The sequence below is a fragment of the Triturus cristatus genome, chromosome 8, assembly GCF_964204655.1.
Source record: "Triturus cristatus chromosome 8, aTriCri1.1, whole genome shotgun sequence".
NCBI lineage: Eukaryota > Metazoa > Chordata > Amphibia > Caudata > Salamandridae > Triturus > Triturus cristatus.
In genome coordinates, this window is record NC_140591.1 from 21,178,590 (window position 1) to 21,755,305 (window position 576,716).

A 576,716-nucleotide genomic window follows, 5' to 3' on the forward strand; every position below is an offset into this window, starting at 1 on the left:
CACGTCCATCGTGGCCATGATCATGTTGGGTTATCACGGTACATCTGCTAGAATACTGAGTATGTGTTTGGTGTCCTGTATGAAGGAAGGCAAATATTTGACCATGGGGTTGAAAAAGGTCCACATATTGGGCTAATCTCTCTGTGGGTCCCCCTATACCAGAGATGATTGGTCTCCCAGGTGGAAAGGGTGCTTGTTTGTGCACTTTAGGTAAGGTGTATAGTCAGGGGTAAGTGGGTCTGACAACTTTCATGTACAAGGCTTCCTCTTCTTCAAGAAGACCGAGGGTCTGCCAATTTTGGAGATTTTTGTTGATTTAAAGAATTAAAGGGCCCATGGGGTTGCTGCTAAGAAGTTCATAGCAGGAGTAATCTTGTAATTGGCTCATTATTTCATTGTGATAATCCAATCAGATCGGTCTCTGCTCACATAGGGTACAAGTCCCTTCTATATTCCAACTAATCCTTCTTACGCCACTGGCTCCCGCTGATTTTACAGGCCAGCGGCAAGCACACAGAGCACGCATTTCATAGCAGGGACTTAACGTTTGTAGCATGTGTGGCTGTAGCTGCACCTAGTGTCGAGCTCGGACATTTGCAACTTGTTTATGTTCGAAAAAACCGCAGGGAAATTTAACTTAAGGTGGAACCTTCCTTCCAGTGTTCATCCTACCAGTAACTTGGATACTTGGTCAAAGCATGCGAGCCGTCCTCCTTCGAGTTCCGAGTTGGTTCTTATAATAACTTGAACAGGGATTTACAAAATCCCCTTAGATTTATATTGGAGAGTGGCCGTGATCTAAATCCTTCAACGTACCCTCTTCCTTCTCACATTACCTTCTTTATGATGTAAATACTACCTTCAGGGGCAGTGGCACTTCTTGTCTCGAGCCACTGCTTTTCATATATCACCTGCCAGCTTCACACCCATTCCGATCCCGCCCGAGGACTATCCCATGGGCACGATGAAGCAGAAGACGAGTCCGCCGCCTGGACAAGGACAGTGTGATACCAGAGCCATAAGATTCACAGAAGCCCGAAGTACAGCTCCCCGTGGTCTACTACACCCCTTCTGGGCTCATGTACAATGCAGTTGAAGCTCTTGTGCCTTACAGGGCAGGGGATCCGCATGTGAGATGAGGGACCTGCTTTCCTCAGCCGGGTCAGACATACATCATGAGCTCAGCTGGTCTCCGGGTATCAGCAGCTGCATTTACAGTTAACCAGTGGTCATAACCAGGTTCCTTGGCTCACCAGTGGTCATAACCAGGTTCCTAGGCTCATCAGTGCTCATCACCAGGTTCCTTGGCTCACCAGTGCTCATAAGCAGGTTCCTTGGCTCATAAGTGCTCATCACCAGGTTCCTTGGCTCATCAGTGCTCATCACCAGGTTCCTTGGCTCATCAGTGCTCATCACCAGGTTCCTTGGCTCATCAGTGCTCATCACCAGGTTCCTTGGCTCATCAGTGCTCATCACCAGGTTCCTTGGCTCATCAGTGCTCATCAACAGGTTCCATCTCTCATCAGTGCTCATCACCACGTTCCTTGGCTCATCAGTGCTCATCACCAGGTTCCTTGGCTCATCAGTGCTCATCACCAGGTTCCTTGGCTCATCAGTGCTCATCAACAGGTTCCATCTCTCATCAGTGGTCGTAACCAGGTTCCTTGGCTCATCAGTGCTCATCACCAGGTTCCTTGGCTCATCAGTGCTCATCACCAGGTTCCTTGGCTCACCGGTGTTCGTCACCAGGTCCTTATCAGTGGTCATAACCTGGGGGCATATTAACCAGGGCCGGCGATAAATATCGCAACACGCGCTTAGCGCTTGCATATTTATTGCCGGCTATCTCTGGAATTTATCGCCCGGTTAGCCAGTCAGTCAAAAGCTTTATTTCGATAAAATTATATCATAAAAGCATACAGACAAACATAAAATACACAATAAAAGTCAGGACAAGATCAAATAGGAGCGAGAGGGTAATACGGAGGATCAATCTGCAGACTAGATGGAAATGCATTGTTGCATCCCTTTTGCAGTCCCCCTCGGCCTGAACCTTGGCATCTAAGATCGTATTAAATACAATTACAAGATTAAAAATGTATTAAATTACATTTAAACACGAGAAAAGAGTTATTTCCCCAAAGCATTTTGACACTCAGATAAAAAAGACACTAAAAAATGTTAAAACAAGGCAAGAAAAGATACATCACGACAAAGAACCCAGGAGTTTCAATCTAATCAGCCAGGACCAGGCAAGAAATTTGGCCACCCCACATACAAGCAAATCACTAGTGTCCGATTGGAGAATTCTCAGCGCAACACGGTGGTTCACGGTGCCCAATTGTCTACAAACAGGGCTCAGCCATCTTACCCTGGGAGTTTTATAGAAAGGGCACTCAAACAATAAGTGCGCCACAGTTTCCACCTTCACTTTACAGCACGGACAGCTTGCAATCGTTGGGGGGGTTTCCATTTACTTGTACGCTCCCGAATAGGCAGAGTGCCGAATCTAAACTGGATATACAGTCGCCTGTCTCTGGGCTTCTTGATTACATCAAGGTAAGACTCCAGCCTCGTCACTGGTTTATGCAAATAAAAAGCCTTAATTAAGCTGCCGGCAACCACAGCTGTATTCTCTTGGGTATCAATCCACATCCAATAAGCCTTCTTCAGATCAGCCTTGCTGAGACGTGTTCCAGACTCCCAGACGTCTCTTAAGCCCAATGCAGAAAAGGACTTTTTAATATTACACAACCGAGTAATCCTATGGGACCCAGGCGAACTCATCACTTCTCTGAGACCCTCAACATATTTGGAGAGTTCGGGGGTGCGCCACAGGCGAGTCCAGTAAAGCAAGGGGCGTAATCTGGCAAGGTCCCTAACTGAACGCCTGCCCATGTCTCTCATAAGGGGTTTTAATGGAGTACCCGTCGGGAGCGAAACCAAATCCCTGAAGAATTTGTTTTCCGACATAGAGATTTCCTTAACATTATCGAAGCCCCACAGTTCGGCCCCATACAGTGCCGAGCTTACAGCTTTTGCAGCGTAAGCCACCAGTGCGGGAGCAACGGGCCTACTCTGGGATAATCGGTGTTCCTTCCCAATTGCCCCCGCAACTCTCTTGTGGTTGAGAAGCATTTTGTCGGTGTGGGGTCTCCAACTAAGTTTGTCGGAAATCCTGATTCCAAGGTAATCGAAGATTTTAACAGACTCAAGAGGTGCTCCCTCCAGAGTAAAATTGATTTTAGAAGATCTAGAGGGGTTAAACGAGAGGAGCTTAGTTTTTGATGTATTTATAGATAGGCCTCTCGTATTGCAAAAAAGGTTGAACCTATCAAGAAGCTTCTGCAACCCCGCAGGTGTTTTGGAGATGAGCAGTGTATCGTTAGCAAAAAGTAGGGCTTGGATCTTGTCTCCCGCCAGGGCCGGGGCATCAGCAGGAAACTCCTGTAAAAAACTTACCACTCCATTCACACATAAAGAAAATAGAGTGGGAGCCAAAACACAGCCCTGGCGCACCCCTCTAGTAACCCAGATTTTAGCCGTTTTTTGATCCTGTCGACCCCATCTCACTTGGGCATAATTGCCCTCATGAAGGCGAATCAAAAGATCTAGGATAGGTATCGGGATTCCCAGTTCCCTCAACACCGACCAGAGGCGGTCGAGAGGAACTAAATCAAAGGCAGTCTTCAGATCTATAAAGGCCAAATAAAGACTGCCCTTGCCAATCGAGACCACCTTCCAGTGCAGGAGGAGAAGCCGAAATACCTGATCAATTGTTCCCACGTTTGCCCTGAAGCCTGCTTGATAGTCTGACAGGACATCATTTTCGATTGTCCATGACAAGATTCTTTCTAACAAGACCCTTCCAATCACCTTCTGGCCATTATCAATAAGGCTGATTGGGCGGTAGTTGGCAGGGTCTTCCCTAGAGCCCTTTTTAAAAATTGGGATCACCTCGGCCCCTTTCCACGATTCGGGGACAGGGGATCCTCTAAGAAGGGAATTGAGTAAAAGAGTAAAAAACCTAGCCCAGTTTGGGGGGTCTGCCTGAAACAGATCACCTGGCAGGCCATCCGGCCCGGGTGCCTTTCCTGGGACTATTTTCTTAATAGCAAGCAGAACTTCGGACTCCTCAAAAGGGAAAAAAGGTTGAGAGGCAAGAGATGATGATAAGGGGCCAGCATGTGTGCTTATATTATGAGAAACTGGCCCAGAGTAAAGCTTTTTAAAATGTTCAAACCACGCATGGTCAGTAACATTATTAGGAATATCATCAGGATCATGATCTTTGGATTTTCTGAATAACTTCCAGAAAGTGTTCCCATCTTTAGCCAAACTAGCGGCCTTGAGGTCTATCCAAAAGGCTTCATCCCAGTTACGCTTGGCTTCTAGAAGTGCCCTTTTGTACTCCTTCCTGGCATTATTCACCGAGAGACAGTCCTGTTTCTTAACAGCGGCTATCAGGGTGCTCATTTTATTCCTACACTCCGAATGATACCAGGTCCCGGGCGCCTTAGGAGGCTTATGCTTAGGGGGACGAGGTGGTAACAAGAAAAAGGAACCCATCGTCTCTACTGTTTCGACATAGATACTGTCAACGATAGGAGGCCCTTCTGAGGCACTACATGCTGCCTGAAGATCTACTATTTTGGCCAGCAAGGATACTTTGATGGCTTTCAGTTTTTGGTCATCAGAAACGATTTTCGGCCATTTCAAGTGCCTCTTGCAGTGGGAACAACTTCCTTGGAAAGCATGGTTCGACCTATAGCGTGATTATGGGAAACAAGAGGCCAAGGATTCATCATAGATAAACACAAGGGATTGTGGTCACTATCAATAGATGGAACTATGACCATATCCACAGTGTATTGCCACAATCTAAGGTCGACTAAAATATAGTCGATACGAGAAGGGCAAGTTGCTCTATTGAAAGTATTTGCACCGAAAAGATCGGACGGCAGTCTACCATTTGCAGCTCTAAGACCAAATTCAAAAGAAAGAGCGTTCAATTGAATGGCCAACTGAGACCACTTCCTAATTGGCGGCATGGATAGAGACGGGATACCCCATCTAGCATCATCAGCCTCTACATTGAGCAGGTCCTCTGGGGCTAGAGGTTCGAATGTACAATTCATATCTCCAGCAACCAGGATTAAAGAGTCTGGAGGGCAGATGGTAATTTCCTCGCTCAAGACTGTGACAATTGCTGACTTAGCACCTCCCTTCGTGCCTTTTACATAAACATTGAAAAGCTCAACAACAGGGCCAACTTTAGCCCCTTTAATTGTAAGCCGCATTAGGTCCAATGATGTGCACAAGTGGTGTTTTACCCTGAAATTAAGTTTAGTGCTTATCCAAATTATGAGGCCCCCTGACGGCCTCCAACGACCATTGGAAATAGCTGGTAAAAAAAAACAACTGAAACCTGATTTATACAATGGCTCCAAGCTCCAACTTTCTTGAAAGATGCATATATCTTGGTTAGCAATAAATGTATTCCAATCTGGTAAAGAAAGCTTGTTGCGTAAACCCGCTATGTTCCATGAAATTATCTTAAGGGTGGTAGTGGAAGCTATGGAGACAACATCGTCAGGAATAGACATTTCACTTAATACAAAATCGCTTAGTCCGCCAAGATCGTTGGCATTAGGGCTGAGGGGATTTCAAGTTTTATTTGGAGGATGAACAGGTGAATCAGCAATAGCGAGATTGGGCTTATTTACGAAAAATTGCTGTGATTTACAAGGAATAGGTAGCCCGGAAGTTTGTCAATCATTAGAATCCAAATTCGATTGGCCGTCTCTCGACAATTCTGGTGTTTGGTCTCTTGTAGCCATAGATTCTACACATGGGTGACGCCTAAATTGAATGGAAGAGGTGCCTGGGAAAGAAGTTCTAAGCTCTAATGCCAATAGTCCCTCAGCTACAAGGTGGCTTGCCAGGGTAAGTTCGATGCAGTCAGATAAGTTGTCATCATATCTACACCTTTGGGCCCTGATAATATCACTCCTAATTAGGGATCGACACCCCCTGACTTGGCGAACCCAATGTGTGACTTTATTTATCAAAGAGCCCTCATCTTCTCTCCCCTCGAGGACAGGGACATGAACCATAAAAACAGTGGGCACTAAGGGAAGAAGTTTTAGGAAAGGACAGAGAAGAGTGTCGATCAGAAAAGTTTTTTGGCAACCTAGAGATATTCGCTAAGCTAGGAATTGGGCTTGCCTTCCTGGCCACTGTGAGAAGTTGGCCTGATGTATGATGTCACTAGCTCTAGTGTACACCTTATATCAGTCCAAATACCCTTATGGTGATTGGTTGTAAAGTCAACCTTATAGACCAGCTATCCTAGTGGTAGCATGGACAAGAGCAGTCTTAGGCTAAACTCTGAATGGCATGTGAAGCCAGCTGTGATACCATATATAATCCCTTGAATACCAAATGAAAGGACACCACAACAGATATATATATAAAATAAAGTGTATTTATTCTAGTCAAACCCTCAGCACTCTTTATGAGATTAGAGGTAAGTACAACACAGTCTTATTTAAGCATACATTAAGTCACACAGGTAAGTAATACAGTTAGGCCCTAGGGGCCACGCAAACCATATACTAAGTAAGTGGTATAAGGACCACTGTCACGGAAATAGAATAGGCCTAGGCCTAGGGAATCGCTGGGGCTACACTACACTAGCGTTAGTTAGGAAGTGGGAGGCCCACGGGATTCGTGTGCAGAGTGGAAACACTCACGCGTAATGCGTAAAAGTCACTAGCAATAGTACAGTTTAGAAATAGATAGATTTAGGACACTTCCGGAGTAGCTAGGAAGTCGAGACTGGAAAACTAGACACTAGGATAGTCACTATCCTGATGAGCACCGGAGTACCCAAGTTACCTAGCCCACAGGCTGCGGGTGCATAGGGGTGAAGTTGCGTCGGGTTTCGTCGTCGACTCCTATGGATGCCTGAAGAAAGATGCTGACAGGCAGTCAGTGAAGAGTGTCCGGTGGATCCCAAGGCTAGGATCAGGAAGAAAGGATACCTGCAAGCAGAGGGGACAGAGTCAAGGTCACTAGCCAGTGACCACGTGGAACCAGGAAGGAACCAGGCGATGTCGTGAAGATTGCAGGTGAAGGTGAAGCTTGTCGCTGCAGCCACGAGGACCAGGGAACGTCGAGGACGACCAGGACCAGGAGGCGAGCTGTCCCACAAAGGCTCTTGCTGTCGGCGGCGTCGAAGTTGGACTAGGACTCACCAAGCCTTGGCAAGCGGAACCCACGAAGAACGGAGGACTTGCTTCTGGTGCAGAACAGGAAGGTCTGGGGTGCTTCTTCTTTGCAGAGAAGCTGGAGCCAGTCTGGAGGAGCCAAACCAGCGCTGAAGATTTCAGGGTGCATCGTCTCAAAGGCCACTAGCCAGCGGGCAAGCAACCGGACAGACGCGGCAAGCAGGAAAATGCAGAAGGGCCCCACGCAGGACTCGTGGAGTGTGGGGGGCTGGTCTTCGGTGCAGATGGTGCTTGGTGTTGGGGCTTCTCAATCCCCGGTGCACAACTTCGAGGGTGCCTCGGAAGCTGTGCTTGAAGATACTAGCCACTTTTCCCAGGTAGCCAGTCCCACGTCTCTCGTCGCCTCCACGGATCTCAGCACGGCTGTGGATGTGGATCAGGGTCAGAGAAGTCTGGAAGTCAAGGCTCTGGTCGGGCTCTGCAGTCGGTCCCTCGTAGAACTGGAGCAAAGCAAAGGGTAGTCTCTTGATGGTGCCTGTTTGCACAGGGTAGCCACTCCTTGGCCACAAGGGAGATTCTTCAGTCTTCTTCTTTCGTCGAATGTCGAAGGTCCAGAGTTTCTGTTCAAGTTGCAGGTTCAGGATAATCTAAAGTCTTGAGGCCCAACTCCCACTCTTATACTAATCTGGGGGGCTGGGATACCTGCTAGGTCACGCCTTATGGGTGGGACCTGGGAGGGGGGTGGTTATACCCCCTTCCCTTTGTCCAGTTTTGCGCCAGGACTGGGGCTGGAGTGCCCCAGCACCGGTTTGAACTGGACTAGGCACGGGACACCTTGTGTGCCCCAGGCCTGTCTCATTCTATTCATCTCTCCCTGCCCCAATACACTAAGGCCTGTCTGGGGTGGTGCTAGCACCTCCCAAGGCAGGAAACCTATTGTCCAAGCCTCCCTTGCCGGGATCACTCCCAGCAGCAGGAGGTCAGACTCGTGTCTGTGGCAGCAGCATCCATTTTGTGATGCTGGGGCTCTGGTTAACTTTAACCGGGTAAGTAGGTTACAACATGTCTTCTCCCTCTAGAAGGGAGGGATAATATCCTCATCCCCAGAAATGGGATGGGGGTATTATTCCAAAGTGTTAGACACCTTACACGACATGTTTTGATAAAGCCAAACCATAGTTACCATAACCGTTTAAGATTATAAGGCACTTTAGGAGTATATGGTAGGCTATATCATAGAACAGCTATAAGGACATGGTTCCGAAAGCTGCAGACAGTCTCAGCTCATGCTAGAGCACCATCTCACATGTTACCAAGCACTCTGCCTCCAGGATTGTTAAGGCCTGCCATAGGAGTGACTGATAGGTACACATGTGTCTATACATAAGGTAGGTATAGGAATACTACACCTAAGCAAGGGGTGATTACACGACCTTGCCCCAGCTGAGTGATTAGCCAGTTGTGTCATAATGGAAGGCCAGGCCAGGGGTGGCATAATACATGCTGCAGCCCCTGGTAGGCCTAGGGTACACCTATGCCCTGGGTACCTAAGGTACACTGTACAGGGGCCAATAAGGTGATCCTATCCAATTAGGTTATGCACCTAAAGTACATAGTATTAATTTAGAGAGAGAACAGCAGGGCTGTGGGTCTGATTAGCAGGCCCACAGCCACATCTAAGTCGAAAACCAGTAAAGCAAAAGCAAAAAGTGGGGGTGAACATAGAAAGCAGACCCTACTCTCCTACACAACCCCCCCCCCCCAAACTTAGGGACATTAAACTAACCTTGACCAGTTGAGTCTTCATGTTCTAAGTGGAAATATCTGGAGAGTCCATCTGCATTGGCATGGTCAGTCCCAGGTCTATGTTCCACTGTGAAGTCCATCCCCTGTAGGGAAATGGACCACCTAAGAAGTTTGGGATTTTCACCCTTCATCTGATTTAGCCACAAGAGGGGCTTATGGTCTGTCTGAATCTTGAAGTGAGTGCCAAACAAGTATGGCCTCCGCTTCTTCAGGGCCCAAACCACAGCAAAGGCCTCCCTCTCAATAGCTGACCAACGTTTCTCTCTAGGGGTCAGCCTTCTACTTATAAAAGCAATGGGCTGGTCTTGACCATCTACATTCAGTTGTGAAAGAACAGCTCCCACACCTAACTCAGAAGCATCTGTCTGGACAATGAACTCTTTGGAGTAGTCTGGACTTTTCAGAATAGGTGCACTGCACATGGCCTGCTTCAGGTCATCAAATGCTTTTTGACAGCTTACTGTCCACTGAACTTTCTTTGGCATTTTCTTGGAGGTCAAGTCATTAAGTGGTGTCACAATGGACCCATAGTTCTTAACAAACTTTCTGTAGTACCCAGTCAGGCCCAAGAAAGCTCTGACCTGAGTCTGGGTAGTTGGAGGAGTCCAGTCCTTTATGGTCTGGATCTTGCTCTCCAGTGGTTGAACCTGACCCCCACCAACTAGGTGGCCCAGGTACACAACCTTGCTCTGCCCTATCTGTCACTTAGTGGCCTTGATAGTGAGGCCTGCCTTTTGCAGGGCCTCTAAAACATTCCTCAGGTGGACCAGGTGATCCTCCCAGGTGGAGCTAAAGACAGTAATATCATCAAGATAAGCTGCACAATAATCATCCAACCCAGTAAGGACTTGATTCACCAACCTTTGGAAAGTGGCAGGTGCATTCTTCAAACCAAAGGGCATTACCACAAATTGATAATGTCCTCCTGGGGTCGAGAAAGCAGTTTTGGCCTTTGCATTCTCAGCTAGTCTAATTTGCCAGTAGCCTGCTGTCAGGTCAAATGTGCTCAAAAACTTAGCAGCTGCCAGTCTGTCAATGAGCTCATCTGCCCTAGGTATTGGGTGGGCATCTGTCCTAGTGACAGCATTGAGACCTCTGTAGTCTACGCAAAACCTCATCTCTCTCTTACCATCTTGGGTGTGAGGTTTTGGCACAAGAACTACAGGACTATCCCAAGGGCTCTCTGAAGGTTCAATGACTCCCAGCCCCAACATCTTTTGTACCTCAACTTTTATGCAGTCCCTGACATGGTCAGGTTGCCTGTAGATTTTACTCTTCACAGGCAGACTGTCACCAGTGTCCACCTCATGGGTGCACCAGTTTGTCTGACTTGGGGTCAGAGAGAACATATGTCTGTAGGACTGCAGAACTTGCCTGCAGTCCTGTTGCTGATGGACAGTGAGGCTGTCAGAAAAGACCACACCATCAACTGAGCCATCATCAGGGTTCTGAGTCAACAGGTCTGGGAGAGGGTCACTCTCTTCCTCCTGCCCCTCATCTGTAGCCATGAGTAGCCCCATGTCTGCCCTGTCAACATATGCCTTCAATCTGTTGACATGAAGCACCCTGTGGGGGCTTCTGGGAGTCCCAAGGTCCACCAAGTAGGTGACTTCTCCCTTTTTCTCAACAATAGTGTGGGGTCCAGACCATTTGTCTTGGAGTGCTGCTGGGGCCACTGGCTCCAACACCCACACTTTTTGCCCTGGCTGGTAAACAGTCAGCACAGCCTTTTGGTCATGCCAAGCTTTTTGGAGTTCTTGGCTTGCCTCAAGGTTTTTAGAAGCCTTCTTCATATACTCTGCCATCCTGGAGCGGAGACCAAGTACATAATCCACTATGTCAAGTTTGGGTTGTCTGAGAGGTCTCTCCCATCCTTCCTTCACCAAACATAGGGGTCCTCTTACAGGATGCCCAAACAAAAGCTCAAAAGGGCTGTAGCCAACCCCCTTTTGTGGGACCTCTCTATAAGCAAACAGAAGGCAGGGTAAAAGGATGTCCCATCTTCGCCTAAGCTTGTCTGGTAAACCTTTTATCATTCCCTTTAGGGTCTTGTTGAATCTCTCAACAAGCTCATTGCACTGTGGGTGATAGGGTGTGGTGAACTTGTAGTTCACACCACACTCCTTCCACATTGCAGTCAAATATCCTGACATGAAGTTGGCACCTCTGTCAGAAATGACCTCCTTTGGTAAGCCCACTCTGGAGAATACTCCAAGCAGGGCCCTTGCCACAACAGGAGCTGTTGTGGTCCTCAGGGGAATAGCTTCTGGATACCTGGTGGCATGGTCCACTATCACCAGTATGAATCTGTGCCCAGATGCTGTTTGTGGGGCCATTGGTCCTACAATATCTATGCCCACTCTTTCAAAGGGAACCCTCACCACAGGTAGTGGTATGAGGGGGGCCTTTGTGGTGCCACCTGATTTGCCACTGGCTTGGCAGGTGACACAGGAGCGAAAAAACTCCTTGGTATCTTCTGACATATGGGGCCAGTGAAAGTGAGGGACAAGCCTGTCCCAAGTCTTGTTCTGGCCTAAATGTCCTGCAAGGGGAATATCATGGGCCAAGGTAAGAAGGAAGCCTCTGAACTTCAGTGGTATGACCAACCTCCTGGATGCACCAGGCTTGGGGTCTCTAGCCTCTGAGTACAGTAGCCCTTCATCCCAATACACTCTATGGGTACCTTGAGCATTCCCTGCAGCCTCAGCAGCAGCCAGCTGTCTGAGGGGTTCAAGAGAGGGGCAGTCTAATTGAGCCTGCCTCAGATCTGCCCTTGAAGGTCCCCCTGTCCCAAGAAACTCAACCTGATCAGGTTCAAGTTCTTCTAGGACAGTTCCTTCAGGGCTCTCAGAATCATCCTCCTGGGAGGGCTGATCCACCACCTGAGGCAGGGGGGAAGGCACAGCCTTAACCCTACTGCTCTTTCTCTTGGATTGTGACTGGTCCATAGTTTCAGGATCCAGCACTTGTTCAGTGGTGCACTTTTTGGCCTGTGACCTGGTCACAGCAAGGACATGTGCATCTATCCCCAGCATTTCTGCATGGGTCCTATACTCCACTTCAGACCAAACTGAAGTTTCAAGATCATTGCCCAGTAAACACTCTACAGGAAGGTCTGAACTAACAACAACTTTCTTGAGGCCAGTTACCCCTCCCCAGGAGAAGTTAACAATAGCCACACTATGGGAGGTAGTGGCATTGCTAGCGTTGGTCACTAGGTAGTTCTCACCTAGTATGATCTGTCCAGGGTCCACAAAGGCAGGTGTCACCATGGTGACACTAGCCCCAGTGTCCCTGTAGGCCTGAGCCATTCTTTGGTTGATAAAAGGAGTCTGTCTGTACTTGCCCAGGTTACTGGGGCCTATAGTAGAGGACAAAGCTAAGTCCCCATCACAGAACAGCCTGAGTAGGTATTCTGACTAGGCCACAATCCTCCTCAGTTCCCAGGGTTAACCCTACTACACCCTTTTGCTGGGAACCACCACTTACAGCTGAACTAGGGGGTACAGTTGCCTTAGGGGCAATGGTGGCTGGGGGCTTATCCTTTTTGGTGCACTCACTAAACCAATGTGAGTTGGACTTACAATAGTTGCACCATGGTTTCTTTTGGCCTTCTTTCTTTTTATTCTTTTTGGGACCACCCTCCCCTGAGCCTTTTGGGGGCCTGGTGAAGACTTCTGGTCTTTTTGTTTCTGATCATTACCCTTCTGGTCTGCCTTTTTCTGATCACCGCCCTGGTTCTGGTTTTTCTGCTTAACTCTAGTCCTGACCCATCTATCTGCCTTCTTTCCCAATTCTTGGGGAGAAGTCAGATCAGAATCAATCAGGTGTTGATGCAGTAGCTGGTTTTGACAGTTGTTAAGGATTTGCTCTCTCATGATCAAATTATACAATCCTCTATAGTCCTTAACCTTACTTCCCACTAGCCAGCCTTCCAGAGCCTTAGTGGCACAATCTACAAAGTCAGTCCAGTCCTGAGTCTGTGTCTTCTGGGTGTCTCTGAACAACAACCTATATTGTTCAGTGGTTAGGCCAAACCCATCAATCAGAGCACTCTTCAGGACAGTGTAATTATCTGCATCCTCATCACTAACTGTGAGGAGCTTGTCTCTACCTTTCTCAGAGAAGGAGAGCCACAAGATAGCTGCCCACTGACTTTTGGGTACCTGCTGTACTTTGCAAGCTCTCTACAAAGCAGTTATCCATTTGTGGATGTCATCCCCACACTTGTAGGGAGGGACAATCTTGCTCAGGTTTCTATTATCATAGTGCCTGTCTCTATCCTTAGGGATATTGCTGCCACCAGTGGGTTCTAACCCACTTAACTTTTGTTCTCTAGCCAGAGCAAGCTTCTCTTTGGCAAGGGCAAGTTCTTCCCTCTGAATCCTCAGATTAGCTTCCCTCATTCTGGCTTCATGTTCCCTTCTCTCAGGGGAAGTCATTCCCCTGTGAGAGGAAGCACTAGAGATGCTAGAGACATGGGAGTGGATGGATTCCCTTGAAGGGGATCTGTCCCTCCTGCTTCTCTGTGTAAGCCCACTTGGGGGTCTGTATGGGGGGACCCCATGCAAACTCCCATGTAAGCTTATGTTAGCCTGGCTAAGTCTTCCTACTTGGCTCTGGCCGTCTACCTCTTCCTCTGAAGCCCCATCTGACTCCTCTGTGGTGGGTAGACCCTTATCTACAGCTATGGCACCATACTTGGCAGCTCTTTCAGCATCATAGGCCTCCAGAAGCTCCACTAGCTGTCTAAGGGTAGGGTTGGAACCCTGTTTTAATCTCCTGGAGGTACACAGTTGTCTCATCTCCTGGAAAGTGAATGCATCATATCTAGAGGGAATGTGTCTAGGATTCTCCTCTCCTGAGGGAGTACCAGTGTGATCTCCATCCAGGGGCATGATTCTAGTGAGGGTGTGGTGTGTGCACCTACCTACACTAGTTGTATCTACTAAACCTCTCTAGTAGTTGTAGTCAGGGTGTGTTACACCCTTCAACCTACAACCACTAAGTCCAGTAGGACTTAAGTATTATAATCTATGTTATATGTACCTAAACAATATCTGTGTGATCTTTCAATTTAGTATTTCAAGATTACAATGGTATTACAACAGCAAGCTCAGATCCCAACCGCTGCTCACCAATGTGAGAAGTTGGCCTGATGTATGATGTCACTAGCTCTAGTGTACACCTTATATCAGTCCAAATACCCTTATGGTGATTGGTTGTAAAGTCAACCTTATAGACCAGCTATCCTAGTGGTAGCATGGACAAGAGCAGTCTTAGCCTAAACTCTGAATGGCATGTGAAGCCAGCTGTGATACCATATATAATCCCTTGAATACCAAATGAAAGGACACCACAACAGATATATATATAAAATAAAGTGTATTTATTCTAGACAAACCCTCAGCACTCTTTATGAGATTAGAGGTAAGTACAACACAGTCTTATTTATGCATACATCAGGCCAACTTCTCACAGCCACAGTCATAGGACGAGGTATAGCTTTATTGGTCTGCCCTATGTCTTTTATAACGGGATTGTGATTCGATGAAACAAGGGGCAGAAACTGGTTGCTAGTAGGGTTTATAGGTGGATAATGAAGATGTGCTGGTGATGGCAAGGAAGACAGCCCACCCAAATCATGACGAACAGAATTCGGTTTAGGTGTTTTAACAATAAGCAATAATTCTTGGATTGTTAACTTAAGTTCGCCTACTTCTTCCCTAAGGGAAGTAATGGTTTGCATCAGTAATGGGAAGCTTCCCCGCCTCCCCCCTAGGGGCAGAAGTTTGTAAATCAGAATTACTGACTAAATCAGACTCTTCAATAGTAGCAGGGATTTCAGACAAAGGAGCGTATCGATTAGTGCAGACCAAGACATGTGGTTCAAGAGGCACAGGATTACTGCTTTTGATACCAGGGGGAGGGGCCGCCAGACAAGACTCGCTTGTGATAATGACGTACTTTCTAAGTGTGGAATTGCGAGCTGGCTTTTGATTGAACATCGATGGAACAGTCAGCGAGCGAGGCAAACTCTTGTTTGCTGACGAAGATGTGTTCATAAGATCAGGGGCGGGAGATTGGGAAATGTCAAGAATCAGTTCACACTCATCGACCAATGTTTCGATACGATCCATTGTAGAGGTGGGTAATACCTTCTTGGTAGGTCTTTTAGCCTTTTCCCTTTTAGCTGCCCCACCGGCAATGGTCGCAATCCCTCCAGTAGTATCAATCAATTTCCTTTTACCCATTTGTGTGAGTGTGTTAGGGATAACTTTTCAGAACTCATGGAGAAGTACAATACCAATCACAGGACGTGGTAATTAACTCAGACTCATGAGACGGAGTCAAAGCAACACAGGGATTAAATCCTCTCATGCCGTAGTACAGTACCTTTTAGTAGGCCAGCAGTCAGTATGTGAGGGACATCAGTAGCCGTAATTCGAACTCCGCAGAGAGTGGGCCCTGCCCTGCCTCTGTCTGCCCCTGACGGCCTCAGACCGCCCGCCCTTTGCCCGGGCTTAGCCCGGCACCGCCCTCGCGCGTCCCACGTGGCGGTCTTTCTGTCTCGCTAAGTACACACCGCTGTTAGGAGGAGTGGCCGCTGGTCTATTCACCCCGCTGATGGCTGGGACTCTGAGTCCTTGCTGGTGGGCTGGTGGCGGCACAACAACTGACAAGCCCCACGATGTGTCTCCCGCGAAGCGGGAGGCACGAGCCGTAGATGAAGTCCCCGCTGTTGGGGGGAGTGGCCGCTGGTCTATTTACCCCGCTGATGGCTGGGATTCGGAGTCCTTGCTGGTGGGCTGGTGGCGGCACAACAACTGACAGGCCCCACGATGCGTCTCCCGCGAAGCGGGAGGCGCGAGCCATAGATGAAGTCCCTGCTGTTGGGGGGAGTGGCCGCTGGTCTATTCACCCTGCTGATGGCTGGGACTCGGAGTCCTTGCTGGTGGGCTGGTGGTGGCGCAACAACTGACAAGCCCCACGATGCGTCTCCCGCGAAGCGGGAGGCGTGAGCCGTAGATGAAGTCCCCGCTGTTGGGGGGAGTGGCCGCTGGTCTATTCACCCCGCTGATGGCTGGGACTCAGAGTCCTTGCTGGTGGGCTGGTGGCGGCACAACAACTGACAAGCCCCACGATGCGTCTCCCGCGAAGCGGGAGGCGCGAGCTGTAGATGAAGTCCCCGCTGTTGGGGGGAGTGGCCGCTGGTCTATTCACCCCACTGATGGCTGGGACTCGGAGTCCTTGCTGGTGGGCTGGTGGCGGGACAACAACTGACAAGCCCCACGCGCATCGCCGAGGCGGTAAAAATTCCAGAGATAGTGTGGATATCGCCGTTTTGTATGGTGGAAAACGGCGATATTCTAGATGATAGGGCCTGTGGTCTTAGCCAAAGAATCCACCCCCCATGTTAGGTATGCCTTAGTCAGGAATTTAACAGACGTTAAATTCTTGCGTTAATGCATACTTAACGCGATTTAAAAAATCGCTACCCTTCCTTGTTAATATCGCGAAGCTGCCTTCGCGATATTTTCCCTGGTTTGTTTCAGAGCCACGCCTACTTGCGTCTCATTAGCGATGCAAAGTTAGGCGTGCTGGAAACGGGCGCTAAGTCAGCAAAACACGCTGTAGCGTGTCTTTGCTGATAAGGCGATAAAATTATCGCCGCTTTCCGCATGTAAACGGATGCAAAAGCGGCGGTAATTTCAAATCGCCGCCTTGTTAATATGCCCCCAGGTTCCTTGGCTCACCAACGCTCTGGCCTTTTGTTTTCTTGTGTAAGACATGCGCCTTCCAGTCCAGCGCGCGCGTCTGGCATCCACAGTGCCGCAGCTCTGTCGTCTTTGCTTTAATCTCTTTCTTTGGTTTTAGACCTGCCAAAAATATGGTCCTTCTGCTCCATACAGAAGAATTTGTAGCCCTTTTTCCCCTTTCTGCTGGTAAGTTTTCAGTCTCGCTGACTTCCTTGTGGGTTTGAAGGATTGTTTTAGAGTTATGCATAAGTAGGCTTGCTTAGGTAACACGGTGACACGTCCACAGTGTGTCTGTGCCGAGGGTGTCTGAGTACAAACAAACACACAGACATTGCTTTAAGTGGGGAAAAAAAACTGGGGGTGCTCTAAAAGGGGCATGGTTAATGTCTTGAAGGGGCGTGGCCTATCCAAGTAGGGGCGTGGTCTAAATCAAAATAACTAGCACTGTGTGCTTAAGAAAATCATGAAGTCGCATCCTCTGTCATTACACACTGTAAATAATGGGGGTTTTCTCTACCCAGTGTAATGACACCAAAGATGTCCTTTTAAAAAGCGCAGATCATTTAGCGTGACTGAGTGCATAATATCACACCAACAGTATGATTACTAAAGCAGTAATGGAAAAGCACTTTTTGAAAATGAATGCTGCAGCCACGCCAGGAAAAACACCATTGCCAAGTATCTATGATCATACCTAGATCTTCGCTGCCTAATGTTTCCAGTGGCCTCGGACATGGAATCTCCTACTATTTCGGGCCGCCCCTTTTCCACTGCAGGAAAAAACGGTTCAATGTTGTTGGCAAATAAACATTGCAAGTGTAAGCATATGAACAATATAGTTGTTACACAACTGCCTGGCGCGGTACAGTCCTGGTCGGGAGCCATTGGCTTAATGTATATGTTCCTCAAATCGTTATGAGCTTTAGGTCAGAAGATGACACAGCATATTTCTTTTGTAGAGAAGGGACCTGAGTGATTAGGCTGTTCATTATGGCTTCATTAATCGCACGTCTTAATCTTTACCTTCCTGCATGGTGTGATCCTTGGCAAATGACGCTCAATTCTGTCTTCTACAGTCGTGTCATAAATGTAGTAAAAAGCACAAATGCTCCAGAACAGGTGTTTTTGTAACACCTTTTGTAAAGGGTGGTTCTACTTTAAAAATAGAATACGTACGGCCCAGTTATGCTGAAAGAGCCGCGGCTTCCTGCCTTTGTATTCATTGCTTCTTTGTGGTGGTGTGTAATGCTTGCATACAAAGCGATGACCACATAGTTCCAAAAGTTTGTCAGCCGTGCACCATGCAAGCAGCATTTTCAGTCCTGTTTTCTTCATTGTGGGGCCGGTGTTCATCTGCTCGAGTCCCATCCCCCAGCTGACAGCTGGTGTAATCCTCGGCATGGGTTGGTGCTTACAAGCAGCCCCTGTGGCTGTAAAATCAATCCCTTAAAAATGACAGATACATTTAATTCTGGTGATTGTGCAGGAGGACGTTTGTTATGTGATCCCTAACAGTGCAGCAACAGTGGGCAGAGTCTGAGCACCGGCAGTTTTTTTTTGGGCCCTCAAAACGGGTCCGAAAAAAAAAAAATAAAGAACGGACTACCTTTAGTAGCCACAAAAATAGAGCCGATAGAGACCCGTTTCGAGGGCCCCCAAAAAACCTGCCGGTGCTCAGACCCGGACAGACCCGGCCCACTTAAAGCCCTGCTGACACAGACATCTTGGGGTGATCCGCAGTAGGCCTGCTCCGGCACCCCACATGCAGCTGTCAGACTGCAACACTGTGACACACCAGGCCAGGCATGTGCGCAGAGCCAGGCGAATCTCAACCTTCGGAGCGTCAGTGGCCGCGTGCCTTCTTAAGACGTCCCTGTCCGCGGCTGCACTGATGGCGGTAACTTTATCACTCCTTTCCTGGGCGGAGCAGAGACGCTGCAGAGGAAGGGATGAGCACAGATGATGCGAACACCACGAAAGACAACCACACAACACAGGCCGCGGCTCCGGCACAGCCCTGCTCTCAGCTTCACCCGCTGCATCACCGCAAAGAAAGATTCACTCTCTTGTGCTATTCCAGCTGCCAAGGAGGGCGGGCACGACTTAGCAGCGCCCTCATGAAGGTGCGGATGGGAAGTGGGTACCATGGAGGTGACGTCACACTGAGGGAGCCTCCAAGAGGATGCACGGTCATATACAGAAGCGTCACAGGTGGGGCCTGGCACAGCACACCTGCTTCCTACACTCCACCAGTACACGAACCGGTGCTGTGAAGCTCTGTACCGTGCAGTACTCTCGCTACATCCCAGAGTGACCCACAGCACGCAGTGGGGCCAGACTCCCAGCCCATCCCACAAAGGGTAAACATGCATTGGAGACAGCCCTACAGAGTGAGAACAGGCTTCCAAGCAGAGGTGCAAACATGTTTACACTTGAATTAATATGAGCAACTGGTAATTACTATGGGCTGCATTCCAGTCCATTGTTTTATGTCAGTGAGCAACTCCTACAAGACAATAACCACTCATTAAGTGTCACTTTCACCAGAACCTGGCCAATCACAACTACCCTAAACCACAGCGCCTGTTACCTATTGTTACATGGAGCCCTCTCCCATCAGGGCAGTACCCCAGGTAAGGATGTTCCAACTAGTTCTACAGAGCCACAGCATATGTTACCTATTGTTACATGGAGCCCTCTCCCATCAGGGCAGTACCCCAGGTAAGGATGTGCCAACTAGTTCTACAGAACCACAGCATATGTTACCTATTGTTACATGGAGCCTTCGCCCATCAGGTTAAGGAATTTCCAACTAGTTCTTTCAAACTATTGCATATGTTACCTATTGTTACATAGTGCCCTGGCCAGGGCTTTAAGTGGGCCGGGTCTGTCCGGGTCTGAGCACCGGCAGGTTTTTTGGGGGCCCTCGAAACGGGTCTCTATCGGCTCTATTTTTGTGGCTACTAAAGGTAGTCCGTTCTTTATTTTTTTTTTTTCGGACCCGTTTTGAGGGCCCAAAAAAAAACTGCCGGTGCTCAGACTCTGCCCACTGTTGCTGCACTGTTAGGGATCACATAACAAACGTCCTCCTGCACAATCACCAGAATTAAATGTATCTGTCATTTTTAAGGGATTGATTTTACAGCCACAGGGGCTGCTTGTAAGCACCAACCCATGCCGAGGATTACACCAGCTGTCAGCTGGGGGATGGGACTCGAGCAGATGAACACCGGCCCCACAATGAAGAAAACAGGACTGAAAATGCTGCTTGCATGGTGCACGGCTGACAAACTTTTGGAACTATGTGGTCATCGCTTTGTATGCAAGCATTACACACCACCACAAAGAAGCAATGAATACAAAGGCAGGAAGCCGCGGCTCTTTCAGCATAACTGGGCCGTACGTATTCTATTTTTAAAGTAGAACCACCCTTTACAAAAGGTGTTACAAAAACACCTGTTCTGGAGCATTTGTGCTTTTTACTACATTTATGACACGACTGTAGAAGACAGAATTGAGCGTCATTTGCCAAGGATCACACCATGCAGGCAGGTAAAGATTAAGACGTGCGATTACTGAAGCCATAATGAACAGCCTAATCACTCAGGTCCCTTCTCTACAAAAGAAATATGCTGTGTCATCTTCTGACCTAAAGCTCATAACGATTTGAGGAACATATACATTAAGCCAATGGCTCCTGACCAGGACTGTACCGCGCCAGGCAGTTGTGTAACAACTATCAGCCTCATGCATCAACCCAAAATCCAGTCGGTAAAATACCGATTCGGTAATAGCTCCCAGTATTAAGTAAAAAATACCCAATCCCAATGCATCAACCCAAAAGCAGAAATCGCTATTTAAGGAATCCTTAAATAGCGATTCTTTAAATAGGGATTCCTTAAATACCGATTCCTTAAATAGCGATTGCATTTAAGGAATCCCAAAGTGAAATTCCTTAAATGCAATGCATCAAAGTTAAAAAATTAGCGATTTCGCTAATAGGGGGAGCAAATTACCATGAAGATGAACTGCATGGCAATTTGCAAAAACTTTGAAAAATGCACTTTTGTGCATTTTTCAAAGTTTCATGTTGCGCGCACACATGCCCTTAGAGCATGTGTGTGTGCAACATATGTGCACATATCATTTTCAGGGGTGCAACAGGGTGTCCTTTTGACACCCTGGCACCCTTGAAAGTGCTCCCGCTATTAGCGATTCGGTAATACCGAATCGCTAATACAGACTGGCTTTACATTCATTCCTATGGGCCTCCAAGCCCATAGGAATGAATGGGTAGGTATTCCTTATTACCGATTCGGTATTACCGATTCGGTAATAAGGAATATTAAGGAATCGCTATTTGAATAGCGATTCCTACATGCATAGCCTTTTGCTATTCCTTATTAGCGATTCCTTATTTTTCGCTAATAAGGAATCGCAAATGGCATTGTTGATGCATAGGCCCCTCGATTGTTCATATGCTTACACTTGCAATGTTTATTTGCCAACAACATTGAACCGTTTTTTCCTGCAGTGGAAAAGGGGCGGCCCGAAATAGTAGGAGATTCCATGTCCGAGGCCACTGGAAACATTAGGCAGCGAAGATCTAGGTATGATCATAGATACTTGGCAATGGTGTTTTTCCTGGCGTGGCTGCAGCATTCATTTTCAAAAAGTGCTTTTCCATTACTGCTTTAGTAATCATACTGTTGGTGTGATATTATGCAATCAGTCACGCTAAATGATCTGCGCTTTTTAAAAGGACATCTTTGGTGTCATTACACTGGGTAGAGAAAACCCCCATTATTTACAGTGTGTAATGACAGAGGATGCGACTTCATGATTTTCTTAAGCACACAGTGCTAGTTATTTTGATTTAGACCACGCCCCTACTCGGATAGGCCACGCCCCTTCAAGACATTAACCACGCCCCTTTTAGAGCACCCCCAGTTTTTTTTCCCCACTTAAAGCAATGGACTGCCCTCTCCCATCAGGGCAGTACCAAGGTAAGGGTATTTCAACTACTTCTTTTGAACCCCTAAAACATTACCTATTGTTGTGATGGAGCAGGTAAAACAAAATGTTGTAAGCCTCCTCTATTTTGCATGAAATTAATTACTTAACCATATTAAGTATTAACTCGTACTAACTAGTGTGGAGTGGAACGACTAATCAAGTTTTGCACCTTGATAAACATGAGATACACGTGGGACTAAAATGCTAATCGCATGGCAAAACAATTAAAATAATTAACTGTGGTACGCAAACTAACTTTAGAACGTGGCAAAATAGAGAATTGCACGATTCATGCTGCTTTTGTGATGATTTGTGCTTTCAGCAATGCGGAATGGTGAGTATTATTGTTTTAAATGTTGCTATAATCTAGGAAATACTAATATACATTGGGATTAGTGTGGGTTTAAACATTAGAATCTTCATTTCTGTTATGTTTGTTTTACTTAAGCTGGCATTCGGGCCTACTAGGCCGTAGTACTTAAGATGGAGCTCCGAGAGTACCTCTGTCATGTGAGCGCGATGTCTACTGCGCAGCATCGGATGGCTCTGGAGATCTCCAAGTGACCTCAACCACAAACCAGAGTGTTCCTTGTCAAGGATAGGAACATGGAGGACTGCCAAACAATGAATGGTGTGAACGATCGAGGGGACAATGACGGACCTGTACGAGGAGGCTTGCTTGTTGTTACTTCAGAACTTTTGCCTGTGAATTACCAAAAGATATACAATTAAGCGCTTCCATCAGGGCCGGACTGGCAATACCGGGCTCCGGGCAATCCCCCGGTAGGCTGGATGGGGTGGGGGCCGGTTTTATTTCTGGGGCTGATTTTTGGTCGGGCGGCGTTAGTCAGTACACACTCACTCTCTGCATGCTTCTCTCCTCGCTCTGTGCAGGGAAAAAAAAGCACAACTCTATCAATCTCTCTGCAATCAGCATAAATAATGGCACGCAAGCACTGTGCACCGTTTAATAGAGTGGGTGGGTCGCGTGCAGCACGCAGATGTCTCCGCCGCCACGTCTGCGCGGTCTCTTCAGGCGGCTGGTGGTGATCATGCACATTGGGGCTCGCACAATAAAAATTGCGCGTGACCGGTGACTGAGGCCAGGTCGAGGAGCATTCCAGAAGTATGCCAGAGCAGAGACTGAGATGACGACACCTGGTGAGAGAGACACCCCTTAAATTAATTATTTCTAGCCCCCTCAGGCCCCCCATAATTTAATTTTTTCTAGCCCCTGCTGCCTGCCTATCCTACTCCCTGGCCTGCTGCCGACTGCCACCCGCAGGCCCGTGAGTCATCCATTGAATCAGAGAGAGTCGCAGTCACTCTAGTGCCTGTCTGCCCATGTCGGGACTCCGGCGTCCAGTCGTTTGCATTTTTGCAAATTGCAAGATTCTGGGCTGGGATTAAACAAAAGGTATAACCCCCCACTCCCCCCCGGGCCCCGGCCCAGGGTGGGCCTTGGCCTATACCTTTTCATTTAATCCCCGGCCCAGTTCTGCGCAGGCCAGGCGCAGCGCAGTAGCGCCTGGCCCCTGAGTGTGGATTTATTGTGAGCAGGGCAGCCTGGCCTGCTGAGCCTGTTGGTGACTGTGAGCAGGGGCCAGGCGGACGAGTCACAACACGGCGGAGGCCGAGCCAGCTGCCGGAGCGAGGTGCTGGTGGCTGCCTGCGGCCTGCCTGGCTTGAGTGGTTGAGTTGAGATGTTCAGGCCTGGTTGAGTTGCGCTCCTGGTCTCGGCTCGAGCGGCGGGCCGTGGTGCCTGTGGGCCTGGCCGGCGCGGAGTCCCCAAGCCGAGACACACACTGGTGAGTCCTCTCTGGGTACATCATGGAGTGATCTGGAATCCCTGTGGGTTACTATTAAAGAGATACAGAAACTGAATAGCAGTGCTACTTGAACACGCTTACACCAGGTACACCAGGGATCGAATGGGCATGGCGAGGTTTGTTGCTTACAGCAGGTCATAATGTCAGGGTGTGTGAGGCATGGGGGGGCATGGAGACCGAAGCATTCCATTTCCCTGTAGAAGTACGTTCACCAGTGACTATACAAAGAGTGAATGAGTGTTGAGAATTCACTCTTTTCTCCACCTTGAACTCCATTTTCCATCAGCCCTGCACCAATGTTGCATACATCCATTGAGCTGTCTATTCATGTTTCCATCCGTGGTATCGCTCTTTGTGTTCCATCACACCATCCATGGGTGCCTGTATGTGGGCCCTTATTAGTGCTTTAAGTGAGCGAAAGTGTACCTTCGTGTGTTCTATCTAAGGATGTTGTGTTGCCACTATATTTTGTTCCCTCTGTGTGCATAGGTACATTTATGCCTGTTAGCATGTGTGCAAAAATTCCTCTATACTTGTTGGCGTGGCCTCCGTGCATGGGTGCATGATGTGTATCTGATTATGCATGTAGGTACTTGTACTGTTTGTGGGAATAAGTACCCAAACGTCATCTTGATTATCTGTTGGCTTTTGTGTGTGCTTGAGCTCCTGTATGTTTGCCTCTGCACATAGGTACTTTTCTGTTGATTGGTCTTTTTTCACTGGTATACATATGTACATGTATGCTGGTGTGTCCAGGTGCCTGTCTGACTGTGTTTGTTGGTCTGTGTGCAGAGGTATCTCTAGGCATGTTCATCTGCATGTTTGCATAAGGTGCCTGTAGATGTGTTATCACCATCAACCCCCTCTCCATTTGTCCAACTGTCAATCCATGCATGCTTTAATATCGTGTTTGTGATTAGATGCACATTATATGTTGCAATGTGTCTCTGTAGGTGTGTTTTTCTGTCAGTAACAGAGTACGTCATTGTCTGTAGGTGTGTGCAAGGGTTCTGTCTGCTTGCTGATCTGCATGCAAAAATGCCTGTGTGCCCATTTATCAAGGTATGCTTGCTTAGCTGTGTGTGCTGGTGCGGCTATGTCTTTTAGCACTCAATACAAGCTATTTTTTCAAGACGTGGAAAAGACAGTGGAACTAGACACACCATTCCTTTATCTACCTATAATACTACTTCCTCTGCAGGGGGTCTAAAAATGAAGCCAACTTCTCTGCGCCTATTGTGTATTCCACCACACCCCAATCCATCTATCTATTTGCCCATCCAACCATCCATGCATCTATACATGCATTGTATATGAATGTATATTTTTAAGTTTAAGCTGACTGTTCACTGAAATCCTAAATCGATGTGCTTGGTGCTCGGGCACCTCATGTGATGTCTTTGATCGTTGCCCCTCAAACCCAGAATGTGTGACATTTTAGGTGTGAAGACTTGCAGCCCTCCACTCAGTACTGCCTAAAAAGTTGGTAATTGAAGTATTGACAAAATTGATTTTGCAACTCATCCTTGGAAGCAAGCAGCACGTGTTTCACGCTGGCATTTACCACAGAGCTTTCGCCAGGCTGTGAAGGAGCAATCACAAGACATTTGTAGGCATAAACCATTCTTTCTGCATAACAACCTTCACCATCACCCATTAGCGACAACCTTGTAATTGAATATAGGGAAACCCCTCAGTTATATCACCAAATAGAAATGTGCAAATGATAAATTACCGGTGGAGTTATACAAGAGTGCAATGTGCACATGTTATCAGTAGTGATAGAAACAAAATAAGACCACACTTTCGTGTTTATGAACCAGGCGTGCGGTTGTGAGTGTGATGCTGTTGTAATTAACTGGGGTCAGCAAGTCTGCTTAAAATATATTTTTCAGCACAAGCCCCAACTTGGGGCTCGTGCTGAAAAATATATTTTAAGCAGACAAGTTGTATTTTTTTAATTGTCCGGATTTCAGTCCGGATTTATTTCACAAGAAAGCTCCTTTCTAAGAAAGGAGTTTGCGCTGTTAAAATGCGTTCTTGTGTGTTCAGTGTGGGGTGGTGGCGCTGCCTCCTGCTGGAGCCTGCTCTTTTGCTGTGAAGAAACAGAACGGCCCCAATCAGTTCCGCTTGGCTAGCGAGTTGGCACTTGGCCGCCATATGCCAAACAACACTCTCCATGGCGCGCGTAAACAGACACACACAAACAGGGAGGCGGCGTGGCTTTATGGCTTGTTGACAACAAGAGGTAGGGACATGGCTGGTTTTGCAGCTGGTTGACATTTCCTGTATTTGGCTAACGTGGGCGCCAGAGAGCAGCCCATCCAACCCCCCTCATTTCCCCCAAAATACAACTTAACAACAAGCATTGGCATTGCTAATAGGTCTCGCTTGTGGGACCTTATAAGTATTTAGTTATGCAGCACAATATCCTTCGTGGAACAACATTAACTGTTGCGTGGCTAAACACTTATAAGGTCCCAAAGTCTATGGCAATGCTTGTTAGGTCTCGCCTAGCTATTGCGATAGCAATCGCTATGCGAGACTCTAGTAAAGGGGCATTTCAAAGTGCTCCCAAAAGTGGATTGCATGGCGAGCATGCGCACAATCACGTGCATCGTGCCGCCATGCAATCCACTTTTGGAAAGCGCTTCAGCCCACTGGCGCGTGCACATACTTCAAAGGGTCCGCTCCCCCGCCTGGAATGCGCTCCCCCGCCCCTTGCCGCTTCAAAGCCCGCGTTTAGCGAGATACACGCTACTTTTGTCCTCCTTGTTCGTTTTGCTGCAAAGCAAGCACTCGTGCAGCTCCGTGTTTGTAGTACACTTGTTGCAGACGTTTTGTGTGGTAAGGTTCCTTCCGTCGACAACCTTGCCAGACCAGAGGGGTGAGAAGCGGCTTAGCTCGTTCTTTGAAAGGAACCAATAAATGCAATGTACTTCCGCCCAAGTACAAAACAGACCTGTACATTTTATGGGTTTTTCTTACTCCAGATCCCCTCCCAGATGCATTCGATTTTTGATTTCCATTAATGCAAACACAACGATCACGAAAATTTCATAACAAAACATCCCTTCGCGTCACAGCATATCTCAATAAAAACGTACTCAAAAGCACAATGCAAGTTGCCCAACATGAATTAGCATCCGGATAGTGTGCCAGAACACGTGTGTGCCCCTGCGAGTTGCGTTGTTCCTCGGGTTGGTTCTTCGCTTCCGGTGTTGTCCGTGTGAGCCCTCACTTCCCGCTGCTGTTACCATTTCTATCGCTAATGGAGGATTCCACCGGGCTTCTGTCAGACTGTCTATGCTTGTGCTGTGTTTCATCGAGGTACTGCTGAACTGCCTTCAGCATGGCACTCCCCACCAGCCTTTTACTGAGGCTCACCAGCCCTGCATCGTCAGGCTCTCTCCCATCCTTTTCACCTACGTATCACGATAAACAAAATGGGTCAGTGGTAGGACATAACCATGTATATCTGACACACAAACGGACATATAACTCAAGTCTAAAGGGACACAACTAACAAAGAATGTCTACCAATGAGACATCACAGGCACAGACGCTTCGTGTGATGACGCACATATGTTGGCATTGATTACTTATGCGCAAGATCAATAAACAAGCATCTGCAATGCAATAGGTCTCGCATCTGCAAGAGTTTGAGCTATTGGCATTGTAAATGACAATGCCTTTTATTTAAGTGTTTTGAAAACCTGTAAGCGGCTCGTAAACGCGCACTTTGTACTTATAGTCGTTGCTTACGAGAAGCAAGGCTGGCAGTAACTGCGCCTCTTTTACTGCCAGCCTTGCTTCTCGTAAGCAACGACTATAGGTACAAAGTGCGTGTTTACGCACCACTTGCAGTTTTCAAAACATATAAATAAAAGGCATTGTCATTTACAATGCCAATAGCTCAGACTTTCGCAAATGCGAGACCTATTGCATTGCAAATGCTTGTTTTATATAGTGCTTCCTACCACACTTTTCCCTTTCTTAGTGTTTTAAGTAGCAGTTATTGCTTTTACCCCGTTCACTATTATTAAGTATACAAATCTTGGAATCACAGGACGCTTAGTCAGTCTTCGTTGACTTACATGCTGGCATTGCCTGAATCAAAGTACAAGTGCGGGGAGGACCTGGGTGGACGGAGTGAGTCCCCTCACTAATTTTAGAGAGCGGACACTGCCCCCCTCAGCTTGAGTCAGAAATGTCATTCTTTTTATAAGAGACTGGAGCTCGTGGTGTCCCCTTACTTGTACCCAATCTCTACAACTGTTATATTATAGCCAGGACCAATGGAATTATACGTAGGGGAGGACCAACTTATGCAGTAGGTTGACTAAATTATGTGGCAGCAAAAGGCAAATAATGCTGCACATTTTGTGTTAGCATAAGCTTATTATTTTTGCTTTTTAACACATGTAAACACTTTTTTTCAAATGTTGTACCTCATTATTACCAGTTTAATACTCCAAATACAGAAATAAGGAACATAAAGGGGACCCGTCAAACTTTAGGAAGGACCCTCCACTGCGCTGCAATGCGTTTCTGCATTTTTAGTAACTTTAGTTCCGTGGGAACTTAATTTTTTTGTTGTTGTTAAAATCTGCAGTTGAGGGGTCATTTGTTTAAATGCTACAAATCCATAATTAACGCGCAAAACGCAACAGCCTCAACATCACATGATTCCCCAGTGTCTTTAAGGTCACGGGCCGGAAGCAGAACACTCACGTTGGAGTGCGGCTGCAGGTCAGTGCGATCTCACGATAGCCAAAGCACGCCAAATCACTCAAAGACAAACCTCTTTATTCATTTTAAATTGCTTGTGTTTTAAAAAAATACTGTATCTTGATTGGGGAAATTGATTCTGTTGTGCTACCGGGAATAGAGCCGTTTTCAGTGCTCTAGAGGCTCGGGCGTGATACTTACTTCCGCTTCACAAGCGCCGGGTCAGCGGTCTAATGGCTGAACCCTGGCTGTGCCAATCAGTTAAAAGCGCATACTAACGTGACCGCGCATAACCGACACAGGCCGGAAGCAGAACACTCACGTTGGAGTGCGGCTGCAGGTCAGTGCGGTCTCACGATAGCCAAAGCATGCCAAATCACTCAAGACAAACTTCTTTATTCATTTTAAATTGCTTGTGTTTTTAAAAAATACTGTATCTTGATTGGGGAAATTGATTCTGTTGTGCTACCGGGAACAGAGCTGTGTTCAGTGCTCTAGGGGCTCGGGCGTGATACTTACTTCCGCTTTCACAAGCGCCGGGTCAGCGGTCTAGTGGCTGAACCCGGGCTGTGCCAATCAGTTAAAAGCACATACTAATTTGACCGCGCAGCGGGCGTACCGCTGGCGTGCCGAAGGCGCACCTAAGGCAAGCCTGTCTGCGCCCGGCCAGGTCCAGGGGCCAGAACCCCTGCATCGCCCATACCAGCCCGTCTCAATTATAATAGCACCGACCTTCGAAAACTAAATCTTTCTTTTGGAACTAACTGTGAGTATGTCTCCTCCCCTGTGAACATCCCAAACAAATGCCCCATATGTAGTCATAACCTCACACCACACAGGCTCGGTCGCCCTCATGACAAAATCGAATTTAGGATCCTTCTTCTTAATTGCAGATCCCTGCCTAAACACACTGCTGAGATAGGGATGCTCCTTAGAGACCAAGACCCCGACATTCTTTTCCTTACCGAAACATTGCTCTCCCCTAGCTCAGGGCCCGACATCGCGCAAGCTCTTCCCCTAGGCTATGCACTACAAAGAGTTGACCGACCAACGGGTCGAGGAGGTGGAATAGCCATCGCCCATAAGGAACAGCTCACCAGCCGCCTCTTGGGCAACCCGCTCAAAGATTGTGAGAATGTTCACTTCTCTATAGAATTCTCCCCACTTCTCGCCTTTACAGGCATTCTGATCTACCGGACTCCTGGACCAATAGGGTCCTTCAATAACTCATTGCTTGAGGCTGCAATCAAGCTGGCAAGCGCCTCGTGCAATTTTACGATTTTAGGAGACTTCAACCTTCATTTCGATGAGCCACAAGCCTCTAATGCCTGCGAGCTAACAAAAGATCTCCTATCCCTGAAATTCTCCCAAAAAATCAATGAGTTGACGCATGCAAGAGGACACCTGCTCGATCAAGCTTTCTCTAACTTATCTGACCTGAAGGGAACTGAACCCACTCCATTACCCTGGACAGACCATTTCCGGATAAATATTCTATTGTCCCCTCAGACAACTAGGCCCAAGGTGCAACCATCCTGGACATCCGGTCGCCCTTGGAACAAGCTCCCCTTGGACAAATGGTCTCAAGAGCTAGAAAAGAAAAAACCTAGCAAATCCCAATGACCCGGACAGGCTTACGAGGACTTCCTTTGTTGAATTGAGGAGACACTCAACACGGTCCTTCCAAAGACCAGGATAAAGAAGTCGGCAGGGCCACGAGACGCACCATGGTTCACACCAGAATTACGTATCTTAAAGCAGCAATGTAAAGTAAAGGAAAGACACTGGAGGAAAGACTTTCTACCGTCAAAAAAACAGGACTATAGATCAGCCATTCTTGCCTATAAAGCAGAACTAAGGAAAGCTCAAGCTTCTTATTATGAAAATAGAATTTTAGCAGCGTCCAACTCCTCCAAAGAAACTTTTAATATCATTAAAAATCTTCTCAAAGCCCCCCCCCCGAGCAGCTCCCGATATCTCAGGCGAACAGTGCAACAAACTCGCCGAATACTTTAGTAATAAAGTTCAGCTTATCCTGGAATCCCTCCCAACTAAGATCGAGGAAGACTCCCCTCCCCAACTTCATACGAATCTCCAAACAGAGTTCATCTTGAAAGATCTCCCACCTGTGACACAGGAAACCTTTAACTCCCTGTGGACCACGGTAAAGAGTGGCTCCCCAGCTGACCCAGCGCCACTGAACATCCTGAAACAGGTCACCCCATCATAGCCCTGAATATGATCAACCTGATCAACGCCTCGCTTACCACGGGAATAGTTCCCCCCAGGTGGAAAGAGGCGAGGGTGAGAGCTCTTCTAAAGAAATCCAATCTGGGCAATTACCGCCCCATATCCCTTCCGGCCATTAGTAAGGTCACAGAGAAACACGTAAATCTAACTCTTTCAGGGCTTCTCGAGAGTCATGGCCTGCTCCACCCCTCCCAAACCGGCTTCCGTCCACGCCAAGGCACTGAAACCGCTTTGCTGGCAGTGGTGGAAGAAAGCAGGAAGATTCTGGACTCTGGAGGCTCGGCGGCCATTATACTCCTTGACCTGAGCGCTGCCTTTGACACGGTGAATCACTTGACTCTGATCCGGCGTCTTAGGAATATAGGTGTCGATGGCATAGCACTCCAGTGGCTATCCTCCTTCCTGGAGGGAAGAACCTTCCAGGTGTTGAATGAAAGCACGGTTTCCAAACCCATACACCTGCCGAACGGGGTGCCCCATGGCTCCTCGCTCAGCCCGACATTATTTAACGTGTATATGTCACCCTTGGCAGCCAGAATAGAGCCTTGCGGAATCCGAATAGACACCTATGCTGATGAGACCCAGCTAGTGGTCGGGCTTACCCAAACCGAACAGGAAATCCACATCCTCCACTCCTGCTTAAATGACATCTCAAGCTGGATGAATGACTCTCAACTCAGGCTCAATGGAGGAAAAACTGAGATTATGATCTTAGGTAACTCCCTCCGTTTTAACCCCAGCCAGATGTGGCCATCATGTATGGGCCCAACCCCTATCCCAAAATCGGAGATCAGAAGTCTGGGGGTGTGGCTGGACCAGGACCTCAGCCTCAGAACGCAAGCCAGAAAAACAGCAGCCCTCTGTTACGGCCTACTTAGAATGGCCCGAAAGGTCCTACCCCTTCTTCCCTCCACAGCCAAAGAAAGTACTAATCCAGTCATTAATCCTTTCCAGATTTGATTATGGGAACGCCCTGTATTTGGGCGCTCCCATTTCAGCAGTTAAGAAACTACAATCCGTACAGAACAGCGCAGCGAGACTCCTAATGGGAATCTCTAATAGACTGCCAGCTGAACCGGCCCTTCGCTCCCTCCACTGGCTCCCGGTTCAGGAACGAATCAAGTTCAAGTCCTTATGATTAGTGCATAAAATAAGGCAGGGACTCGGTCCTCCGTCGATTTCTACCATGATTCGCCCATACAAAGCCTAAGCGTAAACTTAGATCAGATGATCTGCATCTGACTAAGATCCCTAGGATCAAGAGGTCCAGAAGTGGTGGCAGACTTTTTTCTTACAACGCCTCCAAACTCTGGAACGCCTTACCTCTTCACCTACGTATAACCCCTGACCACATGGCTTTTCGGCAGCAAATAAAGACTTGGCTCTTTCCTTAGCCCCTCTGGTTCCCCTACTGTCGGTTATTAGCGCTGGGATGCCTCCGGGTAGCCATGCGCTCTATAAATGTTTTTCCATTCCATTCCCATTCCATCATCAACTATTTACTCTGCTTTTAAAGTTGATACAATTGTATATGTAATGAAAAATGTACTGTAAAATTCACCATTTTGGTCTGTCATTTTCCAAAATTTTCTTGGGGGGGGGAACCCCCCCAAACCCCCATAGTAGCAGTGGGGCTCGCTCGCTGCGATCGCTGGGCGCCAGACGGGGGCTGGTCTGGCAAAATTTGCCAGGGCTGCTTTCAGTTCCCAGTCCGGCCCTGGCTGCCATGCCAGGTCTCATGGGAAAACAGGCGAACATGGGAACACTCGAAGAACTTACAAATTGAATTAAATTAGCCAATCAGAACACTTTCTACCCCTAAATTGTTGCACATTGACCTAAAGTTAAGAGGGAAAATGATCTAAAAGACAGTTATCTGTCAGAGGGGGGCTGGTTTGTTGGGATGATCGTTTGGCGTTGGGTCTGCGTTGAACTGACGGAGATTTCCATGGTTTACCTGGGTTTCTTTGGATACGAAGAGAGCGATTCTATCTGAAGGCTTTTGATTATTGCCGTGGGCTGAACAGTTTATCCTGGAGATTGTCGCAGAGACTTGAATAATCCTCGGTGTGATCGGAGGGTCTCCAATTTCCGAGATTTGGTAAATATAATGCCATGTAAACTTATGTGGATGTTCTAAAGATTTATGTCTCCTTGAAATAAAACAAATTATGTGATAAACTGCACATCTTAAATGTTAATGCAGAGCGAACTAAATTAGATAAACAAAAATTTGGATTAATAAGAATTGAGTTTGTGGTTCTTTAATTAGGTACTGATGATTAATCAAATGTTTCCGAGACTTTAATTGTGTTTTAGCTGGTTCTAAATCACCATCAACCAGTCCAACTCATTGGTCCATCGACCAAGTGGTGGAGTGCCTTGTTGTCAAAGTCAGGTTTCTATAGGATCAGATGTATATAATGTAAAGGAATTACTCCCGATAGGTAACAAGGTACCCCCACATGTCCAGCGCTTTTTCTCCTGTGCAAAGATTCGAGTGAGACGTATGAGTGTTGGTGTTATGGGCCCCACCAATGAATGAATGTATGAATGAGTTCGTGTGATGGCGAGTCTGTGACATAGGGAGAATATGTAAATTTGCCTTTTCCGCTGGATCAGTTGTATGCAGCCCACTTCCATCAGGACAGTACCCAAGGTAAGAATGTTCCAACTAGTTCCTTTGAACCACAGCATATGTTACCTATTGTTGCATGGAGCCCTCTCCCATCGGGCAGTACCCATGATAAGGGTGTTCCAAATAGTTCTTTTGAACAACAGCACCTGTTCCCTATTGTTACATGAAAACCCCTCTCATCAGGGTAGTACAAAGGTAAGGGTGTTCCAACTACGTCTTTTGAAATACAGCATATGTTACCGATTGTTGCATGGTGCCCTCTCCCATCAAGGCAGTATCAGATTAAGCATGTTCGACCTAGTTCTTTTGAACCAGAGCATACAATACCCATTGTTGCATGGTGCCCTCTCCCATCAGGGCAGTATCAGATTAAGCATGTTTGACCTAGGTCTTTTGAACCAGAGCATACAATACCCATTGTTGCGTGGAGCCCTCTACCATCAAGGCAGAACCCAAGGTAAGGATGTTCGAACTAGTTCTTTTGAACAACAGCATATGTTACCTATTGTTGCATGGAGCCTTCTTCCATCAGGGCAGTACAAAGGTGAGGATGTTCCAACTGGTTCTTTTGATAGACACAGGAGCTTTTGATAAAATACCCTTTATATATAGATGCAAGAGCTGGTCGAGTCAGACATGGACCACCTTTCAGTTAGGGAAGATGTCAGAGTGGGTGCATTTTTACTGCTGCAACAAAACTCAGCCTGAAGTGAATAGCATTTGAGGAAAGATTTAGGGCACCCCCAATAAAACCCTTTAAGGAGCACGGCCACCAGGAAACCATTATCTGGAGCAATCTAGCAGACTCTTGAAGGGCCAGAACAGGTTTACTTTCAAGTTTCTATTTGAATTAATATTTGGTCAAAGAATGTGCACATGCTTCCCTCAAGCAAGCAACTCTCGTGAGTGGTGAAGAAAGAATTCAGAGAGAGGGGGTGCCAGCACAAGAATAAGATGAGATGGTAGGTTAATTAAAGAATTAAGGCAGTCTCCTCTCAGCTGTGCCTCGGATGTTTTTTTAGCACATATTACTGTCTTCTTTAAATGTTGACACTCACTTTGAACATTATACATTCAACATTCCAGCATCAATTGCTCCAAAGTCACAGCCAAGTACAAGGAGAAACAAGCAATTCGCTGCTTTTCACAACCTTCTAAGTGACACTTACGCAACTCGTGGAATGGATTCTTCCAGGACACAAGTCCTAAAAAATAGAAGTGGGGTGAGTCACCAATTTAGGCAGAAGGGGTGTGACATTACTGCACGTGACATCACAGGAAGTGACATCCGATCTTAGGACCTCATATATTTTAAGTAGGTCTATCATGAGTACCTTTGAGTGCATTGGCAATGGGGTTGTGGGAAAATATTGATGCAAAACCGACACAAAATCTGGGCCTCAACTTATACATTTGTGTTTTTTTAAACCCTGCCACAAAGAAATTGGCAACAAGGAGAAATGTGGCAGTAAATCTGTTCTGCTTAATTGGTTGCAATGACTGTATTATAAATCTCTCATGGGGTTAAGGCAGCCGCTGCAGAGATCTATGTGCGACGGCTAAATCTCAGGGAACAATAATACTGGTACGATAACTCTGGAGCATGGCTTGTTTGCGGGAGAGATCTGTGTTTTGCCTAGTCCTAGTTTTGAATCAAAGTTGCATAGAGGTTTAATATGTCTCCTGCAGAGCACATTATGCAACACACAGATGGCATTTTTATTTGATATAAGTGGGTAAGTGGATTACTGTTTTTAAGACGGAGCTACTTTTGTTACTTGCAGTTCATAAATGGTAATCCTTCTAATACAGCAGAGTGAGGTATGAAGGACATGGGGTTCCTACACCTTGTAACCCTCACTGTTGTATGTAACACATCCTTTATATTAATGTACACACATATGATTTATTGTCAATGTATAATCTGCATGTGTGATGTACAGCGCTCTGACGCACTGCACTGGGATGAGTACTAGCTCTTCTTATCCCAGTGCAGGGTGTCAGAGCGCTTTACATCACACGTACACAAATAACAATTTAAATACCACTACAGTTGTGCTGAAGCGCTATAACCGAAATTAAGCAAAATAGTGGTTTGTAAATTGGTATTTGTGTGAATCCGGGGGCGACCCGCACATCTGACATTCTTCCACTGCATGCCTATCTCTTACATACAGGGACTGAACCAAGTCCAGCATTTCTCCCTTAAGTACCAGTGAAGTGATAAGATGTGAGCCATTGCATCTAGGTGTGAGGCTCCCAGCCGGGATACTCCACCAGAAGGAGGGCTGATGGCCCATTAACTCCAGCTTTTGTTAGGGGCACATTGCTGCTCGGATCAAAAGTAGACAACGTGCAGGCGCTGCTGAAAGTGCCCGACACTGGGACGAGCCCAGCATACTTCTGTGATTCCGGCGGAGATGTGCAGCAGGGTGGACAGCGTCGACCCTCTGAAAATAGTGGGCAGACGCATCTGCCCTCGACTCGAGCCCTGAATACTGGAAAGATGGGGTTGAAGAAAGTGCTGATGAAACCATACCCCTGATGAAAGGCTGCGTCCATGCCTGCCTCGGACTCTCAGCTCCTGCTACAGTCCACTAGTCTAGCCTGCGGTACCTTGCAGTGCCCTGAGCCTTGCATCACTGGTGTGGACCAAACACTCTCACTCGTTGGGTCATGCCCCCTTAACATCAGGGGATGACGTCAACAATCATGGCAGGCAGCTGGAGTGTACTTCCCTATGTGGCCTGCTCATTATGGGATGATGTGTCCTGTGCAGGGAGGCTGCGCACTTGTTCATGGTTGTCGTGTCGGCGGCAATCTGTCAGCGCCTCTGTCAACTACCATTGGCTGCATTTGAAAGACAATTCGAATGCTCTGTGCACTGAAATTACCTTTCTTGCGCGATAGAAGATTGTCAATATGTGTTATTCTCGAGGCGGTGCCTGAGCCTTGAGCCCTCTGCACTCTGCCAGTCAAGCACCCCTCCACGGGGTGGCATGCCACTCGACTGACAAGGCCCTTCAGCTGCCCACAACAGGGTGTGAAGGGATCGCAGTGGTTGCCATCACAGAAAGGAAGCGGAACCCTTGCGTGCAGAGTTCAGCTTTTACAAGTCTTACATTTCTGACTGCCCAAGATCATGCGCTGCTCCCTCGAAGGGAGGATACTTTGTCGGACTCACTCAATGTCTTAGAAGCAAATGCAATGATGTGTCCCTCACAGCTCACTCATTGACTAGCATCAGCCGCAACCACACACAGGAATGGAAGGTTTCCAAGCAGGAGCTTGAACAGTCCGCATCTCAGCTGAAGTAAAAAACTCTCTGAATGAGTGAATGAATGAATTAAATTTCTATAGCGCGTAGCTACCCGGAGGCCTCCTAGCGCTTATCTTATCTCAGTCTCTTCACCCCAAATTAAATTTAAAAAAAATGTTTTAAAGCTCCCTTTTTTGCAGTGTCACATTTGATAAAACGAGAATAGTCACAAAGACCAATAAATGACCGTAGATGATCCTAGTCAAATGGTCTCAGTGCTTTGGGAACAGCATCTGCCAGACCTCTCTTGGGCTGGGTGCTAGATGGCGTGACTAAACGCCACAAATAATCCACTGGTTGGGTTAAAACTTGCACTTATCTTTTTCCACAGCCATTCCTTTGTCGCTAAGAAGAGAAAACATTATCCAAGACTTTATTCTGCATTTCAACACTCTCCGCATAGATCTAAATGTCACCCTGAAGCACTAGGACTTATCTATAGCCTTAAAGAATTCATTCCTTTTTAAAAACATTAGTCGGTTATATCAGACCGAATGACGTGTGCGAGCATTTGTGTGCCCCAAAATGAGCAATAAATGCTGTTAGCTCCTGTTATTATCTGGCCAGCGGGACCCACAATAGTAAGCATTTCATTATTTATGGGATAATATAACATAACATTCAGTGACAATATTCTTATTTAGTGACTGTAAATCAACACACAATCTCACCTCGCTCCCTTTCTTCCTTGCAATTACAATAGCAGCATCACAGGCCTGATGATACCCTGGATGCATAAAGCATCTAGCACTGCTGTCCAATCAGCTCTCACCCTATGAAACTTATGATCCACTCGAATGGCATTTCTGTTAAATAACTAGTGCTTTTTGACTTTACCAATCTTATCTGAAAAAACATCTTGAAATTTCTCTAAGATAGTAGCTAAGCCATCATTCTGATACTCGAATATGATTTTACCTTAAATAAATGAAAAGACGAGGCGTTTGGCAAAACAGGAACAAGTTGGTATAATTAAATGCAGCAGCCGGGAAAGTATTGACAGACATGCATCTGAACACAGTCAAAAGTGCAGAAGTTTCAGCTGCACATATATATATTTTGTAGGCACAATAATACACTTTGACATTCCTTGAAAGGCATCATATTTATAAATAACCAGAAAAACAATCAAACTGGGGAACACAGAAGGCTCTCAACCTTGAGGAGAGCTAGGGTGGGCCTGTGTATGCGTGTTCAGATGTCCGATGTGGTGAGCGTGTGATCACCTTGTACGGTGTGCATGTTCTGTCCTGGTTGGCTGAGTGTTCTTAACTACATGTGGCATCTAACTTTTGTGGTATTTTGGGAACGTGCGCTGTTGGCCAAACATGTTTTATAGAAGCCAATTTCCTAGGTCGTGTTTGTGGTGTGACTACCTATCTGTGGGATTGATCAGGGTTTTCCCTGAATGCTCGTTAGTCTTTGGGATAAGTGAGACCCCACCTCTGACCTGTCACTGGATAGGCATGGGCTGGTGTTGCAGGGCCTGTCTGACCATGTATCTCTGACACTGGGACGAAGAGGAGATCACCTTGTGTGAATCCAACAACGATACGAGTTCTTTAGAACTTCTTCAAATAATGTGATGGTCATTGACACGGACATCCTGAGTATTGTGCATACAGTTGTCATGGCGTACATCAATATTGCCTTTACTGATATTGACATGTGTGCATAGATCATGGCGTACATTGACATTGTTTCTACTGGTATCGACACTGTTATGCGCACATAGATTATAGTTTAGACTGACATTATTTCTACTGGTATCGATGCTGTTATGCGCACATAGATTATAGTTTAGACTGACATTGTTTCTACTGGTATCGACACTGTTATGCGCACATAGATTATAGTTTAGACTGACATTGTTTCCACTGGTATCGACACTGTTATGCGCACATAGATTATAGTTTAGACTGACATTGTTTCTACTGGTATCGACACTGTTATGCGCACATAGATTATAGTTTAGACTGACATTGTTTCTACTGGTATCGATGCTGTTATGCGCACATAGATTATAGTTTAGACTGACATTGTTTCGACTGGTATCGATGCTGTTATGCGCACATAGATTATAGTTTAGACTGACATTGTTTCTACTGGTATCGATGCTGTTATGCGCACATAGATTATAGTTTAGACTGACATTGTTTCTACTGGTATCGACGCTGTTATGCGCACATAGATTATAGTTTAGACTGACATTGTTTCTACTGGTATCGACGCTGTTATGCGCACATAGACTATAGTTTAGACTGACATTGTTTCTACTGGTATCGATGCTGTTATGCGCATATAGATTATAGTTTAGACTGACATTGTTTCTACTGGTATCGATGCTGTTATGCGCACATAGATTATAGTTTAGACTGACATTGTTTCTACTGGTATCGATGCTGTTATGCAGGCATAGTTCTTGGCACACACAGTCATTACATTTATTGGTAATATCATTGTCGGGTCAGCATATATCATGGTATACATTGGCATCGTATTCACCCATACTAACAATTCGTCTGTTCAACTAACAAGACAGGTGCCTGAGTTCCAGGCCTAAGGGCGATGCCAAGCCTACCTTAATCATCCCACCCCATTATATCTCTACCTGCTTCAGCCATATACATTTTATTGAAAATAGTACTATTTTTGAATTTCAAAACATCTTCGAAAAAATCAATAGTTGTAATACTATGCTCACCATTTACAACAGCATTATTATCGTATTTCCAGACACCTTCAACCAATTCTTTTAAAATGTACACTCATCCAAAATGGCTATTGGAAACCCTGTATCAGCCATTATTTAAATTTCCTGATCTCCTACTGCAACATGGCAATATTATATGACGCTGGCTCACCATATATTGTACTCAAAAGAACACTGTGTAGAGAGTCTAGTAAGACCCAGGTTGGTATCTAGAGGCAAAAGTAGATAATACTATTGCTCTGTTTTGTTGAAGTGTGTTTGAGAAGTTGGCCTGATATACGCTGTCCACTAGTTCTAGTGGGCTCCTTGTATCAGTCCAAACAACCCCTTAGAGGTGATAGGTTAAAGACAACCGTATTTGAAAGCTATCCTAGTGGTAGCTATGGAGAGCAGCCTTCAGGCTAAGTCTTGAACTAATGTAAAACAACTTGTTTTTCCAGTCTATAATCTCTTGAATGACCACATGAAAGGAGAACCACACCAGGTATACATATAAAATATATGTATTTATTACAAAACACACCTGCCTAGTCTCTTTTTGAGGCTAGAGGTCAAAGCACATGTGTTACACTTCAAATATCACAGTAAATTAGCACAATATATGATAGACCCTAGGGGCGAACCAAACCATATATTAAGAAAGTGGTATAAGAAACACGACTTGACTAGACACAAGGCCTAGAGCCTGTAGAATCGCTGGGACCCCAAGAAACCACCCAAGGTAGTGACACAGGGAACCCACAGGGGACGTGTGCCGTGTGAGAACACAGCCGCGAGCTCCGTTAGCTTCTATGGGGCAAGTCATGGTTGGAATTTTAAGGTTTAAGGACACTTAGAGGTGGACTAGGGACAAACCCTTTTGGACTTACATGGTTCTAGGGCCAACACCCACGGGAGCACTGGAGTTCTCATGTTACCTCACCCAGGGAAGCCGGGTGCATAGGTGTCAAATGGTGTCGGGTGGCATCGTCGGTTTAAATGGCAGGATACTGAAAAGTGCTGCTGCCGTGAAGAGGATGTGTCCGAAGAGATCCAAGCCTGGATCAAAGATATGAAGAGCCTGAAAGCAGAGGGGACAGAGTCTGGGTCACTTGCCAGTGACCGGGGGCACGTTAGACGAATGCCCACCGATGTCGGGTGCTTCAGGTGCGAAGAGGGGAAGCTTGACTCTTCAGCTACGAGGACCAGGAGGCATCAACGACAAGGAGCTTTATTCGAGCTGTCCCACAAAGGATGTTGAGTGCTGCAGCATCGGTGCCCAGATTGGACACAACAAGCCTTGGCAACAGCAACCCATGCAGGAAGAGGAAAGATGCTTCGGTGCGGACCAGCAAGGTCCAGGGGACTCCCCAAGCGATGGAGAGTCAGGGCACGTCTGGAGCAACCAGGAAAGCCCAATTAAAGGTAAAGTTTCCTTCACAGCGACCCACCAGTCGATGGACCAGGGATTGTGAAGGCACCACGAAGAAACACAAAGGGCCGGCTCACGGAACACTCGTGGAGTGTAGGCCAGCAATCTTCAGTGGAAAAGGTGCTCGGGGTCTGTGCTACAAGTAACCCAATGCACAGCCTCAAGGGATATCGAGAAGCGAATGCACTTGCAAATGTGCACGGTGTCCAAGGGTTCTGGTTCCACGGTACCCACAAAGGCTACGGGTCTCAGCTTTGCTGGGAACTCAGATCAGCCTCTGAGAAGTCTGGAAACCCACCTCCTGTGTTGCAAATACTTTCGGAGTCCGGCGGGAGCTTCGGAGATGCAAACCGGTCAGATGCGTCTTTGGTGCCTGCCTTGCAGGGGAGTAACTCCTTTACTCCAAGGGAGATTCTTCAGTCATCTAGTCGTGTAGATAGTCGTAGTTCCGGGATTTCTGTATCAGAGTTTTGTCCAGGTGTAAGCTAAAGTCCTGTAGCCAGGGGTTCCTTTCTTATACCCGAGGAAGGGGTTGGACATACTCTGGGGACCCACCTATGGGAGGGTCAGGAAAGAGGGGTGGCTACACCCATTTCCTTTGTCCAGTTTCATGCCAGAGCAGGGGCTGGAAGCCCCTGCAACCGGTTTGAGCTGGACTATGCACAGGGACACCAAATGTGCCCCCAGTGCTGAACTTCAAAGCACTCTTGGAGTGCACCCACCCAGCCCTAATCCACTAAGACCTGTCCGGGAGGTGATAACACCTCCCTGTGACAGGAAAGCTATTGTCCAGGCCTCCCCTGCCGGAGTTTCGGTCAGCAGCAGGAGGCCAGACTTGTGTCTGTGGCTGGCAGCATCCATTTTTTGATGCCAGGGCTCTGTTGCCTGGTACCGGGTATACTGGTGCTGTCATGTCTCTCCCTCTAGTAGTGTGGGATCATACTCCCACACCAGTTACTGGTGTGGGGGTATGATTCCAAGGTGTTTGACACCAAACACGACATGTTTCCGTGCAGCCAGCCCAAAGTTAGCATTTACCGCAAGGTTATAATGCATTTAAGAGTATATGGTCAGGCTGCATCACAGACAACCCCGGAGAATAGATTCCGAAGGCCGCAGAGGGGCTCTGCTAATGCATGGGCACCCTCTCACATAAAACCAAGCACCCTGCCTTCAGCATTAATAAGGCCTGCCATAGGGGTGACTGATAGGTTTATATGTGCAGTGATAGGGTGAGATATAGTGAACCTATATCTCAGTAAGGGGTGCATGCACCACCTTACTCAGGCTGCAGTAGCAGACCTGTGGTGTCAATTTGGAGGGCTTCCCAGGGGTGGCATAATACCTGCTGCAGCCCTTGGTAGGCCTCTGGGGTACCTATGCCCTGGGTATATAGTATACCATATACTAGAGACTTATGAGGGCACTCCAGAATCCAATCTGTGGTGTACCTATGGTACATGGAATCAATTTAGAGAGGATGCAGCTAGGCTGGGGTCCTGAATAGCAGGGCTCCAGCCAGACTAAAGTCGAAAAACAGTGAAACATCAGCAAAAAGTGGGGATAACCATTAGAAGCAGATCCTACTCTCCTACACAATTCCCCCCCCACCAAACGCAGGGACATGAAACCAACCTTGACCAGTTGAGTCTTCATGTTCTAAGTGGAAGTATCTGGAGAGTCCACCTGCATTGGCATGGTTACTCCCAGGTCTATGTTCCACTGTATAGTCCATCCCCTGTAGCGAAATGGACCACCCCAAAAGTTTGGGGTTTTCACCCTTGATCTGTTTTAGCCATAAGAGGGGCTTATGGTGTGTCTGAACAATGAAGTGAGTGCCAAACAAGTATGGCCTCAACTTCTTCAGAGCCCAAACCACAGCAAAGGCCTCCCTCTCAATGGCTGACCAACGTTTCTCTCTGGGGGTCAGCCTTCTGCTAATAAAAGCTACTGGCAGATCCTGACCTTCATCATTCAACTGTGACAGTACAGCCCCTTCCCCCAACTCAGATGCATCTGTTTGCACAATGAACCTTTTGGAGTAATCAGGACTCTGCAGAATGGGAGCAGTGCACATGGCCTGCTTTAAGTCATCAAATGCCTTTTGACCGCTAACTGTCCACTGAACTTTCTTGGGCATTTTCTTAGAAGTAAGGTCATTCAATGGAGTCACTATGGATCCATAACCTTTTACAAATCTTCTGTAGTACCCAGTCAGGCCCAAGAAAGCTTTGACCTGAGTATGGGTGGTTGGAGCAACCCAGTCCATGATGGTCTGGATTTTGCTCTGCAATGGTTGAACCTGGCCTCCACCTACAAGGTGGCCCAGGTACACAACCTGACTCTGCCCTATCTGGCACTTAGTGGCCTTGATAGTTAGGCCTGCTTTTTGCAGGGCCTCCAAAACATTCCTTAGGTGGAGCAGGTGATCCTCCCAGGTGGAGCTAAAGACAGCAATATCATCTAGATATGCTGCACTACAGGCTTCCAGGCCTGTAAGGACTTTCTTCACCAACCTTTGGAAAGTGGCAGGTGCATTCTTCAAACCAAAGGGCATCACCACAAATTGGTAGTGCCCACTAGGGGTAGACACTGCTGTCTTTGGCTTTGCATCATCAGCTAGTCTGGGCTGCCAGTAGCTAGCTGTCAAGTCAAATGTGCTCAGAAACTTGCCTGAGGCCAAAGTATCTATAAGCTCATCTGCCCTTGGGATGGGATGGGCATCAGTCCTAGTGACTGCATTGAGACCACTGTAGTTCACACAAAACCTCATTTCTCTCTTGCCATCTTTGGTGTGAGGTTTAGGCACCAGGACTACTGGACTAGCCCAAGGGCTATCTGAGGGTTCAATGACTCCCAGGTCTAACATCTTTTGGACTTCTGTCCTGATACAGTCCCTGACATGATCAGGTTGCCTGTAAATCTTAATTTTAACAGGCAGACTGTCCCCAGTGTCCACTTCATGAGTGCACCAGGTAGTCTGACATGGAGGCAGTGAGAGCATATGCCTAAACTGGCTAAGAACTTTTCTGCAGTCAGTTTGTTGCTGGACAGTGAGGCTGCCTGCCAAGGCTACACCAGCTACTGACCCATCATGAGGGTTCTGAGAGAGCAGGTCAGGGAGTAGGTCACTCTCTTCCTCCTGTCCCTCATCAGTTGCCATGAGCAAGCCCATGTCAGCCCTGTTGACATATGGTTTCAGTCTCTTGACATGGAGTACCCTATGGGGACTCCTGGGAGTTCCAAGGTCTACCAAGTAGGTTATCTCTCCCTTCTGTTCAACAATTGTATGGGGTCCACTCCACTTATCTTGGAGGGCTTCTGGGGCAACAGGCTCCAACACCCACACCTTCTGCCTTGGCTGGTAAACAGTCAGCACAGCCTTTTGGTCATGCCAGGCCTTTTGTAATTCCTGGCTAGCCTCAAGGTTTTTAGTTGCCTTTTTCATATACTCTGCCATCCTGGAGCGGAGACCAAGTACATAGTCCACTATGATTTGTTTAGGGGGTTTGAGAGGTAACTCCCATCCCTCCTTCACCAGACACAATGGACCCCTAACAGGATATCCAAACAAAAGTTCAAAAGGGCTCTAACCAACCCCTTTTTGATGAACCTCCCTGTAGGCAAATAAAAGGCAAGGCAAAAGTATGTCCCATCTGCGCCTAAGCTTTTCTGGGAGACCTTTAATCATGCCCTTTATGGTTTTGTTGAATCTTTCAACTAAACCATTGCATTGTGGGTGATAGAGTGTGGTGAATTTGTAATTCACTCCACACTCCTTCCACATTGCAGTCAAGTAACTAGACATGAAGTTTGTATCCCTGTCTGATACTACCTCCTTAGGAAAACCTACTCTTGAGAATACACCCAAGAGGGCCCTTGCAACCACAGGAGCTGTGGTGGTCCTAAGTGGAATTGCTTCTGGGTACCTAGTGACATGGTCCACCACCACCAGGATAGATCTGTGCCCAGAGGCTGTCTGAGGATCCATGGGACCAACTATATCAATCCCCACCCTCTCAAAGGGAACCCCCACCACAGGTAGTGGCATCAGGGGGGCCTTTGTGGTTCCACCTGCCTTCCCATTGGCTTGACAGGTGACACAGGAGCAACAAAACTGCTTGGTGTCTTCAGACATGTGGGGGCCAATGAAAGTGAGGGACAATTTTCTCCCAAGTCCTGTTTTGGCCCAGGTGACCTGCTAGGGGAATATCATGGGCTGGTGTTAATAGGAAGCCCCTAAACATTCAGAGGTATTTACAACCTCCTGGAAGCACCAGGCTTGGTTTCCCACTCTCTGAGTATAGGAGTCCATCATCCCAATATACTTTATGGGTTCCACTAGCATTCCCAGCAGCCTCATCAGCAGCTTGCATTCTGAGGGGTTCAAGAGAGGGGCAGCTCAGCGGCTCCTGGCTCAGATCTGCCCTGGGAGGGCCCCCTGTCCCCAAGAACTCAACCTGATCAGGCTCAAGCTCATCTGGGACAGTTCCTTCTTCAGGACTAAGATCATCTCCCTCAGGAGGCTGATCTGTACTCTGAATCAGGGGGAAGGCACTGCCTTAACCCTACTGCTCCTCCTCTTGGGAGGCACCTGGTCCATTCTTCCAGGAACCAGGGCCTGTTCAGTGTTAGACATTGTGGCCTGTGACCTGGTCACAGCAAATACATGTGCAGGAATTCCTAGCATTTCTGCATGTGTCCTGAGCTCCACTTCTGCCCAAGCTGAAGTTTCTAGATCTTTGCCAAGCAAGCATTCAACAGGGAGGTCTGCACTTACCACAACGTTACCCCTCCCCAGGAGAAATTAACAACTGCCAAGGAATGGTCCGTCCTGACATTGCTAGCATTGGTCACTTGGTACATCTCACCAAGTATAATCTGCTCAGGAGCCACAAGATCTTTTGTCACCATTGTGACACTTGCTCCTGTGTCCCTGAATGCCAAAGCCTTTTCCATTTATCAAAGGCTGCTGTCTGTATTTGCCCAGTTACTGGGACTCACAAAGGAGGACATGTCCATGCCGCCATCACAGATCAGGACAGACTGAGTTGGAACTCTGACTAGCCCAGAGTCCATCTCAGAACCCAGGGTTAACCCTACTACACCCTTATTCTGAGTACCATAGTAGCTGCACTAGTGGGAACAGTTGCCTTAGGGGCAATGGTGGCTGGAGTTGAGTCTTTGGACTTTGTACAGTCACTGGTCCAATGGGTTTTCTACTTACAGATTTTACACCATGGTTTCTTTTGGCCTTTTCCTTTGTTAGATTGGGACTCCCCCCCCCCCCCCCCCCCAGATGCAGATTTTTGGGGACCTTGAGAAGACTTCTGGTCTTTACCCTTTTCCCCACCCTTGTCAGAGTTCATTGAATCTTGCTTCTTAGGGTCACCACCTTGGATCTGAACCTTCTGCTTCACCCTGGTTCTGACCCATTTGTCTGCCTTCTTTCCCAATTCTTGGGGAGAGGTCAGATCAGAGTCCACCAGGTACTGATGCAACAGCTGATTTTGCAATTATTAAGGATTTGCTCCCTCATAATTAGGTTGTACAATCCATTTAAATCACACACCTTACTGCCAAGTAACCAGCCCTCCAGAGCCTTAGTAGCACAATCTACAAAGTCCACCCCGTCTTGATTCTGTGCCTTTTGGGTATTTCTGAACTTTAACCAGTATTGTTCAGTGGTTAGGCCAAACCCTTCAATCAGTGCACTCTTCAAGATGTGGTAATCATCAGCATCCTCTTCTCTAACAGTGAGGAGCTTATCTCTACCTTTGTCTGCAAAGGAGAGCCACAAGATTGCTGCCCACTGCTCCTGGGGGACCCTCTGAACTTTACAGGCCCTTTCCAGTGAAGTAAACCATTTGTGGATGTCATCCCCACTCTGGTAGGAAGGGACAATCTTGTTTAGGTTTCTATGGTCATGAGACCTTTCTCTAACACTAGGGATGTTGCTGCCACCATGGGGCTCTAGTCCCATCTTCCTTCTAGTTTTCTGAAGCTCTAGGGACTCCCTTTCTAGGGCTATCTGCTCTCTGCTTATTCTAAGCTGAGCTTCCTCATACTTGAGCAGTCTCTCTTTCCTCTCATGAGAGGATTCCCTCCTATGAGAGGAAACAGAGGTCCCTATGGAGGTGTCAGAATGGTTAGACTCCTGAGAAGGAGATCTTGACCTTCTAGGCACACTTCCAACTCTCCCAGGTGGGGTGAAGAGAGGGCCATCATGGCCATCTTCCTCGTCTCCAGGAGAGGTTGTATCTTCCAGGTTAAGATCATTGTCATCTTCCTGGCCAGCTCCAGAGGTCAGGCCAGGGGTATCTGCACCCCTGGGCCTTTCCTCATCTGCTGCCCCACCCACTCTGCCTACCCCTTCAGACCCTGAGGTCTTTCTGAGATCATCTAAGAGCAGTACCTCTATGAGGCGTTGGGTGTTTGCATTTTTCCCTGTCTTGAATTTGCTAGTACGACACAATGCTCTAAATTCCAAGAATGGGAGTTTGTCATACTTGGATGCTAGAAGACCACTGGCTTCTGGCAGGAACCCACTGGTTCCTGGCCTTGAAGACATCACTAGTGAGGTGTGGTATATGCACCTACCTACTCTAGTGTGGCCTACTAAACTCTCTTGAGTTGTAGAAAGGGTGTGCTAATCCCTTGACACACAACTCTAAGTTCAGTAGAACTTACTGTAGTTTAAGCTTGAATTATATGTACCTCAGGTACCTTTAGTGGTTTTAAGTTAGTCGATCATCTGGTAAAACAATGGCAAGCTTGAATTCCAACCGCTGCACACCAATGTGAGAAGTTGGCCTGGCATATGCTGTCTACTAGTTATAGTGGGCACCTTGCACCAGTCCAAACAACCCCTTAGAAGGGATAGGTTAAAGACAACCTTATTTGAAAGCTATCCTAGTGGTAGCTGTGGAGAGCAGCCTTCAGGCTAAGTCTTGAAGGAATGTAAAGCAGCTTGTTTTACCAGTATTTAATCTCTTGAATGAACACATGAAAGAAGAACCACACCAGGTATACATATAAAATATATGTATTTATTACTAAACACATCTGACTAGTCTCTTTATGAGGCTAGAGGTCAAAGCACATATTTTACACTTCAAATATCACAGTAAATTAGCACAATATACGATAGGCCCTAGGGGCAAACCAAACCATATATTAAGAAAGTGGTATAAGAACCACAACTTGACTAGACACAAGGCCTAGAGCCTGTAGAATCACGGGGACCCCAAGGTAGTGACACAGGGGACCCACGGGGGACGTGTGCAGTGTGAGAACACAGCCGCGAGCTCTGTTAGCTTCTATGATGAAAGTCGCGGTTGGAATTTTAAGGTTTAAGGACACTTAGAGGTGGACTAGGAACAAACCCTTTTGGACTTAGATGGTTCTAGGGCCAACACCCATGGGAGCACCGGAGTACTTGGGTTACCTCACCCAGGGAAGCCGGGTGCATAGGTGTCAAATGGTGTCCGGTCGCATCGTCGTTTTCAATGGCAGAATACTGAAAAGTGCTGCTGCCGGGAAGAGGAGAAGTGTCCGAAGAGATCCAAGCCTGGATCAAAGATGTGAAGAACCTGAAAGCAGAGGGGACAGAGTCTGGGTCACTTGCCAGTGACCAGGGGCACGATAGACGAATGCCCATCGATGTTGGGTGCTTCAGGTGCGAAGAGGGAAAGCTTGACTCTTCAGCCATGAGGACCAGGAGGCATAGACGACAACCAGGAGCTGGATTTGAGCTGTCTCACGAAGGATGTTGAGTACTGCAGCATCGGTGCCCGGATTGGACACAACAAGCCTTGGCAACAGCAACCCACACAGGAAGAGGAAAGATGCTTCGGTGCAGACCAGCAAGGTTCTGGGGACTCCCCAAGCGATGGAGAGTCAGGGCACGTTTGGAGCAACCAGAGAAGCCCAATTAAAGGTAAAGTTTCCTTCACAGGGACCCACCAGTCAACGGACTAGGGATCGCGAAGGTACCTCGAGCAGAAACACAAAGGGCCGACTCACGGAACACTCGTGGAGTGTAGGCCAGCAATCTTTGGTGGAAAAGGTGCTCGTGGTTTGGGCTACAAGTAAGCCAATGCACAGCCTCAAGAGACGTCGAGAAACGAATGCACTTGAAAATGTGCACGGTGTCCAGGGCTTCTGGTTCCACGGTACCCACAAGGGCTATGGGTCTCAGATTTGCTGGGGACTCGGGTCAGCCTCTGGGAAGTCTGGAAACCCACCTCCTGTGTTGCAAATACTTCAGAGTACTGCTGGAGCTTCGGAAATGCAAACCGGTCAGATGTGTCTTTGGTGCCTACCTTGCAGGGGACTACTTCCTTTACTCCAAGGGAGATTCTTCAGTCATCTAGTCATCTAGTCATGTAGATCATTGAAGTTCCGGGATTTCTGTATCAGAGTTTCATCCAGGTGTAATCTAAAGTCCTGAAGCCAGGGGTTGCTTTCTTATACCCAAGGAAGGGGTTGGACATACGCTGGGGACCCACCTATGGGAGGGTTAGGAAAGAGGGGTGGCTACACCCATTTCCTTTGTCCAGTTTTGTGCCAGAGCAGGGGCTGGTAGTCCCTGCAACCGGTTTGTACTGGACTATGCACAGGGACACCAAATGTACCCCCAGTGCTGAACTTCAAAGCACTCTTGGAGTGCACCCACCCAGCCCTAATCCACTAAGGCCTGTCTGGGAGGTGATAACACCTCCCTATGACAGGAAACCTATTGTCCAGGCCTCCCCTGCCGGAGTTTCGGTCAGCAGCAGGAGGCCAGACTTGTGTCTGTGGCTGGCAGCCTCCATTTTGTGATGCCGGGGCTCTGTTAGCTGGTACCGGGTATACCGGTGCTGTCATGTCACTCCCTCTCGAAGGGTAGGATCATACTCATAGCCATCCCAAAGTTAGCATTTACCGCAAGGTTATAATGCACTTAAGAGTATATGGTCAGGCTGCATCACAGACAACCCCAGAGAATAGATTCCGCAGGCTGCAGAGGGACTCTGCTAATGCATGGGCACCCTATCACATAAAACCAAGCAGCCTGCCTTCAGGATTGATAAGGCCTGCCATAGGGGTGACTGATAGGTTTATATGTGCAGTGATAGGGTGAGATATAGTGAACCTATATCTCAGTAAGGGGTGCATGCACCACCTTACTCAGGCTGCAGTAGCAGACCTGTGGAATCATTTTGGAGGGCTTCCCAGGGGTGGCATAATACATGCTGCAGCCCCTGGTAGGCCTCTGGGGTACCTATGCCCTGGGTATATAGTATTCCATATACTAGGGACTTATAAGGGCACTCCAGAATCCAATCTGTGGTGTCCCTAAGGTACATGGAATGAATTTAGAGAGGAAGCAGCTAGGCTGGGGTCCTGAATAGCAGGGCCACAGCCAGACTAAGGTCGAAAACAGTGAAACATCAGCGAAAAGTGGGGGTACCCATAAGAAGCAGATCCTACTCTCCTTCAGTGTGAGCAAGCAGTTACGCTTATCAGAGGGTAGTGTAAGCATTTGTTGTACTCACAGAGGCAACAAATGAGAGACACACAAAGAATAAATCTGAGACCAATTTAGAAAAATAACACTTCTTTTTATATTTGTTTCAAAACAAAAAGCGTAGTTCAAAGGTAAGTCCTGTTTTCAATAGCAATTTGGATAGGTAAGTAAAGTTTTTAAAGTTGTGCCTCTTTATGCACAATGCAACCCTATGGAAGGAAAAGTCAGAAATGCATAAAGGTAGGTAGAGTCGGTTTCAGGGGTTCACCTTCTGGATTCAGAGTTGTAGTGAGCCAATGTCCAAAGCACTACCAGCAGTCCTTCTGGAACTGCCTGGATTCTGCCGGGAGCAGGATGCTGGCGAGGCAGGTAGCTGGTGCTATGGAGAAGGGGGGCACCTTAAAACAGGCTGCAGAGGGGAACTTGTGGAAAAGCCTGAGAACTCCCAAAAGAGGGCTTGGGTCACAACGGGTCTTTGAGCAAGGGGGCACAGCTGGTTGGTTGGGGGTCGGGCCAAGCGGGTCAGGTGCAGATTGGTTAGGTCGGCTGGGCCTGGTGCGCAAAGATGCTCTTTGCCGTCAGGGACAAACAGCTGGCAGGGGCAAAATCAAGGCAGCTGGGCCACTCACGAAGTGGGTCTCAGTGATGCGGACGTCCCTCAACGGCTGCTTGGTCCTGGTGCAGTGAGAATCTGGACTGGACTCCAACTGTTGGTGTTTGATGTAGGTTTCCGGTAGCCCGGGGGGTTGGTGCTGCTCGGTTTCGGTTAGTCCTGGTGTCTTCACACTCGGTGGGGAGACACATCCGACCTTCTAGAGCACGTGTACCTTTTCCTGGTCATCTGCAACGGGGAGCTGCAAGGCAATGGACCGTACTGTGCTTGTCATTGCCTGCAGACTGTAGGGGAGTAGCTCCTCTACTCTAAGGGAAACTGTAGGAGATTTTTTAAGTGCTGGCAGGCTACCGAAGGCTTTGGTAGTTCCACATCTCACAGGATGAGTCACTCTGTCGCGTCTGTCAAGAGAGGGATGAGGACAGGCACGGTTTTGCGCCAAATGTCCACCGTTCTGCTGCAGTTCTCGCTAGCCAGTGACTCTTCTTCTTCCTTCTTCTCTTGATCCATTGAATCTGAGTTCTTGGGTTCAGGGGTGCCACCTAAATACTCAAATCAGAAGCATTAAGGGGAGTGACAGGTAGTAGCCAATGGGCTCCCTACCTTTAGGTTGTCAACACCTGCTATATGACTACTTCCTGTGGGAAGTGGGCATCACCCTGGCCCCAAAATGCTAATTCCATCTTAAACAAGTTGGCAGAATCTGAAAAGTGGAGTCCACATCAGCTGGCCCGCCGTACGGGAGATGCTTGCTGAGTGTGGGTGCACCTCCTAATCTTACTAATTTTCCTGTCTGTCTTGCCACCAAAATTGGAAGCAGGACACAGGGGTGGGCATATCCACTATCTGGAGAGTCCCGAGGTCGAATAATAAAGGCAGCAGGGCTTTTGAAACTTCCCACCCTGGAATGCCCATCCTGCAGAGGCTTTGTTCCTGGCCTCCAAGAGCGAAGGTTCTCACAACAGGAGGAGAAACCTGTCTATGGTGGCCTGCTGGTGGAGACCAGCCTGTCAACACACTAATAGTTGGCAGGTTTTCAGGGGGCACGTCTGCGGTGCCCTCTTTGTGCATTGCTTAATAAATCTATCACTGGCATCAGTGAGGATGTATCAAGAAGGGATGCTTGGTGCCAAACATCTGGGGGTGCAGTGAAGCCATCATGGAGCTGGAGAAGTCATAATCACGAGGGTCCAGCCCATGAACTTGTCATGGCTTCCATGTACACCTGTACTATCTAATGGGAAACTTAGATATCAGAGGGATACATCCATTTACATAGATATGCCCACACAAGGGCATAGTGCACCCTGAGATAGGGCTGTGAGGCCTGCTGTAGGGGTGACTCACCTATACCACATGCAGTGTTTCGCTGGCATGACGCACAGGGGTGTGTGCCATGTCGACTCTTCATTTTCCTCTGTACCAAGACACGCAGGCTGCAGTGGCAGTTTGCATGAGATTGGTGAGGGGCCCCATGGGGTGGCACCATTTGTGCTGCAGCCCTTAGGGGCCCTATTTAGGTCCAATGCCCTAATTGCCAGAGGTACCATTTAAAAGGCACTTACATTGGACGTCAAGGGGTGCCAATTATGGAACAATGGTACAGTTTAGGGAAACAACACTGATACTAGGGATCTGGTTAGCAGGAACCCAGTGCACTTCCAGTCAAAGTTGCACCAGATACCGGACAAAAAGTGGGGGGTACCCATGTCAAAAGGGGCCCTTTCCTACACATATGGACTCAACCTTTTGGTAATGGCAGCTATACGCCTTTCTACAGCTACCATCAGAGCATGTTTGCCTCCTCCACATCCTCGTTCCTGCCGCTCACAGTTCTTTCAACAGTTTTATACTCCCTATAAAAAGGCCAATTTGTTTTTCATTTTGCGCAGTTGTTTCCCCCACAGCCGGGCACTCATGGTGACTCCCAAAATCTGTCCTAAGGGACCCACATCGACAGCACTATATATTACTTTTATCCTTATACTTTCAAACATCTTAGCTTTCTTTCTTTAGTCACAGTCGATCGAAAGAATTGCGAATGACTAGATCCAACTTTGGAAGGGGCTCATAATCCCTCTAACGCTTTGCTAGATTCTAAGAGTAAGATGACGACAGCACAGCAAGTCTTCATGAATTTCAAAAAATGGTAACACTTTGGTCACGTAAATAACGATCAATTGAGTTTTCAAATGCGCGTTGCTCCCAAAATGCTGAATTCAGCGGCGCGTTTATCGACAGACTTGTTGGGACTTTGCTTCCTTGTGCTGTTCCACTGCAGCTCGAGGCTTCTCGTGCAACCTCTGAAGGGCTCCTCGTGCACATTCCATGATCCAAACTCCTCAGGGTCGATCTCTGGAAGATGGTCAAGGACTTGTAATCCCTCCGCCCCCCTGCACTGAACAGCAGCACAAACGTCCTTCGTTCGCCCATTAGCCTGGCATGGATAGCCACAAGACACTTTTCAAAAGCCCTTAACTACTGTCTCCCTCTGACAAGTGGCTTACCGGGGCCTAATATACTCAAGTAATAGAACTTCACAGCTTACAGTTAGTTTATAAAATGTTATCAAATCAAAAAGATAAAATAAGTAAAAAGTCCAAGGAAACGTGGTTTAGTGTTGGTTTTTAAAGTTTTGTTAATCTAGCATTAAATGTGAAAATGAGTCACAAACATGTATCCACTAGCGCAGCTCTGATAAACAGAAGTTAATACATTCACATTTTTAAGAAGAATTTCCAGTGAGCCCTGAAACCAGTAATGTGTCCCCTCGCAGCGCTTGATACCTCTAATGGCCTCACAATGGCCTCGATGTTGCATGCTGACGTCAGTCCCCACCTACACATGACATGCTTTAATCACACTGTGGTTTAGACCTACAAGTCATCACCGCACCGTAAGGTTCGGCACAGTTCCCTCAGAAGCCCTTCCCGGGCAAGCTGGAATGTACAAATGACGCTGCCTGCGTCACACTTCAGCACCTCGCCTTCTGGTCAGCGCTCACGTCTTCAGCACCCCCCTCCTGGTCAGCGCTCATGTCTTCAGCACCCCCCTCCTGGTCAGCGCTCACATCTTCAGCACCCCCCTCCTGGTCAGCGCTCACGTCTTCAGCACCCCGCCTCCTGGTCAGCGCTCACGTCTTCAGCACCCCCCCTCCTGGTCAGCGCTCACATCTTCAGCACCCCCCTCCTGGTCAGCGCTCAGGTCTTCAGCACCCCCCTCCTGGTCAGCGCTCACGTCTTCAGCACGTCCCCCTCCTGGTCAGCGCTCACATCTTCAGCACCCCGCTCCTGGTCAGCGCTCAGGGATTCAGCACCCCCCTCCTGGTCAGCGCTCACGTCTTCAGCACCCCCCTCCTTGTCAGCGCTCAGGTCTTCAGCACCCCCCTCCTGGTCAGCACTCACGTCTTCAGCACCCCGCCTCCTGGTCAGCGCTCACGTCTTCAGCACCCCCCCTCCTGGTCAGCGCTCACATCTTCAGCACCCCCCTCCTGGTCAGCGCTCAGGTCTTCAGCACCCCCCTCCTGGTCAGCGCTCACGTCTTCAGCACCCCCCCTCCTGGTCAGCGCTCACATCTTCAGCACCCCGCTCCTGGTCAGCGCTCAGGTCTTCAGCACCCCCCTCCTGGTCAGCGCTCACGTCTTCAGCACCCCCCTCCTGGTCAGCGCTCATGTCTTCAGCACCCCCCTCCTGGTCAGCACTCAGGTCTTCAGCACCCCCCTCCTGGTCAGCGCTCACGTCTTCAGCACCCCACCTCCTGGTCAGCGCTCACGTCTTCAGCACCCCCCCTCCTGGTCAGCGCTCACATCTTCAGCACCCCCCTCCTGGTCAGCGCTCAGGTCTTCAGCACCCCCCTCCTGGTCAGCGCTCACGTCTTCAGCACCCCCCCTCCTGGTCAGCGCTCACATCTTCAGCACCCCGCTCCTGGGCAGCGCTCAGGTCTTCAGCACCCCCCTCCTGGTCAGCGCTCACGTCTTCAGCACCCCCCTCCTGGTCAGCGCTCAGGTCTTCAGCACCCCCCTCCTGGTCAGCGCTCACGTCTTCAGCACCCCGCCTCCTGGTCAGCGCTCACGTCTTCAGCACCCCCCCTCCTGGTCAGCGCTCACATCTTCAGCACCCCCCTCCTGGTCAGCGCTCAGGTCTTCAGCACCCCCCTCCTGGTCAGCGCTCACGTCTTCAGCACCCCCCCTCCTGGTCAGCGCTCACATCTTCAGCACCCCGCTCCTGGTCAGTGCTCAGGTCTTCAGCAACCCCCTCCTGGTCAGCGCTCACGTCTTCAGCACCCCCCTCCTGGTCAGCGCTCACGTCTTCAGCACCCCCTCCTGGTCAGCGCTCACGTCTTCAGCACCCCACCTCCTGGTCAGCGCTCACGTCTTCAGCACCCCCCTCCTGGTCAGCGCTCACCACGTCTTCAGCACCCCCCTCCTGGTCAGCGCTCACGTCTTCAGCACCCCGCCTCCTGGTCAGCGCTCACGTCTTCAGCACCCCCCTTCTGGTCAGCGCTCACGTCTTCAACACCCCCCCTCCTGGTCAGCGCTCACGTCTTCAGCACCACGCCTCCTGGTCAGCGCTCAAGTCTTCAGCACCCCTCTCCTGGTCAGTGCTCACATCTTCAGCACCCCCCTCCTGGTCAGCGCTCACGTCTTCAGCACCCCGCCTCCTGGTCATCACTCAGCTCTTCAGCACCCCCTCCCGCCTCCTGGTCAGCGCTCAGGTCTTCAGCACCCAGCTTCTCCTACTGAGCTCAATGACGCAAATGAAAAAGGGATGAGACATCAACAGCTCAAGGCTTCACCAGAATACAGCCCTTCAATGTGTTGCCATGTTTGTAGCAGTCCTCACAGAAATGAAGTGCGATGCCGCTTGTACATTTACCTTCTTATTGAGGTTGTGGTAAGACGCAGGCTCGTCCACGCCGGACCAAACGCTCACAAGCGAACTCCTGTTGTAAACTCTATGTCGGCCCCAAGGCTCTGTGTATGCTCACAGCAGCCAACCAAAAACTACAAATTACATAAATGCATGCGCATGCCAAGTTAACACGTGATCGTGCCAACCAATTGGAATGTCCAAAACAGTGTCTACTGCCATTCCCTCATCCTCCCGCCCCCTTTCTTGGTTGCTTACAGCATCTACAGGTCAGTGCTTCTTTGCTCATACATTATCACTCAGTTGGAGGGTTATTAGGCAGCGTTACTGTGGATTTATATTTCGTGGGAAACATCTTGTATAATAACATGATTCTTCTTTCCAGGGGGCACGCGGGGATGCCACTCGAGTCTCTCACTCGCCCAAAGATGCCTCTCTCTTCCTGTCTCCAAAACTGCTCAATAAAAGAGAAGTGAGCTGCCGGGGGAGTCTCAGCAAAGTCAATAGAGCTAGATCATACTTGTGAGAAGTTGGCCTGGTATATGCTCTCCACTAGTTATAGGGGGCACATTGCACCAGTCAAAACAACCCTTATTGATGATTAGGCAGGGCCGGACTGGCAATAGTGGGCACCGGGCGTTTCCCCGGTGGGCCACTAGGGCAGGGGCCGGTTTTAGGCCCCTGGGGGCCGTTTTTGTTACCGGGGGTCGGCAATATCGGCCCCCTGTAACAAAATCGGCCGAAACCGGGCCATGCAAACTGCTCGACTGCACTCCTCCTCACCCGAGGGGGGGCCTGCTGAGCAGTCTGCCAGGGCTGGTTTCTGTTCCCAGTCCGGCCCTGTGATTAGGTTAAAGACAATCTTTATTGAAAGCTATCCTAGTGGTAGCTATGGAGAGCAGCCTTCAGGCTAAGTCTTGACGGAATGTAAAGCAGCTTGGTTTACCAGTCTATAATCTCTTGAATGACCAAATGAAAGGACAACCACACCAGGTACATATATAAAATATATGTATTTATTACTAAACACTCTCTACTAACCTCTTTATGAGATTAGAGAGCAAGGCACACAATATTAATACACTAGAACAACAGTAAATAGCAGAATACACAGTGGGCCCCAGGGGGAGACCAAACCATATACTAAGAAAGTGGTATGACAACCACGACTTGACTAGACACAGTGCCTAGAGCACGTAGAATTGCTGGGACCCCAAGGAACCACCCAAGGTAGTGACACAGGGGTCCCACGGAGGACGCGTGCAGTGTGAGAACACAGGCGCGAGCTCCGTACAACTCTATGGGAAAGTCGCGGTTGGAATTTTAAAGGTTAAGGACACTTAGGAGAGAACTTTAATCAAACCCTTTAGAACACAGAAGGTTCTAAGACCAGCACTCTTGAGAGTACCGAGGTACCCGTGTTACCTATCCCAGGAGAGCCGGGTGCATAGGGGTCAAGTGGTGTCGGAAACGCTCGTTGATTTCAAAGCGTGATGCGAAGAAATGCTGCTGCCGGGAACATGAGAAGTGTCCGGTGTGACCCAAGCCTGGATCGGAGCTGAGAAGAACCTGAAAGCAGAGGGGACAGAGTCTGGGTAACTTCACAGTGACCAGGGGCACGATAGACGAATACCCACCAATGTCAGGTGTTTCAGGTGAGAAGAGGTGAAGCTTGACCCTTCAGCCACGGGGGCCAGGAGACGTCGACGATGACCAAAGTGCACAGGTGAGCTGTCCCACAAAGGATGTTGAGTGCTGGGGGGTCACTGTCCGGATTGAAAACCAACAAGCCTTGGCAACTGAAACCCACGCGGGCAGAGGAAATAAGCTTCGGTGAGGACCAGCAAGGTCCTGGGGACTCCGCAAGCGATGGAGAATCAGAGCACATCTGGAGCAACTAGGAAAGCCCACTTAAAGTTACAGTTCCCTTCTCAGGGACCCACAGGTCGACAGACCAGGGATCGCGAAGGGACCTCGAGCTGAATCACAAAATACCAGCCCACAGAACACTCGTGGAGTGAAGACTGGAAATCTTCAGTGGAAATACTGTTCGGGGTCTGGACTACAAGTAGCCCAAAGCACAGCCTCAGGGGTCGCCAAAAAGCATATGCTGCTGCAAATGTACACGGAGCCCAGGGGTTCGGGTTGCACGGTACACACAAGGGATGAGGGTCTCAGAATTGCTGAGAGCACAGATCAACCTCAGAGACCACGGGAACCCACCTCCTGAGTTGCAGAAATCTTCGGAGTCCTTCAGGAGCTGCGTAGATGCAAACCGATTCAGATGCTTTTCAGGTGCCTTCCTTGCAGGGGAGTAATTCCTTTACTCCAAGGGAGATTCTTCAGTCATCCAACGTAGTGTAGATAGTCGAAGTACTTGGTTTCTGTAGCAGAGTTTTTTCCTGGTAAATCTAAAGTCCTGTAGTCAGGGGTTCCTATTTTATACCCTTTGTCCAGTTTTGCACCAGAGCAGGAGCAAATGTCTCCTGCAACCGGTTTGAGCTGGACTATGCACAGGGACACCAAATGTGCCCCCAGTGCAGACATCAAAGCACTCTCACCCACCCAGCCCCAATACACTAAAGTCTGTCTGGGAGGCAGTTCTCAGGACATACTTCTGGGTCCGGAAGAGGAATTACACTCACTGATTCTGAACGACATTCAGACTCTCATGGCCTAGTGAATCTTAGGCAGGGATGGAATATGTCAGGACATTTGCAAACAGCTTCATTCCACATGCAGATACAGGTCTGCCTGGTGCATGAAAAGGCATGTGGATCCCGTTGGAGGACGACATTGTATTCCTTCTTAACTTCCTTTCACACTTTTCATCTAGGTTGGCAATCTTTGCAGGACTCCTTCCGGAGGTAGGTAACCCAGTGGGCTCCCACCCATTTGTAAGAAAACGTATGGGGTATGAGGGTATCTAGACCTCTAGAATCCCATTATGCAAAGACCTTGGATGTAAACAGTGTACTGTGCTTATCTAACAGCTGGCCTGATAATTCAACCTTTCTAGGAAACAACTCTTTGCCAAATTGACCATGCTTCTTTTTTACATTTCCTGTAAGGTTTTCGGATGTGGGAGCGTTCGACTTGTCAGGACGATAATTTAGCCAAGATGGGGTAATACAGGAAGTGAGAATGAACCTTTCTTTGTTTGGCACTCATTCAGCTACAAGAGCCATGTCTTCTAAAGCCTTCCTTTTGGAGGTTAGATTTGAAGAGTTCTTAAGATTAGTCATAAGATTCCATTTTCAAGAAGTTCTATTACATCTGGTGACATAGCCGGCATCACTGGTAAACTTTAAAAGAGCACAATCAGAGCCTCTAGTCCTGACATACAATAACAAACGTCCTAGCTACGGCAAAGGAAAGTTTCAATTCTATTAAGGACACGAAGACAAGGATGATCCCACCCAATCTCAGTTGAGGAGGCCCACCCAAATGATTAAGATTGCTGGAAACTTTGTTGGGTATAAACGCATATTTTGTTGATGCTTTGCTTTGTGATACGTCAGTATTGCTTGAACGCTAATAATTCAATAACATCCAGATGGGATTTCACGACAATGTGATAAGCTCAGACACATATACGATGATGAGGTCGAATTATTATTTAATTATTATAGTAACGGAGAAAAGCAATGATGTTCAAGAGAAGATACAAGGATTTCATGGCTATTCTTCTGTGCAATGAATGAGGATGAAGGAATGGCATTATATGCTGTAATTACCATGACTATTGGTTATTGTGATCGTGTGTTAACACGTCATGTATGTGCATTCATGTCAGTTGTAGGTTTTTATTGGCTACTGTAAGAAAGCAGTAAAGAAAGAAAAGCATTAACCTCACCTCTATTTCCTTAAAAGAACTGAAACTGACATTAACGATTGCTAGAAATGTTTTCATTCTGAAGCATAAAAACAAAAAAGCATATGCAAATGCAAGTATAAATAAGCTGCACGTAAAGCATATAAAGTTGAGAAGAATACACGGTAACAAAAGCAGGAAGCCAAGGTACCGGTATGCATACGTGCCAACCTGCCAGATTCAGGCGGTACAATACCGATTTCAAGGCTAGTCTCCTGCCTCTGGATTTCTATTTATTTATTATTTATTTATTTATTTTACAGTTTTATAGAGCGCGAACCAGACCCATGAGGGTATCAGAGCGCTTTACAGGATTGAAGGGGGGGAATAAAACATAAGGGTGGGAGGGATCACACTGGGAGAGAAAGTTACACGACGGATACAGGAGGAGCACGCAGTTTAAAGTCAAGCTACATGAGGGAGAAAAAATTGAAGCATGCAGAGTAACAATAAAAAGGTTTCCAATCCATAAAAATATAATAGTTTGAACAGGTAGTTATAAGGTACAAGAGGCAAGTCTATGAGGTGATTGTAAAGAGTTCGCTAGATGAGGTATTTTCCCATTAAGAAAGTTTTGGTCTCCTTCTTAAAGTGTGCCAAGGACGGGAGTATTCTAATGGAGGGTGGAAGGGAGTTCCAGATTCTTGGAGCGGCTCTAGAAAAGGCTCGATTGTAGGGTTTTTTCTTCCGGAAGTGTGCTGGCTGCAACAGCAGGTTTTTGGCAGATCGAGTTTTTGTGCAAGAAATGATGGTGAGTTCGTGTACAGAGCTTTGTGAGTTATGCAAGCCAGTTTAAATTGTATTCTGGCCTCCAGGGGAAGCCAGTTCAGAGCTTTGAGGTGGGGAGAGATGTGGTCAAATTCTTTTGAGCCCGTTATGAGTCTGGCAGCGGTGTTGAGGCAGGCTTTCAGTGGGGCCAGAGAGTTCTTGGGTAGCCCTGCGAGAGTAGAGCATCCATATTCAAGTCTGGAGATAACAAGGGCCTGGGTAGCCATTTTAAGGTCAGACCTATCGAGGAAGGGTTTTAGGTTTCTTAGGTAGCTCAGGTGGAATCTAGCCGTTTTGGCCATCGCGTTTATATGGTTGTGCATATTCAAGCTGTCATCCAGGGTTATTCCCAGGGATTTTGCCGAGTCAACAATGGTAGGAGGGCAGTTTAGTGCCGTGATTGTCTTGATCCATTCCTGGATGTCTGGATTTGGTTTGGGTGGGGAGATCCGAAGGAATTTGGTTTTGTTTGCGTTGAGTTTAAGCTGGTTGGCAGTGAGCCAGTGGACTGATAGCTTGAGTGCCTTGTTTAGGGAGAGAATGTCCTGAGGGGAAGATATTTTAATGTAGACCTATGTGTCGTCGGCGTACATAAGGTAGGAGATGTTGGCGGCACGAAGCACCTCGGTGAGAGGTTCAAGATAGAGGTTGAAAAGGGTAGGGGAGAGGGTTGATCCTTGGGGGACTCCCACGGAGACTGGAGAGGGGGCGGAAAGATCGCCATTGATGAGGACTCTTTGTGAGCGGTTTTGGAGGAAGGATCTAAACCATTCAAGGACGGTGCCCTCCAATTCCATCCTGAATTTGAGGCGTTCAAGAATTTCGTGGTTCACCGTATCAAAGGCGGAAGAAAGGTCTAGAAGGATTAGGAGACAGGTTTTGCCTAGATCTAGGGCTTGGAGAGCGTCATCAACAATGTGGAGGAGGGTGGTTTCTGTGCTGTGTCCCGGTCTGAAGCCAGATTGAAAGTTATCTAGCAGGTGAAAGTTGTTGATGTTGCACACATTTTCCCAGAACTTTGTCCAGGAGTGGGATGTTGGAGATGGGTCTATAGTTCTCGGCGGAGGCAGGGTCCAGCGTAGGTTTCTTTAGGATGGGGATAACTTGACCCGCCTTGAGCGAGTCAGGAATTGAGCCCTGTAGGAGGGAGGCGTTGATTATTGAGGTCCAGGAAGGGATGATAGCCTTGGAAGCGGCAGCTAGGCAGTTAGAGGGGAGAGGATTGTTGAAGTGATTGTTCGGTTTTAGGGAGGCAAGAGTTTTCGAGATGGATTGATCGTCATATAGATTAAAGTTGGACCAGTGTGCTAGGTTTTTGGGTGAGGTTTGGGTGGACAACACGGCGAGAAGAGGTGGAGCTGGCTGATTTTGATTTTGGTGGTGGGTTGCAGATTTAAGCTCATTTCTTAGGGCCGAGATTTTGTCACAGAAGAAGGAAGAGAATTCCTCACTTGATATTAAGGGTTTCGGTGTTTCTTTGGCAGTTTTCAATAGTTTGTTGGATTGGTGTTCGACCAAGTCGAACAGCTTGCGAGGCAGATTTTTCGCATTTTCCAGTTCAGTTCTGAAGAATTCTTTTTTTGTGTTAAATATTTTCTTGTTGTAGACATTCCTGGCCTGGCGAAGGAGATTTAGATGTGCTGCAGATGCAGATTTCTGCATGCACAAACTTAGTTCTGAGTTTTGTAAAACTGCCAAAAATAAAAAGTATTGATGCCTTTTGTGAGAAGTTTGTCAGGAATCGCGCGGCATAGAGAGCCTGCCTAGACGTTGGACTACAAGTCCCAGAAGGCTAAGGGAGAAGAGCCAGCGTCTACAAGAAGACGCGTCGCACGCTCATCAAGCGTGTGTAATTCTGTATTGTAACAAGGATTTTCTCTTGGCGGTTGGAGGTAACCGCGGTATTCTTGGTGCTCTGGCAGAGTACGTTTTGGATTGAAGGAGGAAGGTGAGTGATTCATGAATTAGAGTGGGCGGCGGTACAGAACTGCGTACGCCCTTTGACTTTGGCATTTTAGTTTCCATGGCTCTCTCGGCGGTGTTGAGAAACCGCAAACGCAGTGTGACTGTGAACTAGGAGATTGAGTACGGAACTGATCTGGGCAGCGGTACGGAACGCGGACACCGGTATCATGGCTCAGGGGCAATGTTAAAAAAACATAAAAGCAGCGGTGAAGTAACCATTGTTGATACTCGTTATCTGGAGCAGCTGGGACTTAACGTTTTGGTATGGTTTTTAGGAACAGACGTTTCCTACCTTTAGTGGCTTAGGGCAAGTGATAGGAGTTCCCAAGTACCCTCAAATTCAGTCATCAGTTATTGATGAACATTGAGCCACATTTTTCTTTTCTTTTTCGAGACTTGGAAATTTAAATTTGGATTGAAACCCACTTGAGAACCAGTGAGCATTGCGATACTTTGTTGCAGGGCGTGTTCTACACAAGGTTCGTTATGGGTGGAGGTGATGTCTGGAAATGGCATGAGTGTGTTCTCAAACATATGCATTAATGTTTTCATAGGATAATCCAGAGGAAAGACATTGATTTTTATTTCTGGACCAATCACAGGAGTTAGCTGGTCCGTTTTTGGATAAGGTATTTATATTCTATTAGTGAGACCACATGAGAGTAGCCATATATAAGTATGTATTGTTGATCTATGTTGTTCTTTCTTCTAGGTTTTCATCCCTGCTGTTCCTACCCTTTCCTTTCCCTCACTTGATCGTCCTGATACTCTATAACTTTTTTTGTTGGAGTTCGGCAATGTCAAGGGGTGGACCCAATACTGCATCATCCGGACCCTGAGGAGTACAAAAACCTGACAAAGTTGGCCTGGTATCTGATGTCCACTAATTAAAGTGGCCACCTTGCACCAGTCCAAACAACCCTTATGGTGATTGAAGAGGTCAAAGATAACCAAAGAAAGCTATCAAAGTGGTAGCTGTGGAGAGTAGCCTTCAGGCTTAGTCTTGAAGGAATGTTAAGCAGCTTGTTTTACCAGAATGCAACCTTATAGTATTGGTTAAATGAAAGGAGAACCACACAGTAAATATAAAAATATGTATTTATTATTATAACACACCTTAGATACCTCCCAGTATCTGCTACACGCAGATAAACACAAAGCACCCAATACTGTAGCACAGAAACAAATGTAAGTAGCTGTTAGAAATTGGATTTTTGGTAGGCTAGGGCATGTGCCAAAGCCAGGCAAAAACCACCACTCTAGATAAGGGAGTTACACTTCTAAAATAACCCCTGCTTAACCCCTTGGTAGCTTGGCATGAGCAGTCAGGCTTATCTTAGAGGCAGTGAGTAAAGCATTTGCACATAACCAACAGTAATATAGTGTAAGCACAACAAAAGGAACACCACACCAGTTTAGAAAAATATCCAATATTTTGATATACTTAATACAAGACCAAAAATGATAAAAATCCACAATACAGTACTTAAAAGTCTTCAGTTATCAAAATATGCTTGAAAAACAGTTCTTTGATGTCGATAGCTCCGTCCGGGGCTATCACGGCGTCGTGAGCAAACAAATCCAAACAGTTCTGGCTGACCGCGGCGTCGCGGGCCAGCTACGGTGTTGGGAAGACCTGCAAACAGTACCTTTTAGAAATGCAGGGCGTCGGTGACCTCTCATTGAGCTTCCAAAAGCACGGAATCCGCAGGCATCGGTTCCGGAGGTCAGTGGAGGAGTCATCGGGGCCCTCGAAATCACACGCATTGTAGATCGAACTGCTCAGGAGCACTGGCGTCGGGTGCTGCGGTGCGAAGTGCAGCAGTGCGACGTGTGGTGCCCTCAGGTCGGTGCGGCTCGGTGGCGCCATCAGATGGCATCGTCGTGAGACCAGGGTCGCGGTGTGAAGTGGATGCGGTGCTCGTCGCGGTACTGGCAGGTTGCGGTGCAAGCAACGTCATCGTCTTTGCTGAAGCGCTGTTGTCTGGAGTCAATGGCACCGGCGTCGGTAGGCCAAGGCTGTGGAGCAGGTTGGGGGCGGTGCGTCGTGTAACTTTACGAGCGGTGCCCTCGTACCACGGTGCAAGCAGCAGTGTAGATTTCGGCATGGAGCAGCGTCGTCGTGTGGTGAGGCGGTGCGGAGGTGGTGCCCACCGGTCGTGGTGCGAGCAGCGGCTCGGTGGTGGCATCAGCAGGCGTCATCGGTGAGACCCGGGTCACAGTGCAGCGTTGCGGTGGTGCCCTCTGCAGTGCATTCAGGACCCAAAGTCGGCAGCGGCGCCGTAGACGTCGTCGAGTTGCTTTTTCTACTGTTGCAGCACAAAACACACAGTCCCAAGTGCTGCTGGCAGAAGAGCTTGACGTCTTTTCTGTTCCTGAGACTTCTTGAACAGGGGGCAAGCTCTACCTCAAGCCCTTGGAGAAACTCACAAAAGTAGATTGCAGAAAGTCTTGTCCAGTCCTTTCACTGTCCAAGACAGAAGCAGCCAGTGCAGGCCAACACAGCAAAGTGGTAGTTCCTCCTCACAGCTTCTCCAGCTCTTCTTGGCAGTCTTCTTGGTCCAAAAGAGTTCTAAAGTTCAGGGGTCTAGGCCCCAATATTTATATCCCAAATCCTTTAATCTCTTAGGAAGGAAGTGTCTGTGCCCAGCCAGAACCAGATCTGCCTTCTCTGGTGTAACTTCCTGGCAGGAAGTGGAGACGGTGTGGTCAGAGGCAGAACAGGCCCTTTGAGGTGCAAGGAAATCTCCTCCCCTTCCCCAATTGCTGCCCAGGTCTATTCAGCCCTTTCCTGACCCACCTAGACTATCTGGAGCCACTCCTGCTCCCCAGCCTTCTGTCATCCAAAACCCAGACAGGCAATCTACATTCCAGCAGAGGCACACGGGATGACTGAGCAAGAAAATACCTACTTTCTAAAGTGGTATTTTCAAACACAGAATGTAAAAATCACCTTCAATAAAAGAAGCATCTTTAGATTCTGAGTTCAGGCATACTAAACTTTATTTTCCTACCTAATTCCCTGGGCCAGTTATGTTTATAAGATGTTATAAACAAACTCCCCATTCGGTCCTATGGGGAACAGGTAGCTTTGAAATTGCGAAAAACAAAATTGGCCGTAATTCACTATCAGGACTTGCCACACACACCATAATTTCTGTTAGCATAAGCTGAAGCCATCTTGCCTGTGGCATCCATTTTGTTAGCTACGTAATTCTTCTGTCTTCACTGCTGCTTGCCCTTCTATTCTGCTTGAGTCATCAACTTTAGTTAACTCCTTCTGTACTGGGCCAAAGCAATGTCTGTGCTGAGCAAAGGCCTGTAGCTGCTGAAATGCACCTGGTTAAAGATTTCCATGTCAGATATTTTTTGCTGCTGTAAGCAGTTCTGTTCCCCCGCCCACTTTGCTGACTAAGTGATTACTCATCTGCCCATGTCTGGCTATAACTATTCCTGTGCATGCTTGTACCTTCTATTTGTAACTACATGCTTACCAGTGCAGAAAACACAGTATATAAGCACCATGGTCTGTGTATTCAAGCCACTACCTCCTGGAACACTTGAGGGTGTTGTATGGACGTGGTCTCACTCATGAGTGAATAAACTTGTTATTTTGAATTCCAGCTTCAGTGCCAATCTCTACTTTGTTAGTCTAAGGACCCGTGGATAGAGAAGGGTGACCCCTGCACTGGTGTGCCCCTTAACCCCTTCAGTGCCCGCCCCTTTCCCCGCCCTGTGCCGGCCGTTGTATTAGCGGGCGGGGTTTATGACGAGCTGGTCTCGTCATGGGCACAGCGCAACCGCGGCCCATGACGAGACCAGCTCGTCATAGGCATTGAAGAGGTTAAAAAGGCACATTTCCACAGTTTGGCGACCAACGTTGGACTCATCGGAGACGCGGCTGTCTGAAGGAGTAGTCTTGACGGAGGAATGGAATCTTACTGAGGAGACGTCCTGCATGAGGAAACCCTTTGTCTTTGCAGACCGAAGTGCTTTTCCGGTTTTCCCGATTTGACCCTCCAGGTGGTGGCTGCTCCCGACTGAGATCTCCTTTGGCGCAAGTTTTGCAGTGACCATTAGGTCAACCAAGAGATTGGCAGTTGGAGGTTGGAGACTTTTGTTTGGTAAGGTCGCTGAAGCAACACTTTTTTATTTTTGGATTTTCTTCGCCAAGATTCTGGTTTTGTTTGTTTGTTTATTGCAATAAATAAAGGCAGGTAATGTGGAGATTTTTCTCTACTTTGATATATCTGGTATAAGAAATATTTTACTACAATTTTGTAGCATGCCTGCTCCTGGCACACTTCGTAGGTTGTGTTGCTGTCTTGGTGGTACCAAAATGGATTTAGAAAGTAGTCAGCCGGCTCCCCTAGAGGGGACACCTAATAGGTACATGTATATTAAATACGGTATTTCTTCCATAATGTATAGTACACTGTGGAACAAATATACGAAAAATGATCCTGATCTACGATGGCCAGTTAATTGTTCATTTGATTTTAAAAAGATTCAGTATGTTGAGAAATATCTGTTTTAAATGAAAGAGTCAACAAGATATGTTTGATTGTGTACGAATGTGGGAAAAAGAAGTGCATGAGAGAGTGAGGAAAGAAGAAGCTATAGCAGAAAAAGAACAGCGAAAAACAATATATAAAAAAACATTGGAATTGAAAAATAAGGAGATGAAGGAAATAAAAGAAAAAGAAGATAGGAAGCGCCATTTAGAGGTAACTGGCCAGTACCCTATTAGGCGCCCCACTTATCTCATACTTAATAGACCTCAAGATGATTCTATTTTGTTAGATCGACCTCTACCCCCGTATAAATTCCCTAGTGCCCCTGAGAATGAAGGTTCTGATGAAGAGAATTTGTCTTCAGAAGAAAAAGATGAAGATAAGAAGGACGGGAGGAAGACTCCCTCTACTTTGACTACTGAATGCAAGGCCACTCTTAGATCCGCTGCTCATAAAGCAGCTCGTGGGAGGGCCTCCACCCCAGAGCTCATATCAATGGTTCAACAGTGTCAGGTTTGCAGAACTCCTCAGGATCCGGGCGATGCTAAATAGGTCCACCTCCTGATATCCCCGGACTCCAACCAAAGGTTACAGAGCCCAGAGGCGATCAGGCGAGGGAAAGGATGGGGGAAAGGGTCAGCAGGGACAAGATTCTGAAAAGACAAAAAACAGACGCACAACATACAACCGGTATACACAGTCTACTCTCATTAGGTCTCACTAATGCAAGTGGTTACCAATCCTTACACAGTCGTATCCAATCAAAACAATATCTAGCCATCTAGGCTCCTCGAGCCCCCACATGCTCTAAATCACAATTTCCTTTGGTGATATTTCCTCCCTTGTTTGACAAGCTTGAGTCTTACGTCAGACCTTCGCTCTTTGAGGGGGTAGCCCCATCCTCATAGTTTGGGTGTGTAATGGCAAAAGAAGACTTCCACGGTGAGTACACCGCTGCCTAAGATCCCTACGATGTAGCGCTCCTTCACCCAGTGAATATCAATACGCTAGGTTCCTTTTACGGTCCCCCCTAGCCTCGCTCCACTTAGTAAGTCCCAATGTCTCGCTCCTCTAAGTGCTACTAGCAAGGTCTTGCTACTACGAGCCCTATTGCACTCTTCCAGCGCTGCCAAATGAAATTAGCTCCTTCGAGCTGAGAACCAATGTCGCGCCCTTCCAGCGCTGCCAAATGAAATTAGCTCCTTCGAGCTGAGAACCAATGTCGCGCTCTTCCAGCGCTGCCAGATCGAGATAGCTCCTCCGAGCTAGGATTAGTTGTCGCGCTCCTTAAGCGCTGTTCTAAACGACTCGTCCGAGCCGCTGCCTGCTTCTCATGAGAAAGACGGGTGTGGGTAGCCGCGGCGACAGGGAAGGCAAAGGAAATTAAGCTCAGCCGAGCTCTACCAGAATCGCTCACCTGCTCCCTCCGTCACTCCGCTCCTACTTCTCCTCCAATTCCCGCCTGGACGCCAAGCTCAGAGAGACGGGGAATTGGATTCCTTCGAGTCGCTCCCTCCGTCACACCGCTTCTCCTCCGACCACAATTCCCGCCTGGACGCCAAGCTCCGAGAGACGGGAATTGGGTTCCTCTGATTCAAAATAAAGCACGCCTTCTGCCATGCGCGACGTCCTCATATAGACGCCCACTTCCTGGTTCTAGGGCTGCTGGTACTTGTAGTTCTTAGACGCTAGGTAGGCGCCTAGGACCTTGAATCCTCACAAACAGTGGATAGATTTAGAGCAGTTATATTTTTTAAAGACGTTTACTTGGGAAGTAATACTCAGTTTTAGAAAACATTCTGATGATTTAGAGCCCTCTGATATAAATTCTAATTATAAATGAGGCTCCTGGTTTTCCGTTTAAACCGATTTTAACATATAAATAAAGATGCAAAACCTTTTGGTTTTTGTCACTGTCAGGGCTCATGGGAGGAGGTCGCATGGAACACTGACGATCGGCGCACGAGCGCAAACGAGTAGACAGACTACAATCCCCAGGAACCTCCGCGGGCGGCTGACGGCCGTGACGTCATGACGCCAAGACACGGAAGCAGACATAGAGCTTCCGGGACCCATGCACGGTGCCGATTACTCCATGCCGAGAGCTGCGCCGAGATCGACCAGGAGGCTGGTAAGGGTGCTGTAGCACCGTGCTTCCTATTCCTTGGACCTCTGCTCAGCCCAGGTATTGTGGCCATTCCCTCGTTGTTATCACGTTGCTTCGTTGGCGGATTCCTTCTGTGGGTTCCATGCGAAGCAACCTTCCGTCCTCTCAGTGGGGCAAACGTAATCCCAAACCCACGAGTATACTCCCCATTCATTGTGGGGGACTCCCTAAAGATTCCGGTTATTCCGCCTCCCCTTGGAGCCGTGCACCTTAGCCGCCTTTTTCTCCCGCGTTGGCGAACCGGCAATTCCCAGGCTCATGCGGGGAGAAAAAGGGTGCGATGTGAGTGGTGATAAACGCTCCCTTTTCACGAGCTGCTGCTCTGTACTTTGTTAGCACCGACTGTTGATTCTCTAAGCAGTCGGGAACTTTGGCTCTTGTGCTATTGTAATATTTGTGCCCATTACGAAATGGGCGTGTTCCAGTTGCCTGCAGCCAGGGAGGTTACCCGTTCTGGCAAGGAATACCTCTGATAAGTAGGGAAAGTCCTATTCCCTGATGTCAGAGTCTCCCCCCAAGACTTACCTTCTGCTTGGTGGGTTGTTCCTGCAGGGACGAAAACGAACTACCACCCCGTTCCCCGCCTTGCCCTAGTCGAGGGTCGAGCACCGTCTAGGATAAGGGGGTACCTGGGGTAGAAGCCAGAAAGGCGCAAGTCTAGAAGGCGCTGGACCCCATGCTGTGAGGGAGAGAAGGGAACACGATTATCTTCCTGCCCTGTTCCTTCTCCTTCCACCTCCGTGTCGTGCCCCGTCTATGAGACCCTGGTTTACCTGGTACAAGGTGTAGAGAGCCTGGCCTCCGCTTCCTGTTCTGGGTGGGTAGTGTCCGCTGGGTTAAAGTACAGCTCCACAGACCATAAAACAAGAAGATCGAAACCAGCGCTCCTGCGCAACTAATAACGTACTCAATCCTGCTGGGTCCGAGTAGGAACCAAAATTATGCAAACAAAACCAGCGCTCCTGCGCAAATAATAAATGTACTCAATCCTGCTGGGTCCGAGTAGGAAAAGAGAGGATTTGGGGCAAAGCACAACCGCACCTATCCCTAGTGAGATTATTTAAATGAATGGTGCTAATGACCGGAGATCCAAAGCCTCTAAATCTCCTGAAGCTACACGCTTCAAACAACCAAAGCAAAATTCAATGGTCCAGCACCCAAAAAGCAACAGATATTAAACATTTGTTTATGACATAAATAATTGTCGACAGTTCGTCTTTCAAAAAACATGGACTTTCAGCAGAGACGATTCTTTTCTTTTTTTGATCCTTTATTCAGAAATTTTGCGTGGCGTGGTAACAATGACGCCACGCGATCAGCCGGCAGATAAAAAACGGAAAGATACTCTCTGACTGAGGAATGGCGGATATTGACTAATCCAACAAACTGGGAAAATATAAGGAACTGGTTTTCCAATCGCCAGAGCACTCTGTCAGATATTGCAAAAACGTACACAACAAATAGACTACCTACAATCGTAAGGAAAGAGCACAGACCACAGAAAAACAAAGCTACTATTTAATGCCCTGAAGAAGTCCGCGAGGATGAAACGCGTTGGCTATGGTCTGTTTTAACATGTTGAAAGAAAATTTCTGAATAAAGGATCAAAAAAAGAAAAGAATCGTCTCTGCTGAAAGTCCATGTTTTTTGAAAGACGAACTGTCGACAATTATTTATGTCATAAACAAATGTTTAATATCTGTTGCTTTTTGGGTGCTGGACCATTGAATTTTGCTTTGGGTCCGAGTAGGAACCAAAATTATGCAAACAAAACCAGCGCTCCTGCGCAAATAATAAAGTCGGGTAACTTCACCGCACACCTTCTGTGGTGCAGTGGCAAGCAAGGTGTGTAGGGTTGTGACGGCAGAACCCGCCGTCTTTCTTGCCAAGAATCGCCTTTGGTTACAGACAGTACCTGTGCCGTTGGGAATCCGCAGCAGCGTCCCTTCTTCGGCGGTTGGTTGTCTTCCCCGGAGTGGCGTCTCTCCGTCCGTGGCGATGACGTGAATTCAAAGCGGGTATTCGCCGGAGTTCCCGGCTTTCATGCGCGATCAACCGGAAGTGAGTCTTTCGACCTTCCGTGTTGTCCCACATGTACTAGACCGCTAACCTTCGTCCTCGAGGAGCGGGCAGCTCGTGGAATCATGACAGCACCCACCACCAAACAGGACCCCCACCTGGCAGCCGGCGGGTCACACAGCGGTGGCAGGCCGAGGACAGCCAGGATGACCCAAGTGAAAGGCCCGAACCAGCCGGGATGCGTGGCGGACATGAGACAGCGGCTCCCACGACCTTTCCTCCAGACCGTAACCCTTCCAGTCCACCAGGTAGAAGAGCCGACCCCGGGTCCTCCGGGAGTCAAGAATGGCCCGGACCTCGTACTCGACGTGGTCACCATGAAGAACAGGAGGAGGAGGAGCGGAGGCAACACAATCAGGGTGAGTAGCACGCAGGAGGGAAACGTGAAAAACAGGATGGCATTTCATGTGAGGAGGCAGTGCTAACTTCATGGAAACACGGTTGATTACCTTAGCAATGGCATAGGGCCCCACAAACCTGGGTAACAGTTTCTTGGAACCAAGAGTGTTAACGTGCCGTATGGACACCCATACCCTGTCACCCACCGTGAACTGGGGCTCGGCCCGTCTGTGCCTGTCCGCGAATAGCTTGTAGGACTCCTTAGCTTTGGCCAGCTCGAACCTGGCTTGCTGCCACAGATCACGAAGGAACCCATGATACGTCTGGATAGTGGGCAGAGGACTGGTGAAAGGATCCTCCCACGGGGCCGTTCGGGGATGCCGTCCATGGAGACAAAAGAACGGGGACATGCCGATCGCGGAATGTCTGCTGTTATTATAGGCGTATTCCACCAGCCAAAGGACGTCCGACCACTCGTCCTCTACAGACAGGAGCAAACATCGAAGGTACTGCTCCATGGTCTGGTTGGTCCTCTCGGCCTGGCCATCGGTTTGCGGGTGGTACGCCGTGGAGAGGCGTACTTCCATGCGCAGAATGCGACACACCTCATTCCAAAACTTGGACACGAACTGGGAGCCCCTGTCCGTGATCACCACCGACGGAATGCCATGTAAACGTATCACATTACGCAGGACAATACCAGCCAATGCAGCCGCCGAGGGCAGTTTCTCCAACGGGACGAAATGGGCCATCTTGGAGAGATGATCCACAATCGTAAGGATGGTGGTGAATCCTGTCTTCGTTCTGGGTAGTTCCACCACAAAGTCCATTGATATGGTATGCCAGGGGTACGGAGGTACAGGGATCGGATGCAACAATCCCACCGAGGGTTGAGATGTACCTTTTCCCTGAGCGCAGACGGCACACCGCGCTATGTAGGTGTGTACGTCAGTGTCTAGAGTAGGCCACCAGAAATGTCGTGCCAGCAAGTCCTTCGTCTTCTGACGGCCAGGGTGAATGGCTAGAGGGTGGTCATGGCACATGTACAGGGCTCGTTGTTGGAGGTCCGGTAGAGGCAGGAAGTACCGGTCACCCTGGTATATGTACCCATCCTTAGAGGTGAGTCCTTCATGTACCCCCATCCATGACGAGGCGGACTTCTGTTGCATGTCGTCACGCAGCTGGGACAAGAAGCCAGATGACAGTACGAGCCCCAGAAAACAACGGTTCGGGATGTTCGGTGTAGGAACCGCAGCAGGTATGGTGTCTTCGGAGTCCGAGAGCCGTGACAGGGCATCAGCCTTGGCGTTGTTTTTGCCAGGTCGGTATGTGATGTGGAACTCGTATTCGTTAAAGAATAAGGTCCACCGTAGTTGCCGAGCGGTCAGGGCCCTTGCTGAACGAAGGAACTGGAGGTTCCTATGGTCCGTGAAAATGGTAATGGGATGTCTAGCGTCCTTTAGGTGGTGGTGCCATTCCTCGAAGGCGGATTTTATGGCTAGTAATTCACGGTCGGAAACCGTGTAGTTCCGCTCTGCCGGCTGTAGTTTCCTTGAGTAGAAGGCCACTGGGTGCAACAAGCCCGTGTTGGTATCTCTCTGGGACAGCATCCCACCCATGGCGTCTTGGGAGGCGTCGGCCTCCACTATAAAAGGCCGTTCGGGGTTCGGATATAGCAAGATGGGGGCCGTAGTGAACCGAGTCTTCAGGGTCCGGAAGGCTCGTTCGGCGTCGCGGTTCCAGTCAAAGCGGACCCCTTTTCGTAGAAGACGAGTGATGGGGGTGACGATCCTGGAGAACCCCTCGATAAAGCGACGATAGTAATTCGCAAACCCTAGGAACCGTTGTACCTGATTCACAGACGTAGGGGATGGCCATTGTCGAATCGCTGCCGTTTTCTTGGTGTCCATGGTAACCCCCTCCGGGGTGATGACGTGTCCCAGGAACTCCACGGCGTTGGTGTGGAAGACGCTCTTTTCTATCTTGACATACAACCCATGGTGTAGCAGTTGTTGTAGAACGGAGCGTACATGTAGGATGTGTTCCTCTCGGGTTTTGGAGAAGATCAATATGTCGTCGATATAGACGACGCAGAACCGGTCGATGAAATCCCTCAGTACCTCGTCGATAAAATACTGGAAGGCTGCCGGGGCGTTGCAGAGTCCGAAAGGCATGACCTGGTATTCGTACAATCCGTACTTGGTCCGAAACGCGGTTTTCCACTCATCTCCCTTTCGGACTCTGACGAGATGGTAGGCCCCTCGGAGGTCCAGCTTGGTGTAAATGATGGCGTTTTTTACTTGATCTAGCAGGTTCGTGATCAGAGGTAACGGGTACCTGTTTTTCACCGTGATGGCGTTCATCGCCCTGAAGTCGATGCACGTTCTCAAATCTCCTTCCTTCTTTGCCACGAAAAAGAGAGGAGACGACACCGGCGATCTGGAGTGGCGGATGAACCCATTGCGTAAGTACTCGTCCAGATACATACGTAAGTGTTCGTTTTCTTTCTCGGTTAGCGAGTAGATGCGACTACAGGGCAGCTTCGAGCCGGGAATCAGATCGATTCTGCAATCGAAACTGCGATGCGGAGGTAATGTGTTTGCCCCTTTTTTGTCGAACACCGCGGCTAGGTCCAGGTACGCCTCAGGTATTGTTCCTTGTACGGTCAAGACCGTGTTGGTAAGGAGCAACATGTGAGCCTGTATACTTGATGAGCCGGGGGTGCACGGTCGGGAGTAACAGAGCGACCTACAACCCTCTGAATCCAAGTGCACCACTCTGGACACCCAGTCAATTCGTGGATTATGGGCCGCTAACCATGGAAGACCAAGGATCAGGCGGAATTGCGGTGCGTCAATTGCATCAAAGGTAATGGATTCTGTGTGTTTATTTGGGAACGACATCTCGAGAAGTTCAGTTTGGAAACAGATGAGCCCAGAAGTAAGATCCGTCCCGTCCACCGCTTTCACAGCCTCCGGCGTCTTCTTTGGTACCCCTGCCATTCCCAGGCTGGCCATATATTGATTATCGATAAAATTGCCTGTGGCTCCGGAATCGATAAGGGCTGTCACCTGCCATGCCTGGCCAGACCGTGTCTGTAGGGTGACTTCCACTCCGAAATGATGGCAACTGACTCCATTACCTGGGGTTGATCTCCTAATGGATGACGAACCCAGTAGCCGGACCCCACCGTTTACTGGGTTTCTTCGTTTCCCGACCAGTCTCCCCTGGATATAGGAAGCGCAAAGGGTCTCTTTGGCCTCGGTTTTGAGGGTTTCACCGGGCATTCCTTTACGAAGTGTCCGCTTTTGCCGCAATACAGACATTGGTTCTGTCGCCGTCTCTTCTCTCGTTCCTCCTTGGTCAGGGCTCCCCGAATCCCTCCGATCTGCATCGGCTCTGGTGTATCGAGGTTATTTACCGCCTCATTGGTGTTCTTTTCCCTCTGTGGTAGCACTCGGGAATCCCCGCCTCTGTGTCGATCGGTCTTTCGTTCCTGTAGCCTGAAGTTCAGTTTTACTACCAAATCGATAAACGAGCCGATGTCGTCGGGTGGGTCCGGAATCTGAGACAGAAGGTCCTTCATCACGTCTCGCAAACCCCGATAGAACACCGATACCTTCTTGGACTCAGGCCATTGGGCGTCAATTACCAGTCTATTGAAGGTGGTCACATAATGTATCAAGTCCGTGGTTCCCTGTTTGAGTCCGAGGAGTTTGTTATCCGCCGCTTGTACAAAGGTGTGGCGGGCGAACATCCGTCGCATGGTGTCTCCGAAGGCAGGTAAGTTGTACAACACCGGGTCATCGTTCTCCACCAACGGTATGGACCATAGAGCGGTGTCGCCTCCCATATAGGAGAGGATAAAGGCAACCTTAGAGGCATCGTCTGGAAAGGCGGTAGCAGGGGCCATGAAATGCAATTGGCACTGGTGCATGAAAACGCTGTACTTCGTGCTATCACCAGAAAAGCGCTCAGGAGGGGCCAGTTGTACGGTATGCGGGGCTATCACCTGAATGGAGGTGTCCTGCCTATGGGCAGAGGGAGAACCATCAGGCTGAAACGTGGCGGGTCTCAACAGGCCTTCTCGCAATACTCTAGAAGTGGGGTATTGGCCCCAAGGTCCTGGTCCGGGATCAGCCGCTTGCGTCTGCAAGGCGGTGATATCCTGGCGTAGGCTGCGGTTTTCCGCTTGCATAGTCGTCAGGATGGCTACGATGTCTTGAAGAGTGATCTCAGGGTCACCCATGTCGCCCGGGCAGGAGTAAGTGCTTGGGCTTTGAATTCTGTCAGAGTCTCCCCCCAAGACTTACCTTCTGCTTGGTGGGTTGTTCCTGCAGGGACGAAAACGAACTACCACCCCGAGCACCGTCTAGGATAAGGGGGTACCTGGGGTAGAAGCCAGAAAGGCACAAGTCTAGAAGGCGCTGGACCCCATGCTGTGAGGGAGAGAAGGTAACACGATTATCTTCCTGCCCCGTTCCTTCTCCTTCCACCTCCGTGTCGTGCCCCGTCTATGAGACTCTGGTTTACCTGGTACAAGGTGTAGAGAGCCTGGCCTCCGCTTCCTGTTCTGGGTGGGTAGTGTCCGCTGGGTTAAAGTACAGCTCCACAGACCATAAAACAAGCAGATCGAAACCAGCGCTCCTGCGCAACTAATAACGTACTCAATCCTGCTGGGTCCGAGTAGGAACCAAAATTATGCAAACAAAACCAGCGCTCCTGCGCAAATAATAAATGTACTCAATCCTGCTGGGTCCGAGTAGGAACCAAAATTATGCAAACAAAACCAGCGCTCCTGCGCAAATAATAAAGTCGGGTAACTTCACCGCACACCTTCTGTGGTGCAGTGGCAAGCAAGGTGTGTAGGGTTGTGACGGCAGAACCCGCCGTCTTTCTTGCCAAGAATCGCCTTTGGTTACAGACAGTACCTGTGCCGTTGGGAATTCGCAGCAGCGTCCCTTCTTCGGCGGTTGGTTGTCTTCCCCGGAGTGGCGTCTCTCCGTCCGTGGCGATGACGTGAATTCAAAGCGGGTATTCGCCGGAGTTCCCGGCTTTCATGCGCGATCAACCGGAAGTGAGTCTTTCGACCTTCCGTGTTGTCCCACATGTACTAGACCGCTAACCTTCGTCCTCGAGGAGCGGGCAGCTCGTGGAATCATGACACCTGAACACTGGTTGTTTCTAGACTTTTTTTCCATGATGCAAGGCGGACGTGTGCTCCTATGATTGGTGTGTGATGCTAACGATTGGGGGTATTCTGCAGGCACAGAAGTTTACTGTTTTCTTTTGTATCATTCGCAGCAGGGGTTTGGTGAGTGAGCTGGAGGACCGCTCTTCCTCTCCCCTGTATTACTGTGAGACACTGAGTATATGGTATGTTCTTAGCTCAACCCCGATAGCGGGGGGTGCGCATTGAGGCCCTAGTGTGGTGGAAGGATGTATGACGTTACAACGCATACTTTTACAACGCATGCACTTACAACACAATTTTTACAACGCAACATCCACTACAACGCATTCCATTACATCGCATGACACTACAACGCATTTTTTAAAACTACCTTTACAACGCATTCCATTACATCGCATACTACCTTTACAACGCATACCATTACAACGCATAATATTACATTGCATTTAAGGTAAGTGTTGGATAGTATAGGGGTAAAACCCCTACACTATCCAACACTTACCCTACTGTTGCACCCCTTGGAGTTAGAATAGTAATGTGAGAGTGCGTGGACTACGTCTTCCCCAGTCTCCCTTTTCACTATGGCCCAGTATTATGAGCATCAGGAATTGGAAGCAAAAGGCAGAGAGGATAAGAAGGTTAAGGAGCTAAAAACGAAAGTTATGTTGGCTCAAATATATGGTCCACCGTTCAGAGGTGGTGGTAGAGGCGGATGTGCAGTATATACCCCTGGTGTACCCCCTTTCTCTAGATCAACTTTGTCTTCTGATCAGTGTGCTTATTGTAAAGAGGTTGGACATTGGCGTTCTGAGTGCCCCCTTTTGCGAGGTCAGCAGTATCAACGGGGTAGAGGAAGCATGAGAGGACGCCCAGGGAATTCAGGACAAAGGGGAGGAATAGGAAATCGTTCCAGGTTTGAGGCAGTTGAACACGGACTAAATTATTCTAATATCTTTGATAGACGAAATCAATATCGAATGTTTGATTATTCGGCTGAGGTCTTGGGGATTCTGATTATGCATAGGAATGCCTAGGATGGGGTAAGGAACCGGTTGAGGTCCCAGTAGATCAGAAAGGTCCTTATGTTGATGCAAATGTCTTGGGCTCTACTGATCTGATCGGTTTCTGGTTGATACAGGAGCTACTCTTAGTGCTCGGTCTAAAATATTGGTTCCTAGGGCTCCCCTGTCTGGCGCAATGATAACATCAATAGGATTCGATGGGACACCTACATCTAGCCCGCTGTCACAGCCACTGGCATTTAGTCTTGATAAATTTACTGCAGCATGTCCATTTTTGCTTTCCCCTAATACGCCGGACAACAGTGTGGGTGTGGATATGCTTAAATATTTTCGTGCCACAATATGTTGTTCTCTAGAAGGTGTGCGTGTCATTTTAAATAACAATTATCCAATGGTTGAGAGATTGTAACGCCCTGAACGTCTCAGGATCGTTTAACAGACACGACAATGAGGACGCAACCACTTGTGAAGGGTTAGTTCTTTTAATGAAGGCAAATAAAATACAAAGAACAAACAAAAGTTATAGTCACTGGAATCCTCCAGGCTAAGTACGTTACCAGCCCACAGCACGGATGGTCCTAACCGTCCTCTGCATATACGCCGATCCCGGCGTATGCCAACAGAGGGCAGAAATGAAATGGCCGACAATGCCAATCGGTAGGCTGTGAGGGGCACGAAGAGTGTTGGGGAGAATCGAGGAGTCAGGGAAACACCCAGCCGGGGTCTCTACCTGAAGGGAGCAGCCGCTCAACCTCTTCCTCAGACTGCACCGGGACGCGGAGTCACCTCCTGGTGATGCGTCACCGATACCCCAATCACAAGCAAGAAGACTGAACCGAGAGCAGCTGCTCGATCGATCCTGTGGACTTCCGAGTCTGTAACTCGGCAAACACCTCCTGGTGTGCGTTACAGCTGGCAGTCCCTGTGTCTCTGGTCGGGCTGGGAGTTACGACTCCAACCAGCAAAAGCGCCACTGCGCTTGGACTCAGCCGAGTCAAAAAGCGAAGCTCAATGGTTGACCGGTAGAGCTTCCGGGTCCTTCACAGGTGACGATGGGGCAAGACACGGCCCAGGGAGTAACGACTCGACCTACCTCCGTTCTTGCCTTACTGGAGCACCACTCAGGAACACTGCTCTTCACGAAGCAGGTACGTCGGTGTAAACACAATATCCGACAGCCTTGTACCTCCCGGTTCCTCCCTTTATAGGGCGTGTTTTCCTTGAGTTATGTAACAGCTCTCCTGTTTACATAAGGGCGTGTTTCCCTAGAGTTATGTAACAGCTCTCCTGTTTACATAAGGGCGTGTTTCCCTTGAGTTATGTAACAGCTCTCCTGTTTTCATAAGGGCGTGTTTCCCTTGAGTTATGTAACAGCTCTCCTGTTTACATAAGGGCGTGTTTCCCTTGTATGACAGGAATTCTTGACAGTACATCCTCCCTCTCAGCGGCTCCCCACGGGTCCAGCGCTGGCAGGAAAACGCCGATGGAACAAGGAGACCAAGCTGAGCATGAACCCCTTCAGCCGGTTCCCATGAATGCTCCTCCGGGCCATAGCCTTTCCACGCAACCAGGTACCACAGCTTCCCCCTGTGCCATTTGGACGCCCGTATGCCCGACACTTCATACTCCACCTCCGACTCCACGCATACCGGCCTAGGTGTCCCAGACGGCTTGGAGGGTGCTGGTTTGAGCAATGATACATGAAAGACAGGGTGTATCCGCAATGACTGGGGCAAGCACACCTTCACGTTCACGGGACCCACACACTTGGTAATTCGATAGGGGCCCATGTACTTGGGATGGAACACACTGTTCTTTCGAAACCTCATGTTTCTTGTGGATATCCAGACGTAGTCTCCAGTGCGGTACAGTGGCCCGGGCCTTCTCTTCCTATCTGCCGCAGCCTTGTATCTTCTCTTGGCCTCTATTAGGACAGCCCTTGAGCGCATCAACGTGTCTTTTATGTGTGCCACCCTGTCCGCTGTGGCGGGAATCCTGTCCTCTCTGAACGGATGTAGAAATGGCAAGAACCTGGGATGTTGGCCATAGTTGCTATAGAACGGAGATGACTGTGTGGAGCTGTGAGTGGCGTTGTTATAGGCTATCTCTGCAACCCATAGCAAGTCGACCCATTCTTCCCTGCCCTGGTCCACAAAACATCGCAGATACTGTTTGAGCGTTTGGTTCAGGCGCTCGGTTTGGCCGTCCGTTTGAGGGTGGTAGCTGGTGGACAGGGCGGTCTTAACATGCAGCGCAGTGCACCAAGTCTTCCAGAATTGCGCAGTAAACTGCGACCCCCGGTCCGACACGATCACCCCAGGTAATCCATGCAGTCGTACCACATTCTTTAGGAGTAGTGACGCCAATTCCCCGGCCGTAGGGACTCTCTTGCAGGGGATGAAGTGCCCCATTTTCGTCAAGTAATCCACCACCACCAGTATTGCCGTCATCCCCTGGTCTACCGGTAGGCCCACCACGAAGTCCAGTGATATGCTATCCCATGGTCTATCCGGGGTCGGAAGTGGATGTAAGAGCCCTTGGGTTAGGCCATGGTCGGCCTTCATGGTAGCACACGTAGGACACTCCTGTCCCCACCTCCTGACATCCACTCTCATGGTTGGCCACCAGAAATGCCGTCCCATGCTAGCCACCGTTTTTTCAAAGCCCAAATGACCTGCGCATGGAGAGTCATGGCACCAGATGAATGCTTGTTTCCTTAGCCTAGGCGTGGGTATCAATAGGCACCTGCCCTTCAGGGGTATCCCGTCCTTCAGCTGCCATTCTCTGTGACTGAGGAGCCACCTCCGCCATGCGAATGACCTGATCCCTCTCTTTATTCCCCTCAGGAAAGTATCCGGTTGGATAACCCCCAATACCATCCTCGGGGAAATGATGGAACGCTCGGTTGCAGGCAATGGTTCCTTAACTGCAGATTGACGGGACAGGGCGTCCGCCTTTCGGTTTTCCGTCCCCGGCCGATATGTGATGCGGAAGTTGAACCCCGCAAAGAAGATCATCCACCGCAGCTGCCTGGGAGAAAGGTGTCTAGTGGCCGTCATGAACTGTAGGTTCCGATGGTCCGTGTACACCGATACCACATGTCTTGCCCCCATCAACCAATGCCTCCATTCGGTGAAGGCGTCCTTGATTGCGAGAAGCTCCTTCTCCGCAATATGGTAGTTGCGTTCGGCGTCGTTGAGTTTGCGGGACATGTACGCAACGGGATGAAGCACCCCTGTGTCGTGGTTGCGTTGGGACAAGATAGCCCCCAGCGCCACATCCGACGCGTCCGCTTCCACCACGTAGGGGAGATCCGGATCGGGGTGAGCCAACACCGGCGCCTTACCAAAGGCGCTTTTCAGGGCCTCAAAGGCTTTGTTCGCTTCAGGGGACCAGACAAACTCCTTGGACTTCCTCAGTAGCTGTGTGATTGGGGCCACCACTCCTGAAAATCCATCTATAAACCGCCTGTAAAAGTTGGCGAAGCCAATGAAACTTTGGACGTCCTTCACGCTTTGGGGCACCGGCCATTCTTTCACCGCCTTGATCTTTCGTTCTGCCATCTCCTGTCCCTCTGGACTCAGCATCACTCCGAGGAATTCCACGGATGTGACGTGGAAGTCACACTTGCTGAGTTTACAAAACAGCATGTTTTCCCCCAGCTTTTGGAGCACAGCTTTGACGTGGTGTACGTGCTCCTCCACACTGGACGAATAGATGAGGATGTCGTCGATATATACGACCACGTAGATATCCAACTCCTCTCTGAATACCTCATTCAAAAAGTACTGAAAGGCTGCCGGGGCGTTGCACAGACCGAACGGCATGACGAGGTACTCAAAAAGGCCGAACCTGGTCTTAAAGGCGGTCTTCCACTCGTCTCCGTCCCTCATGCGCACCAGATGGTATGCCCCTTTCAAATCCAACTTGGTGTAGATACGAGCTTTCTTGACCTGTTCCAGAAGTACACTGATGAGAGGCAAGGGGTACCGATTTTTTATGGTTATCGCATTCAATGCCCTAAAGTCCACACAGGCTCTCAGCTCCCCATTAGCCTTCGGGATGAAGAAGAGTGGCGAGGCGGCCGGAGACTTGGACGGGCGGATGAATCCTAGCCTGAGGAGTTTATCCAGGTACCCCCGGAGATGCACGTTTTCAGGCTCCGTCAGGGCATACAGCCTGCCGCTGGGAACGCTGGCCCCTGGCACCAGGTCGATCTGGCAGTCAAACTGTCTATGTGGTGGTAGCACTTCCGCCTTCACCTCATCAAATACATCCTCAAAACTGTGATAAGCCTGGGGGAGAGCCACATCTTTTTCTGCCGCTGTAGCCACCGTCTGACTCCCGCTCTCATCTGCGTCAAGGGATTCCGTTCTTATTCCACAATGCAGGATGCAATACGGTGACGTCATTTCGATGCGATGTGTTGGCCAATCCACAAAGGGGTTGTGTTTCTGTAGCCACGGCAATCCCAATATGACGCCATATTGGGGCGCTCGGATGATGTTAAAATCGATTTGTTCCAAATGGTTCCTCCCATATCTCATCGGAAGGACCCCCGTGTGCTGTCCGATGGGCCCCGTCACCAATCGCCTTCCGTCTACCGCATAGACGTCTTCGGGTACTGCTTTGGGAAGAAGCACTAGCCCTAGCCTGCATGCCTCGTTGTGGTCCATAAACATGCCAGTGGCCCCTGAATCCACCATGGCCACAACGGGTATCCACTGGTCATGCACTCCCACGTGCACCGTGATAAACAGGTGTCGTTGTCCCTTAGTGACCGAGTTGGAAAGTGAAGGGATGGATGAGTGACTCCGAGATGCCCCTTCTCTGGTCTTGGAGTCCTCTAGTTTTCCGCCGGTATGTCCACCACGGCTGTTACCGACCGGTTGGCCCGATAACGTGACGTCTTCGGTTTGGCAGGGCATTCACGTACGTAGTGGCCTTTTTTGCCACAATATAGGCACAATCCTTGTTTACGGCATGACTCTTTCTCCGTGGCTGTGAGGCTCGCTCGTATTGCGCTGATGTCCATGGGTTCTCCCTTGGATGCGGTGGAAGTTTCAGGACTTCCCACTGTCACATAGGATGGAAGGGATTTTCCTTTTCTCCCATGATCCCCCTTTCTTTCACTTAGCCTATGTTCCAGCCGTAATACCAGGTTGATAAGGCCCTCACATGTCTTGGGTTGAGGGTCAATATGAGCCACGGCGTCCTTGAGCTCATCGCACAGCCCTTGATGGAAGAGCGCCGTCTGTTTAGCAACAGGCCACTTGGTTTCCGCAACCAGCCTTCGGAACGCGTTGAGATACTGCACCAGGTCGTTGGATCCCTGTCTCAACTCAAGCATTTCACGGTCCGCCGTGTACGAGTCAGCCCTTCTGTCGAATACCTTCAGGAATTCCTCGCGAAAAGCACCCCAATCACATAAGAGGGGGTCGTCCCTGCTCACCAGAGGTACGGCCCATTGTGCCGCGTTTCCAGCCAAATAGGATATAAGGAAAGCCACACGAGCCTGACTCGTGGGGAACGCCTTTGGTTTGCACGATAAATGTAGCGCCACTTGTGTGAGGAATACCTGCACTGTGTTAGGATCCCCACTGTACCTCTCTGGTGTTGCCAAGGGGATGGCTACCGGCATTTCCACTACTACCGCAGGGGTCTGGTTCGTGAGGGAGGTGCTGGGCGTGAGCGGGTCCAATTGGATAGCATCCAGTCTGGCTTTTACATCGGCTGTTTCTTGCCTAGAGGCAGCCACTTCAACTTGCATGGCCGCTAAAGCAGCCAGCACATCATCAAGTGTTGCCATGTCTGTTATCGACCGGGAGACAGTTAGTGTTATTAAGGTCGGATATTTTGTAACGCCCTGAACGTCTCAGGATCGTTTAACAGACACGACAATGAGGACGCAACCACTTGTGAAGGGTTAGTTCTTTTAATGAAGGCAAATAAAATACAAAGAACAAACAAAAGTTATAGTCACTGGAATCCTCCAGGCTAAGTACGTTACCAGCCCACAGCACGGATGGTCCTAACCGTCCTCTGCATATACGCCGATCCCGGCGTATGCCAACAGAGGGCAGAAATGAAATGGCCGACAATGCCAATCGGTAGGCTGTGAGGGGCACGAAGAGTGTTGGGGAGAATCGAGGAGTCAGGGAAACACCCAGCCGGGGTCTCTACCTGAAGGGAGCAGCCGCTCAACCTCTTCCTCAGACTGCACCGGGACGCGGAGTCACCTCCTGGTGATGCGTCACCGATACCCCAATCACAAGCAAGAAGACTGAACCGAGAGCAGCTGCTCGATCGATCCTGTGGACTTCCGAGTCTGTAACGCGGCAAACACCTCCTGGTGTGCGTTACAGCTGGCAGTCCCTGTGTCTCTGGTCGGGCTGGGAGTTACGACTCCAACCAGCAAAAGCGCCACTGCGCTTGGACTCAGCCGAGTCAAAAAGCGAAGCTCAATGGTTGACCGGTAGAGCTTCCGGGTCCTTCACAGGTGACGATGGGGCAAGACACGGCCCAGGGAGTAACGACTCGACCTACCTCCGTTCTTGCCTTACTGGAGCACCACTCCGGAACACTGCTCTTCACGAAGCAGGTACGTCGGTGTAAACACAATATCCGACAGCCTTGTACCTCCCGGTTCCTCCCTTTATAGGGCGTGTTTTCCTTGAGTTATCTAACAGCTCTCCTGTTTACATAAGGGCGTGTTTCCCTTGAGTTATGTAACAGCTCTCCTGTTTACATAAGGGCGTGTTTCCCTTGAGTTATGTAACAGCTCTCCTGTTTTCATAAGGGCGTGTTTCCCTTGAGTTATGTAACAGCTCTCCTGTTTACATAAGGGCGTGTTTCCCTTGTATGACAGGAATTCTTGACAGAGATCCTGTCTTATCAATGAGGATGCCGCTCTGGCGTCCTTACCTAGTGTGAAAGGAACACTGTCCTTGTTATCATTCCTTGCCTCTCATCATCACAAAGTCTCACAGAAGAAGTTTTGTAGACAGCAGGTTACCTATTTAGGTGACCTCCTGTCTAAGGAGGGACGTGCACTCACACCAGATCGCATTCAGACCATTTTTTTTTTTAAATTCTTTTTATTAAACCAATTCGACTGTGATGCACCAATTATATAAAAGCAGGCGACTTCAGTTCCTATCAACATCAAGTTACACATTTCAATACTTGGTACAAGCATCTGTCCTTGCGGTTAGGGGGTTTCAAGAGCCTCCTCACCGGTTTGCTGACAAGGCGGGGGGCATATATCCCCTCTAAACTGGTTCCAGGCACCCCATACCTTGTTCCACTTCCCAGGGCATCCTCTAGCCACAAACACCGACTTTTCCCTAAACATGCACCAATCTAAGTCCTCCTTCCACTTCCTCAGCAGGGGCGGTTGAACCGCGCCCCACAACTGCGCAATGTTCCGTTTTGCAATCATGAACGCGAGTGTAGCCCACTGTGTAGTGTATGTGTTGAGATCTGTGGGCTCCCAGACATTCAGTATGCACCTCCGTGCCTCTGGTTGCATGTCGACTCCTAATACTGTCTGCATGGTGCGATGTATTTCTCTCCAATACACTTCTATCCACTGACAGCTCCACAGTACGTGGAAAAAGGTCCCCATGTCTCCGCACCCCCTTCTACACTCTCCGCTCTCTGCCCGTCCCATTCGAACCAGACCAGGTCCCGTTACGTATGTCATGTGTAAAATTTTAAGCTGCACTAGTCTGAGTCTGGCCTGGGTCGCAACTACCCTCGGGGAGGAGACTGCCTCTTGCCAGTCTTCATCATCCAATTCTAAGCCTTCACTATTCCACCTTCCCTTAAGGATTTGCAGTGGATCCTCCATATTATTAATTAACTTCCTATAAATAAGGGAAATGGTTTTCTCCGGGATATGCCCGTCCAGCACTCTGGACTCCAACGGGGAAGCCTCTGGTAACGTCGCGTCCCTGGGGACATGTGCCAGCAACGCATGACGGATCTGGAGATAACGGTAGTATTCAGTGTCCATCATGCTATATTGTTTTTTAAGGGATGCAAACAACAGAAGCGTGCCCTTCCCCCATACGTCCTTGATTTGTGTGATCCCGATAAGATCCCACTTATCAAAACCCTTGGATTTCCAGAGGCTCCCCAGTTTCTCCGAGTTCCATAGCGGCGTGGCCTGCGTAAGTTTACCATCCCAACCCAGATGCTTATTGACAGTATGCCATATCTGGACCGCGTGCGCGGTAGGGCCAGTCAACGGGAACCTGCCGGGCTTGGCATATAGAGCCCTGGTATAGTCTCCCCCTGGGAGCAGCCACCTGTCCATCGCATATCCAGGATCGTCTGGGCTGCAGTGTATCCCGTGGTTTATCGCCGCCAGCTGAGAAGCCCAGTAATACTTTTTAAGGTCGGGCAGACTGATCCCCCCATCGTACCAATGCAGGGTCAGCTTTGCATACGCGATACGGGTTCTGCCTCCCGAGAGGAGTTTCCTCTGGAGACTCTCAATTTCCTTAAAGTAGGACATTGGGACCAAATCCATCGTGTTTTGGAGAGCATACAAAAAACGAGGGAGGGCCATCATCTTAAAGAGGATCGCCCTTCCCAGCATGGAGAGAGGCAGGGACTTCCAGCGTGCGACATCCGCCCTAAGCCGCTGCAGGGGTGGGTCCAGATTCCGGGTAAAGCGTAATTTCGGATCTAAGGTCACATAGATCCCGAGGTATCGGAAGCCCTCCGACGCGATCTCTATCGGGCAACTCGGAGGTATCGGAGGCGGGTCGCCCGTAAGCACATAAATTACTGACTTGGCCCAATTTACTGTGAAACCCGAATATCTACCAAAAATCTTTAGTATGTCCAAAAGGCAGATCAGGGACGCCCTGGGAGCCGCGACGTAGAGCAGGATGTCATCTGCATACAGGGAGATCTTGTCCTCCCAGTCATTCGTCCATCTCAGTCCCCGGATGGACCGGTCCTGCCTAATCCAGGCTGCCAGTGGTTCCAGAGCCAACGCGAAGAGAAGCGGCGACAGGTGGCACCCCTCACGAGTGCCCCTGCTCAGCTGGAAGTCCTTGGACTTCCGGTTATTCACTATTACTCTAGCCACCGGGTCGGAATACAGGAGACGGATCCAGCTCAGGAATTCCGGACCAAACCCAAACTTGCCCAACACCGCAAACAAATAGGGCCACTCAACCATGTCAAATGCCATGGTAGCGTCCAATGAAACCAGGACCGCCGGTTCCAGTATTGTGGATGTTCTACTCAGTACTCCATGGAGGCGGCGCAGGTTAAGGGCCGTGTTACGACGTGGCATAAAGCCCGATTGATCCGGGGACGAGCGTATTGATTACCTTAATCAGTCGCGTGGCCAAAAGTTTTGCCAGGATTTTAGGCTCCGCATTTAGGAGTGATATTGGTCTATATGATGCGCAGTTCGTTCTGGGCTTGCCTTCTTTATATATAACGATAATGTTGGCCACCCGCTGGTCGTATGGAAGCATCCCTCTCTCTCTACTCTCCTCCAGCATAGCACGGATGTGAGGGGCGAGCGTAGTAGCTTTCAGCTTGTACAACTCTACAGGAATACCATTAGGTCCCGCAGCTTTCCCAGACCTCACTCCTCTGATCGCCTGCGCTACCTCATCGTCCGTCAATGGGGACTCCATGTATGCCCCATTTTCGTCCGAGAGCGTGGGAAGACTGATGTCTCCAATCATCGCTCTGTTTTCTTCTTCCGAGTGTCTCCCGGAGGTACGATATACCGAGTGGTAGTAATTTGCGAATGCTTCCGCAATGGCCTGCGGCTCGGTAATGGGAGCCAAGTCGTCCCCCTGTATCTCGGGTACAAGACGCGACGCCCACTCTCTCCTGTCTAGCCACGCTATCAACTTCCCCGCCTTGTCTCCCATCTCATAAACTCTGCTTTGAACCCCTCGACATTGCGCCTGTGCTTTATCCTGGGCAATGCTATTGAATTCCACCTGCCTCAACTTCAGCAGGTGGAGGCCCTCAGGGGTCACCCCCCGGGCCATCTCCTCCTCTGACCTCAACACGTCCTCTTCCGCCCTCGCCAACTCCGCCTGCCTTTCTCTCTTTTTCCCGGCTATCAAGGAAACCACCTCTCCCCTTATGACCGTTTTGTAAGCCTCCCACATGGTCTGCGCAGAATCGACCGTACCCCTATTTTCCTTAAAGTAATCATCCGTGGCTTTGTTTTTTTTTTTTTTTTTAAAGACCTTTATTGTTATGCTTCCCAATACACAGCTTTGGCCTACAACCCCTCGGGCCGGCCGCATAGTTGTATACATGCACTTTGTCGTATCTAACACAGCCCAGTGCCGTCAACCCGGGGGTACGGCGGCGATGGAAGGTGCAAGCGTATCACCGGTTAGAGAAGGATAATGCAGGACTCATTTTCTCTGTGTACAGCCATAAACAAGCGGAGAACACCACAATGGCGCCGGGCGCCTAACGATCAACTACTCCCCCCCCCCCCAACTCCCCTAAAACCAGTCACCACTCGAACAGCATAAATACTCCGTACCCATGGGCGACCGCGGCACCCACTTTCCAGCCCCAGGAGCAACAAAAATCGTTGGGAGTCCTATATAGCCCCTGCGCCGTCCTGCTCGACGGCAGGCGGCTCGCAAATGCCCCCCCTGAAGTCATTCCATTTGGACCACACTTCCCCCCACTTCCGGGGGCACCCTCTTGCTATATATACAGTCTTTTCTCGCAGCATGCACCAGTCCATGTCGCCGTGCCAGTCCGACAGTTTTGGTGGAGTAGGGCTTCCCCAGAGTCTGGTAATGTTCCTTTTCGCCACCATTTGACCAAGCGTCACCCAGAGCCTTCCCTTCGGTGGCAGGTCCGTTGGCTCCCATATGTTAAGGAGACACCTCTTGGCCTCCGGGCGAATTTCCACCTCCCATACCTCCTCCATACACTGTACCACCCTTCTCCAATAACGTTGAATCTTAGGGCAGTCCCACAACACGTGGAAAAAGGTACCCGTACCCCCACATCCCCTTCTACAAAGTACTGTGTCCGCCCTACCCATTTTGTGTAGCCTAGTACAGGAGATATAGATTCTATGTAAAAGCTTGAGTTGGATCAGGCGCAGTCGGGCAGATATCGCGACCTCCCTGGGGGAGGCTAAAGCATAGAGCCATTCCTCGTCGTCTATCTCCAGCCCGTCAGCGACCCACTTTTCTCTAAGGGGCAGAAGCAGATCAGGGGGGTTGTTAATTAGTTTTTTGTATGTGAGGGATATGGCGTGTTCTGGGAGATGCCCATCCAGTAACCTATCTTCCAGCGGGGAGGCTTGCGGTGGCTTAGTTTCCGGTGGAATATTGGCCTGTAGGGAGTGCCGCACCTGCAGGTATCTAAAGTATTCAGTGTGTGCCAGCTCATATGTGTCTTGCAGTTGGGCGAACGTGCGGATCCCCGTGGGGCCCCAGATGTCTCTGATTTGGGAGATGCCGATCAAGTCCCAGTTCCGGAAGCCCTTGGTGCGTCCAAGATTGCCCAGTTTTTCAGACGCCCAGAGTGGCGTGGCTAGCGTTAGGACTCCCGCCCATCCGAGCTTCCTCTGAGCAATGTGCCAGACCTGTACTGAGTGAAGTGTAGGGCCAGTGAGATTATGTGTACCTCGTTTGGAGTAGAGTGCTCTCTCATAGTTCCCTCCGGGAAGCAGCCACCTATCCATACCGAAGGCTGGGTCATTCCCGTCGCCGTATGTCACGTGATTGATCGCTGTGAGATGAGCCGCCCAGTAATATTTACGAATGTCAGGGAGGGCAATACCGCCGTCGTACCACCCCAATGTGAGTTTAGTCAACGAGATTCGGGGCGACCCTGCCCAGAGGAGGTCCCGCAGCGCAGCCTCTATCGCCGCAAAGTAGGCGTTGGGGACTAAGTCGAGATAGTTTTGTAGCGCATAGAGGAACCGTGGCAACCCCAGCATCTTGAATAAGGCTGCCCGGCCCAACAAAGACAGTGGCAGGCGCTGCCAGGCCTTGGCCTCCCTCTGCAGTCGAACCAACGGTGGCCTGAGGTTGCGCTCGTACAACAGGGTCTTGTCAGTCGTGATGAATATTCCCAAGTACCGGAACCCGTCCTCCGCCACCCTAATAGGGCACGTATCAGGAAGCCTCGGGGGGTTGCCCCGCAAGACGTAAAGATGTGATTTGGCCCAATTGATCCGGAAGCCAGAGTTACGCCCGAAACTAGCAAATATGTTGAGTGCCACAATGAGCGACCTGCGGGGCCTGCAAAGGTACAAGAGAATGTCGTCGGCGTAGAGGGATATTCTGTCCTCCCACCCCTCCATCCATGCTATACCTTTTAGATCTACGTCCTGCCTTATCCAGGCCGCGAGCGGCTCCAGGGAGAGGGCGAAGAGAAGGGGAGAGAGGGGGCAGCCCTGCCTAGTCCCTCTTGCAAGCGTGAACACCTCGGACAACTTGTTGTTAACCAGTACCTGCGCGAGGGGTTCGGTGTATAATAGACGCACCCAAGCTATGAATTGAGGTCCAAATCCGAATTTGTGCAGGACTGCGAACATGTATGGCCACTCTAAGGTGTCGAAGGCCATTGTGGCGTCTAGGGAGACCACCACTGCGTCTTCCTGCAGTCTGTGGCGCTGCCCCAGAACGCCGTGCAACCGTCTAATGTTGAGGGCCGTGTTACGATGGGGCATGAAACCTGATTGGTCCGGATGGACCAACGAAGGAAGCACTGCCTTGAGCCTGTTGGCCAGCGTCTTTGCCAGTATTTTGGGCTCCGCGTTGAGGAGCGAAATTGGCCTGTAGGAGGCACAGGAGTCTTTGGGTCTCCCCTCTTTAGGGAGTGCCACTATAGTCGCGATGCGCTGATCACGGGGCAGGACCCCCATCTCCTTGCTTCGTTCGAACATGAGTTTCAAGTATTTGCTAGTGACGTCAGGCCGGAGTTTGTAGAGCTCTATCGGGAGGCCATTGGGTCCGAGAGCCTTTCCAGGGCGAAGTTCCCCTATTGCACGCTGCAGTTCGGCCTCGGTGATCGGGCTATCCATAGCCTCCCGATCTTCTTCCGAGAGGGAGGGCAAGCGAATATCAGTTAAGAGGACCCTGGAGTCCTCCTCCGGCCGGTCCGACTCACTCCGATAGACCCGCTGGAAGTGTCTCGCAAATTGGTATCCGTGGCTTTGTTGGTATTTTTACGGATGTTCGGATCTTTAAAGTACCACGGGTTGATTGGGGCTATCCTGCCTACAGTGTTGCGACCCCTTACCATTCGGAGCCACACAGGGGAGTGATCGGAGATACCCTGTCCCAGGTGGCGGGTCTCTTGGACAGTGTGAGCCTGCGATGCTGGGACAAGGACATAGTCTATGCGCGACAGACTGTGGTGAGCGCTAGATATGTGAGTGTACTGTGCCCGTTCGGGGTTGAGGGTCCGCCACCCATCCACCAGCCCGGTTGTTTCCAGAAAATTCGACAGCCACTTCTGTGAGGGTCGCAATTCTCGCGGTGGGTGCCTATCCATCTCCCCTGCTACCACTGCGTTAAAGTCACCTACCATTACTAGTACGCCCAGCGGAAATGTTAAAAAGATGGAGCCCAGGTCTTGGAAGGTGTCCGCTTGTAAACCGGGCGGAACATATATGGAGATAAATGTAGCCGTTTTCCCCTCCCACCGGCCCGAAACCCCGACGTATCTACCATGCACATCCGTCCACGAGGCCTGTACAGTGAATGGGAACGAGTTCTTAACTAGTATACCCACCCCTCGGGACTCAGAGGTGAACCCCGAGTGTGCCACCATTCTGTACCCTCCCCTATGTAAGGCCATGCATTTATTCCCGACTAGATGTGTTTCCTGCAAAAGGACTACATCCGGGGGCGTGCCTCCTGACGAATTGGCTGACCATCCCCCGCTTTAGTTTATCCCCCAGCCCGTTTACGTTCCAACTGATGACTTTGACCCCCGAACCCCCTTCATTACTCATACTCATATCGTCGCGGAAGTCGCTCTCGCCCTGCTAACCAATTTGACGTCGTCGAAGAACACTTTGCAATAACAAACTCAACTGTAAAACAACACCCCCATCTCTCCCAACTCCCCCCCTCCCTGCACCCCTGCTGTTTGGGACCACCCATAACAAACTGGCAGAGTGCCTGTCGCCCTATATCCCAACCCCAACGTTAACTAAATGTAGTACAGAGGAGGTAGCCCAACCACCGCCCCCGGGACCTCCATTCCTAAAGTAGCTATCCCCTGCCAATCTCACAGGAGTCCGTATTGCAATGCCACATTTCCCTATCATCTGTCCCGTTCCGGGGTCCACGACCCCCGTACCTGACCGCGAGAACAATGTCCACAAGTCTGCTCGCGGGCTTCAAGCCTGTTCCTGCGACGCCTCTTCTTCGCTTCTGTGACGCCCTCCAGCACCATCCGAGCGCCGACTTTCCATCCAGTCCGCTGCCGTTTCTGGGGTATCAAAAAACCACACCCTCCCCTCGTTCTCCACCCGCAGTCACGCCGGGAACATCATAGCGTACTTAATCCCTTTGTCTCTGAGCTGTTTCTTGACTGCGAGGAAAGTCTTGCGCTGTTTCTGCACAAGTTGGGTGAAATCCGGAAAGAAGGAAAGGGTGGCATTCTCATAGCGCAGCGGGGCCGCCACCCGGGCCGACTGTAGAATAGCGTCTCTGTCTCTAAAATTGAGGACTCGTGCAATCAGTGGACGCGGGGGCGCTCCGGGTTTGGGACGCCCGCCCGGGACCCTGTGCGCCTGCTCTATAGTGAAGAATTTTCCAAGGCCTCTAGGCTTGAGGTGGTTAAGAATCAGATCTTCCACAAAGAGGTCTGGCGCGGGTCTCTCTGATTTTTCGGGCACTCCCAAAATTCGGACGTTGTTCCATCTAGACCTCCCTTCATAATCGTCCAGCTTACGTTCGGCCAGTTCACAGAAACCCTTGAGATTGTGGACCTCCTTCTGGAGTTGCGACACGTCTTCCGTCAGGCCGGCCGTGGTAATATCCAAGGATTTGACTTTCTCATTCACCTTAGTGAGATCCGCCCGTATTAGATTAACTTCTATGGAGACCGTGTCTAACTTGTGTTCCATGGATTCCAACTTGTGCTCAAGAGAGGACTTGACCCCCCCTATGGCGGCCATTACATCCTGCAGGGTCAGCTCCGGGGAGGGACTCACGGAATCTCTTCCAGCCTTTGGTGCCTGGCGTTGGTCCACTGGCGGATCTTTAGGTTGTGTATAGCGGTCCAATTTGTTAGTCTGGATCTGCCGATGTCCTTTATTTACTCTAGGCTGGGACTTCTCAGCCTCCGCCCTACTCCCCATTTCACCGACGGGACCCTGCGTCGTATTGCTGGTGCTTGAGACCACTCCTCTGCGGCTGGGGCAATTTCACTTTTTCCACGCACTCCCCTGGGGCTCCGCTCTAAATACTGCCGATGTACCCTTCGGGTTGTGCCCCCGGTCAGTGGTACTCACTCTCGGCGCATCGGTAGTGCGCCGCACCAACAGCTGTGACTGTCCGGTATCAGACTGGCTGCACAACTCCTTCTCCTGCCCCGGTGCAAGGGGGGGCCACCGCTCTCCGGCACTTCATTGTTGGCCCTTGGAATAAGCACGTCCCCTGGGGGGGGGAACCCCCACCGGTGCCCCCCGCCTGTCTCTCACCGAGCTCCTTCTACTGTTGACTGCCCCCTGACCGGTGATCCCCGGTCCGTGACTCTGGCCTCTCCTCACCCTCCAGGCACCTGCACTGCACTTTGGCCCCCTGCACGTTACTTACAGGCATCCAGCCACCGGCAACAGAGGGGCCCATCTATCTTCTCCCCAGACACAGAATGCTCAAGGCTCCAAGCCGGCGCGGGCATCTTCCCCGCAGGGCGCCACCGCCCCAGGCACCCCACACACCTTGCTGCGTCCTCCTTAGGGGGAGATCCTGGTTCTCGTATGGCGCAGGAGGGGGGGGGGGAGGAACCACCAACTCTCCACGAAGCGCCGAGCGTGCGCCGAGGATCGGCGTCCCTCCGACCGGGGACTTCCGGTTCACCTCACCGCCGCCGCGTCGCTCCTCAGCAGCCTCCTCAGCACTCCAGCGCCCGGCCTGGCGTCCGCGCGCAGGCCCCGCTAATCGGCTCCGAGAACTCCACCGTCGAGGGGGGCTCAGACCCCAGATTTACATGAATTGGCACCGCTTTCCGTCTTGTTCCCGATAGCAGTGATTCAGGGCAGGATTAGTGACAGGATGAGGGGTCCCGGGGGTGGCGACCACGGAGCCCGGAGATCAAGCAGCCATCTTGCTCCGGCGCTTGGCTCCTCCCCCATTCAGACCATTTTAGACACACCTGTGCCCCGTACTCAGAGGGACGTCCGTGCATTGATTGGCCTTACTTCTTTCTGTAGGCAGTGGATCCCTAGCTTTTCATACATTATTTTCTCACTTCACATGGGACACAAAAAGTGCATGGGGAATTAGTACATAATCTCCTTACTGCCTTGGCCTATTCTAAGAAAGTGGCAATTGTTAAATGTAGCGCACACAAGAAAGTGGCCGATAAAATAGGAGCAGGCAATACCTTTGCAGATTACACAGCTCGAGAGACTACAATGCAGCGAAGTACCACCTCCATGTATGTGGTAAAATCACAGGCTGAACGTTGGCATGATGCCAGGCACGAGGTCCTGGACATGCAACAATCTGCCTCTGTTGATAAATTAGACCAATGGTCCAAGGAGTGAGCATTGGATGATGAGGGCTGTCGGAGGAGTAAAGAAATGACCAAATGGAAGTTACCCACAGCCTATTTACACCCTATGATTCACATGGGACATGGGCCGGCACATGTTGGTGCATCCTCAATAGTAAAATAACTTATGCAAGATTGGGATCATCCTGATATTGCCGGCACTGCTAAAAAGATAGTCCAGTCTTGTCTGGTCTGTCTCCAGTATAATCCTAGAAAGTGAACGCAAACTCCAACAGGAGGGGTTGCGACACCAACTGCACCTTTTGAGGTCCTGCAAATGAACAACAGACCCCACTTCATTGGGCAAGTTGTTGAGTATCTCATGAAAGGGTTAGGAATTAAGCATAAGTTTCATGCTGCTTTTCATCTACAATCAGCAGGACTAGTGTAATGTTACAATTCTACCCTGAAACTAAAATTGGCTAAAATACAGGCTTTCACATCTTTGAAATGGCCTGAAGCCCTGCCCCTAGCACTACTTTCTATCAGATCGATACCACATACACGATCTGGCCTCACACCGTATGAGGTGGTTTTCCTAAGGCCAATGAATATTTGGGGGATTCCTAAGCCACGCCCTATACATGATGTACCCTATGTATTAATGAATGACTATATGTCTCAATTAACTGACAGCTTGTCTTCTATTTATCAGTAGGTACGGGAAGTTCCTCCAGACAGGTCGCAGGGTGAAGGCCACGATCTGCGGCTTGGCGATTCCATGCCGCATGCCGTCGTAAGCCCAGCTGCGTTGACAGATCATCGCGATATCCTGGTCACCGTGAAAGGACAAGCCACGTCACCTGAAGGATCTGAGGAAGTCTTCCCGGATCACACGATCCCTGGTACATTCCGATATCAGTTGTGACCCAGGAAGAAAGACACTTGGTTGCTGAAAAAGACTGTTTGAGCCACTGTCCTGGGTGGTTAAAGACTGACTACAAAGGGGGGTAGCCTATTAGTGACTACTCGTCTCAATGTTAGTGAAGAAACCAACGTCTGCCCAGGACCTTAGGGCATCATCTATTTTGTTATTTGCCGATGTAAATGAGCTCGCCTAAGAAGGAGATTGCTGTGACAATGTGTAACGGCTGTACAATCTGCATTCTTGGTCTAACTTTGACTGTTGCCATCATCGTTACTGTAATGTGGGTAGTGGAGGAAGTAATGCCTGGAGCCTCCTTACCTAACATTACTGTTACATTACTTGCTGCAAAAGAGCACCAGCATTTTGATTTGCCGCAACATGAACAGGGATACCGGCAAAATTTGAGAAACAATTAATTTCTTCAAATGTTGCATCAGACACACCAGCTAAGCAATGCTACTAACTGTTGGGTTTGTGGCAAGATTCCTCCTCATCAGAACATAAAAGTAATCCCATTGTCACCGCTGCCATTCTCCAACAATGGCTCATGCCCAGCTTGGTTCAAACTTCTACCTGCCTCTAATGAACAAAGTCTGCTACCCCAACGAAGATGTGGACCCATAAGCAAAAGGGACTGCTTTAGAAATGGAAGAATATAGTAATAGAAGTGCAGCAACAAACTATGTGTATTCAAATTCTAGGTTGGGTAAAGGAAATGGACCTCTTGTTATCTCTGTTGCCATGACCACTGGCCCCCTTTTTGTACAAAGTACAGGCGATGTGCCAGTGGGCCACAGTAACTGTACTGCAGTGTTGCAGATGTCTATGAGAGGCCGAAGCAGCTTCCTTGCATTTCATCATGCTTATTTTTGTGTGGAACTAAGGCATACTACTTCCTACCTCCAGGCTGGTCTGGTACCTGTTACATAGTCTTCCTTCTACCACCTGTGTTTTTAGCTCTCCCAACTTACCATCAAGATTTGCAATTGTTTAATCACTATGCTGGTAGTAGGGGAAACGTGCAATTGATGTCTCTGTAGTCAACCAGACAGATGTTTTGTTCCCTCTGTATTTCCACTTGTACTACTTGTCTACCATTTAAAACAAATGTTCAAAATGTAAATGCCTGTTTAGCAGTAGACCAAGAAGCCAGCAACATAATGTTAATTGATATGTATAACATTTATCGTACCCCTTTAGAAGCATAAGAAAATGGCTTAGCTTATGCTAAAAGGGCCGTCTGTGGAAAACATGTAATAACTTCTGTCAGCATAAGCTGAAGCCCTCTTGTCTGTGGCATCCATTTTGTTAGCTATGTACTTCTTCTGTCTTCACTGCTGCTTGCCATTCTATTCTGCTTGAGTCATCTACTTTAGTTAACTCCTTCTGTACTGGGCCAAAGCAATGTCTGTGCTGAGCAAAGGCCTGTAGCTGCTGAAATGCACCTGGTTAAAGATGTAACTGTCAGATATTTTGTGCTGCTGTAAGCAGTTCTGTCCCCCCCCCCACACTTTGCTGACTAAGTGATTACTCATCTGCCCATGTCTGGCTGCAACTATTCCTGTGTATGCTTGTACCTTCTGTTTGTAACTACATGCTTACCAGTGCAGAAAACAGTATATACGCACCATGGTCTATGTATTCAAGCCACTACCACCTGGAACACTTGAGGGTGTTGTATGGATGTGGTCTCACTCATGAGTGAATAAACGTATTTTGAATTCCAGCTTCAGTGCCAATCTCTACTTTGTTAGTCTAAGGATCCGTTGACAGAGAAGGGTGACCCCTGCACCGGTGTGCCCCTTAAAAAGGTACATTTCCACAAGGGCATGTCCTACCTTTCACATACACTGCACCTGGCCACAGTTTTCAGTTACCGGCGGACTGTAAGGAGACTGGACTCTAGACTTGTGTTGAGGCAGCAAGAGAGAGGAACGCCTAGAATGCCGTAAGCGGAAGTTTGTAAAGGAGTTAGCGTGCCATGAGTAACATCAGGAATTGAAGTAAGCAGTGGAGTGAATAATCCTGTTCATTTGGTGAACGGATTTAGTTCTGATGACCGGTTACCCTAACTTGGAGGTGATGTAACGAGTGGCTGGTTTATTAAGTTGCCACAGGTCCAATTGGGTTGCCCAGAGGCTTACAGTTAGTTATATTTGTTTGCTCCAAGTTTGTTCCCTTACCCTTGTCCTGAGGAGGCCGAGATGTAAATGAAGGCCGAAACGCACCTGCGTCGACAGTTTTTGACAAGAGGAGTCCAAGTGAAATCAACAAATATTTTCTTTGATTGAAAGCAGATTTGAACTAAGGTCTTTAGAGGGGTGGTAACCTCGTGTGCATACAAGACAACCTCACAGTGTATTGCCTTTATTCAGTTTGCAAACACTGATTAATTTTCTATTGAGTGGGTAGACGGAACTTATGAATGTTGCTGTTTGTTGTTGATTTGTGATGTGTATATATATATATATGTTATTTGCATATATGTTTGTATATTTTAAATGAAACAAAAATAATGATAACTATTTTCCCAAAAATGTGTCTGTGGTATGTGATGAGTTGTTTTGAATAAGGCATATAAATTACTGACAGGATTATGTACTGTTAATGGGGTGTAATATGAAGTTCCCTATCATTAAGTAGATACATATATGTTTTCCTCCTGGCCATTTCTTTTTTTCTACTTTTTGTTGTATCTTTACCCAGGTAAAGGAGGGTAATTTGGGTACACCCCAACATATTTTTTAACACAGGGGGTACCGTGGATCTACCTTAGGGGTGGCTGACATGTAAGAAAAGGGATGGTGAGGGATTGGCAAGTGTGTGCACTGGCCAAGTCGACTTGGCAGTTACATACTGCGCGCAGACTCCGCAATGGCGGGTCTGAGTTACCTTTTCAGGACTACTCACGTGGGTGGCACAACCAGTAAATCAAATATCCAATCATGGAAACACCAATCCATAACACAATTCACCACAGGAGCACTTGCACCTTACCACTGATCAGCAGTGAGAAACGTGCGCAGAAACACTACGCCAGCAAAACAGAGTCAAAACCGAGAGGTCAGAAAGCAAAAACTCAGGGGAAACATGCAAAAAGATGCCAAGTCAAACAGTAGCACTAATACACAGTGGGCTCCAGGGGGAGACCAAATTATATACTAAAATAGTGGTATAAGAACCACGACTCGAGTCAAGACGGTGTCTAGAGGATGTGGAATCGCTGGGACCCCAAGGAACCACCCAAGGTGAGTAAGGAGGGACCCCACAGAGGACTGGTGCAGTGTGAGAACACGACTGCGTGCTACGTTCAATTCAATAGGAGAGACGCGGTTGCAGTATTACAGTTTAAGGACCCTTCCCAGTGGATTACGAAGAAACCCTTTGGAACTTAGAAGGTTGGAGAGCCACCCCACCCATAGATACCGAAGTACCAGAGTTACATATCGCAGGGCAGTCGGGTCCATAGGGTCGAAGTGGCGTCGGAAACCGCTGTCGTTCTCAATAGGAGCCTTCAAAGAAATTCCACTGCTGGAAAGAAGAAAAGTGTCCGGTGGAACCCACAGTTGGATTCTTGATGGAAGGAACCTGAAAGCAGAGGGGACAGAGTCTGGGTCACTCAGGAGTGACCAGGGGCTCGGTAGACGAATGCCCACCTATGTCGGGTGCTTCAGGTGTGAAGATGGAGACCTTGACTCTACAGCTGCTGGGACCAGGAGACGTCAAGGATGACCAGGAGATGGATATGAGCTGTCCCACGAAGGATGTTGAGTGGTAAGGGGTCCGTGTCCGGCAGGAGCACCAAGCATTGGCAGAGGCAACCCACGAAGAAGGTCAAAGAAGGTTATGTTCTGGCCCAGCAAGGACCAGGAGACTCACCAAAGCAAGGGTAGTCAGGGCAGGCCTGGAGCAACCAGGGGAGCCCAATAAAAGCAGTGTTGTCCCTCAAGACCCACAGGCTAAAGGCACAGGAGTTGCGAGGGGGCCTCTAGCAGTTTCACAAAGTCACAGCTTGCATGTCACAGAGTGTAAGGAGGCAGCAGTCCTTTGTACGTAATGTGCGCAGAGGTTGGGGCTATTGACAGCCCAATGCACTTAGTTGGGGAACGCCAAAAAGCATATGCACTTGCAAAAGTATGCGGTGCACAGGGGTTCCGGTTAAGCAGTCCCCACGAGGGATACTGGCCTCAGACTTAGTGAGAGGAACGTAGGAACCCACCTCCTGTGTTGCTGGAGCCTTCGGAGTCCACAGGAGCTCAGGATCAGCAGACCAGTCAGTTGCGTTACGGTGCCTGTGAATGCAGGGGAGTGACTCCTTCACCCCTAGGGGGATAACTTCAGTTGTCCTGATGCTCCACAGGTCCTGCACGGAGCCTGTATGGTGCACGGGCACAGACATAAGTAACACCACAGTTTATTTTTGCCTTTCCCTTTGTTGGATTGTGACCCCCACAGACACAGGTTTTTGGGGCCCTGATGAAGACTTGTCATCTTTATCCTTGTCCCCACCCGTACCTGAGGTTTTAGCATCTTGCTTCTTTTGGTCACCACCATGGTTCTGGTTTCTCTGCTTCACCCTGGTTCTGACCCACCTATCTGCCTTATTTCCCAATTCTTTGGGAGAAGTCAGATCAGAGTCAACCAGGTATTGATGCAACAACTGATTTTGGCACTAATTAAGGATCTGCTCCCTCATAATCAAATTGTACAATCCCTTGAAATCATTCACTTTGCTGCCAAGCAACCAGCCTTCCAGAGCCTTAATGGCACTATCCACAAAGTCTACCCAGTCCTGATTCTGTGCCTTCTGGGTGTCTCTGAACCTAATCATATACTGTTCAGCGGTTAAGCCAAACCCATCAATGAGAGCACTCATCAGGACTGAATAATTGTCAGCATCTTCTTCTCTAACAGTAAGGAGCTTATCTCTACCTTTGTCAGCAAAGGAGAGCCACAGGATAGCTGCCCACTACTCTTGAGGGACCCTTTGAACTTTGCAGGCCCTCTCTAAAGCAGTTATCCTTTTATGGATGTCATCCCCAACATGGTAGGGAGGGACAATCTTGCTAAAGGTTCCTATTGTCAAAAGAATGTTCTTTAACTCTAGGACATTGTTGCTGCCACCTTGGGACTCTAGTCCCAACTTTTTGCTAGCTCTCTAGACTTCTAGGGACTCTTTATCAAGGGCCAATTGCTCTTGCCTGAGCCTAAGCCTAGCTTTCTCAAGTTAAAAAAATTGGTATTCCCTATCAAAAGAGTGGTCCCTCTTGCTAGATACAGAGGTCCCTACAGACTATCCTGAGTGATGAGACTCTGCAGAGGGAGATCTAGATCTCCTTGGTAAACTCTGCACTTTTCCAGGAGGGGTGAAGAGGGGGCCATGGTGGCCTTCTTCATCATCTCCTTGAAGATCTGAGTTATCCAGGTGGGAACCATCTTGTTCCTCCTGGCCCGGTTTGAGTCTAGGTCATAAATGGTGTCACCTCATGACCTGTCCTCATTCCCTGCCCACCAACTTTCTCCTGTTCATCTGACCCAGGGGTCTTTCTAAGGTCATCAAGAAGTAAGGCCTCTATGAGGCCTTGAATGTTGGCATTTCTCCCGGTCTTCAGCTTTCTAGAGGCACACAGGGATTACATTCTTGGAATGAAAGCTCACTGTATCTAGAGGGCAGAGAGCCACTGGCATCCCCTTTAGAAAACATACTAAGTGTGGTGAGTTATTGCACCTACCTAACCTAGTGGGAACTAAACTCTCTGAGGTTGGAGAAAGGGTGTGCTAGACCCTTGACTTACCCAGCCCTAAGTTCAATAAACTTACTTATTCTAAGCTAGTATTATATGTTCCAAGTACTTAGTGGTTTTCAGTTAATCAATACAAAGATTTATCTGTTAAAACAATTCAGGCTTGAATCCCAACTTTTGCACACCAATGTGAGAAGTTGGCCTGGTATATGATGTCCACTAATTAAAGTGGGCACCTTGCACCAATCCAAACAACCCTTATGGTGATTTAAGAGGTCAAAGATAACCTTAGAAAGCTATCCAAGTGGTAGCTGTGGAGAGCAGCCTTCAGGCTTAGTCTTGAAGGAATGTTAAGCAGCATGTGTTACCAGAATGCAACCTTATAGTATTGGTTAAATGAAAGGAGAACCACACAGACATTATACAAATATGTATTTATTATTATAACACGCCTTTTATACCTCCCAGTATCTGCAACACGCAGATAAACACAAAGCACACAATACTGTAGCACAGAAACAAACGTAAGTAGCACTAATACACAGTGGGCTCCAGGGGGAGACCAAACCATATACTAAAATAGTAGTATAAGAACCAAGACTTGAGTCAAGACAGTGTCTAGAAGATGTAGAATCGCTGGGACCCCAAGGAACCACCCAAGGTGAGTAAAGAGGGACCCCACGGAGGACGGGTGCAGTATGAGAACATGAGCGTGTGCTACGTACAAATCAATGGGAGAGTCTCTGTTGCAGTTTTACAGTTTAAGGACCCTTCCCAGTGGATTACTAAGAAACCCTTTGGAACTTAGAAGGTTGGAGAGCCACCCCACCGGTGGATACCGAAGAACCAGAGTTACCAATACCAGGGAAGCCGGGTGGATAGGGTTGAAGAGGCGTCGGAAACCGCTGTTGTTCTCAATGGGAGCCTTCAAAGAAATGCCACTGCTGGAAAGTAGAAAAGTGTCTGGTGGAACCCACATGTGGAATATTGATGGAAGGAACCTGAAAGCAGAGGGGACAGAGTCTGGGTCACTCAGGAGTGACCAGGGGCTCGGTAGACAAATGGCCACCTATGTCTGTTGCTTCAGGTGTGAAGATGGAGACCTTGACTCTACAGCAGCAGGGACCAGGAGACGTTGAGGATGACCTGGAGCCAGATACGAGCTGTCCCATGAAGGATGTCAAGTGCTGAGGTGTTGTTGTCCGGTGGGAGCACCAAGAAGCCTTGGCAGTGGCAACCCACGAAGAAGGTCAAAAAAGGTTACGGTCTGGCCCAGCAAGGACAAGGAGACTCACCACAGCAAGGGGAGTCGGGGCAGGCCTGGAGCAACCAGGGGAGCCCAAGAAAAGCAGTGTTGTCCCTCAAGTGGACCCACAGGCCGAAGGCACAGGAGTCGCGAGGGGGACTCTAGCAGTTTCACAAAGTCACAGCTTGCAGGGCACAGAGTGCGAGGAGGCTGCAGTCCTTTGCACGAAATTTGCGCAGAGTTTGGGGCTACCGATAGCCCAATGCACTTAGTTGGGGAACACCAACAAGCATATGCACTTGCAAAACTACATGGTGCACAGGGGTTCGGATTAGGCAGTCCCCATGAGGGACACTGGACTCAGACTTCGTGAGAGGGCAGCACAGCCTCAAGGAACGTAGGAACCCACCTCCTGTGTTGCTGGAGCCTTCGGTGTCCGCAGGAGCTCAGGATCAGCAGACCGGTCAGTTGTGTTACAGTGCCTGCAAATGCAGGGGAGTGACTCCTGCACCCCAAGGGGGATAACTTCAGTTGTCCTTGATGCTCCACAGGTCCTGCATGGAGCCTGTATGGTGCACCTGCACAGACGATGCTTTGTACGGAGAGGAAGACAAAGTCGGGCCCAGTCGAAGTCCAGAGTGTCCAGACGGTCGAAGATCAGTGGTTTCTTGTTCAGAATCTTGTCCACGTCGAATCTAGGGTCCTACAGCCAGGTAAGCCCTTAAGTACCCACAGGAGAGGGTTGGACAGATTCAGGGGAGCCTCCCAGGGGAAGGTCAGGGTAGTGGGGAGGTTACTCCAATGTTCTTTTGTTATATTTCATATAGGTACCTGAAAAGAAGAGCCTTCATAGGTTTCTTGTAGTTTATGTAGGTTTATTCATAACTCAGCATCCCAGCAAAATACAGTCTCCACATATCAATCCTCCCTTCAGTAACCGCTCCCATCGGAACCCTCCTTCGTTTACATTCTACCTGTAGCTAGTTGACCATCCAATGACATCAGCACTACATATCTCTACATATCTCCTTTTCTTATAATAATAAATAACACAAAAACATGCATTAATAAGATGGATGGAAATAACAAAGTACTAAATAAATAACTATATACAATATTCAGTCAAACTAATTTCTAGTTTTAACTTAAATAAGTTTTAACATATTCCAAATACATTTATAGTTAACATTGCGTGATTGACACATCATCTTAACTTTATCTTTGACATTTTTTTATGGTTGACACACTTTGCAAATATTTCCCAAACTCCAAGTTGTACCATCTTCCAAATCGACAACATTGGATCTTACACCTTTGACTTGAAAAGGTCCAAGGTACTTGCTTTCACCTTTGCGAACCCACTCATTCTTCTGCACTACTACCCAATCTCCTCTTTGGACACCCACTCGTTTTACACCTTTCCTAGAATCATATATCCCTTTCATCTTTTATGGATTTCCTTGCACCCTTTTCGACACTTCCTCACGGTCAACCCATACCTTCTCCTTTTTGCACAGCCATACGGTACACTCTTTCTTCCCAGGCTCCCTTCCTTTGAGTGACACAAAAGGAGCTACTCCTGTACTGGAATGGGGAGTAATTCTATGCATCCACATCATTTTTCTCAACTCTTCTCTCCACGACAATCCATTAGCAAGTGACAATTGTATATTTTCCATAATAATTCGATTAGTTCTCTCCACTAGACCATTTGCTTGTGGTCTGAAAAGAGCTATCTCATGTACAATCCCCAACTTACTTAAATAATCTACCATCTCTCTCGATACGAACTGCACCCCATTATCAGTTACAATACTGCCTGGTAATCTTTCTTCCAGAAAAACCTTCTCAAGGAATCTTATGACATTACCGGTAGTAATTTCCCCCATGGTTTGTATTATGAACCACTTGGAATGATAATCAACCAGGACCAGGATAAACCTATCCCTCATTCCTAATTTATTAATCGGCCCAATGAAATCCATAGATAATTTCTCCCAAGGTTTTGATGGAAACTTAGTATATTCTAGAGGAGGTTCACGTACAACCTTTGATTTATCGCTATTCAAGCAAAATTGACAATCTCGACTTTACTATCAATTCCCGGCCACTAGAATGATTCTCTAATTCTTCGTTTAGACATCCCCTGACCTGGATGTCCCTCATGGACTATATCAAGAATCTGTTTCCTTACCTCCTTCGGAGGTATGATCTGCCATCTTCTCATAATGTTATCTCCGCACAGACTCAATTCTTCTTTAACTTTAAAAAACTCTATCAAATCTGAATCCTTACAATCATCCAATTTCCAACCCTGAACAATTCTCAACTTTACTTTTTCCAACACTGAATCACCTTTCATAGCTTTCTCCCAATCTCCAGACAACAAAGCACTCACCCCTACATTACCACAGATATCATCATTTATATCACCACAAACTTCATCAGAATCCTCCACCAAGGGCATCCTTGATAAACAATCCACAATCAAATTTTTCTCTCCCTTGACATATTCAACATCATAATTAAATTCCATGACAGATAGTAACCATCTAGAGATCCTTGGTGTTACACTTCCTTCCAATCCTTTCCCCCCTTTAAAAATGTACAGTAGGGGCTTGTGATCAGTCCGCACTTTGAACGGAAGACCCCATAAATAAAATTTTAAATGGCACATACCCCAGCAACACGCTAACGCTTCCCTCTCTATTACTGAATATGACCTTTCTGCACCTTGCAGTCTCCTACTTGCAAATCCAATAATTTTTTCTTCCCCTCTAATCACTTGCGATAACGCCGACCCAATACCAACACTGCTAGCATCTGTAGTCAAAATCGTTCTCCCACCGACTTCAAACCGTCCTAATGTGGGTGCTTCAGAAATTTTCTTTCTTATAAGTTCAAAACTTGTTTTACATTTCTCTGACCATTCAAATGGGAACCCCTTCTTCATAATTTCTCTTAAGGCCTCAACCGTCTCCGAAAAATTACTTACATATTTTGAACAATATTCTGCAAGTCCTAAGAAAGACCTGAGTTCATCCTTATTTTTGGTTCTGGTGCTAAAGTCACTGCCTTAACAATACTTTTTTTGGTTTTATGCCCTCTGCACTTATCTCATGCCCCAAATAATCAACTACACTCTTTCTCAACTGACATTTTTCTTTCTTTATGGTTAAATTGTGCTTTTCGAGCCTTCTCATCACCTCCTCAAATAACCAATCATGATCAGAATGATCTCCACCAGCAATCAAAATGTCATCTTGAAAACAACAAACCTTCTTCATGTCCCCAAAAATACTTTTCATTGCCCTCTGAAAGACAGCCGAAGCCGATACCAGACCAAATGCCATCCTTTTGTACCTGAACGCACCTAGAGGCGTAGCAAACAAAGTTAAATGTCTGGATGACTCATGCAAGCTAATTTGATGATACACCGCCGACATATCTAAAACGCTAAAAACGTGTCCCTTGCCCATAGTTGACAACATTTCAGATATATTAGGTAAAGGTTCCCTATCTACCCAAATGTTCTTGTTTAGGTCGCGCAAGTCAATACAAAGGCGAATTTTTTTCCCTTCCTTTGGCGCAATCACAATCGGAGCCAACCATTCAGAGGCTTCTATTGGCTAGATAATACCTTGATTTAATAAATTATCAATTTCTTGACGTAGAGGTTCCAACATTAAATTGGGTACATTTCTTACTTTATGGACGACTGACTTTGCATTGTCCTTTAAAATGATCTTATGTGAAAATCCCTTTAACAGTCGTAATCTGGGAGAAAACACATTGGGATATTTATCAAATAATCTCTCGTCATCAGACATATCTTGTACCTTTGCTTTTTCTAAAACCATAACAGGTTCTTTGGCATTTGGATCAATGACGATATTTAAATCTTTTTGATGTCTCCATCCCAGGAGGTCTGACCCAAAATCTGTAATGTACACTCTACCCCTGACTGCTTCACTTTTGAATCTTAAAGTCATCCAGCACATTCCTAGAATTTCTATTCTCTTCCCCGCATATCCCACTGCACGGATATCAGAGTTGCACATAGTCGGATTGTGGCCTTTAGGCCAATTTTTTTCAAAAGAATTTTTTGGCACAAGAGTATACAAACTCCCTGAATCAGCTAATATTCTAATCTCTTTTCCATCAAGTGTGACATTACAGTGAGGTTTTTCTAATTTATCTTTACTCTCTATTTTCACATCAGTATGAGATAATTCTTTGACCTCATTTACCTGAACTTCTTCTTGATCGACATCAACCATTAGAAAAATATCATCAACATATTCACAGACATCCTCTACTTCTTGTACTCTATTTTTCCCAATACCTTTCGTTCGACACATTTTAGAAAAATGTCCCCTCTTACCACAATTTCTACATAATGTCCCTCTTGCAGCACAATTAAGACTAGTAGCTATATGCCCAGGAGTGCCACACCTGAAACATTTAATTTCTCTTGCTTGATAACTCGTTTAAGAAGGCTGGGCTGGTAACCTCTTATTATCAAGATTAGTTTTTACATCACTCTTGTTGTCATTCCTCTTTTCGATAAGTTCCACTTTCTCTTGTTTGAAGCTATTAGCAGGTTTATCCATTTCTTTTATCCAGATATCAGTATGTTCCACTGCCTTTGCAATCCCAATTGTTTCATCTAAACTGTATTCTTTTGTCAACAACTTTTCTCTTATTTTTTTTTTTATTTACACAGCGTACCAATTGATCTCTGATTAAAGAATCGTTTAGCTGTTCAAACTTACATGTTACTGCTAACCCTCTCAAGGTAGAAACATATGATTTTATATCTTCACCCTCTTTTTGGTTCCTGGTGAAAAACTTATGACGTTCAAGCACAACATTCGTTTTTGGTTTAAAATGCAATTCTAACATTTGTAAAGACATGTCATATATATTAGTAGGTTGGCCATCTCCCATACCTAATGATATTTCTGGTATTTCTTCATAGATTCTTCTACCTTCTACTCCCAAATGATGCAAAAGGATTGCTTGTCGTCTAACAGGACCATATTTGTCTCCCCCGATGGCTAAAAGGTAAGTTACAAATAATTTTTTCCATTGTAACCATGGTATAGACGGCTCCCCTGGAGACACTAAAAAGGGGGGTAGAGATGACATGGATTGGTCCGACATTATCGTGAAAAATAAGTAAAGTTTAAAATAAAAATCTAAAACAATAAGTTAAAATAACAATTTGAACAATAGTATAATAAAATGTTATTATTGCTGTCTTTTTAAATTAATATTCTAAATTCCAACTTCTTTTGATGGAGTAGTCTTTCTTTAATGTTTACGTATTTGAGAGTAGTCCTTCCTTAATGTTGTTGTAACTTGTAGTCCTCTTTCTTTGTTTATTTGAGCTTTATTGCTACTTTCAATCAATACTGAAGAACCAACGAGACGGAGTGAAGAACCAAGGTGACGAAAATCCTTGAATTGTAAGTAGCTTAACTTCAGATTGATGTTTTAGGTTAATTACAGTGTTTTCGTAGCTTTTGTTGCACACGCGCTGGATTTCAGCCTCTGATCTGCGAGAGATCGGAATGCGCGATGAAGACACAAACGCGCTCAATCTCCTCATTTACGAATGAACCGAACGCGTGATGCAGAGACAAACGCGCTCATGCACGTGAGCCTTCATATTTAATTAAAAACAAGACGCGTGTCTGAACGACGCATTGAAAGTTAGCCCAGCGTTCACAATTTTGCGAGTATCGCGTTCACAAATTGGACAAATATGCAAGTCCAAAGGTCAAGCCCACAAACGAGGTCGATTTGATGAACTTTAAAAATAACACGCTTTTGACAACTGCACACAGCGCCACTCCTAGCACGCAACAGCAGTGTTGGAGATAATGCGATAGACACAGTTCTGGACGCAGTTAAATGTTGTTATCGATCTCGGTCTTTTTATTTTTCTGTTTTTAACTTGCGCTACTATTTCAATATTACTGAGGTATTATAAATCCCCCACAGTTCATAAGCTGTACAGTCTCTGAGCTTTAAGTCGGTGAAAAGCTGAAATTTGAATATTTTGAATACTGTACTCACAAAGCTGAATGCTATGTTGCCTTTATCTTGCCTTTATCTTTTGTTGATAGTTCAAGGATGAGTATCTTGCCTTTATCTTTTCTTGATAGTCCAAGGATGGGATGCTGATTTCTGCCTCCTTGCGCAGACCACTCGTCGCCATGAAAAGAAGAGCCTTCATAGGTTTCTTGAAGTTTATGTAGGTTTATTCATAACTCAGCATCCCAGCAAAATACAGTCTCCACATCTCAATCCTCCCTTCAGTAACCGCTCCCATCGGAACCCTCCTTCGTTTACATTCTAGCTGTAGCTAGGTGACCATCCAATGACATCAGCACTACATATCTCTACAGTACCCTAATATAGGTCCAAGTAACATCGTACACTTTCCCGACATCAGCTCCCTTTATTTCATATGAACGAGCCTTAAAAGGACATAACTCCAAATAAGGACAGAATGCCTTATAGGGACATCACGCCTTATAAGGACTGTAGCCTTTTATGGACTAAAGCTTTCACCTAGTTCCATGCAGAGGGTGGGTTTTTCCCAATCGATATTGCTAAGACGTCATCATTAGCACATATGAATAATTGATGAGTATACTCTCCAGGAGGCATACTTCACCACTCCCATCGACGCACAAGGTTTAATCCCCAACGTCATCCTCATACTGAACAATGGGTAACACACGTACATAGACTGTATAAATACAGCACCTCTTGCTATCAGAAGGCAGAAGGGAACCGAGACTTCAAGGCCGACACACTGACCAGAGACGCTGCAGCTCCAGCATGCCATTGCTCCAGCTGACAGTGGTCTGATGATCACTTGCGGGGTGGCAGCTCAAGTCCAGGACGAAGTCCCACACTCTCCCTATTCAGGTATGGGGGTTCGACTCAATCCTAGCGGGATTCTTGGCTCGTAGGCTCTTAGGCTTAGGCTCTGTAGCACCTACTCACATGCTTGGTACACTTAGGTACATCTAGTTAGGCATCTTAGGAGTACACACTTTATTTTTATAAATGCATTTCATATTCATGTATATGTTCGTGACTATTGCAAAATGGTAGAATAATACTATTCCTTTTTATTCACTATACTCTGGTTCTATATCTCTGCTACTGTGTTACAGTTGTAACAGCGCACTTATTTTACATGAGAAGAACTACGGTACAATAAATTCTTATTGTAAAACGCTCAACTGTTTCTTCTCTGTATCTCTCTGAGAGCAAAACAAGCAAGCATGAGTGACTGGGTGAAAAGTAGTATATTGTTTCCACGAGTCTGAGGTTATTGTGTTCTGAGGTTGCCAAAAACAAATCTCTCTGATAGCAGGAGAGTCTAGTGGCACTGCGAGCTAGCTAATGCAAACCATACGCTAACATATGCGGCAGGGGTGCACGGAGTCAGTCTGCCAGCAGACCCACAATATATGTTATCTATAAACAGCATAGGTCCTGCATGACAGGGTACTATTAGGATTACACTGCATGGCGCCCAATGTGGTATATTGATGGCGCACTTACTCAACAGTAGAATCTGAGTAGCCCAGTCGTGCTTATTCTCAGAGACCCTACTTACAAAACCCAGAGACGTCTGGAGTAAGTGGGCAAAAAACGACTCCACAGCTGAGTAGGCGAGATATCCTATGTATTGGCTGTTGGTTAATCAAGCTTGAAGAAAATATTCCCAAAATTGTGCATCAAACCTTTGCATAAAAACCTTTACATAACTTCCTTCAAACAGTCATTCCGTGTTCTAAACACAATGGTTGAGCAAGAGGGATATTTAAACCATCTAGCACCGGGACTGAATCAGTCTAGGGAGGAAGATGCAGATGCAATAGAAATTGCACCCAAAGTAAGACAAACTCTGACAATTAAACTTGTCAAACATGGGTTATCACCCAGAGGAGGTGTAGTAATATTCGTGATAGAGGCGCACGAAGATTTGAAACCAGAGGTATTCAACTCATGGGTTATAGTCCCAGCAGCCGATGCTGTAACAAAAACTTTTCATTATTACATACATGATGACATTCCAGCGGTCTACACTCCTTTTGAAGAGACTGAGATTCCGCTTCCTTTGCAGGAACATATTTTCTGGTTTAAAGGCGCCCTACCCCACATAAAAACAAGAGCAAGGCTTGGTCCTTTGGGGATTCCAGGAGCAACATGGCCGATATTAGCGACCTATGCACCACATCCAGACATTGACACAATGCCACAGGATGAACTACTTGTTCAACACAGAGTTGATAAAACTCTACAAAAACATGACACACTTTGTCTTGAGGACTCTAGCAGTCCAACCTACAGTAATTTCACCTACTGCAGCTCCTACACAGAGCTCAGGTACTAATATTACTTCACAAACATTACATGCGGTAATGGGCAAAGTGCCCACAAAATGTAAACAAATTCCTTTCTGGGTAGCTCAGAAAATAACCAAGTTAGAAGCAGTATTCCAAAATACCACACCATTTGAAAAACACAGAATGTTAAAAATCTGTTTGCCCATGGGGATTACACCACAGTTAGAGGATTGCACCTCTTGGGGTAGAGTTTTTGCTGCCATATATACCAGAACACATGGTATTCCTTCATTAGCAGTAATACCAGATGTATTAAGACAAATACAAAACGACTATGGAGCAGAACCTGCCCTGAACTTAGGGGTGAAGTTGTTAAACAACTATGACCAGGTATCAGCCATAATACTAGCTAACATTAAAGGGGAAGCAGCATCAGTGGCAATCCGCCAACACCTAAGGGAGTTCTCTCCATTAGAACAGGAGAATGAACTACCCAAAATAATTGACACTGCGAATGCAGAATTAGGCAGGGATAGTTTGGGGGGAAAAGCTTTAAAACCTCAACTACAGGTCAGTCCTGAGAAGGCACCTACTTTTTCTACGAAGAAGTGGGATAATAAAAAGAAATCTCTAAAGATAAGAGACCTCAGTCCCGAGGTAGGTCTCCTCAACAGGAGCCCTCTGAAAAGAGATAAAACCACAGGAATAGGGATATTAGGAAACATGACAGGTATCAGGATACTGATACACTTTCCTCTCGTTCCTTTCAGGGCTCGAAGAAAGGCTCCGAAAGAGAAGGACAGTCAAAACACAGAGTGGAACGCACACAGTCCAGAGACAAGCAGCGCACTCAAGACGTTACTTCTAAAAAAGAAGATAAGCAAAATCCAAAACCTCAATTCAAGAAAAAGAAAGTTGCTGGTCTGAAAATCAGACATGCCCAGAATTTTGAGGACCAAAGTTCTGAACTGGGAATGGGCTCTGACGATGCTAGACAGTGCGGCAGAAGTAACAATAGCTCGCCTGAACCTGAAGGAATTTCTGGTGACAGTGGAGTTGAATGATTACATCACAGTGAAAACACCAGACACCAGGGTGAGCGTCCCACATAAGTTATTTGAAATAACACTCCGGCTGGAGGGGGACAAACCCAGGAAAGTAAAAGGTCTTTTTTGGAAGAACTTGTCATGTGGTTATGACATCCTGTTAGCAGAACAAGATTGTCCGCCTGCATTCGTAATAGAGTGCCCTAGGGGAGAAAGTGTCGTTTTTCCTGCATTTTCCAACCACGTTCCCGGTCACTTTAAACATATATATGCACAGGAGTGGGCAGTAGCCCAAGTCCCGGCATTGTACAAAAATCACGCAGGGTGGGATGAGAACTCAACCTACCACGTGATCCTGTTAAAAGTTTCACCTACTACTCAGAGGCAATACCCAATAAAGCAAGAAGCTAAAAAACAGGTCAGGGAGATCTTAGATCAACTTGAATACCAAGGGGTCTTTGAAAAATGTACCTCTTCAATGAACAATCATTTGTTTCCTGTCGCTAAACCCGACAATACATATCGTCTAGTTTTAGATTACAGACATTTAAACTCATGCACAAACACATTTGCTGTCCAAAATGCACACAGTGCCGCATTGATGAATAACATTATGCTAAAAAAATACAAAACCACACTTGATATCTCAAATGGATTTTTCTGACAAAATATAGCGCCTGAAAGCAGGTACCTAACAGACTTCAGTGCTGGGTCCCAACGACAATTTTGTCGACTCGCCCAAGGGTATAAAAACAACCCAGGGGTATTTTCTGCAAGAATAACAGAGTTACTTCAAAAATTTGATGAAGAAGCGTTGTCCTATGTGGATGATATTTATATAACAGACAACGTCTTTGAGAGGCACTTGACCAGGGTAAGCATCATTATCATGGGATTTGCCACAGAGGGCTACAAATTCAACTTTAACAAATCGAAAACCTCAATGTCCTATTTTTGGGATATGAGCTGTCAAGTGAAGGCAAAAGTCTGGCAGCTAACTTTTTAGAAAAGTGTGCGCTGCTCCAGCCTCCAAAATCATTGAAAAATGTACAATCAATACTAGGATTCCTAAATTTCGGCAGAACATACATTTTAGATTATACACAAAGGGTAAAACATTTCTATTAATTAATCAAACCTGACTTTTCAGCCAGAGATTGGACACAAGAACATACTAATATTCTTTGCGCCCTCCAGGAAGACATGATTGCTTCCAAACACTTACAAACAGGCGTAAACGTACGCCACTTGGTGATCCGAATAATTGTGGGTCAAAGCCAGTATACTTATTTGACCTTCAATGAAGGAGAAACTGTACCTTTCGCATACAAATCACACCTGTACACAAAAGCAGAAATGCATTTCACTTCAACAGAAAAAATCCTGACAGCCGTTCAGACTGCTGTAGCAAAAGAAAAAGCACTGACTCAGGGGAAACTCATTATTGTCGTAACTCCATTACCGGCTTTAGAAGCTGTTACAAAAGCCAGCATCCTAAATACGAAAGCGTTACATCCTAGGTGGATACAACGGGCTAATTCTCTTACTGCAACAGACGTTGAATACAGATTTGATCCCAGTTTAAAAACTCAGGCATTCCTACAATATGAAAAAGAATATCCTCTACCTAATGAAATCTTGCCTCTTGACCAGTATGAATATATTATTTACACTGATGGATCTGCTCAACCGGCGATAGGTGTAAGCAGCAATATTTTTCGGCATGTGCTATCGTTAAAGGTCGCATGCGTGATGGCAAGTTCCATCCTAGCTGCACAACGACGCAATCTCTAGGACACTGCACGGCTCAGTTGGCAGAATTAAAAGCACTGATACTGGCACTTGTAAATACGGATCACGAATTCTCCACACTAATCGTGTGTGATTCTTTTTACTGTGCACAGTCGTACAATGAGTACTTCCAGCATTGGGAACAAAACGGGTTTAAGGACGCAAAAGGTGGCACAATTAAGCACAAAATGCTATGGGAACAGGTAGCAGAGTTGAAAACCGAGCTACCGAGGACTCACATGATCCATACACTGAGTCATCAACGTGATGGCGTTCACGTTGAAGGGAATTCATTGGCTGATGAAGCCGCAAAGGGGGCTGTACGCACAGCTTCCGTATCTGCGCTGACTCATTCTAAAACGAGAATAGCTGGAGATATAATGGTACCTGTCATCGCTTCACGCAAAGGCAGCACAGCAGTACCTAAAAAATGTCCACTCAAATACTCCAAGTTAGAAGCACAAAACATTCCATATGCTAAGATTCCTATCATAGGCGAGGGTTAATACTAGCTGCACACAAGGGTTTGGGCTCTGCGCACACAGGTGTTACGGCGACTATTTCTTTACTGAAACAGCGCTATTGGTGGCCAGAGTTAACTAAGCAAACTAAAGACTATGTCTTGAAATGCGACATCTGCCAGCAGATGAAAGGCTCCACCGTTACACGCCATTACTAAAATCTGACAAACCACTCGCATGTGTGTACTTGGACCACTGCCGCCCCTTACAAACAGACGGGGCTTACAGGTATATCATGGTTGCAGTGGATTTATGCTCAAGATTCCTATGGGTTTGGCCTCAGCGTTCTGCTGATGCTCGAACTGTTATAAAAGATTTGCGAGTCTTTATCGGTACATACGCAGTTAGCACGTTACACTCTGACCGCGGCCCTGCATTTAGCTCTCGGGCTTACAAAGAGGCCATGGAAGGAATGGGCGTAGCATTGCGGTTCTCACCTCCGTATCATCCTGAGGGAAATTTCGTTGTGGAGAGAAAAAAACAAGACTTAAAGCAATCTTTAACAGCTAGGGTATTAGGCAAGGGCGGTAGTTGGGTCACACGCCTTTATGGGGTACAGCGGGCATTAAATAACCAGCCAAGAAGCTCTCTAGGGGGTGTCACTCCATATGAGGTCCTCTTTGGGACACAAATGTGGGTACCTGATCTTGATTGTGAAGGCGCAGTGACGGATGAAAAACCATTTGACATCCATGATCGTTTGGCTGTTTTACAGGATCTAAAAGAATCCAGGACAACGAAAAGCAATGTCCACCTAAAGAAGACCGCCACTGAGGAAGTCAAGGTAGTCCCGGCAAGACCTGTCTGGATTCCAAAAGTCGGGGATCTGGTCAGAGACAAAAAGGAATTTGGACCCTCTTACAGAAAACCTGTACCAATCCTTGCAGTACACGGAACAAGAACTGTGCTGCTCCCGTCTGTTGCCGGAAAAAAGGAGAAAAGATTTGTCTCAATTGACTTGATCAAACCACACTATGTGGCGGATACTAAACAGTAGGCCTAGTGGGCTCCGATGTAGCAGATGTCCTCCTCTAGCTACAATCCAAGAAGTTCAAACAGAAAGACTCATCACGTTTGAAGAGCCACCTGTAAGGAATGAAGGACTAAGCAACAATGCTATGGAACGTGTTCCACTTGAACCAAACATTCAAATTCTAAATGAAAAACAGAATAATTCGCAAGTTGCAATTAGACCTAATACAGACGTCTACACCAAAATGCCTCGTCAAGAGGAAAATAACATTTCAACTAATCCCGATACAATTCCAACAATTTATCCAGCTGCTTCTGGCTATTTCATTAACTTTGATACGTTTTCTCTGGATCCAAGCGAGCCGGAAACGACGCCAGCCAAAACACCATTCAAGCAAGAATTAAAGAACTTTCTTCTCTTTCTTCAAAAGACATACCTGGTATCACCTTGGATTGAACTCTGGGTAATTTCTGGGATAATGTTTTTTCTTTTATGGCTAGGTTTAGTATTGACTTTTAGTATGCTTAGTAATGGACATTATCATCAACAAGATTCCACAGCCCGAAAGGTCAACATCCTCCTGAAGCCACACATATCGTCACATTGTGAACGAAGAGACTTGTCATCAGTGAACATCACCGCTGTTCCTATACAGGATGGTATAGTATGGGACAAGGTTGATTTCAACATATTCAGACCGACCAAACTTTTAAAAATTAATCATGTATTTAAAATCTCATTAAGTGATTTCATTATCTCCAGTACATTTTCTGATGATTGGGACACTGAAACACTTAATAACATTAGAGAAAACTGCTGCATTTTCTAATAATGAAATGTTAGAAGGTTCATCAGATTATGACAAATTGTACTATTATCAACATTTTGGTCATCCTTTCCTGCACAAATCCATTTCACCCAGGAATGTATTTGAGTACAATCAGTGGGAACATTGTCCAACACCACCAAAAACTAGTTCACAAACATTTGCACAGAAATTTGCATACTTTTCAGGGTTTAACATCACAGATCCAGCCTCATTTTATTATAAGGTTACACCAACATCAGCACTGAAAATTATGTTGACAAACACCAAACAGATTTACTCTGCTTCCTTTTTGGCCCAATTGTCTGAACAGGGTTTCCACCTATGGAAAGACGAATTTGACTTAAAATCAAATTGGGGTTCGAGGAACTGGCAAGTCCAGGGTACAGAGGCACTGTTTAGAGCATGCCTCATTTCAGAGCAGATTATCTTTTTTAATGATACAGTGCAACAGACATCCTGTCTTGGAATAGCCAAAATAAAGGACCTGAACACTCCAAGGTTACCTACACCAACACAGGGGTGGCAGAATTCTTCTACAAAGGGGCTACAGTTGATGACATACTACAGTACAATAGATCAGACCCATATTGGAAGGAGTGGGTGGTTTGGCCCTTAGACACAAACACATGTCATAAACGGTTCCTGAACATCACCAAGGGACTCAGTATGCATAGGCCAGATCCACGATATGTACAGAGAGAACATCCAGGGGTAGTGACATCCTATAGTGTTGGGAAGTTGTGCCTAGATTGGCTAGAAACCTCAACACGTACAGAAGTAAAACAACACTTATCTTTACTCTCACAAGACATGGATCTTAGGGACTTTTTACTAGGATCTAGGAAACAACATCAAAAATGTTTCATATATGCAGGCATTTATGCTGCCTATAATGAAATCTGGAAGATTTCCCAACAAGAAGCCGCAGAGAATACGGGAAATAGACCGTATAAACTTAGAAAAAGCTTTTGCTGTGGTGGATAATGGGTTAACTACTGTGACCTCCAGAGTATATTCTTTGGTCAACATTGTATCTTCTGCTATTGACATACTGGAACAGGATTTAGCCATATTAGCCATAGCTCCAAAGAATTATTCAAAGTAGTGCACTCCCTAACAACCGCTAATCAATAATTGAAACCCCAGCAGTCTAAAGAAAGATGCAATCAGATGGCGACTTTCTTTAAAAACAAGGTGGAAACACTGTATGAAAACTTGCAACAAAACAGAAACACCTTGATAGTCGACTCCCATGCAAACACGAACAAAAATCAGAGCACCAAGATAGGAAAGGGACTAGATCATTTTAGATCGGTACAGGTGGATGATCTACTTTGCTAAAGATTAAGTCTGGCTCTCCCCAAGATCCTATTACGCCAAATATACTGCTACAGGTCGGTACTGTAGCAAAAACAGCCACAGCAGCCTTGATATCACTTACTCTGTCCCAAGGCCTGATCCCAAAATCCTGGAAACACGCGATCATACGACCATTACTAAAGAAACCACAGATGGATCCAACAGAGCCCGGAAATTATCGCCCAATTTCCCTTCTACCACTGCTAGGCAAAATTGCCGAAAAAAGCGTTAACCAAACCCTTTCTCAATTTCTAGAAGACAACCATAGGCTCCACAATACACAAATGGGATTTCGACCCCATCATAGTACTGAGTCAGCTCAGCTGGTGGTAACCGAGGAATTGAAGAAAGTCTTGGATCAGGGGTGCACAGCGGCCGTCCTGCTACTGGATTTGAGCGCCGCGTTTGACACGGTAGAACACTGCACATTGATCAACAGATTAAAGGATGCAGGCATCACAGGTACGGCGATAAAATGGCTTACCTCTTTCTTGGGAGACAGATCCTTCCAATTGATGGAAGGGGAACATCTATCAGACACCCTCCAACTATCCTGCGGAGTCCCACAGGGCTCCGCATTAAGTCCTACACTTTTTAATGTATATATGCAGCCCTTGGCAGAGATAGTACAAGAATTCAACATGTCCATAGTAACGTACACCGATGATACACAATTAGTGCTATCAGTAACGAATGAGCCCCAGTCCCTACACAATAATCTAGGTCCCTGCATGTCTAGGATAGCGAACTGGATGTGTAAATGCTCCCTGAAACTGAACGGAGACAAAACAGAGCTTATGTTCCTGGGAAACCAAACAATACCCAGGAATATCATCAGCTGGCCAGCCCAGTTAGGGGAACCCCCAACCCCCAAGACTGCCATAAAAAACTTAGGAATCTGGTTGGATGAAAACCTAAGTATGGAGATCCAAGCAAAGAAACTATCAGGCAAATGCTTTGGAATACTCAAGATACTCTGAAATTTTTTACCCATCCTACCTTTACAATCCCGTAGAACGGTAGTACAAGCCCTGATTATGTCGCAGCTGGACTACGGGAATTCCCTATATCTTGGAGCACCAAAATATGTCATTCACCGGCTACAGGTGGTACAAAATACCGCAGCAAGGACTCTGCTCCAAATACCAAGGACACAATGTAAATTGATACTTGTATAGCGCACTACTCACCCGCAAGGGTCTCAAGGCGCTTGTACGAATACCGCTGTGGAACCCATCCTGGCTTTCCCTGTGAGGCGTCCACTCCTGGGCACCCCCAAGGTGGAGGCCAGGCATCCTTAGCGTTGTGGGGGCCGTTGTGGAGATTAAGCAAGCTATTGCCCAGAGTTGCAGAGTGGGACTCCATGATTGGAATGGCACCGAGGCGAGAATTATCAGGTCCGTGGAATTTTTGAGCCCAAGACCCGCCGAGGCGGGGAATTGAACCCTGGTCCCGGGCTAGACCTCTGCATCAGGGTCTGCCGCTCCAATCATTGAGCCACACTAATCAATGCCAATGCTGCCCTGAAGACTCTACACTGGCTCCCAGTTCAGGCAAGGATCACCTTTAAAGCAACCTGTATCTCCCACAGAGCCATGAATAATAGAGGACCAGCTTTAATAAAAAAACCTGGTTGGACAATACATCCCAGGCAGGGATCTTAGGTCCTCCTCAGACTTTCTCATGCAGCAATGCAGAATAAACAGAGCTAGATGGGGAGGAAGATCTTTTCGGCACCTGGTTCCCAAAATTAGGAACTCATTGCCCAAAGATGTACACATGCTAAACAATTAATTAATCTTCAAGAAAAGTCTTAAAACCGTGCTCTTCCCCTAAAATCCCTCCTGTTGACTTGACTAGGATCACCAATGTTGTTTTCTCCTAGCGCTGGGAAGCATACGGGCAGCTACGCGCTCTATAAATCCCTAAACATAAACATTACAACACGGCCAATCACAGTTACGCTCTATTATGTTATTGAGCTGGACGCTACAATCTTTGCGTGCAGGCCTTGTGCCTTGGCGTTTTATAAACAGTACGTCTCCGTTTTCAGAATACAATCTAACTGATACACAGATTGAAATGGCACAAAGGGGAGCTAAATATACAATGCTGCACATTGAAAAACTGGACAGACTACCAGCTGCATTAACATCAACTGAGTGGCTAATCCATGGCCAAATCACTCTCCCGGTCACTACATTTCAGTTTCACTATTGCCTTGAGCAAAGACAGGCAGGCAGATATGAAAAATTGGGTAAAGAATACATTCAGAAATTCTGGGAATTTCCATATAGATTTCGATGCCGGAGTGGGGATCGTGAAGTGTTTCTTAGTGGTACCAACTGCAAGAATGCTTTAAGCTGTTCTCTCATATGCCAAGATATTGTTTTGCATGGAGCCTGTAAAGGTTCAGTTTCAAATCTGTCTTGCCACATGAAAGGAACACCATCGCAAGTGTTCGAGTTACTTTCGAAAGGGAGTTACTTGATGCTGAACGATCAAGATTGTTGTGGCATGCTTCCATGGGTTGCCTATCTGGTCACCGTGAACACCAGGGTTACTTGCTGCATGCAAGTATTGTTTCCTCCGACAAATACAGTCAGGGAGGCGCTAGTATGGCCTTCACTGAATGTTTCGTTGATACAGTTTGATGCTTTGAGCAGAATGAAAGCCATGTTTTTACAGAAAACCGTGCCACTGACCTCCGCTCGAGAAACCTTCGAACTTCAAGTTGCAAGGACCTCGACCGAGATACAGGTGCTAATTCGAACAAACTGCCCCCTACATTTCATAGAAATGGTGGGACGTATCTTTAACATGTCTGATACGAGTGGCATTATATACACCTATTTAAGACCATACGTTCCGGATTCCTTAGCACTTTCCAGACTATCCTCAGAGTTATTCCTAACTTTATACACTCCGTGTTTGGAAGTATTTTCGGGGGTCTACCTCTGATACTGCTCGCTGTAGCTGGAATCCTGATTATCGACTACCTGCTGCACAATGGACGGACCATCCGCCAGTGAGATTGCAAAGGCACTCCTGGAAAGACATTACCGTGAGCACATGGTACAGCATCTCGGTGCACCTCGCCTACGAGAACTAAGTGCTTCTTGGTTCTTATCCTTCAAATCAGTCTTTGAGGACTGCATCGTACCTGTCTTCCGATGCCTGTTCTGCGGAGGCGAATGCGAGTTGGACATCTGTCTGACACCTCTGACGGAGACGCCAGCGGACTTAGACTCCAGGTTGAAACCTTTGTGGTCCCATGCACGACTTTGTCCTCAGCGTATTCCCATCTTGACGCAAGCCTTCCTTGAGGAACCGCAGGTGCCTTTCACGGCTGAATTCAATTTCAGCTCCAGCATTGACACCGAGGTTTCGAATCCGGTACCGGAAGCCTACACACCAGCTGTTGGCAGCGAGGAGTTTCATCTATGCACACTTGATGTGCTATGCGAGGTGTTGCAATGTTTGTCCCCTGCTGTAGCAGGCAGCGATAATGTTATGTCTCCCAGCCAGGACATTTAAACTGAATCTGGCTCACCGTGTGCTGGGAACGAATATGGAACTTTTTCCTTCCCTTTCATTCTTCTTAAAAGAACTTTTTCAAATTGAAACTTTCTATCCCAAAGCATGGCCTTTTAAGTACGCTTGCAGTAATTCAACTTGTGTGATCAAACTCATTAAGAACTGTGATTTGCGGAACTTTACGACAATGTCAAACCTTACCAAAGAACATTTTTCCTCGTTTTTTAAACAGTTTTTAAATGATTTTTTAAACATTTTTAGAAACATTTTAAATGACTGCTTGATAATTTTATACACTGACCCTGTTATGAAAATGTGTATTTCAGAAATGTGTATTATTATTGTTAAGTATAAGGTGGAGCGGGTGATATATTTCATATCGGTACCCTAATATAGGTCCAAGGAACATCGTACACTTTCCCTACATCAGTTCCCGTTATTTCATATGAACAAGCCTTATATGGACATAACTCCAAATAAGGACAGAATGCCTTATAGGGACATCACGCCTTACAAGGACTGTAGCCTTTTATGGACTAAACCTTTCACCTAGTTTCATGCCGAGGGTGGGTTTTTCCCAATCGATATTGCTAAGACGTCATCCTTAGCACATATGAATAATTGATGAGTACACTCTCCAGGAGGCATACTTCACCTCTCCCATCGACGCACAAGGTTTAATCCCCAATGTCATCCTCATACTGGACAATGGGTAACAAACGTACATAGACTGTATAAATACAGCACCTCTTGCTATCAGAAGGCAGGAGGGAACCGAGACTTCAAGGCCGACACACTGACCAGAGATGCTGCAGCTCCGGCATGCCATCGCTCCAGCTGACAGTGGTCTGACGATCCTTTGCGGGGTGTCCAGCTCAAGTCCAGGACGAAGTCCCACACTCTCACTATTCAGGTATGGGGGTTCGACTCAATCCTAGCGAGATTCTTGGCTCATAGGTTCTTAGGCTTAGGCTCTGTAGCACCTACTCACATGCTAGGTACACTTAGGTACATCTAGTTAGGCATCTTAGGAGTACGCACTTTATTTTTAGGTCTCGGCCTGACGTACGCAGCGCATGCGCTGCTCTCATCTTACGAGGCTTCTTGGAATCAATACGATTCCAGAAGCCTCGTCCCAGCTCCGCCTTCAGTTTTGATTCATGCGCGTCGTTTGGCGTCACAAATTATGCCAAAGGCAGTGCAATGATTGCACCGAAGGCATGTCAATCCCTCCTTGTTGCCACCCTGTCTCCTTTAAGCCCCGCCCAGAGGGATAGGATCTCTTAACCGCGACGTAACACAGTAGGTTTATTATTAGCTTGCCGCACTTTTTTTGTATGCTTGTTTGCTCTTGTGTTCCTTCATGTTCTATCGCCCCTATTCCCCTCAGCACTTTCAAACAAACCTAGGCTGAGGTAAAAACCTTTACAAATAACCAGAACCTTGTGAGCAGCTTGGAAACACAGAGGCAGAGAGTGAAAGGAGATTGGCACCCTAGAACATACATTTGCGCAGACTCTGATATTCTGATGAGAAGGCAGCACATATATGACGGGATGAAACACACAAGCAAACAAAGGGGGTGCTTGGGATAGAAGAAATTACAGCGTGAGGAGCTCGCAGAACTAAGGAGGCCTTCAGTCCTAAGTGCCTGAGGTGAGCAGCTCAGTGAGCGCTATGTGAAAATCATGCTCGGATCCTTGCAGTCGCACTCATTCACGCTCAGCAGACTCCGCCACTCGGCTATAGCACTGTATAATGAAAAGGCCGCCAGGCCGCTCACCTGGGCTGGAGGCCTGTTGGCCAAGGCAGTGTTCTGCTTGGGTTTTCGGATCAGATAGAACCCGCTCAGCAGAGCCTCTCTAACCCAGCCAGAACGTTACCCCCTCCCTAGGGCCTATTCACACTAGTAACCACATATATATATACCACCTAAGGACAGGGAATTCCTAATATATATATATATATATATATTATATACACAAGTGGCGGCCTCGCGATCCCAGACGGACCCAGGACTTCCTACCCAGACGGCAGCCTCAGCCTCGCGATCCCAAACGGACCCAGGACTTCCTACCCAGACGGCAGCCTCAGCCTCGCGATCCCAGACGGACCCAGGACTTCCTACCCAGACGGCAGCCTCAGCCTCGCGATCCCAGACGGACCCAGGACTTCCTACCCAGACGGCAGCCTCAGCCTCGCGATCCCAGACGGACCCAGGACTTCCTACCCAGACGGCAGCCTCAGCCTCGCGATCCCAGACGGACCCAGGACTTCCTACCCAGACGGCAGCCTCAGCCTCGCGATCCCAGACGGACCCAGGACTTCCTACCCAGACGGCAGCCTCAGCACAAGTTCATCCTATGATTACCATAACATACAACTATTTATCAGATCACACAAGAACCGCCAGTTTGAGCACAACCTGTTCTCTGGTTCGAGGGGCTCCTCTCTCCCTTATTCAGTTACCACTTACCTGATCAGGGTTAACATCTGTTCATGTCAAGTCACAGCTGACTAGAAGAATAGGCTACCCTCTTATACAAGAACACGCAGCACATGTTGATTCACTACAAACTTGGTACTTTATTACTCATTACATACGCAATCACATAACATTACTATGTAACACATAACCTGCAAAGAAAAGTGAAAGATTAGGTTGTACACTCTAATAAGAAAGGGGTCGACATCACCTTAGTCGTGTGTAGCCTGCACTCAATGGTCATCTAGGTTCCCTTCTCGTCTGTGCCTCGGCTCGCCTGGAAGTCACACCTCCGCAGTCACGGATCTGTTCCCTTCTCCCTTCTCCGAGTCACTGGGACCTCTTCCTCATCGGCTACTCTCTCCTCTCCGGCTATTCTGCTAGAAGAGTATCTGTCTCTCGGTTTTTCTCCGCCTTCAAGTTTGTCATCTGTCTTCCCTGGAATAAGTAGTAGCTTTACTGCTAACGGCTAGATGCCGCCTACGGACTGAAGTAAGTGCACCGTAACTGCCTCAGACTTTCACTAATATAGAGGTGCATTTCCTCATGGAAAATTCCGGCCCGTAACCTGCCGCCCACCAAATTCTTGTACCTCCCCGTACCAAGGACACTTTCCCAGCCGGCCGGCCTGATGTAGTGTCTTCGGCATGAAGAAAAATACAATCCTTCGATAAGGGCTGGTCTGAACCGGTTCTCTCCAAGCGAATAACACCTCATAACTAAAACATCCCCCTTAACCTAGAAGCATCTCAAGCTGCCGGAGCAGAAAGAAAGATGGAGTCTCTCCCGTTTGAGGCCTACCAGGCCTGAATTCAGCACGGCTCCATGAAATACCCTCACTACAGGACAGGTTATCCCTAATACTAACGAATCTATCCCCTAGGATATGTGTGCAAGCCCTGATCTATGGGGAAGAACACAGGATCATGTCGAAGTGCCTAGTAAATAGGCTCCATTCACTACTCTAACCCTTAGGCTTGAATGGTAAGAGACTGAAGTCACCCTAATCACCCGTCAATACAATAGGGCCGGGAAAATCGAGCAGTACAGGCAGCCCCCACTCCTCCCCCGCCCCAGCAAGGAGGAGCGCCATCTGCTCCAAGGCACACATGGATAGCCAGTCTCGCTGCCATTCAGCCCGCGCTTGAAGAGTTTGAATCTAATTAGCGCTATTCTGAGGAGACGTGCGAGGCAGAGACAGGGGTGGGAGTAGGGAAGAGCGGGGGTGCCAATTACGAAATAAAGATGTAGTCCCTGTGGATAAAGAAACACAGCTCTTTAAACCCGCAATACTGGGATTTTGAATAAAGGGAGCCTGTCACCGCCTGCCCTGTGCTTTTGAGAGCTCAGCCCATGCGGAGCAGCCAAGGCAGTGAGCACAACCCCGCCCTGAAGTACGCACGCCCACCTGACCCTCCAGGCCCAGCTATCTACCCAGGACCGAGAGCTGGCACCGGGCCATAGGATAGGGTGCTGCTACCCAACCACCTACAGCTTTCTGCACAGAGGTGGAGTAGTAACTACCTGTCCCCTTTACCTTGTGCGGCAGGCTGGGGCGACACTGCACCTTTTACTATTATTATTTTACGTTTTATACCAGTGTGTGTGGGACCCAGACCATGACAGTGTGTGCGGGGCCTTGAACATCCCAGTGTGAACGGGGCCCATAGCATGCCAGTGTGTGTGGGGACCTGGGCATGCCAGCGTGTTCGTGCCCAGACCATGCAAGTGTGTGCAGGGCCCTGAAAATGTCAGTGTGTGCGGGGCCCGAGCATGCCAGTGCATGCTGGGCCCGAGCATGCCAGTGACTGCTGGGCCCGAGCATGCCAGTGACTGCTGGGCCCGAACATGCTAGTGTGTGCGGGGCCCTAGCATGCCAGTGTGTGCGGGGCCCTAGCATGCCAGTGTTGTCGGGGCTCGCAGCGTGTCTCAGGATAGAGTGAACCTGACTGAATAACTAGCTACCACCCCTGCACGCGAACCCATACACACAGACACACGTTAAACACGATCTGCAATAACCGCCCTAACACATGACAAAGATATCATATGAGCGTGGCGTGTTCTAAACAAGGATCAGTGAGTCCGAGTTAACCTGGGCTAAATGTAAAATTAGTTATTATTGGCGGAATTTAATTCTATGTTCTGCCACCTATGAAAAGCCCCTTACACGCGCAATCTTCTTGAAAAGTAGAAGCTGCTGCTTTTGGGCTTGTTACTGAAATTATTATTATTATTACTAATAATAATAACAGCAACACCATCTCCGCGGTTTACAATAACTAAATAATGAGAATTAGACTGATACAAATTATGCCACGAATCATGATTATTGCTGTTGGTATTGTTATTATTGGTATTAATAATAATAATAATAATATCAGCAATAGTACCTGGTGGAGGAAGGAGAAAAGAAAGCGGGAGGGGAAGAAGAAGAGCAGGACCTGCCCTCCCCGGGTGTTCTCCTCGCCCTGCCTCGCTCCGGGTGTGTTTCGCAGGGCGGCACTGCTGGGTGCAGATGGAGTTGCTTTCTGGGTCCCTCTCTGCGAGAGGCCGCAGGGACATCTGCGGGGCTGAGATCGGGAAGGAAAGCAAATACAAATGAACACATGTCTCATTTTACGTCGTTGTTGTGCAGCACAGTAACAGCTAGATAATGGCGGGTGTTTATCTCAGCCCTTTCATCCCTGTGGGATCGATCCCATCTTTTTACCCTGCTTTTCTCGGAGCAGCCTCGGCGCACAGCTGGAGTCAGGCTTGGACTTTACGGCTCTCCCTTTGACTGTCTGTCACCTTTCTCCAGCCCGACCGTCCTTTGCTTCCTGTATTACCTTTCTGCTTTGTCTGACTCCACAGTGCAGTGCTGCCTGTGTGTAGTTGTGCATCACTATAGAGTGCGACGCCTCAACACCCAGTAGCGGGTCCATTACACATATTTAAAGCACTTCTACTTTCCTGTTATTTTTTTCATTCGGTAGTGCTGCTGAAACATAATTGCTTCTGTTCTGTCTACTGCACAGAACGTATTACTACATCAGAAGACCACTGACTGGGAACAAATATATTGAGTAAAATATCACAGCCTTGGAATTTAAAAAAATATATACGAAGTACCACCTTGGTGCATATTTCTATTGTAAATGCACATTGTATCTCAGCGAAGACTGACGTTTCGGGTGGCGTGTAGTGCGCGAGATAGGACAGTGCTTCAACAACCATGACTCTCCAGGCAAATCAGGTGTGTCTGGTCTCCCTATTTACCACTTGTATGAAATAAACAAGCACTGGCAAAACAAATATTTCTGTGTTTAACATTAGCAAAAAAAAACAACTGATGGAAGGAAGGCTGAACACATCAAACATCCACCCCCAGTCACAGTTCTCGGTTTAATCTATTGTTTTTTTGCTCACCACGCCACCCCAGTTTGGACTCAATCATATGCAAGTCAGTCTTGACCCTGCTCCCCATGGGAACAGTTCAGTTCCTCCCTGGACCGGAAACAAGCATCCTGGGAATGGTTTCAGAGTATCACCCCAGATGAGCAAGGCTAGCTTAAATCCAGTGGCACGGGACCCACGTCTGGGCATACTCTTCCCACTTTGGGCGACAAAAGCAACAAGCATTTGCAAAGCAATAGGTCTCGCCTTTGCGAGAGTTTGAGCTATTGGCATTGTAAATGACAATGCCTTTTATTTATGTGTTTTGAAAACCTGCAAGCGGTGCGTAAACACACACTTTGTACTTAAAGTCGTTGCTTACGAGAAGCAAGGCTGGCAGTAACTGCGCCTCTTTTACTGCCAGCTATTAGTACAAAGTGCGTGTTTACAGACCGCTTACAGGTTTTCAAAACACATAAATGAAAGGCATTGTCATTTACAATGACAATAGCTCAAACTCTCACAAAGGCGAGACCTATTGCATTGCAAATGCTTGTTATAATTGCATTTCATATTCATATATATGTTCGCGAATATTGCAAAATGGTAGAACAATACTATTCCTTTTTATTCACTGTACTGCTGGTTCTATATCTCTGCTACTGTGTTACAGTTCTAACAGCGCACTTATTCTACATGAGAAGAACTACAGTACAATAAATTCTTATTGTAAAAACGCTCAACTGTTTCTTCTCTGTATCTCTCTGAGAGCAAAACAAGCAAGCACGAGTGACTGGGTAAAAAGTAGTATATTGTTTCCACGAGTCTGAGGTTATTGTGTTCTGAGGTTGCCAAAAACTAATCTCTCTGATAGCAGGAGATTCTACTGGCACTGCGAGCTAGCTAGTGCAAACCATAGGCTAACATATGCGGCTGGGGTGCACGGAGTCAGTCTGCCAACAGACCCACAGTATATGTTATCCGTAAACAGCGAAGGTCCTGCATGACAGTGTACTATTAGGACTACCCTACACTTTGTCCAGTTTCGCTCCAGAGCAGGACCCAACGGCTTCCAGGACTGGTTTGAACTGGACTCAGACAGGGACACCAAAGGGACACCAAATGTGCCCCTTGAGCAGACTTTCAGTCACTTTGGAAGTGAACTCACCCAGCCCCAATACACTAAATCCTGTCTGGGAGGTGGTCACGCCTCCCTGTGACAGGCTGCCTATTGTGCTGCCTTCCTCTGCTTGAGCTTGGCTCAGCAGCAGGAGGGTAGAAATGTGTCTCTGGTCAGCAGCAACCATTTTGTGCTTCCCAGGTCGAGAAGGCTGGTACAGGGAAGACCAGGGACCCCACAAAGCTTGCTTCTGAAGGGTAGAATCATACCTCCCACACCAGTTACCGGTGAGGAGGTATGATTCCAAGGTGTTTGAAGCCAAATACGACATGGTTTGTTGCAGCAGTTTTCAAGATAGCATTTTACGCAAGCATATAATGCACCTCTACCTATATGTCTGGCTGCGTCACGGACAACCCGGGAGAATTGTCTCTGAAGGCTGCAAGGGTGTTCTGCTCATGCAGGGGCACCCTCTCATCTAAAACCCAGCACCCTGCCTTCAGGATTGTCAAGGCCTGCTATAGGGGTGACTTATAGGTTTTAAGTGTAGTGCCCTATTGACATAGTAAACCTATATCTAAAGTAAGTGGTGCATGCACCATCTTACACAGGCTGCAATGGCAGGCCTGTAGTTCCATTTTGCATGGCCTCTCATGGGTGGCACAATACATGCTTCAACACATGGGAGGCCTCTGGGGTACCTATGCCCTGGGTACAGGTGTACCATATATTAGGAACTGATAAGGGTACCCCAGTATCCAATCTGGAGTGTACCTAAGTACATCACATAACATTTTAGGGAGAAAGCAGATAGACTGGGGTCCTGATTAGCAGGATCCCGATCCCAGTCAGACTAGTCAAAAACAGTGTAACCTCAAGTAAAAAGTGGGGGTAACCATAGGAAGCAGATCCTACTTTCCTCCACCTATCACACATGCTCGAATCTCACCCTCCAACACTTACCTTGGATATCCAAGATGAACACTTTTTCCTTAATTCTTGTAGGGAGAGATTACAGCATGTTACATGGCTCACCATTTTATTTTTGGCAGGGTTACATAGCGCAAACAAAACACAGAGTTTTGTTTGTGCTATGCTGTTAAACTGACAAAAATACATTGGTGATTATCTGTCACCATACATACCAATAGACCCAATTCAGGCACATTGCCTCTTCTCCAATATAAGTCAGTGGGGACATGCATTCTCCTGGCTATTATTTTTATCTCCCACTTGCCTGCTGTGAACTATTGGCATGTATGGGTATGCAGTGCAGTGAGTGTGCGTTAGATATTGAATAAGCTAATCCAAAGGCAGTTACTGCACTTTCTCGTGAAATATACTTCACCTTAAAAATATACCTAGGTGTCATCATGAACAAAAGACTTAACCTAAAATCGACACTATGGCCAAGAAAGCACGCTTCCAACTGCGACTTCTCTGGGGGATCTAACATTACATTCCGGAGCAAGGCCTGAAAACTCATGTCCAATCTTTGGTACTCTCCAGACTGGACTACTGTAATTCTCTAGTTGCTGTCTCTTCTAACGTGCATCCTCCACTTGGCTGCATGTTTCGTCTATGGGGCTGAAAGAAATTACCCTATCACACTTTGTTGATAACTCTTCGCTGGCTTCTGATTGAAGATAGAACCATTCATAAGACTGCTTGCATCATCCATAAAGCCGTTCACATCTCCACCCCAAGCTACCTAGCAAGCAAAGTCAACTTGTCAACATCCTCACGAAATGCTGACAGTCTGTGGCTTGAACCTCCAACTTTCAAAAGGGAAAGACTTAAGGCACAATCGTTCTCAGGTAATGCGACTAGAATCTGGAACTTGCTACCTCCAAACCTTGGCACCAGCACCTCCTGCCGGATCCCCAAAACTGACCTTAAAACTGTAGAGAGCCACCTGGGCTCTTCCCTACTATGTTGCACACAACATGCATCCACACACCCCTTGGGGCGGGCTAGACCAGAGGGGATAAATAAACGTCCGAAGACCGCTTGTGGTCTTCTAGCCAATATATAACCAAGTGTATGGCGTATCTTATTCGAAGTGCTGCCGCGGCCTTCCCCCACGTGGTCCCGCCGCGCTACATTGGCGACGAGGCCGGTAGCACTCCACGCGTGCCCGCTTCCAGGTCACACGAACTGTCAGATGTTCGGGCTGCGGAAATGGAGACTGCCCTACAGACACCCGTCGCTGCACCGCATACGCCCAGGCACGTGTCCATCAAGAAAGAGAAGGTCGAAGCAATCCAAAGGCGCCCCAACACAACTCGCCAAGCACCGAGAATGCAGCCCGGAGGGCAATGTGGCTACTGTGGTGAGGAACACCCAGCGACGGCCGTCTGCGGGGCGAAAGGGAAGACGTGCTCCAGTTGCGGCAAGATCAATCACTTTGCTAAGGTGTGTCGCAGTGGTCGGTTGAGGCAGGCCACGTCGAGGCCGAGGGGCATGTCGCAACGCCTTTGCCAGGTCTCCATCGACGACTCGCCATCGACAAGTGAGACTCAACAGCAGGAACGCTGCCTTGAACTCGAGGACGATGACGACTACGAGGTGTTTGTTGTGTCGTACGTCAGCAGGACCGGCAATCGCCGAAGGCCACCACCCATGTGCTCTATTTCGGTGGAAGGGACGGCTGTCCAGGCCCTCATCGACACAGGTGCCTGTCAATGTGATGGACTCGGAGCAATATGACCGTCTGTCACCAGGGCCCGCGCTCACACCATCAAAGGCTTGGATCTACACGTACGGAGGGACAGATCCACTTCCCCTCCGAGGAGTCATCCACGCCAAAGTTGTCAGCGGAAAGCACACCACGGAGACCAGGTTCCACATCACGGATGGGAGGAAAGGCACGCTGCTCAGCTGCCACACAGCTGAAGACCTGGGGCTAGTCTTCTTTGCCCACCAAATCCATGACTCCCATGCCGAAGCAATTCTGAAGGAGTTCCCGGGACTGTTCACTGGATTGGGAAAACTCAAAGGGAAAAGGTTCAAACTCCACATTGACCCCACAGTGAGACTGGTTGCCCTAAGGCATAGGAGAGTGCCTTTCAATCTCCACCCACAGGTGAAGGAGGAGCTGAGAAAGCTTGAGGACCTTGATGTGATTGAGAAAGTCTCTGGCCCCATCCCGTGGGTGTCCCCGCTGGTCGTTGCTCCCAAACCCAAGCAGCCCGGAGCCACCCGGCTCTGTGTGGATATGCGGTTACCTAATGCGGCAGTCAAGAGGGAGCACCACATTACGCCCACCATGGACGACATAGTGGCAGACCTGAACGGAGCCAAGTGGTTCTCGAAACTACATCTAAACACGGGATACCACCAGCTGGAACTTGAACCTGAGAGTAGATACATCGCTACATTCTTTACGCATGTTGGCCTCCAGAGGTACAAGAGACTCAGCTTTGGGGTGTCATCCGCAGCCGAAGTCTTCCAAAACGCCATCAGGGAAGCACTGTCGGGCTGCAGGGCATGATTAACCTCAGTGATGACATCCTGGTGTTCTCGGACACCCTAGAAGATCACCACACTCACCTCAGGGCCACCCTGAAGAGACTGGAAGACAGCGGGCTGACTCTTTGTCAAGAATTCCTGTCATACAAGGGAAACACGCCCTTATGTAAACAGGAGAGCTGTTACATAACTCAAGGGAAACACGCCCTTATGTAAACAGGAGAGCTGTTACATAACTCAAGGGAAACACGCCCTTATGTAAACAGGAGAGCTGTTACATAACTCAAGGGAAACACGCCCTTATGTAAACAGGAGAGCTGTTACATAACTCAAGGAAAACACGCCCTATAAAGGGAGGAACCGGGAGGTACAAGGCTGTCGGATATTGTGTTTACACCGACGTACCTGCTTCGTGAAGAGCAGTGTTCCGGAGTGGTGCTCCAGTAAGGCAAGAACGGAGGTAGGTCGAGTCGTTACTCCCTGGGCCGTGTCTTGCCCCATCGTCACCTGTGAAGGACCCGGAAGCTCTACCGGTCAACCATTGAGCTTCGCTTTTTGACTCGGCTGAGTCCAAGCGCAGTGGCGCTTTTGCTGGTTGGAGTCGTAACTCCCAGCCCGACCAGAGACACAGGGACTGCCAGCTGTAACGCACACCAGGAGGTGTTTGCCGCGTTACAGACTCGGAAGTCCACAGGATCGATCGAGCGGCTGCTCTCGGTTCAGTCTTCTTGCTTGTGATTGGGGTATCGGTGACGCATCACCAGGAGGTGACTCCGCGTCCCGGTGCAGTCTGAGGAAGAGGTTGAGCGGCTGCTCCCTTCAGGTAGAGACCCCGGCTGGGTGTTTCCCTGACTCCTCGATTCTCCCCAACACTCTTCGTGCCCCTCACAGCCTACCGATTGGCATTGTCGGCCATTTCATTTCTGCCCTCTGTTGGCATACGCCGGGATCGGCGTATATGCAGAGGACGGTTAGGACCATCCGTGCTGTGGGCTGGTAACGTACTTAGCCTGGAGGATTCCAGTGACTATAACTTTTGTTTGTTCTTTGTATTTTATTTGCCTTCATTAAAAGAACTAACCCTTCACAAGTGGTTGCGTCCTCATTGTCGTGTCTGTTAAACGATCCTGAGACGTTCAGGGCGTTACACTCTTCACAAGGCGAAGTGTTTGTTCTACCAAGAATCAGTCGATTTCTTCGGGTACACTTTCACAAGAGAAGGACTACAAGTGGACCCTACGAAAGCCGCAAAATACTTCAGAAAGAAAGCCGCAGCCATCCGGGGAGCCAGCATCCCGAAAAGCCCTATGGAAGTGAGAAGTTTTCTTGCCATGGCCACATACTGTGGAAGATTCATTCCGAACCTCGCTGCCCTGTCTGAACCACTCCGGGCTCTCACACGCAATGACCACAAGTGGGAGTGGACCGTAGCCGCCAATGCTGCGTTTCACAACATCAAGGCAGCCCTGCGGAACAAGACGGTAATGGCCTATTTCCACCCGGGGCGGTGCACTGAACTGATCATTGACACCAGCCCAGTCGGCCTTGGAGCGGCCCTTCTTCAAGAGCACAGCCCAGAAACCTGGAGACCGGTAGCATACGCCAGTAAGGCCCTTACATACACGGAAACAAGATATGCCCAAATCGAGAGGGAGGCCCTAGCGATAAAATGGGCGTGTCAACATTTTCACCTGTATCTGTATGGCCAGGAATTCCAAGTGGTAACGGAGCACAAGCCCCTACTCCCTCTCTTTGCAGGATCGTCCAGGCTAGCACCTCCGCAGATAGAGCGATGGGCGGTGCAGCTGCAGTCCTACAACTTCAAAATCATTTTCCGTCCTGGGGCCCACAACCCGGCAGACTACCTCTCACGCCACCCAGAACCTATTCTCGCTCAGGAATCGTCAACAGATGCATCCCAGTCCGAAGCTTTCGTGAAGATGGCCTCACAAGGAGCGTGCCCCACGGCCATAACTCTTGAAGAAATCGGCCGCGCCACCACCGAAGATGAAACACTGTCCAGAGTAAAGACGGCGCTGATGGACAAAGGCTGGATGCATTTCATGGATGGAGCCCATACTCTCAGGACGGAAGTGAGCCACGCTCGTCAACAAATCTGGCAAGTGCGTCATGAACTCTGTGTAGGAGAACAGGGAGTCATCATGAGAGGACTTGTGATCGTGATCCCGGAAAGGCTGCAGTCGAATACGCCGACTGGCGCATGTTGGACACCAAGGAATGGCCAAGACATAGGCCCGGTTGAGGAACAAAGTCTGGTTTCCGGCAATTGATTCTATGGTGGAGGAAATGGTGAGGCAGTGCCATGCCTGCACCATCATAGGAGGAGATCCGGCGCTGGTGATCACTGAAGATCCCAGCAACACCCCGTGGACCAAGGTCAGTCTAGATTTTGGAAGCTTCCCAGATGGGCGTACCATCTTGGTGATGGTTGACTCCTTCTTAAAGTTCCCCATAGTAGAAATAGTGGCATCAACGGCATTTGCACATGTCCAAAAAGTCCTAAACAAGACATTTGCACTCATGGGATTACCAGAAGAGGTTTGGATGGACAATGGGCCACCATTCCAAGGTCGAGAATTCCAAGAGTACCTGGACCAAAAAGCAATCCATCACCGGAAGATCACCCCGCTGTGGCCTCAAGCCAATGGGGAAGTGGAGCGCCTCATGCGGACACTTAATCGAGCCCTACGCATCGCAGTGGACCAAGGTGTAGATACGGAAGTCGCACTAGATCAGTTCCTTGATGCCTACCGGCAAACGCCACACAGCACAACCAAGTGTGCTCCTTCGCATCTGCTCTTCAGGAGACCACCTCGGGATAGCATCCCGATAGATCCCTCATGGGTTCCCCTGGAACGGGACAACGATGCTGTCCAAGCGAGAAGAGCCATGACAAACCAAAAGGCGAGCGAAGTCCGCCGAGCTAGAGAGCCACAGCTGAGAGTGGGAGATCGAGTAGTGGTCAAAGACAGGCACCCCGGCTGGAAGTTCAGGGCACCCTATGAGCCGGAAGAGTGGATTGTGGTGAACGTCCAAGGAACCATGGTCACTGCCCACCGTGGCCAGCAATCGGTCACGAGGACTGTGTCTAATTTCAAAAAGATTGACAGTCAAAGTTCGGGCCAAGAAGAGACCAAAGGTCCCGAAGACACTCCAAGTCTGACCCCACCTGGCTCGCCAGATTTGCTGAATTCTTCACCGGGGAGCTCGCAAATAGGTCCGGAAGAGGCTAGCCCGGGGACCGATCGACTCAGTCAAGATGCGACAACAGGGTCAACACCAAGCACCGCGGCCGACGCAGTGGTTAGCTCCAGCTCCCGGATTCAGAGGTATGGTCTCCAGCCGAACCCTGCACCTAGCCAAAGACTGAAGGACTTTGTGTGTACCTCTCCCTGAGCCTGAAGTGCCTAAGGCTCCATCGCTAAAAGAAAGTAGGGATGTAGAAAGCCACCTGGGCTCTTCCCTACTATGTTGCACACAACATGCATCCACACACCCCTTGGGGCGGGCTCGACCCGAGGGGATAAATAGACGGCCGAAGACCGCTCGTGGTCTTCTAGCCAATATATAACCAAGTGTGTGGCGTACCTTATTCGAAGCGCTGCTGTGGCCTTCCCCCACGTGGTCCCGCCGCGCTACAAAAACTACTTTCTATTCCAGACATCGTTCACAATAACACTCCTGGCCAAGATCTGCGACCGCTGAGCCTTCACCAGGCGAGGTCGCCCCCACTTCGCTGCTCCTGCCCGCTGCCTGCCTGAGCCCTGCTCTGCTGCCTCGTTGCTGCCTGTGTTTCTTTGCCCCCTCCTGCTGCCTCGTTTGCCTTCGTCGTTTTCCTTTCCCCTCTGCCACTAGACTTGCTTTTTTCCCTTCTATTTGTCCTGCTGCCCTCTGTGTACCCCTTTCCCCCCCTCTGCTGCCCTCCTCCTTCCTTGTGTCTCCTCCCGTCCGCCGGACGACCCAGCCGCCGCTGAGCTGCCCTCAGACCCCCTTCCCGCCACAGACCTCTGCCGACTCCGCCCCCCTCCTGACCATTGGCCGCCCCGCTCCCGCCACCCAGCTGACCCGCCCTCCCGGCTCCTCACTTATGACGCCCCCAGAGCGACCGCGCAGCGGATGCGCGCAGCGGGAGCGCCGACTGTGCGCCGAAGGAGCGCCAAAGGTAAGCCCGTCTGCGCCCGTCCCACCCGCCGGACCTACGACGCCGCCGAACTCTACGCACTCAACGCCGGTCGAAGCCCGGGCTGCTACCGAGCCACCCCGAGACGCACCCAAGGACCCTTCTGCTGCCACTCCTGCAAGTTCACCTGCATCCGGACCTGCACTACACCTGCTCCGACCAAGCCGAGCACCAGCAGCAACCACCTCAAGTGCATCCTGCTCAACACCCGCTCCGTCCACAGACACGCCGTCCAACTCTGGAACCTGATCGACACAACATCTCCAGACGTCGCCTTCCTCACGGAAACCTGGATGAACGCCTCCTCAGCGCCCGACATCGCCATCGCCATCCCGGAGGGCTACAAGATCATCCGGAGGGACCGCGTCAACCAGACAGGAGGAGGCATCGCCATCATCCACAGGAACACCATCCGCCTCACGACCAACACCGACGACACCCTCGCACCCGCCGAACACCTGCACTTCCAGATCCACATCAACCCCAAGACCACCCTCAGGGACACCCTCATTTACAGACCCCCGGGACCTCGCACACAATTCAGCGAAGACATCGCCGACTTCATCAGCCCGCACGCCCTCCCCTCTGCTGACTACGTCCTCCTCGGGGACCTCAACTTCCACCTGGAGAACAACAACGACCGCAACACCACCACCCTGCTGGACAACCTCGCCAACCTCGGTCTCAAGCAGCTGGTGACCACCCCCACCCACTACGCCGGACACACACTCGACCCCGTCTTCTCATCCAGCAAGGACATCGCCTTCAGCCACGCCACCGGACTCCACTGGACGGACCACAGCTGCGTCCACTTCAGCTTCAGAAGGACCACGATCCACCAGCAACAGGCTGCACGCAGAAGCTGGAACAAGATCACAGCCGACCAGCTCGCGATTTCCCCGAGCATGAACCCTCCCACCAGCGCAACGAACCCAAGCCAGGCCGCCACCAACCTCGCGAAGTGGATCAGCAACTGCGCAGACGACCTCGCCCCTCTGAAGACCCAGCCTAGCAGACCCGGCAGCAAGAAAGCCCCATAGTTCACCGACGAACTCAAGAGCTCCAAGAAGAACTGCCGAGCCCTCGAGAGAACCTGGCGCAGAGACCCAACACCCAACATGACTGCCCTCAAGCTCGCCACCCGAAAACACCACCAACTGATCCACACCACCAAGAAAACTGCATTCAAGGAACGACTGGACAGCAACGCACACAACAGCAAGGAACTCTTCAACATCGTTAAAGAGCTCTCCAACCCCAACGCCGGAAACAACGACATCACCCCTTCGCAAGACCTCTGCAACTCCCTTGCCTCCTACTTCCACAACAAGATCGCGGACATACACAACAGCTTCAGCACTCAACCGATGCACGCCACGACTGAACCACCGCCCCCCACCACCACCCTCCTCGCCTGGACCCCGATCAGCACCGAAGACCCCATCCGCACGATGAACTCCATCCACTCCGGATCTCCGACTGACCCCTGCCCTCACCACATCTTCAACAAGGCCGACGCTGTCATCGCACCCCACCTGCGGGACGTCATCAACACCTCCTTCGACACCGCTACCTTCCCGGAGAGCTGGAAGCACGCCGAACTCAGCGCTCTACTAAAGAAGCCATCAGCCGACCCCACCGACCTCAAGAACTACCGCCCCATCTCGCTGCTCCCGTTTCCTGCAAAAGTCATCGAGAAGACCGTCAACAAGCAGCTGGCCGCCTTCCTCGAGACGAACGGATCCCTCGACCTCTCGCAGTCCGGCTTCCGGGCCAACCACAGCATCGAGACCGCCCTGACCGCAGCCACCGATGACATCCGAGCCCTGCTCGACAATGGAGAAACAGCGGCCCTCATCCTCCTAGACCTCTCCACGGCCTTCGACACTGTCTGCCACCGTACCCTAGTGCGGCGCCTCAGCAGCATTGGACTCCAGGAGAAGGCACTGGAATGGATCACCTCGTTCCTCGCCGGAAGGACACAGAGAGTCCGCCTCTCCTCGTTCAGATCAGAAGCCACCAAAGTCATCTGCGGCGTTCCTCAAGGCTCCTCGCTCAGCCCAACCCTCTTCAACGTCTACATGAGCCCCCTCGCAGCCATCACACGCCAACACAACCTCAACATCATCTCCTACGCCGACGACACCCAGCTGATCCTCTCCCTCACCAACGACCCCGCCACCGCCAGAGCCAACCTACACGAAGGGATGACAGACGTAGCCAATTGGATGATGAACAGCCGCCTGAAACTGAACTCGGACAAGACGGAAGTCCTCATCCTGGGATCTTCACCCTCCGCCTGGGACGACTCCTGGGCAGCGCACCCAAACCAACAGACCACGCACGCAACCTGGGCTTCATCCTGGACTCCTCCCTCTCCATGACCAGACAAGTCAACGCCGTCTCCTCGTCGTGCTTCAACATCCTGCGCATGCTACGTAAGATCTTCCGGTGGATCCCCACCGAAACCAGGAAGACGGTCACCCAGGCCCTCGTCACCAGCCGTCTGGACTACGGCAACTCCCTCTACGCCGGAACCACCGCCAAACTCCAGAAGAGACTCCAGCGGATTCAGAACGCCTCAGCACGACTCATCCTGGACATCCCCCATCGCAGCCACATCTTCGGACACCTGAGAGATCTGCACTGGCTCCTAGTCAGCAAGAGAATCACCTTCCGCCTCCTCACCCACGCACACAAAGCCCTACACAACCAAGGCCCAGGATACCTCAACAGCCGCCTCAACTTCTACGCTCCCACACGCCAGCTTCGATCGACCAGCCACGCCCTCGCCGCCGTCCCCCGCATCCGAAGAGCCACAACAGGAGGAAGGTCCTTCTACACCTGGCCGCCAAGACCTGAAACTCCCTCCCGACCCACCTCCGCCTGACCCAGGACCACCTTGCCTTTAGGAAGCAGCTCAAGACCTGGCTGTTCGAGCAGTAGCGGACCCCCCCCTAGCGCCTTGAGACCCCTCGGGTGAGTAGTGCGCTATATAAATGCTTTGATTGATCTCCATCAGGCATTATAGGCCCTGGCATTTATCGGTGTGACCCTGACAGCTTCATAGCGCTCTCGAGAGCTAGAACTCTGAAACTTAAGTTAATTGTACTTAACTCTATAAATATGTCATTTATCTGTGTAACCTGAGTTACTTCTCTCCCTGTAACGGACACTGCTGCGCTCGTCCGTTATAACGCCCTGGGTGTGCGTGTGACATATCACCTGGTGTCACTAGTGCGTGTGTGACGTGGCACCGGGGGTGCGTGTATGACGTGTAACCGGTGAGGGGGGGTGCATGTCACGAGACGGAAATGCGCGTGTGACGTAGCACGGGGGTGCGGGTGTCACTAGTGGGGGGTGCGCGTGTGAAGTTTTACGGGGGTGTGCATGTCACGAGACGGAAATGCGCGTGGGACGTAGCACCGGGGTGTGTGTGTCACGAGGACACGAGAGGTGGACGGGGTTACGCGTTACGTATCCCCGGGGAACGGGAGCCGAGTCCGTCTTTTGTTTCTCATACAGGTCGCCGCGATTAGGGTCTCCAGTATTTTTTCTATTTCTATGAGGCGGTGCACTTGCAGGGGAGTACCGAGGGCGCCTGCGCACCGCGGCTCTTCTCCTACACTTGTACCGTGCGCGGTCTTCCAGTACAACTTCTGTGACGTCATAGAGTGACCCACCCACTGCCTGCTTATTCATATGCCGACACGACGCTCTCCGCCCTCTTCTTATCATTATTCAGGACGTCTGCAGCTGCTCCCCGCCCCTTATCATGAATATGCAGAAGGTGCGTGGAGCGCAATGACGCAGCGCGCCCCTGCGGCCCCGGATTGCTGCAGCCGCTTGTCAGTGTGACGAAGATTGGCACCAGGTAAGCTGTCACTCAAAGCGCTCCGTCCGCGCGGCCTGGCGCATCGTGGAGCGGCGGGGCCGTGCCCGAGCGGCGGGGCGGGGCTTGGGAGCCGGGGGTGGCTTGCGACAGTCTCCGGAGGGGACGGCACCCGGTACCGGGAACCGAACCTTCGGGAAACGCGCCTAGGCCCAGAAGCGGGGGGGAGGGCAGGGACGAGGGGGCGCGCGTGCAGCAGAGCGCGTGCATGAGGAGGCGCGGCTTGCCCAGGAGCGCGCGGGGGGAGGGGCCTGCGCCTAGAGACCAATGAGAGGCTGTGGCTGGGCAGGGAGGGCACAGCGGGGGCTCAAGAATCCGAGCTCCCCCCCCCCTTTCTAAATCCACACCCAGCCCCCAGGAGTGAAGGCCTCGGCGCCAGACAGAGCCCCCCCCCCCCCATATTAAATACCCAGAACTGTCAGTGTCAGGCCTGCCCTTATGAGAGGTAGAGCTCCTCCAGCCCCTGCCTATCTCCACACCCAGCCCCCAGGAGTGAAGGCCTTAGGTGCCAGACAGCACCCCAGACCCCCCCCCCCCGATATTAAATACCCAGAACTGTCAGTGTTAGGCCTGCCCTTATGAGAGGTAGAGCTCCCCCAGCCTATCTCCACACCCAGCCCCCAGGAGTGAAGGCCTTCGGTGCCAGACAGCACCCCCCGCTCCCCCCCGATATTAAATACCCAGCACTGACAGTGTCAGGCCTTTCCTCATAAGAGGTAGAGCTCCCCCCACATATGCACACCCAACAACCAGGAGTGAAGGCCTCGGTGCCAGACCCGCCCCTCCTTCTCACTCGGATATTAAATACCCAGCACTGTCAGTCCTTTCCTCATGAGAATTAGAGCTCCCCCGCAGCGTATCTCCACACCTAGCCCCCAGGAGAAAAGGCCTTAGGCGCAAGACTCCCCCCCCCCCCCCCCTATTAAATACCCAGCAGTGTCATGCCTGTCCTCTTGAGAGGTAGAGCTCCCCCCCCCCCCCCCACACATATCCACACCCAGCACCCAAGAGTGCAGGCCTTCAGCTCTACATCCCCCGATATTAAATACCCAGCACTGTCAGTGTCACTGTGAGAAGTTGGCCTGGCATATGCTGTCCACTAGTTATAGTGGGCACCCTGCACCAGTCCAAACAACCCTTATTGATGATAGGTTTAAAGACAAACTTTATTGAAAGCTATCCTAGTGGTAGCTATGGAGAGCAGACTTCAGGCTAAGTCTTAAAGGAGTGTAAAGCAGCTTGGTTTACCAGATTATAACCTCTTGAATTACTAAATGAAGGGAGAACCACACAAGATATATATAAAATATATGCATTTCCCCCAGCCTATCTCCCCCCCCCCCCCCCCCCCAATAAAATATCCAGCACTGTCAGGCCTGTCCTCATGAGAGGTAGAGCTCGCTCCTGCCTATCTCCACACCCAACAACCAGGAGTGAAGGCCATCGGTGCCAGAACCCCCCCCCCCTATATTAAATACCCACCCAAGAGTGCAGGCCTTTAGCTCTACACCCCCCAATATTAAATACCCAGCACTGTCAGTGTCATGCCTGCTCTTGTGAGAGGTTGACCTCCCCCCACATAGCCACACCCAGCCCCCTACCTCTCTCCATACCCAACAACCAGGAGTGAAGGCCTTCAGCGCCACCCCCCCCACCCCCACCCCCGGATAGTAAATACCCAGCACTGTCCGGGTCAGGCCTGTCCTCATGAGAGGCAGAGCTCTCAATCCCTCCCCACCTAGCTCTACACCCAGGAGTAAAGGCCTTCAGCGCTGGACAGCCCCTCCCCCCATTAAATATCCATCGTTGTCAGTGTCAGGCCTGTCCCGAGAAGCAAAGCTGTGACCCCATCTCCACACCCAAAACCCAGGAGTGAAAGCCTTCAGCCCTGGACCCCCACCCTCCAGATGTTAAATACCCAGCACTATCAATGTCAGACCTGTCCTCATGAGAGGCTGAGCTGTCACCCCCCTCCCCCCCACCTATCTCTACACCCAACACCCAGGAGTGAAGGCCTTCGGTGCAAGACATCTCCTCCAGATATCAAACATCCAGCAGTGTCAGGCCTGTGCTCGTGAGAGGTAGAGCCCCCCCCCCCCCTATTCTTCACACCCAGGAGAGAAGGCCTTCAGTGCTGGAGCCACTCCACCAGATAGTAAATAACTAGCAGTGTCAGACCAGTCTTCCTTAGAGGCAGAGATCCCCCTCAGCCCACCTGGCTATCTCCAACCCCAACACCCAGGAGTGAAGGCCTTCAGCGCTAGACACCCCCCACCCAAGATATTAAATACCCAGCACTGTCGGTGTCAGACCCGTCCCTGTGAGAGGCATAGCTCCCCGCACCTGTCGCCACACCCAACAACCAGGAGTAAAGGCCTTCAACTCTAGACAGCCCTCCACCACCGATATTAAATATCAAGCAGTGTCAGATCTGTCTTCCTGAGAGGCAGAGCTGTCGCCCCCCAACCTACCTCCACACTCTGGAGTCCCAGACCCTCATGTTTACTTCTGCCCCCATACCCACCCTCCTTTGAGGTTGAATCCCTTCCATTGTCACCAGTAGGGCTTGACTCATACTACCTAGACCAAGGCTTCTTAACCTTTTGACTTCTGTGGTCCCCCACCTAATCCTTACTGGAAACAGGGTACCCTCACTGAGACATTACTGGACGCCGGGGACTCTCTCCTAAGCATTTTTGATAATTTGAGCAGCCAAATAGACACACGATTAAATATTTAACTAACAAACAAAGGAAAATAGCACTTGCACTGCTTCCACAAATGAATCTGAGAATACTAACTGAATTGTTAGCCTCCAATTTCAAATGGCTGCAGATTTGCAGAATGTTGAAACATTTCAATTGCATGTTTTGCTTATTTATGTGCTCTTTATCAAGCTGTCAATATTATTTATTTTCCAAGCAGTCACAGACCCTCTGAGTAGTCTTTGCGGAGCCCCCAAGGTATAGAATCACTGACCTAGACTAAGCCACTTCACCTTTCCTGTCTGTGAAGGTGTCTTGTGCGCCCATGAAGTGACTTGCATCGTGTCTGTCCTTCTTAGAGGCAGTCCCCTTTTGAATGGATGAGCCTATAAAACCTTGTCCTTTATGATGGCAGTGACCCCAAACCCACCTGCTTTAGAGGCAGAACCCTTGATGCATCAAAAGGAGAGCTCCCAGACCCACAGTGTTTAGAGGCAGAACCCTTGATGCATCAAAAGGAGAGCTCCCAGACCCACCGTGTTTAGGAGCAGAACCCTTGATGCATCAAAAGGAGAGCTCCCAGACCCACCGTGTTTAGGAGCAGAACCCTTGATGCATCAAAAGGAGAGCTCCCAGACCCACCGTGTTTAGGAGCAGAACCCTTGATGCATCAAAAGCAGAGCTCCCAGACCCACCGTGTTTAGAGGCAGAACCCTTGATGCATCAAAAGGAGAGCTCCCAGACCCACCGTGTTTAGGAGCAGAACCCTTGATGCATCAAAAGGAGAGCTCTCAGACCCACCGTGTTTAGAGGCAGAACCCTTGATGCATCAAAAGCAGAGCTCCCAGACCCACCGTGTTTAGGAGCAGAACCCTTGATGCATCAAAAGGAGAGCTCCCAGACCCACCGTGTTTAGAGGCAGAACCCTTGATGCATCAAAAGCAGAGCTCCCAGACCCACCGTGTTTAGAGGCAGAACCCTTGATGCATCAAAAGGAGAGCTCCCAGACCCACCGTGTTTAGAGGCAGAACTCTTGATGCATCAAAAGGAGAGCTCCCAGACCCACCGTGTTAAGGAGCAGAACCCTTGATGCATCAAAAGGAGAGCTCCCAGACCCACCGTGTTTAGGAGCAGAACCCTTGATGCATCAAAAGGAGAGCTCCCAGACCCACCGTGTTTAGAGGCAGAACCCTTGATGCATCAAAAGGAGAGCTCCCAGACCCACCGTGTTTAGAGGCAGAACCCTTGATGCATCAAAAGGAGAGCTCCCAGACCCACCGTGTTTAGAGGCAGAACCCTTGATGCATCAAAAGGAGAGCTCCCAGACCCACCGTGTTTAGGAGCAGAACCCTTGATGCATCAAAAGGAGAGCTCCCAGACCCACCGTGTTTAGAGGCAGAACCCTTGATGCATCAAAAGGAGAGCTCCCAGACCCACCGTGTTTAGAGGCAGAACCCTTGATGCATCAAAAGGAGAGCTCCCAGACCCACCGTGTTTAGAGGCAGAACCCTTGATGCTCCAAAAGGAGAGCTCCCAGACCCACCGTGTTTAGAGGCAGAACCCTTGATGCATCAAAAGGAGAGCTCCCAGACCCACCGTGTTTAGAGGCAGAACCCTTGATGCATCAAAAGGAGAGCTCCCAGACCCACCGTGTTTAGAGGCAGACCCTTGATGCATCAAAAGGAGAGCTCCCAGACCCACCGTGTTTAGGAGCAGAACCCTTGATGAATCAAAAGGAGAGCTCCCAGACCCACCGTGTTTAGAGGCAGAACCCTTGATGCATCAAAAGGAGAGCTCCCAGACCCACCGTGTTTAGGAGCAGAACCCTTGATGAATCAAAAGAAGAGCTCCCAGACCCACCGTGTTTAGAGGCAGAACCCTTGATGCATCAAAAGCAGAGCTCCCAGACCCACCGTGTTTAGAGGCAGAACCCTTGATGCATCAAAAGGAGAGCTCCCAGACCCACCGTGTTTAGGAGCAGAACCCTTGATGCATCAAAAGCAGAGCTCCCAGACCCACCGTGTTTAGGAGCAGAACCCTTGATGCATCAAAAGGAGAGCTCCCAGACCCACCGTGTTTAGGAGCAGAACCCTTGATGCATCAAAAGGAGAGCTCCCAGACCCACCGTGTTTAGAGGCAGAACCCTTGATGCATCAAAAGCAGAGCTCCCAGACCCACCGTGTTTAGGAGCAGAACCCTTGATGCATCAAAAGGAGAGCTCCCAGACCCACCGTGTTTAGAGGCAGAACCCTTGATGCATCAAAAGGAGAGCTCCCAGACCCACCGTGTTTAGAGGCAGAACCCTTGATGCATCAAAAGGAGAGCTCCCAGACCCACCGTGTTTAGCAGCAGAACCCTTGATGAATCAAAAGGAGAGCTCCCAGACCCACCGTGTTTAGAGGCAGACCCTTGATGCATCAAAAGGAGAGCTCCCAGACCCACCGTGTTTAGAGGCAGACCCTTGATGCATCAAAAGGAGAGCTCCCAGACCCACCGTGTTTAGAGGCAGAACCCTTGATGCATCAAAAGGAGAGCTCCCAGACCCACCGTGTTTAGAGGCAGACCCTTGATGCATCAAAAGGAGAGCTCCCAGACCCACCGTGTTTATCTGCAGAACCCTTGATGCATCAAAAGGAGAGCTCCCAGACCCACCGTGTTTAGGAGCAGAACCCTTGATGCATCAAAAGGAGAGCTCCCAGACCCACCGTGTTTAGAGGCAGAACCCTTGATACATCAAAAGGAGAGCCCCCAGACCCACCGTGTTTAGAGGCAGAACCCTTGATGCATCAAAAGCAGAGCTCCCAGACCCACCGTGTTTAGGAGCAGAACCCTTGATGCATCAAAAGGAGAGCTCCCAGACCCACCGTGTTTAGGAGCAGAACCCTTGATGCATCAAAAGGAGAGCTCCCAGACCCACCGTGTTTATCTGCAGAACCCTTGATGCATCAAAAGGAGAGCTCCCAGACCCACCGTGTTTAGAGGCAGAACCCTTGATGCATCAAAAGGAGAGCTCCCAGACCCACCGTGTTTATCTGCAGAACCCTTGATGCATCAAAAGGAGAGCTCCCAGACCCACCGTGTTTAGGAGCAGAACCCTTGATGCATCAAAAGGAGAGCTCCCAGACCCACCGTGTTTAGAGGCAGAACCTTTGATGCATCAAAAGGAGAGCTCCCAGACCCACCGTGTTTAGAGGCAGAACCCTTGATGCATCAAAAGGAGAGCTCCCAGACCCACCGTGTTTAGAGGCAGAACCCTTGATGCATCAAAAGGAGAGCTCCCAGACCCACCGTGTTTAGGGGCAGAACCCTTGATGCATCAAAAGGAGAGCTCCCAGACCCACCGTGTTTAGAGGCAGAACCCTTGATGCATCAAAAGGAGAGCTCCCAGACCCACCGTGTTTAGAGGCAGAACCCTTGATGCATCAAAAGGAGAGCTCCCAGACCCACCGTGTTTAGAGGCAGAACCCTTGATGCATCAAAAGGAGAGCTCCCAGACCCACCGTGTTTAGAGGCAGACCCTTGATGCATCAAAAGGAGAGCTCCCAGACCCACCGTGTTTAGAGGCAGACCCTTGATGCATCAAAAGGAGAGCTCCCAGACCCACCGTGTTTAGGAGCAGAACCCTTGATGAATCAAAAGGAGAGCTCCCAGACCCACCGTGTTTAGAGGCAGAACCCTTGATGCATCAAAAGGAGAGCTCCCAGACCCACCGTGTTTAGAGGCAGAACCCTTGATGCATCAAAAGGAGAGCTCCCAGACCCACCGTGTTTAGAGGCAGAACCCTTGATGCATCAAAAGGAGAGCTCCCAGACCCACCGTGTTTAGAGGCAGAACCCTTGATGCATCAAAAGGAGAGCTCCCAGCCCTTGATGCATCAAAAGCAGAGCTCCCAGACCCACCGTGTTTAGAGGCAGAACCCTTGATGCATCAAAAGGAGAGCTCCCAGACCCACCGTGTTTAGGGGCAGAACCCTTGATGCATCAAAAGGAGAGCTCCCAGACCCACCGTGTTTAGAGGCAGAACCCTTGATGCATCAAAAGGAGAGCTCCCAGACCCACCGTGTTTAGAGGCAGAACCCTTGATGCATCAAAAGGAGAGCTCCCAGACCCACCGTGTTTAGAGGCAGAACCCTTGATGCATCAAAAGGAGAGCTCCCAGACCCACCGTGTTTAGAGGCAGAACCCTTGATGCATCAAAAGGAGAGCCCCCAGACCCACCGTGTTTAGAGGCAGAACCCTTGATGCATCAAAAGGAGAGCTCCCAGACCCACCGTGTTTAGAGGCAGAACCCTTGATGCATCAAAAGGAGAGCTCCCAGACCCACCGTGTTTATCTGCAGAACCCTTGATGCATCAAAAGGAGAGCTCCCAGACCCACCGTGTTTATCTGCAGAACCCTTGATGCATCAAAAGGAGAGCTCCCAGACCCACCGTGTTTAGAGGCAGAACCCTTGATGCATCAAAAGGAGAGCTCCCAGACCCACCGTGTTTAGAGGCAGAACCCTTGATGCATCAAAAGGAGAGCTCCCAGACCCACCGTGTTTAGAGGCAGAACCCTTGATGCATCAAAAGGAGAGCTCCCAGACCCACCGTGTTTAGAGGCAGAACCCTTGATGCATCAAAAGGAGAGCTCCCAGACCCACCGTGTTTAGAGGCAGAACCCTTGATGCATCAAAAGGAGAGCTCCCAGACCCACCGTGTTTAGAGGCAGAACCCTTGATGCATCAAAAGGAGAGCTCCCAGACCCACCGTGTTTAGGAGCAGAACCCTTGATGCATCAAAAGGAGAGCTCCCAGACCCACCGTGTTTAGGAGCAGAACCCTTGATGCATCAAAAGGAGTGCTCCCAGACCCACCGTGTTTAGAGGCAGAACCCTTGATGCATCAAAAGGAGAGCTCCCAGACCCACCGTGTTTAGGAGCAGAACCCTTGATGCATCAAAAGGAGAGCTCCCAGACCCACCGTGTTTAGGAGCAGAACCCTTGATGCATCAAAAGGAGAGCTCCCAGACCCACCGTGTTTAGAGGCAGAACCCTTGATGCATCAAAAGGAGAGCTCCCAGACCCACCGTGTTTAGAGGCAGAACCCTTGATGCATCAAAAGGAGAGCTCCCAGACCCACCGTGTTTATCTGCAGAACCCTTGATGCATCAAAAGGAGAGCTCCCAGACCCACCGTGTTTAGAGGCAGAACCCTTGATGCATCAAAAGGAGAGCTCCCAGACCCACCGTGTTTAGAGGCAGAACCCTTGATGCATCAAAAGGAGAGCTCCCAGACCCACCGTGTTTAGGAGCAGAACCCTTGATGCATCAAAAGGAGAGCTCCCAGACCCACCGTGTTTAGGAGCAGAACCCTTGATGCATCAAAAGGAGAGCTCCCAGACCCACCGTGTTTAGAGGCAGAACCCTTGATGCATCAAAAGGAGAGCTCCCAGACCCACCGTGTTTAGAGGCAGAACCCTTGATGCATCAAAAGGAGAGCTCCCAGACCCACCGTGTTTATCTGCAGAACCCTTGATGCATCAAAAAGAGAGCTCCCAGACCCACCGTGTTTAGAGGCAGAACCCTTGATGCATCAAAAGGAGAGCTCCCAGACCCACCGTGTTTAGGAGCAGAACCCTTGATGCATCAAAAGGAGAGCTCCCAGACCCACCGTGTTTAGAGGCAGAACCCTTGATGCATCAAAAGGAGAGCTCCCAGACCCACCGTGTTTATCTGCAGAACCCTTGATGCATCAAAAGGAGAGCTCCCAGACCCACCGTGTTTATCTGCAGAACCCTTGATGCATCAAAAGCAGAGCTCCCAGACCCACCGTGTTTATCTGCAGAACCCTTGATGCATCAAAAGGAGAGCTCCCAGACCCACCGTGTTTAGAGGCAGAACCCTTGATGCATCAAAAGCAGAGCTCCCAGACCCACCGTGTTTAGGAGCAGAACCCTTGATGCATCAAAAGGAGAGCTCCCAGACCCACCGTGTTTAGAGGCAGAACCCTTGATGCATCAAAAGGAGAGCTCCCAGACCCACCGTGTTTAGGAGCAGAGCGGCTTCTCTCTGATCCTGCGCAGATCCCTGTAGTGTCCTCAACCCCATTGTTACAGTGGTAGAGCCCGGGGTCCACTCTCTCTAGAGGCAGAATCTCTTTTCCTCCATTAATCATTGCCTACTCCCTCTTTTTCAGGGGTGCACCCGGTTAGACATCCCCCATTTCTTCGAGTTACAAACCTTTTCTGATCTGCACCCGGTTAGACTTCCCCCCCACAGTTCTTGGAGTTACCAACACACCCACCCTTCTGTGGAGAAGGATAAGCTGACGGGCACTGCCCCCCCTTCCTGGTCGCTGCACGCACTTTGAGGGGTCGTTTGGTGGAGGCCAGATAGGCTAGTGGACTTGGATTATGAGGAGCCCCCCCTGTGTTGTGCCCCTTCTCCCCCGAGATCAGTGCACATTCACACAAACGCTGCTCATTAGTGATGCCTTGTTCCGCCCTATGTATGACAGTGAACATGGATGAGTCCTCAGAAGGCAAACGGAGACAAGGGGTCGGTAATCTCCCAACCACGGTTCATTGGAATCCGAGCCTGCGCTCGTGAACCGTTGCCTGCCGACTTCTGTACATGCCACGGGGCTGCCATGCTGCTGCATGAACGTGAAGCCATTATGGGATGGCCCCTCCTCCCTCCCGGGAGAGCCAGGCCTCTGGTTCTGCATCTGGTTGCCTAGTGAGGATTGCGTTGCTGGGTTATGGACCGCGGGAATCCTGTACTGGCCTGCCACCGAGCCCCGTGGCAGGGGGAGCCCGCTGCCCTCTGTTCATGACTGGCACAGTTATCAGAGGTGACATCATTCGCTCATGCTCATAGGATGGCAGGAAGGATTGCGTTAGGAGCATCCCCGTCTTGTTCCCACACACACACAGCATTGTTGAGAGAGGGTACACCTGAACTGATAGGGAGGGCGCCTTGCACTGTAAAGAACCAGGTGTCATGTGTTGCAGGAAATGGTGTAACGGGTACATCTCTCCCTGGGGAGGGTTTAAATCGGACTCCGTTCCAAGGTACAACCTGTTCCCCTTATCAGTGGCCCACCCAACCATTATATTAAAATACAGTAATGCTTTATGGGCATGATTAAGTGTCCAGATATTGTGAAATATTGTTTTTTTCAGTATTTCTGCGTTTCCCTGGAGTTTGTTGACTTGTGTTGCATATCACTTGGTATTTGGCGTCTTGTGCTACAGTCTCGTTTTTTTCTGTTGTGTGTTTGCGGCTAATTTTCACGTATTTTCTGGAAGGCTCGGACTTTTATTCCAACAAACTCGAAGCAGAGACTCTTTGTTGCTTTCCTTTGGTACAGTGGATAACAAGACGAGATTAATCCACCCTATGATCATGTCCACTGGAATTATGCGGCAGGAGAGGGACAAATTATGTGGCAAGGTTGAGTAAATTATGCAGGAAGAAAAGGCAAGTTCTGCAGCATATTTTGTAATAGTATTCATTAGTTCGTCATTTTTAAACTTGGTAACACTGTCTGTGCAGTGGGTGCACCTCCTTAGTACCAGTTTAACACCCAAATATAGAAATAAGCAACAGAAAGGTGACCAGTCCAGCTTTGCAAAGGGCCTTCAATTGCACTGCAACACGTATCGCTGCGTTTTTAGTAACTTTTCACCCCTGTGAGCTACAAACAAAGTATATTTTTTGTTAAGATCTGCCAATTGTGCGTCAGATAATGTATTATGTGATAAAAGGAGCAAATCTATATTTATGTGAAAATCGCGGCAACTGCACAATCGCATAGTTCCAGTTGGCCTGCCTGTGATCCATGTTGCATTACTTTTTAGGTCGAGCCTAGCGGCAGCGCACATGCCCTTCTTGCTCTGCGAGACTGCTGTAGTGGAGTATGGGAGAGAAGCCACGCCCACACTCCTCCAATATTTTTCATTGGCTTGTGTCATTGTCTTCCGTAAATGGAGCCTTCAGGTTCATTAATAGGCTAGTTAGTCCTTCCTAAGTTTAGCCTTGTCTTCATTTGTACCCTCCCATGGGGACTGGCCCCTTGACTTCAGTTGTTACACAGGACCTGTTATTTAGTCTGTAAGCACTATTTACTTTATTGAGTTTCTCTTACTGCACACCGGACACTCTCTGCTCAGATGAAACCACTTGTGTTTTTTGAAGCAGCACCGCCGCCCCGTAACAATGGTGCCACCACCAGCAATACCACCACCTGCAATACCACCACAAATTACTAATACCACCACTACCACCAATGCCACTACCACCAATGCCACTACCACTAATACCAATACCACAACCACCTATACCACCACCACCACTACCAATCACCACCACCACCAGTCACTAGCACTACCACCACCACCAATTACCAATACCACCACAACCACCATCACCAATACCATTACCACCACCAGCAATACCATTATCAATACTACCAGTACCAATACCAATATCACCACTATACCACTACCACCACTAATACCGCCACCAATACTACCAACAATACCACCACTAATACCAGCACCACCAGTTCCAATACCGCCACCACCAGCAATACTAATACCACCACCAGTACCAATACCACCCCCACCACAATACCCCACCAACAATACCCCACCTACCACCAGTACGACCACCACCAATAACAATACCACCACCACCACCACCAATATTAATACCACCAATACCACCACCTCAGCGCCTCTCGCTCACTAGTAATAGCAGGGCTCTGTACGAGGTCGGAGCTGCAGCCAAGACCATCCCTTCCTCCCTCTATGCCTGCCGTGAAGCACAGCCCGCCCTGCACCAGGAGGTGAAACCAAGGCCCTACTACAACTGGAATGTTTTTTATTAGTACAAACATAGCATTGACATTACGCAATGCCATACTGCACACTCATTTCACGGAGAGGGCAGGAAATAGCCCCCCCCCCCTCTCCCGCTCTTCCTCCTGAGCCGCAACAGTGTAATCACAGAGCGAAAGGTGTTGGAGCGCTGTGTTAAAGTTTATAGCTCAGATCATTTGTAACTCTCACTTCACACTTTGTGTCTGTGTAATTTACAATACTTACACATCCTCTTCACTGCACTAGTTATCACTACTTTGAAGACATCGCAGGCCGGTCTCTTCCTCTTATATTTACAATCTAACAAGCAGTCGAGAAGGCCCTTTATTGCATTGCAATATGTCTTGCATTTGGGAGAGTTTAAGCTATTAGTATTGTAAATGACAATGCCTTTTATTTATGTTTTAAAACCCAAAACCTAAATAAAAGGCATTGTCATTTACAATGCCAATAGCTCAAACTCTCCCAAATGCAAGACCTATTGCATTGCGAATGCTTGTTTAATCAGTAGAGTAGGTCCCAGACGTGCTATCCTTCTAGTCGGAGCACCCACCTCTCTCTTTTATCAATGACTAAACCCCCAGACACAATCTCGTGAAAGGCAGAGCCTCTTGAGATCTTTTTCTTTGACTTTTAAAGCAGTCATTGGCTCCTGGGCACTGAATGCGGCGTGTGCTCTTATTACTAATGTCCCATGGCCGGTGAGACTACAGCATTCGATTGGCTTTCCAAGTTCCCTCCTTTATAAAAGATGAACTCGGATACTGCATCATGCAAGCAGTTATACTCCAAATTACCAGCCAGTGCTATATATTTAAAAAGTAACCTCTGTACATTCAGGACATTGTACGGCATTTAAATAAACATGTACACAAAGTCCCATCATGTCTGTGGCTGCAATGTAACCTCGGGCACTATGACTGCATTTATGACCTAAGGCGCTTTACTAGTCATACCATGTTCTGAAAATCAGTCAATAATCTGGGTATAGTCTGGAGAAATGAGGCTATTTGAAAGGGTCTTTGAGTCCTCCGTATTTTTCAAGAGCTCTCTGGTTTACTGAGATGATAATTTAATGCAGGAAGCGTTGGGTCTGAAATGCCAGACTAGAGAATGCGAGCTATCTGTTCTTTGTGATTTATCCTCCCTAGTTTATTTCCTGCTCTTAAGTAAGTTTTGATAAATGCATGTGTTTCAGCTAAGTGGCTACAAAATCCGTAAGGTCACTATACTAACTCGAACATGGATCCCAAAAAGTCCCTTAATGTCTGAGGAAATACTGCTATCCCTGTAGACTGTGTTTGCAAAGCCGCAAATACTGTGTAAGCACAATATGGGTTCATTGTTAACATTTCACAACTTCTTTACTTCTACACACCATAGCCCCGACAAAATGTCACTTTTCAATTCATTGTTATTGATTACATTTATTTGTGGTTAGTTTTCTAATTTTCTTTCAGTGTAACACAAAATCCAGCTTAATCTAAGATCACACTATTGCCAGCCCCACTCCTTATGATAGAAAGACTCCAATTCCACCTCTTCAGGAAGACCTAACTGTACCTACCAACTGTAAATTAATTAAACTAATGACCCAGCTACCTCCCTTTTATCTTTTTTCTTTTTTCCTCTGTTTATTAGACATACACTGTCAGTTGTTATAATCTGGAAATGAATTTGATCTGATCTACACAGTAAAAGGCAATCATATATCTGGGATTCCCTGGTTTACAAAAAGGTTTGCCTGTTTCTGAATTCTTTCAAGCATGTCTAGTGCAGCTTACGAAGCTCCCACAAAACAGTCGGATGAAGGCTACAAAATTCATGGTTTAATAAAATTGTATGAGATTTTTTACGTTGATACCGAAATGTTAACTTTTATTCATGAACCAGTTACAAGCAGAGTTTGGAACAACACAGGCAAGATATGAAACCAGGTTCCAAAGATTTTTTTAAATATTGTTATGCATACATAATATATCAGATTTCTTGCTCGTTTGGTAACGGTTTCGTCCACTAAAATTTGATTGTTACAGAATTGTATGTCAGCGAGATTCTAGAATTCTATAAATTGCGTTGGCTTTTAATAGACCGGACAGTTGTCAAATTTTGTGTTTATATTTGAGAATTCTGTAGAGGTTTATCCCCCTGTATGGATTTCCCTTTCATTTTGTTTTTCGAGTTATTTTTAAATGTGAGCCGAACTTGGTATAGGGCTCAAATTGATCTCACTCCTCGTCGACTACTATTTATTGAATGCCCCTTGTACTTGCTTGCCCCAAGGGCCCAGTAACGCGCCCCAAGACACCTCTAGACATTGTGCTCCTTGGACACATTGAGAGGAGGCTGCTGCCAGTGCCATCTTTCTCCCCTCTTCTGTGTCCGTGTATTTTTCACGTGCTGTTAGGAGTTTGAATTCATCGGTAGATAAAAGCATGCGTAAGAAATGCCCCAAATTGGTATTTGCGTCTAATTGTGTGTACCCTTTTTGCAGCCCATGCATTTATAACGAGAAATTCTCTTGCGAATACCAAAATCTGCATTTAATTGCATTTTTATTGCATGACTGCCTCTGAACGGTTGTGAAGACTTGGAAGCAGCCAGTATCATGCCTGCTTAGTGGCCCTGCAAGAGCTTTGATAGACGAAGCCAGTCCTTGCTTATTAGCCACAGCAGCTGACATGCCGAGCCTTTGGGGCGCCTCATAATGGGAAGAAAATATCTACGGACGGTCCCTCACCCCTATCTCAAAAAAGAATATTATGCGTCATCATTGACAGAGAACCTACACTCAAACTCCAGTGTCCACTCCCCTGCACCCACCAGTGTCTTATACACAATGGCATCAGTGTCCACTCCCCTGCAGCTGCCCATGTCTTATGCCCAAATGCACCATAGTCCACTCCCCTGCACCCGCCAGTACCCCATCCCCAAATGCTTCAGTGCCCACTCACCTGCACCCGCCAGTACCCCATCCCCAAATGCTTCAGTGCCCACTCACCTGCATCTGCCAGTACCCCATCCCCAAATGCTTCAGTGTCCACTCCCCTGCATCCACCAGAGCCCCATCCCCAAAGGCTTCAGTGTCCACTCCCCTGCATCCACCAGAGCCCTATACCCAAAGGCATCAGTGTCTACTCCCCTGTATCAGCCAGCGTCCTATACCCAACTGCATCAGTATCCACTCCCCTGCATCCGCCAGTGCCCTGTACCGAAAGGCTTCTGTTTCTACTCCCCTGCATCCACCAGTGTTCTATACCCAAATGCATCAGGGTCCACTCCCCTGCATCCGCCAGTGACCTATACCCAGAGGCATCAGTGTCCACTCTCCTGCATCCACCAGTGCCCTATTATCAAAGGCTTCAGTGTCCACTCCCCTGCATCCGCCAGTGCCCTATACCCAGAGGCATCAGTGTCCACTCCCCTGCCTCCGCCAGGGCCCTATACTCAAAGGCATCAGTGTCCACTCCCCTGCATCTGCCAGTGCCCTATACCCAGAGGCATCAGTGTCCACTCCCCTGCATCCGCCAGTGCCCTATACCCAGAGGCATCAGTGTCCACTCTCCTGCATCCGCCGGTGCCCTATACCCAAAGGCTTCAGTGTCCACTCTCCTGCATCCACCAGTGCCCTATTATCAAAGGCATCAGTGTCCACTCCCCTGCATCCGCCAGGGCCCTATACCCAAAGGCTTTAGTGTCCACTCTCCTGCATCCGCCGGTGCCCTATACCCAAAGGCTTCAGTGTCCACTCTCCTGCATCCACCAGTGCCCTATTATCAAAGGCATCAGTGTCCACTCCCCTGCATCCGCCAGTGCCCTATACCCAAAGGCATCAGTGTCCACTCCCCTGCATCCGCCGGTGCCCTATACCCAAAGGCTTCAGTGTCCACTCCCAAGCATCTGCCATTTCCCTATACCCAAAGGCATCAGTGTCCACTCCCTACGTCAGTCAGTGCCCTATACCCAAATGCTTCAGTGCTCACTCCATGCATCAGCCAGTGCCCTACACCCAAAGGCATCAGTGTCCACTCCCCTGCATCCGCCAGTGCCCTATACCCAAAGGCATCAGTGTCCACTCTCCTGCATCCGCCAGGGCCCTATACCCAAAGGCTTTAGTGTCCACTCTCCTGCATCCGCCGGTGCCCTATACCCAAAGGCTTCAGTGTCCACTCTCCTGCATCCACCAGTGCCCTATTATCAAAGGCATCAGTGTCCACTCCCCTGCATCCGCCAGTGCCCTATACCCAGAGGCATCAGTGTCCACTCCCTGCCTCCGCCAGGGCCCTATACCCAAAGGCATCAGTGTCCACTCCCCTGCATCCGCCAGTGCCCTATACCCAGAGGCATCAGTGTCCACTCCCCTGCATCCGCCAGTGCCCTATACCCAAAGGCATCAGTGTCCACTCTCCTGCATCCGCCGGTGCCCTATACCCAAAGGCTTCAATGTCCACTCTCCTGCATCCACCAGTGCCCTATTATCAAAGGCATCAGTGTCCACTCCCCTTCATCCACCAGGGCCCTATACCCAAAGGCTTTAGTGTCCACTCTCCTGCATCCGCCGGTGCCCTATACCCAAAGGCATCAGTGTCCACTCCCATGCATCCGCCAGTGCCCTGTACCCAAAGGCATCAGTGTCCACTCCCCTGCATCCGCCGGTGCCCTATACCCAAAGGCTTCAGTGTCCACTCCCATGCATCTGCCATTTCCCTATACCCAAAGGCATCAGTGTCCACTCCCTACGTCAGTCAGTGCCCTATACCCAAATGCTTCAGTGCTCACTCCATGCATCAGCCAGTGCCCTACACCCAAAGGCATCAGTGTCCACTCCCCTGCATCCGCCAGTGCCCTATACCCAAAGGCATCAGTGTCCACTCTCCTGCATCCGCCGGTGCCCTATACCCAAATGCTTCAGTGTCCACTCCCCTGCATCCGCCAGTACCCTATCCCCAAATGCATCGGTGTCCACTCTCTACGTCAGTCAGTGCCCTTCACCCAAGCTTTGGTGTCCACTCCCTGCATCAGTCAGTGCCCTGCACCCAAATGCATCAGTGTCCACTCCCTACGTCAGTCAGTACCCCATCCCCAAATGCATCAGTGCCCACTCCCTGCATCAGCCAGTGCCCTACACCCAAATGCTTCAGTGTCCACTCCCCTGCATCCGCCAGTGCTCTATACCCAGAGGCATCAGTGTCCACTCCCCTGCATCCGCCAGTGCTCTATACCCAGAGGCATCAGTGTCCACTCCCCTGCATCCGCCAGGGCCCTATACCCAAAGGCTTCAGTGTCCACTCTCCTGCATCTGCCGGTGCCCTATACCCAAAGGCATCAGTGTCCACTCCCCTGCATCCGCCAGTACCCTATCCCCAAATGCATCGGTGTCCACTCTCTACGTCAGTCAGTGCCCTTCACCCAAGCTCTGGTGTCCACTCCCTGCATCAGTCAGTGCCCTGCACCCAAATGCATCAGTGTCCACTGCCCTGCATCCGCCAGCATCCTATACCCAAATGCATCAGTGCCCACTCCATGCATCAGCCAGTGCCCTACACCCAAAGGCATCAGTGTCCACTCCCCTGCATCCGCCAGTGCCCTATACCCAAATGCATCAGTGCCCACTCCATGTATCAGCCAGTGCCCTATACCCAAATGCATCAGTGTCCACTCCCCTGCATCTGCCAGTGCCGTATACCCAACTGTATTAGTGTCCACTCCCCTGCATTCGCCAGTGCCCTATACCCAAAGGCATCGGTGTCCACTCCCCGGCACCCACCAGGGCCCTATACCCAAAGGCATCAGTGTCCACTCCCCTGCATCCGCCAGGGCCCTATACCCAAAGGCTTCAGTGTCCACTCTCCTGCATCTGCCGGTGCCCTATACCCAAAGGCATCAGTGTCCACTCCCCTGCATCCGCCAGTACCCTATCCCCAAATGCATCGGTGTCCACTCTCTACGTCAGTCAGTGCCCTTCACCCAAGCTCTGGTGTCCACTCCCTGCATCAGTCAGTGCCCTGCACCCAAATGCATCAGTGTCCACTGCCCTGCATCCGCCAGCATCCTATACCCAAATGCATCAGTGCCCACTCCATGCATCAGCCAGTGCCCTACACCCAAAGGCATCAGTGTCCACTCCCCTGCATCTGCCAGTGCCCTATACCCAAATGCATCAGTGCCCACTCCATGTATCAGCCAGTGCCCTATACCCAAATGCATCAGTGTCCACTCCCCTGCATCTGCCAGTGCCGTATACCCAACTGTATTAGTGTCCACTCCCCTGCATTCGCCAGTGCCCTATACCCAAAGGCATCGGTGTCCACTCCCCGGCACCCACCAGGGCCCTATACCCAAAGGCATCAGTGTCCACTCCCCTGCATCCGCCGGTGCCCTATACCCAAAGGCATCAGTGTCCACACCCCTGCATCCGCCAGCATCCTACACCCAAAGGCATCAGTGTCCACTCCACTGCATCTGCCAGTGCCCTGCACCCAAATGCTTCAGTGTCCACTCCCCTGCATCCGCCAGTACCCTATCCCCAAATGCATCGGTGTCCACTCTCTACGTCAGTCAGTGCCCTTCACCCAAGCTTTGGTGTCCACTCCCTGCATCAGTCAGTGCCCTGCACCCAAATGCATCAGTGTCCACTGCCCTGCATCCGCCAGCATCCTATACCCAAATGCATCAGTGCCCACTCCCTGCATCAGCCAGTGCCCTACACCCAAAGGCATCAGTGTCCACTCTCCTGCATCCGCCGGTGCCCTATTATCAAATGCATCAGTGCCCACTCCATGCATCAGCCAGTGCCCTATACCCAGAGGCATCAGTGTCCACTCCCCTGCATCCGCCAGTGCCCTATACCCAAATGCATCAGTGCCCACTCCCTGCATCAGCCAGTGCCCTACACCCAAAGGCTTCAGTGCCCACTCCATGCATCAGCCAGTGCCCTATACCCAAATGCATCAGTGCCCACTCCCTGCATCAGCCAGTGCCCTATACCCAGAGGCATCAGTGTCCACTCCCCTGCATCCGCCAGTGCCCTATACCCAAATGCATCAGTGCCCACTCCCTGCATCAGCCAGTGCCCTACACCCAAAGGCTTCAGTGCCCACTCCATGCATCAGCCAGTGCCCTATACCCAAATGCATCAGTGCCCACTCCCTGCATCAGCCAGTGCCCTATACCCAGAGGCATCAGTGTCCACTCCCCTGCATCCGCCAGTGCCCTATACCCAAATGCATCAGTGTCCACTCCCCTGCATCCGCCAGTGCCCTATACCCAAATGCATCAGTGCCCACTCCATGCATCAGCCAGTGCCCTACACCCAAAGGCTTCAGTGTCCTCTCCCTGCCTCAGGCAGGCTTTCCTTTAACACCCAGATCCCTCCCGTGTTAGTTTCACCATCAGCCTCTACTTCACGTGCGCCGAGCAGCCTTTAATGCTGTGCAGGGCACCAGGGCTGATGATCATTGCAGCGGTAATGATCATAAGGCCCATTCCATGTTAGCCAACCATAAAGCCTTCAGAACTGTTACTGCCCGCCTCGAGAGCACTGCCCCCACCCCCACTTGCACAGCTGCCGAGCTTGCAGAAGGCATGTGAGTGACACGTCCAGCTGTTCCTTACAAGGCTCACAATTCATCAGAAATGTGTTCTGTGGGTCCCGGCTTCAGACAGCTGGCGCCAAGGGGCTCTGAGACTACAGCCCTGAACACCCCCCTCTCTCGGTTAGATCCCTCGACAGCCCTGTCTCCTCCGGTATGTCCTTTCCTCTTAGCACGACCTTCGACTGAGCACATGCCCACGCTCTCTGCTCAGCAGGCAGTGTGTTGGGGGCCTTTTACTGTCACCCATTGAGCAGGCACTGCTTTCGGGCGGATGCACCCCCTTTTGCTGCAGGAGGTGCCTGCACCTTAACCCCCAATTCTCATCACGTAGAAGGGGGTCTTCTGTAGGAGGCGCTTGTTTTTTTGTTTTTTTTTGCAGATATTTATATAGCGCAAACTTGACCCGAATCGGGTATCAGAGCGCTTTACATAGCACCAGTTACGTTACACGAGGACACACATTCATTTTTGTAAGGCACGGGGAGATTAAGTGATTTGCCCAGAATCACAGGATGTTCAGCGTCATTGTCGAGACTCGAACCCAGTCCCCCAGATTCGAGGTCGACCGCCCTAGCTGTTGTTGGTGGCTGTTGATCCTATTTAGACTGTGCATTCCATAAGCTGCAGTGATACACGCAGTGCAGATACAAACAACAGCATGGCAACCATCCTCACACCCAGCACACACAGAACAGCTACACCAAACCAACAGGAAGCATGCAACCCTCCTCACACCCAGCACACACAGAACAGCGGCACCAAACCAACAGGAAGCATGCAACCCTCCTCACACCCAGCACACACAGAACAGCGGCACCAAACCAACAGGAAGCATGCAACACTCCTCACACCCAGCACACACAGAACAGCGGCACCAAACCAACAGGAAGCATGCAACACTCCTCAACCCCAGCACACACGGAACAGCTACACCAAACCAACAGGAAGCATGCAACCCTCCTCACACCCAGCACACACAGAACAGCGGCACCAAACCAAAAGGAAGCATGCAACACTCCTCAACCCCAGCACACACGGAACAGCTACACCAAACCAACAGGAAGCATGCAACCCTCCTCACACCCAGCACACACAGAACAGCTACACCAAACCAACAGGAAGCATGCAACCCTCCTCAACCCCAGCGCACACAGAACAGCTACACAAAACCAACAGGAAGCATGCAACCCTCCTCACACCCAGCACACACAGAACAGCGGCACCAAACCAACAGGAAGCATGCAACCCTCCTCACACCCAGCACACACAGAACAGCGGCACCAAACCAACAGGAAGCATGCAACACTCCTCAACCCCAGCACACACGGAACAGCTACACCAAACCAACAGGAAGCATGCAACCCTCCTCACACCCAGCACACACAGAACAGCGGCACCAAACCAAAAGGAAGCATGCAACACTCCTCAACCCCAGCACACACGGAACAGCTACACCAAACCAACAGGAAGCATGCAACCCTCCTCACACCCAGCACACACAGAACAGCTACACCAAACCAACAGGAAGCATGCAACCCTCCTCAACCCCAGTGCACACAGAACAGCTACACAAAACCAACAGGAAGCATGCAACCCTCCTCACACCCAGCACACACAGAACAGCGGCACCAAACCAACAGGAAGCATGCAACCCTCCTCACACCCAGCACACACAGAACAGCGGCACCAAACCAACAGGAAGCATGCAACACTCCTCAACCCCAGCACACACGGAACAGCTACACCAAACCAACAGGAAGCATGCAACCCTCCTCACACCCAGCAAACACAGAACAGCTACACCAAACCAACAGGAAGCATGCAACCCTCCTCACACCCAGCACACACAGAACAGCTACACCAAACCAACAGGAAGCATGCAACCCTCCTCAACCCCAGCGCACACAGAACAGCTACACAAAACCAACAGGTAGCATGCAACCCTCCTCACACCCAGCACACACTGAACAGCTACACCAAACCAACAGGAAGCATGCAACCCTCCTCACACCCATCACACACAGAACAGCTACACAAAACCAACAGGAAGCATGCAACCCTCCTCACACCCAGCACACACAGAACAGCGGCACCAAACCAACAGGAAGCATGCAACCCTCCTCAACCCCAGCACACACAGAACAGCTACACCAAACCAACAGGAAGCATGCAACCCTCCTCAACCCCAGCACACACAGAACAGCTACACCAAACCAACGGGAAGCATGCAACCCTCCTCACACCCAGCACACATAGAACAGCTACACCAAACCAACAGGAAGCATGCAACACTCCTCACACCCAGCACACATAGAACAGCTACACCAAACCAACAGGAAGCATGCAACCCTCCTCACACCCAGCACACACAGAACAGCTACACCAAACCAACAGGAAGCATGCAACACTCCTCACACCCAGCACACATAGAACAGCTACACAAAACCAACAGGAAGCATGCAACCCTCCTCCACCCCAGCACACACACAACAGCGGCACCAAAGCAACAGGAAGCATGCAACCCTCCTCACACCCAGCACACACAGAACAGCGACACCAAACCAACAGGAAGCATGCAACCCTCCTCAACCCCAGCACACACAGAACAGCTACACCAAACCAACAGGAAGCATGCAACCCTCCTCACACCCAGCACACACAGAACAGCGGCACCAAACCAACAGGAAGCATGCAACACTCCTCACACCCAGCACACACAGAACAGCGACACCAAACCAACAGGAAGCATGCAACCCTCCTCAACCCCAGCACACATAGAACAGCTACACCAAACCAACAGGAAGCATGCAACCCTCCTCCACCCCAGCAGACACACAACAGCGGCACCAAAGCAACAGGAAGCATGCAACCCTCCTCAACCCCAGCACACACAGAACAGCTACACCAAAGCAACGGGAAGCATGCAACCCTCCTCAACCCCAGCACACACACAACAGCGGCACCAAACCAACAGGAAGCATGCAACACTCCTCACACCCAGCACACATAGAACAGCGGCACCAAACCAACAGGAAGCATGCAACACTCTTCACACCCAGCACACATAGAACAGCTACACCAAACCAACAGGAAGCATGCAACACTCCTCAACCCCAGCACACATAGAACAGCTACACCAAACCAACAGGAAGCATGCAACACTCCTCACACCCAGCACACATAGAACAGCTATACCAAACCAACAGGAAGCATGCAACACTCCTCACACCCAGCACACATAGAACAGCGGCACCAAACCAACAGGAAGCATGCAACCCTCCTCAACCCCAGCACACACAGAACAGCGGCACCAAACCAACAGGAAGCATGCAACCCTCCTCAACCCCAGCGCACACAGAACAGCGGCACCAAACCAACAGGAAGCATGCAACCCTCCTCAACCCCAGCGCACACAGAACAGCGGCACCAAACCAACAGGAAGCATGCAACCCTCCTCACACCCAGCACACACAGAACAGCGACACCAAACCAACAGGAAGCATGCAACCCTCCTCACACCCAGCACACACACAACAGCGGCACCAAACCAACAGGAAGCATGCAACCCTCCTCACACCCAGCACACACGGAACAGCGGCACCAAACCAACAGGAAGCATGCAACCCTCCTCACACCCAGCACACACAGAACAGCTACACCAAACCAACAGGAAGCATGCAACCCTCCTCAACCCCAGCACACACAGAACAGCGGCACCAAACCAACAGGAAGCATGCAACCCTCCTCAACCCCAGCACACACAGAACAGCGGCACCAAACCAACAGGAAGCATGCAACCCTCCTCAACCCCAGCGCACACAGAACAGCGGCACCAAACCAACAGGAAGCATGCAACCCTCCTCACACCCAGCACACATAGAACAGCGACACCAAACCAACAGGAAGCATGCAACCCTCCTCACACCCAGCACACACAGAATAGCGGCACCAAACCAACTGGAAGCATGCAACCCTCCTCAACCCCAGCACACACAGAACAGCTACACCAAACCAACAGGTAGCATGCAACCCTCCTCACACCCAGCACACACAGAACAGCGACACCAAACCAACAGGAAGCATGCAACCCTCCTCACACCCAGCACACACAGAACAGCTACACCAAACCAACAGGAAGCATGCAACCCTCCTCAACCCCAGCACACACAGAACAGCGGCACCAAACCAACAGGAAGCATGCAACACTCCTCACACCCAGCACACACAGAACAGCGGCACCAAACTAACAGGAAGCATGCAACCCTCCTCACACCCAGCACACATAGAACAGCTACACCAAACCAACAGGAAGCATGCAACACTCCTCACACCCAGCACACACAGAACAGCGACACCAAACCAACAGGAAGCATGCAACCCTCCTCAACCCCAGCACACACAGAACAGTGACACCAAACCAACAGGAAGCATGCAACCCTCCTCAACCCCAGCACACACAGAACAGCTACACCAAACCAACAGGAAGCATGCAACACTCCTCACACCCAGCACACACAGAACAGCGACACCAAACCAACAGGAAGCATGCAACCCTCCTCAACCCCAGCGCACACACAGAACAGCTACACCAAACCAACAGGAAGCATGCAACACTCCTCACACCCAGCACACATAGAACAGCTACACCAAACCAACAGGAAGCATGCAACCCTCCTCAACCCCAGCACACACAGAACAGCGACACCAAACCAACAGGAAGCATGCAACCCTCCTCAACCCCAGCACACACAGAACAGCTACACCAAACCAACAGGAAGCATGCAACACTCCTCACACCCAGCACACACAGAACAGCGACACCAAACCAACAGGAAGCATGCAACCCTCCTCAACCCCAGCACACACAGAACAGCTACACCAAACCAACAGGAAGCATGCAACACTCCTCACACCCAGCACACATAGAACAGCTGCACCAAACCAACAGGAAGCATGCAACCCTCCTCAACCCCAGCACACACAGAACAGCGGCACCAAACCAACAGGAAGCATGCAACCCTCCTCACACCCAGCACACACAGAACAGCGACACCAAACCAACAGGAAGCATGCAACCCTCCTCACACCCAGCACACACACAACAGCGGCACCAAACCAACAGGAAGCATGCAACCCTCCTCACACCCAGCATACACGGAACAGCGGCACCAAACCAACAGGAAGCATGCAACCCTCCTCACACCCAGCACACACAGAACAGCTACACCAAACCAACAGGAAGCATGCAACCCTCCTCAACCCCAGCACACACAGAACAGCGGCACCAAACCAACAGGAAGCATGCAACCCTCCTCAACCCCAGCACACACAGAACAGCGGCACCAAACCAACAGGAAGCATGCAACCCTCCTCAACCCCAGCGCACACAGAACAGCGGCACCAAACCAACAGGAAGCATGCAACCCTCCTCACACCCAGCACACATAGAACAGCTACACCAAACCAACAGGTAGCATGCAACCCTCCTCGCCAGCACACACGAAACAGCGGCACCAAACCAACAGGAAGCATGCAACCCTCCTCGCCAGCACACACGGAACAGCGGCACCAAACCAACAGGAAGCATGCAACCCTCCTCAACCCCAGCACACACAGAACAGCGACACCAAACCAACAGGAAGCATGCAACCCTCCTCAACCCCAGCACACACAGAACAGCTACACCAAACCAACAGGAAGCATGCAACCCTCCTCACACCCAGCACACACAGAACAGCGACACCAAACCAACAGGAAGCATGCAACCCTCCTCACACCCAACACACACAGAATAGCGGCACCAAACCAACTGGAAGCATGCAACCCTCCTCCACCCCAGCACACACAGAACAGCTACACCAAACCAACAGGTAGCATGCAACCCTCCTCACACCCAGCACACACAGAACAGCGACACCAAACCAACAGGAAGCATGCAACCCTCCTCACACCCAGCACACACAGAACAGCTACACCAAACCAACAGGAAGCATGCAACCCTCCTCAACCCCAGCACACACAGAACAGCGGCACCAAACCAACAGGAAGCATGCAACACTCCTCACACCCAGCACACACAGAACAGCGGCACCAAACCAACAGGAAGCATGCAACCCTCCTCACACCCAGCACACATAGAACAGCTACACCAAACCAACAGGAAGCATGCAACCCTCCTCACACCCAGCACACACAGAACAGCGACACCAAACCAACAGGAAGCATGCAACCCTCCTCAACCCCAGCACACACAGAACAGCTACACCAAACCAACAGGAAGCATGCAACACTCCTCACACCCAGCACACATAGAACAGCTGCACCAAACCAACAGGAAGCATGCAACCCTCCTCAACCCCAGCACACACAGAACAGCGACACCAAACCAACAGGAAGCATGCAACCCTCCTCAACCCCAGCACACACAGAACAGCGACACCAAACCAACAGTAAGCATGCAACCCTCCTCACACCCAGCACACACAGAACAGCGACACCAAACCAACAGGAAGCATGCAACCCTCATCAACCCCAGCACACATAGAACAGCTACACCAAACCAACAGGAAGCATGCAACCCTCCGCACACACAGAACAGCGACACCAAAGCAACGGGAAGCATGGAACCCTTCTCACACATAGAACAGGTACACCAAAGGAACAGCAGAGCAAACCATGTCACACACAGCACACATAGACCAGGTACACCAAAGCAACAGGAAGCATGCAACCCCTTCTCACACAAGACACATAAAACAGGTACACCTAGCCAGCAGCACAGCAACCCATCTCACACAGCACACATAGAACAGGAACACCTAGCCAGCAGCACAGCAACCCATCTCACACAGCACACGTAGAACAGGTACACCTAGCCAGCAGCACAGCAACCCATCTCACACAGCACACATAGAACAGGTACACCTAGCCAGCAGCACAGCAACCCCTTCTCACACAGCACACATAGAACAGGTACACCTAGCCAGCAGCACAGCAACCCCTTCTCACACAGCACAAGTAGAACAGGTACACCTAGCCAGCAGCACAGCAACCCCTTCTCACACAGCACAAGTAGAACAGGTACACACAGCCAGCAGCACAGCAACCCATCTCACACAGCACACATAGAACAGGTACACCTAGCCAGCAGCACAGCAACCCCTTCTCACACAGTACAAGTAGAACAGGTACACCTAGCCAGCAGCACAGCAACCCATCTCACACAGCACACATAGAACAGGTACACCTAGCCAGCAACACAGCAACCCATCTCACACAGCACACATAGAACAGGTACACCTAGCCAGCAACACAGCAACCCATCTCACACAGCACACATAGAACAGGTACACCTAGCCAGCAGCACAGCAACCCTTTCTCACACAGCACTCATAAAACAGTTACACCTAGTCAGCAGCACAGCAACCCATCTCACACAGCACAAGTAGAACAGGTACACCTAGCCAGCAGCACAGCAACCCTTTCTCACACAGCACACATAGAACAGGTACACCTAGCCAGCAGCACAGTAACCCATCTCACACAGCACACAGAAACCCATCTCACACAGCACAAATAGAACAGGTACACCTAGCCAGCAGCACAGCAAATCATCTCACACAGCACACATACAACAGGTACACCTAGCCAGCAGCACAGCAACCCATCTCACACAGCACACGTAGAACAGGCACACCTAGCCAGCAGCACAGCAACCCATCTCACACAGCACAAGTAGAACAGGTACACCTAGCCAGCAGCACAGCAACCCATCTCACACAGCACACATAGGACAGATTCACCTAGCCAGCAGCACAGCAACCCCTTCTCACACAGCACACATAAAACAGGTACACCTAGCCAGCAGCACAGCAACTCATCTCACACAGCACAAATAGAACAGGTACACCTAGCCAGCAGCACAGCAACCCATCTCACACAGCACACGTAGAACAGGTACACCTAGCCAGCAGCACGGCAACCCTTCTCACGCAGAGCACACGTAGAACAGGTACGCCAAAGCAACAGGCAGCATGCAACCCTTCTCACACACAGCACACGTAGAACAGGTACACCAAAGTAATGGGAAACATGCAACCCTTCTCACATGGCACACGTAGAACAGGTACACCAAAGTAACGGGAAACATGCAACCCTTCTCACATGGCACACGTAGAACAGGTACACAAAAGTAACGGGAAACATGCAACCCTTCTCACATGGCACACGTAGAACAGGTACACCAAATTAACGGGAAACATGCAACCCTTCTCACACAGCACACGTAGAACAGGTACACCAAAGCAACCGGCAGCAAGCAACCCTTCTCACACAGCACACGTAGAACAGGTACACCTTGCCAGCAGCACGGTAACCCTTCTCACACAGAGCACACATAGAACAGGTACGCCAAAGCAACAGGCGACACACATGGGTCAGAGGTTTAACAGCCACCAACACTGCAGTCTTCCCTCCCAACAAGCCCAGATGCAGATTGGCTGACATAATGCAGCATTTTGTTGATACCTATGCAGTACTATACACATGGCACACACCCACAGTGTAGGTAGAACATGGACAGTATCAGTACTATGCCCCACAGAGTTTACTTTTCAAGCACGCAGAATGCAGATTAATACAGTAGCAGTATCACTCACATAGAGCTGGTGCAGCACGGGCACCCATGCAAGCCTGCTTACAAACAGACAGCAGCAGCTCTTCCCCTGTAGGTTGGATGAGGCCTGCCTATCATTGATTGTGGACTGGCACCTTTTATAGGACTGATGAGGGGATGAGACCTCAACTAGGTGCAGAGTGGAGCCACAGGAATGGCTGGTGCAGGATTTAGATGAATTTCGAAGGAAGTGAGGGGTTAGGATCCGACGAAAGCTGAAGACAACGTATGCAGTACTCGTGCATCTAACATATTGCGTCAGGTATTGCATTTTTAAAAAAATAGCTTTTTTATTGTAATGAGTAAACATAACGATGCGATGACAGCACATCTCATGGTACATGGTTTTGAGACCCATTAGAACAGTGGATGAGCCCCATACATTTCAAGTATCCCGACCCAAGATTGCCACAGTTTTAAACTCCTTCATTCAACGTTCTTTAATACCACTCCTTTGGATTGACTCTATTGACCGGTGCCAAAACGCTCCCCTATATTCGTTCTACTTTTCCTAAAAGTTCGCCCATTTATGTGCACATCCTCTGCCCTCATAGACCACCCTCTCTGCTGGCATACACCAGTTCATGTCTGCTTTCCATTCCCTCAGTGTCGGAGTGGACATAGCTCTCCACATCTTAGCTATGTTGCGCTTGGCCACCTTAAAGCCCAGTGTCACTCAGAGATAATCTTTAGTGCTTAAGTCTTTTGCCTCCCATGTATTTAATAGGCACCACTTTGCCAACATGGTCTTTTTCCCTGTACACACTGTTGTGATACAGGACGTCACTGCATCCCAGTAAACCTGGAGTACCGGGCTGTCCCACAAGATGTAAAAAAAAAGTGTGCCTTTCTGACACACTCTCTGGGGCACAACACTAACTCAGCCCTGCCCATCTTGACCGGCGTTGTACAGGTTTAGGACCTATGTAAGATCTTAAGTTGTATTAGTCAAAAACAGGGGTGAATAGACACCTCTGTAGGGGATGCCATTGCCTCTTGCCATTCATCATCCTCCAACTGTCCCAAGTCCTCCACCCAGCCTTCATGTAGACGCGTCAAAAGAGGGGAATTATTTAGGATTTTACGATGCATGAGGGTAATTGCCCTTTTATGCACATATTCATCAAGCAGTCTGTCTTGCAACAGAGAGGATTCAGGGAGCTCCTCCTCCTGTGGTAGTGCCCCACGTAATGCATGACTGATCTGGCGGAAGCAGTATGCGTCTGTGTGTGCCCGTTGGTGTTCTTTGCAAGTCTTCAAAGGACATCGCATCCCCACTTGCCCATAGATCCCCTACACATGAAAGGCCTGGTAGGTCCCATCTATCAGATGTTGTATGGTTGACCTTGTGTTGTAATGTGAGGCTCAGCAGGAATGTTGTGGCTAATTGAGGAAGTCTTCTCTTAAGTATTGTGTCCACTTGTGAGGACCACATTTGGATTATTGTGTACAGCTAAGAAGACCACATCTGGAGTCTTGTGTCCATCCCGGGAGGCCTCTACGTTACTGTATTTACTTCTGATACTGTATCTGTTGTAGTGTGTGCTGTTCTTGAGGCCTTGTCTCTTAGGTTCTATCCAGGTATGCAGGTCAAATCTAGAGTTTTCCATCCAGTTCTTCAGGGAACATCTGACCCATTGCTCCCTGCTCTGAACGCTTCTTCTGGCACGTTTTGTCCAGTTTTAAAGCCACTGTGGTGTGCTCAGTTTGGTATCTCCCAGTTGAAGTGTTATAGAAAAGTTTCTGTTGATTAGTGACCCTGTGTTCACATGTTTGTGTGGATGAGTGACTGGGTGACTCAGTCACCTGATGGACTGTGGTGCATTTGGAAGGTTTAATAGGTTGCTAAATGGAGTGCAAATGTGAACGCTTGTGGATTCCTAAAGGGTCGATGATGAACAAATGGGGTTAATGTGTTTTTTTTTTTTACTGAGGCACTTGGGTCAAAACTGACCATTAAGGCAAACACATGAAAAATTGGCCATTCTCTGTGATCTGCTTCAGGGACTCTAGGTAGTGGGAAGATGAATCCCCTGGAGGCAAATGCCCAAGCAGTCTTGGCCTGGGAGGTTGGTTCCTACTGCCAGAGGCAGATGGGAGCCTTCTTGGGCCTCACTTATTACTACACAAACTTTGTGGACAACTATGGGACCGTCGTTTCTTCCTCAAAGGCCCTGAACTCAGAAAAGAGCCCAAGAAAGTTATCTGGCCTGAGGAGTGTTCGAGGACCTTTTTTTATTAATTCATTTATTTATTTATTTATTTTTATAGTTTTATAGAGCGCGAACCAGACCCAAGCTAGGGTATCAGAGCGCTTTACATAAGAAGTAAGGTGAACACATTCAATGGGGAACATTGCATACAAAGAAACATAATATACAAGTAACAACGAATAGCAGCATTGAGAAGAGGTGTTCTGAACAGAAAAAGACAATTCAAGTTCCTGTAGGTCTTAACTTCGCGGTCAGGTGACCCGAGAGTAGAGGTAGTTCGGAGGTTGTAGATCTGGTGTCATGATTGTGCGGATTTAAGGTAGGAATTTGCGCATCAGGAATAATTAAACTTCCTTTTTGAAGAGAGGAGTAGAGGAGATTTTTCTGATGTATGGTGGAAGCGAGTTCCATATTCTTGGCGCTGCCCTGGAGAATGCTCTGTTGGAAGTTTCAGTCTTCTTAGAACGGGAGGGTTTCAGAAGTAGATTGTTTGCACTCCTTGACTGTCTGTTTCCTCCTGATAAGGTAAGTTTTATGGGCTAGGTACTGGGGGGTGTTGTGGTGTTGCGCCTTGTGTGTGATGCAAGCCATTTTTAGGTGGATTCGAGCTTCGTAGGGTAGCCAGTTGAGTGCTTTCAGGTGTGGCGATATGTGGTCATATTTCCTAGAACCTGTTATGAGTCTTGCTGCGGCATTGAGACAGGCTTTTAGAGGGGCGTTTGAGATTTTGGAAAGCCCTGCGAGGGTGGTACATCCGTATTCAAGCCTTGAGATAACTAAGGACTGGACTGCAGTTTTGAGGTACGAGTTCTCGAGAAATGGTTTCATTTTTCTGAGATAGCTGAGGTGGAAGCGGGCATTTTTAGCCAATAGTTTGATGTGATTTTGCATGTTAAGTTTCTTATCCAGAGTGATTCCAAGTGATATGGAGGAGTCTACTACAGTTGGCATGCAGTTCAACGCAGTGATAATTTTGATCCACTCCTTTGTCTCAGTGGAGTTCTTAGGGGGGGACATTAAGAAAAACTCAGTTTTTTGAGAGTTTAGCTTGAGGAAGTGGGTCGATAGCCATTGGACTGTCTTTTCGAGAGCTAGATTATTTGTCCTTATCTCTTCGATAGAGGAGATCTTGATGTACAGTTGGGTATCATCCGCCTACATGTGGAAGGAGATGTTCTACTGTAGTAGCTCGGTGACTGGTTCAACGTATAAGTTGAATAGCATGGGAGATAGGGTGGAGCCTTGAGGAACTCCTAGTAGGTTAGGAGAGGAAATGGAGAGATTGTTGTTGATCATGTACGATTGCTTTCTGTTTTCCAGGAAGGATTTGAACCACCGAAGGACTTTACCAGATAAACCCATCATGTTTTCTAGTCTTCTTAGTAATTTGTCGTGATTGACCGTATCGAAGGCTGATGAGAGCTTGAGTAAAACTAGCAGGCAGGTTTTGTTGCCGTCAAGGGCTTGAAGGGCATCATCTACTATGTGCAGGATAGCTGTTTCTGTGCTATGCCCAGGTCTGAAACCCGATTGGTGAATGTTCAGTAGATTAAAGTTCGAGATGTGTTAGTTCAGTTGTTGCTGAACACATTTTTTCAGGACCTTGGCTAGCATGGGAATGTTGGTTATTGGTTGGAAGTTGTTGGGGTCAGAGTTGTCTGCTGTTGTTTTTTTTAGGATAGGTGTGACTTGGCCTGTTTTTAGGCAATCTGAGATGTGACCTTGTGCTAGCGAGGCATTGATGATTTTTATCCAGAGAGGTGATATGATTTGGAAGAGGTGGGGTAAGCAATTTGAGGGGACAGGGTTGTTGAAGTGGTTGTTGAGTTTGGTCTTAACTAGAATATTGGTGATGTCCTTGAGATCGTAGAGTTTAAAAGTGGACCAGTGAGAGTTATTTTTGGGCAGCGGTAGCTCATGAATTGCAGGAGTTTCTGCTTGACTGCTCTTTGGGGTGGCTGAGTTGATTGCCGCCGTACTAAGTTCGAGTTGGAGGGAGTTTGTTTTATTTGTGAAAAATGAGGCAAATTCTACACTACTCAACTGTGATTTCGATGTTAGGAGTGAGGATTTGGCTAATTTGTTAGATTGTTGTTTCAGAATTTCGAAGAGTTTCTTTGGTCTATTTTTGGCCTTGTCTAGTTCTGATCTGAAAAAGTCTTTTTTTTGATTGTAGGATACTTTTATTGTAGGAATTTCTTGATTTCCGGAGAAGTTTATGATGATGGGGGGAGGGATGTTGCCTCCATTTCCGTTCCGTTGATCTAAGTTTGCGTCTCTCTTCATTCAAGGCTCCGCTGAACCATGTTTTTTTTTCTTTATCCGGAATTCTTTTGAGTTTTGGTGGAGCAGCTTGGTCGAAGACTTTGGTCATTGAGGAGTTGTAGTGAGCGGGGAGGTCGTTGACGTCTGACACGTTATTGGGGGGAGTGAGAGCCATCTCCCAGTGAGAGGCAAGGTTGTTCCAATCGATGTTTTTTGTGTCTCTTATCCAATTTTTTTGCTTGCTTTGTTGCGAGAAAGTTTTGCTGTAAGCTGATGGAATTTGGAAGGTGATAATGTGATGGTCCGACCAGTTACAAGGAATAACCGAGAGCGATTCAATCGTATTTTATTTAGAGATGATCCAGTCAAGAGTGGAACCCATTGAGTGAGTCGGCGTTGAGATAGCTTGGATCAGGGAATGGTCTGCAAGGAAGGTTTTGAGGGCGTTAACCTGCTTGTCCATGGGGTTATCCCAGTGGAGATTGAAATCGCCAAGGAATATCTCTTTTGAGTGAGGGGAAGAGTTTGAATTAATGATTTCCATAAACTGTTCTGTCAATTCTGCAATCGAACCTGGAGGATGGTTGAGTATATGTAGTTTGTGAGAGTGGATACTTGATGATTTAACAGAAATCCCCTGGTATTCACAAGAGACTAGGGGTTCCGAATGAAATTTCAAGATGGTGATGTCGGAACGATGTATGCAGGCTAAGCCTCCGCCTGTCTTGTGCGTTCTGTCTAATCTAATGATGTTGTAGTCGGGGGGACTAGAAGGTCTAGGCAAGGGGAGGATGATTCATTGAGCCAAGTTTCTGTGAGGATGATTTTATCCATTTTCCTGTTGAGGGCAAGGTCGGCAATGTCAGAGGCGTGTTTTGGGGCTGAGCGGCAATTCAGTAGAAGGCAGGAGAGCGCTTTTGAGGAAATCTTTACAGTTGGCTCAGGGTTCTCGGTGTTAGAGGTTAATGATTGAAGGTTATTCAGGTTTATTCCTCTAAGTCTTGGATGGGAAGTTCTGCTTGGGTCGCTGGGGACTGGGAGTATAGCGTATTCATCTTGATTTGTGGTTAGGGCAAGCCGTAGTTTCATATAGCCCTTATATTAATGTGCAAATATGAAAGCATCAAATTAGGGTCTTCCTCAGGACAAGTAAAAGATAATCTGTGTATAGCGTTGTGAGTTTGGTCCCAGATGGATTTCAGCAGATAATTAGAGGGCTATTAAATGGCTTCCTCCTGGGGCTCTTAGGTAGCTCCCGATTATTTGGAAAGAAAAGAAAAATACGGGACGTGCACACTGTGCTCTCAAACCACCTCTGGCGCTCAGAGAAATCAAGAAATTGGCTGGGGGTTGCGTAACTACTTAGCATGGAGGAGTTTCGTTCGTTATCGGAATTAACCAGACAAATCGCTCCACCAACTAAGAATGGCCATGCAACTCCTCCATGCGAACTCGTTACGCGACCCCCAGCCGATTCCTTGAGGTCTCAATGCGCATGACGCCAGAGGTGGTTTGAGAGCATGGTGTTCCCGCCCTGTATTTTTCTTTTCTTTCCAAATAATCAGGAGCTACCTAGGAGCCTCAGGAGAAAGCTATTTAATAGCCCTCTATATATCTACTAGAATTCTTCTGGTACCAAACTCACAAGGCTATACACAGATTATCTTTTACTTGTCCTGAGGAAGACCCTAATTTGTTGCTTTGATATTTGCTCATTAATATAATGGTCGAAACGTCGACGCATAATCAGAAGCACTATAATCCAACTTGACCATTACAAATAAGAAGGAATATATCTCCAGGTCATCCTGAGATTAACATCATGTTTTCACGCTGTGCTTATATTTGTTGTTTTTGTAAATATCTTTATGTGCTCATTGTTTTACGTTGTGATATATGTACAAATACACTTCACTTCCCCTTCTTTCACTTTATGTGTATATGACCTGCCTTACATTGATTCATGTTTTTTGTTATATAAAATCTGAATTTGTTTCAAAACAATGCAATCAGTTTGTACTTTTTCCTTCCAATATGCGTTTAGGAAGTTTTGTTTATAACATTTTATAACATTGAATGAAATCCCACGGTAGAAGGGGATTAAAACGTTTAATTTTGTGTTGTGGCAGAACCACAGTTTTAAGCCGGCCCTTTGAGGAGCACCCTGCGTTAATCTCAGTTAACAGATTGTCAGCAGCAGAAACTCCTCAATTGACTCTGGCCTGTTCTTCAAAAGCAGAGAGGGCCGCCCCTCTGCCATTGTACTTGCTTGATTATGGTCCTTTGTTATGGCCATCATGAATCCAGACAAGTCCCTCAAGCACCCTTCACTGTTATCAGAAAATATCTACGTTGGCCCGCACTGAGGTCATCTTAGTCAACAAGCCAACCACTCTCCACGTGAACCTGCAGACGGTCATTAGTTGTGCAATATCTGAACCTCGGCTGCAGTCTGCACCAACTGAGTGCCGATGTCACAGAAATATCCAAACTTTACTGTTTGGAGTACCCAAAGCTCACTATCACAAAGCCTTTGTCATGAAACTGCCTATGCCACTTAAGTTCTTTTTTAAATTAAAGATCTCTTTATTGTATGGAGATGAATAAGAGAAAATTCGCAATACACAGTGTGGCTTCAAAAAGAACATAGGTGTACAGCAGCCAGGACCCATCGGTCCCAATCGGTCCCCGGACGTCTCACCTTTAGAAAGCCTTTGTCATGAAACTGCCTATGCCACTTAAGTTCTTTTTTAAATTAAAGATCTCTTTATTGTATGGAGATGAATAAGAGAAAATTCGCAATACACAGTGTGGCTTCAAAAAGAACATAGGTGTACAGCAGCCAGGACCCATCGGTCCCAATCGGTCCCCGGACGTCTCACCTTCACAAAGCCTTTGTCATGAAACTGCCTATGCCACTTAAGTTCTTTTTTAAATTAAAGATCTCTTTATTGTATGGAGATGAATAAGAGAAAATTCGCAATACACAGTGTGGCTTCAAAAAGAACATAGGTGTACAGCAGCCAGGACCCATCGGTCCCAATCGGTCCCCGGACGTCTCACCTTCCGTTTCAACTTTTCATCAGGCATCCGCCAACTCTGGGCACCTAGGCAGAGAACATCATGATTGTCACTTACAATGGGAGCCCACGTATCACCACGGTAGGCATTCCATTTCCCCCAGACTTTGTCCCGTTTGTTTGGACAGCCCCTACCTTCATAGAGCACTCCCTCCGCCAGCATGCATCAATCCATATCCCGCTCCCAGTCATGGGGCTCAGGTTTTAAGCAAGAGCCCAAGCCTGGACGTGCGCTCTTATTGTGCATCATAAGTGACATCAGCAGTCCTTTGGTTGCTACCACTCATGCCATGGCATAAGCAAGCAGGCATTCAGTCTTATACCACTGTCCTGTTTCCACCAATGCGGCTCACGCGGTGCTATGGTGGTACAATGGTTCACTTAAGGCTAGGCGGCCATGTGTGTTTTAACTGGCACCCAGTCTGTCCTTACGAGCAGGTCTAGGGAGAATGGGGAAATGCCTTTGTGCCGAAGCAACTCCACGGCAGCTTTCTTTATAAATATAAAACCGCTGAAGTAGCATAAGAGAGCAAGTTTAACAGGCGTACTCCTGTAGAACTGCATTAAAGAGATGTTACATTCATATCTACTGGGCTGAGAGACCTTCGCCCCTATCATTGCCCCCCCATAATTGCCCCACCCCATATCATTGCCTGTCATCGTCTAGAGCGCTGTTCGGGTGCTACATTCTACCTCCTATAGTGGTTACATGCAATTCTTTTCGCACCCATCAGTCCTGAAGTGAATAATCTCGGGGATCTATCCCTGGCCTTATTTTCGGTGGCCATCTTTTCGAATATCAAAGAATAATGCTCGAGTTCGACTTTGGGCCCAGTGATCCCAGAGTCAACCTGAGCGCAGCGACATAGGATAACCCTGACCAAAGGGGCCTATAGCACAGAAGATGTAGAGGTATAACACTAACATTTATTGGATTATATCGCTGTCTGAGATGGTCTTGTTTTTAACTCCACTTATCTATCAATAGAGGTCCTATTCTTGGATGAACACTGAACATACAAGTGTTATTTACAATGGCGACTGAATCTACATTTCAAACCTCTGCATAGACTGTTCGCCCTCACTTCTTAGACATAGAAATGTGCCCAAAGGTATCAGAAGAGCAGGGTTGCAGCCCTGGGACTCGGTGGTAAACGACAGGGCACACACAGGACATCTACCCAGCAACCACTTGCTGCTCTGGGCTCGACTAACAGACTTTGGGACATTGGCACACGTGTTGCTCGCTGCCACCAAACCCCAGGAATGAGACATGGTTTTGTCTCTTTTGTTGTTCTCATGGAGTCTTACTTTTCTTTCACAAATATGTGAGGGAAACCTTTTCTGATTTTCTTTGTAAGCAGGATATTTTTGAAGAAAGACTCTGGCTCTACTTATCCAAGGTGATACTTCTTGAAACTACTGGCCTGTCTGTAGGTTTAAGGTTTGATCTGTGTGAGCCAGGTTCCATTTTTGTCCGTACACTAGACCACAGAAAACATACATTGTAGGTTTTTTGGCTTTTGCACCTCCAAAAACTATTTGTCTTTTCTCAAGTAGTGTGGTTGTTGGCCCTCTTATCCTCTCTGCTTGGCTCAGCTGCAGGACCGGGCTCAGGTTGCCATATTGAGATCAGAGTTGGGGAGACCAGGGGTACATCAGCGGTGTGTGCCGTGTGAGTTTTCTGCTCTTTATTTTTTGAGGACTCGTGTCCAATACCATTGCAAAGTAGTGTAGGTGTGAGCTATTGGGGCTACTACAGGTAAGTTCTTATTTTTGTGAATTCCTAATGGGTGGTTCATTGTAGAAGGCTGCACGACTTTGTTATAGTTTGATCAACTCGATGAGTGTCACAAAAAGTAATTCACTCGTTTTGTTTTTTTCTTATTAGATAATCTGTTGTACGTGACGGTGATATGACGTCATCAGTTTTTTTACCATGATGGCTACCCAAGCAATAACTATAGATGGCTATCAAGATGGGCAACAACAGGTGAGTGGTATTCAAGAGGGGAGAGCATGTGTGCAGAGCTGGACTCAGAGCTGGCGCGAGCCTGCATGCTGCCTTACTGCTGGGGTAGTTGTATGTTGCATGAAAGCTTCAGGGGTGTCAAAAGGATGGACTTTGCCACTTACCAGCAGATAACCTGCCAACTCTCCATTGCAGCTCAATGGTTTTCCAGGCTCAATATAAGGGCGATGTCAACACTTCTAACTTTGATGCTTCTCGTCGCTGTAAATTGAATTACTCCTAGAGTAATGCTTCGAGTGGGCTTACTGCTCCTGAAATGGGATCCAGTTGGGCTGCTTTTAGGCAAAGGGGCTCTATAATGGATTCCTCAAATAAAATGACTCCAGGTCAAGTTCTTGCTTCCGCACATGTCACGGAATCTTGAATCATATACTTACAAGGCGCAGACAAGATGTGCAGTTGCAGCTCATGCAGAGACATTCCACGAGGTGCAGTGGTGATACGTACCAGTGCGTGAGGAAGTGGAAAATGTGCATTGGCTACGACAAAAGGGTTGGCTTTGGCAAGCTGCAAAGTTGTTTACTATTCAATAATTTTTTCAAACACCTAATGGACGTTAAACACGTTAAAATAATAAGTACAAAATGCTGCTATCTAAAGATAGAATGCGTCTGTTGAAAAAAGCAATAGTAAAAAAAAACATTGCAAAAGTAAATAAAACAAGCATGTGCAAAGCCATTACCTCTGCCTCTTGGCATGCTGCTGCAGTGTATTTATTTAACATTTTCTATTGCATGCATATCCCATAAAATAAGGAGAAATAAGAAGACAGGCACAACCTAAACATGGACAGCCTAGGCTTGCTACAGAAATTAAGTTTTGAAAAACATTCACAGATGTGGTTATTTTGCTAGGGACTTTTTCCAAAGCCTTTTTGTTATGAATTTTTTCAATACTTTTTTTGTGTAGGTGAGAAGAAATCACCCTAGCACATATTCAAAATGCAGGTAGCTACAGTGTCAGAACGCCACATAAGCACTTAATTGCAACTTTAAAACTGTGACCAGAAATAAATCGGCATCTAAATAGGAACCTTAATTGCAGGCAAAACCAATAGTTATTTTTTAAAGATAATACACTAAAATAAACTTAAAAAGCACACTTGAAAGAACTTTGTCTCTCAAAGGAAGCAATCATTTTAAGCAGATCTGAACAATGTGCACACGCTTAACGCAGTCACTTAGTGACCTGAGCCAACAGGTAAAGGGGCTGACCCTTTGTCCCTTGGATGCTGTCGTGGGCGAAAGCAAAATGTGACTGACGATTTGACAGAGCAGTGGATGAAGTCTGCTGACCGAAAGCTCCTCGGTTTATGTGTCCACTAAATGATTTTTGGGGAAACAGTAGCCTGGTGAAACCGCTAAAGCTGCCTGAAAGGCCATACCTAAAAACTTGAAATGAAAGCAGAGATAAAAAGAGTTTAGCTTGCCAGTCATGGCAGAGAAGTGGATCTTTAGGCTGACGAGCACAAGCAGCATGCAGCCACTCGAGTGAAGAGAGCCAGTGGTTGAAATGAGTTGATTCATTGGCCTGCTGTGTACTGTGATGGGCGGAAACAAAACGTGAATGGCACTTGACCTAACCAATGGAAGAGAGCTAATTGGAAGACAGACAGCTCTAGTCTATTTACGTGCTGTGTATCCCTTTCTCTATTTATATATTGCATAATTGTGGTCGCCACTGTAGTTATGGTTAGGTCGGACTTTCCATAGGAAGAGCATTTTTCTTTATATCTATCTCAGCGTGGTAGTAGCCACTCTATAGCTATAGTTAGGGTTACCAGAAATGGGAATACCCCAGATTTGCACCATTAAAAAGTTTGCACCCATTTGACGGCTCAACACAAGACCTTACAGACTTATTCCTCCTTCTACATTGGCAGAGGATGCAACATTTTGGGATGATTGGTTAACTGGGAGCAAAGATAAAAGGGAGGGGGTCCCAAAACGTGCTTTGTCACTAATCCATTTTCCATAGAGGTTTGTATCTTGCTCGATAACGGCTGAACGGATTTACATGAAATTTTGCAGATTTATACATTATGGTACGCAGATGATCCTTTTGGGTTCTACAGGAAAGTACAGTAATTATTTTTTAAAGTATTAAGGCTTTTATGCTTAGTGATATCTGTTGCTGTCATGACATTTATTTATATTGCGAGTAGTAATTTACTGCTCTTTAAAGAAGAGTGCATTTCTGTGAAAATTGGGAGCCAATTACTGCTGTTTTAATTACTGCTCTGACAAGTTAGCACTGCATTAAGTGTATGATAATCACTATTGCCGGTGGCAGCAATCTCTACTCGTCTAGTCGATCAAACATAAAATACAATCAGAAAGTGGTGGTAATCATGATTAAAATAAATTTAAAAGCACCCTCCGTTATGAACATTTACCATGTAGGTCACAGATGTCTGCAGGAGCTGCAGAAGAGAAGTTGAATATGGCCTTACGGGGCAGGTACAAGCTGCGGGGAGTCCATGGCAAAGCAGGATCCGCATGGTTAGAGTGAAAGGATTTTGGTCTCAATGAGGTGTACCAACACCTACCTGCTGTCTTGAACACAATAACTCAGCAGAGGGTTGGGGCTGCTCGAGCACTCCAACTATAGTCCATTGCTTTTACAAGGAATGTAACAAATTAAAGCAATTAAACCGCTCCGCTTATTCTGCCCATATTCAAAAGTATCTTTTATAACAACTGAGGAAATTCAGAGTGCTATTAGTTCATTGGCTAGTGGTAAAGCCGCTGGACCAGATGCTATACCTGGAGAGTTTTATAAAATCTTTGCTTCATTATTACTAGAAATAATGAAACTTGTGGTTTTGAATGCCCAGAACGGCTTGGGGGTCCCTAACTCTTGGGAAAACGCCAATATTGTGGTGTTCCCCAAAAAAGAAAACCACCTAGCGAAATGGGGTCATATCGACATATTACTTTAATGAATAGCGACATCAAAATATATGGCAACATATTAGCCGTTCGCCTGGCAGCTCTTATTAAGAGATTAGTCTCACCTATACAACATGGGTTTGTACCTGGATGCAGTACAATTGACCACATCCAGCGGGTCATTACCCTTTTTGATGTTGCCGGCATCACAGGGGACCCTATCGGACTTATCCTTCTTGATGCAGAGAAGGTGTTCGATAGGGTCTCCTGGCCTTTTTTATGGGCAACCTTAAGGGATAGAGGATTAGGTGAGAAATACATCATAGCTTTAATATCTATGTATCGCAACTCGACGGACCGTATTTCTATCATGGGAGAAATGTCGAACCCAATTCTAATCAGCAGAGGTGCCCCTGCTCACCATTATTGTTTGCGCTTTACATAGACCCTTTAGTCAGGAAAATAGAAGCTAATAATTTGATTGTTGGAGTACAGAATATTGGGGGGAACACTAAAATATTAGCTTATGCTGATGACCTTGCCATTGTCACTTCTTGCCCTGGGATTGCCTTAAGGAAAATTGAGAAAGAAGCAGATCTATTTGGTAAACACTCAGGCTGTCGATTGAATCAGACTAAAACTCAGATATTGACTAGCAATAGTCTTCAAATAAATGATAGTTGTATGGTCCAAAAAGCGGTTTATTTGGGTGTAGCGATTACGGCAGATGTATCTAAAATTATGGATAATAATTTAAGTCTTTTGAATGCCAAATTTAAAGCTGAATTTACTTGTTTAAAGAATCTAAAACTTATGTTGGTAGGGAGTTGCAACATTATCAAAATGATTTTTTTGCCTAAGATTTTATATTTTTTAAGAGCCATACCTTTGCTTATCAATAATGCTTGGTTAACTTCGATGAATCAACTCTTTTCTAGATTTATTTGGGCAAACTGCCGCCCTCGTTGAGCTTTTAGACTATTAACTCTACCTAGAGATAGAGGAGGGTGGTAGGTACCCAACCTTCAATTATATCACTGGGCAGCAATGCTACAAAACATGAAGTTATTGCTCAATGAAAAAAATGATTTGCTAAGAGATGACTCCTCTGTTTCTATTTTCGAATTGATTTTAGGAATTGAAGCTAAGGGTTGTCTCTTACGGCATATTGACTATAATTATTATAAACGGGTAAAATTTAAAACTGTAATTAGTGCATTTAAGATCTGGACCACGGTCCGTAAAAAACTCTGGCTCGGGCACTTTAATGTGTATACTTCTGTATACAAAAATAACCTCTTTCCTCAGGTTTTCAATGATGGATATATGAGGCAATGGTATGACAAAGGAATACGAATCATTGGTGATCTCATATTTGGATCTGATATGTTACTGTTTGATACCATAAAAGATCAGTTCGGGTTACATAATCGCCAGTTTTTTAAATATCTTCAATTAAGAGACTGAATAACAAAATTGGTGGATCTTCTGGATTCTCTAGGGTACAAGTAATGGAAGAACTATTTAAAGATTCAAGCACTTTGGGGGGATTGTACAAAATCCTTATTGATTTAATACCTGATGATCTGATTAAACATATAGATCGGTGGCAAAAATTTTTGGAGATTGAATCTGGGGATATTGAGGACTCCTTACATATGGCACAGACATCTTTTATGGCAACTAATTTACAAATTCAATGTTTTAAAACATGGTTTAATTTGTATATAACACCTGCTAAGATTGCCAAATGGGGTAGAGAAACGGGCTCTACCTGTCCTCGCTGCCAGTATCCAGCAGCAGACATTGTCCATATGTTTGCGAAATGCCCTATGCTCGAAACTTTGAAATGCAGGGTCAAAGGCTTTTTAACAAACATGCTTGGTATGGAAATTGAACTTAGCCCTCATTTGATTGTATTAGGGATCGGAGATCCTCTTTCTTTGAATCTAAACCATTCCTTTGTATTTATTGCCTCTGCAGTATTTAGGTTATGTTTGGCCACTCATTGGCTTGATCCTACTCCTCCATCTGGTCATCAGTGGTTAGAAAGATTTCTAGCAATATACAGATTTGAAAAAGCTGTTTATGCTAGGAAAGGCCGTAAACTGAAAACTAAAGATCTAGCTATATGGGCCCCTCTAAAAAACTGGACTATTTTGAATGAATAATAATGAATTTATAGCTTGTTTAATACTCTGCTTTTCATCTGTTTTATAGTTTCTGTATAAAGTGATGGTAATATCTGACACCTAGAGTATATGTATCTAGCCGTGGGTGGGGGTTGGTGAGGGGGGAGGATGATGTGGGATATAGATTTTTTTTTTCTCTCTGTTTTATGCGACCTGGATATAATTGTAAAAATATCAATAAGGAAATTTAAAAAAGTCAAAAGAATCTTTATTCGGCCAAGTAAATATGGCCATAGAAGCACAAGGTATAAAATACATTTCACATCAATAATACAATAAACTGTAAATAAATAATGATCATTTTAAAACACCATAATAAAGTCATCACATAGTGCAATTAATATGACTCGTGTATCGTCTCACATACACTCCATTCAGGAACAGACGTTGCGGACACGAGGTTTGGTGCAAATCTTTATTTAGTTCCCATGACACAGTGGTGGAGTGACTTCAACATTTTAAAGTGACAGTGCTCATTAACGTGACCTATAACATTCATAGACATGGAAGAGTTGGTATAGTTCTCAACGCTCACAGTAATATTTGAGTGTTTAAATACAAAAGAGACTGTGTAAAGTGCATTTGAAACAGTGCTTTATATGAATATCAATAAATATGTAATTAAATAAATTTTTAAATAAATACATATAACACATGTTAAAAAATGCCAGAATGAACAGAGAGAATATTAAAACCCATTATGTTGGATAAAATGCATGTTAAAAAGTGAAACTAATGTAAACTTTTCGTATGTAAAACAGCACGGTCCTAAATAGGTTTGTTAAGAGTAAAACTAGTCATTACCAATAATGTATCATATAGGAAAGTTGAGTGATTAAGCCCAAGTGGGCTTAGACTAATACTCCATGCCTAATAATAATAATAAAGTGCCAGTGCAAACTAAAGTGTCACCTAAAGAACCAAGAAAGGTTCTAATGTGCAATTGTGCATAAAAAAATACATAAAATTTAAGTTAAAAACAATGCTGAGGCAGAGGCAAGTTTAGACATTGTCATATGTGCTTAGAACAATAGTATTAAAGACGTGTGAAAGTCCTCACTAGAATTGAGACCCTGAGGTGTTTCGCAATCCACCTCTAATATGTATTTGGTCTCAAGCCTCCTTAGAAGAGCTTCACTGTCACCTTCCCTTCTCAGAGGGGGGACCGAATCCACAGCAAAGTACTTGAGCTCTTGTGATTTCTTTGCGTGGAGCTCTTCAAAGTGTCTTGCAATGGGGTACGTCGCATCACCATTGTTGATTGCCCCGATGCGTTGGCGTATCCTCTTGTAGACCTGCAGCTTCGTACTACCCAAGTACCGCAGGCCACAGGGACACTCCAGCACATATACTGCATATTCGGTTTTGCAGGTCAATGTTTTGTCAATGCGAGTGGGCTTAGTCTTGAATGGTGTGATGTACTCCGTTTTACTTACTCCGTGTTTACAGGCTTTACACGTCGCACATTTGATGAACCCTCTGCTGGTGTGTAGCCAAGATCTATTGATTTTCACGTCAAGACTGCTTTTGACGATGGAATTGCTCGTGGAGCGGGCCTTTCTAAGCGCAATGTTAGGCGATTTAGTCAAATTGGCACCCAAAACTGGATCCGTTTTTACCAACGCCCAATTCTTATTAACAATCCTGCGTATTGTTTTGTGTTGATTACTGTAAGTGAGAATCAATCTAGACGGTTGTGTTAACTGTGAGAGAGATTCTTGGTCAATGTTAGATTTGATAGCCAGAGCCTGTGATCTACCCGTTTTGTTAGCTTTATCAATGGCTTTGTCAATCTCGCCTGGAGAACAGCCCCTAGCCAGGAACCTTTCTCGGCACTCATTCTGTGAGATTTGACACTCAAGGTCTGAGCTGCAAACGAATTACCGCAGCATTTTCCCATAGGGGATGCTGCGGATCAGATGCGCAGGGTGGTGGCTGGCGGCATGTAGCAAGGTATTCCCAGCCGTAGGTTTTCTATACAACCTTTTATGTAACTTATTTTGTGTGGCTGTAATTTCAGCATCAAGAAAGCAAATAGACTCCTTGCTGACCTGGCCTGTAAAGTTTAAGTTGAGATTGTTTTCATTGATTTGCTGAATGAAATGGAGAGCACTTTCCTCTGTGCCTCTCCAAAATATCAGAATTAATATGTATACTTTTTCCATAACTTCATAGCAGCAAGTGTAACTGAGTATAGCAGTACATATTTTAAGAGAGTCTAGACTTTGCAAGTAAACCAATCCGTCTTTATATGAAGAAAAATGATTGTGCAGAATTGGTCATAAAAAACGCTTTCCGAAGGTGCGATACAAAGTACAAAAGAGCATAGGGTGCACTGTGGATTGGGTGGAGGCAGACGCTCATGGGCAGCATGGAAGAGAGGCAAACCAGATACCGTCCAGGGAAAGGCCACTGAACAAATGGACCATATTCAACCTGCGCCTCTTCAAATAGAATCTGTGATCGGCGTTAGTAATCCAGGATAAATAAGGTTCCAGACATAGGGTGGTGGAAATTAGCATGTAGCTAATAACATAGCTCATGTCAAAGTGACCTATCCATTCTAATTTCCTCTCAGTGTGATACCAAGCTTCGTTTATCCATTTCTTTAATTTGGGGACCAATGCTTTCAGGTGAATCAAAGCGGTGACTGTGTCCCAGGCTATAAAAAGTGTTTTTAACATGTCAGCCATGGAATAGCGATCATATTATCTATTCGGGTGACCCCAGCCCTCAACGGAGCCGCCCCTCCCAATCCCCCCCGCCTCAGCGCCTTGAGACCCTCACAGGTGAGTAGTTGCTCCTTACCAACCCTGATTGATTGATTGATTGATCTAGATTAGGCAGTCCTCCAACACCTGCCTGGAGAACCCTGCCTTATGACACTCCATAACTTCAGCCACAACAACAAAGGAGCCACGCCAACTTGATCCTCCAAAATGCCCACACCCAATTCCTGATGTGAGATGAAGCTCGCGGTAGCTTTGGGAATAGCAAAAAGCCTACACAAGAGTTTGTTTTCTACTACCTGTAATTTCCCAGGAGCAATGTGGCCCCAAAGTAGTGCTCCATGTGTGCCAACTGAGAGACACTTGCTCTTGGATCATCTCCTTAACCGGCTCGTGGCCCAACATTCTTGCAAATCTAAGGATCGTATCACAGGCTGCCCCCATCTTTTGCATTTTCTGGTTAATAAGCCTGTCCCACGTCCCATTAGTGTCCAAAGAATGCCTACAAAATTAAAAGAAGGTACTTTTTAGATCAGTACCCCCCCCCCCCCCCATGTAAAACCTCTTGGACTGTACATTTGGGGCCACATGTCATTATAAATGATTTTTGTTTATTTACCTTAAGATTCAGTTTTGACAAATCATAAAAACCGGTAGAAGCTATTGAAGGTCATTGGGTGTTAATGCTAAAAGGACTGCATCGTCTGCGTAAAGCAAACTGAGACTGTATGGGGTTCGATCCTGTGAACATCTTTTCTGCAGGATCCTATGAATGTGTCTAGAGAATTAATCTAAAATAAAAACAAGAACAGGGCTAGTATAAAGCCCTCTCTGACCCCTCTAACAACCTTTATTGGGTATGTGCAATCCTCATACTGTGTATAATTCACTTTTGTATCCCAATGAAAGCGCCTAACGAGGTCCAATAACAGGGGATTGACGCCCGCTTCTCCATCAGTTCCCGCAACTTACCTGTCCACTAAGTTGAAAGCCCAGGAGACGTCCATGAAAGCCATATGCAGGACACATCGCCTGGCTTTGACACATTTCCAGAGAATCGGGGATAGATTGAGAGCCTGCTCCACATTCCCTAAACCGGGTCGGAAGCGATATTGAGCTGTTGGAAAAAAAAGAATTGGCCTTTGCCCTGATCTCCAATTTATCCAAGATTACCCTCCCTAGAATATTTGCTGTTGAAAATATGAATGAAATTGGGCGATAACATGCAGGTAGATTTCACTCGCTTTTTTGTAAATTGGTACTATGGTAGCCTCCCTCCAAGAATAGACAAGCTCACTCCTGACTACTGCTCTCAAAATATTTGTAACTATGGAGCCCAAAAACCTATATTGTGTTTAGACAAATCTTTGGAAAACCCATCGGGGCCTGGCGTCTTCCCACAAGTGGCGCTCAAAGTAGCTTTAGTAACAGACGCTGGATCTACAAGTTCAGATAACCAGTGCTCATTAATGAGATTGGGATCTAGCCCAATATCCTTGGAGCACGCCGCCTCATTATTTAGATTAAAAATGAGGGAGAAGTGATCAATCCATTCCTGTTCTGTGATATGACACTCAATATTGGTAACTGGTCTATCTGAAAAAAGGGTGGTTTACTATCTCCCCAAAAAGTCTACCATCTTTAAAACATGCTGCTTTTTCCAGGTCCTCCCACGCCTTGGATCTAATATCGTGCTTTTTTTCTCAATAGCTTGCTATTGCTTGCTTAATGTCAGCAATATTACGTAGGGTCTTGTTAGTGACCTTTTTTAGGGCTTTAAGCGCTACAGTACAGTTGGGGCTGAAGCATGAATAAGGGGGATGCTCTTTTGATGGCTTGTTTATGTAAAGGCCGAGTGAGATAAATCCACAAATTCCTATGAAGCTATCACGGATTTTGTTAAGGTCAGCGTCCTGAGAGATAAAGATCTGCCGGCCCCTAGGTCTTCTGATATGGGGCGGATAAAGATCAACCCCTAGGTCTTCTGATATTGAATATATAAATATCGCCCCTAGGTCTTCTGATATGGGGCGGATAAATATCGGCCCCTAGGTCTTCTGATATGGGGCGGATAAATATCGGCCCCTAGGTCTTCTGATATGGGGCATGTTAGAAATGGGATCTCTGGTTGGCTAAGGCTGCGCTAAAGCCAGGCAGAGACCACCACTCTAAGTCAGGGCTGGGGAGTTACACGCCAAAGACAACCCCTGCTCACCCCCTTGGTAGATTGGCACGAGCAGTCAGGCTTATCCCGGAGGCAATGTGTAAAGCGTTTGCGCACGCACACAGCAACAACACCCTAGGTACACCACAAAAGGAACTCCACACAAGGTTATATATAAAAATAGCCTTTTATTGTCATAAATACATTAGAAACACAATCGCGATATACACTGTGCCACCTGGCACTAGGCAATATTCACGGGGGACTATTTACACAAGACAGGGCCAATGGTGCCACTGTCTAAACCATCACAAATCACCAATTTTAAATGTAGCACAAATAGTAAATGTAGCGCACAACCAGTAACTACTGGTTAACACTGTACTCAGTCCTGCAACATAAATATATTGGGCAATCAGCATCACCTCAGGCGCAAATACATTATGCGCCAACCTCATGAGCCAAAACATAATAGACAATAACCTCACAATCATGAATCCCGCTAGGGGCAGAAATCACAGTAGAAAGTAACCTCATCACATAACCTGTAGTAGAGGTATAAATCCGGGTGCATCAATCACATCATACATACACCATAAGCATGAGCCCAGCGTCCAGAATGTCAGGGCTGGCTGCAAAAAGCAGCAAAGCAAAGTGCGCAAATGACCAGGCCTAAACGTGGCAGCTGCCCACTACTTGCTGGGCAGCTGTGCAGGCAAAAATGTGGGCACTGCCACTACACGTGCCTAATCCACCCGGGGCCCCTGCGGGGACTCCTCCGGGAATGCAGTGACTAAAACCCAAATGCCCCCAAGATGCAGTTGCCCGCAACGGCGGCGCAACTGTGAGGAGATCTGAGGCTGGCACTGCAGTGCTTCCTGAACCCCCACTGGGGCTCTAACACCAAAAGAAGCCACAGGGAGAACGAGCACAACTGTGCCTGGGAGCCCCACTCGGGGGACTTGTGAAAATTAATGCCCCCAACGTTGGAGCGGTCTGCTGCCCTGCGGGACTGCACAAGAAGAACAGGGACCGGCCATGTGGGGTAACGTCCCACTCACCTGGGACTCTCTCGCGGTCGGCTCCTCCGGGCATCCTCAGCGCTGCCGGTCTCCTCCTCGTTGCTCCTGCCAGCGCGGTCCCTCCACCTCAGGACTCCTCGGGTCAAGATCCTCTGGGGCAGAACGGCAGGGAGCAACGTCTCCGCCTCTTCACTTGGCTTCACGGGCACACACAGGAGCGCGGGGTAGGCTCCCGTCTGCCTCCTTCGCCGACCGGAACTTCCTGCTCTCCTGGCCAGGCCCCATCCACGTCTCGGCGAGGGTTGCCTGCCTTCCTGGTTGGCCCAGGCTGCGGCGGTGATCTCCTCAATACGAGGTAGACTCCCGTTATTTTAAAATATAGTCACTTGCGGGGTGGGCACCTGCTATTCAAATATGCCAAAAAGCGGCAATTATGCCGGGTGGGCTCCCGCTATTCAAATATGCCAAAAAGCGGCAATTATGCGGGGTGGGCTCCCGCGAAGCCACCAGCAGCACGGGGGAATCCCCACTTTGGAAGGCAGCGCCACGCAGCAGGGCACCAGCACTCTCCCCGTCCTGGAAGAATCAGGATGCAGTGCCTCACAAGGCGCCAGGAGCCAGAGCTCCAGCAGTGGCCCCAGAAGGGCCAGAATAAAGAGTCCTTGGTGTGGGACCACAGCACAGCGCAACCAGGCAGGCCAGCATGCAGGGACCCCCAGAAAACAGCATCTGGGTCCCGCGGCGGTTCCTCCTGGTAGAGTGTTTCCCCCCCCAAAGTAAGAACAAGCACAACAGAACATTTTCATGGGGTCACAGCCCCTGCATTTATATCACTTTTCCCCTTAGTGTCACAACACAGGGTTTAGGGATACCAGTTAGAACTGGTATAGGGGAGCTTTGGAGCACTTTGTTTTGCTCAGCTCCTCTCTCCTTTGTTAGGTGGGGGCTCAGGGATCAGACGCACCACAGGGGGCGGAGCCGGCATTGTGGAGGGAAGGCACAGCCCTATTCAGGTCCCAGGTGCAACTCCTCCCTCCCATCTAGATGCAGATCTCCCTATTCACCACTGGGCAGACTCACCCTGGCTCCTGGAATTCCCCACACCATCCAGCACCTGTCAATCACAAGCCAGACATGCACTCCACATCAGGCAGGCAAACACATAGCACACAGAAATGCCAATTTCTAGAAGTGGCACCTCTCCACCAGTCACCATAAATCTGCGCACACCATTGCGCAGCATTTATTCTCACGAGTTCGCACATACTAAACTCGACCCTGCACTCCTCTCACAACAGGAATTACCATGGACACACATATCCCCCATGCATTCCTATGGGAGGGCAGGCCAATCTCACCACACGCAGTCAGAGAGCGCACGCACTTTACACTGGACCACCAATACCAGGTCACAGGAAAGGCAAAAAGTTGAGGGGTGAACCTGCCAAAAGGGCCAAGTCCAACAGGGCGGATAAAGATCAGCCCCTAGGTCTTCTGATATTGGATATATAAAGATCGGCCCCTAGGTCTTCTGATATGGGACGGATAAAGATCGGCCCCTAGGTCTTCTGATATGGGACTGTTGATGATCGGCCCCTCTGTCTTCTGAAATGGGACGGGTAAATATCAGCCCCTAGGTCTTCTGAAATGGGACGGATAAATATCAGCCCCTAGGTCTTCTGAAATGGGACGGATAAATATCAGCCCCTAGGTCTTCTGATATGGGACGGATAAAGATCGTCCCCTAGGTCTTCTGATATGGGACGGATAAAGACCGGCCCCTAGGTCTTCTGATATGGGACGGATAAAGATCGGCCCCTAGCTCTTCTGCGATAGCAGCACAATCACTCTCCCCTGAATGAAGTCAGTTCTTGTCTTCTAAGCCAGAGAGGGCCATAAACTTGTTTTAAAGAGAGGGATAAAAATTGGGTTGGGGCCTGTAAAGAGTTTGATTAGGAGCTTGATCCCAATTACTCTTTGGCGCCACTGGTTCCAGTTGCTTGTAAAAGAAACCTAATGGCAGGATCTTTATAGGATCTGGTTTTACCATGCCAGCTCTTGCTTGTGCCAGGTCTTCACCCGCAACTGTGGGGTTGCGAACATTTAGGATTACAGTGTCACCTGGGTATTTCCCCACCAGGGGCGCAATAACCCCCCATGACCCACACATAGGATCTCACTTTGAAAGTCCCTTCTGAGAGCTCCCCATTTGGTTCAGCCAATAGGTCACTTTATTCTCGAGGGCCATTGTTGGTCTGGAGGAGCCAGCAGGCAGACTAGGTACATTGCCTAAAACAATCACACAGGGGCAGGAAGCAGGGGGAAGGGCAATCACAGAAAAAAATCCCACCCTTTGCGGTTTCTGTCAGGCCGGCTCTAAGGGCATATCAAGCAAGCCCGAGCATCTCTCTCCTGGGTTGTCAAAGTGGGAGCTAATCCTCTGGTTGTAGCCAAATCCTGGGTGTCAGCACCACCACTTTCCCCCATTTCCCTGTTGATAACTGGAGGTTGCGCAGTTGGTACCATAGGGATTAATGGGGGGTTTACACGAGCAGTTGTAGGTTGCTGAGACTTTGTGAGTTTGCAGGGCCTATTTAGGCTGGCCTCCATGGCGTAGTTAATCATCCATTAGATGGCTGAGGCGCCCACTTAATGATGTTGAAAAGGTCAACAGCCGGGGGTGGAGGGCACGCTATTTCTGTATGCCTTTGAGTCACTGTGGTCTACTTAAAGTTAGACTGTTTTGATTTCTGCGTTCTTTTACTGCATTTAGCTGCCGGCCACGAATCAAGCGAACGGGGAGAAATTATGGTGCCATTGACAAGATAGGTCCCAACTGCTAATCCAGCACCATCAGAGCCATTGTCGCCAATACTGTCCCCTATAGATACACTTAGCATGCTGACGGAAAGGGCTGAAGGGGCGATGGTATCCTTATTAATCGAGGGAGATGGTCTTGGTGGCGTAGTCATGCGCCCATAGACTGTAACATGGTCCTCTGTTTTGAGAGAGAGAGAGCTGCCGCTGTGCCAACTTTATCTCGTTTGAGCCAAGGTCTCCAGGAACTCAGTTGTTGTGCATGAGTGTTGGTATGACCTCTCTTTCCCCATACGACCAGAGTGGATGATTAAACACACGGTACCTTAAAAAGCGGCAGGAGGATCTTCAGTGGTGGAGCAATGGGGCAGAAAGTCCTGCCCGGCTTCTGTCGGTCTATAACGAGCTCAGACAGGCCCAGTGCTTTAAAAGTGCTGGTACTGTCCGTCTGGAGTGCCGGCACTATTTAGGTCGAGCATTCAAGACCTCTTCTATCTGCTTTAGTATATACTTATATGTGTATGTACTTTCTGGGCTCTGGAGATCAGCCCTAGGATATGTCTGCTTCCGCTTAGGGACTTTATTTTTCTGTTCAATTGCCTCTATTTAACGGCTTTGATAGGAAATGACCAGTAGAGGTCAGTAAAATACCAGAATTGCTTTCTGCTTGTTCAACTGCCTCTGTTTAACTGTCCTGATAGAAAAAGACCAGTAGAGGTCAGTAAAATAACAGAATGAATTTAGCATTCTGTGGATTCCAGTCCATAGAAATTTTCTCCCACGATCACCCGTAGACAATAATATTTTTTTCAAATCTTGTATTTTCAGTGATATGACCACCGAAGGCCCTGATTTTATATTAAAAACAGAGCTTTGGACTATACCATTTCCCGCTGAAAGGCAATATTTCTCTCCGTGTGTTCCCATACCTGGCGTGTCATGCAGTTTGGTGCTTACTTTCCCTCCATGTTAAAGAACAGTAGATGTTTCAGCACCCAGGCAAATGTGCTGCATAGCTATCACATTGCAAATGCTTGTTTATTTTGAAAGGAGAGTACCGGCACTTCTCAACACAGGCGTAATACTTCTAATTGGAGAGTTCTGGCACTTCTCAAAAACAAGCAGGTCCTCTGGTACGGAGTACCTGATCTTATATTTTCCCATTTCAAGCACCGGATGGGCCCACCTGGCCCAGTCTTCGCCCGGGCACGTTCCCTGGTACGTCCCGCGCGGTGGGATTCACAAAGTGTGATGCTGTCTAGAGCCCTGACTTTGCCTCAAGGATGGCTAGGGGATGTAGTACCACCCCAGCCTCACCGGGAAAGTTCAAGTCGGCCAAATGTGGGCCAGGAAACTGCTGGTACAGATATTCCCCATATTCCTTTTCAACTTTGGCATTAAAAACTGCATGGGTGTCTAGTTTTCTAGCTGAATAACCTAGTATGCATTCATTATGCAGTCCTTTGTGAATAGAATCTGGGTGTACTATAATTTCTTCCACTAGATGGTGGTTCAGGATTACATTTCAAGTCGCACTCTGTATTCCAGTTTCTTGCTAGAAATTCCACAATAGTCGCCTACACTAGCTGTGTGCTCTAAACAAGAACAGCTTCTGCAGAGGGCATCACCAAAGTTCTGAAAAAAATATGCAGTTGCAGCATTACGTCACTGGCATCTGGGAATGATGCAGCTCGCAGCGCCCCTGGCTAGTTTTAACAACGCACTGATTGGAAACGACTACATAAGGTGATTGGCTAATGACTGCCTTTACAAACATTGAATGCCGCCGTGTTGTTTTTAAGTACAGTTTGTTTGCGTTCTGCATTACGCCTTCAGATCTAGGTAAGTATTAAGTTTGGTATTTTCCTTCAACCTATTATCACTTTGGTGGTAATAAGTAGGGAAAAATATTTCAAAGTTTATATATATATATATATTGTCAAAAAAAATGTACAGAGTATGGTGGTACTGCCTCGGAAGTACCGCTGTACCATACCAAAAAAATAAAATAAAAGTTAAATATTTAAAAATACACTTTAATAGACTATACTGTACAAATGGAGTGTACTAGAGTGTATTTTCTATTTTTAACATTTAAATGTTCACAATAAAGTCTATGGAGTAGCGGGGTCATACTTATAAATTGCCATGCAACTTAAAAAAAAAAAAGTGCAGCTCTCCCTAGACTGCTATAAAAATATATATAAAACTATAAATACATTTCTCTACCTATTAGCACTTTGATTAAGTGGCAATAGGTAATGAACAAAATAAAACCTATTACTTACCTATATTTAAGACCCTAACCCAGAACATGGTGAAACGTGAACGTAGCAAAACCGTAATAAAAACGACTTGGCTGCATTTTACCTTTAGTCAACACACCATCAGCCAATCACATACTGACTTCTCATCCGCATGTCCCGCGGTATACTGCAAACTTACCATGGCACAATTTATAACTAAGGTTTATAAAACTTCTGATTTTAACACTACTTACACTATTCAAACATGCTACCGAAAATGACCATTTACACCTCATAATGTATATTCCTGTTACATTAAATCTACAACATACAAAAAAAGAACTGGGGGTCAGTAATAAGAGCACGTGGAAAGATATACACAAGGATTGAAGGACTGTTATGATACCACTCAGGCATTCAGAGCAGAGCAAGGATTACCATCAAATTGCTGCTCGTAATAGAGCTAAGGTATCAAGCTCTGATGATCAATTTTATTATTTGGTCATCCGCCAGGAGTAGAAGGTCAGTCCATTGATCATAAGGACTACCTCAATGGCAAGCTCTTTTGCTCATAAACAATGCCATACCGGAACCATGCAGACATCAGAAAAAGAGAATGTGCTTATGTGCATATTTGAGGAAATCCAATGTGGTGCAGTGCAAAAAGAGCAGAATTAAAAAGGTTGTGTGGAGAGACTAATTACTCTAGATAATGCAACCCTCCTCACACCTAGTAAAAACGGTGCAGAGAAAATAATGCAGTAATCCCATGTAACTGCTATTAGTAAGTCATAGCAGTAATCCCTAGTAACTGCTAACAATAGGTCGACATGTTTCAGCCTTCAGGGGAAATTCCCCACGGCTTTCTTCAGGACCTGTAATATTCTAGCTACTGCATGTGAAAACTCTCTATTCATAATAACAATTTAGATGAGAGTAAAACGGTTGATTTGGACAATACAACTTCACTTGGTGCAAAACCTCCAATCACAGGGTGCAATCATCACCTGAAAGAATATGTAATAATGAATCCTTTTTATCATACATTGTGCTTCGAATTAGTGAGACAAAAAATCATTCTTATGTCCACTCAAACAATAAGCATATGTGGCTTACCCTTCATGATAAAGGATCAAACCTCACCTCCTTGGAACCTGTCTTAGGTTAATGAGGCCCCGCTCTGTAGGGGGAACAAAAAAGAAGAAAAAGGGCGAGGAATTGATCGCTAATAAGGGAATGCTAACGACATTGTCCCAGGTACTAGTGCGTATAGCATAAAGTATGTATTATACGAAGTATGCCTCAAAAAAGTGCATGCTCTCGTGTCTTGAAACTCTAAATGAGAAAAACGCTAGTAGGCGATCTAAACAAAGTGAGTCAAACATGAGTGGAAGCTCAAAGGTACAGCGCATATAGAGTCATTAGACAAAGGCATTTGAATAAGCTATGTAAACGCGCTGGCAGAGACACGTTTTTTTTAAAATACAAAATAAAACAAAATAAGACAACGGTCAAAAAGTGGGCGTATAAATACTAGAAACTCGGCAGACATTCTAGTCGACATTTGTGAGACCGGCCTCACGGCGTGGCCCTCTCCATCATCCAGCCAACCTGCAACCACCCTCAAGACACGACATCCCCGACTCCGGCCGCCCCAGCCACCCCCGATCCGCGGGCCGGCCAGAGGCCTGACCAACTCACCACCCTACCACGCATGTCCAACCAAGGAAGCGGGAGCCTCAACACAGACCCAGAGGCGCCAGCCCAGTCACACCTCGGGTCGCCTTCCCCGGGAGGACTCAATCGGCCACCAGGCCCCTGGGGAGCAGGCGCCTCCCCTACCGAGCGTCTGGGGTCCCTCCCAGGCCCACCTAAAAAGACCAAAGAAGTGAGCGGCAGGAAATCCCGCCGAACCCCCTCCGTCACCCCAGTCCCCCCTCTGCGAGCACTCCGGACTTCAAAGAACCAGCGGAGTATAACAAGGGGTGCCGGAGAAACAAGGACAGAGAATACCTGGAACCATCTGAGCCTGCAGACGCTGTCGCGGCTCCTGAACGCTGAAGTCACCTGGGCCTGCTGAGTGACTCGCGGCCTCTTGCTATTGAACCATCTGAGCCCTGCGGACTAGGTCGCGGCTCCCGAACACTGAACCACCTAGGCCTGCTGAGTGACTCGCGGCCCCCAGCTATTGAACCATCTGAGCCCTGCTGACGGAATCGCGGCTCCTGAACTCCGACCACCTGTGCCTGCTGAGAGACTCGCGGCGCTCCCCTTGAGGACGACTCGGGAAGAGATCGCCCAGAGACACGACACCCTCCGGCTCGAGGATTGTGAGCTTCCGCTGGGTATTTCGCAGAGACACTATCTGGAAAGACTGTCCCGCTAGCCCCATTCCCCACGACTGACGTGTGGTACGTTGTGCCACTGCTGTACTATTTGCCTTTTGGGTCATAAAGATCCCTTGAAATCATCGATAAAAGAACTTATCGTCCTACAAAGAATACGTGTGGTGTCCCTCTGTTCACAGTGCAGTTCAGGGTGTGCGCGCCTGGTTCGGCTTATTTGGGAGAGGTGGGTCAAAGGGGTGGGCAGGACGTGTATCGAACCCCCTTCCGGCGAACGCCTTTCCAACATTTGGTGGCAGACGACGGGATCCGAGCCGACACCGAAAGAGAGCGTGCAGTGAACGACTGACGCACTACCAAACAGAGATGGAAGGAGAAACCCCCCTGGGTGCCGCAGGTACCGAAATAAGCTCACCGTTCCGAGAGGATCAATTGGACTATTACACGCATAGAGAACTCAAACAGTTTTGCAAAGACCTTGGCATCGCTACCACCGGACTAAGCACAAAGGAAGACTTCCAGAAAGTACTGAAAGCCTGGGTCGAGACGGGGGCGCCCCCGACCCAAACGGAAGAAGACTCTACCCATGAACAAACAAGCACCCCGGCGAGAAACAACGGGCCAGAGGGGAACCTGTCCTCCGAGGAACTGGCGGACCGAGAGAGAAGCCGCAACCACGAACTGGAACTGGCAAAACTAAAAATCGAGGGAGAGATAAAACTGGCAGAGAAGAAGTTAGCCGTCGAGCAGTTACGGCTACAAGGGGAACTCGAAGAAAAGAGACTCCAAAGGGAGCACGACGAAAAGAAACTCCAGCTAGAACATGAACGCGGCCTGAAGGAGATTGAGTGGCGGGCTAGACACGAAAAGTCACAGCCGCCCGGGAATCCACAGCCCGCTCCCGCCGGGGAAACCAAAGTTCACATCCCCAAGGATGTGGTCAAGGAGTATTATAAGAACGATGAAATCCAGCAGTGGTTTAAGGCCTACGAAGTCGCCATGACCTCTCACCGAGTCCCGCAGAAGGATTGGGGGGCTGGCCTATGGGGCCGGTTCTTAAGCGAAGGAAGGGACACTCTGCTCGATCTGCCCTCCGCGGTCATGAACTCCTACAGCCACATGAAGGAAGCCCTCGTGGGCCGGTACGGACACACCCCCGAAATGTACCGACAACGGTTCCGAGATTGCAAAAAGATACCGGGCACCACGTGGGTCGAATACGTGAACTTTTACAGCCGAGCCTTGGACGGGTGGATCAAGGGCAGCAAGGTCTCCACCTTCGAAGAACTGTTCGATCTGATCGCCTGGGAACATTTAGCGGCCAATTGCTTTATAGAACTGCGCCAGCATCTCCTAGACAGTAAACTCACCGACCCTCGGAAGCTGGCCGCTGAGGCTGATCGTTGGGTGAACACCCGGGCCACCCGGGGCCCCGTGGGGGACTACGGCCGCCACAGTCAGGGTCCCCCCCGCCAGAGGGGCGGAGGGAACCACGGCCGACCAAGAGACTTTGCCGGGGGGTCCTCCACCAGACCCCCCAGCAGCCCACCAGCGGCGGGTTCGGCCCAGTCTCCAGCCAGCACCGGAGCCCCAGGACGACCAGGTCCACGAGCTAGGATCACCTGCTTCCGCTGCCAGCAGCCCGGACACTACGCCAATGATCCCCAGTGTCCCCAGTATCAGCGAACCACCACGACCAACCCCCCGACCCGGCAGATGGCCTCCGTGGCTCTGGGGGAAGAAATGGAAGACTCCGAGGAATGGGAACCGGCGGCCATGGCCCTGGTCTCCCTTGGTGATCGAGAAATGGTCCCCGGGACACCCTTGCCCGCCAACACAGAAAAGTACCGACAGCGGGTGACCATCAACGGCCACCGAGTCGAGGGCCTTCGCGACACCGGGGCGAGTGTCACCGCGGTCCACCGCAGCCTAATTTCCGAAGACCAGATCCTAGCCGGAGCCCTCTGTCCGGTCGTATCCTCCGACAATTCTGAGAGCCTCTGCCAGATGGCCCTGGTGCCCTTCGAGTGGGGAGGGGTCTCCGGAGAACTGAAGGTAGCGGTCCGGACCTCGCAGCCCGTAGACTGCCTCCTGGGCAACGACCTGGAGAGTTCCCCGTGGGGGCAGGTAGAACGAAGAGCCCACCTGGAGATGATGGGCCTACCAGAATGGGTCTGCGCCACCACGCGCTCCATGACCGCACGAGTGGCCCCCTCCAAGGGCGGTGAAGCCCTCTTACCGAACACTTTCCCCGAGAGCAGGGACCCCCTACCAGAAGCAGACAACCCTCCTTCAGAGGAAGAAGGAGACACTAACCCAGGGGAAGGACCGGAACCTTCCGCCCCAGAGGCCCCGATGGAACTCGAAGAACTGCCCGAGTTGGTCCAGTGGCACTGCGAAGGGGGGCCCTCCCGCAAAGAGTTCTGCCAGGAACAGACCACTTGCCCCTCCCTCGAGGGACTTAGACAACAAGCCGAAGCCCAGGTCGCCGGTGACCAAACCGGAACCCATTGGGTCTATTGGGACAATGGCCTCCTCTACAGCGAGCAAAACTCCGCCGAGCTAGGCGCAGCACGAGTACTGGTGGTACCCCTGCGGTTCCGGAGCCTCCTCCTGGGCCTGGCCCACGATGTACCCTTGGCAGGCCACTTAGGCCAAGACAAGACATATCAGCGATTGGTTACCCACTTCTATTGGCCCAAGATGCGAGCGAATGTAGAAGCACACTGCAAATCATGCCTCACGTGCCAGGGCAGTGGGAAGAGTGGCGGAAAACGCAAAGCTCCCTTACAACCATTCCCCGTTGTGAGTACCCCGTTCGAGCGGGTCGGCATCGACATCGTGGGACCCCTGGATCCGAAGACCGCCCAGGGCCACCGATTCATCCTTGTCCTGGTGGACCATGCCACCCGCTACCCCGAGGCCATCCCCCTCCGCACCGTGACGGCTCCCGTGGTGGGCCGGGCTCTCATGGGGATCTTCTCCCGTGTCGGATTTCCCCGCGAGGTTGTGAGTGATCGCGGCACAAACTTTATATCCCGCTACATGAAGTCCCTGTGGCAGCAGTGCGGAGTCACGTATAAGTTCACGACCCCCTACCACCCCCAGGGCAACGGCCTGGTGGAACGCTTCAACCGAACTCTGAAGGGAATGATCCTGGGCCTCGAAGAGCCCCTGCGCCGGAAATGGGACGTCCTCCTCCCTTGCCTCCTATTCGCGTACCGGGAGGTTCCCCAAAAGTCTCTGGGGTTCAGCCCCTTCGAACTGCTGTACGGACATCCCGTTCGAGGGCCCCTGAGCCTGGTCAAAGAGGGCTGGGAGACAAGCCCCCGGGGGACACCCCCGGATGTGTTCCGCTACATCCTGGCGCTCCGCAACCAGACGAGGAAGTTTAGAGAACTTGCAGAGGCTAACCTCGAGGCCAGCCAAGAAGAAATGAAGCGCTGGTATGACCAGAACGCAACCCTGGTCGAGTTCCAGCCGGGCCAGCAGGTTTGGGTCATGGCTCCGGTGAAACCCTGCGCCCTACAAGACAAATGGACTGGCCCATTCAAGGTGGTCGAACGGAAGAGCCAGGTCACGTATCTGGTCGACGTACAGTCCCCACGGAACCCCCTCCGGGTCCTCCACGTAAACCGTCTCAAGCCCCACTTCGTAAGGACAGAATTGAGTTTGCTACTGGCCACCGATGAGGGGGCAGAAGAAGACACTGAACCCCTGCCCGACCTCCTGTGCACGAAAGAACTGGACGGTTCCGTGGAGGGTGTGAAACTGTCGGCCACCCTCACTCCCCAGCAGGCCGACGACTGCCGCCAGCTGCTCGGACAATTCGCAGACCTCTTCTCCCTCATTCCAAGGGTGACCGACTGGTGTGTCCACGACGTGGACACCGGCGACTGCCCGCCTGTGAGACACCGAGCCTACCGGGTGCCTGACCGGGTCCGCACCTGCATCAAGACCGAGGTACAGAAAATGCTCAACCTAGGGGTCATCGAGCCCTCCGACAGCCCCTGGGCCAGCCCGGTGGTTCTGGTCCCGAAGGCGGCCTCCCCAGGGGTCGCCCCCGAACTAAGATTCTGTGTAGACTATCGGGGGCTCAACGCGGTCACCCGGGCAGACGCTCACCCTATTCCCCGAGCCGACGAGCTCATCGACCGCCTGGGGGCCGCCCAGTTCCTCAGCACTTTCGACCTGACCTGCGGGTACTGGCAGATCGCTCTCACGGAAGGGGCGAAAGAGCGCTCTGCCTTCTCCACGCCAGATGGCCACTACCGCTTCAGGGTCATGCCGTTCGGAATGAAAAACGCCCCAGCCACGTTCCAGCGGTTGGTGAACAAGGTCCTGGCCGGACTCGAGGAGTTCAGCGCAGCGTACCTTGACGACATCGCCGTATTCAGCTCTCAATGGCACGAGCATCTCCAGCACCTCCGACAAGTACTAATGGCCCTGCGCCGAGCAGGCCTGACAGTGAAAGCCAGCAAATGCCAGCTCGGACAAGGCTCCGTGGTCTACCTGGGGCATCAGGTGGGCAGCGGCCAGGTCGCCCCTCTCCAGCCGAAGATCGATGCCATCAAGTCCTGGGAGCCCCCCACCACGCAGACAGAGGTTCGGGCCTTCCTGGGCCTTACGGGGTACTACCGGAGGTTCATTAAAAATTATGGTAGTATCGCAGGGCCCCTCACAGAATTGACCTCCAAAAAGCTTCCGCAGAAGGTGCAGTGGACCCCCCAGTGCCAGCAGGCGTTCGACGCCTTGAAAACCGCCATGTGCACCGCTCCCGTACTCAAGGCCCCCGACTACTCCCAAGAGTTCGTGGTCCAGACCGACGCATCCGAACATGGCATCGGGGCCGTGCTCTCGCAGTTCGACGACAAGGGCATTGATCAGCCCATAGCTTTCATCAGCCGAAGGCTGCTGCCGAGAGAGCAGCGTTGGAGTACTATAGAGCGAGAGGCCTTTGCCGTAGTCTGGGCCCTCAAGAAACTGCGGCCCTACTTGTTCGGAACCCATTTTCGAGTACAGACGGACCACCGGCCCTTGCAATGGCTAATGCGGATGAGGGGGGAGAACCCCAAGCTACTACGATGGTCCATCTCCCTCCAAGGGATGGATTTCACTGTCGAACATCGCCCCGGGACGGATCATGCCAACGCCGACGGCCTGTCCCGGTTCTTCCGCTTCGGCGAGGAGAACCCCCCAGTGGATGGGTAGTTCTCCACGCCTTTCAGCTGGGGGGGACGCGTGTGAGACCGGCCTCACGGCGTGGCCCTCTCCATCATCCAGCCAACCTGCAACCACCCTCAAGACACGACATCCCCGACTCCGGCCGCCCCAGCCACCCCCGATCCGCGGGCCGGCCAGAGGCCTGACCAACTCACCACCCTACCACGCATGTCCAACCAAGGAAGCGGGAGCCTCAACACAGACCCAGAGGCGCCAGCCCAGTCACACCTCGGGTCGCCTTCCCCGGGAGGACTCAATCGGCCACCAGGCCCCTGGGGAGCAGGCGTCTCCCCTACCGAGCGTCTGGGGTCCCTAAAAGACCAAAGAAGTGAGCGGCAGGAAATCCCGCCGAACCCCCTCCGTCACCCCAGTCCCCCCTCTGCGAGCACTCCGGACTTCAAAGAACCAGCGGAGTATAACAAGGGGTGCCGGAGAAACAAGGACAGAGAAGACCTGGAACCATCTGAGCCTGCAGACGCTGTCGCGGCTCCTGAACGCTGAAGTCACCTGGGCCTGCTGAGTGACTCGCGGCCTCTTGCTATTGAACCATCTGAGCCCTGCGGACTAGGTCGCGGCTCCCGAACACTGAACCACCTAGGCCTGCTGAGTGACTCGCGGCCCCCAGCTATTGAACCATCTGAGCCCTGCTGACGGAATCGCGGCTCCTGAACTCCGACCACCTGTGCCTGCTGAGAGACTCGCGGCGCTCCCCTTGAGGACGACTCGGGAAGAGATCGCCCAGAGACACAACACCCTCCGGCTCGAGGATTGTGAGCTTCCGCAGGGTATTTCGCAGAGACACTATCTGGAAAGACTGTCCCGCTACCCCCATTCCCCACGACTGACGTGTGGTACGTTGTGCCACTGCTGTACTATTTGCCTTTTGGGTCATAAAGATCCCTTGAAATCATCGATAAAAGAACTTATCGTCCTACAAAGAATACGTGTGGTGTCCCTCTGTTCACAGTGCAGTTCAGGGTGTGCGCGCCTGGTTCGGCTTATTTGGGAGAGGTGGGTCAAAGGGGTGGGCAGGACGTGTATCGAACCCCCTTCCGGCGAACGCCTTTCCAACAACATTCAAGTCCGCTAAGTAGGCAAATTGACATAAAGAGTTCTCTACATTAGACTAAACACAGAGTCAAAAATTGCGGCGTAAAGCTCATGACAAATTGAGAGAGAGAACCATCACACAGCAACTAACCTGTCCGTCGTTACCTCTGCGCAGTGCTGAGTCAGGGGGAGAGGCAACGGCTTGACAGAGAGACCGGCTTAAATACTTAAAAAATACCCGATTATGCACAGTGAACTTCCGGCGCAGAATTCTCGCGTCATCGTGGAGACGCGTAGGGGGTCAAAGTTGCCAAGATAGCGTGAAAAACGTCACGGCGTGGAACTACACAATGACGTCACACGCTACACAAATGTAGTTCATACTGCCAATGTTGACAAAAATTGTAGTTCTACAGTTATTAGACATAATTCGGACAAATATTGTGACTTATGTTTTAAGAGCAAAGCCGTAATGTCGGCATATCATCCCAAAGGTGTAATTCACTGACAAGGTTGTAAATGTCAGTCGTATCAAATCCTGAAACAACGAATATCGATCGTGTATAGTGTAAGAACAATAAAGTATTGTTCTGTGACAATGCAAATATAGAGACGACTAACTGATTTATGTGGTGGACTCGCGGCTAACAAAATGCCATGTTGAAAAGCCAAAGCCGAAAAAAGAGAATCCCAACTAGTGGAGACTCAGCATACCCCCATACTATACATCAAGGTAATTGGTCAAAAGACATATATAATGGTGGATCTTATTAATCAAGACCTATCCGATGTACAAGGAGTCTTGTGAGTCACAACTCTGTATTGTGTATCGAGGGTGAAGATCCAAAAAGAGACTCAACCAAGAGCTTCAGTATCACCAGTGATACAGTGGCCTACTCAGTGCTATGTCTAGACCATGCAGGTCTAAAGGAAAAGTAGTGAGTGCCAACAGATATATATTCTAAACTCACCCAGGGTATATCGTCATTCAGGCCAAGAGTGTCACTGTGGAGCTTATGAACCCATCTTTGCTCCTTTATAAATAGATATCTGGAAATGTCTCTAACATGTGATGGTATGATAGGTTTTTCTAGGACTGTCCACTTGAAGTCCTCTGGGCCATGGTGCGGTTCTGAGAAATGTCTCGTCAGTCTGGTGGTAAGTTTCTTGCACCTGAAGGTGCTTTTGTGTTCTAACATGCGTGCCTTGACTTTACGGGTTGTCATCCCGACATAATTTGTCTGGCACGGACACGTGATTAAATAAATCAAGTTGCTACTATTACAGTTGGTAAACTGAAACTGCACCCATGGTTTGTTGGTTCCTATCTCGACACTTGTAGTATGTGAGGTCTGTGGGCATATGGAACATTCACCACAGGGATGGTGGCCTGTAACTGCTGGTAAGCCCCATAGCGTGCCCAATGGCCTTGTCGGTGGTACTTTAGGGCGTGTGTGAACCAATCTGTCTCTGATATTACTAGCTCTTTTGAATGCAAATAGCGGCAAGGCAATCTTTTCTTTACAGCAATTCAGAAGTCCCCAATGGTTTTGAATGCTCTTCTGAATGTGATTAGATAAAGTGCTGAATGTATGCACAAAAGTCAACCTATCAAGGGGTGATTTCTTCACTGGTGGCTCAAGTAGGGCCTCCCGGTGGTTGTTAGTGGCCCGTTTGAGAGCTCGTCTCACTAATCTGCGAGGATAGTGCCTCTCCAAAAGTTGTGTTGTCAGAGCTCTGGTATGTATGTCAAAACACTCAGAGGTAGAACAGTTTCTCCGAACACGAAGAAACTGTCCATAAGGTAAATTGTCTCGCAGTGCTTTTGGATGTTGGCTGTCATACCTTAGTAGTGAGTTACGCGCCATGGGTTTGCGATAAATGTCGCTCTCAAGGCCCTGAGGTGTAGCAAAGATGGACAGATCGAGAAAAGCCAAACTGTTGATCTCTACGGTAAATTTTAAAAAATCATTCCGTGTATTCAACCAATGATGGAAAGCAAGAATAGATTCATGATTGCCACGCCAGATTACTAACACATCATCGATGTAACGCTTCCACAAGCGAATCTAAGCAAAAAAAGGGTTAGTGGGAACTAGAACGTGTTCTTGTTCGAAGGCGTGGACATACAAATTCGCCAGACTGGGCGCAAAGACACTCTCCATGCTGGTCCCTGATATCTGCAAGTATAAGGTTTCCTCAAACTTGAAAAAAAATTCTTTCATTGCCAGCCGGGCGAGCGCCATAATGAAATGTACCGGTGTGATAGATTTCAGGTCAGTGGCTTCCAAAATCAACATTACAGTCTCCAAGGTTTCATCTTGGGGGATAGAGGTATAAAGGGATTCAACATCGAAGGAAACTAAAAAGTCTCTCTCCGTGTCAAATTCGATTTGGGGAAGTAATCTTAGTACATCTTTCGTATCCTGCAGATACGTGGGCATTTTTTGTACAATAGGTCTAAAAAAAAGTCTACAAAGGTAGACAAGGGTTCCAAAATCAAACCCTGACCAGAGATGATTGGTCTTCCAGGAGGAGGTCTTTGAACTTTGTGTACCTTAGGTAATATATAAAAATAAGGGATTATGGGGAATTTAGTTTGTAAAAACTGAGCTTCCCGTGCTGTAATCCATCCCTCATTTAATGCCTCTTCACTATACTCAGCTATGATTTTCTGAAGTCTCGGAGTAGGATCTTCAACCAGGACTTTGTATGATTTCTCATCATTAAGCTGGCGTAAACATTCAGTTCTATAGTCAAGAGAATTTAAAATGACTATAGAGCCCCCCTTATCAGCTGGTTTGATGATAATATCATCATACTTGGCTAATGCTTGTAGGGCCTGGTGTTCGATGCGCGATAGATTCTTGTAACTAGCGCGCTTATGTTTGCACAGTTCAGTGACGCCTTCGAACAAGAACACGTTCTAGTTCCCACTAACCCTTTTTTTGCTTCGATTCGCTTGTGGAAGCGTTACATCGATGATGTGTCACTAATCTGGCGTGGCAATCGTGAATCTATTCTTGCTTTCCATCATTGGTTGAATACACGGAATGATTTTTTAAAATTTACCGTAGAGATCAACAAGACCAGTTTGGCTTTTCTCGATCTGTCCATCTTTGCTACACCTCAGGGCCTTGAGAGCGAAATTGATCGCAAACCCATGGCCCGTAACTCACTACTAAGGTATGACAGCCAACATCCAAAAGCACTGCGAGACAATTTACCTTATGGACAGTTTCTTCGTGTTCGGTGAAACTGTTCTACCGCTGAGTGTTTTGACATACATACCAGAGCTCTGACAACACAACTTTTGGAGAGGCACTATCCTCGCAGATTAGTGAGACGAGCTCTCAAACGGGCCACTAACAACCACCGGGAGGCCCTACTTGAGCCACCAGTGAAGAAATCACCCCTTGATAGGTTGACTTTTGTGCATACATTCAGCACTTTATCTAATCACATTCAGAAGAGCATTCAAAACCATTGGGGACTTCTGAATTGCTGTAAAGAAAAGATTGCCTTGCCGCTATTTGCATTCAAAAGAGCTAGTAACATCAGAGACAGATTGGTTCACACACGCCCTAAAGTACCACCGACAAGGCCATTGGGCACGCTATGGGGCTTACCAGCAGTTACAGGCCACCATCCCTGTGGTGAATGTTCCATATGCCCACAGACCTCACATACTACAAGTGTCGAGATAGGAAGCAACAAACCATGGGTGCAGTTTCAGTTTACTAACTGTAATAGTAGCAACTTGATTTATTTAATCACGTGTCCGTGCCAGACAAATTATGTCGGGATGACAACCCGTAAAGTCAAGGCACGCATGTTAGAACACAAAAGCACCTTCAGGTGCAAGAAACTTACCACCAGACTGACGAGACATTTCTCAGAACCGCACCATGGCCCAGAGGACTTCAAGTGGACAGTCCTAGAAAAACCTATCATACCATCACATGTTAGAGACATTTCCAGATATCTGTTTATAAAGGAGCAAAGATGGGTTCATAAGCTCCACAGTGACACTCTTGGCCTGAATGACGATATACCCTGGGTGAGTTTATAATATATATCTGTTGGCACTCACTACTTTTCCTTTAGACCTGCATGGTCTAGACATAGCATTGAGTCGGCCACTGTACCACTGGTGATACTGAAGCTCTTGGTTGAGTCTCTTTTCGGATCTTCACCCTCGATACACAATACAGAGTTGTGACTCATAAGACTCCTTATACATCGGATAGGTCTTGATTAATAAGATCCACCATTATATATGTCTTTTGACCAATTACCTTGATGTATAGTATGGGGGTATGCTGAGTCTCCACTAGTTGGGATTCTCTTTTTTCGGCTTTGGCTTTTCAACATGGCATTTTGTTAGCCGCGAGTCCACCACATAAATCAGTTAGTCGTCTCTATATTTGCATTGTCACAGAACAATACTTTATTGTTCTTACACTATACACGATCGATATTCGTTGTTTCAGCATTTGATACGACTGACATTTACAACCTTGTCAGTGAATTACACCTTTGGGATGATATACCAACATTACGGCTTTGCTCTTAAAACATAAGTCACAATATTTGTCCGAATTATGTCTGATAACTGTAGAACTACTTTTTTGTCAACATTGGCAGTATGAACTACATTTGTGTAGCGTGTGACGTCACTGTGTAGTTCCACGCCGTGACGTTTTTCACGCTATCTTGGCAACTTTGACGCCCTACGCGTCTCCACGATGACGCGAGAATTCTGCGCCGGAAGTTCACTGTGCATAATCGGGTATTTTTTAAGTATTTAAGCCAGTCTCTCTGTCGAGCCGTTGCCTCTCCCCCTGACTCAGCACTGCGCAGAGGTAACGACGGACAGGTTAGTTCCTGTGTGATGGTTCTCTCTCTCAATTTGTCATGAGCTTTACGCCGCAATTTTTGACTCTGTGTTTAGTCTAATGTAGAGAACTCTTTATGTCAATTTGCCTACTTAGCGGACTTGAATGTCTGCCGAGTTTCTAGTATTTATACGCCCACTTTTTGACCGTTGTCTTATTTTGTTTTATTTTGTATTTTAAAAAAAAAACGTGTCTCTGTCAGCGCGTTTACATAGCGTATTCGAATGCCTTTGTCTAATGACTCGATATACGCTGTACCTTTGAGCTTCCACTCATGTTTGACCCACTTTGTTTAGACCGCCTACTAGCGTTTTTCTCATTTAGAGTTTCAAGACACGAGAGCATGCACTTTTTTGAGGCATACTTCGTATAATACATACTTTATGCTATACGCACTAGTACCTGGGACAATGTCGTTAGCATTCCCTTATTAGCGATCAATTCTTCGCCCTTTTTCTTCTTTTTTGTTCCCCCCTACAGAGCGGGGCCTCATTAACCTGAGACAGGTTCCAGGGAGGTGAGGTTTGATCCTTTATCATGAAGGGTAAGCCACATATGCTTATTGTTTGAGTGGACATAAGAATGATTTTTTGTCTCACTAATTCGAAGCACAATGTATGATAAAAATGTTTTATTATTACATATTCTTTCAGGTGATGATTGCACCCTGTGATTGGAGGTTTTGCACCAAGTGAGGTTGTATTGTCCAAATCAACCGTTTTACTCTCATCTAAATTGTTATTACGAATAGAGAGTTTTCACATGCAGTAGCTAGAATATTACATGTCCTGAAGAAAGCCGTGGGGAATTTCCCCTGGAGGCTGAAACATGTCGACCTATTGTTAGCAGTTACTAGGGATTACTGCTATGACTTACTAATAGCAGTTACATGGGATTACTGCATTATTTTCTCTGCACCGTTTTTACTAGGTGTGAGGAGGGTTGCATTATCTAGAGTAATTAGTCTCTCCACACAACCTTTTTAATTCTTCTCTTTTTGCACTGCACCACATTGGATTTCCTCAAATATGCACATAAGCACATTCTCTTTTTCTGATGTCTGCATGGTTCCGGTATGGCATTGTTTATGAGCAAAAGAGCTTGCCATTGAGGTAGTCCTTATGATCAATGGACTGACCATCTACTCCTGGCGGATGACCAAATGATAAAATTGATCATCAGAGCTTGATACCTTGGCTCTATTACGAGCAGCAATTTGATGGTAATCCTTACTTTGCTCTGAATGCCTGAGTGGTATCATAACTGTCCTTCAATCCTTGTGTATATCTTTCCACGTGCTCTTATTACTGATCCCCAATTCTTTTTTTGTTTGTTGAATTAGTTGGAAAAGGGGATTAGGACTTGGGTAGGTCATTAAATATATTTTCCCTTAGACCCTGTTTTCCCACCGGTTATTTGACATTAAATCTACATCCATTCACGCACTTTCATGCTACCTCTGTTTTAATGAACACACTCCAATGCACTCCACTGTATCCCACTGCACTCTATGCTATTACACTTTACGCCACGCCACTCTACGTCACTCCTCTACACGCCACTGAACTGTACGCCACTCCACTCCTCACCACACCTTTATGCTCTACCCCAATCCATTGTATGACACTCCATGCATGTCATTCACTGTACGCCCCTCCTCTACTCTACTCCACTGTACGCTATTCTACTGTACAGAGCTCCACTCTGTAACACTGCACTACGCTATTTTACTCTATACCACTCAGTGCCGCTTTAGTGCCCACCACTGCACGTATGGGATTCCACTGGGCGCCACTGCACTATACGCCACTCCACGAGAATTCAGTGTACGCTATTACAAGGTACAACACTACATGCTACTCCACTGTACGCACTCCACGTCACTCCACTCTACACCATTCCACTGTACAGCACTGCACTATATGCCACTCTACTCTACTCCACTATCTGACACTCCACTGTACGTCACTAAACTCAACATTATTCCACTCTACACCACTCAACTGTATGCCACTCCACTATATGCCACTCTACTTTGTTATTACACTGTACGCCACTACAGTCTACCCCAATACACTCTACAGTATTCCACTCTACAGATCTCCGCTATATTCCACTGTGCGCATCAGTGTACTTCACTGCACTCTATTCCACTCCACTCTACGTCACTCCAGTCTACGCTATTCCACTCTACCTCACTCAACTCTATGCCACTCCATTGGACTCTGCGCCACTCCAGGCTATTTGACTTTACACCACTACACTGTACATCTCTCTACTCTATGCCACTTCACTGTATGCCACTTCACGCTATTCCAGTGTGTGCCACTCCACCACACCATGCCACTGCAGTGTACACCACTCCACTGTATGCCACTCTACTCTATGCCACTAGACTATTCCACGGCGCGCTACTCCATTGTAAAACACTCCACTCTGCTATCACACTCTATATCACTCCAACCTGCTTCTCCACTGCTCGCCACTCTACTATATGCAATTCCTTTGTACGTCACTCCACTGTATGCTGCTCTACTCTACTACACTCCCTCTGTCACTTCACTCTATGCCAGTCCATGCCCCTCTGCTCTATGCCACTCCAGCCTACTCCACTCTGCAGTAGTTAAATCTACGCCCACTCCACTGTACGCCAGCCCCTGTATGCCCCACCACTATACTTTATTCCACTGCATGACACTCCTCTGAACCCTATTCCAATCTACACCCCTCCAGTGTATGCTACTCAACTTTATGCCACCCCACTGTACGCTTTTTCAGTGTCTGCTAGTCTACTGTAAGCCACTCGACTGTACAACACTCCACTCTACGCTTTTCTACTGCATGCCACTACACTGTACCTCACTCCACTGTAGGCCTCTCCACTCTGTGCCACTGCACTCTACACTACTCCACTCTACGCTGTTACACTCTACCACACTCTATTCTATGCCACTCCACTCTTCTCCATGTCACTTACCCCTACATTAAGTGTAGCTCGCCATTCTACGATGCACTGTGTTCTCACAATTCCTGTCTTTGAGTTGTCATAAGTGGTGTTCTGAATGCCATGATTTCACATGGGACAAGTGATGTAATATGGAAGGGTATATCAGTGCAGAGAGAAGGTGGAATTTATAGTTAATGCCAATCAATCCATCAACTTGGATTTGTAGCGCACGTCTAATCACCCGTGGGGGTATTCAGTCGCTGGGTTCTTGCTGGGATCAGTCAAAGAATAGAAGGAAAAAAACAAGGAAAGAGCAGTGAAAACAATGGGGAAAGCAAGGAGAAGGCACCTAAAAACCCAGGGGAAAAAGCAAGGAGAAAGCAGAGAAAATGAGGGTATAACAGGGAGAAGGCACTCAAAAACCAGGGGAAAAAGCAAGGAGATAGCAGTGAAAAGAAGGGTATGGGAAGAAGGCACTCAAAAAAAGGGGGAAAGAAGGAGAAAGCAGTGAAAATGAGGGTAAAGCAAGGAGAAGACAGGAGCAAGAGCGATGCAGCCGCACGGGGAGACCTGGGCCTGGGAGAGTAGTGTGCCAAGTGAGGTGACAAGACTGTGTACACTTATAGTAATTTGAAGGTGGTACATAAATCCTAAATGTAAGTTTTAGCTATAAATTTAGAATTTCTAATGTTCGTATAGTTTAAGTTTGATTTGTATTGGAAGAATAAATAAAGTTTTCCTAACTATAACAAACGTTTGCCCCTTGTTTCTTAGGTCTTGCCTGAGCCAGCGCATGCGCTGCTCTGCAAGACGTTTTAAAAGTGCTACCAGAGGCTTTTGCTGGCCTCCAGCGTGCGTGTCCGCGCAGCCGGCAGCTTTTAGCGACTGAGGCGCCATCTGGAGCACCATCGCTTTCACTTTTGCTGCTGCTGCACACCACTCACGCGCTGCTCGTCATGGCTCATTAACTCTCTCGTCCTCCATACACACACAACCCGCCCGCCCTCTCTTCTTCATTAAGCATGCCTGAGATCACTTTCGCGGCTGCGCGGCCACGCCACTTGCACGGACGCGCGGCCAATGCTTATTTTCCTATCCAGAGATTTGGGCGGCACCCGCTGGGGGTGACCAGGCTGAGACAGGATGCGGTTACCGCTGTATCAGCAACCCACTCTGGTCCGACCCAAACCAACCATTCTAAAACCGCTCCACACAAGAGGGCGGAGGGTAATCACGACTTACTGTTAAAGGATTGCCTGGACGAGGATGGACCGGAAACAAGCTTCCTAGGACCGGTTTCTGGCATTTCAGCCGTCTTCAGCCAGGCTTGCTTGAATCCAGTGGCAAAGTGAGTAAGGGACTCACGTCTGAGCATACCCTGCCAACTTATGGCGAACAAAGCAAAAACCAAAGGAAATGATGGACGGAGTGTTGAACATTGCAAGCACTCACCCCCAGTCAACTGATCTGGGTTTAATCCATCACCGTTCTTTAGCCCACTCTGCCACCCCAGTTCAAACATGGCCATATGCAAATCAGTCTGACCCTGTGCGTCATGGGAACAGTCCAGCCCGAACTGCCAAGCCATGTCTTCCCTGGATCGGAAACAAGCTTCCTAGGACCGGTTTCTGGCATTTCAGCCGTCTTCAGCCAGGCTTGCTTGAAGACGTGGGTCCCGTGCTCTCCATGCCACTGGAATCAAGCTATCCTGGCTGAAGAGGGGTGAATCCCCGAAACCGGTCCTAGGATGCTTGTTTCCAGTCCAGGGAGGACCTGGCTTGGCGGTTCGGGCTGGACTGTACCCATGAGGCACATGGTCAAGACTGATTTGCATATGGCTGGGTTCAAACTGGAACGGCATGGTGAGCAAATAAACGATGGATTTAGGCCCAGATCTCTGTACTGGGGTGAATGTATGACATTGTTCTGCATTCTGTCCATCAACTGTTGATTTGCATTTGTCACCCCGAGTGGGAAGGGTATGCCCAGACGTGGGTCCCGTGCTCTCCATGCCACTGGAATCAAGCTATCCTGGCTGAAGAGGGGTGAATCCCCGCAACCAGTCCTAGAATGCTTGTTTCCAGTCCAGGGAGGACCTGGCTTGGCAGTTCGGGCTGGACTGTACCCATGAGGCACAGGGTCAAGAGTGATTTGCATATGGCTGGGTTCAAACTGGAACGGCATGGTGAGCATAAAAACTATGGATTTAGGACCAGATCTCTGTACTGGGGTGAATGTATGGCATTGTTCTGCATTCTGTCCATCAACTGTTGATTTGCATGAGATGATCCAATCCCAGGTAAACTACAAAATATCAGTCCCTCCCACTGTTGAGCGACCACCCGTACATGTTCTGCTTTGACACCGGTGTAAGACGACCCGGAAGTGTTGAACAGATGACATCCGTTAAAATATCAACAACGAGCCGTGCATGCTAGGCTGCTGTACACGGACAAGCTTTGTAAGTATAGAATACATGCTCACCTTAACATAGAGGCATGAATACATTTCATTTCAGCATTAGGTCATGTTTAATAATACAGCTTTGCCAAAAAAAATGGGTTAAAAAGTCAGGACCAGTGGTTGTCCTGCAAATTCTCATTGGTATTCCTGCAGTACACCGTATCGCTTGACATAATGTTATGTCATATTATTTTGTATAGTTCATTTTTATTTCCATTAACGAGGGCTCAGATCGTTTTCTGGGTGGGCCTATAAGCAGCCACTCTGATGCTTGATTGGTAAATTGTGTTTTTCGTATTGTGGTACCTTGTGGGAAGAAATTTGACGTTGCGTTCTGTTCACCTATTTTGTGACAGACTTGTGGCTGTGCTAATGCATGACAGGAAGGTGCGGGAAAGAGTTGCACCATCATTTATTTTCTTGGCTGTTGTATTACACCATTTATACCCCTATGCGGGATTCTCCACCAAGAGTTAAAAAAAAAAAATGCAAATATGATACATTTTACAACACGACTTTTATTACTGATGCTTGTCCAGTCATTGGCTAGATGGAGACAGGAGATAGGGCTGCTTGGTCCAGTGAATTAATAGTTGGATGGTGAGAAGTGGGCGGATACGTTAGGGTGACTGAACAGTCCGGATTTGGGAAGGCACGTTTCTATGTGCTCCGGGGAAGGGCGAGTTAGCACCTCTTATCTGGAAGCTATTTAATTATAATGTGTGAAACTAGGTTTAAACATTTCATTTAACCCCTTCAGCGCTCATGATGGAACCACTCCGTCATGAGCCACGGGTGCCGTGTGCTCATGACGGAGTGGTTCCGTCATGCGGCCGTTGGCCGCCGCTCCTCCCACGCTGCGCTGATTCCCCGCCTGTGCGGGCGATTAGCGCAGTGGGCGGAGTCATGACGGAACCACTCCGTCATGAGCACAGCTCAACCGTGGCTCATGACGGAGTGGCTCTGTATGAGCACAGCGCCACCGCGCTGCCCCCAACCCCCCCCCCTCTCCCCCCCAGCGCTGCGGCGGAATTCCTGCCGGAGCCAAGGGGTTAATGTATTCACTTAGTGCCCCCTTGTCTGTATTTCTATTGTGATGAACGCTGCCATTAAGTTATTCTGTGCCCCTCGGCTGATATAAAATTCTGTTTCCTAAATGTCCCGGTTTCTGGTTTTCAAAATCTGGTCACCCTAGAATGAATTCCATTAATAACGGATGAAAATGAATAAAGACTTTTAGCTACACAGAGCCAAAGGTCTTAGGGTTCTAAACAAGGGTATGTGCTCTGGTCTTAATTTTAGCTTCTGCATTAAATTATCACCCTCCACAAACACTTCCAGCACCAATCCTTATGAAACATGCTTGGCCTGGTTGTATTTAACACAGTGAAAAGATTTAATGCCTAAAATAATTAAACACAAAGCATTATGCTTTCATCTAGAATGGGGAGAGAAAGATTTAAACATGTAGTGTCTGAATTGCACAGCGTGAAACCAGGAAACCATGCATCAATGCTGGCTTCTTCTGGTCCACATTGTGTTTTCCTTGGCAATTGCTTTTTTTGCAGTGCCTCCTTTTCCTTCATCATAACATGGCAGCTCCTTGAAATACATCAGTGTGGGGTGTGCGCTGCATTAAAGCAGAAGGCTGTAATGTTTCTCAAACTAGAGTTATACTCTTAAGCCGCACAAAACACAGCTGATTTCCTCTTGGTTCACTAATAGCATTGTTGTCGGGGCTGTGGTGGTGGGGGGCATAAATGTTATTCAACCAATCAGCATTTATAAAGCACAGCTAATCACTCGATAGGCTATCTAGGTGCTGATTTCATGAGCTCATTATTCGAATTTATCACTTAAACAATTGCCACTCAATGCAGTGGTATAGTTTAATACAATATTCTAAAACACTTTAATGTTGTCACTTGGTCATTAACACCGTCTTGCAAAACAGTCTTTGTCCTCCTGTACAGCCCCTCCTTTTATTACCAGTATTTCATTACATAGGGGAACTAACTTCCATAAGGTTTACATCCGCCTCGTCCCTTCATTTCTCTCATTTATTTCTCAGGCCTTCCATTTCTTGTCTCCCCCTCCATCTTTCTCAAGCCCCCCTCCTCATTGGTAGGCAGATGAGTTTATTGCATTTATCAAATCAGATTACGATAAATGTTCGCTTCTAAAATAAGAGATACAAATGCCCCTAAACTCATCACTTTTGATACAATTTATAAGCAACTGATCGTTAAAAACAAGAGGCACATAAAATATTTTGAGCGAAATGCGTCCGGTAACTTAAGAACCCAGGCTACTTACCCGAGTTCTGCGAATTTCATTAAAGCACTAATAAAAGATGGGAGTTGGTTATAAAAACAGTGATTGATGGCTTTCTCTAGAAGATTGTGTACTTGCCTCGTTGAAAAATCTTCAGAGATGTTGTTTGCGTAGACTTAATAAGTTAGGGCAGATACAGGTATGTTCTATACTTTCCGACTTATAGCCACATTAACTACATGAACCATTCTCGCTTAAACTATCTTTTTACCAGCTGTTTCAGTTTACAGTGAGGTAGGGCCAATAGGTCTCGCCTGTGGGACCTTATAAGTGTTTAACCATGCAACAGTTGATGTTGTTGCACCAAGGATATTGTGATGCATAACTAAATACTTATAAGGTCCCAAAAGCGAGACCTATTGGCTATGCCAATGCTTGTTTCGTATATGTATCACAGTGGCGGTTCCCACTGAGTAGTTATGTCCAGGTCAGACTTTCCATAGGAAGAGCCTTTTTGTTTTGCCAATTACTGTGGTGGGTAATCCATCTAGCATGGAAAGGGGATGGCGCAAAACGCAGTTCCACATCCAATTTCCATAGAGAAAATTAAACAACCATATTGAAGAAATTCCACAGGATTACACCAAATTTGGCAGAAAGTTAGATCTTCACCCAGAAAGGGTACTTATTATGATTTGGTGTCCATCCGTTCAGTAGTTTTGGAGAAATAAAGGTTAAAGAAATAGAGATATATTGACAGTTGGTCCCTCGGGAGTCTCACAGGAGCGGGAATTTTGAAAATAAATTGTTTTGATTGTCCGAGCAGGCTCTTTCTCTGGTTGGTGATTTTATTTCACTTGGCAGTCGGTCAATTCGCTTGGAATGGGGTAGGGCACAAGGCCTGGCCGAGGGACTGGAAAAATGAGTTACAAAAAAATATGTGCTGAGTGTCCCTGGCTGGTTGGTAGCCCACGGGGTGTTGACACAGGTGGGTACTCAACTTTGCGGCAGGGTTGGCCACCCCCGGGGGTTGGGTACGGTAATAAGATCTTACTTTACATTAAAAACTCTAGAAATCCACAAAAGAAACAAAGGTTAAAGTGACGTTTTATTTGGGTATTTTAATAATATCGTACTTTACATTAGAAACCTTGGAAATTCACTAAGGTTAAATAAATTTTATTGTTCGGTGAAAATGACAGTTAAAACGTAACACTTAAAAAAAAAAAAAAATTTTAAACAAAAAGTTCTACAATTGCAGTTTAATGAGCAAATTCAGATTTGTGCTCCCACCATGCTAAGCATCATTCATGACCTGTTCAATGACGTTGATGAGATCACTAATAACATCTCAAATATCATCATTGATGTCAATATTGTCAATACTGGGCATGGTGGCAAGTTCTATTTATATTTATATAACTTCGAACTTTTTTTTTTTTATATGTACATACATATACATGAAACCATAACCCAGTGGCGGCAGATGCCACTGGGCAACTAAAGTTAGGACCATGTTCAAAGGAAAATCATTTTTTGGGTTGCTAATAACTTTGGCACCGTTTGACAAATTTTCACAAAATCTTCAATGAAATGCTCATCCACCTCAGCTCCTTCCTGGCAAGTCTCGGGGTGATGTCTCAAGCAGTGGCCTAGAAAAAGGGGGGATCCCAAAAGACGTTTTGCCCATTCATTTTTCCATAGGAAAATTAGACACAACTACAGCCAAAATGGCTGAAAGGAATGATACTAAAAGTTGGGAGAAAGCAAGATCTTGGCCCAGAATTGTGTTTGTGATCTGGTGTAATTCCATTCAGTAGCTTTTGAGAAATTAAGGTTAGAAAAATATAGATATTTGACGTTGCAGAGGATCTGCGTAGCTGTAAGATCTTGCGATAAGCCTGGATTGTCTGCCACCACAAGATGTGATGGCAGCCATTTTAGGACTCTGGGATTGAGTTCCCAGTCCTGGAGAAAAAAGGTTTAAAAAAGATAGAAAGGTGCAGGTTAGTGATACCCTGCCCCTCTCGTCCTGGTTTGGGGGTGGGGAGTTCCAGAGGAATCCTGTCCAGGGCCAAAATGTATTATTCATTTTTTTTTCACGGTGGATCTGCAAATCTGTAGTAAAATGTACACAAAATAATGTGGGCTCCTGTGCTATATGCAAACCTCCCCCTTTCAGGGTGGGCTGGGCGCATTGTACGTAACAGGAGTGGTGTGATGACGCAATCCCCCTGGGGCTGTCTTTAAAATAAAGGGGAGGTGGACGTGCGGCCCCCTTCCCTGAACCTACTTGAGGCACCATTTCTGGGGCTCATAAATATATAACTGTGGGACGGGGGCATTTGGTTCCGCTCTTTTAACCATTCAGTGGCCCGGGAAACCCAACCCCTGGGGCTGGTTCGTTACAGTCTCCTGGAGACCCCAACCAATGGGGCAGCATAGACTACCTGCCTCTAGAGCATAGGCAGGGAAATCTGTGTGAGAGCACAAAAGTTTGTCCCTGCCCAATCTGTTGTGGACAGGGAAAATTAGAATTGCTTCTGCCCAACGGGAGCTAAAGAAAAGCTGCTCCCACATGGTTGGAGCAGTGCTGGCTCCCGCAAGCACCTGGGACGGGTGCTAGCAGGAGGGTTGCTGAAGCCTTGGGCCTCCCTCCGCAACTCCTAGACTTAAATATGCTGTGGGGGCGTCAGCTGGAACTGGGACACCCCAGAACTAAAACAATAACATTTACCAGCTCTTGTGTGGTCCTGTGGAATTGGTCCACTCGCAGGGAGCCTGCGGGGGTTGGGATTCCCTATGTGGCCCCATCATAAAAAAATGTTGTGAGGTGCCCTGGGTGGGTTGTGGTGCACCCCAGATTACATAAAACTACCGGCTCCTGCACTGCCCCATTGAATGGGACCACTTGCAGCCTGATGGGACACAAAGGCGCTTGTGCCCCCCCTCCCCACAATGGCCCCAAACATTTAAATCTGTGGGTGTCCCAGGTGCGACCTGGACACCCACAACAAATTTTAGAAAAAGGAAAAAGTGAATAATAGATGACTCGGCCAGAGCTGCTCATTTATTAATCACTGCTCCTAGCAAGGAGCACTACATAATGCCCCAGGGTTTTTTTAATGCATATTATTTTTCTAGTGGTGCCCTTGGAAGGGGCCGGGGCACCATCAAACCTTTTTTTTAGGTCTCGGCTGCGAAGGCTGCGCTTGCGCAGTCTAGCTCCGAGATTTAATGACTTGGAGAAGAGGGGCTTGAACCCGCCCCTCTTCTCCCCTGTTCTCCATTGGCTGGCCTCTTGAATGCTGGCCAGCCATTGGAGAAGAGGTCAGTCATTCCGATTAGTCCCCGTCCTTTTCGGATCAGGGGGCGTGTTTTTTGCAAGAAGTCTCATTCTCTCCTCCAGCCAATGGCTGGAGGAGAGAAAAGACAAACACGCCCCCGAATCCGAAAATGCCGCTGCCTTTCTCCGAGGCATTTCTGCTCTGCCTCGGAGAAAGGCAGTGGTGTGCCTTTTGCTCTGCCTTGTTGTTCCTCTGGGAAGGCTTTAGTTTTTACCTGGTCCGGAGAGAGGCGGCTCCCGAGTTTCACGCCAGTGCCAGACACCCAAGGTCACTTAGACTGACGGAGGAGTGAGTGAGTGTGGGTCGGGGAGAGGGATAAGCGCCGCTGCTGAACAGGAAATGTCGGGCTAAATTGCAACACATATAAAAGAAATAATCTTTGTGAAGTAAAAGTCAATGGAAAGTTCCCGCGGAGCATGATGTGAATTTGTAGCCATTGTGTGTACTGCTTAAACCGCATTGGCCGGTCCTGTATGTCTGAGCTCGTGGCCGCAGATAACCCGTCTCCATAGCAAGGCTTGTTTTCAAGCTGCGCAGGTGAAGAGGACAGACTGAATGATTGCGATCGATTCCTCCTTCCACCTTTCTGCCGCACCTTACAACCCACTTTCCTCCTCCTGCCTCTCCCCCTTCCTTTGCCTCTCCTCCCCTAACAGGTTACCTCATTGTCTCTCCTGTAGTGCTGGCCCGTTAAGCGCTATACAAACAACCCATGTGACATGATAGCAACTAGTGGGAAACCAGGCGCGTATTTGAAATACCGTATTGTACGGTATTTGTGAAGGATACTTCCAGGGCCAGAGGTGATCTGATAGTCTACGAAAACACGAGTCGCTGTGGCTAGTAGGTTAAGAAATTAAAGCGCTATAAGACAACGATTAGTCGATGATTATTACAATATTTCATGCTTTAAAGGGTTAACATGTTAGCAGTAAGTCTCTTTTTGGTGGGACTTGCTAAGAGTGATGTTTTCACACGGCAGTGGAATGGAGTAGCACATTAAAAAAAAAAAAAAATCGATTTTTCTAAATAATAAGTGTAATTATTTGGGAAGAATTCTTAGTGACGTAGTTTCCTCGCCTCTTGCTGACGAGCTTCATCGGTTAATACTTCCTATTTTAGCATGCACTGAGTCGCCTCTGTACAGAGTCAGCCGTGGCACAGTATCTCTCCTAGCACAGTTGGGTCTACACGAAGTTATTCTTTTGTGAAACCCCTGTCATTCTTGTGAGTATTAAAAAGGACTCCATGCCGCTTGCAAAGTTTTCAGCATGTGCTTTTCCGGCTTAAAAGTTGGGCCCGGATTTACTAAGATTCTGCACCATGGTTGCAAAAGATGTCACAGGAAGTGAATGTGGAATGGTTTGTGTGCATTCCCAAGTAGTAATAAAACAAACCTGCACACAGTTGTACTTAAACAAGGGAACGATATTCATTGGGCAAGAGGGCACAGCACAGACCATGACAACTTGTAGTGTGAAAAAGGCTACTTAATGAAGCAGGTGCACATCACAAATATTTCTACAACCCTAGGCAAATCGTCTTGCACAACTATTGTTCTCACTATATGTCAGTATTCACCTACCGGTTGCCCCCCGACCTTATTTGTTCCTCGACAATTTCCCCCCAGCTCAACTGCCTCTCAGTATATCTATGCTCTACACATCCTGAACTGACTTTACTTCATATTGTATTGTAATTGCATTTATATAGCGATTACTACCCCTGAAGAGGCGTCAAAGCGCATTTTCGGCGAGTAGCACGCTACTCTGGAACCCATTAAGCATTAGCGGTGAATTAATATAGTGAAATATGAAAGTAATGTGAGTGGTGGATATTAGTCAGTTATTTGGAGTGCGTAGGATGTCACTGTGTAAACCTTTAACGTCTTGCTACCTGCAAGTGCCAAATTACTCCCACCCTTCCCTTTAAACTGCTTCACCCACTCCAACAAGCTAAACAAGCATTTACAATGCAACGGTCTCGGCATTGTTAAAGTTAGAGCTATTGGCATTGCTCATGACAATGCCGTTTCTTTAAATGTTTTAAAAACAAAAACATAAACAAAAATAATGTCATGAGCAATGCCAATAGCTGTAACTTTACCAATGCCGAGACCATTGCATTGTAAATGCTTGTTTTTTTAATGTTCTGGGGTGCTGCAGGGAGTGCAGTAGCCTTTTAGCAACATTAAAAAAAGAAGTCATTAAATCCATGACCTCAGGAGAGTTTACCACATTTTGTAAAAGCACTCTGAGCTGGAGCTGTATTCTCTTCAGCTGGAGTGCAGGGACCTCCAGTGGTAAGTTCTGTGGGGGGGGGGGGGGGGGGGGGGGGGGGGTGAAATTCCTATAGCCCGACGCCCAAGACAGATTGTTTGAGCTCAAAGATATCAAGTTTTCATGTTTATTTTTATCCTTGGGACAAGTCAGCCCAACCCCCTGCAGCGCAAGCCTTTTGGCTGCCAGATTACAGTACCACATTATGGATCAGGAAAGGGCATTGTCTGCAGTTATGGTGATATTTGTGTCTATGTGTTAATGCTGTTCGAACATGAATTCATTTTTCATTAATACAAAGCCTTTATAATTAAGATAAGCGCTCTAATGAAATGTTTGTAAGTTCCAGCTGCACTACTGACAGTGGTTCCAGTATAAAAATATATACAAAGGTTTGAAAAGTGTGCAAAGTTTAACAATATGAGGCTACGGATAATGTTTCCCGGATGCTCTCTGGTTAGATGCAAAATCTCAAAAGCAAGATTAATGATTCTTTGCTTCAAAATGAAATGTTCAAGAAAAAAATGAAACTAAGAAAAAAAACGTTTTGCTAAACAACTGTGAAATTTTAGGTACCATTTCCTTGAAACCTCATTTAGTAAAAGTGTTGATGCGTGCCAGTGTTGCCCAAAAAATATTCACAATGGAAAATCAATGTAACTAGTTTCAAACTAATTATAGGAAACATGAAAATAAACAAGCAATGGTAAAGGTATGACATGGTGGTCAGCCTTATGGTTTTGTCAATGCGTCTCTTGTTTTCATATGGTTTTTATAAACCTTTATTGTGGGAGCTGCCGGGGGCCACATCATTAGAACTAACATTGGCAAAATCAAAAATATTTATGCTCTCTAAAGCCACACTCTGCCACAGTAGTTCCTGGCACTGAACAAAACTACTTTGCATGCCAAAAGGCTCCTTGTGAAATAGCAGAATGCTGCCACTCACAGTAAAGCCAGACAGTGGATAGAATTTTAATAAAAACAAAAGGTCTTAGCTAATGCCAGACCTAAATCGGAGCCCAGTTCTTTAAAAAAGTCGCAAAAGTGCACCCATGGTATATGTCCCAGTATTAGTGCAGATTTATGGCTTTCATGAATTCACAAGAATTTACAGACGTTGGTCAGGAAATCGTACTCCTAAAAAATATTTGTGAACTATATTTTAGCATGAGCAAACATGCATGTGTAGATTTGCTCATGCGAAAATCTGTTGAGTGGTAACAAGTTCACTTTCCCTCCAACCACTTTATTCCTCAACCCTAGAAGAAGTTTTACTTCTGCCCTTGTCAGGAGAAAATTTCGAATCTTTCTCTGTATGAGAAAATGTTAGAGACGAGCTGATGAGCCATAAAGCACGAAAGCCATAAAACATGCAAGTTAGTAGGTTTTAACAGACTCAGAATGGCATTCCAACCACAAGGAGCTATTGTTTACCACTACCTTTAGCCTCAGTATGTAGATCTGGAAAAATTGGGCAAAATCAGGGAATTGTTTGGATTCAAACCCTACTATGGTATGAGCTCTTGCTTAATCAGAAAGGCTATTATCACAGCTCTTATATAATGAGATTGCTGCCATAATTTGTCGCCACAGTACGTGGCACCAAAGGGACAAGTAGATTTGTGAATTAACCTGTCCCGTGGACAACTAGATATGTTATTAAATTCCACACCCCTGCTCAAAGACATGATAATTTTTGTTTTTAAAGACTATATTTAAAAAATCTGATGACTATCACATTTATTAAATATTTCAATGTGTGCATTTATGAAATTTAAATTTGATGATAGTTATTGGTAACTTTTTGAGAAATCCAGAATGTCTGCTTCACTGTTAATATTGTTACACATAGCCAGCTGTGGGCACCAGTGGATTCAGCCATGCGCTGCTGGGTAGTAGGGCGCCCAACCCCATGCTTCACACACTGATGGAAATCTTAATGAAAAATTATAAATTCACTTAAAAAGTAAAGGTTAAACTGATGTCATAGTTAGATATAGTAGTAATATTTTACTTTGCATTAAAAAAAAACTCTTAGAAATTCACTGAAAATACCAAAGATTAAAGGGACGTTATAGTTAGGTGAAAATGTCAGTTTGAACACACCATACATGAAGTTCACCAATTATACACGTCTATAGTAACTATAACTTGTGCCCTAAAGTAACTGTAGCCGGCACCCTCGCCAAGCACTGCTAATTACTTCCTATATTACATTACTTATGACATGTTTGATAATATTATTGATAACATCACTTCAACATCTGAAACGACATTCATGACAACACTTTGCATGGTGGCTGTGCGAGTTATAGTTACTTGGGGCACAATTTCTAGTTACTTTAGATTACCATAACTGGTGAATTTCAATGGTTTTGTTCATTTTAAACTGTATGTTTTAAGTGATGTTTTCACCTAGGTATAAGGCCCCTTTAACCTTTCATGGAAAAGATTTTGTATATTTGTGTATATGTGTGTATATATATATATATATATATATATATATATCTATATCTATACCTACTTTTGGTCGCCAGTAGGTAGTTAAAGTTAGGAACATGTTCCCATGGAAAAAGCATTTTTTGACTAACCTATATCTTTGGAGTCGTTTGATGAATCTTCATGAAATTTTCCAAAAATTGTCACAGTGAGACTTGTGCATGTAAAGTTTCCTGTTGTGACCCGTCAAGCAAACTAATACGGGTTGGGGGAAGGGGGGTGTAAAATAAAAGAGCATTTCTCATCTTAATTCCCATACAAGCTTATAACATGAATGAAGCCCGAACCGCTGGACGAAATTACACCGAATTTTGCAGGAAGATAGATTTTGGTTTGCAGATCACGCTTTCATTTATGCGGTGTATATCCATTCCGTAGGTGTTAAGAAATTTAAGGAAATCCAAATTTGTTCATCTGCGATCTTGGCTAATTCGCAAATAATAACAAGCTTGTGCAGGGAAATGCAGAGCTCTGATTGGCAGTCAATCCTTCAACCGGGAAGTGTTGCCAGCCAATTTGGGACTCTGCTTCAGCCTAGTTCCACAAACAAATGGAAAAAATAGAAAAGGGGACAGGGTAGGACTACTCTGACCCCATGCCTTGGCCTAGGGGTCCCAGAGGGACCCCAGCAAAGTAAAAAAGCATTTAAAAAAATATTTGCTGCACATTTGCAAAATTCGCTGCAATTTAATAATAAAAAAAAAAAAACACATGTGGACTCCCATGCTTGTTTTGAATAGAGCCCCTGGGAGTGCCTGGTCCTGGGGCATTTAAAAAAAAAAATGAAGGAGGTGCACGGGCCCACCCCCTTAAGCTCTTGGAGCCCCGGGACCACCTCCTGCCCTGGGCTTTATGTGTAAAAAAGGAGGGAGGGCAAACAGTGCCTACCTCCTGAGGCTTTATGACCCCCAGGGATCACCTCCTTCCTGGGGCTAAATAACACAATGGGGGCCCGCAGACCCCCTGGGGACCACCACCTCCCCGGGGCCAAATATGTGTTTTGTTTTAATGGGAGAGTGCCGCGCTACCCCTTGAGAGAGTGCCGGCTGGGACTGTGGGGTCCTTGATGCTCCCCCGTGGTCCCAGGGGAAAAGAGCAGTAAGAGGCAAAATAAAGATGAGAAACTAGCAGAAAAAGGCAGAATAAAGGTGGGAAACAATCAAAAAGAGGCAGAATAAAAGTTAGCAACAAGCAGAAAGAAGCAAAATAAATGTGAGAAACAAGCAGAAAGAGGCACAATAAAGGACAGCAACGAGCAAAAAGAAGCAAAATAAAGGTGAGTAAGGAACAGAAAGGGGCAAAATAAAGGTGAGAAATGAGCAAAAAGAGAAAAAAGTGGTCAGCAACCAACAGCAAGAGGCAAAATAGAGATCAGAAACAAGCAGAAAGAGGCAAAATAAAGGTGAGAAGCTAGCAGAAAGAGGCAGAATAAAGGTTAGAAACAAGCAGAAAGGCAAAATAAAGGTGATACACAAGCAGAAAGAGAAAAGAGGAAGAATAAAGGTCACAAGGGAGCAGAAAGAGGAAAAATAAATGTCTGCAACAAACAGAAAGAGGCAAAATAAAGGTGATAAACCAGCAGAAAGAGCAAGAATAAAGGGCAGCAGCAAGCATAAATAGCAAAAGAAAGGTGAGAAACTAGCAGAAAGGGGCTGGATAAAAGTCAGCAATGAGCAGAAAGGCAAAATAAAGGTGATAAATGAGCATAAAGGTAGAATAAAGGTCAGAAACGAGCAGCAAGAGGCAAAATAACGGGCAGAAATGATCATTAAGAGGCAGAATAAAGGTCAGCTGCAAGCAGAAAGAAGCTACATAGAGGTCAGGAGCGAGCAGAGAAGAGGCAGAAAAAGAAGCAGAAAATTGGCAGAGGAGGCACAAAATCAAAGTCAGTAGAGGGTAACAGACTGCAGGCAAGCTGGGCAGCAGGACCTTCACAGGGGGAGCTAGCATGAGAACCTGCTCCTGTGTCCCCCCTATTATTTTTACCACGAACCCACTGACAGACCCATTAATGCACTCACTTCCAGACTCACTCAATTACACACCCACTCACAGACCCACTCAGAGACGACTGCACCCACTGACAGACTCACTCAGACACATGCACCCACTCACAGATGCGTTCAAGCACTCATGCACCCACCGAGACTCACACACCCCCTCACACACTTGCACGCCCACTCACAGACCCACTCAGACTCATGCACCCACTCACACATCCAGTGAGACACTTATGCAGCTACTCTGTGGCCCACTCAGACACGCACACGCGCACTCACACACCTATTGATACTCTCAGGCACTCACACACAATGAGACACTCGTGCACTCACTTACACGCTCACTGTCAAAGGTTACAGTTAGGTAATAACATTTAAAAACCTTAGAAATTCACTTAAATAACCTGCTTATGACCTCACATATTACATCACTCATGACCTGGTCAGTGAACTTCTAAGGGTTCTTAAATTCTATTTCCTAACTATAACAGTCCCTGTAAGCTTTGTTTTTTTCTGTAAAAAGGAGCCAGAGAAGTATTTGTAATCGCAACACAGAATATGTTTACAGAATAGTTTGGAATGTCCCTTAGAGAAACATTGACACCTTTGGGTACTTGCAAGCAGAATGTCCTGCATTGTGCAAACTTTGTTTATTTGAATTAGATATTTACTAACAGTTGTATGTTTCACATTTTAGAGGGTTGGTATATTATGATTATATCTAAAAGAGGTTTAATGATCTGCTTTGAACAAGCAACATACATGGTGCCGTATGTTGTAGTTGCCACAGAGTAACCGGCTGCAGATTTTCAGGATAACTTGCTGTGTGGCAAAGTAGTTCTTCATGTTTTTCAATGTAAGAATCAAAGTGATAAGCATTTGGAGAGCAGACATGATGCTTGGTTTGAGCTGGAGCTTTGTTCTCCAAGCAGGGTGCCATTCCTGAAATGGTCATGTGCTGACGGGGTGAATCCGTTATTTCTGAAGCAAAATGCAGGTATTTTGACATGACCAGAGCAAAGCAAAGACGCACTGCATGGCACAGAGTGGACTGATGCAGGCAGAGGTTTCCAGGTTAGCCTGGTACAGTACAGCAGATGAGCTCAGTAGTTAATCTAGTTATCTTTTTCGGTGTGTGTGTTTTCGGTGAAAAACCAACCTGACCAAACCAGTTTCGACTATACTTTTTTGTTGAACCTCTTTTGGTGGCGGTTTCACCAAGAGTAGCATTCAGCAGACTGGCTAAGGGCTAGTAGCTGCACACAACTATAACAAACATGGCGGCGCTGTGGCTTCCATTTACTGACTTGGGTTATGGGATTCCAAGTGTGAGAAAAGTAGAACTGCTGGGTCTTACCGTGCACGTTGCTCCTTGCGAGATCAATGAGGTGGTGCAGAACTTCCAGTAGTACTGCGTCAGGGTGCTAGAAGCAGTCGTCTGTCTCCTGCAGCAGGCGGTGACCTCCATTCATCTCTTGGCTGGTGTAACGTTGGATGGTTGGAATGCCCTGTTTGTAGGCATAGCAAAAGATCGTCACTCACCGACAGTGAGATAGGCAGGTAACAACGCTTCTGAAAGGGATAAAGGGATCGCATTACCCTGTTTCTTGGAAGATGCATCCGCTTCTGGTAGCCCAGCAGCTCAAATGTAACTTGCTGTCACTCACTCAGTCTTGTGAAAACATTTGTCTCTAGATCCCTTCGCTATGTATGCTAAGCTCTCGACATGACGCGTTTCTAGCTCGCTGACTAGCATCTTACCATCATGGAGGAAGCAATCCACTCATCCCCAATAGTGGAAACTTTCTTTGCGTAGTTTTCTCTTCTAGATTGATTCCTATCTAATCTGCCATCGATTGGATGTGTTTTTAATTTGAGCGCTAAGAAATACAAATAGCAATTTTTAAAACAAAAGGAGCACGGATTATGACCTGCTGTGTCTTGAACTTCTATTTCGAACATGTTTCAGGAGGGTTTTTGCGTCATATTCCATTCAAGGTTTGGAATCGTAGTCCTTTCTGCGTTGGTGTTTGTTGTTCCATTGACAGTGGACTGCTGCTGCCTGTGGATGCCGACCATAGAAGGGTACTTGTTGGTTGTGGACTCATTAGTGGGAGGCTAATGTTGAAGTGCTTGAGGTTCTTTTGTCAATACATCACCATACCTCAACAGCTAGGCTTTCATCAGGCGGATCCCACCGGGTCTATGATTTTGCTGTTACCCTCTCGTCAAGCTCCTGAGAAGTGCCCAGAGCGTTGCCCTTATTTTTCAACTTTACAACTTTTAGCTTCATCTTATTAAAGTAGCAGTAGGGTGCCCCCATATCTGAGTTTCATTATTGACATCCCAAACCGTTCGAAGGAGATGTTTGTGAAAGCCAGCTCATCCACTTTATCATGGAGTCATCAAGAGTTTTAGAATGATCCTAAGATCATTTGAAAGAGACCCTTTTATAAACAGAACAGCCTCTTATTGAGCTGTTGCTCGACTCTTTTGGCAGGGTGCACAGTGCCATCATGTATGTGTGTTTCATTAGAAGTTGAATCCTCTTCTGTCTGCTGCATGCCTCGATGTCTGGCATATGCCAGTGTGTCTAAATGTATGGGGTTTTATAGCACCCTCTGTGCTTATCGCCTTTTTGAACTGAAAGCATGCCCCGATCTACAGTCCTGATTAAATCTCCTTTCTTGCTTTCTCATAATGAGGCCAGAAGTCGGTTGTTGGATGGCCATTGTATTTGTTGCACACACCTATGTATGAAAAGCGATTTTGGCATGCAGTACGGTATCAGTGTTTATTTTTTTTGGAATGACCTGTATCTTAAGAGATTGTTTTGTCCCATATTCACTGGAGCGGATGCTCCCTTATTCCTTCTGGTAGGTTTGGGAGCAGAGGGAAGCTGACTCTGGTCAGCTGGAGACGGCAGAAGGTAGAGGGTTTGGGTTCCTGAGTGCTGCTTATCCCGATGGCCACGTGGATTTGTGTCCCGCTACCTTTGAAGAATCATCTGCAAAGGTATTTTCAATTATTACTCCTGATCCCTTGTATTTATTTTCATACATTTTCTTGTACTAATATTTTATGAATTCCCGCCATTTTACAGAGTTGAGCATTGTTTTTTAATAGTTTAGAATACATCTTCTGTGCCGGGAATGTGACCTGTGTATTTTGTAATTTCTGTTGGGGATGAAATGTAATGCAGGGTCGCCCCTCATTGGCTGTGCTCAAAGAGTCCAAATGATAAGGTTCCAAACAAGACAATATCTGAGTCCTTCAAAAGTGTCCCTTGAGAATCTAGAGTGCTCCACCCTGAGATATTTGCAGGATTGATGTGGTCGGACAATCATGCAGTCATGTAGATTGTCTCTGAACGCTTCCTGGTGGAAACCTTAGACTTGCAATGCCATTTGAAGGAGTAAATTTGTTTCAAAGATGTCATTACCATTCACCTTTTCTCCCATCAGACAAGGCTTTGAGGACGTAGTAGCCTGTTTTTCGAGGTCTCTTTAAACTTATAGGGAATATTTTAATTCCAATTTTTAGATGAATATACGGGTTTGCACTTTTCTTCCTCCTGGTTGTTCTTTGACCCACTCCACCAGTGGAATTTCATCCACCATACTCTCTCTCTGGTGGTGGCAATTCCACAAGCAGGTCTCCTCTGGATTTCTCATTCCCTCCCGAAATAAGAGAGGTCTTCCATTAACACCCTAAAAAAGCTCTTTACAGGCTTGGTTGCCACCAAATCAATTAAGACAATGCGATTGAAGGGCTCACCCCACTTGTTTGACCAAGGCAATTTAAGATTTCCATTTCAGTCAGAAGCTGTTAAACCTTCCTTTATCCTGAATCCCTCCGCTCCAGCAGAAAGGGCTTTCTAGGTGTGACGAAGACTTTCAAATACTATCTGGGTTAAATGGGGAAGATTACAAAGAACAAGTGGCTGTTTGTGAATTATCACATCACATACATAGTGCAATAGTGTCCTTAATTTTTTCTTGCTACCAGAAAGCAAATCTATCCTTTCTTGGTAAGCTTTCGGCTCATTTTACTAGAGTTGAAGTGGCCACAGCCAATCTTCTCATGAACATCCCATAGTGTGATTTGCAGTGTAGCCACATGGAGAATTAGCTACACTTTTACTGCTCAATATTGTTTTGACTGATTCTGAGTTGGCTGCTGGTTAAACGTCTCCTAAAACCTTGTTCTATAAAGTGTCCACATCTTTTTGTTCTCCGTCCAATTAAAAGCTCCTTGTTTTTTCTACCACCTTTCTTGGGTTTGAGATTGTTGTTCTATTTAATTCTCATGGGCTTTAGTGAAGATCATATGATAGAGAAGGAACAGCTGATTACTTGTTTTCCTAGTTATCAATCCTGGGTGATTTAATGTGCAGTCTCTCGACCCTCTCTTGGAAAGGAGGAACAGTCTATAGAAGTAGGCATGCAAGATCCTTGGATGTCTGTAGAAATGAAGTGAAGGGTCAGCGGTAACTTTTTCACTCCGTAATCACTGGCTTGCCAATTCTGGCAGTGCTGTGTATTTCGTTCAAGGTTACTTGTTTCTGTTTATCGTATAGAGCTAAGAAATAATAATTTACATAGCAATCTTTTATTTGTTTCAATCGACCATTTTAAAAAGATATGCACAATTGTCAAAGAGGTTTCTGCCTTTTGAAGCATTTAGAAAATGCTGCGAGCATTCCAGCTTTACCCAAAAGATTGCTACTTTTGCCAAATCGTAGAAGTTAAAACAGCAAGTTGTTAACCGGCCGCCCCAGCCAGACTTCACTATGGATATTTGTGTTTTTGTCTGAGCTGCTCAATATACTCTGGCGATACCAAAGGGGATGATGGACGGGAGAGTTTGAGCAAATCAAACACTCACTCCCAGTCAACTGATCTGGGTTTAATCTATCATCATTCTTTAGCTCACTCCACCACCCCAGTTCAGACATGGCCATATACAAATCAGTCTGACCCTGTGCCTCATGGGAACAGTCCAGCATGAACTGCCAAGCCATGCCTTCCCTGGACCGGAAACAAGCTTCCTAGGACTGGTTTCTGGCATTTCAGCCGTCTTCAGCCAGGCTTGCTTGAATCCAGTGGCAAAGTGAGCAAGGGACTCACGTCTGAGCACACCCTGCCAACTTATGGTGAACAAAGCAAAAACCAAAGGATATGATGGACGGAGTGTTGAACATTGCAAGCACTCACCCCCAGTCAACTGATCTGGGTTTAATCCATCACCGTTCTTTAGCCCACTCTGCCACCCCAGTTTAGACATGGCCATATGCAAATCAGTCTGACCCTGTGCCTCATGGGAACAGTCCAGCATGAACTGCCAAGCCATGTCTTCCCTGAACCAGAAACAAGCATCCTGGGACCAGTTTCGGGTTCATAACCCTCATCAGCCAGGCTATCTTGAATCCAGTGGCAAAGTGAGCAAGGGACCCACGTCTGGGCATACCCTGCCTCATGGGAACAGTCCAGCCCGAACTGCCAAGCCCAGGCAGCACTGATTGCTTGAAGCTGTAGGTCACAGCAACAAAGGTGGATGCTTCTCTTCCTGATCGTTAAATTCACTTGTTTATCGAAGGCTGCAGTATACAGATTTGGTCATTTGTTATATCCCTGCTAAAGTGCAGTGCACACACTTTGCAAGTCAACACTGATTCACAAATCTTTAGTTGGTTATAACCACAATTTTGAAGGCATCAGATTTTTGTCTCCATTGAGTACAATAGTCCACTTCTTTCCGAGATACTCACTGTACCCAGCTTCCCTATTCTGAGCATTTATTACCCCAAGGTACCACTCACACCCTGGAGCTCCCTGCCACAGAACTGCACAATTCTGACTTCAGATAGACTTGAGAAGTCAACTGTAAAGGTTTCTTTTCCCCTGAGCTCAGATTGGGTTGGTGCTCCCAGTTTGTATTCTGATTTGTTCCCAGAGGTCCTCCCCTGTTGTTGCATGTTTCCATCTGACCTTGCACAGACGTCCTCTTTTCTCTTGATCTGAATTGCAGATGTCTTCCATATGTATTTAAAGCAGACCAATTATCAATGTACAGAAACATTTTTATGAAATGGCTCGCTCACAGGGCTCACTGCATGGATAACCGGCAACGAGTTTTGTTTCATGGGTTCAAATCTAAGATTCCATTTGTACGGAATAGAACCTCTGCGGGCCCCTCAAAACTCTGTTTGCACACCCTGGTGGTAGAGTTAAATTTTAGTATATTTTAATTATTTTTTCTAGCCGCAGATTCAACTCTTTTCTGGCTCTCAGTCCGCGTTAAAAATTGGGCCGTGAGGCCAGTTACTGATATTGGAAGAGTTTCCATGGAATCTAATTGGAGCGCCAAAATTGGGATCGCAATGGTGAAGTCCTGGTACAGCCTGGAATGCTGGGATGAATGTGGGCTAGCTCATTCAGGAGTGCGTGCTGAATAGAGCGGGGGAAGTGAATGCACAACAGCAGGAGAGTTTCACCTCAGCCACAAGGAGATCTTATTTTTACTGCTCAAGTTGTGGCCGTAGGTGAAAGGTAGGAACAGGAGTGCCCGCTGACTGGGCAGGTGTGTAAGCGTACAGTGATGTGCCAGCCCAGCGACCCTGCTTTCTCTGGGTGGCAAGCCATACCAGGACATGGGCCTCTTTTATGGGGTCGCAAGGAGGCAGTAGTTACTGAGAGTATCCTGAGAGGATTTCCCCATTTACTACTGGTCGTCGTCAACAACACAGTTACACTCTAATTGCTTAACTAAGTTTCTCTCTTTAAACATTTGGCAGGTAGCAAAGTCTGGCAGGACTGGCTCTTTCTAGAAGGTCGTAATACGGTGCAGTCATGGGATGTCCAATCAGTGCCATATCCTCAAAGGTGATTAGGACTTTCATTTGCAGATGAGTAAAAAAGCAGTTAATGGTTCTGGAATCTTCCAGGGCAAAATCGGCTGTTTTCAGACATTGAAGTAAAAAATTCCATCATAGAAGCCCGTCACCCACAACTAGAAGGGTCATACCAAATCTAGTCAGTTGTGGTATGTTACGTTATGTACCGCTTTTAGAGCATGCTAATGCCTTAAAGCTACACTCTCAGGGTCCAATGAGATCGACACAACTAGCTGGGTCATCAGCGTAAGAGCACACTGAGAAACCACAGGCTCTAATCAAATGGATAAGAGGAGCAGTGTATGCATTAAACAAGTTGGGACTTAATGAGGATCTCTTGGGAACCCCACAGTGACGATTGATGGGGTAGGAAGGGTACTCACCCCAGGTCGCCACTTGCTCTCTGTTGGATAAGAGTGATTCAATTACCTTGAAAGCTGGCCCCTTTATTCCCATGTCTTTGAGGCTCTTGACCAAGGTGACCTGGCCAAGCATATCAAATGCGGCAGATAGTTTCAACAGGATCAAGGCCTCACTGTCTTCCCTATCCACAATTGTCCTGATTTCTTCGGTTGCTACTAGGTGAGCTGATTCTGTACTATGTTTTGGTCTAAACCTGTGTCGTGCAAAGTCAAGGCTTTTTGTGGTCACTAAGAAAGAAATAAGCTCCAGGTTCATGGCTTTTTCCAGTAATTTTGCTGAAAGCGGTAGGCGTGAGATCGGCCTATAATTATGAACCTCCTCTGAATTGAGTGTAAGGTTTTTTTACCAGTAGCAGAATTGAGACCTTTTTGCAACTAATTGAAAAAGAGCCTGAGTTCAAAACCATATTTAAATCTGTCAGTTGAGCGGCAATGGTTTTGGAGACTGGGTGAAGACCCTCCGGAGGACATGAGTCTGTGGGTGATTCCGAATTAGTGGTTTTTACAAGGGCGTCCACCTTTTCTTCAGGAAGTGACGTAAAAGAGTTAAATTGCAAGGGAAGAGCTGGAATAGCATACGCAGAAATAGCCTTCTCGCCTTACGAATGGTGTTTACCTCAGAGCTGGAGTTTTATCGCAGTTCAGGGATTTTCTATATCCTGTGCCCAATTCATTGTTGGCAGGAGTCGAGCTAACCATATCTGGACAGGTCACAGGTCTGTTGTTTTTAAAACCACTTCAAGTCCTAACTGACTTTTACTCTTTTCACGGATTGAATTTACGGTAATATCTGAGACTGGAACAGACTGATATGAGAACATGGAGCAAGCGGCGCACAGTACAGGATCACTAGAGAAAAGCCAGGAGATAGTCTCTGCGGCTCTACTGCCCTGGCCGTTCATCTTTCAGGCTAGTTCGACAGGAGTGAACTCATGGCTCCTGGGTAGCCCAAGAGCCTTTGATTTTCCTTCGTGCACATACTGGGAATGGTAGAATTCTTTCAGTAGTCCGGGTCATCAGTAATTCAGCTTCTATCTCACAGCAGTAAGGCTTTTGAGTAATCCAAACCTGCCCATGGCATCTGGGAAGGGAACCACCAGCAAATGGTCAAATTCTGTGATGTCTCCCCAACACTAGTCTGCAGCGCGACCTTGATGCCCAAACATATGCATTACTGGGCCTAGTAGTTTGCTAATTGCGTCACTGTGGGTCATAGGCAGGAGGCCAGACTGAGTCAAAGTGAAAGAATGAATGTGATAGTTATAAGCATGCACTTATAAGTACAAGTACAGCCTTTTGAAAAGTAAAATCTGAGATCTTGCTGTAGACGTACATCTTCCACTGGTTCTTCTGCTTGTCTTCAAGTGTTGAGAGTCTGACTTCAGACTGGTCCGTGCTGGTCAGGATGTGAATTGTCTTCAGATGAGCCTTCTTGAAGCTTACTGTTTGAATGTGTTAGCTTGCAACCTAGGATGAGGAGGAGGGTGCGTTTCCATCAGAGCAGGGTAACCCACCTCTTAAGAAAGAGAATGGGCTTGGAAGTCCCTTCTTCACTCAGCAGATAGAACCTGTTTCAGGGAGGGCTCCTTAAGTGGAAGCACAGGCAGGCATGTCCAGCCAAGATGAAGGCCGCCTGCAGCCGCACTAGCAGCCCCTGCACCCATGTACAAGGGGTCCCATCTGACACCACTGCCCACCCATGCTACTGTGAAGTATGCACACTCCACATTATAGCTAAAGCATACCTCTCCCACGTTCCGCTCATGAGCATTGGGCCCCAGTTATGGGGCACTTGACGGATCTTTACGAGGAAGATCCACTAAGCTGTCTCCCCGTGGTGGTACCAGCGGAAAAAAAGGCCCATGTCCTTGCTGTAAATTACACTACAACACTTCCTGTCACCTCTGCTGTGAAGCTAGAGCAGTAGCCTCCTTCACTTAAAGAGGGTGTACACCTTCAGTGTTCCCAGACAGCATTTAGTGAGCACTGTGCGCTATTGTGCTTGGGAAACCCTCCTCAACACCTCTCCCTCTATTTCTTCCTATTCCACCTGGTGTGAAGTAGACCAGGAAGCCTTTCTGTGTGTTCTTCATAGGAAGCAGCATGGTAAGGGAGGCTCCTAGGCCTTTGTCAGACATGCCAAGGGACTGACTGTGCTGAGTCAGATCTCACAAAGCTCGTTGTTGGCTCAGCCAGCAGCTCATTTTGCCTCTCTGCCATTCAGATTTCACAAAAAGATGGAGTGTCTCTTTGTAGCGCCTCGTGGATTCACTCCAGTCTCAGGGAGGGGGAATGTGGAGTATCAGGAAAATAGACCCCTCCACTCCCACAGGCACTTGGTTAAAGTGCAGGGGGTGAGGCTGTTGACTACCAGCACCCTCTTGTGGTCTCTGGCAGCTGCCTCTTTAGCTGGCCTCTGCATCTTCTCCGTTGACTGAATTGACCAGGTTGATTCTCTTCGTGATACTTCAAGCCAACTTCTAACTGGACCTCCTCCTGTCGCAAGCCCCGCCCCATCCTTCCTTCTGCGGGTCCGTCCACCACCCTGCCTCTTACTCCTCTTACTGTAGCACAGCAGCTCATAACATTGGAGCCGGGTTCCTCACCAGCTTCACATCAGTCGTGTGTGGAGCTTGCAGGTGTCGCATCCACTCAGCTTGCCTCCATACTCCTTTTTTTGTTTTTCAGTCATTCACATGCACTTATTTTGAAAGTTGTTTATGATATAATTTTAATGAGAAAGATATAATTAACATGGCATTGTTACATGTACTACATAGTAACATTATTTTTGAGTAAATAGAATGAGGAGTAAATGATTTGAGAGTGTATGTGTATTAGTGATTAACCATATAGTTAAACTAATCTATGCCTAAGGTGTTTTCTCGGTTTTCTTCTGAGTAAAGATTTGGGTTAGAGTATATTTATATTAAAAAGCTAATTAAAATGTAGCTTCCCAGGCAGATGAATTAGTGGTAGGTATATTATGAACTGCTAGGAGATATCGCGTATAGTTTATACCATCTAGATGTTACCAAGTTTCAGACCTTCAGAGATGCAACAGGCGTGTTAGATAGTTCAGAAAGAGGAAGTCTAGCGATTGAGGAGGGTGGCTATAAACCTGAGGTACAGTATTGTTTGCTCTACTGCAGCATGTATGTGTGCGGCTGCTGCACCAAATAAACCAAGAGTGTCTGTCTGCAGTATCAACAGCTTCCTTCTAGACCTTTGTCACCAGAGCATGCTGAGAGTGTAGGACCTTTGAGGCCTTTTATTGGGGTCCAACAGCAGTCGGATATTACTGGACAATGAGTGATGCTGATTGTGGTCTATCACTTACATCCTGAGGCCACAGTCCTCTTGCACTCAAATATATGACTACATTCTCCCTTTTACCACTTTACTTTCTATAAGTAGCGAAGCTGATCAATCACAACCTACTCAGACGTTGGTGTGGGGTACGGAAGTCAGAAACAATATGACACTTGAGATAGCATTTAATAACTTTAAGGTCCAGTCAGTTCTTCATTTTGCAAACTTAAGGGACCTTATTACTGGTATGTAAAAGGGATCTTTGCTATCCACACTGGTCGCTAAAGAAAATCAAAAGTGCATGGCACCTTCTTGTCCATGTTTACACCCGCAAAGTGTTTCTAGTTTCTACATTGTGTACTTTACAACGAGCCACGTGGCTAGCGTTAACCTAAAAGGAGACCCTGCCAGATCGTGACTTTCTCCGAAGCATTTCTGTAGTTTATTTAACGGGGGAAGACACCAGGCGGAATATGCAATCTTGCAATATTTGTAAGTGAACTGCTTGACCCTTTGAACGAAGAGCTGGCTTAGTGGTGTAATGCATGCACCCCTGGATGTGTAAACTGGTCACAGGTTTGAATCCCGGCGGGTCCACTCAGCCCTAAATCCTTCCGAGATCAATGAAGTGAGTACCAGGGAGGTGGGTGACAAATATACATGTGTTATTTAGAGCCAAGATGCCCTGGGGGTGAAAATGTGCTTCACAAATACAAGCTGTATGATGTCATGGTTTTGGAAAGCATTTCAGAAATACATCCTCTGCACCTACCACAGTCATCTAAAAACTCAGAGTTCGCACTACCCAAAGAATCCACCACCCAAAAGATAAAATGTTAACCTTTCAAAATAGTTTTTTTAAGGCGCTTCTTGGGGCCTTCATGGTGGGGTGCAGAAGAGGCTTTGGCACAAAAGTCACTGGAGTCCAAAGTCCAGGAAACATTGTGCAGGGGTTTTGGACAGTGGTTAGTTAGGGTCTCAGTTGACCCTAGATGTCCCTTTAGGATATGATCTGGGGTAAAGGTGCTAGTATCTCAAAAATATCTGTTTTCCAGTGAAGGGACATCCATGTGTTAGAGGCACATTCAGCACGCTCTGGAAAGGACCGTAGCAAGTTAACTACCGGCCTTTTCCATGGGTCCGTGGCTGGTGATTTTAAACGCAATATATCAGAAACCACCCCATCTAGGATCATGATTCCAACGGTTACAGAATCAGGATAACCTCTACTCTAGTAGAGGAATCACAACCCCAGTCCACCATTTCTCATAACTTCCAGAGATGCCGGAAGTAAGTGTAGGCAACTTAAGTGTCTGGGGAGGGTCAGGGCCTCGCGCATCTCGATTGTGAATGTGTTGGAACAGCTCCTCCAGCCAGGTGTGGTTGATTGTTCCTGAACAGTTGACTAGGGCATCCTCAGGGCAGTCTTAGACTGTGGAAATGCCATCCATACCAGCCCTTCCAGTTAACTGGCACTTGGGTGTTGTTTACAGATCCTCTTGCTTGGTTGCACCAGGTGCCCTCCGTTTCCTTGTGCAGGTGGGTACGTTCATTCTTTTTTCCCCCTTCTTTTCAGTAGTCAGCTGAAAGGTGTCTCTGCACACTTTCAAGACTTACACCAAAGTCTGGAGGGAGCGTGGCAGCACCGCTGCAGTTACACCCCTGGTCCTGACTATCATTATCTTCTCTCTTAGAGTCTCTCGTATGTTAAATGACGTCGCTCCATTCAATTTCTGGGTGCTCCTCTGCTAATGATATGCAGCCCTGGTTCTTCCTCTAAAGACTGGTTTAGGCTGGCTGGGCGTGCAATGGCTCCGGTCCGGGTGGCCATTTCACACGAGAATGACAATCACAAAAGTGAAATGGGGGAGGCATAGTCTTCACTCTGGTAAGGGAGCAGGGCTATATCGAAGTGATTCGGATGGCTGTCTCCTCCGAGCCATCAAACACAAGTGGTTCGGGTGTGGAGGACAGAAGATGTTGATGCACATTTTCCAATTTTCTAAATGAACATTGGCAAGCAAGCACAAGTGTGAACACTGTCCTGTGCAGCATAAACACAAGTGGAGTCAAATGGAATCCTGCCCCACTGGTCCAGGCACACTCATATAACCATACATTGGTGTGTTTCGAAAGTGAAAGGTGAGGGATTAGTACAAATAGAATACTGAAATATTAGTAAAAAGAACACATGACAGTCCTATCGCCTTCTGGGCCAGAGAACCAACAACAAATGTGTTTAAAGCTCCCTAGAACAGGTTAGCAATGCGCCTAGTGGGCAATGTTCTGCTGTGAGCAGATACTTAATGTTGGATAGGCAATGTTTGAAAGAGCTTAAGTCTCTTCACTACAGATATGTGCACCTTCTGAACCAGAGAACTAACAACAAATGTGCTTATAGCTCCTTCGCACTTGGCACTAAAAACACTTTAACATTGTGCCCAATGACCAGTGTTACACGCTCTAGGGGTGTACGTCTTGTTGGCTCAGAAATGTTTTAAAGAGCTTACTTGTCGTCACTACAAGAATGGTATTGAGTGTCTGGTTACAACCGGGATTCCACTGCACAGATTTAACTTAGTCAGCCATATGTGATACGCAAGTGTCCCAGTCCCTTAAGACCTGGCTATTCGGCTGATCCACTGGTCCCCGCCAGCGCCTGGCTACCCTCACTTGTGATAAGACGCACTCTACAAATCTACTGATTGATTGATTTATATACAGTTAAAGTAGACCATCCCAAAAAAGTCCAACCCAATGCCTTCAAAATGGGTTTACTCAACACATCAGGATTACCACATCCCAGAAATCATTGACAACTTCCTTCATTGTCTAGTTTAAATCAAAGGAGAGTCTGTTCCATCATGCTCCTTGTCTAGGAGATCACATCCGTTTCCGGTTGTAGGGCCGCCACGCTGCTTGGTGGAGGGACGCTTCGCGACCCTACTCCGCGCTGCTAGGCGTAGAGATGCGTTTCGTAACCCTGCTCCTGCGAGGTTCAGGGACATTTGTTCCAGTGGGCGCTATTTCCCCCTGCTGAGGATCTGGTTTCGCTAGCCTGTGCCATAGCAGGGAAGCGGGGATTCTGCATGAGGAAGAAGACAGCCGCTGCAGTTGGATCCCCACCGAAACCAGGAAGACGGTCATCCAGGCACTCGTCACCAGCCGACTGGACTACGGAAACACCCTCTACACCGGAACCACAGCCAAACTACAGAAGAGACTCCAACACATCCAGAACGCCTCCGCACAACTCATCCTGGACATCCCCCGTCACAGCCACATCTCCGGACACCTGAGAGACCTGCACTGGCTCCCCGTCAACAAAAGAATCACGTTCCGACTCCTCATCTACGCACACAAGGCTCTCCACGACCTGGGCCCCAGGTACCTCAACAACCGCCTGACCTTCTACACTCCCACCCGCCAGCTTCGATCGACCAGCCACGCCCTCGCCGCCGTTCCACGCATCCGAAGAACCACTATGGGAGGAAGATCCTTCTCCTACCTGGCAGCCAAGACATGGAACTCCCTCCCCATCCACCTCCGCCAGACCCAAGACCACCTCTCCTTCAGGAAGCAACTCAAGACCTGGTTGTTCGAGCAGTAGCAGACCCCCCCCCTGTCCCCTCCCCCCAGCGCCTTGAGACCCTCCGGGTGAGTAGCGCGCTATATACATTTCTTGATTGATTGATTGATTGATTGCAGTTGCGGCGAAGGAAACACTGGCGGAGTCACGCTGAGAACAATGCTGCGAGATGTGCCTGCAGCTTTGCAATGGAGATGAAAAGCGGCTGAAAAGCTCAGTCGTGCTACTGGGCTACGGCAAGGTAGACCGAGCAATAGGAGTTGCATTAGGGGTGAATGGTCAAGGGGAGCAGAATCGTGAGGCAAGCATTAGTTGGTCCTTGTGAAAGACGCAGTGTTCAAGTGGAAGCGGCCCTCCTAAGTGTAGGTTGCGGCCTGGCCTGTCTTGTCCTGCCCTCCCCAACCCCTCTCCATACCGTAGGCACGTCTAAACAGAGAAGGAATATAACATAAAAAAATCAGCCCCACCTAGCAGGAGTAGATATTACACTACCCTAAGCCAATTTCTCAGACCAGATGAGCGTCCTACAGAAAGAGAGGGGGCTGTTGTAGGAAGCTGGGTTTCTGTTGCAGTAACCCCCCCCCCCACTATTTGCCAGACTGCTGATGCACTTTGACGTGATGTACCCTGGGTCCCTGCCAATCTGGTTCCCAGGGCCTGTGTTCTTTCCTAAAACTGTACCCCCAATTGGCACCTCTCTGGCCACATGTCAGCCCCTTGTAAAAGGTACCATGGGTACCAAGGGCACTATGGCTTGGGAAAGCCTGTAAGGGCTGCAGCTCTTATTGTGCCACCCTTAGAGGCCCTGTACCTTTATACACACACACACACTGCCATTTCAGGCTGTGTGTTTTGGTGCAGAACAAAGTGAAGATTCGACATGGCACACATCCCTGTGTGTCATGCCTACAACCCACTGCCGTGGCATAGGTCAGCCACCCCTCTAGCTGGGTGCTCTATACCAGTGGCGAGGATGCAGGTGCATTAGCCCTGTACCCCTACAGTGTCTAGACCAAGTTTGTCTTTACGAATTCCACAGCACCATACTGCTTTACTGAAAACTGGGCAGTTTGGTATCAAACTTCTCAGCACATTAAACACACACTGATGCCAGTGTGGGATTTAATTAAAAATGCACCCAGAGGGCATCCTAGAGATGCCCCCTGAAAAATGACCAGCCTCTGGTGGGTTTCCTGACTGGTACACTGCACCCTGCCCCCACGAGTCATGTTTCTGAACCCCTAGGGTGGGAGCCTTCGCTCCCTGAGCCCAGAAACAAAGCCTTTCCTGGGCATAGGTGGTCGCACCTCCCCAAGGCCAGGAAGAGCCCTCTGTGGCAGGGGATCTTCAAAGGCCTTGCCACCTATGTGACCCCCAGCCTCCCCTGCTATCAGGAGCAGGCCCCCTTCCTGTCCCCCCTCCTTTTTGACAGGAAGACAGGCAGAAAAAATTAGCACAGCCTAGAAGGTGTGCCCACCTCTGCCAACCCCACTCTTCAGTGCCCGCCATCTTGCAGATGCCTGGCACTCTTCAATCTGGATTAGGGATTGTGCCCACTCCCCCACGTGGGTTGAGCACATCAAGGGTGTAGTCACCCTAAGGTCAGTAGCCAATTGGCTACTGCCCTCGCGACCCCCTGTGCACACTGTACCTCATTTTGGTATAGTATATACATGCACAGCTTCCCACAGCTGTTAAGTCCCGCACTCTGGTTAAGGTTTCTAGGGCGGCTAAAGCGGATAGAGCTCGAAAAAACCAGCACAGGCGGCTGTAAGGGGCGTTGCAATACTATTAGGCAACAGTATTGATTGGGAAATTATGGAGGTGATCAGGGATCCACAAGGTAGATGGATTTGGGTCATAGCAGCAATTAAAGGATGGAGTCTAAACTTAATTAATTATTATGGCCCAATAAGTGACAACATTGATTCTCTCACCCAGCTTCATGAAATGGCTATGGGCCAGTAGGCCCTTTGAGGCTGTTTTTACTTGATTCAAGATTTGGCCAGAGATACGTCAAATAGGAATAAAAACAAAACTAAAACCAAAGAAGAAAAGGTTAATAGAGGTTTTCAAGTCGAGCTATCAGTTGCCAGATCCCTGGAGAGAAGATCAAACAAGACTCCTGTTTTTCACTTTCATTTAAAACTGCCTCACGTATTGATTTTTTTTTTTTTATCTCAAAATTATTGACAAGATGTCAATTGGGTATTCGGGCCAATGCATTTTCCGACCATTCATTTGTATCTGTAGTAGTTGAGGTTGGTTTAAGTAAAAGGGATAGACCCAGATGGCAGCTAGACAGACCCTTGCTCTCTAATCATCAATGGGTCACGAAAATGAAGCAGTTCATTCAAGAGTTTTTTGCTATTAATAGTGCAGCAACTTCTTTGTTCGCCATCTGGCAGGCTTTTAAGGCGACATTTAGGGGGAAGATTATTGCTTTTAAGGCAAAACAGAATAAAGAATGCTCCCAGCGGGTAGCCAACCTGCAAGCAGCATTAGATAACGCAACTGAAGCAAGAGAGCGGGATTCGGGAATGGAGCCAGTGGTCGGCTTACTAGCATCAGCAAGACAAAACCTGAGGGACTACTATAGTTTGGAGGAGATTAAAAAATCCAACACCTACCAACAAAAAATATATGAAGAAAAATCAACATAATGGCAAGTTTTTGGCCTGGTCCACTAGTACCAAAAGTGAAAAGGCCACGATAAAATCTCTAGAGACTCCTGTCACAGGGCAATGAGTAACAGACGAGGATGAGATTGCTAAAATGTTTTTACAACACTACAGTGATACCTATCAGACACAATACATTGTGCCAAAGACGAGCATTGTACGGTATTCATGCTACCACTTTCTCAGTCTTTACTGAAGTCTGTAACGCCCACTGAAATTCAAGAGGTGCTTATAAAAAAGCCAAATGCTGAAGCATGTGGAAATGACCGGCTACCCACAAAATTGTATAGGGCTTTCTCTAGCGAACCTGTCCCTTTTTCAGTTGATCTTTTTAACTATATCAAAGTAGGAGAGATCCCTTCAACCTTCTAAGAATCCACAATTTTTTCATTTTTAAAGAAAGACAAGAACCCGAAATCGGTCCATTCATGTAGAAGGATTAGTCTACTTAACACAGACTATGAATTATTGATGAAAATCTGAGCAACCCGTATAACACCAGCAGCACAATGGTTAATTCATGAAGATAAAAGTGGCTCTGTGACGGGCCGCTTGATGTTGCGAAAGATAAAGGGAAAGCTCGATATCTGGTCACTACTTCCCTTGAAATAATAGTGTTTCAATTCTCAAAATGTCGGTGCTACCATGGATAGTGTTTATTTTCTCTAATATTACAATAAAAATCCCAGTTTGTTTCAGGAACTAGGCACATTTTTTAGAAGCTTTATCTGGAATAAAAAATCATCCAGGGTTCAGAGGGGGGGTTCTGCATCTTTAGAAGTCGCGAGGAGGATTGGCGTTGCCCAATATGCAAAGTTATTATCAGGCCGTTTTGATGCATAGTCTCTCCAGGTATTAACCCCTTGCGTGCGGGTTTATTTCTCCCGCTGTGCGGGAGAAATAAACGGCGTTCGGGAACACGACGTCTCCCGGCCGTCGTGCGCACACGCCCACCGTAATGCACGACGGCCGGGAGACGTCGTGCGCACGCAAGGGGTTAAAATGGGTGCAGAGCACTAGATAATTGTTTTTTATTAATAAGATGATTCGGGATTCAGAAAATAGCCTACCAGTCTTTATTAAAGTTGCTAAACTACAGAAAAAGAGAAGATACACATTTTTACGGAATATTTATGGGCGGATGAGTGTCTTAAGTAAACTATAAGACACTCTTTGATGGGTTGTCATTCTTGCTGCAGGAGGGTCAATACCTGGGGCTCCTCTTAGCAGATTTTGAGGTGATATCGTGAACTACACAGGTTTTAAGACCTATGATGACTTTTTTGTTCAACAAAAATCTACCTGTTGGGTAGAACTAATAGCAAGGAGTGGTCCACAATGCATGCCTCATTTTTAGGTCTCGCCTAGCGTTGCTGCGCGCAAGCGTAGCTCGCTCGACGAGATTTATTGCTAACAAGGACTTTCAGAAGAGGGCTTTAAGTCCCGCAACTCATTTCCATTGGCTGGCGTCACCGTTTATGCTGAACGGTGGCCTGCCATTGGAAATGAGGGTTTTTGGTTCGCGCCCTTTCGCCTGCGAGCCAGACTGCCTCACCTGCTTTGCTGCTGTCGCAAAGCACTTTCTTATCTTTATGGGGCCATGTGTTTCTAATTAGAAACACATGGCCCCATAAAGACAAAAGATCCCCATTCTCCGGCTGCAGCGCGGTCCTCTTTCACTTTCAGGACTGCGCTTGTTTTTCTTTCCTGTGACTTTATTTATTTTTTTACTAAAAAGCCCAGAACCAGAGCAGGAAATCCGTGAAATGTGGCTCCATTTTTTACAGTCCCTTAAACAAGCCCGGGTTTACAATGTACAAATTGTAATAATTCCAGACAGGAGAGTAGATGTTTCTGAAGACAGGGACCGAGTTTGTGGAAATTAGAATGAGATATAAGATAGCAAAACACTGTGAAATCGTGCAAAGCAATTCAAAATAACTGAATATAAAGTTCTATAATTAATCCAATGTGTTAAAACTTCTCGAAGTTCTTGCGCGTGCTGCGTTGCCCGTTGTTCGTCGTTATGCCATTTTATTCAAAAGCTCGTTTCATACGTCATGTATGTTCTTTTAAGAGATCTTCTAAAAAGTTGTGGTTCAAGCCTTGCCAAAGCGCTTTGGGGACCACACAAAGGTGGAAGGCGCTGTTCAAATGACCCTATCACAGCTATCGGCTGACATCTTCAGAGCACAAACGTAATGAGTTAATGTAATTTCTCCGTGTAAAAAGGGCTTCTGACACACGTGTTTCTAGGCGCTAGAATAACATGTACTAATCTATCCTGGTACTTATGTTATCGACATGAGAACGAAAAAAGCACAAGTCGACACCAGAGAGGATTCAACCCGAAGACAATCAGACCTAAAAGAGTGGGGGGATGCGAAGGAGAATAATCTCAACCCACCGAGCTATCTTGGACGAACCTGGTCCTAACAGCTCTCAGTTTACAAGTGCATAATGAACAAAAAAACACTTTACATTGTCCCGCTTCTGGAGGAAGACGATCGGACGGACGCCACTTCTGGTGAGCATTCTGTTACGATTAACACATGTATTTGTATTTAGTGTGTGCTGAAAAGTAGGTTTGATACTTCCTGTGCTTCCCGCACGCGCTCCTGGTACATTCGGGATCCCTTGTGCTTGTTTACCGATGCTTCTCGCACGCGGTCCGTGTACCACAAGTGCTTGTGCTCGTTAAGGTACACGCAGTGGTGTGAAATATACTGTGGCTACCGCTCGAGGAAACAAGATAAAATTCGTCAGCCGACCTGTAAAGTGTCCCGTCTCCCTGTGGGCGCTGGGAGAGTTTGGCGTCCGCGCGAGGCGCTTTACGAAAGTTATTCAAGAAACCCACTAAATAATAGTGCTAATAAAAACAATCTAGAATTATAGTACTAAGAAAACCTAGCAAATATTATAATTAGTACGATTAGTATTCATTGTGTTATTATCATTACTATATTATTCTCAGTTCCTCGCTCCCCATCTCTGTCAGTAACTGCCCCCCCTGATGTCTCTGTAGCTCACATCGGTGTCTCTCCCGAGATATGACCCGGACCTTTGCCTCCTGGTAGGGGGATGGGGGGCCTTTTAAAAAAAACTGAACCTACGTTTTTAACTCGTGTAAATTGAGGTTTGCTTTGCAGATATAACGCGAGGCGCGGGCACGCGCAGGACGCTGCGTCTCTCGGCTCGGCCCTCCCCAGGTGTCTTTTTACCTTATTTTATTTTCCATCTTTTAAGAGAGAGAAAAATAGAAACACGCACACACTTGTGTCACGCACGACACCCAATGCATGCATTGTTTTGTCTTTTTTCCTTCTTTCTTTACAGGTACAAATGACCCAGCGAGTTACATTGTTTCTTATTAAAACTCTATTTCAGGCTTCACTATTGGAAGCAGCCCTTAGACGGTGAAGTGTGACCCATACCACACTCCCGCAGTGGTGACACATTACCAAATTGTGGTAAGAACGGAGCCCATTATTCTTCTATCTAGGTCCTGATGAATGCCGCGGACCCTTCGGGGCCACCCAGGCAGAAACATGTCGACCATCCACGAGATCATTCACTAGACGGTTGGGAACAATAAACATCCCAATCACCGTCGCACTTATATTTTAATATCATATAGTTTTCACTTCACCTTAAAGAATTGCTACTGATTACTATAATGATTTTTAATTTCACTCACATAGTCACGGGCCCCCACTCCATCACTTAGAAGTGCATCCCTGTCGTCAAGTGTATGCCCGCCCTCCATCAAACGAAGGTTTTGGAGGGCGAGGACTGGTCAATGATGAAGCATGACACCAGGTGGTGTGTGAGACCAGTCCGTATCTTTTTGTGAGATGCCCACACTCACGACGTTCTTGTAACTCGTTTGGGTTATCACACTAGGAGCAGCTCTTTTGTGATGAACATTTAATATTGGAGGCTGCTGCTCCTAGAACCCCATGCCTCTAGTTCCCCCCTCCACACATCCTGTGGAGTTTTCTTGTGATTAGAGAAATAGAAAAGACAATTGATTTGGAAAAATGTTGTATTTTTATTAGTGCCGGTCGGACAGACACGTTGAGCACAAAGACTTGTATGTGTTGGGGGAGGGCTGGGGAGAGAGCACCCCAACGGACAGAAGCCTCGACCCCATGGGGCCGTGCAGCGCACAGGCTGGACTCCTGCGAGGTGCTGACTCCGCCTTTCACCGTTAACGGATGATGGGGACATTTCAGGCCGGCGGCGGGGGAAATGGGGTTACTGCTCCCAATTCGTTGAGGTGAGCCCACTTTAAATCACGCGGCAGGGGCGCTAACTTTAGGCAGGAGAGACTGGACTTCGCTTCAAGGACTAATGTGTCTGTCTTTTACACAATAAGAAACTACTTTTTTCTGCGCTATATTCACGGTTTAATCTTCTTCCGTTTGATATTAACTATAATTATTATTCCAACTTTAGTGTGATAATTATGAGCCGTGCGACGCAATATACCAACCGTGATATATCACAAATTTATAGTTTAATAGCTGTATTAAACTGTGTAACTCTGCTGAGCGTGTAACATTCTAACTGTAAGATCTACGCAAGTATACTCAATTATGTAACTTTACTCCTTCCATAGTGCCTAGAAAAATGCATCTGTGCATCTATATTAAATGTACAAGTAATAGCATCTTTCTAAGTGACTTAAGAAATCCCACTGAAGCTTGCAGCGCTCCCTAAATGTAAACACATTCACTCGAGGCCCAGTCAGCTTGTAGCTGAGCAACGTAACTCCACTAAGCCCTGAACATGGTAACTCTTTTTAGATTGTACTGTGTTGATGTCAATTAAACGTTTAACAATATTAATCATGCAAACAATCTGTCTGTGATATATTGATTTATTTTCCATGCCATCGCGTTTCATACAATCGCAACATATTTTAGTTACCTACACTTCTTGTAAAATGAGCCACAAAGGAAGAAATCGCGAGGCACAGATAAGAGACACAAACATCGGGGCGGGGAACACGGAAAGAAAGGAGAGTGTGGGGATTGTACCCCGGGCCTGCGGCGCCTGCGTCGGGCTCTACAGGACGTGCTTCGTTGCTAAGGTATCGCGACCTCTGTCCTTACAAAGGAAAGGAACTTTATTCTAACGATGCCACAGTGCACCCGTCGCACAGCGCAGGGCAGCCAAGTGTGTCCGACAGAAAAATATGTAAATTGCCTATTGGAATTGTGTGTGTGTGCGTGTGCGTATACACACACACACTTTACTTATGCAGATATACGATCTACTCTCTGCGCCGCTACCAAGTTTAGTAAGACTGTGAGCATGTTACCTATACAAAAGTAGAAACATACTAGTCCAATACTAAAGCTGCTGTCAGTGACACCTGTAAAAGTTACTGTAATAACCGTATAAGTCTCAAACAATGCTGACGGTGTCACCCAGGCGCGCAACAACCATTGGGCTCACCGGGCTTAACACCCCCCTCCCCCCTCGTGTATGTCAGCCTGGGCTGAGACAGCTTCGCAGGCTGGCGACCGTCTTATTACAGCCGCACCGAGTACTTCCCGGGTCTTTTAAAGACCATTTACTTGTTAATGAGGCTTTTGTTGTGTTTTCACCCCTTCTTAGAGCCCTCTGCCTATGGCTGGAAGAATTAGCCCCCTTGAAATTTGGCTCTAGTTGCCTGCCTGGTGTCACCTATAGAACTATATATTCACCCTGATAATACGAAGTATGCCGGCAGTATCATTTCTAAAACTATATGAACCCTGTGAGAGTACAGAGTGCACCGGCAGCGTTACTCTTAGAGGTACATTAACCCTTTGAGTGTACATTGTATGCCAGCCGCACCCCCTATACAAGTACATTAACCCTGTGAGTGTACATAGCTTGCCGGCAGCATCACCTACAGACGTACATTAACCCTGTGAGTGTATATAGTGTGCCGGCCTCGTCACCCATAGAAGTACATGAAGCCTGTGAGTGTACAGAGTTGCCTGCGGCGTCACCCATAGAAGTACATGAACCCTGTGAGTGCACAGAGTGTGTCGGCGGCGTCAAACTTATAAGTACATGAACCCTATGAATGTATAGCTTGTGCCGGCGGCGTCACCTATACAAGTACATTAACCCTTTGAGTGTACAGCATGTGCCAGCGGCGTCACCTATAGAAGAACATTAACCCTGTGAGTTTACATACTGTGCCTGCAGCGTCCCCTGCACAAGAACATGAACCCTGCCTGGAATTAAACCATCTGGTATCCGCTCCATCGGAAAGTTCCCCGGGGGTATCCGCTCACCCCCCCCCCCCCCCCCCCCCCCCCCCAGGGCTGGAGAGAGTCACCGGATACACTCCCCGCTGCTATCAGATGCTGACTGGGCAGGCTCGGGTCACAGAAGGAAGTGTGATAAAGAGCATTTAATTCAAGTGCCCTGAATGCAGGTTGGACGTCCTGCGGGGGTCACGAGGGGTCACGCAGTTCACAGGTACACATAGGGACCACAAGCGCCCATGTTCCACACCCCCTGTCCAGAGGGGGCACCCCTTCGAGATGTCACACCCCTGACGGCTCATTCACAAGCTTCCCTGAGCGCCACAGCTTGTGCCGGTGTCACGCGGTCCGCAGATACACCTCAGGCCCCAAGCGCCCATGGTCCACACCCCCTGTGCAGAAGGGGCACCCCTTCGAGATGTCAGAGCCCTGACTGCTCATTCACAAGCTTCCCTGAGCCCCGCAGCTTGTACCAACAGATAATAACAAGCATTTGCAATGCAATAGGTCTCGTATTGACGCGAGTTTGAGCTATTGACATTGCAAATAACAATGCCTTTTATTTTTGTTTTCTTTTTAAAAACATAAATAAAAGGCATTGTTATTTACAATGCCAATAACTTATACTCGCGTAACTGTGAGATCTATTGCAATGCAAATGCTTGTTTTACGTTTCAATAAGACCAAACACTTTGTACAGGTCACAATAAAAAGTGAAAGCTATGACCGTCATTCAATTAGTAGAGCTCTAGTGAAGGGCAGATTGCTTGGAATAGGAGCTGTTAGATCTCTCCTTACCAGTTTATTTAATTCGTTTTCTTTCCAGAGTAGAAGAGAACACATTGTCAACTATCAGAAGGAGATTGGCAATCTGTTGCTGAGATAGGAGATTAATATCTACGGGCGGCAAATTTTAAAATAAGTTATTCCTGTCTAGATGGATGGAATACTAGACCCTGGAAACTTTACATACAATGTATTCAGCGGTTTTGAATCATTGTTTTTGCTGTCAACAACAAGGCGAAGGGGGCTGGGTTCACACGTTACATTCTTGCCCGCATCTTTTTAATTTTTGGAAGGAGTACTTTGAGGTAATCGGTCAGGCTATTGAGTAAACAATAGTTTCAGATGCCACCCTTGTACAATTTGGTGTCTCAAAAAGGAGTCGTCAGTTAGTAAAAAGTCAACATGACTTTATTTCAATAGCTTTGACGATCGCTCGTTAATTTATCCTCCAGTATTGGATGACGGCAAAGGTTCCGACAGTCCAGGGCTGGAAGAATAAAATGTTTTGTAGTATGAAATTTGAGGAGGCATATGCAATGTATGTGGGGGGACTAAAAAGGTTTAATGCCCAATGCTGTCAGGCAGTATTTGAAAGAAGATCGCGGTGCGTGTTAAAGCGCTGCCAGCTACCATGGACTCCCTTATTAATGTGGTGAATTAGGTTTATAGCGTTGACCATCCATGAAAAAGTATCCGACTAGTGTCTAGGGAAATTGGTGGTAGTGCTATATATTAAAAAACAAATTTAAAAAAAGTTCCGAATTTGGTTTTATCTTAGCTGCTCTGCACTCTATTGCACACTTTCTGTACACTAATGCACTTTATCAAGGTGACTTGTCTTCAGACAACCAGGGAGTTTGCTACTTTTAAAACTCCAAATAAACCTCTAGTCTTGGAAGAACACCTTTCTGGTGGTGTTTTCCAATTACGTCGGCTTTCTTCCCTGTTGGCCATTCAGAGACCACTTTCGACTGGTTCAGGCAGAAATGCGTATGTGAGTGTCTGTAAGCTTCCCTTGTCCAGGTTACTGGCAGAACACAGGAAATGATGGGGAACTTGGTTTCACTCTAGCAGTCCGAACCAGTCTACCAAAAGGATCTATGCTTGCTACTTTCCTCACCGACTAGCTACACCTACTTCTGGGGAGAAGGCCAGAGATATGTATGTGCGAGCTGGTATATCATGAAACAGCAGCCCTCTACACAAAAGAGAGTGGCCAAATGGACTCCAGCACTCACCAGTGCAGATCCACAAGCGCTCTACACATTACACTTTAGGTGACTGCTGACAAAAGTTATAAAGTTACCGGGAGAACCTCCAATGGGCTCAAAAGGTTGTCAAACTCACAGGGTAGAAACACATGGGTCTGCCTATAAAAAGTGCAACGGGCACAGTGACATAGCTTTACAAAGCATGCATAGGTAGTTTGCTCCAAAACAACTAGTGCTTGTATATTCATTGTGCTCCAGCGGAGCGTCTAGCATGTGATGCCGCAAACTGTTCTAATGCGTCGTTGCTGACACACCAAGCAAAGCAATTCAATGTGTAACCGACCAAAGCTTTCCGTGCTTCCGGCAAATCTTGAAAGACGGCTGAAAATGGTTTGCAACACTTCAGTTGTGTTTCTACCAACTTCTTAAAAAAAACATGTATTTGAAACTTTTCTTTGACATCAGAAGGATGCCACTCTGGATTTTGGCCAGTATAATTACATTTCTTAACATTTAGTGAACGAAATGGAGACATTTAAAGAATTGGGGCGCTCCTCGCAGCAGTTCACTGATAATGTGTTTGAAGAAAGCTTAGTAGAGGAAGGCATTATGGAATTAAAGAAAGGGCAAAAAGCTGCCGTCAGGATAGCACATATATTTGGGGATGTCCAGTGCCACAGGACAATTGGAAGAATACCACAAAGTCATAATAGAAACTTATATCGAGATAAAAGGTTAAGAAGCTTGTAACACGGGAACTGTTTTTCAAAACCATAAATGTGAAGGTCACATGGATAGTTCCCTTTCATTTTTCAATCCTCTTTTACAGATGCAAGTCGTGTCGGATTTGAAAACCGAGCCAGAGCAGATTGTCTCCGATCCTGCGACCGACACCGTCAGCCCAGTCCACGTTCAGTCGCAGACACCCATGGATGCGGACAAGGACTCTATATACAGGTATTCCATGCACCGCAGTAATTATATTTGGTCTAATTGGAAACCTAAGCAATGTTCTCTTCCTCTGTGTCCGATTACCCTTTCTGTACTTCGCTCATTTAATTACTTGTTGTCACTTAATTTCCTAACTGGTTCAGACCTCAAACTCCTAGATATCCCTTTTTGTGTTTGTTCTGTGTACCCTTTTTGGAGCCCCTAAAACACATGCTGAAATGATATAAAGTGTAAGCCTTGGTAGTCCTGTCAATTCCTCAGTAGATGACCCAAATGGTGAAGGTGATCACTTTTATTTGCAAACAAGAAATGATTGCAGGTGACATAAAAAAATGAAAAAAGAGAACGCAGGTAAATCCCCTGCTGGCCTCTTTTTTATTATCTCTGCATTAATGAACGCCTATGAAAGAGCGTGAGCCTAATTCAAGTGCTGTTTCTTTCTGAACAACCATTTTCAAAACTACTGTAATGAGTTTATAGAATCTTCGCTCATAAAGTGCAGCATCTCAAAGTCACAGCTTTGTTGCATAGTTTAATGGCATAGGCTAGCTGGGCTTTGGTAGTATGCCAGGCTGCTCTTAGGCTAAAACTAAGACCAGCAATCAGCAAGCATCGGGAACTCATCAGAGTTGGGGTGTGCAGAGGTTTGGCCACAGGTTACTGAAAACCGAGGAAAGGCCTCATGAACACGGCTAGCAGATGACTCCACATCAGACACGCATGTCTACCTTTAGATCACATCCTTTGCACGCTCTTGCCAACTAGTTTAGGGTTCAAAGTGTTACTACTAGTTTTTCTTTGCAAGTCCTTCCAGTTCCGAGGTGCCTCATGATACCTCTCCTGAAACCCACAATTCACCAGGACACCGGATCCCCACCTTATTTTGTTCTTCCTCCATCGTGGTCATACGTGTTTTTGAGAGCTCTGTTCTGTTGCACATGGAAGTCAACACTTTGATGACGGTGGACCAGGGCTCTGTTGGTGAAAACGTCAAGTTAATCACTCTACAGTTGACTGTTTTAGAACTGAATTGTGTGAAGAGACTGGGGCAAGGTCGTAAGAGAATTACTTGTTGGGGGAGGGCAAGGAGAATACACCTTATAAATGATGCCCTTCATGCAAATCCTGTGATCAGTCCAACATTCGTTCTGCATGTGACCTCTGTTTACTGAGGGACCACACTGAAGCCCCTGTTTGGCTTGTAACACCTTAAGTGGGAAAACACCGGTTTGTTTCCAAATTGATTTTGAATGGGCACTTCATTCTGCAATACAACATAGAGAATGTACGGTGTCGCCGTCCACCACAGTACTAGAGTAGGTTGCTTCATCTCACTCACATGAGGAGGGAGTTCCACATAGGCGTCAGGAGGTCATAAAGGGGCGGAGTCCACAGCAAGTCTCCTCTCAAAACGTTTACTCTTAAGAAGGCTCTCCAGGATCCTCTTCAAAACCCACACCCAGGACTAAGACCACGCCTCGAGTTTCTAGTATGGGCTCAGAAAACCAGGCACATATTGCACCGTTGCACACTGAAGGTCTTCCTTCTAGAGTCTGACCTCGATCTGAGCCTCAGCACACCACCAGGGAACAGGTTTGAGAGCGCCATGGCTTGTCCGAGGTACCTTCCTCGAAAAAGCCTGGACAGTCGGGGCTGGCCACTAATGTTGGGGTACTTTAGTCCCGGAAGCCACCCCTGGGCAATACTCTTATCAATCAGCCTGTCAGGGATTATTTGTCTACATGTTTCCCTTGTGAGCACTGATGCAATATGTGGTCGCGAAAATGAGGCAAACACATATGATGCAGAGTCTCCAACAAGAAGCTTCTGACACACTAAACCAGCTCACGCCAAATAGGGGAGAGGTGCTGCACTCAAATCTCAGTCACTAAATCATGTCAATTGAATGTTTGCACCTCCCAGATCAGTGCATGCATGTCCAGAGGGAAGGTAGGAAATCTGCCGCATGACCACGTTTAAAAAAATTTTTTTTTTTACAGAGTTTGATATAGCGCGAACTTGACTCGAATCTGATATCAGAGCGCTTTCCATAGCACCAGTTGCATTGCATGAGGACACATTCATTTTTGTTAGGCACGGGGACATTAAGTGATTTGCCCATAATCACAGGATGTTCAGCGTCATTGTCGAGACTCGAACCCAGTTCCCCAGATTCGAGGTCGACCGCCCTAGCCGTTGGGCCAACTCCTCTCCCCAAGTTGCGCTGCTTAAGGGAAGAGATTTGTGTGTTATTATAGTGGTTTGAAAATGCCTTCATTAAAAGCTACAGTACACAACATCCTTACTTATTACACCCGTAAGGTCATACAAAGACTACTTTTCTAACCATATGCATTTGGCAGCAATTGCGTTCTACTTACAAAATAGGCGTTAGCGAGCTATTTCCAAAATATTAAACATTAGGCATTTATGGAAGGATTAAAAAGGAATGCCCCCCCCCCTTGCTACTCCTGAGCTTTTTACTATTGTTCTAACTAGACTTTGAACCCCTCCATTCTCGCCCGCCACAGCTTGTGTCTTGGAATGTGGCTTTCCTTGTTGCTTTTACTTCCTTGCCAAGAGCGAGTGAATCAAAAGTGTTTTTCAGGTTCATAAGCATAGGGTTGTCATCGGAATGCATCCATGTTTTTTGCCTGAAGTTGGCTTTCCTTTCCAAGTTTTTTTTCACAGCCACAGACGGCAGCAGAAAGGGCTTTATAAATGGTAGATGTGAGATGAGTGCTATTGTACAACTGTGTAGATTGTGCACAGTCCATTGGAAAAACAAAACATTTATTTTGTGCATTTGCACAGGCACACCTTGGCACCACCATCTGTACCTAGACTACATACCGCACATAACATGGGGGCCATTATGGCTTCCCTAATAAACATTCCATTAACAGGCAATTGCAAACCCTATACTTGGTCAGCTATTCCCACGTTGAGTAATCATTACTGTATAAACATTCAGGCCCAGCATTGGCACAAGCGGGTCAAACTGTCCATAGAACATTGTTTCCCACGCCTTCAGCATCTGCTCCCATGCCAGCCCTTTTGAAAGTGGATCCTGCTTCTGGTCTACAGCTACACATGAAAGTTACTTCCCAGTAACTATTACTTTGCAGTGGTTTAGATTTAATACACCCCCCTACCTACCTCCCCTGATGTGATTTTACGTAATAGTTGTGACATTATATATGTCTTAATATTATTTGTACAATACTGCAGTTCAGACGTTCTACTGTTTTGCACCTTTATTCTTACACTTATCTCGTCATGGAAAACCACACTATAAATTGAAGGCTGATAGGGGGTTTCATGGAAATGATCATGAGTCACTTCAAAACTGAAAGAACTTCTCCAAAGAAAAACAAGTTCTCATGATTCAAGATGGCTGTGCACAGAGCTCGTGAACCTACAGCACTGCAAGCTGCAAACCATTTGTTCTGTCCAGTGCAGCGATGGTCCAGGGTGCCTCTTACACCAAGACAGATCATTTTCCTGGGTGCTAAGAGGAGGCACCAAAGTCTTACCCTTGACCTATCTGAAATGAGAGCTCAGCGACATTGGTTGGATTTAGTGCTGGGACTGAAAACTAGATTGGAAAGTCTAACCAGATAAAGAGTGAATACAGGATGACGGTCCTGGGAGACGGAGGCATGCAAGACAAGAGGCAAAGCTAAATCAACAGAAAAGTACCTGTCAGTGTCCTGATAACAAGGGGAAGGTCAAGAACTACAACTTACTTACATTTGTAGACCGTATAGCAGGAGTAGAGACACCCAAAAACACAGAGAAGCTGGAAAAAGATATTGCAATCCATGAAGAAGAGAGAAGCAGTGGCACAGCCCAGCCAGCCGTATCAGACACTCGATGAGGCGCCAAACGACTGTGCACAGCGAGATGGCTGTAACCGTGAAACTGCAAAAAGAGTAGCAAGGAAGATACTCGGATGCCATAGAGACTAGAGACTGGGTTATAGGCATCAAGGAAGCTGAGCACCTGAGGGGATTGTGCCGGCTGGGCTACAATGAATGAAGCAGACCATGCAGGTTCCAGAAAAGAGATGTTGGAGAGGATGAGACCAGACATGGGAAGGCCCGCCAGTCCAGGGATGGTAGCATGAAGTAGAGTTCCCAGTTGATGCAGTTCATAGAATGTTTGCTGCTGGTGAATGATGGGCTTAAATAATTCCTTCCAGAAGATGCTAACACAATGGTGGAGCTAGCTCTCACCAAGAGCTGCTTAGTCATGTGAGAATCCCTCTCCTTGCTACAAACAGATGGAGAACGCATACAGATACCAGAATGCTGCAGAGAAAATGGGCTAAATCCCTGAGCATAACATAGATGGGGGTCTGGGTACCCAGTCTTCTAGTAGACTGAGCAGGAACACCACAGGTTTGAAAATAAGCATAGAAGGGCTCTTGGTGGTTTCCCAAGCAGCCTTCTAGAATTAGCTTAAGTACTCAAGTTCAATACCCTAGAGATTTAAGTGCCCAGAGTAAGTAACCTGGTTGTCCAATTGAATAGCAATAATATCAATGTGGCTGGGAGATCAGAGGTAACTGATAGCATCCACCAGGATACTAGGAAGTAAATGCTACAACTCACTCTCCTATCTAGTCTGGTTTCCAGCACCTTATTCGTTGTTCCTTTCTTTAAGGCCGTTGTTTATCACACATGTATCCTCTCTTGATAAGACACATGGAGAGTAGTGAGTGGTGTACTGCATCAGCTGTGTAACTCTCTGGTCTGGGTGGATTGTGTGTTCAAGGAGCTTGTGGGGCACCCTTGCATTACCCCTCTGCCATCATGGTGGCAGTCAAGCCGCCCTCTTTGGATGGTGCTTCCGGGTGATTGTGGGGGCATGCTTTGTGCACATGTTGTTATACATTTACAAGTGTATTTCTTATTGAGTTATACTAAAGTATCTTTCTTTCTGGTTGTTCCTTCACAGGCACCCTCTCTTCCCGCTCCTAGCTCTGCTCTTTGAAAAGTGCGAAGGATCCACCCAGGGCTCGGAGTGCACTACATCAGCCAGCTTTGATGTTGATATTGAAAACTTTGTCAGGGAGCAAGACAAAGAAGGCAAACCATTCTTCTGTGAAGACCCCGAAACTGATAGTCTGGTGAGTTAAGCATTCACTTACTGTGGTGCATTCAGTGACGGTGGGCACTGTTAGCCCTTCTTGGTCTTTTGATTGCCTCATAAATGTTCACTGTCCACCAGTTAGTCCATCACTGATAGTCTGAAACATTGAATTTCATTCTTGTTGTTTCACAATATTCTTACTGCTGGAAAGACACTTTTGGAATTCAACATACTTTAATCAATGTGTTTTTATTTATTTGCTATTTTATATACCACAAGCATAGCCCAGATTTATCAGAGTGCTTTCAAAGAGAACAGTTATCAGACAATCGCAGCATCGATACAGTACAGATAAAAACCGGCATCAAGTGCAAGTGGGAGAAAAACTGTGCATTGGAGCAGTTCAAAGCTCAAGAGTACAACTGAAATACAATATCGGAACAATTCAGGAACGAGTGGGAGCAAAATAAATTTAGCCTAAGTGTACATGTGGTCATACATGCGGTCGGAGGAAGGGAGTACCAAATTCTTGTGGTGCTTCGGAAAATCACTGGGTGAGGGACTCCAGGAGAGGGGAGTGCACATTTGTTGCACCCCATTTTGTGCACGAAATTTTCAAATTTTCAGTTAATTACATGAGTGAAGAGTGCAGTTCTGTGTGTTGTGCAGGGCTCTCACCTCAACAGGCAGCCATTGTGGGGTTAGCAGAAGGAGGGTGACATGCTCAAATGTTTTGTGACCGATAAAAAAGTGGGCCACAGCATGTAGAACTGCTGAGAGCGGACCCAAGTGAACTTTAGGGATGACCGAGAGGAGCAAGATCCCGTAATCAGGTCTGGAAAGAACCAACACATGTACAATTGATCTTGGGTCCTGTTCTGGGATGATTCCCCAGACAGCCATAGTTGGAGTCGGGCATTCTTGGCCATTTCTGCGATGTGATTCTGGTGTTTGACTCCGCTATCGAGGGCGAAGCCAAGTGGCTTGGTGTTCTGAACAACTGAGGGTTGGCATTCCATTGCCTGGAGGAATTCCAACCAGTCTTGTACAGTATCTTAAAAAAAAATAAGGGCATGTATGCAACTGGCTTCATGGACAATTTTAACAAATTTTAGATGCGAAATTTTTTTGGTTGATTTTTATCAAGAATCACTGTGAAGTTTTCGTGATTGAAAACAAAGAATATTGCATTAAAATCAAAAGTGATTAATGCTGAAAATTATGTATTGTTTATATGTGTTCAGTGTTAATGTAGTGCTCACCTTTGTCCATGAAGCCAGTTGGCTTCATGCCCTTATTTTTCTAGTACCACTGTGGGAGGTAAACACAAAGAGAGGTGTAGCACACAGATCATAAAATTGTGATTAAACACTGGTTTGAGTACCGAAAATAGAGTGTGCAAGGTCTACACAGAAATCTTGTACAGTATCTTCGGCATACAGGTGGAAGAGAATTCCTCTAGGTCCAACAGAGAGACCTAAGACACGGATTCGATAGGGGTGGAGAGAGGATCAAGCCTTGGGAAACCCCTTGTTGCAGGCAAACTGGTTTAGAGACAGAATTTCTAATGCTCAGTACTTGAGAGCAGTCCTTCTGATAGGAGGTGAACCAGTTTATGAATACACCTTGAATTCTCATTCGATTCCTCAGCGGCCAGGGCGGCTGATCCCGGAACACAGGGCTCACGGTTCGATCCCCGAATGCTGGCTGCAGGTTGGCCCCGCACCTTGTGACTCTGGGCAATAGCTCACTTAATCTTCCCAACGGCCCCCAGCACCCGGACACCTTGCCTGAGGTAGCTGCACGCTTTACAAATGCTGGTATTATTATTATTATTAGGGTGTTTATCAGAGCATGACGGTTGACAGTGTCAAATGCAGCAGAGGGATAGAGGAGAAGAAGACATACATTTCCAGTGTCAAAGAAGTGGAGAGTGTTGTCCACAATGTGCAGGATTGCAGTCTCTGTGCTGTTGTCCTGTTTGAAGCCAGACTGGAGTGTGTTGAGGTTGTTTGTGTGGATGTGGAACCACAGGTGGGGGCTACTCGGCATTCAATCACCTTACCTAGGAGCATGAAGGAGGACACTGGACAAAGTCATTAAAGACCTCAGGGTCCAGTAATCGTTTTTTTATTAAGACGAGTTTTGGCCAACTCTTAGACAGTCTTGAAATGTACCCTGTTCGAGGAAGGAGTTCACCAGGGTGGACCAAGTGAGGATTAGCAGTTTGGCAAGGCCTTTACTGATGGAGCCAAATATAGTGTTGCAAAGATGGTGTGAGGGGATTACCTTGGATCTGGTCACTTGTAGTTGTGTCTTTGAAACTTGGGAGAATGAGGATCAGGGATTCTGTGCTTTTCAAGAAGAATTCTCCTCGACTTCATTGCCAAAGGTGGCTGGCAGGGAGATGTTTGTCTTACACTTCTTCGTTGAAGAACTTCACAAATTTCTGGCAGAAGGCTACGCGGGTCTTGGGTGGGTATTGGAGAAATGGTTGTTAGCCTGTTTGATTGCTTCTAATAGGAGTTTAGGTCTGTTCTTAGCTGTGTCCAGAAGGGATCTGATATGTGATGACTTGGCTCTAAAGATATGGCCTTTGACTAAGCTGAGAACTGCGAGAAAAAACTACAGTCTCAAGGGGGACTGAGAAGGTCTCCATTCTTTCTCTAGCTTTCTGAGATGCTTCCTTTCTTCATAGAGGGTTTTAGAGAACCAATGTAGAACATTTCTTTGGTCCGCTGCATTTTCTCTTGATGGTGCAAATTCCCCCCAACAAGGATTACTTGCAGTTATTAAATTTGTCTGTGGCCTTGTGGAGGCCAAGTTTGGGAACTACCAAAGCAAGATTTGTGTGAGCAGTGTTAGCATGGGCTTCAATGTTGATGCTACTTGTGTCTTTAAACCACTTTTTCTCCTTCGTTAGTTGGCAGGAGGTTTTGATGTTGGTAAAAGACACTATGAGGGGATTAGAAGGTGGTCAGACCAGTCTTGATGGATGGGATAAATGGCTGTTAGATTTAGGACTCTGTATATAATCAGATCCAGAGTGAAGCTCTTGCAGAGTGTGGCTTTCTAGCAGTGTCTCAAAATATTAAAATCAGTTTGGGGGAGATGCCTGCAGCTTAGCGACTTTCTGTGAATGATTGCTTGACCCCCATCTTGTTTGTCCACTCAGTTGCAGCGCAGAATGGACTAAAGTGGGGGTAGGAGAAGGGGCAGAATATTGCTTGAGGCATAATTGAGCCAGGTTACAGTGAGAAACATGAAGACAATTCAGAAGTCCTTGAACGTTTCTAACATCTCTAGGCAGTCTTTGACTGCGGAGCTGTAGTTATGCAGCTGAGGGAAGATCTGGTGAATTTATGTCCGGGTAGACTGGTGGGGTGAAGTGTGGACTTGGATTAGGTTGGGTGATTTGGTTATAGGAGATTGTGTAATTGTGGTGATATTATAATGTGGGTTAGGGTGACTACAGGTCGTTGGTTAGGTGATTATCGGTAGGTTTGGTGTTTTCTAGCTTTCAACAAGATCGTGTGGGTCTTTTGCATTGAGGGAAGAATACGCTGGTTTTGTGTCCAATGGAGTGGTTGTCCCTGGAGATGCTGATTGGCTGTGATCTGTTATTCTTGGAAGGAAGTTGTAGGCAACATCACGGAAACTTCAAGCTGGAGCAAAACCATAACTCTCCCTCTCCCAATCCTATAAGCCACTGCAGTGGGGTTAATCACTTTGTATGATCTACCCAAAAATATCGCAGAACAAAGACAAATCAGAGTCAAATATTGTAAAAAGGCTGTGCTGTGAAGTGTTAGACTCCTCCTTTGGCTATTCCACCAAAAAGTAGACCTGACTCTATCTGGATTGACTAAAGACGAAGTTGATATCCTTCTTCAGAAGTATGCTGTAAAACGCTTAGTAATGCACTAAAAAAGAAATTAAAGTTGCTTCCTATGACTTTCTTGTCTAAATGAATGGATGCACGCAAGAATTCAGACCTATCTTCTGTTTGATAGCTGCAAACAAGTAGCGAAAGAAAGAGATTAGGTTTGCTCTTCTAAAATAAATTCCCACTCCAGTCGTATTGCAGGTATGCCAGTGATTGCCAGGACTCCTACTAACACAGAAACACAAGAGCATGGTCGGATTTCTTGTGCACGAGGACTCCTTCAATTACAGAGTCCTTTCCTTCGGCCTTAATTCCATCCTGCCAGCATTTTCTAAACTCTTGGCTGTGAATGCTGTGCAATTGAAAAGGAGGAAGATCTTCAGTGACACGTAGCTAAACAAGTGTTTTCCTTTAAGCCTCCCACCTATGTTTTTTAGGGTTACACATTGATCTGTCTGTTAGCTTTTGTCCACCTATAGACCACTTACTATTCAGAAGCAATCTTAGATTCACAAAAGACAAAGGTTCATCCTTCAGAGGGGAAGCTGTGCTTTATTCAAATTTTGAAATCTTCAAGATAGAACATCAAACGGCTAGCCTGATTTCAACACTTCTGCACTATGTGGTGTAATGTTATCTTCTCGATGAGAAAGGTGGACTGCTGCACTTGCACTTGCACTTGAAGGACCAGTTGACCTGTGGCAGCTCCGAAGAAAGTCTGTGTTCGAGGCATATGAGCTGTAGATTATATACTTTGCATAGATCGCCATCTGGTGTTGGGCTCGGATGTTTGCAGTTTGTTTTTGTTCGAAGAAGTCTTTGTAGTCATGAGATAGGTGACTCCTCCTTACGATGATAGTGCTCATGGGCATCAACTCCATCCCCAGATTGTTTTCTTCCGCCATCGGGTTCGGATGTGATTTTCTGTGCTCCAGGTCGGTATCGTCTTCGAACCCCCTTCGACGCGCAGTCATTCACCACTCAACGGTATTGTTCTCAATCACGTTTCCCCTTTCGATGTACATCCTCCAACTTCAAATATCTTCGACCAAGAGCTTCGATGAGGGCCGTTGGGCCTACCAGCACCAACCACGCCGGCCGTCGATGGAACGACTCCGTTTAAAAAAATGCCCCAGGTGTGGTGCTAAATTCTCACTCATGGACCTACACGAAATGTGTAACCTCTGCCTCTCCCCCGAGCACGAGGGAAAGCACTGTGAGGCCTGTACATCGTTCCGGTTGAAGAAAAACATCCGTGATCATCGCGCTTGACGTCACAAAATGTCCTGCGGCAGCAGCTCGATTCCAGACATCTTCAGGGCAGGTTCTAATGTCCATCCCGAACTCCTACCTGCAGAAGAAGATGTCTCCGTGTCCAAAGCCGACGACTCCGAGGAAGACGAGCAGAACGTCACCCCGGCTCAACGAATAGTGAGTACTAACACTCAGGCCGCCACCAAACCCCAACCTATGACTCCAGTAACACCTTCACCCTCGGGCCCAGGTCGACACCGTGAACATATTTCAGACGCCACGCCCTCGTGCCCGGCTATAAAACCGAAACTAAAGCCTTCCGACTCGGGCTTGAGTCTGGCCACATTCAAGGCACCGAACATACACCTTAAGCACAGAAGCCTTAAACCAAGCCGGTGCCCCATCCTTCCTTGCCGGCACGAAGACCCCTTCGACGCCGAAAGCCTCGACACCGAAGCCACCAAAAGACAAAGCTTCGGAGCCGAAACAGGACAAATAGAAAGCCTCAGACCCGAAGAAAATCTCGGAGCGAAAACTCCCTCACCAAAGGTTTGGAGTCAAAAACCCCTACAGAACCATCACAGATTAAGCCAGTTAAGGAACACTCTACGCCCAAGCTTCTGGTGCCGATACAAGACATACCATTCAAAGACCTTTCTTTTCTAGAACTTTCGGATCCAAAGCGGGAAACACTGCATATTGACCCCGAAACTGGCCACCTTCTCACCAAACCTCCTAAGAAATGGAAACTAGAACCTCCCACGGGACTCTCACATACCTCTCAAATGCAAGGACATGGGTACTAACCCTTCACCCCTTATATCCTCCCTCTCCTCCTCCTCCTGATCCTAACTTATTTATCTCACCAGCAAACTCACCATCACCTACATCACAGGATGATGATGGTGGGGATGGGAATCCACTAGGGGATGATGACACCCATAACGTACCACAGGACACAGACCCATGGGATGACTATAATCAAGATCCAGATCTACACAATGACCCTGAGCTGTACCCCTCCAGGCCATCACCACCTGATGATAACATTCGTTTTGCACAACTTATTAATAGGGCTGCTCACTACCATGGGGTGGAACTACACACTGATCCCCTAGAAGAGGATTTTTTAGTGGAGACATTTGCACCCTCACAAAAATCCACCCACACCCTGCCCATGCTAAAATGCACGTTAAAACACGCTACCGAAGTATTCAAAGACCCTGTTAGAGCCCAAATACTTACACCAAGGGTGGATCAAAAATATAAAGCAGCTCCCACAGACCCAGTGTATATCAAAGGCCAGGTACCTTTAGACTCTCTTGTTGTGTCTAACGCATGCAAGAGGGCTAATTCCCAAACTACAGGCGACGCCCCTCCTCCTGACAAGGAGTCAAAGCTTATAGACGCTTCAGAGAGAAAGAATTGTGTCACAGGCTGCTAACCATTGGCACATTGCCAACGCTCAATCTCTCTTAGCGTGCTGCGACGGAGCGCACTATGACGAGCTGGAAAAGTTCATGCAGCACTTACCAGAGAAACACAAAAACCAGGCTAATGAACTCATTCAGGAGGGCAAACTTGTAACTAACACCTCCATAAAATGCGCCCTAGATGCGGCTGATACAGCATCTCATGCCATTAACACCAGCATATTACTTCGTAGGCATGCTTGGCTTCGAATCTCCGGATTCAAGCAAGAAGTTCAAGCCACCATACTCAATCAGCCCTTCGCTCAAGAGCATCTTTTTGGACCTACAGTCGATACTTCATTAGAGAAAATGAAGAAAGATACCGCGACTGCTAAGTCCATGGGGACCTAGCAACTACCTTCCAACAGGGATTCCTTTAGCCGTTCCTTTTACAGGGGTGGCTCAAAAACAATGTCGTCAGAAAATCCCTCCTTGTCTTACAAAAGCCCCAATCAATCTACCTCCTCCAGAGGATATTTTCTGGGAGGATAGAGAGGGAACAATAATTGGGGAAGAGCCAGAGGTAACAACACCCGCAATTTCCCTACCACCAAGCAGTGACTTCCCTACACTACCCCCCGACTATTCCACTCCGGTCGGGGGATGTCTCTCACAGTTCCTACTTGTCTGGAACTCCATCATAACAGACAAGTGGGTAAGACAAATTATCGAGTATGGTAATTGCCTAGAACTCACCTCCACTCCCCAAATATCCTTCCCAGGCGACACCCAATGTCATCAGAACATCTGACCCTCCTAAAACAAGAGGCTCTCTCCCTGCGACGAAAACATGCAATAGAACCAGCCCCCTTGCCTCATCAGGGCAGAGGGGTTTACTCCCTATATTTCCTAATTCCAAAAAAGGACGGCTCTCTCAGACCAATACTGGACCTCAGACCACTAAACCTCTATATTCAGTCAGATCACTTCCACATGGCCACCCTACCACAGGTGCTCCCATTGGGCGACTTTCTTTCCACTCTGGATTTAAAGGACGCCTACTGCCATATTCCCATTCATCCAGCTCACAGAAAATATCTCAGATTCCTCGTGGATGGTCAACACTACCAGTTCAAGGTCCTCCCGTTCGGAGTTAGCACAGCACCCAGAGTCTTCACCAAGTGCCTCGCAGTAGTTGCAGCTCACTTAAGAAGACAACACATTCACGTGTTCCCTTATCTGGAGCACGATTGTAAATGAAAACAAGATATAGTATATGGTATAAACTATGCACCAAAAAGTGTGATATAAGATGAACCGGGGCGTGAAATATAATATGCAATACATTGTGCGCAATGACAGATTAATTGGAGAGCGCGAGATAGCACAGGCACTAGCGCGTGCTATGCGATATGCGACTTGGAGTGTAATATGCACAGGGCAGTGTTGTGTAACCTAACTAGTCTCTAAAGTTGTAATATAAAATATGTGCTGGGGAGTGTAACGTTGCATATGCACCGTGACAAAGATATGGATCCTAGATTGTAATATGTATGGTATATCGCTGTCCGTTATAACATAGGCATCAAGGAAGGCACGTTAGATGGGGCAATATAACCCGTGCGAAGGCAAGTGTGGCATGACATATTCACGGGGTGGTGTTACAGTGCACATGGGCTAGAGAGTGTCATAGCATACGCACTAGCTGGTGGAATACAACACAGAGGTGTGTGGCACTCGGTGGGCACTGGTGGGTGTAACACAGCATTGGGCTCAGCCAGGAGCACGCTGTGACTCTCAAGTGAGGTTCGTCTCCTTTCCAGAGAGTAAAATAAAAAGTATTACACATCCGGCGGTGGATGTGTGTTTTATTAACCGTGAGGGGGGTTTCTTGCATAGTTTGGTCGAATTTTTGTCGAATCCCCTTGGAATGGCTTGGTGTGCGTGTGTATTAAATGTGCCCGTCAATAGCTACCCATCTTTGTATAAATAAACGACAAGGGTGTCTACTTGGAGAGTATCCACCAGCGGGGGCGCCGGGATTAGGCAGGGTAGGGCGTCAGACACGTCAGAGCTTCACTAGCGGCCCCCCTCCTAAAGAATAAAAAAAAAAAAGGCCATGGCCCGGGGGTTGGGGTCCCCGGGGCCGATTAAGGCCTTGGGAGGGCTAAATTTATTTTTTTTCAACAAAAAAAATTAGGGTGCAGGCCCTGGGGGATGGGGTCCCCAAGGCCAATAAATTAGAAAAAGAAAGGGGGGCACACAGCCCTCCTTCTTAAAAGAATAAAATAAATAAAAGACCGGCATCGCGCCGGAGGCCACGCCCCCTCCTTGCAGCACTCTGCAAACGCGCCCCCTGCCCAGTTGTAAGTTGGGGAATTAATTCCCCTTCAATACTGAGGGTCCCTGAGGGCCAACTAGCCAAACAGGTATCTCCAGAATGCGCCAGGGAGCTGCGTTGCAGACAGGTGTTCTGAGGCCACGCCCCTTTTTAAACCTCTATGCAACGCAGCTCTGTGGCGCTTACTGGAGGTACCTAGTGGGCTAGTTTGACCCTGGGGACCCTTAGGATTTAAGGGGACTTAATCTCTCAACTTAGAACGGCCACAGGGCGCGTTTACACAGTGGTGAAGGGAGGGGATGGGGCCTGAGGTGACATGTGCAAACACGCCCTGTGGCGCGTTTTAAGTTGGGGAAATAATTCCCTTTCAATCCTGAGGGACCCTTGGGCCAACTAGCCCACCAGGTGCTTCCAGTAAGCGCCACTGCTCTGCGTTGGAGAGAGGTGGTGCAGGCCGTGCCCCTTTTTACACCTCTCTGCAATGGCGCTTACTGGACGTACCTAGTGGGCAATTTTGCCCCTAGGGACCCTCAGGATTCAAGGGGACTTAATCTCCCAACTTAAAAAATGGCCACAGGGCGTATTTACACAGTGGGGAAGGGAGGGGACGGAGCCTGAGGTGACGTGTGCAACCACGCCCTACAGCGCGTTTTAAGTTGGGGAAATACTTCCCCTTCAATCCTGAGGGCCCCTGGGGGCTAACTAGTCCACCAGGTGCTTCCAGTAAGCACCACTAAGCTGCGTTGCAGAGAGGTGGTCCAGGCCGTGCCACTTTCTACACCTCTCTGCAACACAGCTCTGTGGCGCTTACTGGAGGTACCTAGTGGGCTAGTTGGACCCTAGGGACGCTCAGGATTCAAATGAACCTAATCTCCCAACTAAAAACGGCCACAGGGCGTGTTTAAACAGTGGTGAAGGGAGCGGACGGGGCCTGAGGTGACGTGTGCAAACAAGCCCTGTGGTGCGTTTTAAGTTGGGGAAATAATTCCCCTTCAATCCTGAGGGACCCTGGGGGCCAACCAGCCCACCAGGTGCTTCCAGTAAGCGCCACTGCGCTCAGTTGCAGAGAGGTGGTCTAGGCCGTGTCCCTTTTTACATCTCTCTGCAACGCAGCTCTGTGGCGCTTACTGGAGGTACCTAGTGGTCTAGTTGGACCCTAGGGACCCTCAGGATTCAAGGGGACTTAATTTCCCAACTTCAAACGGCCACAGGGCGTGTTTACACAGTGGGGAAGGGAGGGGACTGTGGTAAATAAAATATCACGCTCTCATAATTTCATAATATCAATAAGATCATGCATAAAGCAAGAGGCTGAGTCTGTGGTATCAGGTTCATAAAGGGATTTATTCCAATAACTCGAGTCAAAGGGAGAATATTTCCATCACCAAAAAAGGATCTGGAAGGGACTGAAAAGTATTCTCAATATTCTCAAAACATTATTCACAGAGTACAGTATATATACATTTCTCAATTGTACGTAAGCAAGAGAGCAAGAGAGAATGAGATAAGAGCATGTGGGCGTGTAAGTAGGCGTGAAGGTGGGCGTCCATGTGGGCGTCCACTTGATGATAATGGGTAATTTGTCATGTGTGGGTGGATACCTGGAGAATCCTGCAATGTCAGCAGAAATATTTGGCAGAGATGCGTGCGCAGTCGCATGACGTGTGATAGACGTGCAACTAGAGGGAGAAAGGGATTTGACATTTAGCTCTACATGTGGAGACAAAAGTCTGGGGTTATGTCAACCTAATCCCAAATCATATCTAATATCCTATGTTTAAAGAACTGTGTTATCCAAAAAGAAAGGTCTCTCGAACAAAATCTATTCTATACTGACTGTGAGTGCGTGTACAAGCGTCTAAGTGTCTACACTAAATGCGAGGGGGTAGGAATATTCCATGGTAACAGGGCTATGAATTACTTGCATGAGGACAGAGAAGCCGGGCCTTTTGCTCGGTAGCTGGAAGAATGTTTACTTAAACTACTAGACAGGAATGCATTGGGCAGGGAGCGGAGCAGATAATTTCCGAAGGTGAAATACAGTTCTTGGCAGGCAGCAAGCTGATGTCGGGCATCGTGAGCCGCGCAGAGGATGAGACAAAGTTCATGGTCACAGATGCAGGCTCGGACTGGAGCTTCAGAGACAGAAAGCAAGAAAAGCTTGATGACAGAATCAGGGCCTACTTGCCTGGACTGTAAAATGGCATAAGTGAACCATATAAAGGCGGTGGCCTTTCGTACTTAGGAATGGAATATCCGGCCCATTCATGGCGGATCAACAGAGGACATGTTAACGGTGGACGCACATGTATTTGCGTCTTCATAACTGGAACTGGAGGGAACATACATGTACTTGTAACATGCACATAGAACCGTTGGGGTCCAAGATAGGGGACATAACTGACCAGAAAAATCCATATTTCCACAGGACGGGGCCTGAGGTGACGTGTGCAAACACGCCCTGTGGTGCGTTTTAAGAGGTAGTTTTAATCCCCTGCCCTATTATATACTGAGGCTTACAGAGGAGGTCATGCTAATCACAGGGGGACCCCAACGCATAGTGTTCCCTAGTGTATGTAGATGTTTTCACTGTATTCTGAGTGTCTTTTAACATAGCACTGGCTCTAGGACTGGTTAGTCAGACTCAGTTACCATCAGTATCCGTCTGAAAAAGTTAAGGGTACAGGATGTTTTTGCAACAAGGCTTCTTTCTGCTCTTCTGTTTGTTCTTTCAGCACGTTATCCTTCTTCCTGCACTTTTCTTCATCTTTGAGGACTTCTGTTGCTTCTTTCTGCATTTCTTTTTTTTCTTTCTGTGCGATTTTTCTTCTTTCTTCACATGTCCTATCTCTGTAGGCATAGTTAGAAATTAGCATTTAAAAAACCTTTGAAATTCACTGAAAAAAACATAGGTTTCAGGCACGTTATAGTTAGGAATTAGCACTTAAAAAACCTTAGACATTCACTGAAAAAACCATAGGTTTCAGGGGCGTTATAGTTAGCTGGACTTTTCACTCGTACAAAACCATTGAAATTCCCCCGTTATAGTTAGTTCAGCTAACTATAACTCGCGCGCCCGCAATGCACTGCTGATGACGTCACATATTACATCACTCATGACATGGTCAGTGACATCACTCATGACATCAATGATGACATCTCAAATGACATCACTGATGACATCATCCTTGTGATAGAGTGGCAGACCTCCTCTCCCCCTAATATAACCTTTGATACACACATTCAAAAATAGAAACTAAAATTTTCAAAACAATGGACATACCAATACCAGTTACAACAACCTATTCAGTAATTCTAAGATCCACATACACATCCACTCATTCACCAACCGTCCTATACAGTCACTCATACATGTACTCACTCATCATATGTACTCATACACCTATACATCCTGTTACACAACGCCACTCATCCATAGAGTTACTCACACACATAGTCGCTCATGCTAATAAAGAATCAAACATCCGTTTACCTGCATATTCAGTTATACACACACCACCACACTTACTTCTACAGAAACTTACACATACTTAGTCTTTTAAACAATCACTTATAGAAACACATACTTATTCATACAGGAACTCTTTCAATCTCTCACTCTCACATATACTCACTTATGTACACCAATAGTCACATATACTAGTTTAAAACATATGTAGTTACTCATAAAGACACTATTGAGACAGTCATTCACTCACTAACACACCCATGCACACACTCATCCACCCATACAGTCCTGCACACATGCTGTCTTCAACACGTACAAACAGTGAGTCACTCATTCATGCACCTATGCACTACGTAATACCCCCCACCGAACCATAAAGACACTCAGACACTCATACTGATACTCAAAAAACCAACTAATAACCTATATAGACACTCCTGTAGCTACTCACCAACCCATGCAGCCACTTATACACAAAGTGAGAGACTGATACAGATATTTACATATTTAAACATTACTCACTATGCCATGTATTCACTATGATACACTTAATCAGCCAGTTATACAATCAATTTTTCAAAAACAAATCATCCATTTAGACACTTATATACCCATTTATTCTTCCATCGACCTTGAGATATACATATATAAAACATATGTAATTATCAGAAAAACACACATTCACTGGATGATGTCATCAGAGATGTCATCAGTGATGTCATGAGCGATGTCACTGACCATGTTATGAGTGATGTAATATGTGACGTCATCAGCAGTGCATTGCGGGCGCGCGAGTTATAGTTAGCTGAACTAACTATAACGGGGGAATTTCAATGGTTTTGTACGAGTGAAAAGTCCAGCTAACTAGAACGCCCCTGAAACCTATGGTTTTTTCAGTGATTTTCTAAGGTTTTTTAAGTGCTAATTCCGAACTATAACGTGCCTGAAACCTATGTTTCTTTCAGTGAATATATATATATTATACACACACACATATATATATATATATATATATATATACTATACACACACATATATGCATTTATATATGTATGTGTATATATACATACATATATAAACATATCTATAATCTGCATAGCTATATAAATACAAATATAAATGCATGCATACATATACATACATATGCATGTTCTGTACTTGTAAGTTTGAAAAACACTAATAAAAGCATAGCTAAAAAGCCACCTAATTACAAACAGAATTGCTTTAACTTAAACGAAGGCGAGACCTATTGCATTTTCAATGCTTGTTTTGCCTGGTGCTAAGCTGTTATTGACTAGTCTGACTGGGATCCTGCTAATCAGGACCCCAGTCTATCTCCTTTCCCCCCTAAATTGTTATGTTCAGTACTTTGGTACATCCCAGATTGGATACTGAGGTACATCAGTCACTGGTATGTAGTAATAAGGTACCCAGGGCATAGGTACCCCATGGGAGACCATTCAAACTGTAACTGCAGGCCTGCCATTGCAGCCTGTGTAAGTTGGTGCTAGAACCACTTACGAAAGATATAGGTTTCCTATATCTAGGGTCACTACACTTAAAACCTGTAAGTCACCCCTATAGCAGGCCTTTACAATCCTGAGGGCAGGGTGCTTGATTCTAAGTGTGAGGGTGCCCCATCATGAGCAGGACACCCCTACATCGTACGGGGTCCATTCTCCTGTAAGTGAAGCAGCCATATGCCATATAGCGGGGCACCGCGTAATTACACAATGACATATCAATCGGCTGCAACAAAACCTATCGTGTTTGGTATCAAACATGTTGGAATCTGGGCATTGTCTTGACACGAGTCGTGGTTCTAATACCCCTTTCTTAGTATATGGTTTGGTCCCTCCCTGGGGTCCTCTGTGTAGTCTGTGCTAGTTACGTGATTTCTATGTAAATTATTGTGTGCATTGTGCATATCTCCAGGTAGGAGATATCTGTATGTGTTAGTGAATATTCTATAATAAATACATATTTTTATAAATACATTGTGTGGTTCTTTTTCACTTAATCTATACTATCAGATTGCATTCTGGTAAAACAAGCTGCTTTGCACTCCTTCTGGTCTAAGCCTGAAGGCTGCTCACCACAGCTACCACTTAGAGAGCTTTCTAAGGTTGTCTAAGACCTCCTAAATCACCATAAGGGTTATCTGGACTGGTTCAAGGTTCCCACTTACATAAGTGTACATCATATACCAGGCCAGCCTCTCACAGTCACACACGTCAATGTTTCATAATAGTGATTGTTACAAAATATTTTCAATAAAGGATTATTAAAAAAAAAAAACATTAAAAATGTGAGTGTTTCTTAAACGTTTCAGACTATGAAGTGCCGCCATAGAACCAACCACTAGGGGTCCCTACGTTCCAGCTGAAGAGCATACAGTTTCAGCCTGAAGTGCTTTAAAAAAGCTTGGTGAGCACTCCTGGGGTTATGGATTCAATGACCCAGGAGACTTACTGTGCTTTTTAATAATGGTGCTGCTGTGCTCCCTGCAGCGTTCCATAACATAAAAAAAACTTGGTGACGCCTCTGACGCTTCTAGGGGCACCATCAGGATCCAATGATCTTATTAAAAGGCCCTCGTAGGGCATTATGGGGTGCTCCTTGTACAGAGCAGTAAAAATAAATGAGACGGCCCTGCAGCTAATTTATTATTCTTCCCCAAATACTTTTGCGTTGTCCTGGCACCACCTGAGACAAACTTTGTTTTATTCCCTGTGGTCACAAGGGGAGCGCCAAAGCCCCTGTGGCCCCTGCCTCCCATAGTGGGTGCCTGACGGGAGCTGGCTGTTATTTTAAATTGGGTGCCACAGTGCCCATCCGGGGCACTCAAAGCATTGCCAGATGTTTGGGAGTGCGGGAGAGCCCCAAGGCCCCCTACTCACCAGCCAGCACCTTTTGTGGGTGCTTGCAGGGGCAGGCTTAATTCCTTTGCTCCCACCTGGGCACCAGCAGCTTATTTTTCTGCTCCCTCCAGGTGGGAGCAAAGTTTTGTTCCCTGCTAGGAGAGTGTACATTTCCTGCCCACTCTCTCCCGGGCCGGGAACACAACAGGGCACCTGCGTCTGAATATAATCTAAAATTGTTTGAACATTATTGAAAACTGAGGCCTCTGTTAGCTTTCCATTCCACAGACACGTATACCTGTTGTTTCATGGACAGAGACATTCTTTGGTGCTGATTTCATGGAACCAACCTATACACATGAAGCTGTTCTGGGGTGCATTCACGCGTGGGAATTAATCTAGCGTTTATGCCTTCCATGAAGATTCCACGATGCAAGACCAAGTCTGAAGATACCTCATCTTTTGCTGGCCAGGCCTCCTGCACTTCATGCGGATCCTTTGTCATGGGGTTTCAGGGGCTAGTCGGGTGGGAACAGTATTCAGATTGTGTTCATAGATGGAGATCTTAACGTGTTATAGACACCCACGCTACAGGCATGCAATTTATTCATAATATGTGAAAGACTTTTTTTTTTTTCTCTAAAAATATTTCTTCTTTCTCTAGATGGTGAAAGCGATCCAAGTTCTGCGAATTCATTTGCTTGAGCTTGAAAAAGTCAATGAACTGTGCAAGGATTTCTGCAGCCGCTACATTGCCTGCCTGAAAACTAAAATGAACAGTGAGACTCTTCTTAGCAGTGACTCTGGGAGTCCCTATTCTCCTGTGCAGCCCCAGGTATAACCACTTTCTTCTGATGCTGACACCTTCAATACATTATTCCATTCTAGCCAGGTTACAGTGTTGTCAGCCACATTTCAAGTTCTCTTTGTTGAAGACTTCATCCATTTTCATTCATGGACAGTCCTACGGAGTACACACTAGTGGGAGTGCAGGCCCCGGCACCCTCTCCTCACTCCCGTGTGAAGGTGCGCTGCATTTCTTAAGCTTAAGAAGGTAGTCTTGCGCACTTTGTGCCTTGCTCCGCGTAATAGAACTGATATGAATTGCTCACAACGCAAGCATTCTCATGCATTACTTTTACGATGCGGCCATGGCCACGTAGGTAAGTACTTCTCATGCCATTTTCTGGCACTTCACAACACAGGACTTTACCAGTCAGGTAAGTGCTTTTTAAATATATTAAAAAAGGGAATTAAGGGAAAGTAAGCGATGACAGGGGTTTTAAGGGTTCAGGAATGGGTAAGGGTAAAGGGAGTAAAGGGGTTTTGGGGTTCTGGGATAGAGAAGGGTACAGGGAGTAAAGGGGTTTTGGGATTCTGGGATAGAGAAGGGTACAGGGAGTAAGGGGGTTTGGGGTTCTGGGATAGAGAAGGGTACAGGGAGTAAAGGGGTTTAGGTTTATGGGTTTTGGGGTTCTGGGATGGAGAAGGGTACAGGGAGTAAAGGAGTTTAGGTTTAAGTATGGGTAAGGGTACAAAGGTTGTTAGGATTTGAAGGGCTCGGGATTGGTAATAATATGGGGTAGTGAACAGTTTCAAAGATGTGGGTATGGATAGGGGAACGGGGGAGTAAGGGATGTTTTAAGGGTAATGGGACTGGGAGGTCATCGTGTTGTATTACATGCATGGTAAATGTATGCGTACTAAATTAATGCGTTGTAAGAATTTATATTCAGTGCTGACATATCCGCTTCTTTTTCTAGCACCTTTACATTCACACCAAAGCTCTTTTAATATCTGTTGTAAAGCCATAGGCTGCTTTGGTCTCTGAGCATCTGAATTTATGGTACTTGCAGAAACTAATGTCTGCTCTCTGGTGATCTCTACTCCATCTGACATTGTCACTTAGGGTCCTGCCATCCCCCATGCAGATGTGTGAACTCTGAGATACTAAGACTTAACCTTCTCTAAAGACTTGCAGACAACTAAGGTGTGACGTGGGCCCCAAAGAACTGAGACAGCTATATCTAGTAGGCGAGGTAAATAACAAATTGATGTGCAAATATATTTGACAAATGTTGTCCAGAAATAAAGTGAGGATCTAAGGAAAATCCCCGTAGCTTCAACCACATGACTGCTAAGCCTTTCCCTCCCAGAGGTCTTCCTCACTCCTCGGTGACTTTTCATTCCCACAAATGGTATCCAGACCAAATATGTGTCATTTGTTTTCGGCATTTTGGGGATTCTAAGTTACCCAGGTTTGTGGATCATCCAAGGCGGAACTGAGAAAATAGTCATATGTATATATTACCAACAGTCCCGTGCTGCTGTATCCTCCAGCAAACCAATCCGATACGGACCACGAAATGTGCAAGATGTTTCTCTTCGTGCTTTATTTCTTCAAAGTCAACATGACGCGTTTCGGCTGCGTAACCACAGCCTTGATCACATGACCCCCCCGGTGGTAAACATGTTGAATTTATAGTGACATCGTGGATACACTGGTTACGTTGCGTTTAACCAATTATAGAGCTAAACAAAATACTTCCTATTACGAGTATAGTTGTTGGATTCAAAAACATTGAACTGTTATTGTATATAAATATTTAAAATGTCATAAATATGTACAGAAAATGTTAAAAGACATGAAGCATATCAGCAATATACAAAGACGTCTTTAAAAACCTTTTTGTAAACACTAATGTAAAATTATGTTTAAATAGCTGCCAAGTGGCTTGATCACTGCCACATAATCAAATCTATGAATCTGGCTCAAATTGAAATCCCTACTCGCGCAGTAACCAGAGAGATAATGAAGTGCTAGTGCTAAAATCATAAACTGTGCAAAATAGTACAAATAAGTGAACTATCCATGAATAAAAGATATTAAATCCATATCACATCCAGGATAAAAAATGTCTAAAATAAAAATATATGTGAGCAGCACAATAGCCGAGGCTCGAATCTATTTACTCTAAGTTAGGGCAAGTGTCTAAATTATTGACATTCAAGTTGAAATAGTATTTCATATCATTGGCCACTTCAAAAAGTCTTGATTCAAGAAGGACATAACTAACCCCACAGTTTTAAATATACATGTAATCAATCACATCAAATTATTCAAATTGTATAATCCTACAGTTCCGCTGAGAAAACCAGTAAAAATGTTAATTAAAAAGCAGTTATGTCTTATCGATGGGTCTAACCGTCTCCTGAACTCAACTAATCCTCTTTAAAAATCATCAAGGACAAAATAGGGGGGGCTGTTAATCCTCATTTGGAACTAAATAGGGAGGACGACACCCCAGACCTCATTAATAAGGTAAAAATAATGTAATACCTGTCATACGTTATGATTCAGAAGAATGTTTCTAGATGTTATAGTTCATTTTACAGAAAATTGTGGAGATTTTCTCCTGTATTGAGCTCTTTTGGAATTCTAGTATCTAATAAGAGGATGTATTTAGATTCCAATTGCCTCAGCTGTTTTTCTCTGTTACCTCCTCTCAGATTTTTAGGTACAGAGTCAATGACGAAGTAACTTAAGTCATTCAAATTTTTGTTGTGTACCAGTTTGAAATGACGAGCTACAGGATAGCTTTCGTCAGAATTGACTATTGCCCTTAGATGCTGCAGAATACGATTGAATACCTGTAATTTGGTACTTCCCACATATTTCATTCTACAGGTACATTCCAAAACGTATACTGCATAATCTGTACTGCAAGTAAACAAGCTTTGGATTTTAACAGGGCTAGGGTCAAATGCACTCCAATATTCTGTGGTGTTAGTGTCAAATTTACAGGCCCTACATGATATACATTTGTGGAAGCCTGTCTTAGTCGACAACCAATTTTTGGATGTTGTCACCTCAGGACTTGATTTGACCAGGGCATCCCTCATTGAGGGAGCTCTTCTAAAGGTGATAAGCGGTTTCTCAAGTAACAACTGGGCTAGAGTTATCAATTTTTAATTTTGGCCAGTGTTTATCTATGATCCCCCTAACTTTCATTTCCTCCATACTGAAAGTGGTTATAAGTCTGATCTGCTCTTGGCTTATTTGTGGATCATCGCTGTTACTCATCACTTCTTTGTTTCTTGATTTAGTAGTGGTATTTAAACGCTCTTCTCTCGTATGGCTGTTAGCCCTAATTTTGGCCTGTTCTAGCTCTTTTAGACAGTATCCACGTGCAAGAAATCTCTTTTGGGCCTCAGTTTGGCATCTTTCTAAATCAATGTCAGAACTGCTAATTCTGCGCATACGCAGAAATTCTCCATATGGTATACTCCTAATGAGACGACCAGGGTGAGCACTACTAGCATGAAGAATTGCATTTCCCGCCGTCTTCTTTCTGTGTAGTTTAGTTTGAATTTCATTATTACTGATATAGATTTCAACGTCCAAGAATTGGACAGAGGATTTGCTAATGTCTGCAGTAAATTGTAAATTCAAATCATTGTTATTGATAGTTTTTACAAAGTCCCCAGCTGATTCTGGTGTACTTTTCCAAATCATGCATATGTCATCTATAAATCTCCAAAATTCTACCACATTGGAGTCAAACAACAGTGTATGGGTGCCCCTGAGGACATGTTCCTCCCACCACCCTACACGTAAACCGGCATAGGTTGGGGAAAAACACGCCCCCATGGCGACTCCTCTCAGCTGCTGGAAGATCTCTTTGTTGAATAGAAAGTAATTATTTTCCAAACAGAGTTGTATCATTCTTAGAATCATACCATTATGTTGACAGAAGTTCATACTGCGTTTGTCCAGAAAATACTTTACAGCTTTTAATCCATCTGCATGATGAACACTCGTATAAAGGGTACATATGTCCATAACCATTAATACATAGTCCTCTTCCCATTTTTTAATTTCGACAAAAAGTGACCTGTATCCTTAATGTAGGAAGGAAGGCTCTCTACTGATTCATGCAAAAAATGATCCACATATTTTGAAAGTGGTTCCAGGAGACTGCTTTGGGCCTAAATAATGAGACGACCCGGTACTGGCGTAATTTGTTTATGAATTTTCGGAATTAAATAAAGGGTGGGTGTAATTGGAAATTCATTCTTTAAGAACTTGTGTTCCTGTTTACTCAGCAAACCTTCCCTTTTCCATTGATTTAATTCTTTGAAAACAGTCTCTTTAAGGCATTTGATATCATTGGACGTTCCTTTCCTATAACATAAATTGTCATTTAGATGTCGTTCTACCTCTTCTAAATACAAAGTACGGGCCAAATGACAATGTTACCCCCCTTGTCCGTTTTGTTGATAATAAGATTAGAATTGCTTCTTAGTTTTTTCATCAGTTTTGCATATTGTATTTCCATGTATTTGTATCTTTTTTGCTTTCGAGATGAAATACAGTGCAACGTTTTCAACTCTTCAATTATGATATCATTAAATGCATCGATAGCATCTTTCGGCATAAGCGGTATGAACGTTGAGGATGGTTTGAAATGACTGTTACATGGAAGGTTACTGACTATGACCATAGATGCCAAATCTTTCTGTGTGGATCCAGTATTGTCTTTATCATTTGTGGAGAGGGCATGTATTGTTCTCAAAAGGCTGGTGTCTGCAACTTGGAATTTATTAGTGGGGCGCGCTGAGTTGGTTATAGTTCTTGCCTGATCTTGTGCTTTGTTTAGTTTAAAATGTTTTTTCAATTTAAGCTTTCTTATAAATTTAAAAACATCTATGCGAGTTTGTACATAGTTGAAAGTGTTTTGCTGGCAGAATGACAGACCCAGCGATAACAGTTGGGATTCCGCTTTAGTGAGCACTGTATCCGATAGATTGACCACAGTGTTATCAGGAACTGAGGTTAATGTGAGATTTCTCACCATTTCTTTCCCCTGCCTCTCTTGGTGAAGCCTCGCCCTCCTGCATTTTCTCCTTTGTTTGCGCCGCTTATTGTCTCTGCCGCGTTTTTCTTCTGTTGTTGTGTCCGTGGCCGAAGGAGAATATTTTCTCGGTTCCTGAGTTTGGATAGTATTACTAGACCCTCCATCCTCCGATTCAGTACTACTGGTTGCTGGACTGGTATCCACATCTGAGACCACGATACTAGATATACTTTGTGCAGGTATTTCAGGAGTTTTAGAAACCAGAGCCTGTCTCTTTGCTGTGTCATATTTGCGGGCAAACGTGAAAATTCTTCCCGTTTCATAATCGCGTTTTTCACACGCAAATTTGAATTGTTTGCGTGTTCTTATAGTTTCCTCATGTTTTGTCAATCGACCATTGATTTCATCTTTATATTTCTTTATAAACTCTTTATTGTGATGCTGGTCTAGATCTTGATTTATTTGTTCCATTTCTTTTAAAATTTCATTACGATCTATCTCTAAATTATTAGTCGCCCATTCTTTCAGCATTACGGGGTTGGGATTCTCAAATGATGGTGCTATGAGAACCCTCAACCCCCGTGGTACGCATCCCACTTCCTTGTATTATTCCAGTGAGCGTTTTTCCCACCATTTGGTAATCTCCGTACGGAGCAGTTTTTCTAGTTTTCTCTGCGTTATTTTTAGATCATTGTGGGAACTGGTTTCTATGTTAGTGGCTTGAATATTAATATTTATATTGGGTAAATTAAGGAATAGAACATCCGCTATTGCCTCACGATTCCGGAGCGTCTCCGTTGACGTAGACATAGTGATTGGAGAAATAAACTTGTTTTAGCACTTACAACCACGCTGATATCACCCAACGTGTGTCGCATACACTTCTATCGCCCAATCCTCTCACCCGCAAATTAAACTGTTTTTCGAGCAATGACCGCTTACCCCAGAGATCCCAGGTTTTCCCGTAAGGGTCCTCCGACACCGGCTAGGTTCACCGGGAATATCTCCAAGTCTGCCGACAAACGAGCTCTACAGATTCCAACTGCGGGGGGCTGACTTTCCGTTTACTCCATCCGGGTTAGTCAAATGATCGCAACAGCGAGGTCGACCGCACAACTAGCCAGCCCACAACGAGAGGAGGGTCCGTAATGGATATATATATATATATATATATGTATATATGTATATTACCTACTGGCGGTCGCCAGTAGGTAGTTATAGTTAGGACCACGTTTCCATAGGAAATCCGCAACATTCTATTTTGAATAACTTTGGCGCCGGTCGACGAATCCTCGCGAATTTTTCAAAATAGGTGGGGCGCTACGCTCCGCTCCTACCCTGAAAGTCTCGGGGGGAGTCGTCAAGTGGGGGCTGAGATAAAAGGGGGGTCCCAAAACGCGTTTTTCCCATGCATTTTTCCATAGGACCTTTAGACAGGGCTACAGCCCGAACGGCTGAACAGAATTACTAGAAATTTGGCAGAGAGGTAGTCCTCAGGTCAAGGAAGTGCCTTTTGTAGGTTTGGTGTAAATCTGTTCAGTAGATTCTGAGAAAATAGCCTTTAAATCAATATATATATCTGAGCCAGCTTACGGTGCGCTTACGGTACGCTTACCGTACGCGTATGGTGGCGTGCGCGAGCGCGATTCTGATTGGCTCTTAGATCTTAGTAAACATTCGAATCGGCCGAAACCAGGAAGCGGCGGCCGCCATTTTCTCTCTCGCACTGAGAGTTAGGTTTTAAAATAAAGCCCAAAAACATGTAAAGGGGCTGTTTAGACAGCTCCCACACACATAGCCATGTTGAGGGAGTCCCCAAAGATCCCCCAAGGGCAAAAATTTAATTTTTATTTTTTCGCTAATTTCGCCGATTACGCTTACCGTACGCGTACGGTAAAAAATTATTAAAAAAAAAAAACTATCTACCCTTCCCCAACCCAGTGTACAAATGGTGGCCGAAGGCCACCAATTGTGCATGGCTTATTAGAGGTGTGATAAACTATAATATTTTTAAAAAAAATAATAAAAGAAAAAATTATCCACACTCTCTCCACCCCGTGTGCAAATGGTGCCCGAAGGGCACCATATGTGCATGGCTTATAAAAATTACGAAAAATTAAAATATTATCTTTCAAAACGAAGTGCATCATATGTCCTCCATGTGCGCACGGTGCGCGAAGCGCATCGTGCGTACATGGCCCATCCGCGTAACGTGGGCACGCGGTGCGCATAGCGCACCGCGTGCCCACCGTGCGTGCACGGCACTAACTGCGTAAAGTGGGCGAGCGGTGCGCGAAGCGCACCGCGTGCTTACTGTGCGCGCACGGTGCGCGAAGCGCACCGTGCGCGCACGGAACGAACTGGGTTAAGTGGGCGCGCACGCCACGAATGGCGTAAAGTAACTTAGCATTTAAAAAACCGTACAATTTCACTGAAAAAACCATAGGTTTCACACACTTTATAGTTAGGAATTAGCATTTAAAAAACCTTGCAAATTCACTGAAATACCATAGGTTTCACACATGTTATAGTTAGCGGAAATTTTACTGATAAAAAACCAGTGAAATTCCCCCGTTATAGTTAGTGCAGGCAACTATAACTCACGCGACCGCAATCTTCTGCTGATGACATATGTGTCTTTATGAAAAAAAAATATTTGTAATATATGTATAGCTAAAAATGTATGGAAGAAGACATGGGCAAATAAGTGTCTAAATACAGTATTAGCATCAGCAGAGGATTGCGGTCGCGTGAGTTATAGTTGCCTGCACTAACTATAACGGGGGAATTTCCTGGTTTTTTATCAGTAAAATTTCCGCTAACTATAACATGTGTGAAACCTATGGTTTTTTCAGTGAATTTGCAAGGTTTTTTAAATGCTAATTCCTAACTATAACGTGTGTGAAACCTATGTTTTTTTCAGTGAATATATATATATATATATATATATATATATATACTTTTATTTTTTTTAATTGGGGGGGAAAAAGTGCTGTGCAAAAGAGAGAATATTTCTTTATCTACAAATGTCACCAACAAAAGGTTTGCTATTCAAAGATCGCCATCTTGCCAACTTTCAGGGACAAGTAGAGTTGTAAAAGAAAAACTATCTTTTTACCACAGATTTTGCGATCGTGTTAGTCCATTTTTTCCCTAATTTTAGTTGTTGCAACCTACTTGCAGCTTGCGGTTAAACCAACGGGTGAATGCAGAAAGGTAAACATTTCTGAAAACTATACAAAATTCTCGAATTCACCAAGGGGTATTTTTTGTCTTGATAACCAATTCTACAAAAGTAATATACTGTTCCGTTCGTCAGACCCTTCTGGTCACATGGATTTATGTTTGCTGGATGTCCAAATATTCCTATCTGATTGCCACATATTCCTTACCTTATAATATTCCCCAGGCATCAGACTGGATGCAGAAAGTTTTGGTGAGCAGCACTCCTGCGCACCGGTAGGTGGCGTTGTTCGGCTCAGCGTGGCGTCGTCTGCGACGAAAGTGACTTGCACAGTGCCTATAAAGGCACTATCCCAGCGCTTGGGCATTAGTTCTTTCCTTTCTGCGCCAGTCAGCGCAGATCCAGAGAAGAGCTACCCCAAGTCACTTTTAATTGACCTTTTTTCGACTTTGTTGTAGATGTTTTGAGACTTTGTCTCCTGGTCTGACAGATGTCCACCTGAAAGGCAGGTTTGAAGCCATCATGCATCTGTCAATGACAGATGTCGGTGACAGACTCACATTTGGTTTGTCTTTGGTGCCTTAAGCGAAACCACTACGCCAAGACGTGAGCATTGCTGCACCATGCATCCTATGGCGCTACGGGAGCGCTCCCTCAAGCTCCTCCCTGCCCGATGTCAATTAACTCTGCGATGCTCCTGGTCTCATTAGCGAGGAAAGTCCTGAGATCGTTCGCGAAGTCATACGCAGTGATCGTTGTCCCACTCCAAATCGCCAGGTAAGTCTTCTTGGACTCAAATGCACAAATGCTGCCCATGATTTTGGAGGAGGCCCGAGCCATCTCTCTCAAGCAGTTGCTGAGAGAGAGAGGTAGGCAAGTTCACCATAAGATGTGGGCTGGACACGACAGACTCACTAAGCAGATCAATTTCGTCAGTGGCCCTTAGGCTCCATGCCCGGTTTAGAACCATGAGCTTTTCGTGGTATGTCCAAGCTTTGCTCATGGCCATGTCCTTTGAATGCTCCCATTTGTTTGTAGAGAAGACGGACTCAGGGTTGGAGCGCTTTAAGTACAGCAGGGCTACAGCCTTTCCATGGCCCCTTGCCAACTCAGGTCAGCCTTCCGCCCCTTTCATGCCCACGGAAGGGGTTTCAAACTGCGCCTTTACATTCACAGCCATCACGGCTCATTTCTCTCTCTCACTCTTTATTCTCCCCTATTAGTCTCTGGCTGACTCCATACATTTCTTTCTGCTTTACACACTCTTTCACTCTTTCTCTTCTCTCACTTTTGCTTGATCTCTTGCCCCCTATTTGTCTCTGTCAGTCTTTCGCTTCCTCTGAATATCTATTCCTTTGTGCCTCTACCACGCCATTTCTCTTTTCTTCTGCTTCTCTCTGCCTCTTCCACTGTGTCCCTCCATGTGGGGGAAAGTACTTCCAAACCTCTGAAAGAGTGGGGCTTCGTAACAACAAACAAATAGGTCTTGAATATTGTTCAGAATGGATATTCTCTTCAATTCAGGGCCCCTCCTCCTTCAGTTCCACCAATTAAAAAACATCTGCTTTTCAGAAAGACCTACTGAAAAAAGAAGTCAACTCTCTATTGCAGAAGCATGCTGTGGAGGAGGTTCCTTATCACCAGAGAGGACTGGGGATTCATTCCTGATATTTTGTGGTGTGAAAGGAAGAACCAAAAGAAGAATTCTGACCCCTTCTAGATCTGCGAATACTAAACAAGTGCATAAATAAAGAAAAATTCTGAATGTTGGCTTTACACCACATTTATTCGCAACTCCATCAAGGCGACTGCATGTGTTCAATAGATCTCCAGGATGCCTACTTTCACAGTCCAATATCTGCAAAGCATCGAAGTTTTCTTTGATTCAAAGTAAAACCATTACCAATACTAGATCCTACCTTTTGGACTGAAATCAGCTGTACAAACATTTTCGAAATGTATTGCCTTCGCCGCAGCGCGTCTAAGGAAGTAAAAGATCTTTGTTTATCCTTACCTGGACAATTGGTTAATAAAGGGTATGTCACCAGTGGAGACCAAAAAACATGACCAATTCCTTCTCAAGACGCTAACCAATTTTGGTCTGCAAGTAAACCTCTGAAAGTGTACAACCTGCCTAATTAAAAAAATACAGTACTTTTGAGCAATACAGGATACACAATCCACAAATGTTTATCCTTCGTAGGAGAGGTTATTATCAGTCAATGTGAAGTGTCACAATCTCTTATATACTCGCCATCCAACAGCGTGACAGATTGCATCCCCACAAAGTTCTATGGCGTCTTCCATCTTTCTAGCTCCACATACAAGACTGCACATGAGGCTTCTGCAGCAAAACTTGGAAAACAAGTGGAATTAGCTCTCGGGCCATTGGGTGGAGAAACTGATTCTATCACGAGGCAATTCAGTCTCTTTCATGGTGGAAACAACCAAAGAACCTCTTGGTAGGAGCACCATTCCCTCAGGACCTGCCAAATCAAACACCGATCACAGATGTCTCTCTCCAGGGATGGGGAGCTCATATGGGTCACTTGCAAACCCAAGGGATTTGGTTGGATAAAGAAAAGACTTATCAAGTCAGTCTTCTGGAATTGAGAGCTGATCATCTGACCCTGAAATCTTTTCTTCTATCAATAACAACAAATTCCCTTTTTGTTCAGACAAACAATACGACAACAATGCATTACCTGAACAGCAAGGAGGTACACACAAGTGACCTCAATCTCGGGAAGCTCAACCCATGTGGAAATGATTAATAGCCAGAAACCTAATCATAATGGTCATTTATCTTTCAGGGGTTCAAAGTATACACACAGATACACTCAGTCAGGTATTTCAGGAAAATGACAACTGGGTTCTAAACAACAAAGTCTTACAAGACATTTTCCAAGACTTGGAATATCCTTAAATACATTTGGTTGCAGTCCCAAGCAACAAAAATGCAGAGACCGCACAGCAATATGCTTCCAACCAGGGTTGAAAGGGAATGCCCTTTTGATAAATTGGTCAGGGAAATTTCTGTACGTATTTCCCCCCCAATTCCTCTGTTACCGACTGTACTCATGGAACACTACAGGTCCAAGACCAGGATGATAATGATAGCACCAGAATGGCCTCATCAATGGTGTTTCACATATCTTCTTCCCCTGTCAGAAGGACCACACAAGATATTGCTGTGCAGAAAGGATCTCGCTTACAAGTTCAGAGGACAGATACTGCACCCCAACCTCCCATCACTGAACTTGACAGCGAGGCCCCTGAATTCCTGCAGTATGGCCATTTGGGCCGGCCACAAGACCGCATGGACATTTTAAGAGCGCTTAAAAGACATTCCACGAGAAAATCGGATGCCTTTAATTGGAATAGGTTTTACTTATGGTTCATTCAAACCAGACACAATCCAATCTTGTATCAAGACTAAGTGGTTATACCCTACCTTCTTAATTGCTTAAAGTCTTCCATTAAAGTTCATTTTGTGGCTATAACTGCCTATAGAAAATCACCATCACAAACCTCGTTCTTTAAAATACCCGTAGTTAAGGGCTTCTTAAAGAGGCTTAAAAAAGTATCCCCTCCAATTAGGTCACCGTCTCCTCCTTGGGAGCCTAACATTGTTCTCTCCAAACTGATAGGTCTCCCATCTGAACCCATTCATGAGGCCTCTTTACAGCATCTGACCGGTGATTGGGATCCGCCCACGTCCGTGTGACCTGAAACGGGAAGTTCTTTTTTTATTAACATATCCACCCCCTTGGAAAATCCTGCATGCGCGAGCGTAGTGTAGCCCCCCCTTAAATCTGCAGTGGGACTCCTGTAGATGAGTTTTCTGTAGGAAAATGCTATCGGGGTGCACCTGCTTGATATATTGCACCACCAGACCACTCTCAATTTTTCCGGCTACACCATTGAAGTTCCAGATCGGCAGCGTGCGTAGCGAGTCCTCTAATGGGGCACTTTACGCCATAGGAATGAAGTCAGTATGTGTCCCTGTGTCTGCGTGTGTCCAGTGAGACCGCATGTAACCAAACATTAAACCCTTACAAATCCCTCGCCACCCCCCAATTCCTCCCCCCAGCATTGAACCACAACCTCTGGCCTAAAGAAATGGAGGAAGAGAGCATGAGAGGTCTTTAGCCCTCCGTCCAACCATTATTCACAACTCTCAAATGTGGAATACAGTAATAGTGAACTTGAAACCTAAGGAAAAAAGGAGAGAAGAAAGCAAGAAGGGAGAATGAAACAAACTCTCTCCCAGAAACTTCTGAGAGCCGTGGATGGGCGGGACTGAGGTTCCAATCACCCCATTAACTTTGATATTGACTCACTACTGCCATTCAATTGCCACCCCCATCTTGTCCACTCTGTCAGTTTTCCCGGGGGGTCGCTATCTGCCTATCTCTGTTCCAGTCATGCTATCTCCTTGGCTAGTGGGTGCAGGTCATCTGTATCTGAGGAGAGGTCTCTGTCTGTTACACACGGAGTCTGGCTGCTCTGTTCACAAGCAGGTTTCGACTTTTTGCTTAGCAAGGGTTCATCGCCCTTGGAGTCTGAGGATATTCCCGGTCCCACCTTTGTTCCACCATCGGGATCGCCTTACCCCAAGTCCCATCAGCTCGGCTTTGCCTCCATCTCCCATTGCAGCGCATCTTGAGTCATGTCCCTGCTGAATAGGGACCACCCCCACCATGTTGCTCTTCCCCATCTTCCGCAGGGGCAGACGCTCCTCCAGCCGGCCCCAGGCTTCCTCGAGAGTGAAAGTAAAATGTCTTGCCCTTGAATATAACTTTAAGCTTCGCTGGAAACAGCAACATGTAGTTCAGTGGTTCGATTGGGGGGCTTGTAATTTACCCTAGACAGAATTGAAGGTGTGCCATTGCTTTTGCACCTCTCGGGTATAATCCGGGAAGACCATGATTTTTTAATTTTCGTATCAAATCTCTCCCAGGTGGTGGACCTCATGTCTCTGTTCAAAAAGCGGGCCATCACCGGACACGGGGAGGCGTCTGTAGGCAGTTTAGCAGTCAGTGCTCTGTGGACATGTTCTATAATAGAGCAGGGGGAGAACTGGTTGGATGGGAAGGAGGCCCGCAGCCATTTGGCCAGAAAGGCCCCCTTGTTGGGACCCTCGACCCCCTCCGGAAACCCCACAGAGCGTAGGCCATTTCTTTTAAGCTCGATTTTCCGTAGCCTCCACCCTCCGGTCAAGGCCCTTTGTCACAGCGCCTAGCTCCGATGCCTCCTTCCGAGGTGCATGGGATACGTCCTCCACCTCAGAGATTCTGGCCTCTGCCCTGGTGACCCTCCAAAATGTAGCATAAATCCTGCCATAGAAGGTTTTCTTCTGATCGGACCTCTCCGATCTTACCCTTCAGGGTTTCTCGAGAGGACTTGATTGCCAACAACAGGGCTGCGCTATCCGGCACCGCTGGGACGCTCGAGTCCGCCACAGATGAAGTCACCGCCACCCTTGAGAAGCGGTCTACTTTGCCTTGCATTGGGGTTTTGTGATCCTTATCCTTGGCCATGGTGCTCCCCACTCCAGGCCCTGCTCAGATGAACTCCCACAGTGTGGCAGGCTTAAATAATGACTGACCCTCTGTGGATGCCAGGGGTTATTAACAGGAGTCCATTGTGAGGGACATGCACCCCCGAACCACCCCCTCCCTATGGGCCAGCAGGCAGCGGCATACGTGAGGAGCAAGAGGATGGGTGGTGAAAGACTGCACCCATCGAAAGAACAACAAAGCGTCCGTGGCCCGCTTGCGCAGCAGCCGTCATGCAGCACGTGCAGCCCAAGATGAGTCGATAGTCCCAGAAGCCGATGTGCCCCCCTCACTTCTCCCATGAGGTAAGCAGTCTGGTAGGCAGCTGACATGATTCAAACCTGTGAGGGGTTTAGTTCCAGACAACCAGCCAGGGTATCTTCATCATATGTTGGCCCTGAAAGTGGCTGGCATGTGCCAGGAGAACCACGTACCCAGCTGGGCCAACCCGGCAAAGCAACACCCCGGGCCCCAGCAGGAAGCCCCCTGTACAGTCTGCGGTAGTCAATAATGGAAGCGCCAATGTTGGGCAGTGCCCCTCAGTGTGTATTGCAGCACGAGCAGCCCTGAATGACGAAGGGACAGCAGTATTATATCCCCCCCTCAGGCATCAACGGTCTTGCCTGGCAGTGGCCTCGGGGCCCGGTCCCAGACTTGGCCAGTTAGGGCGGGAAATGGCCCGTTGTCTGTGGAGGTGTCCCAGAGGGAACGTGACGGCCTGCTCCACTTTGTGGCAATGGCACTTTCCGCGCGGTCCCTGTCCGCCTGTCCAGCGTCGGCCCGAGCCGCTGTCAGAAGTAGCAGACAAGTCTCCCGTCCGGGCCCGCAGGGACTGAGCGACGCACAGATGATTGTGCTTTTTAACTATATATATCTTTGCAAAGGTTTTAATTAATCCTGCAAAATAAAACAACTTACTTAAATATGTATATAGTGCATTTCTGCTTAGATAATTACTGGGGAACGGTGCACGCACCATGGACTCACCCCTACAAAACTCCAGCACCAAGGGATGCAAAATGTCTCAAAATTGAAATCACTCATATATTCTTTCATCCTTACTAATGTGTTGTACCAGTGGTATGGGAGGTGACCAGAGCAACTTAGCACATCATTGCTCTTTCACTGTAGGAAATCTGTTGCTCAGCCCTGTTAATGTGATGGAGCAGGACATTAACTCTACCTGTGAATTTGACTTCCTAGAAGTACTGGGGTCCTCAGAGTTGAACAGAGACCCTCCAGGACTATTGTCGCTCAGCTGTTTGAGGCTCCTCTATTTTTGTGCGTCCGGTACATCTGTCTTTCTGGATCAGGCTATCTAGACCCAAACCTACCTCAATCAATCAGGGAATTTTGAAATGCACTACTCACCTGTGAGCGTCTCAATGCGCTTGGGGGGAGTGGGGGGGGGTTGCAGCTCAGAGTCAGCTAAAAAGCCAGGTCTTGAGGCTCTTCCTGAAGGTGTGCAGAGTAGGGGAGTATCTGATGTTGACTGGGAGCTCCTTCCAGGCCTTAGCCACAATGTAGGAGAAGGCTCTTCCACCCGCTGTGGTTCTGTGGATGCACAGGGTTTCTGCTAGGGCAAAGTCAGCGGAGCGGAGGTTCCTTTTGGGTGCGTGGAAGGAGACTATTTCGTTAAGATATGTGGGTACAGTGTTGTGGAAAGATTTGTATGCATGGGTGAGTAGCTTGAAGGTTACTCTCTTCTCGACGGGGAGCCAGTGGAGGTCTTGCAGGTGTTGGGTGATGTGCTCATGTCATGGGATGCCGAGGGCAAGTCTGGCCGTGGTGTTCTGAATGGTCTGGACTTTGCGTAGCAGGGATTTGTTGATTCCGGCATAGAGGGCGTTTCCGTAGTCCAGTCTGCTTGTTGTGAGTGAGGGGGTGACAGTCTTTCTGGCTTCATGGGGATCCACTTAAAGGTCTTGTGAAGGATGCAGAGGGTGTTGAAGCAGGTGGAGGCGACTGCGTTGATCTGGCGGGTCATGGTGTGGGAGAAGTCGAGTATGATACTGAGGTTCCGTCTGTTGTCTGTGGGGGTGGGTGTGTTGCCAAGGCCGGTGGGCCACCAGGTGTTGTCCCAAGCTGAGGAGTTGGGTCCGAAGACGAGGACTTCTGTCATCCCCGAGTGGAGCTTAAGATGGCTCCTGCTCATCCAAGCTGCGACGTCCTTCACTCCTTCCTGGAAGCTGAGTCTGGTGGCTTTGGGATCCTTTGTGAGGGAGAGGATGAGCTGGGTGTCGTCGGCATAGGATACTATGCTGTCTGACGATGGCGGCTAGGGGTGCCATGTAGATGTTGAAGAGCGTGGGAATGAGCGATGGTCCTTGGGGTTCTCCGTGGTTGATCCCTGTGGGTTCGGAGAGGAAAGGCGGGAGTCTGATCCTTTGGGTTCTGCTGGTGAGGAAGGAGCAGAGCCAGTCAAGGATGGTTCTCTATATGATGGCATCGTGAAGTCTGGCTGCAAGATTGCGGTTTGTAAATGGTGTTGAAGGCTGCGGAGAGGTATAGTAAGATGAGGGCCGCAGTGTGGACTTGGTCGAGGAGTGTGCGGATGTCTTCTGTGGCGGCGAGGAGGGCGGTCTCGGTGCTGTGGTTGCTGTGGAATCCGGATTGAGAATCGTTGAGGATGGTGTTCTCTTCGATGAAATTTGTCATCTGGGCCTTGACGATCTTCTTGGTGTCTTTAGCTGCCCAGGGAAGGAGAGAGATGGGTCGGTAGTTTTTCAGGTCCGTTGGGTTGCGGAGGGTTTCTTGAGGAGGGGTTTTACTTCTGCGTGGTTCCAGTGCCGGATTCAAAAGTGACCTTGCGCCAGTTCCTGCACGGTGTGGGTATGTGAGCGATGACCGTGTTGAAAGAGAAGTGTACGCAGTGATGGTCCGTCCAGAGGGGCTGCCAGGTGTGGCTGAAGCGGATGTTGTTCCCTCCTGCGAAGATGGGGTCGAGGGTGTGTCCTGCCTTGTTAGTGGGGGTGGTGACGAGTTGTTTCAGTCCGATGTTGGCGAGGTTGTCCTGGAGGGCGGTGGAGTCTGGGTCACTGAGGTTGTCGATGTGGAATTTCAGGTCTCCGACGAGGTCAGCGATGGTGGTGATGAACGAAGCGTGAGGTCCGGGGGTTTTGTAGATGAGGGTGCCATGAAGCATAGTTCTGGGGCTGGTCTGGAAGTGGAGGTGTTTGGTGTTGGAAGGGTAGTCGCTCGTGCTGGCGGTGGAGAGTCGGAGGGAGCTCTTGTGTGCAATGGGGAGTCCTCCTCCTGGGTGGTTGGGGCGGTCCTTCCTCTGGATCTTGTATCCGTCAGGAATTGGGGTGGCGATGTCAGGGACAGAGGAGGCGTTGGTCCAGGTTTCCGTGATGAATGCGACATCTGATGAGAGGGTGTCGAGGAGGTCCCAGATCTCTACAGAGCATGTCTGTGCAGAGAGTGCACGTTGAGGAAGATGCACTTTAAGGCTTCGGTGGTGCTGGCGTCCGGTGTGGGTGTGGCGGTCGTGGGGGTCCGGACGATGGTGAAGGATTGTTGGCAGTGTCAGCAGGAGAACTGGCCATGGGTGGTGTTCAACTGGCCATGGGTGGTGTTCGGTGAAGACAGCTGGCAGTTGTTCCTTCTGGGGTTGAGCGTGAGGAGGGCAGCTGAGTTGTAGTGGTGGGTGGTCCAAGATCCAGGGTCCCTGGTGCTGGTCGCGGACTGGCGCAGACAGGCTTGCCTTTGGCGCAGCGGCTGCCATTAAATAAGGAAGGGGCGAGGGAAGCACAGCTAGGAGGTGGGAGCCGGCAGGGGCAGCAGCGGCAGGAGAGGGTGACGAGATGGGTACGGAGGACACAACAAGGGCACAGAATAGGCAACTTCACACAATAATAACAATTACAAGGCACAATTACAAATACAGACACAAAAACGCTCACCAGGCACAAAAACGAGTAGACGGGTCTCGAACACCTACTCACTAGGAGAGGTGAGGCGCAGCGGCACAACTGCTGGGGCAGAGTCCCTGACCAGGAGGTCAGAGGTCTTGTTCGCCCGTCCGAGCTGCGGCCGCCATTAAATAGGGAAGGGGGAGGAAAAGCGCAGCTGGGAGTGGGAGTTGGCAGGGGGAAGGGGCCGTGGGAGCAGTAGCAGCGGGAGAGGGCGACGAAACGGCACAGAGGACACAACAACTGCACAGAAAAGACAACTTAACAGACAATAACAATTACAAGGCAGAAATCCAAAAACATGCACAATTACAAATACAGTAACAAAAATGCTCACCAGGCACAAAAACGAGTAGACGGGTCTCGAACACCTACTCACTAGGAGAGGTGAGGGGGCAGTGGCACAACAGCAGAGCAGCTGGGTCTGGGGGCAGAGGGCAGAGTCCTTGACCAGGAGGCCAGAGGTCTTGCACCTCTTAAGAGACTTCATGACTTTTCTTTCTGATCTCACTGGCTGGTGCCTGCGCTACCTGCCAGTAATAGCTTCACCACCGCCACAAGGCATCCTCTTTACTGCAGCACCTGCTGAGGTTCTGTACACGCTTGCAGTCCAACACACATGTTACTAGGCACCCCCAGACCATGTCTCCAGACACTGATGTTGACCCCGCTCCATGATTACCCCCCGCCCCCCAAGAGCTGTCAGCTTTTCACTCTGCCGTCAATAAAACAGCCAGGGTCCTTGACCTACCACTACCTGCAGGAGGGCAAAGCGCTAACACCCTCACGAATATCTTACAGATGGTGTTGTCCTCTTCTATTACTCCCATTCAAGAAAGCTCTCAGAGACTCCTTGAAGGAGCTCTGGACAACACCATCCTCATGCCTGGCGGTTAACATGGATATTGCTCACCGGTGCAGACTGACACCGAGAGATCCGGCCTTCCTAACCATTCACCCCTCACCGAAAAGCCTGATATTGCAAATTCACCTGATAGGAAGTCCACATATCTGGAAGCCATATCATTGACATAGTGAATCCAGTGGTTAATGATATAGTGAATTCCTCTCTTTCCTTCGGCATAGTGCCGGATGAATGGAAATTCGCCATTGTAAAACCACTGATGAAAAAACAGAATATAGACCCTACTAATCTCTCTAATTATAGGCCTATATCCTTACTACCTTTTTTAGGTAAGATCACAGAGAGAATGGTCTATAAGGAACTCTCCAATTTCGCTGAATCAGCTCTGATCTTCCATCCTCAACAATAGGGCTTCCGCCCGAAACATTCCACGGAATCAGCACTATTGGAGATATCGGATACCCTAAAATTTATCACAGACAATGGCAAGAAGGCAGTACTGATCCTTTTGGATCTATGTGCCGCTTTTGACACCATCTCTCATAGCATCCTGCTAGCCAGACTAAAATCTTGCGGCATTTCTAGCATTGCGCTGGCATGGATTACTTCCTTCCTGTTGAATCGGAGGCAAGCAGTCTCCCTGGGTTCCTTTCTCTCCTCAGAACGCACCATCACCACGCGAGTCCCACAGGGTGCCTCACTTATTTCACTTCTCTTTAACATATATATGGCCCCGCTCATCTCCCTTATCTCGGCTTATGGGATTGAAACAACATCTTGTGCTGATGACACTCAGCTTACCCTGTCACTTGAAAAAGACTCTACAGAAGCTGGAGACAATTTTAAAGCCGGTCTTACGGCAGTCATCAAATGGATGAAAAACAACCATCTCCGTTGTAATACAGATAAGACAGAAATCTTGCTGATACGGCAAGAGAACCCCTTTCAACCTAAGGAGTGGTGGCCTGAAGAGGCAGCAGCCCCTCCATCCACGGTGGAGGTGGCTAAAAACCTGGGGGGGTGTTTTGATTCCTCCCTCTCCTTTAAACCCCACGTACTTAAGATTGTGGGTACATGCTTTGGCATAATTAAAACTTTGAAAAAATTCTTTGATCTGATTCCGTTGGCTGCAAGGAAAACAGTGGCAGTGGCTTTAATACTCACGCCTAGACTACTGTAATAGTCTCCTGGCAGGGGTTAACAAATCTACCCTGAGGAGTCTACAGGTGGTGCAACATGCAGCAGCTTGATTGGTTCTAAAACTTCCCTGTAGAGCGTCAGCCTCAGCAGCTCTGCAAACCCTTCATTGGCTTCCGCTTCACAAAATAATTTTATTTAAACTTCTCCTCACGATATTCAGAGCAACTTGCCGATTAGGGCCAGTATACCTTTCCACAAGATTCACACCATACACAACAAGGAGGACTCTTAGATCCACCTCTGCAAACCTTTTCAAATTTCCAGGCTTCAAACTCAAAACTAGGGGAGGGAAGTCGGCTACTGTGTTAGGGCCAAGGGCCTGGAACTTCATGCCATACAAATTGAGATCAATAGAATCCGAAGAGCAGTTTAGGAAGGCCTTAAAGACATGGATCTGTGGAACATCTGACGAATCGTGCTTGGCACTCATCTAGATCCTAACTCCTCACTGCTGAAGCCCGTTATGCTATAGCGCCAAGAGGCTCCTCTGGGAGTGACAGTCTGCGCTTTATAAATACCACATTTCATTTCATTTCATAGATAAAAAGCCCTTTTGGTCTGGCAGCCTATGTTTTATGTAATGTTATGTTATTTATATTTATAAAGCGCAAACAAATGAGAGGTTCTCTAGGCGCTGATGCACTCTAAAGCAGGACAGCAATCACCAAAAGGAGTTAGAAAAGCCAGCGTAGCCCTGCACTCTCATAACGCTGTCTGTCTGCTAGAGAGAGATGCTCGTGCTCCTGGGGACACGAAGGCAACGGTTACCCCACATCTCCTGCATCATCTGAAGGAGCACTTTTCAGAAGGGGCGAGAGATGGGCATGGTGCCTCTAGACGTATATTTTCAGCTGGCCTAGATACTGCAGACAGTGCGGCCAGATCTCGGGGCACATTGACCTTTAGATGTCATGCATAGCTACAGTCCCCAGGGTTCTCCTCTGATGTACAAAGCAAGCTGTGAGACACGCCTTTTGACACAGAGTGACTGTTCGGGCAAAAAACAGATGCAGGGCTAGAGTGCTTCAAAGAATGTAGAGCAACAGCGTGCTCATTAGGACTCCAGCCTGCTCCGCAGTCCTTTTGTACCTTCAAGAATCCGGGCTTTCTAAAACAAATCAAAAGCCTCCAAACCAGGTCCACTGCAGCAGAAGGAGCCCTTTGTGCGACAATGCAGGCAGAAAGGCGAGGGCAGGCAGCTTACGCCCTCCTCTTCCTGCTCCCTGGAACCGCCAGGGAAGCAGCAGTAGTTTGCTTAAAGAGCTTGACATGCCAATGGGATTAAGGGTCTCCTTTTTTCTACATGCTTGGAAGACGTTACTTCAGACCACTGCGTGCTACAAATTGTAGAGAATGGTTACAGCCTCCCTTCCTTCAGCATCCCACCTCCCAGCTGTAACCTCCCCCCAGCCCTCCATACCCTCTCCCCTCCCCCAGAGGTCCTCCCCGTGCCTCTCAGGTTCCAGAAGGACACCTTCGCGTCCTGCAGCAGGAGATGGTCATCCTGCTACAAAAAGAGGCACTAGATCTGCAAACATGCCATCGAGGTCTCAATTTCCAAATCCACATAGATGGAAAAAATACCATCAGAGGCACCCTTGCCTACAGACCACTGAGACCACGCCCTAGCTTCTACTACGCCATCTCTGACCTTATTGCCTGAATCGCCATTGATTTTGAAGACTATATCTTCCTAGGAGATCATACCTTCCAACTTGACGACCCCAGCAACACAAACATAACCAGCCTCCTAGAAAACTGGTCGTCACCAGGGGGCATATGTATCAAAAACCATATTTGCGATTCTCAAATAGCGATTTTTTGAGAATCGCTATTTGAGAATTGCAAAACGGGATGTATTTAAAAATTCGCACATATTTTGTGAATTCTTAATATTCCTTAATTGCGATTAGCAAATTGCGAAATCGCAATTAAGGAATACCTTCCCATTCATTCCTATGGGCCAGGAGGCCCATAGGAATGAATGGGAAGTAATTCACAAATTGCGAATTGCAATTTGCTAATAGCAAATTGAGAATAATTTCAAAGGTGCAAGGGTGTCATGATGACACCCTGATGCACCCCTGAAATGAACATGTGTGCGCATATGGCCCACATACATGCCCTAAGGGCATGTATGTGCGCCACATGGCACTTTGAAAAATGCCAAAAATTGCATTTTTCAAAGAATTCGCAAATTACCACCAACTTAAAGTTGGTGGTAATTTGCGATTTCTTAAGGAGAATTCGCACAACTTGGGTGCGTGTTACATAGCATTTAAGGAATCGCAATTTGCGATTCCTTAAATGCTTACGGAAAATTAAGGAATCGCAAAATTAGCGATTCCTTAACAATGCGATGCGAAAATGTCACATACATCGCGTTTTGCGATTTTGTATTCGCAAACGCAGTTTTTTTGCGATTCGCAGCGTTTGCGAATACAAAATCGTTTGATACATATGCCCCGAGATCTTTACGCGCAGCCCTTTAATCTCAAAGTATCTGTCACTGACCTGGACTTGAATGAACACCACAACAAAGTATTGTCGAGTCATGAAAGTACTGTCAAACAAGGTTCCCTGAAGTTGAAAAATGTGATTAAGTAAACTTTTTCTAACCCTCGTTCGGGACCCTTGTGCTGTAATTTCTCTCTCTCTCTCTTATTTCTCTTAATTATGTTCTTCTCTTTCTCAAACATTCTCATTCTACTCCTCTTTTACTCTACTTTTCTAATCCTGTATCTTTCTACTTATTCCTCCTGGATGCTCCATCTTGAAGAAAATGAAAATGTCAGGTCGGATTACTCTGAAGTATTTGAATACAGCTTGTGAAAGTACCACAACTTCCATATAAAAGTTCAGCTTGATGTCTGAAACCATTAGAGCTGCTATGAAAATGTAGAAGAATTTTGCTTTGAGTTAACATGCACAAATTGAATACTATTCTAATAACTCAGTAACAATACTCTCTGTGCGCCTTCCATTTCTGTTAGGTTTGGTTTTCTTCTCTGAATTAGTTATTTATTCCAACATCCTATTACTGTATTGAAAAAAAAAAAAACATTAATTAGAATTATCAGTACTACAAATAAGATCTGTGCTCATCACAATTTGTCTAACTTTGCATCTGTAACCCTGTTTTTTTACTTGTCTATTTTTAGCAAATTCATAGCACAATTGGCAGCCTCAGTACCCAAGGAATTATGGTACCAGCATCTGCCCTGCAGCAAGGAAGTGTGACCATGACAACAATGTCAGGTTAGAAGCATGTGTTCACAGGTCCTCTATGAAAGATTCCTCTCTTTCCTACTTTGGGCATGTCTGTCTGTCTGTCTGTCTGTCTGTCTGTCTGTCTGTCTCCCTGCACCTGTTACTTGTCTCCCCAAAGTGTTCAGTTGACAGCAGATATCTTTGAAGTCTAAGCACACAGCAGCACATTTTATCTGGATAATAGGATTCATGCAAGATAAGTGCCATTCATAGAAAGGAAAGTGTGAGAATGACACACTTTTATTTATTTCTGAAGGGCCCAACCCAATATAAACTGTTATAGACGGTAGCAGCGAGTGAGACTGCTCTAAGATTATTCCGATTGAGTTTTGTTGTTTGGTGATGTCTTCCTGTTGTTTCGTCCAGATTTGTGTGCTTGGATTGAAGGTGGAGGGGTTTTAAGCATGTGTAGGTCTGATATAGTTATTTAATGTGCGATAGAGAATCTGTGAATATTAAAACCATATTTGTGCCTTTGGCAGCGTTTCATTTGTCGCAGGTGCAATGGCTGCCTCATACGAATCTTGACCAATATGTAGTATCACATTTAACCACAGACACAGAATGGTCTTTTGGGTAAATGTTCGATACTTCCATACATCAGCCCCCTTTTCTAACCATTCAGTATTGATAGCAGGTCGTTAACAAACACCGCAGGCTTTAAACATTCAATGCAAGATGCAGTGACAGGTACCTCTGAAAAGAGTGCTGTCCCCATGCGCATTAGAGAGTGAAGAAAACATGACGCGAGACTTTCCACATACCAAAACAATTCATAGCTGCAAGGTGTCCCCATGTCATGTGTGATATTTTCAGTTAATCATAGGTTTTCTGATCTCATAGTTACAATGCTAGCAGAATTCCAAGTCGGAGGACACAACGTGATGCCTGTTAAAAGGTCAGTACTGACTTAAGGTGGACCATTTGCCATGGGAACACTCGCCAGCTATGAATGTTCACACAACAGGAGCACGACCTTGAGATGAGCAGGCAAAGCGTACAGAATAGCTGGATCGAGCAAGCTTAAAACATTATTTTTTCAACTGCCTTAGCATGCAGGGCTACAAATTAACCTGGTGTAATGCAAAGTGTTAATGGTTTCACAAGGTGTTATGCTGTTGGCAGGGTTGGCCACCACTACAGTATCATAATATTATTTGAATATACCACAAAACAGTCTAACATAAGTCTGTTGGTCACAGTGGCAATAGAAAGACACTACACACCTTGCATTACTTTTACTTGAAATTAGATGTGTGCTTAAGGAAAATCCCTACAAAAAACATGGTTTGTTCACACTGGAAAAACACAGTTTTTGTCTATTTTGGGAGTTAGGTAATTGAATAAACTCTTGTAAGCACTGATTTCAAAATGTTCGGAAAACAGTGAGAAAACACTACTGAAATCCATAAAAAATAAACACTGAAAACAGGACAGTGTATCTGTATTCTGCAAGTGCAAGCAAGTTGTGTGGGATGAGAGATTGAACAGTGATTGCTTTGGGGAGTCTGAATATAGGTTGAGGGAGTTTGCATTGCAAGGGAGAAACAGGAGTGTGTACTTCTGTGGTCTTGGATAGACAGTTCAAGTCCATGGTCTCTTCCTGCAATTCCAGTAGAACAGAGGAAAATCTGAGCATAGTCCTGATGAAGTCAAGATCCATTTTAATCCAGAGTAAATGATGCAGGTAGGCAATCAATGCAGCTAAATCCATAATGGTACTGTTAAGTGTCTCAGGTCAACTTCTAGGAGTTTTACGAAACACGTAGATGATAAGAACATAAATCAGTCATATTGTCATCCTCCTAGTGAGAAACTGCTAGAATTGCCAGAGTAACTGTGAGAGACATAGCTGCTGGGAGGGGGTGTGGGGGGATAGAGTGTGCTTGTCATCTGTCATTTCACGTGCATGCTTCTTAAGTACATTTGCTGCTCTTTCGTCTGTGATATTACCACAACCTTCTTGCAGCATTGTGCATGTGTTATGTAGTGGTGTTACTCAGGAAACGCAGCCCATCTGTTTGTTACCCTAAACCTTTGTATTCTGCATGTTTTGTAGGTGGCACTGTGTATCAACCTGTTACAGTGGTCACCCCACAAGGTCAAGTGGTGACCCAAACACTGTCACCTGGGACTATAAGAATACAGAATTCACAGGTAAGTTCTTCATATTTTCAAGCATGTTTTTATTGCCATGGATTCAACATAAAATGGTTCTAGTTGCTATGGGGTGTGATTTAGTGGAATTGTTTGGAGCCTTCCTCTGCTACAGATGTACCTTAACTGGATTATTCAATTATGGAAATAAAGCACAACTTCAGAACTGTTCTACTAATGCAGCAAATCATTTTTGATTAAAAACATGAATTCATGGAAAGAAACACAATTCCATCCTTAGCTATAAATGGGTTTTTTACCCCCTGAAATGACAAACCTAGACAATCTTCATGAATGTATTTGTCATTTCTTCATTAATCCTCCCCAGCTCGCTCTCCGCCGGGCACTGTTGCAGCCACTTTTTTCTGTCTCTTTTAGTAAGGTTTTCCAGTAGGATTTGGGAGGGCTCGGGGTCTGTAGATTGAGACTGAACGTACACGTGAAATGGTATAGTAAGTTCCCAGCAGAGGAATTCTCCAGTTGGTATTGATGTCTAATAGGGTCTTTAGGCTTATGGTGCCTAGTCGCTGGCTATCGTGGATTCTGCAGGGGTTTGCTTGCTGCTCTGCTATTAAAAGCCCAGGGAATGCCTAAAAAACCGGTCCCAGTGATCTATGACCAGATTTATTTGCTTCTTTATTTGATAGAGAAGTGACAGGACTGCAGGTTTCCTCCATGTAGGCATCTTGGAGAGCGGTTTTAGAGATTTCCATGGTCTTTGCTCCAAAATGTTATGTGAATGATGGGAAAACTGAACTTGAGCCTCAGTGTCCCTCAATTATGGTGTTATGGCGCAATTTCCTTAATCCAAGGCTCCGTCCTGATTCTGTATTCTTTTAATTTGTAGATCTGCATTTTGACATATCACTAACAAAAATGAATGTGTCCTTGTGTAACTCAACTGGAGCTCATGTAAAGCCTTCTGATACCTTCGGGTCAAGTTTGCGCTGAATAAAACTAAGACAAAAAAAGAAGAAAGAACAACTCTGTTGCTCACAATATACATAGAATGGGCTTTTGTTGCGTTCTCCGGAAACCACAAATTATTGCTGTGGTATATGAATACTGGTGCTTATTCAGCTACAGGCCTTCATTGACAACAATAGTATCCCTCGCCCTCGCCAAACAGGTTTTGGGGCTGATCATGTTATAGAACTGGTGGCAATATCCGAGTCAACCTGCAGTTGTGGTGTCCATAGTCAGGTAATACATCCATTGCAGAACACTTTCTGGGTTGTTTTACCCAATTTTCTTTTCTTTAGGTTTGAAGATTTTGCACCCTGAATCTTTTCTGGATTCACATGCTATGCATTATTCTGCCATCTAGTGGTTTGGTCCGTAACTCTTCTCTTGTATAGTGGTCCTTTTTCTCTCTCTCTCTTTTTTTTTTTTCTTTTGCCGTTTGGCGTTGACTATGTCCATGATTTGGTGCTGAGTCCAACCTCTCCTGACATCAGACGCCCCTTCCCTGAAGCCTCCACTGGTGGTGGCCATCTTCAGATTAGTTTTTCCTCCATTGGGTCTGGAAGCATCGCTGAAGGCTCTCTAATCATCGAAAAAAGAGGAAAAGAAGAATATATTGAAGGTTCATCGAAAGTAAAGTTGAAGTTTCAGAGGGGAAAGGATCAATAGAGCAATCAAAAGAGGTCTGATTCTGGTCAAATCCGGCCTGTTTTCAACAGAGAAGGAATTGGGAACACTAGGAAAACGGCAAGGAAGGTCATATTGACACAGAGGCCGCAGGTACCATTGCCGCCTCCTCTGAGTCCATCACGACCAATGTCACCTGTGCTGGCATTACGGCTGACGAGACAATTGCAGGCGGAACATTCGACACTAAGAAGACATAGCTGATCACCGTCTTGGAGGTCAGCTTCCATGTTGTCGATTGTTGAGAAGATCAACGTTGAGGCACTATGCAGCTTCCTGTTTCTCCATTTCCTCAGAAGCACAGCATGATACCTACCCTGATGACTCAGCAAATCCACTACCTATGGGAACCAGCGGAAAGGTGACCATGTGGTTGAATGCCAGTGACATGTATGATTATTATTATGTTCCTGTTTGTTGTTTCTTATCATGCTGGAGGCCTGTACCTTGGTTTATGCCCAAATACATAAATAAAGTGTTTTTAAAAAATCCATTACCTGTGCCAAGACTGGTTATTCCAGCACAAGACCACGTGCAAGGACCTCCTGAGACTTTAGATCTTCCCCCAAGACCTGCAACTTCTCCTTGTCCTCCTGTTCCACCCAGTCCAGTTTAGCCTCCAGGTCAAGTGATGGTGCCAAGGGGCACTTTGATGTCACCCACTCAACCAGCGTTACCGCAACCAACTTCTCCAATGCTGTCTACAAAGAAGAGGTACACAACTAGAGAGGGCAGTGATGGTTTATTGACCGCACCTCTATTTGGCATGTGCTAATATCTTTGTAGAGAGAGTTGCAAATTGTTTTTCCTAGTGTGGAGCTATATGGTACTAATGCATCATACTATCTTATATGCACATAACACATTGGTTTCACACCTCCTTGCTTCTATGAGTAATTGATGTACCAAAGCACTCAATCAACAATCAACGTATGGTGTTTCCAGCCTGCATCTTATTCCAAAGTGATCAAAATCAAAAGTCAGGAGCCGAATGTTTCAATGCAGCTTGTACTGAATCTGGAAAACAGCAGACGTGTTTCGTCACACAAGTGACTTCTTCAAGGCTGCAATCACATATAAATATAGAGAATATAAGTGAACTGGTAACACAGTACATGGATATACATATTTTATATACACCTGTTATGCTTATAGCATTGTGTGGTGATCAAGCTCCAGGAAGGGAAAAAGAGAGTGATATCTCTGCCTCTTGCAATCAAATTGTGATATATCAGCAGAGTGCAGTACAGTAGAAACAGCATTGTAAAGGTGAATTCCTATTGTGCACTACCCTATTAAGTGTGTCAAGGGAAGAAAAGTAGTAAAGCAAGCGTGAGAGATATAAAGATGAGTCCATATTGTGCACTTCTCTATAGAGGGTTAAAGAAAGAAGTTACCAAAAATAGTAGTGTAGCATAGAACCTACACCCAAGAGGAATATAGGATGAGCAAATTTGAACATCCATCGTCATTAGACTGACCTAGTTGTTCGGTCAAGTAGTCCCGATCTTGTAGAGCAATGAATATAAAACGAGGTGTATCGATAACTGGTGACAAGAGAAAACGCAGTGTAATTAGTTATTCATCCAATCCAGCAAAAGAGAAAAGATGTGTCACTCATACGTATCTCATATATCAGGCTTATAATTCAATAACAGTCAGGTTGAATATCCGAATATCACAAAAAAATTTCAGTTGTCCTAAAAGTTGTATCCTTAATGTCTGGGATCAGGTTCCAAATGGTCAAAAAACCAATGGGAGCTTTATCCTAAGAAGACATGCTAATATTTAAAGACATCCTATTATACAAACATGATCTGTCAATCCCAATATACTTGGAAGAGACATCTTAGAATCAAGTATGTCACTCGTAAACGCAACTTACAGTAATGGTCTCCAAATGTATCCTTAATATTAGTACAACTTCCAACTTTCCATTATTTGAAATATTTTATCCAAAAATATCAACCAAAAAGAACAGTTTCCCAAGTAGAAATTCCAATGTTACTAATGATTAATTTACTGGAGCTCAAATATATGTCACAAACCGAACTTCAGAAGGCAAACTACGTGTAAGTATGACAATAGCCCACCAGGGGAAGCCGAATTTCGTCCTTTGTCGCCAGTTGTTATCAGCTAGTATAGTTAGGGAGAGCCCTGATAAGCCCCCTACAACCTAAAAGAAAATCATATGTCAGAAATGGGAAGTGTACAATGTACATGTAAAAGCCACTCCTATATTTACTGTATAATAATTGTATTTGAAACTGCATCATGCATAGTATGTGGGGAAAATCCTCTATATTAGTTTGTGACAAATATATCCCCCACAATCTTAGAATATCCATCAATTTCACAATATGCACACACACCGCAAACTGGTTGGCATGTAAAACCGACGAGTGCAGAGTGAAATACCACATTGTTAATACATTAAAAGCAGTTACATGTTTAGAAATGAGTCCTGATGCTGAATTAGAACCCTTATCAACTATTTGAGTTGGTGGCCGTAGTGTTTTAAAAGCATAACCAGACCGGCAGTTTAAGCCCAGCGAGTACTGGAAAATAAACCGCATTGCTAGAAAAATCACTGGCAAATAGCCTTTCTAGAGTGCGACAGTATCGTAACCATGGTAAAGGTCGTTTCATTTAAATAACGATCTTCTGTGATTAATAAGAACAACCTGGTTTGGAGACTATCACAGCTGCTTCACGTGACCGAAAAGACGTGAATAGTAAAACACTCACAGACATAGCATAGTTTGTTTTGTGTTCTGAACCGGCAAGAGATACGTCAAGTAACAAACGTATATCCCAAAAACTAGAGTCTAACCGTGTAAACTGTCAGAGATATCCTCTTCCTCCGTCCCGTGTACCATGTCTCTGCCGTAGTCCCAAAATACTCGAAGTATCGGAATCAAACGTTCGAGAAGTCCACACTCTTTCAAGGCAAAAAAGATCCTAGAGCTAGAAAGCGACCTGTAGCCAGATCGTAGGTGGTGCATGCAGAACGGCTGCCATTTTTAAATGTATGTGCTGTGAGTGTAGGAATCTGGCTTTGTATATACTATACCAAATGAGTTATAGTGTACACAGAGTCCAGTGGGACCCTAAAGGTAGGCAGCGGTGAAGTTAGATAGAACCTTACTCTCTATTTGTGGTAGCCTGGTCGAGTAGTAAGGCAGTATCAGAGGACAGTGTTAAGCATTTGTTGTACACACTCAGTCAGCAAATAAATTCACACACTCAAAGACTGAACTTCAAACCAATTGTTTTTTTATAAAAATATTCTTTTAGTTGTTTGATTTTCTAGAACCAAGCAAGCTTGGCACAGGTTAGCAATAAATACTTTACAGTAGTAATGTAATTGAAGTACAGTTTGAATGATAATTGTATATGCACTTTGGTTTGATTTACAGTATGGATGCAGAGAAATGCAATACTTAGTATTGCAGTACTTAGAGTTGAATTGGATTTTTAGTAAAATAGCAGGTAAGTAACTTTTGAGACTACTAGACTTACACAGAGTTTTATACCTAGATACTACTCTGGGACATTTCCTGAAAACAGGTAAGTAAAATCGTTTTTGTTGGATTATGAAATTTTAAAGAATGTCTTTAGTTTCTCAAACTCCACACTTAGAAAAACAGTCAATATTATCCCATGGAGGAAAATAGTGTTATCGGTTTTGAGGTAAGTATTTGGTAGTGGGAGATGAGGTTCTGGGGGTAGACTCAGGGGTCCCCCAGGGTCAAGGATGCACTCTAGTTACACCCTTAGCGGCACTAGGGCGGCCGGGTGCAGAGTTCTGAGGCCCAATGTTATCCAAAGGTGGATATGGGACCTCCGGTTATTGGCTGCTGACTAGCAGGCCACTTGGCTGTGGGAGCAAAGCTCCTAGACTTTAGCTCAGGGCAAATGGGGAAACAAAGTATTACGAAAGGTGCACACTCAGCGGCACTAGGGCGACCAGGTGCAGGGTGCTGTTTCGACGTCGGACGCCCTGTTGTATTCAATGGAGAACCTTCGGTTTGTAAAGACACTGCAGGCTTGGGGACGAAGGTCTTCTGGGTGCTACCACCACTTCGAGAGGTAAGTTAGGAAGTTAGGGGTTGGCTAGTCACCATCGGTTTGGGCCCATAAGGCCGTGGGGCGTCGGGTGCAGGGGTGCCTTTTGGGGTCATATCTTCTTACCAGCTCCTGGTCGCGGTTATGGGGGGGCCTTCTGGATTTAGGCTGCAGGCGTTGGCTGGAGACAGGTCAGGGGTCGCCGGATCTCGGGTCAGGATCACTGGGGTGACCTCCTCGTGGTGTTTGCCTACTCGAGCTTGGGCCTTGGATGGCGGGTGCAGAGTGGGGCAGATCCGCGGTGTCCGAGGTTGCAGATGAACAAATCTGGTGTTATCTATAGCCGGACGCAAAGCTATCATAAAAATGGTGGTTCTGCCCCGCTTCCTCTATTTATTCACTAACTTACCCATCCCACTGACAAACCTATTTTTTACACAATTACGTACACACCTTATAAAGTTGGTATGGGGAGGGAAGCAGCCTAAAGTCAACTGGTATACTTTAACGCTTCCGTATGACAGAGGAAGATTTAGAGTCCCAGACATGCAGCTTTATTTTTTTAGTAGCACAAAGTGGGTATGCTCACCACTGGTATCACCCTGACACACGCATACCATATGCCAAGCCAGAGAAAGATTTAGCTGACCCTGTACCATTAAATGCAATACTACCTACAGGAATTCCACCGGACCCACATGATATTCAGCCACTGTCCACTACTTGCTGGGCATGGAAAAAACTGCTCACGAGAACAGGAGGATCGACATTGTATTCTCCAGCACTGCCGCTATCTGTGAACCCCTGTGAAACCCTGTGAAGACACTGGCACCTGCACCCCCAGTGGGGACCAGTTGCTGAAAGCAGCAAGTGGTCTGGGGTAGCTCACAAAGGCGGCAAGTCTTTGAAGCTTCCCCTTCGTGAACCCTGCCCATCCTGGGGAGGAGGGTTGGCACCTCATCCCAGGATGTTCATTGTTTCAGGCCCCAGAAAGCAGCAGGCTCTCGACCTAGGTGTCCAGAAACATGTCTGTTGGTGGCAGCTGAAAGCAGCCACTCGGCCTGGACACTAGTGGTAGGTTCGTTTTCAGGGGGCATCTCTAAGATGCCCTCTGTGTGCATTTGTCATGCATGGGCTTAATGTGCTGAGAAGTTTGATACCAAACTTCTCAGTTTTCAGTGTAGCCATTATGGTGCTGTGGAATTCGTAATAGGAAACTCTCAGCACCATATACTCTTAATGGCAGCACTGCACTTACAATGTCTAAAAATGTACTTAGACACTGTAGGGGTACAGGGCTCATGCACCTGTACCCTCACCACTGGTATAATGCACCCAGCTAGAGGGGTGACTGATCTATGCCAGGGCAGTGGGTTGTAGGCATGGCACACAGGGATGTGTGACATTTTGACTCTTCACTTTGTTGTGCACCAAGATACGCAGCCTGCAAAGGCAGTGTGTGTGTGTGTGTAAAGGCACAGGGCCACTAAGGGTGGCACAATAAGTGCTGCAGCCCTTAGAGGCCTCCTCTGGTCACAGTGCCCTGGGTACCTGAGGTACCATTTACCAGGGGCTGACCTGTTGCTAGAGATGCCAAATGGGTTTAGGCTTCAATGCAGTTTTAGGGAAAGAACATAGGCCCTGGGTACCTGTTTACCAGGAGCCCAGGGCACACTCAGTCAAAGTACATCAGCTATTCAGCAAAAAGTGGGGGCAACCATGCAGAAAGAGGGCACTTTCTCACAGTGAGGAATAAACTAAACAATGTATTGGACGTTTACAAGGTGAGTTAGCAAGTGTGTTACGTGATCAAATATATCATTGAGAATGTCAAAAAGGAGAACGTATATTTGTTCAAATAAAATAATAATTCAACGACATTTGCATCACCAGAGAAAACAATGATATATATAGTCCAATGAAAGTATCAGATTTGTGCATAGTTGGTTGGTAAAGTGTATCCAATTACCAGGTAAACCATTGGAAATGTCGATGACCAGGAATCCTCTTCAGATACAAATTAATTGCTCAGAAATATTGACAGGATGAGGGAAAATTTTTTTTCTTATTATCCAATAACAGTGTCCAAATTCAGTCAGAGAGTATTGACATAAAGTAAGTCATTCTTCAAAACATGGAAAATGTACTATATGTAGAGTGTGAGTGCTGAGTACAAAGAGGCCGCCATATTTAAATGTGTGTGCCGTAATAAATAAGCAACATATTGTGTCACACGTTAATACAGTAAGTTGGTGAAATACTTGTAATTTCCAAGTCTAATGATAAGAATGGTGCAAAATGATGCATTTCTCTTATACAAAAATTTTAAATCCCTAACAGAACAGATTATCTACGCCAATAAAAAAATAAAAACAACATTGGGGCTATTCATACAGTGTTAATAGTTCCCAAATATACATATCCTTATACATAGGAGAAAATGTAATCACTTGGCCCGTGTAGGTATAGCATTAGTTGTTGTTTGGCTGATAGTAGCTACAATGCATATGTTTAGAATGTTCCTACATTATGCAAATAATTCAATCCCTTAAGAACACATGCAATTCCGTATCAACGTTGAGCCCGTGCGCTACTGCTCTCAATGTAGTTATCCATTTTGTTTCCTCTTTTCTTAGGGTCAGGGTTCTGTCTCCACTTCTGGGGTTGCTTGCAATAGGAGCAGGTGCATGAAACCCAATGTTTATAACCTCAGAACCTGCACGAATGGTGTTGTAGTGTGTCGCTAAGGGGTAATTACAGTTGTTATTCCTAATTGCCCTAATATGTTCGTGTATGCGTTCCTTTAAGGGTCTAATTGTACTGCCCATATATATTTGTTGACGTGTGCAAACTATGCAAATTTGGTGTTGCAGTTAATAAACTGTTGTATGTAGTACTTAAACTTAGTGTTGTATTGGAAACACGTGATTTTATCAATAGCATATTTGCATATGTTACATCTAGTGCATCTAAAAAATCCCTTGGGTTTCTTAGGTAGACCGTAGAAGTTCCAGTGCAAAAATAAGCTTCTGCCAAGAATGCAAGGCAAAATTCATAACGCCAGTGTACAGTATGGACCTTGGGAGCAGCGCTCCTGAAGTCATTCAGTACAGTATTCACTTTCTTCAACAGTCCAAGAGTCCTTTCACAAGGGGGTCTTATGCTTTTAAGTGGAAATGATTTGCCACATGGGGCTTGTACAACAAACATGATTCTGTAAACTGTCAGGAGAATATGATCATTTCTCGTTTACTTCATTTGGTTGAATCCAACCTGCACTGCGCTGCTATGAAAGTCCATCTTGCTGCTGTTGAAGTGTACAGAAAGGAACCAAAAGAGCTTTCTATACAATACCAGATATGAAAATCTTCCTAGAAGAATCAACAGAAGTGTCTCCCACCGAATAGATTGCCTCTTCCTCCATGGGAGTTAAATCTCTTCTTATCCTAATTGCTGGCTCTTCGGTTGAAGTCTATACATAGGGCCTGTTTGCAGCACCTTTCCTGAAAAGTAGCTCTTTCTGGTGGCTATCACTCTAGCAAGAAAAGTTAGGGAGCTGCCAGCTCTTTGCTCAATAGAAGAATACGCAGTGTTTCACAGTAATACAATAGTGGTAAGAACACCCAGCCCACTCCCCCCAACACTTTCCTCTGACTGAATTTAAGGCAGCCATCTGGAGAGCAGTACCTACACTTTTCAAAGCATTGTTGCTTAGCTAAGGATTCGAGAGCTGATACTTCATTAGGTCAAGCAATATTGAGTGTATTTTTGTGAAACAGCCTTCAGATAATGTATCTCTTGTTAAATTAGGTCATTGATTGCTTCTTGTAGTTTATCCTTTTATCTCTATGCATGGAGGATGTTGCTTCTTGCAGTTTATCCTTGTTCTCTATGCATAAAGGCTGCTGCTTCTTGTAGTTTATCCTTGTTCTCTATGCATAGAGGATGTTGCTTCTTGTAGTTTATCCTTGTTCTCTATGCATAAAGGATGTTGCTTCTTGTAGTTTATCCTTGTTCTCTATGCATAGAGGATGTTGCTTCTTGTAGTTTATCCTTGTTCTCTTTGCATAGAGGCTGCTGCTTCTTGTAGTTTATCCTTGTTCTCTATGCATAGAGGATGTTGCTTCTTGTAGTTTATGCTTTTATCTCTATGCATAGAGGATGCTGCTTCTTGCAGTTTATCCTTGTTCTCTATGCATAGAGGCTGCTGCTTCTTGTAGTTTATCCTTGTTCTCTATGCATAGAGGATGTTGCTTCTTGTAGTTTATCCTTGTTCTCTATGCATAGAGGATGTTGCTTCTTGTAGTTTATCCTTGTTCTCTATGCATAGAGGATGCTGCTTCTTGCAGTTTATCCTTGTTCTCTATGCATAGAGGCTGCTGCTTCTTGTAGTTTATCCTTGTTCTCTATGCATAGAGGATGTTGCTTCTTGTAGTTTATCCTTGTTCTCTATGCATAGAGGATGCTGCTTCTTGCAGTTTATCCTTGTTCTCTATGCATAAAGGCTGCTGCTTCTTGTAGTTTATCCTTGTTCTCTATGCATAGAGGATGTTGCTTCTTGTAGTTTATCCTTGTTCTCTATGCATAAAGGATGTTGCTTCTTGTAGTTTATCCTTGTTCTCTATGCATAGAGGATGTTGCTTCTTGTAGTTTATCCTTGTTCTCTTTGCATAGAGGCTGCTGCTTCTTGTAGTTTATCCTTGTTCTCTATGCATAGAGGATGTTGCTTCTTGTAGTTTATGCTTTTATCTCTATGCATAGAGGATGCTGCTTCTTGCAGTTTATCCTTGTTCTCTATGCATAGAGGCTGCTGCTTCTTGTAGTTTATCCTTGTTCTCTATGCATAGAGGATGTTGCTTCTTGTAGTTTATCCTTGTTCTCTATGCATAGAGGATGTTGCTTCTTGTAGTTTATCCTTGTTCTCTATGCATAGAGGATGCTGCTTCTTGCAGTTTATCCTTGTTCTCTATGCATAGAGGCTGCTGCTTCTTGTAGTTTATCCTTGTTCTCTATGCATAGAGGATGTTGCTTCTTGTAGTTTATCCTTGTTCTCTATGCATAGAGGATGCTGCTTCTTGCAGTTTATCCTTGTTCTCTATGCATAAAGGATGTTGCTTCTTGTAGTTTATCCTTGTTCTCTATGCATAGAGGATGTTGCTTCTTGTAGTTTATCCTTGTTCTCTATGCATAGAGGCTGCTGCTTGCTGTTCTGTGATTACAACTATGAGTAAGGGTCCTACGATTCTTCGAATCTTCGTTCTGCATCATAGGAATCCTCACTGAAGTCCTGAACGACTCTTCCACCTCCCCGGGCCTCAATGATACTATTGGCGTTTTTAGTAATTGCACATGTTTTTTACCAGCTTTTTATTGTTTTTCGCAGTAATACGGTTACATTGATGTCGTACATCCCTGTACATACATAGTGTATTTTCATTTAAAATGTAGGCATCACACATTACTTATTGCTGTGCAAAAAGAACTGAGCCCAACTGCCAGTGCAGTGCACGCTTGGAAAGAGAAGCTGCTGATTTCGTAAAGCAAAAGATTGTGTTTTTCTGCAGCTTCGCCACTTTTCACCTGACAGGCGCCTTTTCCTTAATTTTTCTTTTCTTCTGAGTGAAGGTTGTAGGTTATTTTGGTTAGTGTAAGACTCTTCTTTTGGTTAAGTGCTGCTATTTAGTCTTACTGCTGTACCGAATAATTCTTTTGTACATTAAAAAAATGCAGTAGGGGGAGGAGCCTAGCGCGCAACCAAGATGGCCGCGTAGGTGCGAGGCTCCCGAGGACCTCCGCGACCTCCTGAATTAATCCTGGCGATATCCTGTCCTTGTTGAGGGGACTGTGTTGGGGAACCGGAGCTGAGGCGCCACCCGTTTTTTGGGCTCGAATCGGACCCCGGACGCCGGTGGGAGCATCGATCGAAGGTTGTGGCCTTCTCCTCGCCGGCCCCCCGGATTGGAGTAGTGGGGCGATCCGGGGACAAAGTGAATAACAGCGGCGAACGGGGCTGGGCGACTGGCGTACCCCGCACTTTCACTTTCGCTTTTGCGCCCTCCTAGCTCTCAAGCAGGGTCGGACTGCGGAGCGGGGTGTGGTGGTGTGGCCTTGTCCAGGAGCCCGGCTGACCCGCCGGCGGTGGGTTGACCCGCGGTTCGGTGGTCGCCCCTGCCCCCCCCTGGCACCCGTGACCTGGTATAGCGGCCCGTTTGGGGTGCTTGGCACGACGGTGGAAGAGCCAGCATGTCCACCAAACAAGATGGCGACCGGGCGAAGGTGAAGACGACCCGCCGTGGCACGGCGCACCAGGCCAACAGTATGGACCGCTACACGCTCCAGAAGGGTTCTCCGGAGACATCGCGTGCATCCCCGGTGGGCCCGACGGAGGCATCCGCTCATCCGGTGGATCTGACCCTCCGGGACGTCATGGGCGCCATCGCAGAGATGAAGGCCTCGGTGGACCAGCGTTTCGACACCTTAGCGCAAAAAATAGACTCGGTCCTGGTGGATGTGAGCCTTGTGAGGGCAGACTTGTCCAAAACAAACGACCGAGTCGACTCCCTGGCCCACACCACAACGAGCCTCACGACAGACGTGGTGGCCCTCCAGAAGGAGGTGCGCCGGCTTGGCCAGGCGAGCGCCCTGATGGACCGGCGACTGGAGGACTCCGAGGGTCGGGCCCGGAGGAATAATGTCCGTATTGTGGGGGTGCCGGAGGGACGAGAGGCGGAGGCGGCGGATCTTTTCGTGGAAGAGTTGATCCTGACCCATCTCCAGCCCCGGGGGCTGAGTAAGCTTTTTGCGGTGGAGCGTGCTCACCGGGTCCCCGGGGGCAGACCTAAGACTGGTGCCCCGCCGCGGCCTCTCATTGCCCGGATTTTTAATTTCCGGGACAGAGATGGTATCCTCCAGACCTCCAGACAACAGGGACCGGTCAAGCTTGACAACATGGAGGTACATTTCTACCCAGACTTTACCCCGGCGGTCCAGAAGCAGCGGCAGAGCTTTCTTGGTGTTAAACGTCGCCTAAGGGACCTGAACCTCAAGTACTCAATGCTCTTTCCAGCTAAGCTGAGGGTAGAGGTGGATGGTCGCACGCACTTCTTCGACCGGCCCGAGGCGGCTGGGGACTGGCTGGACACTCTGCCTGGAGATCGGGGCCGGGGGGGCGGGGGGGGCGCGGCTGGCGAGGAGGGCCCGCCGGAGCAGAATTGAGGGGTGACTGCATAGGCCTTGCTCTGGACGTTGTTCCTTCACCATTTATTGATTGCGTATTTTCCCCTCCTATGGAGGTCATGCGGGGTCTGTTGGGGGCTTCCCTCCTCCTCTGGGGGACTAGTTAGTATTTTAGCTATGGGGCGACAGGCACACTGCACTTTGGGGGGGCTGTCTGGGCTCATGCAGGGGTGCAGGGAGGGGGGAGTTTTGTTGGGACCGGGGGGTGGGGGGGGTGTGTTGTTTGTTAGCACCGCAGGGCAAACCCGCTACTATGTTGTTGTTTTTAGGATGCTCGATGGGGGACGACCGATTGTCTCGACGCATGATGGGGGGTAGGGATTTGGCTGTGTTGTCATGGAATGTTAACGGCCTGGGGGATAGGATTAAGCGTGGGGTGGTCCTGCAGTACTTAAAACGTATTTCACCAGATGTTGTCTTCCTGCAGGAGACGCACCTTATAGGTAACTCCTTTCATGCAATGAACCGGCGGGCATATCGTTTGGCGGCCCATTCTGGCTTCACCTCGGGCTCGCGGGGGGTGGGTATTATGATCAAGAACTCGCTCCCGTTGGAGATTGATGAGGTGCGCCATGATGAGAGGGGACGCTACACGGTTCTGGTGGGAAGAATGGAGGGTAGAGTGTTTATCTTTATATCAGTGTACGTCCCGCCTGGGTTACAAGCCACCACATTTGCGGACCTGGGGCGCCTCCTTCTGGACCTTCCGAGTGGCCTGCTGGTGGTTGGAGGGGATTTTAATGCGGTAGCCTCTGGGTCTATGGATCGCCATCCCCCTAGGGACCTCCCCCGGGCACAGGCGTGGCTGCCCGGCCTTCTGGATACGCTGGGCCTGGTGGATTGCTGGCGATTAAAGCATCCTGTATTGCGACAGTACACCTTCCACTCGGGTGCCCATGGTAGCCTCTCGCGGCTTGATTACATCCTTGTCCCGGCGGCCCACGCAGGGAGGGTGGGGGAGGTGCGCCATCTGGCGCGGGGTATCTCAGACCACTCCCCATTGTTGTTGCATCTCGATGTCTTCCCGAGGGGGGATGGCAGGGTGGCCCCAATCAATGCATGGTATTTGCGCGACCCCACCATTCGTGCTGATTTGATCAAATCCCTACAGCGATATTTCGATGAGAATGTGGGGTCGGTCTCTTCGGCCATCTCCCTGTGGGAGGCTTTCAAGGTAGTCCTTAGAGGGGAGGCCCTCTCCTTTATCTCCCATGCCCGGCGGCGCGAGCGGGAGGAGGTGACCCGGGTAGAGGCCGAGATTGCAGAACTGGAGGGTGACCTGGGAAGCGGGGTAACAGACGACAAGTTGCATGTTCTACACCTAAAGCAGGCGGCCTATCGGGCCCTCGTCACGGAGGCGGCCAGGGGCCTCAGTAGAGAGCAGCAGGGGCGATTGTATGATGTGGGTGATAAGGCTGGCAAATTGATTGCGTGGTTGGATAAGAGGGAGAGAGCGAGCCGTGTGGTGCCTTTGATTGAGAGTGTTGATGGTGCGTGTGTCACTGAGCCGGAAGCCATTGTCTCCTGCTTCGCGGATTATTTCCGCGAAGTCTACTCCCCGGTTTCCCCCTGCTCGGAGGCAGACTCCCATGCCCTGCTTCGGGACATTGCACTGCCCTCCCTAGCGGTGGAGGACAGGGATTCGCTGGACGCCCCTCCCACCTCGGACGAAATTGCCTTGGCTATTCGCTCGGTTGCATCCGGCAAGGCCATGGGCCCCAATGGTATTCCCATCGAGCTCTACAAGCTACGCCCGGATGTGTTGGCGCCCCACCTGCGCGGGATGTTCCTGGCGGCCCACTCGCGGGGTTCCCTCCCGCCGGACCAGCGTCTAGCCACAATTGTGGTGATCCACAAGGAGGGGAGGCCCCGTGAACGGGTCACATCCTATAGGCCGATTTCGCTTTTGAACGCGGAGCCCAAAATCCTCGCCAAGGTGTTGGCCAACAGGTTGGTTGGCGTGGTGGGCGATTTGGTCCACCAAGACCAATCTGGCTTTATACCGCACCGCAACACGGCGCTCAATCTGCGGCGCTTGCACGGGGTGCTCGCGCGTGTCCCATTTGTGCGGGAGCCGGCCATCTTGGCGTCCTTGGACGCCACCATGGCGTTTGATACGCTTGAATGGCCATACATCTGGGCGATGCTGGCAAAATTCGGGTTTGGCCCGGGTTTCATTAGCTGGGTCAAATTGCTATATTCGGGCCCATTGGCGCAGGTGGTAGTGAATGGGCGAGTCTCGGCCCCATTCGCGCTGGGGAGGGGTACGCGACAGGGCTGCCCCCTGTCGCCTCTCCTGTTTGCCCTGGCCCTGGAGCCCCTGGCGGAGTGGCTGCGGTGGCACCCTTCTATCCGTGGTCTCCGCTGGACCCCCGAGCATGAGGACCGTGTGTCCCTCTATGCTGACGATATCCTTCTGTATCTCGCCTCCCCGCGTAAATCTCTGATCGTCCTGGTTGATGTTTTGCGTTCATTCGGTCGCAACTCAGGCCTGGTCATCAACTGGGCGAAATCCTGTGTATATGTGCTTTCCGGGGAGGCTCCGGCCTTACCACGGGACTGTCCGATCCAGATTGCCTCCCAAGGTTTTCGGTACCTGGGTATCTATATCACTCTTGACCCGGAGGCCCGCTATGAGCGGAATTTGTTGCCCCCCCTCCGGCGTTTGAGGGAGGACGTGGTGCGCTGGCGGCGTCTGCCGCTCTCGCCGCTCGGCCGAGCGGCCTTGTTTAAAATGATGTCCCTGCCACGCTTCCTCTACGCCCTCCAGAATACTATGGACTTGGTCCCGGCACGCTATTTCCGTGAGGTGGAGGGCCTCCAGCGGCGCCTGTTCTGGGACGGGAGGCCGCGCATTGCTCTGGCTAAATTGACGCTCCCGTGGTACGATGGGGGGGTCGCCCTCCCTGACATTAAACGGTATTACTGGGCCTCCCAACTAGCTGCAATTAATCATGGCCTTTACGGGCCCGCCTTGAACCCGGCATTTGAGATGGATAAGATGCTCCTGCCCGGTGGCGATTACAATCGAGCGCTCTACGCGGGCGCGCCCGACTCCCGTTTGACGGGACCGACGCGTGTCATGGTGCGTGTCTGGCACGCGGCTAATGCAGCTATGGGGTGGAAGGACCGTTTGACCCGGGCGTCACCGCTGTATGCGTCTGAGAGGTTGGGCTCCTTGTGGACGTCGAAGGGCTTCGAGAAGTGGGACACGATCGGAATCAGCACGGTGGGAGATCTCTGGACGAGGGGGGGATTCAAAACTTTTGAGACGCTGCAGGCGGAGTTCCAGCTGCAGGGCAGTGAGTACTTTCGGTACCTACAGGTCCGCCATGCGCTGGGCTCCGTCTTCCCGGATGTCGCATCCATTCCGGAGTCTTCCCCCCTGGAGGACAGAGTCCTAGATGGCCATGTCCCGGACAGCACGATCTCCCTCATATACAAAAAACTGATCAACGATAGATCGTGCCTGCTGACTAATCTCCGCGAGGCTTGGGTTGCCGACGGGCTGGAGCTGGACGATGAGGATTGGATTTCCGCGGTGGCCTCTCCGAAAGAGGTGGCCATCCCGGCTCGCCTTCGTTTCGTCCAGCTCAAGATCCTTCACCGGGTTTACGTGACGGGGCCAAGGCTTCTGCGTATGGGTTTTACTGGTGACGGAATGTGTAAGCGTGGCTGTGGTGCGTTGGCGACTTTCATGCATATACTGTGGGAGTGCCCGAAGGTGGAGCGATTCTGGCGTGGTGTGCATGAGGTCCTGCGTGTGGTGACGCGTGTTGCGCTGCTGCCTGAAGCGAGGAGATGCTTGCTGAATGTATGGGAACCGAATGACTATTCGGTCCCGCAGACGCGGTGGGTGACTCTGGGATACATGATAGCCAAGCGCGACATTGCTCAATTGTGGGGATCCCAGAGGCCCCCTGCGGTGTCGGCCTGGAAAGAGCATATGGATTGGTGTATGTTTCGTGAAAAGGTGGTGTATGTGGCGAGAGGTAAGCCTGGGGCGTGGGTGAAACTCTGGGGCCCCTGGAACGCCTACCGCGGGGGTATTTGTGAGCCACCACTGCTACCGGCTGCCTCGCCTGCTCCGTCTCCCTAGACGGCCCCCCTCCCTCAGCCGCGGGCGCGCGGTCCCCCAGTCCCTGGTCTATTCCCATTCCCCTCTCCAGAGTTCTGCTGCTGGTTTGGATCCCCCACTTATGGAGCACGTGCTGTTATTTTGGATCGCGGGTTGCCTTGCGGGTGTGGTTTTTTGGTGTTGTTTTGTTTCAAGAAAAAGGAACCGTACGGTGGGCTTGGAGCTGTGTGGCCTGCACCATTGATTACTCCTGTTTCACTGCTCTGCACTGCCTAGAGACTTTTACTGTATGTGTGCAATATGTTTTTGTCATTCTAGCGGCCGGCCGGATGGTTGTAGGCCCATACCTGTAACTTTTACGAACTGCAATAAACGGTTTAAAAAAAAAAAAAAAAAAATAATGCAGTAAACATAAGCTGTCGTGCTGATTATGGCGGTATCTCCAGACTATGGAGATCGAGGTGTCTAGCTCCAACTACGGATTGACTACAACATTCAGAAGGAGGTGTCCCGGGCCCCCTCAATTGTCTGATAATATTCTACATTTATGACTTCAGTGAGGATTCCAACAATGCAGAACTAGGATAACAAGTAAATAACATTTTCTTACTGATGGTTCACAGTTAATTTTAATTTCCCCCTTTAAATCGTAGAAGACCTCCATTAACGAAGGAGTTCTCCTGGGTTTGGTGCTATAATCTCTATTGTTTTATTCAATACAAGCTTCCTGTGGCTCAGACCTTTTGTGTGTGTGCAGTTTTAATCGTATGCTGATGATACTCAGCTGATCTGAAATTGGTGGAATCTAAGAAATGTTCCACTTCCTTTACTGACAGTGACCAGTCTCCCCCCTCAGTCCAAACATTTGTTCTGTCATTGATGCTTTAAAATTCTCTTAAACTCAATTCTAACAAAACCAAGCTCCTGTTTACAAAGACATCAGTAACCAAACCCCATATGCAATGGCCAGAACCATTGGGCTCTATTCCTTCCGCCGTCAAAGTGGTAAGAACTTTCGGAATCCTTACTGTTGTTTTTGTTTACTTAGAAACCTAGTTCTACAAAAGGTGCGTGTACCTGCTTCTGGCAGCTCAAACGTCTGAATTGTGATTCTGTTTATAATGACCCAGAGCTGCAGGAAGCTGAGTGCCTGTTGCAGTGACACCCCACTTTTTGCCAGATTTTTGATGCACTTTGACTTGATGTGCTCTGGGTCCCTGCCAGTCTGGTTCCCATGGCCGGTGTTCTTTCCCAAAACTGTACCTTTGTACCCCCAATTGGCACCTCTCTGGCCATTTGTAAGTCCCTTGTAAAAGGTACCACGGGTACCGTGACCAGGGAAGGCCTCTAAGGGCTGCAGCACGTATTGTGTCACCCTTAGTCAGCCTGCACCCTAACAAACACACAAACACTGTCATTGCAGGCTGCGTGTTTTGGTGCAGAGAAAAGTGAAGAGTCGACATGGCACACATTCCTGTGTGCCATGCCTGCAAACCCACAGCCTATGGTATAGGTAAGACACCCCTCTAGCTGGGTGCACTATACCACTGGTGAGGGTACAGTTGCATAAGCCCTGTACCGCTACAGTGTCTAAGTCCATTCTTAGACATTGTAAGTGCAGTAAAGCCATAAAGAGTATATGGTCTGGGTGTTTGTCATTACGAACTCTACAGCACAATAATTGCTTTACTGAAATCTGGGAATTTCGGTAGCAAACGTCTCAGCATGATAAACCCACAATGATGCCAGTGAGGGATTTATTATGCCATGCAATCGGAGGTCATCTTAGAAATGCCCCCTTAAATACAACCAGCCTCTGGCAGGTTCCCTGAATGGTAAACACCAGCCTGCCACCACAAAACATGTTTCTGGACCTCTGGGGTGGAAGCCATCACTCCCTGAGCCCAGAAACAAAGCCTTTTCTAGCGGAGGCGGTCACACCTCTCCCAGGTCAGGAAGAGCTATCTTTGGCAGGGGAGCTTCAAAGGCCTTGCTGCCTTTGTAACACGACCCCCAGCCTCTCCTGCTATCAGGAGCAGGCCCCCTTCCTGTCTCACCTCCCTTTCGGCGGGAAGACAAGCAGAAAAAATTAAAGCAGCCCCGAAGGTGTGCCCACCTCTGCCAACCACAACCCTCAGGTGGGGGAGGCGAGATGAAGCCCACCCTTCAGCGCCCACCATCTTGCAGATGGCAGGCACTCTCCAATCTGGATTAGGGATTGTGCCCACTCCCTCACGTGGAGTGAGCACACCATGGTCGCAGTCACTTAAGGTCAGTAGCCCATTGGCTACTTACCTCAAGACCCCTAAAATGCCCCCTAAATACAGTATTTAGGGGGAAGCCCTGAACCAAGTAGGAGATTGCCACAACCTACGAAGAAGAAGGGTGAAACAGGAGACTGCAGAGAAGAACTGACTTGGCCCCAACCCTACGGGCCCGTCTGCAGCTTACGGAGATCCTGCACCAAAAATCGCCTTGTCCTGCAGCCAGCGACCTCCAGAACCCCTGGAAGGCTAACTGCCTTCAACAAAGACCGGATCTCTTCTGAACGGCAGCTCTGTTCAAAAGAATCACCAAAGAAAGACTCTGAGCCTGCTGAGGACAAAGAAACCTGATGCCTGGAACCACCATTCAGCCCAACACCTATGGCCTGAGTCAGAAAGACCCACCGGTCCCAGCGACATCCCCCAATGTTCCAGAGTCCGAGTCCACCGTGGGTTGACCCTCCAGTACTCCCCAATGTCACTTGCAGCCTCTGCACGGAGACCCCTCTCAACCACAAGTGGCCTGGCAAGGTGCAAAGGACTTCAAAAGATGCCCCTGCATCGAACCGCCCTGCACCCTGGAGAAGAGGACTTGAGGTGCACCTATGCCCCCGAGCTCTCCAACTTACCTGCCCAGCTGTTGTTTCATCCCGGAAGACTTCCTGGACCGAGCCTACAGCCAAAATCCAAACCCAGCAACTCCCTTTGAAATCAACAGGGCACCCGACGCCAAATCAGCACTCTGCACCTGGCCACCCCGTGCCACTGTGGGTGCACCTTGTGTGCTAACTCGGATTCCCCTTTGCCCTGAGCTAAACCCTAGTAGTTTTGCTCCCACAACCAAGTGGCATGCTCGTGAGCAGCTACCAACCGGAGACCCCCTATCTTTATTGGATAACATTGAGCCTCAGTACTCTGCACCCAGCCGCCCTAGTGCTGCTGAGGGGTCTCTCTGAGTGCATCCTTGACCCTGGGGGAACCCTGGTTCTAACCCCAGAAACTCATCTCCCAAGACCGATTAATCACCTTTAAACCGATAACCTGATTTTCTCCCATTGGACTGGATTGACTGTTATTTTGTGGAAAGAGTTCTTTGTGGGGAGTTGAGAATTTTAGGAAAATCTAAGAAACAGTGTTTTGAAAAAAACTGACTTACTTACCTTTTATCCAGGAAATGTCCAAGTGTAATATCTAGGCATATCACACTGGGTAGAAAAAGTAATCCTGAAAAGTAATCAGAAGTAATCCAAAAGTAATTACTACTACATTTGCAAATTTTTACAAACCTGTAAGAAAAGTCAATATTCACCCAGCTTGCTTTTTAACAATCTGTCTTGAAACTACAACCATATTTACATGTACCAAGTCCTGCTTGGTTCCAAAAATAAAATAAACAAAGAATGTTTTTTATACAAAACAATTGATCTCAGCTCAGTCTTTGAGTGTGTGAATTCATTTGCTGACTGAGTGTGTACAATAAATGCTTAACACTACCCTCTGATAAAGCCTTACTGCTCGCCCACACTACCACAAAGAGAGAGTAAGGTACTATCTACTTTAGCCTCTGCCTACCTTTAGGGATCCACTGGACTCTGCACACAGCACACTATAACTCACTTTGGTATAGTACATACAGAGCAGGCTATCCACTGGACTCTGTGCACACTATACCTCACTTTGGTATGGTATATACAGAGCCAGCTTCCTACAAGAGCTTCATACCATTAGAATTCTGGCTGTTAGCCATAGTTGTTCAGATTGTGGAAATGCCGTCATCTACCAGATAAACTTCTTCGGCAGCTCGAGGTGGTGCAGAGGCACCAAGACCATACGCCCCAATACTCCAATCCTGATTAGGCTACAGAATAAGCAGAGAATTGTCTGTAAAGCCTTGGTCATTGTTCACCCTATTGTCCATTCCTCTCCCTGCTTTTATGGCAGGTGAGTTTCACCGCTGTGCCCCCTCTCAAACTCTTGACGAACTGTACTGGAAATCCCGACGGCTAGTACTGTGACGTTTGGGGATAGAGCTTCTTTGGAATGGAACAGCCGCCCGTCTGACTTACAGTAACTCTCAGACGTATCTCTCTTCCTTAAAAAGACTAAAGTCTCACCATTTTTAGGTCTGGCTTGACCGCTTAGCTGTCATCACCTTATGAGATAAAAGAAAAAAACTTTTAGCAGAAAGACTGTGCCACTGCCCAGATGTTGTTTCAGCTAAGAACAGCTTTTGATTTGGCATGAGAAGCATGCTGTGAAAATTGTGATTTGTTTCATCAAGCTGTGTGAGCCATCCAACTCGTTTCACATTCTACTGCAATGCTATTAACATCTGCTAAATCTCCAACCCTTTCTGCACTTAAAGCTACTTCTGAGGTATGAAGATGGGCCTGTGCTGCTAATGACATTAATAAAAGTGTTGCTGTAGTAACCACACCTTGCAGGATTACTAGTAGTGCCTCCCAGATGTAGGTCTCAGTGAGTCGTAGCAAAATATCCAGAATATTGACTGGTGCAATAACATGGGTATGGACTCACTCTTCCAAACCTCACAAAGACATATCTTGAAGATATGGATCTCTTCAAGTTCATCTATACCTATCTATGCATACTGACTTTGGTGATATTGTTGCAGTATGTGTTATGAATGCAATATCTTTTCCTTGATGATATTTAAAATTCAGTGTTATACTAGATCATTGGAATGTTGAGCTCTCCTTTGAATATAAGGGAGGGCTCCGGGCTTCTAATGCCTGGTAGAAGCCCGGAGAGCAACGTTGCAATGTTTGTTCAGGCCTCACTGAGCCCGAGGGTATTTCAAACCGTCCATCTCTATGAGGCCTTTGTTTAACTAATTAGAACATTCGGCCCTGTTGGGGCAGAATGTTCTAATAGCCTTAGCCCCTTTGTAGTGGGCTCTAATGGCCATTAAAGGCTAAGGCGGGCTCTAAGACTATAATAGAACCCCAGCCACCCCATGCATGCGATGCTTGACACTTTATAAGTCAGGCACATTTTAAATGCACACATTTTGCATCTTTAAATAATTTGAGACGTAGTTGAGGCCCATTAGGTCAAACCACATAAGACTTGCCAACAGTGGAGGCCTGATCCATCTCACATCTCAGTCTCTCCGCAAATGAATTAACAACATTTTCCTTTCCTTAAAATGGGACAGAAAAATACAAAGTGTACCACAGTCTGAGTACTGCATTTAAAACATAGACAGTTCTCTGTGGCCATCTCCCATCTATGCTCCGAAGTCGTCCCTTGTAGAATGCCAAACCTACATTTTATTAACACTTTTCTGCAGACAGGGATGGCATTAAACGCAAGTAAGGCTCACTACCTGTAAAAACATTTGCTTCAAAATATGAAATGACCATAGAACTGTAGGCTGTCTCCGCATGCTATTTTTGGACAACATGTCCCATTGTAATGGCTTCAGAGTCTCCCTGTTCTGATTGATAATTCTCCCTGGTACCCAAACTGAGTTAGCTTAAATTGATATTGTGAAATGTGAATTAACCATAGACTTCTGCCCCATTCTCTTGCCAATGGACATCCCTAACGGGCCTTTATACATTTTGTGTTTTGGATTGATCCAAAGTCTCAACTATAACAAATCAGGCCTGCGATTTCACTTATTGCTGACATGGTTTTACTTTTACAAATAAGATGTGTCATGTGGTATTAGTACTAAGGTCTTTAAAACGTTATTACACCCTTTGTCCGTGGCTTGCAAGAGGAATTGACCTAGGTTTGTGAGGCATTCAGAGCAACATTAACTGCTTTAGCCTTTTTAGATAGCTAGGGCCTCCTCCAGAAAGAAGTACGGCCCGATGAGTAAGAATTATGGTGTTCTTAGCTTTACCACTATTTGGAATCATCCACTTGGTATCGGGCATTGTTATTTCCAAATACTCAAGCTATTGAACACTCTCTAGAGATCTAGTTTTGACAATCGGCAAACTCATCAAAGATAGTCTTTTTGCCAGTAACTGGCCAATTTCCTTCTATTGCCCAATCATATCATCAACAAACAGTAACGAGGTTGGTTATCCATGGATTCTGAGATATCCGCATTTACACCACAAACTGCATAGTTGATAAAAAAGAGAAAATAGAGTTAGTGCAAATGCATAACCTAGGTATTCGTCTTTCGCTCTGGTAAATGGATCACTCCGTTCACGCTCTTTAGTATATGAAACTCTGACTTAGTTGCTGTAAAGAAGAGACTGTCGAACATTTACCAAAGTTAGAACGAGTGCAGTTCACTGAATCCAGAGCTGACCAAGTTCAGCAATATCAGAGATAACATTTTCTGTTTTTACCTCTGGTACTTATTGATGGTTTTTTAGAGTCTCAAACACTGGTCCGAAGAAAAAAACTCACCTAAACATTAGAAAGGATAACATTTTCCTTCATCAGAAATAAACTTTACAGTAAAACTCTGCCTAATAACTTACATCCCGAGTGATGAAATGAAATTGATCAGTATTCATTTGAAATTGCTTTGGCAGGCTGTACCCAGCAGTAGATGGCACCACAGTGCACAGATTTAGAATTGTTACAGGCAAGTAATGCCCCACTTTTCCATCTGCCTGGGACTATGTTATTTTCATTTACATTTTTAAAATGTTTAATAGGGAATGGGACCAAATGGGGTCCTTCGGATACTGCTCAGTGGTTGACATCAAATCCCGTACATTAAAGAACTCCACGCTCAGTGACATGGATATATTGAGGAGTCCCTAACATTGTGCCTGCCACTGTATAAAGTGGAAAACTGGGCTCTTCCAAGTTGACTGTACTTTGGACGAAGAATTCTTCATTGCCCAGTTCACCCGTTGCAATGCGCATCATCACTCTGGGCAGTGGTGGAGCGTGTTTTTTCTGGGCCTAAACTGAGCATGTTTCTTGTTCTTGACTATTGCTTTGTGGTACGGTCATGCTACAGAGAGGTTAGATGATGTCCCCTGCAATCTCCCACCTTCAAGTCTGCCTTTCTGCTTCTCTGAATGTTTGTTTTATTATATTGGCAAACCTGCTCTCTTTTGATCAGATGTGAATATTGAAGAGTAGGCGATAGTGCAGACACCTGAAGAATCCCACACTAATGGAGACACATTCACACTCCTCGGCAGCTATTCCTGTCCAGCGTGATACGCACTTTAAATGCCTCAAGTTATCTATCTTGTTGCAGCTACTGGGAAGCCCAGCAGGATCAGAACTGCACGAAGGCCTGCGTTGAGGTTAGACAGTGAACTTTCTTCAAGGCTGACACTAAAACTAGACATGCTCAAAGATTGTTGGTTTCAACACAGATCTGTAGTCGTTTTGTGACCTCTCATTCTAGGATTTTGTCCTGGAATGAGAGGATCGGAGAATGTCAGTTCAAACCCTTTCTCTTCTATGGGCATGGACTTCGCTGCATTCAGAATCTCATCATTTTCTTTCTGTTTTCCGTGAGTATTGTTGCAGTGGAAAATCATATTTGTATTCATGTGCATCAGCTCTACATGTAAGGAAAGGACAAGATGCTCTTTGTTGGGATTTTTTATAGTCTAGACTTGCAATTGAGAGATTGGTAAGAAAAGTGGGAGGAGTAACAAGAAAGAGAATGAGGATGCCAGAAAGCAAGAAGAAACTCCCAAGACCCTGCCTCAAAGTTATAGGTTCATGAAGTACATATATCCTGCACCTCTTCTCCTTAGTTGCCTTTTTCCCCCTAAAGGCTCACCTTTCCATCCCCCAAGCCTGCTTGTTGTAAGCTGGGACCTACGGCACCCACAAGGTCACCGGGTGTCTCAGAGAGGCGTACCACACCCACCTTCACACTTCTTGCTCCCATAGAATGCTGTTTCTGTACAACAAAGGCGGTACCCCCGCATGCCAAGCAAGGAGATCATTGTAGTAGCAGCAATTCATTGTATAATGCTCATAAGAGCGCAAGCGTTGTGCTCCGTTTCAGATCAGGGTCTCCAGGGTCCTCGGGGCATTTCCATTGTTGCACCGAAACGTCTTCTCTCCAAGCAGGCTGTGAACCTGTCTGTTCTGCTGCTCAATTAGCCACCACCTAGTGCTTATTTTTCGACAGTAGTTGTTTTGCACAATCCATCCTTTTTGCTATTTCGTGGCCTTTCATCTTATTATTTTACAATGATCATGTACCTGACTTGTTAACGTTATGTGTCATTTTATTATACACACAATTTTCTGTGTAGCTCTAGTTCAGTTCTCCTAAATCATTTTGTGTAGAATTTAGCCTCCCTGCAGTTCCTTTCTGTTTCTTGATCTGTGTTAAGAACTAAGTGAGCCAGCTGTACAGGTAATTTTCTTTTAGTTTATGGAAATTGAAGGACTATTTAAACATTTTTGAACAGTCAATGATAGGGTGATGGATTGATCTTAAATATGTTTGCAGGGGAATTTTTCTAAAATAAGCAGTTGTTTTTCAGGTACAGCACTGAATGTTCTTGTTTTGCTGTCATGAACTCTCTAAAATTGCTTTTTTTCCTTTTCAATGTAGCTTCAGCTACAGTTAAATCAAGATCTGAGCATCTTGCATCAAGATGACAGCTCTTCGAAGAACAAGCGAGGGGTTCTGCCCAAGCACGCCACAAACGTAATGCGGTCCTGGCTCTTTCAGCACATTGGGGTAAGATATCTTAAGTTAAAGGTTTCTTGGGTATGATATTGGCTGGGTGATTCAAATGTGGTCACATTCCACATGTTCCTTGTGTATAGGGTAGCTCACCTTTCAGCGGAGTTTTCAAGCTGTGTGGGAGGTCATCTGCTGGCCTTACTGTGTTCTCAGCTGGACGTTTGATTGTTTGTGCTGTGTGTGTGATGTTATTCCTCTGAAATGTATTTCACTTTTTTCCCCAAGTCTTCAGTGCACGCCCAGCATTCTTTTTACTTACCTTGAAATATAGGCACGCTTGGCTCCATCTCAGCTCATAGACTTGATTGATATCCTACTGTCAGCTACAGTGTATAGTTAAAGTAGACTTTCCTTGATGTTTATAAACTGGAGTGACAGCATATCCATTGCGCAGACTCATGTTAATCGCGCTGCAGGTATTCATGTTCTCATCTCTCTAATATCACTACAGAACCAATATGACAACCCACCTCTGGACAGATCGAGGAACGTAAAATAAATGCTGCAGCACATAGATCTCGCGGCAACTATACTCTGGGGGGCATAGAAGAATTAAAAGAAGGTTAGAGTTAGCTGGGCCTCTAAAACCCCTTCTGTATTCCACGAGTGAGGTTGAAGGAGGTACACTGTAGGTTGGTCTGTTGAACCACAGATTGTTTTGAGCCACTATAAGGTGAGTCACACGTGTTCGGTGGTCTGTGATAAGCAAGTTAAGCCAGTTAACTGGTCCTAGTAATAAGCCAGAGAGAAGAGCTATATTCATGACATGAAATGGCAAATAGGTGCATTCTAGTACCGTGAAGGACATGTGTGTCTTCGGCTTTCGGGGCTGAAGTTAACTGTGTTCTGGAGCAAACAACATGAAAAGTTAAAGAATGCACGGGTAGGAGCCTAAGGTCACAGTAGTAGGCTTTGGATTGGACCTTGAGACCCTCGGAGAAGGTGGGTTTTGAGTAAAGAACACGCCAACAGGACTCATTTTAGAAGTGACCTTAGGTTTTGGAGTGTGCTCAGCTGTTGGCGAAGTGGAAGTGCATCAGAGGTAATCGATCCCGGGAGAAAGTACATACCAGATCAGAATCGTGTTCTGGGCTAATGGACATGAGAAGAAATGGTACACGAGGAAGAGTCCTATGAGATCAATTTCTAGTTTAAACAATTGTAGGTACTGGATTCTGTTGAATTAGGTTGTGAAAGAAGGGGAGACCTGAGGAAATGGGTACTTGTTAAGTATGCTGGTAAACAAGATGTGAGGAGGAAAAATAAGCAAAGATGTTGGGGCCAAAAGGCGTGATTGCAGGTATCAGTTCAGAATCACTTTATTCGATCAGTTTCATACCAATCATAAAAGTTCAAATATACTTAATTGATTATACATATTAAAAAATATTGAATTAAAAAACAGTCCTTAAAAGAACACAAAACCAAAGTAAAAAAGCACAATAAAAAAAATCATTTTAGGCAAGTGTGCAATTTTCTAGTCTTACGAGAGAGACATAAAAAGGACGACACAGTAACAGACCAAATGGTCAGGCAACATTCGTAGAAAGAACAGTCCCGGGCAGCATTGTTTAAATTTGTACTTGCGCATGATTGGGTATAAAAATATTTTGGGGTGATCGGTATAGAATTTAAAAAGGAAGAAATTGTGCAAGTCTGATTGGGGCGACACACCATCACAGGTACAGCACGGTAAAGCTTGAGGAGAGAAGGTGTCAGATGGAAAGCCCGGCATACAGGGGATAAGATTTAGATGAAACCTTGTTAGGATGAATCTATGACGTGGGTTTGTCACCATCGCCAAGTATGTTGGTTGTCCCACTATGAGGGGCGGGCCCTCAAGATATGCCTGAACGGTATATTTTCTACTATTTTTATTTAACCTAGTTTGACCCATAAGGTACAGGAAGCAAGTTTTTATAGTTTTTCTGATAAAATCAAGCGTTTACAGGGTGTTTCAAATAAGGATCCCAATCCCGGGGCAATTAAGTTATTTTTTGCTTACATGATCAAGGGATCTTGTGTACATATTCTATTGTAATTCAATCCATATCATACTGTTTGGTCAAGTTAACAGATTCCCTCCCCCATACAGAATGCCAGAGAAGGATTGGTGCCTTGCTTATCCGAGCAGTTATATAGGGAACGTCCAGTTCAAGGTGGCAATTAAAATCTGAGCAGCTGTTCGGGAGCCCACCATTTGTCTCCAAACGGTGTCTTCTATCATCTGTTTCGTTCCTAATTTTGTGGTGAAATAGTATATGGCGTTGTTACATTTTACAGCATTAACCCTCTGTTATTCACCATAGGGGACCACGTGGCCGGCCTATCAAATGTCACCCCTAGATAGGAGAACATCTCTGTCTGTACAATTGTTTGCCCTGCAATATGAAAGGTTAGGGCTTTCGTGGGCTTATGACCTGCCACTAAGATGAAGGACTTAGCCTCATTTGTTTTGAGGTACAACTTTTCCATGATATTCACATATGAATCCATCAGCTTCTGGAGTGCCTACCTGTGCATGCGATTAAACCCGCGTCGTCAGCGTAGAGTAGTATGGAATGCATACCTTATTCATAGTTGGGACATCCAGGACCGAGGCCAGGAGGGGAGCCTCAAGTCCATTAAATTATAAGGAAAACAGGAAAGGGGCAAGGACACATCCCTAATGAACCCCGCCTAGTAATGTGGAACCATCTCGTGCACTCTCCCTGCTTCCCATAACGGACTCAAGCAAGGCATTGCAAGTATCTATAAATTGTTAAAAGATACGACTGGGGTGACCCTTTGGAAATTCCAGGAAATGTGTGCACACACACTAAGTAGAGATGTGCCTGGGGCGTCACGGAATGCCATATGGTCTTAAATCAGAGAATTCAAAAGTATCCCACGTAGAGCATCCTCTTGTAAAATGCTATGAGTGGTATGTAAACCGGGAGAGGTTACACCAGATTTACCTAACCACATATCCTGGAGATGCTGAAAGGAATAAGCTACTATGACGCAGATGTTGTTGAAATGCTCCAACATCACTCGCTTCTGGCAGAGGGTGAGAGCCATAGCTTAGGCATACTTGGTTACAATATATCAGCCGATCAACCTGCCCAGGGCTAGCTTTACTGCGACTACTGAATGAAAACCTTCAACAGACTAACCCATGTGAGAAAGCATTAGTAGGGCAAATGCTGGGAGCGGCTGTGATGCTCATAGCCCTACGTTGGAAAAAGAAAGAACCCCCACACATAACAGTGGTTTGAGAAACCTTGCCAGTTAGCAACATACAAAAAATTAATTCATGATGTCAACAAATCAGAAAGAGAATTCGCCAACATTTTGTCTCCTCTGTTAGCATATATGTCCAGAACAGAACGCCTATGATTCACACCCCCTGGATCGAGGAGTCCAACTCTTTACTTGACCTCCAAGGGCCTAGCAAAGGAAGGGTAACTAACTGAAGGTCTACATAGAAGTTTGGACAACTAGATTTACTACCTGGCATTGCACTTATGAGTGTGCCCCTACTGAATACAGAAGAGACAGGGGAGGGGAGGGAAAACGTTATTTCATTATTGTTTGCATAGAAAACACCAATGAAGTGAGATAAGCAAAATACAAAGGTGTAAGTTTGTCCTTAAATAATGGGCTCAGCATGAGAGTTTCATGGTGAACACCAAGACACTCAGTTGCTAGTGTGGAGCAGTAAGCAGTATAAGAGGCCACAGAAGGTAGGTTCTAGGTGAGAGACCTGAGGTAACAGACTCTCCAGTTTGAGGATGCTGGTAATAAGGCTACAGACCTGAGGCAGAAGATTGTACAGACCTAAAACTTGTTCTAAGGTGGCATACCTAGGAGGGAGTTCAAGGGTAAGTGGCAGACCTGAGGACAAAGGTTCATGTAAATAACTCGAGGAAGCGAGATCCATGCTAAGAGGTACGAGAAAGTAAAACATAAAACTATAGAGCTAGGCTCCTCATTAAAATAACCAATACTTTCTTGCATTGATCATGTATTTCTGGCACAGGTAGCAGGGTTCTTTCAACTTAGTTAAGTAGTTTATTTTCATCTTCTGGAGATCTTGGGAGATACCAGTGGTCCTCCAATTCCTCAATCGTCTAATGTACTATACAAAAATCAAGTCTGACAATAAAGAGAAATAAAATGCTATCCAGGTGCCAGACTCTTCTTTGGGTCGATCAGTACTGCTTGGATATGGAATTACAGTGTGCAGACCTTCTAAACGCTCGCATAAGTTCCACGAGCCAGGACTATGAATGCCTGAAGCTGTATGCATAGGCGGTCCGGATTGCCCACTTGTTTGCATTTTGACATTCATACAGTGTACAGCACTTGATCTTCTGTGTGATACTCGAACCTTATTTGAACCGTAATGACAAGGTCTTGGATATAAAAGAGTGAGCCGTTCCCTGCCAAACGTTTAAGGCCATCAGGCCCAAGTGGTTCATATTTTCCTCTTTCCTGTTTTATTCTGCTTGTAAAGCTGTTGATTTTACACAGATTCTACATCTTCAACTTCTGTCTGCTGCTTCAACTATTCAATATTCAGCTGAAAAAATCACCCAGGCTCCCATCTTGAGATATACAGCGTCCTCCTTTGTCTGTCAAGGATCCCTCATCCTCAGCTGGATTGAAGGAGTCCACATGTTTACATGATTGACAAATGATACCTAGGAATTTAAGGGAATAAACATCATAGATAGAAGAATGGCTTTCTCCGCACGTGCCACCAGATACTATACCTCATCGGCTTCAAGTTTTGAAAAACCATCGCCAGAATTCTCACGGAAATCCACACACTTTTGGATACAATTACATGTAGAGGAGTAAAGTGGGCGCAACTTCTACTGTGGGCTTGTCATTGTTTCCAAAATGCCATGGGGCTGATTCTGTATCCTTACAATCTGAACCAGTTACTTTGCATTGGCGTCCTTCCATGTGGTGACTCTGGCATGCATTTTAGAAGCGATGTGGAAGTCGGCATGTGGGCGTTTGGACCGCCCACATGCCCACTTCCACATTCCCATCAGAGTATAACATTACAACTATCTGACTCACTCAATAAGAGTCCATAGTTATCAGTACAAGTTCCTAACACTTGCCAACATTCTGCTCATCAATAGCAGCACGTCTTTGTCTGGGCCACCTGCACGCCTATTCAGAGTGCCTGATTTTGGCTCGGTCTTGTCCCATAAATAGGAAATCTTCAATAAGGTGTATGTCACTGTACAAGCCGGGGTTCCAGGTTTTTCGTCCTTCTCTCTAGGTGGAATCTAGTCCAAAGCCTGACCCCTTAGGGCTCATGCACAAGGTTGCACTGCAGCATCTCTCCTGGAACGTTGCTGAGTCAGAGAACGTGAGCTACAGGTATTGTTGTACAATAAACTACAGACTTGCTTATATAGGAGCACACTGGTATTTAAAACACTCTCTTGTGTTCTCCCAAAGTGTGTCTCATACTTCCAGATTAAGCAGAATCTTTGATTGCTATGTCCTTTCCTAATCTGTTATCTGCTAGGGGAAGGTCTCGCAGGTAGATGTTAAGAAAGAGCACTAAGACATATTAACTGTTCATTAACTGCAGATGCCATGACCCATGGTGCGATCTGTACTGAGCGTCATGGATTGTATCATATTTAATACATTATTACCTCGACAAGGGAGACTTATAGCGGATTCTGTCCGAGTAAAAACGGGTACAGCAGCCATGCTTATGAACATCATTTGGTAGAGATTTGTAAAGTAGCTTCCTGGCAATCGGTGCATTATCATCTAAACTCTGTCTGCATCGCATAGTTTGCTAATCCGGTTTCTGTCCCTGAATATCAGTGAAGATGACACGAGTGAAAAGAAAAATCACTTCCTTTAAATATTGGTTCTCCATCGTGGAATCCTTCAGTTAATTCTTGAATAATATAAACCCCAGAAAGACGAATAGTGAACTAGAGACCGGTAACAACGAGGCTGAGCTCATTCGTCTCACCCAAGGACTAAGATGCAGAGCAGAAGTGTCCCTTTGGTACCAGGAACAATTCAGAGCCCTAAAGGCTCCGCATACGTTCTTCACTAGGGATTGCTGTGTTAGGCAGACGCCGGGGTTTCTAAGGCTCTGCATTCGTTCTTCACTAGGGATTGCCGTGTTAGGCAGACGCCGGGGTTTCTAAGGCTCCGCATACGTTCTTCACTAGGGATTGCTGTGCTAGGCAGACGCCGGGGTTTCTAAGGCTCCGCATACGTTCTTCACTAGGGATTGCTGTGTTAGGCAGACGCCGGGGTTTCTAAGGCTCTGCATACGTTCTTCACTAGGGATTGCCGTGCTAGGCAGACGCCGGGGTTTCTAAGGCTCCGCATACGTTCTTCACTAGGGATTGCCGTGCTAGGCAGACGCCGGGGTTTCTAAGGCTCCGCATACGTTCTTCACTAGGGATTGCTGTGCTAGGCAGACGCCGGGGTTTCTAAGGCTCCGCATACGTTCTTCACTAGGGATTGCTGTGCTAGGCAGACGCCGGGGTTTCTAAGGCTCCGCATACGTTCTTCACTAGGGATTGCTGTGCTAGGCAGACGCCGGGGTTTCTAAGGCTCCGCATACGTTCTTCACTAGGGATTGCTGTGCTAGGCAGACGCCGGGGTTTCTAAGGCTCCACATACGTTCTTCACTAGAGATTGCTGTGTTAGGCAGACGCCGGGGTTTCTAAGGCTCCGCATACGTTCTTCACTAGGGATTGCCGTGCTAGGCAGACGCCGGGGTTTCTAAGGCTCCGCATACGTTCTTCACTAGGGATTGCTGTGCTAGGCAGACGCCGGGGTTTCTAAGGCTCCGCATACGTTCTTCACTAGGGATTGCTGTGCTAGGCAGACGCCGGGGTTTCTAAGGCTCCACATACGTTCTTCACTAGAGATTGCCGTGTTAGGCAGACGCCGGGGTTTCTAAGGCTCCGCATACGTTCTTCACTAGGGATTGCTGTGCTAGGCAGATGCCGGGGTTTCTAAGGCTCCGCATACGCTCTTCACTAGGGATTGCCGTGTTAGGCAGACGCCGGGGTTTCTAAGGCTCTGCATTCGTTCTTCACTAGGGATTGCCGTGTTAGGCAGACGCCGGGGTTTCTAAGGCTCCGCATACGTTCTTCACTAGGGATTGCTGTGCTAGGCAGACGCCGGGGTTTCTAAGGCTCCGCATACGTTCTTCACTAGGGATTGCTGTGCTAGGCAGACGCCGGGGTTTCTAAGGCTCCGCATACGTTCTTCACTAGGGATTGCTGTGCTAGGCAGACGCCGGGGTTTCTAAGGCTCCGCATACGTTCTTCACTAGGGATTGCTGTGCTAGGCAGACGCCGGGGTTTCTAAGGCTCTGCATACGTTCTTCACTAGGGATTGCTGTGCTAGGCAGACGCCGGGGTTTCTAAGGCTCCGCATACGTTCTTCACTAGGGATTGCTGTGCTAGGCAGACGCCGGGGTTTCTAAGGCTCCGCATACGTTCTTCACTAGGGATTGCCGTGTTAGGCAGACGCCGGGGTTTCTAAGGCTCCGCATACGTTCTTCACTAGGGATTGCTGTGTTAGGCAGACGCCGGGGTTTCTAAGGCTCTGCATTAGGGGTGGGCGGAATTTGCGGAATTAACCTTCGCAAATTATCGCGAGAATGTTTAAAATTATCGCAAACAAGCAGAAATATCGCAAAGATGCGGAAGTTTTTTTCCGGCATGTTCGCGAGATTTTCTGCATGGTTGCGGGTCGCCAACTTACCCATGTGGTTGCTTGCGGGCGCGGCCATCTTGTTTTGAGTTGTTCTCGCGGTGCATGATCGCGAGAAGAAAGACGTGATCGCGCGACGCATGACGTCACTGCGGGCGCGAACTGTCGCGAGACAGCGCAAATGGCTAAAAACAATACAACATCTCATGGAGAACGCGACCGGATCAAGAAAACTTGTCGGCGAACGCAGGGATTCAGGTAAGGCGATCGCGCGCGCGCGAGAATGTATCATTTTACAGCGCGAGCAAGAAACAAATTATCGCCAAGCTGCGGAAACCGGAATTTTTGACATTTTCGCGCTCTCCGCGGAACGCAAAAATGTCAAATTATCGCAATTTCCGCGAACGGAACGAAATTTTTGCCCAGGCCTACTCTGCATACGTTCTTCACTAGGGATTGCCGTGCTAGGCAGACGCCGGGGTTTCTAAGGCTCCGCATACGTTCTTCACTAGGGATTGCCGTGCTAGGCAGACGCCGGGGTTTCTAAGGCTCCGCATACGTTCTTCACTAGGGATTGCTGTGCTAGGCAGACGCCGGGGTTTCTAAGGCTCTGCATACGTTCTTCACTAGGGATTGCCGTGTTAGGCAGACGCCGGGGTTTCTAAGGCTCCGCATACGTTCTTCACTAGGGATTGCTGTGCTAGGCAGACGCCGGGGTTTCTAAGGCTCCGCATACGTTCTTCACTAGGGATTGCTGTGCTAGGCAGATGCCGGGGTTTCTAAGGCTCCGCATACGTTCTTCACTAGGGATTGCCGTGTTAGGCAGACGCCGGGGTTTCTAAGGCTCTGCATTCGTTCTTCACTAGGGATTGCCGTGCTAGGCAGACGCCGGGGTTTCTAAGGCTCCGCATACGTTCTTCACTAGGGATTGCTGTGTTAGGCAGACGCCGGGGTTTCTAAGGCTCCGCATACGTTCTTCACTAGGGATTGCCGTGCTAGGCAGACGCCGGGGTTTCTAAGGCTCCGCATACGTTCTTCACTAGGGATTGCTGTGCTAGGCAGACGCCGGGGTTTCTAAGGCTCCGCATACGTTCTTCACTAGGGATTGCTGTGCTAGGCAGACGCCGGGGTTTCTAAGGCTCTGCATACGTTCTTCACTAGGGATTGCCGTGTTAGGCAGACGCCGGGGTTTCTAAGGCTCCGCATACGTTCTTCACTAGGGATTGCTGTGCTAGGCAGACGCCGGGGTTTCTAAGGCTCCGCATACGTTCTTCACTAGGGATTGCTGTGCTAGGCAGATGCCGGGGTTTCTAAGGCTCCGCATACGTTCTTCACTAGGGATTGCTGTGCTAGGCAGACGCCGGGGTTTCTAAGGCTCCGCATACGTTCTTCACTAGGGATTGCTGTGCTAGGCAGATGCCGGGGTTTCTAAGGCTCCGCATACGCTCTTCACTAGGGATTGCCGTGTTAGGCAGACGCCGGGGTTTCTAAGGCTCTGCATACGTTCTTCACTAGGGATTGCCGTGTTAGGCAGACGCCGGGGTTTCTAAGGCTCCGCATACGTTCTTCACTAGGGATTGCTGTGCTAGGCAGACGCCGGGGTTTCTAAGGCTCTGCATACGTTCTTCACTAGGGATTGCTGTGTTAGGCAGACGCCGGGGTTTCTAAGGCTACGCATACGTTCTTCACTAGGGATTGCTGTGCTAGGCAGACGCCGGGGTTTCTAAGGCTCCACATACGTTCTTCACTAGAGATTGCTGTGCTAGGCAGACTCCGGGGTTTCTAAGGGTCCGCATACGTTCTTCACTAGGGATTGCTGTGTTAGGCAGACGCCGGGGTTGCTAAGGCTCCGCATACGTTCTTCACTAGGGATTGCTGTGTTAGGCAGATGCCGAGGTTTCTAAGGCTCCGCATACGTTCTTCACCAGGGATTGCCGTGTTAGGCAGACGCCGGGGTTTCTAAGGGTCCGCATACGTTCTTCAAGTGCCTTTGTTTCAAATATTTAGATGTCAATGTGAACATAATATAACTTGATGATGCACTTGGGAGGGGAATTAGATTAGCTTCATTTCAGGTGGGCGCATAGTAGTGACAAAGAGGGCTGAGGAAGTGGTGTCAGAGTGTGGGTGGGTGTGTGATCTGAGGCAAATCCAAGAAGTTGTTAATGTCAGTGACTGTTCCGAGGAAGAAGTAGGATGAGACGCAAAACACCTTTGTATTGCACTTGAAGATAGTGCGGAGTCCTGGGACATTCAACATCGAGGCGCCACCGCGAAATGAATGCGTAACGGTTCGGCAACCTCAATATTTAGAGCAAATTCCGTCAGCGCTCACTGCTACGTCATGTTATAGGTTTTGTTTTCCTCAAACTGTATGATTCTTACCACTGTAATTACTGCATGAGGATTGTAAAAACAAATGGTGAATGGGTGAGTAAACCCGTGTGCACTAAGCATATCACAATGTAATCTTTGTTAATGGCTTCATGGGCAGATTACGAGAAATGTAGAATGTACCAGTTCCTGTGATTAACAATGCAGTATTATAATAAAAATACATTTAAAAATAAAAAAAAACATAGAGGAGCTCTTCAGCGAGTGCTCGTTCACTGAATATATCCATGCATAAATCTGCCCCCCATGTGGGTTTGTCCTAGTCACTAGCCTGGTTCTCAGGCCTGCGAGTAGTCTAGTACGAAAGGTACCGAAGAAGAGAAAGATACTAAGCCATATGCATATCTTACTGCCCGACCATCGCCTTCAATCCAGTTCCAGGGTAGTGTTTATTCACACGACCTCACAAAATAAAAACAAGAGCGCAGCACTGTGGGACTTTGCTGCTTGGAAGTCAGCGTTTGTATAGATTGTTGTAAGACTCCATGCCTGATTGTTGTAAGACTCCATGCCTGATTGTTGTAAGACTCCATGCCTGATTGTTGTAAGACTCCATGCCTGTTTTTCTTTTGTATCATGTTTTAATGGAAAGGTTTACTACATATAAACTTTGTTCCAAAATCTCCATGACGGTGGGTATTCTAGCTCCAGATACATTCCTTGTACAGGAACCCATGGTTTCATGGATAGTCTCTGCACTTGTCCCAGCTCTATAGTTACACAGTCTCTACTAACTGATCATGCTGTGTCTGTCCTGTTATCATGAACACGATTAACAACGAACCCACAACCTCCATATTGGTAGTGTATGTCATCTTAGTAACCAGGCGCCCATCTACGAAAACTGTTTATGCTGGAAGCGAGGGCGGGCGGTGCCCATCCTGCCGTGCAGATCCGTTACAGGCGACGGTGTTGGATGTTTTGCTTTTTGTGCGGCCTCCAGCCCAGCGGGCACTTGCCGTGAACACTGTTACAGGTTTTTTGGCCTCGCTTTTGGCTATTTTGTATTTACCGGACCAACTGTCCTTATTTAAATGACCTATTGTGATGCATTTTCTTAAGCGCCTGGTTCATATGTTTTCACTGTTTTGTTGTGGGGCCTTAATTTGATTATCACCTTCCTTACGTGAACCCCGTTAGAGCCAGTGCACAGCTGCGCTTTGCGTCTCCTGACTTACAAAATGGGGCTTTCTCATAGTGATAACTTCCGCTCATTGCATAAGTGATGTACAAGTTTATTCATTCATCCACCATAAGCCACTTTTTCCCCCGGGCAAACTGGTGTTGTGGACTTGAGTGGCATTCCTGCCGAAGGTTGTTACTCATTTTTTATGTTGGACAATCCATCACCCTTCTGACTTTCTTTGATCCACCTCAACCCTCCAAAGATGAAAATAACTCGAGTGCTTGTACCCTTAAAGGGCCTTGAGCTTTTACATTGATTGTACCAAGGACCATCCGGTGGGCGATTAACTCTTTGTGGGGTTCGCTGAGGCAAAGAACGGTAAGGTGGTGCAGAAAAGGAGCAGATCGGTGTGGATAGTCCTCTGTATTCAGATCTGCTACAAGAAGCAGCCTCCAGAAGGTCTGAGAGTTCATGCAACCAGAGCCAAGGCTGCTACAACTCCATTGGCACGTGGACTACCTGTTTTAGAAATCTATCAGGTCACAAGGTGGTTGTCACTTCAAAAGTTCACAAAGCACTACTGCCTTGAAAGACATGTGCGGTGGGAGAGGCACTTTGCTTGATCGGTCCTGCAGGACCTTTGGGTTTGAGCCATTCAGCAGACCCACCACCTTAGGAAGTACTGCTTTGCCATCTGTTTACAAGGTGAGGAATCTGCGGTTAGAAGTATCCATAAGACTAGCAAGTTTTTACGTAGCGCTCTTTCTGGTGGATACTCTGTCTGAGCGCAGATTCCTCACCTCGTTCTGTGGAATGGGCTCTTCTCTCAATCAGTCAAAAGCCATCAATGTTGAAATGTGCACACAGTCACATCTGATCAGTTATGAAGCTCCACGTCCAACAGTTGAGGGAGTCGAAAAGGAAACTGACGTCAGCGCGTGGGGGTGGCTCTGATGTCACTTCCGGGGCAGCGTGGGACATAATAGACGCATAAATGCACAGTGCTATCTCCTGGCGCACTGGAGCATTGCTGAGAAAAGTCTCAGGAACCAGTCTGGCGCCCAGAGGTATTTACTAGGTGAGGAATCTGTGGTTAGCTCGCGTATTCATCAAAAAGAGCGTTTCTGGAAGTAAGTAACTTTCAAGTGAGTGGCTTCACCATGTGTACACACAATGAAACATGTATATTGGTTGATGTTCAGTTATATAGCATAAAGCTAGCTGTGGCACAGCTGAGAGCTGTAGGAGACAGTTCAGATTGCATAGTGTACATTTTTAGGCACTGGGAGATAGGCCTATTTCCACAAAAGTACAAAATGTTTAGCTAATTAATGAAGCTGATATTACATTCCGGTGTCATAGGCTTAGCAGTCGGAATTTTAGTCACTTGACCACATCTCCTCGTCGACATTACAGACCTGCATTTTTTTCTTAGGCAGTTAGTGATTGGACTCAGAATGTTCTTTATTTTTCCTCTCAAAACATTGTGTCTATCGCATGTAACCATACACTCAGCCCAACACTCTAGGCTGTAGTGCAAAAGTTCCATCCTGAAGAATGCTTGAAAATATAAAGAAAATTCAAGGGTAGTGATGATTTGGGAGTCCCTTTGTTCCACCCAACTTAGGATGGGTACTCTGGAAATCCATTCAGGGGGAAAGGAGGCCTCCTTCTGAGTTTGTTGGTGGTGGCCCTGTCGTCCTGGGACCACCACAAAGGAAGAAATAGCACCCAAACTAGTGGGACACGTTATTAAAAATCTTAATTGTCTCTCCTGTCCTCTGCTCTCACTATAGAGTTGTCATATTTGGTTGTCCAACCATAGTAAGTTAAAGTGAAATCGTGGAAAAGTAGGAACTCCCTTTAAATACTGCCCTCGGTGCCACGCAAAATAACCGCGCACGACTCACACGAAGTGTGCAACCTGTGTTTGTCACCAGAACACAAAGAACAGGACTGCGACAAGTGTAAGGCTTTCCACTCCAAGAAGATGCTTCGCGGCCGTCGGGCGACATGCTGAGCCAACGCACAGGCTCCGTTCCGGACCTCTTCGGACCTGAATCGGAAGAAGAAGCCAGCTATCGGGGCTGAGGAGGAGCAGGACCCGATCTCTGTTTCGGAGGAGGGCTCCGACCAGGATGAGGACATCCTGCATGGACAACATACTGCAAGTACAGTCCCTTCTTCACCCGACTCCCAAGTCAACGAGTTATAAAGAAGGCTCTGGACCAACCCGCGTCCTAAGCCCCGGTCAGCACCGAGAATAGGCTTCCGACGTCCGGCCTTCAGGCTCGGCACCGAAGCCATCCAAAAAGCTTTCCGGCTCCGAGAAGCCCTACTCCAAGTAGGGCACCGAGCCAAAGCCTTTGGGATCGAAGCCCAAGTAAGGATCCGAACCTCACCACTCTGCACCGAAAAACACTTCGAATCCAAAGACACCAACCCCTAAGCCGCTGGCATCAAAAACTTCGGCACCGAAACAGATTGATGCCACAAAATCACCAAAAAAGCACAGTTTCGACGATCCGCTCGACAAACCGGGTCCGAAACAGAAGGTGCTTTACATACGTCCTAAAACTGGACATATTACCACCAAGGTGACCTTTAAAAGAAGGACTGATACTGAAGAGGAATATCACATTCCATTGAAGATGAGAACTGTTGAAACTAACCCTTGTCCTCCTCCTCTTCCATCATCACCTTCTCCTCAGTCTATTCCTGTACCAGCTTCACCTGAGCACTCACCACCTCATACACCGGACAACCAAGGTGACGGGGACGGGGATGATGATGGTCAGCCGGGACCTACTGACGACTGGGACGCCTATACTATTGCCTCCGATACTGCCCGAGTAAAAATTGGAAAAAAACCACCCAGGTTTATTGTGCGATTTGGAAAACGTATTTTACCCTCTAACAAACCCCCTCCCCCCCAAAAAAAAGACCACGGGTCACCCCTGGTATAATGGTGATTGCAGAAGGGCCAAGAAAGAGCTAGTCTCAGCTATCAAAACTAAAGGTCGCCCCATGATCAAAGATAAGCAGATAGCCCATAAAAGCACAATTAACACAGCAAAGAAACGGTGGGAGGGAGACAAACGGGAAAGCCTTAAATCTGCCTTATGTTCAAGGGACACGCGGACCTTTTGGAACTTAGTCCATACTGGCTCCACAGAGGGTGAATCGGCAACAGAATCAAATTTGGGGGCAGCAATCTGGAAGATCCATTTTGAAGCCCTCTATGCAAGGGAAGAGGAAGAAGCTGGACAAGTTATTAATGAGTGTACTTATCTGCAGTCCCATAATTCTGCTGCCATAGAAATTTCCCTGAAAGAGATAATGGGTGCATTGACAAGGGTGTATCCCCTTCTAAGGCGCCGGGATGAGATAAGCAACAAACCTAACAATTCGGCACCTTACCTATGCTCCCTCTTTAATGCCATCCTAAATGGAATGCCGATTCCCCCATCGTGGTTGGGGGCGGAGATCATCCCAATTCATAACAAGCATTTGCAATGCAATAGGTCTCGCAGTTACACGAGTTAAAGCTATTGGCATTGTAAATGACTATGCCAACAGGCATTGTTATTTGCAATGTCAATAGCTCAAACTCGCGTAAATGCGAGACCTAATGCATTGCAAATGCTTGCTCTCCCTGAAAATAATTGGGTGGAAGCTGCTGCAGGTATTATAATCAAATGGGGGGGGGGGGGTGGGGGGGGGGTTATGAGGACACGCATATGAAGAGCAAACATGGGAATCTTGTCTCCTGCACTAGGCAAGGCACAGGAACCCCATTCCAAAGACAAAGCCAGAGAAAGGGGGTTACTGCTGCAATTGTGGGTGTTCTAAAATAGGGATCTCCTGCCACCGCTGGCTATCGGTCCCCTCTAGTGCCCGAAGTTGGGGGTGTGTCCCCTGCCCGCTCGCTGCAGGGTGCCCTGGGTCTGCGTGCTCTGGGTATCTCGCACGCGAGGAGAAGGAGGCAATGGCGAGAAATGGAGAGCCACAAATTCCGTCTGAAGTTTCTAAGAAAGAGGCAGAATTGGGCGCGAGCAGCCGGAGCACCGCGGCCCGATATGCGCATGCGGCGAATATGTAAGGGAGCAAGTGAGAAGGGAGAGATGAGAGCAAGGGGAATACTGAGGAGAGTGAGCCTTGCTCCAAGCATTAACAGAAGAAGCATGTGAGACAATAAGAGAAGCGTTCCCCATATTATTGATATGGAATAGCACGGGGTGTATAACAGACATGCTGGTTGTCTAGGAAGGGGTTAATCTTCTCCTCCTGTGCATGGTAAACATTGCGCTGTGAGTGAAAGACAAGCAAGCTAAACATGACACTGACCAGCATACTGAGATCAGGAATATCAAAACGAAACTGAAGGTTGAGTTTATCATGGCAACAGTAGTAATTTAACAAGAGAAGCCCGGCGGAGCGTGGCGCGCGCGCGCTTGGGGGCGTGGGCGTCTGCGCAAGCGCGTCGCAGAAGCGCGTCCACAGACCCCGATCGCTGCGCGTGCCCTGGTCTGTCTCCCTTGGGAGCAAACACGGCAACAATAAGTCTCGTTGGCGGCAGCGCTTTGCACTGCAACGCCAGCGAGACCTAAAAAGGGCTCACCCCTCCTCCCCGCTAACTACCATCCAATAAACCTCATAGATGTTACCCAAAAAATGTATGCACGAGTGCTATTGGATCGAATGGAAAGCTGGATGGAGGAGCATTCCATACGTAGCCCTTACCAGGTAGGGTTTAGAGCTAAGATGTCCACAATAGATCAGATTCTCAGACTGCAACGTCTGTACTGGAAGACTGTGCTTATGGAGGGAGGCAGCCTCTATCTGATCTTTGTGGACTTAAAATCGTCCTTTGACCTGGTCCCTAGGGATAAATTGTGGTCCATCTTATTGGATGTGGGGGCCCCCCCCTTACCTCTGTTACCAGATGAAGCGGCTCCATGAACATAACTACGCCCAAGTTAGGTATGGTAAAATGGTGAGCTAAGTTAGCTATGGTAAAAACAGTGAGCTTACTGATCCCATTTCAAGAGGCAGAGGGGTAAGAGAAGGGTGCGTGCTGACCCGACCCTCTTTTGCCTATTTATCAATGGTCTGGTGGAGGTTTTGACTGCTGGGAGGGACATAGATGCCCCTATGCTGGCGAACAACAAGGTTCCGGCCCTGATGTTCGCCGATGATACCCTCTTACAAACCAAGTCCCCAATGGGAATACAGAGGGCTTTGGATATTTTCCATCTAGTCTGTAAAAGTAGGGGTTTGGAGATAAACTCACTGAAAACAAAATTCATGTTTTTTAATGCAGGAAACTCCACGTGACCAAACCCCATTTTAGATGGGAAACCATTAGAAAAAGTAACTGTCTTTGACTACTTAGGCTTATCACTCACAGATAAAATGGAATGGAACGCACAAATCAAGAAGGCCAGCCTAAAGTTGGCTCAGACAGTCGGGGGGAGCCTAAAGTTGGCTCAGACGGCCGGGGGGGGCCTAAAGTTGGCTCAGACAGTCGGGGGGATAGCAAAGATGTCTAGGAAGTACACCCATAAAATGGTGGGTCCAGCAATGGAAATTTACAAGGCCCAGGGTAGGGGAGTGGCCTTGTATGGGGCAGAAATCTGAGGCCATCAACCATCTGATCCCCTGTCCAAGAATGAGATCTCTTTTATTAGGCTGCTACTAGGTCTCCCTAAAAGTACACCATTGACGCCACTCCGTATGGACTTTGGGGTCAACCCAATTGCAGAGGAAGTTGCCCTAGGCCCCTCCTTTATTGGAGACGTCTCTGGAGTACTCCAGAGCTTGGGGTTTTTAGAGAAGAGCTAAAGGAGGTGCTAAATCTACAGAGAGTTGGCAAAATCCCATGGCTGTCCTATATTAAAAACACCCTGGCTGCTATGAGGATGGGGGACCTATGGGTTAATGCTGAAGCAATTTGCCCGATATGCCCGATAACTCCCAAAAAGGCCCGGTAAAAGAACTTTAGAGAATATAAACTTAACCAGATAAAGGCTAATTCTACCACTGGCATACTGACCCTATCTTTTTTAGAGGCCAAAGACCAATACAAGCTAGAACCTGTTCTTGATGGCATACAGCTCCCCCTTGCTAAAAAACGTTATTTACAATTCAGGCACAGTGTATTACCACTCCGTGCCTTTACAACTAAATGGGGAGGCATATTGATCCAGGGTTGTCCGGCTTGTGCAGATATTCCGGTGATGGATCAACATGTACTATTTGTCTGCCCGGCTTACAAGAAGGTTAGATACCGATGGCTACAACAGGTATGCCGGAACCTTGGGACAAAGCATTGTGTGGAGGCCTACAGGCTCCTAAAATATGACACCAGCCTGCCCATTGTGTATTCAGTCTCCCGATATTTATTTTCTATGTGGTGTGTACGTCTATCCATATTAAAATCTGGGCCAATTGGATAATTTTAGTTTATCATTGTAAACAAAATGTATTAATAATTTTATCTCTCTTTTTAAATGTTATAAAATGTATATTTTTAAGTTGATTTTTTTAAAATTCGTATCCAGAATTCTTTTTAAATTGTAATGCACACGCACTTTATCTTTGTAAGATTCATATGTATAAATCGTGCTGTATTTTTTTTTTTTTCTTTGTGCTTTTATGGCCATAAAAGCCGAAATAAAGAATTTTTTAATTGAATTGAATTGAAATAAAAGTGCAATACCATGAGATGCCATCAGTTAGAAGGATATCATTTGTTTCTGTTGTATAACACCATTTTAAAGTGTATTTATTTTTAACAGCATCCTTACCCTACTGAAGATGAGAAGAAACAAATCGCTGGGCAAACTAACCTCACTCTCCTCCAAGTGAACAACTGGTGAGTAGAATAACATTCATCCAGAAGCTCATGATGGTCCGTGTTTGCTGCTGAGATGCAGTGTTTGCTGGACGGTGCAAGGTGATCTTCAGATGAGTATCAAACACGGTTGTCACTTCTCCTACGCTTGTAGCAACCTTGCTCATTTCTGTGTTAAGTGCTAGTGTTCATTGGTTCTGTGGCCGGTGCTTATGCAGTGCCAAGTGTGTGGTACTAACTAGTCCTTTCTGAGTGGAGTGGTCAGTTAATTCTCAGAAGAGTAGAATGTTTTCTCCTCTTTTGGTGAGATGTCATATAGCGCGTCTTAGACCCTCCATGGTCAGAGAGCACTTTACAAGATGGCCGAGGAGCTATACTTGAAGTAGTAATAGTTCAGCAGTGATAACATTTCTTAACACGGGGTCATATCAGTTATACAAAAGGGAAACTCCTCATTATGTACACCTCTACAATGGAGGTAAGGAGACTGGAATCAAAGAAAACCTCGTCAGATCGAGGTATCCTTAAGGGTGAGATCAAAACGTTTGCTGACTCGTACCAGATTTGTCATCGGTCAGATATTCAACATCTACTTGAACGACTGCTTTGCAAACCCATTAGGGAGTGACCTTGGTGGCAGTGCTGGTGTTTATAAAGATGCCCGTCCCTTCCTCTTTCAGGTTCACAGGATTCAGACAACTGCACCAAAAATAATGTTAAAAACCGTTGTGCTCCGGTTCGCCATATCCAGGTTGCACAATCACCAGCTTCAAAATCCGCAGAATTTTCTCTGTGTGGCAGATTGCAAGGATTTCTTTTCCTTCTCTCTTTCCCTTCTGGTCTTTGGTATCAGTGACCGTGTTCTTTTATTTAAGATTTCACAAAGGCTCTTGTAGTCTTGCATTTATTAAACTCTTGATTGCTGGCTTGGATTATCAGCAAGCCATGAGCCCAAGGTTTCTAATGGACTGTACAGCAGACCTGTACCCATGTGCATGAGGATTTTGCCTGCCCAGTCCTCAACACTGGTGGCCTAGAGAACTTGGTTTCCAGTTGCTGTTTGAATGGATACATTTATTTTTCCGATATGGTAGGATGGGTTGCAGCAACCTTGCTAGAGACTTACTCAAGGTGCAAGGACTGGGGCCATCCTAAAGTATTTTGTGGTCTTCCCAGTGCTCATCTTCAAGAAGATTTTAGTCTCTTGAATGCAAAGAAAGAGCTGTTGTAGCCATACGCAAGAGAGGAGAAGTTTTTGGTTTCCTCTATCAGTTGGCTTCGTCTAGAGCTAGGCTGATTGAGTGACCAGACACTGATCGCTTCATGTATTTATCATGTTCTTCCAAATGTCTCTTTGGGCTTTCGTGTTCATTAGCCCTCTGGACTGTTATCTCCATGTATGAGGGATTCCCTTGGTCTGTGGGAGAACTGCTTCTCATTATTCAGAGAGGTCCTTGATAGGAGGTCTGGATGTACGGACCAACGTCATCCCTGGAACCAGGTCTATTACTCTTTATGTAACATACAAGTGGTACAGAGCCTCTAAAAGCATTCCCCTACTTCTCCAGGAGTCTGGTTTTTTTTTTCTGTATCTCTATTCTATCATGATCGCCACTGTTCGGCATCCTAGAGACCCCGTGGATCAAGATGATATTCTCTGCACCCTCTATGCTTCACCTACTGTAATTGCTTCTGAGTGACTTGTCTGCATTGGAGCAGCGTTGTCATAGAGCTTACCTTACTTGGAGCTACCTGGTATCTCCATGCAAGAGGGTGTGTTAAGAGAACCTGTTTAAAGGCACCCTTCTTTTCCAGGTTTCTCAAGAATCTAGGCGCTCCCAGATTTTAGGTGGTCTTAGTGGAACCTCTGTGCCTTTTACACCCTTTCAGTCTGAGGTTCTCCATCTAGCCTATGGTAGCAGGTGGGAAGCTTTTCAGGATGTAAGTAGTTTGATGTCATTTGTGACAGTTCTTAAAGATGGAGACAAGAACTATGAGAATTTTTCCTTACGTCTTTGGCAAACTAATGCAGAGGTTTGACAAACAGTGAATAGATTAGAGGCAGGTAGATGATAAAATTGTAATTTCCAATTAAAGTTGACTTGTGCTTAATTTGAGCCTGTGGTTGCAAGTGGGATCCACTGGCCCTCATGTTGGGTAACTGGCCCTTATTGTGTAATTCTTCAGACTATGACCCGTAGCAAGACAAAGAAAAGCACAAAATGAGGAAAAAGTGGGAAGAGAAAGACAGTGACAAAGGTAGAAAGCAGAGATGAAAAATAACCTACAGGAGTGACATAAAGAGGTAGTGAGTGTCAGGGGTGAATGAAAAGAGGCATGAGGTAGAATCAAGACAGCCTTGGTATTCAGCACCCCAACATTTAGTAGCTCCAGCCACACGTTTCTAAGCAGAACCTTGGGCCAGAAACGTATCCTTTTATAAACTAAGCACTGAACTAGACAATCTTTCTAAATGAGGTGCATAATTCCCTATAAATCTGTTTCGAATAGCTTAGTGTTCTCTTAAACAATTTTGACACAGCCACCGGAATTATGCTACTTGAAGTTTGTCCACAGTGTGACCTATTGAAATCATTTCTGATAGACAGAACACAAACGGTGGACCTTGATGGGGAAAGATCTAACCCATTTTCCCTTCCCTGTGGAGTTCCTCAGGGATCCTCCCTGAGCCCCACTCTTTTTAACATTTATGTTAAACCTCTGGCTGCCCTTATACGCTCCTTTGGCCTGCTTATTACCTCTTATGCGGATGACACCCAGATAGTGTTATCTCTGCAGAGAGGGAAAGAAGAGGGGCTGGCCACTAGGTGCCAGGAATGCATGGCCGCAATTACAGACTGGATGAAAGCCAATTGCCTGAAGTTGAACTCCGGCAAGACTGAGGTGATAATCTTTGGGAACAATCCTAACCTCTGGAGCCCGGCCTGGTGGCCGGGTGAGATGGGGCTCCTGCCAGATCCCGCATGCACAGTAAAAAATCTTGGGGTGATGGTGGATAATACCCTCTCATTCGGGGACCAGGTTGGCAGAGTAGTATCAACTTGCTTCTTCATCCTTAGGACATTGAAAAAAATCAAACCTCTCCTGAAAGAGGAAAGTTTTAGATCGGTAGTCTCTGCATTAATTTTATCCCGCTTAGACTACTGCAACAGTTTTTATCTGACGATCAATAAAAAACTTCTTAACAGACTCCAGATTGTTCAAAACGTGGCAGCTAGGCTGCTTACGGGCACTCATAGGTCGGTATCTATTAGGAAAGGCATTGCTGACCTTCATTGGCTCCCGATCATACAAAGAGCTCAATTTAAGGCTCTTTGCACGGTGTTCAAAGCCCTTCATGGAAGAGGACCTAAAGATCTAAGAGAACGTATCCAATGGTACGTCCCTGGGAGATCTTTGCGCTCAACAGAAGCCGAGTTGGCAGCAGTTCCCAGGGTAAACAAAGCCAGATGGGGTGGAAAGAGCACTGTTCTCAGAGCCACCACTGCCTGGAACGAGCTCCTGCTCCATTTAAGATCTGCTTCAGAACTCTTATCCTTTAGAAAAAACTTCAAGACTTGGCTTTTCTCAGGCTAATCTCTGGGAATCTCCTGGGGGGCGGACTCTCTTTCAGGTAAACAGTATGCAGCGCCAGGACACCCTCGGGTAACAGTGCGCTTTATAAGCTCATATAACATAACATTCTTGTCTGGGTTCCATAGTTTTGTAGGCTGGGGTTTTGCCAGAGAATCTTGATCCACATTTTGGCTGTTGAGATATGTTTTACTCTTCTATAGAGAGAATTTAAATACTGAACTATTTGGCATTGGGGTGAGTGCTAAAAATGCTATTTATTGTATAAAAAAAGAGATAGTTTAAACTCTATTTCCCCAGCTTTCAATCCTAGCCATGGTTAGTGGAAACCTTGTGGTGGGTCTGCCTGCCGAATTCACTACTATAGACCACATTCTGTTACCTGATTGATTTTGCTGGCTCTGGGCACACCATATAACTGGGTCAGCTGTTTTTGTCTATGACCTATCAAACTTTTTAAATTAGTCTACCATAGTGCCTTTCATGGATCAGCTATGAATCAGCAGAGGTGTTTAACATTTATCTAAGGCTGTAAGGTGATTTAATCTGATCAGTAAACATTTATACTGATGAGTCATGAATTCCTAACAAAATTAACTCATCAATGGAAGATCAGGCTAAGATTTTCCTCCCTCTCTGTACGGTACACGTCTTAATGTCCTGCAAGTGGTGTTGCTCAATTGGTTCTAAGTCATAAATCTTATTGCTGGGCAAGGACCAGGCATCTATGCTACTCCAGAGCCCTTCAGCCCCAATTGTAGCCTGCCCAGCTTTCATGCGAGTAGTGTGCAAGTTCTGAGACTTTTAGCCGCAGATTCCTCAACGTTTTATTAAAACCCAGGCGTTTGACTTAATCTGGACACTTTTCACAGAGTGCCTATTGTACTCTTTGAGTCAGAGTTGGTTCGACCTCAACCAAGCCCAGCTGCTGTCCAAGTGCTGGGAAGAACACATACTCTGCATTCCCTGTTTGGCACTGATTTGGACAACGATAACTACATGGGTGATGAGATTGGCCAGCCACACCAAGGAGGGAATTGGTACGATGAGTTGCAAGAGGCTAGTGGTCTTGATACCTCCCCTGAGTTGAGGCTCCTCTCACCCCCTGGTCCTGCCATTGAGGGAGCTTGCCTCCTGTGCCATGGTAATGTGTAGGGCAGACGTTGTCTTTGACTCTAGCCTTCCACTTCAGTTTGGCAGTCAAGCCCAGCATTCCTACAGAAGTCCTTCAGCTGGACAAACATCCACTGAGGCTCTTTTGCCTTTTAACAAGGCCCTTATGGATTCTTTGTAGGGGGCATGGTTCAAACCTTGCTCAAGCCCCCCCAGTCAGTTGGCTCCGCAATTTGTTTGGCAGGCATATGCCCTTCCTTTCATTCTTTCGCTGCATCACCTTCCACCGTTTCCCCAACAACTGATGGATGTAGGAAGCTGGCTCTTTATTTAGTGGACCAAAACTAGGCCCACAGTGTAAAGTGTCCAGGCAGCCCTCATTAGTTTACAGAGGCAAAATGAATGATACTAAACGCTCTCTTTTGTGATAGTGTGGGCGAGCAGTTTAGGCTTAACAGAGGGTAGTGCGAAGCATTTGTTTTACTCACAGTGGCAAAAAATGAGACACACACTCAAGAATAAATCTGAGATATATTTAGAAAAATAACTCCTTTTTAAGTATATTTTGATAGCAAGAACTTCGTTATCACGTAGCTACTTTTTTAAATATGAATTTTCACAGGTAAGTAAAGAATTATCTTAAATGCGTCTTTAGGCAGCAATGCTTCCCTGTGGGAGAAAAGGCATATTTTGCAGACCGATATTTATGGTTCGTTCCTGGAGTTCTCCTTCTGAACTTAAGGTTTTAGAGGGCCAACAGCCAAAGCACCACCAGCAGTTTCTCGTTACCTGCCCTGGGGCATCCGGGTGCAGAAGTGCTGGTCTAGTTGGTAGCTCTATGTGCTATGCCGGTGGAAAGAAGGGGGCCACCTAGAAACATGCTGCAGACGGGGGCTTGGGGACAGGGGGGGTTCGGATCACAAGGGTCCTGGAGGCAAGGGGGCACAGCCAGTTCATTAGGGGTGCCCAGGTGAAGAGTGGAAAGGTCGTCTGAGCTCTGTGCATCCTAGAGCCTTGCGGTCGTCGGTCTAGCTGGGCTATTCTGGAAATGGGTCTCTGCAGTGCCGATGTCTGTTGATGACTGCTCGGTCTTGGTGCAGTGGGAATCCGGATTGGACTCTCACGGGCTCTGTTTGCTGCAACGGGCCCGGTACCCCGGGTGTTTGTCCTGTGTGTCTCCAGTTGGTCCTGGTGTCCGCTCACTTGATGGGGAGACAGATCTGACCTTCAGGAGCACTGGGTCCTCTTGTTGTGTTTGGCTGTCCAGGGAGCGGTAACTTGGTAAACCGGACTTTGCGTTTACGGCACCTGCGGACAACAAGGGAGTAGCTCCTCTACTCCATTGGAGACTGCTCGCAATTTGCAAAGGGCTAGCAGTCTCCCGGGATTCATGGAAGCTGTTCAGCTGCAGGACGAGTCGCTGGTCACAGTTGTCAAGACTGGTGCAGGCAGGCAGGTTTTGGTGCCAAAATTCTACAGCTTGTCTTCAAATCACATGGCTCTTCTTTGTCCTCATCTTCTGGATCCATCAACTCTACGTTCCTTGTGTCAGTTGTGCCACCTAAATATACATTTTTGGGGTGTTAATGTGAGTGACAGGTAGTAGCCAATGGGCTACTTACTTTTAGGGTGTTTACACCCTCTATATGGCCACTTGCTTTTGGAAGTGGGCATAACCCTGACCCAGAGAGCGTAATTCAGCCAAAACCAAGATGGTGGAATTCAAAAAGTCGTGTCCACATTAGGTAGCCCATCTTAGGGGTAAAACTACCCTAAGAGGGGGACACGCCTCTTGATTATCTAATTTACCTGCCTGTCCTGGTACCAAATGGGCCCGGGGAAGTGGGTGGCATTTCCCCTGTCTGTGGAAGCCTTGGGTCGCATATCAAATGCGTCAGAGGCTTTTAAAGCCTTCTGCCTTGATATGCTGATCACTTAGCCGTCCTGCTTGGGGGAGGTGATGGCACCACTGGCCTAAGCAGGCATTGTTTTTCTGACCAAGGGCTCTCACCTGCAGGGGGTCAGAAACCTCTCGGTGGTGGCAGGCTGGTCTTCACCAGTCGGTAGATTTTCCCAGTGGGACTCAAATTTGGTTCTTTTGTTTCTGAAGGGTTCATCATTTGCGCCCATGCATAGTTGCCCACTACGACTTCTAAACCTTGAAGCAGTCTTTTTGGGGGCTGTCACATCAGCCTGGAGGGTAAGTGAACTTCAGGCCCTCTTCCATACACCTCCTTTTACCCAGACTGAATGGTTCTGAGAACGCGTGCCTTCTTTCTACCCAAGTTTGTGACTCCATTTCTCGTCAGCAAGACGGTCACATTTCTGGCGTTCTTCTGACGATGAGTCCTAAACGCTGTGACGGGGAAGGCATGCCCCAACCAGCAGAGGGTGATGGCATTCCAGGTCTATTCGCCCATTGACAGCAAGAACCGTAAAAAACAAACTGGATGATGGCATCATGCATAGCAATTGTGCTGTACATCAGATTACACATGCGCTTGATAGAGCACTGCCTCGCCAGTCAGTGGTCACAAGAGTGGGCCAATTTGAATATCTAGTATTGATAAAAGACTACAATCAGCGTTCAATGCACTGGTGGAACAGCAACCATTTGTTACTAGGCAGGCCTTCCTAGGACCCTCTTCCTCACTTGACCATTACCACTGATACCTCGCTCATATGCTTGGGTGCACATCTTGGAGACCTCACCTACTGTTCAAAGCCATTAAATCAGTTGTCCTTGGCAAGGTTGCCCTTATAAAGATGGATAAGTTGACAGCAATGTAGTACATACAGAAACAAGGGGGCACCCATTGCCCTCTGCTGTCTACCCGGACACAACAGATTAGCCACAGAATAATCTCCTGTCTGAGCACCCACCAGGGGTAGACAACGACTCTGCGGACCTGCTAAGCAGGATGTATCAACAAGTCCACAAATGTTAACTCCACCCTCAAGTCGTTCAAAGAGACTTTCACAAGTGGGGGTTCCCAACTGTTGACCTCTTCGCCACTCAAGAAAATGCAAAATGCCTAAACTTTGCCTCCAGGTACACATAGTCAATTGACAATGCCCTACTTTTGAACTAGCCATGGACATTTACCTTTGCATTTCCACTCCTCCTACTCTTCCCATATGTGGTGAGGAAATGAGGCAAGTCTCCATTACCCTCATTCCAATGGCCCCATCCTGGCCCAGACTGCCCTGGTGCTCAATGCCGCTAGAAATGTTCCCTCAGGAAGCTCCCCATCAGACCAGACTTTTTCACAGAACAGCAGGGCATAATCAAACATGCAGACTCCAGGAAGCCAAATCTAGCAGTTTGGCGTCTCAGGTCTTAGAATTCGGATGCTTAAACCTCCTGGGGGAGTTTATGGTTATTTTACGTAGATCTACCACTCGTGCAAGTTACACTGTGAAGTGGAAGAGTTGTGTCCGCGACTTCCTCTCAAATCTCGTGGCTGCTTTTAAAGTGAATGTGCAGGATATCGTTTCCTTCCTCTTACATCTGCTGAAGGCAGGGTTCGCGTATCCATCCATAGTCTTCTCTTAACCGCTGTAGCCACATACATTCAGAACAGGGAACGCTCCTCCCTTGTTATGATTCCTTCAGTCAAAGCTTCTATGGAGGATCATGCCCACTACAACACCTCCAGCACATGCTTGGAACTTGAATGTGGTTCTCCCCAGAATGATGGGCTGGTCTTTTGAACCTTTCCACTCATTAGACTTTCAGTTTCTTTTATGGAATGTAGTTGTTCTTTTAGCTGTTACATTCCTTAGGTGTATTACTGAGTAACAGGCACTCACTGTTCAAGAGCCATATATTCGAGTACATAGGAACAGGGCAGTCCATCCTACTTACCTAAGATCGTCTCTCCTTTCCATTTGAACCAGACTATTGAGCTGCCAGTTTTCTTCACACAGCCGGATTCTGTGGTCGAGGGGGGCCTAGCATACGCTAGATAGTGACTAGGCACTCCTGTTTTATACGGACAGACGAAGTTCTTCCGTAAGACTAACCAGCTCTTTATTGATTATGCTAAACCATACATGGTAAGCCAGTCCCTAAGCAGGCATCACATGATGGATTGTAAAACGTATTCAGACTTCTTATACTAAGGCAATGAGAGTGATCTATGTATTTCCTGGGGTACATTCTTCTTTTTTTTTTTTTTTTTTTACTTTTTTTTTATTGGTCAACAAGAGGGCATAACACATAATTGCACATACATTACTAAAAAAAAAATAGCCATGAGAAAAGCGACAATAATAAAGAAAAATAAATCTTCACAATAGCAGTTATTAGCAATTGAAGTATCGGTGCCTCAAATGATATAAAACTTTAAAAAAAGAAAAAAAAACTGAAAAAAAGAAACCAACATCAGGTTCAGTCCTCATTACAAGCTGAAAAGACAAACGCTAGAATAGAAGCCCCCATGTAGCTTTTAATTTTGTCATAGAATGAGCACTCCTGGCAAGAATCTTGGGCGCCTCTCGACATTAATTCTTTTAAAAAGATCTTAGGTAGTATTAAATCAGGCTTCCCTTGCGATCTCCTCCCTGTCTCAATACTACAGCAGCTTGAATTACCATCTCTGATGATAATCATAGAGCTACTTAATGCTTCCTTACAAGAGGCTACGGTTCCGCCCGACTGGAAACACGCCATGGTCCTTCCGCTTTTGAAGAAGGCAAATGCCGATCCCGCCCAGACATCAAATTTTAGGCCAATTTCTTTGCTTTCTATTTATTCTACAATTCTGGAAAAGCACATAAACCTACAACTAACTCAGTTTATTGAATCCTCCAACTTTTTACACCCCTCCCAATCCGGCTTTAGAGCTAATTTTTCGACTGAGACGACTCTTCTTGGAGTTACAGAACTGGTACGACAGTGCCTGGACTCTGGGGACACAGTGGCCCTCATATTGCTCTACTTGAGCGCCGCGTTTGACATGGTGTCTCACACCGTGTTAATCAAATCCCTGCAGTCTCTTGGGATTTCTGGTCCAGCACTTGGCTGGCTCTCATCTTTTCTCTCCAAGCGGACATTTCAAGTCTTCTCATCTAAGGCTACCTCGAAAACTTACTTTTCCCCGCATGGGGTACCCCAGGGTTCCATTTTAAACCCCCTTCTGTTTAATGTGTACATCAAACCTTTGGCAGTGATCGCAGAGGAGGCTGGGCTCCCCCTTTTCTTACGCGGACGACACCCAAATCATCTTCTCCCTTTCAACGGAAAAGATGCCCGGACCATCAGTTCTTCAGGCCGGTCTGAGTAACATTGCATCATGGAAACTTAACGGCGAAAAGACTGAGGTCCTGATAGTGGGTAAAAATAAAGGTCTCTGGGGCCCCCAGCACTGGCCTACCGAAATGGGTACCCTACCCCAGCCCACTCATCAAGTCCGCAACTTGGGATTAATTTTCGATGACAGATTATCGATGAAACAGCAGGCGGTGAAGGTGGCAGCCACTTGCTTCACCATTCTGAAATGGTTGAAAAAAATCATCTGGATGCTCCCCAGCCCTACCCAAAAGACCATAGTCCAGGCACTTGTGACCTCTAGACTGGGTTACGGGAATATCCTCTATTTGGGGGCTAATAAGGATGTAATACAGAAGCTTCAGGTGGGTCGAAATTTGGCCGCAAGATCACTTTGCCAGATTTCCAAAACATCTTCCACCTCTAGCGACCTGAGAGATCTTCATTGGCTTAGGGTCGAAAGCCGTACCAAGTTTAAAACCTTAGTCTATATGTTCAAGATCAAGGCCGGCACTGCCCCTCAATATCTGCAAAATGTTGTTCATCCCGATCAACCCTCCCGTCTGTTACGCTCCAATACCCAGGGAAACATTTTGGTTGCCAGAGTCAAACTTACAAGGACGGGAGGTCGTTTATTTGCTCACCTGGGTCCATCCCTGTGAAACTCTCTCCCATTAGCACTCCGCAGTGAAACAATATATGCATACTTTGGTTGTTTAATAAATAATTTTTACCTTTTTGTTCCTCTCTGTTCCTTCAGACCGGTGCTGGGAAACCCTTGTTGGGTAGCTGTGCGCCTTATAAAATCAATTTAACATAACATATATTTCCTTAACTAAAATCCAACAATCATTTATAGAAGGAGAACACTGACTAATCCATAGTTGGGCGATTACCAACCTTGCTGCAACAAGTAGGAACAAAAATAGACGAGCAGATCCATTACTCAAATTCTCTGAACCAAACATGATTTCCCTAACAGAGAGAGATGAATCTGTCCTTCATCTCTGAGAACATACATGACCCACCTGCTGCCAAAATATACTCAATTTTGAACATGTAACAAACATATGCGTTATACTTGCTGCATACAAGTCACATCTAGGACATTTTGTCCGAGCACTGACTGATCCTGGCAAAGCCCATTTGTCTATTCTCTCTGGCGTATAATACAGCAGGCACACAGTCCGAAATTGTTGTAACCTCAAGTTAATAGAATGAATTGAATCCCCAATAGTGCTTAAAGCTTGTTCAATAGCCCCTGCCATAATAGTTATTCCCAAAATCTTGCTCCACCTTTCCGCCAGTCTTTCGCCATCACCTTGTCTATAACCGATAAAACATGTATACATATGGCTTATAAAAGATTTTGTGTGCTCCTTGCACAAATTATCCCAGATCTCGGAATTAGATATTTTTGTCAGATTGAAGTGTTTCGACAAATAATCCCTAATTTGGAGATATTTAAAAAATATATATTTCGGCAGCTTAAACTGTACCTGTAACTTCTCAAAAGATGTAAAACCGCTATGATCAAAAAGATCCCCAAGGGAAACAATCCCATAAGTAGCCCATCATTTTCCGACAGCATCTTGGAATACCTCTAGGAATATCGGATTGCTCTATAAGGGAAGTCTATCATGATAGAATGATAAGTTATATCTAGAGAAGATAGCACATCATATGTACGTAGTATCTCGAATAGTCTTAAATTTGACCCTTTTGAAATAATTTGCATAATTGATTCTATATATACACACATGCCACTGTCCTCTACCAACATAAATTGAAGGAAAAAGTAGTAATTGTTTCTCCTCAACAAATACTGGGGTCAGTAATACCCTCCTCTGGCACCATAGCCTGCTCTGGGCCCCACCAGGCTCCCCCATTGCCATCCAACTCTCTTACCCCCTCACTCCCCTCCCTCACGCTACTCCCTTCCCCTCCCCCTAGCAACCCCACCTTTACCTATGACATATAACTTACCGCATGGCCCCCCTCTGAGCTCCCATTCCCCCACTCCCCTAACTCCCACTCTCCTTATCCCCCTACTTTATCTCATCCTGCTCACCCCCACACACTCACCCGAACCTAATCAATCTCTACCCACGTGAGTTTATTATTTGACCTTTGGAAAATGGATTTAAATGTATCCACTCTCTTTATATTGACTCTTATTTAATGCTTTTGACCAAATGTATCGATCATTGTACCTCCTCATACTCCCGTAAAGCGCTGTGATACCCCTGGATCTAGCCAGCGCTATATAAAACCTTTTAATAAATAAGTGTGCAGCGGATTTAAAAGACTGCGATAACGACCAGCAAAGGCAGACCAATAATACATTTTGAAGTCGGGGAAATCCACTCCTCCATGTTTATATGGGAGCTTTAGCAAATCAATAGCTCGCCGAGCCTATTTGTAGCCCCAGATAAAGCTACTTAAAACACCCTCTAATCTCTTAAAGAAAATATTGGGAACCCGCAGGGGAATAGATCGAAATAAATACAAAAATGTTGGTAATATCTTTTGATAATTTTAGAACGTCCAATAATACCAATAGGCAGTTTATGCCAACTCTTTAATAGTTTGACTGTATCTTTTAGTAAAGATTAATAATTCAGAGAAAATAGCTTATCTATTCGTACAGAGATTTTGACCCCAAGATAAGTAGCCACAGAACAGACCCCATGGATTACATCACTAGGTTTAAAATTAAGAATTAATTCTGTTTTATTAGTGTTTAATTTATATCCGGATACAGAGCCAAACCTAGCCACCTCACCCTCAATAATCTTAATCGCTCTAGCTGGCTCTGTTGTAAAAAACGCAATATCGTCCGCATAGGCAATATATTTAAGCGGGATTACACCGGACATCGGTGGCATAATTTGGGAGTTGGATTGTAAAGCGAAGATAAATGTTTCAATATATAAGGCGAACAGCAGGATTGAGAGAGGACAGCCCTGCCGTGTACCCCGGAAGATTGAGAAAGTTGATGATGGTAAGCCTAAATATATCAATTTAGTTTGGGGTTTGAGATACAGAGCCTAAATCCATTGTTTATATAATCCCTTGATCCCAACGATTGTTAATATAGACCATAAGAAATCCCAAAACTTTTTCAGCGTCTAGAAGTATCATTCCTAAAGGTATTGGCCTCTTCTCTGTCATATCAAAAGCGGAGACTGCCGTGTTGACATGGGCGGTGGTATCCCTTCCTTGAACGAAGCCATGTTGATGAGAAACCACCGCCGACATAACAGGGGCAAGACAGTTGGCAAGTATTTTTGAAAATATTTTAGCGTCCGCATTAATGAATGATATTGGACTGTATGACCCCCGCTCCTTAGGAGGTTTATTTTTTTTCAGAAAGAACACTATCTGAGTCATGTTCCAAGACTTGGTACCTTACCCTTAATGCCAGTGTGCTGCGTAACAGGTTTAAACGGTTCAACCAATAAATCTTAAAATAATTTATAAAATTCGAGAGGTAAAGAATCTTCCTCAGTTGCTTTGCCTGATTGTAGGGTAGATATTGCCAATTCTATCTCTTTCCTTGTGATATCTCTTTCCAATGAAGTTGCAATCTCCTCACTCAGAGCAGATAAGTATCTGCCCTGCACGTAAGACTGAATGTCTTCCTCTCCTAGTGTTATATCTGAGGTATACAAGTCCTGATAATAAATAGAGAATTGTTCTAAGATCTCCTGCGGTTGCATATAGAGTATACCGTCTGACCCTTTTATTCTTCTAATATAAGTTTTGGCACGATCATCTGCGACCTTATGAGCTAGAATCTTACCTATTTGCTCACCATACTCGTATTGTATAAAACAATATCTATCAAATCTAGCCGCTATTCTTTCTCTGAATATCTTTTTTGTAGCTACTCTAAGATCTATCAAAGACAAAGATACTTGTTTGATTGCAGGTGCCCCGCAAAGCTGCCTCTGCGCGTTGCTCTTCCAACCTCCGCATGGCTTGGATAACCTCCCTCGTTGCAGTTTTCCTTGCTTCATTCTGATGCCGTATAGATTGCTGAGTTGTACCTCTAATAACTGCTTTCCAGGTGTCCCAATCCACTGTGGAGAAGCAGACCCAACATCTCCTTTAAAAAGCGCTTCTAACTGTATCCTTGTGGTAGTGATATATGCACTATCCAAGAGCAAGTATCTTGGGAACGAAAAGGGTCTAGGTATCTTTTCTCTTGCAAAATAATAGTATTATAGGGTTATGATCAGACGTAACACATGGGCATACACAGCTGATGTCCGCATTATTTGATCCAAAACCCATGCCATATCAATTCTCGAATACGATTGATGTGGAGCAGAATAGTATGTATACCCAGGAATGGCTGGATACAGCTACCTCCACGCATCCCTATTACGCTGCAACCGAGCTAGTTCAACAATTGCAGCCCGAGTCTTACGCATTCTATTAGCAGCCCCACATCGGGTACTATCAATACTGTAATCCATAATGCAATAAAAATCACCTATTACCACCCTTTCTCCCTCCCAAGTCAGCATTTCCATATTCTGTGAATCTATAACTGAGGAGTCATCCACATTAGAACAGTATAAGGCAGCAAAAACATACTTCTTCCCCTTTATTTCCAGCGGTGCTATTACCCATCTACCCGCCTGATCGGCCAGTATCTTATGCGTTACACATACAAAATTTTCATTTTTAATATTGCAGCTCCCCTAATTGAACAAGCCTGTGACGTACGTACTATTGTTTCATAGCCCAAATGTTGCAAAAGATTCCGATCCCTAAAAGAAAGATGTGCTTCTGTTAACAAAACTAGCTGAGGGTCATACATTTTTAGTTCTTCTCGCACAAACTGCCTCTTAAGTTTACTATTAAGACCAGCAACATTCCAAGCTAAGCATTTAATCAAATCCATTGTCAAAATGATTTTATTTTAGATAGATTGTTACCAAATACTGATTGTGCCCTTATTCCCATGCTGATTCCCACTTTATTGTCTCCATTTAAAAGATGAAATCTTAGATCTGCAAATGCCATCGTGTTTACTTTTTTTTTTGCCTTACTAGAAACCAACCACCCCAATCCAAACCCTTAACAACCCCCACCCTTTATCGTGAAGGAGGAATCGTCCCCTTTTTCAGAGATGCAGCTGAAGGAGTCAGTGCGATCACGGTGACTCCCAAACCAAACCCACACCCACCTGACAAAAAAAATAGAAACCGAAGAAAAAGGAGAAGAGAGAAAAGAGAAGATAAAGAGAAGAAAAACCAAAGAGAGGAGAGCGAAGAAAAGGAAAAGGCGATATGTAAAAAAACAGCAATACACTCCTCAAACTTTGCCCCCCTTCTCACTTTGCCAACTGGCAATAGCCTCTTTCACATCTTTTACGGGCCAGAAAAAAATACGTTTGACCACCAAGCATGGCCTTCAACTGTGCAGGTTCCTGCAAAAACACTTGTGCTCCGGTGGCCTTCAGCAGCTCTATTACTTGTCGCAATTGCAAACGTCTACCCATAGATACTTTACAAAGGTCTGACCGTACAAAAAAAGTAACAGAATCAGAGTCAACCTTCACTGGGGAACTCGGGCGAGCTTTCAAATATACAGCCTGCCGTAACAGAAAATTGCCAAAGAAAATCAAAAATGGCCGTGGGTAGCGAGACCACTGCTTGCGCTGCACCAACAGGAGCCTATGGGCCCTTTGCACCTGACAATCCCAACTCCAATCCCCCAGGTCTGGGAAAGCCGTCTGTAAAAGCTGTACAATAAAAGCTCTGGGATCTGCCCCCTCCTTCCCTTCTGGAATACCAAATAGTCTTAAATTATGCCGACGCTGGCGATTTTCCAAGTCCTCAACTTTTAGTTGCAACTCTATGATATGAGCATCATGAGTCTGAAGTGAGTCCGCTGTTTGCGTAATAACCTACTCGTTATCTGCAACACGCTGCTGTAATTCCGCGACTTCTGAGCTGTTACACAAACTGACTGTATTGCAAACAGACTCGCTTTGTAGCCTGCTCTTGCCAGTCTCTCCAGTCTCGCTGATAATCTTGGGTCTGATGGGCTTGGTTCCTGACTCTCCTATTGATTCCAGTAGATCCTTGAAGACTCTGCCTGCGTGGGACTATTCCTAGAGCTATCAGGCCCCTCATCTGCCTAGAGCCGGACCCTCCTCTGGGCCCCAAAACACTTTCATCGCTACCAGGAAGAGTCATAGAACAACATTGTTGCGCAGGAATAGCCTCCATTAGAATATCCGCTATTTTGTTGCTGCCCGTGTAGTCAGAGGGAGCACCCACCGCGAGCAGCTCTGCTGCCTTCCCTGACTGCAAGAGTCGGAGTAAAGGCTTACCGACTCTTGTAGTGGCATCCCCTCGCTGCCGCACAGTTGGCTCCGGTACCTCTTCTGCTTCGCTGGATCCCTCTGTGGGAGCTGGTCCTGACGCGCTCACCGGCACCCTTCCAGCCCGTGTTGTTCTTACTATTGTCTTCGGAGGAGCCATGTCTGTGCTCTTTCCTTGCCCTGAACCGGCGCGCGTAACAACAACTAGCCACTGCCAGTAGAAGGCCGATTTCCTCCCAGTCGCCAGACAGGGGATCCGGGTTGTGCAGAGGAGCCGCTGAATCCGACGAGCCACTACTGCCTGCATCCGTCTCAGCAACCGCACAACAGATAAGCTGCTGCTTTTTTCCTTTTCTTTCACCTTTTCGCCTCTTCCACCTCCTCAATTAGATGTTTTCCATGAAGTTTGTCGTCGGATGTCTCGCTGAAAAATGGTGAGTGTGTAAGATTCGGGAGCCACTCCGTGTGCCTGCACTCCCTGGTGGCGTCAACCAGCCATCTTGCTCCTCCCCCGGGCACATTCTACATGTAAAAATGGGGCTAGCATGGCCTTCGTGGGCACCATCCTCCAAAGCTAATCTCTATATGGCAGCAACCTGGTCACCACCACACATGTTCTCAAAGTACTAATGTGTGGACGCATTTGCTCTTCAGAAAGCTGTGGTTGGCCAAACTGTGTTGAGAATTTTTTTTCAGGTATATGCCCACTGTTATGAGGAAACTGCTTTATAGTCAGTGTAAAGCATGTGTATCTAAAGCCTGGGTGTGTGGTTGGATCGTGATCTAACTTTTAAGGCTCAGGCTCGTAACGTGGCGGCCTCATGTCATGGCATCCTAAAGATGCTTCTTAAAGTATTCCCACTCCTCCCCTTCCAGGCAAGGAAGATCATGGTTCAGGCACTCATTCTATCCCGCCTGGACTGCGGGATTGCCCTTTATCTTGGGGCCCCAGGCACTACCCTCACAAAACTTCAGACAGTCCAAAATTGGGCAGCCAGAATCCTTCTGGATATCTCAAAGTGCCAATCGGCTAAATCAGCCCTGAAATCTCTCCACTGGCCACCTATCAGAGAGAGAGTTCATTTCAAGGCTTTGTGCATTGTACACAAGTCATAAGCTAGAAAGGGCCCTCCCATTAATCATTCTATTGTCCGGCCCTTTCGTGCAAACAGATGCCTCCGCTCAGACAAACTTCATCTTGTTGTAGTTCCTAGGATTCGGAAAACCAGAAGTGGGGGACGGCGGTTCTCATACAATGCCGCCAAATACTGGAACTCCCTCCCTCTCTACTTGCGCAAGGAACCCAACCACCTTGCCTTTCGAAAGTCGTTAAAAACATGGGTCTTACCCTAGTTGATGGCCCTGTTGCCTGCCGCTATCAGCGCAGGGATGCCCTCGGGTAGCCATGTACTATATAAATGTACTTTTCATTTAATTTCATTTCACATGGTGGGAACAGAAACTGTTGCTTACCCTGTTAGCATCTGTTGGTAGCTTGTAATGCTGTAGGTTCACAAGCACCCTCCCTCCTCCCCGAAAGCTGGTAGTGGTTGTGCATGTTTTTAGCAATCACCATGCTTTATTTAGCTAACTACAGTGCATGAGGCACATATACTCTTAGGCTGCAATTCACTCTCACCTTTCACCAGCGGTGCGAAAACAGTCTAAGAGTGGAGCTGGAGCCCACGCACATTGTGAACTAAGGGAGGCCTCACTCCGCATCTTGTTACTCGAAGCTTCTTTGAGGGAAAAAAAAACGCGTAATGTTCAAGCCCAACATTAAATGGCAGGAGTATGCAAAGCATGTGAATCTACATCACTACTCTCTACAAATAGGTGAATCAGCATAAATGGCATTTTCCTTTTACTGTCAGAATAGCTTCACTTTTTATGAAGTGCCCCATGTGTGGCAAAAAAAAGTGGCCAAGTCCGTCCGTAATGTCCGTATAGTATGCCTTCCTGAAGATCATCGACCTAAAGTCCGCAACCACTGCCAGAAGATTTCCAGAAGGGAATGTACAGGTCATGCATGCCTTGCTGGAAAACGGCATCGAAGTTGAACATCACACTGCTGGTTCTAACACCAACACCCTGTGTGTTTATTAAAACTACATTATATAGCAGCATCCAGGCATTCCCTGCCTTTGTTCCCTGGATCTCTAGAGCTTGCCATGATACTATTCCTGGCTACAGCATCTTGCCGTATGCTTATCTAGACCCCAGAACACATACAACTCACCAGAGAAAGATCCTCTGTTCCCCAGAATGGTCCCACAGCCAGACTTGTGTATTGTACCTGCCTCAAGGAAGTCACTTGCTGTAGCCCGTTCCAGTTTTGTTTCAGATTACGGAGAGCAGGTGGATGGACTCAGTTGGAAAGAAGTTGTGTGGTACATCAGCGATAAAGACTGCCAGTGCCACAGCATTATAAGGCAGGTACGACACATCACTATCACTCTGTTATTCCCTTTAAAGATTCAAAGAGAAGCTGCCAAAGGAAATAGACAGGATCTCTAAGATATCATACAGAAAGGAATGTTGGTCTTCAATCAGGTTAACAGCACAGTGGTAGATACCTCTCACCTGGCAGCCCATGCGTACTGAAAAACACAGAATGCTCAGAGGGGTGATTTTAAAACCAGAGTGCACTGTTCCCCTCTATAGCATACACTTAAAATGCACTTGGTCTGTGGTTATGATCACTAAACTCAATGGATGGATCATGTCAGTGTTTGTCTTTCTGTTGTCTGAACAGCTCCTTCTATTTTCGATTAAAACCCTGACTCACCCTTGGGTGGCATGCTTCATCGAGTTCCTCCTCACACCACTTGCTGGGACCAGTGGTGTGGGCTACAACCCCCCCATAGGGGAAGTAGCACTTCAAAGGACAAAAGTGGGGATCCCTGTGTGAGCAAAAGGTGTGGAAAGGTGGTGCAGAGTGCAAATGTAAGAGCAACTAAACTACCTCATTGTGGACTAACACGTTTATTTAATGTTCCTGGGGGTGGGAACAGCTTAAACCCAAATATACTACAGGGGTCAACATGTTTTTGCCTTTTTTTTAACTCCATAATGAAGGTGTCAGGCATTCATCAGGACCAATTTTGGTAGTCACTCTGGCATAGATTAAAATTAAAATATCAGTATCTCATGATAGGAGAAAATGTACAACTGGTGGTCCGCAAAGCTGTGATGATCTCCACCGCCCTAATGTACATTCAGTTTACCTCTTGGTACAAGTGTGACGTGTGTATCTGTGGTGCTGTATGAATTTGGTTTGAGTCTGAATGAATGTGTGGATTGATTGATTGTTTACTGGGATCTTGTTCTTCTTAGCCTTGGATTTTGTATGCAGCGACTTGTTAGTTATCTTTATGTATTAGTATTTATAAATTGTCAATTTATGTCTTTTTGGAACTGTTCTTGCTTAACAGAAATATGAATAATACACATATTTTTTTTTTTTTAAAGAATCAATAAAAAATCAATAACATTTTCTGTTTTGTTCTAATTCATATTTTTTTCTCGGTCCAGTCAGACTGTCATTAGTTGACTATATGATACATTCTACATACCGAAATATAAGGGGTAGAGTACGGTTTTTGCGTCTCATTTCATGTTCCCCTGATTCTCTACCTATATCAGTTTACTAGGGGTTCCCCTTTTGATTTATTGGATGATCTCCACCGATGTCTCCACCCTTGATTCATGCTTCGACTCGAGCCACACTGCCAGGGTAGCACAAAGCAGCAATTTCATTGTCCACTGTGCCAGCTAATGCCTAACTAACGAGTTCAAACTTGAGATGCCACAACAAATCCCGAATCTTCCTTTCTCAGTAAATTTCCTGTTTGATTCTCATGCAGACAATGGCATGAGTTGTATGAAGACAGAGATGAGACTTTGGGATGGTAGGTCTGAAGAAGCAAAAAGAATACAGAAATGCTAAAAGCCGTACAAGAGGTTCTATTCACTTCCCTCCGAGTTGAAACCCCACAGGGGCTGCGACACCGGCAGATGCCGTCCTACCATCCGCATGACCTGCCCAGCCATTGACCCTTCCTCCACCCTCCTGGTCCAAGCCTGCAGCCTCTTTCCGAAACCGACGATCTCCATTGGAAAGCATTGGGCGCCTGATGCTGATTTGCACCCTGCACCCGGGCGCCCTGATGCTGCTGGTGGTGTAGCTTTGTGTCTGCCCCCCCGTGCTCACTTCAATCCCCGGGGGTTTGCCCGCGGCTTCCTATATAGGTTTGCTATATCTAGGGTCACTGCACTTAAAACCTTTGGCACCCCTATAGCAGGCCTTATCATTCCTGAAGGGAGGGGGCTTGGTTCTAAGTGTAAGGGTGCCCCTGCATGAGCAGGACACCCCTACAGCCTACGGAGTGCATTCTCCCAGGTTGTAAGTGAAGCAGCCATAGACTATATAGAGGGGCACCGCGTAATTACGTGATGACCATCTTGAAAACGGCTGCAACAAATCCTATCATGTTTGGCATCAAACATGTTGGAATTATGCCCCCACACCGTAAACTGTATGGGGGGGTATGATTCCAAGCACTGGAAGAGCCCTCTGTTAGACTCGGTGTTCCCTGTACCAGCCTTCTTGACCCAGACAGCACAAAATGGTTGCTGCCAACCAGAGACACGATTCTGCCCTCCTACTACTGAGCCGAGCAGGGGAAGGAAGAACAATAGGCATCCTTTTACAGGGAGGTGTGACCACCTCCCAGACAGGATTTAGTGTATTAGGGTAGGGTGGGTGCACTTGCCAGCGCCACTCAGTCTGCATGAGGGGCACATTTGGTGTCCCCATGCATAGTCCAGTTCAAACCAGTCCTGGGAGCCATTGGCTCCTGCTCTGGCTCGAAACTGGACAAATGACATGGGAGTAACCTTCCCACTGTCCAGACCCTCCCCTGGGACGGTCCCCTGAATCGTCACAACGCTTCCCTTAGGGGGGACTTAAGGGCTTAACTTAGTGTAGGTCCCTAGATGCGTCGTGGGACAAGATTCAGATCAGACACCCCTACTTCTACCTTCTGGGCACTCTGGACTTCGTTTGGGTTTGACTTTGTCTCCCTTCCAGTCTGCTGCACCGTCTGTGCACCTTCCAAGGCCTGTGGGCATCAAAGACACCTGAAGGAATCTCCTTTGGAGTGAAGGAGTCACGCCCCTGCATTCACAGGCACAGCAAGTAAGTTGACCAGTCTGTTGATCTTGAGCTCCTCCGGACTCCGAAAGGGTCTGCAACACAGGTGGTGGTTTTCCACAGCTCCCGAGTCCTGCCCTTCCCTCTCACCAAGTTTGAGGCCAGTATCCCTCGTAGGGGTTGCAATAACCAAACCCCTGTGCACCGCGTCAACTTGCAGTTGCAAAGGCTTGTTGGCTTCTTTTCAAGAAGATCTTCGGGCTCCAAGTAGCCCCAACCTCCAACACCCCTGGAGACCAGAATCTTCAGCCCCATCGCATCGTGTGCACTGTGGTCTGCATCTTTTGGTGAGCTGCTCCAGGTCCTCTCTCGACTCCAGTGCCACCGGCCTGTGGGTCCATTTGAGGGTCTCACTTGTTTTTTTGGGCTACCCTGATTGCTCGGGGTCTGCCCTGACTCCCCTGCTTGTGGTGAGTCCCCTGGACCTTGCTGGTCCCGACGTTGCTCCTTCTTCAATTCCTGCATTGGTTGCATTTGCCAAGACTTTTTGGTGCTCCCGCTGGACACCGACCCCTCAGCACTCGACATCCGTTGTGGGACAGCTTGTGCACAGCCCCTGGTCCTCCTCCGCGTCGCCTGGTCCTCACAGCTGCAGAGATTAAAGGGCATTTGTCTTCCAAGTCTCCTGGTCACTCCAGAGTGACATAGAGTCTGTCCTCTCTGCTTGCAGGTACCTCTCATCTAGAATCCACGTTTGGATTCCACCGGACACTTTCTCCTTCTTCAGCAGCGGCACTTTCCTGAAGTCCTCCATTGGGTTCGACGGCAGTTTCCGACACCACTTGACACCTATGCACTAGGCTTCCCTGGTGCAGGTAACATGTAGGTAACTTGGGTACTAGGGTATCCACGGGTGGGGTGGCTCTCCAACCTTCTGTCTTCCGCGAGGTTTCTTCAGGGTCTACTGGGAAGGGACCTTAATCTTTAAAAATCCAACCGTGACTCACACATAGAGTTGCATAGACCACGCAGTTGTGTTCCCACACTGCACTCCGTGGGGTCCCTATCTACTCACCTTAGCTGGTTCCTTCGGTCCCCAGCACTTCTACGTCCTCTCGACCTTGTCTTTACCCGAGTCGTGGTTCTTATACATCTTTCTTAGTATTTGGTTTGGTCCCCCATTGGTCCACTGTGTGTACTTCATGCTGTTTACTGTATTTCTATGCAAAGTATTGTGAGCCTTGTTTATCTCCGTGTAGGAGGTATCTAAATGTGTTAGACAGTATATTAGAATAAATACATATTTTTATAAATACTTATCTATAATATAAGATTGTATTCTTGTAAAACAAGCTGCTGGACTAAGCCTGAATGCTGCTCGCCACAGCTACCACTTAGAGAGCTTTCTATGGTTGTCTAAGACTTCTTAAATCTCCCTAAGGGTTGTCTGGACCGGTGCAAGGTGCCCACCTGCATTAGTGGACATCATATTCTAGGCCAGCTTCTCACAATAAAGTTGTCCCTTAGGATGCTTGGCATTTAAGACAATATTTCTGGTTGCAATCACTTCCGCTAGGAGGGTGAGTGAGTTGCAAGCTCTTAGCTCCAAGCCTCCATTCACTTTATTCCATGCGGATAATATAGTTCTTAGGACCAGAGCTGCTTTCCTGCCAGAGGTGGTTACCCCTTTCCACCCAATGCAATCCATCACTTTGCCTACTTTCTATCCTAGCTCTCACCCTTCTATGGTGGCAGAGTGACTTCACCGCCTGGACCATAGAGGGCGGTCAGCTTCTACCTGAACGACCAACTCTTCATCGGATATGTGGGCAAGATGATGGGCAAGGCTGTCCACAAGAGAACACTGTCCAGGTGGATCATCCTCTTCTGTATCAAGATCTGCTACGCCGTGGCCAAAAAGAAGACTCGTGAAGGTATTCAAGCACCTTCTACCAGAGCTAAGTCTTCTTCTTCGGCTTTGGCTAGAGGTTTCCCGGTTGTAGACATCTGAAAGGTGGCAACTTGGGCCTCCCTTCACACGTTTGCGAAGCACTAATGCTTGTACTGCATGTTCTGTACTGCAGGATTTTTTGGTATAGGTAGGCAGGCACCCTCCGCCAGGAGCAGGACTGCTTGGGGATTCAGTTCAAAAGGTGGGGATTCCACAGGCGGATGTATCCATCAGAAGAACAAGTTACTCACCGTTGGTAACGCTTTTTATGGTGGATACAGTATCTGCCTGTGGATTCCTCACTGATCCACCCAGCTCACCTTTGCCTGCCTGTTTATACCAAAAAATATTAAGCAGACAGAGTGGGTTTCAAACACAGGAAGTAATGGCGCTCAAATGGTGAACGTATAGGATTAGATTGCATGAAATATTTGCGAAAGGTGCAAACTGTAGGGGAGAAAATCCTAAGCCCCTAAATTGGTGCAGGAAACCTGACACTCTGTGAAAAGTATTGCAAAACAGTGCACACAATTCTTATTATATATGGTAAATAGAGTTCGAAAAAACAGGATGGATCCCACGAAGATGTCAATTCTTCTTTATTGAAAAGTTCAAGCAACAGCCAGCCGACACGTGTTTCATCAGAGAGATGATCTCTGAATCTTCAGGGCTGTGGTAGATATCCACCGGAAAATATCTAGGATCAAGCTCAGTTGCGAGCGTAGTTTGAGTAGACGCACGATGATGAGTAAATAAAGCGTACCAGTTGCTGAGGTACAGCATAGGTAAATTTAAACCAAATGCAGCACCGGGGGAGACACGTGTATTATGTCAGATACGGGGTGTCTGCGTGGAGTCACGTCTCCGTGAAAAAGTAGTTCACAGGGTATATAGTTAAACACCCTTCACGATATAGGGGTGAAACTGGGAAAATTTAAGACGAAAGATGTACCAGGGGAGACACGTGTATTGTGTCTAACACACCCCTGGGAGTGAGCGGGCAGCGGAGTGTGTTCCAACTCATCCGACAGGTTATCGTGCCACGATAACCTGTCGGATGAGTTGGAACACACTTTCGTCTTAAATTTTCCCAGTTTCACCCCTATATCGTGAAGGGTGTTTAACTATATACCCTGTGAACTACTTTTTCACGGAGACGTGACTCCACGCAGACACCCCGTATCTGACATAATACACGTGTCTCCCCCGGTGCTGCATTTGGTTTAAATTTACCTATGCTGTACCTCAGCAACTGGTACGCTTTATTTACTCATCATCGTGCGTCTACTCAAACTACGCTCGCAACTGAGCTTGATCCTAGATATTTTCCGGTGGATATCTACCACAGCCCTGAAGATTCAGAGATCATCTCTCTGATGAAACACGTGTCGGCTGGCTGTTGCTTGAACTTTTCAATAAAGAAGAATTGACATCTTCGTGGGATCCATCCTGTTTTTTCGAACTTTATTTACCATATATAATAAGAATTGTGTGCACTGTTTTGCAATACTATACCAAAAAATAATTGATATGGATTGTGTGTATTTTATTGTTGAAATAATGTGATACTTGACACTGGGAAATGTCGATGATTTAGAATTTCCAGTTTTAATTGTATTTTGTATACTACGTATACTTGTGGAAATGTTGTCGGTTCACCTCAAGAGCATGGAAAAAATGGGTGGAACGGACGTCAGCACACCGACAAGGTGGTCTTATGGCTCCGATGACGTCACGTGGAGTCGCGTGCGGAGCCATTCCATTGTGACGTTCTCGTCGACGTGGGAGAGTTACTGAGAAAGGTTTCAGTGGAATGCTGCGCATGGGGTAATTCAAAAGGTGAGGAATCCACAGGCAGATACGGTATCCACCAGAAAAAGCTTTACCAAAGGTAAGTAACTTGTTCTTCCAGTCAATCCAAGGAGCATCTTTTGTTTTCGTTGTAACCTAAAAGAGGACTATCGTAGTGAAATGGAGTTATATATTGTCTTGAAAGTTCTAAAACTGGAATGTTTTGTTTGTGATGTATTTTATGTTCTTTAAAGGGCTGAATGTTGAAGCAGCAATAAAAAGTTATTATATAGGTATAATGTTAGCCTCCATTGTCTTTAATAAAATCAAGATCTCTTTGCATGTTAATTGGAGAATCGCCATTACAACACACAGAATAGAATTGTTAAATTAGACAATAAGTAACTTTCCCTGGCCGTTGTCCTCCGAATGCTGGTCAGCCATTCAGAGCTCTTCTTGTTTTCTGGGTTTTGTTTAGAGCCTTAGAAGTTCCTCTGTTTGGCTTACTGTTGCTGTGACTGCAATGCCATCATCTCATTTAGTTTAGTTTCGACCATTACTAAGAGCAATTGTTTTGACTTTTTACGTGACCTACTTAATCAATGTTGCTCACTTGTATCTTGAATCCCTTCAGGTTTATCAATGCTCGAAGACGAATTCTTCAGCCCATGCTGGACTCCAGCTCTGCTGAACTCCCCAAGTCCAAGAAAAAAGTAGCTCAAATGCGATCTGTGCAGAGGTTCTGGCCAGACTCCATTGCATCAGGTGCCTCAGGTGCTTCGCAAGACATGCCTCATCAGTACACTGTATCTGAAGGTAGGTGGAAGCTAAGAGGAAGTGAACTGTACCAAAGGATTGTGGAGGTGGGAAGTTAAGAGGTGGTGAACTGTATCCAAGGAGTGGAGAACGTCTAAGTGAACTCATAGATGGCAACACTTGTTGGGTGGGAAAGGTGGAAGTTCAGAAATATACAGCCACCCCTGTGAGATAGAAGCTAACGGACAACATGTTGTACGCAAAGAATGGCAAAGATGGAAGCTAGCAGATAAAGAACTGCATCTGGGTATGAGGATGGTAAAGGTAGTCAACTGTACGCATGAGGTGGTGGAGGTGCAAGCTTAGTAGACTGCAGTGCCTACTGGGAGAGCAGGGTGGAGAACCACATCTACACGATGGAGTGTGTCCAAGCTGAACAAGTTGAGTTCAATATCTACAGCCTGGGGAACTTGGAAACTAACTAGTAAGTGAAAACTTATCGGATAGGAGCGTGTGCGAGGTCTCAACAGATGACTATGTGGTATGGAAGATGTATGTAATTTAACGGTTAGACAGTTATATTAACTTAGTATGAGCAAGATAAAGGCTAACAGGTGGACAGCCATACCTGCGATATAGAAACATAATAGCTTAGACGTGGAGAGCCTTTTCCACTGGTGTGAAAAGGTGGAAGCTAACAGATGGACACCTGTACCTATGATATAGAGAGGGGAATAGCTTACACGTGGAGAGCCTTCTCCACCGGTGTGGAAGGGTGGAGGCTAACAGGTGGACAGCTCTACCTACAAGCTGAGGATGGTAAAATCAGAGAAGGAACTATCCACAGGGTGGGGCAGAGGTAGGTAAACTAGCAGAGATCTGACCTGTAGATGGGTATTGAACTGTACACCTCAATAATTCAATGTTCTATTAAGGTTTGCTTTATAAAGAAAATAAAGTGCCCTTTATTAAATTGTAAGTAAACAGTACAATTAACATAAGCAATGAAAGCCAGAAGGACCTACCACCTTCTAGTCACAAGTTGCAACCACAAGAGTCTTTTAAGCTCTCTTGAGGTCGGCGCTTGACTTCTAGTTAACACTGAGGTCCCAAGTCTTTTTTATTCTACTGCGGAATGCTTTGGGTCGACTCTAAAGTTTGGAAAGACCCATGTTCTCTCACCTAAAAATAGACTTTTAGTGGCAGGATACAGACCGAGATACCAGTATTTTATAAACACACAAAGACCCGACTTAATCGGAACAGTTAACTATTTTTAAGACAAAGGGGGAGCTTTTAACAAACATAAAACTTCCCTCACATGACAGGCTCACTGCCACTGACCTGTTAGTCCAACTGTTCAATTTCAAAGAAGCGTCAATGCAACACATTCCATACAAGCTTCAGGAGGAAAGTTGAAACCACAAAGAATTGTGACCAAATTGGTGAAAAAGTGTGAGAAAGGTCAGAAAGTACCTTATGTTAGCATCACCAGGGGGGCTGCTGGTAGGTACTCACCAGTTTGCCCACATTATCATCATCGGTAAACTTCTTGACCGGAAAAGAAAAAAGTGTGTGTTGTCAAATTTCTCAGAGGTGAGAAATCAAAGAAAGAAAATCAGTGAAAGCGTGTACAGGTGCACTGTCCGTGCAAACGTCACTCAGTGCCCAGCTGGTCCCCGGGAGAAAAGAAATGCAATCCTCAGAATTAAAATGGGCTAAGACTCACTTGCGAAACTTAATTTTATTAGATGTCTTGAGCGTCCTCAAATTAAAAAGAACGTGCAACATGTAAATAAAACCTAACTTTGGGGTATTCACGAGCCTTCATTCAAGCCCACTCCTTAGAATTGCATAATTACCGAGTGGTTGCTGTCATCCTTCGTACCTGCGAACCACTCATATGGGTGTCACTCGCCAACTGGTCGCGTATCCCAATGATAACTGCAGTCGTCAGTGTCACCTGAAATCACAACATAGTTAATATAACCTGTGTCTCAATGAAAACTGTACTGTTTGCATCACCCTCATACTCCGTCTCATGGATCCCATTCAATCCCCTTAAGCCTCTGCTCAGAGTTTAAAACGACAGTTAATCAAACCCATACTGTAATTATCACATCATGGACCCATGCACTCTTTTTACTCGTGAGCTCGTTATCATGCCAGCACCCAGGTCGAGTCGGACTATCCCACCTTCAACCACATGCCCGTATTATTAAAACTGCACCTGAACCAGGGGGATGGCGCATCCATTCTCGCTCTCTCACCATCTCCCCAAAAAAACATTGGTTCCCTCTTACCGCATCTGCGGCGTGCCAGCAACTTGATGCTCCGTTCCGATGTTATTCGAGGGACGCGAGCATCTGATTTTTAAACCAGAGGCGCCGACTCCGGAAATGCATGACCCTGAAGTCGACTCCCGGTCATGCTCTGCACTTCTCGACCACTTCCTCAGTACGACGGCGGCCATTTTAGAAAGGTCTTCTATTGCATGACACATATAGGAATTCATTCATTTTTATAATAAAAGCCAAGTCATTTCAAAAGGAAAAAGCCTACTTATTTACTTTATTGACCCAAGGAAGGAGTTTTATTAAAAAACTACCACAGAAACGTAATTTCCTAATACACTACGTATATCATGAAAAAAAATGTTATCAACAAAATATCTGATCATTCATTTTGAGCTGTACCTAGGACCTGGTGGTCAAACAAACTAGCATACCCTGATAATAGCCCCATTGAATGGGATTAATAGTTTCAGGATTCAAGGTTATGCACAGTTGGTATTATGCACACACCGGATACTACCCGCTGGAATGCCTAACCCCAAACCCAGGAGAGATCTACACAATTCTCACGGGGCCCTATTGTTTACCCACTCTATTCCATTCAATGGAGTCATTCAGGCCAATGCAGTCCCCCTTCTCAGTACAAATCCACCTTGCCTCTTTTCTAGCTAGGATGTCATCAATGTTGCACGTGTTGCCTCCCACCCACTCAAGCACCGTCCACTTCAGGTCTCTGAAATTGTGTTTTTGTTCCTGAAAGTGTTGGACTAGGCGAGAAGACAGTTTCCCTGCTTTCAGGGTACTCAGGTGCTCTTGCAGACGAACATTCACTTTACGTGATGTAAGTCCAATGTAGTGCATTCCACACGTACATGTAAGCCTGTAAATTACATGTGTGGTATTACAATTACTAAACTTATTTAGATACCACACTTTCCCACTTGTGAGATCGACACTCTTGGTCACTTCAGTGAGATCAAAAACTGAGCAGCAACGTCAAGGGTAATGCCCGGCTGGCAGACCTGATTCCTTTTTCGGAAGAATAGGACAAGTGTGAAGTAGCCTGTCTTTTAAATTGGGAGCCCTTCTGAAAGCAAATCTTGGGGGGTGGCATCTTCTTCTCCCCAATATCCAACAATGACCAATGTTTCCTTATTATCTGTCTCACTGTAGTGGACAGTGGATCAAAGGTGGTGACCACAGGTAAACACTGTTCCTTCTGTTTGATATTCCTCTCCAATAGGGCCTCATGGGGTGTATTTAAGGCTCGCTTGCGTGCTTTCCTGACCACCTTAGTGGGATAGTCCCTATTTCTCAATTTTGTGGCCAATTCTTCAGATTGTTCAAAAAACTTTTCCGTGGAGGAACAGTTCCTGCCGTACCTCAAGAACTGTCCCACCGAAAGGTTGCCTCACAGTGCTGTAGGATGAAATGAGCGATAATGCATTAAGGAATTCCTGTCGGTGGGCTTTTAATGGATGGTCGTAGATAGTTTGTTCATTGCTTTTATATCTACATCTAGATATACCATGCTCTAGGCGGGCTCAGCTCTGTCAGTTGTAGGTCACCTCTGGATGACACCCCCAATATTGATGTTGTTGGGTCTCAACCTTAACAAGCCGAAGTCCATCCTGAGTCCTAAGCAAATATTTCCATTCAATGGGGCAATTATGGACATGATGGCATTCAAGGCCTTTCCTCCACTGCACCGTGTCCACGACATTCACAATATAATCCCAATGTGAAGGATCGTCCTGGGTCTCTATGATGTTGGCTCTGAGGCTTCTTGGTCCTCTGGCCTTCGTGTCTTTCGCATTCTGAATGTTAGGTGGCAAATGTAGACTCTGCAGTGGACCCAGCATCAGGGAATCATCTCCAACTCCATCCAGATCCTGCAGGAGACTGCTCAGGATCTCATGCGGTTGCAGACAAACATCAATACTGCTCTACATCAGGCAACTTCCCATTCCGCACCCAGAGTTTGCAGTGGTGACAGGCATGTCACTAATGGGGGGGGGGGAGGGTGTAAATTTGAGTTAAGTGGATTCCTGGTGCAGGGGCTGCTGTGCCTTGAGGTTTTGCGGAGCTCTGGTGGAGTGAGGCAGCGCGAGAGCTCCGGCGTTGCAGGGAAGCAGGCGCGAGGTCCGGTGGCAGAGCCAGCACAAGCTGCAGCTCCCCACTGTATTGTGAGCCTTTTACAGAATAGAACAGCATACAACCTCGACCCCTGGAAGCTTTGAGAAAGGAAGAGTCAGGAGGGGCAAGAAGTTTCCTCTATTGTACAGGAGAAGCCCGGGTAAGAAAGTTCCATTTCTCGCATATAGAGAAAGGTGCCCCATTAGAAAGAGACATCCGAGATAAGCCCTCCAGATATACTCCATGAACCAGGAATCTAGTGGGAGGTAAGATTGGACATAATATAACAGTAGCCCCCTCACAGGGGCCAACACAGGAGTTCAAGTTTTGCCATTTCGGGTCTGGGAGTTTTGCCATTTCGGGTCTTGCGAGTGACCCAGTGCGAGTGAGGAGCGGGAGCAGGAGCAGGAGAGCAGCGGGAGAGCAGCGGCAAGCAGGGAGCCGCAGGACCGAGAATCGTGAATATTGTGCTCCAGGGAACCGGCAAGTGATAGCTTGCCGCGGGGGGCCAAGAAGTGTGCCCCCGCGAACCAGAGTCGAGACGGCAACAAGGTCAGATGGTTGTGAGCGGCTGGGCTGGGAGCGGCAGAGTGCGTGGAAGAAACCGGAGTAACTGAGCCACGATATAGAGGCCGAGCCGTAGCTGGAGCCAGCCTCCCCCCCCCCTGCCAGGGGGGAATGCCACCGAGCCCTCTGTACTGCGACTGCAGGGTGTAATGCGGCAGGGAGCAGTAGGCACCACAGATGTGATTAATGCAGCAGGCACTTCTACAGCTCTAAAGGTAAAGTTGCTTTTAACATTTTTATCAAACCCGGCGAATAACATAAAGGCTGGCAAGATGGTAAAGCGTTTTGCCTGACACTTATTGAACTTAAAGTGGGTTTGGCACCGCAGAGGTTTTAGTGGTTGTGGCGCCAGACGGTGTATGGAGCGACTCTACAGACACATATACTCTTGTCGGGAAACGGTGGAGGGTGGTGCCTTCTTAATTGGTCCACGTCAGTGGATAATCAACATCAAGAACATTGCTCAGAATGAAATTACTTGTGTTGTTTTTATTTCTGGCAGACAAAACAGGTATAAATTGTGAGAGGAAAAGCAACAAGCCGAGAACCTTTCTGACAGCTCATTCCTCCGATTTCCCTGAGACCGCAGAGACTCATCTATTTCATCCGCAGGAAGACCTTGTTATTTACTGAAAACCGCCTTGAAAAAGCCCAAGGCCAATGGGCCACTAGGGCGAAACACGTGTCGGCTTGTTGCTTTTCCTCTCACAATTTATACCTGTTTTGTCTGCCAGAAATAAAAACAACACAAGTAATTTCATTCTGAGCAATGTTCTTGATGTTGATTATCCACTGACGTGGACCAATTAAGAAGGCACCACCCTCCACCGTTTCCTAACCTTACCTTTTCAATGGCTCTTGGGTGTAGCCATTTACGAGGATTGTACCACATATAAAATTGGGCCCTAACAACTGTAGCGCCGTAAGTCCAGAACTTTCCACCCATACAGCTTCTCACATATACTCTTGTCGACCTTAGCCTGAGGTACCTGTTGTTATAATATATACGAGTGGTCAGATGGTGGGATAAAGATAGAACGGGATCGTCCTTCATAGAGAGATCACAGTGAGTCTTGTGTTACCTCAATATTTTAAGTACCCGGACTTGTACCACTAAGAGTCTGGTATTGGAGCAGGCCCTTGTGAAACCTGAGAAAAAATAAGTGGCGCTTGTTGACTCTTAAGGAAGTGGTTGTAGAGTAGAGAAGAGTAAAGGGAAATGCCTCCAAAAGGGAAGTCATGCGGGATCAAAAAGACTCCGAAAGCTGCTGTACCAAGAAAAGCAAATAAAAAGTGCCAGCAACAAAAGACATTGACATTGGAGAGGATCAACATAGATTCGGTGGAGGAAACATCGACACCAAATTAACATGACTGTCCACCAGCCCCAGTAGAAGAAGCGAGTGGAACGTCCTTCGGGCAATCTATAAAGAAATTTGTGGGGAAATATTATAAAAAGAAGTCTGAAATATCTGAATATTCCCCGCAATTGGGGGGAACTCATGAGAGAGACAGCATGAGCGACCAAAGGACTGGAACCGGAACAGGTGTAATAATGGATGTAACAAATGATTCCTTCCAGCCACTATTTTTGGACCAAGGGGGGATAAATGTTTGAGCTGGAACCTAGATTATCATCATCACCTCGTCTATCCTGTAAGGGAAGGGGAGAGCCCTAGAGTACATAAAACACCACAAAGGGAATCCAATAGCCAGGAGAAGAGGGGAATTGTAACTCCCCAACAAAGCTTTAACTCCCCAGATACCCTACAATCATCCTTGGCGCTTGACATGATTGCGTCCTCGGAATCATCTCTATTAGAGGTGATGTTTTTAATGCAAAAAACTCTCCAAGCAATATTAGAAGCTTTAGTTGAGAATAATGGACAAGGGAAATCCCATAAAACCCAACTACAACTGATTGCAGAGGAGCTAAAACAAAAATAATAACTGTATGCCAAATATAGTACGCCCTGTAGCGGAGAAAAGGGAGCAGGAGGTAAATGTATCCCTATATAACAACGAGAATAAAGCCACGCAGGTGAATGAAGTTATACAGATTGAAAATCCCCTGACAGTATACATCTCAAAGTGCCTATGCGGTTAATAAAGAGGAGTGCATACAAAAGATCTAAAGGGGATAGGACCATAAAGAAGAGCAGAAAGCTCAGAAATAAGTCACAGAAAATGTCAGGAAAGACAAGGAAGGTATACCAAAGCCAGAGTATAAAAAAGGGTGTCGTAATTTTAGGAAGTGAGCGACCACTGACAGATGAGATCATAAACATAATGGATCAAGGGAAGATTCAGAATAGGAAAGTGATGAGTACATCAAAGAAGTGTGTGGAAGCGCGCAAACCCAAGGCTTTGCAACACAGGAAAAAGCAGAAAGAATGGGGAGCAGGGTGGCGGGTGTACCAGGGTTCAAGAATGAAGGATGAGTCCCACTTAGATAGAACAGGATTGAGGAGAGAGCCCGCTTCCATAATTAAGATAAGCACGAGGATGCACGACAATATTGAGGACTTATGTGTGTTTATGGAACCATGGGGTCAGAGGGCGGGGAAAAAGCGACAAAGGAAAATAAAACCCCTAAATCGTGCAAACCTATTGCAAATCCTGGTTAAATGCCCAACACTAGGAGAGGTTACATCTGAAGATATAAAACAAATAGGTTTTGTAACAAGTTTAGAAGGAAATGAGGTAACTAAGGTGTTTTTTTATTCAGAATTTGTAAAACAGTCGGTGGTAAAAGCAGAGAGAGATCTGGAAAAGGAGGATATAAGATTTGTGCAGGTCAATGAAATTGAGAGAGATGGGAATAAGTCCGGGAGCTCTGTGGCCCTTCTTCACCATGCAGGACTTTGCCCGGAGCAAGTACAGTATGAAGCATTAGGCGTCCACGATGGAAGAATCTGCACAGATAAAGATCAAGGAGGGTTAAAAGTAACAATACCAAATACCACATACGAGCCAATGTTGAGTAACCGATATGACCTCCTAACCGATTATTCAAATAGTTGGGAGGACAATCTGACCGGTATGTTAAGTGAAGTGGACTAGGATTCAGGGTACTCGCACAGCCTACGGACTCTGTCTTGGAATATTGGGGGATATAAGAGACAGCTAGCACAAGACACCTTTAGAGAAATGTTAGGTGTCTACGACATATTGTGTCTGCAGGAGTCCTGGTTGTGTGAGGTACCCATTCCAATAGATGTTTTTTTTATGGTAACTAAGGAGTCAGTACGAATTAACTTGGGCCGACCCTCGGGGGGCTTAATTACTCTGGTATCAGTAAAAAAAGTCAACAAATTAATTAAGCTAAATGTGAATTGTAGGTGGTTACTGGCCTGCCAGGTAGAACTCTACAGTGGGCCCGGGATAAAAAGACTAATTATTGTGATAAATGTATATATTCAACCAGGAGTAATAACAGATTACGAAGTTCAATTGCGCATGCTAGAGAAAGATTTGGAATCTATATGTATGACGAAAGCAGCATATTTGATAATGATCTTAGGAGATTTTAACCATAAATTAGAACCATCCCTTAGTGATAAATTGTTTAAGGAAATTTTAGCTACCTCACATATTCCTCATGCTAACTTTGGCGGCGTAGGTACTGCCGCACGAGATAAATATTTGGTACAGTTCCTTGGATCAATAGGACTATTCTGTGCCAATGGACGGACGACTTTGGATTGCCCGGCAAAGAAGCCTTTCCGCTCAGGGAATCAGAACTGCCCAATTGATTATGCTTTCATTGACGCACGGCACTTTAGGGATGTGGAACAATTTGAGGTACTGCAGAGTGAGGGTAGTGACCATTGGCCCTTAGAATTGTTAATCAAGATGGAAGAGGATCCAGCAAGAGAAAGAGTGATCCCCTTGCAGATTGAATACCCCAGACGCATAACCACCCGTATAACCAAGGAAAGCCTGCAACTGGTTAATAATTTGTTCATTGAGTATACTGCTGTTGGTAATGTACCACATAAAGGAAAAATTCTAATATGGTACAAGCGGACTATCGAGCAGGTGGTAAATTGCCTAAAAATAAAAGTTAAAAAAGGGCCCACCCATAACAACAACGGAAATTTAAAGAACTGGTTTATTAACGAGTGCAGAAATTTGAAACGTAGGGTAAGGAAATGGGAAAGACAGTTAAAGAAAAAGCCAGATAAGGAGACAATGGAGAGCCTTCGAGTGGCGAAATCGGAATATGAAAATAAAATGAGAGAAAGGAAACTAGAAGATAAATTTAAAAATTGGCAAACAATGTTAGAAGTGATAAACACAAACAATATAAGAGCCTTCTGGCCTTTGGTAAAAGAGGGCAAGGTACAAGGGGAAATGCGATGCTTGGTGGGTGAGGATGATTGGGTTACCCATCTGAGCAACCTATATAGGGGTAAAGTTTTGAAGAATACCCTGAAAGTAAAGCCTGAGGAGCTAGAACAATTACAACAACACTTTCCCTTTCAAAATATAAAAAAAAACAATTCAATCTTTAAAGCTAACAAAAGCTTCAGGACCAGACAATCTTCCCGCTATTATTTTGAAAAATAATACAGATTGGTGGGCGAGCTTCTTAAAAACAACCTTCCAACAAATTCTTGCGGTGGGGTCTTTCCCAGAAAGTTGGAAGGGAGCAATTATGAGACCAATCTATAAAAAAGATGATGCTATGCTGCCCCGGAACTATCGCCTCAGAAGCTTGCTGTATGTGGGAGAGAAGGCCTTCTGCAAAATATTATTAGGGGTAGTGAAAGCCTGGGCAGAGCAGCATGACCTGATACCCATAGAACAGGGGGGGTTTAAAGAAGAGCATTCGACCATTGATCACTGCCTTGTTTTGCTTTTTTGTTGATTTCCGAGCCGCATTTGACTCGGTAGATCGCAATATATTGTGGAGTATGTTGGTAAAGCTCGGAATCAACAAAGCAGTTCTTTCATTAATCCAGGATATGCACTCTAAGGATTGGGCTAGAGTAATCCTGGATGATCTTGGGACATTATCTAAGAAGATTCCGATATTGAACGGCCTGAGGCAGGGCTGTGTTTTAGCCCCTTTGTTATTTTCCCTGTTTTTATCTGACCTACCAACTACATTGAGTAAAGCAGGAGGTTTAAGCCCTAAGATGGGGGGAGCCCATATTTCATGTCTGCTATACGCGGATGACTTAGTGATAACAGACATGACAGAGTTAGGTTTACAAAAGAAACTAGATACCTTTTTAGAATACTGTAATAAGAAAAGCCTCACGGTTAATCTAGAAAAGACCAAAATAATGGTATTTGGAAAAAGAAAAAGTTCCTTCTACTGGAGACTGGGGGATGTTAGAATTGGTATAGTAGATAAATATAAATATCTGGGCATGTGGTTTGATAGTAGATTAAATTGGAACGACCACATTCAGACCTTAAAAGCGAGGTCCCTTTCCACAGTCTGGGGTCCTAAACAATTTAAACAGAAGTATGGAGGCCCATCACTGCGACCAATACTCTCAGCCTCTACTGCATCGGTCCGATCACAATTTTTATATGATGTCGAGGTTTTATTTATGGGGGGTAAATCAGATTGGAGCCAAGAGGAGGGAAAATGTGTGAAGCAGCTTCTCGCCCTCCCATCTTCAACTATGTTACAGGCTGTGCGAGTAGAATGTCATCTCACAGCCTGGAACTATCGGGGAATGCAAGCGACATTTAATTTTTGGAAAAGATTGAATGGAGTAGGCCCCCCAAAATAGCATATCTCTGTAAGAAAGAAATAGAGAATAGCGATCTTACTTGGGCGGTCCAAGCAAGGAATAAATTAGATAAGTTATGTGTTAAACTTACTCTAGAGCAAGATCTTTGGAAATCAATGCAGCAGATCCCTAAGCGGGAGTTACGGGCTATTGTTAACGCGGAGGCACGAGAAGAAGACTTATGCTACTTGAAGAGCTAATCTTCGGCCCAGTTTTTGTTAAATGGATGGATCAATGACGATATTTTCCCCTATATAGAAGCTATGCCTAAGCCAAAGCTCAGAAATGCAATATTGAAATTTAGAGTCGGCCTGAACCCAAGTAACATTAATGGGAAGATAAAATGACTTATGTCGAACGACCAAGGCCTGTGCTCATGTGGCCAACAAGTAAAATGCAGTAGCGAACATATTTTGCTGGACTTTTTGCGCTTTTTAGAAGAACAGAATTTTTTTTAAAAACCTATTTTTATTGTTTATGAAAGCTTCAGTAGAGACCAAGCACTTAGTTTACTGACAAATATGAGGTTTTTAAATGTGGCATGTGCAATAGGAAGATTTTTAATTGCTATACAGGAGTCAATGAGTGAAATGGCATAGGTTGAAAATTCAATCTTACCTATGATCTGGGGTCTATGCGAGATTTTGTATAAATGTATAGCTAATATATAAGCAACCCCTTGCTGCCTTGGTGATGAACTAAGTGCCCTTATACGTGAGCCTTTTATGATATATTTTAGCTTTTATTGTGTAGTATACTGTTTTATGGTAAAACCTTGGGACAAATCATGTATTAAGTATTTGTAAAGTGTAATTTTTTTATGGTTAAATATGCCAAATAAAAATATTCAAATGGATGGATGGGAGTTAAGTGGAGATCAGAGGTCTCTGCTCCCCAGTGGAAATACAGCAACACATCAGTCTCTTGGAGCTTCAAGCGAGTTCTCATGGACAAAACAACCACCATGTGTTATTGAAAGAAGCAGGGCAGAGTGGGGTCTTGGAGCCTCTGGAGTTGGCTGGATCAGCAGAACGTCTTTCTGGTTGCCAACCACCTGGCAGGATCTCTAAATGCCAGAGTGGATAAACTCAGCAGGCCTCGTCTGGCAAATGATGAGTGGCATATTCATCCTGAGGTGGCACAGGGCATCTTCCAGCAGTGGTGTGTGCCCCTGCTAGATCTTTACTACCAATCGAAAATGTGCAGAGTCAACAGTTCTGTGCACTGCAGCTTCTTCCAAGGCACTCGTGAGAAGACTCACTCTGGAAGGAACGGACAGGAGGACTCCTGTGCACGTATCTGGAGCTACCTCTCCTACCTTGAGGTAAGAGGAATGTGCACATTTCTGGAGCTACTGCTTCTACCTCGAGGTAAGAGGAATATCCAGACAGACAGGAGTCCGTATTATCGCTGTGGACTGTGCCTGGAGTGTGGTACCCAGAGCAGCTCATCATCAGCATTTGTCCTCTGATAAGGCTTCCACCCTCAGTAGCAGGGGAGGGTCCTGCATCAGTCTCCACAGTGGCCAAGGTGGTGGGTGCCATCCTCACTGCCAGACCGCCTTGTCCAAAGCCGATCTGCTCTGAGCACTTGGACAAATTTGTTGCCAGTTGTGGTGCTCAAAACACAGGCCTCTTGCAAACGAATTTTTCTTATTTGTACTTTTTGTTAGCCCAGCAGTGCCTTTCTGTGGGCACAATGGAAGGTTATTAGCCAGCTCTTTTGGTCTTTCTGCATTTCCCTGACCAACCGTCTTTGTCACCTGTTGTGATGCATTGTATAAAAGGTTTGAATCGTGTGTTTTCCCCAAACCATTTAATATAGCCCTAATAAATCAGAATTAGGCCAGGGGAGTTAACGTTTAGAGAGAAGGCGGGACATGCACCCGCCTTTGGCCAATTGCGGGTTTTCAATTTTTGAAAGCCACACGCAATGGCCTGTCACGTCAGCTTTTCAGCAAACCCTTGTGTGTGGCAGTTTGCTGAAAAGCTGAAGTGATTCCAAGAGGTAATTTTCTAGTGCCGCGCATGCGCGTTGCGCTAGGCTCGACCTAAAAAGACCTCTGCAAGTATGTCAAATTATTATTGTCTCCCAGTAACCTGTGGAGTGGGCAGTACCCATCCTCCACTCTTGATCTGTGTGTCATTCATGTGCTCAATTTGTGCACGTGTCAGTGTGCTCTTTGTACTCTGCGGATGACCAGACCCTTCTGCTGTATTGATTTGAACAATAATAAGGTGAAGCAGGTCTGGGAAACAAAACTAAGGTGGGCTGGTGCAGCTGTCCACACTCTGTATAGGCATTCATTGTTACAGTCTGTAAGCTCTCTCTTAATAGAGGGGTCACTCCAAAGAGTATGACAATAACTGTAAGTAGAAGAGCAGCTTCGATTGAAAGTCAGCGTAAGGAGGGCGGGGTCTCTTGGAGCGTCTGAAGAAAGACAAGTGTGGTCAGAGGATATAATGTGTGTGTGGAATGTAGTGCTAAAGATGTATGGATGGGATGATAAGATCTAAAGGGAAAGCATTAAGGGAACTTTACAGGCTGAAATGGAAACAGGTGGAGAAAAAAGGTGCCTAATAGACAGAGACCACGGTTTCTAGGTATGCTGCAGATTGATTCTTTTTTCCTTGTGTTGTAGGAACAGTCGTGACGATTGCCACGCCGGTCAATATGAATGTGGACAGCCTGCAATCTCTGTCCTCTGATGGGGCCACGCTAGCAGTGCAGCAGGTGATGATGGCTGGGCAGAGCGACGATGAAGAGACAATAGACAGCAGCAACGAGGAGGATGAAGATGAGGACCTCTCCACATCAAACCTTACAGGGCTGGTTCTGGACAACAGTGACCCCTTGCAGTAGAACACTGAAATGTAGGGGTCTCACCTCTCATAACACTGCAAAAGACTGTTTTTAAAGTTTGCACAGCAAACATTTTACACGTTTTATTTCTGGCCTGTTTTATATTTAGGCATAGATGGGTGCATCTTTTGTATTTCATAGCTTAAAGTCTCCATGCACCCACAACTGCTGGTTTACTTTCATTGTGAGCTGAAAACCTGAGGTCAAGTATTGCTGTCTGAGGAAAGAAAGTGACTCTTTCACTATATTACGAAGAATTGATGATACTGCCTACCACGCCCTGCCCTGTAGTTTACCTGCTGCCCATCTCTCAGCCACGTACTTTGCTGATGTCATTTCACCGCTCCAGATGTTTAAGTCACAGTGGACAGCACCAGGAAGGAGTAAGACGACTGCCAAAGGAGTGCACCACAAATGATCTCCCCTTCGAGAGGAAGGACCCAACCTGAGGGAAGTGGGATGTGAGACTCTTTAGGTGCCCCTGTGTGTTTCTGGCAAGTCTTGTTCATCTTATAGACTGAGATAGGCTTCTGATGGAAAGGAAGTGCATTTGTGGGCCCTCATTCGTATTCTATAGATGCCTAGTAAGAGTGGCTATTGAGAATGTGTGTGAAGCTGTGGGCTTCGATGCTTGTAATGAGCGAAGTGTTTGTTGAGTCTTTGTTCATCTTGACTTCAGGAGGACCTCAAAACAACCTGTGAGCTGCGTGCCGGTGGTGCTCAGGGTTGTGTTGGAGGTAGATGTGAAGTTAACTGTGAAGTGTGTTTGTGAGATATCTGGTTTGTTTCCGATAGGCACGTACACATTTTCCTCTAATGTTCACGGGATGAAAAAGTGATGTGAGCTCACATTAAATAAACTGTGAACGTCCTTTTGTAGGTTCCTGGTTCTTTTTTAACACGAGGCTGTAGGTGGAATTAGGAATTCCCTGTGGATAATGTGTGTGTCTTTGAAGGTGTGGCTTAAAGTTCATTTTTTCTGTGGGCATTCACAGATGAGATTGGTGATGATATTTGGACAACATTTGTTCAAGTTAATTCTTAGCACAGTGAGGAAGAGCTTTGAGATCTACTGATTGAATCTTTACTCTTGATTTAATTTTCTGAGAGGTGAGAAATGATTTTTCATTTGGCCTTTTTTACTACAAATTGCCTGTGAAATCTGGAGACATGGAGGAGTCGTTTTTCTGGCTATATATTTACTGTCTGTGATTTAAGTTTTCAGTTTGCTTGGTGACCTTGATATATGGGCCTTCTTATGAACTATATGAAGCCTGGAACTGTAAACCTAGAGAAAATGGTAAGTGTAATCCGAAGCCCTGTTTCATCCTGTTAAGAGTAAGGGAGTTGTAGTGCACTGTTAGTTGATTATTTAGGGAAGGTGAAGCACATGTGTGTATGTGTCTGTGTGTGTGTGTGTCAGTGTCAGTCGTAAAGGCAGGCATACTGGATGTTTGTTCCAATAGCACAGAGTCCCAGAGGACAAAGAGCTAATGTGTAGTGGTTTTGTGAAGCCTCAGTTCATATTATTCATAGCTTGTATTAATTAGGCCATCAGACATCCCGCTTGCAGTAGGTGTGTTACAGGAGCCCTTTAGAGAGACTGAAATGTTGGGTTCAAGGGGAACTATGTCTGTGTGGAGCCCTACTTTGTGTTTTGTTTTCATTTGGGCTGTGAGGATTGATATGGGATGTATGCAAGACTTTGGAGATCTAACTAATGTACCTCATGGATGGAGCACGATGCACCATATATGCATGTGTTTTGAAACTCTGATCCATGTTCTTGAGCGTTTTGTCAGTGAGGCCCACGTGTGTTTGTTGAGACCCTTCTTCATTTGTTTAGTGGGTGATTGGCCTTTACATGTTTGTGGGGTGGCATTCCAGTTTATCTATGGGTGGGAAGACAAAGAGACCATGAATCTTGGAGCAGGTTTATTTTACCTGTTGGTGGAAGGGCGAAGGACGTTTGTGGTCAAGGGTTCCTGCATATCTTCCTCATGTTTTTTTCTGCAACACAGGTTCATGTTATTCATGGACTGGAGGCGAATGGCTTATAGTGATCTACATGGGCTTTGAAGTGGGACACATTGGTTCAAGCTTGTCATGAACATTTTTAGAAACCAGGCCTGGACTGTATGTGCATCCCTGGTCGTCGTCATGCTTCAAGGAATGGAATTGAGATTTGAGTCTTCCTACGGATTCCCCAAACTTGCATGTGGGGCCTCAAGTCCTGGATGTGAAGTTTCGTGTGGATTTTCTGTGTATTACCAGGGGCGTGGTTCATGTTATTGATGGGACGAAGGACACTAGGTTGTACAGCTCTGTATTGAATCTATATACTTGTTTGAGAAGCTCTAGCTTGTGTTGGTCTTGGAATTTTGTAAGTCGATTGGTTGCACGTTTGAAAGACTATTTGCACCTTAAATATGAAGTACCAATCTTAAAAGAATACGTGTCCAGACCCCTGACAGAGGCTTGGAAGTAGACTATGGCACATAGTGCAGACTGGGTGGCTGTTCCCAGTCTGTATCCTTCCTCTGTTCTTCTCACCAGGAAACGTGGATCTCCCAGTTACCAAAAATTACTGGATTAAAAAAAAAAAGTATTTTTTATAAATTCATTAAGAATTGGAAATTAAGGTTTCATTCAAAATGAAAATGATGCAAAGGAAGGAGAATTAAACTCTAAAGTTCCTTTTTTGAGAGGTTCTGAATCTTGATGGAATGGAATAAATTCACATAACGATAACAATATCATATACTGGTCTGATTTATAAGGCATAATGACCATGGGCGAGTAATATTTTGTTAATCGATTTCACTGTCTTGTTTATGTACTGCTCACTCTTTGAATTTCCTACCTCAGAAAGTAGGACTGTCTGGTATATGTAAGTAAAGGTCTTTGTGACCCTCATTGTATTTGTTAATGTTTTTCATTGTATTGTTCATTTTGCTTCACTTGTGTAGGCAGCTTTGTCTTCTCTGCTGTGGCAAGTTCTATATTTCACCAGCGTTGGACCTTTCATAGATTCACATGCTTGCATTATTCCCCCGTTGTTGAGATAAAAGCCCCTTTGTAAAATAACAATAGCAGCAAAGTAGGGATAATCTTTAAAGACAAATGGGACTGCGTCCCTTTGACGATAAACGCCATAGCAGGGTTTGAACTCCTGGGTTTCTCCTTACAGGAGCCCGAGGGGAAGGTGCTGTCGGGCATGGTCTGCTATAGGCCTCCGGGCATGGATTGTCGTTATCAGACCCTGCTAGACACCATTACCACCTTGGCTCTTCACACTCCAGACTGCTGCTCCTGGGAGACTTTAATCTGTGGAACACAGGGAACCTAGGAGCCACCTGAAGGCCTTGAGTCAAACTTGCGAGAACTGTGGTCTGCAGCAGATTATTCAAAAGCCTACTCACAAGGGAGGTAATACTCTGGATCTAGTCTTCGCTAAGCAATCTGAAACAGAGGTACTCCGCATAGTCCCAATGAACTGGACTGATCATTTTTTAATTCAGTTCAGGATAACCTTGCCAAGAAATAAGCTGACGGGAAATAACTCAACCACCTATCGGTGGGGGAAAGACTGGGCGAAACTCTCCAAACTAAGCCCCTCCCTCCTATCTCATTGTCAGACCATACTTAAACCTGGGGAGGCTGTTGAGGAAAGTTACACCAGATATAGTAACTCTATTAACATCATTCTGGAAGAGCATTTCCCCAGGAAAAAGCTGAAGATCAGAAGTACTCCCTCGGCCCCCTGGTTCAATGAGGAGCTGAGAGGGCTGCGTTTAGCCCGCCGGCGTAGGGCCTACCAAGAATCTGACAAAATAGCCTTAAAATCAATTCAAGCTCAATATAAACAGGCAATTAAGGAGGCCAAGGCACAATTCTACGCAAGCTCCATCCTACAGGCATCCAATAGCTCCAAGGCTCTCTTCAGTATTGTCAGAGATCTTGGCAACCCTGGCTGCCTGGCCAACAGAATCCAGCCATCGCAGAACCTGTGTAATGAGGTCGCCTCCTTCTTTACTGACAAGGTCACTAAAATCGTAGGCGGACTTGACTGCAGTTTAATGGATATGATGCCCATCAGTGAGGCCGTTAGGACAGACACCTCTCTGATCTGCTTTCCACCCCCACAGAGGAGGCCTTTGGTATTATAGCTCAGCAAATTTCATCTGGCTCGCCTCTCGACCCCCTTCCTCATAGAATCTGGTAGGAGTCTGGCTGTAGTCTATTTCCTGACCTCTGGCATATTTGTTGCCTATCCTTGAATGAGGGAACAGTACCAGACTGTTGGAAACGGGCGATAGTCACCCCCTTGTTGAAAAAGCCTTCTCTGGACCCTAAGCTACCCGTTAATTTCCGTCCCATTTCTCTACTGCCTTTTCCAATCAAAATTCTGGAAAAGGTGGTTAGTAAATCCCTGTCTAACTATCTGGAAGCGAATCAACTGCTGCACAGTGACCAGTTTGGTTTTCGACCGGGACATGGAACGGAAACTGCCTTGACAACGGTAATGGACGAACTTCGTATGCGAGCCGACAAAGGAAAGTCTTCAGTACTAGTGCTGTTAGACATGTCGGCCGCGTTCGACACGGTCAGCCATGCTGTACTGTTGTCAAGACTGACAGAACTAGGGGTCAAGGGAAGCGCCCTGGAATGGATGCGCTCCTATTTAGAGGGCCGGCAGCAGGCAGTCATGATGACTCCCTTCACCTCCCCCTGGTCCCCGGTCCGCTACGGTGTACCTCAGGGCTCGGCAATCAGCCCGATCCTTTTTAATGTATACCTAAGTCCACTGATCCCCATTATAAAATCTTTCGGGATCAAAGTGGTTAACTATGCGGACGACATTCAATTGTTGTTTTCCCTTGAAGGTGAAGATTCTGTACCCATAAGTTCCTTTCAGGAATGCATGGGGCTGGTCATAGACTGGTTGAAGACCAATTCCCTGCAGCTGAACGCCGAGAAAACGGAGCTGCTGCTATGTCACGCTGCCAGAATACCTAACCCTCTTCTGGGTGAGTTCAGGCTCCGACCAGAGGATATCCCTATAGAAGCTGCTAAAACGGTCCGCAATCTGGGGGTCATGGTAGATGAGAACCTCCAGATGCAAACTCAGGCCAACAAAACCATCAGCACCTGTCTCTCCTTGCTGAGAGCCCTCCGCCAAATTCTCCCACTCTTACCTCGCGAGGCGAGGCCTTTAGTGGTCCAGAGTGTAATCCTGAGTAGACTGGATTATTGTAACTCCTTGTATTTGGGTGCTCCCCAATACATTGTGCAGGGGTTACAACGAATCCAGTCTATGGCAGCCAAATTGGCACTGAATCAGCAGCGCGATTCTTCTGTGCAACAGGCACTGAGGGATCTGCACTGGCTGCCTGTAAAAGACAGAATTAATTTGAAATCCCTGGTCCTGGTCTATAAGTCCCTACACAATACTGGGCCGCTTCCTCTGCGAGAGCGCTTCTCATGGTATGAACCTAAAAGACCTCTTCGATCATCCAGTCAAGGCCTAGCCTCCATCGCTAAAATCAAATTAGCTAGGATGGGAGGCAGGGCTTTTAGCACGGCAGCCGCACGTCTCTGGAACAAGATCCCCCAGGACTTGAGGCTGGCCGGATCCTTGATGGGGTTTAGAAGAGGCCTCAAAGCCTCCATCGCTAAAATCAAATTAGCTAGGATGGGAGGCAGGGCTTTTAGCACGGCAGCCGCACGTCTCTGGAACAAGATCCCCCAGGACTTGAGGCTGGCCGGATCCTTGATGGGGTTTAGAAGAGGCCTCAAGACTTGGTTATTCGCCTTGAACAGACAGCAACCCCTTGTTTAGCTGAACTGACTACTCAATACGCTCCTACCACCTTTGTCTCTGAGCGCCAGGATACCCGTTGGGTGATAGTTGCGCTATATAAATGCACTATACAATACAATACAATACAATACAATACAATACGTCAAATTTCCTTTGAAATATATTGAAAGATCCTTCATATCATTAGAAATTGCCCAAAGTGCAACAGATGAGATCAAGTCACACTATGCCCACTCTGCCAGAAGCCACCATACCTCAGATCTTTAACCACATTGTTTGGAACCTAGTCCCTGTTGTGAGCTATACTCAGAAACATAATGTTTATAGCATGAGTGGCCGTAGATACACATGCTCTGCATATTCCTGCCACTAGAGTTGGCCTCAGACATCTGCAACTTGTTTTTCTTCGAAGTGTTTTGGGTCACAAAGTATAGCGATTTCTCCCTCACTTGGGAATGCGCGTGGGCGTTGGCTCCATGGTAAATGTTTTTCTCCACCATTGGGTTCAGATGTGTTTTAATGCAGACTCGACGTGTTCAACTTTCGCTGGTTCCGGGACCTGATCTCGCCAACTCTGTCATTAAGAAAACCTTTTACAGATGTTCTTTTCTGTTCTCCCTCATTGCGCTCAGGAGACCGTCACCTAAGACCAGGTTACCTATCCTCGGGGCACACCCCCACCCTTCAGGGCTCCTTTCCTTCTGCACTGACTCAAGAGAATGAAAAAGCGTAAGAGATAATGGAGCGGACAACCTTTAGGGAATGCCCTCAGTGCCACATATAATACCCATGGTTCAACACTCCGAGTTTGTGATTTTTGTCTCTCCCCAAAGCACGACGATACTCGGTGTACCATCTGTCTCGGCTCATGTGCAAAACGACTCTTTGGCAATGGAGAGGCCGGCGCTGGGCCCACCTGACGAAGCAATGATTCTTCCTGAGGATGCCAGATCTTTTCGACAAAGCTGCAACAGAGCACTGCGAGACAGAATGGATCACCTGCTCCACCATCTCCCTCCTGAGCGTAGGAAAATGGGTGAAGAGATAGTGGAAGAGGGAAAGCTCATCTCTAATGCCACATTCTGTTCTACACTGGATGCTGCTCATACCTCGGCCGGAGGGCTTGATGCTTCCATCAACTTACTCCAGCACTCCTGGCTGCGCGTCTCTGGCTTCAGGCTGAAAGTCCAGCAGCATCTCATCAGTGTGCCCTTTAAGGGGGAATATCTTTTTGGGCCTAAAGTTGATGAGATGCTGGAAAAGAGAAATAAGGACAGCGATGCAGGGAAAGCCATGGGTGCTATTTAAACACCTTCAGCAAGGGGTTCCTTTCGGAGACAGCAGGGTACAGCCACCTATTAAGTCCACCGCCCCTGACCAATCCCAGTCCTATCAGCAGCAGGCCTACCACCAGCAAGAAAGCAGAGGATGCACAAGGGGTTCCTTCTGAGGTAACAACTCCAAGGGTAGATGCAGAGGCATTTCCTTCAAGGGAGCCTCTATCTCCAAGCAGTGGTGTGCCTCTCATACCCCTCATGACCACACAACACCTTTTGAGGAAGAGACTTGGGGGGGTTTCTTCCCGGCTGGGAAAAGATCACCCCCGATTGGTGGGTTCTTTCCATCAACGAGCACAGCTACTGCCTCACACTCACCTCATTTCCAACAAACATCCCACCCCACAAACAGATCCTCAGCCCTGAACACCAGCACCTTATTCAAGAGAAGGTTCTGATGCTCATCCTTTGGGGGTTTCATAGAGCCAGTACCACTGCAACATCACAGCAATGGGATCTAATCCCTGTACCTTCTATTCCCTGAAAAGGATGGATCCCTAAGACCTATCCAAGACCTCGGGCTCTTCCACAAGTACATCCCCTCAGAACACTTCCACATTGCTACTCTGCAGGATGTCATCCCACTGCTTAGCAAAGCAACTTCATGACTGCACTCTATCTGAAGGACTTCCACATACCCACCCTTCACACTCATTGCTGTTACCTCCGCTTCGTGCTAAGTCACCAGCATTATCAGTTCAAACTATTGCCATTCAGAGTCACTGCAGCCCACAAGGGTGTTCATCAAGTGCCTAGCGGTGGTAGCTGCCTATCCCAGAAGGGTGGCATTCACGTGTTCCCTCATCTCATTCATTGGCTAATCAAGAGCACAGGCAAGCAGCAGTGCGTGGTGCACACCCAGGCCACCATTTCCCGCCACATATCTGGATTCTCTATAAATACCCCCAATTCACATCTCCAGACTCTTCAGATTCAACCCTTCTTATGGGCCATTCTCAACTCTGTAACCAGCAAAGCCCACCCTAGCCAACCCAAAGTACCTGTCTTACAACAGCTACTGCCTCTATTTCAGCCACACCGTCCGGTCACAGACCAAACAGTCATGTGCCTCCTAGCATGCGATAGTCCTTCATGCTAGACTGCACATGCGTCACCGGAGTGGGTTCCAGAGTAGGGGGCTACTCGCCAAAAAAGCACATGGACGCCTCATCAGGGGTAGTAGGTGCTATATAAATGCAATTACAATACAATACATGCGTCCTCTACAGCATTGCTTATTGGCACAATAGTCATAGATGGAGGGTCACTGGGAAAATCTAGTGTTGATACGGGCCAGCACCCCAGGATTACTCACCTTGTGAATTTCCCCAGGTGCCACACAATATCTTCAAACTTTTTAGCAGTTCAGACAGGTGGCATTGTGCTGCTCCACGTCGCAATCTTACCACTCTGGATAGGATGTCCGGGCCTCCATATATGCTGCACTTCTGCACACTGATGTGAGTTCCTTTTATTCTGTGCAGTGCTGTCTGTTTGCCACAATTTTGTTCCCTCAAGAAAACACCAAACTTCACTCCGTGTGCAAGCATAGTTTTCCAAAACAGCTTTTAAGTCATGTCGCGACTAACTCTGACAGATGTCAGTGGCGGACACCCATGACATCTGCCTCTGCACCTCTCACGACTCTGTTGTGCTCTTGCTGTCCACAAATAAAGAGAAAAGTTATCTTTGACCTTGAAACCAAACTCGTCGTTGTTTGCCTCCACAAGACGTCAAAGAAGAGGTTGAGGACTCTGTTGTACTCCCATTCCCAAACCCACTCACGCAAGCATTTGTAGTTGTGGAGATTGAGTAAGTTTCGAGAGTCACAAAAAGCACAAAAAGTCCAAACGCAGCCTCGGGCACCTCTAGCCTAGGAGCCATTCTGCGGAACAAACTACTGGAGGGCTACCGCCGGATCCCTCTGGAGCGCCTTCGGGCCCTAGGGTAGCTGCCAGTCGGATCCCCGTCGCTGGACCCTTTCCAGACACCGACAGCAGCACTCCGCCTCCAGTCACGTTTGCATCCATCCTAGCTACCCAAGCTTCAAAGCCAATATAGACCTCACTGATACTGGAATTGATAGCTCTATCAGTTTCGGAGACTCAACCCCCACCAAGAATGCAACACAATGCCCACTCCGTTCCAGAAATGTACCCCAACATGGTGATGATCAGGATGGCTATTCTGACGATTTTCTATCATAATGGGATGTATTTGAAGATTTTCAGGGTGCCAGGAACTTAGACACATTATCAAACTATCCTCCCCAAATCAGGCTATCAAAGTCTCTGCCTCCTTCTCCACAGTCATTAGGAGGGAGGCAGAAGTCGTGGGTTTCAAGCTGCGTATGCAGGAAGCTAGAATAAATGTTCTGACGTAGGTCCTGAATCCTGCACAGAACAGCCAAGAACCTCTTGTACCCTTTAATGAGGCCTTCACTGAGGTGCTGTTGGGCACATGGGTAAACCCAGGGTCTTACCCTCCGGTTAACAGACAAGTGGCAAGATGACATAGGCCTGCTCTTCAGGACCTTGATTTTCTACGCTAAAACCCCACCCGGAGAGCTTAGTAAAAATGGGCATCCTCCAGCTGCCTGCGCCCAAACTTGAAACGAGAATATTTGAGTACCAGTCTTGCTCATTGGTAGCTCAACATCTCCTGTCTTCTTGGACAGAACATGAACACATAGTGGAACAGGGTGGTGGGCATCTTGCCACCATCCCAGAAGACATCAGACTGACCCTGCAAATTCTAATTTTGGACAATCAACGTGTAGCAAAGTACACAGTTTGCTGAGGTCTGGACATGACCAGCTGTCTGGGTAGTACGATAGGGACCAGCGTGGTGAATCGGCGCCATTTCTCAATCGCTTTATGTGCTTTTCATCAGGCGTGCAACAGTCCCTTATGACATGCTCTTTAATGGCTTGAAACTCTTTGGGTCAAAGACAGACTCAGCCCTGGAAAAATTGAAGGAGAGCAAAGCCAGTGCTCGCTTGTTCTTTGGGCCCAGCTCCGCCTGTTCATCAGTTCCCAGATAACCGCGCCCCTTTCGAGGCCTTGGAAGGGGATATCAGCAGAGGCCGCATCAATACACGCCCCAGCAGCAACAGGCCTCCTAATCCTTTTGAGGGGAGGCCGTGGACCAGGCCCTCGGGGGCAATGTGCTACCCCACTCATGCCCCTGCAGGTACTGACAACTGTTTTAAATTTTCCTTGGCGGTACACAACACAATCAGTCGGAGGTCGACTATCTTTGATTCCCCCAGATGGCAGAACATCATGTCAGAGCTGTGCTTCCCCCCTACATGCCACCCACATTGCAACACCTCCTGGAAGATTACTTGCCCATACTCCTCAGAGAAGTTAAGGCTCTCTTGGCCAAGGAAGCAATAGAGAGGGTGCTGGCATCAGAGATTGGGACTGGTTGCTCCCCGTTCTTTTATGGTGCTGAATGAAAATTGGAGGCTGTTGCCCCATTCTAGACCTGTACTCTGTTAACTTCTTCCTCCAGAAGGATAAGTTAAAGATGCTCACCCTGCCTTGGACCCAGAAGTCTGAATGGTAGCATTGGACTTACATGATGCATACTTTCACATCCCCGTCCTGCAGTCCCACATGCGTTACTTGTGCTTTTAGGTGAGCCATGAGAACTTTCAGTTCTCTTTGCTGTCCTTTGGCCTTACAAGTTCTCCTCAGGTTTTCACAAAGGTGATGGTGGTGGTTGCAGCCAATCTGCGGAGCTTAAAAATACCAGTCTTCCCATACCTCGACAATTGGCTACTGAAGGCAGGCTCGTCTCAAACAGTTGTAAACCATCTCCAGGCGACCTGTTGACATTGTCATTTTTTTTTTTCCATCAATGTTCCAAGGTCACACCTTACTCCTTCTCAACGGCTCCATTATGGACATTGTGCTTTTGCATGCCATCCCTCCTCCTCCGTAATGTAAAAAATTTTAGAACAGGGTATTCAAAAATTAGGAAGTAGTGGCGCTCTGCAGATAAACGTAGGTACAGTGAGCTTCAATATCTGTATGGTGCAAAGCAGGGAGGGGAGACCCCTGAAACCCCTCAAATTGTATAGGACAAATAAAATTTGACCTAAACCCAAGCAAAAGAACAGTCCTGTGCACACATACAATTCATTAAATCAAAAATTGACATGAGTAAGTACAATTCAACAAAAGAAACATCCATATATAAATTAGTAATTCTGTTTAATATGCATATCCAGCCGACACGTGTTTCATCGTGGGACGTGTAAACCACGACTCTTCAGGGCTGAAGCTAGTGCCAAAATGACAGTAGATACCCTCCACCGGTGATAATTCCAACCCGGTAGGGGACGCAAAAATGTGAGTGTCAAAGCATCCTGGCGGCATCTATTCCGTATGCGAGTGAATCCCAACTTCTTCTTTCTACATACACTTGTTTGCTCAGACTTTTTCTAGTAAAGACGTTGCCTGACACATACGAGCTGGAATGACTCTTTAAGGATACTTTGTCTGTATAATTGATTTTTACGTGACTGGCGGCATGAAGTCATCTTTGATCCTTGTTTTTGCTTAATTTTGAAGAGACGATACTTATTTGCACAGATCGACTGACCCATCGCTCACATTTTTGCGTCCCCTACCGGGTTGGAATTATCACCGGTGGAGGGTATCTACTGTCATTTTGGCACTAGCTTCAGCCCTGAAGAGTCGTGGTTTACACGTCCCACGATGAAACACGTGTCGGCTGGATATGCATATTAAACAGAATTACTAATTTATATATGGATGTTTCTTTTGTTGAATTGTACTTACTCATGTCAATTTTTGATTTAATGAATTGTATGTGTGCACAGGACTGTTCTTCTTCTCCTCCTCCTCCGTAAGTCCAGGACATTCGGGCTATGATCCAGAAATTTCAACCCTTGACCAGGGTCTTCGTGATGGCGGCCTTTTGGGCTCCTGCTTCCTTCTTGTAAACCACACCAGGTGACAAATGCAGGCTCTGTGTAGGATTTGAATTTTCAGTGGGCGCAGCACCAGGGCAACCTATCAGATTCCATCTAGGTGTTGAAGGAGACTGCGAAGGATCTGTAATTGTGGTTGCTAGACCTCAATCGAACCGTCCGACAGAACCTTCTTCCTACTCGACCGGTAGCTAATGGTTGTGACGGATGCATCGTTTCTGGGTTGGGGATTTCATCTGCGAGAGGTGGAGATCAGAGGACTCTGGTCTCTGGGGTTGGGGAGGTTGTCTGTGAAGTGTGGAGATCAGAGGACTCTGATCTCTGGTGGTCATCAGCGAGAGACGGAGATCAGAGGACTATGGTCTCTAGGGTTGGGGAGGTCATCTGCGAGAGGCGGAGATCAGAGGACTCTTGTCTCTGGGGTTGGGGGGGTTATCTGCGAGAGGCGGAGATCAAAGGACTCTGGGGTTGGGGAGGTCATCTGTGAGAGACGGAGATCAGAGGACTGTGGTCTCTAGGGTTGGGGAGACATCTGCGAGAGGTGGAGATCAGAGGACCCTGGGGTTGGGAAGGTTGTCTGTGAGATGTGGAGATCAGAGGACTCTGTTCTCTGGGGTTGGGGAGGTCATCTGCGAGAGGACTCTGGTCTCTGGGAGAGACTCTGCTCCACATCAACTTGCTGGAGTTGCAAGCAATTTGCTTGCCACTGAAGGTTTTCATTCTGGCCACCAAGAAGGAACAGGTACAGATTCTCACAGACAACACAGCCCGTCTGATATTGCAACAAACAGGTCAGCGTGGGGTTTGTAGGTTCTATGCCAGGAGGTCATGCACCTTTGGAAGTGGCTGAATGTTCATGGCATGTCTCTTCTGCCCAGCACCTGGTCTCATTAAACGCCAGGGCAGACAAACTCAGCCGATGTTGCCTGGCGGATCACCAATGGCACAGGGTATCTTCTAGCATTGGAAAGAGCCCTGGCTTGATCTTTCGCCACTACAGAGAATGAACAGCGTCCAAACTTTTGTGGGTTGGAGTTCCCCAGGCAGTCCTCCCTCAGTGACTTCTCCTGCCAGCAATGGGGTCGTGACTCCTATACACCTTTCTTCTCCTCCCTCTCCTTCCCAGAGTACTGATAAAGATTGAGAGACTGGACCCAAGACATCCTAGTGGCTTCGAACTGGCGAGTAGAGTGCGGTACAGAGAACTTCTGGCCATGAGCGTCTGTCGTCTGATCCAGCTGCAACTTTGTGAGGACATCCTTTTGCTGCAACAGGACAGACTTGGGAAAGGTTTGTTGCTTGGTGTTCTAAACATATCCAACCCCTGAATGCATGTTTATCACATGTTCGTCTGTTTTGTTTATCCCTATCCTCAGCAAGGGCAAGGCCCTTTAACAACAGTTAAAGGTTACCTTTCGGCACTTCCAGCCCTCCTGCATTTACCTGACCAGCCATCTCTTTTCAGGTCACCTGTTGTGATGAGTTTTTTCAAAGAGCTGATACACATGTTCCTGCCAACACAGTTTGTAATGCCACAGTAGGAATTTAATTTGGTGCTCACTTACATTATGTACACTCCCTTCGAACCCATGCACAGTTATCATCTTGGTCTCCTAACAATCAAGATGGCATTTCTTATTGCCATAACATCAGCTTGTTTAGTGAGTGAGTGAACTCTAGCCTTTGTCAGTAGTTCCCCCATATACATCTTTCTTCCCGTACAAATTAGTCGTCCACAGAAAAGCAGCATTACTGCTAAAGGTGGTCACAGCCTTCCACGTAGGGTAATCCATCACCTTGCCGACTTTCTAGGACAGAAATGTGTGGGTTTTCTAGGTTTCCCCAGATGGCCCCTGGGCCAAAAACCCAGGTGAACCCCCTTGCAAAACCAGGTCATTTTCTGATAGGTCATTTTGATGTGTCCTCAATATGTTTTGGGCCCTTGCCTGTCGCGGGTACTTGGCCCACCCACACGAATGTAACACCATTTTTATCGGGAGATGAGGGGACATGCTGGGAGGTAGGAAATTTGTGTCAGTCCTGTGATCCCACAACTTTCCCACACAGAAATTTGAGAACATTTGATTTTTTTCAGCTAAATTTGAGGTTTGCAGGGGATTCTGGGTAGGAAAATATTGTGAGTCCACGCAAGACATACCTACCTGGATTCCCCTGGGTGTCTAGTTTTTAGAAATGTGTGGGTGTAGTAGGTTTTCTTAGATGGTTTTTGAGCCCGGGACCAAAAATGCAGGTGACCCCCTTGAAAAACCAAGTCGTTTTGTGATAGGTGGGCACCTGTGTTTTTGGTCCCGGGTTCTAGATGAACCTAAAAAACCCAGACATTTCTGAAAACTAGACACCCGAGGGAATCCAAGGAGGTGTGACTTGCGTTGATCTCCCAATATTTTCCTTCCTAAAATTAGCTGCAAACCTCAATTTTGGCTAAAAAGTCATATTTCCCTCTAATATCTGTGTGGGAAAGTTGTGGGATCACCGCACAGCACAAATTTCCTACTACCCAGCATTCCCCTCAGACTCACGATAAAAATGATACCTTACTTGCGTGGATGGGCCAAGTGCCTTTGACATGGAAGGGCCAAACACGTGTAGAAATTGAGGGGGCTCAAAGTGGGTCTAAAAGGGCAGTTGGTTTATACGTTTTTCGGCTGACGCTTTTTTGGACATCCAAACAAGTGAGGTATCATTTTTCTCGGGAGACCAAGGGAAGTGCTGGGTAGTAGGAAATGTGTGCCTGCATGGTGATCCTCCAACTTACCCACACAGAAATGTGAGGAAGATGTGACTTTGTGCAAGCCACAGCACCAGCCAAGAGACAGTACACGCACACAACCATCCACACACACCACCAACCAAGCGCCATCCATGCACACCGCCAGCCAAGCGCCATCCACACACACCACCAGCCAAGAACCCCTACATATAAATAAAACAAAATCCCTGGCTCCTAGTGGGCTTTCTCCCCCCCCCCCCCCCCCGCGGGGCAGATTAAGGACAATTGCCCCTACCTGCCACCCGGGGTGGAAGAAAGGCTGTGGTAATAGGTTTGGGGGGGGGGGTGGAAAAACTGACATGCCCATTTTGGGGAGCCTCCACCTCTACATATGAAAAAAAACAATCCCTAGGGCCTAGTGGGCTTTCTGCCCCCCCAGGGAGGAAGATTGGGGGCTACTGCCCCCATCTGCCACCCCGGGGGGGGGCAGAAAGACTGTAATTTTGCGGGGGTGGGTGGGGGCATTGGCATGCCCATCTTGTGCAGCCCCCACCCCTAATACCAGTGAAAAAAACTCCCTGGAATCTAGTGGGCTTTCTGCCTCCCGGGGGGAGGGGGGCAGATTGGGGGCTACTCCCCCATCTGTCTCCCAGGGGGGCAGAAAGACTGTAATTTTGGGGAGGCATTGGCTTGCCCATATCGGGCAGCCGCCACCCCTAATTCAAATTGCAAAAAAAAATCCCTGGTATCTAGTGCCCCCTCGGGGGAGAGGGGGCAGAAAAGCTGTAATTTTGGGGGAGGGGGGCATTGGCATGGCCATCGTTGGCAGCCCCACCCCTAAATTCAATGTGGGAAAAAAACCTGGTGTCTAGTGGGCTTACTGCCGGGGGGGGAGGGGGTTGGGGGCTACAGCCCCATCTGCCCCCCGGGGGGCATAAAAACTGTGGGGGGTGGGGGCATTGGCTTGCCCATATTGGGCAGCCCCCACCTCTATTTCAAATTGCAAAGAAAAATCCTGTTATCTAGTCGGCTGAATATACCCAATTTAATATGGGGGGAGCAAAGGCCCTTACCCAAGGGGTCGCTTCCCCCTCCCTGGTGGCTAGTGGATGAGTCCCTGCTCTCCCCTTTCCGACGATACCTCTCCTGACTTTCTACGTGCTCAGGGGGGTGAGAGAGCCCCCTGAGCACGTAGAAAGTAAAACTGAAATGAGCCTAACAGCACATTTCAGTTTCGGTTTCTATGAAGTTACGTCAGCGCAATGGGTGTGCTGATCGTCATTTCATAGAAACTAAAAATACAGCCTTGGGAGCTGGGGAAGCTCTTCCCCAGCTCCCGAGGCTTTTGGGGAAAAAGGGAATCCCACTGGTGCCCGCATAGCATGTTAAAAACTAAAAAAAACTAAATGGGTTGTGTTCCAGTGCTAAATAAGTATGGTTATTTACATGTATTTACTTGAAGAATTAAAGACCAAAGTTTTTTGTCATTGTAGCCATAATGTCCTTGACCCTGCATCACCACTCTAACAGATATTGCCCCCTTGTACTTCAGTGCTCAGCTGGACTTTCACCTGTGCCACCAGTTGTTGTCATTACTGCAGTGCCAAGCTGAGCCGTTGAGTGTCCTTCGTTGGGCTCTTAGTCAGCTGGGGGGGCAGTCAGTGAGCTGCGGGCAGTGCTGTAGATGATTGTGAGAGATACCTGGCTGGCTTATCGGATTGCTGCCCTGCTACTCACTAGCACCTCGCTAGTTTGAGATCGCTTGTCTGTCTCACCGTCATGTCCCTTGTTGGGTCCTCACTCAGGAGCGGTGACTGACTGGTGTGTGAGCAGCTTGGTGCTTTTATTTGAGTGCTTGCAGGACAACACACAGGGGCCCCGCAGCCACACACTTGCCCGGAGTTATCGGCCTACCAAAAGTTAGTTGTTGACTGAGGCGTCACCCACACAATATTAAGGTGGCCCGTGACGAGATTGATTTGTGACATGATCACCATCAATCGTCCTGTTGTCGGGGGCAAGATCGATGTGAAATTGCGCCTCCCTGGTGGCATTAGCCACAGAAACATCTTGCAGTGCACCGCCTCACCTTCTCAGGGTTGTGAGCCTCAGCAGGCACCGACAGCACAGAAAAACAACAAGCTATGCTTACATCTTGGTTGGGTCAAATTAACTGCAGTGCATGTGTGCCCGAGAAAAAAAAAACATCGATGACACCGCCTCAACCATGTAAAGCTGGGTCTGGCACTCCTGCTGTTTATTTTGATGGTGCCAGGGTCGTGGCTGGAACCACGTGGCCCAGGGAGTACGGGCCCCATCTAGACTTCTTGTTTTCCACACTGTTGGGTGTGCCTGGTGAAACAGGAAAGAAAGTATCAACTTCTCTTTTAAAGTGGACTGTGACCATAGCAACAAGCGACTTCCAGACCCGGCCAGCTGCATACAATTGTCTGTGGCAGAAGGAAGCAGCAGCTGCAGCAAAGCATGCTGTCAACTTAAATATTCAGCTCATCGTCATTGCAAGTGGGACTGAGGAGCTCTAATTATGCATGACTAATGCATTTTAGTGTGACGATGTGGAAACCTGCACTAAAATGCGTTAGTCTAATCCTTAATGCCTGGTACTTGACAGTTGAGAGGGACACTGCTCGTTCAGGGGACGCGAGTGACGCTGCTCATACGGAGGATGCTGCTCATTGAGAGGACGCTGCTCATATAGGGGTGCAGCTCACTACACGCTGCAAGAGGACGCCGCTCGCAACGGTGTTCTCACCGGAGTGAGGTGGTTCAGCTGGAGTTGCCTGTGCAACTTGGGCGGCTGGTGGTCTGAGTTCGGTTCGCGGAACGTGTTCGTGGTGACGTTTTCACGTCCAGGAGGATCGGCGGGTGGCTAGGACGACATAAGGCTGGTGATTGATGGTCGTTGGGGAGGGATGCGCTGGGGGAAGTTTTTCTTGCCCTTAACTCCCCCCGCAGTCCCCGAGAGAAATGATAACAACCCAAGCGACCCAACAGTCTCAAAGCCGAGCTGAGCGGTACCAAGATGAGTTGACTGTGGTTCCCAGTAATTCCTTGTAAACCCCCTAAAAAAAGTGCAATATGGAGGTGATGTGATCTGGAAAATCAGTGGAACCATTAAAAGCTGTCCAGAATCACTAATTAGTGGCAGGTGATGTTAAAGTGGAGGTAGGCACATTAGGTGATTACAGTGCAGGGGAGCCCTTGGTGTGGTAGCCCTAGTGAGTCGGTGCGGCTTGTGCCCTGTGGCTCTGCCTGAATTCCCTTCTCACTTGTGTCCTCTTGTGTGTCTTCCTATGTCCTTCTGCGTCGTACTTCAGGACCGGCTGGGTTGATAGGACTGATGATATTTAAGGCTATAGAAGCTAATTGCTTGGGACTACTGCCTCAACTGGGATCCGAAGAAAATTGGAGGGAAGCGCTGCCTTCTTACCCCACAATTCACCTCATAATCTGTGGAAGTAAGAAGGCCTACTATGGCGAAGCGTGTGCTGCGGTCTAGAGGGAAAGGAATCAGAAATGGAAGTGGGAGCGGGCAGATTTCTTACATTTGCGGAAAGTGGAAAAAGTGCAGTCTAAAGAGCAGGTAGGAGCTGGTCGAAAAACTCCTCTAGGTGCAAGCGAATCAATCCCCGGCATCCTAGAGCTTATTTTCCCTTCTTTTTCTAGCCAAGGAGGCCTTTACAGGCTGGACTGTCCTAAGGGAGGTGCTGGGGAGATGAACATCTCTCGCTTATGCCTCCAATCTCCCTCCATCAATAGTGGCGGAGGTCCATTTGAATGCTCCATCATACGTGCCGTGGTTGCTGGAGGTCACCAGGAGGGAGTGGTTGCCTGTTCCACTGTGACTCAATCGTGCCCTCAGGGGGGGGTCCAATGATGGTTCTTTGCCTCTGACATCCTGAGGCCGTTTGGACAGGTCACTTGTTTCTGTGATGGATCCGGGGTTGCAGGCGACTCCGGGTTCATCAGCAAGTGCTCCCTTGCTTGAGCCTATTATGTCTATTACTATTTTTGGCGCGTCCTCTCTAGACGTATACAAGACTCTGGCTTGAGGGCGAGGACCGAGACTGAAGCCTGTCAGTCGGTTGCTGGGCTACCATCTTCTCTACAAGATTTTGTTACAAAACACGTAAAGTCAGAAGCCCCAGCCTAAGACCTGGTCCGAATGAAGAGGAGAGTAACTTGGTTAAAAGCAAAAAGTAATATCGATGTTGATGCTGAAAATGTTGAAGGCAGCTCCACCAGAGTGGAGGAGCTGGACTCCTCAGGAGCGAAAGAAGGTGGAGTCAGGGAGTACGATTCCCCCTTATTTGAGTGTCCGCTCCCAGGCGCTCGAGCTAAAAGCCAGCCTTTGGGAGAGTTGTGTTCACTGGGGGTTTTTGATCTTTCTGTTTCGCCAAAGGTTAGGAAGAGTGACGTAGATCATTTAAGTTCCTTGCCTGAGTGTTCCAGTCAAGTGTTAGGGGGCCTGGATTTGTCAAGTCTCTCCTACCTAATTGAGGGGGGGTTTAAGGAGCTAGACCCCCAAGATCTTTATTGTGTCCAATATTTATGAAAGGAGCTGGGATGGGTACAGCGCTGATTGAATCAATAAGCAATCTACAACGTGAATGTTTATCTGTTGCTGAGTCCGAAGAACTTGAGGAATCCACTGTTGCTCCAATGAGGGGGACGGATGAAAACAAACAAGACAAGCATGAATTAACAAAAGAGATTAACTCCACGGGAAACATCTCCAATTTTGCCCAAGATCTGTCAACGTTGAATCTTCTTGCTCCAATGCAAGTAACTTTCTAGGGAATGTTAAAAGCTCTGGTCTTGAATAACACCCAAAATGCTAAACATATCCAACTGCTCGCAACCATTGGTAAATCTTTAAAGGGTGGAGCGGAAGATGTTCCAAGGGAAGAAGGGCCAAAGGTTGTTACTTCCAAATCTGTCCCTTTGTCCATTCCCCCTGCTGAGGTACACCTGGCCACTGACGTTGGAAATGGTGGGATCTTTGTTTCATGATGTCCCTACCTAGCTCTGAGAAGAGGAAGCATATTTGGGGGGGAAAGGATTCTATCTAAGTGTAGTGGTTCTACACTGTGGTCAGGGGGGGAGAAAGAGAGACCAAGAATAGAGGGGTTGTGGAAATTGTAAGGACCATGTGAAGTCATGTGATATAGCCCCTCTTAGCCAACCTGTTAAGTCCCCAACCATAAGTGCTCCCCCAATTAGGGGATAAAAAAAACTTGCTACTGAGGGGCAATCGGGCAAGAAAGGTTTGGAGACCCAAGCAAAGTGACTGCGGAATGGGAGACGAAAAAGTAAGGAATACACAATCTTGATAAACGAGGTTGTGGGGGGTAAAACGGCAAAAATATTAGGAATACTAGGGAGGTCAAAAACACCAAATCCAAACGTCCTTTGTAGAGATCTTCCCCAACTCGGTAGGTCGCAGTACGGAGTCTGCTAATAGAACATCCTTAGCAGGCCCTCAGTGCTGCCGTAGTTCAGGTTGGAGATGATCGTAAGCCGATGCGTCCTCCGATGTTATTCCTAAAAGTCCAATCTAGAATGAACAGGGGCAGACAGTTATCCTGCCCCTCAACGGGTCTAAACTGCTGAATGTGTTTGCCAACATTAAAAGGTTACGGACTATCTCTACAAAGGACCTGGCATTGGTTGGCTTTAGGGAGGTCGCTGGTGAAGAGGTAACCAGATGAGATGAAGTTAGCGGACGCTACTGGTCCAGCCCTGGCGACAAACGACGTGAGTCTCTGCAAAGAAAATGAGGAAATGCAGCGAGCCCCGTTCTTGTGTGAACCTGGTGGGATAAAACAGAACCAAGGCTACTGTGCGGGGCCTCGCGGTGTAAACAGAGGTCAGGTGTTAGGAGGAGTTGGTGAGAACAGGGTGGGATAAAACAGAACCAAGGCTACTGTGCTGGACCTCAAGGTGTAAACAGAGGTCAGGTGTTAGGAGGAGTTGGTGAGAACATGGTGGGATAAAACAGAACCAGGGCTACTGTGCTGGACCTCAAGGTGTAAACAGAGGTCGGGTGTTAGGAGGAGTTGGTGAGAACAGGGTGGGATAAAACAGAACCAAGGCTACTTTGCGGGGCCTCGCGGTGTAAACAGAGGTCAGGTGTTAGGAGGAGTTGGTGGGAACAGGGTGGGATAAAACAGAACCAAGGCTACTGTGCTGGACCTCAAGGTGTAAACAGAGGTCAGGTGTTAGGAGGAGTTGGTGAGAACATGGTGGGATAAAACAGAACCAAGGCTACTGTGCTGGACCTCAAGGTGTAAACAGAGGTCAGGTGTTAGGAGGAGTTGGTGAGAACATGGTGGGATAAAACAGAGCCAAGGCTACTTTGCGGGGCCTCGCGGTGTAAACAGAGGTCAGGTGTTAGGAGGAGTTGGTGGGAACATGATGGCTTCCAAGAAAGAATAGTTACTATCACTTTCTCCAATGATAGAGCCCTGGGTTTAAGGAATGGTAATACATCTCACCGCTGGCAGTTTGATGAGTCAAAGAGGGAAAGTGTCCACAGTACTCGGGGGCATGTCCCCCGGAGAAGAGAGAATTGCTCCTTTAAAAACACTCAATCGTTATTTTCCACTGTGGAGGGGAGGATGAGTTGATTGGTAGGAGACAGGGCATCCTCAGCTGGTTTGTGTCCTGGTATGGAACATTCATGGATTTAAAACATTTATAGAAATGGGAAATCATAGTGACATTCTGCAGAATGGTTCCATTTTGTTCCTGGCTGTTGGAGTGCCGCGTAGTGGAGCGGTGTGTTGCCATCATTGGTAATGCTACGGTCTCACTAAGAGGAAGAGCAGTGGGTGGATTGCTAACACTGGTCTCAGTCCACTGCGGAAGAAAGGTAACAAAGCTCCGAACCACTTGCATATGGGTCCTTGCTTGTTTAATCGACTTGTCACCAATACGGAGGGGTTTAAGCAAATGATACGTCCAAATGTGTATGTACTGCTAACGAGCCCCGTGTTTGAGCGTGAGTTGCTAAATCTGGTTAATGATGTAAAAAAATTGTTTTGTGACGTTCCAGATGCTTTGCTAGTGGTACAGGGGAGGGGTTAATGAAAAATCAATCTTTAAAGAGTTTGGTGACGTTATGAAAGAATTGTTTTAGCGCTAAACATCCCAGAATGTATTTTCTCTGAAAGCCCCAGGGAGGCGATACCAAGGTTCTGCATTGTTTCGTTGAACTCAATTTGATCAATGTAAATGGCGGGTGCCAAGATGATATTCCAGCTGGGAAAACTTTTAAATCTGGCAATAGTGAACTGCCTATTGATTATGTGATGGTTCCAGTTCAGCAGTAACACCGGGGCGAATATTTTAGAGCCCTTAGCTTGGAGTTTCAGGAGGCTTTGTCATCACGTCCAAATGCCGCTACTCCTTTGGAGGTTGTTTAGCTCAAGAGAATTAGAGTCCAGATTACGGAAGAAGCACTGCATGGCCTTGAATTTGAACCTTTCTATTGAGAAGCAGGCCAAGATGCTCTAGAGTGGTATCCTAAGTTAACGAAACAATTACTAGCCTGATTTAAACTAGCAAATGGGGTCCACATCTAGTTAATAGCCTGAGAGGTCGGGGGATTACCTGGTTCGACAGTGATTGTCAGAAGGGTGGAAAACAGGAGTTGCCTCTACTTGAAGCAAAATCCAAGTGATACCAGTTTAAGATTAGCAACAATGGCCTAGAAAATTGCTTATCGGAATCTATGCACTCATAAAAAGAGAGAGTTCTATAGGTTAAACTGGGGGGCAATGTTAGATTCCATGGTTGACGGGGATAGTAAACGGTTCTGGAGACTAGTGAACTCTGTAACCCACTTGTCACCATCTTCTCTTGAGGTCCAAATAAGTGAGGAAGATTGGTTTGCTTTCATCTCCTCTTTTATAGGGTTGGAAGCCCTGTGAATATGTTTGGGGTGCACGCCATTTCTGAAGTGGATACTGAAGCGATAGCTAATGTGCTGACGGCAGTAATCCTGTCAGAAATAGTTTGCAATGTGAAAGTCTCTAGGGCAAGGGGTCCAGATAGTCGTCCATCTGTGATATTTAAAAAAGACCCATGGAAATGGGGGTTCATTTAGAGCATGTTCTTTCAATGGGTAACACTGGCTGGTTCCTTCCCAGAGTCTTGGAAAGGCGCTATTGGGAAGCCCAGTCATAAAAACTGCAAAAAGGATCAGCCTGCTAATTGTCATCTGATTTCTCGTTTAGATATCCCGTCGAAACCCTTTGCTCAAACACTGTTAAAGCCTCTAGCGGCCTGAGCCGTTGATACTGGTTTGATCCCAGTGGAGCAAAGAGGCTTTAGGCCGAAACATTCTACGATGAACCCCTGCTTCACACTGCGAGGAGTCGCAAGGAAGGCAATGGAGTCGGTAGTTGGCCTTTGCTTCTGCTGCGTTGTCTTCCGAGCGGCTTTCAACAGGGTGGACATAGATACGCTTTGGCATAAACTACAACAGTGCAAGACATCTGGAGCCCTGTTGGGCCTGGTGAGGAAGCTCCACAGTGGTAGCCGGGTCCAGATTGACCTCGATGGGCTTGGAAGCCTGACTAGGAAAAGTCCGGTTGAGAACGGCTTGCAGCAGGGTTGTGTTTTAGCACCGCTGCTGTTTAGACTGATTATTGCAGACCTCCCCCAGATATTAAGCGATACACATAATTATTCTCCAAAGGCTGGCGGTAGTCACATTAGTTGTTTCATGTGTGATGGATCTCACACCTACAGGGCTGCAAGGGAAACTAAATGCCCTAAATGCAAATTGTCTTGAAAACAAATGAATGATAACTGTCGACAAGACAAAAACAATGTTTTTGCTAGGAGGAATGGGAAATTTCTGTGGTTTTTAGATATTGTACGATTAGAGCAGGTTAGAGAGTATAAGTACCTTGGTCTAACTTTTTCAGATGATTTGAGGTGGGACAAACAAATGGTTTCTGGTAGACTTGTTCTATCGGCAGTAGTAATTTGGGTGAAAAGGTTTGACCGTACATTTGGTAGTTACACGTCTGAGCTATTAAGTAAAGTTGTACTGGGTGAAATAATTCCGCAGACCCTCTACGGAGTAGAGGTGTTGGCTTTGGATAGGCAGGTCTCATGGGAAGGTCTGGAAGGTAATTCCCTATAATTGCTTCTTGATCTCCCTAAAAATGCTATGATCCAAGCGGTATGGAGGGTGTTGAGAACTGTAACCTGGAAAATGCTGGCCAATGCCAGAGCCCTGCGCTTCTATTTTCCTCTTCAAGATGGGGCCCCTGGCGACTATTTGTCGGTGAAAATCTTACCAGAGATAATGTCAGTTTTCTCTGTGAAAAGGAACCCCATGGAATTGATATTAACCCTTTGAGTGCGCCCGTCGGCCAATGGCCGTCGCGAGCACTACCTCGGTAGTGCTGCGCACGTCCGTTGGGCGACACGGCCCCGCCCACTCAATGGAATGCCCCGCACCACGAAGGCGTTAAAGGGTTTGGAGGTCGCAGAGAAGCACACTAAAGGAGGGGAAGTAAGTCGAAACAGCCATATAAAGAGTCTGTTTAGGCAAAGTGCTTTAGTAACTAGTTGGAGAGAGGATTTACCCTACCTTAAAAATAGGAGCTCAGTTATTCCTTTCTTAACCTAACAGGAGAGCTCAGATCTGTCCCCTTACCTATATAGTATTCTGGACAAGCGCTTACGCAATGAAGTCTTGCGTTTGAGGGTGGGAACTGATCCTGGGTTGCGTATTAAGGGATTAAAAACAGAAGTTGCTGAGAATAAGGGTCAGTGCCCCTGTAAGCGAGGCAGGAAATATTCAATGAGCCACAACTGATGGATTGTGGATTCTTTGAGGAAAGGAAAAAGGTTCCTTGACCTGTGTTTATAAAACACGGGATCCAAACGCGGGAAATGGGCCTGGACTTGATTCATGGTCTCAGATTCTGGGATGGAGTTAATGCCATTTTCAATATTTGTGTAAAATCATGAAGACCCAGGTGGTATCGCCCCCTTCTTAGGGCTTAACCTCTTCAGTGCCCATGACGAGATAGTCTCGTCATGGAGCACGGTTGCGCTGTGCCCATGACGAGACTATCTCGTCATGAACCCCACCCACTAGTGCAACGCCCGGCACAGGAGGGGGAAAGGACGTGGCACTGAAGGGGTTAAGAACTGGGCTTGCATGGACGTGTTTGTACTTAGTAAGAGATGGTAAGTGCAGCGAGAGGATCTCCTAATAGGAATATGATTATAAGATGGGAAATGTGTCCCTTAAAGAAGCGTGCTTAAGAGAGATGCCCGAGGTTGTCATGAGCTGCTATTCATAATGCACTTTATAAATGCCTATTGGGGTCAAAGGAATTGTTTGATATTGGTCAAATTTGTATGAGAACAGTGTGTAATACTGCTATAAGAATCTATTTCTTGGAAATAAACAATTTCTTGACTAGACAGGGCTGCCAAAGCACTGTGATCACCCCAAACACCAGTTGGTACTACAAGTGGTCTTCCCTCTCTGGCCCGATACCATCTATCTCTCTGCATTCCATGTTTGATGCTGCTGTGGGCCAAGTCAGGAATACTAAAAGGAAGCCCAAAACTAGTACAAGGATTTCTACAAGGAGCCCAAAATGAGCCCAACCTTAAGAAAACATCAAAAGGAAGATCATGAGAAACGCAAAAACAATGTATTCTTATAAGTGAAGAAAACAGACTGCCGCGCAAAGTATGTAGGCTATATCCTCAGTCTCTTGAAACAGAAGATTGATTCCTACATTTCTTCTTTATATTATCATAAATGTTTTTATACCTTTGTACATATGTTTGCACATTTGCATATGCACTTTCCAGTGCTGCATCCCCATTACAAGATGGCCGCCACCCTGCCATTGCCTTGAGCCCTTTTTCTTTTCTTTATGTCCAACCTAATAAAGACCTGCTTCACACTATTTATCCGGTTGCTGGTAAGAGATCGAGCGATCTCTATTATTTAGCCTGTGGCCAGGTAAACAGTGAAGTTTCAGATATTTAACTTGTCGCAGAGACTATGCAATATATGACCGGTGGCCGGATAAATAGCCACTTCCCTGGATGTTGCATTTTGGAGCTTTTCTCTATTCTAAGATTTATAACTGAGCAGCCTCAGCCCAGATGAAGCCTTCTCACCCAATCAAGCACTTCAGTTGGGAGGCTGAAGGCCTCCCTCACTCAAAGCTCAGGTGGTGAAAGGGCATATATTGGGTCAATTTGGTGTGCTCCAGGGAAGGTGTGATCACAGAGCCTGGAAGGAGCATTCTGTAACATGTTTCTGTAGCTTCAGAGATGCTCCATGCCACAAGCAGCTCCATCTATGTACTGTAGCCTGACGCTGGGTGTAAGAGTGGTAGAGATATGTGGTAGATTGGATGCAGACACACATGGTGAAACCAAGTGGGACTAGTTAGGCAGTTGCTATGGAACGGTGCTGCTGCGCTGTTTGTGCGTGGAGGGACAGCAGGGGTAGCTGATGCTCCGCTTCCATATGGGTCATCAATTCTATTTTGCAGGGAGGTAACAGTAGGCTCCCTGCTGTGCCTGTGTAGAAAGTAGGGATTTGACTGTGCCGGTGTTGTGCATAAATGTCCCTTTCAGCATACAGATGGTAACTCGCTCCACTTAGGGTCGTGTCGAATCTCTTCTCTTCTTGAGGAGGACAGACCGGCTAGTTGAGAGGACCAGAGTCAAGTGGCGAAAGAGCGAGTCTTGCCTACTTCATGGGTGAGACTCTCGCTCCTGCCATCGCAGGGCCTTTCCAGGCCAAGTGACCACTTGCAATGAGCCACCGGCAGCCAGGTGCTGTCATGGTCTCCCTGGACCCACAGCTGTCTCTAGCGCTTAAGGAGAGGTGTGGCTTACTAGTTAGAGGCGGCAGACCCGTAAGCAGAGAATCGGCCAGGGACCAGGGTTCAATTCCCGACGCGGCAGGGTCGTGGACCAGGGTCAAAATGGACTCGATAATTCTCGCCTCGGTACCTACTCTAACCAGGAACACACTCGGCAACTCTGGGCATTAAGCTTGCCTCATCTCTACAACGGCCCCCCACAGATGCCGGGGATGCCTGGTTTCACCTTGGAGATACCCAGAAAGGGACCATCTCACAGGGATAGCCAGGACGGGTTCCCCAGCGGTCTACAGCGCCGGGACACCCCGTTGCTGGGGTAGCTGTGCGCTTTACAAGTCTACAAGTCTACAACATTTAAGGTCATAGCTGGAGATGGCCTGCAGATGAAGGTACCCAGATGGTTCAGGTGGAGCTGCACTCGGTTGTACAGAAACGTAGGCACGGCTCGCGGCTAGAACACCCCTGCTAACTCTTATGCAAGGATCAGAGATTAAACTGCATGTCAGTGTTCCTGTGAGGTGACAGGTCATCGCACCCGAGGAGTAGGGATTAGCCTCCATTAGCCCTTGTATTCACACATTCATCAAGGGTGTCATGTCTGCGATCACAAGGCGATGGTGTGCCAAGTAGCACACTGTCCTTATAATACAGGGACCCAAGACAGGAATTCCAGTGGAAAAAGGGCGATTTTGTCCTTTGTATGGTAGACATGTTGCATGTTGTGTTGTTGCCTTGACGGAACCTCGGTAGTTCTTGTGACGTTTTTCCACTGACATTTTCCAGGGTGTAAAATTCAGGGGCCAGATGTATGAAGCATTTTACCGTCAGTCTCACTCTTAAAAAAACGAAAAGAAGACTTTTAATTTTTATTTTTGCAATGCAGCCCGTTTTCCTTTAAGGAAAATGGGCAGTATTACTAAAAAAAAATTGGTTTATTTAAAAAGCAATCACAGACATAGTGGTCAGCTGACCCCCAACAGGCCACCATCCCTGTGATGGGAGCCATTCCAAAGGGCTCGCAAATTGCAACCTGCCTCATGAATATCGACGAGTCGGGTCCATTTGCGACTCATTGGGAATCGCAAACCTTGTCTGAGACACTGTTGTACATAGTTCTTTGCGATTTCCTTATTGCGAATCGCAAAAATTTGCAATTAGGAAATTGCAAACTGACTTTCTTTTTGTATACATCTGGCCCCTAGTCCAGATGAAAACCCTGGACCCTACAGCCATTACACATTAGGTCTGAAACATTTTGACTCATATGCAGGGTGTAGGATCATTATCTCCATTGACACACCCCTTTAATACACTTTTAATTATACCCGGTGCACAGTTACTAAAGGGGTACCTAGGTGTTCTGAGTTATTTTTAGGTCGAGCCTGGGCAGCGCATGCGCTGCTCTGCGTGGCATGCTGTATTTGCGTATGGACTTGAAGCCCTGCCCACTCTCCGCCCATATTTATCTTTGGCTTGTGTCAGTGTCCTTCTTAAATGCTGCCTTCTGATTAGTTAATAGGCTTATTAGTCCTTCTTTAGTACTGCCTTGTCTTCATTTGCAACCTCCCATGAGAACTGGCCCTTTTTTAGATTGAGCCTAAAACAACTTCTTGGAAATCGCTCTGGGCTTTCCACACGCTGGTGCGTGTGTTTTTTTTCCATTGGTCTTTGCGTGTGTCTCTCTAAAAAAGACATCACGCAATTGGTCAAAGGCGTCTGCATGTGTCCGCCCACGGCCTATTGTTGTGGTTACGAGCAGGGACGCGCTGTGTGCCATCTGTTCGGTATCGTATTTCAAAGCCTTCGGGTCACGTTCACTTTGCGGCCGCAGCCGGGCACTGTTTTCTGTAAACAGCGCTTGTTGACTCTGGAGACCAACTTCATTTTGAGACGATTCTTCAGTCTGCAAATGAAACAGACCAGAGCGATAAGCTTCACAAAGCCTGAAAAAACGCAATGTAAACACATTTTCCAGGTCAGGTGTATGAAGTGGTTCTTTGCCACAGGCTAGCACGCTTTATAAAATTCTTAAAATAAATACATACATAAGTGAATACATCGCTCTGGTCTTGTGGAGTACAGCTTTTTTTTTTTAACATAACCCCCATAAAAACCCAGTATTTTAGCTGTCCATGTTTAAAACACCTATTCCTAAACAGATTAATAAATTAATATTTGCAGCGATAATACAGCATTAGGTACAGTGTCACGCAGGAATTCGGAAACAGGCCGTGGTGGCGCAGTTCACGTCACGTACCTCTCCCTCGCGCCTCCGCGCCACTCGTCTCCACGGCGCAAAGCAGGAGCCAAAGCGCCTTTGCGGTCATTTTTGGGAGCTAATTCAGGCTTCTCCTGCGGGGAGTCTGAGGTCGGTGTACGCTCCCCCAGACTTCATGCTAATGAGGGGGCAGCCTTTAGGGAAAAACATGAATCACTGCTCTGGACAAACCATTAGAGCTAGACAAAACTGCTCCAATTCTTGTCAACCTCCCACTAGGCCAAATCTGTAGCGGAATGGGAAGCCGGGCCAACAACACAGTGCAATTATACGCCTGCCAAAACTGCCCCTCTCCGCCACTTCCCCTATCGCCCCAATCGGAGTCTCTCCGTATTGTCGAGGAAGGGATGTCTTGGAATTCATGAAAAAACAGCTTTTAAAACGGGAACAGAGACGCTTTTGTGTGCCGACAATATGACTGACAACGTGATGGGCCAAAAGAAATAATACGCTTGAAGAAAATTCCTTAGAGTAAAATATGCAGGGTTCATCGGTTTTTATGGCCCGGGCATTCCCACTCTCTCTCTCGGGTCTCTCGCTCTGTCTCACTCTCTATGTAGTCGCTCTCTAATCCCCCCTCTCGTTCCATGCCTTCTTCTCTCCGTTTCTTCCTCCCTCTCTCTTAATCTCTTTTCTCTTATCTTCTCCTCTACCCCTCTTTAACCTTTTCTCTTCTTATCTCGCTCCCATCTTCCTCTGCACACTCTTCTCTCTTTCTTCCTTTTCGGCCTCTTCTCGTTTTCCAATCAATTGTTGCTATGTCTCACTCTCTCTTTTATTCTCACCTTCCCCTCTCTTTTTTTCTCATTCCCCCATCTGTCTCCTCTCTTCCTCGCTCAACCATTCTCTGTCCTCTCCCCTTTTCTTCCCTCTCTTGCTCCATGCCTGCCTCGCTCTCTTCTCTTTTCTCTCTTTAATTTCTTTTGCTCTATTTCCTGTCCTATTCATTCTAAGTCACATACAGGTATGAGTACCTAATTAGAGAGCCAGCATTTCAAGGCAAGTGACATCTGTATGTCAAACTATTCTGTGTTTTCAGTCCTTTTTCTGGTAATGTTTACTACTTTCTCTCAGTTTTTATATAGCCTAAACTCAACCAGAAGGATTTGGAGTGCTTTACAAGATCAACACTTATATTATACAAGGGCACGTTAACTTTGCTTTAGGCGCAGGGAGATTAAGTGACTTGCCCAGGATCACAGGGTGTTAAACTAACATCAGGACTCCAACCCGGTTCCAAAAGCGGCAGCTGTAGCCCTTAAGCCATATCTCATCCCCACCCTTTTCCTGTTAAGCTCTCAATTTGCACACTATTCTCCCCCTTTCACCTGCACGCTTCACCCATCCCAAAGCACTTAATCGCCACTAACCAAACACTTATAAGGTCCCCAAAGGCGAGACCTATTGGCTATGCCAATGCTTGTCTTTGTTTGTTACACGGTATGTCTTATTTAGTCTGTAAGCACTATTTTCTTTAATGAGTTTCTCTGTCGTACTTTGCAAATTGGGACCGCGTAGGAGGCAGGGCCCTACCCCTGTCTATCCCGGTATTAGCGAACCGCGAATGGTCAATGCGGTATGTACAAGTGCTTTGTGTAACGTTTTAGCTATGAATGCACTGTGTATACGTTATTATACATCACTACGTGGGTTCCATCTTAGAGCGGTGGCCATCTTATGGTTGCCCTCACATAGGCTACATATCATGAAGCAAATACGGGCCTTTTAGAGCACATGTGCCTTCCTTTGACTTCTCTGTGACCTGGGCAGCTTGGCCCCGCTGCCCCAGGTCATTCCGGTCTCACGAGCTCCCCGTCCTCTGGCCACCTGTGATTAGCATCAGGGTTTGACACACCATAAAACCTTTTCATCCCACACGAGCCTCCAGCTAATCTCTTTCACACTTGGCTGTTCCTGCTTTATGGCTTGTTTTCCAAACAGGAGATGCTCATGTTTATTGGGGCCTATCGATATCTGATGTGGGATCTGAGACTTGCTGGGTAAATAATTGCAGGCTGGCTTAACTGGAATGTGGGATGGTCATCATGACTCTGCCTTTTCGTTTGAAATGTATACATATGAATGACCATGCCATAAAACAAGGAATGTATGCCTGAAGCAGGATATTTTGTATTTAAGGAGAAGCCCGTTTCTGTGACTTTTAGCAGTCTCCTGAGAACATACACGCTGTTGTACTTCTAGGATACCTGTAATTGGTCTGCAGCCAATAAACTGATCTTTGACTTCACCCAGAAGACTCTGTGTTTCTGTAGGTCTGAAACAGGAAGAACCCGAAGTCATAGGGTGTGTTCCCCTGCACCGCTGGGCTTAAAATTCCCAGTACTTCAGTTGGCGCCCAACTCGGCGCGATTTCAGCGGTACCGGTCCAAGCCAGAGGTTCGTGAGGAGCTTCGTGTGGACATTCTGGAGGAAGGCCGCCACTTCATCGACCCCTGCATGTCGACGTGGTCCGAAAGTCTTTTCTGCGAGGTTCTCCGCGTCCCGACGGCTACGAAGGACTGCTGCCCTGATTAATCGCCCTGTTTTGGACCCTTGACGATTTTTGTAGTGCGAAACAATCGAGAGAGTCTTCTGGTGACGCCATTGATCATCGATATTCAGTTAAGTATAAGTGGAGCGTCTCCCAATTTGTTTGGTATCCTTCGGGATAATTTTGATTTGGAGTTTGCAAACGCCAAAGCCAGAGGACTCGTGTATTCACGAGACTATCGTAATCGATAATCCTTTGAAGTTAGGAACTAGACTAGTGAGCAGAGATGCCTGGTGCTAGTGTATTTGGAAGATTGTTTTGTTTGGGTTGTGGAAGGGATTTCCAGTTAGAGGATTCATGTCCGGTTCCTCCAATTGGAACTCCAACTTATGAGCTTTATGTAAAACATGGCGTGGGCCCCATTGCATATAATGAAGTATGGATCCGATACACCAGAAAGGACGGTGTTTTAAAATGGCCCCAAAATGGTAGTTTCGATACAGATATCTTAGATAATTTGGAAGTGAAATTGTTTAAAAAGAAAGCCCGGCCGGCGATGTTTGATTCTTTCCGCCTATGGCGAAAGGAAGCCAAACAGAAGGAAATTAAGCTAGCGAAAAGAAATAAGCGAGAAAGAGGCATGTCAGTGATGCAAGCAGCTGTGCAATTTAAAGATAATGAGGAGGAACAAATGAATGAACAGTTACATAGACAGCGCAAACTAGGGATCGATAAATGTTACCCTGTTTTGTCACCCCTTGTGCAAGATGAGACGAAAGAGAAAGATTCCCTAATGTCCCATTTGCTAAGTTCGCCACCCCCATATGCGCAAAATGCCACAGCACCTCCACAGCTTGCAAATGTGCAGCCTCCAGTAAATATGCCGCAAGCCTTCCCACATCCGCCAGCTCCCCTTCAGCTGGCTCCTATCCCTGCAGTGCAGCCCTCTCAAGGGCCGCCAGTTTTGTTACCTGTTACCCCCGCGCTTCCTGCGACTTTGCCTAGCACGCCAGCGGCTTCCCCTGGCGCTCCTTCCTACACTACCCAGGTACCTGTATCTGAATCCGTTTTTCTTCCCTCTGTCTATCCCCCTGTTTTCGCCTCAACTTCTCCTTCAGCACGACAACGACTAGCTAATGTAGTTACTAGTTTAATGTCGCCTCTCTTTGGGTCATCTAGTGCGACTCCTGGCTTACAGCGTAAGCAATTGCGCAGTCAGCTGCCTGGTCCCGACGAGAAAGAGGTGTTAGATCATCTGGCGCGTAGGTGGATTGGTTTCCCTTCACTCTATGATGTGGAATCAGTTGTTAACGTTTTTCACCAATGGGATGCCCCAAAACAGAGGTATGTCTTTGATAAGATGTGTGAATTCCTGTGAGGAATTGGAGGATAATGGTGCAAACCCAAACCCACAGGAATTGTGTCGAGTGCGATTTGATTTTGAAACAGGTATAATTGTGGGCCCCAATGTAGATAAAGCAGTTGCGACTTTACTGTCCCTCAGAAATGGGGATTGTCAGCAATCATTGTTCGAACAGGAGCTCCCTGTGGGGAAAAAGGTAAAAGCGCGCCAATATCCGATGCGTGAGGTTCCCCCAGTTTGGAGACCTGCTGATCCAAATGCTAATCCACCTGTCCTAGCACATTTTCAGCGTGTTTGGGTGCATGTCCCATGGAAGCGATCTGAGGTGTTAGCACTTAAGCAGACATTGCCTGACCCCCGTAAAAACCCTACAGGATATTATAAGGAGTTATCCCAATCTGCAGAATCGTGTGTTATGAATCTGGCTGACATAGATATGTTATTCGGGAATGTTGTTCCACAGCCTTTATGGGGATCCATCCGTAATACGGATCATGCTGCAGAGCTAGGGGGTACATGGGCTAATATCGTTGCTGCAGACGCTAGACAAGTTGGTGGCGCAAAACCTGACCCTTTAGTAGCAGAACTCCCTGGTAGAATTATCACATACATGAAAACCATAATGCCCGCGATGCGCGTAAATTGGGATAAACTATCCGCATGTAAGCAGAAGAAAGATGAGACAGTGTCCGATTTCTTTACCAGGTTTGAAGAAACGTTTATCGACCACAGTGGTCAAGACATGAGCACTGAAGGTGGCCAACGGTTATTCGTTGATAAATTTGTGCAGAATCTACTTCCCGAGTTGTGTAAAAAATTAAAAGACTCAGAAAGTTCCTGGGCTGTTTCCTCTTCAGCGCAAATACTGGCTACTGCACAGTATTATGAAAATAGAGATAAAGACGAGAAAGATAGAACAGACAAGAAAACGAAAGAACTGAAAACAAAGGTCCTCTTGCAGCAGGCTTACCCGCCACGTGGAGGACAGAATAATTATAGGCAAACACAAGGTATCTATCAGCAACCCCAACAATTTCAGAATAATCAGCAAATGAATGGGTATTATCAACCACGAATCCCTGTAGGTCCCAACCAATGTTCATATTGCAAAGAGGAAGGTCATTTTAAATATAGTTGCCCTAAATTAATGCAGCGTAACAGTAATGCGTATGGTGCAAGAGGTAGAGGTGGTCAGCAAGCTCCTAGAGGCAGAGGGCGTGGGAATGCTCCCCAGAACGCGCGTCCTCTTCCGCCTCAAAATACCCTAAATAGCTTTGATCAGCAAGCCAACGCGACTGGTAATACAGCTCAGTACTACAATAATGATTATTATGCAGAAGACGACAATGTGGAAGATAATGATTACTAGGACAGCCGTAGACAGAGAGAGGGAGTTGTTTCAGTGCCAGTGGATCAGAGCGGACCTTATGTTAAAGTAACTACAGCAAATGTAACGGAGCCCTTTCTGCTGGATACTGGTGCTGCAAAGAGTTCAATCATGCATTCAAAACTCCCTGGCGCGCCTTTGTCTGGCGAAATGAATGTTTCAGTAGGTTTTTCTGGCACTCCAGTTAGGAACCCGATTTCTAGTCCTATGTCACTTTCTGTTGGACCTTGCGAGTTAAAAGCACCCCTCATCCTAACGACAGGTTGTGGTGAAAATTTGCTAGGATTAGATTTGCTAAAAAGATTGCATGCAACGCTATATTGTTCTCCCTCAGGAGTACAACTTGCGTTAGGCAAGAAAGTGATTTCCCCAATGTATTTGTCTAAAAATGCAATGCCACCTGAATTATCATCCCTTCCGGATGTCCTTTGGGCTACTGGTCCCAATGATGTGGGTCTTTTGGAAATACCGCCATACGTGGTCACTTTAAAAGCCAATGTCAGATTGCCACGCATTCCCCAGTACAAGATCTCCAATGAAGGTCAGAAAGCATTGTTAGCAATTGTCAGTGATTTGATTAAAAAGGATGTGATTGAAGAGACAAGAGGCAACGTTTGCAATAGTCCTGTTTTACCCGTCTTAAAACGAACGGACCCTTCACAGCCACCTGTTTACAGATTTGTGATTGATCTTAGAGAGGTTAATAAGATTGTTGTGCCACAGTTTCCAGTTGTCCCTAATATAACTGCCTTGTTAACTATGATTCCAGCCTCCGCTGCATGGTTCTCAGTGATCGATTTAAAGAATGCTTTCTTTAGCATCCCAATTGCAGAGGAGAGCAGAGACATTTTTGGCTTCAGTTTAGGAGGTCGCAGCTTCCGCTTTAAACGCACTCCCCAGGGCTACTGTGAAAGTCCATCAATATACAGTCAGGCTTTAAAAGCGCAGCTTGATGCACTTGTTTTACCTAGTGGCGCTATCCTTATTCAGTACGTTGACGATTTACTAATCGCCGCGGATACTGAAAAGATTTGCAAAAACGCTACCTTGTCATTGTTGCGGCATTTGTCTGCCTTTCATCACAAAGTGTCTCTCTCAAAGATGCAATATTGTCGACAAGAAGTGACCTACTTAGGTCATCTCTTATCAAAGGAGGGAAGGAAACTGACCCCAGAAAGAATTCACGCCATTGCACAGTTGAGTGTGCCAAGAACACAGAGAGAAGTGCGTGCTTTCTTGGGCATTACTTCATACTGTAGGCATTGGATTCCCAATTTTTCCTTGTTGGCAAAACCTTTGTTAGCATTAACATGTAAAGACACACCGAATCCTATCCCATGGTCTGAAGAGTGTCAGAAAAGTTTTTTGGAATTGCGTAAAGCATTGTGTTCAGCTCCTGTGTTGGGTACCCCTGACTACAGCAAGCCTTTTACATTGTATGTTCATGAAAAAGATGGTTGCGCATTATCAGTGTTAACACAGCCTTTTGGCGATAGACCGCGTCCATGCGCGTATTTTTCGTCAACCTTGGACCCGGTAGCGAGGGCATTGCCAAGTTGTCTGAGAGCCACAGCCGCCGCAGCTATGTCTATTCGACAGTCTGCTGGCCTAGTAATGGATAATACATTGATTGTTATGGTTCCACATGCTGTGGACACATTGTTAAACAGGACCAAGACACAACACTTAACTAGTGCGCGATTATCTGGATATGAGCTGACACTGTTAGCAAATCATATACACATAAAGAGATGCAACACGTTGAATCCAGCTACACTATTACCAATTCCAGCAGACCTAGATGAGATTGAGCAACATGATTGTCTGTTCAGAACAGAAGAAGAGACGAAAGGAAGAGTAGATCTTAAAGATACTCCCCTGACTGAGTGTGATGGTACTTTATGGGTGGATGGTTCGTGTTTCAAGCTTCCAAATGGTGATACGACTGCTGCATATGCTATCACGACTTTGCATACAATTGTGGAAACTGCACGTGTGCCACAAAATTCGGCTCAAGCAGCAGAACTGATTGCCCTTACAAGAGCATGCGTGTTGTCTGAAGGAATGAAAGTGAACATATATACGGATAGCCAGTACGCCTTTGGCGTAGCTCATAGTTTTGGGCGATTGTGGAAAGAACGTGGGTTCCTGACTTCGCATGGAGCTAAGATTCAGAATGGCAAGTTGGTGAATGATCTCCTTGAGTCGCTGACCCTACCGTTACAAGTTGCGATTATGAAATGCAGTGCGCACAAGAAAATCACTGATGATGTTGGTCGTGGTAATGCGTTTGCTGATGAAGTCGCGAAAGAAACAGCAAAAGATGTAAAGACTCGAATGTATGTTGCAGGCCCTGCAAGATGGATTGGTGATGTTGGAATGTGTGAAAACACAATAGAGAGTGTAAAGTCCCTTCAAGCTGAAGCCACAGAGAAAGAGTTGAGCAAGTGGAGAGAAAGTATGGGTAAGTTGGATGAGAATGGTTGTTGGATTGATCTGTCAGAACATAGGCGATGGTTGTTACCTGATGCATATGTGCTTCCAGTTGTTACTATGGCACATGGAATGGCACATATTAGTATGAAAGGAATCTGTAAGTTGTTGGCTCCAGTATGGCAGAATGCTGGAATTCCCAAGTGTGCAGAGAATGTGGTCAAGAATTGTATGGTATGCTTGAAGTACAACCCTGGTAGGGGAACCCCAACTCCAGCTGGTCATTTTGCGCCTCCATCATATCCATTTGAAGTTTTGCAGTTAGATTTTATCCACATGGAAAGGTGCAACAACTTGAAGTATGTATTAGTTGTTGTTTGCGCTTTTTCAAAATGGATAGAAGCCTATCCCCTAAAGGACAACACTGCTCTATCCACAGCCAAAGCCCTTGTGAAGGAATTTTTTCCTAGGTTTGGAATGCCAAGAATGGTGTGGAGTGATAATGGGAGTGAGTTTGTGGGACGAGTGATGAAGAATGTGTGTGAGGGATTAGGGATCAAGCAGAAGCTCCACGCTGCAAATCACCCCCAATCAGCTGGATTAGTAGAGCGCTACAATGGCGCTCTAAAACTCAAGCTGGCCAAAATCCAGGCGAGCTCCGGTCTCAAATGGCCTGACGCTCTGCCTCTAGCACTCCTGTCCACTAGAATGACCGTACACTCACGAGTGGGACTTAGCCCATACGAGGTTATTTTTGGCCGCCCGGCCAATGTATGGGGTGTGCCAAGACCGACAAAATTCTGCGAAATCGAACATCCAGTACTGCTTGATTATTTGTACGAATTGACGGCTAAATTGCGTGTTTTACACCAACAGGTGCATGATACTCTCCCCCAGGCCTCTGAGGCTCCAGGACACCCTATCGACCCTGGCACGTGGGTTCTGGTGAAGAATTTCCAGCGCAAAAGCAACGATGAGCCCCGTTGGATTGGCCCTCATCTCGTACTTCTGTCTACAAGATCAGCTGTTCGAGTAAAGGGGAAAAAGAACTGGATCCACGGCGCCCACGTCAAAAGGATCCCTTTGCCTCTGCCGTATGACTAGTGGGTCCAGGAGGGTATCGCTGACTCTGAAACAGACACTGTACCTCGTTTTGTGCCGTTCAGTGATGCACGCGTAAGAGGCACAGCTTCAGCACAGGAAAGTGACGATATTTTACAAGAAGCTGTGCCACCGTCAATTCGATTGGACACCACAGAGCCTGAACTCTTGTTTCAAGATCCGACAGTACCTGGCCGTTTTCACTATAACTTAAGACCAAGGCCTATGGACAAATAAATATTCTTTTCCTTACCTTTTTTGGTTTTTGATAACCATAGCTCTCCTATCTGAAGGACTTTCTTGATTTTTGTTTTTCGAACCACCATCCGGGTTCAGCCGCAGGGTCGCGGTGCCAAGACTTTGGGGTACAGGCCGACGACGTTAGGTCAACGGTTCTGGTTGGTCTAGGGCGTTCCCTGGACTGACAGGCGTACTCCTTAGCAGAAGATACTCACCCGCCGCGAGCGGCACGATTAGAGGATGGAGTTTTTCAAGATGGAGAGACCCGCTGAGGAAATTAACTTTAAAGCAAGAATGTGTAAAATAATGAAGAGCAAACGTTTTGTATTTTTATGTCTGTTTGTATTATGTAGTATGGTAGTGTTTACTGTAGGATTTTTATTCTTCTCCTCTCAAGAGCCCATTGCACCCACTGAACAGCCTATACCTCCTCCTACTGTCTCCTCACACTCTTTTCACCCTCTGCCTGAACATGAACAAGCTAGACGATCAGAGTTTGTAAACAACTCGTTTATTCAGCTCCTGCACCAGCACCAACTAGTCATGAATACAACCAATTGCTGGGTGTGTGGTTTAATGCCACATACCATTAATAAGGGTATTCCTTATCTAGTGCTGCCATTTAGTTACAATGGATCGTCATGGGCATTCCAGACCATGTTTCTCTTTGCATTAGACGCCTACTCCCCGCGACAACCGCGTTCCATCAGACCTAGCACAAATAATAAAGCTTTAATGAAAGGAGTTGCCGATATGACAAGAGATATTGACGCATACTCATCTATTCCCAAAGATGAATTGAGAGCTTATGTAGGGTGGAACGCGACGGGGTATAGTATTAGTCTGGGTGAAAAACAGCGAAAAATCTCATCCCCAATTTGGGTCGTACCCCATATAGGTCGGTTCTGTTTACAAGGTAATGGTCAGAATCCTAGAGCTCAACTGGGGAGAAGCGACTGTACTGAAACGTACACTTTTCCATCGCAGTTTTCCCCTGCATTTTTGGCTGCCAAGGGTACATATTTTGTCTGCAGTGACCGAGCATATACATGGTTGCCCCCTGATTTCTCGGGCACATGTTATATTGCAAATTTGCTACCGCCAACATTCACCGCTGCCTCCGACTATCACAAGACCAGAGTTGTGAGAGGCCTGATTAGTAAGGAGGATACTGCCGGTCAGGAAGCGGGAGACTTCTTTTTGGGTTTCCTGCCGTTTTGGGGACCTATGGTCAATAGTAGGAACCTGAGACAACTGACTCGTGTGGTTGAATCCACTGTTAATGTTACGGCTGGTGCCCTTGGTAATTTAACAGCTGAGCTCCAAGCGGATCGCCTCATGACTTTGCAGAACCGTATGGTTCTAGACGTTATACTTGCAGACCGCGGTGGGGTATGTAAGGTTATCCAATCTAGTTGTTGCATTTTCATACCAGATAACGCTCCAACAGTTTATCAAGCCATCTCCAAACTGCATAAAATATCTGAATCCATACACGTGGATAAAGGAGATTGGTCACTGGTGGGGTGGTTCTGGGAACTGATATCTGCCTGGGGTTGGAAGATTCTGATGGTCATTGGAATGATCTTAGCCATCCTTTTCCTGTTCTGTCTGTGCATACAGTGTGCTCCTGCGATATGTGGCCTCTGTGCTACATTATGTGTAAGGAAACCTGTATCGAGGGACGAGCTAAGTAATAGGATGATGCTACAGCAACATCTCCATGACTTCAGGAATATTGACCTAGACTCGGATTGAAATGAGTATAGTTATTGCCTATGTAAGGGCAAAAGGAAGGTCTGTCGTACTTTGCAAATTGGGACCGCGTAGGAGGCAGGGCCCTACCCCTGTCTATCCCGGTATTAGCAAACCGCGAATGGTCAATGCGGTATGTACAAGTGCTTTGTGTAACGTTCTAGCTATGAATGCACTGTGTATACGATATTATACATCACTACGTGGGTTCCATCTTAGAGCGGTGGCCATCTTATGGTTGCCCTCACATAGGCTACATATCATGAAGCAAATACGGGCCTTTTAGAGCACATGTGCCTTCCTTTGACTTCTCTGTGACCTGGGCAGCTTGGCCCCGCTGCCCCAGGTCAGTCCGGTCTCACGAGCTCCCCGTCCTTCGCTCCACCTGTGATTAGCATCAGGGTTTGACACACCATAAAACCTTTTCATCCCACAAGAGCCTCCAGCTAATCTCTTTCACACCTGGCTGTTCCTGCTTTATGGCTTGTTTTCCAAACAGGAGATGCTCGTGTTTATTGGGGCCTATCGATATCTGATGTGGGATCTGAGACTTGCTGGGTAAATAATTGTGGGCTGGCTTAACTGGAATGTGGGATGGTCATCATGACTCTGCCTTTTCGTTTGAAATGCATACATATGAATGACCATGCCATAAAACAAGGAATGTATGCCTGAAGCAGGATATTTTGTATTTAAGGAGAAGCCCATTTCTGTGACTTTTAGCAGTCTCCTGAGAACATAAACCCTGTTGTACTTCTAGGATACCTGTAATTGGTCTGCAGCCAATAAACTTATCTTTGACTTCACCCAGAAGACTCTGTGTTTCTGTAGGTCTGAAACAGGAAGAACCCGAAGTCATAGGGTGGGTTCTCCTGCACCGCTGGGCTTAAAATTCCCAGTACTTCATCTCCTACTGCAGGCACAACATGCTTGCCTGCAACATTCAGCGTGCCATGCACGCTTTCACTTTTCAAGCAGCCTGGGACAATGGCGGCCGCTTCTTTTAAAAATAGGTCTCGCATTTACAAGATTTTGAGCTATTGGCAATGTAAATGACAATGCCTTTTATTTATGTGTTAATTAACAAGACAGATAAATAAAGGCATGGTCATTTACAATGCCAATAGCTTAAACACTCGCAGATGCGAGACCTATTGCATTGCTAATGCTTCTCATTTTAGGAGCCCCGGCAGGATAATATCCTAAGTGCTCCTTGGAATATGGCTGAGCCCATCCTGGTTTTTAGGGGCCAGGATCAGACCCAGTGATGAAGCATGACACGAGTAGGGTGTGTGGGGTCTAACAAACAACACAAAGCTCTTGTCAGCTTTTCAAGGGTCAAGCTTCACATTTCTTGTGCATAATCGGAGTGTGGATGCCGGATTAATAAACATATATTGGATGCCTTTTGGTGCGGTCAGTCTGTTTCCTCTTCTCCGCTCCTTAGCACTGGAGTGGCCTTCTAGGCTTCTTGTGCTATCGCATTTTCAGGAAGTGGTCAGGCATGAAAGGACTGAGAGGGCAGCAGGTGATACGAATCGAGAGTCGGCAGGGATGCCTGCTTGAAACTGCAGGCGGCTCAAAGCCCGGGAATTCAGAATATGGCATGGAGGGAGACCTCCCAGGGTGGGTGAAGGAGCTGGGCTGTCAGCTTGGAACTGCAGGTGTCTAGAAGCCTGGCCTTTCAGAATATGGCACTACAGGGAGACCTCCCAGGGTGGGTGAAGGAGCTGGGCTGTCAGCTTGGAACTGCAGGTGTCTAGAAGCCTGGCCCTTCAGAATATGGCACTGCAGGGAGACCTCCCAGGGCGTGTGAAGGAGCTGGGCTGTCAGCTTGGAACTGCAGGTGTCTAGAAGCCTGACCCTTCAGAATATGGCACTGCAGGGAGACCTCCCAGGGCGTGTGAAGGAGCTGGGCTGTCAGCTTGGAACTGCAGGTGTCTAGAAGCCTGGCCCTTCAGAATATGGCACTGCAGGGAGACCTCCCAGGGCGTGTGAAGGAGCTGGGCTGCCAGCTTGGAACTGCAGGTGGCTTCTGCAGGTGAGTCGATGCTCCTCCGCCATGGCGGAGGAGCCGCCGCTGCTTCAGACCCTGAAACTAGATCCTGCCGACCAACAAAGAAAGAGGACAAAGAAGACGCCGTGCAGAGAAGGCTGAAGACGCCCACTGACTTGGCCCCGGCCCTACCAGCCTGTCTGCAGCTTCGAAGATCCTGCAAAGAAAACAACACCTGTCCTACAGCCAGCGACCTCCAAAACCCCTGGGAGGACTGCCTCCCTTCGAAAAAGACAAGAACACCCGAGGACAGTGGATCTGTCACCTAGAAACCAAGAGAAAGGATTCCGGTGCCCTCTGGGATTCTTGTCCACTCTGCACCCGATGCCTCTGGCCTGTGTCTTGGTGGGCCACTGATCCAGAGAAGGTTCCCCAGTGATACAAATCCAGCATTGGCTGACCCCTCCGGGACTCCACGATGACCCCTGCAGTGTGAATCCAAAGGTTCCCCCAACCGCTGTGGTAAGAGAGAAACCCGATGTCAAAGGGCTCCCCTGCACCCGAATCCCCTGGGCCTTGTGGAACTCAACTGACGGTGCCCCTGCGACCCACAGCATCCCAACATACCTCTGCTGTCACTGTTCTTCGTGCAGCCTCCGGTTCCATGCCTGCATCCTGTTTTCAAAACAGAGTTCCCCCATTTACTTGCATTAGGCACCCAACACAGTATTTGCACCCTGCATCCGGCCGCCCCTGTGCCGTTGGTGGTGTATGTTTGGTGCTGCCTTTTATCCCCCCATGCTTGCCAAAAAACCTCTGAACCTGATCCCAGCAGCTACTTTATCTACCTGACATTAGTGTGTCTCAAGCACCCCCAGCCTCCATTGCATAACATTGGGCCCTAACCCCAGATTTGACCTCTGCACCCAGTCGCCCCTGTACTGCTGGCGATGCAGTATTGCTGCTTACCGTAACTTTGCCCTCTGCTGATTCTACACCCCGAAGACTGGAACTGTAAGTTGTGTACTTACCTGTAAAACCGCATAATTGTTTTCTTCCTAAAAGGTTAACATTGCAAAGGCTGAAAATTGCCCTGCGTCCACTTTGGAAAGTGAAAAGTATTTTTATTAAAAAATGTATTTGCTGCTATGAAAGTTTTGTGGTCTCAGTAAATAAATATACCAAAGTAATATTTTTATAAATTGTTCTTGGATTTATTGATTGAGTGTGTGTCTTATTCATTGCCACTGTGTGTGTACAACAAATGCATTAACACAACCTTCTGATAAGCCTAACTGCTCGCCCACACTACCACAAAAGAGAGCATTTGTGGTTTCTAGTTAGTCTCTGTACAACCTCTGGAGATACACTGGACTCACTACCACTGTTCCCCAGAACCTACGCGCGCGCGCGCACTGGAGTCACTCTGAGCGCGCAGTGTCATCAATTTAGCACAGCACATCCGATGAGACCGTTCACACCGCCCTTTTCAAAACAGAAGGATAAAGGAATGCAGTAGATATAAAGCTCGATGTGTGCTTTGCGAGGGTTCTGAACGCAGGCGTCGTGTTTGAAACTCTACATTTCTTTTATTAATAGTGCGGGGCTGATTGTGGGCGTTGGATATACAATTCATGTCAATTTTGCTGCGCCGTGTGCGCTGCAGTTGACATGAATTCTATCTGAAAGGCCCACATCAGCCCGCACTATTAATAAAAGAGATGCAGAGTTTCGAACACGACGTCTGCTTTCAGAGGATTCTGAAAACCAGTGGCAGCTGATGTAAACTTTACAAGTTGTAGGGTGTAAGACAAGACCCTATATTTGTCGGACACATCGAGCTCAACACACAATATATTGAATGCGGGACAGTGGGCGCTGCAGAGTTTCATTTCAATATGGAGAGGAAAACAAGATGTCATTTGTGTTGTGTTTACTGTTCACTATCGCCTTGAAAACATGTTTAGTACAAAGAAGACAAATGCTAGATCTCCTGAGATTTCCTAAAGCTTCATCAATAAGCTGGTTTACCACCCTACGGAAATCTCCGGCAAAATTGGACATGGATGCCTACGGGACAAATCCAGAAACCATGAGGCAAATCTCAAGAGACAAAATGAAAGTGTGGTGGGATTCTGTTTCAAAAGAAGTTCTTCCAGCTCCAGTATCCAGTCTGACCGAAGTATTTCTCAAATCTAAATGTTCTTCGTTCTTTGAGTCAACCATTGATGAAATTGTTCCACCGATGGCACAAAATCTTTTTCTGCAGTTTCGCTATAAAGCACTCCCTACCAAATTGTTTTGTTCAAAATGGTCTAGCAACGACGATTTGGTTGATTTGTGTCCCACTTGCCAAGTTAGTTCTGAATCCATAGTCCATCTACTCTTTGCATCTACAAGCGGCGAGAAACCTGGGCCTTCAGAATATGGCACTGCAGGGAGACCTCCCAGGGTGCGTGAAGGAGCTGGGCTGTCAGCTTGGCACTGCAGGAGTCTAGAAGCCTGGAACTTCAGAATATGGCACTGGAGGGAGACCTCCCAGGGCTTGTGAAAGAGCTGGGCTGTCCGCTTGAAACTATGGGCCATATGCATGAACACATTTTCCCATTGACACAGAATGGGCAAAACCCTTTGATGCATCTGGCCCTATGGTCGGCTACAAGCTTGGGCCATCAGAATATGACTCCATGACTTCCCTGGGTGTGAGAAGGAGTTCGACTCTACAAGCAGCTTGAAGCCCACACCTTCAGAATAAGGCACTGCAGGGAGACCCCCAGGGCGTGTGGCAGAGCAGAGGTGCAGTGTGGTGCCACAGCACAGTGCAGGACTATTGAAAAGGGAGGCAACGTCCTTGAAACACTGAGGTAACGGCGTACGACAACAAGAGGAAGACACAGGGCAGATATCCAGAATTTATTGTGTTGTGGTGGACATGACATAATCACATATCTGCAGGGCCTTGTTTGCTATAGCTGGTTATTGACCTGTGGAGTCTCCAGGTGCTACAGAGCTCTGCACAGCCCTTAGGGGGCCCCAGGGGTGCACTTGTACTCCACGCACTGAAGGCAACCATCCATGGGTTGGGCTGTCCGAATGCAGTTGGCAGGAATGGCGGGACAAGGCAGGTGGGCACACCTGAGCTGGTGGTCACAGCCACAGGTGCAGGCCAGCCTCCCAAAGTCATCCAGGTAATTCTTCCCTAGAGGGATGAGGCCTTGGTTGAGCTCCCTTCAGGATGGGTTTCGAAGATCATCGCAGGGACATCCGACGTACTGCCCACAGCATCCGGCGTACACCTTCCTGCAGCTCTTGATCAGATTCTCACAGTAGGGCCTTGAGCACCAGGGTTGGGACTTCGCAGTGCTGGCCGGAGGCAGGAGCCAGACACAAAGCCAGGCTAGGAACACTGCTCGAACCCGGGTCTACGGGATAAGACAAGACGTATTTAACAGATATGGAGACATACTCGGTGCTAACAACAAATTCATGTATTTCATCACTGTCAAGAATGAATGATGACGCAATTACGAAAAAATAGATTAACTTCACAGCCAATACCTCCAGAGTCACCAGCAGAGCCAACTGCCCCAAAGCCACAGCGTGAGAAGGTGCCTCTTTTTAAGTTTACAAATGCTTTAATAAAACATTAAACTTAAGAAAATACAGCAACATTTTAAGCAAAGACAGTAATAAGGCATATGCAGGCAAGAGCTCCAATACCATTATGAGAACATATAAACTGAGCAATAGATAAACCTAATATAACTAAGATAAAACACATAGAAAGTGCCTCTTTTGAAATGGTTAGCCCACACTTATTGCCCGGAAAATGATGTGGTTTCAATTGTAATGTACAGCGTCCCTGCCAACCAGGTCCCCTCTGCCACTGCTTCATCCCTAAAACTGTTCCACAATTGGCAACTTCTGCCCCTGTCCCGCCCTAGTAAATAGTACACATGGTACCTTAGGGCATGGGAACTGAAGAGGGTCCCGTCTGGACCCCACACTAAGACATGCCACTACAGCTTGCATGCTTTGGTGCATGGAAATACAACAAAGTCGACATCGCACACTGCCTATGTGCCATGCCAACAAGCACTGTCTAGGGCATAGGAACTGAAGAGGGTCCCCTGGGGACCCCTCACCAAGGCCATGCCACTGGCCCTGCAGCTTGCATGCTTTGGTGCAGTGAAAAACGTCAAAGTCGACAATGCACACTGCCTGTGTGCCATGCCAAGAAGCACTGTCTAGGGTACAGGTAAGTTACCCCTCTAGCAGGCCTTACATCCCTAAGGCAGAATGCATTATACTACAGTTGAGGGCATAGCTGCATGAGTAGATATTCCTCTACAATACTTAAGTCAATTCTTAGATATTATAAGTGCCAGGTAAGCCATTTAGAGTACATGGGCTGGAAACTCACAACATTCCCCCACACCAAGATCGCTTCTCTGAACCCAGGAGTGTTTGGTACCAAACGACTCCCCTCGATAAACCTACACTGATGCCAGTATTGGATTTATTAAAACATGTACTCAGAAGGCACCTCACAGGTGTCCCCTGAAACCCTGCCACCAACAGGCATGTTTCTGGACTCCTGGCTGAGGGGCCCTGCTCACTGGGACCAAAAACAATGCTCATCCCGGGCGAAAGCGTCACAACTCTTCCCCTAGTATCGGCACAGTGCTTGAGAGGGAAGCTTTAAAGGCCTTACTACCTTTGTAATGTGACCCCAGCCTGTGCTGCTAGCAGCAGATGGCAGCTCCCAGTTCAAACCCCCACTTTGGGCAGGAGAACTGGCAGGAAAACTTAGTAAGAATAGGAGGTGTGCCCTGCTTCACCAACTCCACCCCTCAGGTAGAGGGGGCGCTGTAAAGCACACTTTTCAATGCCCTCCATCTTGAAGATGGTGGACTTATCCAATCAGGGCTAAGGCTATGCCCCCCCCCCCCCACAGGAAAGGAACCCATTGCTCCCTACCTGCTACTCCCTTGTGACACCCCTAAATCTAGTATTTAGGTGTCTCCTCCAGACCAGTAGCGGCCGGCGTGTTGACAGAGTGGCGGGGCAGAGGGAAGGTGTGCAACGGGGGAGGTGTGGATCGGGGTACAGGGGAACTTACCTGCTCGTCGCATCGCAGCCCTCTCCACTCCAGGCACAGGCTCCCAGAGTGCCCTGCAGCCAATCCTGCCTCTGCTTTCATGCCACTGAAAGCAGCGTCCGGATTGGCCGGAGCACCGATGGTTTGCGCTCCCAGGCAGACTGGGAGCCTGTGCCTGCTCTATCCAACCCAGCAACACAGCTGGGGTCGGAGAGAGCTTCAGTGCGCATGAAAGGTGTGGCCAGCCTGAAACAGCCATGCGCACTGAATAGCAGTGCGGAACACTCCCCCTCCAGCCTTTCATCACCCTGGCCCCGCCCGAGCCCCGGCTCAGAGAAAAATAAAACGTTTTATTTTTCATTTTTTCGGCTTCTGGCAGGTGGGGCGATGCTCCTCCGCCATAGCGGAGAAGCCGCCGCTGCTCCAAACCCTGAAACTAGTTCCTGCCGACCAACAAAGAAAGAGGACAAAGAAGATGCCGTGCAGAGAAGACTCAAGACACCCACTGACTTGGCCCCAGCCCTACCAACCTGTCTACAGCTTTGAAGATCCTGCAAAGAAAACAACACCTGTCCTACAGCCAGTGACCTCCAAAACCCATGGGAGGACTGCCTGCCTTCGAAAAAGACAAGAACACCCGAGGACAGTGGATCTGTCACCAAGAAACCAAGAGAAAGGATTCCGGTGCCCTCTGGGATTCTTGACCACTCTGCACCCGACGCCTCCGGCCAGTGTCCTGGTGGGCCACTGATCCAGAGAAGGTTCCCCAGCATCCAAATCCAGCATTGGCTGACCCCTCCGGGACTCCATGATGACCCCTGCAGTGTGAATATAAAGGTTCCCCCCCAACCGTGACCGACTCTGGTAAGAGAAACCCGATGTCGAAGGACTCCCCTGCACCTGAATCCTCTGGGCCTTGTGGAACTCAACTGACGGTGCCCCTGCGACCCACGGCATCCCAACATACCTCGGCTGTCACTGTTGTTCTTCGTGCAGCCTCCGGTTCCATGCCTGCATCCTGTTTTCAAAACGGAGTTCCCCCATTTACTTGCATTAGGCACCCAACACAGTGTTTGCACCCTGCATCCCGCCGCCCCTGTGCCACTGGTGGTGTATGTTTTGTGCTGCCTTGTATCCCCCCCCATGCTTGCCAAAAAACCTCCGAAGCTTGAACCCAGCAGCCACTTTTTCTACCTGCAAGCAGTGTGTCTCAAGCACCCCCAGCCTCAATTGCATTACATTGGGCCCTACCCCCAGATTTGACCTCTGCACCCTGTCGCCCCTGTACTGCTGGTGATGCAGTGTTGGTGCTTACCTGAACTTTGCCCTCTGCTGATCCTACACCCCGAAGACTGGAACTGTAAGTAGGCCTGGGTGGCAAATTCCGTTCCGCTCGCGGAATTTGCGGAATTCGCGTAATTTCGCGTTCCGCGGAGAACGCGAAATTGCTCAAAAGTCTGCGTTCCGCGATTTCGCGAAATTTTTGCTTGTTCGCGTTCTCAAAATGCATGTTCGCGAGATATTTCTCCTCGAGCACGCAAACAGCAATTGCGAACAGGAAAAAAGCATCGCAAACAAGCAATTCCGCGTGTTCGCGGAATTTCTGCGTGTTCGCGGAGATTTTTTACCGTTTCGCGGAGATTTGCGTAATGCAATTCCGCAAATTCCGCCCACCCCTAACTGTAAGTTGTGTACTTACCTGTAAAACCGCACAATTGTTTTCTTCCTAAAGGTTAACATTGCAAAGGCTGAAAATTACACTGCGTCCACTTTGGAAAGTGAAAAGTATTTTTATAAAAAAATGTATTTGCTGCTATGAAACTTTTGTGGTCTCAGTAAATAAATATACCAAAGTACTAGTTTTTATAAATTGGTCTCGGTTTTATTCATTGAGTGTGTGTCTTATTTATTGCCACTGTGTGTCCAACAAATGCATTAACACAACCTTCTGATAATCCTAATTGCTCGCCCACACTACCACAAAAGAGAGCATTTGTGGTTTCTAGTTAGTCTCTGTACAACCTCTGGAGACCCACTGGATTCACTACACACTACACCTCTTTTTGGTACAGTAAATGGTGAGCCCGCCTCTCACACATAGTCACTAAAACACGAAGCACCAGCACAGCCTGTGTCAGGAATGAAACCACAACGCGACGTGTGGTGTTGGGATGAAAATTCCTCGGCATGGTTAATGGATGTGCACCCCCGCCCTGAGTGCCCAACTGCACTGATATCTGTATCCCTAATGCTGACTTTTGTTGTCATAGGCACATACCGATCATGCGTGTGCGCAATGACATAGGCGTGGCTCACGGATTGCAGTCTTGTTGGATCTGGAAGGGCGCACAAAGCGCTACCGTCATAGTGGTGGCAGCAAACATAGTAGTGATTAGTAGGAGTGAACAGGACGGTGTTACCTGTGCCACCGGAGTGAGGACTATAGGTTCACTCATTCTAAGTTCCACTTGTGTGCGTAACTCACCCTTTGTCAACATCGGTTTAGTGTATAGTGCTGTGCAGTGCATGTGTGATGTACATGTGGTGGGTGTGTGTGCGTGCTGGGTGTATGTGTGCCTGTGAGTGGTACAATACATGAAGGATTACGCCGTGTGCTGGGGGCCGAGTGTGGCTTTTCAAGCCCCGGGACTCCAAGGAACACATGGTTAGGGTGACCAGATGTCCTGGCTTTCCCCAGACGGTCCCAGTTTTTGGAGAAGTGTCCCAACACTTTCCTCCAAATTGAAGAAATGTCCGGTTTTTGGGTAGTGCCTTGTTAGAATTGGGAATCTCTGGTTGACACAGGTAGGGACTTGTGTCAAGCAGGGATCCTCTCTTCCAGTCAGGGTTACACTCTAACAATAACCCCTGCTCACCCTCTAGGTAGCTTGGCGCGAGCAGACAAGGCTTATCTCAGGGTGTAATGGCTAAGCATTTGCGACCACAGACCGTAATTCAATGATACCCCCACAAATGGATTCCACACTGGTTTATCAAAAATAGATGTCCTTTATATGAGGCGATTTATCACAAGACCCAATAACGTTAAGCGGATCCACAATACTCTGAGCAATAAGCAGTTTGTGATGTTTACGCGTATTTCAGGAGTTCTGTGCGCTTCGTACGATTCGTACGGGCTGGTAGATGCTTAGGAGCAGGGCTCACAACTGCTGCAGGCACTCCGGACGGAGCGTACAACTTACGGGCCGTACGAACGGGGCTCACGCTGCTGCAGGCGCTCCGGGCAGAGCGTACACCTTACGGAGCGTACGAACGGGGCTCACACTGCTGCAGGCGCTCCAGAGCGGAGCGTACACCTTACGGTGCAAGCGGACACAGTACCTTTCTCTTTAGAAGGTCGTCACGGATGATGCATTGAATCTCAGCGTGTTGTACGGTGCGATGTCCTCCTCTTGCGGTGCAAGCTACGGCTCGAAGGGGGCCTCAGTCACAATGCTCAAGGGGACGGGCGGAAGTACGGTGCACTGGCTCTTCGTTGCGGCGTACGAGCCGTACCTTGAAATCGGCGCCTTTTCTTGAAGCGCGGTGCGAAGCAGGCAGTACGCTCCGATGGTGAGCGACGTACCCACCACTCCACGCGCCGCAGCCTACCCACAACAGGGGTAGGGGGGCACACCAAGCAGTACGATGCGGAGAGGGGGCAATACAAGTGCATCACAAAGTCCTTCCTTCACGTTGCGAGCTACGGCTCGTAGGGGGGCCTTAGTCGCGTTGTTTGGGCCGGACAGCTGGGCACAGGCTTGCTAGTGTAAGCGCCGATCTGGGGAGCGCACACTTCTCTCGGCGTCAGCTTCACGGTGAGAACGGCGGTTCTCAGTGGCGATTCTCAAGGTGGGGGTGAAGTCCACTGGTCCTGGGACTTCGTTCAGGGGGCAAGCTCAGTCACAAGCCCTTGGAGATCTTAAACTGCACAAGTTGAAGCAAAGTTTATCAGCAATCTTTCTCCTCTCCTTCAGCAGCAAGGCAACCACTGCAGGCCAATCCCGCAGGTCAGGGACAGTACTCCTCCTACAGCTTCCCCGGTTCCTTCCCCTCAGGCAGAGGTTCGTCTTATAGCAGGATCTCATTTTTTAGGATCAGGGCTCCTATACTTATACTACATTTCTTTTGTTCATTCGCAGTCCAGGGGGGGGCCCTTGCCTACTTCGGTCCGGTTTCTGAGCACTTTGTTGACATGATGCAGGCTTCTGCTTTCAGTGTGCAGGGCAGAGTCATCAGACGCTCCACAGGGGGTGGAGCCAGCATTGTGGCGGCAGAGCACAGTCCTATTCAGAGTCCAGGTGTACTCCTCCCAGCCATCCATATGTTAATCTCTCTATTCACCACCAGGCTACCTAGCCCTGCCCCTCTGGGATTCCCCAGCCCTGTCACTCACACAAACCAGACAGCAGATACACATCAGCGCAGAGGCGGGCTGAAATGGTTAGGCAAGCAAATGCCAACTTTCTAAAAGTGGCATTTGCAAACACAGAACATTAAAATAAACTTTGCTAAAATATGTATTTTATTATTCTGAGTTCAGGCATACTAAACTCGATTTTCTACAATGTTCCCTGGGTCTGTTAGGATCATAGGATGTAACAATTCTAACAGCCCATTCTGGCCTATGAGAACAGGGTAGCCTTACAATAGTGAAAAACGAAAATGGCTGTAATTCACTATTAGGACATGCCACACACATCAGGGCTTGTCCTACCTTATGCTGACAATGCACCCTGCCCTTGGGCCTTCCATAGGGGTGACTAACAAAGTTAAGGGAAGGTTTAGGGACTGGCAAGTGGGTGCACTTGCCAGTCAGCATGACAGTACCAGACTGCACGCAGGTTCTGCAATGGCAGACCTTAGACATATTTTACCAGGCCACGTCTGTGGGTGGCACAACCAGTGCTGCAAGCCCACCAGAGGCATTTGTATTTACAAGCCCTGGGCACTCCTGGTGCACTTTACTGGGGTCTGACAGTAAACCAAATAAGCCAATCATGGAATCCAACCAACATATACATTTTATATAGGGAGCACTTGCACTGTGGCACTGGTTGGCAGTGGCACAGTGCGCTGAGCAGCTAACACCAACAAAACACATGAGGCACAGCAACAAAAAGTGGAAGGGAGACTCACGCCAAGGTGCCAGGTCTAACACGCCTGTGTCATTTAAAGAAACGACCCGGTTTTTAAGGGAAGGTCTGGTGAACCTGCACGTGAATCACAGTGTTATGCAGGCTCACATTTCGACCGGCCCTCTTAGAAATGGAGATAGAAGTTCACCTCTTTAAACTCTCCTGCTGTGCTGCTTCGCCTGATTCAAGCAGCACAGCAAGATTTAATGAGGTGTGAATCAGGGCTCCAGGGGCCATAGGACACTGCCAAGCCCACCAGCAGCCGGACCCTGGAGCTCTTCGCAGAGCGGGAGGCAATGTGAGAAAAAAAATTATTAAGAGAGCACACGTATCTGTTACATATATATTTGTATATAAGAAGCCCTGAAATCTAATAGGACATTTAGTCCTATTTCGATGTCAGCGCCAGTCCTGGTTTTTCATTCTGAAAATCTGGTCACCCTACACATAGACCTACAATGAGGAGGGGCTTGCCATCAGCCGCCTCGTGCCTGCCGTGACGCTCTACAAAGCGCTTGAAGAGCTCCAGCAGCACGGGCAAATCCCGGGTTAAGGGCGGGCCTCTTCTGCACCCATCAGAGCCTGGAGGAGGCTGGGGGCCTCCAACCTTTCCCATTAAAGGTACTGACACTTGTATTCATGTGGACAAAACTTTAGGCGTGAACCACTGCCAATGCGCTGGACTATCCAGGGGACTTTGCGAGGCGCTTTTTAATCACTGCAGGTTGAAATTATTTCTCGCGCTTGTATGTTTATGCAATGAGGTTTTGTGGGCTGGTTCGCCCCATCAGGTCCTTTGAAAAGATCAAACTACCCTCCCCCACTGGGTGATTTGCTAGTAGTGGATAATTAATTGTTTGTTTTGGTCCAAGAAAACTGCTATTTCAGTATTTTATAATGTTCTTTTCATTCTCTCTCTTTTTTCTGTTCCCCTTTTTTAGGTCTCGACTAGCGTTGCTCCGCACATGCGTAGCTCGCTCGGCGAGATTTATTGCTTACAAGGACTTTCAGAAGAGGGCTTTAAGCCCCACCCATCGTTTCCATTGGCTGGTGTCACCGTTTATGCTAAACGGTGGCCTGCCATTGGAAATGAGCTTTCTGTGTTGCCTCCCTTTCTCTTTTTTCGCTTTTTGGTCCGGCCCACCCTGCCTGGCTCGCCTGCTTCCCGGCTGTCGTGAAGACTTTTCTTATCTGCTTGTTTATTTAACAAGCAGATAAGAAAAGTCTTCACGACGACCATGAAGCAGACGAGCACAAGCATTCCAAGGGCGCCTGTTCCCAGCACTTCCCCCTCCTCTCCACAAACGCAAACAATGCACCCAGAGGCAGTTTTGTAGCGCCTTCGCAGTCCGCTGACCTCCCCGCTTCAACACATTGTGTGCTTCTGGGCAAATAATTTCACCCTTTGTGCTCCATGCGCCATCCGTGAAACGTGGGCTTTGGTCGCGGCTTCCCTGCTTCTGCACATCGTGTGATTCTGTACAAATAATTTCACCCTTTGTGCTCCATGCGCCATCCGTGAAACGTGGGCTTTGGTCGCGGTTTCCCCGCTTCAACACATCGTGTGATTCTGGGCAAATAATTTCACCCTTTGCACTAATTTGAAAGCGTATATGCCACAGGTGTTTACCAAGGTGGCATTTAAGGTCATTACGGGTGAGGTGGTGGTCACATTGAGATACATGAGTGAGTGCTGCAAACTGTTCGGTTAAACAATAGTGTTGCTAACGCTGCTGCCGCTCGCCCAAAGCAGAGAGGAGCATCCCAGCGCCACGCTTGTCCACAGGATGGGGGCGCTGCTCTGCCTGCAACAGGGGACGAGGCCAACTGCCTCCATAATAATAATAATAATAATAAAGAAGTTTATATAGCGCATGGTTATACTACCTAGTATGTCCCCGCGCTGCGATACAAATGGACAGATCAAAAGAGGCATTTATCAGTCTAGCATGAGAGAGAAGAGACCCTCTACTCTATCCTGAACACCTATGCGCCATCCATGAAACGTGTGCTTTGGTCTTGGCTTCCCCGCTTCAACACAGCATGTGATTCTGGCCAAATAATTTCACCCTTTGTGCTCCATGCGCCATCCGTGAAATGTGGGCTTTGGTCGCGCTTCCCCGCTTCAACACATTGTGTGATTCTGGGCAAATAATTTCACCCTTTGTGCTCTATGTGCAATCTGTGAAACATGGGCTTTGGTCGCAGCTTCCCCGCTTCAACACATCGTGCGATTCTGGACAAATAATTTCACCCTTTGTGCTCCATGCGCCATCCGTGAAACGTGAGCTTTAGTCGCGGCTTTACCGCTTCAACACATCGTGTGATTCTGGTCAAATAATTTCACCCTTTGTGCTCCATGCGCCATCCGTGAAACGTGGGCTTTGGTTGCGGCTTCCCCGCTTTCAACACATTGTGTGATTCGGGGCAAAAAATGTCACTCTTTGCACGAATTTGGAAGCATATATGCCACAGGTGTTTACCAAGGTGGCATTTAAGGTCATTGCGGGGTGAGGTGGTGGTCACATTGATATACATGAGTGAGTGCTGCAAACTGTTTGGTTAAATAATAGCGTTGCTAACGCTGCCGCCGCTTGCCCCACCCAGAGAGAGGAGCATCCCGGCGCAGCGCTTGTCCAGAGGAGGGGGGCGCTGCTCTGCCTGCAACGGGGGACGAGGCCGACTGCCTCCATGCACCATCCGTGAAATGTGGGATTTGGTTGCGGCTTCCCCGTTTCAACACATCGTGTGATTCTGGCTAAATAATTTCACCCTTTGTGCTCCATGCGCCATCCATGAAATGTTGGTTTGGTCGCGGCTTCCCCGCTTCAACACATCGTGTGATTCTGGGCAAATAATTTCACCCTTTGTGCTCCATGCGCAATCCTTGAAACATGGTCTTTGGTTGCGGCTTCCCTGCTTCAACACATCATGTGATTCTGGGCAAATAATTTCACCCTTTGTGCTCCATGCGCCATCCGTGAAACGTGGGCTTTAATCGCGGCTTCCCCGCTTCAACACATCGTGGGATTCTGGCCAAATAATTTCACCCTTTATGCTCCATGCGCCAGCCGTTAAACGTGGGTTTTGGTTGCCGCTTCCCCACTTCAACACATCGTGTGATACTGTGCAAATAATTTCACCCTTTGTTCTCCATGTGCCTTCCGTGAAACGTGGGCTTTGGTTGCGGCTTCCCCGCTTCAACACATCGTGTGATTCTGGGCAAATAATTTCACCCTTTGTGCTCCATGCGCCATCCGTGAAATGTGGGCTTTGGTCGCGGCTTCCCCACTTCAACACATTGTGTGATTCTGGGCAAATAATTTCACCCTTTGTGCTCCATGCATTCCTCTATAACCAGAGTGTTGGACTTAGCCCTTTTTGCAGGGTCATCCCTAAACTTTTAGCCTTCCTCCTGCATTTTTTTCTGACCTGTTGTTGGCTGTTTTATGACTCTGGGCACTTTACCACTGCTGATCAGTGCTAAAGTGCATATGCTCTCCCCATTGTAAATTGCTATGTTGGTTGGATTCCATGATTGGCTTATTTGGTTTGCTAACAGACCCCAGTAAAGTGCACCAGGAGTGCCCAGGGATTGTAAATACAAATGCCGCTGGTGGGCTTGCAGCACTGGTTGTGCCACCCACATACGTGGCCTGGTAAAATGTGTCTAGGGTCTGCCATTGCAGAACCTGCGTGCAGTCTGGTACTGTCATGCTGACTGGGCAAGTGCCACCACTTGCCAGTCCCTAAACCTTCCCTTAACTTCATGTTAGTCACCCCTATGGTGGGCCCAATGGCAGGGTGCATTGTAAGCATATGGTAGGACACGCCCTGATGTGTGTGGCATGTCTTAATAGTGAATTACAGCCATTTTCGTTTTTCACTATTGTAAGGCTACCTGTTCTCATAGGCCAGAATGGGCTGTTAGAATTGTTACATTCTATGATCCTAACAGACCCAGGGAACATGGTAGAAATTCGAGTTTGGTATGCCCGAACTCAGAATAATAAAATACATCTTTTAGCAAAGTTTATTTTAATGTTCTGTGTTTGCAAATTCCACTTTTAGAAAGTTGTTAGCAACAAGGCACTCATCTCGCACCATCTCTGTCGCACTGCTGAATGGGGAACATTTCCCTGTCGTAAATCCATGTATTCCACTTTAAACCATTTTTTCATTAGTAGACCAGCGTTAATCCATAATTTCTTTCCAAACTTAATCACTGCAGAGACAGCGTTATGTCACTCCTTGAATTTTTATTTTCAAAATTTCACATCGATACTGCGCGCCCATCCAGGCTTTTCACAGTAACACGTAATCCAAACAGTGATATATGCGTCTGAGTAGACTCATTGCTCTCTGCCCAATGCATTTCGAGTCTCATACGACTCTTCGTCAGGGGTCACTGCAATAAATTAAAAAACAGCTCAATTGACAGTAAACAACAGACCTGAATGAATAACAAAATATATTTCATCGCCATTAATGAACTCACCCCACCCTCTCCTTGACACATGTATAACTTACTAACATACCCATACTATCTGTATGAGACTCGAAATGCATTGGGCAGAGAGCAATGAGTCTACTCAGACGCATATATCACTGTTTGGATTACGTGTTACTGTGAAAAGCCTGGATGGGCGCGCAGTATCGATGTGAAATTTTGAAAATAAAAATTCAAGGAGTGACATAACGCTGTCTCTGCAGTGATTAAGTTTGGAAAGAAATTATGGATTAACGCTGGTCTACTAATGAAAAAATGGTTTAAAGTTGAATACATGGATTTACGACAGGGAAATGTTCCCCATTCAGCAGTGCGACAGAGATGGTGCGAGATGAGTGCCTTGTTGCTAACACTTGTATGTAGTACTGTGACTGGGACGGATCACAGAATCTGATCGCACGCACTACATGAAGATAATTCTAACATCGATGGACACACAAAAGGGAAGGAGTGCATCCTCTATTTTCACGTATATACTTTTAGAAAGTTGGCTTTTGCTTGCCTAACCATTTCAGCCCGCCTCTGCGCTGATGTGTATCTGCTGTCTGGTTTGTGTGAGTGACAGGGCTGGGGAATCCCATAGGGGCAGGGCTAGGTAGCCTGGTGGTGAATAGAGAGATTAACATATGGATGGGTGGGAGGAGTACACCTGGACTCTGAATAGGACTGTGCTCTGCCACCACAATGCTGGCTCCACCCCCTGTGGAGCGTCTGATGACTCTGCCCTGCACACTGAAAGCAGAAGCCTGCATCATGTCAACAAAGTGCTCAGAAACCGGACCGAACTAGGCAAGGGCCCCCCTGGCCTGAAAGAACAAAAGAATCGCACTATAAGTATTGGGACCCTGCTCCCAAGAAATTAGATCCTGCTACAAGACGAACCTCTGCCTTAGGGGAAGGAACCGGGAAAGCTGTAGGAGGAGTACTGTCTCTGACCTGGGGGACTGGCCTGCAGTGGTTGCCTTGCTGCTGAAGGAGAGGAGAAAGATTGCTGATAAACTTTGCTTCAACTTGTGCTGCTTAAGGTCTCCAAGGGCTTGTGACTGAGCTTGCCCCCTGAACGAAGTCCCAGGACCAGTGAACTTCACCCCCCCCTCCCCCCTTCCCCCCCCCCCTTGAGAACAGCCGCCGAGAACTGCCGTTCTCTCCCTGAAGCTGACGCCGAGAGAAGTGTGCGCCTCCTAGATCGGCGCGTACCCAGGCAAGCCTGTGCCCAGCTGTCCGGCCCAAACAACGCGACTAAGGCCCCCTACGAGCCGTAGCTCGCAACGTGAGGGAAGGACTTCGTGACGCACTTTTACTGCCCCCTCTCCGCATCGTACTGCTCAGCGTGCCCCCTACCCCTGTTGTGGGCAGGTTGCAGCGCGTAGAGTGGTTGGTACGTCGCTCACCATCGGAGCGTACTGCCTGCTTCGCACCGCGCTTCAAGAAAAGGCGCTGCTCTCAAGGTACGGCTCGTACGCCGCAACGAAGAGCCAACGCACCGTACTTTCGCACCGTCCCCTCAAGCATCGTTACTTAGGGCCCCTACGAGCCGTAGCTCGCACCGCAACAGGAGGACATCGCATCGTACAACGCGCTGGGATTCAACGCATCGTCCGTGACGAACTTCCAAAGATAAAGGTACTGTGTCCGCTTCGCACCGTATGGTGTACGCTCCGCACCGGAGCACCTGTAGCGTGTGTGAGCCCCGTTCAGTGAGCACCACAGGTGTACGCTTCGCACCGGAGCATCGGGGGCGTCTGTGAGCCCTGTTTGTAAGCACCGTAGGAGTACGCTTCGCCCGGAGCGTCTGCAAACGCTTGTGAGCCCCGCTCGTAAGCTTCTTTCCAGCCCGTACGAACCGTACAAAGAGAGCGAAGTGCACAGAGCTGTTGAAATACGCTTGAAACAAGAACTACTTTTGGCCAATAAGTATTGTGGGCCCGTTTAACGTTATTGGGTCTTGTGCTAAGTCCTATTATATAAAGATAACTATTTTTGATAAACCCAGTGTGGAGTCCATTTGTGGGGTAGCATCGAATTACTGTGTGTGGTCACAAATGCTTAACCATTGCGCCCTGAGATAAGCCTGGTCTGCTCGCGCCAAGCTACCTAGAGGGTGAGCAGGGGTTATTGTTAGAGTGTAACCCCTTACCCTGACTGGAAGAGAGGATCCCTGCTTGACACAAGTCCCTACCTGTGTCAACCAGAGATTCCCCCTTCTAACATTGGTGGCAGCGGTGGGATTCGAACCCACGCCTCCGGAGAGACAGGAGAGCTACACCAAGGCCCAGCTGAAGGGCTTCTGCAAAAAGTTCAAAGTTCCCCATGCTGGATGCAAAGTCAAAGCAGACCTACTCAAGGCGCTGAGGGCCTGGATTGAGTCAAGGTCACCTGAGGATGTGGTAGTATTTGAACGAGCAGAAAGCGTCCATAGCTTTGGCAGGAGAGAAACCAGGATGCATGAAATGGAGATGGCAAAACTTAAATTGAATGGGCAACTGGAGCTGGAAAGCAAAAAGCTGGCTCTGGAAGAGAGAAGAATCCAAATGGAGCATGAGTTGATTATGAGGAAGCTTGACTTAGAGCTCGAGAGGCTTGAGGCCATGAGTGTCTCAGCCCAGCAACAAGAAATGTGTGTAGCTCAGAGATTGAGCTTTGCTGAGTGGGAGGAGGAATCCAGCTCAGATGGTGGCAGCAATATAGAATGTTCTAGTGCTGAGAGAGTAGTACACACACCCAGAGACATGGCACCTGACTTGAAGGAGGGGGTTAACATACACCAGGAGGTTCAAGGACATGAGGTAGCTCAAGTAGTGTGCAGTGTACCTGAGAGGAATAGGGTAACTGGCGCAGGAGATCATGGTCCTAGTGGTGGGAGGGACACTCTACTGACTAGATGAGAGGTGCAGGGAGAGGGGTTCCCCCAAGATTGAAGTCCTGGTATTTGAGTGTGAAGACCGCCCAGAAGAGTGTGGGTTGTGTGACAGAGACAGTCAGATACTGTCTTGCCAATCTCAGATGAGTGGTGTGGAGTACGTGTGCAAGGCACTGGATGGTGAGGTGAAGGATAGTTTGGTAAACCCTTGTAGGGGGCTGTGTAATCCTATTGTGGGAGAGCATATTGTAAGTCCCTGTTTTCCAGAGCTATGCCAACACCTGTGGGAGAGTGAGTTCTCTGACCGCAGGGAGCTCACATTGGAGGCAGACCTTTTGGTGGAGTCCAGAGGGTCTGGAAAGGCATTGGGGAGTGATCCCACGATGAGTGGTCCAGGTATTTTCAAACCCAGTGTGGTGGAAGTGGCTCAGAGTAGCCCAACTAGGTCCTTTAGTAGTGAGAGGGGTGTAGGGCCTCACGTCCTGTCTTTAAGGGGAAGGAGTGAGAATGGGTTATGTCCCGGTAGTGCCCGACCTCAGACTCAGAGCTTGGATGGTTCTTTAAGGGAACACCAAGTGGGGAGCTGTACTGCTCGATTTTCCCGGCCTTCTTGTGTTGTAGAGCGATTAATATGACTTCAGTCTCTTTCCATCCAAGTCTAAGGATTAGAGTAGTGAATAGAGCCTATTTATTAGACACTTTGACACGATCCTGTGCTCCTCCCCATAGATCAGGGCTTACATACATAGCCTAGGGGATAGATTCGTTAGTATTAAGGATAACCTGCCCTATAGTGAGGGTATTTCATGGAGTCGTGCTGAATTCAGGCCTGGTAGGCCTCAGACAGGAGAGACTCCATCTTTCTTTCTGCCCCGGCAGCTTGGGACATTTCTAGGTGAAGGGTGATATTTTAGTTATGAGGTGTTATTCGCTCGGAGAGAACCGGTTCAGGCCGGCCCTTATCGAAGGAGTGTATTCTTCCCCTGCCGAAGACACTACATCAGGCCGGCCGGCTGGGAACGTGTCCTTGGCACGGGGAGGTACAGGAATTTGGTGGGCGGCAGGTTTCGAGCTGGAATTTTCCATGAGAGAATGCACCTCTATATTAGTGAAAGTCTGAGTTAGATATTGGCACTTGCTTCTAGTCCATAGGCGGCACCTGGCCGTTAGCAGAAAAGCTACTACTTATTTCAGGGAAGACAGATGATGAACTTGAATCTAAAGAGGAGAGAGTAGCCGATGAGGAAGAGGTTCCAGTGACTCGGAGAGGGAGAAGAGAGTAGACCCGCGACTGCGGAGGTGTGACTTCCAGGCGAAGCCGAGGCACAGACGAGAAGGGAACCTAGATGACCATTGAGCACAGGCTACATACGACTAAGGTGATGTCGACCCCTTTTTATTGAAGTGTATAACTTAACCTTTTACTTTCCTTGCAGGTTGTATATATGATGTATTCTGTGAGTGTGCATGTAGCAATTAAATAAAGTATTTAGCTTGTTGTGAGTCAGCATGTGTTGTGTATCCTTGTATAGGAGGATAGCCTATTCTTCTAGTCAGATTCAACTTGACATGAACAGATGTTAATCCTGATCAGGTAAGTGGTAACTGAATGAGGGAGAAAAGAGCCCCTCGAACTAAAGAACAGGTTGTGCTCAACTAATAGTCTTTGTGTGATCTGATACATAGTAACCCCGATTCCCCTATCGTGTACTACGGTGATAATAGGATGAGCTCGTGCTAAGGCTGCCGTCTGGGTAGGAAGTACTGGGTCCGTTCGAGACCGCGAGGCTAAGGCTGCCGTTTGGGTAGGAAGTTCTGGGTCTGTCTGAGACCGCGAGACTGTGGCTGCCGTCTGGGTAGGAGGTTCTGGGTCTGTCTGAGACCGCGAGACTGTGGCTGCCGTCTGGGTAGGAAGTTCTGGGTCTGTCTGAGACCGCGAGACTGTGGCTGCCGTTTGGGTAGGAAGTTCTGGGTCTGTCTGAGACCGCGAGGCTGTGGCTGCCGTCTGGGTAGGAAGTTCTGGGTCTGTCTGAGATCGCGAGACTGTGGCTGCCGTCTGGGTAGGAAGTTCTGGGTCTGTCTGAGATCGCGAGACTGTGGCTGCCGTCTGGGTAGGAGGTTCTGGGTCTGTCTGAGACCGCGAGACTGTGGCTGCCGTCTGGGTAGGAAGTTCTGGGTCTGTCTGAGACCGCGAGACTGTGGCTGCCATCTGGGTAGGAAGTTCTGGGTCTGTCTGAGATCGCGAGGCTGTGAGGTCTTCATATATATATATATATATATATATAATAGGAATTCCCTGTCCCTAGGTGGTACATATATATGTGGTTATTTAGGTGTAAAAAGGCCCTAGGGAGGGGGTAACGTTCTGTTTGGGTTAGAAAGGCTCTGTTGAGCGGGTTCCACCTGATCCGAAAACCCAAGCAGAACATTTGGCGTCACGAACTGTTTACGAAACCTGTGTGCGTTTTGTTTGTCTTCTGTTTGCTTTCGGTGTGTGCGTGATTTTCTTTGCATTCTTTTTTATATATTTGCGTGTATAGTTTTTTTTCCTCTCTCTCTTTCTCTCTTCCTTTCTTTTCTCTGCGTTTCTTTTTCTTTCTTTTTTCGCGATGTTTTCTAAGAAATCTAAATCTACTCTTAAATTGTCCGTTGATATTCCCGGATGGGATTCAACGCCTTATGGAGCCTTAGCCCGTGAATGGGCTGACTCTACTGGTCTGAGTGAAAATTGGAACTCTTCTTTGGAGTCGGCGGAACCGGCTGACGTGATTACTTGTTTGCAGACGGCACCTGTATTGAAGGGTGAGGAGGTTCCCGCTTTGGGGCGCAGAGGTTGGGTTATTCTGTCTGCGTATCGGATTCTGCATGAGAGATTGTTGAAATTACTGATCTCTCTTAAGGATGTGGAGGCACACTTTGTTGAGATTCAGAATTCTAATACTCTACTGCGATGTCAAAATAAGTTGCTTTCTGACAAACTTGACACTTACCAAACGGTTGCCGAAAGGGCGGCTGTGCGGATTGCTCGTTATAAGTACAAGAACAGGCGTGGTCGAGTTTCGACGCGTAAGGTGCGTCTGGTCGTGGCGAAAGCTGGACTATATTGGAATCCTGATGAATGGGATGGTAATATCTGGGACTCGAGTACCTCTTGTTCCTCGGGTGAGGAGTCTGTTACGCACGAGTTTTCTCGTTCCCGTCATGACTGTAAGTCTGCTTCTCGCACCTCTGATGGTGCACCCCGTGATTATGCTCGTTCTTCGGGCGGGATCGATGCTTCTTACACTGATTGTCCCTCTACTAGTACTGCTCGGGCTCCTTGTGATGCTCGTCCCGTGGTCTCTGCGCATCCGGTTTTTCGTCGGAAGTTGCAGCAATCTCCTAATGCTCCGCAGGGTGTTTCTTTGGACTGTTTAGAAGATTTTACTCAACAAGAAATTAGTGATATTTTGCAGCGCTTTCGGCAGCGGACTGGTGAGGCCTTGCTCACATGGATGGTGCGCCTTTATGAACTGGGCGCTGCCGGTATTATGCTGGATACTGGCGACTGTTTGAAATGTTGTTCTTTGAGTTTGGATTCTACTGTGCAAGATCATTTTCGTAACTATAATGGTGGTGGTCAAATTTCTTTGCTCCAATTGGCGACTGAGGGTTGTAATTTGAAGTATCCTACTGAATCTGACTGGCCTGTCAATGACAAGCCGTGGTATACCTTGCGTGATGCTGCGCAACGTCTTAAGGAGGAAGTGATGAAAACGGCTATTTTTCTGGGCACTGCTGACAGGTTGCTTGATGGGATGTTGACTTCTTCTGTGCGGAATCGTATCATTCGCTCTTCTCCTGTCGCCTACAAGCAGGTCATGATGACTTTGTTGATTAACCAGACTGGTAATGTGCTATCTACGGTGTTGGAATCGGTGCGCCAACTCGGTGAGTTGGGTGAGTGGTTTAAACCTGAACGTCAGCCCCGGTCTGACACTCGTACTCCTGGTGAATATAAATTTACTAGACGTGATATCTTTACTGGTCTTTTGGCTGATGGTGTACGTCGGGAGGACATTGATGGTGAGACTACTGCTCATTTGTGGGAGTTGTTTCGCAAACGGGGCTTGGATCGGAAGGAGGGTGTCCGGCGTGTTCGAACGACTGAGTGTGATCGTGGTTGTTCTGATGGTAGCGGTGATGACGATCGCCGTGGGCGCTCTGATCGTCGTGATGATCGGTGTCCTGTACGTGATCTGTCCCCCCGTCGAGAGCGGGACAGGGAGAGAGAGGGGGAAAAGGAAAGGGGGAGAAATGATCATGCTTACAGCAGGCGTAGAGATGATAGGGATCAATCTCCTGAGTTGAGGAGGAGAGAGAATCGTCACAGCTTGGTTGATCGTAATCCACGGTATAATACTGAAGACTTGAATCCGTTCCGTACGGGGAATGGATATGAACAGGAGGTACCGATACCTAAGAAACGTGAGAGTCTTTATCCTGATTTGTCCTGGTACACAGAATGCAGTAAGAATGATTAGGAAATAGGTCAAGCTCCGGTACACAAATGGGCTCATAGAGATAATAGACCCTATGTAGATATTGATATTTATTGGAGACATCGTAATATCCAAAGGGCCCGAGCATTAGTTGATACAGGAGCGGAGGCCACTCTTATTCATGGAAAATCAAAGAAGTTTACAGGGCAGCCTTTTACTATTACCGGATTAGGAGGAAAAGAAACCCCTGCAGTTCAAACTTTGCTTGAAATGAGAATAGGTAGAATCCCTAGAAAGGAATATTCTGTATTAGTGGTGCCACTCTTAGAATTCATAATTGGAATTGATATTTTGAAGGGAATGACGTTGCATCTTGATGATGGGTGTTACCAATTTGGAACGACGCATTATATCTCGTCCAGACCTATACGGGTTGGCCGTTTAAGGATGCCCCCCATACAAATTCCCCAGGCGACCAAAGTGGTTTGTCAGAAGCAGTATCGTATTCCGGGTGGTCATGAAGAGATTAGTACCACCATTCAGGAGTTGGTTGATGCAGGTGTTATAACTCCAGTTACTTCTGCTTGGAATAATCCTGTTTGGCCGGTGCGTAAGAGTGATAATTCTTGGCGCATGACTGTTGATTATCGAGAATTGAACAAACACACGCCCTCTTTGACTGATGCAGTACCGGATGTTATTACCCTGATTGAAAGAATCCAAACACATCCAGGTACATGGTATGCGTCCATCGATATTGCTAATGCTTTCTTTTCTATTCCAATTGCCCCTGAGTGTCAGGAACAGTTCAGTTTTACGTGGAACGGGCGTCAGATGACGTTTAGAGGTCTTCCTCAGGGCTATATGCATAGTCCTACGATTTGTCACCGGCTGGTGGCAGAACATTTGGCTGAGGTACCAGTTCATCCCAAAATTCAGATATGTCATTATATTGATGATGTTTTGATCCAAGGCGAAACACAAGAGGATGTTCAGACACAATTAGATAGAGTCATTGAGTGTCTGCGTGAGAAAGGTTGGGAGATCAATCCGGATAAATTACAAGGTTCGTCCCAAGCTGTAAAGTTTTTAGGTATTAATTGGCATGAGGGACTCCGCGAGGTGATCCCTCAAGTTAAACAGAAGATTCTTGATTTTTCGGTTCCGAGGAATAGGAAGGAAGCCCAGAGCTTCATTGGCTTATTTGGTTTTTGGCGCCAGCATATTCCTCATTTGAGTCAAATATTGGCCCCTTTGTACCGAATTACACGTAAAAAGAATGCATTTGAATGGGATAAGCAACAGCAAGATGCATTTAGTCTGGCGAAAGAGGCAATTCAACATGCTATGGATCTATGGCCTGTACGTGATGGTGATGTGGATTTGAATGTGTCTGTGCAAGGCCCTTATGCAAATTGGAGTTTGTGGCAGAAACAACGCAGGAGTAAGGTACCGTTAGGTTTTTGGACCAAAAAGCTACCTGATGCTGGTGAGCGTTATACACCCTTTGAGAAACAGCTACTTGCTTGTTATTGGGCTTTGGTGGATACCGAGCAATTGACTTTGGGACATGATATATTCTTGCGTCCTGAAATTCCTATTATGCAGTGGGTTCTGAGTTCACCGAAAACTCATCGAATTGGGCATGCTCAAGAGGCGAGCGTGATTAAATGGAAATGGTACATACAAGACAGGGCACGTGTGGGCCCGAAAGGAGTTGCGTCTTTACATGAGCAAGTGGCGCAAGCACCGTCGACTGAGACTGAGAGTGAGTGTTCCGTACCTTTAGAACAGGAGTCTCCTGTTAAGTGGGGTAGACCTTTTGATGATTTGTCCGCTGAGGACAGAAACCATGTTTGGTTCACAGATGGGTCGGCGAAGTTTATTGGGACGACACGGCACTGGAAGGCGGTGTCTTATAATCCGGTCACACAGAAACTGTTGAGCACAACTGGTGAAGGGAAGAGTAGCCAATTTGCCGAGCTTTACGCTGTTTACCAAGTTTTGAAACAAGAATTACCTGGTACATGTCATATTTTTACCGATTCTTGGTCAACTGCCAATGGACTGGCTGTTTGGTTGCCAACTTGGCATTCCCATAATTGGAAGTTACATTCCAAAGAATTGTGGGGAAAAGAGTTATGGCAAGAGATTTGGGAGATGCTCCCACAGAGTACTGTTACAATCTTCCATGTGGATGCTCACACTCCAATAGACTCCCTTGACAAATTTTTTCATAACATTGCAGATGAAAAATCTAAAATTGCTGAGGCAGTGGTGGACAGACAAGATCCTGATATTGCGGGATTGGCGAAATGGGCACACCAGAAGGCAGGACACTTTGGAGAGAAGGCCACTAGCAGGTGGGCTGCTGATAGAGGAATTTATATTCCCCTGGATCTAATCAAAAATGTTATTTTACATTGTCCCGTCTGTCAACATATCAGACAGCGTAAGGTACCCCAAATTGTTAGAGGCCATTTACATCGCGGGAAATTGCCCGCTCAAATTTGGCAAATTGATTACATCGGACCCCTTCCCATGAGTAGGAATTGTCAATATGTTTGCACAATTGTCGATACATATAGTGGCTTGCTGGTAGCTCTTCCATGTAAGCAAGCTACCCAATTGAATACCATAAAAACATTAGAATTAATTATGATGTATTATGGTGTGCCATTCCAAATTCAATCTGATAATGCATCCCATTTTCGTGGAAGATTGGTACAAGAATTCTGTGTGGAAAATAATATTGAATGGATATTTCATATACCCTACTACCCGCAGGCCTCGGGCCTGGTGGAGAGATTGAATGGCCTGTTAAAGGACCAATTACGAAAGTTAACAGATGACAAGTATAAAAACTGGCGAGACTTTTTACCACAAGCACTATTGATTCTGAATAATCGTCCTTTTTTAAATGCTGAATCTCCACTTATGCGTTTGTTTCCCCCAAATGTTGAGACTATGCCTAATGTAATCAGTGAAACTGTGATGTATTGGGAAATTACTCCCGGAGCTCTGACTCCATGCAGAGCTACCCCAGGGTCGGCTGGTTTAGACTTGCACGCCATGGATGACACCGTTCTGGAGAGTAAGAATCGGGTCATCATTGCTACTGGTGTTGGTATTCATATACCACCTGGGAATTTTGGATTGATCGCCCCTAGATCGGGGCTGGCTGTAAAAGGCATCCAGGTACTTGGAGGTGTCATCGACAGTGACTATCAGGGAGAGATTAAGGTACTTCTGCTAAATAGCAGTGAGATTGACTTTCTGATACACCGCACTGACCGAGTGGCTCAATTACTCATTATGCCTGTTTTCAGTGGCGAGATATTGAAAGGCACTGCCCCAACTTTGCTAACTGTACGTGGCCAGAAAGGCTTTGGCTCTACGGATAACCCTGGGGCCAGGGTTTGGGTGCAATCGCCTAAGAATCCCCCTGAACAAGCAGAGGTTATTGCCACCGGTCAGGACAATACCATTTTGGTTATGAGGCCAGGGAAAGATAGCTGGGAAGCTGTCCCAGCTGATAAATGTTATTTACGAGAATGATTAATGCCTGTATTTGGTTCTTTTTCAGATCATTCTTTGGATTGTTGCTGCAGGATGTGTCGGAACTGGACTCCTTTTGGATTGGTTCGGCGAGAGAGAAGGGATCCCGTCAACCCGGGATGAACTGAGAACCCGAGTGTTGCGTTCCTTCAATGCGTGGGATTCGTCATCGAACTTTTGGACATTACTGGCCAAGAGAGTGACTGATGCCCCTCACTTCTGCTTGACACCGATGAGTTCTGTGCATGACATTCTAGCGACTTGTCTAGTTGCTGTCCCCGCCTCACTGGAGACTTTAATTAGTATCTTTAACGTTTCGAAGGCTCGTCCGAATATTATCCTGGGTGATTTTGCTACCCATGTATATTGTCCTTTGTGCACTGAACTGCCGAATGAGCAACTCCCCATCCAGTCCCAAATAATTACGTATAATATCACACGAGGTGACCTATGCTTCTTTCTTACATGTAATCCTAATGCAATTTCTGAATGCCTACGCCTCAAGTTAAGAGGCGCCACTTCATTCACATCTCACGAACGGACTTTGTGTTTTCAGAGGACACCGACCACATGTGTCTCAGTCCAGAACAATATGACTTGCAATAGTTTGGTAGTTACTCCCAGTCACTATCGTGCGATGTTGCTACCTGCCGGATGGCTTTTCTCATGTGGTAACACCTCCTGGCCATATGTCCCTGCAAACATTTCCGGAGGCCCGTGTGCCATTACCAGACTGAGTTTGCTGATGTTCTCATCACATCCAAATGCCAACTCTCGTGTGCTTCGAGATACTATGATGTTACAGGAGGATTGTGACTCATCTTTGCATTTATATTCCAAGTCTGAATATCTTAGCCTAGCTGTTTCAATTATTGGTGTTCCTGCTTTGGCGGTTTATAATGCCAAATCTATTGGGAAAATGGCTTGCTGGATGGTGAAATCTATTAATCATACTTCTACAGTCTTGTCTGACTTGCTATTGGACGCCCAGGGTGAACGTAGGGCCATTTTGCAAAATAGAGCAGCCATTGATTATCTTTTGCTTAAACATGGACATGGTTGCTCGGACTTTGAAGGCCTCTGCTGTTTTAACTTATCTGATCATACACAATCCATTCGTGCACACCTAGATAAGTTGCATGACTTAACGGATGAAGTTAGAAAACACATTAATCAGGGCTGGTTTGACTGGCTCTTTAATTGGTTACCGGATGTGCATATGTTACGCCACACATTAGGTGGTATTTTGATTGCTATCGCTGTTTTGATTTCTATCTGTTGCTTTATTCAGTGTATCCCTTCACTGCTTCATTTCTGTACACTCGGTACTAGACATAGATCAGTTAGTTTTGTTTCATATTATTCTTCCACCGATGTTAGTTCTGTTTAATGGATGTATAATAGACTGAAGTCAAGGGTGAAATGTACTGCTCGATTTTCCCGGCCTTCTTGTGTTGTAGAGCGATTAATATGACTTCAGTCTCTTTCCATCCAAGTCTAAGGATTAGAGTAGTGAATAGAGCCTATTTATTAGACACTTTGACACGATCCTGTGCTCCTCCCCATAGATCAGGGCTTACATACATAGCCTAGGGGATAGATTCGTTAGTATTAAGGATAACCTGCCCTATAGTGAGGGTATTTCATGGAGTCGTGCTGAATTCAGGCCTGGTAGGCCTCAGACAGGAGAGACTCCATCTTTCTTTCTGCCCCGGCAGCTTGGGACATTTCTAGGTGAAGGGTGATATTTTAGTTATGAGGTGTTATTCGCTCGGAGAGAACCGGTTCAGGCCGGCCCTTATCGAAGGAGTGTATTCTTCCCCTGCCGAAGACACTACATCAGGCCGGCCGGCTGGGAACGTGTCCTTGGCACGGGGAGGTACAGGAATTTGGTGGGCGGCAGGTTTCGAGCTGGAATTTTCCATGAGAGAATGCACCTCTATATTAGTGAAAGTCTGAGTTAGATATTGGCACTTGCTTCTAGTCCATAGGCGGCACCTGGCCGTTAGCAGAAAAGCTACTACTTATTTCAGGGAAGACAGATGATGAACTTGAATCTAAAGAGGAGAGAGTAGCCGATGAGGAAGAGGTTCCAGTGACTCGGAGAGGGAGAAGAGAGTAGACCCGCGACTGCGGAGGTGTGACTTCCAGGCGAAGCCGAGGCACAGACGAGAAGGGAACCTAGATGACCATTGAGCACAGGCTACATACGACTAAGGTGATGTCGACCCCTTTTTATTGAAGTGTATAACTTAACCTTTTACTTTCCTTGCAGGTTGTATATATGATGTATTCTGTGAGTGTGCATGTAGCAATTAAATAAAGTATTTAGCTTGTTGTGAGTCAGCATGTGTTGTGTATCCTTGTATAGGAGGATAGCCTATTCTTCTAGTCAGATTCAACTTGACATGAACAGATGTTAATCCTGATCAGGTAAGTGGTAACTGAATGAGGGAGAAAAGAGCCCCTCGAACTAAAGAACAGGTTGTGCTCAACTAATAGTCTTTGTGTGATCTGATACATAGTAACCCCGATTCCCCTATCGTGTACTACGGTGATAATAGGATGAGCTCGTGCTAAGGCTGCCGTCTGGGTAGGAAGTACTGGGTCCGTTCGAGACCGCGAGGCTAAGGCTGCCGTTTGGGTAGGAAGTTCTGGGTCTGTCTGAGACCGCGAGACTGTGGCTGCCGTCTGGGTAGGAAGTTCTGGGTCTGTCTGAGACCGCGAGACTGTGGCTGCCGTCTGGGTAGGAGGTTCTGGGTCTGTCTGAGACCGCGAGACTGTGGCTGCCGTCTGGGTAGGAAGTTCTGGGTCTGTCTGAGACCGCGAGACTGTGGCTGCCGTTTGGGTAGGAAGTTCTGGGTCTGTCTGAGACCGCGAGGCTGTGGCTGCCGTCTGGGTAGGAAGTTCTGGGTCTGTCTGAGATCGCGAGACTGTGGCTGCCGTCTGGGTAGGAAGTTCTGGGTCTGTCTGAGATCGCGAGACTGTGGCTGCCGTCTGGGTAGGAGGTTCTGGGTCTGTCTGAGACCGCGAGACTGTGGCTGCCGTCTGGGTAGGAAGTTCTGGGTCTGTCTGAGACCGCGAGACTGTGGCTGCCATCTGGGTAGGAAGTTCTGGGTCTGTCTGAGATCGCGAGGCTGTGAGGTCTTGATATATATATATATATATATATATATATATATATATATATATATATATATATATATATATATATATATAGGAATTCCCTGTCCCTAGGTGGTACATATATATGTGGTTATTTAGGTGTAAAAAGGCCCTAGGGAGGGGGTAACGTTCTGGTTTGGGTTAGAAAGGCTCTGTTGAGCGGGTTCCACCTGATCCGAAAACCCAAGCAGAACAGGAGCCTAGTCTGTCCTGAGGGGCTGCCCGTTGTGCGGGATCCCCTAGTGTCTGGTGAACGGGGAGTGTCTGTAAGCAGGCCTCCCTCAGTTCTGGTGTCTGGCAGTACCGCTCCAGTTGGGAGGGTGCAGAAGTCCAGATTGAGGGGTGAGAGGGGGAAAGAGTCCCCAGTGGAAAAACCAGTGGGTCCGGGGCCAGCCAGAAGGGCTGCGTCACCAGTGAGTGACCATGGTGATACCACTTCTGTCCTGGGGGATCTTCGTGCACTGTCAGATGGACATGGGTTGGGAGATCTGCGCCAGGCAGACTGTCACACGACACATGAGTTATGTGTCACCCTCAGGGAGGGCATGCGTGCTCCCCGTGAAGTCCTGGTGCGCCAGGCGAGTGTTCAACCACATGGGTTGGTCCCAGGGTTGGGAAGCCAGGGTCAGATGTTGTCTGACCTGGAGGGTGGGACAACTGTAATCTGTGTCCTGACCCATGTTGCTTCTAGGGGTACCACTCCAGTTGGGAGGGTACAGCCATCTGGAAGGGGGTGCAGAGGGAAGGAGTCCTCGCCTCTGACCCCGGCTCAACTGAAGGGTTTAGACCCTAGGTTGGAAGGCCAGGTTCAGGTTGTCCCCCTTGACCTGTACGCCCAGTTGCAGGATAGAACCCCTGAACTGGTGGGCGAATTGCGCAGGACACCTGCCACAGGTGCCCTGGCAATTCTGGAAGGGGGTACCACTCCAAGTGGGAGGGTACAGAGCCCTAAGGAGGAGGACTGGGTGTGGGAGAGGCCACCCCAGTCTTTGGTCCAGCTGCCGGGTACAGGCCTGGGGCTGGTGGGTCGGTGTCAGAATGTCATACCTGGCCTGACAGGAGGGAGAATGGACAAATGGTGCCAAGCACCTGGGGCTACTGCCCCCCGCTCCCTGGCGCCACAGAGATTTGAGAGCCCTGAGAGGCATAAGGCCTGGGTCTCATCCCTGACTACTGTCGGTAGCCCCTGTGGCATTTTGCTGTCTGTCTGTTGGGATACCCCTGTGAGCCAGTTAAGGTTAGGTGCTGCACAGGTGGTGTCCACAGGTGAGGAGAAGGGTTCCCCATGGATTGGCTTGGTGGGCCCTGAGAGTATGGACAGCGGGATACCAATAGGTTCAGATTGGCGTAGAACTGGAGTCTGCCCCTGCAGTTGCGGGCCAGGTCCTTGTTCTATCGCCCCAAGCAGGGAAGACCATCAAGGTGGTGATTGGTCTGCCCTGCGTTTTGGCTGGAAGGGGGTAGTGTTGGACTTGGCTCTTTTTGCAGGGTCATCCCTAAACTTTTTATCTTCCTCCTGCATTTTTTCTGACCTGTTGTTGGCTGTTTTATGACTCTGGGCACTTTACCACTGCTGATCAGTGCTAAAGTGCATATGCTCTCCCCATTGTAAATTGCTATGTTGGTTGGATTCCATGATTGGCTTATTTGGTTTGCTAACAGACCCCAGTAAAGTGCACCAGGAGTGCCCAGGGATTGTAAATACAAATGCCGCTGGTGGGCTTGCAGCACTGGTTGTGCCACCCACATACACGGCCTGGTAAAATGTGTCTAGGGTCTGCCATTGCAGAACCTGCGTGCAGTCTGGTACTGTCATGCTGACTGGGCAAGTGCCACCACTTGCCAGTCCCTAAACCTTCCCTTAACTTCATGTTAGTCACCCCTATGGTGGGCCCAATGGCAGGGTGCATTGTAAGCATAAGGTAGGACAAGTCCTGATGTGTGTGGCATGTCCTAATAGTGAATTACGGCCATTTTCGTTTTTCACTATTGTAAGGCTACCTGTTCTCATAGGCCAGAATGGGCTGCTAGAATTGTTACATTCTATGATCCTAATAGACCCAGGGAATATGGTAGAAATTCGAATTTGGTATGCCCGAACTCAGAATAATAAAATACATCTTTTAGCAAAGTTTATTTTAATGTTCTGTGTTTGCAAATGCCACTTTTAGAAAGTTGGCCTTTGCTTGCCTAACCATTTCAGCCCACCTCTGCGCTGATGAGTATCTGCTGTCTGGTTTGTGTGAGTGACAGGGCTGGGGAATCCCAGAGGGGCAGGGCTAGGTAGCCTGGTGGTGAATAGAGAGATTGACATATGGATGGGTGGGAGGAGTACACCTGGACTCTGAATAGGACTGTGCTCTGCCACCACAATGCTGGCTCCACCCCCTGTGGAGCGTCTGATGACTTTGCCCTGCACACTGAAAGCAGAAGCCTGCATCATGTCAACAAAGTGCTCAGAATCCGGACCGAACTAGGCAAGGGCCCCCCTGGCCTGAAAGAACAAAAGAATCGCACTATAAGTATTGGGACCCTGCTCCCAAGAAATTAGATCCTGCTACAAGACGAACCTCTGCCTGAGGGGAAGGAACCGGGAAAGCTGTAGGAGGAGTACTGTCCCTGACCTGGGGGACTGGCCTGCAGTGGTTGCCTTGCTGCTGAAGGAGAGGAGAAAGATTGCTGATAAACTTTGCTTCAACTTGTGCTGCTTAAGGTCTCCAAGGGCTTGTGACTGAGCTTGCCCCCTGAACGAAGTCCCAGGACTAGTGGACTTCACCCCCCCCCTTGAGAACCGCCGCCGAGAACCGCCGTTCTCTCCCTGAAGGTGACGCCGAGAGAAGTGTGCGCCTCCTAGATCGGCGCGTACACTGGCAAGCCTGTGCCCAGCTGTCCGGCCCAAACAACGTGACTAAGGCCCCCTACGAGCCGTAGCACGCAACCGGAAAGGAAGGACTTCGTGACGCACTTTTACTGCCCCCCCCTCTGCATCGTACTGCTCAGCGTGCCCCCTACCCCTGTTGTGGGCAGGTTGCGGCGCGTAGAGTGGTTGGTACGTCGCTCACCATCGGAGCGTACTGCCTGCTTCGCACCACGCTTCAAGAAAAGGCGCTGCTCTCAAGGTACGGCTCGTACGCCGCAACGAAGAGCCAACGCACCGTACTTTCGCACCGTCCCCTCATGCATCGTTACTTAGGCCCCCTACGAGCCGTAGCTCGCACCGCAACAGGAGGACATCGCATCGTACAACGCGCTGGGATTCAACGCAACGTCTGTGACGAACTTCCAAAGATAAAGGTACTGTGTCCGCTTCGCACCGTATGGTGTACGCTCCGCACCGGAGCACTTGTATCGTGTGTGAGACCCGTTTGGTGTACGCTTCGCAGCAGAGCGTCGGGGGCGTCTGTGAGCCCCGTTTGTAAGCACCGTAGGAGTACGCTTCGCCCAGAGCATCTGCAAACGCTTGTGAGCCCCGCTCGTAAGCTTCTTTCCAGCCCGTACGAACCGTACAAAGAGAGCGAAGTGCACAGAACTGTTGAAATACGCTTGAAACAAGAACTACTTTATGCCAATAAGTAATGTGGGCCCGTTTAACGTTATTGGGTCTTGTGCTAAGTCCTATTATATAAAGATAACTATTTTTGATAAACCCAGTGTGGAGTCCATTTGTGGGGGTATCATTGAATTACGGTGTGTGGTCACAAATGCTTTACCATTGTGCCCTGAGATAAGCCTTGTCTGCTCGCGCCAAGCTACCTAGAGGGTGAGCAGGGGTTATTGTTAGAGAGTAACCCCTTACCCTGACTGGAAGAGAGGATCCCTGCTTGACACAAGTCCCTACCTGTATCAACCAGTGATTCCCAATTCTAACACAGAGCCTCTGTGTTAGAATCCGGGGTCTCTGCTTGGCGCAGGTATGCACTTGCGACAAGCAGGGACCCTTTCCTCTAAGTCAGGGCAAAGGATTACTCTCAGACAATAACCCCTGCTCACCCTCTAGGTAGTGTGGCGCGAGCAGTCAGGCTAAACTCTAGAGTACATTAGGTTAAGCATTTAGGATGTCCCACAACAATCACCAACCCACCAAACAGAGACACCAGACTGCATTTATAAAAATCGAGCTTCTTTATATAAACTTCTCAAGCAGGCTTTAAATACAGTCTTCACTTTTCAATAGAGTTCCAGTTACTGGTTATAGTGTTCAAATTAGGTCTTGGGGTGCCACAGTTCTTTCCAATGCACAATTTGGGTGCAATACACACCTTCTGGGGGCCCGTGCACGTCGAAGTGCCGTCTGTGCAGGTCGTACGGGTGTTGGTACGTGTCGTACCGCTCTTAGTACGGGCCGTACACTCCTCGGGACGCTTCCCCCCTACGTCTCACGCTTCCCGCGTGAGCAGGCATACGGGGACGATGGCGTGTAAGACAGTACGGTCCGTACGGGTGAAGGTACGCGTCGTACCGGGGTGCACGCTATTCAGGACGCTCTCTTCGAAGACTCACGCTTACCGCGTGTGTCAGCATACGGGGACGATGGCGTACGGGTCAGTACGGACCGTACCGTGGCTGGTACCGTGGCTGGTACGCGTCGTACCGGGGTGTTCGGAGCGCACAGTACCTTGGATCTTGATGAGGAGTTCGGGGCGGCCTCAGCAGTCACAGGAGGGGCGTCCCACGGCACGTTGCAGTCCCGCTTGGCAAAGGACAACGGTGCTTGGTGGGGCGCCTCGGGACTTCACGGCTCGCCTCAAGGTGGGAGGAAGGAGGGGCGGCTCGGGGGTAAATTCAGCACGAGGTGCTGCGACGTCGTTCAGAGCGGCGAACCTGGGTGTCGTCAGTCCTTGCGGTGGTCTCTACGGCTCGGGGGCCACAGAGGCTCGGTGCTCAGAGGTAGACAGTCCTTTCTCACGATGCGAGCTCCGGCTCGAGGGGGCAGCAGCTTACTTTGTTCAGGCCAGTCGGGGCAGGCCGTCACGGTGCTCACAGCAGCACAGTCGTGCAGGGGTCGCGTTGCTCGGCAGGATGGGGGCACACAGGTTCTCTGGAGTCAGAAGGGCAATTCACCAGCAGCAGCTTCCTTTCTCCCAGGGAGGGGTGGCGCCCACTGTTCCTGGGGCGCAGTTCAGGGGGCAAGTTCACAAGCAAGCCCTTGGAGATTGTTCACAAAGCACAAGTTGATTTAAAGTCTTTTCTCAGTCTTTTCCTCTCCTTCTTGCAGCAAGGCACCCACCACAGGCCAGTCTCTCAGGCTTAGAGACAGTACTCCTCCATGCAGCTTTCCCAGGTCCTTCTCTTCGGGCAGAGGTTCTTCTTGGCGTAAACAGGATCTGATTTCTTAGGAGCAGGGCTCCTTCTTTTATACACAGTTTCTTTTGTTCTTTGTGGCCAGGGGGCCTGTGCCTGGCTCAGTCCGGTTTTGGAGCACTTTGCTGTGGTGACTCTGCTCTTTCCTTTCAGTGCACATGGCAGAGACATCAGCCGCTCCACAGGGGGCGGAGCCAGCATTGTGGTGGCAGAGCACAACCCTATTCAGAGTCAAGGTGTACTCCTCCCACCCATCCTGGTGTAATCTCTCTATTCACCACCTGGCAGCCAGCCTGTCTCCTGGAATTCCCCAGCCCTGCTCCTCACTGAAACTAGGCAGCACACACACACACAGCAGAGGCGGACTGAAATGCTTAGGCAAGTAAATACTAACTTTCTAAAAGTAGTATTTACAAACACAGGATATTAAAATAAATTTTACTAAAAGAAGTATTTTATTATTCTGAGTTTAGGCATACTAAACTGGACTCTCTACCATGCTTTCTGAGTCCGCTGGGATTATAGAGTGTAATAATTCCAGCAGCCCATTCTGGCCTATGGAGAGCAGGTAGCCTTTCAATAGTGAAAAACGAAAATGGCTGTAATTCACTATTAGGACATGCCACACACATCAGGGCATGTCCTACCTTATGCTTACAATGAACCCTGCCCTTGGGCCTACCAGAGGGGTGACTAATATGTAGTTAAGGGAAGGTTTAGGGACTGGCAAGTAGGTGCACTTGCGCAGTCAGCATGACAGTACCAGACTGCACGCAGGTTCTGCAGTGGCAGACCCTAGACACATTTTACTAGGCCGCTTCTGTGGGTGGCACAACCAGTGCTGCAAGCCCACTAGCAGCATTTGTATTTACAAGCCCTGGCAATCCTGGTGCACTTTACTAGGGGCTGATAGTAAACCAAATAAGCCAAACATGGAAACCAGTCAATGTATACACTTTTCGTAATAGGGAGAGCATACGCACCTTAGCACTGATCAGCAGTGGTCAAGTGCCCAGAGTCATAAAACAGCCAACAACAGGTCAGAAAAAATACAGGAGGAAGGCAAAAAGTTCAGGGATGACCCTGCAGGAAGGGCCAAGTCCAATACTCTGGAATAATGCGGCAGCGGACGATCAAATTATGCAGCAGATCTGAAAATCGGCCAATCGAGCGGCGTAATGCAGCACATTTTTTGATGGTTTTACTTCATTATTTTGTCATTTGTTCTCAGGTTAACACTGTCTGGGTGAATGTTTTACCTCATCAGTATCAGTTTAACACCCAAATAAAGCAACACATGTCACAGCTTTTTGTTGTTGATGTTTTATTTATGTTTTATTGCAAAGAACCAAGTCAGCAACATATGAAATATTAAAAATAATAAAATATATTGTGGATCAATGCAACATAGACAAATACTAGATTTGTTTAGCGCACCCATTAGAGGCTTCTCTTCTCTGCCCCCATGTTGCTGCATTTTTAGTAACTTTTGATCTGCTAAATCTCGCGACATTCTTTTGACAAAATCTGCAGATTATGCAAAAGATCATGGATTGTGTGCTAAATTAATCATTTATGCGGAAAACGCACTGAGCACAAAAATCACCTAATTCCAGTGGCCCTGTCTATAACCCATATCGGTGCTGGCATGTGCCCAATCAAGGTTTGGAGAGAGGTTTATGCATATCATCTTCATTTATAAAACTGTTGTTATTCAAAAACGAAACTCATAAAATTAAATATATTCTGTTTCTAATAGAGCCTGGTATAATTAGGAGTGTTTGCACTACAAAATGCATTAGACTGTAAAGCACACACCAGCATTTTATGAACAAGCATTTGCAATGCAATAGTTTGACCTATTGGTGGAAGAGGTGTGGCGCCGCGGCCAGGGCGACTGACTCTGGAATCTGGGGATCACGGTTCGATCCCCGGCGCCGGCGGCAGATTAGCCCAGCACCAAGTGACTCTGGGCAATAGCTGCTTAATCTTCCCGACGGCCCCCAGCGCCTAGAGACCCTTACGGGTAATTGTTCGCGCTTTACAAATGTGGATTATTATCATTATTATTATTATTATTGTAAATGGCTACGCCTTTTATTTATCTGTTTTCAAAACCAACACATAGATAAAAGGTTTGTCGTTTACAATGCTAACCGCTCAAACTTCTGCAAAGGCGAGACCTATTGCACTGCAAATGCTTGTAGTTTTATTTTACTACTAATCATGGGTAAAAGGAGAGCAGGGGAGGGAGCGAGGGGTCCCAGAAGAACTCAGAAGACTAAAAAAGAATGTGGACCGGCCGGAGGGGATTGTTTCATAGACGAATAGATGTCCTCTTGGTTGAGTGTGAAGAGTTGGTAAATCCTGACCCGATGCGGCCCCCGCTGCTTTATGAACTAGCGTATCCCCCATGTCGATTATCTCTAACCCACAAAAGGTCAAAATACCCAATGTTTCTGTAAATTGCAAAACTCGGACCGAGACTGTGCCACCCCATGGGGCCCTGGACAAACCTTCTCACTGGGGCACTCTTTCTTTACTATCCCCGCCCCCTTCTGGGAATGTTCTCCCGTGCAGGAACTGGTTTCTACCACTGCTTGAGCTAACCGATGAGTCGTCATTCCCTCTACTTGTACTACTCCCTCTCCCGTTGCCGCAGCTCTCCCTACTATCCCTGCAGCGCTGACTGTGCCTCCGTGATCATGGTGAGGTGGGGGAGCACCGAGCAATCGTCAGTCAGTTATAAACTACAATAAAGCAACTCCAACTGACTAGAGATACGAATGCCCAATCTCTCAGGTTGGGGCCCAGCCCTCAGCCTGTCCAGCAACCCAAACCCTGTCTGATGCTGCTTGTTTGCGCGCTCTGACTAGTAAAGGCCAGAGGGCTTCGGGGAGTGCGACTCGCTCTCTGCCTGGACCCAGCTGTGCACTTAAATTAAACGCGAACAGTAAATATGATAGGCGATTAAAGAGTATGCTGGGGTATGCAAATAACAGCTGTAACGGGGCCATGGGGTGGGGGTGGGGACAAAAGCCTGCTGAAAACCCCAACTGGAGCCATAATTCCCTCAAGAACAGCATTGCAATGATCAAGGTCCCGAAACCTCCCTCTCATGGAAGGTCCGAATCTAAGATTCTCTAATCAGCCAGGTCATACATTGGATTAGGTATGTCAGGGGTTGTCGTTCGGTGATCCGCAAAGACATTTTTAGTGCACGGAGGAGCCCAACATCCATTCCAATGTAGGATATGATTGAGTGACCCTGAAAGATAGGGGGTAGGGGATGATCGGGTGGCCCTTGACATTATGAGGAGCCCACCCAATAATTCAAGCATTGTAGGCCTTCAACAGACCTCCTCTCTGGGGCCCAACATAGGGTGAGTGTGTCATCACTGTTGACTGATGTCGACTGACTTGCGACTCATACTAACCTCTTATTCCATCACATATGTCCTGTATCTGAGGATAGTGTTCCAACTTTTCTACCTCGTGACAATTTTTTGGACACTGAGCTTAACTTGTGCAGTTTTTCTGAAATGTCCAGTTCTATTGCTACAAGTGACACGTGTGGCCTTAAACATTGTTCCACTTGTTGAAAATGCCATCGCTCAGGAGGTTACACCTGTATTTAGCTGAAGCTCCCTTTCCCCAAGGACATATAACAAACAACGCCTGCCAAGCGTGAGCTCCTCCTCGACTAAAACACCCAGTGCACTTTTGCTACTAACTCTTATTATAAATAACCAAGCGTAGGGCCCAACCAAGACAATTCTAATAGTGATGTTCATCATACTCTCGGAGACGGCCTCCTCCTTGCATCGCTGCGGTAGACCCCAAAATCAGAATGGACTTGTCCATCATCTCCTGGAACCAGGCAGAGATTTATTCTGAACTCTCAGACCCTGGGGTCTTTGCTTTCATTGAAGGAAATGATGTTTGTATCATCCAAGAGACATGGGCTGTTGACAGGGTATTTGTCAATGGGTACACCACATATAGTGTTGAAGCACTAGCCCCGAAGAAATCAGGTAGAGCCAGTGGGGGCCTAGCATTTCTGTAAAGAATACTATTGCTTGTGCCCAGGAACAGTAGTTGATTGAATCGTGTGACTTAATGGGGATCCAGCTTACTTTTCCCTCTAGATTAATTTTGACTATTTTTAATGTCTATGCTAAGTCTGTTCCTTCGGATACTTATTCGTCGATTTTGACCATGTTAGATGATCTGGTCGGTATTTATCAACATCAGACCAAAATTCTGGTAGCGGGGGATTTCAATGTCCCGTTCGAACCATCTCCTTGAATTGTTATCTTGATTGAGGAAGAAGATGAGTTCCGGGGAATCCCTAACCTCACACACGAAGCACGCTGCCACTACTTTACTAATACAGCTTTCCAGCTCACTTCTCTGATGGACGGGAGAAGCCGAAGGGGCTGTAGTGGTAGGACTCGCTCAGAACCCGATAGGCTGGCTACCTTTAAGAGAATTTTTAGTCGAAGTGTTATTGATCACATCTTGGTGGATATTAGAGTTTGGCTTCTGGTGGGTGATACAATAATTCCTTTTCAGTTCAATAGTGGCCATAAACCCATGATTTTAACTCTGGGGGTACCCCTCTTAAAGGGAGGCTCCTTTAATGTTATTCAACAGTCCAAGAACCTCTCTTAACAAACAATTCCAGAGGAGTAACTTGGTCTAGGATTCAGGAAGACAGGAAACTGCAACCAAACATTTATGATTTTTTTCATTCTAATGATATCTAAAATGCTCTCCTATCCCCTGAGCTCATTGCAGTGGCTCGCATAGAATTCGCTGAGGCTCTGGAAGCTGTATTCAAACTAAATCCACTGGGAAGAAGCGCATTGTAGCAAGGAAACTTGAATGGTACAATCTCAAGTGTAAGCAGGCAAAGCGCGAGCTGAAGAAGGCTATTACAGAGGGTGGTCGCCGAGATGTAACATCTGTCCAAAATAGATATAAGTCTGGCCTTGCTAGAGCTAAGCGCGAAGGGGCTGATAAGAACTGGCAGGACTTATTGGTAGCTGGCCGGTGTAACAATCCCTCTTTCTGGCACATTATGGCTCATGGGACCTTAGAAGGTGTCACCACCCCATGCTATCACATCCAGCTTGGAAGTGGGTTGACCACGCCACCACGCTTTACTATAAGGGAGATGCTATCCCCTTTGAGGATGTTACTGGGAATCAATTTCAATGCCCATTTATTGGCACCGCTCCCGGCGATAATAAAATAGACTTAGCTTTTAGTGTAGATAATACCCGCGAGGCCATAGAAAGATTAAAAATAGCAAAGGCCCTTGGGCTAGACTGGATGCAAATCTGAGCCTCTGGTATGGGCCCCATGTATTCATCTTTTGTCCAACGCTATAGTTGTTGGGGGAGATATCCCGGAGAGGGGTGGGGATCATTGCTATATGTAAGAAAGGAGATGCCACAGTTACCTCCAAGTACAGGCCGATTCGTTTAATAGACAGCCTGCAAAAAAGGTTTGCTATGCAAGTTCTGGACAAATTGCAAGCATGGATGGAAGCTAATGAGATGTTGTCACCCTACGAAGCAGGTTTTCACGCTAAAACCAGCACATGAGACCAGGTCTTCAGGTTTACATTACTCACCTGGAAATACGTGCCGTTAAAAAAACCACAGAAATGGTACGTAGCATTTGTTTACCTGCCAGCTGCGTTTGACCTCATGCCAGAGAAAAACTCTGGAAATTTCTGTTAGGACTGGGAGCCCCTGTAAATCTTGTAGATCTGTTAGCATGGTGGCACAAGGGAAACCATGTGCAGGTTGGGTGGGAGAAACAGGGCGAAGTAACCATCAAGATTCCAATTCGGCGTGTTATGTGCCAAGGCAGCGTACTCACACCAACACTATTCTCCCTGTGCGTCAATGAAATAGTTAACGAATTAAGGGATTGTGACAACGACTAACCGGTTTTGAATGGTAAGAAAGCTCCGATCTTGCTGTTCGCAGATGATTCTCTACTCATTTCCAGGACCCCAATTGGCCTCCAGAATTTATTAGACACATTTTTGGCTTTCTATGTATCCAGGGGCTTGGAACTAAACGTCGAGAAAACTACGTTTATGGTCTTCGGTAAGGGTAAGGCTAGAAGAAGAACAGTGAGAATTGCTGAGAAACCAGTTGAGAGGGTAGCTACTTATGACTTCTTAGGGGTTGGGCTGACTCGCTCAGCTGCTCAGCTGGGAACCACAACTTGATAAGAGTTATTTTACCCTATGCCACAAATCTAAACCAATACTTTGTTTCCACAGACAGACCCAGATTTGGTCATTAACCCCCGCTTTGGAGGTCTATCGGATGAAAGCTCAAAATACTGCTCTTTATGGAGCAGAGCTGAGGGATCATATTGACACCCACTAGTTGGTGGTGTGTGAGAATACATATGTTAGATCCCTCGTCTCTGTCCCGGTTAGTACCCTGTTAACTCCACTGTTCTTTGACCTTGTGGTGAAGAGAATTGGTGCTGTTGCCTCATAAGAACCTTTAATGTACTGGTTGCGTTTGTGGAGTACGCGGGAGCCGTATGACTATCCAGTGTCACTGAGGTACCGCCTCAAGATTAGCGGCGCTAAACAAATCTCTCGGCTATTTCATGTTGCAACCTGGTGTAGGTCTGTGGGAATGGCTGGTCTATGAGATTGTCCTGAGAGGATCAGTAAAACATAAATAGCTATTGTAAAAGCGAAGTACCTGGTGTCCGTGGCAGATCCGTATGCCACGAGTGTGACTGCAGGGTGCCTACCACCCCGTTCTTAAGCTTTAAGCCGTGCCCTGAGTTTGGGCCTTTTCTAGACTTGATCTCACCACTGTTAGCGAAAAGCTTGTATGTGAGATTCCGCTTGGGCTGTCTACCAATAAGGTCCTTTAACACCTGGGCCCATGAACAGGTTCCAGCTGTGTGCCCTGCGTGCGGCTTTGCCTCGGAGACAGATGGACATATTTTGTTCGTCTGTACTGAATCCCGCCTTCCCCAAAGAGAGTGGATTCAACCAATTTGCTTGAATCTGCCAACCAGACGTTACTGGGTCGCCCAAGGGATTTTCCCGATGCATCTAATCCTATTGTCTTTGCTGTAAGCAGCTTTTTATTAAATGTCTGGTTTAAGTACCAGAAGATTTGTGTCCCAGCCTGTTTACGAGATTTTTACTCTTTTTTTCTTCTCTTTCCCTGGTTTGCATGCATGTCCAGGACAACTTGGATGTTTGTCATGAGTTATAATATTTACTATGATTAATCATTTATATAATGCACAAAGCACTTTTGATTACTCGAGAATGTCATTGTCTGCAGTTTTTAAAATTGTTTTAAGGTGGTTTTATATTCTTGTTGTGTTTTACTTGAAATTTGTGAAAGAGCATTTTAATTGTTGATTGGTATTTATGTGTACTTTGATGGTTTGGATAAAGCCAAATGAAGTTTATGAGTGAACAGTAGTGCTGTGCAGTGTGTGCATGGTATATGCATGTGCTGAGTGTGCGTGTGCCTATCAAAAGTACAACACATGTCTGACTCTGGATTCCATGTTGGGAGACCCAGGGCTGCATGATGAAACATGAGGTAGGGGAACCCCCCCTGCACAGAATTGTGTATTGCTGCATTCCTGTAAGCTGGGCGGGGCACACTGGAGAAGGGAGAGCCAGGCTCCCCCTGAACACTTCAAGGGGTGCTCGTTGATTCAGTGAGAGGTTGCAAGGATGGGGCCCGGGCACATCTCAGGAAGGAGATGAGGCTTAAAGGAGAATAATGTGGAGTAGGGCTGAGGCCCTGGGCTAACCTTCTGATGCACACTGTGGCACTTACTCATTGATGAGTAAGTGCCTTCTGTGAATACCAAAATTAGTAACTTACTCATTTTGAGTAACTTACTCATTTTGAGTAACCTACTCCTTTTGGTATTCACAGAAGGCACTTACTCATCGAGGAGTAAGTGCCTTCTGTGAATACCAAAATTAGTAAGTTACTCAAAATTAGTAAGTAAGTGCCTTCTGTGAATACCAAAATGAGTAAGTGCCTTCTGTGAATACCAAAATGATAGTAAGTTTAGGATTTTGTCTTAAGTTAGTTATGTGAATCGGACCCATAGTGAGGAAATAAAATGTAAAAAGCGATTGAAATTCACTGAAAGAACCAAGGGTTACAGGGACGTTATAGTTAGGCTTATATTTCACTTGTACAATACCAAAGAAATGAGGCAGTTATAGTTACGTGAGTGAAGTATAACTTACTCCCCTGCAATGCACTGCTTACGATCTCACATATTACATCACTCATGACATGGTCAGTGACAACACTGATGACATCTCAAATGATATCACAGATGATATCGCTGATAGCATCATCCACAGAACCAGTCACACACTTATTCACACCCCCATACAACCTCTCATACACCCACTCACACACGCACACAACCACTTACATACCCATTCACAGACCTATACTAGTGCTCATACACCAACTCACTCCTCCAGAGGGCCACTCACACACCCGCTCACTAGTACAGTCACTCACACAACCATTCGCTCACTCATATAGCCAATCATACAACCAGTCGCTCACCCATACAGCCAGTCACACACCCACTTATTTACGTACAAAGTCACTCACATACCCACTCACTCACTCACCCAATCAGCCTCTCAACACAGCCACTCACTCACCCATACAAACCCTTACACACTCACTTGCACACCTACACAACCACTTACATACCAAGTTACACATCCATACAAGTACTCACACATCTGTGTACTGACCAATACAGCCATTTACACAGACACTCACTCGCTAATACAGCCACTCACACCCCAACTCACTTAACCAAACACCCACTCACACAGCCACTAACACACCCTGTCACTCACTGGTACAGCCATTCAGACACCCACTCACTCACCCATACAGTCACTATACACCCACTTACCCACCCATAGAGCCACTCACCACTACTCAGTCACCCATAAAGCCACTGATGCACCCACTCACTCACCAATACAGCTACTCACACTGTATCTCACTCACCCACATAGCTACTCACACACCCACTTATACAGCATACAGCCATAAAGCCACTAACACACCCATACACACAAGGATACATACAGTCACACAGCCTCTCACATAATATATATTAGAAGTAGTATCACTCATTAGTAGTACACCTAGTATACTACTTTAACTTTTGTAGTACCTTAGTTTACATGTTTAACAATCATAAACTCTTACAGAATACTTACACTCAATGGATGATGTAATCAGTGATGTCATTTGAGATCTTGTCAGTGATGTCATTGAGCATGCCATGAGCAATGTAATATGTGAGGTCATAAGCAGTGCATTGTGGGGGCATAAGCTATAGCTAGCTCAGTTAACTAGAATTGCTGAATTTCACTGGTTTTGTATGAGTGAAATCTGAGCCTAACTATAATGCCCCTGTAACCTTTGTTTTTAAGGGGGGGTGCTAGAGAGAGCATGGCAAGATGGCTGCGCCGTAGTGCAGCTCTGCCAGCTGAATCCACAAATCCGACAGTAATCCTGCTTCCTAGGTGCCATCCAGAGCACAAAATCCAGAGGGAAGTGAGGCACGATTGGCGGTTCATATCTGAGGGTGTGTGCTGCAGAACAGGCTGAGTTGACGGCCCCGGATGGTGCCCAAACGTGCTGGAAGCTCTGAGGCGCAACATGGCGGCCATGTAAGCCAGAAGGGGAAAATCGCACCAGCTTACATTATGGCTGCTCAAAAGACGCAGTTGAGCCGACTGGTGATGTGGTAACGATCTGCCGGCACCAACCAGCAGTAAATAGTGACGTACCACCGTGGGCGAGCGAGACCGAGAGAGAAAGGTGGGAGTCGGCGCCTCGTCCGGAGCGTGAAACCTGCTGGAGACACGGCGGAGAGCCTGGCCTCCACCACCTGGTGAGCCTACCTGCGTAAACCTGCGGTCGTGCTGTTCGGCGGTCCTGGGAGAGCGGTCTGTGCGGCGGTGCCTCCGCTGTGCAGTCCTCATGTCTGGTGGACTGTGTGCTGGAGGAGCCCCCCCGGGCTGCGCAGATCGGAGAGCGGGATCGGCAGCCAGGAGGCTCCCCTCTTCCCCCGAGGCCTACTGGGGCACGGCAGGTGGGTTGGAGCGTGAACTGCAGCCAGCCATAAACGATCCTGGTGCCGGGTGAGGGTGCGCTGTGTCTGCATCTGTGGCGCGGAGAAGTGGCAACGCAGGTACCGCATTTAACACGTGGATTCGCTGACACAGGCCTGTAAGAGTTGCCAATTTAATTTTGGCTGAACAACTGGCACTACGCTGGAGAGGACAATATTGTTAACTGTCATGAGGCATGCCACTATGATCCCGTTTCTGGATGGTATGACTGTCGGGCACAAGGGGGGAGAAGTGTGGTCACAGGGTCTAACACGACCACAGTGCGCAGGATTCTGTGTTGGTCAGCCCTGACATACAGTGACACCACTCTCCACTAACTACATAGAGATTAAAGCCTCACCACGGTCTGTGCGCTATTGTCCTGCCTGGCAGAGTGAGAGAAGTGGGGGACGGCGGATCTGACTGGCAGCCCTGTGATCAAACACCAGGGGAGCACGACCTGCTCCGCTTAAATTATCTGTAGCGCAGATCATAGCAGAAATGGGCAAGTCTGATAAAGCCCAGCCTCGACTAATGTTCGAGCCCCGCACGCCGGCCAAATCGAGACAGCGGGCAACATCAGACTCGGAGCTGGATGCTTCCTCTGACAGCCCACCATCGTTAGAGGCGACACTCCTCGCCCTGCAGAACTTTCTAAAGTCAATTGATGGGAACATAGCGGCCTTGAACAACAGAATGGATAATATGTCTGACAAGCTAGACAAACATTCCGCCAGGCTGGGAGAGGCGGAAAAGCGAATGTTGGACACGGAAGACCATCTGCAGACTGTAACCTCTAAGACTCTGGACATGGAGAAAGTGCTTGCTATTATATAGGCCAAAAATGAAGATTTAGAGGCCAGGTCCCGCCGGAACAACATACGAATTACTGGTCTGCCGGAATCACACAGGACATCTAGAAACGTATGTTGATACAATGCTGCGTGAATTGTTTGAGTTGGAACAGCTATCCCAGGTTCTGATCATCGAGAGAGCTCATCAATCATTGACTGCCCGCCCGCCCACTCGCCTCCTGGTGCACCACCGAGACCAATCATCACCAGGTTCCTGAATTACAGGGACCGTGACTCGGTTCTGCATCTAACCCAGGAAAAGGGCACGATCACCTACCAAGGGAATGTATTAGCGTTCGACCCGGATTTCACGATGGTGGTCCAAACGGCGAGGAGGGAGTTTCATGTGGTAAAGAAAGTACTGACAGCGGAAAAAGTCCCATACGCCATGTTGTACCCTGCCCGCCTGAGAATCAGAGCAGAGGGCAACTCGAATATATTCACAAACCACAAAGCAGCTATGGACTATGCGAAAGGCCTTAAACGTCATGCTCGAAGCGCGCCAGGTTCGCAGGAAGATGAAGACTGACTGCCTGCTGACCATGTGTGGTGATGTACTCGATCAAACGTCAAAAATTTGTTTTATAATGTAGCATAGCTCAGTCACTCGACTGCTCCTGGAGGCGGCGGCCGGGGGTCAGGTCTGTCATCTCTCTTTTGTGTTGAGTCCTGATTTGGTCTGTAGAGCCGGATATTCGACCTTCAAACTGTTAGCCTGGCAGACTGGGCAAAAAGTGCTAATGTGCTATATATCTTTTTAAGTAGCGTAAAACCGAACCTAGTTGGAGGAGTCGATACACATTCAGCCATCTCCCTTTTCATCGGGGAGGCAATTTGCGCTCTGGCGTTTCTCCAGTGGGTGTACCCTGCATTTGAAAGTGTTTCTGTTAGACATGGGGGGGTTGTTTTCAGTTTCCGGGATAGCTTTAGCAAAGTTAGGGGGTGCTGAAGTGGGTGGGGGGATGCAGAGGGTGGGTTGGGATATCCTTGTTGTTCAAAGTGATCGATCAAGGGCTAGGAACATGCATAAGATTCCTTTGTTTTATATATTGCTGTGTAGATCCATATGTGAGAATTTAAAGTCGCATACATGACAAGCTGTGACCACGAAAAGATAACATGCCTAATGTGGAATGTCCGTGGTTTGAGCTCTCCCCCAAAAGATTGACAAGTGTTGGCCTATCTCGACAGACATGATGTAAAGATTGCTTTGCGTCAAGAAACGCAAGATGCGAATTTTAAAAGGCATTTGCGGATGAATTAATTCTGCACGTGCTGGAAATGTATGCGGAAGCCTACGAGGCAGGAAACGCTGCCACCAACCTTCAGGGAAGCGCTAATCGTATTTCTACAACAAAAAAAAAGATAAGGACCCCTTGTGTTGTGATTCGTATCGCCCCCTATCGCCCATTAATTTGGATGCCAGAATACTGGCAACATTTTTAGCTGCCAGACTTCAGCCAATATTGCCAAATCTGGTCCTGCCAGATCAATCTGGCTTCATACCAGATCGATCCACGTCACACAACGTACGCACAATTTTTGCGATGTTTCATGTGCTGGACCCTAATTTGCAAGCGGCGGCCATCATGTTAGATGCTGCTAAAGTATTGGATTCAATAGAATGGAGATACATGTTCCGTATTTTACAACGCATATGAATCCTGGGGGGATACACCGGATGGGTGAGGTTGCTATACACGAACACTACGGCACGCATAACAGTGGGAGGGTTCACATCATGCCCAATTCGGATGAGAAGAGGCACTCGACAGGGTTGCCCTCTATCACCGCTCTTTTCTCCTTAATGCCGGAATCATTAGCTTGCATTATCAGACAAAGGCACAGGATAGCTGCTTTACGCTTTACAAACAGGCCCGTTAGCATCTCACTATATGCAGATGATACGCTGCTCTTAGTCTTTGAACCGCAGGTAATTCTAGACCCTATATTGTGAGAGTATATCAGATTCAGATACTTCTCAGGGTTCAATATCAACTGGCGCAAGTCACTGGTGGTCCCGTTGACTGAATGTACAGAGACTCACGCTCTGGACTTCCCCATTGTGTGGTCATCTGACCCTGTCAAGTATCTAGGGGTTTGGGTACATCGGAATCCAGATACAGTCATACGGGAAAATTACGGGGTTGCATGCGACAAACTTGAGCAGCAAGTAGACCGCTGGTCAAAGATGCCGTTGTCCCTGGCGGACAGCATTGCCCCTATAAAGATGGTCATCTTGCCACGTTTTTTGTACCTGTTCAGTACAATACCGATAAAACTGACAACGTTTCTTCAAAACTATACGCTCGCTGCTGGTGAGTCTGATATGGGGAGGAAAGCAAGCTCGTGTGAGCCTGGACGTCCTGAGAATGGACTATGACAAAGGCGGATTTAGCATGCCTGACATGTATTTATATTATCCTTGTGCGCAAGCGCAATATGTCTATTACTGGCTCAGCCACCACGACTTTATACTGCATGTTGCAGTGGAAGACGGGGATGCGCACCCGATCCCGCTCAAATGTATAATATCGCACACTCGTAGAGGCACTGCAAAGCAAGAAATGAACACACTGGACACCACCATTGCAGCCTGGCAGGATATCGGCTGTCTGTATGCCCCGTCACTCCCGCTGGCACATCATGCTGCACTGTCAGTGACGCAAGAGGCGGGTACCATGCTCACGTTGGCACGGGCAGGTATAGACACTATGCAGGATCTGCTCCCTAACAGCAGTTTCATCTCAGATCAAGAGACGGGATATGTCCAAACAGCTCGCCGCTCTTTCTATTAATTTTCCAGAGACTAAAGAAGGCAATGCAGGCATATGACCCCACCTTTCCGGGTGAGCCCCAGACACTGCAGACACTTCACCTCCTCCTGGTAAGTCCCACACGCCGTAAGTTGATATCAAAGTTATACAGGGCAGACAGGGGGGAGAAAGTTACAGGGAACCATGTAAGCAAAGCTAGATGGAACACAAGGATGAATCCGCCACTTATACACAAGGTGTGGGAATGGTGTTGTAAGCTAACTGGTGCATCTACGCCAAATGGCAACTTACGCATAATTCATTTTAAGTGTCTGCACCAGGCTATCACACACCAGTCCAGCTGTTTGAATGCAGTCTCTGGGTTAACAATAACTGTACAAGATGTGGGATGGCTGGCGCATGTTTCTGGCATCTGGCCTGGGAGTGTGGACGGGTGGCCAAGTTTTGGGCAGGAGTGACTGAAAAGATCGGGGTGATGTCCAGTGTTACTATTCCGTGTACGCCACACACCTGTCTGTTGAAATTCACACCACATTGAAAGGCACCATCGGCCCATTTGTAAGAGTGGCTCTATTGATGGCAAAGAGAGGAGTTCGGAGAGGAGTTGGCCAAACGGCTAGGGCGCTCGACCTCGGACCTGGGGAACTGGGTTTTAGTCTTGGTAATGACGCTGAACATCCTGTGATTCTGGGCAAATCACTTAATCTCCCCGTGCCAAACAAAAAATGAATGTGTCCTCATGTAACGTAACTGGTGCTCTGTAAAGCGCTCTGATATCTGATTGGATTCGGGTCAAGTACGCACTATATGAAACTCTGCAAAAAAAAATGTTAACAAAGAGAAGAGGGGCAACGACATGGGAAGCTCGCCTGCACCTCGAATAGATCATTGGATTCAAGACCTTGTGTATTGTAGGGAGAATCTAGAACTCTCTGCGGAGGCGCTTCCTTCCATCAACGTCGAACCCGAAAGACATGTGGAAGCCGCTAGTGCAATATCTACGGGCGACACATCAGGATGCCACATCTGTAACGGGGGATGGATGAGTCTAACTGTGAATGGCATGTACTGTCACATGTAAAAAGATTCACCCAAATGTATCGACGCACAAAGCAATGCATGATGGCTGACGGGGTTTCAGTTTATTGATCTGTATGACTGTTGGGAGACGATGCAGTATACGCGACTCAATCTGTATGTTAGGTGGAAACCCAATAAAAAAAATAAAAACTTTGTTTTTAAGTGAATATATCTATCTATATATATATCTATATCTATATCTATCTATCTATATATATATATATACACACATATTCACTTAAAAAAACATAGGTTTCACACATGTTATAGTTAGGTGGACATTTCACTCGTAAAAAACCAATGAAATTCCCCCGTTATAGTTAGTTCAGATAACTATAACTCGCGCGCCCGCAATGCACTGCTCATGACGTCACATATTACATCACTCATGACATGGTCAGTGGCATCACTCATGACATCACTGATGACATCTCAAATGACATCACTGATGACATCACTGATGACATCATCCTTGTGATAGAGTGGCGGTCACGCGAGTTATTGTCTTTAAAAGACCTGTGAAGTGCTCGGGTGCGGCTGTGTGTGCGCCGGGAGCTGTCTCATCCCGGGCTGCCACACACGACGGGGGGTGGGGGGGGTGGGGGTGGGGGTGGGGGCTGAAGCGCGGCGAGTCCAATGGGTGTTGCGCGCCTGGAACCATACATATTTACCTACATTTACTTACTCGGACGGTATTTTTCTTGTTTATAATTTTGCAACAACATGTTTGTAGCACGTTATGCAGGACTTTCTCTTCTGGCAGTAAACCCTGGCAGTGAACCTCCTAGAAGACTGCTGAGGCGCGCTGATTGGTACCAGATACAGATCTAAGGTGCAGTCTGTAAGTACGCAGGCGAGTCCTTCTCTGTGGCGCGCGCTGGGCTACCACGGGGGCGAGCCATCCTTGCTGAGGGTCACTTGACCGCCGCTAGTAAATCGCAACACAACAGCCAACAATCCATGGGTACCATCGCCATAGACACCATCGTAGACTTCACTGTGGAGAGTGGGGCACGGCCAGGGCGCCACCCGGAGCAGCCGTCTCTCACCCAGAGTGCCTTGCGCCACAGAACTGGAAAGACTGCATGCATTAGCAGCTTTCCAAGCCAAGGTTTTCACTGTGCATTCTGGTACCTGTAGTCCTGAATTTATGATGGGATAAATAGTCCTGCTAGTCCCAGAATTCAAAGGAAACACTGGACTGGATCAGCTGCTCCGACGTGCATGTGAGAATCGTGAGAGCTGTGTTTAGTTGTGTAAGGATTGGGAACATCCTTTTACCAAGCTTTGTAAGTTCCCTTCCTGCTCTCGCCCAGTGCCACACGTTCTCTCTTTTCCATCACCCAGAAGCATGTACTACCACCAGGAGGATTGCTGCTTTATACACCATTCCATGGCTATCCTCTCATCTTGCTAAAGGCGTACTGGTTACTGACTGTGTCCCAGCCCTACCAGGATTCAGAGGTGCCAGCCTGTTAAGAAATATCCGGGTTTCCCTACCAGGCAAAAGAGCTCTATTTACTACATTTAATTATCTTTTCGCAGTCACTAAACTGTGTGGCAGGGGACAGGAAAAGAGAGCTATTCTGTGGCTGGGAGTGTGAGGGAGGCTAGCAGTGGAACCCAGGGGCTGTTCCAGAGAGTTTAGCTCCTGTCATAAAGACAGGGACGCAGTGTCACTGCAGCAGAAACAAGCTTTGGGGCACATTTACTATCATTTCACGCAATTCAGCAGCGCAGTGCAGAACGGGAACTGGTTTGCTGCAGTGCGTGAAAGGAGACAGCAGAAATGCGCCAAATTTACAAAGATAAGCATTTCTGCTCCCTGCTAGCGTTGACGCTTTCTGCTGCGTAGCGCCAACGCAGCCCCTTGCACCGATATGCAAGGGGGCCTGATTTACGGGCAGGATCGGTTTAGTGCAGAATGCATCACGCATAGAAAGAGGAAATAACAAGGAGCAAACAAGCTCTTCCGCCTCGTTATGCCGTCCTCGTGGACGCGCACCGTTCTGATGCAATCGCAGGTTAAAGTTTGGAATTGCATCAGATCCATGGGTGGGTGCACGGGAACGCTCATAGTCCATCCGTGGAACGCCTCCCAGCTTGAAATGTAACGTAACTCAGCGCACGCAGCAGTTCAGCCCTCGCGCGGCTCTGTAAATCTGAATTAAGGAATGGCGCTGCACCCAAGGACAGCACCGGTCCCTAATAAATCTGGTCAAAACAACAATTCCCCTTTTGGAAGAACAGAATCTGTCAATACATTCACAACTTAATACACACGATCACCAGGACAAGACACCCAAAAATCATCTCCATAACAACATGTATGTTAAAAAGAATTTTTCATATATTTTTATTAGTTATAAAATTGATCAGATAAGAAAACACAAAAATTCATAAAAATACAATAAAACAATGAGACAAATGTTATTGTTCAAAACAATAATGCACAGTGTCCTACCTATACATAGAACACACTACAACAAACATTAGTGCAAAATAAAGGGAGACTCAGTAAGTAAAATATTTTGATCTCTTATCAACAGGCAAAAGGAGACATATGATCATGATCTGCTATTTTCCTAGTTGATTATGTCAACATTAGGGTAATTCGGAAACTAGGAGTCACAACAATCTATATTCTCCCTCCTATGAATGCGTCGACGCGTTTCGGTGGAGATTTGTGGATAGCTGACCACCTTCATAAAGATTACATATTAAAACACTTATTACAATCATCAACTTAAAACACAGACAATGCATTAAAAATATTTGTCAACACCCGTATATTTTAGCTAGGGTTTATCTATAACATTGCTTAGGTTTTAATGCATTGTCTGTGTTTTAAGTTGATGATTGTAATAAGTGTTTTAATATGTAATCTTTATGATTTGATTTAGACTGTTTTTTGATGACATGGGAGAAAACTATTACTTGTCCTGAAGAAGGTGGTCAGCTATCCACAAATCTCCACCGAAACGCGTCGACGCATTCATAGGAGGGAGAATATAGATTGTTGTGACTCCTAGTTTCCGAATTACCCTAATGTTGACATAATCAACTAGGAAAATAGCAGATCATGATCATATGTCTCCTTTTGCCTGTTGATAAGAGATCAAAATATTTTACTTACTGAGTCTCCCTTTATTTTGCACTAATGTTTGTTGTAGTGTGTTCTATGTATAGGTAGGACACTGTGCATTATTGTTTTGAACAATAACATTTGTCTCATTGTTTTATTGTATTTTTATGAATTTTTGTGTTTTCTTATCTGATCAATTTTATAACTAATAAAAATATATGAAAAATTCTTTTTAACATACATGTTGTTATGGAGATGATTTTTGGGTGTCTTGTCCTGGTGATCGTGTGTATTAAGTTGTGAATGTATTGACAGATTCTGTTCTTCCAAAAGGGGAATTGTTGTTTTGACTTGTGTCTGGTGGTGCTCCACCCCTTTTGTGGCACGGGGCCCCTCTCTTCTGAATTTTTATACCTAATAAATCTGGACCTTAGGGCGCAATGCCCGTGATGCAAATAGAAGGTGGCTGAGCGGGCACGTGGACAGCAGCGCGTAAGCAGGAAATGCTGAGGCAGACCTGGGCCCTCCTCTTATCGTTCAAGTCTTCTTCACAGTAGCAACAAACACAATGCCTCACGTAGATTTGAATGAGGTCAGCAGGCAGCCCCGGAAGCCTTTGTTGCCCCCCCAAAATGATTAATCTCCAATGATAACAATAGGGTCACCCTCCTCCCACTCTCATTTCCCTGGTAGGCTGCAGGTTAAGGGACTGCTTGAAGAGCAGGGTGGGCTGCCTTGACCCAGTCATGTCCCTATGACCCATTGTACTCCCGGCCTCCTGCAGTGCGGGATTGGTTTGGGTATTTCTGCTCCCTGAGAGAGATGGCACACTCTATGCTGCCTAGGGCCAAGGCAGGCAGCCCCCCTTATACCATAGTGTAAGGGTATCTGCATTACTGGAGGGAGTCTACTCCCAGCCTCCTGCAGTGTGGGGGTGGTTTGGGCATTTTTGCCAGGGCGGACTTCGGTATTGTGCAAATTGATAACTTCCTCCAAAGTGTGTTCGCAAATCGGTACTGTACTGGTGCTGTGTAGACCTGGAGTGTGGACTGTACAAATTCGAAACACACATGGGTTGCAAAACAGGTTGGCTGGGAGTGCAGATATGAAATTGGCGAAGAAGGCTGGCAGGAAGAAGGTGGAGTAAAGTGATAACAGTTGGTCCCATACTGCGAGCATAGATCTGGCACAGAAAGCGGATGGAGTGAAGTCAGGGGCGGCTGGTGACATTTGAAAGTGGTAGGGCGTAAATGTTGGGGATGAGTGGCCTGTGGCGAGTGAGTGTAGCGAGCGAACCCTACTGACGTAATGGGGATTCCACCTTATGAAAATTTTGAAAAAACTGTTGGGAAATGGTGCATTTTTAAGCAAATCTGAGAAAGCATCGCAAGAAGGTCAATAAAGCACCTCAGCGTTTCTCTCCTCCACCTTAAAGTCTTGGCTATCCCTCAGCCTCTCTCTCCTCTACCTCCAAGCCTCTGCTCTCGCTCCTGCACCTCCAAGTTTCAGGTATCCCTCAGTGTGAGAAGTTGGCCTGATATATGCTGTCCACTAGTTCTAGTGGGCACCTTGTATCCGTCCAAACAACCCCTTATGGTGATAGGTTAAAGACAACCTTTATTGAAAGCTATCCTAGTGGTAGCTATGGAGAGCAGCCTTCAGGCTAAGTCTTGAAGGAATGTAAAGTAGCTTGTTTTACCAGTCTATGATCTCTTGAATGACCAAATGAAAGGACAACCGCACCAGATATATATTTAAAATATATGTATCTAACATAAAACACACCCCCCCAGTCTCTTTATGAGACTGGAGTTCGAAGTACTTAAGTTACAAGTCCGTATTCAACAGTAATAGCACAAATACACGTTTGGGCCCAAGGGGCGTACCAAACCATATACCAATAAAGTGGTATAAGAACCACGACTGAACTAGACACAAGGCATAGAGCCTGTAGAAGTGCTTGGACCACAAGGAACCACCCAAGGTAGTGACACTGGGGACCCACGGGGGACGCATGCAGTGTGAGAACACAGCAGCGAATCGCCGTTAACTTCTATGGGGAAAGTCGAGGTTGGAAATTAAGAGTTTAAGGACACTTAGAGGATGACTACGAGCGAAACCTTTGGACTTAGAGGTGTCTAGGGCCAACACCCACGGGAGCACTGGAGTACTCGAGTTACCTCACCCACAGTATTCCACTATGGCAACCTCCGAAAACACAGATACCCCGTGAATGGTTGCGGCCGTTCACGAGGCTACTCATGGATAGGGACACGTCTCGCCAAAGTCCAGGAACCGGATCCGATCCACCGAATAGCCAGGACAAGGCTTCTGCTACCAGCCAGCACTCCCCACCTCAAGGAGGAGCCGGGAGCAACATCAGAATTACGCGCGCTGGCCCGCGCGTACACAGCGCCTTTATTCCCTCCCCTTCAAGCATCATGCGAGTTGTAGTTTTTACAGGGATTCCACGAGGTAGGTGCCACTACACCTGATCCCTGACAGGAGGAGCTCAAGGCTGGGGCTAATCGGAGCCCAAAGCACAACTTCGAGGAAGTCCCAGAAGATAGTGTTGCTGCAAAGGTTCACAGTGTCCAGGGGTCACGGTTCCACGTCACCCACGATAGCCACGGGCCTCAGCTTTGCTGTGGACTCAGGGTAGCCTCAGGGAAGTCTGGAAATCTACCTCTGGGGATGCAGAGACTTTGGCGGCCGGCGAAAGCTTCAGAATTGCAGACCGGTCAGTTGCTTCTTTGGTGCCTGCCAAGCAGGGGAGTCACTCCTTGACCCCAAGGGAGATTTCTTCAGTCTTCTAGTTGAAATAGAATGTCGAAGGTCCAGGATATATATTGCAGAGTTTCGTCCAGGGTAATCTAAAGTCTCAAGGACTGGGTTTCCATACTTATACTAAGTTTGGGGGTTGGACATACTCTAGGGACCCACCTATGGGAGGGGTTGGAAAGAGGGGTGGTTACACCTATTTCCTTTGTCCATTTTCGCGCCAGAGCAGGGGCAGGTAGCCCCTGCAACCGGTTTGCACTGGACTATGCACAGGGACACCAAGTGTGCCCCCAGTTCAGGACTTCAAAGCACCAGAGAGTGCTCCTGCCCAGCCCCAATACACATCTGCCTGTCTGGGGAGGTGGTTACACCTCCCTGGGACAGGAAACCTATTGTCCATGCCTCCCCTGCCGGAGTTTAGGTCAGCAGCAGGAGGCCAGACCCGTGTCTGTGGCATCCATTTTGTGATGCCAGGGCTGTAGAAAGTCTTTACCGGGTAGACCAGTGTGAACATGTCTCTCCCTCTAGAAGAGTGGAATGCTACCCGCCACAACTGGCGGGGGGGGGGGGGCAGTATTCCAAAGCGTTTGACACCAAACACGACATGTTTCCGTGCAGCCAGTCCAAAGTTAGCATTTACCGCGAGGTTATAATGCACTTAAGAGTATATGGTCAGGCTGCACCACAAACAGCATCAGAGGAGGTACTCCGAATGCCGCAGAGGGGCTCTGCTCATGCAGGGGCACCCTCTCACATAACAACCAAGCACTCTGCCTTCAGGATTGTTAAGGCCTGCCATAGGAGTGACTTATAGCTTTATATGTGTGTGCAATGGTAGTGATATAGGTAGCCTATACCACAGTAAGGGGTGCAAGCACCACCTTACCCAGGCTGTAGTAGCAGACCTGTGGTGTCATTTTGGAGTGCTTCTCGGGGGTGGCATAATACATGCTTTAGCCCCTGGTAGGTCTCTGAGGTACCTATGCCCTAGGTACATAGTATACTATCTACTAGGGTCTTATAAAGGCACTCCAGAATCCAATTAGAAATGTACCTAATGTACATGGAAACTATTTTAGAGAGGAAGCAGCTAGGCTGGGGTCCTGATTAGCAGGGCCACAGCCAGACTAAGGTCGAAAAACAGTGAAACCCCAGCAAAAAGTGGGGGTACCCATGTGAAGCAGATCCTACTCTCCTACACTCAGCCTCTCTCTCCTGCACCGCTAAGGATCTGCATTCTCTCAGTCTCTCTTTCCAACTCAAAGGCTCTGCTCTCTCTCATTCTCTCCCTTCTCCACCGTGTGTGTGTGTGTGTGTGTGTGCGTGCGTGCGTGTCTGTGTGCGGGCTTGCAGCAGATGGGGGTGTGCGCATGATTGGACCTTGTGTATGTAACCAGAGTCGAAGTATGTAATCTGTAGTTTGGTTGTGTGTAGGTGATCCGAGCCCTTGTCTGTCATCCGACGAATATGTGTCATGGGAGCTAATGAGTGTGAGCATGACTTGAGTGCCTGATCAGAGCGGACTCGCACTCCGAGCCCATTAGGCGATTTGCATCGGGTCCGAGTGAGGAGTAAAGCCCCTGCTGTTGCGCTCTCAGCCGCGACCGTCAAAGACAAAGCAAAACCATCTCTGTGTGTTTGCTCTGCTAGACATGCGCGTGCCTCAGACTGTTCATTTTGTATCGCTAATACCTTTGAAACTTAAATTTACCGAAGCTTTGTTATTTGCTGCAGTGCGATGTAGCATAATAACGTGGAGTTGGAGCTCTGCAGTGAAGGAATAATCATTCTCTTTATTGCACAATTATTTCAAATCGCTGCAGTGAAAGAACACAGCTGGGGATTTCTACAAAGCCCCGCGCCTAGGACAAGGAGCCCCCAGTGCCTCGAAACCCTTAGTGATACAACAGCAGCGGGGAGTTTCAAACGGAGGTCCCCCACTATGCTGTATCTAGACTCGGTGTACGTTCCAATGAATACGGCCAGCGCACATAGAACAAGCTGGAAAGACCTTCTTGCTTGGACGCGATCACACACTCAAAACCTGCAGCAAATCCATCGAAGTGTGAGAGCTGGCCAAAATGATCTGGAACTTGGATCGCAGGCATCTTTAAACAGATCTCCCCAGAAATCATGAAGCGAAATTCCACTACGGTCAACTATTCAGAAAAGACAGGGAATACAGCCATTACATTGAAGCCGCCATCCATTTATTTAGCGGATTCTTTTATTTAGCGCAAAGAAGGCCCGCAAGCACTGAGGCTTAACTTGCGAACAAATAGACACAAGTCGTCCGGCCCGGGGGGAGAGAGTGGTACTAAACAAACTGTAAATCTCAACAAAAACAAACCGAATCAAGCCCACACTGGAGACACCAAAGTAATATAACAATATATAGTGTGCATGAGTGGGCATGGCGGACAAATTCGCCCACCTTCCCCACTCATGCGCACTTGTGCTGCTGCCTGTTGCCCCATGTCTGACAATCATGTCAGTCAATATGACGCCGGACCGCCCACCCCCTTCAGACTCTGAAGGGGGTGGGCGGTCCAACGTCATGCTGACTGACATGATTGTCAGTTCTCCCTCGGCCTCTTTGAACTTCAGTAAACTGATTCAGTGTACTTAAGTTCAGAGACACCGAGGGAGCTGCGGGCGGGGGGGGGGGGCTGGGGGCTATGCCGCAATGCCCCGAAGGACGCACCGCGGCTGCTGCTTGGACTACTCAGTCCTCAATCAGCTATGCTACTTCCCCGTCTGGGTTCTCCTTCTTTGGTCCAGGTGGTACTTCTCGTTGCGGGAATAGTGGTAACCTCTTGAAGTTAGTCTCAGCTGAAGGTTATCCCCCCATGAATTCTCAATACCCTCAGTCTTTCACAGTTCCTGCAGGCTTTCTCTCACCACAGTAGGTCCTGAAGGGGTGAGGCTGTTGGATGGGCCCAGCCAGCACCAGTGCGCAGCCCTTTCCCCCTTTTGGTTCCGATGCAGTCTGTTCCTGCTGCGGTGAGATTGCAGCTGAACAGCGGCGGGAGTGGATGACAGAGAGCCCTCGGAGTTGTCAAAACAGGTAATCCGGCATTGCACCCGCAGTACCAACACTCCGACCAGCTTCCGGCTCAGGCTGGGGCTTGGTCTCAATGGGCTCAGCTACTGACAGGCACGCCTCAAGCTACAGATGAAGTATGGTGGCACGGGACACTTGAAAGAGTTCTTTGGGTCTCAGTGGCACAGCGTCAGTTGCTGTCGCGGTTTGTTTGAGTCACAGTGGCACTGGTCAGCTAAAGCAATCAGTCAGTAGCCACTGGTCATATCAAAGTTGGCCAACCACTTTTCAGCACCAATTTTTCCACACGCTCATTAGCTTCATGTACCAGCTGTGCATCTGTTTTAGTGACTTCGTTGAAGGCCCAATTATCCACAATAAAACAAGTCTGTGGCACCTTGCCTGGGCACCAGCATGGCTGTGCAGGTCCAAGGACTACAAGATCTCTCAATCACTTGCAAGTCTGGCATCTTGGTTACTTTGGCCTTAATTCACCCCTCAACTTGATCACACAAGCAGCAAGTCTTGCTTTCAACAGACTATCTCCTGACCAAACAATCCTCATCAGGCATCTTCTGCAAATCCCTGTATGGTCAACACCCGTGCTTAATTTCTAAAATAATAATTGCTGGTGCTCAAAGTTTTTCCCAGAAGCGCGCCTCCGCCGCTGCTGAATGTTGAGGTTTTTGGATACCAAGGTTTAGTCTTGAATTCACATCATGCCTCTTTCACCCACCACCCTACTCTCCCGGCCTCTTTGTCACACTCCTGCAAGTTATTTTTCTATCCCTGCTTTCTCATTGTTTTTCTATCAATTCCTTTCTTTCCTCATTTTTTCCTTTCTTTCACCTTTTCTAGGCCAAACTTAGATGAAAGAAAAATGATTACCAGTTCCCAAAATTGAGTGCCGATGTGCCCCACCTGCAAACTCTGGCTCAAATTAAGCAGTATTACACACAGCCTACTCTCCAAAGTTCTGGGGCAAATGGTCTTCAGCACCAAGGCCTCCTGACCCTCCTAGCACCTAACCAGCATCATGTTCTGGTCATACCATTTCTTCATCAGCTCCTGGCTAGCCTAGAGAATTTTTATTGCTTGTCCAATGTATTATGCAATCAACCTCCTGCAGCCAAAACTTAGTCCACCACATTGTTGTTAGGTGACTCAGATGTTCCTCTCCCCATTCTCTGATCAAGGTGAGTGGGCTGAACACTGACTGCCCAAACAGGTGTTCCTAGGGACGAATCACGAACTCTTCTGTGGAATCTACCTGTAGATAAATAAGATAAATGGCTGGAGAAGACCCCACTCTCTCTTGAGGTTCTCTGGTAGGGTTCCCACCATGCTCTTAAGGGTCTTAATAAATCTCTCCCCTAACCCAATGGTTTGGGGATGGTATGTGGTGGAGACAGAATATGTCCTATCATTTGGCCCCACATCTTTCTCATATATGAGCAGATACGTTGGGTCCCTGGTTGAACATCACAGTCTTTAGAAATCCAATTCTAGAAAACAAGTCCCTCGGAGTGCTCTGGCGACCACCATTGCAGTCCTAATCCTCAAAGACACTGCCCCTTGTCATGATTAAACATTTGGAATTTTTGCAGGGTCCCCATGTGAGCGCTCCGCAGTGGATAAAGGGTCAAGTTAGAAAGTAGGTGGCTACAGTTGCAAGGTTTTGTGGGGGGTTTTTCACAGGAAGAGAAAGGGGGAGAAGCGCAGCACCCAGTCTGGAACAGATATAAATATTGATTGCTTTGTAGGAGAGGGCTGTTTGCAAAGAAAAAGTCTATCTGAAGGTGGAACTTCAATTTCCGTAACCCCAGCATGGCAGCCATCATGGGTGGTACCTGGTGTAAATTGGGGATCCACCTAGTTGCTCCTGTTCACTATTCTGATGATCTGAGGGAGAGCAGACTTCCAAAGAAAATAAGGTCAGCAAATTTAGTGAGCAAATGGTTTCTTTATCTGGAGAGACAGCCTTGCAGGTCAAGTGTCCAACAGCAGCACCCGTAGTTCTCTTCCAGGGAAAGAGAGCACCTTTGATCTACCGAGCGGAGCGATGGCGGCACCGACTGGATTTATTCTAAATTGAAAGGAACATTGAATCAAAGTCAGAATAATTGTATTTGTGTTTTGGAACGTACGGTCAGGAACAATGGCGACAGAGATTTACTGAGCAGAGATCATTTCTCATTGAGCGCTTTTGTTAAGTTTGCTGAAGCGCTGATCCATCACAGAGAGCCCTCGAAGAAATAACTGTTTGTTTTTGGAAAACATTGGAAAGTGTTGATCATCTAAAATGAGAAAGCTTGCTGCTTTCGCTCAGGTGCCGATTCCTCGATTCACGGCCACAGTCCAATCAAAGATAGCTTTATTCGATTTAAGAACTGAATCATAAAAGCACAATTTTAAACATTCATTTAAATATATTCTAGAAACATTTTTTGCAGAGAAGAAAATGACGAAAATAGTTCAAAATAGTCAGGGGTCAAATACCCCAATAGATTTTCTATAATTAATGACACTTTTCAACTAAGAGGCAACAGATACCATAGTCAACTTACCATCTAAAATTTGTAACGCTAGGAACGCTGTGCGACATTGTCTCAAACCCCTCTTTTTTAAAATCGGTTTTAAAAACCTTTTTCTTGGGTACAGATAAAACTTACAAAATAAGGTAATATGCATTGTAGATTGTTGCGATATAGCATCGCACGGGCAAAGATCCACATTTGTAGACCAATCATTAGTTGTTGGGAAGCTTATAGGTCTGTGAAAGGATCCCAAACGGAATCGAGTTAAGAGCGTCCTATCATAGCTCCGGGTACACAAACCAAATATGGCTGCGTGCTAGAACATGATAACATCAATTGATTGTCCAGTACTGTAGGTTTAGCCATCTCCAGTGTAAGTCTAATAGTTTTTAAATGGACTAAAACAAATTCTTTTAATTCCTTTCTCGAAATTGCAGCAATACCGTCAGGACTTTCATAATATTCAGGGTGGCCAATGTCGCTCGTGAACCTTTTTATATAATTTAACCACGGGATGGCAGTCACCCTAGACATCCCGAAACAGTCCCTGACAACATCACCATTAAAATCAGTATCCACAGAGGCCCATACCTTATGCCGCAATAAAATAGGTTCAGTTTTAATCAGGTCTGTAATGTATGACAGCCCTAGTTCTGAATGACAGATAAAATTGGCTGTGCTTTTAGGAGCAGCCAATAAGTATTTTGTAAATGCATTTTCTATTATTCGTAGCAAATCCACATCCGTATAACCCCAAATGCCCCCTACGTACATTGCTGTGGAAAGGCTCTTCGCTTTATGTATTAGTATTAACTCTGGCACCGGTCTTCTGCCCAACCTTCTAGCAAAGTTGGACACAGCACCTATAGTCCTAATAAACATCAGTTTTCTCGCCCGCACAGCTGGTAGCCAAGACCCACGGTAGTCAAATGTAATGCCTAAATATGCAAAACTGCTAATACGTATCCAGTATTATCAATGTAAATATCACAACATCTTGCACTATTTTTGCCACATTTAATTATGTAAGTTTTAGATATATTCACTTTCAAACCCCACAGTCTGCACAGGCACAAATGTTCAATGCAGTGGCACAGTCCACTCGGGCACAGTTCTTTGATACAGCGCCAACATGTGTTCCGAAAAATGTTCTTCCATGTAGTGGCAAAGTCCATTCAGGAACAGTTTTTTACCACAGTTCCCACTTGGAAGTGTTCGTATGGAGAGACGGCTCCCGCACTCCAGGGCACACCGAACGCTCTCCACCATCTTCCAGTCCCGGAGAACCCACATGCAACTGGGGGAGGTGGGGTCCCTGGACAGTCACACCTCCTGCAGGATTCCTCAGCAGGCAGAGTGGCATCTAGGCACCTAGGCTTCTAGGCACTTCAGGTCACTAGAGCATCATGTATCCATCCATTCAAAACTTCAGATGATGTCCCCTCACCTCTGGGAAGCTGGCTGTCAGGCGGACACTAGAGCTGGTTGCACAATGAATGAATGAAGATTTATATAGCGCTCAGCTACTCCAGGAGTGTCCCGGCTCTCTGCATCAAAGGCAGACAGAGGGAAACAGAGCCCAACCAACAACCAAATACCCTAACGACTAAAGAGGTATGTTTTCAGTTCTGTTTGGAAACACGCTTCTTCTGTCATTAGTCTCAAATGTCCAGGCAGCCTACTCCACGTGCCCGCAGTCAGACCTTTGAAAGAAGAACCCCCTCTCTGGTGCTTTTTAAAGCAGGACTATTAACAGCCCAGCCTGACTAGAACCCAACATTCTCCCTGGTCTGTAAGCCATGATCCTTCATTCAAATAGAAAGGACCCTTGTATGGAGGGCTTGATGTGTCAGAGGTAACGCTTGAAACATTATTCACTTGCACACTGGAAGCCAGAGAAAGCTTCTCGCGGATAGGCGGTACAGAGGAGTGCTTAGGTAGCGTGTACAATAGGGGGATAGCCATATTTTGTACCACCTGAAAGCGCTGGATTAAATAATCTGGGATACCCAGGACTGAACATTGACAAAGCCCTCACCCCTGAGACTTGAGCTTCCTGAGGGACCAGGAGCAGAAATTTCCTGAGCTGCCGAAGAATCCAGGGACAAGATTTTATAACCAATGAAACCTGGGAACTAAAGGATAGATGTGAATCAAACACAACGCCCAGGTTTCTTGCCACCTCCGCAGGGGGTGGAGGAGGAGGAACATTATTCCGCCAGTCCTCTGCGTACACTGCAGAGCACTCCCGTCCTTGGACAAGGAGCACTGGAAGCTGGAACAAGTGGGCCAGTGGCTCCTGCTCAAGGGACTCGACATTTGGGAGGAGCGAATCCCTTCTCTCAGTAGTTGTTCGTAGAACTGTTTTTCTGTTGATCACATAAGGTCAGGAGAAAGATGCTCTGACAAGCTAGACCTAATAAAAATGGCGGGTTTGGCACAGCTGCACAGTCCCTTTTGTCTTTCATCCGTAGAAATCCAAGCTGATGGTGCCAGGAGGGGCTCCAGAGTACCACTGTGTTGTGGGAACCAATGAACCTAAAACACCTTTTGGCCCATGACTTTTTTAAATGGCTCATTATTTAGACCTCGGGTCAATAGCTCGTCCCGACTCAAAGCAAGGTTACTTTTCTGACATCGATACTTTTTATTTCACATGCACAAAAACAAGGAAAATAATCCATAAAACACTTGGGGCCTCGTTTCTCAAACTTTCACACAGCGCAGTAAGACATTTTACTGCTTGAAAGGGAAAGTACAGGTATGCAACATATTTACCATTATATGGCGCATGTCTGTCCTTTCTCTGCGCTGGTGCACAAACTGATGCCTAGCAGCAACACAGGCCCCCTTGCGCCGTGGTGCAACGGCGCCTGCATTTCAGACAGGATTATTTTTGTGCAGGAAGGTGCCCTTCCTGCTATTTCCATGTGTGCTGCAGAGGAAGTAACGGGGAGAAATAAAGATATTTCCCTTCGTGGCGCCTCACCTGGGAAGGCGTAGCTTCTTGACGCATTCCCAGGTCTACCAGTAATGATAAGTCTGGGAAGGACCCAAAATACTCGGGTTAATGAGTAGGAACATCCCCGCTCCACCCATGGAACGCCTCCCTGGTGCAGAGTAACGCGACAGAGTGATTTGCGCAGCGTTGCGTTACTCCTAGCGTGGGCTTGCGTGACTTGATAAATCTTACCTAGTGGTTGCATCACGCTCACGCCCCATTGCGGGGCGCAGGGGCGACGCAACGGCTTGATGAATCACCCCCTTGGTTTGTGAGAATTTACTCTAAAATGCTAGATTGTGTCTGCCACTGTAAAACAATCAACATTTTAGCTTTAATAGGGATGTCTAGTCCTCCAAGGAATGTAAATCTTAAGTAATAAAGTGTTTTACCACTCTAACTTACTTTTGAAAACTGGGTGTGAAGTTACCCAGCTCAAATGTTGCTCATTTTTATTCTACAGAAGTCGACTAGACGCTACAACAGCTTCTTCTGGGAGAGGGAAGACCCCAGCTTCAAACTGAGGTACCACCAGTCGCACCCCCAAACAACGATGGCTGATTGTTTAGGTATGGCTTACAGGCAGCTTTAGATGTCTCGCCAGCCTCACGTCATCAAAACATGAATACAAAACCCATGCAGGTGTACATGGAGGAGCCTTGCAAACTCCCTTTATCAATTAGTCTGTTCGGCTGTCATTCACATTTTGCCTCCCGCCCACCACAGTGAACCGCATGGGCGATGGGTCAGTCCGCGGCCGCCATTGGCTGTCTCGCACTGTGAGAGACTGCATGTTCTCCCGACCACATGGCACACCCGGGTCAGTGGTAGGGCTGCTGCACTATAACTATTCGTTGCCAGAATCCTTTTCCTTTCCATACGGATTCACTTTTTATGTTGTTCATCATCATTGTGTATTTAAACCATGTCTTCAGATAACGGTCATTCACAGCAACAGTGACCTTTCTTTGCACCAATAAAAGCCCTATTTTGCTGTGATGTGCATTAAATTAAAGGGGGTTTATAATTGTTCTAAGGGCGCCTGCCTATGTGTGAGCATCCTTTTCTGAAGTAACTTTATCTACAGTGGTTATCATTTTTTTTTTTTTATGCAACTGTTTTATTGTGAGCCAAGCATGAGGCTGCCATATTTGAGTGGCAGCCTATTTTCTTTAGTTGTGGCATATTCTTGCAACAAACATAAAAAACTAGCGTCAGCTTGCCACGGTCAGACATACTGGCTATTCCAATGCTTGTTTCAGTTTCCTATTTGCCCTTGAGTTTGACCTGCCACTTCCTACAGCGCCCTCTGCAGCCGCTCAGTTCGCTTACATGGGGGCAGCACCCTGTGCTGAGAAACGACAAACTAGGTCATTTTCTGAACCAGCTCATGAGCCTAAGCTCAAAGAACTACCGGCTGAGGCTTGGACTACACCTCTCAATGACCTTTGCAGCAGGCACACAACCTGCTGAGATGTGTCACGAGGCAGGGAGGCTGTAGAGGGCCCTCTGAAGGTACTTACTCTCATGGTCAGTCTTCGTCTGAGTCTGGAGGGATGTCCGTGTGCCCCGGAGGGTGCTCTCAGGAGTGGCACTGGAGCCTCACGCCTGCTCTTTCGCCAGGTGGTGAGTGCTGGACAAGGATGAGTGAGGGGAGGGTTCTCATTGTCCGGCCTCCAGCCACCCGTGGCCAGCCCAGCCCTGCGCCCACCCCCATCCGGGCTGGACAAGGATGAGTGAGGGGGAGGGGCCTCATTGGGCGGCCTCCAGCCACCCGTGGCTGGCCCAGCCCCGCGCCCGCCCTCATCCGGGCTGGACAAGGATGAGTGAGGGTAGGGTCCTCATAGCCCGGCCTCCAGCCACCCGTGGCCAGCCCAGCCCCGCGCCCGCCCTCATCCGGGCACCCTTGCAGCCCTTTTGTTTCAGGTTTGAAAGGCAGATGGTGTGGACTACAGACTCAGAACTCGAGTAAACATTTAGTAACAGTTAATTAATCAATGTCCAGCCAGTGCTTTTGCTTGAAAAAGAACAAGCATAGACAAAGCCAACAGGTCTTGCCTATGGGAGATCTATGTGCTTTGTCAATATTGTTTTAGATTTGTTTTTGGACCTGGTCCTTTTTGCAGGGCTGTCCCCAAACTTTTTGTATTCTTATTTCTATTTTTTCTGACGTTTCTTTTTTTTTTGGTTTTTGGATTCTGGGCACTTAACAACTGCTAACCAGTGCTAAAGTGCATATGCTCTCTGTCTAAATTGCATTAGTGATTGGTTTATCGATGACTAGCATATTTGACTTACTGCTAAGTCCCTAGTGCAGTGCACTGTGTGTGCCCAGGGCCTGTAAATCAAATGCTACAAGTGGGCCCGCAGCACTGATTGTGCCACCCAGGTGAGTAGCCCTGCAAACATGTCTCAGACCTGCCACTGCAGTGTCTGTGTGGGCCGTTTTTAACTGCCATGTCGACCTGGGAAGTGCACCCACTTGCAAGGCCCAAGCCTTCCCTCTGAATACATGTAAGGCACCTCTAAGGTAGCCCCATGGGCAGGGTGCAGTTTATATAAAAGTTAGGACATGTACCAATGTGTTTTACATGTCCTGATACTGCTAATCCCGTATTTCACTATTGTAAGGACTATCTCTTCCATAGGTTATCATTGGAGCTGCCCTGTAATATCTTACAAATGTAACTTCCAATTGTGAAGTGATATAGATTTTGAATTTGGGGTACCTGAACTCACAATTTAAAAATACATCTTATTGGGAAGTTGGTTTTTAAATTGCATTTTTGAAAATGCCACTTTTAGAAAGTTGGTAGCTATAAAGAGGGCCCTAATTCACACAGCTAGATTGGGCCGGTAAATACTATAAAAATAAGATATCTAGCTGACTGTTTATGATGCTGCCAATTATTTAAACAGAATCCGCTTTAAGTATAATGGTCTACATCATTTAATTATTCAATGTTTGCAATTAATACTCTTTTTATTAGTTCACAAGACAGATTTGGACTACACTTAACATTTACATAACATCAAGACAAACTAACAAAAAACATCAAAACAATGTTCAAATGACAAATCAATGTAAACTGTTACCAGTCAAGAGAAACAAGGTAACCCACATTTCAATCAATTACAATTTTAGTGAATTCAAGCTGGGGTTACCAACCATCGGGGGTAAAACATTTGGGAGGGATTGTACATTTTGAACACATTATTCCCCTTTGTTGATGTGCATATGTTTATGAAAAACTCTTCCCCTGGTTGTTTAGTGTGCCGACACGTTTCGGATCCCACTATATTTACAGGGATTCTCTTCAGGGCTCTGGCTGGATTCTGTAAGACCAATAAAGAAAAGGATATTTTTAAAGTTGCCCTCCCTATCCACTAAAGTTATAAGGCTCTTAGGAGTAAACAACGAAGGGATCTGTACCTGTTACTGAGTTTGTAAATCACTTCTTCGTGAATGCATGTAGCCCAATTTACACAAGTTGCTGCCCAATTGGCCTGAATCATGAACGGGTGTTGCAAAGTTAAAAACAACTTAATTGACAGAGGAAACTGTCGTAGACAGCAAGGACTGGCTATTGGACTTACTTATAGGGTCTTTGGTTGTAGAACAAGCTACGAATTTTTGTAGACAGATAAAAGTAGCGTGTCGGTTGCCTGTAATGACAATAGCGCTTGGTAAATGATTTTTTGAGTTCAGGCTATACACTTTTAGCTAGCTCTGGTGTATATGCAGGGGTTAAGACTTACTTTGAAAAAGATAAATGCAGCCAGTCTTTAAGACCATGTAGGTCTGTGTTAGTTCAGAGCGCTTCATGGAAATGGTGAAGCCGCGTTGAGCGTTCAATGTCCTGAAAACGCGTGGCGATTTTTCTAAAACGACAAACGCGTGAAACAGTTATTGAAATGATCATCCGCCCATGTGTCAAGATAGTTTTACCGAACGGCGATGTTATATAACCTTTGACTTACTTCACAAACCTCTTGTGCGGGCGTTACCCTAGTTCGTGCCGCTTCTGTGGGCAGCGTGGAACTTTAATCAGTTCATGCGCTATTGTCGTCAGTGGCTGCTGCGCTGTGAAATGCGTTCGGATTTCTGAGGACACGTGTACATTTTTTCTGAAACGACGGGCGCTTAGGGCAGTAGTTTAACTTAACATCATCATATGTTTAAAGATATTTTCCCCGGGACACGTTGTTGCAGGACAGTCGACTTACATGAAAAACGCTTGTGCAGCCGTGAATCAGATTCCTGCAGCTTCTGTCCGCCGCGCGGAGTTGTGTCAGCTCAGCTGTTCCCGCCTGAAATGCCAGATGTTTAAATCTCTGGGATACAACTTCCGGTTTGCAGGGCCGATGGTTGTTGCTAACGAGTGCTCTCAGGGCCGGCTTTAGGGCGGTGCGACCGGTGCCACCGCACCGGGTGCTGGCTTCCTGGGGGCGCCAACAAACATTGTTGCACAGGGCGCCACCAGCACTAAGGCCGGCCCTGAGTGCTCTAGAAGTGGATGTTGGGAAATGTAGTTCATCTCATTGATCGTTCCATAAAAAGCTGTTTCAATGTATTCAATGGTATTTCAATATCCTTTGTACTTATGTCCTTAATATTTCAGACATCTCATTTAGGACAGATATGGCGCTGTTAAACTTTTATATAAGGCAGGCTTCCTTTTGTAATAGAGTCGCTTCGACATCTCCACCTCTAAGCATCTGTTTCACGACACATAGAACAGCCGATGTAATGTCTTTTTCACTGTGGTTGGCCCGTGTGAAATGACTCACCATGGGAGCACTCAACACTTTTGTATGAATTCTGGATCGGTGTTGTACAATTTGCAGTCGCACCTTTTGGTTGGTTTGTCCGATGTACAGTTTGCCGCAAGTGATTGCGTAAACGATGTTCTTCGTTTTGCAGTTTGAGAAGGACTTGTGGACCTATTTAATGTTGTCAAATATAGATCCTTCTCAAGTGGTTTCACAAGATACGCAGTTTCCACACTTATGGTAGCCTTCGATTGGCTTGAGGTTCCACTGAGACTGTAGGTCCTGCTGTTTGGCGAGTGATGTACAGTCGGCCCCCACCCCTTGCTGTCCAATGCTCGTGTCTTTCTTCATGACAAACAACGGCCGTGTAGGAAGGTAGAATCTGAATATATGCTTGCCCCCACTTTTCTGCCTGGTGTTTTGCTGGTTTATGACTTACTTGGACTGGGATCCGGCTATTCAGGATTTCCCAGTATAACACTTTTTATTAGCGGCAGCAATTAACTTTATTGAAAGCGAGTACGTAAAGGGGTATGTTCACTAGGGGCCTCATTTATGAAAAGTGACGCATCACTGCGTGAAAATAGTGATGCGTCACTTTTCACTGCGCCCTCCCTGCGACTCCAATGATGCATCATATTTACAGTATGACGCATCATGTCGCAAGGAGTCACAGATACGTCAGTTTCTCTGACGTATCTGTAGGCGCAAAAGTGAAGCATTGCTGGAGTGTGTCACAAAAGTGACGCAACTCCAGCAATGTATCCTTTCACATGGGGTAAGCCCCATGTGAAAGGGCCTGCGTCAGTCTTACGCCTGCTGTGAGGCAGGCGCAAGATATTGACGCATTTGCACCCTAGAAGTGGCGCAGTGAAATCTCGTAGATTTCACTGCGTCACTTCTACGATGCTTACTTACGTGGGAACGCCCACCCTGCATACATTATACCTGACGCAGGTATAATGTAGCGCAGGGGTTTACAAAGTGACGCATCTAGGTAGATGCGTCACTTTGTAAATATGGCGCATCATGGCGCATGTTTTACGCCACTGGTGCATCACAAAAAGTGACGCACCGGTGGCGCAAAAGTGACGCAGGGGCTCATAAATGAGCCCCCTAGGATTTTACGCCATCTTTGAGTCACAAAGGTGATGTAAATCGACACAGAGTCTTTTTTTAAACTATTTACTTTCTAGCACAAAGCCTGTTTTGTGCTGGAAAATCACTTGAAAGTAACGCTCAGCGGCTCTGTGCTTTGCTTTACTTAGCTACAACGGGGCGTTCCATGGGTGGTGCATCTTCCCATGTAATGACCCAATATTTTTTATTCAAAACCTGATTTACTGAAAAAAGTAGACAAGTGTTTGGTGCATTTCAGAGAGGCGCTATGAAGGAGAACTGCTTTTTTAAGACTTTATTTTAAGACTTTGCCTATGAGCTGCGCTGCACAGCACACATGCAAAGTGAGCAAAGGTTTCAAGTTAGTCTAAACATCGTATTTGTACGTTCCAGTACAAAACCTATGCTAGACTCAGGGAGACACCCTTGCACTATGGTGGCGCACAGCAGCACATTTCTGCGCCAGGGAGCTATTTTTAAAACTTTTAACCATGACAGCTGTGCGCATAAATGCAATTTCTCAGTATAACGCTATCAGCTGTAGCAATTTATTGTATTGCAGGCACGCACGTAAAAAAAAGTGTTTAAATTGTGGTGACATCAGTGTCATTCTGGGGGCGCATTTCTTGCGCTGTCTGCAATGTTGCCGCATCTGTTTTTGCTGAGTATGTTAATTGTGAGTGCGCGTGATTGACTTTGAAATCACACGCTTAAATCCACTTCTGTCACGGCAGTGTGAAGAACTGATTTTTAGTGCATGTTTACAAATAAAATCAAGTGACGTCAGTGCTTTATGTTAGCGCGTGCTTTGCAAGGAAATCAAGCGCGCTCAGATTTAACAGTCAAGTTGCGCCATCTAGCGACAGTTATATTTCTTTGTACCATGATTTGTAGGTGCATCATTAGTCTGAATGCTGTGTGCGATTTACTTCCAACACTAGGCATTTACATGTGTTTTTTGTGTGTTTCTAAACATGCGCTTAAGTATCATATTTACATTGTATTGCAGTGACAGGAGCGTGCTGAAAGAGCGGGCTTTTAAACTCAATCTCGCGCACTCAGATGTAATGTTGCGCCTGAACATAGAGTAAAAATAAAGGCGCAGCATTGTTGCAAATATAACTCGGATTCGCCGAGGCAAGAAAACTTTTTATTCTGAATGGACGTGATCTAAATTTGACGAAGGTTGTTAAAAATGCGTTGTCATTGGTTGTTTAAGTAAATGCATATGAATAATATCCAGGCCGCTTTTGTATAGAGCTATAATTTAAAAAAGCTTATAAACAGCAAATCTTTCATAATTTCACCAGAACCGGTGCTTTCTGTTTTTTGGGGTGATTTAGGGAGGAGACATTAGAACGTAATTGGCAAAGTTATAAAACAGTTTTGCAGCTTTTCTTTGGGGGAGGAGGCTGGGGGGAGGGGTTGAAAGGGGTGGCCCTTCTAAATTGGGGGGCCCCAGTTTCTATAGCTAGAGTGCGCCCCGCCAAAAACGCGTTGGATAAACAGAGGGAAGGCCCCCTTTGCTTACCACAGCGGGCAATGGGCGGGCTCACACTCAGCTGCTAACGGAAAGGCTGCTCTCATGCGGTGCATTTTCTTAGGGTCTTATTTACAAGCCCCTTGCGCCGCCCGAGCATCCCTTTTTCTGGCACTCGAGTGGCGCAAGCCTCTCAACCATGTCTATGATGCCACCTTGCGTGGCTTTTAACGGCCTCATAAATACAGGGGGCATATTCACAGGGAGCTAGTGGTGCCGCAGCACCTTTTATTTTACGCAGCGGCAGCACAATCCGTGCTTCACGCTGCTCCATATTTACAAACTGATGCTTTGGCCGCATATGGCCTGGTACTGCCCAAGACCGCCCTTGGATGAGGACTCCCTCCCTCCTCCAAGGCAAGCACTTCAGACCACACTCTTTTGGATTAGGGGGAGAAATCCCCCGGCCGTATTTATTACATAATTAAAACATCGATATTATTTACATCATGTACAATTACGCAGAAAGTCCGGATACCTTGATCGATACACGAGGTTACTTGTCTAACCTTAACATGTTACTAATACATAAAAATTCCTATCGTAATCTAAACATGGATATACATTACTTTCTGCGTGTCCCCGCTAGAGCCTACGGCAAGGTCAATGACTAGCGGCCCCAGATCCTGTTAAAACGACTAAGACTCCACTGGGGTAGGCCTGCGTAGGGGGTACAGCTTATCGGATGGATATTTTCCCCCGGGCTCCCCCACGCCCTGAGTCTTATCTCCATAACGGGGGCTGCAATTTTGCATACTTGTGCCCTGATGTGCATGTGCGTGCGAGGGTGGCCACAGGCCTAGTGGAAAGAGTGTCTCCCCTGGCCCCCGCACCCCGACAGCCTACTGACCGGCTGTCACCGCCCCTGGAGTTGTAAACGTTGCGTAGGGGGGTCCAGCTTACCGGACAGATGTCTCCCCCGGCTGCCGCTACGCCCTGAGCCTTAACGCCATAAAGGGGGCGCTGCAATTCAGCATCCTTGCGCCCTTGTGCGCATGTGTGTGCGGCAGCCGACTGGAAGAGTGACTCCCTGGCCCCGCACCCTTTCAGCCAACCGACCGGCTGTAAATGCCCCTGGAATTCCATGTGAGTCCCTCTGTCTCCCCCTCGTGCGTCCCCATTTGATAAATCGTGATGCCCGCTACGAACCGATACTATGCTCACCAATCATGACCTTACCGCCACAGGCAAGGATAGTTGACCGACTATCTGGCCTCCCCCTACTGCCTACTTGAAAGGTCATGCCCCCCCCTTGCTGCCCTTAACCATGCCAGCAAACTCACTTTACAAGACCTCCTTATGCCCTCATGAGAAGATGTATCCCCGTGCTGTTGCGGAACACTTTTCCGTGCAGGCACCACTGCCCTACAGCCCGCATCTTTGTCATCCTGATTAGTTTATCAATCCGATCGTTGAGAACTTTCTACTGCGTGATTCAGGAGCCCCAGACCGACTCATCGTAGGAGAGTAGGATCTGCTTCACATGGGTACCCCCACTTTTTGCTGGTGTTTCACTGTTTTTAATCCTTAGTCTAGCTGTGGCCCTGCTAATCAGGACCACAGCCTGGCTGCTTCCTCTCTAAAATGGTTTGCATGTACATTATGTACATATCTAATTGGATTCTGGAGTGCCTTATAAGCCCCTAGAATATGGTATAGTACGTACCTAGGGCATAGGTACCTCAGAGGGCTACCAGGGGCTGCAGCATATATTATGCCACCCCTGGGAAGCACTCCTAAATGACACCACAGGTCTGCTACTGCAGCCTGGGTAAGGGTGTGCTTGCACCCCTTACTGTGGTATAGCCTACCTATATCACTACCTTATACTGACACATATAAACCTATAAGCCACTCCTATGGCAGGCCTTGACAATCCTAAAGGCAGAGTGCTTGGTTTTATGTGAGAGGGTACCCAGGCATGAGCTGAGCCCCTCTGCAGCTTTCGGAAATACTTCCTTATGGCTGTTCTGTGATACAGCCATACCATATACTCTTAAGTGCATTATAACCTTGCGGTAAATGCTAACTTTTGGATGGCTGCATCAAAACATGTTGTGTTTTGTGTCAAACGCTTTGGAATACTACCCCCGCCAGTTCTGGTGGCGGGGGTAGCATTCCACCCTTCTAGAGGGAGAGACATGTTTACAATGGTATAACCCGGTAGGACTTTCCTGAGCCCTGGCATCACAAAATGGATGCCTCTGCCACAGACACAGGTCTGACCTCCTGCTGCTGACCGAAACTCTGGCAGGGGAGGCCTGGACAATAGGTTTCCTGTTGACGGGAGGTGTCCCCACCTCCCCAGACAGGCTGATGTGTATTGGGGCTGGGCGGGAGCACTCTCAGGTGCTAAGGTCCCCAGAGAGACGGTGTATAATAATGCAGGCGCCAAGGTCCCCAGAGAGTTGGTGTTTAATAATACAGGGGCTAAGGTCCCAAGAGAGATGGTGTATAATAATAAAGGCGCTAATGTCTCCACAGTGATGGTGTATAATAATACAGGCGCTAAGGTCCCCACAGAGATGGTGCATACTAATTCATGTGCTAAGGTCCCCACAGAGATGTTTTATAATAATACAGGCACTAAGGTCCCCAGAGAGAGGGTGTATCATCATAATACGGGCGCTAAGGTCCCCACATATATGGTGTGTAATTATACAGGCGTTAAGGTTCCCACAGAGATGTTGTATAATGATACAGGTGCTTTGTTCCCCAGAGAAATGGAGTATAATAATTCAGGTGCTACAGTCCCCACAGAGATGGTGTATAATAATACAGGCACTAAGGGGCATATTAACAAGGCGGCGATATGAAATTATCGCCGCTTTAGCGCCCGTTTGCAGCACGCCTCCGATCGCATCGCTAATGAGATGCAAAGGAGGCGTGCCTGACAAGACTCCCTTGGGAAAATATCGCGAAGGCAGCTTCGCGATATTAACAAGGGAGGGTAGTGATTTTTAAAATCGCGTTAAGTATGCCTTAACGCAGGAATTTAACGTCTGTTAAATTCCTGACTAAGGCATACTTAACATGGGGGGAGGATTTTGTGGCTAAGACCACAGGCCCTATCATCTAGGATATCGCCGTTTTCCACCATGGAAAAATGCGATATCCCAACTATCTCTGGAATTTCTATCGCCTCGGCAATAAATTCCAGAGATAGCCGGCAATAAATATGCAAGCGCTAAGCGCGCTTTGCGATATTTATCGCCGGCCCTTGTTAATATGCCCCTAAGTTCCCCAGAGAGATAGTGTATAATAATAGAGATGCTAAGGGGCCCAGAGAGAAGGTGTATAATAATATAGGCGTTAAGGTCCCCACAGAGATGGTGTATTTCAATACAGGCGTAAAGGTCCCCACAGAGATGGTGTATAATAATACAGGCGCTAAGGTCCCCACAGATCTGATGTATAATAATACAGGCGCTAAGGTCCCCACAGAGATGGTGTATAATAATACAGGCGTTAAGGTCCCCACAGAGATGGTGTATAATAATACAGGCGCTAAGGTCCCCACAGATCTGATGTATAATAATACTGACACTAAGGTTCCCACAGAGATAGTGTATAATAATACAGGCGTTAGTGTCCCCACAGAGATGATGTATAATGATACTGGCGCTAAGTTCCCTAGAGAGATGGTGTATAATAATTCAGGTGCTAAGGTCCCCACATAGATGGTGTATAATAATATAGGCGCTACGTTCGCCAGAGAGATGGTGTATAGTAATAGAGACGCTAAGGTCCCCACAGAGATGGTGTATAATAATAGAGGCGCTAAGGTCCCCACAGAGATGGTGTATAATAATACAGACGCTAAGGTCCCCAGAGAGATGCTGTATAATAATACAGGCATTAAGGTCCCCACAGAGATGGTGTGTTATAATACTGGCGCTACTGTCCCCACAGAGATAGGGTACAATAATACAGGTGCTAAGATTTGCACAGATCTGATGTATAATGATACTGGTGCTAAGGCCCCCAGAGAGATGGTGTATAATAATTCAAGTGCTAAGGTCCTCACAAACATGGTGTATAATAATACAGGTGCTAAGGTCCCAGATATTGTATGTAATAATAGAAGAGTTAATGTCACCACAGAGATGGTGTTTAATAGATCAGGTGCTAAGGTCCCCAGAGAGATGGAATATAATAATACAGGTACTAAGGTCCACGGATATTTTATGAAATGATAGAGGAGTTAATGTCTCCACAGAGATGGTGTATAATAATACATTCACTAATTTCCCCAGAGAGATGGTGTATAATAGTAGAGGCTCTAAGGTCCCCAGAGAGATGGTGTATAATAGTAGAGGCTCTAAGGTCCCCAGAGAGATGGTGTATAATAATACAGGTGCTAAGGTCTCCCGAGAGATGGTGTTTAACAATGCAGGGGCTAAGGTCCCCAGAGAAGGTTCAGATTCATCGTCATGTCGATAGTAGAGTAAAGCATGGGGTGTTGGGCTCCTCCCCTCCTGGAATAGTGTTTATTAAAGCGTCATACGGTTCCTATGAATTATGTAGAACCGTGTATCCGGACATCATAAACGTCAGTCTACGGAGACTGAGTCCATCCAAGTCATCAGAGCATGGTGTCCCAATTCCTGACTCGCCCACAGTGCCCCATACGAACCCTTAACCTTACAGGGTACCGGGTGGCATCTGCAATTTCAGAACTTGACCACTCTGATTCTACAAGGATATCGCGGAAACAGATCTACTCTTTCGTTTACTACTTAAGCATGCCGTGCCGTGAGGGGAGGGAGGCATATAAAATGCACAAATTGGCTTTTAAAACATTTATTGAAGCAGTTGTATTCTTGCTGCTATGATTAGCAGGAGGAAACAAAATCATCGTTACCAGCATTACACGAATGGTGAAAAAGATGAACAATTCAATCATCATGACAGTTTGTGCGATTATGATAATGCATATACTTATATTCCTACCTAGCACTACCTACACTATTGAGAGCATAGTGGGAGAGCCCTCTGCCAGATCTCTTTTGCCATCCAAACTCCCCACACCCGTGGAAGATGCATCAGGAAGCCAGTCTGTTGTGGGGCAGGCTGCCATCCTTTCCAGCAAACACAAGGAGATGATGGACGGAGCGTTAAACTTATCAGACACTCACCCCCAGTCACAGATCTGGGTTGAATCCATCATCATTCTTTAGCTCTCTATGCCACCCCAGTTCAGACATAGCTATATGCAAATCAGTCTGACCCTGTGACTCATGGGAACAGTCCAACCTGAACTGCCAAGCCATGTTTTCCCTGGACCGGAAACAAGCATCCTGGGACCGGTTTCAGGCTAACAGCCCTTATCAGCCAGGCTAGCTTAAATCCAGTGGCAAAGTGAGCAAGGGACCCACGTCTGGTCAGACACTGCCAACTTAGGGCGATCAAAGCAAACAGAAGGAAATGATGGACGGAGCGCTGAAACTTATCAGACTCTCACCCCCAGTCACTAAACCTGTGTGTTTGCCATCCTTTCCAGGACAGAGATTGGGATCAGCGGGGCTGCGTCTCAGTTACAGGGTGCAGGATAATTCTGGTGAGCGTTCCTCCTGCCCAAAGCTCAGGGGTGGTTTACATCATAAAACAATTGTTGTTGTCGCACTGTCATAGGTGCAGCGCTGATGTGATTGTTTGTCCTGCCACTCAGAGCTGTCTCCAGCCGAACAACTAAAAACAAGAGAATTGTGCTCAATGTGCCCTGCTGCTGCCTGTTCTTGCCGCCGCCGCTGCCAAGTGAGTCCCCGCTTGTTGTGCCCTGCTCTGTGCCCCAGTGACCTGCTTTGTTTCTGTACCCCGTTATTTTGCTCCCGCCGCTCTGTTGTGCCCTGCTCTGTGCCCCAGTGACCTGCTTTGTTTCTGTACCCTGTTATTTTGCTCCCCCCGCTCTGTTGTGCCCTGCTCTGTGCCCCAGTGACCTGCTTTGTTTCTGTACCCCGTTATTTTGCTCCCCCCCGCTCTGTTGTGCCCTGCTCTGTGCCTCACTGTCCCGCTCTTCGTTCTGTACCCCGCTCCAGCCCGCGCCCCCCCCGAGCGTCCACCTTTCCCGCCACTGAACCCTGCAGCCACGCCCCCCGCTGCCCCATTCGCCACCCCGCTCCCGCCTCCCAGCTTCTCCTCCCTCCCACTCCCACTTATATGGAGGCCGCGCAGCGGCCGCGCTGCGGCCGCGCGTAGCAGGCGTGCCGCTGGCGTGCCGAAGGCGCGCCAAAGGCAAGCCCGTCTGCGCCCGTCCGCGCCTGGACCGCGCCCAGCTCCAGGTCCCCTGGCCCCCGAGAACGCCAGCCAACACGACGGACTTACGACCCCACCACCCTCAACGCACTCAACACCGGCCGGAACTCCGCCTGCTACCGAGCCACCCCGAGACGCACCCACGGACCCTTCACCTACCAAGACTGCAAATTCACCTGCCTCCAGACCTGCACCGCTCCCGCCAAGCCAGACACCAGCAACAACCACCTCAAGTGCATCCTGCTCAACACCCGCTCCGTCCACAGGCACGCCGTCGAACTCTGGAACCTGCTCAACGCAACAGCACCAGACGTCGCCTTCCTCACTGAAACCTGGATGAACGCCTCCTCAGCGCCCGACATCGCCATAGCCATCCCGGACGGATACAAGATCACCCGGAGGGACCGCGTCAACCAGACGGGAGGAGGTATCGCCATCGTACCCAAGAACACCATCCGCATCTCGACCAACTCTGACGAAACCTTCACTGCCGCCAAACACCTCCACTTCCAGATACACACTGACCCCAAGACCACCCTCAGAGGCACCCTCATCTACAGACCCCCGGGACCACGCACACATTTCAGCGAAGACATCGCAGACTTCATCAGCCCGCACGCCCTTCCCTCCGTTGAGTACATCCTCCTAGGGGACCTCAACTTCCACCTGGAGAACAACAATGACAGAAACACCACCACCCTGCTGGACAACCTCGCCAACCTCGGACTCAAGCAACTGGTGAACACCCCCACCCACTACGCCGGCCACACGCTTGACCCCGTCTTCTCATCCAGCAAGCACATCTCCTTCAGCCACTCCACCGGACTCCACTGGACTGACCACAGCTGCGTCCACTTCAGCTTCAGAAGAACCACGAGCCACCACCCCCTGCAACGGGTCCCTCGCCGGAGCTGGAGCAAGATCACCGCCGAGCCGCTCACCGCCTCCCTCAGCCAGAACACTCCCGCCAGCACAACGGACCCCAACGAAGCAGCCAGCAACCTCACCAAGTGGCTGACCGCCTGCGCCGATGACCTCGCACCACTAAAGAACCCTCCCAGCAGACCCGGCAGCAAGAAAACCCCCTGGTTCACCGACGAACTCAAGGACTCCAAGAAGAACTGCCGCACCCTCGAGAAAGCCTGGCGGCTCGACCAGACCACAGACAACAGGACCGCCCTCAAGCACGCCACCCGCAAGCACCACCAGCTGATCCGCACCACCAAGAAGACAGCACTCAAAGAACGACTGGACAACAACGCCCACGACAGCAAGGAACTCTTCAGCATCGTCAAAGAGTTCTCCAACCCCAGCTCCGGAAACAACGACATCACTCCCTCGCAAGACCTCTGCAACTCACTCGCCTCGTTCTTCCACCGCAAGATCGCCGACATACACAACAGCTTCGACGCACAGACCACGCACCCTACCACCGAACCAACGCCCGCCACCACCACCCTCGGCAACTGGACCCCGATCAGCACCGAAGACACCACCCACACGATGAACACCATCCACTCCGGATCCCCCACCGACCCCTGCCCCCACCACGTCTTTAACAAGGCCGACGCCATCATCGCACCCCATCTCAGGGACATCATCAACACCTCCTTCCACAACGCCACCTTCCCGGAGAGCTGGAAGCACGCCGAGCTTAGCGCCCTCCTGAAGAAACCAACGGTGGACCCCACCGACCTCAAGAACTACCGTCCCATCTCGCTCCTTCCTTTTCCTGCCAAAGTCATCGAGAAGACCGTCAACAGACAGCTCGCCTCCTTCCTCGAGACGAACGGATCCCTCGACCCCTCACAGTCCGGGTTTTGGGCCAACCACAGCACCGAGACCGCCCTGATCGCAGCCACCGACGACATCAGATCCCTGATCGACAACGGGGAAACAGCGGCCCTCATCCTCCTGGACCTCTCTGCTGCGTTCGACACTGTCTGCCACCGCACCCTAGTGCAGCGCCTCAGCAACATCGGAATCCAAGAGAAAGCACTGGAGTGGATCATCTCGTTCCTCGCCGGAAGAACCCAGAGAGTCCGCCTCCCCCCGTTCAGATCCGAGGCCACCGAAGTCATCTGCAGCGTACCACAAGGATCATCACTCAGCCCAACCCTCTTCAACGTCTACATGAGCCCCCTCACAGCCATCGCACGCCAACACAACCTCAACATCATCTCCTACGCCGACGACACCCAACTGATCCTCTCCCTCACCAACGACCCCGCCACCGCCAGAGCCAGCCTACAAGAAGGGATGAAAGACGTCGCCGAGTGGATGAAGAACAGCCGCCTGAAACTGAACTCTGACAAGACGGAAGTCTTCATCCTGGGATCATCCCCCTCCACCTGGTACGATTCTTGGTGGCCCCCTGCCCTGGGCACCACTCCCAAACCAACGGACCACGCGCGCAACCTGGGCTTCATCCTGGACTCTTCCCTCTCGTTGACCAGACAAGTCAACGCCGTCTCCTCATCATGCTTCAACACCCTGCGCATGCTGCGCAAGATTTTCAGATGGATCCCCACAGAAACCAGGAAGACCGTTACCCAGGCACTCGTCACCAGCCGACTGGACTATGGGAACACCCTCTACGCCGGAACCACAGCCAAACTTCAAAAAAGACTCCAACGCATCCAGAACGCCTCCGCACGACTCATCCTGGACATCCCCCGACAAAGCCACATCACCGGACACCTGAGAGACCTGCACTGGCTCCTCGTCAACAAGAGAATCACGTTCAGACTCCTCACCCACGCACACAAGGCTCTCCACGACCTGGGCCCCAAGTACCTCAATGACCCCACCCGCCAGCTACGATCGAACAGCCACACCCTCGCCACCGTACCACGCATCCGCAGAGCCACCGCCGGAGGAAGATCCTTCTCCTACCTGGCAGCCAAGACTTGGAACTCCCTCCCCATCCACCTTTGGCTAACCCAAGACCATCTCTCCTTCAGGAAGCAGCTCAAGACTTGGCTGTTCGAGCAGTAACGTACCCCTCCCCCCCAGCGCCTTGAGACCCTTCCGGGTGAGTAGCGCGCTATACAAATTAACATGGAGCCACCAGGGAACCTGACCTGCTGCAACGCCCTTGGTGTACCTCAGAACTCTACATAGCAGTGTAGATATTGCTCCACAGGGGTTCTGTTGCTACAACCTTGCCCTAAGACAGCCCCCCACATGAAAAACTTCAAACTGACATGTTAACGGGTGATATCCTCCATGGGAGGGCATGCTACGGGTGAGTGTGGAAATGGAAAGCAGAAATGTGCACCCTGCATCAGCAGTACCAATAAATGTCCTCATGTAATGAAACTGGTGCTCATGTAAAGCGCTCTGATACCCAATGCCTCGGGTCTAGTTTGCGCTATAGAAAACTAAAAAAAAAAAAATGCAATGCCGTTGTACGCTGTAATCTGCGCACACCCAATGATGTCAATACGAGTAAATGTAATGCCAATTTACGCTGTAAGCTATGCACGCACAGTGATGTCAATACCAGTGAAAACAATGTTGATGTATACCATAACTTATGCACTCCTAATGACGTCAATATCAGTGAATGCAGTGTTGATGTACGATGTAACAACTGTTTGTATAATACTGACAATATCCATAAATATGATACAATGACCGCCATGTTACGATCGATCGCACTCGCAAACTTGTATCATTGCTGTCAGATTTATCCGCGGTGACCTCCCCATCGACCCAGAGTCAGAGATACGTGGTCAGACAAGCCCTGCCACCCAAACCCAAGCCTACCGATTGACGGGTCACAGGTGGAGTAACATTCAACCCAAAGACAAACGTGTGAACAAGGAAAACCCTGATCGATCCCACAGATAGGCAGTTACACCACAAACAGGTCCAAAGAAATTGGCCCCAATAAAACACATTTGGCCAAAGGCGCACATTCCTAAAATACAACAAAAGTTAGAAGCACATTTAGTTAGGAACACTCTCCTAATCAGGACACGACATGCACACCGCACAAGGGGATCACGCGCTCACCACACCGGACATCTAGACATCGCACACGGGCCCACACTAGCTCTCCCCGAGGCTGAGAACCATCTGTGTTTATCTGATGGTTTTTCTTGTTATTTAAGACGATGATACTTTTCAAGGAATGTCAAAGAGTTTTATTGTGCCTAGAAAATGTATATATGCGGGGCCAAAACTTCTGTGCTTTGAGACTGTCTTCAGACACGCCTCTGGTGATGCTGTCCCGGCTGTTGCGTTTAATTGAACCAGCTTGTTCCTGTTTTTGCCAAATGCCTCTTGTCTTTTCATTTATTTAAGGTAAAATCATATTCGAGCAACATTTATGTGTGTGCTTAGTAGGCGTTGCACCAGTGGACAGGGCGGGTCTTGAAAGCGGGCCAAGCAGGTGGAGGTCTCTGGCATTTCTGAGTGGGTGGCACCGTGTGGATTTAAAAACACACCGGTGAGTACCAGTTGTCACAATTCAGTAGGATTTGAAACGCTGCTCTCTCTAGTGTCAATATTCTGTGTGTGGAGCATCTTATCGAGGCTGTTTTTCTGTGCATTCTTGTCATATATTTATAGTAGGTGAAACAGGACTACAAGCCCCACAAGTGAAAGGGAACACCTGCCCTGGACGAGCTACTCAGAAGGCCCCTCCAAAAACCAGGGGGAGAGTGAATTGAAGATCTTACAGCTTAGCAGCAGGGGCATAGCTTAGTTAATAATGTCAGTGGAGGGGAGTCTGAGATTTACCAACAACCTACAAAGTGTACCCAAGTGCACAGGATGTGGCGGGCTGGTGCCCCTGGACGGTGGTACTGTTCAGGGTTAGGGGTGTTAGCTTTCTGTTCTTTGAATAAGCCAGGTCAGCCCGTGCAGGGCCCCCCCAGAATAGTCTGGACCAGGTTGTCCTCTCCAGTCCAGCCCCTCCTAAGAGCGATGGGGGCCAGAGAGGCCCTGGAGACCAGGCTAGCATAAACCCATACCCAACATCAGCCGACCAGGCTTGGGATGGGCAGCGAGAACAGTCCTTTTAGGAGCCCTGATTGCATGAGCATGAAGCCTGAACACCTTTATGGCCACTGACAGGCGCTGTGAGAAATGCGCACTACCTTCAGACTCATGTCCAGAGCGCTCACTCGTTTCCCCTTCATGAACACTCGCCCACAACCGGAACTCACCCAGATGTCTAGAAGCAACTCTGTTCACATAAAAGCCACATGTTGCATGAAAAAACTACAGAAACACAACGAATGGAAAAACAAATACTCTTAGAGGATGCAATATGAAATTAAAATGCAAGGTAAGCAGGGGCTGCTGCATCGGGAGTACCTGGAATCTTCCTATATTTGGTGTTCATAATTCAAGCATTGTTTTTGCCTGTAAAGGACATGATTTCAGGACTCAATAGGGGCACATTTCAAAGAATTACTGCTCCATCTGAGACCTGACAGGACCCTTCCGACTTAAAGCCCTGCAGGTGGCACATTCATGTGGAGTGAGTGACAGGCAGGGACCCAATCAGATCCGTGCCCTCGGCTCTGTTGAGCATCATACACATATTTGCAGGTCACTCTGCCATCCCAGGCCCAGTCTTAATAGTGGGTGATATATTGAACTCTTAAGCCAGATGGCCATAACTAGCCGAGCTTTCATATGGCTTCTGACACATTATAAACTCGAGCACCAAGAATTACTGACAAAGCAGTCGTAAAACTAGTGCGAGAAAGAGATACTCATCTAGTAGCTGAATTACACAATGTAAAACCAGAAAATATGGGGTCAATCCAGTCTTCCCCACTTGAACAAATTGTGTGATCCAAGGCAAATATTTTATCTATACCAAGCCTCATTTTTCTTCAGCATTACATTTGAGAGTACCTACAAAAATGTGAGTTGCGTGAGTGTGCTGTGCAGCTTTGAGTCTAACAGACTATAGCGTTGCTCCATCTGTAATAAGAATCTAGGTAACATATGGTGTACACATTACAACGACACTTGTGTTTTTTTTTGTCAGGGAGAGGAATGAATATTTCTAAGTTCATCTTTTAAAAATATTACTTTTAGTAAATGCCCTTTGATGCACTGATATAATCTGAAGTACTCAGGTGAAATAAATTGCATGCCAGATAAATACACTTTTTACTTTGTTTTCTAAACAACTTTATTATATTTGTACATTATGCTTGTTGGGTGGTTTACATGCAGGACCGGACTGGCCGAAGCGGGCATCGGGCATTTCCCTGCGAGGCTAGAAGGGTGGGGGCTGATTTTTGAGCAGTGGGGCCCATTTTGTTACTGGGGACCAGTTTTACGGCAGTGCTGCTATATCGGCCCCCACTAACAAACGCAGAAAGGGGGGCTGGTCCGTCAACATTGCCAGGGCTGCTTTGGGTTCCCAGTCCGGCCCTGTTTACTTGTCAAATATTTTCATGTTTCAGCTTGTGACTAGCTTTAAGAGCCAAGCCAGACCCTTGCCTGACTCTCCCTGTTAATATGTTGGCTCGCCGCTTCGACCCAGACTGCGGTATTGGTGACTTAATGCAGCGTTTCCGCAGGTGATGGGGCGCTCGGCCCTTCTTGCGATTTATCCTGCATTGGACCTTTGGTAGATCCCTGAGAGGTAAAGGGGAGTTAACATCAATTGGATAACTCAGTGTACAGTGTATTTGGCCACCCATTAAGGACTCAGAATCGTTAAGTAAATTTAAACGAATGTATTCCAAATCAAGGGTCAAACTAACATATATTGATCTCAAAAACATGGTGTAAAGACACTGAATCACCATGGGTATGGTAAAACATTGAATGAAAGTGAACCTTAATAACAAAAAGCATACAAGAAATACAGTTATGTCAATGCAGATTATAAGGTATAGAATTTGATGATCGCTGTACAGGTTTCTATCCTCCTTTGTGAGCTTCCCCAGACCACTTGCTGCTTTCAGCAACTGGTCCCCACTGGTTCTGCCCCCAACTTTGGGCGGGAGAACCGGTGGAAAAAACAAGTAAGGAAGAGAGGTGTGCCCACCTCTGCCAACTCCACCCCTCAGGTGGGGGAGGTGAGATGAAGCACAACTCTGAGTCCCTGCCATCTTGAGGATGGGTTGACCCAGCCAACCAGGGACAGGCTTGTGCCCCCCTACCACTGGAGGGTGGCACAATAGGGGGTGTACCCACCCTTAGGGAAGGGACCCATTGTTCCCTGCCCTCTACCTACCTGTAACGCCCCTAAATCTAGTATTTAGGGGGCACCCTGAACCTTGCTTCCCCAGATCCAGAAACGACAAGAAGAAAAGAAGAAGAAGGATGGAACAGCCGTGCAGCCAGCTAACAAGAGGAAGACGCCCACTGACTTGGTCCCAGCCCTACAGGCCTGACTCCCCTCAAACTTGCTTCTGCGAAATCCCGGTGTGTCCTGCAGCCAGCAACCTCAAAAACCCAGAGGACCTGCCTGTCTTCACTTCCAAAGACTGCTTCTCCCGTGAACACCAGATTTGTTCAACTGCAACCTCTGGCAGCAGCAGGAGACCACGAATCCAGCCCACTCTGCACCCACCAAACCCGGCCCGAGCTCGAGTGGAAAAACACCACGAGGATGTCACCCCGGCGATCCCGAACCGAGATCCGGCGACCCCTGACCTGCCTCAAGCCTCCAGCTGACGCCTGCAGTCTAAATCCAGAAGGCCCCCCTTAACCGCGATCAGGAGCTGGTAAGAAGATCCGACCCCAAAAGGCACCCCTGCACGCGACTTCCCAACTTACCTCTCGAAGTGGTGGTCGCACCCAGAAGTCATTCGTCTCCCTGCCTGCAGTGCTTTTGCATACCGGAGGTTCTCCATTGAAAACAACAGGGCGCCCGACATTGAAACAGCACTCTGCACCCGGCGGCCTTAGTGGCGCTGAGGGTGCACCTTTTGTGCTACTTTGTTTCCCCAATTGCTCTGACCTAAACCCTAGGAGCTTTGCTCCCACAACCTAGTGGCCTGCTTACCAGCAGCCACCAACCGGAAGCCCCCTATCCTCCATAGGATAACATTGAGCCTCAACACTCTGCACCCGGCCGCCCTAGTGCCGCTGAGGGTGTAACAAGAGTGCATCACTGACCCTGGGGGACCCCTGAGTCTAACCCCAGAACCTGAACTCCCACAGTCGATTACTTACCTGTGAACCGATAACCTGTTTTTCCTCCATAGGATAACATTGACATTTTTCTTCCGAAAAGTTTCTAAGTGTGGAGCTTTGAAATCTAAAAATAATCTTTAAAAGTCACATGAATAGCCAAAACGTATTTACTTACCTGTTTGCAGGAAATGTCCCAGTGCTGAATCTAGGTATCCAGCACTGAGTTAGAAAAGTAATGTAAAAAGTAACTTACATGTAATTTACTGAAAAAGCCTATTAATTTCAATGTACTGTATTTACTAAGTGTTGCAACCGACGGCATCTCCTGTAATTCGAACAAAGTACAATTCCTATTGAATTTTCAAACAGTTCTACAATCAGCAACGTATTACTGTAAAGTATTTAATGCTTACCTGTGCCAGGCTTGCTTGGTTCAAAAAATAAAACAACAGTATATATTTTTATACAAACACATTTGGCCTAGAGTTCAGTTCTTGAGTGTGTGAGACCATTCGCTGACTGAGTGTGTACATCAAATGCTTAACACTGTCCTCTGATACTGCCTTATTACTCGACCACTCTACCACAAATAGAAAGTAAGGTTAAATCTAACTTTAACCTCTGCCTACCTCTGGGGTCACCTGGACTCTATACACACTATACCTCATTTTGGTGTAGTATTTATAGAGCCACCTTCCTACAGGAAGCACCAGAAAACAGACGGCGGCCACATGGAAATAATACTACACCAGCATTGAATGGCAGCACTGAAACCCGAGGAGGCGCGATGCCTGTTATGTGTGATTTTGCATTTCAGTGCGGTGATGCGGATCACCACACTGAAATGTGTTAGTCTATCGCCAGATGCGTGGTACTTGGCAGGGCTGAATTAGGTGGCGTGGATTTGGACAAGCTGTGCACGCTAAGGGTTTTATGTCATGGGGTATAAAGTGGACGTTTGTTTATTTTCCTTTGTAAAAATAATTTGGGCTGTTTCTTTACCTTCCGGTACATTTCTGAACAATTTGTTAAGCTAAATTGTATTGTTGCACTGTGTGCGCATGCAGCAAAGAACAAGTGTGTGGCAGACATGCAACAAATGATCCTCGGTCTCAGTATTAACTTCCAAAGACCAACAATGCCGGCACAACCGAGAGCTAATGGCAGTGATTCGCAGAACCCTTTTCAGTATACTTCTTATCAGTATCTGGAAACAAAGAGCTAAGGTGATTCCCATCCTAGAATGAGTTACTTGTTTGCTTTAGAACGACAGTTAGTAAAACAAGTAAGTGCTTTGCCAGCCTGTATAAGTAGCAAAGGTTTTAAAGGGATTTGTTTTCGTGCAAGGTATTGCTTTTCCCAGTTCACGGAAGGGATAAAAAATATCTCCAGATAATAATAGGGTTGACAGGATGGTGCGATAGCTGAATATTGATACGTGTGGATCTGGTGAGGACTGCGGGCAGCAAGTGCTTGATATGCTATTTGCATAAGAAAATACTATATATTTTTTTTCTTATCCTCCATTAGTTATTAGTAAGGAAGGGGGAAGAGAAGCGTTCACCGACAGCATTCGATTAGTCTTAGGGAGACAAAGAATGCTGTGGTCTGTGGTAGATGCCGCCCAGAAGTCATAGGTATATGTATCAGGAGCTGCCATTGAAAGGAAGTGGAAATGCGCTTTAGACGTTGCCGGTATTCATGGCTACTGTGCGGTTTCAGACTTCGCTGGGCTGACAGTTGGTGGGGAAATGCTACGTTGTAATTGTAGGTTTCATTCATGAATCGCTCATTCTCTCTGGTGTTTGTCCTTGGGGTACTTGTTGACTGGTGCTACATATGGGATCTGGTTTGCCTTTGACAGGAGGTATGGTTTAGTGGGGTACATAGTGTAAATTAATGTTGGCTTGAGGAAACAAAAATCGGACCCTTTGCACATTTAATATTATTATGTGCATCGTGCAGGGGATGAAAAGTAGCAGGTACGGCTTTGATGCCGTAGAGGCTAGCAGGAAGAACTGTTTTGGGGTGGTCAGTTGAAGCGATTGTTTAACATATTTTACTACAGTGGCATTGGAGAGGGCAGCAGCTGAAAGGCTCTGTCTTTACTGGTAGGCAGTGGTTAGACGGGGACCGGCCATCAATCTCTCTGTTGGTGGTGGACAGGAGAGCAGTGGGCGGCGGTCACGGGTTCGCAGTGACATCCGAGGGGTGGTTTTAAAGGCGGATGGAAAAGCATAACTGCGGGTCTCGTGCGGGTGAGAGTAGAGTTAATGGCTGCGTTAGTAGCAGGCACGAAGGCAGTGGTCTGTGTTTGGAGGTGGTTAACTGAGCCGGCTTCGCTTGAAGGTGGGTCATCAAGTAGGAGGATGTGTTTGGAGGGCCGGCTGGAGGCAGTGTTATGTAACTTTGCAAGAGGGCGCAGCAGCAGTATTTACTGATGTATGTAAATCGCACAATGAAAGGGCGGATCTGACCAATGGAGGAACCAGAATCCTTTTTTTATGGCTGGGGTGAGCCCCGGCGGTATGGCAGGTCGCTGGCCTGAGAGTTCTTGACTGATGCGGAGGATGGGGGGCACCCTCCAGGTACTTTGCAGGGGGGCCCCCTCAAGTTTCGTTACGCCACTGGGAAAGGTTTGTGAATGCCCCAAGCTCACAAGTGTGTGAGTGCGCACAGACTCTCCATGGAGCTTGCCTGGAACTCATGGTCATTGCCGATGGTAGGAAATTTACTCCTACATAATATTACACCTTAATATGAGTGATCGAACATTCACATTTTCTAAACATAAAACTTGAATTGCGCTCATAAATCAAGCCATTTGTGCAAGATAGTTGATCTTACAGGTGTAAACAGCAGTGAATATTTTATTGTGTGAAGTGTGCTTTCCTCTGCTGTGTGCTCTCTGCAGGCCAGTGCACAGGGGAGGGGGTGCGAGAGGGAGCTCGAAGAGCTTTAAGAGGTGGTCTCCACTCACGGGGCACAGATAGGAAGGTCCGGTCATGCCACCAACACGCAACATATATAAATACCAGTGATCTACTGTGCAACCAATGAGAGAGCGCTTTGTGCCTGACTCCAAGGCTCGTGCTGTCCTAGCCGGCTTGGAGGGAAGGAACAGGGTGGACCTTCCCATGCACAGAAGCCAGGGGCCTATGGCTGCCGGTTCTCACCACAGTGCCGGCTGCAGGTTTCTGACTGCAGTGTCGGCTGCAGGTGTCTGACCGTAGTGCCGGCTGCAGTTTTTTTTACCGCAGTGTTGGCTGCAGGTGTCTGACTGTAGTGCCTGCTGCAGGTTTCTGACTGCAGTGTCGGCTGCAGGTGTCTGACCGTAGTGCCGGCTGCAGGTTTCTGACCACAGTGTCGGCTGCAGGTGTCTGACCGCAGTGCCAGCTGCAGGTTTCTGAGCGCAGTGTCGGCTACATGTTTCTGAGCGCAGTGCTGGCTGCAGGTTTCTGAGTGCAGTGCCAGCAGGTGGTTTCTGACCGCAGTGTCGGCTGCAGGTTTCTGACCGCAGTGTCGGCTGCAGGTGTCTGACTGTAGTGCCGGCTGCAGGTTTCTGACGGCAGTGTCGGCTGCAGGTGTCTGACCACAGTGCTGGCTGCAGGTTTCTGACTGCAGTGCCGGCTGCAGGTTTCTGACTGCAGTGCTGGCTGCAGGTTTCTGACTGCAGTGCTGGCTGCAGGTCTCTGACTGAGGTGCCAGCTGGTGGTTTCTGAACGCAGTGTCGGCTGTGGGTTTCTGACAGCAGTGGCGGCTGGTGGTTTCTGACCGCAGTGTCGGCTGCAGGTTTCTGACCGTAGTGTCGGCTGCGGGTTTCTGACCGCAGTGCCGGCTGCAGGTGTCTGACCGCAGTGCCATTTGTAGGTTTCTGACCTTAGGGCCGATGGCAGGTTTCTGATGGCAGTGCCAGCTGCAGGTGTCTGACTGTAGTGCCGGCTGCAGGTTTCTGCCTGCAGTGTCGGTTGCGGGTTTCTGACTGCAGTGCCGGCTGGTGGTTTCTGACCGCAGTGTCGGCTGCAGGTTTCTGACCGCAGGGTCAGCTGCAGGTTTCTGACTGCAGTGCCGGCTGCAGGTGTCTGACTGCAGTGCCAGCTGCAGGTGTCTGACAGCAGTGCCAGATGCAGGTTTCTGACTGCAGTGTTGGATGCTGGTGTCTGACCGCAGTGCCGGCTGCAGGTTTCTGACCGCAGTGCCAGCTGCTGGTTTCTGACCGCAGTGCTGGCTGCAGGTTTCTGACCACAGTGTCGACTGCAGGTTTCTGATGGCAGTGCCAGCGGCAGGTGTCTGACTGTAGTGGCGGCTGCAGGTTTCTGACCGCAGTGTTGGCTGCAGGTTTCTGACCGCAGTGCTGGCTGCAGGTTTCGGACCGCAGTGCGGGTTACAGGTTTCGGACCGCAGTGCTGGCTGCAGGGTTGTGACCGCAGTGTCGGCTGCAGGTTTCTAACTGCAGTGCCGGCTGCAGGTTTCTGACCGCAGTGCCGGCTGTGGGGGTCTGACCGTAGTGTCGGTTGCAGGTTTCTGACCGCAGTGTCGGCTGCAGGTTTCTGACCGCAGTGTCGGCTGGGGGTTTTCGACCATAGTACCGGCTGCAGGTTTCTGACTGCAGTGCCGGCTGTGGGGGTCTGACCGTAGTGTCGGCTGCAGGTTTCTGACCGCATTGCTGGCTGCAGGTTTCGGACCGCAGTGCGGGTTACAGGTTTCGGACTGCAGTGCTGGCTGCAGGGTTGTGACCACAGTGTCGGCTGCAGGTTTCTAACCGCAGTGCCGGCTGCAGGTTTCTGACTGCAGTGCCGGCTGCGGGGGTCTGACCGTAGTGTCGGTTGCAGGTTTCTGACCGCAGTGTCGGCTGCAGGTTTCTGACCGCAGTGTCGGCTGGGGGCTTTTGACCATAGTGCCGGCTGCAGGTTTCTGACCGCAGTGCTGGCTGTGGGGGTCTGACCTTAGTGTCGGCTGCAGGTTTCTGACCGCAGTGTCGGCTGGAGGTTTCTGACTTTAGTGTCGGCTGGGGGTTTTTGACCATAGTGCCGGCTGCAGGTTTCTGACCGCAGTGTCAGCTGCAGGTTTCTGATGGCAGTGCCAGCTGCAGGTTTTTGACAGCAGTGTCAGCTGCAGGTTTCTGACCGCAGTGTCGGCTGCGGGCTTTTGAGCGCAGTGCCGGTCGCAGATGTCTGACCGTAGTACCGGCTGCAGGATTCTGCCTGCAGTGCCAGATGTAGGTGTCTGGCCGCAGTGCCGGTAACCGTTGTCTGACCGTAGTACCGGCTGCAGGTTTCTGAACGCAGTGCCAGATGTAGGTGTCTGATCGCAGTGCCGGTCGCAGGTGTCTGACCGTAGTACCAGCTGCAGGTTTTTGACCGCAGTTTCGGCTGCAGGTTTCTGACCGCAGTGCTGGCTGCAGGTTTCTGACCGCAGTGCTGGCTGCAGGTTTCTGACCGCAGTGCTGGCTGCAGGTTTCTGACTGCAGTGCCGGCTGCAGGGTTCTGACCGAAGTGCCGGCTGCAGGTTTCTAACAGCAGTGCCAGATGGAAATTTGTGACAGCAGTGCTTACTGCAGGTTTCTGATCGCAGTGGCAGTCGCAGGTTTCTGACAGCAGTGCCGGCTGCAGGTTTCTGACCGCAGTGTCGGCTGAAAGTTTTTGACCGCAGTGCCGGTCACAGGTGTCTGACCGTAGTACAGAGCTGCAGGTTTCTGACTGCATTGCCTGATACAGGTGTCTGACCGTAGTGCTGGTCGCAGATGTCTGACCGTAGTACCGGCTGCAGGATTCTGACCGCAGTGCCAGATGTAGGTGTCTGACTGCAGTGCTGGTCACAGGTGTCTGACCGTAGTGCTGGCTGCAGGTTTCTGACAGCAGTGCTGACTGTAGGTTTCTTACAGCAGTGCTGGCTGCAGGTTTCTGACAGCAGTGCTGGCTGCAGGTTTCTGATTGCAGTGTCGGCTGCGGGTCTCTGACCGCAGTGCCGGCTGCAGGTTTCTGACCGCAGTGTCGGCTGCATGGTTCTGACCAAAGTGTCGGCTGCAGGTTTCTGACCACAGTGTCGGCTGCGGGTCTCTGACCGCAGTGCCGGCTGCAGGTTTCTGACCGCAGTGTCGGCTGCATGGTTCTGACCAAAGTGTCGGCTGCAGGTTTCTGACCACAGTGTCGGCTGCGGGTCTCTGACCGCAGTGCCGGCTGCAGGTTTCTGACCGCAGTGTCGGCTGCATGGTTCTGACCAAAGTGTCGGCTGCAGGTTTCTGACCACAGTGTCGGCTGCGGGTCTCTGACCGCAGTGCCGGCTGCAGGTGTCTGACCGCAGTGTCGGCTGCATGGTTCTGACCAAAGTGTCGGCTGCAGGTCTCTGACCACAGTGTCGGCTGCGGGTCTCTGACCGCAGTGCTGGCTGCAGGTTTCTGACTGCAGTGTCGGCTGCGGGCTTCTGACCGCAGTGCCGGCTGCAAGTTTCTGACCGCAGTGCCGGTTGCAGGTGTCTGCCCGCAGTGCCGGCTGCAGGTTTCTGACTGCAGTGTCGGCTGCAGGTTTCTGACTGCAGTGTCGGCTGCAAGTTTCTGACCGCAGTGCTGGCTGCAGGTTTCTGACCGCAGTGTCGGCTGCAGGTTTCTCACCGCAGTGTTGGCTGCGGGTCTCTGACCGCAGTGTCGGCTGCAGGTTTCTGACCACAGTGTCGGCTGTGGGTCTCTGACCGCAGTGCTGGCTGCAGGTTTCTGACCGCAGTGTCAGCTGCGGGCTTCTGACCGCAGTGCCGGCTGTAAGTTTCTGACCGCAGTGCCGGTTGCAGGTGTCTGCCCGCAGTGCCGGCTGCAGGTTTCTGACTGCAGTGTCGGCTGCAGGTTTCTGACTGCAGTGTCGGCTGCAAGTTTCTGACCACAGTGCTGGCTGCAGGTTTCTGACCGCAGTGTCGGCTGCAGGTTTCTCACCGCAGTGTTGGCTGCGGGTCTCTGACCGCAGTGCCGGCTGCAGGTTTCTGACCGCAGTGTCCGCTGCGGGTTTCTGACCGCAGTGTCGGCTGCGGGTCTCTGACCGCAGTGCCGGCTGCAGGTTTCTGACCGCAGTGTCGGCTGCGGGTTTCTGACCGCAGTGCTGGCTGCAGGTTTCTGACAGCAGTGTCGGCTGCGGGTCTCTGACCGCAGTGCCGGCTGCAGGTTTCTGACCGCAGTGTCGGCTGCGGGTTTCTGACCGCAGTGCTGGCTGCAGGTTTCTGACAGCAGTGCTGGCTGCAGGTTTCTGATTGCAGTGCCGGCTGCAGGGTTCTGACCAAAGTGTCGGCTGCAGGTTTCTGACCACAGTGTCGGCTGCGGGTCTCTGACCTCAGTGCCGGCTGCAGGTTTCTGACCGCAGTCTCAGCTGCGGGTTTCTGACCGCTGTACCGGCTGCAAGTTTCTGACTGCAGTGTCAGCTGCAGGTTTCTGACTGCAGTGCCAGCTGCAGATGTCTGACTGCAGTGCCAGCTGGTGGTTTCTGACCGTAGTACCTGCTGCAGGTTTCTGACCGCAGGGTCAGCTGCAGGTTTCTGACTGCAGTGCCGGCTGCAGGTGTCTGACTGCAGTGCCAGCTTCAGGTTTCTGACAGCAGTGCCATATGTAGGTTTCTGACCTTAGGGCCGGTGGCAGGTTTCTGATGGCAGTGCCAGCTGCATGTGTCTGACAGCAGTGCCAGATGCAGGTTTCTGACTGCAGTGTTGGATGCTGGTGTCTGACCGCAGTGCCGGCTGCAGGTTTCTGACCGCAGTGCCAGCTGCAGGTTTCTGACCGCAGTGCTGGCTGCAGGTTTCTGACCACAGTGTCGACTGCAGGTTTCTGATGGCAGTGCCAGCGGCAGGTGTCTGACTGTAGTGGCGGCTGCAGGTTTCTGACCGCAGTGCTGGCTGCAGGTTTCCGACCGCAGTGCGGGTTACAGGTTTCGGACCGCAGTGCTGGCTGCAGGGTTGTGACCGCAGTGTCGGCTGCAGGTTTCTAACTGCAGTGCCGGCTGCAGGTTTCTTACCGCAGTGCCGGCTGCGGGGGTCTGATCGTAGTGTCGGTTGCAGGTTTCTGACCGCAGTGTCGGCTGCAGGTTTCTGACCGCAGTGTCGGCTGGGGGTTTTTGACCATAGTACGGGCTGCAGGTTTCTGACTGCAGTGCCGGCTGTGGGGGTCTGACCGTAGTGTTGGCTGCAGGTTTCTGACCGCATTGCTGGCTGCAGGTTTCGGACCGCAGTGCGGGTTACAGGTTTCGGACTGCAGTGCTGGCTGCAGGGTTGTGACCGCAGTGTCGGCTGCAGGTTTCTAACCGCAGTGCTGGCTGCAGGTTTCTGACTGCAGTGCCGGCTGCGGGGGTCTGACCGTAGTGTCGGTTGCAGGTTTCTGACCGCAGTGTCGGCTGCAGGTTTCTGACCGCAGTGTCGGCTGGGGGTTTTTGACCATAGTGCCGGCTGCAGGTTTCTGACCGCAGTGCTGGCTGTGGGGGTCTGACCTTAGTGTCGGCTGCAGGTTTCTGACCGCAGTGTCAGCTGGAGCTTTCTGACGCAGTGTCGGCTGGGGGTTTTTGACCATAGTGTCGGCTGCAGGTTTCTGACCGCAGTGTCAGCTGCAGGTTTCTGACCGCAGTGTCAGCTACAGGTTTCTGATGGCAGTGTCAGCTGCAGGTTTCTGACCGCAGTGTCGGCTGCGGGTTTTTGACCGCAGTGCCGGTCGCAGATGTCTGACCGTAGTACCGGCTGCAGGATTCTGCCTGCAGTGCCAGATCTAGGTGTCTGACCGCAGTGCTGGTCACAGGTGTCTGACCGTAGTACCGGCTGCAGGTTTCTGAACGCAGTGCCAGATGTAGGTGTCTGATCGCAGTGCCGGTCGCAGGTGTCTGACCATAGTACCGGCTGCAGGTTTCTGAACGCAGAGCCAGACGTAGGTGTCTGAACGCAGTGCCAGTCGCAAGTGTCTGACCGTAGTACCTGCTGCAGGTTTCTAACCGCAGTGTCAGCTGCAGGTTTCTGACCACAGTGCTGGCTGCAGGTTTCTGACAGCAGTGCTGACTGCAGGTTTCTGACCAAAGTGCTGGCTGCAGGTTTCTGACAGCAGTGCTGGCTGCAGGTTTCTGATTGCAGTGCCGGCTGCAGGGTTCTGACCACAGTGTCGGCTCCAGGTTTCTGACCACAGTGTCGGCTGCGGGTCTCTGACCGCAGTGCCGGCTGCAGGTTTCTGACCGCAGTGTCGGCTGCATGGTTCTGACCAAAGTGTCGGCTGCAAGTTTCTGACCACAGTGTCGGCTGCGGGTCTCTGACCGCAGTATCGGCTGCAGGTTTATGACCGTAGTACCGGCTGCAGGTTTCTGACCGCAGTATCGGCTGCAGGTTTCTGACCGCAGTATCGGCTGCAGGTTTCTGACCGCAGTGCTGGCTGCAGGTTTCTGACCGCAGTGCTGGCTGCAGGTTTCTGACCGCAGTGCTGGCTGCAGGTTTCTGACTGCAGTGCCAGCTGCAGGGTTCTGACCGAAGTGCCGGCTGCAGGTTTCTAACAGCAGTGCCAGATGCAAATTTGTGACAGCAGTGCTTACTGCAGGTTTCTGATCGCAGTGGCAGTCGCAGGTTTCTGACAGCAGTGCCGGCTGCAGGTTTCTGACCACAGTGTCGGCTGAAAGTTTTTGACTGCAGTGCCGGTCACAGGTGTCTGACCGTAGTACCGGCTGCAGGTTTCTGACTGCATTGCCAGATACAGGTGTCTGACCGTAGTGCTGGTCGCAGATGTCTGACCGTAGTACCGGCTGCAGGATTCTGACCGCAGTGCCAGATGTAGGTGTCTGACTGCAGTGCTGGTCACAGGTGTCTGACCGTAGTACCGGCTGCAGGTTTCTGAACGCAGAGCCAGACGTAGGTGTCTGAACGCAGTGCCGGTCGCAAGTGTCTGACCGTAGTACCTGCTGCAGGTTTCTGACCACAGTGCTGGCTGCAGGTTTCTGACAGCAGTGCTGGCTGCAGGTTTCTGATTGCAGTGCTGGCTGCAGGGTTCTGACCAAAGTGTCGGCTCCAGGTTTCTGACCACAGTGTTGGCTGCGGGTCTCTGACCGCAGTGCCGGCTGCAGGTTTCTGACCACAGTGTCGGCTGCATGGTTCTGACCAAAGTGTCGGCTGCAGGTTTCTGATCACAGTGTCGGCTGCGGGTCTCTGACCGCAGTGCTGGCTGCAGGTTTCTGACCGCAGTGTCGGCTGCGGGCTTCTGACCGCAGTGCCGGCTGCAAGTTTCTGACCGCAGTGCTGGCTGCAGGTTTCTGACCACAGTGTCGGCTGCAGGTTTCTGACTGCAGTGTCGGCTGCAAGTTTCTGACCGCAGTGCTGGCTGCAGGTTTCTGACCGCAGTGTCGGCCGCAGGTTTCTCACCGCAGTGTTGGCTGCAGGTCTCTGACCGCAGTGCCGGCTGCAGGTTTCTGACCACAGTGTCTGCTGCGGGTTTCTGACCGCAGTGTCGGCTGCGGGTCTCTGACCGCAGTGCCGGCTGCAGGTTTCTGACCGCAGTGTCGGCTGCGGGTATCTGACCGCAGTGCTGGCTGCAGGTTTCTGACAGCAGTGGTGGCTGCAGGTTTCTGATTGCAGTGCCGGCTGCAGGGTTCTGACCAAAGTGTCGGCTGCAGGTTTCTGACCAAAGTGTCGGCTGCGGGTCTCTGACCGCAGTGCCGGCTGCAGGTTTCTGACCGCAGTGTCGGCTGCAGGTTTCTCACCGCAGTGTCGGCCATGGGTTTCTGACTGCAGTGCCGGCTGCAGGTTTCTGACCGCAGTGTCGGCTGGAGGTTTCTGACCGCAGTGTCGGCTGCAGGTTTCTGACTGCAGTGCCGACGGAGGCTCTGCTGCCGAAACCACGTGGTTCACCCTAAGTGAGGAGGAGGAGCCACTGGTTTGGGGTGGGGGGCATCAGTTCCTCTTCCACCAAACTCTAAATGAACTCTGTTGGTTTACCTCCTAAGGAGGTTACTTGAGGTCCACCCGGATTAGGAAACCCTTTGTACGGTGGCGTGTAAACTGGAAATACCCACATTGTTGTGTGTCCTAAAGCGGCACCACTTTCGCGTGACGCTGCCCTTCCCTGGTGTTGTGCAATAGACCTGTTGTGTTCGAGCACTATCTCGTTACTTGCCTGGAGTGTCTCATAAATCCTCTTGTCAAAGCCCCAAGGCAGTGAGTGGTTGATTTTGAAGCACCCTTTGATAAAGCCCATAGGCAGTAGATTATTGATTGTGAAGTGCCCCCTCTCTCCTGTCTATATCAGCAGGGAAGGGGTGGTTTGTTGTGAACACACGTTGTTAAAGTCGATGGTGAGTTTATAATGAAAACCATCTGTCAAAGCCGATAGGCAGTGGTTCATTTAATTGTGACGACCTGCGGTCAAAGCCCATAGACAGTGGCTTATTCATTATGAAAACTTTTGCCGAAACCAATAGGTAAAGGTGTTATTGTCTAATAGCAATCTTTGCTCCTGATCCCTATGATCACTTATATTTCTATGAATTTGGAACCTGGTCTGGATATTCTGTAGGAGGACAAGCATACAAAATGTGACATTAGCCCCATTTCCTGGAAAATAGCACAACCTGAAGATATCATAGTTCATCATGACAAAGTTCAAATGGAAGACAAGTCACAGGAACTAAATCATAATGGCTCAAACATCTTAATTAACAACAACGAACTAAAATAATTAATACAAAAATTGAAAACGGAGGGAGCGGCAGGGCCTAATGCGCTTCCGAACGCAATCTTTAAACATGATGCGGAATTTTGGGCAAATTTTCTTACACCACTCATCAATTACTTGCATTCTCAAAACAAGATCATTAAATCATGGAGAAGGAGCATATTTCATCCAATATATACAAATGGTACTTGCAAGGAGCCCGGAAATTGCAGTCTTATAGCCCTGACGGATGTTGATGCAAAACTAGATGCTTCCTGTTTATTATTACACCTGCAGGAATGGATGGAAGAGAACGGTATAGTTCCCAAAAAGAGAAGGTATGGGTACTAGCACAAACCTGGCAGCAATAGCTCTCCTTACGGAAAAAGCAATTTTAAAGAAATCGGGTCTATTTGTATGTTATGTCGATTTACAATCGGCTTTCGATAGAGTCCCACGTGAATGACTATGGACAAAATTGAAAGGATGGGGTGTACCACAACAACTAATTAACTCCTTATTAGCCCCCCCATAGTGAAACCTGGGCTCGGGTAAAGCTGGGGGATGGTAGCCTAGCATCATCTAAGATCGATATAAAAAATGGCCTGAAACAGGGGTGTGTTTTGGCCCCAAGCCTTTTTAACTTGTACCTTGCTGACCTGTACACCCATTTGTCAAAAGTAAACGGCCATCCCCTGAAATTGGCAGAAGACCACCTTCAGTATCTGCAATATGCGGATGCCATTGTGGTCCTTAGCCAAACCCCCATTGGCTTACAAAGAGCCATTGACCACCTGACTAACTACTTTGACTGTCAGGGGCTGGAGATAAATAGGAAAAGAACAAAGGTGATGCGATTAGTAGGCCCAAGACCCCAAACAAAATTCCAGTGGTCAGCCAAGGGTAAAGAAATAGAGGAAGTTGGCACCTACAAGTATCTGGGCATCAATTTAGGGCGATGTGTGTCCTTTACTGATCAAAAAAGGGCAATAAAAGCAAAGGCACAGACTTTAATTTTCGCAATCAAACAGCTACAAATGAAATTGAGTTGCCCGTCTTACAGCCATCTTTTAAAAACAATGGCAGCGCAATTACTTCCAGCACTGGCATACGGTTTGGAAATATGGCATGGTCGGGAATTCGGAATTTTAAACGATTTACAGACAAAAGTGTATAAAGCTGTTTTTAACCTCCCTAGAGCAATGTCACCAGCTCAGATTCGCCTGGAATTTGGGTTCCAAAATCAGAAATTCCAGAGGCAATCGGTTTTTGTGAAATTATGTTGAAAACTTCGCTCCACGGAACCCGGCACCTTGAACGATTTATGCTGGACAGAAATAAGGGCCCAGTTTGAACAAAAAAAAACGGAATCATGGGGTGAACCCCTAAGATGAGCCCTGGTGGAGTTGGACATTCAAGAGGCATGGGACAGTAAGATGGAGAGGATGGCGTTTAATAGAGTCTGTAATGGCGCCGCAAAAATATTATCTTTCTTAGATGAGAAAAACACAGCGGCAAAAAGACGACATTCTTGGACAGTAATAAATTCTTATGTAAAACTGAAACCCCAAGATTACCGAGCAGCGCACTTCAGACTGTTTCTAAAGAAGAAGCGTATGCCGTATCGGGTTTGGAGTTCATGAAAACAAGGATTTGCAACCAAGTGGGAAAGGGAAATATCTTAACACAACCTGTAGACTATGTGGATATCACAATGAATCCCTACGCCACGCGATGTGTGTCGGTCCCACTGTCAGCGAAGCAAGAAGAACGCTTCTAGAACCAATCTTAAAAGTCCTTAACATTCGTACTTGTAGGCAGACTATTACTCACTGGGCGGGGGGGTCATCAAATATTCTAATTTGTCGAGGGGTACAGTTTTTAACTTTGATTGACACACTCTTAAGAAAAGCGGCTTTTGAACCTGTGAATTTGGCTATTAATGAGTTGGAAAATCCTGCGCATATCCGGACATTATGATGTACTTTATTGTGAACCAGCGAACATAGTTGTTAATGAGTTGATTTTTTTTTTATACATATCCTGACAAAATGATGCACTTTATCGTGAAATTGTTTTCATTTACATTTGAACCTGTGAACTCGGTTAAAAATGAGTTGGATTTTTTTTTTAATTGTACACATTCTGACATAATGATGCACTTTATCGTGAATTTGCTTTAACTTTACATTTTTAATAATTTTAAGCGTTTTATTTTATGGTCGTAAAACATCAAATAATGAATTCCATACTTCTATGTCTATTGTTTGGCTAGGTGAGAGTAAAGAAGCTTTCTTTTTAAACTCAGAGCACTGGCTGCGGTCGCGGTGCTCGAGTCGTGCGTTTCTAGCCCACGCCGCATCCCTCAGTCAGCCCTGGACTGCTCTCCTCACTGCCTGAGGGTTGAGGGTTAAAAGGGTGAACCTGTTCCCCAGCCCAGGGCATCTAAGGTCGCAGGGTCCAATTGTCACAACAGATGCCCGGTAACTCCAGGTCTCTGAGAGCCACAAACCAGGTCACAGATTCGATGCCACTCACTATGAGCGTGAGATCTGAACATTCACAAGACTTCGCTTAGTGTTCACTCAACTTTAACTGAACTTCCCTGTATTGTGAAACCACTTCCTGCCCCAGTGTTCACCAGCACCAGCTCCGCAGGGAGAGCAGAGGGGAGGAACTATGACCCAAACTCTGGTTTCAGAAATGACGTGTGAGTGACTCAAAGATGACCTGTGAATAACAAGGAGACAAGTGTGGTCTAAACTCGAGTAATGGCGGCACTCACAGCTTCTTTACATGTATAAGTGGAAGTGACCCCCCCCCCGCCCACTGTGACCAACACCTGCCCTGCTCGGCCTCCCTCTCTCCACTGCTCTCTCAGCAGTGTGAGACATCACCAGTCCGACTGACCTCCCTGCCCGGCGTTGCTCTCTCCACTGATCTCTCAGCCCTGCTCGGCCCCCCTCTCTCAACTGATCTCTCAGCAGTGTGAGACGTGACCAGTCTAACTGACCTCCCTGCTCGGCCTCTCTCTCCACTGATCTCTCAGCAGTGTGAGACGTCACCAGTCTAACTGACCTCCCTACTGGGCCTCCCTCTCTCCACTGATCTCCCGGCAGTGTGAGCTTGCTGTGTCGGATAGAAAGCCAGAGTGCAGCATTTCCCAAACTGTGTGTTGGTCTCAAGCCAGGGCCATAGCCACAGGGCGGGGGTTCAGCGGTGCCCGGTCAAGCTCACTCCCCCATTGTGGCTCCCAAACAACACAGGTCCCTCACTGCATCAAAAATACTATCCTGCTTGGGCCCATCTGACCTGGCCCATCTCCCTCCCCACCCCCCTACCCCCACCAAGGGACACGGCCAAACGGGAACCGGCCAACAGGACAGCGGAAGAGGTCGCCCCCACACCGCGAGACAGACACCCCCCTTTGCAACGAGGACGGGAACCACCAGTGGCATCTGGTGACATTTGAAAGTGGTGGGGGTAAAAGTTTAGTGTGACTTTTATGTAGCGAGTGACGCGGGCAAGCTTAATGGACACAGTGGGGTCCAGGCTGGATCCTCCTCCAAAGAAATAACAAGCACTGGCATAGCCAATAGGTCTCGCCTTTGGGACCTTATAAGTGTTTAGCCCTGCAACAGTTGCATAACTAAATACTTATAAGGTCCAAAAAACAAGACCTATTGGCAATGCCAAGTGGCCGTGCGACCGCGAAAGTGATCGCGATCACGATCAAACATCAAAGCGGCCGTGAAAGTGAAAGTAATCGCGGTAAAACGCGACGCGCACGCCCGTGCACATGCACTGTAGCTCTAGGCTGGCCTGGTAGCACTTTTTGGAGCCCTCACAAAAAGTCTCGCCAGACCAGCACATGCGCTGGGTCAGGCGAGACCTAACAAGGAAAAAAAGATGGGCAAATACTGCCTTTTAGAGCAAATTAATTTAGTGGTAAAGCAAGTCTCATAAAGCTCCCACCCACCCTTCTTTTTTCATGCTTTAACTGCTAAATGGCAGCCATCTTTCAGGATTGCAAGGTTTGCATAACTATTTTGGGGCAGATTTACAAGCCCCTTGCGACACTTTTGCGTCACTTCTAACATGGGAAAAGTGACGCAAAAGTGGCGCAAGGGGCTTATAAATCGGCCCCTCTGTCTTTTTCATGCAGAATGACATTTCTATTGAGGAAGCTTGCAGAGTGGCCTGTGGAGGTGCCACCTTCCTCCAGGTCTCCATACAAGAGGTCTCCACCTTCCTCCAGGTCTCCATACAAGAGGTCTCCACCTTCCTCCAGGTCTCCATACAAGAGGGGTCCACCTTCCTCCAGGTCTCTATACAAGAGTTCTCCACCTTCCTCCAGGTCTCCATACAAGAGGTCTCCAGCTTCCTCCAGGTCTCCATACAAGAGGTCTTCACCTGCCTCCAGGTCTCCATACAAGAGGTCTCCACCTGCCTCCAGGTCTCCATGCAAGAAGTCGCCACCTTCCTCCAGGTCTCTATACAAGAGGTCTCCACCTTCCTCCAGGTCTCCATGCAAGAGGTTTCCACCTTCCTCCAGGTCTCCACCTTCCTCCAGGTCTCCATACAAGAGGTCTCCACCTGCCTCCAGGTCTCCATGCAAGAGGTTTCCACCTTCCTCCAGGTCTCCACCTTCCTCCAGGTCTCCATACAAGAGGTCTCCACCTGCCTCCAGGTCTCCATGCAAGAGGTCGCCACCTTCCTCCAGGTCTCCATACAAGAGGTCTCCACCTTCCTCCAGGTCTCCACCTTCCTCCAGGTCTCCATACAAGAGGTCTCCACCTTCCTCCAGGTCTCCACCTTCCTCCAGGTCTCCATACAAGAGGTCTCCACCTGCTTCCAGGTCTCCATACAAGAGGTCTCCACCTGCCTCCAGGTCTCCACCTTCCTCCAGGTCTCCATACAAGAGGTCTCCACCTGCCTACAGGTCTCCACCTTCCTCCAGGTCTCTATACAAGAGGTTTCCACCTTCCTCCAGGTCTCCACCTTCCTCCAGGTCTCCATACAAGAGGTCTCCACCTTCCTCCAGGTCTCCATACAAGAGGTCTCCACCTGCCTCCAGGTCTCCATACAAGAGGTCTCCACCTTCCTCCAGGTCTCCATACAAGAGGTGTCCACCTTCCTCCAGGTCTCTATACAAGAGGTTTCCACCTTCCTCCAGGTTTCCACCTTCCTCCAGGTCTCCACCTTCCTCCAGGTCTCCATACAAGAGGTATCCACCTTCCTCCAGGTCTCCATACAAGAGGTCTCCACCTGCCTCCAGGTCTCCATGCAAGAGGTTTCCACCTTCCTCCAGGTCTCCACCTTCCTCCAGGTCTCCACCTTCCTCCAGGTCTCCATACAAGAGGTCTCCACCTGCCTCCAGGTCTCCATACAAGAGGTCTCCACCTGCCTCCAGGTCTCCACCTTCCTCCAGGTCTCCATACAAGAGGTCTCCACCTGCCTCCAGGTCTCCACCTTCCTCCAGGTCTCTATACAAGAGGTTTCCACCTTCCTCCAGGTCTCCACCTTCCTCCAGATCTCCATACAAGAGGTCTCCACCTTCCTCCAGGTCTCCATACAAGAGGTCTCCACCTGCCTCCAGGTCTCCATACAAGAGGTCTCCACCTTCCTCCAGGTCTCCATACAAGAGGTCTTCACCTGCCTCCAGGTCTCCATACAAGAGGTCTCCACCTTCCTCCAGGTCTCCATACAAGAGGTCTCCAGTCCGGGACGCTTGTGTGACCCAGAAGAGGACACTGGATGTTGTAGTCACTGTGCTTATATGTACCTAACTAGATTAACATCCCCAGTGACTTCTAGATGGAAAGTCCAGGCCTGGGTGTGGTGCTGCCTTCTTTCGTCCTTGCATTGCCATTAGGGCTGTAACAGTGGCTGTGTTTATTAAAGACTGCTCTCGAGTGAGGGTCCTTTGCACCCCCATTGCCATGTTTACCTTGTCTACATTCTTGCCTTCTATTGGTGTATTTATGGGGCCCGGGTCAGCCCATCTGATATCTATGGCAGTTGCCAAGGGAAATCTAAGTACTGGTGGTATGCGTTTGCTCTGTGTGTGCCTCCCCACACCTGCTGTTGCATTAAGGAGCTTGTGTGTGTGAGAGATTATTCTTGTTTTAAACAGTTTTTTTACTCACACTATTTGCACTTTGGGATAAAATTACACATCATAAATTTACCAGCGGAGCTAGTTTGATTTATTTTTTACTCCACTCACCTGGGTACCATATGCATACCTGGATGTTTAGTTTAAGACGCAAAACCACACAATACAATTCCACACAATTCACCAATACACAAATCAACATCGCCCAGCATATTTACACACCACATAATACCACTTGGTGCAACATAATTCAACTCAAAATAATAACACTCTACTCCCTACCACTTATTACACACCACATAAAGTCAAACTATACCACATAAAATAATCCACATAAAAACACTCATCATTCCAGATAATTTCATCAGCATAATTTCACTCCACGTCACACAATTCAACTCAACACATTTCCATTCCACACCACATAATTTGACAACAAACCACATAATTCTAATTAACAACATAATTACATAACACACCACATACATCCAATACACACCGCATAATCAAAATTCTAAAAAAACACCATATATTTAAACTCCACTACATAACACTCCACAACCCAAAACAACATTCCATATAATTACACTCCATAACACACAATCCCACTAAGCATACTTCCAATACACTTGAATACACCATAATTACCATGCACATCATTCCTCTGCACACCATGCTACAGAATTCCACTACACAAATCCAATCCACTCCCCACAATTCCACACCACACAATGCCACATCTAACAATTCCAAAACAAACCACATAATTTTACTACAAACCACATAATTTGACTACAAACCACATACGTCCACTACACTCCATAACACATAGGCAAAAGACATTTGCATTTACAACGCCAATAGCTCTTACTCTCGTTTCTCTCCTTGTCCTTACTTTGAAAAGGACCGCACACCTTGTGTTTGTACATGCAGCGCTAACAGTCGGCAGGGCTGTTCATAAAGACCCCCTCCACCTTCCCTGCAAAGTGTGTAGCTAACAAGATGGCTGCCCCAGCTTGCTTGGTGAGCCCAGACGAAAAATACTGTCGGTCAAACCAGCGAGAACGCAACCGTCGCCAGTCTCTTTGCAGCAGATGGGTCCCTTGCAGTGTGATAATATCGAGGAAGGAGAGGACTGCCAGCCCCTTTGTTGGGGAGTGAAGGCCTCTGACTTTGAGGCTCAGCAGAGAGGCCATGATCAGCGCCTATGGACAACATTATCCACTCAGTCAGGAGCCTCGCACCCCCCCCCCCCCCCCCCCGATTTGAAGAATTGGGCTGAGAAACATAAGGGAGGTGAAAGAGAAAGAGTGGGAATGAGAGGGCCGAGAATAACACGATAGAATCAATAAATCAAACAACATCTCCCACCCAGGAGTTATCAAACTTCTAGTCTGGGGTCCATGTCATGGGCAGGTGTTGAAGCTCCGCCGGCGAGAGCGGTCCACCTTGGGCGTAGGTCCAGACCGATCCTGCTGCAGCTCTCCAAGCATTTGACAAGAAGACCAGGGGACTCGCGAGGACCAGACACCCCGGGGTGCTCAATGACCATCAGTTAAAGGCACAGGGTTCCCTTCCTGCTCCAGGTGAAGGAGAAGGTGCACGCGCTCCTCACTGCTATCAGCTTCAGAGGGTTTATTCAACATTTTCTGTCTCCGCTTAGAAGGACGCCTCACCCCCTGTAACACACCCGTGGGCTCCCAAACCGGTGACTCGGAGGATGTGGATTGTCGAAAGTCTGGTATGTCATTTAGCGTGCAAATTATCCAGACCTCCTCCTTCCAAACGAACTGCAAGCGAAAAGGGTGGATCCCTTTGTATCGGATTTCCGTGCCTGAATGTAGGAGAGTAGGATCTGCACTTATGTTGCCCTCACTTTTTTTTCTGATGTATACACTGGATTCTGGCTATAGTCTGGCTGGGTCCCTGCTAATCAGGGCCCCAGTCCCTCTGTTCTCTCTAAACAACTTGGAGTGCATATTAGATGCACTAGTGATTGAATACTGTGGTACCTTATGAGCCCCTAGTATATGGTACCTTAGGTACCAAGGGCATAGGTACTTCACAGGCCTACCAGGGGCTGCAGCATGTATTATGCCACCCCTGGGAAGCAGACTAAATCTGACACCACAGGCCTGCTACTGCAGCCTGGGTGAGGTGGTGTTAGCACTCCTCACTGAGATATAGGTTCACTATATCTCTCCTGCACACACATTTAAACCTATCAGTCACCCCTAAGGAAGGCCCCATCAATCCTGAGGGCAGGGTGCTTGGTTTACAATGTGAGGGGGTGCCTCTGCCTGAGCAGGACCCCTCTGCAGCTGGCAGAGTCTATTCTCTGTGGCTGTTTGTGAATGCGGTTAAACCATATATTCTTAAGTGCATTAAAACCTACCGGTGAATGCTAACTTTGGAATGACTGCATCAAAACATGTCGTGTTTGGTGTCAAACAACTTGGAATCATACCCCCACACCATTCCATGATGTGGGAGTATGATCCCACCCTTCTAGAGGGGACGGCATGTGCCTACTGTGGTAACACGGTAGAAATCTGAAAGAGCCCTGGCATCACAAAATGGATGCCACCAGCACAGGCACTGGGCTGCCCTCCTGCTGCTGACTGAAACTTGCAGTGGAGGAGGCCCAACAATAGGCATCCTGTCACAGGAAGGTGTCACCACCTTCCAGACAGGATTTAGTGTATTGGGGCTGGGTGGGTGCACTCCTAGAGTGCTTTGAAGTCCTGCACTGGGGGAGCAGTAGGCTCCTCTGTGCATATGCCAGCTCAAACCGGTTCAGGGGCTACCTGTCCCTGCTCTGGCGCGAAACTGGACAAAGGGAAGTGGGTGTAACCACCCACTACCCTGACCCTCCCAGAGGAGTGGTCATAGAGCTAGTCCATCCCCTACCTTCAGTATAAGATAGGGAAACCTTGTCATTGCAAATCAGATATCCCTGGACGACGCTCTACAAGAAGAATCCTGGCCCTTCGACGTTCCACTACCTTTGAAAGACAGAAGAATCTCCCTTGGAGTCAAGGAGTGACTCCCCTGCTTGGCAGGCACCAAAAACTCTAATCAACGGTTGCAAACTTTCCCTCTCCCACCGGAGTCCGAAGTCCTTGCAGCCCCGGAAGTAGATTTCCTGACTTCTCAACGGCTATTGTGAGTCCCAAGCAAAGCTGAGGTGAGTGGACCCCATGAGTGACGAGGAACCGCAATACCTGGGTACCGTGCACTATTGTCAAGTGCAACCCATTCACGACATTCTACGAACCTGTGCATTGGACCATTTGTGGCCCAAGCCTCCAGCAGGTTTTGCAGCGAAAATCAGAGGCCTACCCTGTCCCGAGCGACCGTGGGCTCCTGAAAAGCATTTCCTCACGAGGTGTCTTTGCGATCCCTTGCCCGTTGACTTGTGGGTCCCCCGAATACTTTCTTATCAAGCCAAAGTGCTCCTCTGGTTGCTCCAGGCCTGCCCTCACTCACCTTCGCTGGATGAGTCTCTCAGACCTTGCTGGTCTGCACCGCTGACTATCTTCACATTCCACGAGACTTGCTGTTGCCAAAGCTTGTTGGCTCCAATCCGATTGCCGACACCTCAGTAAGCTGCAGACGTCATGGGACACTCCGAATCCAGCTGCTGGTCATCATCGATGCCTCCTGGACCTCGTGGCAAAGAGTCAAAACACCCTTGATCACCTGAAATCACCCGACTTCCGTGGGCATCCATCTTCCTGGCCCTGGGTCACTGGCAAGTGACTGTGAACACTGTCCCTTCTGCTTTCAGGTCATCTTCATCTTGAATCCAGCCTTGGATTCCACCGGACACTTCTTCAGTCTTCGCAAGCAGCAAATCTTCTTCGGCTTCCATAGAAAACGAAGACTGGACCCAACACCAAAAGACACCTATGCACCCGGCTTCCCTGGGTGAGGTAACTCGTGCACTCCGGTGCCCTAGTGTGTGTTGGCCCTCGAATTACTTACCTTGTAAGTGGCTTGCTTCTAGACTTCCTCGAAGTACCCTGAAACTTTAAAAATCCAACCGCGACTTGCTCCATTGAAATCGATAGGGAACCCGCGGCTGTGTTCTCACACTGCACGCGTCTCCCATAGGTCCTTTACTTACCTGCCTTGGGTGGATTAGTGAGGCCCCAGCGATTCTACAGGCCCTAGGCCTTCTCCCCTTGCAAGTCGACTTTCCTAAACCTCTTTTTTAGTATATGGTCTGGCAAAGCCCCTAGGGCCCCAGCCATATTTGTGCTTAACTTATTGTGAAACGTTGATATTTGAATGTGTTCCTGACTTCTAATATCATAAAGAGATTAGTAGAGTGTGTCTAGAAATAAATAAATATATATTTGGTATATATACCTGTGTGGTGTCCTTTCATTTGGTAATTCAAGAGATTATAAGGTAAAACAAGCTGCTTCACATTCCTCTGAGACTTAGCCTGAAGGCTGCTCTCCACAGCTACCACTAGGATAGCTTTCTTTAAAAGGTTGTCTTAAACCTATCTACCATAAGAGTCTAATTGGACTGGTGCAAGGTGGCCACTATAACTAGTGACCAGCATATGCCAGGCCAACTTCTCACACTGAAGAAAGTCAGTCAGTGGATTGAGTGCTCTATGACGCTGCAGCGTGGTCAGGGAGAGGTCTTGATAGAGCCAAGCTTTAAAGCCTTCAAATTCCATGGTTTTCAGCTCTATCGCTGTGGTCATTATGGTTTCTTTCTGCCTCTAATAATGTAGGCAGGTGAGTATATCTTGAGTTTGGCCGCAAGAGCTGTCCAGCCTCCCGGCTCGGTATGTGCGGTTGAAAATGATCTCCTGCTCTCGTAGGGACGGTGTCACATGTTTGAAAAGACGGATCACAAATCCCTCCAGGTCGCTCGACACGGCCCGGGCCGGCTGCACCTTAATTCGTATATTGGAGCGTCGGAACCTCTTTTCCAGATCTCCAGCCTGATAATGCAGCTCTGAGTTCAGGCCCCATAGCTCCAGGAGCACCTGGCGGTGGCCCTCCAATTCCTCCTTCTGGGTGTCCTGGTTTTTGCTCCACCGATGTCAGTCTTTGGTCAATGGCAAAGACATCTTGTCTGAACCCCTTGACGTCCGCCGTAATGTCTCGCTTCAGCTCTGTGAAGTCGTCGCAAAGGGAGCTAAACGGCTGCTCCATGAGTGCTTTAGTGATTGGGGACTCCTCCCTACCACCATCCTCGCTTCTAGTCTTATCCGCAATCCAGGGCCCTCGCCTCTGAGTCTCGCCTTGATCCAGGAGCGGACCGGTGCAGACCCCCAGGTCCGATGTATGGGGAGGGTGTGATGCACCCTCAAGACCCGCAGCCACCCACCCCAGGAGGGGCACTATTGCTTGCCAAGGTAGGACGGGCCGGGCCGCTGGACGAGGACCGCAGTAGGCCTCAGATGTCAGCCCTCATCCAGGCCCCCCCAGGAGAGCAGCCTGCAAGTAACGATGGAGCCTCCCTGCCTAGTCCGCACTGTACTTTATGGCCTGGGCCCATACACCCTCGCCCCCACACCGTGCTGCACAGCGGGCCACCCCCCACACACTGCTGGCACCGTAGCCGCACCACTGGCCACAGGCATAGTACCAATATCGGCAACACACTCTCCATTACACATACAGCAATCTCCTGATGAAATAAACAGACAAGACACCTTTTTTCGTGCAGAAAATTGCTGCAGGTTTATTTGCATACCAAAATATGCCAACATGGTGGGTTAGCTTATGGGTGATCCAAGGGCAGGCAGCCCCTTCGCCGTATGCCCACCTGATTAATCAAATTGCACCGTGGCCCTAGCCATTCGGTGCTTACCAATTTTGGGGGAGGAGTTACCCCCTCCCACCGGTGGACCTCCAGTCCACCCCTCTACTCACGCCGCCCCCTGAGGGGGCGGAGCGTTCCAGGCAACCCCCGGTTGCTCAAGTTTACAACCACCCATAGTACTAGTGGGGCGCCGTCGCTCCTTCAGGGTCCACCGCAAGGACTTCCTGGGGATATTTGGCATTTGCACCCTTGCGCTCCTCAAGAGGGTACCCCTGTGTACCTTTCAGCCTCTGGACCGCCTTGTAACTCCCCCTGCAACACAAAATAACAAGTTAAACGCCTCTCCCACCCCACCCCCTGAATGTACGCCGGGTAAGCGGTAGGGAGGGAAACGGCGTGAAGGGTAACGGCCAAAAGAGGACACCAGGTGGGTGGGAAAGGTACTTATACCTATCTCCCCGCCCACCGTGCCCGTAAATGTTGTGGGCGTGTGGATCCAGAGGGGGTCCCTCAGCACTAGGCTGTATCGTGTGCCCTCATGTGGCACTAAGTCAGCCGCCCTCTTATGAGGGTCCCCTGCGTGGACCGCGGGTAGCCACATAGTGCCAATATTTGCAACGCACTCCCCATTACACATACAGCAATCTCCTGATGAAATAAACAGACAAGACACCTTTTTTCGTGGAGAAAATTGATGCAGGTTTATTTGCATACCAAAATATGCCAACATGATGGGTTAGCTTAGGGGTGATCCAAGGGCAGGCCGCCCCTCCGCCGCCTGCCCACCTGATGAGCCAAATTGCACCGTGGCCTTAGCCAATCGGTGCTTACCAATTTTGGGGGAGGAGTTACCCCCTTTCACCGGTGGACCGCCAGTCCACCCCTCTACTTACGCCCCTTGAGGGGGCAGAGCGTTCTAGGCAACCCCTGGTTGCTCAGGTTTACAACCGCCCGTCAGACTAGCGGGGCGCCATCGCTCCACTAGGGTCCACCGCGAGGACTTCCTGGGGATATTTGGCATTTTCATCCTTGTGCTCCTGAAGAGGGTACCCCTGTATACCTTTCATCCTCTGGATCGCACTGTAACTCTGCCACAGCTCTGGGTGTGGCCACCGTCACAACCAGGGCCCCCCACCAAGGCCGGCATTCTTACCTACATCCTGCTGCTTCCAGGGCCTCCTCCAGATCCAGCAAAAACAAGCCCATGCCCACTCTAGACATGTGTACCCCATCTTCTCCAAAACACTCTGTGGACTTGGCATGCAGCAAACCATGCCTGATAAAGCCATACCCCCTCTGTTCAGTGAATTTACGCATAGCACTGTTAACTCTCCTGCGCGAGGATTCCACGGCATCCACTGACCGTGCTCCTCGCAACACTAAATGAGGGGTTATGTCTGACCACCATAACTCACATACCCCCAATTGGTTGCTTAACTTACACATGGTGGACTTCATTTCTTGCAGCAGTTCCCTCCTCCCCAAGAGAGTCAGATCATTTCATCCCAGGTGTATGACCAGGATGTTGGGAGGAGAGAAACCCCCCTAGTGTCTGCTGAAGATTCTTCAGCAAGCAGTTCCAGCGTGAAGACCCGGGGTTTAACCCAGCGGCATCAGGGGCACGCCTAAGATCTTCGAGTTCACCTGTCTTGATATACAGAGACACAGAATACTTCTGGATGGCATCAGAGACCAAGTTTATTAGCTGCAGCTAGTAACAGTGATCCTAGAAATACATCACGGTGTAAATTCTCAGGAGACTGCTCATTTTACCAAGGCGAGACGTCTCCTTTTATACCCAATATTCACATTATAAATGTACACCCACTGCACAAAATTCTAGCCAATAAGGTACATTTTCAAACAAAGTATCACATAACAAAAACTCAATTTACAGTATCCCAACCCAAAAGTTAATTATTAGGAATGTCCCAAATTCAATCTCCACAAGCCGGACAAACCTATAATTGAAAGCATAACCCATGTAATGAAGAAACATAAAAAAAGAAACGGTAACAGATGCTGAATAAGATAAGGCATGTGCAAGGAAACTAAAAGGTAACAATGTCCTGAACATTAATTGGCAATCTCAGACAAAGATCGATCAGGGAAATTGGCTTTGCGGGGTCAGTTTCAGGTGCAGAGGTCAGTTTCCTACAGTTCATTTCAGAGTCAAAAAGAAACCTAGTTAATGTATACATGAACTAAGAAGGCCAGGCCACTTTATTCGTTAAGCTACCTTCACAGGCCTACGTGAGGGCAATACAAAATGGTGGCACAGAACAAAATGGAGTCAGACTCGAGAATTACAGAACCTCAGACCCTCCTTTTGCCATTACGTAGGCAATAACCTAAGACTCATGTTAATCTGAATCTAGGTCTATGTCGATATTCATTAGGTCATCAAGGTGTTGCTGTAGGATCATCTTATTATTCTCTACTTCTCTCGGGACAGGTCTCCGAACACACATAGTAGCACAAAGACTACAAATGGCGGGACCACACTGGATGCAAAGACAACAAGAGAAAAGGATGGTTAAAACCATACCAAGGAATGTCAAAATCTTCCATCCCCATTTGGACAGCAGTCCCCCAAACCATCCCGTCAATGACCAGTCTCCTTCGTCTACATGGATAGACTCAGAGATTTTATACAACCTAGAGATGGCTTGGTACACTGTAGGGGCATTATCTGGTATGTAAACACAGCAACTGGATCCAATCAAGTTACATACTCCTCCTCGATCTGCAAGTATGATGTCTAATACCATACGGTTCTGCAAAGTCATAAGGCGGTCCGCTTGAAGCTCAGCTGTAACATTACTAAGAGCACCTGCTGTCTCATTAATAGTAGCTTTAACAACGCGGACAAGCTGTCGAATATGCCTACTATTGATCATAGGACCCCAAAAGGGCAAGAAGCCCTTGAAGAAATCTCCTACTTCGTGTGCTGCGGTATCTTCCTTATTGAAGACACCTCTACCATATCTCGTTCTATGATAGTCTGAAGCAGTAGTGTATGTAGGGGGAAGTAGAAACGCCACATAACACGTTCCTGAAAAATAAGGTGGCAACCATGTGTAGGCTCTGTCATGACAAACAAAATATGTGCCTTTAGCTGGCACAAACGGTGGAGAAGTCCGAGATGAATAGACATAGGTTTGAGCACACACACTCTTACCTAGCTGAGCTTTCGGATTCCGACCATTACCTTGAAAACAAAAGTGGCCTCGGTGGGGTACAATCCAAATAGGGGGAGACCTTTTTTGTCTCTCCTTCTCTGTCAAACTGGTACTATATCCAGTCACATTCCAACCAACGTAAGCCTGCACCTCATCCTTAGGGATAGCATTATATGCATCAATATCTTGGATCATAGCTACTATTCCCCTTATTAAGGCACTATTGCTCGAGTTATCTTTAAGGGAACGTAAGGGGCGTACCTCATTTGCATAGATAAACATGGTCTGAAAAGCCCACACAGACCCATTAAAAGAAAAAGGCAAAACCAAATATGGCATACCTTTATCTGTCGTATGAGGCATAAGACCACAAACCCAACAATTAGTGGTATTTACTACTAACTGATGCTGATGCAACAACTGTATAAATGAGTTGTTGACAAATTCTGATCTCCTTGTCTGTTCATGTTCAGGCAACGTATAAAACTGGTGCAAAGAAACAGTAGTGAAAGAAAGCATAGGTTGGGAGGTGGGTGCAGATGTCTGTTGTGTAGCATAGACAGTCCAACCCACACAAGCTAATGTGATACTTAAAAACATCAAAAAGCACAATATTGTAAAACATTTGCTATGTATCAATGTACAAAATCTTGTCTTAAGATCTATTCTCTCAACATCTCTTTCAGTTACAACAGACTCCATCCTCTAACGTGCTGCTCGCGGCAATTTTCCTTCTTCACTCAAGTGTGCGTCCAGGCGTCCTAGACGTCCCTAGAACCGCAGACCTTTCGTCAATACGCGGGCCACCCCTTAAGTTCTTATACCGCGACCCTGCAGCTGAACCCGGATGGTGGTTCGAAAAAGAAAAAGAAAAATAGTCTCTTGTCTGAAAGAGTGTAATTCACAAAAAAATTCAAATTTTATTTGTCCTTTTTAGACCTTAAGTTGTAGCGTTCTTTATCAGGCACAGTTTGATCCTGAAAGAGTGTCTCTGGGTGCGTAGTATCAAGTCTCAAACACGGCGGCACAGCTTCTTGCAAGACTTTATCATCCGCACGTTCTGACTGAGTCCATTCCAGATGTGCATCGCTAAAAGGTACAAATCTCGGAACCCTTTCACTCTCGGAATCGGCAACACCTTCCCGGACCCCCTTATCGTACGGTAAGGGCAAAGGTATCTTCTTACAATGGGTACCATGTACCCAGTTTTTCTTGCCGAACACCTTAATAGCAGTCCGAGTTGATAACAGGACTTGGTATGGACCGGTCCATCTTGGTTCCAAGTTCTTTGACCTCTGGAAATTCTTGGTTAGAACCCAGTCGCCAGGTTGAATCGTGTGGCCTGCGTCTACAGAAACTGAAGGCAAAGTGTCATGGATCTGTTGGTAAAGAACACCCAATTTAGCAGTCAAATCATGTAAGTAGTCAACCAACATAGGGTACTCGATATCACTGTACTTCTTAGGCCTCGGCACACCCCAGACATTCGCCGGGCATCCAAAAACAATCTCGTATGGGCTAAGTCCCACTCGACCAGGCCTGCTGACTGGGGGTGATTCGCAGGGTGAAATTTCTGTTTAATACCCAGACCCGCACATACTTTCTTCATAATCTGACTCACTAATTCACTTCCATTATCACTCCATACCATCCTCGGCAAGCCATATCTGGGAAAGAATTCTTTAAGCAAAACCTTGGCTGTAGACAAGGCAGTATTATCCTTTAGGGGGTAGGCCTCTATCCATCTGGAAAAGGCACAAACAACCACAAGGACATACTTCAAGTAATTGCATCTTTCCATATGAATATAGTCTATCTGCAGCACCTCGAACGGATACGTTTGAGGAGCAAAATGGCCCGCTGGACTTGGGGTTCCCTTTCCAGGATTGTGCATCAAGCAAATCATGCAGTGTTTAACCAAATTCTCAGCACACTTAGGAATTCCACCATTCTGCCATACCGGAGCCAACAACTTTCATATCCCTTTTGAACTAATGTGAGCCAACCCATGAGCCATAGTAACCACCGGAAGCACATATGCATCCGGCAACAACCATCGCTGGTGCTCTGACAACTCAACCCAACAGCCTGTTGAATCCAACATTCCCGTACTCTCTCTCCACATACTCAATTCTTTCTCAGTAGCTTCTGCCTGAATCATCTTCACACTTTCTGTTGTATCTTCACACATTCCTTCTTCCACAACCCATCTGGCAGGACCTGCAACATACATCCGACTCGTCACATCTTTCGCCGTTTCTCTCGCTACTTCATCTGCAAACGCATTCCCTTGACCCACATCATCAGTAACCTTCATATGCGCACTACACTCCACTATCGCAATTTGGGTCAGCAAAGTAAGTGATTCAAGAAGTTCACTCACTAATTGTCCATGCTGAATTTTCGTTCCATGGGAAGTAAGAAATCCTCTCTCTTTCCTTTTGACAACACACACGCTCTAGTCAATGCTATCAACTCCGCTGCTTGCGCTGAATTCTGTGCAATACGTGCTGTTTCAACAATCGTGTGCAAAGTTGTGACAGCATATGCTGCAGTCGTCACTGGGGAGGTTGCTGAAACTGACGCTGATTAGGGCGAGGCGGATAAGCCTGCTGCAGAAGAACTTTCGTTTTTAATTCTCTAGTCTTCTTCTCTACTTTATCCTTCTCATCTTTATCTCTATTCTCATAGTATTGTGCAGTAGCCAATATCTGAGCCAAAGAAGAAACAGCCCATGAACTCTCAGAGTCCTTTAACTTATTAGAAAGTTCAGGAAGTAAATTAAAAACAAACTTATCTACAAACAACCTCTGACCACCTTCTGTACTCATATCCTGACCACTATGATCAATGAATGTTTCCTCAAACCTAGTGAAGAATTCAGACACACTCTCGTCTTTCTTTTGTTTGCATGCTGTTAACTTGTCCCAATTCACCCGCAGAGGAGGCATCATAGTTTTCATTAAATTAATAATCCTAGCAGGTAGTTCTGCAACTAAGGGTTCAGGGTTGGCACCTCCTACCTGCCGACCATCTGCAGCAGTAATATTAACCCACGTATCTCCTAACTCTGGCGCGTGATCCTCGTGACGGATCTTCGCCCACAAGGGTTGAGGAACTACATTACCCATCAACATATCTATGTCAGCTAAATTCATAACACACGCATCAACTGTCTGAGACAACTCCTTATAATAACCAGCAGGATTTTTATGGGGGTCAGGCAAAGTCTGCTTAAGAGCCAGGACCTCAGCTCTCTTCCAAGGGACATGCACCCACACTCGCTGAAAATGAGCCGGTGCAGCCGCAATACCATGAGCGGCATCAGCCACAACTGCCTCTCTCCATATAGGGGGAACCTCCCTCATAGGATACTGCTTCACTTTTCTCCTAATAGAAGGGTCAGGTTCCAACAATGACTGGGGTGGAAGTCTAGACCTAAAAGTGAGTAGTGTCTCTACCGCTTCCTCAACATCGGAACCCACTATCGTCCCTTTAGCAAATTCAGACAGAACATTAAGCAATTCCAGTGGAATTGAACCCAACTCATTATCTTCCCACTCCTGACGAAGGAAGGTACACATGACATCAAAAACATACCTTTGTTTTGTTGCCTCCCACTGTAGGAAGATATCCATAACCACTTGTGGACTGTACTTGGAGGTATTCGAAAACCATCTACAAACAAGGAGATCTAACACTGCCCGCTCTTCGGGACCAGGGAGCTGACTACGTCTCTGCTTACGTTCAGAAACAGGGGTCATATTCAGTGACCCAAAGAAAGGAGATAAAAGACTAGTGACAGTCTCAGTCATTCGTTGCCGAGCAGAAGGAGAAGAAGTTGACATGAGGACAGGAGACAAAGTGTTTTGAGGTGACAGAGACGTAGGGACAGAAATAAGAGAAGTCGAAGATAAAGGAGTATAAGGCAAAGGAGTTTGAGGCAAGGCTGGTGGCAAGGCTGGCGGCCCTGGAGTGGGCTGCGCCGGGGGAGGAAGAACCACCTGTGAAGCAACGGGTGGCTAAACAACAACAGGGGGTTGAAAGACAACAAGGGGTGCAACAACTGGAGGTAACGGAGGTGCAGTAGCAACCTGCACATAAGGGGGTGGTAATCTCAGTAAATGTGACATCAAAGGATACTTTTCAGGGTCTACAGTCACATTTGAAAGGGGAGGTGGCAAAGCTGGGTAACATTTGTCAATGGCCATGCAATGTTGTCTATCTGGCACTTCAATCGCACGATCTTCTTCATCTTCCTTAAACTGCCTAGCAGCTTGCATTACCGATATATTCCTTTCCTTCCTATCTCTCTTAGCTTGCTTAATTTCTCACTGTTTGGCTTCCTTACGCCAAAGGCGGAAAGAGTCAAACATCGCCGGCAGGGCTTTCTTCTTAAATAGTGCAACTTCTAGGTTATCTAAAACATCTGATTCAAAACTACCATGTTGGGGCCATCGTAAAGCACCATCTTTCCTTGTATAACGGACCCATACTTCCTTAAAGGTAATGGGACCTACACCATGCTTTGAATAGAGCTCATAAGTTGGAGTTCCAACCAGAGGTATCGGACACGAGTCCTCCAATCGGGAATCCCTATTACAACCACAACAAAACCATTTCCTAAATTTGCTAAAACCAGGCATTTTTTAGCTCACTAGTCTTGCTTCAAACTTCAAGGGGTTATCAAAAATGATACACTCGCAAATATACGAACCCCCCGGCTTCGACTATTGCAATGGCCGAATCAAAACCAAGAAACAAAACAAAGTCGTGGGAGCGACCCACTTATACTTAACCAAAATGTCTGTCACGCCACCAGAAGACCGTCTAACGTCTCGCCTTACAAATCATCACAAGAGGGTCCAAGACAGGGCGACAGTCAGGGCAGCAGTCCTTCGCAGCCATCGGAAAGGGGAAGCCTCGCAGAAAAAACCTTCGGTCCACGTCGACATGCAGGGGTCGATGAAGTGGCGGCCGTCCTCCAGAATTTCCTCACGGGGCTCCTCACAATCTTTGGGCTTGGACCAGTACCGCTGATGTCGCCCCACGTTAGGCGCCAGTTGAAGAACCGGGGTTTAACCCAGCGCCGTCAGGGGCACGCCTAAGATCTTCGAGTTCACCTGTCTTGGTATACAGAGACACGGAATACTTCTGGATGGCATCAGAGACCAAGTTTATTAGCTGCAGCTAGTAACAGTGATCCTAGAAATACATCACGGTGTAAATTCTCAGGAGACTGCTCATTTTACTAAGGCGAGACGTCTCCTTTTATACCCAATATTCACATTATAAATGTGCACCCACTGCACAAAATTCTAGCCAATAAGGTACATTTTCAAACAAAGTATCACATAACAAAAACTCAATTTACAGTATCCCAACCCAAAAGTTAATTATTAGGAATGTCCCAAATTCAATCTCCACAAGCCGGACAAACCTATAATTGAAAGCATAACCCATGTAATGAAGAAACATAAAAAAAGAAACGGTAACAGATGCTGAACAAGATAAGGCATGTGCAAGGAAACTAAAAGTTAACGATGTCCTGAACATTAATTGGCAATCTCAGACAAAGATCTATCAGGGAAATTGGCTTTGCGGGGTCAGTTTCAGGTGCAGAGGTCAGTTTCTTACAGTTCATTTCAGAGTCAAAAAGAAACCTAGTTAATGTATACATGAACTAAGAAGGCCAGGCCACTTTATTCGTCAGGCTACCTTCACAGGCCTACGTGAGGGCAACACAAAATGGTGGCACAGAACAAAACGGAAGGGTATGCTCAGACGTGAGTCCCTTGCTCTCCATGCCACTGGAATCAAGCTATCCTGGCTGACGAGGGCTGAAAGCCCGAAACCGGTCCTAGGATGCTTGTTTCCAGTCCAGGGAGGACCTGGCTTGGCAGTTCGGGCTGGACTGTTCCCATGGGGCACAGGGTCAAGACTGATTTGCATATGGCTGGGTTCAAACTGGAATGGCATGGTGAGCAAAAAAACGATGGATTTAGGCCCAGATCTCTGTACTGGGGTGAATGTATGACATTGTTCTGCATTCTGTCCATCAATTGTTGTTTTTGCAACAGAACAAAACGGAGTCAGACTTGAGAATTACAGAACCTCAAGCGCATGCCTGGGTGTCCCAACCAAATTATCTCTGTGGTGGAAAAGCCATGCCTCCATTTCCTGCTTTCCGCCCACCGTGCCACTCTCAAGACGCTCGAATGGCCAATCACCCAGACTTTTGATCCTGGCAAATAAAGAAATGTAAGGTTTGCTAAACACATTTATTGATTCACTGCAAACCAACCAATACAAAACTCCAAATTGCACAAAATTACACAATAACACTGCACACCACCAGGCAACTGGTGCATCATCGGGTTGCCCCAGGTACATTACAACATTCGCCTGTAAATAAAAAACTTAAAATGTTCTCAGGCCATTCCCTTGGGTAGCTCATGGACAGGTGTACCTTTAAAACATTGGGATTCCCATCGTCCTACCTGCATAATACTCTATGCTGACATAACCTTCTACAGCTGGGCGCTGGGCCAGGTAGGTGGCGACCAGGCCCACTGGGCAATCTGAGCGTCACCTAGTTGGTGCAACCAGATCACCCTCCCCTTCCCGGCCTGGTCCATTTTAGATTTTCTTAATACAATTTTGAGGGAGGCCCCAGAGAGCACTGCATCCTGCCCCTTCAATGCCACCCCAGACGTGTCTGATTTGGACCTTGCCACTAACTCGCTGATTCCCAGTGCCCCGAAGAAAGCCACGCTGAAGGTAGCTGAAAAGAGGGCCGCTGAATGGGTTGCCTTGTGCACAAAGTCAAGCATGCCCTACAGTGTCTTGAATTCAATGGGGGACCTATTGTCAGGTGCCTGCGGCTCGCTCCTCGCCCAGCCCTTTAGCGCCGCCCTGATCAGGAAGGATTTGGTTGGATTGTCCTGGCCCCTTAATTTATCATAAAGACTAATTGCCGACAGGTGGCCAGAGATCCAGGAGTGGCTTTTCCCTTTATCCTTGGCCCATACTTTGAAGGTTTGCACCTTGTGCTCTACGGATGTCCTCCCTTCCTCCCAGGCTCCCACCACTGAGCAAAATATGGCAATGCAAGACTTATGGTGCTTACTGGTCCTGGGTGCTAAAGACAGCTCACCTAGTCCCCTCAAACACTGTTCCACTTGAGAAGGAACCAGAGGTGCGGTGGAAAAGGGGTCATCTCCTCTCTCGGCCACGCCTCCCAGAACCGGTGCCACTGAAAACGAGAGAGAGCATTAGCTGCTGTATTCTGCACCCCTTGAATGTGTCGTGCCCTACATTCTACATTGTTATACAGGCAAGCCAGCATCAATTCCCTCAATAGGCACAAGACCAGGGGACAGCTAGCCGACTGGGAGTTGATAGCCTGCACCACTGCCATGTTGTCCAACCAGAAAAGGACCCTTTTTGCTGCCAGCACCGTAGGCCACAGACGAAAGGCTACCATGATTGGAAATAACTCCAACACAGTTACGTTGGCCATGGTCTTCCTTTTATGCCAAGAATTGGGCCATCTTTCAGTGCACCATTTGCTGTCCAATATCGCACCAAATTCCTCTCTGCCTGCCACATCTGTGAAGAGTGATAGTTCAGGACTGTCCGTCCAGGGGGCCCTCCAGATGACAGAGACGTTGAAGTTGGCCAAGAATTCAGCCCACATGCCCAGGTCTTTCCTCATCCCCTTGCTCAACTTTACCATGTGGTGTTTCTTCTTTACCTTGGCAGTGGTGTAGGAGAGTAGGATCTGCTTCACATGTTTACCCCCACTTTTTGCTGGTGTTTCACTGTTTTTCAACTTTAGTCTGGCTGGGACCCTGCTATTCAGGGCCCCAGACTAGCTGCTTCCTCTCTAAATTGATTGCATGTACTTTAGGCACACTCCAGATTGGATTATGGGGTACCATTGTGAGTCCCTAGTATAGGGTATACTATGTACCCAGGGCATGGGTACCCCAGAGGCCTACCAGGGGATGAAGCATGCATTGTGCCACCCCTGGAAAGCCCTTTAAAATGGCACCACAAGTCTGATACTGCAGCCTGTGTAAGGTGGTGCATGCACCCCTTTCTGAGGTATAGGTTCACTATACCTCACCTATCACTGCACATGGTAACCTATCAGTCACCCCTATAGCAGGCCTTATCAATCCTGAAGGCAGGGTTCTTGGTTATATGTGAGAGGGTACCCAGGCATGAGCTGAGCCCCTCTGCAGCCTTCAGAATCTCTTCTCCGGGGTTGTCAGTGGTGCAGCCTGACCATATACTCTTAAGTGCATTATATCTTAAACGGTTAATGCTAACTTTGGACTGGCTACACTGAAACATGTCGTGTTTGGTGTCAAACATCTTGGAATCATACCCCCACATCAGTTCTTGATGTGAGGATATGATCCCACCCTTCTAGAGGGAGAGACATGGCAGTACTGGTATACCCGGTAGAAACTTAACAGAGCACTGGCGTCACAAAATGGATGCTGCAGCCACAGACACGGGTCTGGCCTCCAGCTGCTGACCGAAACTCTGTCAGGGGAGGCCTGGACAATAGGTTTCCTGTCACAGGGAGGTGTAACCACCTCCCAGACAGGATTATGTGTATTGGGGCTGGGTGGGAGCACTCTCAGAGTGCTTTGAAGTCCTGCACTGGGGGCACATTTGGTGTCCCTGTGCATAGTCCAGCTCAAACCGGTTCAGGGGCTTCTAGCCCCTGCTCTGGCACGAAACTGGACAAAGGAAATGGGTGTAGCCACCCCTCTTTCCAAACCCTCCCATAGGCGGGTCCCCAGAGCTAGTCCAACCCCTTCCTTAGGTATAAGTAAGGAACCTCTGTAACCAGAACTTTAGATATCCCTGGACGAAACTCTGAAGCTGAATCCTGGAACTTCTACGCTCTACTAATGACTAAAGAACTGAAGAAATCTCCCTTGGGGTCAAGGAGTGACTCCCCTGTTTGGCAGGCATCAACGAAGCATTTTGCTGGTCTGCATCTCCGAAGCTCCCTCTGGACTCTGAAGTATTTGCAGCCCAGGAAGAGGATTTTCAGACATCTCAGAGGCCGACCCAAGTCTCCAGCAAAGCTGAGACCCGCAGCCCTCGTGAGTAGCGTAGTACCGGAACTCTTGGTCACCGGGCACCTTTGCAAGTGCATTAACTTCTCAATGTCTATTGAAGTCTTGCTTGGGGTTATGTGTAGCCCCCACCTCGAGCAGAGAATCCACCAAAGATTGTTGGCCTAGTCACCCCCGTGGGCCGCCATTTTGTGATTCCTCTCGAGGCTCCTTTGCGATCCCTGGTCTGTCGACTGGTGGGTCCCTGAGAAGGCAACTTTGATTTTCCTTGGACTTCCCTGGTTTCTCCAGATGTGCCCTGACTCCCTACCAAGTGGTGAGTCCCTCAGACCTTGCTGGTCTGCACCGAAGCATTTTTCTCCTTTCTGTGTGGGTTGCTGTTGCCAAAGCTTGTTGTGTCCAATCCGGGCACCAGTGCTGCAGCACTCGACATCCTTTGTGGGACAGCTCGAATCCAGCTCCTGGTTGTCCTCGACGCCTCCTGGTCCTCGTGGCTGAAGAGTCAAGCTTCACCTTCTTCACCTGAAACACCCGACATCGGTGGGCATCCGCCTATCGTCCTCCTAGTCACTGGCAAGTGACCCAGACTCTGTCCCCTCTTCTTTCAGGTTCTTCTCATCTTCAATCCAGGCTTGGAGCTCTTCGGACACTTCGCATCTTCCCGGCAGCAGCACTTCTTTGCTAGCTCTCATTGAAATCAACAACGCGACCCGACACCATTTGACAACTATGCACCCGGCTTCCCTGGGTGAGGTAACACGAGTACTTCAGTGCTCTTGTGGGTGTTGACCCTAGAACTTCCTAAGTCCCAAAGGGTTTGGTCGTGACTCCTTTCTAAGTGTCCCTAATCTTCAAAAATCTAACCGCGGCTTTCTCCATAGAAGCTAACGGGAGCTCACAGCTGTGTTCTCACACTGTGCACGGCCCCCGTGGGTCCCTTGTGTCACTACCTTGGGTGGTTCCTTGGGGCCCCAGCGATTCTACAGGCTCTAGGCCTTGTGTCTAGTCAAGTCATCGTTCTTATACCACTATTTTAGTATATGGTTTGGCTCGCCCCTAGGGCCTGATGTGTATTTGTGCTATTTTACTGTCATATTTGAAGTGTAGCTTATGTTTTTTGACCTCATAAAGAGACTAGGAGGGTGTGTTTAGAAATAAATATTATAGACTGGTAAAACAAGCTGCTTTAAATTCCTTCAAGAGTTAGCCTGAAGGCTGCTCTCCATTGATACGTCTAGGATAAATTTCAATAAAGGTTGTATTTAACCTATCATCAATAAGGAGTTGTTTGGACTGGTACAGGGTGCCCACTATAACTAGTGGACAGGATATACCAGGCCAACTTCTCACAAGTGGCCCATGCTAACCTCCTCACAAACACCCTTCCAACTGGTATTACTCTGGCTGCAAAATTCAACTTCCCCAGCAAGCTCTGAATGAAGCCCAGTGAGGCCTTGTCCTGGCCCATGGCTAACTGAATGTGCTGTGCTAAATCCTGCACCTTGTCTGATGGCAGCCTGCTCTATTCCCAGGAACGTTAGGACCTGCGCCGGACCCTCCGTCTTCCCTGGAGCAGGTGGGACACCCAGGTGACTGGCCAGTTTCCCAAAGTCTGTGAGGACGTTCTTGCAATCCTGCGTGCCCTCACCCCAAATGAAAAGAAAGTCGTCCAGATAATGGGTCACCCCTTCCACCTTGTAGGTCTCCTGGAGAGCCCACTGCAGGAAGCAACTGAAGGCCTCAAAATACGCACAGGAAACCACGCATCCCATGGGCATGCATCTATCGTAATAGTACCTGCCCTCCAGCTTAAAACCTAGAATGTGCTGGCTGCTCTGGTGGAGCGGTAGCAAGCGGAAAGCGGATTCGATATCTGCTTTGGCTATCCAGGTCCCCTTGCCCGCCCTCCTAACCAAGTCTAATGCCACGTCCAGGGTACAAAACATCACAGAGCAGGTGCCATCCTCCAGCCCATGGTTAACAGTCACCCTCCAGGTAAGACAGGTGGTGAATTAACCTGAATGAACCTGGTTCCTTCTTGGGCACCACCTCCAGGGGAGAGACCATAAAGTTGTCTAGCGGGGGCAGATTAAAGGGGCCCGCTCCTTCTCTACCTTGGCCTGCACCACTGCCGGTTGCTCCCTAGCAGGTTTCAGGTTGTCGGCCTCCCTGCTTACCAGGGGGCCAACATAGGGGATCTTGAATTCTTCAGTAAACCCAGCCAGTAGCATCAGACTATCCTGTTTGTTGGGATACCTCCTGAGAAGGGGTGTGAGGTTGGCCAGGGCTACAGGAGATGGCTCTTGACTGCGCGCATGGATGCTGGGACGCTGTCCATAGAGGGGGGGGAAGCCTGACCCTATCTAATGTGGCAGAGAGAAGAAGGGGAGTGCTGTGCAAGTTCGCCAGAAGGGGGGTTAGGGGTGTGTGTTTTTGATATGCCCCTGAAACCCTCAGCTGTCTTGCCTGCCTTTGCTGGTGGGCTGCTGCTCCTACTTCGAATAACAGGATGCCGCCGGGTGGGGCCCACCACAATTGCTGCAGGATCGCAGGAACTTGCATGTTATTGCGTGGTGTTGTCTGTGCTCCCTCAGTTGAATCAGTGTTCGGCCTCCTTCCTTTGTGCCCTGATTGGTTGCGGTTTTATATAGTGCGAACCCGCCCAGCAGGTATTGGAGCGCTTCCAAGAGGACCAGTTGCATTTACCCCAGGACATGGTCAACTTTAGATAGAAGCCCAGGGGGGCACGAGGGACCCATGCAACCGCCCGGCGAATTGATGCACCCCGAGCACGCAGCGGAGGGGGAGGAGGAGCAAGCAGCCCCTGCTGCCCCCCGCAACATCAGACCCGCGCGGGCAAGAGCCCGAGCACTCGCTCCGCTGCAATTCCGGCTGCAGGGGGAAAGCAGTGCACCCACTGACCCCCCACCCCCACCCGCAGCCACAACACACGCCCTGACACCTTCCTGGCGGACTGGGGCGCTGGACTAGCTCCGCTGTGCTACCCGGCAGAAGGAGCAACGCGGCCTCGCTGCCCCCCCAGCCCGCCACACAGAATCCAAAGCTGTGGCCCTGGACTTCAAGTAGCTCTGGGGGGAGGGGGGGCCTCACGATGCTCGCCGCCCTCTCCCACCTGACCACTGGCCACAGCGGGACTGGGCCCAGTCACTGGCGCTGCCGCTAGGAGGAGGCCCGTGCTCACCGCCCCAAGAGATCCCTGTGGGTCGGAAGCCTTTGAAGCATGCGCTTCCAAAGTGATCCCGCGCCAGAGGAGGGAGGAGGATCAAGTGGTCCTGGCTACCCTCCCCCTCACCCCGCAACATCAGGCCTGCGCGGGTCGGACGAAGTACTCTTCTCGTTTCTGAATAATTTTATGTGCAGCTGGATCCTTTGAGGTGAGATGCCTCGTCACGCTGCCTGCCCTCCCCCAATGCAACCAGCGGCTCCAGCGGGCCTGGGCCCAGTCCCTGGCACGGCCGGGCTAGCAGGAGGCCTTGATGGGGGGAAGCCAGCACGCACATACAGGCCCACGTGGGCCGGGCCTAGCCTTCTTCCCCAGCTGCCGGGCCTGCGGTGCAGGCATCACCCACGCAACCCCAGGCCCCCGTGGGCTGGGTTCAGCATTCTCCCCCAGCTGGCATCAAACACGCAACCCTCAGGCCCCCGTGGGCCGGGTCCAGCACCAGGACCCTTCTCGCTGTCCAGACAAGGTGGGTGGGAGGGGCGCCTCACTATGGCTGCTGGCTCCCCTCCCCGCACCACCCAGACTCCAACCGGGATTATAATACACTCACCAATCAATCAATCAATCAATCAATCAATCAATCAATCACGACATTTGTATAGCGCGCTACTCACCCGGAAGGGTCTCAAGGCGCTGGGGGGGAGGGGTACGTTACTGCTCGAACAGCCAGGTCTTGAGCTGCTTCCTGAAGGAGAGATGGTCTTGGGTTAGCCGAAGGTGGATGGGGAGGGAGTTCCAAGTCTTGGCTGCCAGGTAGGAGAAGGATCTTCCTCCGGCGGTGGCTCTGCGGATGCGTGGAACGGTGGCGAGGGCGTTGCTGGTCGATCGTAGCTGGCGGGTGGGCGAGTAGAGGGTCATGCGGTCGTTGAGGTACTTGGGGCCCAGGTCGTGGAGAGCCTTGTGCGCGTGGGTGAGGAGTCTGAACGTGATTCTCTTGTTGACGGGGAGCCAGTGCAGGTCTCTCAGGTGTCCGGTGATGTGGCTTTCTCGGGGGATGTCCAGGATGAGTCGTGCGGAGGCGTTCTGGATGCGTTGGAGTCTTTTTTGAAGTTTGGCTGTGGTTCCGGCGTAGAGGGTGTTCCCGTAGTCCAGTCGGCTGGTGACGAGTGCCTGGGTAACGGTCTTCCTGGTTTCTGTGGGGATCCAGCTGAAGATCTTGCGGAGCATACGCAGGGTGTTGAAGCATGATGAGGAGACGGCGTTGACTTGTCTGGTCATCGAGAGGGAGGAGTCCAGGATGAAGCCCAGGTTGCGAGCGTGGTCCGTTGGTTTGGGAGTGGTGCCCAGGGCAGGGGGCCACCAGGAGTCGTCCCAGGCGGAGGGGGATGATCCCAGGATGAGGACTTCCGTCTTGTCACCGACTTTCGGCTCCTGAGGACACTAGCACACGTCTGAAACAGCGTGAAGGGTAGCGGCCAAAAGAGGACGCCAGGTGCGTAGGAGAGGTACTTATACCTATCTCCCCACCCACCCGTGCCCGGAAATGACACGGGACGTGCGGACCCAGAGGGGTCCCTCAGCACTAGGCTGTATCGTGTGCCCTCATGGACGCGGGACGCGCGGACCCAGTGGGGTCCCTCAGCACTAGGCTGTATCGTGTGCTCTCATGCACGCGGGACGCGCGGACCCAGAGGGGTCCCTCAGCACTAGGCTGCATTGTGTGCTCTCATGGACGCGGGACGCGCGGACCCAGAGGGGTCCCTCAGCACTAGGCTGTATCGTGTGCTCTCATGGACGCGGGACGCACGGACTCAGAGGGGTTCCTCAGCACTAGGCTGGATCGTGTGCCCTCATGGACGCGGGATGCACGGATCCAGAGGGGTCCCTCAGCACTAGGCTGTATCGTGTGCCCTCATGGACGCGGGACGCACGGACCCAGAGGGGTCCCTCAGCACTAGGCTGTATCGTGTGCTCACATGGACGCGGGACGCGTGGACCCAGAGGGGTCCCTCAGCACTAGGCTGTATCGTGTGCTCTCATGCACGCGGGACGCGCGGACCCGGAGGGGTCCCTCAGCACTAGGCTGCATCGTGTGCCCTCATGGACGCGGGACGCGGGGACCCAGAGGGGTCCCTCAGCACTAGGCTGTATCGTGTGCTCTCATGCACGCGGGACGCGCAGACCCAGAGGGGTCCCTCAGCACTAGGCTGTATTGTGTGCTCTCATGGACGCGGGATGCGCGGACCCAGAGGGGTCCCTCAGCACTAGGCTGTATCGTGTGCTCTCATGGACGCGGGACGCACGGACCCAGAGGGGTCACTCAGCACTAGGCTGTATCGTGTGCCCTCATGGATGCGGGACGCACGGACCCAGAGGGGTCCCTCAGCACTAGGCTGTATCGTGTGCTCACATGGACGCAAGACGCGCGGACCCAGAGGGGTCCCTCAGCACTAGGCTGTATCGTGTGCTCTCATGCACGTGGGACGCGCGGACCCAGTAGGGTCCCTCAGCACTAGGCTGTATAGTGTGCTCTCATGGACGCGGGACACGCGGACCCAGAGGGGTCCCTCAGCACTAGGCTGTATCGTGTGCTCTCATGGACGCGGGACGCGCGGACCCAGAGGGGTCCCTCAGCACTAGGCTGTATCGTGTGCCCTCATGGACGCGGGATGCACGGACCCAGAGGGGTCCCTCAGCACTAGGCTGTATCGTGTGCCCTCATGGACGCGGGACGCACGGACCCAGAGGGGTCCCTCAGCACTAGGCTGTATTGTGTGCCCTCATGGACGCAGGACCCGCGGACCCAGAGGGGTCCCTCAGCACTAGGCTGTATCGTGTGCCCTCATGGGGGCGGGACGGGCAGACCCAGAGGGGTCCCTCAGCACTAGGCTGTATCGTGTGCCCTCATGGACGCGGGAAACGCGGTCCCAGAGGGGTCCCTCAGCATTAGGCTGTATCGTGTGCCCTCATGGACGCGCGGACCCAGAGGGGTCCCTCAACACTAGGCTGTATCGTGTGCTCTCATGGACGCGGGACGCGCGGACCCAGAGGGTCCCTCAGCACTAGGCTGTATCGTGTGCTCACATGGACGCGGGACGCGCGGACCCAGAGGGTCCCTCAGCACTAGGCTGTATCGTGTGCTCTCATGTGGCACTAAGGCGGCCGCCCTCTTATGAGGGTCCCCTGCGCGGACCGTGGGCAGCCACAGAGTCACTCACTGCCACCAGAACCGGCTCAGTGTCAGTCCTGGGGGACAGCCAGCCGACCTCCACTCTGCACCATGAGGCCTCTGCACGCCATCAGATGCCTCTCCACCATGAGGCTTCCGCACGCCGCCAGATGCCTCTGCACCCTGAGTCCTCTGCACCAAGAGGCCCCCGCATGCCATCACATGCCTCTGCACCATGAGGCCTCCGCACGCCATCAGATGCCTCTGCACCATGAGGCATCTGCACCATGAGGCCTCTGCACCATGAGGCCCCCGCACGCCATCAGATGCCTCTGCACCATGAGGCCTTCGCACGCCATCAGATGCCTCTGCACCATGAGGCCTCCGCACGCCACCAGATGCCTCTGCACCATGAGGCCTCTGCACCATGAGGCCTCCGCACGCCATCAGATGCCTCTGCACCATGAGGCCTCCGCACGCCATCAGATGCATCTGCACCATGAGGCCTCTGCACCATGAGGCCTCCGCACGCCATCAGATGCCTCTGCACCATGAGGCCTCCGCACGCCATCAGATGCCTCTGCACCATGAGGCCTCTGCACCATGAGGCCTCCGCACGCCATCAGATGCCTCTGCACCATGAGGCCTCCGCACGCCATCAGATGCATCTGCACCATGAGGCCTCTGCACCATGAGGCCTCCGCACGCCATCAGATGCCTCTGCACCATGAGGCCTCCCCACGCCATCAGATGCCTCTGCACCATGAGGCCTCTGCACCATGAGGCCTCCGCACGCCATCAGATGCCTCTGCACCATGAGGCCTCTGCACCATGAGGCCCCCGCACGCCATCACATGCCTCCGCACCATGAGGCCTCTGCACGCCATCAGATGCCTCTGCACCATGAAGCCTCCGCACGCCATCAGATGCCTCTGCACCATGAGGCCTCTGCACCATGAGGCCTCCGCACGCCATCAGATGCCTCTGCACCATGAGGCCTCCGCACGCCATCAGATGCCTCTGCACCATGAGGCCTCCGCACGCCATCAGATGCCTCTGCACCATGAGGCCTCCGCACGCCATCAGATGCCTCTGCACCATGAGGCCTCTGCACCATGAGGCCCCCGCACGCCATCACATGCCTCCGCACCATGAGGCCTCTGCACGCCATCAGATGCCTCTGCACCATGAAGCCTCCGCACGCCATCAGATGCCTCTGCACCATGAGGCCTCTGCACCATGAGGCCTCCGCACGCCATCAGATGCCTCTGCACCATGAGGCCTCCGCACGCCATCAGATGCCTCTGCACCATGAGGCCTCCGCACCATGAGGCCTCCGCACGCCATCAGATGCCTCTGCACCATGAGGCCTCCGCACGCCATCAGATGCCTCTGCACCATGAGGCCTCCGCACCATGAGGCCTCCGCACGCCATCAGATGCCTCTGCACCATGAGGCCTCCGCACGCCATCAGATGCCTCTGCACCATGAGGCCTCCGCACCATGAGGCCTCCGCACGCCATCAGATGCCTCTGCATCATGAGGCCTCCGCACGCCATCACGTGCCTCTGCACCATAAGGCCGGGTCCGCAGCAGCTCTCGTCACCGCCCGACACTTCAACGTGGTCCCGCCGGTCTCCCGTTGGTGGAGGCCGCCGCTACCGGGTCAGGGAGCCCAGCTCCCCTGCGATGTTGCTACTGGGCCTAGAAATCGGCGGAACTCAGAGACAGGCGTCCTGCGCCGCCGCCATCAGGGACACGACCCCCCATTTATATTTTTATAGCTCATTCACTGTCGAGATTTTAGCAACCTGTAGAGCGCCAGCTGCGATGTTTTCACTTGGTCGACTCAGCCACATTGTAACACTACTTGAAAAGAATGTTGTTTTCACTTTCATGTTTAACACATATGCTGCATTTACAACATCTGTGGCGCTGCTGCGATACATTTAATGCGAGGACCAGCACTTCTCAGCACTTCTGCAATACAATTAATGGGAGTACCTGCACTTCTCAGCGCTGCTGCGATACATTCAATGGGAAAGTACTTGCACTTCTCAGCGCTGCTGCAATACATTTAATGGGAGAGCGCCTGCACTTCTCAGCGCTGGGGCGATACATTTAATGGGAGGACCAGCAATTCTCAGCACTGCTGCGAAACATTTAATGGGAGAGCGCCTGCACTTCTCAGCGCTGGGGCGATACATTTAATGGGAGGACCAGCAATTCTCAGCACTGCTGTGAAACATTTAATGGGAGAGCGCCTGCACTTTGAAGCACTGCTGCGGCACATTTAATGGTAGAGAACCGGCACTTCTCAGCACTGCTGCAATACATTTAATGGGAGAGTACCTGCACTTCTCAGCGCTGCTGCAATACATTTAATGGGAGAGCGCCTGCACTTCTCAGCACTGGGGCGATACATTTAATGGGAGGACCAGCAATTCTCAGCACTGCTGCGAAACATTTAATGGGAGAGCGCCTGCACTTCTCAGCGCTGGGGCGATACATTTAATGGGAGGACCAGCAATTCTCAGCGCTGCTGCGGTACATTTAATGGGTTTGTACCAGCACTTCTCAGCGCTGCTGCAATACATTTAATGGGAGAGCGCCTGCACTTCTCAGTGCTGGGGCGATACATTTAATGGGAGGACCAGCAATTCTCAGCACTGCTGCGAAACATTTAATGGGAGAGCGCCTGCACTTCTCAGCGCTGGGGCGATACATTTAATGGGAGGACCAGCAATTCTCAGCACTGCTGCGAAACATTTAATGGGAGAGCGCCTGCACTTCTCAGCGCTGGGGCGATACATTTAATGGGAGGACCAGCAATTCTCAGCACTGCTGCGAAACATTTAATGGGAGAGCGCCTGCACTTCTCAGCGCTGGGGCGATACATTTAATGGGAGGACCAGCAATTCTCAGCACTGCTGCGAAACATTTAATGGGAGAGCGCCTGCACTTCTCAGCGCTGGGGCGATACATTTAATGGGAGGACCAGCAATTCTCAGCACTGCTGTGAAACATTTAATGGGAGAGCGCCTGCACTTTGAAGCACTGCTGCGGCACATTTAATGGTAGAGAACCGGCACTTCTCAGCACTGCTGCAATACATTTAATGGGAGAGTACCTGCACTTCTCAGCGCTGCTGCAATACATTTAATGGGAGAGCGCCTGCACTTCTCAGCACTGGGGCGATACATTTAATGGGAGGACCAGCAATTCTCAGCACTGCTGCGAAACATTTAATGGGAGAGCGCCTGCACTTCTCAGCGCTGGGGCGATACATTTAATGGGAGGACCAGCAATTCTCAGCGCTGCTGCGGTACATTTAATGGGTTTGTACCAGCACTTCTCAGCGCTGCTGCAATACATTTAATGGGAGAGCGCCTGCACTTCTCAGTGCTGGGGCGATACATTTAATGGGAGGACCAGCAATTCTCAGCACTGCTGCGAAACATTTAATGGGAGAGCGCCTGCACTTCTCAGCACTGCTGCGATACATTTAATCGGTGGACCAGCACTTCTCAGCGCTGCTGCGATACATTTAATGGGAGAGCGCCTGCACTTCTCAGCACTGCTGCGATACATTTAATGGTAGAGCGCCTGCACTTCTCAGCACTGCTGCGATACATTTAATGGTAGAGCGCCTGCACTTCTCAGCGCTGGGGCGATACATTTAATGGGAGGACCAGCAATTCTCAGCGCTGCTGCGATACATTTAATGGGAGAGCGCCTGCACTTCTCAGCACTGCTGCGATACATTTAATGGTAGAGCGTCTGCACTTCTCAGCGCTGGGGCAATACATTTAATGGGAGGACCAGCAATTCTCAGCGCTGCTGCGATACATTTAATGGGAGAGCGCCTGCACTTTGAAGCACTGCTGCGGCACATTTAATGGTAGAGTACCAGCACTTCTCAGCACTGCTGCAATACATTTAATGGGAGAGTACCTGCACTTCTCAGCGCTGCTGCAATACATTTAATGGGAGAGCGCCTGCACTTCTCAGCACTGGGGCGATACATTTAATGGGAGGACCAGCAATTCTCAGCACTGCTGCGAAACATTTAATGGGAGAGCGCCTGCACTTCTCAGCGCTGGGGCGATACATTTAATGGGAGGACCAGCAATTCTCAGCACTGCTGCGAAACATTTAATGGGAGAGCGCCTGCACTTCTCAGCGCTGGGGCGATACATTTAATGGGAGGACCAGCAATTCTCAGCACTGCTGCGAAACATTTAATGGGAGAGCGCCTGCACTTCTCAGCGCTGGGGCGATACATTTAATGGGAGGACCAGCAATTCTCAGCACTGCTGCGAAACATTTAATGGGAGAGCGCCTGCACTTCTCAGCGCTGGGGCGATACATTTAATGGGAGGACCAGCAATTCTCAGCACTGCTGCGAAACATTTAATGGGAGAGCGCCTGCACTTCTCAGCGCTGGGGCGATACATTTAATGGGAGGACCAGCAATTCTCAGCACTGCTGCGAAACATTTAATGGGAGAGCGCCTGCACTTCTCAGCGCTGGGGCGATACATTTAATGGGAGGACCAGCAATTCTCAGCACTGCTGCGAAACATTTAATGGAAGAGCGCCTGCACTTCTCAGTGCTGGGGCGATACATTTAATGGGAGGACCAGCAATTCTCAGCACTGCTGCGAAACATTTAATGGGAGAGCGCCTGCACTTCTCAGCACTGCTGCGAAACATTTAATGGGCGAGCGCCTGCACTTCTCAGCGCTGGGGCGATACATTTAATGGGAGGTCCAGCAATTCTCCGCACTGCTGCGAAACATTTAATGGGAGAGCGCCTGCACTTCTCAGCGCTGGGGCGATATATTTAATGGGAGGACCATCAATTCTCAGCACTGCTGCGAAACATTTAATGGGAGAGCGCCTGCACTTCTCAGCGCTGGGGCGATATATTTAATGGGAGAGCGCCTGCACTTCTCAGCGCTGCTGCGATACATTTAATGGGAGGACCAGCAATTCTCAGCGCTGCTGCGATACATTTAATGGGTTTGTACCGGCACTTCTCAGCGCTGCTGCAATACATTTAATGGGAGAGCACCTGCACTTCTCAGTGCTGGGGCGATACATTTAATGGGAGGACCAGCAATTCTCAGCACTGCTGCGAAACATTTAATGGGAGAGCGCCTGCACTTCTCAGCACTGCTGCGATACATTTAATGGGTGGACCAGCACTTCTCAGCGCTGCTGCAATACATTTAATGGGAGAGCGCCTGCACTTCTCAGCACTGCTGCGATACATTTAATGGTAGAGCGCCTGCACTTCTCAGCACTGCTGCAATACATTTAATGGGAGGACCAGCAATTCTCAGCACTGCTGCGATACATTTAATGGGAGAGTACCAGCACTTCTCAGCGCTGCTGCAATACATTTAATAGGAGAGCGCCTGCACTTCTCAGCGCTGGGGCGATACATTTAATGGGAGGACCAGCAATTCTCAGCACTGCTGCGATACATTTAATGGGAAAGTACCTGCACTTCTCAGCGCTGCTGCAATACATTTAATGGGAGAGCGCCTGCACTTCTCAGCGCTGGGGCGATACATTTAATGGGAGGACCAGCAATTCTCAGCACTGCTGTGAAACATTTAATGGGAGAGCGCCTGCACTTCTCAGCGCTGGGGCGATACATTTAATGGGAGGACCAGCAATTCTCAGCACTGCTGCGAAACATTTAATGGGAGAGCGCCTGCACTTCTCAGCGCTGGGGCGATACATTTAATGGGAGGACCAGCAATTCTCAGCACTGCTGTGAAACATTTAATGGGAGAGCGCCTGCACTTTGAAGCACTGCTGCGGCACATTTAATGGTAGAGAACCGGCACTTCTCAGCACTGCTGCAATACATTTAATGGGAGAGTACCTGCACTTCTCAGCGCTGCTGCTATACATTTAATGGGAGAGCGCCTGCACTTCTCAGCACTGGGGCGATACATTTAATGGGAGGACCAGCAATTCTCAGCACTGCTGCGAAACATTTAATGGGAGAGCGCCTGCACTTCTCAGCGCTGGGGCGATACATTTAATGGGAGGACCAGCAATTCTCAGCACTGCTGCGAAACATTTAATGGGAGAGCGCCTGCACTTCTCAGCGCTGGGGCGATACATTTAATGGGAGGACCAGCAATTCTCAGCACTGCTGCGAAACATTTAATGGGAGAGCGCCTGCACTTCTCAGCGCTGGGGCGATACATTTAATGGGAGGACCAGCAATTCTCAGCACTGCTGCGAAACATTTAATGGGAGAGCGCCTGCACTTCTCAGCGCTGGGGCGATACATTTAATGGGAGGACCAGCAATTCTCAGCACTGCTGCGAAACATTTAATGGGAGAGCGCCTGCACTTCTCAGCGCTGGGGCGATACATTTAATGGGAGGACCAGCAATTCTCAGCACTGCTGCGAAACATTTAATGGGAGAGCGCCTGCACTTCTCAGCGCTGGGGCGATACATTTAATGGGAGGACCAGCAATTCTCAGCACTGCTGCGAAACATTTAATGGAAGAGCGCCTGCACTTCTCAGCGCTGGGGCGATACATTTAATGGGAGGACCAGCAATTCTCAGCACTGCTGCGAAACATTTAATGGGAGAGCGCCTGCACTTCTCAGCGCTGGGGCGATACATTTAATGAGAGGACCAGCAATTCTCAGCACTGCTGCGAAACATTTAATGGGAGAGCGCCTGCACTTCTCAGCACTGCTGCGAAACATTTAATGGGCGAGCGCCTGCACTTCTCAGCGCTGGGGCGATACATTTAATGGGAGGTCCAGCAATTCTCCGCACTGCTGCGAAACATTTAATGGGAGAGCGCCTGCACTTCTCAGCGCTGGGGCGATATATTTAATGGGAGGACCAGCAATTCTCAGCACTGCTGCGAAACATTTAATGGGAGAGCGCCTGCACTTCTCAGCGCTGGGGCGATATATTTAATGGGAGAGCGCCTGCACTTCTCAGCGCTGCTGCGATACATTTAATGGGAGGACCAGCAATTCTCAGCGCTGCTGCGATACATTTAATGGGTTTGTACCGGCACTTCTCAGCGCTGCTGCAATACATTTAATGGGAGAGCGCCTGCACTTCTCAGTGCTGGGGCGATACATTTAATGGGAGGACCAGCAATTCTCAGCACTGCTGCGAAACATTTAATGGGAGAGCGCCTGCACTTCTCAGCACTGCTGCGATACATTTAATGGGTGGACCAGCACTTCTCAGCGCTGCTGCGATACATTTAATGGGAGAGCGCCTGCACTTCTCAGCACTGCTGCGATACATTTAATGGTAGAGCGCCTGCACTTCTCAGCACTGCTGCAATACATTTAATGGGAGGACCAGCAATTCTCAGCACTGCTGCGATACATTTAATGGGAGAGTACCAGCACTTCTCAGCGCTGCTGCAATACATTTAATAGGAGAGCGCCTGCACTTCTCAGCACTGGGGCGATACATTTAATGGGAGGACCAGCAATTCTCAGCACTGCTGCGATACATTTAATGGGAAAGTACCTGCACTTCTCAGCGCTGCTGCAATACATTTAATGGGAGAGCGCCTGCAGTTCTCAGCGCTGGGGCGATACATTTAATGGGAGGACCAGCAATTCTCAGCACTGCTGCGAAACATTTAATGGGAGAGCGCCTGCACTTCTCAGCGCTGGGGCGATACATTTAATGGGAGGACCAGCAATTCTCAGCACTGCTGCGAAACATTTAATGGGAGAGCGCCTGCACTTCTCAGCGCTGGGGCGATACATTTAATGGGAGGACCAGCAATTCTCAGCACTGCTGTGAAACATTTAATGGGAGAGCGCCTGCACTTTGAAGCACTGCTGCGGCACATTTAATGGTAGAGAACCGGCACTTCTCAGCACTGCTGCAATACATTTAATGGGAGAGTACCTGCACTTCTCAGCGCTGCTGCAATACATTTAATGGGAGAGCGCCTGCACTTCTCAGCACTGGGGCGATACATTTAATGGGAGGACCAGCAATTCTCAGCACTGCTGCGAAACATTTAATGGGAGAGCGCCTGCACTTCTCAGCGCTGGGGCGATACATTTAATGGGAGGACCAGCAATTCTCAGCACTGCTGCGAAACATTTAATGGGAGAGCGCCTGCACTTCTCAGCGCTGGGGCGATATATTTAATGGGAGGACCAGCAATTCTCAGCACTGCTGCGAAACATTTAATGGGAGAGCGCCTGCACTTCTCAGCGCTGGGGCGATATATTTAATGGGAGAGCGCCTGCACTTCTCAGCGCTGCTGCGATACATTTAATGGGAGGACCAGCAATTCTCAGCGCTGCTGCGATACATTTAATGGGTTTGTACCGGCACTTCTCAGCGCTGCTGCAATACATTTAATGGGAGAGCGCCTGCACTTCTCAGTGCTGGGGCGATACATTTAATGGGAGGACCAGCAATTCTCAGCACTGCTGCGAAACATTTAATGGGAGAGCGCCTGCACTTCTCAGCACTGCTGCGATACATTTAATGGGTGGACCAGCACTTCTCAGCGCTGCTGCGATACATTTAATGGGAGAGCGCCTGCACTTCTCAGCACTGCTGCGATACATTTAATGGTAGAGCGCCTGCACTTCTCAGCACTGCTGCAATACATTTAATGGGAGGACCAGCAATTCTCAGCACTGCTGCGATACATTTAATGGGAGAGTACCAGCACTTCTCAGCGCTGCTGCAATACATTTAATAGGAGAGCGCCTGCACTTCTCAGCGCTGGGGCGATACATTTAATGGGAGGACCAGCAATTCTCAGCACTGCTGCGATACATTTAATGGGAAAGTACCTGCACTTCTCAGCGCTGCTGCAATACATTTAATGGGAGAGCGCCTGCACTTCTCAGCGCTGGGGCGATACATTTAATGGGAGGACCAGCAATTCTCAGCACTGCTGCGAAACATTTAATGGGAGAGCGCCTGCACTTCTCAGCGCTGGGGCGATACATTTAATGGGAGGACCAGCAATTCTCAGCACTGCTGCGAAACATTTAATGGGAGAGCGCCTGCACTTCTCAGCGCTGGGGCGATACATTTAATGGGAGGACCAGCAATTCTCAGCACTGCTGTGAAACATTTAATGAGAGAGCGCCTGCACTTTGAAGCACTGCTGCGGCACATTTAATGGTAGAGAACCGGCACTTCTCAGCACTGCTGCAATACATTTAATGGGAGAGTACCTGCACTTCTCAGCGCTGCTGCAATACATTTAATGGGAGAGCGCCTGCACTTCTCAGCACTGGGGCGATACATTTAATGGGAGGACCAGCAATTCTCAGCACTGCTGCGAAACATTTAATGGGAGAGCGCCTGCACTTCTCAGCGCTGGGGCGATACATTTAATGGGAGGACCAGCAATTCTCAGCACTGCTGCGAAACATTTAATGGGAGAGCGCCTGCACTTCTCAGTGCTGCTGCGATACATTTAATGGGAGGACCAGCAATTCTCAGCGCTGCTGCGGTACATATAATGGGTTTGTACCAGCACTTCTCAGCGCTGCTGCAATACATTTAATGGGAGAGCGCCTGCACTTCTCAGTGCTGGGGCGATACATTTAATGGGAGGACCAGCAATTCTCAGCACTGCTGCGAAACATTTAATGGGAGAGCGCCTGCACTTCTCAGCACTGCTGCGATACATTTAATGGGTGGACCAGCACTTCTCAGCGCTGCTGCGATACATTTAATGGGAGAGCGCCTGCACTTCTCAGCACTGCTGCGATACATTTAATGGTAGAGCGCCTGCACTTCTCAGCACTGCTGCGATACATTTAATGGTAGAGCGCCTGCACTTCTCAGCGCTGGGGCGATACATTTAATGGGAGGACCAGCAATTCTCAGCGCTGCTGCGATACATTTAATGGGAGAGCGCCTGCACTTCTCAGCACTGCTGCGATACATTTAATGGTAGAGCGTCTGCACTTCTCAGCGCTGGGGCGATACATTTAATGGGAGGACCAGCAATTCTCAGCGCTGCTGCGATACATTTAATGGGAGAGCGCCTGCACTTTGAAGCACTGCTGCGGCACATTTAATGGTAGAGTACCGGCACTTCTCAGCACTGCTGCAATACATTTAATGGGAGAGTACCTGCACTTCTCAGCGCTGCTGCAATACATTTAATGGGAGAGCGCCTGCACTTCTCAGCACTGGGGCGATACATTTAATGGGAGGACCAGCAATTCTCAGCACTGCTGCGAAACATTTAATGGGAGAGCGCCTGCACTTCTCAGCGCTGGGGCGATACATTTAATGGGAGGACCAGCAATTCTCAGCACTGCTGCGAAACATTTAATGGGAGAGCGCCTGCACTTCTCAGCGCTGGGGCGATACATTTAATGGGAGGACCAGCAATTCTCAGCACTGCTGCGAAACATTTAATGGGAGAGCGCCTGCACTTCTCAGCGCTGGGGCGATACATTTAATGGGAGGACCAGCAATTCTCAGCACTGCTGCGAAACATTTAATGGGAGAGCGCCTGCACTTCTCAGCGCTGGGGCGATACATTTAATGGGAGGACCAGCAATTCTCAGCACTGCTGCGAAACATTTAATGGGAGAGCGCCTGCACTTCTCAGTGCTGCTGCGATACATTTAATGGGAGGACCAGCAATTCTCAGCGCTGCTGCGGTACATATAATGGGTTTGTACCAGCACTTCTCAGCGCTGCTGCAATACATTTAATGGGAGAGCGCCTGCACTTCTCAGTGCTGGGGCGATACATTTAATGGGAGGACCAGCAATTCTCAGCACTGCTGCGAAACATTTAATGGGAGAGCGCCTGCACTTCTCAGCACTGCTGCGATACATTTAATGGGTGGACCAGCACTTCTCAGCGCTGCTGCGATACATTTAATGGGAGAGCGCCTGCACTTCTCAGCACTGCTGCGATACATTTAATGGTAGAGCGCCTGCACTTCTCAGCACTGCTGCGATACATTTAATGGTAGAGCGCCTGCACTTCTCAGCGCTGGGGCGATACATTTAATGGGAGGACCAGCAATTCTCAGCGCTGCTGCGATACATTTAATGGGAGAGCGCCTGCACTTCTCAGCACTGCTGCGATACATTTAATGGTAGAGCGTCTGCACTTCTCAGCGCTGGGGCGATACATTTAATGGGAGGACCAGCAATTCTCAGCGCTGCTGCGATACATTTAATGGGAGAGCGCCTGCACTTTGAAGCACTGCTGCGGCACATTTAATGGTAGAGTACCGGCACTTCTCAGCACTGCTGCAATACATTTAATGGGAGAGTACCTGCACTTCTCAGCGCTGCTGCAATACATTTAATGGGAGAGCGCCTGCACTTCTCAGCACTGGGGCGATACATTTAATGGGAGGACCAGCAATTCTCAGCACTGCTGCGAAACATTTAATGGGAGAGCGCCTGCACTTCTCAGCGCTGGGGCGATACATTTAATGGGAGGACCAGCAATTCTCAGCACTGCTGCGAAACATTTAATGGGAGAGCGCCTGCACTTCTCAGCGCTGGGGCGATACATTTAATGGGAGGACCAGCAATTCTCAGCACTGCTGCGAAACATTTAATGGGAGAGCGCCTGCACTTCTCAGCGCTGGGGCGATACATTTAATGGGAGGACCAGCAATTCTCAGCACTGCTGCGAAACATTTAATGGGAGAGCGCCTGCACTTCTCAGCGCTGGGGCGATACATTTAATGGGAGGACCAGCAATTCTCAGCACTGCTGCGAAACATTTAATGGGAGAGCGCCTGCACTTCTCAGCGCTGGGGCGATACATTTAATGGGAGGACCAGCAATTCTCAGCACTGCTGCGAAACATTTAATGGAAGAGCGCCTGCACTTCTCAGCGCTGGGGCGATACATTTAATGGGAGGACCAGCAATTCTCAGCACTGCTGCGAAACATTTAATGGTAGAGCGCCTGCACTTCTCAGCGCTGGGGCGATACATTTAATGAGAGGACCAGCAATTCTCAGCACTGCTGCGAAACATTTAATGGGCGAGCGCCTGCACTTCTCAGCGCTGGGGCGATACATTTAATGGGAGGTCCAGCAATTCTCCGCACTGCTGCGAAACATTTAATGGGAGAGCGCCTGCACTTCTCAGCGCTGGGGCGATATATTTAATGGGAGGACCAGCAATTCTCAGCATTGCTGCGAAACATTTAATGGGAGAGCGCCTGCACTTCCCAGCGCTGGGGCGATATATTTAATGGGAGAGGGCCTGCACTTCTCAGCGCTGCTGCGATACATTTAATGGGAGGACCAGCAATTCTCAGCGCTGCTGCGATACATTTAATGGGTTTGTACCGGCACTTCTCAGCGCTGCTGCAATACATTTAATGGGAGAGCGCCTGCACTTCTCAGTGCTGGGGCGATACATTTAATGGGAGGACCAGCAATTTTCAGCACTGCTGCGAAACATTTAATGGGAGAGCGCCTGCACTTCTCAGCACTGCTGCGATACATTTAATGGGTGGACCAGCACTTCTCAGCGCTGCTGCGATACATTTAATGGGAGAGCGCCTGCACTTCTCAGCACTGCTGCGATACATTTAATGGTAGAGCGCCTGCACTTCTCAGCACTGCTGCAATACATTTAATGGGAGGACCAGCAATTCTCAGCACTGCTGCGATACATTTAATGGGAGAGTACCAGCACTTCTCAGCGCTGCTGCAATACATTTAATAGGAGAGCGCCTGCACTTCTCAGTGCTGGGGCGATACATTTAATGGGAGGACCAGCAATTCTCAGCGCTGCTGCGATACATTTAATGGGAGACCACCGACACCTCTGTGAACTACTGCAAAACATTTAATAGGAGAGTACCGGCACTTCTCAGCGCTGCTGTAATACTTTTAATGGGAGAGTACCTGCACTTCTAAGCACTGCTGCAATACATTTGATAGGAGATTAACTGCACTTCTTAGCGCTGCTGCAATACATTTAATGGGAAAGTACCTGTACTTTGAAGCACTGCTGCGATACATGTATTGCGAGAGTACCGGCACTTCTCAACAGTGCTGCAATAAATTTAATAGAAGAGTCCCTGCACTTCTCAGCGCTGCTGCAATACATTTAATGGGAGAGTACCTGCACTTCTCAGCGCTGCTGCGATACATTTAATGGGAGGACCAGCACTTCTCAGCGCTGCTGCGATACATTTAATGGGAGAGTGCCTGCACTTCTCAGCACTGCTGCAATACATTTAATGGTAGAGCGCCTGCACTTCTCAGCACTGCTGCGATACATTTAATGGTAGAGCGCCTGCACTTCTCAGCGCTGGGGCGATACATGTAATGGGAGGACCAGCAATTCTCAGCACTGCTGCGATACATTTAATGGGAGAGTACCAGCACTTCTCAGCGCTGCTGCAATACATTTAATAGGAGAGCGCCTGCACTTCTCAGCGCTGGGGCGATACATTTAATGGGAGGACCAGCAATTCTCAGCGCTGCTGCGATACATTTAATGGGAGACCACCGACACCTCTGTGAACTACTGCAAAACATTTAATAGGAGAGTACCGGCACTTCTCAGCGCTGCTGTAATACTTTTAATGGGAGAGTACCTGCACTTCTAAGCACTGCTGCAATACATTTGATAGGAGATTAACTGCACTTCTTAGCGCTGCTGCAATACACTTTGAAGCACTGCTGCGATACCTGTAATGGGAGAGTACCGGCACTTCTCAACAGTGCTGCAATAAATTTAATAGAAGACTACCTGCACTTCTCAGCGCTGCTGCAATACATTTAATGGGAGAGTACCTGCACTTCTCAGCGCTGCTGCGATACATTTAATGGGAGGACCAGCACTTCTCAGCGCTGCTGCGATACATTTAATGGGAGAGCGCCTGCACTTCTCAGCGCTGCTGCGATACATTTATTGGTAGAGCGCCTGCACTTCTTAGTGCTGGGGCGATACATTTAATGGGAGGACCAGCAATTCTCAGCGCTGCTGCGATACATTTAATGGGAGACCACCGACACCTTTGTGAACTACTGCAAAACATTTAATAGGAGAGTACCGGCACTTCTCAGCGCTGCTGTAATACTTTTAATGGGAGAGTACCTGCACTTCTAAGCACTGCTGCAATACATTTGATAGGAGATTAACTGCACTTCTTAGCGCTGCTGCAATACATTTAATGGGAAAGTACCTGCACTTTGAAGCACTGCTGCGATACATGTAATGGGAGAGTACCGGCACTTCTCAACAGTGCTGCAATAAATTTAATAGAAGAGTACCTGCACTTCTCAGCGCTGCTGCAATACATTTAATGGGAGAGTACCTGCACTTCTCAGCGCTGCTGCGATACATTTAATGGGAGGACCAGCACTTCTCAGCGCTGCTGCGATACATTTAATGGGAGAGCGCCTGCACTTCTCAGCGCTGCTGCGATACATTTATTGGTAGAGCGCCTGCACTTCTTAGTGCTGGGGCGATACATTTAATGGGAGGACCAGCAATTCTCAGCGCTGCTGCGATACATTTAATGGGAGAGTACCAGCACTTTTCAGCGCTGCTGCAATACATTTAATGGGAGAGCGCCTGCACTTCTCAGCGCTGGGGCGATACATTTAATGGGAGGACCAGCAATTCTCAGCGCTGCTGCGATACATTTAATGGGAGACCACCGACACCTCTGTGCACTACTGCAAAACATTTAATAGGAGAGTACCGGCACTTCTCAGCGCTGCTGCAATACATTTAATGGTAGACTGCCTGCACTTCTTAGCGCTGCTGCAATACATTTAATGGGAAAGTACCTGCACTTTGAAGCACTGCTGCGATACATGTAATGGGAGAGTACCGGCACTTCTCAGCAGTGCTGCAATACATTTAATAGAAGAGTACCTGCCCTTCTCAGCGCTGCTGCAATACATTTAATGGGAGAGTACCTGCACTTCTCAGCGCTGCTGCAATACATTTAATGGGAGAGTACCTGCACTTCTCAGCGCTGCTGCAATACATTTAATGGGAGAGTACCGGCGCTTCTCAGCGCTGCTGCAATACATTCAAAGGGAGAGTACCTGCACTTCTCATCACTGCTGCAATACATTTAATAGGAGAGTATCGGCACTTCTCAACACTGCTGCGATACATTTAATGGGAGAGTACCGGCACTTCTCAGCGCTGCTGCAATACATTCAAAGGGAGAGTACCTTCACTTCTCAGCACTGCTGCAATACATTTAATAGGAGAGTATCGGCACTTCTCAACACTGCTGCGATACATTTAATGGGAGGGTACCGGCACTTCTCAGCGCTGCTGCAATACATTTAATGGTAGAGTGCCTGCACTTCTCAGCGCTGCTGCGATACATTTAATGGGAGAGTGCCTGCACTTCTCAGCACTGCTGCAATTCATTTAATGGTAGAGTGCCTGCACTTCTCAGCGCTGCTGCAATACATTTATTAGGAGAGTACCGGCACTTCTCAACACTGCTGCGATACATTTAATGGGAGAGTACCGGCACTTCTCAGCGCTGCTGCAATACATTTAATGGGAGAGTACCGGCACTTCTCAGCGCTGCTGCAATACATTTAAAAGTAGAGTGCCTGCACTTCTCAGCGCTGCTGCGATACATTTAATGGGAGATTGCCTGCACTTCTCAGCGCTGCTGCAATACATTTAATAGGGGAGTATCTGCACTTCTCAGCACTGCTGCGATACATTTAATGGGAGAGTACCGGCACTTCTCAGCGCTGCTGCAATACATTTAATGGTAGAGCGCCTGCACTTCTCAGCGCTGCTGCGATACATTTAATGGGAGAGTGCCTGCACTTCTCAGCGCTGCTGCAATACATTTAATGGGAGAGTACCTGCACTTCTCAACACTGCTGCATTACATTTAATAGGCGCGTATCAGCAATTTTCAGAGCTGCTGCAGTACATTTAATAGGCGAGTACCAGAACTTATCAGTGCTGCTGCAATATATTTCATGGGAGAGTACCGGCAATAATCATCACTGCTGCAATACATTTAATAGGCGAGTATCAGCAGTTTTCAGCGCAGCTCCGGTACATTTAATGGGATAGTACCTGCACCTCTCAGCACTGCTGCAATACATTTAATGGGAGAGTACTTACACTTAGCGCTGCAGCTATACATTTAATGGTAGAGTACTGGCACTTCTCAGCAGTGCTGCAAAAGATTTAATGGGAGAGTACCAGCACTTCTCAGCACAGCTGCAATACATCTAATTTGAGAGTAACCTGCACTTCTCAGAACTGCTGTAATACTTTTAATGGGAGAGTACCTGCACTTCTAAGCATTGCTGCAATACATTTGATAGGAGATTAACTGCACTTCGCAGCCATGCTGCAATACATTTAATGGGTTTGTACCGGCACTTCTCAGCACAGCTGCAAGACATCTAATTTGAGAGTAACCTGCACTTCTCTGCACTGCTGTAATACTTTTAATGGGAGAGTACCTGCACTTCTAAGCACTGCTGCAATACATTTGATAGGAGATTAACTGCACTTCGCAGCCATGCTGCAATACATTTAATGGGTTTGTACCGGCACTTCTCAGCACAGCTGCAATACATCTAATTTGAGAGTAACCTGCACTTCTGAGCCCTGCTGTAATACTTTTAATGGGAGAGTACCTGCACTTCTAAGCACTGCTGCAATACATTTGATAGGAGATTAACTGCACTTCGCAGCCATGCTGCAATACATTTAATGGGTTTGTACCGGCACTTCTCAGCACAGTTGCAATACATCTAATTTGAGAGTAACCTGCACTTCTCAGCACTGCTGTAATACTTTTAATGGGAGAGTACCTGCACTTCTAAGCACTGCTGCAATACATTTGATAGGAGATTGCCTGCACTTCGCAGCCATGCTGCAATACATTTAATGGGTTTGTACCGACACTTCTCAGCAGTGTTGCAATACATTTAATGGGAAGAGTAATGACACTTTTCAGCACGGCTGCAACGGATTTAATGGTAAAGTACCTATACTCTTCAGCATTGCATCAATTTATTTAATGTGAGAGTGCCTAAACTTCTCAGCAGTGCTGCAATACATTCAATGAGAGAGTACCAGCACTTCTCAGGAGCTAACAGGTGCTCTTACTGGTGAGTACTTGCACTTCTCTATTTGCACTTAAAACACGGGTTCCACCAATGGCGGCTCCTCCGCAATGGCAGAGAAGCGTCGCTCCACTGCCTGGTGCAGAGCCAGCAAATGAAAATAAAGCGATGCTCTGGCATCGTAAAGTTTTCGTTTGCCGGATCTGAGGCATCTTGTGCATGGAGGGCCGGGCATGGGAGGAGGGAGGAGGGAGGAGGTGTGCTTGCGCACTCCCTAAGTACTCATGTGTGTTTGCCCATCTCAGGCCGTCCAAAACACAGATGCGCACTTAGGCTTCTCCAGCCCGGCTGCATTGAGCAGCCGGCGGGGCGAAACCCCACAGACTGCATGACCTGAGCGGAGCGTCTTTCCTGGCCGCTCAGGCCAATCCCTGAACTGCTCTGCAGCACAGGGATTGGATGGGAGTCTGTCCCAGGGGCTGCTGGGACCAGGAAGAGGCCAGCAGGAGCGGTGCGGGTGGAGGCCAGTGGCTTTAGGTACGTTTCTAAAATTATTATTAACACCCACCCCCCTCCCTCCATTTGCTCTCTCCTACCCCCATCGTGCTTGCCCACTGTGCTCCCCCACCCGCCCTTTTTTAGTGGTTCCACCCCTACCAGGATGCTGGCTTGTGTTGCCAGAATCCGCACCAAATCTATTGTGAGAGTGCACTTCATTACAGGGAGTGTGCACTCCGACTCCACTCGGCTGTCGAACCACCCTTTAGAGGCACAGCTACTTTACGATCTGATCTGAAGTTCCAAAAGTGGAAAGTTCCTTTTAGGTGTTTCTTGCAGTTCTGACCGCGAACAGAGGGGCAGGAAAGGTTAATCGATTGAATGAATGCATAGATGCGTTGCTGCGTTCATGTCCCTGCTAGCGCATCCTCTGCTCCTGTCTTGTGTGTGTGTGTGTGTGTGTGTGTGTGTGTGTGTGTGTGTGTGTGTGTGTGTGTGTGCTAGCGCATCCTCTGCTCCTGTCTTTGTCTTTGTGTGTGTGTGTGTGTGTGTGTGTGTGTGTGTGTGCTAGCGCATCCTCTGCTCCTGTCTTTGTGTGTGTGTGTGTGTGTGTGTGTGTGTGTGTGTGTGTGTGCTAGCGCATCCTCTGCTCCTGTCTTTGTGTGTGTGTGTGTGTGTGTGTGTGTGTGTGCTAGCGCATCCTCTGCTCCTGTCTTTGTGTGTGTGTGTGTGTGTGTGTGTGTGTGTGTGTGTGTGTGCTAGCGCATCCTCTGCTCCTGTCGTTGTTTTTGTCCCTTCTTGTTCTTTCTTTAAAACCCACCCACACACCTTACCATATTATTGCTGGCAGCTGCTAAGCACTGCCCCATATTCCTTCCACAAACATAGAGCCCGATTACGAGTTTGGCGGTGTGGGAGCGGACCGCCATGCCTGCCCCGCTCCCACTCTGCCAACAGGACCGCCGGCCGCCCACCAGGTTACGAGTAATTTTGTGGTCTGGCGGGTGGGCAGAGTGCAAGTCTCGCGGCGGTGCAGTACCAAGGCTCATATTTGTATGTTCCTGCACGGCATGGACTGTGCAGTATATGCCATGCAGGAGCAGGGATCCATGCACACAGGGGGGCACAACATGTGCCCTCCTGCATGTACCCCAATGCACAGAGGCAAGAGGGGGGCCAGGAAGGCCCCCCTTCTTTCCCCACTCGCAGCATGGACCCATGGACCACCAAACTCGCCATTAGGCCCTTAGTTCTTTCTCTTATCCTTAGTTGCTTTCTCTAACCTTTCTCTACGGTTGCTGCCTTTCCATAACCGCACGCTCCTATCCTCTGTTAGTATAACTGCCCTCCTCTGCCCTGTTTTATTTCAGTTTTGCTGCATGCCTGTCCCTGCTTGATATCTTCCCTTCTTGTCTTTACTTTATAACACACCCGCACACCTCACAGCGCAGTATCCTTGCTGGCAGCGGCTGTTGTCATCTTGGTACCTGTATAGCTCATATTGAACACAACTTTTACACAATGGACACTTATGGTTACAGCTGGGATATGTCAAAGACTAGAACCGCATCACAGTCCTAGCGCCACCCTCACATATGGTGATTTTGGGCAGTTTCCACTGATGAAGGCCCATTCACTGTCCAGACTTCAGGGGACTACAAGATAAGATCTCTTCCCAGGGAAAAGGCATTTTCTATTTCGGTAACCCTTAAGTTTTATTACTTTGTTTTTTACAGCAGATGACTAGTGACCCACCCTCCTCTAGGTTTGTCCTGAGTCAGAGTACCACCCCTCCTTTCCATCATGGTTCAAGACCTACCCTCATCTCTAGTAACTCTCTCTTGCATGAGCCTTTGGGCATTCAAAGATCAGGTAGGAAAAGAGATATACATGCTGTAGAGACTGGCTTCTGGTGTCCATTGCATCTGACGGCACACATGCCTTCCTGGTCTTTGTTGTCATACTACCGCCCAAGAAGAAGAAGCACGCATTGGAGGCAAGCATATGTTCCCGAATAACACTGCATGACCCGGTGTGTAGTATTTGTATAGCTCGTCAATCCCTGGCGGCACAGCACCCAGGATAATGTGCTGTATGGGTAAACACTTATAAGGTCCCAAAGGCGAGACCTATTGGCTATGCCAATGCTTGTTCACGGTGCTTTCTCCTGCTTTTGCTGGGTTTTCCCCTGCTTTCTCTGCAAAGCAGCTAGCAACTCTAGCGCCTTGACACCCTCTTGGGTGATTTGCTCCGCTTTATAAATCCTGATTTCTTGATTGATTGAGGCCTGAGTGAGGCAGATCACAAGTCCTGAAGAAGGCCATTGACCAATCTGGGCTTCAGCGTTGGCTGAAACATGTCGACTTGAGGATGTAGAAATAACTGACACTGAGAAACATCCTCGAGCTCTTTTTGGAGGCCATTTATTTCTTATCAGGGACGCTCCTAATAATCTTTTAAAATGTACTTTCTTGATCCATTGTCTAATGCCGAATATACATGACGTTCCAAATGGGTTGGGCCCATTGAGGTAGAAATAACCCTTGCATGTGCACGTGGCCTGATGGTGAAGCATGCCACTCACTGAGGGTGAGGGGTCCCTGTCCTAATCAAAGAAGATGTCCTCGTAATGCCTTTGGCGATGGCCCTAATGGGCTTTGGGTAAGAACTGTTAGTCTCTGAAAACTCTCTCAGGGTGTTGTTGGAGACCATTGACTACTAATGTGTTTGACACCTATGAGGATGTTTACTCTTCCCGGCTGCTGTTCATTAAAGGACGTGTTCTCCGCGTCTTTCCCACACTGGTGAGTTGTTTCTGCTGAATCAGATTAGCTTGTGTGCCTGTTTGCTCTCCCCAGTGTTTGTTTGCTTCAGGTAATAAGACAAGATTAGTGTGTATGTTTGTGAAATAACTATCAATAATTTGAGTTATGTAAACTTATATACCATGTGACAAAAATAAGATTCAAAAGAAGGATTATATATTGGAATAAGCAGAATTTATTAAAAAGAACCTGTATTCATTTCCACATGTCAGTCTCCCAATCATTATAAAACGCTGTGCCATCTACCTTACAAATGTGACCTTTGACATTGGTGATTCAGTGGCCACGGTGATTTCCGAAAGGTTGACCCCTCCTGCTGGTGATAGCTACTCAAAGCGCCACCAATGGTACCTTGGAGAGTGTCGCTTTCAACAGGGGATCTTGCATCAAAACTCTAATGCGATTCCCTCTCAGTGGGATCCCTTCTCAGTCTCACTCGGTCAGTATCGTGATTGGTGGATCTCCGCCGCACGACCGTAGCCGGCATCGCATCCCTCTGGCCTTCAGGTGGAGTCCAAGGCAAAGAGAATAGACTCATTGGTTCCCGAGAGGCCACTTTCAGATGTTGACACTTTTGATGACTGCGATGAAGACTGTGATGATGGCAGTCAGAACGATGATGACAATATTATATGTAATGACGCATCTGATTCTGAGGGTGATGTAACCGACGACAATGAGTGAATGAAAAGATATTTATAGCATGCGCCAGTACCCATAGGACTGTTGCAAGGTAATAAAGCAACCATGCCCTTATTCCAAACATTGCCACCACGGGTATGTGTGGCGTTTGGCAAACAATGTTCAATGTGTACAGGGGTTGTAAACCTGAACAACCCTTTTGCCACTGTTCCAAGATTTGTAATCCTCACTAAACGTCCAACAGACACATCTTGAACACTTCTCTTTCCATGCGGGTCAGTACATGCACTCTAGACTCTCCTCCTCGCTTCTACACCATTTGACAACCTAGATGCATTAACTACATTTCGGTCCATCCATTCCCTATTCTAATAGGAACTAGGAATGCGCCCTCTCAAGAACGCGAATGGTGATACTCCACTGGAGCATTAAGTGTTGTCCTGTAAACCAATAACATGCATTCCACACCCGATTTCAAGGTACGGTTGAACCTCTCAACCAAACCATTGCTCCTGGGATGGTATAATGAAGTCTTAATGTGTTTAATGTCAGGGATGTTTAATAATGTTTTCATTTCGGAAGAAACTAATAGGGTAGTGTTGTCTGTAAGTATTTCACTGTGAAACTCCTCTTTTCTGAAAACATTCTGCATAAACTGAATCACAGATTGGGCATTGATGTTTTTCACAAAACCAACCTCCGGCCATTTTGACATATGGTTTGTTAGCACAATGGCATACTTAGACTGATCACCTAAAACATTATTAGGATCGGTGGTTCCAAAACCCCCTTTGACCAAGGAAAGGTAGGTGCATCTATGGGAACAGCTGGAGATGGATTAGTAACTTACGCTTTATCAGGAACAATACACGGGCCACTATCTCTAACAAATTCTTCAATGGTTTTATCAATACCAGGACACCAAAACTCCTCACATACTCTTTGCTTCATAATGCAGATTCCAAAGTGACCCTCGTGGAATAATTCTAAGACCTTTCTCCTCAAAGAAGAAGGCAAAGCAAGCTGACCCAACCCACGAAGGAAACCAGCTTCACACGTCAACTCAGACTAATTTTGTGCATATGGTCTGGCATTGTGAGATAAACTCTTCATATTTGGGCAACCTAATGCTATCCAGGACATAACTCTTTTTCAAAATTCATCAACATCTAAGCCATCTCTCTATTCGTTCTCACTCAAAGCGCCACGAAAAATGTCTCACCTCTGGTTAGTCAAACATTCTGTTCAATTATTTTCACACTCCATCTAATGATTGCATTCCAGGGGCAATCACCAAAGTAAATCAGTGACTGTGTTCATTTTCATGTACAAAGAGTGGTGGCAGTGGGATGCAGATCTAGTTTCACGTCCAAAATATCAGGTAAGTAGATGCTATACACAATAACATACTACCTAAAAAAAACTTCTTACAATCTTTCCTTAGCACTGAGAGACTTTGGGGCATATGTACAAGCCCCTATCGCCACAGGAACATCAATTTTTGTGAAATTTCCGTGGCAATAGGGGGTTCGCCTTATTTACAAGGCAGCATTAAGCCACTTAACATGGCTTAACACTGCCTTGTACATAAGGCCCCCTTTCACACTATGCTTAGCGTGAAAGGGGTGGGCAGTGGGTGTTGCGGTGGGCGTTCCACCGCAACACTCATTGATTTTGACGCTCCCCCTATTAAAAGGGCAGCATACATAGGAGGCAGCGCCAAAATTAAGACCAGGGAAAACCTGGTCTTAAGTTGGCGAAACAAGGAGAAATGCATTATTTCTCCTCGTTTTTGCTTTTTCCATGTGTGCTGCCTTGTGCAGCACACATGGAAAAAGCTAAATGCCTATTATTGTATATGTACATGAAGGGGCATCTTCCTGCACACAGACAATCTTTAAAAAAAGAAACACATTTTGTGACCTCCATGAGGGCTGCATTAAGCAGCACACATCGAAGTGACACAATGGCATTTCTAGATTGTTTATGTACAGGAAGGGGGACCTTCCTGTGCATAGACAATCTTTCCCCTGCACGCAGACACCCTTGCACTAAAGCCTCATTCTGCCACTTCTGTTGTACATATCCCCCGAGGACACCGAGACTTTTGAGCATATCACGTTCCAATTGTACAGATATCCTTGGGGCTCCAAGGATTTAACAATTTCTCGGTGCCCCGAGCCTCGATCTGGGTCGCTCTGGCTAGCTAAGCTACACTATCCAGCCTGGAGAAGGTCGTCTGTGACGAAACTCGTGTTGGCTGTTTGTTTTTTGTATGAACATTACTGTTCCTGCTGCACCTTGAACTTTTCAACAGTAAAGATTGGACGAGCCACATTGGCGGAGCACCAAGGAAGGACTTTTTTTCTGCTCTGGGCTCATTGATGTATGTTCATTTTTACCAGGCACATATTCCGTATTATAGCTATATTCCTGCAAGCAGTATTGCCATTTGGCAATTCTGAAAGTTGCCTTCCCACCACTCTTGATACTGTCAAGATCAACAAAGGGTTTGTGATCAGTACGAAGGATGAACGGTATCCCCCACATATTCATTTGAAAATGCCAGGTACCCCATTAATTTGCTAACGCGTCCCCCTCAATAGCAGAATAAATTTATTCTGCTCAACTAAGGATTCTGGAAGCCAATTAAATTACCTCTTCACAGTCATTCTTTCTTCTTTTCATTAACACCACACCCAAACCAAAATTGCTTGCGTCATTGATGTTTACCCTAATATCTCTAGTATTGAGCAGTTTCAATCTTTTGGCATCAACAATATCCTTTTTCATTTTTATGAAAGCACTTTGACATTGTTCATCACATTGATATGAAACCCCTTTTTAACAGTTGTCTCATTGGGTGAGCGATGCCAAAAAAATGGGGAACAAATTCAGAATAAAATTGAGCTACCCTCAAGAAAGAGCTCTATTAATCTTTATTTAGGGGGTAAGGTGCACCATTTATAGATTTTATGAGCGTCATTTTGGGTTCAAACCCTCTCCTGGAGATATAACGACCTAACCCTCTTTTTTGCAATATCTGTAATACTTTCAGAAGTAGTGAACTGGATTGTTAACTGTCATGGCCACAAATAAGTATATTGTCTTGTAAATACAAGAACCCTCACAGGTTTTGAGCATTTCTTACATTGGCCTTTGAAACACCAATGATGCAAATGCTAAACTAAACAACACACATTTAAAATGAAAACGCACCCTCAGGTGTAACAAAGGAGCTAAAATGCCTGGATTCCTCACACAGTACCAGCTGATGATATGCAGCAGATATATCTAAAGTAGGGAAAACAGTGCGCCTTAAAGAGTAGATACCATCTCTAAGATGTTAGGTAGAGCTTCCTTATTTACCCAAATGTTGTGATTAAGGTCACCTAAATAAACACAAAGACGTATTGAATTGTCTCAATTACATGCCAATACAATTGGAGCCAACCATTCAGACCCTTCAGTGGGTTCAATTACATCCAACTTGAGAACTTTATCTAATTCTTTGCATAAAGGACCTCTTAAGAGCAAAGGTACTCTACATACTCTATATACTTTATCCACCACAGGAGTGACCCTTTCTTTTAAAACTATTCAATGCTGGAAACCTTTTAGTTTACCAAGACTATCTGAAAAACCTTTCTACCCATTGACTGGATACTGCCTTCATGCACATTATTTTGGACTTCGATATGACACAATAGGGTGGTTGCGGTCGAAAATCATATCTGATTCCGTTTGATCAATCCAGACTAACAAATTAGAACCCTACTATGCAACACAAGTAGTACATTTAGCTTTTTTTCAATCAAAGCCCAGTACTCTTTCAAATTCCCCTTGAACCACCATTCTTTTGCCACCATAAGCGGAAATCGTGATGTTTGAAGGTGTCAAAATAAGGACTGAATGGATTTACATCAAATCACAAAAAACAGCCTTTCTTGACCAAGATCAAACTTTATGCCAAATTTGGTGCAATTCTGTTTGTAAGTTTTTGTGGTATTTCTGTTCAATTTCCCTATGAAAAAAGAAATGGGGAACACACCTTTTTGGGAACCACCATTTTTTCTCAGCCCTCATTTGAAGGATCACTCCGAAACGTTTCAGGAAGGAGTTCAGGTGGATGAGACCGTTTTTGTGGACATTTTTGTGAAGTTTCGTCAAACTGCGTCATAGTTATAAGGAAACCAACAAATGCTTTTTCTATGGAAACAAGATCCTAATTATTACTGGCCAGTGGCGACTGCCGTTGGGTAAAGCACTAGATAATTCTTTAGGAGCTGAATGAAAGGGATCTTAAGATTGTAGGTGGGAAAGGGTTTTAATACTCAGATATTTTTATGTCTGTTGTTAAAGGCCCTCACCCTCGTTATTGGTTCAGGACCTTTAACCACGGGTAGAGCCCTCACCAGCAGGCTATAAGGCAATAATAGAAAAGGTTCATGGTTAAAGTATTCTGTTAGGAGGAGAGTTAATTTAGAATAGTTTTGAGGTGGTTTCAGTTGTGGATTAATCTCCTGTTTTTGTCGATTAACCATTCTCCTCAAATTTGGAGTAGTTGACATACGTCTTGCAACATACACGTGGCTCTTCTGGGCTATCCCCATTAATACTTGGGCGTCTTTAGAAGTAGCACCAGTGACTTTATGTGTTGGAGTTTTTCTATGACTTCTAATTTGTAGAAGAGTAGTTATGCTTAAAAGTCCTTTCAACAATAACACCAAAAGAAACCACCCTGCCTTTGCAACTAACTGAGAAACAATTGTTGCTTGAACATGAAATGCCTTTGAGAAACAAGAAACCAGAGGCATTTGGCAAAACAGGAACAGTTTGTTTAATTAAACATTGCGGCTGAAAGATCAGTTTCATGCTGAGGTCTGTCTCAATTTTCTATTGATCTGAGACGTTCTTAAATACAGTTCATTGTAGGCCATAAACGGTTCCGGTGATCCTTGTATGGGGAGGAATGCAAGTTTCTGCCTTTGGAGTCATAAATTAATTGTTCGGTGGATAATCCAGGTTGGACTTGCCCTTGTGTGGACAATGTGGCCAGTGGATAACGTGTCCAGATGTCCAGAATGGAGAGCGCGTGATCACTACATGTACTGTGTCCTGAATGGCTACATGTTTCTAACTTATGTGGCATTTGACTTTATGGTGTTATAGGAGAGCGTGTTCTCCTTCCTGCCATGTGTGCTTTATTGGGGCCAATTTCCCTTGACACTTGTAGTGTCACTGTGCCTGTGTGTGGAATTGATCTAAGGTTTCCAGGGTTGGGCCTAGATCTCAGTGCTTGCCTGACTATGTATTTGTAAGTCTGGGTTGATGTGGAGTTCACAACAGGTGAATTTGTTAATAGGACGCAATTTTGTTCACATAAATGAATGTATCGTTTCTCATATCAGCATTAACTTTTTCCATATTAACATTCCCCCTCTAGTTCATTTGTCAGCTACATTATCTACCCCAAACTTCATTACGGTTACTTTATTGGGGGCCTGTTGTTCTTTATGCTTGCTTTCGACAATCACTACTTTCCTAGTAATTTGCATTTTTCTCCCATTTTGAGGACTACTTTTTTTACAGAAGGAAATCCCCAATTGTACGGATCCACACAAAAACGAAATGCAAACTGGCAACAAATGACGTGCACCGATCGGAGATCCACCGGAGAAGCCAGGAGAACTAATTTAAAAATCACTCCTCCTCAGGGGCACCTCCCCCTTCACACATGTCTCTTTGTAAATGGTGCAGTGCTTGAATGGCAAGAGTCAATGTTCTGCTTTCCATATCATTCCCTGGGATGGACATGCAGCAGGATGCTCCAATCTTGGCACACACCCCTCCTCCACCGCGTTCATTATGTCTAACACATATCATTGCTGTATCACGATGAGGCAAATTGCTCTCAGTTCTTCCTTGATTGTGTTAAGGCTGAGCTAGTGCTGTTCATCAGCTTAAGCATCTCCCATCTAGTTATCTGTAACCAGTGGGCATTCGCTTTTGTCTGTACTGCAAAGAAGGTGATAGCCCCTCCTGACGATACTTGTGTATCTGTGAACAGTCTGAATGCTTCTGGAATGTCCTTGTACTGAGCCCAGCCAAAATATTCTGCAGTTCTCTTCTCAGAAGCTTGATGCAGCAAAGACGTCTTCTTACTTAATGGGTGCTGGTACATGTCCGATATTTCTTCTACAGGAATGGCCAGGGTCGGGGTGTGTATGGTTACCAGGGAACATAATCTACACCATCCGGGGAAGAGCTTAGCAGAGGCAAACTCGCTGCAT

The 576,716-nt window shown here is 47.7% G+C and overlaps 1 protein-coding gene across 2 annotated transcripts; it reads left to right on the top strand.

The window, feature by feature from the left end:
• Positions 1-138,906: 138,906 nt before the first annotated feature.
• Positions 138,907-383,044, top strand: PKNOX1 (PBX/knotted 1 homeobox 1). Of its 2 annotated transcripts, XM_085620755.1 has the most exons (12): positions 138,907-139,204; positions 176,508-176,609; positions 226,918-227,052; positions 250,032-250,159; positions 255,116-255,287; positions 271,138-271,308; positions 294,217-294,313; positions 296,385-296,482; positions 322,311-322,439; positions 340,473-340,549; positions 366,382-366,563; positions 379,895-383,044. In XM_085620755.1, exons 2-12 carry the CDS (start codon positions 176,556-176,558, stop codon positions 380,113-380,115), a joined length of 1,464 nt encoding a protein of 487 aa, XP_085476881.1. In that variant the 5' UTR covers positions 138,907-139,204; positions 176,508-176,555; the 3' UTR covers positions 380,116-383,044. The 2 variants fall into 2 exon arrangements, with proteins under 2 accessions (XP_085476881.1, XP_085476882.1); XM_085620756.1 differs by lacking the exon at positions 226,918-227,052 and having other exon boundaries at positions 139,070-139,204.
• Positions 383,045-576,716: the final 193,672 nt, after the last annotated feature.

What these genes read in the sequence shown, in the direction of transcription:
- PKNOX1 (XM_085620755.1), top strand. Translation starts at nt 176,556, where the DNA reads ATGATGGCTACCCAAGCAATAACTATAGATGGCTATCAAGATGGGCAA. An exon ending in GACCATGACAACAATGTCAG is followed by an intron (nt 294,314 to 296,384) that starts GTTAGAAGCATG and finishes CATGTTTTGTAG; the next exon opens with GTGGCACTGTGTATCAACCT. An exon ending in TAAGAATACAGAATTCACAG is followed by an intron (nt 296,483 to 322,310) that starts GTAAGTTCTTCA and finishes TTTTCAATGTAG; the next exon opens with CTTCAGCTACAGTTAAATCA.